Source organism: Harpia harpyja, chromosome 16, assembly GCF_026419915.1.
Source record: "Harpia harpyja isolate bHarHar1 chromosome 16, bHarHar1 primary haplotype, whole genome shotgun sequence".
In the NCBI taxonomy this organism is placed as follows: domain Eukaryota; kingdom Metazoa; phylum Chordata; class Aves; order Accipitriformes; family Accipitridae; genus Harpia; species Harpia harpyja.
In genome coordinates this window covers 17,640,196-18,216,911 of record NC_068955.1, presented here as the reverse complement: position 1 = coordinate 18,216,911, position 576,716 = coordinate 17,640,196, and the positions used below count along the sequence as shown (strand labels likewise).

General features: G+C 39.6%; 11 protein-coding genes and 5 long non-coding RNA genes across 36 annotated transcripts in view; 7 read left to right on the top strand and 9 right to left on the bottom strand.

The window, feature by feature from the left end:
- Positions 1 to 20,762: 20,762 nt before the first annotated feature.
- RPS13 (ribosomal protein S13) lies at positions 20,763 to 24,796 on the bottom strand. The gene is made up of 6 exons (XM_052811662.1): positions 24,655 to 24,796; positions 24,140 to 24,188; positions 22,731 to 22,809; positions 21,987 to 22,156; positions 21,509 to 21,609; positions 20,763 to 20,840 (listed from the first exon to the last, which is right to left on the bottom strand). The coding sequence occupies exons 1-6, from the start codon at positions 24,675 to 24,677 to the stop codon at positions 20,807 to 20,809; spliced, it is 456 nt and encodes a 151-aa protein (XP_052667622.1). The 5' UTR covers positions 24,678 to 24,796; the 3' UTR covers positions 20,763 to 20,806.
- Positions 24,797 to 26,135: 1,339 nt separating this feature from the next.
- On the bottom strand, positions 26,136 to 101,990 carry PIK3C2A (phosphatidylinositol-4-phosphate 3-kinase catalytic subunit type 2 alpha). 4 transcript variants are annotated; one of them, XM_052811231.1, is made up of 34 exons: positions 81,017 to 81,183; positions 78,116 to 78,288; positions 68,054 to 69,225; positions 62,153 to 62,259; positions 60,285 to 60,442; positions 57,128 to 57,248; positions 56,337 to 56,448; positions 55,664 to 55,743; positions 55,497 to 55,560; positions 52,789 to 52,932; positions 50,513 to 50,555; positions 50,212 to 50,425; positions 50,007 to 50,129; positions 48,224 to 48,391; positions 44,747 to 44,855; positions 43,818 to 43,960; positions 42,996 to 43,184; positions 42,427 to 42,520; positions 42,067 to 42,161; positions 41,565 to 41,745; positions 40,807 to 40,911; positions 39,673 to 39,765; positions 39,166 to 39,295; positions 37,494 to 37,630; positions 36,659 to 36,828; positions 35,412 to 35,568; positions 34,879 to 34,988; positions 33,387 to 33,594; positions 30,290 to 30,414; positions 29,767 to 29,884; positions 29,593 to 29,674; positions 29,034 to 29,143; positions 28,677 to 28,802; positions 26,136 to 28,047 (listed from the first exon to the last, which is right to left on the bottom strand). In XM_052811231.1, the coding sequence occupies exons 3-34, from the start codon at positions 69,158 to 69,160 to the stop codon at positions 27,865 to 27,867; spliced, it is 5,106 nt and encodes a 1,701-aa protein (XP_052667191.1). In that variant the 5' UTR covers positions 69,161 to 69,225; positions 78,116 to 78,288; positions 81,017 to 81,183; the 3' UTR covers positions 26,136 to 27,864. The 4 variants fall into 4 exon arrangements, with proteins under 4 accessions (XP_052667191.1, XP_052667192.1, XP_052667190.1 ...); XM_052811232.1 differs by lacking the exons at positions 78,116 to 78,288; positions 81,017 to 81,183 and adding an exon at positions 101,942 to 101,990; XM_052811230.1 differs by lacking the exon at positions 78,116 to 78,288.
- Positions 73,507 to 82,300, top strand: LOC128152413 (uncharacterized). The gene is made up of 3 exons (XM_052810633.1): positions 73,507 to 73,547; positions 80,464 to 80,752; positions 81,537 to 82,300. Exons 1-3 carry the CDS (start codon positions 73,507 to 73,509, stop codon positions 82,002 to 82,004), a joined length of 798 nt encoding a protein of 265 aa, XP_052666593.1. The 3' UTR covers positions 82,005 to 82,300.
- A 108-nt stretch (positions 101,991 to 102,098) lies between the features above and the next one.
- NUCB2 (nucleobindin 2) lies at positions 102,099 to 133,222 on the top strand. Its single transcript, XM_052811235.1, has 13 exons — positions 102,099 to 102,339; positions 113,615 to 113,758; positions 114,415 to 114,522; positions 115,817 to 115,943; positions 119,229 to 119,332; positions 121,042 to 121,227; positions 121,875 to 121,965; positions 123,523 to 123,581; positions 125,116 to 125,208; positions 126,286 to 126,375; positions 126,953 to 127,123; positions 127,453 to 127,534; positions 129,345 to 133,222. The coding sequence occupies exons 2-13, from the start codon at positions 113,615 to 113,617 to the stop codon at positions 129,455 to 129,457; spliced, it is 1,368 nt and encodes a 455-aa protein (XP_052667195.1). The 5' UTR covers positions 102,099 to 102,339; the 3' UTR covers positions 129,458 to 133,222.
- Positions 133,223 to 149,819: 16,597 nt separating this feature from the next.
- On the bottom strand, positions 149,820 to 153,219 carry KCNJ11 (potassium inwardly rectifying channel subfamily J member 11). Its single transcript, XM_052811704.1, has one exon. The coding sequence runs from the start codon at positions 153,070 to 153,072 to the stop codon at positions 151,870 to 151,872; it is 1,203 nt and encodes a 400-aa protein (XP_052667664.1). The 5' UTR covers positions 153,073 to 153,219; the 3' UTR covers positions 149,820 to 151,869.
- A 5,341-nt stretch (positions 153,220 to 158,560) lies between these two features.
- ABCC8 (ATP binding cassette subfamily C member 8) lies at positions 158,561 to 242,396 on the bottom strand. 2 transcript variants are annotated; one of them, XM_052811046.1, is made up of 39 exons: positions 242,146 to 242,393; positions 240,625 to 240,766; positions 237,856 to 237,977; positions 232,024 to 232,190; positions 229,546 to 229,788; positions 228,494 to 228,682; positions 222,212 to 222,376; positions 220,050 to 220,205; positions 213,421 to 213,555; positions 212,122 to 212,284; positions 207,248 to 207,288; positions 206,798 to 206,943; positions 201,651 to 201,756; positions 201,320 to 201,430; positions 199,260 to 199,335; positions 199,063 to 199,168; positions 194,313 to 194,348; positions 192,657 to 192,692; positions 190,056 to 190,154; positions 189,130 to 189,214; positions 187,781 to 187,861; positions 186,005 to 186,142; positions 183,480 to 183,605; positions 182,674 to 182,773; positions 181,811 to 182,058; positions 180,652 to 180,812; positions 179,432 to 179,501; positions 178,580 to 178,737; positions 177,288 to 177,380; positions 173,005 to 173,107; positions 171,459 to 171,572; positions 170,703 to 170,823; positions 170,410 to 170,540; positions 169,603 to 169,681; positions 166,319 to 166,427; positions 164,644 to 164,747; positions 163,715 to 163,848; positions 162,280 to 162,342; positions 158,561 to 159,192 (listed from the first exon to the last, which is right to left on the bottom strand). In XM_052811046.1, the coding sequence occupies exons 1-39, from the start codon at positions 242,333 to 242,335 to the stop codon at positions 159,055 to 159,057; spliced, it is 4,785 nt and encodes a 1,594-aa protein (XP_052667006.1). In that variant the 5' UTR covers positions 242,336 to 242,393; the 3' UTR covers positions 158,561 to 159,054. The 2 variants fall into 2 exon arrangements, 1 of the variants encoding a protein (XP_052667006.1); XR_008238710.1 differs by lacking the exons at positions 158,561 to 159,192; positions 162,280 to 162,342; positions 163,715 to 163,848; positions 164,644 to 164,747; positions 170,703 to 170,823 and having other exon boundaries at positions 166,317 to 166,427; positions 242,146 to 242,396.
- Positions 242,397 to 254,170: 11,774 nt separating this feature from the next.
- Positions 254,171 to 307,528, bottom strand: USH1C (USH1 protein network component harmonin). 7 transcript variants are annotated; one of them, XM_052811051.1, is made up of 28 exons: positions 307,182 to 307,528; positions 303,216 to 303,283; positions 301,106 to 301,249; positions 300,466 to 300,604; positions 291,762 to 291,870; positions 291,647 to 291,671; positions 290,856 to 290,913; positions 289,991 to 290,094; positions 288,648 to 288,732; positions 287,514 to 287,573; positions 287,176 to 287,232; positions 285,187 to 285,329; positions 284,514 to 284,579; positions 281,368 to 281,492; positions 277,839 to 277,888; positions 274,826 to 274,978; positions 274,331 to 274,447; positions 271,929 to 272,177; positions 269,890 to 269,946; positions 268,224 to 268,343; positions 263,938 to 264,000; positions 260,197 to 260,238; positions 259,834 to 259,887; positions 259,587 to 259,686; positions 258,088 to 258,197; positions 257,326 to 257,381; positions 256,313 to 256,433; positions 254,171 to 255,558 (listed from the first exon to the last, which is right to left on the bottom strand). In XM_052811051.1, the coding sequence occupies exons 1-27, from the start codon at positions 307,215 to 307,217 to the stop codon at positions 256,334 to 256,336; spliced, it is 2,490 nt and encodes an 829-aa protein (XP_052667011.1). In that variant the 5' UTR covers positions 307,218 to 307,528; the 3' UTR covers positions 254,171 to 255,558; positions 256,313 to 256,333. The 7 variants fall into 7 exon arrangements, with proteins under 7 accessions (XP_052667011.1, XP_052667010.1, XP_052667012.1 ...); XM_052811050.1 differs by lacking the exon at positions 307,182 to 307,528 and adding an exon at positions 303,581 to 303,754; XM_052811052.1 differs by lacking the exons at positions 263,938 to 264,000; positions 307,182 to 307,528 and adding an exon at positions 303,581 to 303,754.
- A 2,948-nt stretch (positions 307,529 to 310,476) lies between these two features.
- Positions 310,477 to 430,638, top strand: OTOG (otogelin). Of its 4 annotated transcripts, XM_052811047.1 has the most exons (57): positions 310,477 to 310,600; positions 310,705 to 310,765; positions 310,895 to 310,949; positions 314,458 to 314,548; positions 324,490 to 324,582; positions 324,801 to 324,955; positions 325,354 to 325,472; positions 325,869 to 326,074; positions 327,660 to 327,790; positions 328,631 to 328,737; positions 329,609 to 329,718; positions 330,565 to 330,690; positions 331,965 to 332,073; positions 332,906 to 332,952; positions 333,837 to 333,982; positions 340,774 to 340,906; positions 341,872 to 342,049; positions 343,856 to 343,980; positions 345,461 to 345,673; positions 346,813 to 346,978; positions 347,505 to 347,579; positions 358,467 to 358,510; positions 359,696 to 359,849; positions 371,836 to 371,943; positions 376,123 to 376,261; positions 376,514 to 376,648; positions 377,715 to 377,861; positions 378,513 to 378,632; positions 379,481 to 379,597; positions 382,044 to 382,200; positions 383,246 to 383,272; positions 386,067 to 386,234; positions 388,411 to 388,689; positions 397,274 to 397,391; positions 398,066 to 398,145; positions 398,563 to 402,419; positions 403,050 to 403,218; positions 404,191 to 404,327; positions 405,389 to 405,478; positions 405,861 to 406,044; positions 408,891 to 409,111; positions 410,027 to 410,165; positions 412,306 to 412,500; positions 413,386 to 413,598; positions 414,374 to 414,478; positions 414,853 to 414,963; positions 416,197 to 416,298; positions 416,764 to 416,862; positions 417,589 to 417,629; positions 418,780 to 418,855; positions 419,805 to 419,983; positions 420,767 to 420,871; positions 421,306 to 421,425; positions 422,729 to 422,774; positions 424,909 to 424,983; positions 427,407 to 427,486; positions 428,388 to 430,638. In XM_052811047.1, exons 1-57 carry the CDS (start codon positions 310,549 to 310,551, stop codon positions 428,586 to 428,588), a joined length of 10,836 nt encoding a protein of 3,611 aa, XP_052667007.1. In that variant the 5' UTR covers positions 310,477 to 310,548; the 3' UTR covers positions 428,589 to 430,638. The 4 variants fall into 4 exon arrangements, 3 of the variants coding, with proteins under 3 accessions (XP_052667007.1, XP_052667008.1, XP_052667009.1); XM_052811048.1 differs by lacking the exon at positions 424,909 to 424,983; XM_052811049.1 differs by lacking the exons at positions 424,909 to 424,983; positions 427,407 to 427,486; positions 428,388 to 430,638 and adding an exon at positions 425,965 to 427,396.
- Positions 430,639 to 434,130: 3,492 nt separating this feature from the next.
- Positions 434,131 to 489,131, top strand: LOC128152995 (uncharacterized). The gene is made up of 4 exons (XR_008238807.1): positions 434,131 to 434,308; positions 434,420 to 434,542; positions 487,431 to 487,580; positions 488,083 to 489,131. It is a non-coding gene; the product is annotated as an uncharacterized LOC128152995 (long non-coding RNA).
- On the bottom strand, positions 474,397 to 487,559 carry LOC128152996 (uncharacterized). 2 transcript variants are annotated; one of them, XR_008238809.1, is made up of 4 exons: positions 478,952 to 481,634; positions 478,454 to 478,639; positions 477,178 to 477,331; positions 474,397 to 475,211 (listed from the first exon to the last, which is right to left on the bottom strand). It is a non-coding gene; the product is annotated as an uncharacterized LOC128152996 (long non-coding RNA). The 2 variants fall into 2 exon arrangements; XR_008238808.1 differs by lacking the exons at positions 474,397 to 475,211; positions 478,952 to 481,634 and adding an exon at positions 487,335 to 487,559 and having other exon boundaries at positions 477,127 to 477,331.
- A 33,500-nt stretch (positions 489,132 to 522,631) lies between the features above and the next one.
- On the bottom strand, positions 522,632 to 531,833 carry LOC128153059 (uncharacterized). Of its 3 annotated transcripts, none has more exons than XR_008238836.1 (3): positions 531,724 to 531,833; positions 525,495 to 525,590; positions 522,632 to 523,676 (listed from the first exon to the last, which is right to left on the bottom strand). It is a non-coding gene; the product is annotated as an uncharacterized LOC128153059 (long non-coding RNA). The 3 variants fall into 3 exon arrangements; XR_008238837.1 differs by having other exon boundaries at positions 531,717 to 531,830; XR_008238835.1 differs by having other exon boundaries at positions 531,648 to 531,820.
- Positions 531,834 to 536,730: 4,897 nt separating this feature from the next.
- Positions 536,731 to 543,395, top strand: LOC128152922 (ferritin light chain-like). The gene is made up of 3 exons (XM_052811661.1): positions 536,731 to 537,027; positions 539,500 to 539,646; positions 541,564 to 543,395. The coding sequence occupies exons 1-3, from the start codon at positions 536,845 to 536,847 to the stop codon at positions 542,065 to 542,067; spliced, it is 834 nt and encodes a 277-aa protein (XP_052667621.1). The 5' UTR covers positions 536,731 to 536,844; the 3' UTR covers positions 542,068 to 543,395.
- LOC128152923 (uncharacterized) lies at positions 539,378 to 547,675 on the bottom strand. Its single transcript, XR_008238794.1, has 4 exons — positions 547,517 to 547,675; positions 546,475 to 546,616; positions 544,598 to 544,690; positions 539,378 to 539,565 (listed from the first exon to the last, which is right to left on the bottom strand). It is a non-coding gene; the product is annotated as an uncharacterized LOC128152923 (long non-coding RNA).
- A 474-nt stretch (positions 547,676 to 548,149) lies between these two features.
- MYOD1 (myogenic differentiation 1) lies at positions 548,150 to 551,974 on the top strand. Its single transcript, XM_052811886.1, has 3 exons — positions 548,150 to 548,895; positions 550,393 to 550,471; positions 551,096 to 551,974. The coding sequence occupies exons 1-3, from the start codon at positions 548,335 to 548,337 to the stop codon at positions 551,344 to 551,346; spliced, it is 891 nt and encodes a 296-aa protein (XP_052667846.1). The 5' UTR covers positions 548,150 to 548,334; the 3' UTR covers positions 551,347 to 551,974.
- A 4,629-nt stretch (positions 551,975 to 556,603) lies between these two features.
- LOC128152727 (uncharacterized) lies at positions 556,604 to 558,667 on the bottom strand. The gene is made up of 2 exons (XR_008238742.1): positions 557,578 to 558,667; positions 556,604 to 557,322 (listed from the first exon to the last, which is right to left on the bottom strand). It is a non-coding gene; the product is annotated as an uncharacterized LOC128152727 (long non-coding RNA).
- Positions 558,668 to 571,119: 12,452 nt separating this feature from the next.
- Positions 571,120 to 576,716, top strand: part of KCNC1 (potassium voltage-gated channel subfamily C member 1) — a 132,293-nt gene continuing 126,696 nt past the window's right edge. For all 5 annotated transcript variants that reach the window (XM_052811572.1, XM_052811574.1, XM_052811573.1 and 2 more), the window contains exon 1: positions 571,120 to 572,068. In XM_052811572.1, the coding sequence (XP_052667532.1) occupies positions 571,499 to 572,068 (570 nt within the window). In that variant the 5' untranslated portion in view covers positions 571,120 to 571,498. The remainder of the gene's footprint in view (positions 572,069 to 576,716) is intronic.

The window sequence follows — 576,716 nt, the reverse complement described above, 5'->3', positions numbered from 1 at the left end:
AAGGGCTGCCAAACACACGCAAAGTAGCTTCAGAGTTTACTTCACTCTGCTCTCATCCCAACCATGCAGTAAATACAAAAAACAGAGGAAGGATATCTTATGATTGAACACTGGCCTGGGGACATCTGAGTTCAGTTCCCAAATATTTCATAAACTTTCAGACTCAGTTGTCATCTTACAAATATACAAAGGAAAATAATGTTTCCTTTCTTGCACTCTTGTCCTTTTTCTTCATATTGTGAATCTGTCTCTTAATTTATATGAACTACTTAGCAAAAGAAAGCTCTGATCGCAGCAGGGGCCTGTAGCTGCTGTAAGAGCAAATAATAACTGGCAAGAAATCTGAACCAAAGCCCACCTCAAACCTTTGCAAAAGTTCAGATCTGGATCTGCCTTTAGGAGCAGGAACATTTCTGCTGTAAACGGACTTCTACCTCTGAGCCAGTTGTGAGCAGACATGCCACGGTTCTAATTCTAGCAACCTCTAGCTTTTTGACTAAAATGCTTAAAGAACTCTCAAAATACAGTAAGGAATAAATCACGCTGCCTGAAATTCTACCTTCCCTCCCCTCGAATCCTATGCCTTTTATTCTGAAATGGACAAATGGCAAAAGCAACAACGATGGGGTGATTATTAATCTTTGATCCTGAGTCACTTTCTCTTACAGAGCCCTATTATTCATCTCAGGAAGTGTGATACAAGAGCACTCCCACAGCCTGATTAAAGGTCCAGGTATGGGGTCACACAATGCACAAAGAGAGCTGCAGAGTTTCGGAGCGCGATGTGTATTTAATGTCTGGCTAAATGCACGTACGATAAAGAATGAAGTAATGAACATTCCTAATGATTGCCATAACTGCGAAACTGCCACAGAACCGCTTGAGGCAATTGTGGTAAGAAATGGAGTTGCTTTTTAAGAAAGAAAGGGCCAAATCTGTTTTCCAGAGTGTTAGCCTGTGTGATTACAAAACAGAACTCGCTGAGAATGCCAAATTGTTGGAAAATGGCAGCGTGCCCTTCTCAACAGAAAACAGCAAAATGGACCTAGGTTTTACTGGCTCACCCGAAAGCTAAGGAATTAGAACTGAAAACAACCTGAGTGAGGTAGCTAACAACTGGGATTTCAGGTTTGGCAGCAGAGAGATGCCTAGGAGAAGGGTCAGAGGTTACACCTGGAGATTTAGAAGATAATAACAAAGTTCAGGTAGGCGTCAAACCCATCTGGTCCCTCAGAAAGCAAATCATCATTAAGTCCAGTTTTGATGAGAACAACTTGTCTTAAGATGCAAAATTCATTACTTCCTAGGGAAGATGTTCAGTCCAGCCCTCCCTTTATTTCTTCTTATCCTAACTGAAAAAAATCAGAAGAAATATTTAGAAAATACGTATCAAAGTCTGAATTTTAAAAAGATTCCACAAACTAACCAGCTTTTGCAGGAGCCCCACACGATCCCAGCTGACTAAAATAGCAACCCGCCTGCGAGCTTTTATGACCAGTCCCTGTAAAATTGACTTTTATGACAACGACTTTTCTACAAGGGATTTGCAGCTCTCTGAAAAGCATTGAAATTGCAGATGACAACAAAATTGTCTCTCCCTGAGAGCAGGCAGCACGGAGAGCGTGGCAGTCTCACAGCCAGCCCACTTTGGGAATGGCATCCGAGTCCCGCCGCCCCGCATTGGGCAGGAACCTCTCTTTTCACCAACACAAAGGAGGATGTGTGAGCATGAAATCCACTTTGAGCACTGTTCACTCCACATAGCTGAGTCTAAAGACTTCTTTGGCTTGGCCACCATGAGGAGCTGCATTTTGATGTTCAAACTGTCAGAAAATACCTCCCCCTCGCCCCGTACCATTCATAGGATATTTATGTTCTAAGTCACCTTAGGAATCCAGCTTAAGAACGTGATTCTCACTATCAATAGAGTTTATAGAGTTTCCAAAAGGGAAACAGCTGTAAAAATTATGGGAAATCAGTAGCTTTAGTCTTAAGCTACAAGTCCCTCAAGATTTTTCATCCTTGGTCAGATACGAAAAAGCAACTTTCTTCTATAAACTCATACTTTACACTCATACATAACCCTACCAAATTTTTAAGGTGATAATCAGGAAAGAACTGGCAAAACATTAGGACAAACTCAGCATTTCGTAGTCGTTTTATTAGCTCTAACAGCAATTCAGGCTGTATCAAGAAGTCTGTTCAGTTTATCAGCCAATGAGCAACCTCCTAACTAATCTAAACATAAAGGCTTAATCTAAGGATAAAGGCTTACCCACCTATTCTGTCAACAGGTTTTTTTAACCTCTTAAAGAAATTTTGATTAGATGGAATATAAAGGAGGAGTTGATGACCATTTAATAACAGAAACTAATAAAGTAGCATTCACTTTTAATTTAAACCTGGACTTAGTCAAAGGTATTCTGAGAAGTCCTGAAGTACGAAAATATGTTGGCTATTAGATTTTATAGGGGCTGTTGTGCTGACAACTGTACATGAGCAGAAGAAAAAAGATTTTGTGACCTTGTTTCTGCATGTACTTGTGAAAAAAAAAAAACCAACCAAACCCCAAACAATCTCTACTTGTGAGGGCTCATGAAAAGCCGTAGATCTATAAAGCTCTGGAAATCCTTGGTCTCATCTTGCTGCACAAAATATTAGGCACAAATTTCACATTCAAATTTGACTTGCAGCAATAAGCAGCCAGTACAGTTCATGTCCTGTGTGACTCTCAGACTATAGTCAAATACACTATTTTACAAAAGGCGTGTCAAGGACACTTGTCAGTATGCTAGAAAAAAGCAGAACCTCACTGATAATTCAGACACTGTAAAATCCCTACACATTTTGTATAATCATTACTTGAAGTAAGAACTAAACTAAAGACAGTAACAGCTACCAAAGATTAAGCACAGGTATTTCAGTATGGCGGCTCTGCATTATGTTATTCTTAACCTTCTCTATTTTTTAGTTTCTAAAAAAGCTGCTGCATCCATCTACTGCACTGGAAAATTCAGTAGGATGAATGGTTCTAAATTTAGGATGCAGGACACTGCAGCTGCAATAGCATTTCGGAAGTGGAAGGCATAGTAGATACATGACATATTTAGATAAGACAACTATTTTTAGTCAAAACGAAGCTCGGTTTTGGCTACTTTAGCACATGCTCTGATTTGGCTAATCAGTTCAGATACACTTTATTCCAGCTCTCATTCTCACCTACAAGATATTGCATACTGTGACCCCTTCTCCCTATTTGTCTTCTGAAAACTAACAGGTAAAGCAGGAGAAAAGTAATCATAAACTTGTCACACAGCATTTCTGCTACCCCTTCCTAAGCATCCAGTAGCAGATATCTGGAGATAGGCCAGCAACCTGTCTAGTCCACTATACCCTGACATAGAACAGCCATGCTCTCCCATAATTTTCTCTTCCGTCACCCAACTGCTTTTGCTGGTCTCCTCCAAATGGATCAAATTATCTGCTGATCTATTTCTGCTAAGTTCAGCATTTTATTGTACCAAGAGATAATGCAGTCTACTATATCTCTTCCACTTACTTCAAGCTTAAAACGGTGCTCCATGTCTGGGTCACTTTTCATCTTTTTTCTTTTTCCTGGCAACTTCTCCCCATTTACATCCTTTCCTCCTTTAAACAAATCATGTCTTCAAAGCAATCCGTCCTGCTTTCTTAGACCTAAGCCTGGCTTCTGTTGGATCTCATTTTGACACATACTTGCCTTGTCATTTTTAGATAGCAAGTTTTCTATCACATGGAAGCAGATCATTGACAGCACCAAATGAAGTGGCAGTTTTAAAATCAAGAGTCCAGTCTTTCAAGTCAGGAACTATCAGGCATATGCTTTAAAAAATTTAGTATTGAGTTTTGTTGGTAGAAAGAGATTTTTAATGCATTTTAGTGAAAATGAGGAATTTTGATCAAGATCTGAATGCAGTTATTTTTTGTAATATTGAGACAGATTTTCATTAAGAAACTGCACACGAATTAAGGTTAATGACTTCCAAACTAATCCATATAAATTTCCTCAAATAAAAGGTTTGGGTTTGGGTTTTTTTTTTTTGGAGGAGAAATTGGCAGTAATATGTTTCAAGTACCACTGTAGCTCTGGTCTCCAGCCAGGAAAGGGTAGAGAGCAGTGAATCTACTGGCACAGTCCTAATTGTTTAGTATAATTGGGATTTGGGCATCTGCAGCGAACGGTAGTTTGAGCTTCTCCAAGAGCATGTATGTAGTTCAGCAGATTGAGTTACATGTTTAAAAATGAAGCAAACTCTGGTGTTAATGAGTCCGATCCAGCATACAACTTATCCACAGGGAACTCCCAGTCTGCGACTCCACAGAGCTTAGCCCCAGCTCTGAAAAGCCTGGAGCAACCTCACCTTTCAGTGCTCTCGGTGGAAGCTGTTTCCTGCAGTTCTGAAGAACTGGCTGTACCATACACAAATACACACGCATTGCCAGATTATACTCTCAGGGATACCAATGAAACAGCACCGATTTCAATGGAGTTACACCGGCAAATATGGGAACAAACATCTTTAGATTACCAGTAGCATGATGAAATTTATATAAACTTCTTGAAATTTTGCAAAGATTCCACAGTCATACCAATTATGTCTCTAAGAAACTTGAAACTCAATACCTGAAATTAGGCACCATTCATTATTTTTATCCCTTAATCCTGCTGAGCTCCCAGAAGATTTGTTGTACTGTATTTGAATTTCTCTGGCAGTACTTCAGTGTACGTTTTGATGGAAGAATTAAGCTACCAGAGGCACACTCTCCTAGCTTATTACACCAACACTGCTCTCTTGTGGCAGACACTTAAAGTGAAATATTGATCTGTGCTCTACATACTACAACTTAGCTATAATACAATCCAGTTGGCAAAGGGTATATACAAAGCAAATCACCAATAAAAATGGATGCTCAGATTTTTGATAGATAAAAGAGAGAAAAACCAACAACAGATCATTAGATTTGCCTTCTCAGATATAAAATATTCAGATGTTCATCCTCACGCCTATATCAATGCCAAGATTTTGCGCAGAAAGCACTGCTATTGCAGCTCTCTCTTCCAACCTGTTCTACTGAGATACATTTATCAGACCAAACCTAACAACCATTCTGTGCATTTTCAAATGCCTTTCAGAAATTCAGATCTTGCTCCTCAAAATGAAACATCATTTCTATCTTTTAACCCTCACAGTTATCTGATGATTTGAATTCACCGTTTATTTGTAAGTCAGCCGCTTCCTCATTTTTTTCCTCAAAATCAGTAAAAATCATTGTTTCCCAGGCATGATTCATATTAGCAAGCTAGTGAAGATAAGTAAACAGCTTCAAGCATTAATTTTCTTGATTTGAAGAGTGCAGATGAGGACACAAATTCAATGAGCAGGAGGGATCTGTGGCCGAGTGACTAGAAAGCACATGCCTACAAATGGGAAAGAGATTCCCAGGTTGCAGTCCGTCATTAGATATCTAAAGTGTCTGAATTGCCCCCAGTTTCTATGGATTTTTATCTTCGTGGGCTCCGAGAATACCACTGATGCCCTACTGGAGCAATTCTTCCCTGGATAAACATCAACCAGCAGGTTTGCTGCTTTTTTTCATTGCACATTAAAAATGCAAAAAAAAAAAAAGTTCTTTTTCTTCATCATGGTAGGAAAAGAATAAATTGTGCATAGCATGCACAACCATTAAAAGGACAAATATTCCTTGAACAGGCATGCACAAGCACACACAGCATAAAATTCTGACACATTCATATAGGTGTAATCACAAGACGTTCATTTAAACCAGACATATAATGTTAGTGACACTTCACCACAACAGCCTTGAGGCACTAAAATTAATTAATAATAAAGGGCCACACTGACAGCAGAATTAAGACAATCTGCAATGGGGAAAAAAAGTCAGCTAAACGCATGTACTCCAGTGTGATAACTCATTGGGTCATTATTGTTTGGGTTTTTTTTTAATCCAATTCAACACGTTCATGTACTGATCAGAACTGAGTAGGTGGGATCACTACTAGAAGCAGGTGTTGGATTTTTGCCAAGTAACAGCTTGCCCTTCCCATCCTCTGCCTTTTCCTTCCTTGATGCTCAATTTGACTTGCAGAACTCAAAGCTGCTTTACGTTCATTAGTGGAAAACAAAGCCCTCTACATGCAGATCTCCTGCTCTAGCCAACAGGTATTTTGTCACTCCAGTCTCAGACACACGGACTGCTCTTCCAACTTTCATGCATTTTACAATCATGCCCTATCCACAGAAAGGATTTGCATATACTGCGTCTTTCGCAAGCAAGTTGAGCAGTTTCCCCCAGGGCAGCCCCTAGGAATTAATTGAAGCTTTCTGTCCCCTCAGCTTTTTCAGAAAGGTCATGACAGCAATGTCAACACTTGTTTATCCTTTCTGTAACTTCTGCTCTGTATATGTATAAAATTGAACAAACAACACCCCACTGCCAAGGCCAAGAACTGCGACTAAAGCACCCAGCCCTCAACAGCTACGGCAGAGGACCGAAGAGTCGGGAACCCACTGGCCAAAGACACCCGGTAACCCCTGCCAAGGAAAGACCAGCAGCACTATCGTTGCTCTGAAGCTCCAGGAGGGTGACCCAGAGTTGAAGGACAACGTCTCTCATGGAAACTCTGCCCCGTTCAAGCACATACCGCTTTTCAAACTCACCGCATAAAGATGTACATCCTTAAAAAAGGGTCCCAGGCTAAGACTGATTTTGCTTTGCCAGTGACAACCCGCCATATGACAGAACACAGGCATCCGATATTTCACTCAATTGTCATGTTTTGATTGCATCTGTCACACACTGGTAGCTCTTTAGGTTGAGCGATATGATGAGCTTTTAGATTTCCTTTCTTACAGCTTCATACTGTATGCCTCTACAGGAATGAACTTGTCAACTCAGATGCAAAATGAATGAATGGCTTTTAATCACTTTGATAATGTTAACGTTATTGCTTTGACAGGATAGCAGCAGATACAGTTTGCTGATTCAGCCACTTGTATAACAATCTAATGGGCTTTTCTGACTAATGCCATGCTCTAAAAATATACACTGGACTAATAGATGAGCCTCTGCTATACTGAAAAACAGGCTCATTAAGACAATTCCTCTGAAAAGTGGCATTTTTATGACAAGATACTGAAGCATTTAATTACCCTGTATCCTGACGGAGCCGAAAGAAATTAATTAAAGAGAAAAAATTGTGCAGCAGTGTAGCAGCTTTTGAGGTAGGAAGACATGCCAATAGTCAGTAGCGTAAAGGGGAATTTGAGAACTGCAAGGCTGTTTCCCCAAAGGAAAGGCTCTGCTGATAGGTTACAGATTGCCGTCCATTTACACAGAACAGAAGGCCAGTTTCTGAGAGCAGGCTTATCATTACAGAGCAATTAATTTTCCCTGCTGTAGTCTGTGCCAGGAGAATATCAGCTGCTGTTAAAGGACAGTGAAGTCAGAGGTTTGGGAGGGCAGAAGAGTCTTTAGTGATATTTGAGGTAAGGGACTTGTTTTCACTGCAGTGTTAGCTTGGATTATCCACCTTTAAGCTCATTCCCTGCTCTTCAAGTGAGTGTGTAAGAAGGGTTAGAAACCCTGCTCAGGCTGCACCATGTAGTAGGGCGGTTGGCCTGGAGGTTTTAGCAGCACTGGCGTACGTGATTGTTGTGCCGGGAAGCTGCTCCAAGTGACTCTGAGCGCAACCCTCCAGCCAGCTGCACTGGCATAAAACTGGGGTGACGGCACTGTAACGTACATGCAGATGGTATTAGCTCACTGTTGTTGCTGGTCCTGCCATCAAACGTGAAAACAAATCTCATGCAATCCCTGTTGGGGTTTGGGCAGGGATTTGCTCCTACCTTTGGTCCACTCTCTGACATAGCTGTTTCTGCAGTGGCACGGTAAACCAGATCAGAGAAAAGACTTTAAATTTTTTTTACAAATCAACCAAATAAACCTCCAGCCTGTTTTATGATATTTTTTTTTTCTTCTCAAACTATATTGACTCTCACTCCAGCTTACCACCCTGCTGCACCGGTAACCTTGCCGACACAACAGAAAAGGGAGTGGAAGGGTAGGAAGGGCCCGAGGAGGAGACTGCTAAATCCTGCTTAAGCGGGGCTGGTATCAAATGAGAAATCCACAGCCTGTATTGTCCCCACTGCAGCATTAAGCAAGCCTCAAGGCACATTTCCTTACAAAGAGCTAACACTTAATCAGGCTAAAGACTTTTGCATGGGAATGCAGGCTACATTAGAGGCCAGGCTTTGAGCTGAACTTCAAAGTGCTGTAGGCGTGAAGACAGGCCCACAGTGATCACAACTGGAGCAGATGGAGTTTTTCCCCCACCGTGAAGAATAGCTTCACTGGACACTGACAATTCATCAGCTGTTCAGTACAGCGTGGTTTGGATCTTCCCTTTATAGCAAGTTTCAGCTTTAAAAGAACGATGGGTCGTGGCCTGCATGCCACACATGGTTTGCCAGGGCAAAGCCTCCAGCCCACAGTTGTTTCTAGCAGCTCTCTTTCCATTTGTATCACAGACACACGTGGATGATGCAGCAGGCAGAAGAGTCTCACAGAATAGATGGCAACCTCTGCTGCTCGGATAGCCCATGCCAGTTTGTCTAATAATGAAACAGTGTTGATTTTTCTCACCCTTTTCCTTTTGTCATCTCACCATTTGATCGCTGTTCAGAGCCAGCAATGTATGCCTGTTTTCGAACCACAGTGACAAAGTGTGACAGTTTCAGCACCAGGACTGTCATGCTTAGCAGCCAACTGACATGACTAGAAGAGCACACATCCTCCAGAGTTACAGGTTTCACTCTTACTGAAAGCAGCGAAGCATTTATTACTCTTTGCGTTTATGTCCATACCTGTGCATTAAAACTGGAGCTTTTTTCATTGTTGGCACAAAAGCACAGCCACACACACCTGTTTATTTCAATTCTTTGGAGAATTTTCACTGTTTTAAATAACACAGTCCCAGCAAACATACAGCTATCCAAGCACCCCTCTACTAGCTCTTAAGCAAAAGCAGAATCTGAGCCACAGTGACAGAGAACACACGTAGGTATTGGTATCGACGGGAAATGTGTGGGGTAACAGGACACTGCAAATACTTCAACCAAGGGCACACCTATGCTCCCTGCCATCCAGCCAGATGTACCTGATCCGCACTCCCTGCGTCAGAGGCTCATCTCACCAGCGAGGAACTTAAAAACAGCCAATGAGGCATGGGACACGCGTCTGTGACCGGCACGCTCTGGGGAGACCTGTGAAGAACACATAATTGGCTGCATGGGTAAATACGCTGGCTAAAAAGATGGGGAAGCAATGACCTAGATGGTCCCCCCAGTGCTTCCTTGCCTTTGACTGTCATTGGGAAGTTGGCACGAGAACGTCCCTGCTCGCTCTCATCCTACTGTCAGTGGAGCGAAGTAGCCCGGTATCTGCTGCGCATTACTGCCTGCGTGGGAAAGGTGACCCTTTTTGGCAGGAGAGAGACTGCAGCAGTTCCCTCTTTGTGAGAGCCACTCTTCACTAGCACAGTCAACAGCTCTGCCCAAGGTGTACAGCATTTTTACTACCGCAATTAACAAAAAGAAGCAGCTGTTTAAACAATATATAGTGACAATAGCTAATAGTTCGAAGAAATGTATCCAACTACAAAATACTCAGCACATCTCTTCCCTCCGTTGTAGAGGATAAGAGAAGGACTGAAAACAGCTGAGTGGACATAAAGAGCTCACAAATGCCTTATTAATAAGTGTGTTGGATCTAATGATCTGTGAAACTGAAATGAGATTATTTGGATTATCTCATTAAACAAGAATAATAGCAATAGTAACCGGGTAGTAATTAGAAGTGGGCCAATCCAAGGACAAACTAAATAATAGGGCCAAAAGACTTTTAATTAATACTCTGCATTTTTGTGCCTGTGCTTCTACACCCGGAATTTATGAAGAAATCAAGAATCGCAGCTAACCAAACAGCCTGATTTTAACAATCAGAAATTAAGCCACTGGCTCCCCACACCTGTATGGATCATTCAGTCCAAAAACTAAACAATGATTAAATGAGGCTATTTTGGCAGAGCTGGCCTTGAGGAAACAAAAACGTGTAGCCAAAATGTAAAGTTGTTTTCAAAGGCTCCGCAATTAACAACCAGCTCCAGGCAAACCTGCAAGGCAGGGGCAGAGGCGGAACAGAAACAAGACCTAATCTCAGCCCTTTGTTTTAATCGCTGGCCATCCCAGCCTCCCAACAACAGCATGACTTTTCCTCAAAGCGTGGAAGTAATCCCTGAACGGGTTCAATGCATAGTTTAAGATGAAGCACCACATGAATTTTACCTTTTAGACCTTGTTTACATGTAGGTATCCAGAAGGTCTTTGGCTCCGGCCAAAGAACAGGACATCTCTGCAGCCTCCCAGGGATGGATGGGCACGAGGGATTAAAGCTGACAGATTTGGCCTGAGTAGCAGTTAGGTCAAAAGGTCTGTGGCATGGAAACCCAAAGTAATTACTGTTGTGCAAAACCTGCTGCTCCCGTTGCCTTCCCCAAGTACTCTTAACTTAACAGGAAAAGCAGGCAATATAATATACAGTGTAGTAGTAAAAGGCTTTTCCAGGGGATTGGATAAATGAATCTAAAAAGTTAAAACAAACTGCTCAAAGGCCTGGCACTTGACACCCAGCACTGTCCTCTTGTGAGTTTCCTAAGGCAGCATGATCTAGCTGCACTTAATGCTCCAGAGTTATTGAGGCTACACCACAAACCACGGACCGCATTTATCAAGGGAATTTAAACTCAGAAAACGTCCATCTTATTGGCCAGGACACAAAGTGTTTATTTCCCTTTTAAGGCTTCACTTCCACATACTCAATTATTAACATTGGCAAAGAAGAAAAAAAAAGGGTAAATGGTAAATGAAGGAAGCTACTTTGAAGAAAGATGTCTTTATTACTAGTTATTTTATTAAGAACAGCAACTGCAGCCCTGTAAGCCACACTCATAATTCTCCATAGAATACAGTGCAGTTTGGATCTTGCTTTTGTAGCAAGTTTGAACTATAAAAGAACTATGGGTTTTAAAAATTAATTTTTAAGATGACAATGGCTTGGTAGACATTTGAAAGACAAAGAGGAGGGAACAAATAAAAGCAAAACCAACGACTGCTCAGTTACCCTGAAGGATAAAGAGGCAGAGCTACCTCCAACACAACAAAAGCACTGAGAGTAGTTCAAGACTGAGGGAGGAAACATTTGAACGGTCATAAAAGGGGAAAAACCACTCTACTACGAAAACCTCAAACTGCTTTGGGGTCCCTCTGAGAGGAACTATGATACTGCTACATATAAAACTAATTACCCTAATTTTCGGGGATTTGACTTGCCCCTCACAGGGCTGCTCGGGCTGTGGCCTGCATGCCACACAGGGCACGCTAGGGCCGTGTCTCTGGGCTACAGCTCCTTTCTCTCAGCTTTTCCCCTTTTTATCACAGACCTGTGTGGGTCACAGAGCAGGCAGAGGAAGAAAAGGCATTGGTGGCAGCAACCTCCTGCTACTGGGACCACAAGAACTCCTCTCAACACACAGTTTCCCAGGTTTGTTGGGTTGATCGCACCAACCGAGCACGGACTGAAAGCTCGCTGACGCGTCAAGCCTCCTCCAGCACGGAGCGAGCTGTGTGACCTGTGCACCCACTCACTTCTGTGCTGCCTTGAGCCAGCCGTCAGGCAAAGCTGAACTCTGCAGTCGGCATGACAGTAAAGAGCATCGAACAGAGCTGCACACTGAAAGGGATCCTCTTCTTGCCTCCCACTCCTTCGCTACCTCCTTCCTTACGTCAGACCTAGTGTCTGCATACTGAGCTGCAATAGTGACTATAGACTGGATTGCACTTCCAGCAGTAGCAGGCTGATACACCAACATTGCTCAAATAGTAAACCGCATCCTACATAGCTAATGAGAGAACTTTGCATCCTACTCACAGGGTGGTAGCAAATGAGGGTGTCAAAGATGTCAGTGGCAGGAGGGGGGAAGAGGATCAGTTAACAGAAAACAGCCCTGCACCTGATGGACAGGGAACATATCCAAAGTGCACAGATACGGAGACATTCTTCTTCATGTCATCTTCAGCTCTAGAGCAAGTTGAAGCCTACATCAACATGTGTGAGGTTTGGCTCTTGTCAAGCCATGGAACCGGGGAGGGTTCCCATCACCAGGAGCCAGCCTGGGTGCAGACAGCTGGAAGGCAGTCCATTCCCCTGCTTGGGAAACTGAGGAAAAAAACTAGGTGGCAAATCTGTTTCCCCTTCCTCCTCCATACAGATGCCTGCAATTCATTGTGTCCTCCATCAAAATGGATAGCAGTTTCTTCTTTGAAAGCAGAGCAAACTTCCTGGCAATGAGAAGTAAATGCCTGCACCTTGAATGGGTGGAAGGTTTCTGTTTAAGCTGGCTCTTAACTTATATCTTGCATGGACTCCAGCAAGTGAAACTGCATTTAAACAGGACACTGCATGTATGAATGATGCGGGGGCCAGTGTGTGCCCACCAGACGGGGGAAGTGCAGTAATCAGATGGGTCACCTTTTGTGCCCTCTGGGGAGAGGTAATATGGAGCCAGGCACCACTACTTCTGACAAAGAGTTTTAGCCTGGGAATGAGGTGTCTTTCGCAGATCACCAGGATAAGTTGGCTTGGAAGGGAAGTGATGGAAGAGACAGCACTCAGATCAGAGAAAGCTCCAAATAATGCACATCAGGACTCCAGGCACTTTAACATACTCCCTGATGAGTCTCTGCACTTTAATAAGTGCAGGAGTACTCAGGAACTAGGGAGCAAAAACCTCAGGTTCATCATCCCAAGTGCCATTTCACTTGACCTTCACTACAGAGTAAGTGACATGGGCAAAATACTCCAGTTTAACATGGTTGTTGATCACGTGGCACACGAGAGTGATCAAGAAAAACACGAGCGTGTATGCAACAATGAAAGGAATACTCTCAACCTAAACCGCAAGCTACATAAACAGTACTAAACTGCTGTATGCCATGGGATTATCCACCATTGTGATGAACTGAAGCCAAAGCCTGTGTTTTGTTAAACCATATCTATCATGGGTATCTGCAGTATGACATTTCCGATTACAGTTGCTTTCAGATGAGCTTTTCAGTTTTGTTGGGGAGACAAATCTAATTGCTGTTTAATACCAAACAACACTGTAGCAGAACACGATTGCTTTGCTTAAATAACGTTGTTTCATTAAACTGCTCAGATTCGACCCTATTAGTCTGGTCCGTAGATCAGACCGGAAGCAAGGCTGACAGGAACGCTTATCTGAAATAGCATTTTTTACTAGGCTAATTTGTGACCCTCAGAATTTTATTACACAGCTGCAGAAGGTACTGATGTTTGCCAAGAAGGGAAGACAATTTCCAGAGATCACTGAAACATAGACTTCACCTATGCTTTAAGGGGAATCCTGTATATTAGGCAGCTAAATCAAGGGCATTATTGTGCAGTATTTTACCACAGAACTTGTAAGTCGGGAAGTTTCAAAACTGAGAAGTAACAGTGTCTCAACTGTACAACGTGGCCAAGCTCCTAACTTTTACCTGCTTTGTATATCCCCCTTTGCCATATCCAAAGTTGCCATACACAGAAAGACAAGGTAACAGGAGGAGACCACACCACGATCTGCTCTGAGCTGGTAGGAGTATAGCGTCGTGTGCCCCTCAAGAGCACAGTCAGGTAGACAAAGCTCCGAGACAAAGTCTGGCTCCATTTCCCTGGTGCTCTGTCGAGGCCCAGCCCAATCCCCACTCTGGACAGAAAGAGATTGGGGAATTGTTCCCTCCACCCTCTACCTTGCACATACATCAGTGCAAGAAGGTATTACTGCAGCTCCCCACTGTTGTCCACCAAGAGTCACACTATGGTATCCTGTGCCAGCAGTAAGTGCCATGGTCTCTGTCCCCAAATGGCTCTGGGAATCGCCTCCATGCTCAGCTCTACACCACTCCCCACATGTGCCATTTACATATAAATATCCATCTCTCTTTAAAGTGTCACTGTATTACAGGCTCACAGATAGGACACAGGGCTGGGATTTAGGACATCAGAGCTCCATGCCTAGCTCTCCTACAGTCCCAGGCAAGCTATTTCACTGCTTTATGCCTCTGTCTGCCTGGAAAGGGTAGGGGATAGTCTATTCTCACACAAACCACTGAGATTTATGGGTCAGAAGTACTGAGAACTAGACATCAGTGAAATGGTCTTCTGCAGCATCAAAGTTGCAACACTCACACTTGGTGAATTCCAGAAAGCAAAACACTTTCTCCAGCAGCTGTCTATACCTGGGTCATTACACAACACTCACAAGTATAGTACTACTTGGAATTTGGGGCCACTGAAACACTGAGTCACCTCCCTGCACATCACAGGAATGTTATTTGTTATTAAGGGCTTTATTTGTTAATCATATATGTTTTTGAGATCCTAGCTTGATTGAAACTAGCTAAATACTATTTTTAAGTATTATTCTTGTATTGCTTTCCGGATACAGTGTGGCTTAATTGCAGAATACTAAAACAAAAGAGAAGCCAGACCTGATTCTGCTGAAGAAACTTGTCAGGAATAACTACTGAAGTGAAGTCTAAAGAGTTATCTGTAGCATGAGTTCAAGCTGTAAATGGAATACCCAATACAAGAGATAGGTATTACTGTATCAGCAGTTTCTGAAAATTTATCAATTTATAGTCCTAGTTTTGCCAAGACCTGCAGAGCTGATCAAGATGGAATGGACCTTATTTTAAGGAAAAGGAAGATGTGATGGTTTTTCCATAAAAACAAAAAACCAAACCAACCAACCAAAAACCACCAGAAAAAACCTCACAAAGAAACGAGTTCTTTTACAGCCTGTATTTCACAATAGCTTTTGGTGTGCCCCAGTGTCCACTAACATATATTATACTGAGAGATGTTTCCACCCCCCTTCTTGCAACTCTCAAATGCCTTTGCCATCAGAACTGATCCTCGGAGATTTGGATCCTTCCCAGGTTCATTTAACCTGATTAATTTTTAATGGCTGTCACTGGTTATTTCACCCAGTCAGTCAACAGATTCTACAGTTCAAAACACCAGCCACCCTCTTCCTGCTCTGGCATAACACAGGGCTCAGGATCTACGGAAATCATTCATCTGCATCATAAAGAACTTGAAGGAGCTGTAGAAGAGATTGATCCCTGACAGCTGCACTAAACTTGAAAGCCCCTTCCTGGCTCTGAAGAAGGAAAATTCTGACCTGAAAAGGGGTCTTGAGCGAGTAGCCTCAAAGGGAATAAAATATTAGCCTGTAAAACCAGCACTCGCTAGAAAACTCAGGTGATCTTTTAATGTGGTACACCTCTTGCCTCGGGCACAGCCAACATAATTACTTGCCACACAGTGTTTCAAGCTCAGGGGTTGATGTAACAGGCTGTACTTCGCTTCCTTTTGTCCTAAACGCCGAGCAAGCCTCCAGAAATTAACTGCCAGTAGGACTTCTTCTGTAGTGACCAAGCCCTGTAGGGCACTACCGTTTATCGTCATATCCAATACATACTGCTATGCCATTAACCTTTTATATTAATTCAGCTCCAGTTACTGTGTCTGTGCTGGTTAATATCTTTAATAAATCCTGTGGCGACAGGAAAGAACTCAGACTAGTCAGCAACACTGTTCATTACAAGGGTTATAGATTTCTAACCAGAGTAAAATTTATCCCAAAAGCAGGAGAGGGTGGAGAGGAAAGAAGGAAGCCTTCATTTATCCAACTGCAAGTATGTCCAGAAATCCATGGGAAGCAAGAAAAGGACATTCACAGACATCCCATTTGTGCAGGGAACATTGCTGAAGCATGTCCTGTTGCCAAGGTATGTGCTGGCAGAGGGAGGTTACCAGGACACCACGACATATTGTCATGCAAATGATGCAGTTATTGAAGGGACTTCCCAGCAACAGCGCACATTTTTTCACTAGTTTGATCCCAGCATTGAAAAGGAAACAAAACAACTGCGTGAACGTGAAGCTGCATTGGCCTAAGCCAGAAACACCAGCTATCTCAGAGCTATGGGAGGACCAAACCTGCCTTTGGTGAATTCGGCAGGCCCTACCGCTCTTTAGTTAAATGGGAACGGGGAAAGAAACCGGCCCTTGAGTCCTGAGAAACACGTGCAGTGCTTTTTAACGACACTGTTTTTCATGGTCTGTAAGTGACACTGGAAACAGTGGAAGAAAGTGACACACAAACCTTCGCTCAGAAAAATCGGAGCACATGTTTCATTCACATTTTGCTACTTGGGATTAACTCGCTTGCAATGATTTTGAGTTGAAAACCTTAAAAAGCTTACTGGCAGAAAAGGCAACTGAAAACACACTTTAGAAGCTGTTTTCCAGAAAAAGCAGGAAAGCATATACTTGCAGCTGCACATTTATAAATCCAAATAATTTCTTGCCTTTTCTGCTTGTTATTACTTTGGCTTGGTTGACTTTTCTTTGCCCTTTTCAGCTAGAGAAATTAATGGTTTCTAGCAGTGGTAATGACTTACCAGAAGAATAACTGGTTTTCCTTACTCAAAATAAATTACTAGAAGTTTCTTATTTTTCACAGAAGTACTTGTAAACAGGAACCATTGATTAGAAAAATTCACAGAGGTAAAAGATGGTTTATTTGCCTCCACAAGTGAACCAGCTGCACACCACAAAATCCCTCAGAATGAACAGATACCTAGTGCTCAAAGTGTCCTCTGGACATGACTGAATCAAAGCTTTCCCTTAAATACCTGTCAGGGTTAATCTTTCCCACTCTCAACAGTCACCTCTCAAACTCTTCCCAAAAATGAAGGTAGAAACCATGCATGGCACCAATCACCTACTGATTTAACCATAGGAATAAAGACTCCCCTTTCTGGACTTGCCATTCCAGGATGCACTGCAGAAGTAAAGAAAACATGTGTTCATACATTTGAATGGTGCCCTAGCTGACTCAAATCAGGGTAAGCTAAACTCATGTCACCTAAAGGAATGGAAGAAAACTGGCTTGACTGATTTGCAAACAAAGGGAGAAATTTCCTTAACAGAAACTCAGGCACACAGCCAGAAGTGTCAGGGCAAACACTTAGAGCGCAGAAACTTGGGGGGGACAGGGAGAGGGTGCAGGCCTAGGCTGAAGGAAGGTGAGAGGGATGACCTTCATGCTCCCAAAAAACCCCATGGATTATAAAGGACTGGGAATCTGCATGGAAAAAAACACCTATAACCCAAAGAATGCCCTTGTCCTATCTCCCTGTGCCACATCCAATGGAGAACTCAATGCTTCAGACCCGAATGAAACCAGTTCTCTCCTTACCACCCTCAGCGACCCAGCAGTGACTGCAAGAATCATCATCGTTCTTCCTAAAACCCTACAACAAACCTTCCCGGGGAATGGCAGACAACCACGGCTACCAGGGGCTCTGCAAGAGGAAAGGGTGCCTCAGCAGCCAGCCTTCAAAACCAGTTGTTTATGAGCCAAAGGGAAGCAGCCTCTGCCATACACCCCACAGCCCTGGAAGAGCTGCAGAGCTGGCAGGCACTGAAGTCTAGTGGGAGGCTTTCGTGAACCAAACTTGCCACGCGAACAAGCCTGGCATGGAGCAGCAAAGCACAGCGTGGCCACGTGGCTGCCAAGGGGACACCCACATACCACAGCTCGCTGTGGAGGCAGAGGCCCTGTGGCTGCACGTCTCTGAAGAAGGAAGGGCAGGCTTCGCTGCACCAGAGGGGCCGAGAGAGCTGGAAGTGGGGGACACTGAGCTCCTTTCTGATGTGTGCCCTGGCACAATGCAGGAAAAAGCTCACAATGGGATGGGGGGGGGGGAATTGCTCAGATTTGTACCTGCTGGGGAGAGCAAAAAATACTGCAGGAGGAAAAGGCAACACTGGAAATTCATAAAAGGCTGCTGGGAATGAGGCAGAAACAGGAACATAGCTTCTGACGGTTAAGTCAAAGCAAAAGAAACCATAGGGACAAGACATTGCGATGGGAGAAAGCAAGAGGGCAGTGGGGCCCAAAGCCTGCAGAACACCCCAGATTGCTGATGAGAGGGAAAGCAGGGTGGTGCCTGAAGATAACCATGGGGCAGAGACAGTTTGTGCTGGTTCTTAAAAAGAATTAATTTGGGGCAACTATTTGCAGATCTGAATTTATTCCCATTATCGCATCTCTCCAGCCAAGGGAAGTTATAGCACCTTTACCCAGAGTAGCAGGAAAGACTCCACCAACTCTCCCAGACAGCCACAACCTGTACTGTACCTGGGCAGCTGTATCACAAGTCCCGAGCTGCCTGGGGCACTCCTGGTGCTTGGCTAACACAGTACCAGACTTAGGAGACTACCTGAAAGAATTTCACTCTCTCCCAGACACAGACCTGCACCACAGCCCCAAATGGTAAACCTACCTGATGCTTCCACAGGACCACATTCCTCCTGGTCCCACATTCCTCTCTTCAGACACACACTGTAGCACCACATCCTCCATATGTGTTACTCAGTATCCTGCTTTGTAGGGGTCCACTTGCCAGGGAGGGTTTACCTCTGCCAGTGCCTTGGCTCCACTGTTCCCACACCTGGCCAGGCACCCGTTGCCCTGCAGCATACCAGATGCTGAGCAGACAACCTGTGTGCCCTGGGGCAAATGAGTTGGACTGATGGTGTATCTCTTTGGTAATCTAAGGGGTAAGGGACTGACAATCCTAATGAGAACAGACAGCTTAAGCTAGCCTGTATGATTTTGAGCAGCATTAGTAGAAAAATGTATGTTTGTAACAGTACAATCACAATACCATTACCATTCTTCAGCAATAGATTGCCAAATTCTACAGGCAGTAAATATGGTGTACCTCTCTTTATCCTCAGGAGTACCTTCAACACCTGGATCTAATCTTACTGCAAGCCCAGGATCTGTCCCTGGCTAATTTTCATTCCTGACAGTACACCACAAGGCAATTATTTACATGGGACTCCCCATCTCCTCCATTCCCATCACTGTAACAATCCCTGCCCTTCCCTCTTCTTCTGGCAAGGTCAGCATCTTTCAGCACCTCTGGATGGGCAAAATGCCCCGGGGGTACAGCACAGCCTGCTTTCAGCCCTTCTAGCCAACTAGTGCCAGAAAAGACACAGTACAGAATGTGTTCAGACCAAAACAACCCAGTAGCAGGAAATACAAGAATTGTGTAAACTTCAACACGGCTGTGCTGAAAACCATCTATCAGTTGGCACCACATCTCTCATCTATTCAATAGCTTGCACGGTCAGCCCTGACACTTGATCTCTAGGTGGCACTATTTGCAATATGTAACTTTTAAAAAACTAATGTTTCAAAGTGCCATCTGCTGGTACTTTCATTATTTACATATAGCTGTTTCAGAAGAATGAGTAGTGAAGTGTCCCATGTGCTTTTTCAGTTGGCAGTACCTCCAACCTCAAAGACTCACAGCAACTTTTTTTTTTTTTTGTATCATGAAAGTGGTTTATTGCATCTACATCCCAGAACACTTAATTATCAATGTGACAGCCTGGCAAGTAATGACCAGCAGCTTTCAGAAACAAAACCAAGTATTTTGACAGCATATGGAGGCTGGTAATTTAACTTTCAAGATGGACCAGACAATAGCACTTCAGAGTTCAACTGGAATGCAGTGCTTTTCTTTTAAAACTCTTAATCACAAGTCTATATTTAGCTTCATAATCAGGGCAGAGAAATCCTGTCCTTCTGCAAAACTAAACCCAGAAGTTACCAGGTTCCACTGACCATGATCTAGAAAGTAGCTACTACACTTTACAAAAACATTACGGCTTATTTAAATTTACTTAGCTTTTTAATACAGCAAAAGTTATGTAACATACCAAGGCTTAGAAGCAAGTCACAACAGCTCAGAATAACTCCATTTATAATTTTCTCCTAAAAAAGGAAAAAGCTATCAGTCTGTTCTCCACACTTCTCCAGCAGAAAGATGACCCTTAAGGTTAAAGCTATTTAGAACCTGGAAGTACAACCTCAGCAACAGTGACTATACAATAGCTACTGCCCTTTGGCTTTAGGGAAAACTACCTCAGGAAAGATGTAACACCTGAGGAGAGCTAAACTCTTATCTGTATTTACCAAAATCTCAAAGATTCTTAAAATTACTTACAAATGACAGCAACAGTTACTGTCAGGAACTAGTTGAGGTCTGCTTAAGCTTTCTAAACAAGGAAAAGATCCATGTTACCTGCAAGGAACTCATCAACCTCTCCAGTTTTGTCGTCCCACCCCCTCCGCCCCATTCCCTTCTGTATTTTCTAAATTTCCAGTTCTTCCTCCTGTCATCGTTTTCTTCCCCAGTTCTTCCTGCAGGACACACAGAGGCACAGCCCCTCATGAATAAAATACATTTGCTGTGAATGACTAGGTCGCTTAACTAGAGGCTACCAGATAAAAAAAACAGTTTAAGCACCGACACAAACTGTACAGCTGGTATAGAACAGCAACAACCACTACCCAGATTTGATACTGTAGGACAGCAATATGGAAACCATGGCCACATGTCTGCTCCATACTGAAAACTTCCCATTTACATGCAGCTTCCTGAAACAAGCAGAAGTTTCTAAGACACCAACCATTTAGAGACAACACAAACTTAGTTAATGAAAATTTATTCTTTTGGTAAGTCAAAGCCAGCTCTTATGCGACCAGGGCAGAAGCTGTCGATGATTCACTAAAAAGAGAGAAGAAAGAGAAAGAAAGAAATATTAATTGCAAAGGCAGTTTTTCAAACTAGTCAAAAATACTGCTTCAGTTCAAAGCTTTAACTACCAGTCCTGAGCTTAATCACTACCTGTTTAAAATTTTTATGGCATAAAGATTTCACCCTTCCTTTTAAAATACAAATACCAGGATAACAGCACAAAACTGTACACTGGAAAACCCGTCCAGCTGCACTTGAGTCTTTTCAGAAAAAGAGAAGCTAACCCTAACATCTATGGGAATTCTCCTATGTTGGCTAAATTTTCCTAGAGAAAACTACAAATTACTTTCATTTTTGCCACAGCTACTAAGCCATTTCTCAATAAATTTTGAAAATAACATGAACTATAAAAGTACCTGAGAACAGAGACTGCAGTTTGAATAGTGTTATAAAAGTTACCTAGAAGGTAGTGACTTCATTCGTTGAGAGTTTTTTCTAAGTGTTATGACAGTCATTTTACCCAGCAGTGTTTCATTAATTTATCAGTTAATATTTATGAAGACACCTGTTCTTTGCTGCATGGTTTATCTATATGTCTGATCATAACGCACTCTTCACCCTTTCAATAACAGCCCCAGCATATTGTTTACAAAACCTACAAGACTTCAGTGAAAATAGCAACATAGAAGAAGACTTACTACTTCCAATTGGGTGGCAGCACTCTCTTAGTTTTGTAGTAGCGAGCCAGCCTATGGATTCTGCTTTCAATCAGAATCAGGCGGAACTTGGCATCTTTATCCTTGAAAAGAAAGTGACATTACAACCAAGCACTACTTTGACTTCTCAATGATGTACAATCCAGACGAGCTTTAATGAAGTAAAAAAATCCACAGCTACTTCTACAAACTCTGCATTCCCATTACCAAAGCCTGATGAATCCGGTAAAATCAGAACAGGACCAGAAATACATGGTTTAAGCAATGCTTTTAAGATCTTTTTCATGGACAAAGACCATTCTCCTTTATCAAAATGTCTCCTCAAACCCCTAAGTTTACTCAAAGGGGGTGGCTAACAAGAAGTACACTAAGACTCTTTTGCTTTGTCAAGTTGTAAATAAACTGCTATATTATTTGAAAAAACAAACACAGAGAGTTATCTACTTAAATTAGCACTCACCTTTCTGTTTCTCTCAAGATGTTTGCGAACAGCAACAGCTTTCTTAATCAAGTGATAAAGATCCTCTGGAAGGTCTGGGGCCAGTCCCTTCGATTTAAGGATTCTCAAAATTTTGTTGCCAGTAACAAAGCGAACTTGGGCAACACCATGGGAATCCCTCAGGATCACACCTGAAACAAACATTTACATCTCATACTTGAAAGAAAAACCTTATACAAACAAATCTTGTGAAACCAACATTACAGTTACAAGATATCCAAAAAAGGTCTTCTCTAAATTAAAAACCTTTCTAGTGGAAACTGTGAACAAATAGTAGACAATCAGTGAGCAAAATACAACTTAGCAAAGCTGCAACACTTTATCAGATAGCACTTAACAGACAACTAACCCACCCATCACATTTAGGCAGGTAACTCATTCAGTGCTACAATATTAGACTAAACTTCCCTGTAACATCTGTTAGTGGCCATTCCTAAGGACAGGTTATAAGATTAAACAGATGCTTTACATTTTCTGCTTGGAAAAAGAAAAAAAAAAAAATACTCAACTACTTCACCAAATACGCTTCTTTCAAGAATCAGACATGTTACCTTTTTAGTGGTATCCATACAGTGAATACATAGGTACATCAGAAAACCTGTATTTTTTTCACATGCTATCTAATATAGGTTGAAGGAACAATTACATTATTACAGTCAAAAAAATGTGTTTTGTCTCCATTTAGGAGTGATTTGTAAACCTTACCAATTTGCGAGGGAGTCAGGCCTTTTTTTGCCAGCTTGTAGATCTGTTCCTTTACATCATCAGAAGTAAGTTTCAGCCACTACAGAAAATTAGGGAGAAAAAAAAAAAACCAAACCAAACCACACTGATGAACACTGCTTAATACAGAGTCATAGGCTAGCTATATAAAAGCTTTTTATAAACGGTTGAAATAGATGCTTTGTAATACTTGAAAAAACAATCGAGAACTGAAATTGTATTTCTAATGATATAGAAACCTTTTTAACAGCTGCTTTATCATCAGTTTACTTTTAACTACCACACCAGAAGCATGAATACAAATTTACAGAGGAAAAAAATCACTGCCATTGGAAAGGAACTCTTTAACTGGGCCTTTGACAGAAAAGCAAAATTGAGAACAATTTAGCCATCTCTTAGAAAAGCACCTACAGAGCTTAGTGAAAATCAGAGCCGTTGCTTCCGTGATTATTAAGGGGAAGACAACACCAACAAGCTAGGTAATCCTTGCTCTTTCAACAAGCTACAAAAGCTCCTCTTTTTTTTTTTTTCAATACTGTCACAGTATGAAACAGAAAAGCAGAGCTAAAAATATATTTGGAAGTGCTCTATAGACTACAATCCAAAACAGAATACAAATAAAACTAAGCAAAAAACCCACAGGGTTTTTTAAAACAAGTATAGCATTTGAGCATCCTAATCATTATTAAACTGTTTAACCCTCAGCAATACTTCAAGCAGCTTCATGTTATCTTACTTTAAATTGTATCACTTTAAAGCACAAAACAGGAAAATAATCTCATGTTTCAATTTAACTTTTTCAGTACATGCTTTTCCACATGCAGCACAAACTGGTCTTTCTGCCAACAAACAGATCCTCCAAAATACAGTCTTGCAAAGCAAGACCGATTAAGCAGCTGCTCGTTTAGCTGACAGGTAAGCCTTTCAAGTGGAAGTACCCTGAATGAACTAAGGTCACGCTGAATTTACTTACGTTAGTACTCTTGACCGGCAAATTACTGTTGTAAATAGTTTAGAAAACAGTCGGTTTACTCCACAATAGCAAAGGCCAAACTCGAGTGTGAAGAGAGTAATTTAACCTCTAGGAATTATCAGCATACAGAATAAAAGTAAATGAAATAGCACTTAAATAAAGGAAGGTACAAAGAGCAAAAGAGACTTTTTTGTTTAACAAATCACCTAGCCAGGAAACAATACTTGCTTTCTCGGTATCCTAAAGACCACAGGCTAAGGTAGCATTTTATCAGGCCGAAATTTACGAATGATGACACAAAACATCACAGCTCTCTTCGGTTTTGTTTCTTTTCCTGGTCACTGCTAAGCTGCACTGAAGGCCCCAAGGCAGCCGCCTGGGCCCGCCGAAGCACGCGCGGGACGAGGAAGTGACTTACCGTCGGCACGCTGCGTCGGTAGGGCAAGGCTGACTGGGACAAGCCCTTTCTGCGAAGAAGAAGCAGATCACATGCTAAGCGGAGCCGGACAAGTTACAAGCCCTGACCCCGCTACAAGGCGGCCTACTACCAGCGTTTCCTACAGGGCCGTATCCAGCCTGCACGGCCGAGGCCTGCGGCCTCCCTCCTCGCCTGGAGACGGGGCCGCCACCAGTACAGGCCGCGCCAGGACAGCACCGGGAACAGGAGCCCGGGCACCACAAGCGTGCCCCTTCCCGCGGCCGGACAAAGGAACCCGCACCTCGGCACCGGCCCGAGCCTTTTCCCACCCCCGCCGCCATATCTCCAGAGCCGCCGGCCTTCCCCCCCCCCCCCCCCGCCCCATGCCCCACACGCCGCATTGCTCCCGCAGTAGCCTTTCTACTCCCACACCCGTCCGCGGCGCCCTTTTAGCACCCACAACAGCCCCAAGCCGGCCCCATAACCCAGCCCCGGCCCCCGCAGCGGCCACTTACCCGGGAGCGTGCATGCGACCCATGATGGCGGCCACAAAAAAGAGTGAGCCAGCCGAGGCGGCGGCCCTTCCCGCCCCACTTCCGCAGGAAAGGGCGTCCCCACTCCCAGCCCCGCCCCGCACGACAGCCAATCAGCGAGCGCTGCGGGCCGTTGGCGAGCGGTTGGCGGGCTGAGGGGGCGGCGCGCGCCGCCGTCAGGACGGTTACCGGCGGCGGGCAGCGAGCCCAGCCCCGCCCCGCCCTCAGCCGCCCCCAGCGGACAGTGAAGACCAGCACACTTTTTTTTTTTTTTTTTTTTTTTTGTTCCCCCAGAATAGCGTTTAATTTACTCGCAGGACAGTTACAGAGTCACATTGAACCGGTTCAGTGCGGGCACGACGGAGGGCAATATTGTACATCTTTAGTTACGAGCTCGTTTAATTAAAGTATTTGGTTCTTACAGATATATAGACAAAGGGAGCAAACTATTTGCTCTCTCTGAATTTCATCATCTATAACGCTATCTTGGTCACAGTGTCCGAGCGGGGAGCAGAAGGGAGGGGGGGTAGCGGGGCCTCAGGGGAGCCCTGGCGTTAAGGCAGGTGATGGGGAGTTCTATACAACCCTAGCTGTAAAAATGGAGAAAATAACTGTTATCAAAGATCGCACATGCTTCCAGAGACAGGTAGCTGTAGATCATAAAAAGGCAGTAATAAAAATTTCAGTGCAAAGTTCTAGGTTAATAGAGAAAAGGAAGAGGTCTTAGCGCAAGCTGTTACTCTGAAATACCAAAACAAGGTTTGTATAGACAATTTATTTCTGGCTGCAGGTCATATGTTGCATAAAAGATATTTTTCTTTTCATTAAACATGATATAAAAAGCTGTTAAAACTACATTTTCAAGCTACTTAGTGTACTGGTAAATTCCACACTAACTGAGCATTGTCCTCTTTAACATCCATCTTTTTTTTTTTTTTTGTATGTAGTACATTAAAGTCTTATTGCAACAATTTTTTTTTTTTTTTTTAAATTGAGAATAGTGCAAAGAGGTGCAAGCTTGGTGCTGTTCCTCTATGTGTGAGGAGAGGCCAAGGCCAGATCCCATAGACAAAATCCATGACCACAAAAAGCTTCAGCCAGTGACTATTTCGAAAAGGAAGGGAAAGGCACATAATGAGTTAAGCTATGAAGAAGATTAAATCAGAAGTCAGGACAAGTGCTAACAATAATACAGTACTATGAATTTTTTTTTCCAGAGTCCAGACAACTGTTAAAACTGCAAATCATTTTTTAAATGATTTTAGTTTATTTGTATTTTGTGCTGTAAGACACTGTGCTTTAATAGCAAACTGCAAAAAAAGCAGTATATATTGCTTTCATTTTATTTCACAATGGAACGTTTCACAAAAACAGTAGTCTACTTTCCTGTGTTTAAGTGACTTGTGATTCTAATGATGGAATGGAGTAAGTCTCAAAAGCATCAAGTGAGCAGGAAATCTATCTAGTTAGTTATATAGTTTATTATTTACAGGCTATATTTATATGAAAAATATGCAGAAGATGCCTAATAAAACTGAGATTTGTTAGCGCCCATTAGCATCAACCCAGTTTCTAACATTCAGGATGTTCTTAGCTTTTTAATTGTAATAACTCCTACAAAATTGGACCATGAATATTTTAGGCACCAAGAGATTCAAGTTTACTTCTCTCTTCTGTACTGAAGGGAGATTGGTCAGTAGCAGGGGAAGGAAAATCAGATTATGAAATAAGTTTTTAGTGTTGGGCATATAGACGACTTTCCCCATATTGTGTCTCTGTTCATAGTTGCATGTTTCACTTTAAAATTTTGCTCTAGTCATAGTCAGTGGTGATAGTCTGTCTTGCTCCAAGACTTAGCACTAAAGTGTGCAACTTTATAGCTTTGTTTAGACAGAACATAATCATCCTCAACACTGAGTAAGGTGAATAAAAAGGCTACAGCTGTAGTGCAGAAGCACCTAATTAAGTAACCAGTGATATTAACAGGAGATAGTAAGTGACATTTGTACTCCACTGTCACAATAGAGTTCAAATCTAATGTTCCTTGGAATGAAGTATTTTTAGTGGAATTAACTCTTACTGGGAGTGAGAAACAGTGTTGCTGTGAACTGTTAAAAAAAAGTGACCAAGTTCCTCTCTCAAAGCTCTGTTAATGCAACTCATTTCTGGCCTGCAATTCATCCACCAGTTGTGCTTTTTAACTAGAGGCCATCCTTTACCTGGAGGTACAGGTGCAAATGCTACTTCAGATTTAGTGTTTGAATCTGTTCCACATTTAATCACTGCAGCATTTAAAAGTTCTAGAAATTAAGACATTTCAAAACACTGAGAAGCTGGGCACATTTCCTATGGCACCACATTCAGCCAGTCTTCATTCAATTTTTAGAGATCATGGGTAGAAAAAAAATTTATCTAAGTTGCACTAACTATGAAGATCAGCGTAAGTGATGTTATTTCTAAATATCACATCTCAGGAAAAGACTTCCAGTAGGACCTGCAAGGTATCAAATATGAGAACGTTTCCCCTTTTTAAAGAGCTGAAAGTTAATATGTATACATATTTAAATACCAGAAATGAGGTAAAAGAGAAGCATTTGAATTATAAGGCACCATTATGTACAACTTCCATTATTGGCACGCACTCCAGTAAGTCTTAGAGAAGCAAGAATCTGGGATTAAATGCAACGCTAAGAAATTTTTCCAGCCCTTCAACCTCCATTTCTACAGGTGTGTGTGAAGCCACCAAAATTTTAGCCATCACTGCTTCTGGGATGTCTCGTTAGCAGTGGGAATGTAATCCTAAGACACGTCATTTCTTTGATGTTCTCCAGCATCATGCCATGGCTGACAACACAGGTAACAAAAAAGCAAAAATGGACTATATCCACAGGCCTAATGATTAAGCTATGGTTTAACCAACCAGCATGGTCAAACTGTTCATCTCACTTTCATGGATTAAAAACCCCTTCCTTTACCCACAACTCAAACATTTACAATGATGCTTTGATAACTTCGCATAAGCATAAACCAGGTTTTCTAGAAGTCCTCCAAATTAGGCTACATGAACGTTGGTCCAACATATCTGTTGAAATGCAGAGTCTCTTAAGATGTACAAGTTATCTTCAAGTAGGAAGATGCACAAAGCACAAGAGAATACAATTATTCTGGTCTTACTCAGGTGTAGAAATGAGTTCACAGATAGGGTACAGCAGTTAGTCGATACCAGTTAACAGTCTCCTTGCTCAAGTTGAAGTCCTTTAGTGAGAGTGTAATTCCACCCAAGAAAAAGTTCTCACGTAATGATTCTGCACTGAGCACACTTAACTGAAGTTCTCTCTGTTTCAGAGTCTCCATGCTATATCCACTGTACACAAGCTAGAAGGTAAGAAGTCAAGAATTTCTTGGTTATCCAAATGAAGTTACAGACTGCCCTTTCTTCTGACTGCCTAGCCACTGACAGGTGTCTTAACTGCACATTATGACCACTCACTATGTCTGTTTCTCAGAGAATGGGCTGAAGTACATCCATATTTTAATTTGTGCTCCCAATGTTAAGTGATTAAAAGGACCAGTGTTTTTAGATGGAAGTACCATTTACATGCCAAGACTTCTGAATTCATTCTTCTCCACATTATCAATCAGTGAATACAGGGCAGGGGGATCTTAAAACTAAAGATTCCTTTCCTTCTCTCCATCATTCCTCAGAGTCAGACTGAGAAATTTCTGCTTATTTGTAATAGTACGTGTACCTACTCAGTTGCTTTGGGGTTTTTGGGTTGTGGTTGTTTTGGTGTTCTTTGTTTGTTTGTTTTGGGTTTGTTGGGGTTTTGGGGGGTTTGGTTTGGTTTTTTTGTTTGTTTTTTTAAACAGGGCACAAAGTTTTTCAAACAAGCTCCTTTTCCATTTATGTATCTTCACAGATTTTTTAGACGATATTTTGATTACTGCTTAGAATAGGAGACAATAGCAAACCATAGGGAGTTACCACATAAATTTTAACTTGCCATTTCATTGAAAGTTGGATTTCTTGTCTTCCGGGAGATTTTGGTTTTGCGTTTGGATGTTTTGTGCGTATCTGGAAGTAAGTATGTTTTTACATAGGGATTTGGATCTGCACCATCTTCTGTAACCTACAATCCAAAACCAAGACAAGTTAGAAAACTAGTCAGTACATACCTATTTGAATTTTATTTTCAAGTATCTAGACTTTGCAATCAAGCTAACTAAATGCAGCAGTTAAGTTGGCAGTTAGAAAATTTGGAGGAAGAGAGAGTTCCACCATTCCTGCATCAGTCTAAGTCAAGAAGGTAATTGACAAAACGGGAACAGTTTTTGGCAGGGAGCTCAGCATCTCTACTTACCAGGTCTTTAATGTGCATCACCATGATAAATAGAGTGCTATTTCTATAGGATATGGATAGCTTTACTTCTCCTCCCACTTTGCCCGAGGTAGGACTTGATGGACTTGCATCTGAAAAAAATATACAATTATTTCCTCTGTAATATTTGTACATTTACATCAGTACTATACTGACTTATATATGGGGGAAAAAAATACAAGCCTTAGACCAAGTTCAGCTTCTGACTTTATTTCTAGTTCCCTAATAAGAAGGCAAGGCCATAGGTTTTAAAGGTTTTTGCATTCTCTTGTAAGAACCAACTTGGAGGTTTAGAGCAAAAACTTGAATAATTTAGTTAAGCTATAAGCAAGTCCAAGTGATCACATATATTGTTGCAATTTTTGGTATGTTTTTATTTCCTTGAAACTGTATGCAGGCACATTTGGAAAGACAGTGATGCAATGTTTTCAGTGACAAAAAACTACAGTTAATTAAAAATTAAAAAAAAAAAAAATCACATTGTGAAGTTGTCATACTGTAGTCATCTGATTTATAAACACTGCCCCAAAACATTACCTACCTGTAGGTCTGGCTATTCCATCTATTCCTTCCACTTTTTCATCACGAAGTAATGGATGGAAAAAAGTATAAACAAGATCACACTAAATTTGGAAGAAATGTTGCATATTAGTTTAAGTGTTAACAAGCACCAAAGTATGAAAACTTGCGTTGGATTTAAGATATTTGAACTCACTTCTGCCACCTCTGAAGAACTGTTCATCAGACTCTGTATATAGCTGTTGAGCTCCACTTTTCTTTTAGCTGCTACATCTTTTATATGTGTTCTTCCCAGAACCATCTTATTAGGAAAGCTACAAGGGAAGAACAAGATAAGAGTTTTCAGTTAATTTCTCTGGGGTACGTACAGTTAGATTTCATTGTCATTTCCATCCTGCAGTGCTGACATCCATCTTTTCATGTCAATCATGAGTGGAAACACAGCATGCTAATAGGTAACAACATTAAAGAAAGGCAGGGAAACATTTATAGGTAATTGTTCTAAGTGACATGACACACAGACTAAAGACACTGAGTTTCTCCTCTGGCTCCACCCCTTAAAACTTACAGACAACAGTTTTCTCCCTTAATTGCCAACTTTGAGGTCTAGTTTGCCCCTCAGCAGTTTTGTCTCCATTTCAAGCTATTTCTTCCTCCACCCAGCTGGGAGCGGTTTTGTTGCTTCTGTTATAATAGTGATGAGTGAATTAAGAACATACCCTGGTAACTTCCAAAGAGGAAAGAGAATGCCAAGTTTGTTGTGGAGCTCCTGAAACTCATCAAATGTTCGGAAGACAAACGTTGGCTCAACTTGCCCTTCTCTCAAAACTCTCACTACATAGATCTGCCCAAAACAAAAAAAAACAAAGATAAAAGTAGTAACAATATTATAGATCTGACTTAACATTATAATTTTCTTAACAATTAACTCTTTCTACCATGGTAATCCTTCTCCTGCATACATATCCCAGTAACAGTGTTTGCACTTTATAGTAGAGTTAGAATTCTAAGTAGTCCTACTGTAACGCAAAGTAACATCACGTGCTCTTCCCATAACATAGATCCAATCTGACAGGGGGATAAAGGTAGCAAAGACTAAGCTGTCCACATTCTTCCTTTTAAGCCTCATTGTAAATTCCTACCATATAGCAGTGTCCAAAATTTTAACATATCAGTGCAGGATTACATCTAGACATGTATCTGTGCGGCCAGAACTACCACAAAACTTTCCAGGTGTGGACTACGGAGGAAACTAATGCCTAATTTTTTTTTCAATCTAATTCTCTCAAGATTCTAAAGGATTCCACTTTTAAAGTGATAATTTGGTAGGCAGATACAAGTGTACTGCATTATACAAAAGGAATGTTTAAAAATACTGGGCATACAGTCCCAGGATGCAATTTGTCACATTATTATGAAAGGGAGATGAAGGTTGAGAAACTGCGCAGAAAATTCAATTCAGTGGACTCATTTTATGGGCAGATGAGTTAAATGTGTATTTAAAAAATGTGCAACTGGGAAGAGGTTTAAAAATCTAGACAGAAGGAGACTACATCATCTTAACAGTTTCCTGGAAGATAAGAGGCTGTTTCAGCTTAGACCAGGAATACTCAAATACATTTATAATATAGCGATTCAGTACAAAGCTATTCCTTCAATTCTAGCATTATTCAGCTTTGTTCGACCTTCCCTAGCTGGTGTCTTACCAGATTAACATATTTACAGCAAATACAACTTGGAAAGAGATGTACATTTGCATATACCAATATAGCTAACTTTTTAAATAATTTGAGGAAAATGTAACTTGACCTGACTATTCTAGGCCAAACAGCAGTAGAGAAGTAAAAAAAAAACACAAACAACCTAAAATGCAGATGGTTGCACATCTGCATAGGAATACGAATATTAACACTAGTCTTAAAGTGTAACCCAGGTCTATCAAAATCTTGAGGGCAAATTTTAACGTTTGCTGCCTCTAGCAAGACTGGCTAGCAGTGTAGGTGCATGTCCTGATTTTGGCTGGGATAGATTTTCTTCATAGTAGCTGGTACAGTGTTATATTTTGGATTTAGTATGAGAATAATGTTGATAACACACTGATGTTTCCAGTTGTTGCTAAGTAGTGTTTATACTAAGTCAAGGATTTTTCAGCTTCTCATGCCCAGCCAGCAAGAAGGCTGGAGGGGCACAAGATGTTGGGAGGAGACACAGCCAGGACAGCTGACCCAAACCAGCCAAAGGGATATTCCATACAACATCATGTCCAGTATATAAACTGGCGGGAGTTGGCTGGGAGGGGCAGATTGCTGCTCGGGGACTGTCTGAGTGTCACTCAGCAGGTGGTGAGCAACTGGATTGTGCACTTGTCTTTCTTGAATTATATTTCACTTTCTTTTTATCTTCCTTTTAATTACAATTATTATTTTTTTTTATTTCAATTATTAAACAGTTCTTATCTTAACCCAAAAGTTTCACTTTTTTTTGATTCTCCTCCCCATCCCACCAGGGGTAGGGGGGAGCAGTGAGTGAGTGGCTGTGTGGTGATTAGCTGCCAGCTGGGGTTAAACCACAACATTAATACAGGAAATTATGCTTTTACTTAGGAGGAGCAAATACAACTTTAATGGAAGGTCAGAACAAAAACAGAGAGTGTTTGACTTAAGTCCTATTCAGGAAGGAGCCATTTTACAGAAGGCAGCTACATAAGCCCATAAACATGACTCAAACTCCCATTTTTTAAAATCACCTCCACCAACACTACTCCTTCTCAAGAAGTGTCTTCATTTTGAAGGCTATTATTGGATGTTAAAAATACCAATCTGTACTCTAGCACTCCTGTGGCTGGTTTACCCTGGTCAGCAGCTAAGCACCCACACAGCTGCTTTCTCACTCCCACCCCTCACCAATGGGACAGGGAAGAGAATAAGAGCAAAAGCAAGACAACCCATGGGTTGAGATAAAGGCAGTCCTTGGGAGGGGAGGTGACACAAAGACAATCTCTCACCACCTCCCACAAGCAGACCCATGCCCAGCCAGTCCCCAAGCAACAGCCACTTTGGAAGACAACACCCTCCCATCCCCTGCTTTCTTGGCTCTACCCCCAGTTTTTATTGCTGAGCATGACATTATATGCTATAGAGTATCTCTTTGGCCAGTTTGAGTCAGCTGTCCCTGCTGTGTCCCTTCCCAACCCCTTGCTCACCCACAGCCTACTCACTGCAGGGGGGGGAAGGGGCAAAGAGGAAGAAAAAGTGAAAGTCTTGACACTGCACAAGCACTGTTCAGCAGCTGCCAAACCAGTGGTATGTTATCAACACAGTTTTAGTTGAACATCCAAAACACAGCACTGTGTGGGCTGCTGTGAAGAAAGATAACTCCATCCCGGCCAGAGCCAATACAACTCTCTTCTCCAGGACGCAAGCAAGCCGGCCCATTCCCAGGAAGATCTAGATTTCAATTTTGGTTTTACTTTCAAGTCATTCACAGTGGGGCTCAGTCTTGAGTGTCAACATTGCCATAGGTTTCTAGGCTCCCATTATAGTCAGTGCAGTCAAACTTCAGAGAACTCTTCAGCTCATCCTAAATCTGACATTAGTACCTAACTGAACAAGTAAGTATCTATAGCTGTATTTACTAAATCTCTGTCAATAAAAGGAACCTAATTGTCTATCTCAAAGCTAGCTACTTAAAGGCTAAACAAGGCAAGTTTCCCTGGACTAATTTTCTCTGTGATTAAGTACTGAACTTATGGCAAGAAGGAGAATGTATCTTGTTGGAAGAAAAAGCACAGCGTGGAAACAGACTCCACATACTTACATAATGTTTATCCGGGTTATATCTCTTCTGATATGTAAACACAGACACTTGTTTGATTCGGCCATCTTGTTTAAGAGAATATGTTTTAGCAGAAAATGAGAGGATGGGTTCATCATTAGAAGGTAGACCTGAGAAACGCAGCTGAGCCAAATTGTGAATGAAGAAATTAAACTTTGTGGCAACACTTCCCAGACTAGATTCAATCAACCTAGAAAAGAAAAAATAATGTCAAACAGACAAAAGTGGTTCTGCCAATGAATCAGACTTAAGTCTAAGAAAAATAAAAACAATTTCTTACTGACAGAGAAGCAGTTTTTAAACCAAATGTGATCAATGGGCTATATAAATAGCATCATATCAGCACTCAATAGAAGATTCAGTATCCAAACTTTGGCATAGGTTGTTATCCAAGAAGTGAAGGCTTTCCAGAGTTGGTAAAAAAAAACCCCTGGAGTACTGCATCCAGCTCTGGAGCCCTCAGCACAGGAAGGACATGGACCTGTTGGAGCAGGTCCGGAGGAAGGCCACAAAAATGATCACAGGGATGGAACACCTCTCCTATGAGGAAAGGCTGAAAGAGTTGAAGTTGTTCAGCCTGGAGAAAAGGAGGGTCCAGGGAGACCTTACTGTGGCCTTCCAGTACTTAAAGGCAGCTTCTAAGAAAGATGAGGACAGACTTAGCAGGACCTGTAGCAACAGGACAGGGGTAATGGTTTTAAACTAAGAGAGAGTAAATTTAGACTAGATACAAGGAAGAAATTTTTTTACAATGAGGGTGGTAAAACAGTGGAACAGGTTGCCCAGAGAGGCTGTAGATGCCCCATCCCTGGAAACATTCAAGGTCAGGTTGGACGGGGCTCTGAGCAACCTGATTGAGTTGAAGATGTTCCTGCTCATTGCAGGGGGGTTGGACGAGATGACCTTTAAAGGTCCCTTCCAACCCAAACTATTCTATGATTCTAAATTGCATGCATACTACTGCAGTTTCTCCCATACATTTAAAATGAAGTGCAATAACACATTTTGTAACTCATAGCAACAACTCAGTTACACTACATACACACCCCCACTTGCTACACTGGAGCATCATCCCTCCCTCCCCACTGTGCAAAAACACTTCTTGAAAGAGAGAGCTTCTTTAGAATGTATTACAAGGTTCCCAACATATACACTGCTATTAAGCAATTTAGAATGTATTCAAAATGCAAGTCTCAAACAGCCAGATGGAATTATCTACTTTCAGTATTTCAAACAAATTTTCTGCACCAGGTTACTATTAAAGGCAAAGTATTTTAGCACAAGCATTAATCTTACACGAAACTGATATTATTTATGTAGTTCACTGGTTAACTGATATTTTGTGATTGTACAGTGTAACTATTCAACTTCTACAGACATGTTTGTGAACAGCCTTAGTACATTTTTTCATAGCAGAAAGCTCCCATTAAAAGGATGATGCTGGGAGGTATTTTAGTTTTCACTTATCTAGTACCTCGTAAAGAAAATGGTAGCTTCTGCATCTGTTGTTTGGGGCTGGAGAGCATCCTGGACATACTTCAAGTCCTGAACCCCACTTAGTTCTGGTAACCCAGAAGAAAGCATCTGCAAGAAATTAAAATTTACAGCTTTAATGCAATAAACCTAGTATGATTTTCCACTGAAATAATTAAAACTTAGACCCTCAAATTCACTTGAGGCTGCACTACATTGCTAAACACTAACAGTGATAGCCAACAATTACTTATAATGAGCAGTTATTCACCATTTCTGCTGAATTATAAGCAGTTAAAAACAGTTTGCAGTGTAATTTATAGTATCATCTTAGTTTTAAATTTTCAGGAAACAGGTAGGTAGTAAAACAGCTTAAAAAAATTCCAAAGACAACCTTCCTAAAAAGTACGTCTGATGTTTCTGGCTTTTAAAAGCACCCATTAAGAGTTTCTGCAGCATAAAAAGCATAGCCTTTGAATACAACTCAGCGTGACAGATCTATCAAGTTTCAACTGAATTTAATAAAATTATTACCAATGAAAGTAGGTTAAGGAAGAGGCTTGCATGTTTTCTTATCAAATTGTAAGCTTGACAACAGAGATCCACAAACAACTGAAAGCGAATAGTGGGTTTTTCACCACCATTAATGACATAAGCCATATCTGATGTTAGCACAAAAGGAGCTCGATCCCTGTTCAAAAAGCACAGAATTAATAAAGTTAATTATAAGGTCTATTCACTTTGTCACGTGCTTACTCCTCCCCTGCATCCCCACCCCAAGGTAATGATATTAAATAATCCCTTAATGCTGATTTAATTTTTTTGGGTTGGGTTCAGCTGCTTAGTGCTATCTCAGATTCCCAACACATTCACATGGTACAGGACCTACAGCCAGGTTACCCTACAATGCTTTCCATCCCTCGTTTCTGGAAGCCATAACACACTAAAATAAATGTAATGACTATCATTGCCTGACTAAAACGTTAACTCCTCTATCCTGGACATAGACTATCTTCCCCTACACAGAGGAGTAGTAAATACGAACTTGCTGTTCACGCTTTTCTGTAACATTGACATTCACAACTGTTTTTATGAGCCAGAGTCTGTTCTCATTTGTTTCACACTCAGGTATTCCGATGATGTAAAGGTTCTGGCACTCAATTTCTCATTCATTGGTAAAGTTAACTTAAGCATGCAATACATAATCACATGAACATAGCTAAAAAGGTGAAACTACACTACAGTTTTATCCAATATTCCTGGAAAAGTATGACACTAAGACTTGTGTTAGATGTAAGGCTCCCAAGTATCAATAAAAAGTTATATTAATCTTTTCCTGTACCAAAATACTTGGCTTTCATAACTATTGTAAAGAAATTCTCATTGAGATTTGCCAAGTGTGTATAGCACAAGTTCTTAAGGAATGAATGCAGTTTGGAAGCACTGAAGTTAAATTATGTTTAGGAGACCAAATTCCTTGCTTCAATCTACCAGTAGCTAGAACAGTAATTTTATTTGAAAGCTATGCCTATGTGCTTTGACTTAAAACAGTTCCAGAGATCAGAATACAGAAATAGGAAGCTGGAGCTTTCTCAAAATTAATTTTGTAAGGGTAAGTTTGAATGTATTCTAGAAACTCTGTGGTTAAATTGGAAGATATTGGCTTCATAATGAGAACAGCAGATAACAGGAATTTAGAAGTTAATGCTTAGAATTATAATGCTTATAAAAATATACTAAAAATCACTTCATTCTCTACATTGCTTAGCTACAGAAAATACCTTTTAAAGCTACCAAACATTTGCGCGTGACCCAAAAATTTTCCAAAGTCAATGTGAAACATATGCCCTGTATTTCGGAGCATTATGTTATCATTGTGGCGGTCACAAATTCCCAATACATAAGTAGCTACACAGCATCCTGCACAAGAGTAAATGAAGTTTTCTGAAGCCTGGGAGGGAGAGAAAAAAAGTGAATTGAGATCAGATATCAGTGGGAAAACAGCATTCATGCATTCAACAGTCAATCTTGACAAGTGTAAAATCCAAGCCAGACAAGACAGGCCCTAAAATTTGCTTTTTTTCCAAAACGGTGTTCTTCAGATAGCTTTGAAAAAATCTTTAGATACCACATTTTCCAGCAAAAATGGTTTTGTTTTTTAAATAAAAAGAGGAGTTGAAGACAAATCACAAAAAAAATAAGTGTGTTAACAGAGAAAAGGGTACAAGACTAATTTTTCCATTGTGTTGTAACAGTGTTGTAGCCAAAAGAAAACATTTTATTTTTTGAATCCCATGTGCTTGTATGAGAAGAGGCCACTGCTCCTAAACCACAACTAAGAGCAGCCACCATTCTTCCCCATCTTAAATTTGAAGTACATTTTTTCTATATCCAATAAAAACTCCTGATGTGAATCCTGAGAATCCATCTGGCTCCTTTTTAGTTATATAAAGGATTTTCATTTGCTCTTTTTCAAGTATAGGAAAAAATTAAGTTTCCTAAAGACACAAAACAAAAATTCCAATGGAAGATCTGGAATAAGAATTTTATTCTTTCATAAGATGGTACTTATACCTTTTAAAAATCTTCAGAAACACCACCACTAAAAAAAGTTACCTTTTCATATTCTTCCTCTGTAGGATTATACTTTCGCAACCATTCTGCCAGAGGCTTGTCTTTAAAAGAACCTGTCACTCCATATTCCACTTGAATTTTTCTAAGTGTATCTGAAGCAGGAACAAGCTCTACCATGCCTTTATATAAAATATAAAAAAGTGTATTTAACCATCTCCTTAAGTTATACTGCATTTTCATTATTTAGTAGAAACTTTCTTGACAACAATGGATTTTATAATCTTAGACTAGCTTCTTCCAAAACCCAGTTAGGTGTAAAAATAGTGCTATTAGTCTACTAAGCATTTGCACAGACTATATTACAAAGCATACCATGAAACGCACGTAGCAATCCAAGCTAGGCTTACTTTACTGCAATTACTTACAGTTGCTAGAATGCACATATAAATTATACTTTGAATAATTACTTTCTACTACATAAACTAGTATTGGTCTATAAGCAATAACTGCAAAACATTTTGATGCTGACATTTCCCATACACTGACACTTAAGTAATCTAGTAACTTTAACTGCTGTTGAGTGTTGAAATAGACCAGACTGTTCCTCCAGAAATAAGGCAATGGGCTTTACATGTGGCCTCATTTTGGAGATACCATTTCCTAAAAATACTTGTACAGTTAAATCATTAAAGGAAACATTTGATTAACAGAATTTTACTTTTATCTTGGCAAGAGCAAAGGGTAATTTACATCCATTTTTTCTTTTCCACTTTAATCCTTCAAGTACTTTAGGAATACTAATATTAGCAGAAACAACAAAATAAATGTAACATGCTATGCAATCAAGTCACGGTTCAAAGTAAAAAGAAAAGCCATCTGTTTCTCTAAAAAGCAAGTCTTACATATATAGAAGCATTTTGCTTAGTTTTGCCAACCTAAATTCCCAACATTTCCATGTATTTAAGAGTTTTCATCACACTGTTCTTGCATCTGACTGAAGAAATATTTAAGTTACTGTTTATCCTCTTAAAGATCTTGTGGTTCCTATTGGCTAGCTCTAGAGAATTAGTGAAAACTAGCAAAAACCATGTTCAAGGTGCAGGGCAGTATTTTACACTCAGACTTAGTGTTCTGTGACCTAGTTTCCAACCTAAAAGACAGCCTCATATCACCAAGAAACTTTTACCAGCATATGACACTAATCCTGGGGGACAGTGTGTATGTGTGTGTGAGAGAGTGTTTTTTCTTCTTTTTGCACGTTTCAGTACATGAATGATACTCCCTGACTCAACTACAGTAGATTCCAAATACTTTAGAATTTCAGTTTAGACTTAAATACTTTCTTCCACTGTAACTAAACTTTCAGAATCAGGATTGCTATGGCACCATTATTTTCTTGTGTTGCAGTAAGGGCATCAAGAGAAACCTTAGCTTTATCATTGTATTTACTTGTTTGCACCACTGTTCATTGACAACAGAACGCATGAGAATCTTGGGACTCAAGAGAAGAAACACATTTAAATGCAACTCAGCCATCAGGAAATTCAGAACAATTTAAATTGCTATACTCTTGAGTACTGAAGTTCCTTGCATGGATGGCTTTTGGCCTTCCACTGTTTCTTGGGCCTGCCTCTGCATAGAAATTTTTCACTGTCAGCGTGACAAGAAACTGAAGCGGGGGAGCAAAGATTATAGGCAGCATCTGGTTTTGCACCTCGATCTTTTCCAGTTGAGAGACACTTGAAGATAACCATTCGTAGATCCAGTCCCTCCTGCAGCCAGATCTTATCCATAATCTTAATCATTTGTAAAGCCAACATATCTTGTCTTAGATCTTCTCCAACCTTAAATGGAAAAATAAAAAAATGAACTAGACATAATATACTTTCAGCAAAACTAAACTTCACAGATTTTAGTTGCTTTACATTTCTAGGAAGCATTTCTGGAAATTGCTTTACATTTCTTCTATGATTTAGCTATACATTATGCTACTTACTTCCTCATAGCTACACAATTAGAAGAGAAATAGGCTACATTTAAGTTTTCACATGTGGTAGACTTACTTTCACATTTTACAACCTGTTCAGACCTTGGTTTCTAGATACACAGGAGCAAACTCACAAAATAACTAAACTTATTGGTCTATGCTAAAGTTAACTGATACCAATGAAACAGTGATTATCATTCAACTTTTTTTCTCCAATACACATGTAAGGCCTACCTTAAACATCACATTAATTTCTTCTCCCAAAGGGTCTGCATTTATCAGTGCAACTTTCAGTGGTACTGCATTGGAGCTGAAGAAAGAACATGCCTACAAGTAGATTTAGTGTTAATACTCAAAAAGGAGTATTCCTGCTAGCCCAGAAAACAAGACATTCTGACAACAAGCAGGTTTGACATACAATGTGTCTATTCACTTTTAACATTGCAATTGTGGCTAATACGTGCTTCCTTTGAATAAAGAGCCCTTTGGCTGTTATTTGTTGAATTCTTGTACAAAAGCCAACAGTGCTGCACAGTGATGATGTTTTATACGTTTTGAAAGGAAGAGTGAATAAAACATGGATAAATATTTTATCAGCAGCCTTTTTTTTTTTTAAAGCTAGAAGATATAAAAAAGCAGGTATTTGCATGTGTTACAGTATTTTCTCATTTATCTGCTTTCAAGTATATATCCATGGTTTAATAGTTACAGTAGAGAAGGAAAGCAAGATGAACTGTCTCGCCACACAGGATTAAATCCAGTGTTTACAGACCTTTAGGTTCTCAGTCATGCATGATGATATAATCAAGATTGTGCTTGAGCAGATATTGTCAAACCTTGCAGAGTTCTGGAAAAATAATTTACCTGCTTCTCCTATATTATTATTTGCTGGACCATCACAATAAAATAAAGGTACTGTCTGCTTCCCTGGATTCACGGCATCTCTTGGACACAACCAGTCACAGGTAGTTTCCACCTGTTTCACAGTATCTACCCATTGTTTGAACTTTATAGCCTTGTTCAATTTTCTCTTTTGATTACTACTGCAAACAGGACTTTTTCCTGCTTTACTATAACCAGGATTGTTGGTCTCAAGAGAGACAGGGTCTGAAGATACAATAAGTTATTACAGATTTTTTTTTTTTTTTAAATACAGGTACCTTCATTAGTTTTACACAAGTATTCGTATAAATTTTATCTTTGCTCAGCTAATTTCACTGCCTTGTTCAATCAGAATTTTTAATTAAAACCCTCCCCCCAGCATAAAGAGCTTCCAAGCACCTCAACTGATTTTTTTTTTCTATTTGTAAAAGCTTTGCCTATATGTAGTTTTTCCAAAAAGGTTTTGAAACTCCAAATGTGCAGTACCTTAATGTTCAACTCTTTTGCCACAAGACTGGGATTGAGAGGCAAACGACATTTGTTCTTCAAGAAAAATAACTGCACACGTTCCATACCATTTTGCAAGGCAGCCTGCAGACAAAGGAAAATGTCAGCTGAAATGTTTTTGTTGGGGTTTTTTTTTGTTTTGGTTTGGTTTTTTAACTGAAGCATCTACAGAAAACTTCCGGACAAAGTTATCCTGAAGCCAATGTTTTAACTCCTCAGTGTCAAAGGAACGCTAGAAATTGTAACTGCTGTTTTAGCTATTAAAAATACATAAGCCTAACAGTACAATACTAATATCACACAAGTTTGTGTTTTGGGGTTTTTTGTGTGGGTTTTGTTCTTACTGAACAGGATGATAACATCCCACTCCATCAAACTGGAAGTTCATATTATTATGAATATAAAGCCTATAAACATATCCCATTCTTTTGCATAATGGGATCATTCGTCAGCAGTAGTAGGTTTAAATCCAATTCCAGTTTATTGTACACAGAAACCATCCTACTTTCTTACCCTATCACCTCATACAATCTTACGTTTCAGACAACAAATTTGACAAAAACATCAACTTCATTAAGCCATTAACTTGTTAAAATGCAGAGCAATGGATTCGTAGATCTTCCTATATATTATACATAACATTTTGCTGAACTTAGACTAAAAAGGCAATTGAGTGGATTGTTTTGAGGGTTTACTCAGTCTCATCTTCCTTAAGAATATTAAAAATATATACACACCTGCCGAGCAGATCCACTTGTTTGCTTTACTCTTTCTGCTACCATTCCAAAAAGCTGCACTAGTCTGGTCTGCTTCTCCAGCTCTTCCCTCAGCCTTTTTCCACAGACTGAAAGAAAAGCTCCAAGAATTTGCTCATACCTTACACCAAACTTTGGATCATACAGTGTATCCTTAAGGAGCCTGAAATAAAAGATTTAAAGTAAAATTTTCCTAAGGAAAATACTGCAAACAACGCAATACCAAGACATTAAAATATTTTAGTGAATCGGTACTATATATATCTGAAGTTACTGATATACAGGATAAAAAGGTAAGAAGTTTGTGCCTCATAGAGCCACTGTCTGTTTTTCATGAAAAAAGCCAGGATCTACATTTTGTATACTCCCCATTCACAATGTTCATTGTTTCAAACTATGATATTAAGAACAAACATTTTTTTCTGGAATTATTAATCTTATAGTAAACACATTACGTGAACAATGGAACAAAGTAACATCTTACCAATATAGGTAGTGTGCTATTCGAATGCTTCCCAGTGCCCGAGCCAAAAGAAATCTGACAAGAGCACTGTCAAGGTAGGTTTCATACTTCAATGCCTAAATACAAAGAAAATGAAATAAACCAGATCTGGATTTAATTCTAGATGAAGACTGAGATTTTATGACTAATGTACAGACAGAATCACTGCAAATCCATAGGACAATCACAAACTGATTATTTACTCAAATTGTTTTCCCTACTATGCATTAAGGTTATTAAGTATAGAGGCATGCAATTGCATTGTTGCTACTAGTAATCAGCATTTCCTTTGGGTTTTCAAGAGCAAAAAATTTCAAACTTCAGTGTAGGAGAAAGTTTTACCTGTACAAATTGAGGGAGGAAATCTGTTAACTCATCATCACTTAATGTCTCTATCCAATTCACAGCTGTATTTCGTACTTCCTGATCAGCAAACCTAGAAAGTCACCACAAATCCACATTAAGTTTATTCTGCTCATGTAGGATTTTTTTTTCTTTTTTGAAATCAGCTAAATACAAAAGAACCAATATAAAGTTTTTAACAGCTCAATAAAGGACCTACAAGTTTGAGGACCTTCATTAGCTAAGATGCAAACACATGTGCATGTTTAGGACAAGCATACTAACCTCTCAAAACTTCAGTCTTAATAGCTTGGCTGTATAGCTTGCTGTCCTGTCACAAATCAGATTTCAGAATCCTAACCACTATTGCTATTATTTCACTACATGACTTGGTTAAGCCTACATTAATAAAGTAAGCATGTGTTCTTTAAAATTCTAAGAAAATTTAGCTATTGCTAAAAGAAATTCAGCAATATCTTCCACAAGAATGCCATTCAGAATCTTCTACTGAAGAAGAGTATTTTAATGCACAATACACACAGAAAACTTATTTACATTGTTTTTCTTACTTTGAATCAAGTAGTTCCAGTGCAGCTAAGGGTGATAAAGGAGGCCACTGTTGAAGTAACGAATATATTTCTGGAAGACTTGCCCAGTCCCAGTGAGGGGCACTAACCAATATTTTTGGTAGGCTACTAGTATGACTATGACAATAATGTCTCTTCTCCCACAAAAATTCTTTATCTTCTTTTGATAACCTGCAGACAAAAGCATTTCAGTTTATAACACGCATACAGACCATCACCTGAATAACCCCAATGCTACTGGTCATTGTGTATGTACAGATAATTTAACACACAAAATGCAATGAAATTAAAATGGCTATTTCCTCCACAAAAGTCAAAACAAAGCAAAATAAAGCCTCAAACATTACGGAAACAATTGTTCAAAGTTACAATTTGGGCAGGACAAAAATAAGTTTTTAGTATAATCTGAAATAAATCAAAATGTTAACGTTAGTTTGGTGCATACAAGTGGGAAAGCCTGCCAGAAAAGCTTTCATGGCATATGAACAGCCACTGTTGAAATTGCCACTGCTCCCTGCAACCAAAAAACTGCCAAGTAGGAATAGGCATATATAACAGGCAGCCAGAAGGGTAGCAGTCTTGTAACAGGAGAATATTAAGACACCAGCATTGGAAAGCACAAGGAAATTCATTAAGTCAGCACCATTATTTCACAAGTTTAATTCAATCTCTTGTTTAAGTCTCTACAGGTCTTCAAAATATACTAGAACTATATTAAAAAATTCAAGAATAAATAAGCATTCCGTACCCTAGCCACAAATTGTCACATACAAAGAAACCATAGCTAGAAAGAGATGAACATACCCAATAGTGTTATCCTTGGACAGAATGGCAAGGAGATGTTCTCTCAATGGTTTTTCTAATGTTTCTATGGAATGATGCATAGCAGTCTTTGCAGCTTGAGGAATTTTATATTCAATATCAAAAGCATGGGATGGAAAGTCAATCTGGAGAAAAAAAAAAAAAGGAGATTATGAAAGGCCTTAAGAACAGTGCAGAAAGCTCACCCTTCCAGCAACCTCAGATGTTTAAGCATCTGAACTCTTTAGTTCTACATGTGTAACATGTTTCCATGTGTAACTGTTTTCCTGAATATTTTTTTCCAATCTCAACTCTTCTACGTAACTATGGTCCTTAAACATATGACAACTGTGCTGTTGCACAGTGCAGTAGTTGGAGTACTCCTCAGAAGTGAAGTGAGGATGCTTAGAGTGGAGACTAATCACAGAACTATTAAAATCTGCACCAGTGGTTTCAACCCAACCACCAACTCCGACCATGTTTTGGGACTGCTAAGCCATGCCTAACAAGGTGCCTTCTCTTCAGAGAGAAATTTGGACTCAGAATTTAGAATGAGAGGTGCTTATATTCTGTAAAGAAACTGGAATTGCTATTATTTGGGTCTAGACAACTCCCATCTCAGCATATATTTCTATAGATCAGTTTTCAAAGATGTTCCCTCCCAGTATCAATAGCATGTACTACCAAGGCATCTCCAATTTCTCTTACTTCCAGATAGTAATTCCATAACTGACTTGTATACACTTACAGCAGCTTTCTGTTCTTTGCCCTCAATGTTTTGTAATCACTATTCTATACTGGCTTTCAAATATGACTTAGTAATATTTACATTCTTCCCAAAACATCAACTGCTCTGTTACCACTCACATAGGAGTTACAAGTCACAATGTTCACACAAAACATAGTCAGATCAAGTCAGAATTATATATAACCTGCAATACTATTCTTTCCATATTTCCTTTCTTACTGGCCATCCCTGACGTATGATGTGGATGTGATGAGGTCCAGAGTTGCAAGAGCTTTGTCCCACAACTCAACAATCTGAAAAAAAAGGATGTACAGGTATTAGTGTCACAGTCTGTTTACTTCAACAAGATATTAGTTATTAAAATACTATTTGGAGAAGATCAACGGTCACTACAAGGAAACAATTCCAAAGTATTAGTGTGGTATAGGAGGACAGTTCAAGCTGAGTATGTGTTTCTACTGCAGAGAAGAATTTATCTTATGATGAGTATTGCCACAGTGACGTTCAGAAAAGAACACAGGAAATCAAACCATATTAGCTAATACAGTTCGGAGCTTAAAAAAGGGAATTATGATCATCAAGTGGCAAATAAATTTATTTCTTTTCACTGGATGTCTTCTACACTTTAAGTCTTTTAAAATGCTGCAGACAACTTGTGGGTGGAAAAGGCAAAGGAAAAAGTTCAGTGCTGACACACCTAAATTAAGTGCTCCCTATTTCTTCAGGGAGAAAAGGAATACCTTTGCCTCTGAGGAATAAACTGAACATACACACCTTCTTAACTTCTCAGAAAAAGGTACAGGCATATGAATATTACAGACATCGCCATTTGCCTGGACTTTCCACATTCCTAGATTCTGCAAGCGCATATCAGATGACTTTTATATTTGCAAGTTTATTCCCAATATTAATACCATTTCCAATTGTAGTAAGGCACAACTGAGGATACTTCATAAATCAGTTAAGTGCTGAATGTTAGGTATATAAAACTTCTACCAGTCTTTAAAAATCAAAATAGAGTCTCAAAAGACTGCTTGAAGGCCAAGCCTTAAGTATATTTTGAAAGATGTTTTAGGGTTTATATGTGTTTCAAAGAAAGAACAGTTCTTTATATGTAAATATTGATTAACTGGGAGCTTATGATGCCAATAAAAATTACTAAAACGTGCCATTAAAGCGTAACAGCTTGTTATTTTTAATAATCCTCCGGTTTAATATACTTGCCACAGCCTTCTGTCTCATCCACAAATAAAGATATTTTAAGCCACTCCACACACATCATCTGAATGGATTTTAACTTGACTATGGACTCTTCCAAAGCACATACATGACCTTTTATTCTTCCTATGTTTTAGTTAGCTAAAAGTTTTAGCTCCTGCCTGCTACTGATGCTATTCTCAACTGTAACTACAATATTTGGCTAGTAACTTTAATTACCTAGGTCTGGATTTAATTTATGTAGACTGCAAGTGGATTAGACCACCTGCATCTCTACAGTTGCCATATATAGGCTGTTCAGTAAACTCTGGCATAACACATTCTACTGTAGTGCTCTGCATAAACAAATAATACAGTTTTCTCCCCAAACTAACTACTATAAGAACACCATACAGCATGAAGACAAGATAAATTTGCAATTCAAATCAAAACAAAAGCCATGTTTTCAATCAAAACAACTTTCAAGTGAAATGTGATATTTACATAGGAGACTGAAATGGAACATTTACACAGAAGGCTGAAATAAGCATCATTTATGAAAAGAAATCCAAGTTTCAGTGGAGACTGAAAACAGCTGCAGGCCATTGCTGCAATGCAGGAAAGCCTAAAGTCTTATGCACCCTCAAGCTGTTGTAACTGTCACCAATACAGAAGAGGAAGTAGAACAAGTAGAGCCATATCTAGAACCACAGGATGCAAACCACATGGAACAGACATAAGCAATACATAGAAGTAACTGTCCAGGAAAGACTTAGTTGTCTTTCTGCAGCCTTGGTTGACAATTAGATAATTTAAGCTTCCAGTAAGACCTAGAAGTCAGAAGCACACCTAAGCAGGAAATCTTAAGCATAAACCCTGAAGGTATTTTGCAATGGTGTGATCACTTCTGCAACATCATGCCTAATTCTAGCATCCGTGGTTCAAATCTATTGGTTAATGTTTCATTGAATAGCTACCAAAGTGATAAGCATTTTGGAATACACTTCATAATGAAAGTTTCAAGGACAAGGTAACTTGAACAAATCCAGGAACACTTAACTGAGGAGAGCTACAGTAAGCTTTTCACTCTTGGTGAAAAAGGTATAGCAGGATCCAGCAGCTGTACTTGAAGGAAGGCCAGTTCAAACTAGAAATATGCCATAAGTTTAACACAGTTGTTAACTATCCTTTTATTTTAATTTTTTCAATAAATCCAGCTCTGAATCAAAATGAGTAATTGCAGAATATCCTGGGATCTCTGTTACTCAGAAACAGGCTGATGGAAGAAATGGCTTATTTTTCCTATGAAAATAAACCTGTATTTTAAAATATAACTAAATTTTAAAACAGTATTTTGATTCTCTTGCTGGCTTGTATATTACCACCCTATTATCAGACTTAGGAAATTTTAAAAGGGAAAAAAAAAAAATCAATATAACCAAAATTCTCCAGCTTGGCTCCTGCATATGTAAACTTATAAACATGCAGCATTGAGTATTTTGCAGCCAACACAAAGATGCCTCTAAAGAATAATAGTACTTAGAAATACTGCAGACCTTAAAATTAAGGTCTTTTATTTTTAAAATTTCAGCCATCACCATATTTTGCTCTACAAACAGGACTGGGTGAAGATAAGAGCTATTCTTTCCTATCTTAAGACAGTTTTAAGGCAAAGTGCTTCTTTTCCAGTGACATGATCGAAGTATAACACATTGTTTACCTGCTGTCAGGATTCTATTCTGTTTTGTATTGCACTAGACACAATTCCTGCTAAATCCAAGGCTTGCTGCAAACACTTCTTTTGCAAGTTGCATTCTCTGTCACCATGGCTCATGAATTGGCTGAGAACTGGCTGTTTACACTTCATCTGCTAAAATATATGGGAATACTGACTGAACTGCCTCTAGCCAATATAAATGTACTTTTAGATCTTCTAATCAGGTATGAGAACTCATGAAATGCCACCTATCAAGACCATACTCCTTCAGTAGAAGGGAGGCTATCAATTCAGTAAACAGTCACACCTGTGGATACTTCAACTGCATATGACCTGTAGGGCAACACCTGAATGTCAGTGGGTTCCTCGAAGAACAACTTGAGTTATACTTACATACTCAACTGCTCCACACTTACAAACAGTTGGTACTAACATGACCTTTTTTGGCCCACATTACTATGAATAATTCCTGCAAATAAAACCACTTTCATCCAAACAATATTCAACTTCCTCCAGCAGCTAAGTTTTTTCAGCCAGTTAGATGGAAATACTACAACACAGGACCATGTTTTGTACCCTATTTAATTGAAGGTATTATTTCCGTAACAATACAGTTTATGATTCTTACCTTTATCACGGCCTACTACATTCAGTGGCAGAGAAGCAGCTTCTCTAGTTATGGGAGTGGAGTAAGCTTTATATGGAGTAAATCACACTAATAATATTACCCATATTTTGGATACTTACCGCCTAAAATCAAAAAGAGGTAGAGAAACCTGACCCAATATTTCTGGGCCCTTTCTCTGCTTATTTGAGTCAGGAGAACTCCCACTACTTTGATTTAGGATTCCAAATAAAGTCAGACATAAGACTGATTCCAAAGGCAGCTGTGAAATTTGGATGGGGAAAATTATTCTGTAAAATAAAAGTGTTAAAAATAAGTCAGAGGAAAGACAGTTGTTAGTAAGTTACAGGCTTATCCATATTATCTGTTGATGCTTCTTGCTTTCAAGAAGTTAATGAACACTGAAGAACAAGTGTTAAACTTCCATGCAATCATATTTCACTCCACTTTATCTCCTGTACCAATAGTTCGCAAAAACTGCTACATTATACTTCTGCACCGTAGCCAGATTTGGAACAACCCTTTTTAATCTTTGTCTATTAAATCACATTCCTTACACAGAACTGCACTGTCCAGCATAACCAGTCTTCCCACTCTACTCACTAGGAAGATACGCACAATTCCATTTTAGCTGCCTCCTAATCTCTCAGATTTAAAGTCACCTGACAATAGTTTCCCATCCAAATGAGAGAATCTATTAAGAACTACTGAAAGCTAAATTCAATTGGTATAAAACCAACACCCATAAAGAAAGCAGCTGAGGAGTATATACCTCACTGAGCAATTCAAACTCAGATTTTTGTTTACACTGTTTTTTATTGCTTAAAATGTTCTTTAAGTTTGATTTTTCTGTAACACATCAAAATATCATTCTAAGAGTTACCACAGCGTATTACTAAGCCAGTTACACTATAAAACACTACAACTATATTAAGTAGCTTATAAGCAATCTAACACATCTTTCACTGTAATACACTAGTACTTGCCAGCAGGAAATCTGACAATTAATCCCTTACATCAGGAAAAAAAGGTAGTTGGAGTACTCTCTGAAGGCAGGTATTCTAGAACCTGAAACTCTCATTCCTGGTCTGAAATAATTTGTCACTGTAGATTTTCAGGGTGTTCCTCGGGGTCTACCTCTGACCTTTAAAAACAGTCACAGAAATAGATACAGGGCAACATGGAGGTCACCAGGCTGCCTGATTACTATTAAGTGGGAAAAAGTAAGCTGTGCATAGATAATGAAAAATATCTTCCCCTCTCAGTTATCAGGTATCACCTGCCATCTTCTCCCTATTTCTTCTTTGCACGGCCTTCCTTCTTCCTTTCTACCCTCTTGCTCTGCCCCATAAAGAGAAACTTTAGTAGCTCAAACCAGACATTCTCACATGCTACAGATACTCTTAAGCACTTATGCACCTGCTCTCTTTATAGAAATAATCCTAAATTAGATTTTAAATTCAGATACAAAGTTGTTACAATGTACTTGGAGCAAAAAACAATTCAACATGAAAGTTAGTAAAAGTCAGTTGCTTTTCCTCCCTATTTACATAATTTGAGCACTACTTATAAGCAAGCTTTATTCATCCTTCTTTAAGCAGCACAAGCTGTTCCCATTACAAAGAATGCTATGACCTTCCCAACTCCTTATAACTGTATACTACAAACACATTAGCACAGAGCACTTGTCCAGCATTTCCATTTCCACTTTTAAAATCAGTAGTGAAATACCAATTGGAAAAATATTTCTGATTTTGGTCAGTAAGTCGCACACATTGTTCTTTCAACACTTCAAATGGAATCGGAAGCAAGTGTTGCTTGAATGACTGTATTCAGCAGCTAGCTAGGTAGGTACTGGCTAAATCAAAATATTTTAGTGAGTTTTAACATGCTAAAGTCACTTACAGTTCATCCCATTTAATCAAGTAGAAGAAGTTCTTGTATGTGCCAACCTTCTTGGACTGAACAGGTTTAAACAGATCTTTTCCATTATGGGTCAGAGAACAAATCAAGTAGTATTTTTCATAACTGGACAAGGAAAAGAAAGTAAATTAAACAAGAAAAACCCCATCTATAAAAGGATGAATTTTACAATTAATAAATTACTCACTTTGATACCCAACCAGAAGAAATTCCATGCGCAGCAAATATTGTGAACTGGAGATGTTCTGTGGCAGTGCATGCTTCCTTGGTACTCTTACTATCTTTCAGAGAAATTGCTGCAGAACTGCTACATGAATTCATATGGAGTCGCAGAAGGGCCTCAACTGCTTTTGTTAACTGGTCTATACTCACTTTCAGAGGGTTTTCAGGCTGCAGTGAACCTAAATTATAATTAATCTTTAATGCATATCTTCCTAAAACAGCCACCTGAAAGCAGTTTTTAAATAAAATTGAAAAACTTTACTCACCAGATGAGCTCTTGCTAGTGTCATCGCCACATTTTAAGGATACCTACACAGAAAAGTTAGAGTGAATTCAATACCGAGAAACCCATATTAATTTTCTGTTGCTCTTAAGTATGTTGTACAGAAATTACAAAACATCTGGATTAGGCCCATATTTGGGTTTATGTAACATCTCTCTACTCAAAGCTCCTCAAGAGTTAACTGACAGCATCACAATTTCCATATCATGCAGCAACTATTCACCAGGTTCAACAGCTCACGTTTTGTCAAGTCACAACTATTCTGACACCTTTTATGAACTCTTAAAAGACACAGTACATTGGAATATTGCTCAGGATACTCTAACTTCTCTGAGTAGAGATAAAACTTGGTCAGGGCTGTTATAGATGAAAACAGAAGCTGTTAGCTCTCTTACCCAGTAATTTAAGTCTGAACAGCTGTTTTGTCTCTGGCATTTGTTAAGACACCTTTTGTAGGCAGAGTTACTATAAATTTACTGAATAAAAAACGTTAAACAACTGAGAAAACTGAACAGCAAGTACTGTTACTTTGTACTGTCTGCTGTGTTTGCTTCTTGGTCTGCTAAAATGGAAGTCTAAACATGATGCAGTATTACAGCAATGTCTAGTCTCAACAAGAACACTGTTGAAGCCAACAGGTGACAAAGAAATCATGGGAATTTACTCCCTTCTAATAAGGGAGGGTTTCATGCCAAACTCAACTTCTGATAAAACTAAAACTTTTAATGAAAACCAAGTTTGTGATTTAAAAACAAAACCCAGTGAATTCCTAATGCTTCACAGAAAGTCTAAGAAGTTTGCCACAACCACTGCAGAAAAATGAAAGCTGTCCTTACACTTTTAGTGTATGAATTGAGCAGCTTGTCAACATTAAGTTTTAACTGCCAAAAAAATTCACATTCTTATAAAAAACATGCAGAAACTTAAGGGGAAAAAAATAAAAATCACATCATTTTCCCCTCTCAGAAAAACTACCATATGTTTCCACCATACTTGTCAAGTAGTCCAAGTACTTTTGGATAACAGGATGCCAAACTATTGAAACAGCACTATACATGTAATTTTCTACTTGACAATCTACTGTTTTCTTTTACTTTTTGGCCACTTCTTCCAACCACAAAGCAATTACTTAAAAAAAAAAAAATCAAACAATATCTTACATAAGGTTTAGATGCAGGTGGCTCCAATTTTTACAGCAATTTTGTTTCTGAAAGCAATCCTGTACGCCTTCATACACATTACTGTTTAAGCCAATGTTCATCACAAGAGAATTGTAGGGTTTTACTGATAAAGAAGTACCTTTTTCAAATTCTACTGGGATAGCGTTGTTTTTGGAAGTTATTTTTACAGGGTAATCTATTTCTACAGCTTTCTCCTATTAAAAAAGCAAATGTTGAAGAAATATTTGATACACTGTATTTCACTAAGTTTTCTTAATATGTCTTCTGCACTTCCCTACAAGAGTTTTTGTTCTTGTGACAACTATATTTGGTCTGTGCATTTTGCAACTTCTGGTCAGTATTAAAAATATATCACTTAACTGATGAAGCTGAAAATGAATAGAATAACACATGAATCACCACCAATAAGGCAGCAGGACAACAGAAATAGCATTACAAGACTACTTAGCTTTTTTATTTGCACACTCCTCCATTTAATGACTGTTTTTGACAATGTGACTTGAGACCAATTCTGCTCAAGTGAACTCTTCATCGTAAGGCAGTTTTGTCATGAAAATCTGTGTTATTTGAGAGATTTTATTTTTGTCCATATGACCAAGAATGCAGAAGCATGAACTGTTAAGAGTTTTCAGATGCTATTGCTATTCACATAAATACTGCACAGAAAATTCACGACATTAATTTCTCCTTTAAGCATAACTGTGTTGATTTTAGAGGGCATGAGCTAGCTGTCAGTTTCCCTTGGTCAGACTTAGTAGCGCCTGCTGTGACACAGCTCTGTAGTTACAGAGCCAGAAAACAGTATTTTAAAACTAGTTTTAAAAAAGTCACTGTTTGGAACAGGAAAGGATTCCAAAAGCAAGCGATTAATGCATTAACAGCAAAGAGATGTTAAAATAAATGGAAGATACCAGGTAAAAAAGGCAAAACAAAACAAAACAAAACACAACACCAAAACTACAAACATAACCCTGACAGAACTGTTGCTGGTACTTGCAACTACTGAAGATTATGAAATAGTATTTATCTAGTGTTAAAAAGCACACCTCAGAATGCAATTTATAGTGTGAAAGTTTACCTCAGCATTTTTAGTCCTTGGAAGATTAACAGCCCTCCTTAGCTTCTTTACCGATTCCGTTATTGCGGGAGTCTCTACACAATCGAATGTAGAACAGATTTTTCTGACAGTCTTAATTACGTGATCTACTGCTTTATGCTGGTTCTAATAAGGAATGTATGAGAGAACAGATTTATCTGATCACAATTGTGAAACTCAGTATTGCTTTAATTTTCTTTTTTTTTTGAATGAATTGCCAAGAAAATTTCATTATGAGATGCATATCTCAGTTACATTAAACTGTGGTGTAACAATTCGATTAAACAAAACCCTCAGTATTAAGAACTTCCTTATAGCTCAGTTATCAATGCCAAAAACATAGTAGTACAGATTCTAGAATGGGGTCCCAGAAAACATTAGCAGGTTTCCAACCACTTTTCTATTAAGCTGTTGGCAGACAAGTATTTTCTAATGAGATATTAAGCTCAAATTCCCTCATGGTATAAAAAGAAATTGTAGTTTAAAAAAAAGGATATTCAATTAGTCTGAGGAAGGAATGCTAAAGAAGCTGTGTTTCAATTTCAGCCCTCTTAAAACAAACATATAGGCTCAAATTACGCTTACATTATACTGTCGCTTCCATAATGGAATTTTTATCTTTTTTACTTCACCTTAATACACTTTTGAAAAAAGTTTGTTACAACTTTGGCCTTACATATCATTTAATTTAAATGGTTCTTCCAGATGAAACAATTGCAAACTGTCATCTTGAAGAAGGAAAGGAAGGGGGGGGTTGCACACTTAACAGGAATCTTTTTTGAAAGGAATAAATCAGCTTCTTATCAGAGAATGAAGATGCTGGTACACTGCTTAAGACAAACTCAAGATGCTCCTAATATTCCCTTCCTTCTTCTCTTCAAATAGAAGAAAGGCCACTTAGTTTAAATCTAAATTATCCTAGGCTTCTTGGGTTTTGTTTTTTAATATAAGCAAAGTCTTGATCCATTTTCAAAGAACACATGTAGAAAATGAAAATACTTGCTTCAAAATAACTGTTTAAAGGCTTAATGTATAGGTTTCTTTCACAATCATTTATGAGCACTTACAAATAAATAAGAGGGATTAGTGTAATAGCTTCTCAGTAAGATGTACACTAATTCCCAGCCCCCACCCTCCCCACCCCCCCAGACATATTCTCATGACCTTCCTAAAAATGGATAGCAAAGAAGCCATTTGAATTGAAAAGTTGTTGGATTGAGAGTTACCTGGCAACAATTAACTTCGTTCTGGTAAGAAAATAACCATAGAAGTCAGAAGACATTGTAAATATTTAAGCCATACTTTCAAAGCTACCACTTTGAAGATAACAGCTGTTTTGACACATGAAAAGCAAAATTTCCACTGCTATTTTCCTCACAGGCTCTCAAATTAATCTCAATAAAAAGACAACAGATAACTTTAAAAGTGTCCAACAATGTGAAATCAAAGGCTATGTACAAAGTTATTTATGGATTTCTTTACCCTGTTTCACTTTGATTAGCAAGCTTCAGCTTCTAAATATGTACAGGAATTCACTTCAGGAAGTAAAGCATTTCAAATACAACAGCTGCTGATATTTGGACCTAATAATCATCACCTACAAGGTACATCTCCCATCCTCAAAAAGACTGTAGAAAGAGTAGAACGTAAATCTGAATTGAGATGTTTTGCACTCCTCACCTCAGCCTGTGAAATCACAGTTAAACAAGCAAGCTGAAGCAGCCACAAGAGCAAAGCAATAAAACCACCATCATATTAAGAAGCAGCAACATCTCACTTCTACAAAAAGATTGGGTTCAAAACTACCCTTGAGAACATGGTGAATTGCCATTAAGGGAATTAAATAACATCAAGGGAATACGTAAGTAGCGGACATCAGCTTGTTCAGACCTGCATTCCTGGAGAGGCAAATGAACACAGTGGAAATGAAAAGTATTGTAATTAAGTCATTCATTTCAAGACTGTTCTTATAGAAACTGTTTAAGAAACATAGTTATCTAATGTTTAAGAATTTAAGTCTCCAAGTTACATTACTATAAGGAGTTAAACAAAGCTTCTCCTTTTAGAAATGAGTAAAGCAGGTTATCTTCAGCTAGCTTTTGCATTTGGGAAATCACTCCAAACTACTTCACATACAAGCTTTTTTAAGCTACTTATCATACACTGAAATAGACAATGGTTTTGACAGTGTATTTTTAATTAATCCAATAGTGCAGAATAAGACATTATTACACTTTTTATAGAACTTGTGTGCTCCAAACATGCTTCAGTTACAACTGCCACTGTACACAACTATTACTGCTCACTTTTGTGTAGATTCCTATCTGTTACCAATATATCATTCATGGCTGACAACAACTGACATAGTCAGGATTCAGACCTTTTCCTATTCCCCTAAATAAATTTCCTCCAGCATTTTTGAGGAAAAGGTTATTTTGCACCCCAGGACTTGGATGATACATTTTCAATTGTGGTGATTAGGTAGTAATTAGTTCGCAAGAAAAGTTAGGAAGAAAAGCTAGCAAGAAAAGAGGAAAAGCAACCTAAAAATCCATGAATCCAAATTTCCCTTTGACAGCTTGTTCAGATCTCAGTTTCCCTAAGAATACCTGCAAGTCTATCCCAACTATCTCATTAGTAAACCTTCTCATGCGAACTTTTGGTTCAGCAATAATTTACAATGACCTTACCTCATTTTTAAGAGCTATGTTAACTTGCTTGTGATACACATCAAGAAGCTCTTCAATAGAGGACCTGCAAGAAATAGTAGTTATGAACACAAGCGTAGGAGCATAATATAACCTTGGTCAGCAATTCAGCAGTGGGCTTGATTACTAAAATAACCACATAATATTACCTTATAATAGGTTCTCTGAAAGGCTTTTCTACTTTGTAGAGGTGTTTGGTTAGATGTATGGGTGTTCTGTCATCATCTTCCTGCAATAAAGTATTAGATATTAAGTACAGTTCTCACCTTTCTATAATTTGTAATACTGTTTTAGAATTTTCATTACTAATACCTGTGGAGTAGAAAGGTAAAGATATAAGGCAATCTCTTCAAAGGGGGAAAGAAATAACTAATTAATAGCCTATGAAACAGGTACACGGGGAAGAGGGAAGAAACAGCAATCAAGTGCCTAACTATGCAGATATCAAATATTCCTCCCTTCCTCTTTGATGGTCTGATACATATCTAATTAAACTCAAAAACTGTTCCCAAATTTTATTTAACTCTGAAATTTGTTGCTTCTCTTTCAGGCTTCAAGTTTAGTCCAAATGCTTGCATACTTTTCCCAGCTATAGTACTTAGTCTAATAAGAGACATTATCCATACTTATATTATTTGCCTTGCAAAAGTTGAGTATTTATTTCACTTCCTCTTAGTATAAAAGGATACAATTCCCAACACCAAGCAGACATACTAATTTGTTTGTAACACAAAAAGGTTACATCTCAGATCCATCCACTCTGATGCAAACTCCCAAACTCTTGAAGACTTACATTGATGCTGCAGTTTAGGAGGTACTTACTGTTCGTGCCAGATCTCTGCATATTACACTACGGGTCAAGAGCTGCAGTTTGATTTCTGTATCCCACTTCCGACAATTCTGAATATATTCATGACTTCCTACACAGTGCTTACTGTTAAACAAAAGAAAGCTACAGTTACACTCAAAATATGCAGCGTTTTTCAAAAAAACTCACAGGGAATATTTAAGGCAACCTGCTGGCTCAAAGTAAGGAAATGGTGAATCAACCTCCACACCACACTTCTTGATCTGATTTTTACTTCTGCAGTCTTAGTATACTATTACAGATACCCATACTTTTGCTAAAACTCTTAACTACCGAGACTAACATTGAAACCAAATATTGTAACCTAGAAAACTAATGGGGATTTGTAAACCACTAGTTCTGGAAAAAAAAAAACCCAAAACCAACCAAAAAAACTCCCCACAGATTATTTCAGAGTATTAGAAAATATTGGTAGATTTTTTTTCCTGGTTGCTGGTATTTGAAGAGCAGCTGAGAACTACAACATCCATCTACAGAAATACTCTAGAAATCTGCATCTGAAAAAAAAAAAACCTGTGTTCAACACAACAGATGGCAGATTAGAACAGATTTCTAGGAAGGTGTTGGGAACCTACTTCGCTGTATCCCAGAGCAACTCTAAAGACTTCTGATCTTTGTGCAAAGCGTGACTCTTCTATGTTTAAGATTTCTGCTTTCACACATTTAATCGTTAAAGATACACTTTCCAGTAACTGTGCCATGAAAAAGCACGAAGTTAAATATAAATGAAAAAGAGTTTGCTTACTTCTGTAAAACTTCTTCTTGGCCACAAACTTTCAGGATATAGCTGCCAATGTCCACTTCATTCAAGTCATCATGCACCCAGCAAAGTGCCTGCATTATTATAAGCTCAACAGGGGAACTCACTGTTTAAAGAAATTATATCTAAAAGTTAAATATAAATCTATAGCAAGTATTATTAACCATTGTTTACCCACAAATTGTAGTTATTTAATGAAATTTATTTTTATACTTTAGAGAAGACTCTTATGCTTCTATAATCTCCTAAATCTCATAGTTTGAGATCTTCACTTTTTTCTCACAAAGGCACCTTATAAAACCTGCCCGTAGTTTAAGAAAACAATAAATCCTTTTTAAATTAGGATACAGTGTAGTTACTTGACCATCAGTACAAAAACCAGTCTGCAGTCTGTTTTCAGGAGTTTATATATGAGGATAGCTTTTTTTTTCATTATAGATTTGTCTTATTTAGTAAGGAATTCAAACAGGTAAGTGATCCCAGAGCTGCTTAGACTTTAAAAATCATTATCTGAAGAGTTGGAGATGGAACTTCTCTATTTGTTCTGTTTTTGAGGAAGTATCAGCTGTAGCAGAGGCAAATCCTACTGAAAGTTCTTTTTGCTTTTTCCTTTCCATTTGTCTAGGGCAGTTTCCACATTGTACAGATCAGATCTTAGTAAGCATCACCAAGCCTTTGCAAAAAGCAACTCTTAACTACTAGTACTTTCACATCAGGCTCCAAATGCTTTTTCGAAAAGTCTTTCTCTGCCATCCAGCAACTACAGAACAAACGAAAGAATCCTAGTCAAACCCAAAATTCATTTGCCCACAGCTACCAGCTGTCACTGACAAAAAATCCATAGATATGTTTTAACACCACAAACGTTTTAAGTACAAAATGCTCTCTACCACTCCCTACCTAGTTTCTGATCTTCTTTAAATCATTTGCAACCAATGTCACTAAGTGCCTCAAAACTCTGTAAAAAACACTGTATAAACGCATTGTTTTTAATCAGTACCTTCAGAGTAGATTTTTTTTCCCCCCTCCAGGGGCCTTCCTAGTTTTCTGGACTTTTCTTTTTTGTAAAGAAAGAAATGTTACTACTATGGTGGATATAGAGAGGTAACGCCACAATAATCTTTTCCACAAGATACCACAAGTGCTTCATCTCCGATGACTTAATTATTACAAGCATAGAGGTATTTGATAGCATCTGAAGAATGAGTATGTGGAATTCAAGAACAAGGAATAATAAGTAGTATGAATTCAGAAACATGATTTAACTCATTATTAAGACTATTTAACTTATTATTGATCTAGAGTGAAACTGCTATACTACCTTCAGCAGAGAATATGGTGGTTGATAGAGAAAAAAGGTGCAGTAACAGTTTATGGGTTATAGTCACAGGCTGCATTGACAAAGGTCTGCCAGTCCTGCAAAGCCTAGTGGAGTAATGCAAAGATGTTACCACCTTTTTCCTGCCCTCCATCTTTTTGAAAGACATTCATTTCTTGCTGACACGCAATGATTGCTCAGGTAGACTTGTACTTCCATGTAAAGTCTAATAAACAAATGCAAAATGAATAGGTATACCCAAATAAGCTCTGAAGTTCATCTGTTTCACTCCTGGGTCCTTTCTACACATTGAGTTGTCAGAATACTGAAAGACTGCAGCTCCTTCTGAGCAGGACTGAAAGCCACACTAAAGTAGTTCTAGCATTAGGATGCTAAGGTATGCAAGAACTTGACCAAGAACAGAAGGAATTAAAGGAAGACAGTAACTTTAAATATGCCTACTACTAACCACATATGAGCTACAGATACCTATCTTTCACTACCTACAGAAGACAAGCAGTTTAACTGTGATTAATTTCAGCATCAGAAAAAGGAAGAGAGCAGAAAGCACAAAGAGTAAGATGTGGGGCTAGAATACAAAACACATTCCAAGGTATTCACAAAACTTCTAGAAATAAAGGGCCGATGCCATAACATTTTAGCTACACTACCAAAGCCTTTTGTAGGAAAGGATTAAGCCTGTAATATTAGGAAAGTGTAATCTTAAGAATGAAGAGCAGAAACCCTTCCTAGGCTACACTTACAGTCCACCTCATTTCTTAACAAAAGAGTATTAAATCACAGCAGAATAACTCGAAGGCCCAGCAAATTAATATAGAATGAAAACACTTATGCATTGAGAGCTTGTTTTCCATTAGAGCAGCTTGTTTAAGTGAGTAATAGAGCAACTTCATCTCTTCTGAGAACAACCAACTCCAAAGCATCTAGTGCTACAGATAGAGAACCAAATAATAAACAGAACACCACAGCACAGACCCACTACCAGGTGACACCATCTGGGAATGGGAATGCTCACAAGGGCTAAGAGACTACAGCAGTATAGAGGCTAGAAAGTAAGTTGCTCCTGAGGTAATTTATTATCAGCTACTTTATCACCAAGAACTGCGAGCAGTTGATAGCATCCAGAGTTACAGCCTTTAATACAAACAGGCTGTGCAGTCTTGACTGCACAGATAATATGAATTTATGTACAGTAACAAGGCAAACCTAGAAGTTCCAGTCCAACTAATACTCCTGGTTACCCACAAAACTGGACCAGCTAGTTGTGGCACATCACAACAGTATTATTTTAGTGTTTGTGTGCATAAGCATATGTTGAAGTCAAGTAATAGACAATTTCAGTGTTCATTCTTATTTCCCAACAGCAATTTGTCTGAATTTTCAGATAGCCTGCAAGAATTTATTTAGCCACGTGTTAGAGCATTGAAATAAAAAATTAAATTAAAAGTTAAGAATCTCAGTCCTGGTGTCGTTGTCCCCTCAATTACCATAAAGTAGGTCAAACTCTTGAAAAACTGTTTTAACATTCCCAGCTGTGGATAGAATAGTGGTTCTGGTTTGCTTGGCTTTCCTTTTTAAAAAAAGTTACACTTTGTCAGCTTCTAAATATTTTCTGATGGAGGCACTGACCTAGAATTAGGTTCTTCCTTCATTTACTTCTTCCACATTCCCCACAAGCAACCCATGCACCTGAGACCCAGGGACTGCAAAAACTGAAAGCCACTAGCCTAGACTGAGTGTACAGTCTTAAACCACCATTCTAAGTCTTACAAGCAAACTCCAATTTAAAAAGCAGAAACATACCATCACACGTAAAAGTTACTGGTTGCTGGAACTCTTCGATTTCTATAGAAACCTTGATACTGGCACTCTCCCCGCTTATATTTCTCTGCAGCATGATTGGACTCAGCACAAAGCCTGGATTTGTTTGCTGATTAGCATAAGGAAACTTGGTCCTCAATCTGAAAGTAGAGAAGGTTTATGAAACACTGCAATGGATAAGTCTAAGACTACAGCAAAATAACATGGTAATAACCACAAGCTAGAACAGTAAAGACTACCTAAATTGTACTCTTTACCTAAATTGTATGTACAAAACACCATTTAATTTTTCTACTCTCAACAGATCACTGCCCACAGTAATTATACAAGTAGTAGTTAGACAGGAAAAAAATTAGGCAGATTTTCCATACAGATTAAAATATTTAATAGGTCAATGCTTACAGGACATATCCAGCTTCTGCAGAAACTAAGCTCCAAGACAGTTTTTAAAAAGCTAATCCATAGCATTTGCGAAAAATTAGTTTAAAAAAAAAAAAAAAAAGAGTAATTTCTTTTATGTACAAAAGGCCACAAAACTCTTTACAAGTTTCAATTTTCAGCAGTCTAATCTGAACTTAGATACTATGCAGAAGGTAGTTATTCCAAGTTGTAGAAGTTAAGAGGCCTAAATTAAGGGAAAGGCTTTTATTTAGGACACAAACAGTATAAAAAATTCACCTAGTAATGAATAGACAGTACTTTGATAGCTGCTTTTTATTTTCTGCTATTTAACATGGATAAAATAATTTAACCTTAACTTTCTGCCAACATTAAAGCAGTATTATAGCAGATCAAGAACAGAACTCATCTATAACAGTCATCTATTTCATCACCTTGATTCCTGATGATAGCATGAATGGGAAAAAAAGAAAGGAATCCCTGTAGCAAAAGTTGCCCAGTCAAAAATCCATCAGCATTTTAAGGACTGGGTCTTGAAAGAAAGGGCAACAATTAGATTTAACTAGAAACTGTTGCAACAAGTCTTTTTTATGTGAGCTTTGTCTTAATGTTGTTCATCAGTAAGTTTCACAGGTATATGACTTCCCAATGGTTTTATGGAGTTGGCTTTTCATTTCATAAACAATCCTGTTTTAAAAAGTGGCTGTTATCCTTCAGATTCAAAGATCTCTATTTCCCCCATTATGTCTTGGATTTTGATCTTGAGAGGAAAAAAGGCAAGACTCCAAGATTGTCTTCTCTAGGAATAAAGCAAAAAAACCCCAAACTCATTAAATTGTGGCAGTAAGCAAAAAAACAGAAGGAGTATTCTAGGCTGTCAAGTCCCATCTTCTTTGGTATGACCTTTAAGAAACCTCACCACCTGATCAAAGCAGGAACAAGTTTGAAGGTTTTATTTGTTACAGAATTCCAGTTGTGGAAGCAATAAAAATGAGAGCATTTAATGAGAGCATTGAGTGACAGGATTTAGTGAGGTGCATCACCTAAGAAAAAAAGACTTCAAATTCTTTCAAAAGAAATTGTATTAAAAAACAGGTAGAATAAGGAGATATAGAGATATAGATATATGGAAATACAGAAAAATAGTTTGAGGATAAAAAAGTATTATAAAAAACAAGGAAAAAAGTGACAGGAAAGTCACAGGACCAAAAGAACAAAGAAGAGCTATGATAATCCAAACCCTGATTGAACACCGAAACAACTCTGTTGCATTTTTGAACAAACAACACAAAACCAGGAAAAACTGGGATAAGGAAAGGGAAAAGGACACATACTGAAATTCACCCCATGAAGCAAAAAACATACGACTGGCCCTGTCAACCTAACTGAAAATGAGTTATTTAGCTTTTTTTTTTTTCCCAAAAGCTAATTTGTGTTCAGTAATTTCTTACTTTGTAACTGCTTGAGAAAAAGCTGACAGTTCTTGATTCTGCCCTTCAATTTCCTGGAGAAGCACGTTTTCTGTCAGCATGCCAGTGGTCCCATTGTCTTTCTGCAACTCAAAGATAATACAGTATGTAAATAGCTGAAAACATATTCCTAAAGCCGGCAAAGTCATGTGTAGATGACAGATTTTCAGGAGTCTGAGGTTTACCATTAGCTTTATGTCTACTTCTATAAGGAGAAAAATGTGTATCATTACTAAGTTGAAAAGTAAAGATTCACTGGACCAGCGACTCCTTTACAGAAAATTTATTTGACAGCATCATTATCAGTTAAGATTAAGTTGAGAGCTCAGGAACTGTTATGCTTGCAGTGACCTGTTGCATTAGAATTTGCCTAGATTTTGCTGAACCAGAGGAGGAAGACAGACAAATGTTTTTTCCGCCACTTCTGCGATTCAGCCTTCAGTATAGTCCCAGAATCAACCATTGCACATCAGTTCTGCCCATGTTTACCTTTTCCTACAAAGCAGGAAAAGATAAATTGTACACCGGAAGGAAGTAGCATTCAGAACGCTAAACTCAGAACTAATCTCGTGGTACCAAATTACTGCTGTTTTAATCCCTTATGCCATATGCACCCACCACCACCTCTACAGTACCCAATCTAAAAAAGAATTGCTAAGATAACTGCAGTTTCAAAGAATAAAATCTAATAAACTTAAAAAACCCCAAACAAACAGAAAACTGCAGCAGTTATTAATTTGTATCTGTTTCTGATCCAATTCACAATACAGCCATAAAAATGCTAGTGTAAGCAAAAAGCAGAGAGCTGCTGGAACAGCCAGTGGGCTTGAGGTAGAACTCAATCGTCTGTAGTCTAACAGCCACCACTAGCCTGAAGCACTCGTGAAACTCCAACCAGATACTCCCTAGAATAAATTGACCTTGAAGAGTTTGCTCATGTCCAACGCAGGGTCATTGCACACAGAGATGAAGCCTTCTGACTAGTTACATTTTTACATCCAGAGCTTTTATAATGCTTATAGAAACCTTTAATCCACCCAGGAGTCCAGAAAATAAAGCAGACTGCACTATACTTTTTCTGAAAATCATCACAATTTATTCATCTTTGAAATAGTGACTAATCACTTAACTAGTATGTGGGTTATCTATTATTAGCTGACAAAGTTAGCTGAGCATCTGATTTCATTAGATCATACCAGACAATATAGTCAAATTAGACTGCCTCAGAAAAGGGGTCAAATCTGTAACACGTAGAGATAGGGACTGTCAGGTCTTTTCCTTTTAGCATTTTTTTTTTTTCTCAAATTAACTTGTTTAAACAGTATAGCATAAACTTAGAAGGGTAATATGTGCAACTCATAATTGCCACTTTAGTTGCATTTAAACCTAGTTATCTCAGCTAAAATATTGGTTTGATGAACACTGATCAGTTCAAAAGGATAAATTCTATATAACTGGGGATTAGCCATACCATGGGAAGCTGTTAGAGCAGGAAGCTGTAAAGCCACAAAGCCTGGAATGAAATTCAGGAGCATGTATAATACCTTAAACTTAAAAAGGTTCTTCTATTCCAACATCTCAGACAAGTTCTATCACATAAAAATACTTCTGCGCAACTGCACAAAACCTGCTGGCAAACCTGTGCAATTGTATCTAGTACATGTATTCTTTAAGCAATTACACAATAACAAAAAAAAAATCATACAATCATACAAGGAAACAGGAAGTTAACAGACCAAGTGAAAGGTAAACACCTGACAAAGATTCAGCTAACTGCTGAGCAGCACACAACACAAAACTCAATCATTTCAAATCAAGAAGCTGGCTATACAAATGTTAAATTTTCTTTATGTAGGAACTCTTTTTAAAGAAGTTAAGTAATACTACAAGTAAGTACTCAAAGCACTTTGCAACTCTAACCACAGTATAAAAGCACTACACAAGGGGATTACTTAAAATGAAGTCACACCAGTGATGCAACGTTGCCACTTTATGCCACTATGTGACACTTTTGAATTATTTACAGCAAAATTTGCAGGCTATTACGCCCTTAAATCCAAAGAAGTTTAGGGAACTACAAGGCATTTGTACACATACAAGCTTAGCCAGGGTAAACAATAAATTCTAATGTAATGAGCAAAGAAAAAAAAAAAAGCTTATTTGGTTACCCATAGTTGACCTCAGGGTCACATTTGGCTAAGGAGAGAAACCTAATGTTATTACAAATACACATTGCTGCAAATTACCTCCTGGTGGAAAATTAAGTACATTAAATACCTTCTTGCTTTTTTAGTTTAATTTCAATACTAATTTTTAATCACTTTTTGGAAGATAATTTCAGGAGGACAAACTTTGATAAACTAATAAATCTATCTAAAATCCACTGGATTCAGATGATTAGGGTTTTGAGCAACAAGTAGGATTTGAATTTCTTTAACTTCCAGATGAGCAAAGCTAAGAGGTGCAAAAGCTATCAGTCAAACAGGAAATAACTTGTAAGAAAGGACTTCAGGCCAAACTAGATAAACAGTTCAAATCAGCACAGCCTGCAAAAATAGAATTGGTCTGCAAACACAATTACTCTTAACAATAAAAAGCAAACCCAAAACCCAGTAAATTACCAAAAGTCAAGTTAAATTAAATCCCAGAAGTATATAAAGGCACAAGACTCTTCAGCTCTGTAGAGAGGAAAGGTAGAGAAGACAATACCTAAAATAGGACAAAATGATGATTTTGCCTCTGTTTTCAGAAAGGAGAGTAACAAACACTGAAGTATTTAAAGAGGAATACCGAATACATAGATACTTCATCAAATATGAAGCAAAACTCAAAGCAATCTATTGATTCAAGGGATTAAATATAATATGATAGAATCAAAATATATGACTAAAAATTTTTATTAATAGCTTTGTTTAAAGGGGCAGTGAGACTATGAGTTATTCAAGGGAAAAAAGTGATCCAGGCTAGTTAGAGTGCAAGACTTCAGAATATACTTTGAAAGAAATAAATACCTGGAGGTAAATGGGATAAAATACAAGAGAACTGCCAAAAATAGAGGCTACATAACTCAGCTTCCTACTATACCAGATGGAAAATTATTTGAACTGGAAAATAAAGTAGCACCACACGATGGGCAAAAGATAAACCAAAAGCCACAGGTTATGCTGAAAGGACATCCATTTGAGAGACTCACCTTTAAATCTATTTATTATCATCTTTAATAACTCAGCACAAGCAGCAGAAACAACCCTGCTGATAATTTAGTCTTGTATCATCAGCTAACTTTATAATACAGACTAGAACTGGAGTATTATGCCAAAACTAGTTAACCACAAACTGGAAGAACACAAGCGGAAAGTAAATGTCAAACCTTCAGGTGGGCATTCTCTCCAGGAGTCTGCTATAAACTAAGAACTTGTTTGAAAAAGATGGTGGCTTAAGAAAATCAGCTATATTAATTGATTAGAGGATTGATATGTGCTGTTGTGATGCCATCATGAATAAAGCAAATGCAATAAATGTATCAAGCAGGATGCCCCTACCTGTAATGAGGGTTTATTCAAGCCACTGTACATGTGCTCTCACACAGAGAACTAAAATTCTCATAAGTCATCTTCAAAAAGAAGTGACAGGAAAGAGAAGCTATCACACTGAGCTTGCAATGAAAGCTGACAAAAATCACTGTCTCTTATAACATGTTGAGATAAATATCAAAATGGTTCTTTATCTTAAATACCTGCTGTTCCATTCCGTTAAGAAAAAGATTTCCTAAGACTGATGAGGACAGTGAGGATCTGGAACAGCCTTTAAATCAAAAGTAGCAGGAGAAAAAGACCACATGTGAAGACAGAGCTTGAGCATTTTATGAATCAGTTAACACATGATCTGCAAATAGCATGGGATTGGACCCATTGAACGGGAACAGCCCTTTTAAATTCTACATTCTTGAAAAAAACCCTGGAATTTATAAAACCAGATTGCACTCAGCAACAGTCAAATATTACTTTTGACAGACAACACCTCAGAAGCACTGATCCAATATAGTCTAGCTATTCCAGTCAACAGTTACATGACAATCAACCAGAAATCACTGGAAAACTGACAAATACATCACTAGATAACAAGACAAACTGAAGAAGCAAACTGCTGTAGAGCTCAAATTTACACGCCTCTCCAAATACTAGGAAATAATTGAGCTCACATATCACAGCTCAACAGTGAGTGGGAAAAAAAAACCAAACAGCGAAGTTAGACCTAAGATCTTCACACATGTAATGTTAAAAATGTGATCCCTTAAACACAGAGGTAAAGGTGGTTTGGGGGGTTTAGGGTTTTGGGGGTTTTTTGTCCTTCTCCACTGGCGTTCTATTAAACTTTTGCCAGAATACTGACAACTAGCCCAGAAAAAAAACAGGAAATCCTTCCAATGAGGGGCCAAAAATTTCACTTCAATGGAAATTTAGACAGCCCTTTAAGCCAAAGTCCTGTAAATATTCCTTTTCCTGAGGAAAAAAAACCTCCCCCAGTTTGGGGAGGCGGGAAGAATTAAGGAGCAATGTGGAAAATACCCTTGACTGATAACAGTTGGGTTTTATGGCATGTACCTAGCCTGTCAAAAACACCTAGAAAGACAATACCTAAGATTCAAAGCAGCTGCAATCCAAAGTCTCCAAGGCAAACAAGTCTTTTACTCCTCCCACTCTAACCAGTTTCTATAAATAGGATTTTTCCTGCCATTATCACCCTTGCCAGGGTGTTGACTTTTCCACTGAAGACTTCTTCAGTCTTTGTACTCTCTCTACCAAAAAATAAAAATACAGAAGTATTCATATTCACTTTCTAGTGAGGTGACTAATGTTTTAAAATGTAATGTCTTGTTTTATGATGGAATTCTCACAGAAAGAATTTTAAAAGATAGGAACAGTTAAATAACCTACAGTCATTTACTGGATTTGGAAAAGGGTAGGATGCACTTGTGAGGGCATAATTAACCAGATGAGATTGCTACAGTATTGATCATCTGCTGTAGTTTAGTTTTGATATAAACTGCATGTGCTCAATGTCCAAAGAGATGAGTGTCATAACTAAAGCCTCTGATGACATGTTTGTCATGAAAGTGATCCTGATCCTAGAGCAGAAATCACTCTTTTGCCCTGCCTGATAAAAGTAACATCACACAAACACAGTTTTCCTTCTTCCAGAACAGAAGTACAGGGTTTCTGACCCAACAGGCATCCCACCTTCCAGGACAGTATAACCAAAAAGTTCGGTTATGATCTCTAGCATTCCTGCACAGAAGGAAAGCTTTCTACCTATGAAAGAGAATTATAGCAGTCCTGTGAAATACCACAAGTGATACTGGGAGAGCAGAAGAGAGTTTTGACTATGCCACCTTTCTATTCTACCTTTTTTTTTTTTTTTTAAAAAGCTGACATGTTCAAATATAAGGCAAAAAAATTATTTTTTTTCAAAATCTGAGATAAAGGCTGCTCAAGATAAAGCTTTCAGTGTCTAACTCATCATCTTTTTATTTTGCAGTATCATGTGGATCGCTTATTAATTTATATATTTATCAATATGATTTAAATACTTAATTGTTCTGAAGATTATTTCCATTTCTTTTTGTAGTGTGTTGAAAAACAGCAGTTTCCTCAGTAAATGTGGAAAGATTAGACAAGGCCAGTTATTCTGGGATTTAGTTCAGTAGTAATGCTCAATTTTGTGAATATCACTAATACATACACACACCAGTAACATCACACTACTTGGACACTGCTCAAGCCAAGTGATATTTAGCAAGCAAATCCAGACCATAAAGTGTCTTTAAATACTGTGATTAATCTTTGCTATCATACTGCAATTTAAAAATACTGATTTACATACCTGTGACGTTTGGCCCTGTAACTTTGCAAGTTGAGTTGTTCGCATGTTTAAGGACTGGCTCCTTGTAACTGTTGCTCCAGAAGATTTCCCATTAACTTTTCTTTCCAGATGACAAGTTACTAACAGCTTTTCTTCTAACAGCACAGCATCCCATGGATCTTCAGCAGTCATACTTGAAGCCCTCTCTCCATCGTCTGCCTTAGTTAAAGCCTCCACATTATCCACTTTTGGTTTACTTAGGGGATCCAAATCTAACCAATCAAATTTACTAACATCCCTGCAGCTTTCTGAGGCTGGTAGGTTAGAAACCGCAGACTTTATAGCACTCATTTCTAAGTCCGTGCTTGACTTCCCATTTTTCAGAAATTCTGAGGTGCTTGCAATTTTGTCAAATACTTTTGCCATTTCTGGTGTAATTACGGGAGGATATATAGGTAGGCTTCCTGCTGGATGGAAAGGTGCAGTAGCTGCCAATGGGTATGAAATGTATTGCGACTGTCTTGGAAGACCAAGATAAATAGGTTCTCTAGAGTGATAGGAGGACATACTTGGATGGAATCCATTCTGAAATACACCAGTCTGTTTTGTGTAAGAAGCTGAGGGGTAAATAGGAGGTAAAGTGCATGTCACAGGTGCTGGTATCCCAGGCATCCACTGTCTTCTCTGACCCATAGGCCCAAGATAAAATTGCGAAGACACAGATGGGCTCAAAATAGGACTTGCTGGTAACGTAGGTACTTTACTAGATTCAAAACTGTCATCCAGCAGCAGCTTCTCTAGTTCAGCATGAGTAAGCTTCTCTATGTCAATGGTACTTAGTTTATCTTCCATGCTCTTGGCATCAGACTCTGGAAACACCATGAGATCATGGTCTTGTTTGTTATGACTCTGTGCTTTTTGTCTGGTGCTGCTAAAAGAATGAAAAGTTTGTTTATTACCAGCTACACCTCTTTCTTTCTGCATCTTAGCTAATGCCTCAGCTTCCATCTGCAATGCCTCCTCTTTGTCCACATCTTTTGACCTTGCAGCTGCCAAAGAAGGTGACGAGCGCTGTTTAAATCCATTGCTACTGGATATCTGGGCCATACCGCGAGAGCAGATGTCCATTTAAAGAAGCAACACTTCCCTTGTACTGGTCGTCTATCCTTGGCTTCAGAATAGATTTAGCAGATCTGAAAAGGAAATGAAACATTAGAAATGCATAAAAGAAATCACATGTGGAGAACTACTAAGTCATACATCACCAACTGACAAGGTTGCACATGTCCTTCAGAAACGCAGCATATAAAATTTTAAAGAGACCAATTTTTTTGTGGGGTCAAACTTAAAAAAAGAAGCCACACAATTATTCACAGCCTTTGAATTATGTGAGACCCATTTATTTTTCTTACTAGTACTTATGAGTAGGTAGAGTAAGTATTTGGTTTCTCTTTGCACCACTAAACCTAAGACACAGGAAAGCTACATTCAGGTACCTAACTCTTTTCAGACTTGAGCAATTCTGCACACTTAGCCAGGTTCAGTCTTAGAAGTAGAAATCCTGCTAAAGACTATACAAATATCTAGCATTGATAAAGCACATTATCAAGAGGACTTCCAGTTTACTTCAATGTATTACAAAAACGATAGACCTATCAAACTGCTGTACCATGATTATGATGGTTTTCCTTTGGAAAATATCATTGTACTTCACCCTCCTAACAAGAGAAATAATGCTTATGAAATGCTCTTTCTTGGACAAGCAAAATAAGTGATTTAAGTACAGCTGCTCATTAAGTAATCCCTTTAACAGCCCCTTAAAGGAAGGGTCATTCACTGCTAGGTAAGGGAAGAAACTCCAAAAGGTCACTTTTGCTTAAGGCTACCACCAAGAAAATGACATCTTACATTTCTCCAATTCCAATCTTGTGCTCAGTACTATTATACAACTTCCTGTATTCACTACAATATCTATGACTCTTTAATAAAACAATCTTGATTACCACAAGAACTATGTTATTCTTCAATATTGTTTCTAATTTATTCTACAGCTTTTACACACAGCCAGGTTAAAGTGGAGTCCAGGAGATAAGATGTCTTCCAGTAACAGCTAGTATGCATATCAAGTAGCAAGATAAAAATCATGAATAATGAGTTTCTGCTAGGAGGGTTACATAAACACCATCCCCATTAAAACAGTTTCACTGAACTAGATGAGCCCTTCAGATGTAAATCATCATGGGTTTAAGTCATGCAACAAATTAGAAGAGTTCTCTGCAGCAAATAATGTAGATAATTCAAAAGTCTGTCTTTATGTTCCCATACTATTCACACCCATTAGAAGGGGGTGGGGGTTTTTTTGTTTAGTTTTGGGTTTTTTCCTCCTTGAATCAGACCAGAGATATGTGCTTTAAAAAAACCTGACTCTACTTCTGTGGACTCACCACATGGACAACAAGATTCTTAACAGATTTCTAACAGATTCTTTAAATTCTTTAAGGCTCTTGCCAAGCTTTTGTTTCATCTACTTCATTTCAGTGGCTTATATTGTGAAGGACAGACATCTCTATAAGAGGTTCTATACATTTCAGCTAAGTCTGAAAACAAATTCAGGTGAAACCCTTCACAAAGCAAGATTAAACTAGAACTGATGTTACAGGTACCAAGACAAAATTTAAGTGGGAATCTGCAGAAAGACTGAAACAGTGACAGACTAACACAAAGTTATAAAACCCTGAAAACCACACAACTGAAGTCCTGGGGAATAAAGTCTTAAGGAGGAGCTTTGCAGATTACTAGTATGTATCCATTCCATGAGATAACATGGATGAAGCCTACAGAAAAAAGCAGATACCAGATCCTTTTCCATAGAATACATTAAGCTGCAGAGTTTGACATTCATTAAACCCACAACTTTCGCTTTAACAAGTCCTGTCCTATCTACTGCCTATTTGCACAGCTGAGTGTTGACCCCAATCAGGGAATGGATTAAAAAAAACCACCAAGCTTTTTTGCTGGGTTCCATTGTAGACAGTGCAGGTCCCTGGTGCCATTTGCAGCACAGCTGTGGCCATCAGTGCCATTCAGTTATTTACTACCCTCCTGTTAGCAGGACAGTCATTCTAAACCTTCTCCTAAAGATGTACTGAATATTTTGTAGATAGTCTAAGCCTACTAGCCACAGATAACATCCTAAAAAGATGACTAATATACTTTACACTGACTGCTTAGACTGCAGAGATATCCAAGCAGGCTTTCATCTCTTAACTTATGACTGGTTAAAATTGCTATGTCAAATTTTCAGATGCAAGAACACCTTGACTCATGAAGTCCTCTCAATAATTCCTACGTGGCTTTTCCAAGAAGCATCAGCATGAGATAAGTGCAGTTTTCAGAGTCTTGCTGTTGCCTAAGGATTCTAAATAGCAGCAGGATTTTTTTCGTGAATTTTATTCAAAAAAACTAAAATAGGATCATACTTTCTGATACTATTCAGAACTGTTTGGGCTACAACTTTGAAGATTATCAACGCATTCTGGTGCTGCTTGATAATTACAGCAGCAAGTGATTTTTCTTAAGGCAAAAAATATCAAGACTATATGGTCTTCAAAGTAACTATATATAACAACTCTGGCTCCTTAAAAAAGTAGGAAGCCTTATTTTTCTGCTGAAGTTGACAGCTTTGATCTCCATACTCGCCAAGCAGTCTCCTACTCACAAGAAGTCACTGTTCCACAAAGTCATGACTGCAGATAAACACACGTTCCTTAGCACTCTGAAACATGGTGCAAAGCTACTGCAGCACATTCATTCGTACCATCTAGAGAATCCCAATCACTCAATAATTGCTTGTTTATTTTACAATTTCACATTACAGTGCTACATTTTTGTCAGTATATGAATGCACACTTGCACTGACAAATCCAGTGACTTCTAGTATTCAAGACAGAAGAGTATTATTACTAGCAGCTATCTGAAAAGTTGAATTTTATTTTTATTTTTGCAAGACAGTCTCATCAGCATACATACACACACTTAATTTGATCACTGTATTTAAGTCCTGTCCTTGGGAAACTTCTAAAACCAAATCGGTGTATAAATTTGTCAAATTTTATAAGCAGATTGCAGTTTTCAAACAGTTTGAAGTTAAAAACCGATTTAAAAAATCTGATAAAATTGCAATATTTTTAGCAAAACTTTATCCTGCCTGCCAGTTTTAAGCAGTAAATGCACTTGAGAAAACATCAGAAGAAAAGCTCCCTAGGCATAAGCATGACTAAGATAAAGACAGATCTTCTTTTAAATGCTAACTACACCCCATCAGTTAACATTTTAACATAAGATTAGGTTCACTTTGAACTTCTGACTTTGTAGCCATCTAAGTTCAAAGGCAGAGAACTAGCAGAATTTGAACTTCTCCAACATTTACAAAGAGAAGAGCAAATTCCATTTGGACTACCTATCAGCAGGGAACTCCTCTCAAACACTCAGAATAGTATGTTTCAATTCGAATCCCAGAAACAGGAAAACCAGATACCTGAACCATTACTGACCATACCATAGGAATTCACGAGAAGTTTGCAACAACTGGAAGTCATCGGAAGACCTAGAAGTAATCCTTAGAGAGTCGGGATTGTTTTCATCACAACTGCTGCATACTATTTTAAGTAACAGTAATAATCAGTTTTCAACTGTCTGTTTCCCTTCAAGAGTGCAACTCTCCAAACAAAGAATGGGTCAAATGCTGCTGCTTTTTTTTTTAATTAAAAAAAGGAAAACTAGAAGCTACTGAAGGGATTATAACAGAAATTTGAAAGTGATAAAACAATCTCCTACACCACTTATTTCTCCCCTAAATCTGAAATTAAATGGACACATTCATGCCTTATACAAAGTCACCATATTTACACTGCCTTATAGCAGTAACTCAGCAATACAGCCTGCTTTGTTTAAAAGCAGGTCTAAGAAATCTCAACCACCCGATTTATCTACAGCCTTGATGAAAGGTAATCTGTCTCTTGCAGTGAGACTTAGTTAACTTTAAGCAATATTTTCTTTAAGTATTCAACCAGATGTGATCAGACATGAGTCTGCAGACCTCCTTCTCTGGCTCCAGTCTAGCAGAGTTTCCCTAAGTGCAACACTTCCTTGGTGGCAATTTTGAATAAACGTGTTTAGAGTCCAAAGTTCATTTGCTCAGTCAAGTACCTGTGTATTGCTATGCAATTTTATTTGAGTATTGCTCATTATTTATTATTTCAAAGGTGTCAAATGCTCTTAAAAAAAAATGCAGCAACAAAACTTCATTAATATCAAGAACCAAGAAATAGCAAGATGTCTGACCATCTCCTTCAGATCAAAGCCTCTACATGGAATGGAAATTAATTTCAAACAAGATTTTCACTTAGAGGCTTACATTAAAAACAAAATATATTTACATCGGCACTAATCTAGCAAATACATAAAATTGAACCATGAAGAAATTTTCTTCTGATGAGGAATTCATAGGTTTTTGGTAAGAAACTTCAGGAGAATCAGTACAAGATATTCCTTCTCTACCAGGACAAAGACTCCCAAAATCTAAATTAGTTTCCCATCTTAATGAGCAAGGGAGGACTTCATTAGAGAGAAATCCTGTTACCTTAAGCAGAGGTAATCTCACCATCTGCTCATGTACACGTTAACATTCTTCTCTACTTAAGATGAGTTGCACAACAATTTTCTTCTCAAAAAACCCCAAGGCTTTTAATATTGTATTTATAATTTGTTCTAGTGGTAAAGAATCACAGAACATATTATTTGGTAACTCATTCTTAAGAAATACTTTATAGTTATCACAAATCAGTGCACATAAATTCCCTAGAGTCCAAACACTAAATACAAAAGCAATGATAACAAGTCAGACCATTTCCTGCATTCTTTATAAAGTAATGCCCTGACATACACTAGCCAGACCTTCCTCAAAACAAGTGTAACTTTCACAATAACTCTGTGGTTATTTTGCCATTAATTAAAAAAAAGATTTGAGGCATTTGCCTAACAATGATAGCTATACTTAAAAATTAACAAATCTTGCCTGCATACCAGGGACGGTAGCAGTTTTATGGGATACCAGGGAAAACTTAGCAAAATAAGACAGCAGTAATATACTATGGAAAGTACTAATCATCTGGAAAGGAATTCATAGCAAGACATTTGCCACAGCAGGAAAACTCCTTAGCAAGAAAAACCAGAAGAACTTTGACGTTCAAAAGCCCTCTCTGCCAGATGCATTCAGATTGCTACAAACCAAGAAACAACTGAACAGATACTTCTAGAAGTCATGTCACTAAGTCTGTTATTTTTTTTAAATACTGTTAAGTTTAAATTGGAAGTTTTTTTAATAATGTGTATATACGTAGTCCTGAAAAGTTAGTGTTTCAGGTATATAGCCCTATCATGCTATCTTTCCACTAAAAACTTAGTAGCTTCTGTAATCCAGTAATTTTAGCAAAAATAGAAAGTATCCCCTTACAGATGAGATTAACACAGTTAACCAAAAGATTAAATCCATTTCATTTCAGGTCATATCTACAGAATCTTCAAAGATAATTGCACTAGCTTAAATACAGGTACAATTCTGAATTGGGCACAAACTCTGAACCAGCAGTCATTTCTGTTTTGCTCAAAATAATTCGGCTCGCAAATACCTAAGCAGCTGTACAGAGACCAGCAACTGCATCTCTTAACTTTGATTTTGAATTTTCATTTACAACTAAAAAGTACAATCTCATCACAAAACCTCTGCTCTTGAGAGCTAGGTAAGAATAGGGCGTTTCCAGTACTAGAACAGGAAGCCTTCAGGAATGCTTCAAGGTCTTTCAACATTGGCAACAAATCCCTTGAAAAATCCAGCATTGGCTGTTCCAGTGCTTATAAAAACACTTATGATAGAACTCTTCTACTTAATTTTCATCCAGGACACTGTGCAGAAGACTGTTACTAGATATGGCATACTTTGTAACTGTAGAATCTTGACTTTTTGATCAATGTTCCAAGAGAGACAAAGGGTGGAAGCATCTGTCATGATGCTCCAGCCAAAGCTTAGCGTAGGCAGCTACAGCCTACAAATCATATGTTTTCCATTGTCACAAAGTACTCTTCCCCTTCTTGAACCAGTGGTTTGCACCATTAACCACTGCAAGCCACTCCACCAGTAAATGTGGATACATGCAGATTTGGTACAGTACGTTTGCAAGCTTCTTCAGCATATTTGTGCCGTTACACTCCTCCCCTCGGATTTTGAACTCAATCACCATTTCGTTTAAGTCTGTTGAAGAGATAGGGGTCTTAAAGACAATTAAATTTCATCTAAGTTTCATAAAAACAAGCAACCCAACACTGCCAAGAACACTGGGTGTCACAGCTAGAAGAAAACAGTAGCATGAGCTCATATTGTTGGACACCACAGATTTATTACCAGGATAATCTTTATAAATGCCTGAATCATGCCAAGAAGTCCTTAAAGCCAATCAGCTGAAGACACAAATCAACAGGAAACTTGACATCAGTTTCATCAGCTGTAGAACTACTCACCAACTCTTGCATCTCTGTATTTCTCCCTATTTTGTTGTCAGCTCTCTAACAGCATACCTACAATTCTGTTGCTGCCCAGTATTTTCTGGATGCAGATACCAGAAAAAAGCAATAATGAAACTGATGGCATCCTGGGCTGTTTCATTCTGATGCACTTGGCCAAGATTTTTTTTTCCATGCCTTACAGCCAAGCCTATTACCAGCATTGTTTGACAAAGGCTAAGAATTTTAGTTTTGTTGCAATGTTTCTCCTTACAGAATAATGCTTTCATACCCACTCCTTCTGTTTTAGAATTTTGCTTTTAAAAACTTTTTACTGGTTCTTTAGCTTTTTAGCCACCTCTGAAGCTGCGCTTTTCTCCATGTCACCCTTATGATTCACACTCTTTTCCACCAATCCCTCTTTTCAAAGGGTACTTGAAAACACTCATGCAATACAAAATATTCCACGCAGAATCAACGTTAGCTACTGTTTTAGAGTTTGGGGTTTTTTTTCTTTAAGTAATACCATTGCCCCAAATATTTTGATTCCCCAGCTGAATAATTTGTGCAGTAATCCATGATTTGCAAAATAGTTTTACTCTGGAGTGTCACTTTCATGGAACACTTAAGACTGGAAGGGGCCTCAGGGGGCCTCTAGTTCCATTACCTGCTCAAAGCAGGGTCAGCTATGAGAAGGTAATAAGGGTGCTCAGGGCTTTATCAAGGCAGCAAGATTGCAGACAAAGTTATAGTTATTCATACAGCGCAGGTCTGATCACAGTAGAGCATGACAAATTACCTGGACCATCTGTCTATACTAGTACTTCCACTAATCCTGATACCAGTAGTACTAAGCAGGAGGTAGACAACATTTTAAACTACATATCCAATTCAACCAAAAATATAAAAAGTGTCTAGACCATGGGGAGGTCAGAAAAGAAACATTTGTGCTATCTGCTTTGATTACGCAAATAGAGATGCCCAAACACCTTCCCTATATGTTTTACAACATTCTACAGCATAGACATAGGACCATGGTAAAAACCCAAATTTTCTTAAGGTATATTCCTGAAGTAAGCTCTGCAAATATCCTCCTAATGTCACAAAGCATTCAAAACACAGCAAAATGCAGGAAGTTTATTATGCAAATGTACAGTGGCTATTAACACGGGGAGATGAAAACAACCCTCCCCCACAAAGACCCTATTCTATTCCCTGGGCAGCAGTGCACAGTGTACACCTTCAACAAAACATAATCAAAAACATTAGTAGGGTAGGTAGAGAAAACCATGTCACCACAGCTCTGTCCCAGATTTAACTCTGTATCACTTCATTAGTATCAACCTACCAGTCTAACCAAATGCAATTCTGCTGCATTAGCCAAATTATTTCTACCACTTGCTTCAGCAGATGAGTTTCCCCTCAGGCAGGAAACTTGCACAGTTTCAGTTATAACCAGCAGATACTTCTTAGTCACAAACCTAGTGTTTATGAAAGTATTAAGCAGTATTGTTGATTAATTGACAGAACAAATGCACTGTTCACATGTACCTTTTTGCTTTATATATTAGAAAATATAAGTGCTTATTAGATGTATTGATTAAAAAAAACAAAAGTAGTCATTGAAAACACTACACTGGTAGAAAACTGAACAGGATGGCTATGCTCAGTCAGACCAAAGATTCATCTCATCCTTAACTTGTCTCTAAGGGTGGCTTCAGAAACGCAAATGGAAAAAAACTAAACCAAGGCAAGCATGTAATGACACTTCCGCAAAATACTCTTCTAGTCTCCACTAATTTGCCACTCAAGTACTTCCTGAATCCTGAGGTAACTTCTCTAATATTAAAGACCCCTGATGGATTTTTTTTTCCTCCAGGAATTTGTCCAATTTGAACTCATGTAAACTTTCAGCACTCACCTTATAACTCAGCACTGTCACTACCCTCTGCTTTTCTGCTGTGACAACAGTCTAAGCAGAAAACCATATCAGTTATTGATAACCTGTTCTTGATGTGTCTGCTATAACTACTAGTATCAACTACAATATTGAAACCTACAAGCTACAAACTCTATATGGACCAAATTATTTCATTTAGGTTGTCATGCAGTAACCAACCTCTAGATTCAAACTAGTGACATACACAAATACCATGAGGCCCTCATACCCTAAATACTGCAAGTTTCCAATTATCATTGGTTTTTTGTAAGTGATGTTTTGTTTATAACTTTAATGCCACACACCTGAAAATTACAAGTTACATGAAATATGCAGGCATACCTTCTCCCTCTACTTCAACTTCTTCAATGAAAGCACTCTGAAGCGACCACCACTTGGAACAAACTAAACTTACTCTAAGAAAATAATTTCAGGTTGCATTTCTACTAAGGTACAGATCGAAGTAATATTTCTCGTAACTTTTTTTAATGTGAGCTTTGAGGAAAACATTTTATTCTAAATCTTTTGTAGATTAAGTGAGCTTTATTGTTACTGGCATGCTTTGAAACATTTCCTCCTTCACTTACTTGTCCAGTCTGGAAACAACTTCTGCATTCTTCTGCAAAAAATTACATCACAGCAACCTTCTCGTGTACAAAGGGGCTGGATGAATGCTGTATTAGATGACTGATGTTATTGACCACTGCTGATAAAAACTGAACTCTGGTTCTGGTAAGTAATTACACATCCACATTTCCTACTTTAAAAATAGAGGAATATGTTTACAGTTACACTTCCACAAAGCAAACAATTTATATTTGTGCTATACTCTCTCATTTTTAAGTTTGTTGTACTATTCTAAAAATAAATAAATACCACAGAAATTTCTGCACTAACTGCAGACACTAAAAGGCTATACTTCTAAAATTAAAAAATGGAAGATCATTATCCAAATGTCATTAAGGCTGACCTTCAAAGACATACCATATTTTACGACTTCTAGTCATGTTAGCATTATGCTTATACTGTCCTACCTATCAATGTTAATTTATTGCAATTTTTAAAGCCTCCATAAGATAGCCTTAAGATTGTTCAAGAGTTTGAAGACAAACAACATGCAATTCTACTCTAATCAAATTCAAATCAAGTATTCATTTTCCTAGATAGCCCCATACCAGCCTGGTTTTGGTCCCATATCAAAGCCTAACACAACAAAAAATACCCCAAAACATCACCTCAGCATTTTTATTTTTTAAGCAACATTTTAATTCAAGTTTCTTCAGCTAGATAGCAGGTACAATAGCAGCACTGGATAAGAAATATCAGCAGTATCAAGTTAACTTAGTTTGAGAAGTAAGAAACAGAGGAACACAAATTCAGAGAAGATTTTTTTTACTTGACATTTTGAAATGCATCATTTTCTATTTAAGGCATTCAATTTTCCTTGTTGCTACACAGAGCGCTACTCAAAAGAGATAAAAATAACTAAATCATCAATTTATATACACTGATTATCTGTACTGATGAACCTTCATGTCTGAGTTCTTAATGATGACAATACTCCAAAAGGAAAGAGGAACCTGAAGTATCCAAGTTAGGATTACTATTACGTTGTAATTAAGTAAGACAAATGTATTTTATTAAATCAATCAAAGTTTTAAATCTTTCTTGAGATCTCTTCTGTATTTTTTTATAAACAAGCATCTTTATGTTAAGGACCGTTCAAATACAGCACAACATTTAAGAAGATGGGACTCTAAATAGTTTATTACTTGTTTGGTTTGTGGGGTTTTTTTCGCCCCAACGGAAGGCCATTTAATTTCAAGTATTTGTTACTTCTCCCTGTGCTTTCTCCCACTGCCTTTATCTTTTACGCAACTTTCTTTCAGTGTCCATTTATTCCTACTAGTTTTGCTTCAACTTGCTTTCAGTTTAAAAAAAAATAAAAAATAAATTAACTTGGTGGGCATTACAGTCCCTTTTTTGCCCTCCCACAAATGTGGTAAATGAGCCCCATTTAAGTAGCTTCTCTTCCTCCCAGACACATAAAGAAGGTTTTTTCCAGGCCTGCTCAGTGTTGGGGGAATGATGGACACAACTGCCTTCAAAGCTAACAAAAACCAACTAACAAAATACTTTCATCAATCGGATTTCATCCCCCCTGCCCCACTTCTGCTTCCCCTTTAGATTCTTCATAAATCATACATCACTACTACTCCTGAACACAGTTTACATTCTAAGTAGGTATTGCACAACATCTTTTACAAACATCACACATTTTTCTTGAGTTTTCAGTTCCCTTCAGAAAGAGATTTACATTAAACGTGCAAGGCTGTTATTTAAAACCTCTGCATCTCTCCCCTACCCCGTCAGCTTAACTGCACTCTGCTCTAGGACTACATTTGCAGTAAGTAATACAATGACAAGGAAGAACATCAGATCCTTTCTTTTCTTCCAAGCTCTTTTTTTTTTTTTTTTTTTTTTTTTTTTTGAGTGCACCTTACTGCCATACTCTCTTTCCCCAACAACGGCATAGCTGTTAGTGGGAGGCTACTTGTGCTAACAAAGATGCAGGTATACCTTTTTTTATTGCATTGATAGGGAATAATAAATTCGATCAAGTTGTGAACAGTAAGCCGGTTACACGCTTCCCTGTACTACTAATATCTGCAAAACTCCCGGAGGAAACAGCAGAGCTGTTTAAGGATCAGCTTTGTAAACAGCCAACTTCTCTGGAACCCGAGGTTGGCTAACCCACTCAGAAAGCCATCAGGAAGATGAATAAAAGGGAAATGTAAACCTGGTGGGTCTCTGCAGCGACACCCAAGGTCCCCCACACACAGGGTGAGCACTCCGGCTCCCGAGAGCCTTCCCAAGCGCCTCCCGCTCTGCGCCCGGTGACAGCTACCTGCCACCCCTAACGCTTCACCCTCAGCTACAGAAACCATTCCCGGCACGCGGAGCGCTGGGAAGGGCAGGCAGCTCCTCAAGACGCCTCCGAACTGCCGCTCCGTGTCAGAAGCGGCACCGCTCCAGCGCTTCAGACAACGCAGTTAGCCACCAAGTACTTTGAGCAGGCAGCGCCTTCGCCGCCGCCGCCTCCCGGCTCGCGGGGGCCCGCACCGACACGGAGAGGGGGGGGACGAGCCGTGCAGGCAGCGCTGACCCCGGCCCCGCCGCCCACCCGCCACCGCGGCCCGAGCCCCGGGCCCCAACGCTCGCAGGTGCCGCCCCGGCAGCGCGGGGTAGACCGGCCGCCCCCCGGGCCCGGAGCCGCGCCGAGGCCGAGGCGGGGAGCGCCCAGAGGCCGAGGGTCGCGTCACGGCGACCCCTGAGGAAGAGCGGACGAAGCGGGGCGGGGGGGGGGGGGGACGGGGGGACGGGACGGCGGCGGCAAGCGGACACCGGCGGGGAGGGACAGGACCGGGGGGAGGGAGCAGAGCCCCAGCCTCGTCCCGACATCCAGCGGCGGGGCTCCCCACGCCTACCTCGCAGCGCCGCCGCCTCGCGGCAACGGCCATTTCCCTTCTTCCCTCCTGCCTGCCGCTGCCGCCGGGAACGCGCGCGCCAGGCTGGAGGCAGCCCCCTGCCGCCGCTTAACCACCGCCGCCGTGCGCTCACTTCCGGCCCCGGCCCGCAGCGCTGGCGCGGAGGAGGGGGGCGGGCCGCAGCCCTGAGGAGATGGGCGGGGGCGGGGCGGGGCGCGGCGCCGGCCGCTTCCACCGGTCCCTGTCCCGGGCGCCCGCCCGCCCGGCCGGCACCTCACCTGTGTGTCGTCCCCCCCCGCCTCCTCCCCGCGGCCAGCGCCGCCTCCGCTCGGGCCCGGCCCGGCCGGCTGCGGGTCTCCGCGCCCGCAGGGGAAAGGGGCCGGTAAGGGCCGCGCGGCCGGCCGGCGGTGAACCGTCGCGCTGTGGCGGCCGGGCCCCTTCGGCCACGACAGCGGGGGGGCTGGGTGGCTCTGAGGTGACCCTCCGTCATTTCCTCCCCTTATCGCCCGATCTTCCCGAGAATGCTCGGCATGCCTGGAAACTTGCACAACGCACCAAAAATGTCCGTCTGGGAGGCTGGAATGAACTTCCTCTGCCGCTGGCCGCGGAGGGAGGGTACTGCCCGTGCCCGCCGGGAACAGAAACAGGCCGGAGGAAGAGGGTGAGGGGTGAGGCCAGCGAAACGAGGGTGCCCCGCAGCACGCGGGCTTTAGTTGTAGGAAGAAATACTTCCGTCACTTGCCAGTGGCTTGGAACAACGTGTTCCACTGAACAGCATTTTGCCGAGTTTAACTTCAGAAACTACTTCGCCAGCCCCGGCAGTTCCCTGCTGTCAACTCCAACCTTCCTGACATACCAACACGTTTCAAAAAGACGATGTTTTGGTTTGACCTTCACGATAGCTTCAAAAGAATATAATGCTTTGAGTAAGCTCAAAAGTACCGCATCTGGGATTTTATACAAAGTTGAGACAATGGGCCTTTCGTAAGATCTAATTAAAAGTTGTAATGGGCATTTAAAAGTAACAACGCAATTTTTAATGTAGATGAAAAAGAATTCCAGAGAGAGTAACTTTGTGTTCTGTCCATTCAGGGGCTACTACTTAAAATAATCAAATAATTCAGTTTATGCCTATCAGTATTTTATTCAGCACTTTTAGCACACCAAAGTTCAAAAAAATACAAAACGATTAATGAAGCACAGAAGACACATGAAAAAGTGTCAGTTTAGAAGCTACAATATAAATGAATTAATAAAAGGCAAGTCATAAATACATGGCTGGAAGTGACATTTTCTGTGTGATTATATATAAACCCCCACCATTTTAGCATCTGAGCATTTTCTATCAGATAAATCTTGACCTAGCACCGTTAAGGTCAATGAAAGCCCTTGCAGGTGACTTCAACAAGAGCAAAATGGAGACTTGGAAGGCTGACACAAAGTGTGTCCCTGTAGAAGCATCATAGGTGTGACTCTAATTACACAGATTAAAAAAATTACCACAGTTCTTGCTACCCTTGTGATCTAAGCCATTAAGAATTTTTCAGATTGTCAGTTATTAAGAGGAGAAATCGATCCTTTCTAACACCATTCCAGTATTGACAATCAATGAGCCAATTCTGCTCCAATTTTGAACACAGAACAGAGCATCAGTGGAAGACCTCTACTTTGCTCTCAAGGTCCAGGTTTCTTTCCAGACTGTCCAAATATACCTTCTTTTCGGATTGCATTTTAGATTTTTTTTGTCCTGGCAGTCGCAGTCATGTCTCCTGGCCACCTCTTCCACTGGGCTCCTGTAGAGATCCTGGCCAGGAGACCACTGTACATGGAGGAGTTAGTGACCCACATAACAATTAGACAGAGGCCTGTACTGTGCTGCCCGTACAGCCTGGCCTTCAGACCTGTGTTGTGCTGTGGGTATCCCCTGGCCGCAGGATAAACTTCCCAGCTCCCCGTAACAGGAGTCTGCAGGCAGCTCCCGCTTGGTACCGGCAATTGCACCACCTGCACATCCTTGCCTTTATCTAAAAGTGCAGCAAGAGGTTCCCATGTGAACGCCCTTCCTGTCTGGCAGCAGAAATCACGGACAGAATTGTCTTCTTCTAAGAAAGTCCTAAAATGACTGACATGGGAAACCCTTTTCTACGGATGGGGTCTGCAGAGTGTGCTGCACCTGTTTGATGCTGTACAACTGAGGGTTCCCAGCATCTTCATAGTGCTGCCTCTAATAAACAGCAGTTTAAATGATACTTTACAGAGGTGGAGTGCCTTACTGGGATCCTAACAGACCAGCACCTCCTGGTGCAAACCAGTTCCCATGGTGTTTGTGCTGCCTTCCCCCTCACACACAGGTCACATTAAACTGCTCTGGATTACACCTCCGACTCAATGGCCCAGAGTTTAGTCCTGGGACAACCATTTGTCTGTTTCATCCCTCACTAACCAAAGGAACACTGATCTGCTTAGCCTAAATAAAAGGCGGCTACCACATCCAACAATTTCAACAAGATCATGAGTATCTGACTGACCAAGCTCCATCATGTTACATAATACATGACAGTATGACAACATCGAATATGAATCATAAAAGTTGAGATAGAAAAGATGATTTGGTTCATTCTACAGATTAGTACAAAATTTTAGACTATTATCAAGCCTGCCTACCAGTACCACGATAACTGTAAGAAGCTTCTGTGCCTTTCCTTAGAAATTATTTCCTTGTCAGAAAATCTTTCTGCTATTCTGCATTCAAATAACTTAAGCCCATCCTTTTTAGCTGTATCTCATTTCTGCAAAATATTCTAGAGGTACTTCATGTTAAATAGGTACTGATTTCCTTTTACCACACTGAATACAGACTGAATATGCTATTCCCTCCTTTGCTTTCACCCCTTACACTGAAAAGCAACATCAGTACTTTTGCCTCTGCTTTCATTGTTTCTCAGCTACATTCACATTACATATATACCAATTACTGGGTGCACTCTAGAAGCAGTACTAGCCAGTTTTAGAAATAGCATTTGTATATCAGATGCCACGTAGCATTCTCCATAGCTGGGCAGCCAAAATAGTTCTGCTTCAAGAGAGATAACCACTTGGCATTGGAAGCTCAGCTTCTAGGTAAAATGACGCTACCCCCTAGGTAGCTGAGTCAATGAAGGGAACAATGACATAGCCTGCAGACTTGTTTATGAATGGATAATTACAAGTTACATATTCCCACATGAAAACATTACGTCAGTTTTAAAGTATTTCTTATACAGGAAGTTACTAATAAGTCCATGTAAATACAATGCACAAGGTGTGTGTCTCAGCAGTCTCACTACCTTGCTACTACATATGTTGTCTGTGATACACTGACCAAATACCACAGTTGCCCTGAGAGTTTTCAGGATACACTTGGTAAAGCAATGTCTTGTTAAAAAAAAAAAAAAAAAAAGTACATTGCAGATAGACAAGCAGTAAAAACCCATACAATTTTATTAAGTAACATTTTTATTAAAATTTAAATTGCACACTACAGACAGAATAAACATGAGAGAATTTGGTCAAATACTTGGAGAAAGTTAAGTGCTGTGCTCACTACCCCGATACTCAAACTTCAAAAAAGAATTCCAACACAATATATGCAAAAATCAAATCAACTTGTGTAACTAACTATCCTGACACTGGTATTAACTGGAAATATGAGAAACTGCAGTTGGCCGATGCCTTTTAAAACAATACTTAGGATACAAGGAAGCTTGGTGTATACCCAGATCAAAAGGACAGCTACATGTAACAAAGCATAACAAATGTGTTTTGATGAAGATAAGATGTGGGAAGTAAAAAAAAAAAAAAAACCAAAACCAACAACAAAAAAAACCACTTTAAAAACAAAATTGCCTGAATTTTCTTCTCACCCTAAAATGCATTTATGTAAGCCCTCCAAATTTGACAGATTAATGCCTTAATTTAACTACTGGAATTGCTACTTGCCTTTAACTAATTGGAAGGAATAAACTTGATGTCTATTGTTAGAGTGTCCTTTTTGTGAATGAGAAATTGTTAGTAGAAGCACAGGGATTATTAAAGGACAAATGTGTTTCCTCTGACAATAGGAAGATGGAACATATCGTAAAGGACAAAAACCTCTTTGCAGATACCATGACGTGTACCAGAACATGGTACTGACTTCGTGCAGCACGTCTGTTCCACAGAAATTCCCAAACATTTGTTCATTGGGGTGGGGACAGCAACATGAAGTTCACCCCCGTCCTGCTGATACGCTCTCGCTGGCACAGACCACGGGCGGGTGTCTCGCTGCCTCGTGAAGTGGTCTGGGGGAACGGCACTGCGGGGGCTCCCAGCTCGGCAGGGTGGGCAATGCTGCATTTTGGCCAGGTGCAAGCACCCACCCCGGACCAGCCAGCCTCAACATCGTAGTCCCAGCAACAATTCAAAGAAACCTCATGCAGTTGTCATAACCGGCGAGCTATGCTCAGTGCTGTAGCTCTTCTTGTGCGTGTGGCCTTCAAAAGTCTTATGGCCTGTGACTTGTATTTATGGAGCAGTTTAGAAACTCATATTTGAAAGAAAAAGGCTTAATTTGAATTATAAAGTACACTAACTCAGACTATGCAAGAAAGGAAAATTATGCATCTACATTTACAACTCCAATATTACACTGCTCTTCAGGATAGCTACAAGATTCAGTGATGTTTGAATTAAAGGCTAAACAGTTTAAATTTATCTTGTTATACTTTCTTAAAGATGTACATATAAAGAAATCATGTAGAATATACTGAGAACATATTAGCTTAAACAGAGTAAATACTACAAAAATCTACCAATCCTCAGCTAATCAAGACAGGTAGTTCTAATGTCCTCAAGGTGACTCTTATGTATTTAAAGGCAACAAGTTTTAAGCCCTAATTCCAGAACATCTGGTAATTTGTATCAAAAATTCAGCTACGATTTTTTAGTCTCTACAAACTTTTTTTTTTCTCTGAAAACCAGCAGAGGGAGACAGGTTCTTTTTTGCTCCTAAAGAAAGCAAAAGATTTTACTACTTCCTCAAAAATATACCTTCTGAAAATTAAGTATAATTTCCCAGATTAGTCTCACAATGCCTTTTCTCAGTAATTTTGAACTTAATTATTAATACTCACTTTTCTTGTTCTGAGTGTTTATTCAAGCTTAAATGGCTATTGCTTACATCTGCAGATGTTTATTCAACAGTATGTTGCTATTAATATTTCATTGTGGATTTCTTTCAGGGAGAAAGGGGATATAGTAATGAATGAAAGAGAAAAATAGGCCCTGCTTATGTTTTTATTGTTCACTGTTATGCAACAGCTTGCATGTTTTTCACGTGTGTAAGGTCTGCATACGGCTCTCAAAAATCTATAAAGTAATTTCAGCTGACTATATACACGAGTTACATATTTAAGGCTCAAACATAAGAAGAAAATTCTGCTCTGCAATCTAAAAATACTGCCAATAGTTTCAAGTGCAACTAAAACGTTCTCTTGAGTTAATTTCTTAGGACCCAGGTCCTGTTTCAGTAAATGGGAATTTAGGCACACTACTACTACAAATCTTGGCACAGAAACTTAGGTATGTTCCACACACTTTAGGCAACATTCTCTACAAAATGGCATGACAGGGCATATATTTGAAATTCTTCAGTGATTTTTCATATTTACGCCCCCCCCCCCCCTTTTTTTTTTCAAATAAATTATGCCCAGAAGAGCTACTAGAACAGGGAACCGAAGAACAGAAACAATTTAACACATTTTACTACTTGTTTTACTGTAAATACTTTGTAATAACTTTTAATCTATTTTTTCATATAACTTCCTTTTACAGATGGTTTATATAACCTGAGAAGAAATTTTAAGAAATGTTTTTTGGATAGAATGTGCTCTAAGTGATATGCACAATTTCTATCATGTGAAGGCTTTAAATGAAATGAAGCTTCTGAACATTCTTAAAATGGAGTAGAAGAGTTAGAAAACACATGCAGAAACTGTGTCAGTGCTGCAACATACTCAGGAGGTACTATGGGACAGTTGTTAGTCTACAGTATGCTTTGGTAAGGGCTATTCATGTAAGAATGATGCCAGAAAAACCTGAGGGAGAAACTGTGGGCAACAGGATGCATACCTGGAAATAGCAATCATTCCTTGGGTAAAGGTAATTGAGGTAATTGGGAAGACTTCTGGTATTTAAAATCCCAATCACAGCAAGTCATGCTTAATCAGACATCCAAAGGTAGAAGATAATAAAACTTCATATTGACTACTCACTTGAATTATCCCGTATTGAAGAATTAAAATAAAACAAACCAACCAAACCAAACCAGCACTACCAGTAGGAATTCTAGAGCAAGAGACTTCCACAGTGATCTCTTTGGCAGGCTGCTAAGAAAGAGGCTACAGGGTCTTCTCCCAGCTGCCCAAATTCCTGCAGCTCCAAGAAAGATTCAAGCCCTCACTAACAAAATCTGGCATTTCCTTTCTGGTACGAGCTAATTGCATGAAGCTTCATGTAGTAACCCTATGTTAATCAGTAACACAACCTCCCGGTTCTTTAAGCATTGCAAGTCAATGGAAATATTCTACTATTAAAAAAAATTTGAACAATTCCTTATGTCATGCATTTATTTGCAGTCACACAGTGTATATTGCTGAAAAAAATTATCCTATCAACTACCTTCAGTGAGATGGTTCTCATATCCCTGTCCAAGTCTAACTCTGTCATGGCTCTAGCCCTTAATCCTTGTATTTTGGTATACAATTTTTTGTAGTTTTCATAGGGGAAGTTAAGCGCACAATGTGTTTCCTGGAGGACATTTGTAAAACTGGTTTTCAGGTTAAGGGTCAATGATTCAAATTCATCAGATTTTATCTAATGGATGTTCTGGAAGCAGCAGAATTAATTTAAAATGCCTGAAATCCTTGCCAAGATGCTTTAATTGGTAAATAAGCATCTTCTGCTTAGGAATGACAGTTATGTAAGAGTAGATACTGGCACATTATTCAAAGGGATTTATTGCTTGCCTTTGCCGTTTACATTCACAAGCAGAAAGACATTCATGCTTGAGGGACAAAACTGGATATTGTTTTAATGAAAATGATGTACGAGTTTGGTGGAAAACTTTTCAAATAGGATTGCAGTGGTCAACCCCCAGCAGAAAGAAGCCAACAGCATTAATACGTGTCACAAGTCACTTAACTTGACGCAGCGCTTGTGTGCATGGGAGAAAAAGAGTAGTGTATGCTCATGTATGCACTGCTCACTGAGAAACTTCAAGGAGGACAGCTAAGCAGCATACCGCACAGTTCTGGCCTCATTATGAACCCTGTCTTTGTAGATACTCCTCATCCATCAAAATAATTCTACCGCATACATCAGGAACCCTGTCAGGATTGAGCTTATGCATCCAAGTGTGGGTGTGCAGAACACATTGGGAACATCACTTCTCATCTTCCAAGGTGTCAGAGAAATCACCTGTCAGCAAACCTTCTCGGGATCCACAGTCATCCTTCTGCAATGAAGCAGTGACATCAGGCCATGGAGAAATACAGCGCTCATCCTAATTAAGAGCAGAGCTCAGGCAGTATTGAAGCATTTGCAAACACAGTATCAATGTTAAGAAGATTACTTGTTTTCCAAATATAAATGTAATACTAAGTTTTAAATAGTAATGGTCCTTTGCTTGAGAAATATACTACTGCATAGTCTTTTGGAAGAGCAGAAATTCGTCATCCAAATCAGGAATCACATCACAGTAGCATTAAGCATGATCTTGTATTGAAAAGCATGACTTTGTATTTAAATCCATGGAAGTTTTGCTCTGGTTTCACTGAAAACATAGCCTAAAAAGAACAAAATTATCTTTGCTTCATCCCACAAAAACCAATGGATGAATCCACCTGCAATGTTTTGGCATCCCCCAGAGGTACCTGGCTGAATCTTTGACCTGTGAGAGACTATGTATTAAAATACCAAACTAATGAAAAGCTAGGTCCTCCAGCTATTTGTTCATACTCTGTTAGCAAGGTCATCCTGTCCTTCTTAGTCTCACATTATTAAAAACAAGTCCAACTCTAACCTGGTCATTAGATTATGAAGTAAAATGCCCATCTCCTATCTAATATTAAAAACCTTTGAAAATCCATAAGGTTTAAGTTGAAAAGCTAGAATTTTTCTAAAACCAGGTAGTCTTTATGAGATTTAAAACCTGAATAAAGATTAAAATGCTAGTCTTATAAAATGGCCCTACCATGCAGTGAAGTATTATAAATGTAGTTCCTGGCTACTACCTTTTCCTAAAGCAGCAGAGAACATGCAGTACTGATCATCTCTGATCTCTCTCTTTGGTAGAGAGAGACTTTAATAGCTTGTTCTAAAGACAGACAGAAGTGGACTTTTTTCAGCCCTGAAAAGAAACATTCCCAGCCTTTTAGAGAATTCCCTGAATACCTTCAAGTATGCATACAGCTTTCACTAAAGGTGTAAGCCACGGATTTGAAACGGATTTTTTTTTTTTTTCCTAAAATTATTGCTATCACAAATCCTACAGTTTGGAATAGCCAGGCTAAAAGTCCTGTTCTCAATTATACCACTTCTATGTGCTTAGTTTTTCTCACATCACAGTTTCATGAGCTTTGCAGTCACCACACAGTTTTCTAAGGAAAAGGACAGATAGCCTGACAGCTGTAGAGGGCTTACACTGAAAGCATTTAAAGAATCCTTCTTTAATCTGATTTTAGTGGAAATTAAGCTTTACTAATTTTCTATTTGCACCAAAATTAACAGGGTTGATCTCACAGATAACTAAAACATTCCCCAGAAGTTTGCAATCTGTTATGTGCAGTCTCAAAAGCTGTTATTATGTTGCATTCAGACAAAGTAAGAACTAATGAAGGAACCAGAGCAAAAAGCTGAAACTATCTGTTTCCATGACTGTGTATCATAAAGTAATTTGGTAAGATTCCATGTGACCCCTCAATAAAGGGGATTTGCAGCAAACCCTAGGGTATATTCAGTCTCTGAAAACCAGGCCACATGGTGGGACATGGTTAAGACCAGAACTCAGGTATTCAGCTTCCCACAGGCTCTTCCATAACTATTAGATTGTTTTCAGAAAGTCCCTTTTAACCCTAAATTACTTCAAAAATACTCAACAATTTTTAATCTCCTTTCAGATATCGCAATTCAGAAAATTCACTAACCTTTTGGAGTGTAATCACCAATAACATTTTTCCACTGCTGTATTTTTTTTTCCTTTTTTCCCCTTCTTAAGTAAGCATATAGGTTAAGGAAGCTCACACAAGCATGCTAGGTTATTTCACCACCTAGCATTTTAGTGACCTAGCCCAAGTCATTTAGGGTCAAAACAGACTTCTACAACACTGAAGACCCTGCAACTCATTAGAAACCATTAGTTCATCAGTAAAACACAAATGTATTATGCTCTCAACTAAGTGCACACATGGAGATTAGAAAGTACTAATAGAGCATGACTAGCACCTTTGCAAATAAAGGACTTCAAAGATATATACACTGCTTGCCTAATGGCAAAAGGCAGACAGATGTGATGACAGAGGTAGACCTTGTATTGAAAGCTTTTTTTTTATTTTAAACCCATGCTTAAACTCCCATGTCCCTCTGTGATCATTAAGCACTGGGAATGAATGTTTTGGGCTGTTGTTGTAAATGAGGATTTAAAAAAATCTGATGCTGATATTTTTACTGGCTTTGAAAACCCTTAAACGATTAAATAACTTGATTGCAGTTTACTACTAATCCTCAGTGGTACAGAAGTCAGAGTATTTTGATGCAAGACATCAATTCTTGCCCAAAATTTGAGTCCTATGAGGGACTCTGCGTCTGCAGTCATTAATGTGAAGGGAGTTTTACCTTGACCAGATGATAAAGCCTTAAGATTGCATTTGAGTATCTAAAAAGAGTTTTGTGCAGTCACTTCAGTTGGTAAAGTTCCTTGAAACCTCAGAAAATAGTATTAATTTAAAAATGGCATGGAAAGCAATATTTGTTTCCATCTCTGTGAGTATAGCAATTCTACTCAACACAAAGACTGTGCGATTTGTTTGGTAGGTTGGGGAAGAATGACTCTTCAGGAGGATTTGCAGGGGCTCCACATGTCCCTTTGCACAAGAAGTTTTGGGGAGAGGCTCAGACATGCCAGACAAGGACAGATGAAAAGAATTTGCTGCAAGACAGGCTTTCCAGTCCCCTTGTAATTAGGTAACTGAACCTGCACCATTTCTTCGATGAAATTATACATCTGCAGCCTGAGGCTCACAGAAAGAGTTTGGTAACGCTTTTACAACAGATAGTTTGTTGAGGCAGACCAGTCTGTCTTGGCTTCAGTTCACCAGCCTGCAAAATGGACGTTAGGTAACTGTGGTTTTGTGAAACAAGGAACAATTGCAGAGTGCTTTCAGATAGACTGATGAAAGCTTTTACTTTGTACATTACATTTTTATTGGTGGAGGGTATATAAGGATGTGGGAGTGACACCAGAAGATGTGACAACATAAGCAAAGAAAATACAGTTCAGAAGAAGAATTGTTGTTGTGCTGATCTATTTTATAGGTCAGTCTTTCTCTCAGACATTTCCACCTCCACTACCTTTCACAACTGTAAACACTTTCAGCAACTGCAGCAAGTACCATAAAGAAAGGCACTATTGGCTACCTTTAATCCAGTGCTACCACCAGAAAAGCAGGCAGCATGTAGCTAACCAATTGTAGGAAGCTCTTAGGTGTTGGTTCACAAGGCAGTTTTTCCACTTCTAAGTTGTATCAACAGATTTGGAATCAAAGCTTCTGGGTTTTTTTTTTTTTTCCCAGTGTGGCAGTTGCTCCACAACATGGAATAACTTCTTTGCTTCACAATCTATGAAACCCTTAGCTTAATATTTACCTGTTTCACAGAATAAGTATGGACACTAACAACCATAAAATATTTCATATCAAAATTGCCTGCAAGAAGAAACAGTGTCTAAGTAATTATAGTGTGATGGCCATTTAGTTGCACAATTGATTTCATGTTCATCTTCCAAAATTATCTTAAAGGTATTACTTTTATATTCATACCACTATTTAATTCCTGCTTCTGAAAAAAATATTCTTAAAAGTGAGTGGTAGTTGCAGGAGTATGTAGCAATCTTGATTTTCTTTTTCCACAAGGTTTTTTGTACACTTTGCTTCAAACTGTCCTTCCCCCACTTATCCCTGTGACATGAGTCATTCAGGTCAACCACGTAACTTTTCATCCAAATTAGATACATTCAGTAAAATTACCAGTTAGATACCAAAGCAAATGTCTATATAGAGTCCATCTTTTGAAAAAGCTCAAGCTACGCAACAAAATGTTATACTGATCTATGAGTTTTCCTACTCCAGGATATGTAATTTCTTTTGAAAGAGCTTGCATTATGATTTATTTCCATTCCTCTGCATGAGGTAGAAGCCCATATTTCCATTTTCTAGACACTCAGCTCAGCAGAGGCAAGAAAATTATAAACAATGCTCTTTCAAATATTCTTACCCAGCCTTATTTTTATGAATACTTTTGGAGGTGAGGAAAACTATTTGCAATGCAGTATTAAACATGTATGAATTGACAAAGAATAAAGATCAATGGTTGATAAAGTACAAAGGGTGGCAGAAGCAGAGTGAAACAACTTTTAAGCTACTTTTATGTTTATAACTAGAGTTTATATAGATCAATACAAAACATGCAAATTCCCCCCAGCACATCTTTTGGAGAAACCTCTTTTTAGAAGTTCATCAAAGAAAGGAAAAGTTGAGATGATTTCCCTTTCTGTAATAAAGTCGCCCCTCGCCACATATTATTTACACATCTTGCGCATAATACTACTACTGACAAGAAAGTGTTTCATCTCTGAAGTAGACAAAATGTTTCCTGATGGCCAGGGTCCAAAACAATGCAGGATGGAGCAGAACTTGCAACCATATCCTCTCATTCTTGTAATATTCAAATTTCCTCAGCAATGTTTTCAGGAACAAGATAATGTTGGGGTCCAACAAGGACACCAACAATACTTCTTGCTAAATACTGTTCCTATTTCCAGTGTGAGGAAAAAAATACATGTTCAGTCTATAACTCATCGTTCCAAGGAGCACATAGATTTTTTTTTTGTGTGTGTGTTTTATTTTCAACTCCCAAAACTGTAAATATTGCCAGCACTATTCTACAGTTGTCCACAAACATGCATATTTCATTTCAGCATAACCAGATGAAACAGTGGACAAAAGGGTGCTTTATGCTGTAGAGAGTCTAGAAAGGTTGGGGAAATGGCTTCCAGTCCAGAAACGCTCTTGCTACCCTTTCACTGCAAGATTCAGTCTTCAACACATTCCCCATGGAAGAGCAGCAGGGAAAAACAAATAGACTCCAGACAGGCAGGGGACTGGGGAGTGAGAGCCACCTCTCCTCAAACATCTCTGTGGAGCACAAAAATGAAAGGCCATGAATTCTGGTTTAAATCCTCCACTTGCATATTTCCTGAAAAACACTCAATACACACATTCACCTGCATGCTTGCTCAGGCTTGTGCATGCTCACGCTCACCAGTATGAATACATACTGATGCATCTTTACATTCACTCACACGCCTCCCACATGCCCGTTTGCTCATACACACCAACTCCTGCTCTGTCTCACGCCCATGCTCATGTGTACTCACACACACTCACTTGGTCGTACAGCTGCATCCCCTTGCACTCACATGTGCTTCCCCCCATCCTTTGAGATTTTTCTTGCTAGAACAACTAATCTCATTCTTTGGCTATGCATTTTGTATTTTCAACACCAAGTTCTGCTAATGGCACCAATTATTATTTTGTCTGCAATTAAAGATAAATCCTTACCAGGAACTAAGTACCATAATTTAAAAACCTAAAGGAAAACAAAGACTTTCGGTTCGTACAATTCATCACAACACAAGGTAACAGCACTTTTCATCCACAGTGCCTAAACTTTTCACGTGTAGGTAAGTGAAAAGCATGCTCTGAACTTTAACCTCTCAAAGATACATCAGATCCTACCTCATCTTTCTCCAAAGCAGTTAAAAAGCTTATACTTTAACTCTGATTTGCAATCCAGCCCAAAAGGTGGGACAACTTCACAGAGCAGAAGACAGCTAAGAAATTGCAACGTGCAATACCAAGGAAAGACAGGTAGCAATATTCAGCATGTACCTTTGAATCTGCCACCTGATCTGATTGCTTTTTTCTTGTGTTATGAGAAATAGCGACCATTTCTACTCACCTCCAGCATGCCACTCATTACATTACAGGAACAGACCCGCATGTCATATTTACGATACAGGTGCACAATGGATTTATGCAGTAACGTAACAATCCTTTGCATTTTATGCTATCATTTTCCTAGCAATTCCATTATTCCTAATACTTGCTATTTTGACCACCACTGAGCATTGCACTGATGTTTTCACAGAACTTTCTTATTACACATCCACAATCTTAGCAACAAGAGAGCTAGTCCAGAGTTTGCCATTTTGGATGAAAAAAAAAAAAAGAAAAAAAAAAAACCTAAATCAAGACTGTCGTCTTCAAGGCAAGTAAGTTTACATTACTAAGACATTTGCTGCCTTATCACCCAGCTACTGAGTACTCTGCAGATCCAAAGTAAAAGGTCAATTTTCAATTTTATTACTCTAAGTAATTCCCTGTCATCAACAAACTTTCTCACATCATTTCGTACCCCCTTTGGGATCATTTATGATAACACTGAAGCACAGAGGCCTGGTACAAATTTCTGGGAAACATCATTGCTGACTTCCCCCCATTAGTCCAAGGTTTATAGAAGAAAAATAACAAATAAACCAAAAAACCTAAACACCACAAGAATAAAACCCCCATATTGACTCCCCCTTTTTTCCCTGCAATAACTGAGTGATAAACACATGCATATAATTGTGACAGGACAGAAGTAGATGTAATTTTAAAAGACAGGCATTTTTTAAAATTACTACGACAATCTTGTAAATATCTGGTAGATACTTAGCCTTTGCCTAACATTCAGATGCTGCTCATCTGCTTTACAATGACAGTGGCATTATATAAACTGCAGATGACTTGAAAAAATATGTAATAAAATATTGATTTAGACAAGAAATCAAATAAAAACTGCATCAGGAATAAAATGCTACATTTTCCTTTAATGAGACATTTATGGTACTTCTTATTCTGCATGAGATGTATGATATACATACACTTGTATATCCTTTACCACAAGTCTTTTTTTCTACTTCTTTTAATATTTCCATTAGTGGAAACAAGAAGCCAAGAAAATGCTGTAAGTGATACACTTCTTGCTGCAACCACAGTACCCTACGTTTTACTTCTTGTTTTTCTTGCTGTTCGTTATCTCATTTCCAAGCCATCCTCTCTTCCGTTGAGAGTACCAAAATAGCTTGTACCAACTTAGATGTCTTATCTCCTTCTTAAGCAAGATATCATTCCTCTTCTGTCTTCCCTTTGCAACTTTTCCATGTTGCTTCAAGTCTGAAATTATCCTCATGTCCTGTACTAGTATTCATATTTTTCTACACCTTCAAAACAGTGAAACCTGTTTTGGTTTTTTGGTTTGTTTTTTTTTAAACTATGCTTTCTTCCTCAATTTAGTCTGTTCTTTCCTTCTGAACATACTATGGGTCTTGCCTCAGTTCTAACTATAAGCATTTTGGAGGCAAGATCACACCTGTTTCTCCGACCACATCTCCTTCTTTGTTTCTAAAGCACCCTGCATCTTTACCAGGTTTTGGTAAATGTGCACATAACTGATCTTCCTCTACAGAATAAAAACTGTCTATTTTCTTTTTCAGTCAGTGTAGACCTGAAATTTTCAGGGAAGCTTCCCTTCTCCGATCTCTAAAGTCCTAAGTCACTAGCTTGCTTGTTTAGAAAAATGTACTTTATAAAATTTTACAGAAATGTAAACAAATACTCAAAAGGAAGTAGGCATAGACCTAAACATATGATTAAATACTTTGCTGCACCAAGGCCTAAATATTCCTGTTTCCAAATGAAGTAATTTGGCTGATAAATTTCTGTTTAAGAGTTGCTGAATTTAAAAACTGAATCTGATTAAGCATGTTTACCTTTATAAAACATTTTTATAAACCCTTTATCAAACCCTCTTTGATCAGACTAAGATTTATTACTTTTGTTCTAGGGTAGCAATCTTATTAAAGTTCAGTAAATAAAATTTTCTATTATGAAAATATTTATTTCTCCTCATCCTTTCCAACCCTTTCTAAGTTCACAGTATATTTTACTTTTCCTTTCACTTACAATATACAGAAAAAAATATTTTTTATAATTTTAAAATTAGAAAATCAGTCTGAAAATTAATACATCACTCTGAAATCTGTAGCAGAAAGCCAGACAGGTACATACCCAAGAAAGTACAGGCAGAAGATGAGAGATAATATAGGATCACTTCAGACTTACAAACTTTCATAGACAAAGAGCTCTCTCGTTCTGTGTCTGAGCTGTTCAGTACCTAACAGAAAAGGGACCTGGAGTTTCTACTACTGCAATATAAATAGTTGCAGTTACACTGATAACTCATCTTTATTCTAGAATTTGGGTTTTGGTCAACATTAGAAGACAACAGATTTTTTTCTCTACCTCTCCAAATTAACTAGTGTAATGGAATTCTCCTCAAGAGTTGCAATAAATAGGTTCTCGTTATATGTCATTGAGTAGATAACTAACACCGAAACAGGAATGAGAAATCTCTAATAACCAACCAGAACAATCCATCTAGTTTTTCGTTCCAATTAATCACATGACATGACCAGAAGCAGATCCACCAAGGGACCAAACCACAGGCACTCCCAGTCACCAACAGGCACACATCCCACCCCATGGCTGTGGTCAAGCTGCCAGATGTGCCCCAGATCATGGAAGGGGGCACTGGCACAGCCCCAGAAAGCCAGGGATCCACCCTACCCAGAGGTTCTCCACCCTTCAGTAAAAGCAGGTTCCAGTCTGACATGAAATAGCCACATAGTCTTTGGAGAGAGAAAAATAAGTAGCATAACTAACTAGGCTACAGTACTTATCAGCTTGTGACTGAGGGTGAAAACAATCTTGAAATAGTCAAAGCAATGATAGAAATCTCCACTCCAAGCAGCAGGCCTTACAACAGCTTGGGACCTGAGAGAAGGAAAAAAAAAAGATATTATCATCTTTCAGCTGTTGATTATTTGTTTTTAAAACTATAAAATCTTGCTGCTTGTGTTTTCTACTAAGGGGTGAGGTATTGCAAGTTTAGCATAGAATAGCTGCAACACTGTAAGAGCATGTTGTGGTTTAATTCACAGCAACTTATTAATGAATTCATACATTTGGCTTACAAAACCACAGGTTAGAGATATTCCCTCCTCCCAGCCTGGAAGGGGTTCTTAAAAGTGACTGCAATTTTCAGCTCTGAATTGCAACATCTGGATTAGTTCTATACAAAGCCTTTTGTTCTACATTTCATTTCCTAGAAAGGCTTGTACTAGCCAAAAGTAATATACAATGCTACTGCAATTTTGTGACAGAAAGATGTATCTTGCCTCAGTAAATTCATCTCAGTTGTACAAGTTGTACAAGTTGTTCCATATATCTGCTAAAGTAAGACTGTATATGTATGAATTAACAAGAGAAGATCTGGCAAACTCTTCCCTGCGTAAAAGACAGACTACACAATAAAAAAAAATTGCTAAAATTACAGCATAATTCCTCTACTCCCTTTTTAGCCAGGATACTCATACCAGGGCTTAAATGTAAGGAAGTAATTTTGTTGAGAGAAAAGCTAACCCTGTTACAACCGGAGACAATGCCCACAAAATGGGTAATTCTGGTACAGAACAGTCTCCTGAAAGCCAGGATATGGCCATAACTGATAAGCTCATGGAACTAATAACTACAGTTGGATAAAGAGTTTCCAAAAAAAAAAAAAAAAAAAAAAGCAGTAGTATTATTCAGGGAGGACATGAGCTGTGCTTGTTCAAACTGGGGAAAGATACCAGGCAGAGGTCTGCCAGAAAAAGAAAACTTATGGGCCATACACTAAGCTAAGTAGAAACTCGTATAACTCCTCTGAAACCAATGCCTCCTCAAGGAGACATAAGCCACAGCAGAGTCCCATCACTGAATTAACTGCCTTCTTGCCTGCCACTTTCATATGAAGTCAACAGCCCTCCCACGCCAGATAAATTAGGCACTTAACCATGACACTCTTTACAATCACTATTTTATTTCAATTTCATGTCTGTGGTTATGTCTATGAACTCACTGCTGTTGGGAAACACAGTGAATGACTTCAGCAGCCTCAGCTCTGTGGCCAGCAGGTACTTGTACATGTCACAGGAAACCACACGTTGTGCTAGTTAAGCATGAATTTTTCAATTCCAGCATTGCCACAGCCATAGAGAGAATAAACTCTGTTCTCATTTCTGTGTTTTTTTCCTAATTCAAATGAAACAAGTTACAATATGGCTTCTGCCACTACTGCTTCTTCCAATAGACAGAACTGGGGGTGGGGGGGTGGGGGGAAGTACTTTACCACGAGCCTTGAAGTTATCAGCTTACTCTGTGGTTAAAATACTAATGCTAGTAAGTTAGCCTTTCTACCCACTTTTACTCTGAGAAAATAACGTTTGCTGCTGCCAATGGCAAAAGTAGCATCTGTCACTGTGTTTCCCAGAGCAGAGAGACAGAAGAGGGAGATTAAGGAGCCAAAGTTTAGGACTACTGCTTCAGAGACATTTGACTACCTAACTCTGTTCTGCTGATGAGAGTTTTTATATCAATAACCTTCCACAAAATAAAAAAAAAAAAACAAAACCAGCAAAAAGTATCAAGGACACTCTGATACATAGGAGGTCTCTTGAAATCCTACCCATTTTTTCCAACATACTGGAACAGGGTAACAAAACAGTAGCCAAAGATAGTCCTTTCTTTCACTCTGCCATGCTATGTCCAGCATTAAGAACAGTGTTTCTCAGTTTCAGATTAAGGTAACTGCTTCCGTTGCAATGTTAAAATCCTTAGCAGCTTTCAAACCCTGCAGCTTCCTGCATGTTGAAACTGGTGTGACATTTAAGAATCCAAAAAGCATCTTCTAAACCATCTAAAGTAGCAATCAAACAGCTTTAGAAGCTGTGTAGCTAAAGCCAGGGGAGATCTGAGCTAAACAGACTCCAAAAAACAACATACAAACCCAAAAGAATTAAGTGAAAGAAAAAAGAAATGGCAAGGGCCAGAAAAAGGGAGAATGAATCTGTCAATCTCGATAAGCCTAACACCATCGTGTAGCTTATAACAGAAGAAAAAACTGCTTTAGAAATTTAGAAACCAACTTAGAAGTAAAGCAGGAAATCATAACAGAACAAACCTTGCCACTGCATTAAAGTGAGTGTATTTTAATCTAATGGTATACACCAAGATGAATTTCCTTGCATTCAGATACGCCAGGCTTCTCATGTATTGACCAGTGTCAGTACAGCTATTGCACTACTGCCTGGGCACCCTGCCCTGTTGGTTCACAGGATGTTTGCATAAACTGGCCATGGACGTTTTTACCATCGTGTATTCCAAATCAGCCATTGAAGAGCTTGACATCGTGCCTTACTGGGGAAAACAACACTGGATGTCCCATATTACCAATAGCATCAAGGGCACAGCTCCACACAGCTTTTTCCCTTTTGGCACCAATAGTTGTTTAAAGAATTTCCAACTCTCCCCCATGCTCCCCTTCACTGATGCTAGTAAAGGCAGAAAAAAAAAAAGTGCATATATTTTAATATTTCCAGCAGGAAACTGATCTACCCTGCAGCCTTGCGAACACCTGTTCAAATACAGAAGACAAAACAGTATGGCAGAGCAGCATGTTGTAGGCTATAACCTTAAACTAAGCTGCAAAAAGTGAGGATGATTCTGTTCCCAGAAAGCCAACTAAGTCAGTTATGGCCAAACACTACCCAGCGCACTAGAGGTTTTCCTTCCTGCCTTATCATGTAACTGGCTCCTGATGACACGTAGGTGAGGATGCTGGGTCACTGCCACACAGGCAGAGCACAAGCTCCCTGCCCACAGCAAGTCATGCTTGTGGAGCCGGTTACATGTCAAAAGGTCCGGTCCCAACTGGCTCTCCTTGTGCAACGTTGTGGTTTACCCGGATAAAATGTGGAGCCGCAAGTTTACAGGTTCTTTTTGCACATATTCGTGGCACGCTTTCAACTGAATTTTAAGTATCGTTGTACATTTGTTTCAACTGTTCCCGTCAGAACAGCTATTCAGTTTTTTGCTGCAAGCTGTTTGTGGTAAGTGACATGTGTGTACAAATTTATGCTTAATAAATTCCAGTGCTTCCAGGTCCCCCAGATGAGTCTACAAACTAGTAAGGAACACTAACTGACCACAAAACTCTGTTTCTAAAGTGAAAAATAGTGTAGGAAAATGATTTTGTAGTATTGAACAGTATCTCCTTGAAAGACAGGGAAAGCTCCAACTAGTGTCAGCCCTATTACTTTAATAGCTTTCTATTACCACAGATGTCATTATAGACAGTTTACATTCCCATTTTTCTTTCACATGCATAACCCAGAAGCTACAATTTCAACCACTGCTTTGGACTCCAATTCTCATTATAATTAAGCATTCAAAACCCCATAACAGTTTTGAGTATCTTGCCTAGACTGTGCAAATCCCTCAATAATTTATTTTTTCCTCTCGTTTGTATAAACTATTGCAACAGTTCCTTAAAAAAAAAATCTTAACTTGTAGATACTTGTCTTGTAAATCAGAATAACAGAAATACAATGCACAGTGATAAAAGTTTTTCACTTTTGCACATGTCAATACATCTTTGTTTAAACACGAGTACAGGCTCACAGTATTAAGAGGTTACAACTAGAATCTATGCTTATTCCAGAAACAGTTATTTTTATAGGACTATAGCATACTTGCTGTTACAGCTGGTATTTACCTAGCTGCTAAAAATAACTTTTCTGAATAATTTCTGAGCACTTTTAGTGCTGACTAAATGCCTAGAACACACAGAAGGTATTAGACCAAAAAAACAGGTACGACACTTTGAAACAGGGTGGGAATGGAAATCCACACATCAAACCCCAAGCATAAACAAATGTGCAGGCTGAAAATAGTTTCCTAAATTGTTTAATCTGCATAGAGGTCAAGATTTCCCCCCACCTCACTTTTTCCTCCTCTAAGAGGAAGGGAAAACCAAGTCCGAACACAGTAAGGCTCAAATGGGTAAAAAACAGCAAAAAGAAGAAGGAGCAGTCCTGGAAAAGGATGCCTGAAAATACATTTTCAAATTCCCATCTGTCAGTTCGGGACCGGACACGTAACGGTCAGGATTTACTACAACCAAGAGGTTTGCACAAAAGGCCATCTGCCCGCAGGAGCCAGTTTTCACGAGCAGTACCAAGGGAAGCGACGGCGTTCGCGCAGCGGACGCGGGACAGGAAGGAGCTCTCGTCCCTGGGGGGGACCCGCGGCTGCCGGCAGCGGACGGACGCGCTCCCGCCGCGGCCCGAGCCAAAGGGAACACCTTTTCCTCCCGCCACGCAGCAAGGGGCGGCCCACCCGGGGCGGCCAAGCCGTTCGCACGGGCAGCCGGGGGGAGTGGAGAAGACGGCACCGCGCCCCGGCCCAGGCCTGGCGCGTCTCCCCGCAGGAACGGCAGGCCGGGGCTTCCCCATCCCCCCCGGACTAACGGGCCCCTCGGGGCTGCCCAGCGCCACAGCCCGGCCCCCCCGGTACGTGCCCGCGTCCCCACCTCCCCCGTGACGCCAGAGGCGCGCGGCCAGGGCCCGCCCCCACGGCGACCGCCACGTACCTTGTCGGCGCAGGCGGCCGTGGTGGCGGCCCGGCCTCTCGCGTAATCTCGCCTCGGCGTCCGGCCGCTGCCCAATCAGAGACCTCCGCGACGCCCGAGCGGGGGTCAGGCCCGGCCAATCCCCACGCTCCGGGGGGCGGGACCTGTCCCCATGGCAACGGGAGCCGGGGCCGCCGGAGTGCTGTGGGGCTGTCGCGCCGCACCGCACCGCGCCGCACCGCACCGCACCCTACCGCACCCTACCCTACCCTACCCTACCCTACCGCGCCTCGCCGCGGTGCCGAGCCCCGCAGATCCTCAGGAGGACGCCCGGGGGACGCCCCCTTCATCCCCGCGCCCAGGAGACACCTCGCCCTTAAGAAGCAGCGGCTCCTCTCCCACCGCAGGGGGACCGAAAGGTAGCATGGCCCGCCTCAGGCCGCCCCCGGGGCGGCGGTGCCCCCCTCGGTGGCGGAGGGGGCCGGCAGGAGGCGCCCCGCGGGCGCGGAGCGGAGCGGAGGCCTCGCGGCGGGGCAGCTCCTGTCAGGGAGAACCGTCGGCCGGCGGGGGGGGGCGGCCGGGGAGGGGGTGCGCGCTCTCCCTGGTGGGGGTTTAACCGCCCTCCCTGCCGTCAGATTTGAAAACACGGAATAACGGTAATGGGGGGGAAACGGTGCCGAGAGGCGGGCGGGCGGGCAAGAGAGAGCAGCCCGCCGAGGCGAGGGGCTTTCTCGCGGGGGGGGGGGGGGGGCGGTGGCGGGAGAGGGGAGAAGTGAAGTTTGACAGAGAGCGTCCTGCCACCCGTCAGGAGGGAGGCTGCCCGGGTTTCCCTCCCTCCCTCCGGCCTTCACGCACGGGTGCCGTCCGCCTGAGCCGGTGGCTTTTCAGGAAGTAACGCTTCAGCAGCCCCGCTGATGGACGCGTAAGCAGTTAGCTCTAAAGCACCAGGAGAAATTAATGCATACCTGGCAGCAGCAGCAGCAGCAAAACCTCGACTGGCTGGTAATTGCACAACCCGCAGGAAAAACTTAGGCTGCTTTGCCCAGGAGATTAGACTGATTTCACTAGAAAGGGTACAGCTTTTCAGCGTTATGTTTACTGTAGTACCACTGGAGGAGGTAGGTAAAGTACTCTAGTGTCAGGCTAGCCGCTGTACTCAGAAAATATTCCAAAAGAGGAAAAGGTTGAAACATGGTTGTAGAGAGGTAACTTTTTTTCCTGAAAAGAACATGGCTATGGTTTCCAAAAGAGTTCACGTTTGGCAACACTTTTTAGTAAGCCTGTAGGAGAAAAAGCCTCTGTTGAGTTGCAAGTATTTGCTGTGGAGAAATAACGTCCAGCGTTTCCAAAATTAGACCATCACAGTAACAACAATGAAGCACCAGTACACCATGGTATCAAGTTCAACGTGGAGGTTTGCTCTAGGTTTGTTTTTTTTTTGTCATCTTGTTTTCTCCCACTCTAAAGAGAAGTCCTGTAGTTGCCGCAGTATTGGTGCAGTTCTACCCCGAATTCTGAAGTGACTGTCCCTCTCAACTAAAAAGAGCAGCACAGGAAAGATTCCTGCTCTGAAGACTGCATAGGAGATGAAGAGCCACTAAAAAATTGTTTGAAAAATTGTTTGAAACCAGGTGGTGGTGTAACCATTATGGGCCTCTGCTTAAGACTCACAAAAGGTTTATGGGAGAAGCCCGCATTTCTGTGAGCACTTTAGATCCACTTACATCTTTTACTGTTATTTGCTACACAATGATCTCATACAGTCACAGTGCAACATCCACCATGGGCCGCAAATTATTAACCTGATTACATACAGTACCTCCTAACTGTGATTAAGTATTTTCCTTTTTACTCACTACTGTAATCTTATGAATGGTGGCAATATTTTATTTTAGAATAAGAAAGATAGTCATATTAAAAAAAGTAATAACATGTCTATCATTAAACAAATTGTGTTGTAGTAGAATGATGTGAATCTCATTCACTTCTAACCAAGATAATTAACTAAACAAAAAAGGGGAAAGCAAAATTATAAATTAATATTGCCCATTGGGTCTGCTTAAAACTTCCATTAGCTATTGTATGCGAAGGCATCTAATGTAGGCATCTGATTAAATTTGCTTGTGACTTGATGCTGTAATACAGCTTGAGATACCATTATTTGGCATCTGAAATTATGTTCAGAAAATCCCATCAGGCAAATAAAAACTAAGCAACAACAACAAAAAGAATTATTTTTTATTAAGACTAAGGAGAAGTTTCCATAACTTGGCTGTGTAGTAATGGTAGTACTGCTGAACATAAACTTTCGGTTCATATAAGCCAAGTTAAAGGTTTTCTGTCAAAAGCTGCCCCCAACTGATACGTATATAACTGAAATTGTAGTCATGAAAGGGGAGAGCAGTAGTTCTCTGAGACAATAAAAAATGTAAAATATTACAAATGTCAGAGGTGTGGAAATATTGACCTATACTTCTAGTGATATACTGACTAAACAAATGCGCTTTACAAAAGAAAGATAAAATCCTTTACTGTTAAGTTAAAAGCCGATAGCAGTGTTGCCTTGATTTGAACTCCTGTGCAACAAAGGTGTTTATCTAGTGAGGTATTGTGCTCTTGTCTATTTGATTGCTCAGTAAGCAGAAGAGATCTCTCTGAAGTTCCTGATAGATACATAGTAGACACAAGCCTTCTGGTAAGGGATATGCTTGTAGGTAGCTAAAAACATGGCCAGGTACTTAAGCCAAATCGAATGAAATCAGAGACAAAATTCATGTTAATTTCAACAGTTTTTGCTCTTGCTTACTATGCATGATTTGACAGTTGGAAGAATGAAAGAAACTGCATTTTATTAGAACTGTTTTAATCATACTCAGTTGTAAATATTATTCTTCATCATAGGTAATTCAGGAAATATATAGACCCTTTTTGTGATAACATTTCTCATGCTTTATATTATTTGTAAAACAAGAGTGGCATATTTATGCATATTTGGATTCCTAAGCAAGTAGAAATCAATGGTAATTAGCAAATTATGGGAATAAATCTCATTAGGCAGCTATCATTAAGTGCCTAAATATTTTAAAATCTGGCTCCGTATCATTAGATCTAGATTTATTCTTGTTAGCTATTTTGTGTTTTCTTTCAAAGGGGAAAAAAGTACCTTGAAGTCCTGGGGCATTCAAGGTTTACTTTAGCATCATCATTTGTTATTGACTAGAGCAAAATCCATATTAGTAGAATAATTGAAATACTGTTTGATTTGAGATTAGGGTTTGAGCAAATACTTTGGTTGCATGTAGTAGCATATTTGAAATGAGGTTGCTTTTTATGCTAGCACTGACAAAATTGCTGTTCACAGTTATACAAAATGAATTTGTGAGATTCCAGGTGTGCTGTTATATTTGTTCTGTATGGGAACTGAAATTATAGTACAGGAAGCTATATTTGTAGTGGCAATTATTTTTTTTTAATTTGCTTTTGAGGTTGATAGGAGTTATATCAAGTATGCATTGAATTCAATACAAGCGTTTGCTTGAGTATTGGCTTCATAAATCTTTTTATTTTTAGCCAACTTTATTGAAAAGAATTGATAAAATCATGCAAGTTCCTTTTAAAAACGAGACTAATATTTCAGCATTCTTCAGTTAGTAAGATAGCTTTGTAGACACTGATACTTATTTTTCTGAAATGATAGGGAAGTTCCTTGGAGGCAGGTAGTATTATAAGTATGTATGTGTATTTGTGTGTGTGCACAGAGGTTTTTAAATAATGAACCATTAACATTGCAACAAGAAAAAACAGTTTTCTTTTCAAACTTTACTTATGACAGAGCTAAGCACATGTAGCAGCAGGCCATATGTTTTGCTTGTATGCCATCTTTATTTCTGGACATACAGTTGCATTGTAAATAGTACTTGCTTCTTTCCCACTTGAGCATTCATAGTTTGTGTTACTATATAGTATCCCCCAGCATTTGGGTGACTCAATAAAACAGATGAAGTATATTTATTTTTAAAAAAGGTTCTGTCAGCAAATGTTGTACTACACAGTTGAGGCATGCTGTCTTTTCCGAGGAGCTGAAAAAAGAAGCTGTTCTATCAGCCAACTTTTGTAAAGAGAACGAAGCAGATAAAATTGTAGTGAGAAAAATGTAACTGATACAAGTCAAAAGAAAAGAATTAAACAGGATGAGAAGAAAGGATTCTACTGCCTTTATGTACTTAAAGAATACTGTTTTATATAAAACTGTATTTACGTACAGTATTAAAATGCTTCTTGAAAAAATAAGGAATGTCTCCTGGTGCGGAGAATTGCATGAGATGTATTCTAACAAAAGATTAGGACAGCATGTCCAGGTTGAAACCTGTTGGATTTTGGCTAGAAAAAAAGAAGCAACATCTGAATTATGGGGTTAATGGACAACTTTGACAGAAGAGAAAAAATACTTGAAGGATAATGAAAGGAAAACTGTTGCTGCTTGTGTGGATGGGACATTTACTGAAAGAGGAGAGGGAAAAACAATGCTTACATATTAACTTTTAAAAGGATGAATTCTCATTTGGGAAGAAAAGTATGCAGGTGTTTCTGTATTTTGAAAGATAACTTGTAAAGGGAAAACTATTGCAGACTGTAGCCGTTTCCCTTTTTACATTGTTTTCTGCTCATGTCTTCAATGAGAAATCTATATCTAGAGGATTGGTGACCTAGTGAAAAGACGTCTTCACCACAACCAAAGGTTTAGCTTAGCATCTTGAGCTGAAACATGGTTTTGCACTTCCTTCTCAAAATTGTTGCCACATTTTAGCCATGCTAGTACCAGATTAACTCACTGGACTAATGTTGTGAAGAAGATGCATTAACTATAGATTAATTGACTTTCATTGTTGGTTAAGGTATGATAGCTTACAGTGTCTGTGCTGCAAGTCCTCCTGAAAGAACAGGGAGGAACTAACACTGATACTTCAGGTGTTTCCAAACAGAAAATATGGCAGAAGAATAATCTGTTTCTGCCTAATTTCAAACATTTAATGTATTTTTTTAAAGATTTTATGAGCTAATCAATTTATATCTTTGCAAATAATTCTTAAAGAAATGGAAAAACCCATGGCATTAAATATTCTCTGTTTAAACTGTGATATATGGACAGGTATATCACTGTTTCAGAGAGATGAACACAGACCGCAGATGCTAGATGGATATCTCAAACTGCTGAAGGAGTACTTTACATAATATTTCTAATATTCTCATTTTAGTACTGAGGTTAGAATATTCTTAGGAAGATGAAAATCTCTTTATCTCTTTCCTGTTTTTTTTTAATTCACTGCATATGAAGATTGTTCACTTCTCCAGTATACAGCATTAAAATAGGAAGTCACAGTATAGTCATGACTAGAGAATATTGCTATCATCCTGCATGTCTGCACTGTATCTCACATAGGTTTAATTACTTCCGTATTAGATACAGCAGGCATATGTGAAATTTTATGAATAGGTAGGCTTATTTGTGTATTCTGTAAGTCTGGACTTATGTTTACGTTGCCCGTCAAGGTATGCATGGATTTGGCAAGTGCAAACATGCAATATGACATTTACAATGTCGTGCTATCTTACTTCATAATCATCTGCTGAGCTTCTACACGTGCAGACGCTACACACTGATATCGCTATATGTTATTGCCTATCTCAGTTTTAGAAAATTTGACATTGGGTGTTACTCCCTTAAAAATATTTGTGCTTTGCTAGGAAGGTGATGGAGACATTAGTACCAGAATAATGCTGTTTTCTGGGCAATAGGTGTTAAGTTAATGAAAAGTAAATTTTCAGGTTTATATTATAAACACCTGGCAGTTCTGTAAAACAGGTGTGCTAATGGTATGTTTAGTTGCTTGTGTTAATGTTGCTAGAACAAACTCTAGAAGCTGCATTTTGTACTTATCTTTCAAAGCCCATAGCTCTTTATAATTCAAATGTCCGATCCTGTTCCACTGAAGTTGATAGGAATTTGTGATTAACTTTAGTGGGATCAAGATCAAGGTTGCTGGCGGACAGCTTGCTTCTTTTCTTTTCCAATTGTATTTTTCTGTTCATGCAAGTACATTGGTGGCTCTATTTTCTGCTGACTATCTCATTCCCTTGGCTCTTGCTCTGTTTTTTTAAAAATACTTTATACTCAGAGAGGTTTTTATTTTTCGTTTTCCCTGAAAGCTTAGGATATTAGCTTTGTTTATAAACTACAGTATTTGTCACTTCGAGAGCACTACTTTTATGATTAGTTCTCTTGATATATTACAAGTAGAAATGTTTGTTTATCCCTTTAGGAAAGATGAGATTGATTTCCTATACAAGGAGATTAGAGTTGTGCTACCTTTTCATCTAGGTGGGCTACATGTCTTTGACTAAAATCACACATCCATGGCCAGGCACGAGGATGTATGCTGTGCATTATGTACCCCTGATGACAATTATCAACTTGACATTGCTCCTCTTCTGCGGCACTGTGATTGTCTGTTGAACTTGGTGGCTCTGAGTCCTTACAGAAGAAACCACATTCCTGGGTCAGACACATAGATTCACCCTAAAATGCCTGGGAAGGGATGGTCATCCAGGAATGGGTTTCTCAAAAGTCAGGAACTCTTGAAGGTAGCTGGCAACAGGCTGAGAGTGGAATGAACTCTTAATAGTAAAGTGTTTAGTGGAACAAAAGCTGGAACCCCAGTTTTCCTCTCATCCTGCCTCTTGTCTCTTTTCCCTCTAGTTTCTGAATTTGAGAATCACGCTGAGTTTTTTTCTTGCACATGATTAATATTAGAATTTGCAATGGGCCTGGTTTGTCTCTTCTGATACACATCAGAGTAGAATGTGCTCAGTGACTCAGCTGTGACTGTCACACTCTAAAGGTTGACGCATGTCTTAGTCACCTGCTTTTATTAAGGGAATTTTGATGAATATAGTCCTGGACTAATAGATACCTAAATACAATAACTCTGTCTTTACTAGGTAATTATTTTTTATTCTAATAAATGTATTTCCAATTTGCTTGTTAAAGCACAGATTGTGTAAACAGTTGAGTTCTTCAAAATACTATGGGAAATCCTGTGTTAAGCATAGTAGTCAGCAAAGTCAGCTGTAATTATAGAGCTATCTTTTGCTTATCCATTTTGGTCTTCTCTGCTTTTAATTCTTCCTGGTACTTCTGGATTTTTTGGCCTGTTTTATCAAAAGGGCTACAATAAAAACACCCTATGCACAACCTGAAACAAAACTGCCTGATGGGCAGTAGATGGCCTTATTTTCAGAGCAGCTTATTATGTCAAATAGATGTGAAGAACATGTTGTGGTATCATCCAGTCTTTCCCATTATGTATGACAGCGTGCAATTACAAAGAATGGTATTTCCAAGGGAACCCAAATTGCCCATGAGCACAAATCCCACTGAAAGTCAGCAGATCCAATGGCACTTAGTTTGATGAGGGCTTTTGATAGATAAGCTCTGCTGACTACTGCAGGGGTAGTTTAAGATGATATAGCTGCAGTTGCCCATCCCAAATCCACTGGAGATTAGTGCTCCCTGATATGAGGTTTGGCAGACCAACATGGTTGCTTATATCTCAGTTGTTTCAGTTCAGCATGGACATTTTATGTATGAGTTTTCCTGAGTAGCAAGGGGAAAAGTCTTAAAAGTTTAACGGTGTACGCCACTTTGGCCTAAACTGACAATCCCCATCTCCACAATTATTCACGTTACTAGAAGATGTAGGTCATCAGCTTTAAAAAGATTATTTATGACTTTAAAATGGATCAAAGACCAGGTCTCATTGTTGAAAGTGTTGGCTTTAGTACGTGCCATGGGCAAAGAATGAATCAATGCTGTAACTATGGCTAGCACATGGCTTCTCTGCCATGGTTCATCTCACTACCTGACCTGTTGGTCTTACATGAAATGACCATGCTCAAATAATAGCCACCTGTGATTTTCAAAAACACTGTTTACACACCTTACATGAGTAGAGTGGCTTATGGTAATATTAAATTACTTTTATTACTATAATTGTGTATATATGAAAATATTTTGCTTGGAAAAAATATTTATCCATCTATCAGGGTCCCAATTTTTAGCATTATCAGAAGCTACAGTTTCTTTAAATAAATACTTCAAACATACCTAACCTTTTGAAAAAATATTTCTAAAAATACTGAGAGTATAGTTATTATACTCATATACTTTGGGGGTTTTAGTTTTGTTTCATATCCATTGCCTAGACTTCCTGCACACTTATGGCCTTTCACTTACCAGTATACTAGACTGTCCCATTCATACTCTGTGAGAATTTCAGCAAGGTGGATTTTTGTTTTACCTGTAAATTTTTTTTGTAGTAATGCTCTGTGTTTAGAGAAGTTATTGCCCAGGCTGTTCATCCAGAATCTTTCAAAGTAGATTTTGAGGTTCAGTTCTCTCCTATTCATTTTTTAAATACACTTAGTTGACAGATACTGTATTAAGTGTTTGCCTTACTTTTACTGTCTTTCCTATTTCTTTCATCTGAAAAGGCAAGCGCAATGGCCTCCTCACAACTGTATCTCAGTCTGCTTTGGAGTGAACCATCACCTTGCAAATATTCTTAGTCCTACCTGTAGAATTTATAAACCTTTCTTGTTAAGAAACAATGCTCTGATAAAATCTGTAGCATAGCCTAGGCCACCCAGGGTTCTTCTGTTTCAAATTGGTTATTAAAGGACTGGAAAAGATTCAGAGAAGACTAACAAGCATGATCAAAGGTCTGGAAAAGCTTCTGTAAAAGGAATCATTAGGTAAGCTAGCACTCTTTAGGCTAGAAGAGTGAGGACTGGTGTATGATCACTGTTGGAGAGCTATAATATGGAAATGGTAGCTAAGAATAAATTGTTTACATCTCTTCCAATACAAGAACTTAGGGGGTTCATTGAATTAGGTAAATGGATGACAGGTTCAGAGCAGAGATGGTTCACGCAACGTGTTATCTGTGGACCTACTTGCCATACTTGTCATGTTATAGGTAGTCTGTTACAGAAACACTATTTTCTGTTTCTGTCCAACCTGGTGCATAGGTTAAGCTATTTCCACTTGCCATTTGTTGTATTCAAGCCTATGTGGTGATCTGCATGTGTTCGTATGTTGACAGGTATATCAAAATGCCTTAGTAAGGATAAAATAACAAGCAACAGTGTTCAGAGACTGACTCTAACAGCAGATATGGCAATCTACTTTTAGAAAAAGGAGGACAAAATTAGGTGATCTTGTCCATGCAAGACAAAAAATTCAGTGACAGTAAGATGATGGTTGTCTGCCACCTAAAAGAACTGATGGCCTGCATAACATATATAAACTTAATGTTATCCATGCCACTGATAAATAAAACGAACTGTGCCACTAACAGACTCAGCTGATAGCTCAAATTCAGGACTTCCTGGCAGCATTGTTAATCTGCCCTAGTAACCTAGCCTGGCCTGAAGATCCAGTATGAGGATAGGAAGGGAGACTTCTGGGCAAGTCCATTAACTTGGTGATTTGGTTTATAGAAGTCATCCAGTTAGTACTCAAAAATATTCAGTCTTGGCATCTACGTCAAGATTAGGAGACTTGAAAACCTACTATTTGTTAGTTATTATCATTTCCTGTGATTAAATCCTGTTGAAATTGCAAAGCTAGGCACAGCATTTTTACAACAATATTCTGTAATTAAAAACATCTGAAGTATTAGACCTTTGGCGTTTGTAAAAGTGATAGTGAATAACTAACTCCTTCATTTATCAGCTCTATAAAGTCACTGCAAGCTAACAGCTTGTGTGGAAGTGTAGAAATTAACTTACTAGTTCCAGAAAATCAGTCTGGATCTGACTTTTTTTTTGGTTTGCATATTTGCTTGCTTTAAAGGAATGACTGAGGCAAAGCTAATCAGACTTGCTGTTGTGGATCTGACAGTAGTGCTGACATTGAATCTAATATGCTCAATATGACAACAAAAATAACTCTTGCTATCCCGTCTGGTAATGATCAGATGTTAGTCATTTTTTACATGAAAGTAACAGGTATGTGCTATAACTGAGCAGAATCCATTTAGACTCTTTTTTGCTGAAGATGTGATTAAATAAAAACAGTTTCACAGAATTCTTGTCATTCTTGAGCCTTTGACACACAAAACAGAAGATGTATAGGTAGATACGTTTTTATCTCCAGCTATTGCCTCATCCCCAGCAAAAGAAAGGATATCTCTGCACATCTTGTACGCATTTCTCATTTTTTTTCTTAATAAGAGTGCTTTCTTTTATGTAATAGTTATATGAATATAGGGTGTCAACAATGCTTAATATTAAATGCTTAATGTTATCTACATTTATGGCCTTAGTAAAAAAGCAGCTTAATCCAAGCAAAAGTAATGCTTCACTGTTGAGTATCAGAGCCATGTAGTCAGGAAAACTGGCACTGACCGTAATTAAAGTTTGTCCCTCCCACCCCGCCCCAAAAAAAGAGATTTCCTGCTGGTGGACATGAGTACTTTTGATAGAATTACTTGCATGGCTAGTTAAAGCACTTGTACAGAAATTCTCCTTGTAGCAGGTATACTTTTGATTTGTTTGACTGCACATTTTTTAAATATTACATCTTTTTCTTTGACATATTTAAGCTAATTTTAGACATTATTTGACTGGCAACTTTCACTTTCCAGGAAATGATTTATATTACTTACGTAACATTGGAGTTTGCTCAAGCTTTTTATAGAATATCCAGAGACTGTGGACTGTCATAGGCTGAATTGGCTGAATTGTCTCAAGAGCCTGACTTCGCTGTCAGATGCTGGATTACCGTCATTACTTTTTTAGCTGGATTTCCTGTACTCGCACTGTTTAAGTATTCCATCTTACCGGTTTCTGAATGAATTGAGGTATTTTCAACCAAATTTGATAGAGGGAGAGAAGAGAGAGGTCAAGAACTCTCAAAGTGCTCAGTGCTCACAAACTATGTGTGAGTTAGCCCCATGTAAGATACCAAAGAAAGTCTAGGGGAGACTGGCTCCCTAGACCTAAAGCCCCAGCCTGAGCAACAATTTCAGGTAGTGTGAACACTTTTTTCAGGAATCTCTGTCAACTTGACATACAGATATAACATGGATTGTAAAATATTTTTCCTGCAAATAAATTCTGGAGGGGATCTTGACTCCAAGTTAGGCAAACTACTCCATTGCTGAAACATAAAGACAACTGGCATTACTACACTAAGATCTGATTCAGTGTCCATGATTATCTTTAGGAGTTTGCCAATAACTTCAGGAAAAACATGATCAGAGTGGGAATGTCAGTATTAGTTATGCAACACTTGGTCATCCTAAACAAGTGTATGAACATTGGATGTTCCCACCTGTTCTGCGGAGCCACTGATAATACCTCTCAACATGTTAAAAACCTCTTACCGTTTACAGTACAACTTAGGTTTGCCACACAGTTGTAAGGTAATCTGAGGAAATCTGCTTGTGTAATAATGACCTTTAAAAATTAAAGCTGTATTTAATTCTTTGAGTTTTAGTGTTCCTTGAGAGCAGTAGAACATGTGGGAAGTGGGTTATTACAGGTATCTATGTAGGAACGTAAAAAAAATTCTAATCAGTACAGTATGATAACATCATTTATGTTATTTTTTGTGACTTGGTCTCATTTCAGATGAAGCGGCTATCTGTCCTGCCCCAACAGTGTATTTTGCTGATGACATGTCTCCTAATGGCCTTGGAAGCTGTACCTATAGACATAGATAAGACAAAAGTTAAAGGAGAAGGCCACGTAGAAGGAGAGAAGGTAGAAAGTCCAGTAAGTGTAATGAAATTTATCTAATTAAATATTTTTGCATAATTGTTAGTAATCTGGCTATAGCAAACTACCTTCCTGAAATTTAGATGTTCTTTACTGGAGTTACTTGCAGGAAGGAAAGTAATATTAGCCAGTATTGTCATATATCTACTATGGTGAGGTTCTTCTTAAATTTGTTCTCTTTTATTTTTTTTCCATGAGGGGCTAAAGGTGAGGTGGCACATGGAAGGAATTCCCCAGCTTACAGTAGGAAGAAGTGCCTAGTGTTCCACAGAGGCTTCTTTCAAGTGATTGAGTGGTGGCTTAGGAAATTCCACTCAGTGATTCCAGTTCAGTGTTTCAAATAGAACAGTAATGAATGAACTGCACTTTTGAAAAAAAAAAAAAAACAAAAAACAACTATATTAACATGACAGATGCTTGTGTATTACATGGATTCCTGAACACTTTTCTCCTCTTCCTTGTCTGTTGTTGAAACAAATGAATCATAAGATTAAGTTGTTTTAGGGCAATGATGCAAATCAGAAAAAAACAAAGATATGTAAGAGAATATAATGTCTGTGTTGCTGAGATTTGAGTTTCAGTTTAATCGTATTTAAACAAAATGAAATGTTTGGTAGTATATTTTTTCTCAATTTCACATTTTTTTTTTGAAGGATACAGGACTTTATTATGATGAATATCTCAGGCAAGTAATAGATGTCTTGGAAACAGATAAGCATTTCAGGGAGAAACTCCAGACTGCTGACATAGAGGAAATAAAGGTATGTACAAAAAAAGACTTAAATGAAGGTTAATTAAATCCATAATCACGAGCCATGTATGTTGTATTCTTTCTTCCTTTTCTTTTTTCCTACTCCTCTCAATTTTTGTGAGCTTAAATTTCCTCCCATTTTTATTTACTTAGGAATTTAACTCTTACTAGATCTTTGTCTGTAGTCAAGGGACAGTAGAACTTCTAATTAAAGAGTATCCCATAGCATACAAAAAACTTGAATGCATAGTTTCTGCCTTCTGCCTATCTACTAAAAAGCCACTTTTAGACTTCATACAGGGAGGTGAACCTTCATGTACATCAAAACAGCTGCAAGCGTAGCTCTCACTTGCTGTTGCCTGCTGAGTAACTTGGAACACTGTTTTGAACACAAAGGTATATCTGCCTTCTGGGATTAAGATAGTGCATCACAAATTAATATGATGACATGGAAGAGGATTACAAGACAAATTTTAGAGTCTGGGGAAATCGAGGAGTTGTACTAGAGGTAAAGTCAGTGTATATAGGAATAAAATAGACCTCTGGCTTTCTCTGCTGCTGTCCTTTCTTTTGTGCCAATCCATATAGCACTCTCTCCAAAACCTTACCACATTCTTGTCTTTTCTACTTTAGTTCCTGGCTCTAGGTGGTGGCTGTTCTGCATTCCCCTTTATGAGCTAGAAATTCAGCAAGGGACAGGTAGGAAACAGTCTAAAGTGACAGACTTAAAGAGGAGATCCTGCCTTTTGCATTTCCTTTAATTGCTTGTGTTGCCATTGGCAGCTTTTGGCTCCTTTTTCTCCTGTGCTACATCTAGTGTAACCCTTGAAGGTTACTATCCATTTCCAGATTCTGATAAATATTCATGCAATACATATTGTTCGCTGTTGCTGTGCTTGTACCTCTCTCTCTCAAGTCTTACAGCTATCATCAAGTGGATGAAGAACACAGCACTTTGTGTACATCTCACAGTTGTTTTGAACTAATTTGAGAACATTTGATCAAGAAATTTGTCACTTAAACATTATTAGGTATTGCTGCTTAAAGGTCATGCTTTTGCTGTTTGGAGGAGCAAGATACTTAGAAATTCTCTTCTCAGAAAGCTTTTAGGATTCCTCCTGTTTCTATAACCATAGGCTTAAAAAAATTTGAATCTGCTCTTTGAAAAAATTTTGAGATTCTTACAGTGTGGGCTACAGCATATCCAAAGACTGCCACTAGTCTGCTGTTTTGCAGCTCATGTCTAATGGGAATCGTAAAGGCTACTTTCTTCTATTTTTTATACATAACTTGTTTTTTGACAGAGTGGAAAACTAAGCAGAGAGCTTGATTTAGTAAGCCACCATGTGAGAACACGGCTGGATGAACTAAAAAGACAAGAGGTGGCAAGATTAAGAATGTTAATTAAAGCTAAAATGGATTCTGTTCAAGGTAAGAATACAAAATTTAACCAGGTGAGTTAACAGATGGGGTTGTGTTGGAGAGGTGTCCAAAGTTGATCAGTTATGCTTTGTTGTCAACAATAATGACTGTAAGCTGAAAGTGAGTGTCCCTTCTGAGCTGGCCTAGGGCCAGTAAAGATCCATCTTTATAGGAAAGTGGGGAGAAGAGCCATCTGTGTTTTATAAATAACTAAACTTGATTCTGGCAGTGGATTTTTCAGATACTCCTAATCCTTTTTCAACCTCTTTTAATTTTTGTAGTGCATCAATTTATAGATTACTCAGTGAGAACTAGTAACATAGTAGAACTATGTTTAAGAATACAACATGACATAGCATTTCATGTCTTTACAGGGTAGAAAACGATTTTTTTTTTTACAGTCAACACAAAAGTTTTCCTTTTTTTCTTTTTAAGCCCCCTTTCCACGAGTTACAGTTATTGTAAAGATTTATAACAAATATTGAACATTTCAATTTAGAAGATTATTTTTCTTATTTTTGGGGCAGTTTTAAGCTCCTGAGTAAAGAACATTTGGAGTGAAAAAAATTCTCCGTAGCGTTTTCTTAATTGCTAATGAAATCGTACAAACTCAGGCAATTTCTTCTAATGAATAAAGTATACAGGTTTCTAATGATTCTGATTGCTGTATGTTTGTGTGGGAAATGGTGCTATCCCTTTTTATTTCTTATTACTGAAGATTTTTTACATTTAGAACTAATTCTGTAAATTTCTTATTAGTGGTTTCTTTTTGAAGAGAATTAGTTGCTCATAAACAAAGATCCTAATAATGGACTGCATTATCTTGTTTCTGAAATGCTGTTTTTCACACAGAAGCTCTAATAAAAAGGGCTTAATGTGCCCATGCAGATTATTCTATTATTAAAAATCTTTGCAAGTTATGGGGACAGATCCTACTGAATTGAATAGGTAATGCATCAATTTAAAATACTCCAAGAATAAGGAACTGTCTTCTAGGCTAAGGAGATTTTAGAGGTGGCAAGTAGACTGAAGAAGTATGCATGTGTAATTATGTGTTTGGGGATGTTACTACGGTCAGGAAAACATCAGATTAATTTGGGAAAAAAGATATTTACAGTGTAGTACCTTTCCAATGAAGTCTTTAGGTACTATCATAGTATAATTAATGAATAATTATATAGAGTCAGCTGAAGGTGTCAGATCACCTTTATGACCTTTGCTTTCTTTTAATGAAAGTTCTCGTCCAGAGAGCACAGTCCACTGGTAGCTTAACAGTGCAGAGCAGCGGTAGCCCCTCCATAGGAGTCAGTGCGTTGCCTCACATAGCTGCCAGACCCCATGTTCATCTTCCTCAGGTGGCTCTTTAGCTGCCAAGAGCCCTGTCTCGTGCTCCTATTGCAGGCAAGCAGTCCAGTGACATCATGGTGACACTCACAGTGAGCTAGTTGACAGCAGCTAATGATACCTGATTGTGTACATAGTAATTTTGTGTATTTTGTAATTTTTTTAGTAATTTAATGGACTGATTACTTCTAGCCCTCTCTACTTCCATAAATCAAGAGTAACTAACAGAGCGTGCTTTAGAAAAATAATTCCCCCCAACAGATCTGATCTTTTACAGTATAAATGTGAGATCTTCCATTTGGGAAAGAACAAGAACAGATTATTCCAGTTCAAAATATTCAGATGATTACTAAGACATGAAAACATCAGGAGTGGGAAAACATTTTGTAAAGTTTATAATCAGCCCTGCCAGTGAGTACTTCACATCACATACAACAAGTATGGCCAGATTATCTATAAAATACAGCTGCATCTGTACACCTAGGCAACGTCTTGGAATATGTACAAAAGAGCATTCTATAGTAACAGCAGGCAGAGCTGTTTGATTTCCTTTTATTTGTTCTGTTAATCTTTTCCCTATAACACCACTTAATGTCTTCTATCTGATCTAAAAAAAGAAAAAAACCAGACACAAAACCCCCTGTTTTCTTCCCTCTCAGATGGATCAGGTTTTAAAAAAAAAAAAAAAAAAAGAAAAAGATTTGAGATTATATTCTACATATATTCAGCCCTGATCCAGATGTGTTTATAAACATTTTCACCAAGATCTTACTAGACTGATCAGTACAGAACAGAAGAATGTTAGGGGTTGGATCTCAGATAATACAATAATGTGGCAAGTAAATACTGTCAAATAGAATGAGTCTTTTCCCATAAATATAAGAAATGGAGGAAAATGAGTTTGGGGGCTGTTTTGGTTGGTTGGTTGGTGTTGGTTTTTTTTTTTAAAGACTATTATTACACTTCTAAAAATGTTTCAAAAATAGTCTAAGGCATGTATATTTCAACAGAAATTATGATCTCACCAGGGAGGAATTATGGTTGAAATCTGCCCCAGCCAGTGTTTGCTGTTTTGTGATAATACAGACACAGCATTGAGTGTAACAAAGACAGATAGTTTGCCAAAGAATAACATGTTCAAAATTGTGTTTTCCAATTTTTTTAAACAACTAAAATATTCTTTGCTAAGCCATCTAGTAAAAGGTTGTTGAAACTGTTATACATATCAAAGTGTATGCTGCTTAAGATAGCATTATTATTAGCAGTCAGAAACCATGGTAACAGCTAGAAAAGCTTTTCGTAGAAATATGTTTTGTTGTTAGTGCATTGCGTATTGATATTGTTGGGTATCATTCCTGTCATAAGGAAGAGAGAAATGTTTGCAGCTTTTAGACACAGGACCTGACTCTCCACTGTCTTGCACTTCTTGTTTTGCACAAATGAAATATTAATATCTGCTTATCTGATTTGATATGATTTTACACCATATTGCACATACATCTTTGGCCAGATATAAGTCATTTGCAAAATGTTGAGGGCAGTAGAAGAGTCAGACTTCTCCCAGTTCAGGAAAAATATGCAAATTGTTAGCTTTGATACTGCACATAACTTCAACTATCTCATTTATATAAAAGAGAATAAAATGTTTTTCTTAGTTTGTGAAGCTCAAATTGATTGTACTTTTCCTTGCTGAAACACAAGCCTTAATTTGTGCATCTTAAATTATTGTGTGCAATGCAACACTGACACATCAGAAGGAATCTAGTGCAAATTGCTATCAAGTTTGGCGAATTTCAGGAGAAGCAACTTTAGAAGTGTTGCTATAGTTTCCTCCAACAGTGAAAAAATTATCCAGTCCTCAGGGAGCTCCCATATGAAAGTTTTAACTTCCTGATCTTGCTTGACTTCAAACTTATTTTAATGTTTTACCTTTGTACCTTGTTCTTTCAGACACTGGCATAGACCATCAGGCTCTCCTTAAACAGTTTGAGCACCTGAACCATCAGAATCCTGACACGTTCGAACCTAAAGACTTAGATATGTTGATCAAAGCAGTGAGTGCTAGATATAAACTACTGTGGGGTTTTTTGATATTAATTTTTATGCATTTTTCACTGGTAAAGGCAAATCCTTTTATATATACAACTTTTTTATAGACAACATGCAGTTTTCATTTTCAGAGAAAAGTCAGTTGTCTCCATCGCACACTTGAAAACTGTTGTCAGTGTGCATTATGCTAAAGAGCCCATAAATTTTGGGGTGGCATCTTAACAGGACTTGCATTCATGTGCCAGTACAAACAACTTCAGGAATAAAATATGCCTTTCCGGGAGCCTTTACATTAAATACGGTTTTGATAGGGGTACATTTTTCCCAAGTGTATTTTCTGATTTCTATTTCTAAATGATTTAGGTGTCTCACAGAATGACATAAATAATTATCGCTAAACTAGCCATTTGAATTTTGGGATCTATTATATATACATCAAGCTGCAAAACTACAGCAGAGTAGAATTTAAGATATCGATGTTAGAAATTGCATATGCTGGGCAGGGCATTCAGTGTCTATTTAGCAGATTCAGTATCAATCACAGGTGTGGGGGGGTGTTTAGTGCTTGTTTATTAAGGGGATGCAGTTAAGCTAAGCATGGCATGGCTTTTTTCAACTGCTGGAAAAAATACGCTTCCCAAGGAGAAAAAGACTTTAATCTCAGATATGCTTCAGAGAGCACTGCATGTCTGACATGAGAATTTGACAGTTTTTATATTTTCAAAATAAATTGAAAGATAAGGTATATTTCAAGCTTTCTGTAATTTTTGTGGATTTTTTTTTTACCCTTGGAAAATTTTATCTCAATTTTCTGTAAAATTGTTTTTTATAGAGATATTATAAAGTTTCTTGCCATTTCTGAGCATCACTTCTGGGAAAATTCTGGTTGGCTAGGAGAAGCATATCCTCAATGGGGCAGTTCTTTCTCTTAGTATGTGTTTGGGGTTTTTTTGTCTTCTCATTTCTCAGTTCTCAGCTGAGATATTGACAGAGTGTAATGGGCATTTTAGGGGATCGTTGCTTTGGAATTGTTTTTGAAAAGGTACAGTGAATCTGAAAATTGAAAGGTAAATAATGGAGAGGCTATATCAGGTATAAACATGTTACTTTGAAAAGCACTACCAAAACATCCTTTAATACCTTGAGCTGTCTGAAAATGATACATCTTTAAACTCTATACAGGTGCTTGTCAGAAATTCTCCCCTCACACCCTTTCTCTCAATATAATTGTGTTTTTTGATTTAATCTGTATTAAGCTACTGCAGACTAACTCCCATTATTAATGAAGGCGCTTTTTTCATTAAAAGGTAGGCTAATCTACAAAAGTTCTTATTCTGAAATAATCAAGCAGGTTAATGGTACTATTTGAAGCTGCACTTAATTCGTATGGGACTTACTTAACAAGTTAATTTCTTATTAATTGATGAGAAAGGACACCTTGATGACTTCTTACAGTACTGTGTAGTTGCAAAAATTGTCTAGCAGTTGAACCCTTGCAAATTAATTTCTGTGAAAATAACAAAGTGAGGAGAGATGTTTTTGCATCACTGTCACGTGAAAGGAAACCCCCAACTAGTCTACCTCGTGTTTAAAAGGAGAATGGCAATATGGCCAGCCTTGGCCACAGATCTGAACAATACAGTGTTTTTAATGTCATATGTGTTAACATAATTGTGTGGCATAAGCATATATCTACATATATCTATATTTTTAGGCTACAAGTGACCTGGAAAACTATGATAAGACCCGCCACGAGGAGTTTAAGAAATATGAGATGATGAAAGAACATGAGAGGAGAGAGTATTTAAAAACACTGGATGAAGAAAAGAGGCAGCGAGAAGAATCCAAATTTGAGGAGATGAAGAAAAAACATGGTGATCACCCTAAAGTTCACCATCCTGTAAGGCCACAGTCTCTTCTTACATGATTGGGTGGAAGCTTTCCTTTCCAGAGAGAAAAAGCTAATAAAGAGAAGGGTGTATCTTCTTATTCTCAGCATTTGCCTCTTCTCATTGACATGGGAGCAGAGTGTGGGAACAATGCAGAGAGCATTACAAAACCCACTTTATATACCCCCATTTTTTCTGTACAAGTATGATATTTGCTGGCAGAATTACTATTTACAAAGAAGATAAAACTCATGAGGAAGAAGCCAGAATGGTATTCAGAACTGTAGGGATGCCTTCATGGTATGCCTGGCCTGCAAGGAACTGCATCACAGTACCATTTGCTCTAGAAAAGGCAAACTTATTTAACTTCCTTTAGCTGTTATTTCTAGATGAGTCTGTGTGGCAATGACTGATGATTACAGGTGTTCCTTTCCACAGAATACGCATTTCCTTGACACCCCCTCTTTGCCTGGGCCTTTCTGTCTAATGAAAGTATTAGACCTGAACAAAAGGGAATTAAAGAAAATTCCATTGATTCCATTTGCAACATGACTAATGAGAAAATAAAGCCTTTCAGAGAAACCGTAATGCAAAGGTAATGCAGAAAATTTACACTTAATCATATTTTGAATAGTTTTTCTTTGTAACCAATCTATAGGGAAGCAAAGATCAACTGAAAGAGGTGTGGGAAGAAGCAGATGGACTAGATCCGAATGAATTTGACCCCAAAACATTTTTCAAATTACACGGTAAGAGGTTTAGTTTAATTTAATGAACAAGTGAAGTGACTTTCTGTTACCTTCTGCTGAGGGCAAGTTTGTCTTATGCTAGGATGAAGACTTATACCTCAAGTAATTTGGATGAATCTGAAGAGTTAGAGGACAAAATATTTATGTTATTGTTTGTAAGTTTACTGCAAAGTTTTAAATGGGGTTTAAAAGTTGAAAACAGAGTTTTGTTTAACTACTTGTAAAATTATACAGCAAATAACTAGTAGTGATTCCTCAGGGAAGTATGGATACTTAGAGGGCTGTCCACATCTATAACTTTGCTTACACACTACGTACTAGGAATAAATCCTCAGAGGTGTCTGTAGGAAAACCTGCTTTCTCATCATCTCTGCAGGTAAGTGGCAGACACCCCTTATCTTTGGAATGGTCATAGAAGTGCCAGCCTCTTCAGAAGTTGCAAGATTTCCTTAATAAAACAAAAACCAAATTGCCCCCCAATCCTGCCTCTATATTTCTGAGCAGTGTGCAGCTAGAAACAATAAAATAGGAGCAGAGATGAGGATGCATCTCAATGGGCATTTTGCTTTAAAAGGGATTATATAAATGTATAACCTTATATTTTGACGTTGTTAAATGCTTCATAATAAAGTACCCTTAAGCAGATCCTGCCTTGCACTGGGCTGTGAAGGGTTGAACAGTACATAGAATTTGACTAATCCCGAAGATGATAATTTAACTGAAGTGTTCTAGCTTGAGTCTGAACTTTTATCTTGGTTTACAAAATATATAAAAACGGATTATAGTTATTAACCTTATTTATTCTCTCTAGAAAGAGATCTTGAAAGATAATTTTCTGAAAATTTTTGGTAGCTTTTTTATGCAAATCTTACCAAAACAGAAATAGCCAAAATAACCCTTTGCCTTAGAGCTTAGTATATAAAAAACTTTGAGGCAACTAAACAAAAAGATTGCATAATAACGCTCATTTGAAGTAGACGTTCTCTTTCAATTTCAGAGGTAGTCTAACAATATTCAGAGTAGAATGTAGGATAAAAGATGGATTGTTAGTTATCAAGTATTCTCTTTTCATTTGTCATGAAAAGTCATTTTACAGTGATCTCTTCTCAAGCGCTGCATATTTATATAGATTTTCATATAATTCTTTAGGTTTTTTGGAGAGTCATACTGTTGGTTAACAAAGTTTTTCTACAGATTTTTATTGCTCCTGAATCTATTTGCAAATCTAGTTGTTAAATTGGGACAACTTGTTCTCAGCAATATTTTTTGGCAATTGCACTCTGTGCAATCCTTTTGTGACCTTTTTCAGTTTGCTAAGAAGTAGGGAGATTGTTCCAGACTTGTCTAACCAACCAGCCAAAAATGGCAATACAGTTCAGCCAATGCCTGATAAAAACCTAAACAGAAAAAACAACTCATGTAACCAGCTTCTTGTTAAATGATGTTTTTAATCCACATAAGATGTGGATGCTGATACTTACTTAACTCACAGAGAACTATTACACGTATTACTTTCTGTACATACTCAGCTTGTATTTTCAACACTTCTTTTTGTAGATGTCAATAATGATGGTTTCCTGGATGAGCAAGAATTGGAAGCCCTATTTACTAAAGAGGTAAAAAAAAAAAGTTCAGAAACTTAACTGGTTTCACTAAATGGTTACAGGGATGTCTGTATTTTTTCAAAGATATATGGGGGCTTTGGACTAAAAATTAGAGTATTTATGCCAAGTTTTGTGTATCCTTAATGTTTCTACAAAAGTATAAAAACGTATCAGCAGGGAAGATAAAGTAGTTGAAGCATAGGACTCAGACACCAGAGATCTAGTGCTCATGCATTTCTCTGCCACAGGCTTGCTTGAGATTTTATAATTAATCTGCAGGATAGCTATACCTGTGTAAGTCGCACTGCAGAGAGCTGCACTCCTGCTCTAGATAGATGCAGCCTGGTAGAGGTTCTAAAGCTGGGTAGCTGTGCTCATTCAGTGCTAATCAACAAGTCATAAGACTTGTTGAGAGAAAAAGGGTCACGCTCGTGTGAATTGGCTCAAAGACAGCACATTGTGGAAGCGGCTACAGAAATTTCATGTATTTTCTATCTAGCTAGTTTGGAGGACATGTACATCTGATAAAGTAGACAGGCTCTTAGTTTCTTTAAGCTTTGGTTTGTTGGCTGTGAAAATGCAAATATTAGTACTTCTTTGCCTCCCAGAGGGGTGATGACAGCAATGTTTGGAAATTCTACAGGAATGGGGATTGCAGAATCAATGAATAAACAAAAGGCCTTGGTCTTCATTTTTGCAGTAGGTTCTGTTTTGGTATAGCAGAAAAAAACCCTAAACTTTCCATTCAAAGATCCAGTACTATGGCTGTCAATATCTAGTCTTACAATTTTTTCTAGGTTTCATGAGTCGGGGAGCATCATGCACTATACAGTATATACAGAAGCTTATAAATTCAAACTACTGTAAATTTTTGAAGAAATTAAATTTGCAAATACAGACTTCTAACAATACTTTGCCATAATCCCCTCTAATACAATGAAGATATATGGCAGTCTTTTTTGACAAATATGTCCCACCATTTTGCAGTTTTGTAGTTTAAAAACAAATAATCTGGGGCCTTAAGATTACCTATGGCTAAGCAAGCAAAGCTAAATGACTAAGAAAACTAAGTAAAAGCAAATAAGCATGAACTCACCAGAAAGACATTGTGCAAGAAGAGCAGTGGACCATTAAATTAAGCACTCGGTTTGTCTTGTGATATCCTGAATGCTTACAGGGTTAGCTGCATGCTCTGGTAAAAAAGCTACTCTCTCCTGTTCCAGAAACCGCGTGGAAAACTCTGCCTGCTTTGAATCAAGTGTAGGATCAGACCGTGTCTGCCGAGGTCAATTTTACTGTAATATCCACAGCACTGAATTATAACAGACCACATGAATTAACTGAAAACTTCATTCTTAGCAATGAAAGGCTCACTTGTTGCTTAAATACTATGCTAAAAGAGGAGAATTACACACACACACGCTCACTCTATTGAAAAAATGGTGAACTCATGTTTTTAGCAACATCTTGCGCTACTCTTCCAAATATGCTGTCATTTGAAAGCAGCCCTTTCTCCAAACTAACATTTGCTAATTTTGAATTTCAGCTAGAAAAAGTTTATGATCCCAAAAATGAAGAGGATGACATGGTTGAAATGGAAGAAGAAAGGCTAAGAATGAGAGAACACGTAATGAATGAGGTAGGGACTGATGTTCAGTAGAGCTGCTGATTTCCTTCTGTGTTCAAGAAATACAGTCCTCCTGACATGAAGTGTTGTCCAAGTACAGCAGAAAGGATTGTCCAACTACACCTGTCACACTGAATGCTCTTTGTGCTGGGATTCACATAAAGTTACAATTCTCAAGCCCTGTCCCCATGTTCTGATGTAAATGCCTGCTGACTAGTTTTTATTTAAGAAGTTCAGAGAAGGAATTGTGCTGTCGCCTCCATCTTTTGCAGATACTGAGATTCAATAGAAATTCCCTGTGAGTTTTGTGTTAAACAGGGAAGACACTAAATGTGGTTTTGCCCTTGGCAAATGGGTAAGATTTAGGTGTGAGAAGAGGGAGTAGAGCAATGTTTTCCTTCACATACCTCACCTTTGTCTCTTCAGAGGAGGGCTCAGAGCTCAAGGTATCCCCTATGACAGTGAATAGCTCTACTGGTTCTGATAGGTTTTCAGTTCAGGAGACAGAGGAAAGGGAAGAGGATGTTTTGAACTACCGTGTTTTTCACTCGTATCTTTTCTGTATTCAACTATATTCCTTAAGCTTGAGGAACGGAGCAAGACTGGTCTTCTATTAGTCATAAAGGGAAGCATTTCCTCCCTTCCCCTTAAAGGATTCTGACACAATTTAGTTGGGGTTTTTTTTGATGTTTCAAAACCTCCCCATCCAACAGCAGAGATTACTCTGACTCACAGTTACAAAATTATTACCAGAAAGCTACAAAACATTTTTCTCAAAATGCCGCTTTCAAAATGAACATTTTCTCATGCATGCCACTACTAGCGTTGGGGCTGTGACCACAAATAATGTTTCCAATAAAGCCAATGAATTTTGAAGTAAAATGTGAGGATTTACTTTTTATTTCCATTTTTGTTAAGCTTTGTAAGCTTGTGAGAGAAGTTTTCAGAAGTTGTTGCAGGCACTCCCTTGAGAATGGGACAGTTTAAAAATAAAATGGTTATATTTGAAGATATTTGCATGATGAAATTAAACAGTAGCTCCACCAAAACCTGTCCTTTAGGTTGAGTTTAATTTTTTGCTTCAAATAGGTTGATATCAACAAGGACCGGCTAGTGACTTTGGAAGAGTTCCTGCGAGCTACAGAGAAAAAAGAATTTTTGGAGCCAGATAGCTGGGAGGTAATGAAAATGTGTTCCAAGTGCAACATATGGTACTATTACCATCACTCCAACCAGGAAACCAAATGGCATGTCTCTGACCTTTGCTTTTTTTCAGTGCCGTTTTGGTATGTGTGTGGTTAAGCGCCTTAACTAAATGTAAAGTACAAAATGTAGCAGACTAATGTAATGCAGATGTAATCTTTATGGGGCACACGCAAACAGAAAAGGTCTTGCGCCACCCGGTGGATTCTAGAAGAGCTTTTCCCACATGCTTTTCAAACAAAAAATGGACATTTTGTTTATGAATCACTTTAAAGGGAAGATAAGAGCTCAGCTGGAAGCAAGAGGAATTTTTTCTCCTCCCTCTACATCTGTAGTAGAATTTTGCTGAGAAAAGAGCTGAGAAACGGCTGTTTTGCTGTTTCTTACAGTGAGTGTACTAACCTTTTACAGTGTCATGTCTGGTATTTTAATGAAAATTGAGTGTTGTTTAGTGAACTGTACAATTCAGCTAATAATAATTTCAGTGGGAAGATAATAAAAATATATATGCATTCCTGGCTAAGTAGTCACGTTTGTGTGTATTTTCTTGCAGACACTAGATCAACAGCAGCTCTTCACTGAGGAAGAGCTGAAGGAATTTGAAAGTCATATTTCTCAGCAGGAAGACGAACTTAGAAAGAAGGCAGAAGATCTTCAGAAGCAGAAGGAAGAGCTACAGAGGCAGCATGACCAGCTTCAGGCTCAGAAACAAGAGCTTCAGCAGGTACACTTTTGAGAACAGAAATTTTTTTTGCCTTTTCTGTATCCTTATAGGTGTAACAGCTCATGACAATCCTCAACTCTGGAGCATTCTTTACCTTGATTTCTCATATGACTCCCAGCTGAATTCTAAACTAATGGTACCACAGCAAAACATAATCTAGTATTCAGGATTATAGCAAACAATGCAAGCATCTCAACTCAGTAGTATACCCATTAATAAAGATTTTACATAATGACTGCAAAATTTGTTTTAAGTGTATTCATTTATGTCACATCAGAGAAAGCTGACAGATTTAAGTGTTTCAACTGTCGTGTTTTATTTTTCACCAGGTTGTAAAACAGATGGAACAAAAGAAACTACAGCAAGGAAATCCTCCTGCCGGACCAGCTGGAGAACTGAAATTTCAACCCCGTATGTGTCTTTCTGTGTAGATACACAAACTTTAAAATAAGATCTCCAATGTAAAAGTCATTAAAACTGCATTTTCTGTTGAAATTGTTAATATAATGTGGTTTTAATGATCTCTGTAGAGACGTTCACTAAACTATCTTTAAGAGGGAAGTATGGAACTCTTCTAAAGTATTCCTGAAATCTCAGTGCTTTTAAGTCCATAGTAAAAAAACAGAGCTCTAACTCAAGGCATCAAATGGACAGAGAAGGATTGTGTTGTACCTATCAATCCAAAAATATTGAGATCTAGTATATCTAGGATTCCTGAGCATCCAGAGAAGAATAGGGACATACAAATTACCAGGTCTGTCTGATGTTCTATGGCTGCATTACCAGTCTCAGACTGCAGAACAGATGAAAGCATTTAAAAGCTTTCAACAAGTCTATCTTCAGCGGCCAATTTACCGCAGTTGGGCACAAAATGACATGACAAGTTAGTTATAGACAGTATGAATGACCAACTGCTTCAACACCCTCAGAAGAAGATATTGCCATAATAAATCATTGCATTTGCTCATTGGTGGCAACAAAATGGTCGGGTATACATTAGCACTTCTTATCCATTACACATTGTCCATGGTTTTTTTGTGCTTTAATACATCCTAACTTAGCTTTTTGTCCCCATCTAGAAAGGTTGAAACTAATATGGCTTTATTGGCTTCCATGTTCTTATGCTAACATTATCAGTAGAGCTCAAGAACTTCTTGACATTCATCTCAAACATAAGGCTTCAGACTATATCCGGGCAGCCTTTTGAATACTGGAAGCTCTAAACTGTTCCTGCAAGGCCAACAGTGGGACTTCAAACCTTAAATGCTATATTCAGTGATTACAGCTTACTTTGTTGAGTACCCTGAAATTCTATTCCTAAGCCACTCAGTTCTGTGAAGAGAAATAATGAAATTTCAGTACCAATTTAATTTTGTCTTTCATTTGCTTCAAAACTGCCTTTGGGTAATTTCATTTTATGATCCTTAGTTCTGAGTGCCTCACCTGCCCTCACCTTCAGTAAAAACATCCTGTGTAATAGCAGATGCCTTGGGAGTTGGGCTAATGATACATCTTTTGATACTGTCAATATTGTAGCAGATACTGTTCTTAACACATATTTTATGTAAAAACTTTCTGCAAAGTCATTTAATCAGGTGTCATAAGAATTCATTATATTAGCCGAAACTAGTCGCTCCTCATTCAGTGAGTTAAGGAGGTTCAAGTAGACAATATTTCTAATCTGTAGGCTACTGGAGCTACTGAGGGCAATTTAAGGAAAAAAAAAAAATCACAAAAATGCAGCTGCAAGTTCTGAAATATTCAGCAAACTATGAAACAGTATTATTCAAAGGTAGGCAAAGAGAGAATGTTGTAATTATGTTGACACAGTGAGGAGTAAAATACAGGAGCAAGATGTTAATTTTTTTTTTTTTCCAAGCTTCCCATATTGGGATTAAAGGTTTCATAAACACGTAATATATTTCAAAAAGAACAATCTCCAAAGAACCAATGTGTTATGGAAGTGAAAATATTTCACAGAAAACAGAAACAACTAGTAATCTAAGAGGAAACACTGAATATTATAATAATGCAGTCTGTTGGGTAATCCCAAACCGATTTCATTGTTAGTCACATACAAAATTCTTGATTCCACTTACAAACCAAAAAACAGAAGGTTTTGTTTGATTGTCCCTAAACTAGAAACTTTCCTTTAGATACTTTTCATGTTTGGGGCCAATTTAATTGAGAAGTTACAAATGGTTTTATTCTTCTTTTACAGCCGGGGAACACAAAGTTGGAGATGCACCAAAACATCCTGCGGGAGGTGATCAGCCTTTACCACCAGGACATGTCCAAGAACCAGCTGCTAGAACTGATCAAGTTCACCCTTAACCACTTGTGCCTCAACTTTATAGCATCTTTATTATTGGGGGGGGGGGGGGGGGGGCAGGAAATCAGAGTGAAACATGAGCTCTATACTTTCTTCCCCAGATTGTAAAATCATTGGGAATGTTAGAGATGAAGTATCAATCAGATCTGAATCATAAATTAAACTAATTTTGTCTCCAGTGCATCAGCGAGAAACAGAACAAGGGGATCATTTAGAGGCTATAATGGAGGAGGGGATTGAGGAAACTATTAATACTAAAGATTTTTATGGCCAGGGGACTGAGCTGTTGAACTCTTCTCTTACAAAAAGGGAGGAGATGTCTGCCATTCTGTGTTTAGGCATGAATTGGAATCTTCTCGGAGAGGAAGCAGGGAACTGGCCTGAATGTCGTTAGGTCTAGTTTTATGTAGAAACTCTTTCCAGAAATGCTGAGAAGCAAAAATTGGGAAATGAAGACCATAGATAAAGGCCTACCATTTCCAGCACTACCAAACCCTTTCTTCTTTGAGACCAAATAAAAATCAAACTTCTAATCCTTAATCACAGAAAATTTGCACTTTCTAAAATCTAAACACAGCAAAGAATTACGTGGAGCAGTGAATATTTTTAATGTTTACAGAAGCCTAAGAATTTCACTGTAAGCCTTGAAAAGGAATACTGTACTTCTGGTGTATTGATCTGAACCGTCCTCCTTGATGAGATTAATTCTGTATAGCAGTTGAACATTCAACTGGGTCTTGGGACAGTATTTTTGTCCCTGTTTCCTTCATCAGGTGCCAGCTGATCTCAAAATTTTGCATGTTATTAAGTAAGCTTTTTATGTTGATGGAAATATTGTGCAAAACAGAACAAGACTCATTGTCTTTTTCTGTGCAGATTATCCTACCTCCTATGATAATACCAGATTTTTCAAAATGCACCATGTGCTTCAGAAAGCTCTTCTCAGACATGAATCTTTGACTTAAAGAGTCTCACTATTAACTCTTATTAGTCTTTCGGCAGATGGTGTAAGTTTATGAAGTGTCCTGAAACAGGGGTGCTATTGATTGTATTATTTTGGTATTGAACCAGGATAGGTCCCTAATATTGTAAGCCAAGATTTTACAAGAATAAGTTGATTTTCCTGTGGGTTTTACTATAATGTTGAAAAGTTGTGTAATTGTCCTTGCTTGTTATTCATTTCAGACTGAAAGTATCCTAAAGTGTAAACCCTGTTTGGGTTTTTTTGTTTGCTTGGGGTTTTGTGGTGGTTTTTTTTTTTAAACATGGATTGTTCTGATTGTATAACGCTGGCTTTGAACTGATACACACACACACACCTTGGCAAGTATCCTTTGCATTTCTTTCCTGTTCTGTGGCTAACTGCTGACAGTGTCATTAAGGGAGATCATTTGGGTTTTGAGCAAAGAAACAGAGGCAAGCCTCTGTTATAGAAAGATGTTCCTTTCAGAATAAGACTTGAATATTTTAGGCAAACTCAAAATAGACAGGAGGCAATTACTAACATTTTGTATTGACATTTGGGAAGTTTCTCAGTCTGAAGAACTTTGATTGATAGAAGCTAGGCACATTCCTTCCATGTTTAAGGCTGCTTTCATCAGGCCTGAGCATATTCTTGTTCTCCACACAATATAATAGAACTCACTGCCTGAACAGATTAGGTTTCCTTATCTGTTTCATCTTGTTAGCTGTCATGTCACATTTCCTTCATTTATACCACTCAAACAATTGGACTTCTTTTACCTTTCTTTTTGTTGTTGTTCTCTATGCAAGTCATTAACATTTTAATTTAGTTTCCCAAACCAGTGTCTCCACTGTTTGTCATTTCCATGCAATTCTAACGTCAGTTTGATTATGTCTTTGTCAGGAGACTAAAATACCTTTCAACAATTTCATCTGTTTGCTGAGAGGCCCAGACCTAGTTAGAGCTACATCCAGACTAATAGCATTTCTCAGTGCACAGCCCTGGCTTTTGGGGTTGTAGCCTGATAATGGATAACAGAGCAAGGAGGGAAACAAAGAGGGAATTATTTAAATGTCGTGGAAAAGGTGAGGGGAATTTTTTTGTGTGTTCTCCCCATCCCGCATGAAGGTTTACAGAGGACAAAGGATACAGCCCCAGATGTTTGTAGAGAATCAAGGACTGAAACCTTTGGTGTGAAGGCATTTCTACCATACAAATCATTCCTTCAGGCTACATCTGCCTCCTAACAAATGTCATTATATGTAATGACATGCTTTGTAATGTAATGCTCAAGCTTCGGTTTCAGTGCAACTGCTTCCAATTTGATGATAAGATCCTGACTCTCCCTGCTGTTGGAGATGGGCATTATATCCCTTTATTCCATTTACTTTGAAACATCCAGAGTTTTGTAAAGAACTGTTGTAACTTGGGTGCTGAGCTCAGCTTCTGCTCGCCACAGTGTAGTGAGTGTCGGTGACTGAGGAAGCTGCTTGTGAGAAGCCAGAGATTTCACTTGTCATTTCATCGTGAGTTAGCATTAGCAAAAGTTCCTCATTTTGCATTTCAGCTAGGCACTGAGGTGCGTTCAGCATAAAATGGTGCACATCCTTCCTTCAATTGCTATCTGATACCTAAATGTTGTTCTTATCAGTGTTAATTTAATTAGTAGGCTTGTGGTTTAGCAATATACAACAGATTTTCTGTTCTTTTTTTAGAAGTGGAAACAGGCAATTTTTTAAACCTTAGAATTGGTGATTGGGTTTATCTCTAACAATAATCAAGGTTTAGTCAAACTGACAATTATTTGCCCTAAATTATGTGGAAGTCAGAGCCTCAGTCCTCATAATGCTTAAGTTATCAAATTCCTACTGAACACATCTTAAGTTTGTTGCCTAAATGTTTTTGAGATGAGAGCCCAAATTAGAACTTCATGCTTGTCCACCCAATTAAAAAATCTCATATGCATGGGTACTTGTGTCACATGTCCACAAAGATAACGAGGACTGAGTGGATGTTCTTTCAAAAGATGACCTGTCAGGTCTGGTTTATCAACAGGCTGTGTTCACCCAATACTGTCCATCTCATCCTCCTCTGTAGAGGACTGCTATCGTTCTTTGGGCCCAGGCTAAAAGAGGTCTCCATCTGAGTGTAATAAAGTCGCCAGACTTATTTTTGTGGATCAGTTCTGAAGTGTGGTTTAAGTAAGAGTTATCTCACTGTGAGGAACATCTGCCTTAGAGGTTATGCAATGTGCTGAAGTCATGCTTACACATGAAATGTTTAGCAGATTTGTTGCTTTTTAATGTGTGTGTTGTTTTCGATGCTGATGTCTTCTTTTAATTGGGTTCTCTCTTCCATAAAAGAGACTAAAAGTATTAGCCACTAAAAGCATGTTTCTGCCATGGTACTGATTTCTCAGGAGCTTTTTAAAGTTGAAAAAAAATTATTAAACTAAGCTTATAGCTAAGTGAGGAAATAGAAAGCTATAATCACAGATAAATAAGGGACTGGAATATCATGGGCACCAGTGCTTTCACCTGTACTCTGCTTTTCGTTTAGGAGGTGATGACAAGAAAACCGAATGTAACTTCATACAGACACCAGTTCCAAGACAAAGATGCAGAGATTTGGTTTTGTACTTGGCTGGAGTTTTGGTAGGAGGATGAAGGGGTAAGATTTGGTCAATGTTGTACAAATTCATATCCTCCAGTGCAATATATGTAGGGAAAAAAAAAAAAAGCCCCACTCTGGACTTTGTATAGATTAGTTTTTAACTGGATTAAACTGAAACTCAGTGCAGTGACAGATGTCTAGTGTTTTATTTTAAGCGGGTGGGAAAGAGGTGGGTTTAGATCTTGTCTATATGCACAACTTTGTATTTCTGCTTAGTGGCCCTTCCTGTTTGCCCTCCACTTTTTGCTTCCTGGAAAGATGTGAAAAGGAATTTATAGCAAGACAGAAGTATCTTTTGTTCTTTCCTGGCACCAGCTGCCTCACTGCAATAGCTATTCACTAATTACTTGAATGCTTAATTTTCTATATTCATAAAAATACAAAACCAACTAATTAAAATGCTGCTGCAACAGCATTACAAACTCTTGACAACACCACACGCTTTTCTGACTGTTCAAATTCAAAGCAGACATCCCAGAGAAAGTGAAGCACCCACAGGTTTAGTAACAGATTTTTCTGTAGGTTGCTTTCTCTTCACTTACAGATTTTACCTTCAAAGCCATATGTCAGCCATTTCAGGATGTCATAATGGCTGTGGCAATGTGTCTCTTGGGGAGATCCACAGCCACGTTACATTTACAAAATGGAAAAGTCTATCTTGATTAAGAAAAAATTGATGTATGGTGGCATTTTGCAAAGTGAAGCTCTGAGCTATGGATTGTCCTTCTGTAATTTATGCATAAGTAAGTGGTGGATGCCAGGAGCTGTCCCTAAGGTTGGCCCCAGAAGTACTTTCTTGTTTACATCCTCAAGTAGTATCTGTTACTTACTGAAATTAAGAGGTAGTTGTACCAAGGTAGTGAAATGAGAGTCCCATATGAAAACAGCAACGCTCACTGTAGTTTAGTTACATTTCTAAAAGCGAACTTTTTTTTTTTTTTTTGCATAACGGGAAATGAGGAACTAGCTTAAGTCCTATTACTTACTCATCCACAGATAGCAGGTATCAAACCCACCTACAGTTACCCTAATGTTTTCTAATGCTTTAAAAGCTATACCTGCCAGAATCATGTTGTATCCAATCGTACACTTTTTATAATTATACTCTCCAATACTATCCTAAATAACAGCCTGCATACTTGCTTGAGTAGTAAAGTACAATATCAAGGAAGGAAAGTAATTTTTTTTCAGAGATACCAGTTTCTAAACCTGCTATATTTTTCAGTGACAAATGCAGGGATAGAGCAGCACTACAAAGTTGACCTCTCCATTCTCTACACCTTTTCCATCAATTCAAGCAGCTGTTAGTCTGAATGACTGCACAGCGACTGCTGCTCAGTCTCTGTTGCAATTTGTATTTACTCTAATGTGCGTTTCCTTAACTCGTAATAGCTCACAGCTAGTATCTTCTAAGAAACTGCCTATAGAGGCGCTTCTGTGTTATAGAAGGTGATGGTGCATACAATACATAGTTTCCGCTCTAATGCTTCATTTCACACCCTCTCCCACTGCCTTATCATTGCTGTTAATACTACATTGAGAAGAGGACTTCCATTTTTGTGCTCCCTATCACCAGTGACAGTGGAGAAAGCAGGATGGAGGTTCAGGCAGCCATCCACCTCCACTGTGCTTCATGCCAAGCTACGCCGCTGTGTGAATTCCAAGCCCAGCCAGGAGGAGAGGATGAATTATTCAGCCATTGAGTAGAGTCCTATGCAAACTTGTATGTATGGAAATTTCCACAGTCACAGGAAGATGCTGGATACTTCAGTAGCAACGAGTGAAGCTCCTGAGCCCACGCCTATTCGACAGGCTGTGCAGACCTTGCCAGTGCATTTAGTACCATGGAGAAGTGATGCAATGTCGATTGTAACACAGGATTTTTCACGATAAGCACATACAGTTGCATACCATTTCTGCACTAGAGGGAGTCTAAGACAAGGATTACTGAGCTAATTAAGAAGCAGAGTGGTGGCATAATAAAATAGGATGCTGAAAACTGAATGGTCCCTCAAGAGCCAAAAAAACAGCTGCCATGTTTCAAAAGGGCTTTTTTTTTTTTTTTTTTCAAGAATGCATTTCTTACATTATGCTGTTTCCTTTTGGAAGAGACCCTGAAAGTGCAAATGAGCACTAAGCTAATGATGCTCTTTCTGAATACAGACACCTCTGTACCATGCTTGATCTCTGAATACAGTACACCACAACTAGATTAACAACAATACGAGAATCACTTGGTATTTAAAAAACCCAAGATACTGACCAGGAAAAGGTACTGTTCACATTTACAGCTGGAAACCATAGTCTGCCTAGAGTAGGGTCATACACTTTAGTGAAATAAAGGCAACGCTGCACTATTTCTGCGAAAAATACAGCTGGAGGAAACAGGATTATACAGATGCCAACTCATTGTCACGCCTGATGCTGCTCAAGGAACAGCTTCTTTGGAGGTAGTTGCTAAGTTGTTTTATATTAGCTTTTTTCCCAGGAATTCTAAAGGTAAAAATTGCATATATCATCAGAGCCATCTTAGCAATGCTCGTTCATTCAGCCTCTGAAGCTCCCAGAGAAGGATGATCACCAATGAATAGCCAAGCAAACATAAAAATCATGATGTTAAATATGAGAACTGGGATAAAGGAATAGGGTGTTGTTGTCATCAAGGCATGCCTTAAATTTTTGACTGGAGTTTCCCTGTATCTCTAGTTTAATTATCTGTGTTCAGTGTTATGCTGCTTACTACACATAAAGCCACAGCTTATTTTGAACTACAATAGTTTTGTAATTCTTAGTATAAATACCCTCTTTCTATGCATTTTATTTTTTAGCAAGGAAAGAGGAAAATTAAATGCTGTAAATGTTCACTTATTTGTGTTCACCGAGTATTAAAAAATTATCAAGAACGAACTTAATAAATCACATAAGCTATTCATAGTCTAAATAAGTATCTGTATTTTAACTTTCTACTGTGTTTGCAATATTCAGACAAGAAAAATAACCAGCCTGTCATCTGTCCTGATGCATAGATTTAGTTCAATCTACAGGTAATTACAGTATCATCAGAATAGTCTTTATTAATTTATCTATTATTTACAGGTCCCAAGTTGCATTTTAGTTGGCTCAGTCTCTGGATTAACAGTTGCCTGTCTTTTGTTTGGACTGATTGCTTTCCTGTACATTAAGCACCATAAACCACATAAGTGGTTTCAAGTGTCTAAATTTCTATTTTGATTGTATTACAATTTCTACACTGAAAACTGTTTTTGCAAATGATTTTATTCTAAGGCTAATAGGAGGGATGAGCAGCCGGCACTGGAATACTCCTCACCGCTATTGTGATCTTTAGCCACTGCTCCCAAAAGCAACATTCACATGCTTTTGTTTCTATTTGCTTAAAAGCAATGTTTTCTTTTGGCACTTTGGTGGCTGCAGGCAGGCTGGAGATTGCTAACCCATCTGTGCTGTTGGGTGGCACCACAGACCTGCGCTGCCTGGGTTCGGGTTGGATCCCATGACTGTCTGACTGCCCACACGGCACCAGCCTTACTGAGGGCCGGGGATCACCGGTCCGCATCGTATCCGTTTGGTCTCTGCCAGTTTATATGTGCTTTGTCAGAGCTCCTCTTTCAGTCTAGACATGTCCTAAATGTTTCAGATGTCTCTCGGGCTCCTCAGGACAAAGCCAGCGTTGCACCAGTGTTGCACCAAGTATGCACACAGCATTTTTAAAAATTTATTTAAAAAAAAAATTAAAAAATTGTAACATTAGGTATGAAATAGGCAAAATACGGTGCTGGAATTAGATGCGGTGCATTCACATACTGCCACAAAGGACTAACTGAAAAGACGCGGTTTGACTCAGAAAGTGGCTAATATCGTCCTGCTCACGCCTGATGCACGTGTCATCAGTAGAACTTCAAAGAGGTAACTCCCAACTGCTTGGCAATATGGTTTCTTCATTATTAAAAAAAAACAGTGACAAACTTCTGCATCTAAATCACCCTTTTGCAAACAAATTTACACAGAAGAAACTTTGGAGGCTGGCTATCTGTAGCTGACTGCAGTCACAAATCTGGCAACAGTGGTGGACTAAACATTATTTAAATAATTGCAGCTCTTCAGTCAAGAGAATTTAATCATGTTTTAAGCAATAAAGCAACAAAATATTTTTATGCACCACCACAGTATAGTATCTAAGCCTTTGTAAAGTGAGGAACTAACTCGTGTTTATGAGCTGAAAGAAATAAAAGCTAAGTCAAGCTTATTTTAGGCAGCCATTTGCACCATGTAAATGCAGCTTGCTTCTCACATAGCTGTTCTCGTTGGGGCACGGCTCTTCAACGCTGCCCAGAAGCTGGCTGCAGTCTGTCCAATGCTTGGGGCAAGCTCCTGGGGCAGCTCCCACCACTGGCTTCCCAGCACTCCCACAGCTGGAGAGGGTGGACCTCATCTGCCCACAGCTGGCAAGGAAGGGGCAAAGCCGCCCTGCGATGCAGAGGGCAGCCTCCTGCCACATCTGCAGGGTAGCAGAGAAGATCTTTCTGGCACAGCATCGCCTGCCTGGACGGAGGCAAGGAAGAAGCAAGCCACGTACCATCCCAAGCCCCTCCTGATAGCATGCATACTGCTGACTGTATGTAGTTCATGCAGGAGAGAGAGAACAATTAGTGTTCATTTTTTTTTAATTTAACGTGCATCTAGAAGCAAACGTATCCCTTTTTTCCTTACAGTTCCTCAAAAAATACTAGCGTTCAAAGAAAGCACAGAAATGAAGCATTTGGAAGAAGCTGTTCTGAATCACCAGACTGTGGGCTTTCATCCCAAACCATTAATACTAACCTTTTTATCTGAAGTATCTACAAGAGACAAAGGTACAAATTTTCTTCTGGAGTGATATGCAATGTAACATTGCAAGACAGGAGAAAGCAATTCTGCTAAAGGACCAGGTGGATCTGAAAGCTTTTCAGTTTCAGGTGCACATAGAAGAGAACAGCGCTTTCACGGCTCCACACACTGTTCATGTTTCTCCAAGTTTATGAGAGCACGACAGGGCAGAGCTTCCCATTGAAACCATTTATGATGCTCTTCAGTGGCATCTTCTTGAGTGGACAATGCCACTGACTGTCATAGGTAAGCAAACTGCTTTGCCATGCAGTGAGGGTATGGTTTAATTTCTGGAAGACAGTAGCTGTCTGGATTTACAGTTGGTAGGGCTATGGTTGGTGTTAAAACAGATAATTTTTCAAAGCAAGTGTCCACATTAGGACTCCCAGATTTTCATCTCACTGTTACGAGGATGGGTGTTCTTTGTCTCCAGTGCTGTGGCAGCCATTTCTTCTAACCCAGACACCCTCACATGAATATACAGTTATTCCTATGGGCTCACACAGAATTGCTCTTAGTAATACTATATATTTTCTCCAGATAGCTGTCTTAACCACTACTCTCAGTTCTCCAACAGCCGGTCATTTCCTTCACAGGCCCTCAGGAACTATGACGATGCAAAGCATTTCCCTAGATCTTAAGATGTCTGGAAATCATTTCCCCAGAGAAGGCACATTCTCTTCACAGAAGGCAGCTTAATCTCTCAAACTCTGTTGGTCATAGTCACCGAACCTCTCTAACCGGGGAAACAAATACCCTTCAAACACATCTTTGGTTTTTCTTCAGAGGAATTTCACAGCTGCATAGGGTGCAACTGTGAAGCCCATCCTTCCCCAACCCTTGTCTTTTTGCCTATGTTATGGGCTTCCAGCACGGGTTTCTCTGGGGGCCATGATGCTCAGTATCTTGGGGAGGGGGAAACCCCCAATCAGTACCTTGCAGTGCTGTATCATATCTTGATAAAATTTAAAGAAATCCGATGATTTGCTTTTTATCCCTACCAGCATTGGATGCAGTGCAATGTTTAATGGACATGCCAACTGCTGTGGAGTCATTCACTTTAACTTGCAGAGCCCATTCCTTCTTTCCTGAAGGAATTAAACTCTTTAGGTATAAAGATGATGAGTTGCTCTCAGAAGCATCCTTCACAGATGCTGAAGTTAAAAACAAAGGGTCTCTTGCTGATAGAGACAAAAATGTAATGCAAAGAAAACCAAATTCCATTTACACAACCATGCAGTGCAGTTCACTGCTGACATCATTACACATTCAAAGAGTGCTACAAGGAAGTTCTATTCTCTCAGTTTACAAGGTGACTCTTTTATCCTGTGTTCTTTGGGCAGCATGTTTATGCTTTCCTCTTTGTTCCACTTGAAAACATCTGGAGAGGACATACTGCCTTTAAACCTGTGTTAGCTCTGCCATAAGTCAGACTTGCTCAGAGTCTGCTCTGGAGTGAGATGAGAGCAGCTGGGTCCTGGACATCCAGCTTTATATCCATAGACATGCCAGAAATAGTTTTGAGAGGGCTGAATCTAAGGAGCAACAAAGGACTGCTCCTGATAAGATTTCACAGGCTTTGTCATGAACTGTCTTAATAAAGTAATAAAAAATGAAAAAAAAAAAAAAATCCCACTCAGATCTGATTGTTTGCCCCAATGTGAGACACCTACATAGCACTGCACTTGCAAACCAATGCATGCAAAAGAAAGAAAAATATTCCAGATATAGATCTAAATCTAGCTTGAGGTCTAGATTCAGCTTGAGAAACAGAGCTAGCCTGAGAATTTCAAAGTGTCCACAGCACCTGTATTCCTGCCTACCCTACCGGAAACCAGGGAGCCTAATCCATTGAGCAGACTTGACGGTCTCTATCTCTTAAAAGGTTTCAAGAAACTCTTACATAAAAAAAAGAAAAAAGGGAAAGAATAACTCTTGGAGTTTGTGAAGTATTTTCCTGAGGAAGTATTTTTTAATGGGATGACACTGACACTTTACAAGAAAGTAAACAGATTGCTCCTCCTGCAGCAGGGAAACCACTCGTACTCCATAATTCGTCACCTTTTAAATTGTGCTGGTGTAGCTGTTTTGGTGACCATGAGAAGGACTAGGAAGAAGAAGCTGAGAACTTCATAAGCCAGGGAAAATATTATAAAATATGTACTTACATGTTACATTTGTTATAGAAGCCCTGTAGCTGGACAAGTGCTAAATTATAAGTACATTTTCATATCCAGAGGACTAGGGGTTCGTTGTGTTCAAGCTGTCAAAAGAATATTATTTCTCATACTTACTGTATTCCTTACTGAGACCAGATCCCTCTTGCTTCCTATATAAATAACCAAATATAGGCTATAAAGAGCTAAATAATCAAGTTTCTTTCATCTTTTTCACATCTTTATCTGCTTATCTAGCATTAGCAAATACTCTATCATCTCTCTGTGTCTGTGTGTGTGTAGAGTCAGTGATTTCTGCCCTGAAGAGATTCAAATCCAGCAGTTACTGGAGGATAATCAAGGATAACATCAGACAAGAGCTACTGGGCCACTCGGGCAACTGCATCTACTTACAATCTGTGCTTCAGCTAACATCTACAGCTTTCATGTTTGCCAAAAAAAAATAGCTTTCAAAGTAACATACAAAGCCTGGAGAAACCCATCACAAAAGAGATATTTCTAAGGCTTCCAGGTATGTATAATACATCTATGGGTCCTTTCACTTTAAGGGCAGTACAGAGCACTACTTGATGTAACTTGAGGGGGGAAATAATTTTATTTCAGGTGTACAGAGGAGTCATTTGGGACAGGAAGGTGTAACTTACAAGTCACTGTGTGTGAGAGACTGAAAGAGTTAACGTCTCAAACATTGTGGTGGGGCAAGTTCTGCTTAAAGACAAATCCTGCACAGCAAGGAACCAGGGTGAAAAGCCCATCAGCTCAGACATCAGCAACAGGAGGGGGAGGGCATGCTGGAGGGTGCGCAGCTCCCCGTTCTGGTAAGCTGTTCTGATACAAAGATCAAACAATGGCCGTGTCTGCAGGGAAGGAGAAGTTACTCCACAAACGACCCCCAAACCCAAAGGCTCACAAACTGTTCATTACCCTGACGAGTTCGGGTGCCCACCCGAAGGAAGGGCAAGGATGATAAAAGGACACAAACTGAAGCCCCAGGTGCGCAAGCCCACCGGGACTGGACCTCTCAGCTGCCTGGACACCTTGGCTGACTGAACCAACGCTGGACCCAGGACCGGTGAAATCTTTCTCTCTTCCTTTTTCTCTCTCTGTCTTCTTCTCTCTTTCCTTTTCCTTTTCCACAATCCCTACATCTCATCCATTTCAAGATATAAACTGTTGACCACACCTGAGACTAAGAGTAGATCCAGCTGCCCCTAGACCCTTCTCTGAGGAGGAGTCTGGAAAGCAAGGGGGTCTGCTCTGAACCTCGTGACTCAACAGGAGGGATCTCCTTATTCCCTGAACCGATGTATATGGTTACCACAGGTTACCTGGTTTACTGAGACAGTTTCAAGACATAAATCGTTGACCAAGTCTGAGACTAAGAGTGGATCCAGCCGCCCCTAGACCCTTCTCTGAGGAGGAGTCTGGAAAGCAAGGGGGTCTGCTCTGAACCTCATGACTCAACGGGAGGGATCTCCTTATTCCCTGAATTGATGTATATGGTTACACGGTTTACAGAAGTAGTCTTATGACGATTCCTGTTGTGAGAAACCCTGCCACCTACTACCATGCCTCCCTAGTTCAGTTTGCTTCTGTCATGAATAAAATCTTTAACTGATTGTTTGGTGTCGTTTCACCTTAATTTAGCCTGAGGGAATTTCAAATTAAACACGGCTCCCTGGTCTGTCCAGTCTGGGTCGTGACACTGTGCAAGCATGATTCAGCCCCAGGAGACCCTGGCTGTAGCTTTCTATTGAATTAGTCCATGCAGCGTGCCAGTACATATATTCACTTGGCATGTTATTTTTGCTAGTGAGACTCTCTACAAAAGTTCCAACAAACTGATATAAACGAAGGTTGACTTTAACTTGGATTTTTGCTTTCCTTGAATTGTTTTATTTCGAAATGAGTGAAGAATGTCTCTCTTTTAACATATGCAGTATGACACACTGTGTATGTACGCATGGAAGTGCAGTGTCTAACTGAGTTCAGGTACAGAGCACTCAAAGAACAGCAGGCATATAATTTTTTTCTGTTGCAATTCTTTATTCTGTAATAAATCACTCTTGGCTTAGTGTTCCAAGAGAATTTTACTGCGGCAGCTTTTTAATGGAAGACTTTCTTGCTTTAGCAAAGTCTCCTTTTGTCTCCAAGATGAGAGAAATTCTTACACAAACCACAGTCAATAAAACTGTCTGTCTTGAACTTTCCATATCAAATTTTGTACCCAACAACATCAAGCGTTGTATGTATGTATGTATCAGAGCCAGGAACACTAGACAGAGTTACCTGAAGCCAACCAAGTCATAAAAACTAATATTGGAGAAAATGGATTATGTTTCTATATGAGCAAACAACTGTTGTCTCCAAAGACATCTGACAATATTAAAATATTAAGATGTGAGGTTTTTCATCCAGCACCTCAACATTGTGTAGAACAAGCCTTTCAACTCAAGCTTGCAGGTAAACTGTATTGTTTTATTATTGTTTGTTATGTTTTGGAAGTTAGTTTAAATTTGAATACTAGTTTGCAAATACTCAAGCTTCTTCTAGTATGGCTAGATAATGGAATAAGACACCCCACAAAGTTATTAGAGGTATTGGAATCTTACCTAAAGGAGACTATAACTTTAAGGAAGTATTTCTATATGTCAGAATAATGTGGAAATTATCAAATTTTCCATCCCACAGTTAAGCACTGAAGGAGCTATAGCTACACCGTAAACTTTAAAAATGAACTAACAGCACTCGCCCTCTATAACTCACTAAGGATCAAATCAAACCTCTCAACTAACGCTGATCAGTTTTTTTTATTTAAGCTGTTTCAGAAAAATGAATGAAATATGAGTGCCGGCACACCATTTCAGTCAGGCATTCTCTGAACTGCATCCAGAATTTTTTAAATCAGTAAGAAGACATCTGTTGAATTTCGCACACTTTGGAGTAGTTTCCCTGAGAGTCAATGTGAAAACCAGTGATGACTGAATATCGAGTAATGAGAACATACTACTAAAAATGTTGTGGACTGGTATAAATCCGGCAATACTTTTTAATACAAGATTGTGGATATTTCTATGGATACATTAACTGCCTTTACAATAGGTCAGTATAAGATTATTACTATTGTAAATAATTGTATTTCTTCCTACTTTGTAGAAGAACCTAACAGGGCTGCTAATAAACTGTCTCTAACTGCAAATCAGAGCCACACAAAACCTTTAAAGTATTAGTTTTAAAACAGAACAAAACTATAAAGGCCATTCTGACAATGTCATTCCTGAGCGTGATTCTCGCGTCACCAGGCAAACATTACTGGAAGGTATGAGAAGCAACAGGATGGCTTATGCAGCAGGTGCGCACCCCTCTATCTCCTACAGGACCCTAGGTTTGGGATCAGCAATGTGTGTGTAGAAGGGGAAGAAATGGGCGGGATGTATACTGTCCACCACCACCAAAGAAGTTGTCCCCAAATTAATGCTAGTAGTTGTTAAACGAAGACCTTTTTTTGATATGGAAGTCACCTGAAGAAGGCAGTAAGGGATCTCTGGCGATCCAGCCAGAGGTTAACAGAGATACAGAGAAGGTTTTTGAACACACAATAGTTTCACATTGAGCCTGCTCAAGGCCAAGCCCAAACAAGGGGAATAAGAAGGCAGGGAGTCTTATATTCATACTAGTCTCTTCAGGTAGTTATTTAATGTTACGGGACGTTACTGAAAAGTGAAAACTACAGTTTTAATAGTAGAACACAAACCACTCAGCCAACATGACACATTTATGGAGTGGCTTTGGTGCCAAGACCTTTATTCTCTTCTCTCCAAAAAAATAAAATCAAACATTCTCATCCATCTAGCCAAGAAGCAGTTACCACTTGGAAGTTAAAGTGCATTACTGCGCATCCAAAGGGTAACGCGGATGTGACACGTCAGTGCTGTGTATCTGGAAGGAACAGAAATAGGGTGAGTTTAGTTACCTGGTTTAAGGGACTATTCCCAACTGAGGAAGAAGTAGAAAATAAAGACTATGAGGATGGATCTGGTTTCACCTCCTGTGTAACTAGCAAAACGGAAAAGCAGAGTGAAGAATGTAGGATCAGATGTGAGGTTTCTACTGAAGATGTAACTTTTGAGGAAACCTACATTTTAAAGCTTGATTGAGCTCCACTTAACAAAGGAAACGGACTCTCTCCAGTGAAGACAGATCTGCACATAACAGTAGAAACACTTGTGATACCATTGAAATATCTTGAATGGTAGTACTGTAACTGAAGAGTTCTGACTGCAGGTCACAGGGCTATGGCATGCTGTGGAACTTTTTGGGTTTTTTTTTCCTTAAACAGATGCTGTTCAAGAACACAACAGAAGTGACATACTTTTCAGGCTATGTACAGTAATGAACATAATAAGTAGAAAAAAAAATCAAATAAAGGAATAACAACTATGCCACAATTAAGAAAAGGAAACATGAAGGAACAACCTTTCAAACTGAATGATCAAATATGACTATCAAATGCATCCATTTAGTAAAGCAGTTTGATTCTAAGTGTAAAGATTTCAGCTATGGATGTCCAGACAACACCTGGTAGAAGAAAAACTGTGAGAAAATAATGGCTACTTCCTACAGAGACATTTCTAAACATAGATACTGCCTTTGGAAAAATATCTCTTTACTGCCTATAATTCTACATGAATTCTCAGCAAGCATGAGTTTTCTCCATGGCTGGTGAAGCCAGGCATTAGTTCTTTAAAATCAAGCCACCATCATGTATTCAGTGATCAGCACACCCACAGAGTGCTAGTCATCTTCTAAAACCTCACTGGGGACAGCTGCATAGGGTAGCTTCTTTACCCTCAGGGTCAAAATTTGCCGTCATTTTAAGTAAGAAAGCTGCTCTCTGGGCACTCTGCTCCAACAAAATCCATACATTTTGCAAGAAGAACACTCCAATCTTCCTGGTCATCTCACTGCTCTTCTCCACCCGTCCCATGAAAGAAGCATTATCTTGCTAACTTTTTTTCTCAAGTTTTAAAGCTAAAGTAGAGATAACAACACCGGAAAAATGCATCTGGGGCAAAGGCAGGGTGTGGAAGATATTGTTCCCATTACTTGTATGCACTCAGCAGGAGACTGCAAGAACTTAGAATCATAGTCATTTAGGTTGGAAAAGATCTTTAAGATCATCGAGTCGAACTGTAAACCCAACACTGCCAAGTCCACCACTAAACATATCCCTAAGCACCACATCTACATGTCTTTTAAATACCTCCAAGGATGGTGACTCAACCACTTCCCTGGGCAGCCTGTTCCAATGCTTGATAACCCTTTTGGTGAAGAAATTTTTCCTAATATCCAATCTAAACCTCCCCTGGCACAACTTGAGGCCATTTCCTCTTGTCCTAACGCTTGTTACTTGGGAAAAGAGACCAGCACCCACCTTGCTACAACCTCTTTTCAGGTACTTGACAAACAGGGCAAGCTGATCTCAGAACACAACATAAACATTCAAATCACTCAAATACTTCAGTATATAGGATTATACAATATGCACAGGGCCATATTCTCTCATGTTAGAAAAAAGGAAATAAAACAAGATTTTTATTCACAAGGCACAGGAAGAAGTTCCCAGGAGATACTGAACCAGAAGGAGACTTTTAACATAGAACACTGGGAGCAGCATCACTGTTGTAGCAAAGGCACTGTCAGGGACTATTTGAGTCAGCTTCCCACCCCATTAACCTAATAGTGCCCAACCCTAAGTGGGAAATCCTGGTGCTAATGAACTCCCTAGCAAGCTCTCTTGGATTTAAAGGCCCAGGATTGAACATGGGGGCCTTATTTGAAGCTCACTGAAGTCAAGGGCTTGTGCTGCTGGCATGGATGCTTGCTGTCAATCTCTGTGCCTCAGCTCTGCTCAGGAATAACATTATTAAGAGTATAACAACAACAATGCTATTTATACACTGTGCCTATCCTCTCTTGGGCAGAGAAAACATACATGCAAAACAGTAAGAGGTATTTGCCACTTAAAATAGCAAATAAACAAGGAACAGTCAGGGAAGGAAAACGGTGCCTCCCACCACCTGCTGTAGCATGTGGCAGCCCTACTCCCAGCTCAGAGCCTCACCACCCTCATGGCAGCAGGGGCAGAGGAACTGGATGGGATGCTTGATGCCTCCTGCCAGGGCACGCCCCAGCTCCTGTGAGGGGAGGAAAGAGGAGACATGTTCCTCTGTGGGGCCACCATCACAAGACATCTGCCCCCCTTCCAGTTCAGATGGGATTGATTATTTAAGGCTGCTCAGCTTTGCAGTAAGGGAGCTGGTTAGGAAACCTCTCATAGACTTGCCATCTGCATTTAAACTCAGTCAGTCAGGCACAAAGGTTGACAGGGGCAAGTGGTGAAGAGGGGCTGCAGGTTTTGATTTTTTTTAAATTACTTTTAAACTGAGTCATTCCCCTGTGATGATTCTTTAAAGTCACACTATGTATTAAAATAGGGGCGTAAGCCAGAAAAACATGCAGCATACCATCCTCTGTAGGCACCTAGTAGTGCCAAGAGCAGGATAGAGGCAGCGGTATCTGCAGCCTCTCAAGAATGTCTTCTGCTCTTTTAATAGTTCTCCTTGGGGGGGTGTGGAGGTTTGTATCACGTATCTTTCTCCTGTTGCTGAATCAAAAATAGTACACTGAGTCATTTGTTACAGGCAGTTAGACAGTCACCAGCCACGTTGAGCACACATCCCACCTCACGCTCTGGTCCAGCTTACCCAAGGCCTCCTTCACAGACAGGTCTTCTCACCTCAAACAGCAGCTTTGCTTGAGTAGGGTCTGCAGTGCCGATTAAATCCCTCTTTCTGCTGCAGCACATGCTTTCAGCAGGTTGGCAGATTACCTTCTTTGATCCAAAAATCCACTGAAATGGGTGGGAATTTTTCTGCTGCCTTCCAGGAACCTTGGGTCAGGGCTGTTGGGTTTGAGATGTCCACCTTGGAATGGGGCAGCTGGCCCTGGATGAATGCAGGGCCACACGGGAACATGCACTGCAAGGAGCATTGACCCTGCCCATTTTTAGTGGCAACACCAGTATGACTTTGAGCATGGGGAGAGAGAAAAGTGTAACCAGGGAGCCTAAAATGCAGTGATTTCGAACCTTCTTCTCTTCTCCCTCAACCCTAACCTGAAGGCCTAAATTACTTTCCCTTCCAGGGACCTGCAAAATGAACAACAGGGAATAATCTATGGTAGCTTATTAATATCCAGGTCCTAGGAATAGATATTTCTATGCTTTGTACAAAGACTCACTGTGAAAGTTGCAAGCTTGGCAATTTCACAGACGGTTTTGGGTTTTTAATATCTATTTTATTTTTGTATTTTATTTCCCAAACCACTCTTGTGCTTTATCCCAAATCAAAACAATCTGTGCTACGAGACCTACAATAACTACCTTTAGGGGTGACCAATGTATAAAGAAAGAGTGGAAGAATAAGGAAAACATGAAGGAAAAAATTCAGCTTTCAAAAAACTATTACTTATTCATCAGATTGATATTATTAACTATTAGTAAATAACTAACCACAAGAATCAGTTGCCACAAAGCCCTCTTAACACTGCTTCCAACAGGACTCTGTTGTGACTTGTACCTTGCTCAACACGCAGCAATATTTACCCACTAGATTGAGCAATGCTGATCATGCCCAGTCTGCAGTCTCACTTTACAGGGCAGACTGAATTTTGACATTGACCCCACTGCTAATCTATGCTAGCATGTAAACCTTGGCCTTGTTAAAGACTTTTATACCAGCCTCTCATATCTGCTTTTTAGGTCTCTGATCTTCCATCTCTGCATCGTCACATGTTTGCTGGTGTGAAGGGCTTAAAAGAAAATAGTTTATTACTTCTTGACATTGTCTTTCCACTGTGTCACTTGCGGATTTTAAATGTATTTATTTTGTTTCCCTGACCCTCTTCTGCCTTAATATGCAGCCTCTTGAGTTCACTTCTGGTTTTTATGTATTTTATAGGGACATTGTCCTACTGAAGTACACTGCTATAATACTATACTTACCATGTGCCTTGGGGGATAAAGAGACGAAGTCAGACCTTGTTATACTCTAATTTTGTATACGTATGTCACTTGATTTCATTCGGAAACACAACATGAAACTGATACGCCCGGTAGCTATGGTCTCACCAGCAGTCACTACAAGTATTTTAAAACTATGGCATATATAACATAAGTGTTCTCCAACCTCTGTTTCTGATTAATAAGCTCTGTGGTCCTCCTGTCCATCCAAACAGCTTAACAAACTCCAGTTCGACTGCACCAAACAGCGTGAACTATGAATATAAACTGATAACAGTCTCCAGACTCTGAAGCGCATGAAAGGCAATTCCCATGGACACAGTTGGTTCTGCCACACCCTAAACTCAGCAGTGGGTCACTACAAAACCTACAGCTTCCCACTTCTTGTGTCCATGTCCTCCCCTCTCAGGGCAAGCTCTGAGCATGTAGCCTCCAGCTTCCCTCACACTGGTTTCTGTGCAGAGGACATGTGGAGAGGTAGTGGCAGTGGGAGCCACTGTGCACTCCCCCCAGCTGCTCGGCAGGATCCCAGCTGCAATACCACCTACCAAAAAGGAGATGTAGGCTGAGAGAGAAAGTTCAAAAGCCCACTCACTTTGGACTTCAACTATGGGTGTTCAACTATGAGTGTCTGCTCATTGCTAAGAATGAGGACTTTTCTACGTCAAATGATAGCACTGACGCCTTCTTCAGAACCTTCCTACAGAGAATGGGGGCAGTCCACAGAAGTACAACTTCAAGAACAATTTCAGATATTTGTGTTCCCACATACTTTGTAAATGTCAAAATGAAAGGATCCTCACAAAGAAGTAATATCCCTAGTACAAAATAAATACACTTATTCTTCTTTGCTCTGCCCCTGAAATGCTTCTGAACATTTTAAATAGTGAAAGAACAGAAGGATTTAAATTTACAATCCTGAGATTCAAAATCACCAACACTTTGACCGAAATAATTCACTATGGTGATTTTAATACTACAAATCCTGCCTTCCTCATAATATTATGATGCCTATTTATTGCAAGACTTCAGAAAATTAGGCAGACTCTTGTCAAAGAAGTGACATAAAAGGTAGTCCTGAAAGCAGCCCAGCGAACACAAGCTGTTTCCTCCCATCTTTCCCCTCCCATCTCACAGTGAACAAAGAGAATTTTTTACCTCTCTGTAGCACAGATTTCCCTGAGGGAAAAAGAGGCTTGCATGAGTTCCTGAAAACAGTTGCATGGTAGTGCTGCTGAAACTGCTTCACATTTAGGTCAAATCTTAAAAAAAGCTTTAAAATGCTACCAGAGCTGAAGAGGTTTTATGCGAGAACCATTGAAATAAGGCACTAAGGAGACTACGGGGAAGCCAACGATTTCAAGTCACCGGACAGCTAACTCTGGTATTTTGTCTATGACTCTTGTAAGAATAGAGCAGTGGTATTGTGACAAGTGATAAAGAACAATGAACTTCCAAAAGAACAAAGGTGTCTAGGAAATGCAAATAGCTGTCCTGTAAGTGCCCCTCTGATGGGTGATGGGAGACGGAACAGAGGCAGTAAAAGGGAAAGCTGAAAAATAATGTGACAATTAGACTCCATCTTACAGAAGAAATTTAATCACCAAAGGCATTTAATCATTCCCTATTTAAAAAAAATAGGATTTTTTATGATTACAAATGCAAAACATGCCTTTCCAAATTTTCTTTGGTGAGTACTTGTTAATGCTAGTTTGACTGTCTTTTCATTGTGAAACATATATCACATTTTCAGAGCTGTTCACAGAATAGTATTGGTGTATTGGGAATTTGGAAACTGAACAGGCATTTATTCTCTTAACTGGCAGTCTGATAATGCTGATACAGGTCTTCATAAAACTGAAATACACAAATATTGAAAATATAACTCCTATTTTATCATTTTAAAACAACCTTTGATTTTACCCAAGCATTATTTCATTTTAATATAGATGCCTGAAAATATTCCGTAGTCAATATGGAAGTTTCGTCACACTTTTGAATGAGTTTGTCATATTGTTACACTGACAAGGCATCAAAAATGTGCCATATTATTGCCAACACAAACCATTTTAGGTGTCTGTCGTGAAATACATAACACACAAGATTTGATACTAAAAGTTCCTTGAATAATGAAGTTGAAAGTAACTTGGTGCCTCTCTGCACAGCTTGTGTAACCAGGTGTTGGATCAGTTCTGTAATGCTTATTTAGGTTTTTCTTTCGACAACATTATCTTTTTTTTACTTGAGTGGCAGTTTGCCCTGTTCACAGCACACTGTAGTTAATACGGCTGCTATCTCCTAATAACTCTGCATAGAAATAAAATTCCTGCTGTTACTAATATCCCCAGATAAAGGATTTGCAGCAGTGTGCTAAGAGGAATTGCTCCTATTGTCTCTGTGGAACTGAGGGGGTGAACATGGCTCCTTCATGTTTGCTGGTAAATGCCAGCTCTTGAATTCAGCTAAAAACCAAGGCAGGCCTCAGCAGTGTAGGGAGGTCAGGATGTAAATAGAAAAGAGAATCGTTTCCTCAGCAGGAGTATGTTTTGTGACACAGCATCCCAGAAGTGATCACACTGCCTTCCACATCCCTCCTTTCCCTAAGAACAAAACCAGCTTCTTTTACAGAAGGGAAAGGAGTGAAAGGTTTTGCCTACTGCATGCAGATACAATTTCAGCATTCAGCATTGCCCTCTCATTTAAAATATCTAATTCTCTTTATATTCCTAGATTATCTAACACAATTCACTCTGACCTAAGAGAGAGATTAATTTTTTTACTGGGTATCCTATTGCCATATGGCTCTGTGTGTGTGGGGGGAATGTTGCTTCTCTTCATTTAGAAATTAGAATACAGCATTTTTCCTATTTATAATTAATTTCAGTTGTATACTATCTGCTACTCTTTTTAAAGGTAAAGCATTGCTTACTATCAGAAACGTACACTCCAAAAAGGTATTCCTAAATGTTTTATTTTGGAAGTGTAAAGGGTTTTAAAATAAACAAAAGTAAATGTTCAAATACATTTCATATTGCATGTGGTAGGAGTGGCTCCATACAATACAATATGGATGAAGCAAATCTGGCAGTTAATTTTTTTGAGACATAGAGTACAATACATAGACACTTCCAGATCTGGTCTTGTGTCATACATAACATTGCCTGACCCTTTTGTTACCATTTAAATCCAGCCTACTTTATTAATTATTAATATTTTATTTTGCTGTATTGATTGTTCAAGTTAGGAAAAAGCAGTTAAGAACTACTGACCTGAGGACACTGCAAGACCCTAAGTACTGCAATCTCTGAGGCTAAATATACATTTATTTTTTGAGAAAATATGTCATTACCTGCAGATGAATCAATGCAAAATGATCGTGCAATTAAATAGGACAGCCTGAATTGAAATTTAAAGCTGCAGACCACGATTTTCCTACTCCCAGTGCTGCTTGAAATCTCTCACACCTTTAAAAAAATATAATTAGCTTTAGATTTATCCCACAATAAATAACACCAGAACATACCTTGTGCTACCAACCTGAATTTAAAAAAAAGTAAGAGGCCACCTCAGTGTTTTGAGTTTATGAGATCTTTCAGACATAAAGCCCTAACAGAGTTTTCCAGTCAAAAGGCATCAGGAAGGCTCATCGCTTATGGTAAACTTGGGCTTTAGCTTGACAGACCTCTTCCTTATTGTGCCTTTAGGGGACAATGGCATGGTGTCCATAATGCTCTTGTCCTCCTCCAGCTGCCTAGCAGTGCACGAAGGGGTGGGCACTTTCACCGTGTTGCCAAATTTAGAGTAGTCCACAGAGTACTGCCCATCTTCCTCTGCCACAATGGGCACAAACCTTTGGCCCCAGAGGATTTCATCTGCCAGGTAGGAGGTTCTGGCTTGAGTGGTGATGCCAGTGGTCTCCACCACCCCTTCCAAGATGACGATGATCTCCAGGTCCTCGTGGTGGTGAAGGTTCAAGGGGGAGATGTCGTAAAGGGGACTGTTCTTGTCTATCACATGGTAGATGATGAGTGGGGAGACAAGGAAGATGCTGTTGCCCCCCACAGGGTTCTCCATCTGGATGTCAATCTGGTTGAGGGGCACCACCTCCCCTTCCAGGCTGGCGGTCTTCTTCACCACCTGCATGCGGATGGTGGCACTGATGATCATGCTTTTCCGGAGGTCACCCACCCGTAGCATGAAGCAGAGCTTGCCCTCCCGCAGGGCGATGACTGCGTGCTTGCTGAAAATGAGGGTCTCAGCCCGGCGGTGGGCCTGCGAGGTCTTCATGAAGATGCAGCCCAGCATGATGGCGTTGATCACCAGCCCCACGATGTTCTGCACAATCAGCACCAGGATGGCGGCTGGGCACTCCTCTGTCACCATGCGTCCCCCAAAGCCGATCGTCACCTGCACCTCGATGGAGAAAAGGAAGGCGGAGGTGAAGGAGTGGATGCTGGTCACGCAGGGCACAAAGCCAGCCGGGGCCTCCGCCACCCCCTCTCCAGGGTCGCGCTGCAGCCGCGTGCTGTGGTCCAGGTCTCCGTGGGCGAAGGCGATGAGCCACCAGACCATGCCAAAGAGCAGCCAGCTGCAGAGGAAGGACATGGTGAAGATCAGCAGCGTGTGAGGCCACTTGAGGTCCACCAGGGTGGTGAAGACGTCCTGGAGGAAGCGTCCCTGCTCCCGTATGTTTTTATGGGCCACGTTGCAGGCACCATTCTTGCCCACGAAACGCGCCCGCCGCTCCCGTGCGCGATACCGGGCATGATCCGGCACATCCTCCGCCAGCCGGGTCAGCACATACTCCTCGGGGATGATCCCCTTCCTCGACAGCATGGCTCCCCGCCGCCACCGCCGTTCCGACGCTCAGCGCTGCCCCATGCAGCCGCCTCTCCGCCGGGGGCGGGAGGCGGGGGGGAAGGACGACCGCGCCGCGGGGGCCGAGCGGGTGCACGGCGCCGCCGCAGCCCCCACCGTAGCCGGTCCCGGCAGCGCGGCGGCGGAGAGCTGGCGGGGTCGGCGACGGCCACCAGGCGGCGGCAGCGGAGGCCGGGAGCGGCCGAGCCCGGCCCCACACGCCGGTTCCGGTGTGGGGCCGGGCTCGGCCGCTCCCGGCCTCGGTGTTGCGGTCCCCGAGCCGTTACCAGCCCCTCGGCGAGCCCGAAGCGGAGGGACGAGGGCTCTGAGGCGATCCCGCGCGCTCCTGTGTGGAGGAGTCGCGCGCGCCTCCGCCTAACGGTCGTTGGGCGACGGGCGCAACGGAAGGCGGTTAAAAGCCGTTGGGCGCCGCTCCTCAACGTCGCCCTGTGGGAAGGGAAGGGGGGAGCCGAGTCCCGGATTGCTCCCCGGTGAGCGCTGGGGCCGTTTCTTTACCTTTTTTCCTCAGTTTTGGGGTTTTGTTTGTTTGTTTGGGTTTTTTTGGGGGGGGGGGGTTGTTTTTTTTTTTTTTCCCCGTGGAAGGGGGAGGTCGGTTTTCGGGCCGCGGTGGTGCCAGCAATCCCCTTTCCCCGGAGCCCATTTCTGTAAATAGTTGTTCGAGGATGGAGTTGCTGCCAGTGCCTGGCCTCCATTAACAGCCGCTACTTCATGGGATGGTGTGGTTTCAGGTTGGGCGATTATTCCATGAAATAGAAAACAAAATGGTACCGGGGATTTTTTTTAAAGGAAATCTTTAATGTAAAAAAAAAAAAAATTAAAAAAAATCTGAAATTCACTTGCATGTCTTTCTGTAAGTAGGAGGAAAGCATTCATCTAATGAATGGGGCACGCAGTGGTAGGAAATTTGCCTGAAGAGGCCCAGTCTAAGGATGTAGTGGTTAAACAGAGACCTGGAACTAAAGGGGCTCGATCCCACTTACAAAATGTGCTTATTTAGCCTTGACTAAGGAAGGATTTTTCTGAAAGAAGGAGCTCATGATGTGAGCTGTGACTGCTCGGGAAAATGTCTGCTGTCCAAATAGCGGTAAAAGTTGCAAAAGAATGATCTGGCTGCACATGGTTAACCCACAGTGACATGAACTTCCAGAGAGACATCAAAAGTACCAGAAGAGGCAACAAAAGGAGACAGGAAGCTAGAACTTGTGTGTGGCAGTATAATGTCTCCGTGTGTATAAATACATACATGTGCATGCATATGAGGATGTATCTTTGTGACAAGATGCATTATTTAAAAACACTCTGGTGTGACTGCTCCACTGTTGAAACAGCAAATATTCTCATTCATGTGTTTACTTACTCCGATCTAAATATTTTGTTTCTATTTCAGTTTAGACACCAACATTGTAGAGTTGCTAAAGCATCCTAGGATATTCTGGATAAGAGTTTTTCTTTAGTGCCAGTGGATTTATGATTATATTTTTCTAATTGTATGTGTCCACGGACTTTTCCTTCAGTTTTGGCTCTAAGTGCTTTGGTACACACTGCAAGCAGTTATTGGCATTGATTCCCTGGGCAAGGCAATTGCCCAGTTGCTAGCTGGGAGCCAGCTGGGTGGGGTTGAAATTAACTTTCACGACCTACAGCTACTTACAGTGGCCCACCTAGGGATTTCAGAATACTGTTTTTAAGTAATCACTCTGAGCTCTCTGAGCAGTCATTATAGGTCTTGTAATTAAATGATTATTATTGCTTTAGACTATTTCTACTTTTTATGTATGAATAGTTGCATGTGCTTGGACACATCCATTCCTTTTGGAGGGGTCAGTTTCCCAATACTCCATGCTTTCTCTTGTTCTGGGTAGTCTTTCTTGCTGCTTTGATAAATAAAACTAAAATAACAACAAGGTGCCCTGGCACCTAGCTGCCAGGCCACTGAGCTTAGCTAAAGGTATTTCCCCTTTCTCTGTATCACTTTGTCTGCTGGACATTTTTTGTGTGCTGCTTGTGAATATGTCACCTGCACCTACACTTCTACTTTGTTAAATACATGATTTATATATACAATTTAACTTGAAAAATATTTTATTTTTTTATACTTTTCTCTCTAAACATTTTTTAAAAACCCACATGGAGGAAGTAATTTGAAGACTTTTACTTGTCAAAGGTGTGGTTCTCCAGCTGGTGGCAGCTCATAGTTACTTCCAGCGTTTTGAAGTGAGCATAAAGAGGCCCTATAACACCATGCAGTACTCAACTGGTAACATTTCACACACTAGTACAGAGATGGAAGTAGGTATTCAAGAGGCAGTCATGTCTTTTGTGCCATTTTTCCTTACTCTTTTCTAATGGTTGTCTTATTCTGTACCTTTTTCTCCAGAGGGTGGTAACTACATGAACGTAGAATGAAAAAAATCCCTGTGTCAGGGAGGAGTGTTTTAAAAGGAAAGGTAAATTGCTTCATAGTCTGGTGCTAGGAATGACCCATGGAGCCTACTTCAGCAAGGGGTGTTGCATGAACATGCTCACCATATTGGTTTTAGGAATCCTGAACTCTGTAGAGCTAGAAGAGTATTTCCTTGTTTCCACTTCTGTTCTTTACTGGGGCTGTCATTTGCCACTTCTTTTCCTTCACCTCTGAGCACATATTGGCTGAGATGGGACAGCAAAGCAAGTGGCTTCTGCTGAAGAATTTCTAGAGCAGAATAAAAAGAAGTCCTGTCTTTGTGGATCAAGTGACAGATACTTAAAAGAAACAAGTGACAGATCTCCTGAGTGAGCCAACATAGTTGTGTTAAAAGCTGCTGAACAAATTGGGCTCACAGGAACAAACAATCCCAGTCTGCAGTATTGAATCATGAGGAGTAAGTTTTTTCCACCCACAAGAGGTTTTACATTTCAAAACTTCCCCCCCACCCCAATTTATCCTAATATTAATGGCTATCAAAGAAGATATTACTGTAACTGTTAAATTAAAATGTAGTTGGCACCATGGTATTACTCTGTCTTTAGAAGCAGACCTTTCTTTCAAAGGCTGCACAATGTTAGCCTAACATGAATTAAGCCTCACAAATCACCTTGCTGTACAACTGGGTAGACAGAACAAAAGAGATGGGAGTTGGCTATGCAAAGCCACAGGGCATTGCATAAGCAATATGCATGAGCAGAGCTGGGAAGAGGGCTAATGTTGCAGGCATGCTGTGCTTCCTGGCCTCCCAAGGAAAGAGCACTCCCTTAGAAATAAGTAGGACAGGATGAAATGGCCACACTAAGACAAGGGGATAAATGCTATAAAGCTTTTTGTATAATGGGGGCATTTATAGAAAGCAAACAAAATAAAACAAACCCTGGTTGCATCTCCATGGGTAGCCTATCCCACTAACACCTTTGGGACTGAGCCGAGTCCCATCCCAGAGGAGAAATGAAAGTCTGGACATGGCAGTTCCCCTCAGCAGCTCCACATGGTGCTCTGGGGCTGTCTTGCACCCATTTGAGTACAGCACTTTGCTTAGCAATGCTTCATTGCCATGCAAAATAATTTGTTAGCCTGATTCAGTAGTGACTTCTGGACTGCCTATCTTGAGGCAACAGGTTTAATGACTCGGATAATGGTGGTGAGCCTCCCACCATAGAATAATTTTCTTGCATACTGCTTCTGGTCACTGTTGAGACTCTGCCCCCTTTGGAGTTAGGGGGCAGAAAATCCCTGGGACTTGGCCCCATATAAACAAGACTAGATAAATGGGCTGAGGAAAGGTGAAGTGTATTCTGTCCACGTGGCAGCTAAGAGGCCTCCCTGTTCACACATATTTATCCAGCAGTGTGGTACCATTAAAAAGATCTATAATTGCTGGATATGAACCAACTCACCCTACTCTCCTGCAATGCTGCTTTGTGAAATATAAGCCCCATTTACAATGTAAATGTGTGACACTTGTACTTGGAGTTCTTAATACTGCAAGATGTAATACAGTCATCTTAGTGGTATGCTGTGTCCTTTACTCCTTTGCATTCCTTTCCAGGTAAGGTTGTCAGAACCTTGTGGAAAAGGAGCTAGTCCATATTGCAGTGTCAAAGCCCAGGCACTTTATTAAAAGCATATGAAAATGTCACTGCTCTTTGTCTTTTGCCTTTACAGGATGAGATGCTGCCTTAGACCAGGGCTGGGCAGCTAGGAGACGGCGCACAGTAGCTAGAGTAGAAAAGTGCTCTGCGCTCTCTGTGCCCTTCTGCTGCCCTGGAAGGATACTCATCTGTCTTCCATTTCATCTCTCTTAGCCCTAGTAGATGCCTGGTATCCCACGGTAAAAACACATCAATAGTTCTGCAGCCATTTTTTCATTGAAGCTCTCCAGCAAAATGATTCCGTGGAGGAGGAGGTATCTCCCAAGTGCCTGTTTTCTCCCTTCATCTGTAGTAGGCAATGAGAGAGCTCATGCATTTCATCTGCGCAACTGTATTCTACCTCCCCACTTTGACCATTGTTCATACTACATTCTCCTGTTGGGTTTATGTTCTCTGGCTCCAGTTTAACACCCTTAGGTATTGCACAAGTAATAGCAGGCAGATGCTGCAAATACTCCACTGTGGAACTGGTAACACTACTTAAACAGGAACAACAGTTCTTCAGTTTTCCTTACTCTCTGCTGCAGTGCTAGAAAAGAAGTAATACATTAAAAACATCGCAAGTCCTATGAGAACACAGAGATGTCTTTTTCTAGAAAATAGTCTTTAAAAAACAGTTTCCAAATTAATTGAGCAGGCCAAAAGAGATTAAAAAAAGAGAAAGGAGTTTTCCCAAGTGCTAGGAATTCTTCAGAAAGGGGAAGAGTACAAAAATGAATGTAAAGCCAAAGTTGCTATAAAAAGAATAACTGAAAAATTCATTGCAGCCTTCCATTGGGTCATTGACATTTTAACCCCTTAACAATTAACAAGTCCTGGTACAATTGTCACAATGAACTGATATGGCAGGGATAAGCAGTTGTCCAGCCAAATTAGGATAATTTCAGTGGTTACAAGTTATCTCAATAAGTATACATAATGTATTGGTAAAGATCACAGTGAATCTAGAAACAGCATGACAGTGGGCAAAATATGTGAAACTAGGAGACAATGAGTCAAGCTCTCATGGCTCTGAGCTACGGTGAAAGGTTTAATACTGTTTATTTACCAGATTTGGAGCGATAATTTCCAGATGAATTGGTACATCTGTATTGGTCTGGAAACAGTGTGCATTAAACACTGATGCTTTATCACAACCTGCCTTCTCTTAGCTTCCTCACAGTTTGGGAGGGAGTCTGGCTCAATCCCATTTAGGATCAGTATAATATGATTCAATGGGGGTAGAGGTGAGGCAGCCTAAGAAAGGCTAAAGGGATCAGCTTGTGATTAATTTCAAGAGTACGTCAAGAGACACAAGCACTATCAATAAACCACAATATAAAAAAAAGTTGCATAGATTTTATATTTAGATATTAAAGCTTTACAGAGTCATATGCTTAAAAGAGATACAAGCTTTTGAGAAATACCTTTGGTATATAATTTTTCCTTCCGCATTTATTTAGTCATGAGCATTATCTACAGTAGGGCTATGACACATAAAAAGTAACACGTTAATAAAATGACAGGAGAGGTTTAAGAGTTACATAAAAACTCCATGCTGGCTGCGTTTGTTGTTGTTGATGTATCCTGTCATATTTCACCCATGTAGTTTTTTCCAACTATATTTCATGATTCTTTGGTAGCAAATAAAAAGAGTAGTAGTAGTATACAAAAAAGTAAAATAGATGGATAATTCATTAATGCTTCAGATGGAGAAAAATGGCTCATTTTATTAAAAAAGGAAAACCTCAATTTATTATGAAATAATATTTATTTACAGGTATTTTACATTTTTAGAAAATAATACAATGGTACTTTTAAATGCTTCATTTATTTTTATTACTTATCTGCTTGTACAAAAGAAGCAAAGACACTATCTTCTTGTTCTAGCAGAACTTCAGGCTTGTCATATTCCAAAATAACTCCTCTCTTCATTACAATAACCAAATCTGCATTGAGGATTGTGTGCACACGGTGCTGAAAAGCAAATAACCAAAATGCCAGTTCAGTGTACCTATCAAATATATTCCAAGATAAGACAGACTTCCAGAAATTAATTTTCCTGACAAGTTCAAGGTTGATTAAGGCTACTTATTCTACTTTTCATCCTAATTTACTGTGCAAATACTGCAGATAAATATACAGACCAAGAACCACATGGATATTCAAGTACCTAAATTGCACATAGGTACTTGAGTATGAAGAGTCATGTGAGTTCAGACTACGATGTCCCTAGCCCGCAGTCCTGCCACCATGCGTTGCCACAAGAAGGTAGCCAGGAACAGTGGGAACAGGGCAGGCGAGCATGGTACTGCATGCGACTGCTCTCCCAGTCCTAGACCACGTCTACATCAGGGGGGTTCCTGAGCTTGGTGTGGTTTGCCTATTTGTAAAACTGAATAGATCTCTCTTCTGAGACCTTGACCATGTCTTCTCTTGAGCTTTCATAAACATTTTGCATCCACATCCTTTGGAAAAGATTTTTCCAGGCCTGCCCCCCACTGCATGAACAAGTACCCCTTTTTGTATGCTCTGGGCCTCGCTGCTCAGACCTTCATCTGATGCCTCTTCCCCCTTGCCTCATGATTTTGCAGACCTCTCTTACATGTCCTTATGACATGTTTTTTCCAGGCAGAAGAGGCCTAGTCTACACAGCTGCTCCCCATAAAGAGCAGTTCCATGCCTCCGATCTTCCTTGTGCTTCTCAACATTTTTCAGTTGCAGTGTGTCATTATGGGGACGAGGAGACTAGAACTACACACAATATTCAAGGTATGGGTGAACTATGGACTTATATAGCGGTATGATGTTTTCTTTGTTCTCTACCCTTTTCCTAGTAAGCCCTAACATATGATTATTTTATTGGGAAGAAACCTCCCCAGTTCCTTCCACAGTGAATACTGAAAAGAATTAATTTAGCTTTTCTGCAATGCTGTTATCTTTTCTGAGCATTCCTTCCATGTATCGATCATCAAACGGCCCTATAGACTGACAGACTTTTGCTCCCAGTGTGTTTCAGGGGTTCATGGATTCATGAATTCAGTTTTGATGGCTTCCAGAAGCTGCTCTTTTTTTTTTGTTTGTTTTTGTGGCCTGCCTTACTGCATTTTCACATGTAACATGCCAGAACTTATGATCATTTCTGTTTTCTTTATTTGGCTTTGAGTTCAGCTTTTACAAGAATGCCTTCTTGTTTCTAATAGCCTTTTCTATTTGTTTAGTCATACCAGCTTCGTTCTATCCTTACTCAAGCCTTTCCAAATAAATAGCATGCATTGGCTCTGGGATTTCTGAATAAAATCCTTCAGTAATTTCCATGATCCCTGTCAGATTCAATTTTCTTTGTTTCCTCTTTCAGCTTTGTTTGTCCTCTCATTTATTTTTGGGTTTTGTTTTTAGCAAGCCTCCTCATTTTTGCAGAATTCCACTTTTTAAAGTTGAGTGTAACTGCGTTGGATTTTTTGGGTCTGCATTACTCCTGCAGGGATATTTAATCTCAGCATACTGTGGTCCCTGTTACACAATCGCTCTTCACCCATAAGGTTCCTAATCAGATCTGGGGCACTCTCAGTACCAAAACAACTCTTGTATTTCCTTCTGTGGCTTCCTAGCCAGATGTTCCATAAAATAATCACTGATGGTATCTACAAATCTCGTCTCTGCTACAGTCCTTCTGTGACATTTATCCAGTCCCCAGGCAGGGGAAGGGGACTGAAATATCACATTCCAGTTGTACTTGCTGCCCTTGTTGTCTAATCTCTTTCAGTATAACACAATCAGTGCTGCCATGGTGGTAAAGTAACACAGATAATATAGACCCAGTACTGTACTATTCCTATCTTCCTAAGCACAAATTAGGAATATATGGCTTTCTCTGAAAAAAAAACAAACCCAACCAACCACCCCAACCCAAAACCAAATCAAAAACAAACAACAAAACACCAAACAAAAAAGCAAACCACTACCCAAAAGCCCCCCAAACCCTCACAATGTTTCTACTACAGAGCATTTTGAATGCAAACCCACCTGCTGTAAACCACATGTACATTTGGAAGTAAAAACAGTCAAAGTAAGTTTATTCTAAAATGCTGTTTGTTTGAACTGTGCAGTTTAAAACTCACTAAAAGAATGAAAGACTAAAACTTTCTCAGCCTATCCCCAAACAAACTGAAAAAGATACATAAATGCAAAATGCAGTGCAACTCAATTTTCATGCAGAGAAATCAGGAAATTTCATGCTTACGATTCCTTTGCTTTTTTTATAATGACACACTGAATGGATACCATAAGATAAATCAGGTTTTTCTATTACACATTTGCTAGGTGAAAATAAAAAGATGCTATAAGATTCCTGAGCATAGATTTCTTGAGTTGTATTTAATTTTTAAATTTTAAGAAGCATAATGACTTTATTTCACCTCCCTGAAATATGCGTATTTTTAGAAAATAGAGGACTGAAAGGTATGTACTGCTTCTGACATGTCTGTTGAGCCAACTGCTTTGATTCAGGTCAAATCTCTTTCATAAACAATTTTCTTACAGATACTCGAGATCTTTGTATAATCACTTCAAAAATACACAAACTTAAATTCCATCACTGTCAACAGGGAAGGAATGTTTGTTTTTATAAGTTAATAAGATTCTCATTTATATGTTCAAATTCTGAAACATAATTGCTTTATCCAGTGGCAGAACTATTACACAATTTTACTTGTCCTTAGTTAAATTATTGTAGCTTGATGAAACATATTCTTAGATTTCACAGTAGTCAAAGTCATATTATATTTTAAATTAGCCTGAAATGGATAACAGAAAATAGACTGCATACTTAGATTACATGTCTTTACAGGCAGACTTAGCATCACGCAACACATTTAAGAAACTGTTGTTATGTATTTAAATAAGAAAGTAGTTTAAAATGGAAAAGAAAGTTTGCACTTAAACACCACTTAAAAAAAAAGATTAATGGCCAAATTAACACATTTATTAACATTGACAAGAATTGACTAATGTGGCATTTCTGATTCTTGTTTGCATTAGAACAGCAGCAGGGACTGTACTTACTGCTATTGTAACTACAGTACGGTCAGCAAATGCAGTCATGACTACCTTCTGGAGTATGTTCTCCTGTGAAAAGAAAAACATTTGTTGCTTTTCAAACAACAGGAGTTACATGATAGACAGACAGACACTAAGAAGGCTTAAGTAACCACTGATTATTACATGCTTTTATTGATCCTTCATTACAGAAATAAAAAATTAACTACATGTCAGAACTAAGTCAGAGCCTGGTCTCCAGTTAGATAGCCCTGCTCGATCCTGCCACCCCCACTGCCTCTGGGCTTCAGTACACACGAGAGCTGTGCTCTGGCCCCCAAACCCCTGCTATCCTGACCTCAGTTTTACAGTGAGGAAATCAAAGATCAATTCAGGGTCCTGCCAGGCTGCCTGCATGCTGGCACCCCTGCGGTGCATTCTTCACCCTGCTGCAAGCCCAGGAATGTCCCAGCACAATGGGGACATCTAACACCAAGGGGTGGCAGGGATAAGCAAGAGAGCGTGCTGTACCTGGCATAGTTAACAGCGGAGGTGATATTTAAGATAGTCTTAACGTACATAGTTCTCACTCAACAAGTACTCATCCTTTGCTATTTAGGAAACATGTTGTTGTGTACCAAACTCTGCCCAGAAATATCACTAGCACAGATACCTTTATTTGTTATTATCTGTTCTTTAGATATATATCTTAAGGGAAGAACTATAACCTCAGTGTGTCAAAATTCAAAATGTCTTTTAACTGGGCTGCGTACAGTCTAATTCCCAACCTTACTGACACCTAACACATTAACGTTTTACCTAACTAAAAATTATAGCTGTTATAACAAACCCCTTCAATTATATTCTTTACTCATAGAACAACCACGAAGACTGAAACATTTCTCATAACAACATAACAGAGGAAAAAAAATCCTAAGAATATACTGTTCTATTTGGCTAAAATCCAGTCAGTACCCTATTATCGTGTGGTTTAACCTCCGTCTAGCAATTTCAGGCAATTCATGCAATAACCTGGTATGTCTTTTCTATGTCTCTGTTTATTTCCTTGACTCTACTTTCAAGCCTTCTAAACCTCCTGACTTGTGCTGTCCATCGTGCTGTGGAAATTTGCTTGCCAATTTACCCTTCACTGATCATCCCAGCTGACCTTCCAAAGCTTTATTTACTTTAGGAAATCAAACCACCCATTAAAATAACATGCTTCATTTTCCTACTGCAAGCAATGCTGGAATAACTATTAAACCCCTAGTAAAACAATTTAAAAGCTCTTTAGATTAGTCAGCAATGACTCACAACTACCTGGACTTGTGAACACATCTGCATTAAATATGGTGTAAGCATATTAAAGAGCAGATAGAATTGCTTTCCACATTTTTCTTTGCATATTAGCGGTTGTGTCCCCCTCAAGGAAAACCAGAAATCAGAAACACTCCAAACTCACTGTTGCCATGTCAATAGATGCTGTGGCTTCATCCATGATGAAGATGCTCGTCTTCCGCACAAAAGCCCTTGCTAGGCAGAACAGCTGTCTTTGGCCCTGGCTAAAGTTTTCACCCCCTTCTGTGACTATAGCATCTGGAAATGATATAGCAAAACCAGTATTTATAGTGTTTGCCTGTGTGTGTGTATGAGAGGGTCAGATCAGAGTAAAGCATATGTTTGGAAAATTATGTCTGTCTTAGAGCATAAAGACTTTCAAAGTAACGTTTCCTAGGTCTACAGCTGCTGGTGACCCTATTTTTCCTGTTTATTTCAACTGTTCAAAACAACAAGTACTTCTGTCTCATGATATTCTTCATATCTAGTAGACATCAAAGTAGCTAAGGAAGTTTAAGAGCAAGTTGCTCTAGAACACGTGCAGTCTAGGACACTGCATCCCCCCGTCAAAGTGGCATCCGCCATTTCTTTACCCTAAGGCTGTATAACTTACCATTTTTAAGGTTTGGGTTTGTTTTTGGTTTTGGGTTTTTTTCATGGCCAAATGCTTCACACCTGTAAGCTTCTCAAATCTTCCTCCCTGGACACAAGTATTGGAAAATACAAAAGAACATATTCTAGGTAACACCTGACTTGATACCTTATTTGAATTCACAAGACCTGTAAACCTCAATGCTTCATAATGAAGACATACTGAGATAAAATAATAATTTTACCATTGATTTGAATAGAAAAGGATTCTGCCCCACAGGTGCAGTTGGTAAGGGAGTTATATGGATATAGGACCTTTACCTGCAGGCAAGCACTTTTTGTCACCTTCCATAAACCTAAAAAGCTTTTTCTTCAGCAACTACCTTTTTAATAAATAGTAAGTGTGAAACAGGAATGTTGTGAACACTGGAAGCAATCTTCTCAAGAAGGAAGTCTTATTACCTAGGCCCCCAGGGAGAGCTTTCACCACATGCTTGAGCTGTGCTATTTCCAATGCTTCCCACAGCATGCTGTCAGTGCACTTCTTCTCAGGGTCCAAGTTAAACCTACAGTTATGTGTAATTCAAGAATATCAGTCAATATAAACTTCTGCAATGTATTTCTTCTTTTAGTGTGCTTAGAAACAAACATGCAAATAATCAGAATCGTATGCTAAAGATCTGGGCCTGATTGTGATCTATCATTGGTATAAATGCACTGAATTTTGCAAACGTAGTCAACATTTATACCAATGTGATTAAGAACAAAATTTGACACTCTCAGTTGCACAGAACAGGAAAAGCTTTCTGTTTTGCAGATACCTTTGTGGTTTTAGAATTTATTTTGTTCTGAATAAAGAAATTCTCATGTTTTACTAGAAAAAGCTCTGAAGAAAAAAAGCTGTGAATATAATCAGTTTAAATTAACATTCATTTTTAACAAAGGCCAAAATTCTACCACCTCTCCTTTTAAATCCAATGTCTCTGCTATGGAAATGCTAAACAGAACAATCAAGCTTCATACTGAATTATGAAATGCAAGTCTTCACTACAACCGAACAAATCTTGGATTTATGAACAGATGAATGTTATTTTAGCTTGCTGTAGCCCACAAATGATAGCAACAAATGTGAATCTCATTATCATATTAATATACAGAATGATAATGAGAAATAAAAGATTCAATGGTGCATAACACTTTATTTTTACTTTTTACTCCTACTGTATGTGCTGTCAATGACCGATGCTGGCCTAAATAAATTTTTTAATAGGTTAATTAATAAAACAAAGGTATACAGTCACCTCATCTTCTGACACGATTCAATCATGCTCTATTCAGGCAAGTTCAGGAGATAATCTTGGGATCTGTATTAGTGTGGAGTCAGCAAACCACAGAAGCCTGTATTATTTTCAGTGAACTTTGACTTTTATGTAGAAACTGTAACTGCAGGTGATGTAACTCTGCACTGAGGATTGTACTGTTCCTTTCTAAGGTAAATGCCACAGACATAAGGAAGGACATTTGTTTGAAACTGTGGTACTTTCTGCCACTGTTTCTATTGCATCATCCTCTCAGAGAAAGAGTGGGGGCAGGGGAAGAAACAAGGTGTTTATTCTCAGATGAAAAAACATCGCAAAGACTAGAAGAGCAACACGGATAGAGGCTCCAGGATAAAATACCCCAGACTTCCCCCAGTACTTCTCATATTGTTCTATTGCTTCCTCTTTTTCTACATAAATGTTTTAGTCTGCATTTTTTCCATCTCATTTTTTAAAGCAGACAGATGAAAACAGATGTAGGAGAAAGGTTTCAAGAAGCGCTGGTGGTTATAGGTATTTGATCAGTGAGCTAAACTGATTACTCGATCCTGGAGAAATAGTGACTTTCCCTACTTCCCAGGCATGGGATGCCTTCTGCCCCACAGTGTGTTGACCAGGCTCAGGCACTGGGAAGGTGCAGTCTGGCAAGGGTGGGTAAAAAGGACAGAAGGCAGTGATCCTCCCTACTCCAACTGAGGATACTGCAATTGAACAGTTTGCTATCAGCAATTCTGTAAAAGTCATTATATGGTATAATTATAATACATAATGGCTTTTAAGTCATTATATGGTTTTTATTGTTGGTACCTAATGCTTACCGGATTGTTCCGCTGAATAAAATAGGATCTTGGAGAATGATTGACAGCCTGGATCTCAACGTCTGTAAGGGGAGCTTAGCGATATCTATACCATCAATGATAATCCTTCCTATTCAAAAGAAAATGGATAGTCTGCTAGACTGTTTATCATGCCACACAGCTGCTGGCAAAGACATGGCTTACTTTCAGCTTACAATACAGTACAGCAGGAACAGGCCTTGAATGGCATATCCCCGTATTCATTAATGAAACAAGTTTTGGTTAAGCAACAAGCACAATTGTCTTGAGACTAAGTCTCAGCTGGGGAGAATATGAAGTGTACCTGTAGTATTTTATGAATGATTAGACACACTACTTATCTGCTTGACCATTATAAACATCTATCAAACAGCAAGGCAAGAGGTTACTTCAAACCAGGGACTAGTTACCAGGGGGAACAAGCATTTCAGAAAGCCAAATTATTATTGAGCACTTTGAAATTTTATCTCCAAGTACAACTGTCTGGCTCTGCATAAAGGTCCTGTGGGCAATGTGGCTGGGAAACCGAGGCTAAAATTTTTTGAGATGCACAGGAAGACACTCATGAGGTACGTGGACGTGGCACACACAGCAGGAAACATGGCAAGAAATCCCAGGGCAGCAGGCCAAAAGGCAATCCCCAGTTGCTGAGTTTTCTGGGCCCGTGGGTCCTATCTGTGCCTTGTGCGTGGATCCATCATTGTACCTGAACACCTTCCTTCCTCTTTTATAGTTTGCTCCTACTGTTGTGATTTAGAATCATAGAATCATAGAATCATTTTGGTTGGAAAAGACCTTCAAGATCATCAAGTCCAACCATTAACCATGCCCCCTAAACCATGCCCTGGAGGACCCTGTCCACTCGCTTTTTGAATACCTCCAGGGATGGTGAATCAACCACTTCCCTGGGCAGCCCATTCCAATGTTTGACAACCCTCTCAGTAAAAAAATTTTTCCTAATATCTAACCTAAATCTCCCTTGCCTCAACTTGAGGCCATTTCCTCTTGTCCTATCTCCAGACACCTGACAGAAGAGACCAACACCCACCTCACTACAACCCCCTTTCAGGTAGTTGTAGAGAGCGATAAGGTCTCCCCTCAGCCTCCTCTTTTCTAGTCTGAACAACCCCAGATCCCTCAGCCGCTCCTCATAAGACTTGTGCTCAAGGCCCCTCACCAACTTGGTTGCCCTTCTCTGGACACGCTCAAGCAGCTCAATGTCTTTCCTGTAGTGAGGGGCCCAAAACTGAACACAGGACTCGAGGTGCGGCCTCACCAGTGCCCAGTACAGGGGAACAACCACCTCCCTGTTCCTGCTGGCCACACTGTTCCTGATACAGGCCAGGATGCGATTGGCCTTCTTGGCCACCTGGGCACACTGCTGGCTCACATTCAGCCGGCTGTCAACCAGCACCCCCAGGTCTTTCTCTGCCGGGCAGCTTTCCAGCCACTCTTCCCCAAGCCTGTAGCGCTGCATGGGGTTGCCGTGACCGAAGTGCAGGACCCGGCACTTGGCCTTGTTAAGCTTCATACGATTGGCCTCAGCCCATCGATCCAGCCTGTCCAGATCTCTTTGTAGAGCCTCCCTACCCTCAAGCAGATCGACCCTGCCTCCCAACTTGGTGTCGTCTGCAAACTTGCTGAGGGTGCACTCGATTCCCTCATCCAAATCATCAATAAAGATATTAAACAGAACAGGGCCCAACACCGAGCCCTGGGGAACACCACTTGTGACCCGCCGCCAACTGGATTTCACCCCATTCACCACAACCCTCTGGGCTCGGCCATCCAGCCAGTTTTTCACCCAGTGAATAGTGCACTTATCCAGGCCACGAGATGCCAGCTTCTCAAGGAGTATGCCATGAGAGACAGTGTCAAAGGCCTTGCTGAAGTCTAGGAAAATAACATCGACAGCCTTTCCCTCATCCACTAGGCGGGTCACCTGGTCATAGAAGGAGATCAGGTTGGTCAAGCAGGACCTGCCTTTCGTAAACCCGTCCTGACTGGGCCTGATCCCCCTCTTATCCTGGACTTGCCATGTGAGTGCTTTCAAAACAAACCGTTCCATAATCTTCCCCGGTACCGAGGTCAGGCTGACAGGCCTGTAGTTCCCTGGATCCTCCCTCTGACCCTTCTTATAAATGGGAGTCACACTGGCAAGCCTCCAGTCCTCTGGGACCTCCCCTGTTGACCAGGAACGCTGATAGATGATAGAGAGTGGCTTGGCAAGGACCTCCGCCAGTTCCCTCAGTACTCTTGGATGGATCCCATCAGGTCCCATAGATTTGTGGGTGTCCAGATGGCGTAGTAGGTCCCTAACTAATTCCTTGTGGATTAAGGGGGGTATGTTATGCTCTTCATCCTTACCTTCCAGCTCATGGGGTGGAGTACCCTGAGGATGACTGGACTCACTATTAAAGACTGAGGCAAAGAAGGCATTAAGTACCTTGGCCTTTTCCTCATCACTGGTTGCTACGTTCCCTTCTGTATCCATTAAAAGATAGATATTCTCCTTGGGATTCTTTTTACTGTTAACATATTTGTAAAAACATTTTTTGTTGTCCCTTACGATAGTGGCCAGATTTAGTTCTAGCTGAGCTTTCGCCTTTCTAATTTTCTCTCTGTATGATCTAACAAGATCCCTGTACTCCTCCCAAGTTGCCCGCCCTTTCCTCCAGAGATGATAAACTCTCCTTTTTTTCTTAAGTCCTAGCAAAAGCTCCCCATTCAGCCAGGCCGGTCGTTTTCCTCGGCGGTTTGACTTGCGGCACATGGGAATAGCCTGGTCCTGAGCCATTAAGATTTCCTTTTTAAAGAATGTCCATCCCTCCTGGACCCCTTTGCCTTTCAGGACCGTCTCCCAAGGGACTCTCTCAACCAGTGCCTCGAAGAGGCCAAAGTTAGCCCTCCGGAAGTCCATAGTGGTGGTTTTGCTGACCACCTTCTTTGCCTCACCAAGAATTGAAAATTCTACCATTTCATGGTCGCTAAGCCCAAGACGGCCTCCGACCATCACACCTCCCACCAGTCCTTCCCTGTTCGTAAACAGCACAAAAGGACTTTTCCTTCTGTCAGGTAGGATTTTTATTGATCCAACTTATCAATGGCACAGCTGTTAGGTAACAGATGATATCGTATTTAAACGAGGCCAGAGAGTATGTCCTGCAGATTCAAAAATCGCACTTCAAAGCTGCTGCTGTTCAGGAAGGACTACCAAAGCACCTTCAGGAGCTAAGCTTAACCGATATGAAAAAGTGTAATCTTACCTTCAAAAGTGTCAACCATTCTGAAAAATGCAAGAGAGAAGGAGGATTTTCCACTGCCTGTTCGGCCGCAGATTCCAATCTGTGTCACAGAAAGCAGATGAACATCAGGTGAGCAGAAGTGGATAATGTCCGTATTTGAACTTAAGATGAGTGGACAGAGCTTTTCCAATTCATGTGATCCTCATGTCCTCCTGACAGTTCAGTCAAACTTGAACTGGCTATAACAGAGTCCCTAAGTTAGCTCTTTGTCTTTAGGGGTCTGAGCATTTAGGGATAAACCAAGGCCAGTCCTATATACAGAAACAATAGGAGAGTGACACAGAGGAAGAGAAGGAGGGCTAGCCAGTGCTGCAGGCAAAACTTCAGATCCTGAGGTGGCCTTGTTTAGCAGGAAGGACACAGGCAAACAGGACTAAGGAGGAGAAAACCAACAGAGGAAAAAAAGAGACACGATAAAGCAGAAGAGAAATGGGAATAAAGGCAATGGGAATAAAGGCAAGGGAGCCACATGGGAATGATGGAAAGTAGGTCTAACAGTAAAGGGTCACTGTCACTTCTTTTGGCACTGTATGCTGACAGCAGGGCACTGGGATACTGAGACGTGGTGTGTAGTTCTAACTTCTCACTATAACATATACCTAAACACACCCAACTAAGAAACCCATAGACTCCTTTACAGTGTACTACTTTCTTTTAGAGCAAAAATTCTGTAATTCAGTCATCAAAACATACTGTATATTTTTTTCAACTCTGATTTCTATGATGTGCTAGTCTAAAAAGCTTCTCAGAATCACTGCAGTTCTTTACCTTTTGTCCTGGAGAGATGTGGGCATTGACGTGCTTTAGCACTGGCTTTAAGTTGCTGTCATATCGGACACTGAGGTTCTGGATTTGGATCTCCCCTCTGTCTGGCCAGTTCTGGGGAATCTGTGAGGAAGCTGTACCAAGAGCACAGGGGAAAAAAAACAAGCAACCAATCCTCTCATAATAAATTCATCAGCTCATTAAGTGATTTACTACATTTTTTCATGGTAATACACTGCAAAGATCATTAAAATTTCAGCAAGCTCTTTCTGCATGCTGCACAAAACTGCACTTACAAAGGAGCCCTTCGTAATTTTCAGCTTCTGTTTTGAGAAGGCCATTGATTCTTTTCACCGCACCCAGCTGGATCTCCATGTCAGCCAGGTTACGAACCATCCAATTCAGATAGTTAGACACCTGATGTAAAGCAAATACACTGCTAAATTCCAGATTTTTAGTAGTTTGCATCATTTGACCAGCATGCAGTTTATATTCCTCCACAGTAACGCTTGTTCAGCCTTCATAAGCTAAAGTTGTGAATGAACTGTACAGTACACATCAACAGGGTGATAACAATAACTAAAGGTTAAATTTCCTAGCTGCAGTGCACAGATACTTTGGTACTATGGAGATCTGATCTACACCAACAGGAAAGAGGGAGGGGAACAGTAAAGACAGATGAAAAGACATCATATTGGTAACTTAAGGTTTGACAGTCTAGAATGATGTACCAGGGCATAATTACAATTGATGCACTGAAAAAATATTCTTCACAATGGAAAACAATATAAAAAGATATGATGCAACTTGGCCATGTTTTGTTGACATATTTGAACTAATACTACAATAAATATTTTATCTAACAACTGAAGAAAGCATACACTCAAATATGTCAACCACGGAATGTGAACTGAAGTTAACACATGGTTTCAGTGACGTTACAGTACCCACTATAGATGTACAGACACCTTCGATCTTCCTGTTCACCTTTGTGCCCTGAAGAATTACAAAAATATGTTTGGGAGAGACAGAAAGGGTCCTGAGATTCTTACCATAAGAGCATAGGTTAGTCCCAAGCCTACAAGTCCTGAAGAGAGTTTACTATACAGGCAACTGGTAATAGAAGTGACAGCTGCTATGAGTACCACACATGCTCCAATGTACTCCTGAAGGAATATGAATAAGCTCCATCACTGTAAGTCTACAAATGATTAAAACGTTCTCATAACTTTGCATACCAAATAACAAACCCATTGCACAGTTTGAAATACAGGCAGAAAACATCATGTAACTCCATACACACCCTGCCTAGGAACCCATTCTCATTGCCTTTAGTGTGGCTGTGCTGTTTGGAAAGGCTGTTGTACACAGAAGGAGTTGTACCAACACTCCTAATCTTCTTCTGGAGAAGTCAATACAGATATTTTAAGCATGTAATGGAGGTGGCTGAAACTGTGCAGCTGATGTTACCTGGGGTAGGAGGGAAATGCTCATGTAATCCCATCTGTGAGCAGATCCTCTCCGTGGCTGATGATGAACTGCTGGGAGGCGCTGCTATTGCTGCTGAGTGGCTACCATCCACATTTGTTCAAACAAGCTGTTCTTGCACAGTGTGTATCTGTTAGTTGGACTGCGTCCACCCATGATGGGCTTTTGCTGCTTTAATTTAAATCATTAGTGATTTGACTTCCCACAGACAAGTCTTTGTTAAAATTATGTAACAGACTAGAAAATGAACCACAGAGAAGGAAAATTGTCACTTGTCTGTGTTTGTACTGTTTAGTGATACAGGCATTGATCAGAATTAGGGACTTCAGGTGGTCTAGGACTGAACATATAAAAGGGTAATAACATTTTATTTAAGTCTTACTCAATATCTAAATTTAAGTAGCAAAAGGTACCAGCTAAAATAGAGTCCAAAATGGAGGTATAGAGTGTGACATGAAATATGAGGTACACTTAGCACATATAAAAGGACCCCATGTTACCATAACAGCGGTACTACACCTGTATCTAACAAAGTCTGATACAAATATCACCATCCACAATATAAAATTCCTTGATTTGCTTCTCAAGGAATTATTTTTAATAAATAATTTTTCATGCCAGGCCACTTTACTGAGCACTCTAAGGAAACAGGCACCTGAGTATCTTTGGCATTCTTCAGATGACCCAAAATAGGCATAAACCTGTCTGTGTCCTTCTACTTATACAGAGAGCTTTCAAGATGTTGAAACGTTCCTGGGGAGCCACAAGGCAAAGGCCTGCTAACGCTGACTAACACAGTCCCATAAAGGCATTCTGGCTGGCGGCACAGCTTGAACAGCTCTGATCACTCTTCGCGCACAGAAGAGTCAACGTGACCTATAAAAACTATTCTTGTCTTGGAGAAACAGCTGCAGGCTATGGGGAAAATTCATACTCCATTCAGTTTCCAGGATGGGTTGGGCACATGTTCATTAGAGAGATAGAGATATAAAGGGTAAAGGTATAGCTTCGAAACCCAGATAAGGCTGGATAACTGTTGGATGCCTCATCAGATTGCTTGGAGTGAAGTAAAATAAATTCATTGTGCATACACAAAAATAATGTACTTGCCATGCGGACTTCCAGCCAGCGATTGGCAGCTGTAAGGAAAAGGGAAGCGATGTTGTTGGAGTCCGTGTATTCAAGAAGTTTTTGTCGAAATTTGGCTTCATACCTTAAAAAAAAAAAAAAAAAAAAAAAAAGTCAGTCCTTGGGGTCTTGGAAAAATGAAAAATAAAATTTAATTTCTGGGCGTATATGGTCATGGAGAGCTTGACACAGCATCTAAATCAGCCTATCAATAATTCAGAGTGACATCTTCTGTAGACTTGTATTAGACACATGCAAACTGTATTTGTAAAATATCTTCAGGAGTAAATGGATGTTATTGCATTGATGAAACACTATATGGGACTTCTGGATCACACTGAGCATTTTCTAAATGTGTTTTATTACACGGTAGCTAAGAAAGACAAATCTGAAACTAAAACCATTAAAAATATATGAGAGAACACATGCATGTACTTGTGAAAAGAAGTATTAATGCATCAGAACACAGTTCCTCTTCTCAATCATGTAAGCTGAAGTTTTAAAATTTATGTTACTGCAGCGCCTAGAAATTGTAACCATTTATGAAGTATAAATTCAAAGTACGGCCAGTCATGGTAGCTCCAGTGTTAGACAAACATGTTTGTCCTTATCACTAAACAAATGGAGCACTTTGGAAAACAAAAGTTGAAGCACATGGTGCAACAAAAAGTTACAGACTAGAAAGAAATGTGTCATGTCCCCTCACTCCCCTGTGAATTAGCCACAGAACACAAAATAAGATTAATGGCAAATAGGTCTGTTTACAGTTTATGATAGTGAATCTGCACCCACTCATCAGAATAGCTGCATCAATGAATTCTGCCTTGAAATCAGCAGATATGGAAGAAGATTCCCTATTACACCTCTTTAGACTGGGGTCTTGGCAAGCATGCGAGTCAGTCACGCCTTTTAGGTGGGCATATTTATTTGCATAGGTGTAAATTAATGTGATGTATTAATAATAAAGTGTATCAATAATTATGTCTAATAATAAAGGAGAAGTCTGGCACAAAAGCTTTTACCAGGGTAGTAATAAAAGCTTGAAGGCCTGAAGATCTAGTTTAAGCACCCAAAGCTTGCCTTTTTCCCCACCTTTATTACATTAGCAAGTTCAACAAACTTGCTAATCTCCCCCTATAAAACTTTGCCCTATTTATATCCTTAGCTATTATGGTGCAACAAGCACTACTTATTAGTATAAGGAGAGCTGAGTTTACAAACATGAGAGAAAGATATGACAATGTTTTGTTTAAGTGTGAAGTACATAGCTTAGAGAAGCTTTCAAATTTGTTCACTGCAGGGTATCTTAATCCTTCTTCCAATTACAGTATAATAAAGTTACGACTTTACATAAATCATTTATGCTTCTGAGGATAAGAAATAAGTGCCACTTTGTGGAAATAATTTAGCTGTTCACAACTTAGCCAATGCGCCAAGACATAAGAGACATGTCTGCTGTGTGCAATGGAGAATGGCCTGGGCTGGCTCCAAGCGTGTTTGCATAGCCTAGAGTGGCTGTTCCCAAAAGCGAGCATTAGTGTCACACAGTGTCAGAGCCAGTTAGCCCTGCCTTTCTCAGGATGAATTGCCCTCAGTGCCCTACCATACAGAGATGGCTGTACTGCTTCTGGAACCAATTCAGTCACATTTAACTTTCATATCTCTATGCCATGAGGTATTACGTGACGCAGATATGCCTCAGAAGATGAGGTATGCATCATGAGTCAGTCATGCATATGCACGTGGAACAGGGATTCAGACAAAGTTACCACTGTTGGTGGAGTACTGCAGAAATATCAGAAAGTGGCCCCAGATTACCAGGCCTCTCAGAATACAGATCAGTCATTGCAGAAGCTTTCACATTTACATTTTAATCGATTGTTTAGCACCAACGCTATCTGAGGTGCCAGATAGCAAACTATAAATCAGGCCAGGGCATCTGCTGAAGGTGTATTTATAGCTGCAGCAGTAGCTGTCTTTCTGATCTCCCCCTGGATTTTTTTTTTTTTTTTTACATTTCTTTCCTTATGCATTCTGAGTAAGTGCAGGACGGAGAGTTACCAAGGGTAAGGACACTCCACGAATAACTGGCACCTCCTAACTTAATGACTGGATTCCTGAATTAGTGTTATTTTTAGGGATGCTCAAGCTAGCAAGTCTAAACTCCACTGCTGCTAACATGTTAGGCAGCCGAAAAGCTACACAGTCCTAAAAATAGCTAGGTTACCAGCTGATGCGGGACACTGGCAGGCAGATGGAATATAGAACTTACTGAACGCACATGGCTGTTTGGGTCAGAAACACATCAGTTACTGCAGGATTTAAGAAAAAGGAGGCACCAAACAATTCTTTTAACAGAGGAATTCATTCCAAGGTGACAGGAAGAATCAAGAGGGAATGCTCCAAAAGACTGAAAATATTAGCTAGATAGCATTGAATATTATTTATTGCATCAACACCTGAAAACATACAGCCATAATACTCTAAAGATCCTGTTGATGAAGCAGAAGAATATATGGATAAATGAGAAAAGCAACAATTAGAAATTGAATTTCTTTAAAACTGAACATAGACATAGCTACAAACTAAAGAACACTCTTGGCACTTAATGAATTAAATAGCCAATAATAGTAATTATTAATGGAAAATACTATGCTGTTCTACCACTCTTCAGGAAGATATCTTCAGTCAAAAAGAAACAAACTCTTAAATTGGTTGTTCTTTCATTAAGCTATCTATATCCTATTTAGAATAGTTTAAGAAAATTTAAGTTTGTGCATTACTTCTATTATAAAATTAAAATTATAGGTTAGGAGGAATAAGCACTACTGTTTCAAAGATAGAATGGTAACAGTAATAATTAAGCAACAAAATGTGTAGACATCTAGATGAGATGGGTGTGGAAGACAGTTGACCGCATTTGAGTCAACTGGGAAAAGACAAGAATAGCACACTAGTGTAGGGAAAGCAGCTGGTAAGCTCAGCAGTAGCTTTATTGGCACCTCTACTAGTATCAGTGTGACTACTGTTTTTGTAACACAGATTGTCCTGGTTTCAGCTGGGATAGAGTTAACTGTCTTCCTAGTAGCTGGTACAGTGCTATGTTTTGAGTTCAGTATGAGAAGAATGTTGATAACACTGATGTTTGCAGTTGTTGCTCAGTAGTGTTTAGTCTAAAGTCAAGGATTTTTCAGCTTCTCAAGCCCAGCCAGCGAGAAAGCTGGAGGGGCACAAGAAGTTGGCACAGGACACAGCCAGGGCAGCTGACCCAAACTGGCCAAAGGGGTATTCCATACCATGTGATGTCCCATCTAGTATAGGAACTGGGGGGAGTGGGGGCAGGGGATCGCCGCTCGGGGACTAGCTGGGTGTCGATCGGCAGGTGGTGAGCAATTGCACTGCGCATCATTTGTACATTCCAATCCTTTCATTCTTACTGTTGTCATTTTATTAGTGTTATCATTATCATTATTAGTTTCTTCTTTTCTGTTCTATTAAACCATTCTTATCCCAACCCACGAGTTCTACTTCTTTTCCCGATTTTCTCCCCCATCCCACTGGGGGGGGGGGGGGGGGAGTGAGTGAGCAGCTGCGTGGTGCTTAGTTGCTGGCTGGGGTTAAACCACGACACAGATGCACAACCCAGGCATGTTATCAGGTATTCCTGGACTGCTCCTGTGAGCTAATGTGGACAGAAAAATGAATCAAAACAGGCGATCAAAGACTTCACCTCCAGCTTCTGTATTTTCAAGGTCAGTATGAACAACCACATTTTCAGCTAGCAATCTGAAAATAATTTAGGGTGCTATTGTATCCTCTGAAGTCACTAGCATGCACAGTTTATCTTACCAGGACATCAACTCATACACAAATTACTCTGGCATAACAAGTTAGTGCATATTAGTTGTTCCACAGAAACTGTCCAAGCACATAGTCTGCCACACCGCATGCTGAGGTAATTGCAAGCTAATTTAGCTTCTTAAATCACATTTGCCCCCAAGTTTTTTTTCAGGCTGTGTGCAAGTGTATGAGAAGTTACCGTGGGGCAGCTGACACACATTAGCTTGTTTTTCTACAGTAACTCCTTCACATGCAAAATGCTTCAAGTCCTTCAATGTTTTGGACTTCCCCCTTACCAGTGTTTTGGGGACTCTGGATTTTCCAGGTGATCCAAATAACCATTACTTACAACTGCACAATTGCAGAACAGAATCAGAGATAGATATTCAGAAGCGAGGTAATGTATGTTTCTTAAAAAACTATACCTGAAGGCTCGGATGGTGGTAAGACCTTCGACAGTCTCTGAAAAATGGGAGAGTAATGGTAGCTGAGTGCTGTCATCCAGCTGCTGCAGGTCCCTGGAAAGGGTTAGGAAAAGAATTCTGTAAAATGCCAGTTTTGTTGTGCAGTTATTCTCTTGAAACAGGCCCAGGGAGTGAAAGGGAATATAATCACAATAATTATTTATGTAAGGTTCAGATAGATTGCAAGGCAGTGCTGCATGTCTCTGAGCAGGGAACGAAGAACCCAGGAGAGTTTTTCTTTTAAGATTTGAATACTAACAGTGCTGGAGTTAAATGGGTCTTTTCCCTTCGCTGCCTTCCTTTGTTTCTCCTATACTCCTACTTCTTATAATAAATTGTTTATTCATTTAAACACCATTCTGGCTTCAGATACTGCACGTAAGAGTTCAAGTTAAGCAGAAGGCAAAATGCAACCTCCTCTCTCCCCCCTCTCCATCCCCAGATGGCAGCACAACTTCTCACTCAGCTAACAGTATAGCTTATACACTGAGTAAATGTGAGCCTGTACTCATCGTTACGCTGTGCTTCTCAATATCATGTTTAGTCATCAAACCAGTGGAAGCACATGTGGGGTGAAATTCTATTTAGCCTCAGTTCCTTCCAGCAGGAAGTAAATTGGTTGCAGACTCCCTTTTGATTCACGCATACATGAAGGGATAAATGCAGCATTGCTGCAAACGCTTCTTGAGTGCCACTGGGATGGAAGCTGGATGACCTTAGAAAGAGAAAAATCACAGATATGGCTAAAATTTTGCAACTTGTTAAAAACCAAAAGGCACCCAGAACAAGAGAGGATGCTTGTGCACGTTGGATCCTTAATGGGCAGCAGTACTATGGTTACACTGCATTCTCCAGCCTCTCCCTGGCTTTACAGATTTCCACTTCTACCTGGACAGGCAGACATCAGTTTCCCTGTTACGTCACCACAATTTCTTGGACATGCCCAGCATGCAGCCTTTGGGGAGGACAGAATCCAGTTGGTTTTGTGTGTCCTGTGAACTCTAAGAAACTTTGATCAGGGACAAAGACCCTGCTCATGCCTCCCAGAAGTTCTGCTTGAAGAGCTGCAGACAAAAGCACTTGTAAAATGGCACATTTTCACTGTAGCAGATTTGGCTCCCTTTCAGACAGGGCCATGGCTTTGACAGGACCGAATTTAAACATGAAGTTCCCCAGAACTGCAATTCTGCAATACAATTGTGCATTGCAGAAGATGTTTCTGTTGCCAGAATGATACAGGTTTATGCTCTTACCGTGATGCAACTCGGAAGTACTTCTGGATGAAGTAACACATGATTGCGAGGGGAACCAGGGCAATGAGAAACATTGGTGTGACGTATGAGATGACAGCAAGAGCAGATACACACAGCAAAGTGGAGCGACTCAAGCACTCCAGGGTAGCTGGAATGTGCTGTATAGATAAAGAAGAATAAGCACACAGAATCTTCCATAACTTACCAAGTTTAAAACAGCATTGTTTCATTTTTCTTTCTCCCACTTACAAAAGGGAAAAAAAAATTGAGGATTTGAAGCACTAAACATACAGGCCTTCTTTTGAATTGACTCCTGGGTTTTGGGAAAGTCTGAAGGGACTTCTGTGGGGCTGCTTCACGTCTGCCATTGTGGACCACAATCCTCATGTCAGAGGATTACAGATGGGATGCAACAGATGATTTCAGTGTCTGCATCGGTCCTATGAACTGGCAGTGCAGTCTGGGGTAAATGGTGATAATTTGAATTTCAGTAATTTCTATTTTGGGCAACAGCATTTGCCTTTTTCTCATTTCATTTGCTCATATGTGTCAAGTTAATGTGTTTACCCACTTCTAAAAAAAGTAGATCCTCTTAATTTGGGGATATCACTGTTGATCTAATTTTGCTTCCCTTTTCTATACAGGGCATCTTAAATAAATGGTTTTTCTATGTCCTTTTAAGATGAGGAATTAATTCTGAACCTCGAAAATCATGATGCAAATTGATATAGCAGTCAAAATTATAGATCATCAGTAAACTTCATCTAAATGAGTGTACAAGAAATGAAAATCCAGTCTTTCAGACTGGGAAAGATAGGATAATTTGGCAGCTTGAATATATTTATTCAGTACCTGGTCAATGGTATTGCAGTCAGCTGAAAATCTGTTCAATATACTTCCCAGAGGTGTTGTTTCAAAAAACCTAAAATGAGACAAGGAATGGGAAAGATTACAATACTGATACTAGAATAGTTTTAAATTTTTTTTTCTGTCTTCCTTAAGCTAGGTACTGTATCACAGACACAAGCAAATAAATTGACAACCACAGTAAGGTTTCTTATTTTTCCCCATAACCATGGCTTTCCATTAAAATGGCCATCTTGAATGTAACGCAACAGCAAGCATGTCCTCAGCTCCCTCTACTGCCTAAGCTACACAAATCACATGATTACATTTTAAAAAAAACCTTTCAGATTTGCAATTTGAGGCCTCTTCAATTCATGAAAAATGCAAACAAAGTTAAATCACAAGTCTTGCATTTTTCTGGGAATAGAAATGCATAACTAGGAACAGATGTTGGAATAACTTATTAAAAGACCGTTCCTTTGTATTTGCATATGCAAAATGCAAACTTCATTATTGCTCTGTAATTGTTAATTGTTCCATAACTCATGTTGAATCTGAAGTCTAATTCTATCCTGAAAAAAAAGAGTTTTAAAAAAAAATCTGAGGTTTTCCATGTATATTATTTCTCCATAATTTCTGGGTCAAATACAGTTAGCTTAAAGATAAGAAGGTATTTTTCCTAATGTGTAGTAACAGCTGCAGGTTTGAATCAAACTACAACTTTCCTTTCATGCATCAGAAAGAAAACTTAAGCAGGACAAAGGCCTTTACCAGTATCTGTGCATCCCAGTGTAGTCTAATGATGCCTGTGATGACACTTGTCTAAGCTCATTATCTTTCATAGGCTCTCACAATTGCTGCCTGACAGTATTTCCAGTGATTAAGATTATGATGCACACTATGAATTAACTGTACAACATATTGATCAATAATTGTGTTTTCTCTCTAATTAAAAACAGCAAAGAGAAATTAAACATGCAAGGAAGTAAATCTCTAAAGTTGCAGTCAGGCAGGAGAAACACTTAACTAGTTTCTAGGAACTCGAGCAGCCTGGGTACCATTTTCAAAAATTGCTCAGTAGTTTGATAACTGGTGATTTTCAATGACATTAAAAAAAAATGTGATTCACAGTAACTTCTTAATAAAAAACTGTGTTTAGAAGACTGCCTTGAAGTAAGGAACACAAAATGACTACAATACAATTTGTATTACAATCAGAGGAATACCTCATTGGAGCCAAAATAATTTTATTTAGTAAAGAAGAATGTAGCTTTTTGGTGACTTTCAAGCCAGTCCACTCCACCGCTATTGATGTGACCAGACATAATGCAATCCCAAGACAGCAGAGAATGCTGAACACTTTTGAATATGGAGAATGGTTGAAATCCTAAGAAACAAAGAAAGAGTAACAAAATTATTCACTGTAAAGTATGTTTAAAATTTATTGTAAAAACACAAATGCAGGACTGAAAAAATCTAAGGAGTAAATCCTTTTTCCTCCCTAAATTAAACTGCCAATTATTTTCAACCATCTTAAACCATAGTTTATTATCCTTTGGACAGAGGACCGTTTGCATGAAAATAAGAGATTAATCAGAAATTTAAAGTCATAGAATACTACAAAAAACCCTTAAAAGATATATTTGATAATTTAATCTGAAGGAAAAAAAACATCTTCAAAGCATTTATTATAGCTTTGTTGTTTTGGTCTATTTTTTGAATAGGAACAGAATATAATAGTTTTTATTTTGAAATACTAATTTAATATTAAAACCCAGCATCAATAAAGCATATTTTAGAGATGAAAGTATGACTCCAGTGAAATCATACATGCACCTCCTGAACATTAACGTGGATTATTTTCAGGTACTAAATCCCGATAAAGAAAACAATCCCACTTCTAACAAAATCCCTCCACTACTGCTTTATACATACAGAGTAACCTGCTAGGTAACACTGTGGTCAGTTCCATGTGGAAATCACACCAAAACCAACCAAAAAAGTGTGCTCATCATAAAAAAAAAATAAATCTGTGTTTCCTGTATGTTACAAAACCTGAAAGCCCTACTTGCAGTGGGAATGCAACAGTACAGGAAAAAGAAAAAAGAACTACAATGTCAAAATTACTTTAGAGACCAAGGTTCAGGCATATCAGCTAGATGATGAAAATACAACAAATCTAGGAAAAGGAGAACAACTGCACAAAACTTAACTGTCAGTTTCATTGCACTGTGTACCTGAAAATGTATTAACCTTCAAAATACTCTGGAAAGGCTCTACTACTAGAAATATAGCACATCATATGCAAATCTTGGAGCAGAGGTTGACAGTGGCAGATCACCACTGGTTAAATCATAAAAGGAAGGTGAACGAGGTGTTGCATACCTCACAGTCGGAGCAGTTTTTCAGCTCTAGCTCTGTCTTCACAGAAATGGCCTCTGAGGTCCACCACGCCAGGCAGTAGTCGATGGCCACCATTACCGTGTGCTTCAGCAGTTGGGACAGAACCAGCAGCGGCAGAAGGAGGATTCCTGCTGCACTGAGGTACTTGCCACAGGCTCTCCAGGGCATCTTTGCTCTCTGATGCAGCACCGAAGACAGGTTGTCTTCATCATCACTTTCTGTTACTTCTTCTGCAATGTGCAAGAAAAAAGTACAGCCACACTGACTTACTCATACACAACTTTCGTAGGGACTGGCAAGTGGCAGCTACAAAACAGGTCTTATCATACAAGATAAAAAGTGGCTTTAAGGTGAAATTAACTGTTCACACATGCACATATTAACCTGCTAAAGTTAGTAGTAATGCATGCTAAAAAGATGCAAAAAACCTTAGCACTAGGCAATCAATGCCTTCAGCAATGTTTTTGCAAAAAAAAAAAAAAAGTACTAGCTTGATAAAAACGAATTGCAATTTTTTCCTATGTAAAACTTTAAACAAGTGTGCTTAACTATTGGCAGGTTTGAAGCTCACCCAGTATAAATTATTCAATATTATTCCTCCTTCATTATGAAAACATGTTCAAGTATAAGAAAAAAACCTCAAAAGTTTGGAGGAAGCTATGATTTCTGAATGCTTGAAATCACTGTAGTCTAGAGGTAAAATCAATGGAAACAGCACTTTTATGAACCACGAGCCACCTGAAAAATGATTATTCTCTTGCCAGTTTGAATTACATTAATTCTTTCTAATACAATGCAACTGTGAAACAGTAATGTAGTGGTACTGGGCTCAAAGGGTGCCCTACCTTCATCCTCTTCGTCATCTTTCAGCAGAGCTTCACGGGAATACATAGTCCTCCGGAGGTTCGTTCTTTCCAAAACAGTTTTTCTTTCAATAATAGTCTCCTAAAAAAGGGACAGTTCATGTGTTTTCAGCCAGAGAATGGCTAAAATAAAATTACTAGCTATAACAAAATTTGTTTCCAATCAGAACATCAGTGAAAAATAAAAGTGAGAATCTTACAGCAGGCAGTTCATAAGTGATTGATTTGCTACCTCTGTCTAAAACCTAAGGAAATAAATTAAATATCTGACATGAATTTCAGGTTGTCAGTCCCAACCCTCTTGGAATCTTAACTTGGACAGATATCACTGAATTAATAAGAACTAAGATTAATATCTCATTCTTCCTGTGTTATAGTATTAAAGACAAAATGTGTTAATGATTTAGAGAGCTTGATATCGGCACATCTGAATAACTTCTACCCAATGCCATGAGTAAATTCAGGCATATTTAGAGAAGCAGTGGTCAGTATTGCAACATTACCAATGCTTTTCCTAAAATGGCCCTATTTATTATTCTTTAGACAAGAATATTTTGATAGGGCTTCTTATCAAGAACAGATCAGAGGCAACAGTATCAAGAAAGTATGAGATGTCCAGATGAAGGAATTTCCCTTAATAGATAAATAATAATGGTAATAGTAATACTACATTCCTACTAAGTTAGAAATCACACACAGCATGTCAATCCTTGCTAATGCTTTCAACCTAAGAAAAAAAAAAAAAGTCACATATTTTGCAAATGTCGATTGCCCTGCCCATCAAAAACCTTCTCCAGCTCTTGGTCTTGTCGATTCATTAATGTCTTCCAGTGTTCGAAGAGCTCAGTCTCTGATTTCTGAATGTCCTTGAGTGTTCCTTCTCTCTGGATATTACCATCTTTCATTGCAATTATCTAAAAAGTTAGAAAGACAAGTGGTGAGATAAATAGCCACGTGTCTATTCATTTTAAAGCTACATTGCTGTGTCTGGACAGAATTTTCTCTTTTCTTAAATAAAGACTATTTCTGCGAACAAATATGTCTTCTAAAAAGACAGTGAAGTTATCTCTTGACTCTACCCCCTTCACTCAAGATGCTGCAAAACCAGAAACTTCCTGCACTTCACGCTTTCAGAAAGGAAGGCTGCTTTTAAATAAGAAAGAACAGGGATCCCATCAGCAGGCAGGAGAGTGCATTACTCTTCCTAAATACAAGTCATTAGCAAGATCAGATATTAGAGTTCTCTTACCTCCTAAAAGGAAAAGGCTTTTAGCAACATACTGTGCACAGCGTGTTTTGCCCTCATTCATGCAATTAGATATGAGCACGCTGGCTCCACCATCTGTTTGATGTCATGGACCTGATAAGGAAAATTTGAATCCCTAAAGCTTTTAAAAGCATAAATAGTGGACAGTTTGAAAAAAATTACATATGCAAGACAAAGTCTGAAGGGTGTGGTTTCCAGGTTTATATCAGTGTAACTACATTATACACACAGTGTAACTACCTTCACTTTAGATCTGACAAGCAGAATTGGAAAATGAGGCATGTGGATTGTAAACCTATGTGACATCATTAGAAAATAGTTAATGCAGTATTTTTCTCTCTCCCTGGAAACTCGGAAATTTCCATGGGCGGGGGGTGGGGAAATAATCTAGTCCACTTATTGCGAAGAATTTACACCAGAGGAAAGGAAAAAATAAAGCAAACAAGAATCTTTTTGTGGTCAATTTATTCAGGAAACCTGTAATTAGGCTGGACCTTGAATTCTTCTGAGGGTTTTGCTACGGAGATTTAGGAGGACCATCGCATATACTTCAAATTATATTTTTATTTACAATTCCTTAATAAGAGAAGATAAATATTCCTGCTGCACTCCATTGGGTAAGACCTGCTAAGGCTTAATGAGACCTCTGCTTAGGGAAAAAACCAGAACTATTTCTTAATAAATATTTTTTAATTATAAACTTAATACAAGTCCCTCCTGTCCTACAGGCTGTTTGGAACAGTATATTTCATAAAACAATACTGAAGCCAAATTAGAAGATAAAAAAAATAAAATAATTCTCAGAGTATCTCATAAAACACAAACACCTACAAACGGGTCTGACATTCATAAAGAAAATTAAAAAGATTATACTGATAAAAAGGCCATAGCTGTGCATATTAAAAAAAAATGCAAATATATAACAATTGAAAAAGTGGAAGTTAAGATGGACCTCGTAGGGAGGGGAAGAAGGCAAAAAATTCCTGTGTCCTGAGAGACACTAACGGGAAAACCAGAACTGTGTTGAGAAAGGTAGTAATTCTTAAAGGTGTACAACTGAGGGACAAGGTCATGGAAGACACCATACAGGACAAATGTTGCCCACCACCAACATGATCAGAACAAGATTAATGTCTATCTGCAACTTTATAGCAAGCCAATATGAAGAACAGAAAGCAGCTGAAATACAATTATTTCTTGAGACAGAGTAACTGCTGCTATAGTGTTTGCAAGCTGCAAATGACAGAGAAGTCCTGATAGGAGGCTTAACTGCAGTCATCAATCCCTCTGGGCAAGACAACCTGTGATGTTGTAGCTGCATAACTGTAGGAGAACTAAGTGCAAGGCCAGCGTGAACCAATGAACTAAAACCAAAGATCCAAAAAACCAAACCTCCTTATCCTGCTTGATTTGCTTAATCTTTGACATTTGCATTTGCAAACTGTTATAGAAAGCATACCTTCATTTTTTTCTGTAAACTACAAGATATAACAAAGAAACCTAACAAAACAATTGAATACTACACATTTCTTAAAATTTTGCCAACATACAAAGGGTAAAGATGTTCTTGATATATTATGTACTAGCACTAACCACAAGGAAATACTGTTTTTTTCCCTGGTATTTCCATGCACCTCAATATCCATAAACACACCTTTTCCTGTGACAGCACAGACAAATTCCTAGTAACATCCCAGCAAATACATTACTCAAACATTTCACTGTTTTGAGATAAAAAAAATGAGCAAAATTTTCCAATATAACTAATGGTTTTGGATGATAAATATATTTTAAATGTAGCCTGCTTTAATGAGAATATTAAGTATCACCTCAATGAAAAATCCACCCTATTTAGATGTTCTAAGATAGGAATCCCAAAATTATGGCACCCCAAACTCACTGGCTAATTTTCAAAAGATCTTTGTTATGTCTCTTCTCTACTAAACCACCACTTGATGGAAAGATGCAGCGAAAGCCTTGTTTGTAGCAAGACATATCCATACCACATTCTTGCCTCCTCAGAAAAAACGGGAAGAGCTTTCTTACCCAGTCAGCATGGGGTAAGTATTGCAGCTTGTGAGTTACTAGCACAATGGTCCGCTTGTCTTCCCGTAGCATTTTCAGGATCCCTTCTTGCATGAGATGGTCACTTAGGTGAATATCCAGTGCAGAAAATGGATCATCCTGTCATGAGGAAAAGAAGTCAGCTTTTGAAGCCAACAGTTACAGGATTTAAGGAAACTGACAGATTTTAATACCGGTAAAACTAATTAAATCAATATAGACAATCAAAAGAGGCCATCAGAAGATCCAAAATTGTTCTCAGGAATGGCTTTCTTAAATTACATAACAACAAACCTTGAACTGTCTTTTTGCAGTGAGTACTCAGACATAGGGTAACATCAGCTTTGTAAATTCTATGATTTCGTGAGGCTTTCTGGGAACTGCTCCTCTCAACAGATGTGTTTCATAGCCTTCGTAACTGCAGTACATTGTTTCTGTCAGACTCAAGACAATGCAGCAATGTATGTCTATGGCATATATTGCATAACTGCTTCAGGGACAGTGACAAAGAGCACATTTTATTTCCCTTGTACATAATTGCCTTCTGATTTTTTTTTTTGATCCATAAATCAAAACTCCATTAACAAAGAATCACAAAAGGAGAAATGTTGATCATTTTGATGACTCTGCTCAGATGCTTGATTTAGGACCCAGATAATCTTACTGAATCAATGAATTATATGCAATTAATTTTGGCATAAACTAATCTGTACCATCTTTTGGGGGACTTGTTTACCTAATCCTATTTATATGGTATTACAAATCTATTATTTCTGCTTGCACTAGTGATACTGGCTGTAGGATTTACTTAGTATTATTATTTCATACTATTACATTACAGTAAAATGAGGATTGCTTAAAAATCAAATTTTCTTTTTTTTTTTCTCCAGATGTCTGCTGATAAAATAGGGTTGAATTTGAATTAATTCTGCTTTCTGAGTGACATCAGCCCAATACTGGATCTGCTGATTTGCAGCATCTGGCCCAACTGCTCTCTGCTGTCTTGCTTTCTGGTCATTGCCTGGAAATGCCCTACACATGAAGCAAGCACATATTGATCAGCCTAATTACAGGGAAAGGTCTAAGTTACCTCCCAGACTTTTAGGGATGACCTCTAATGTGCACACCTTTTCTAATCCCATGTGACTCACATCTCACTGTCATAACAGCTGGGTTCAAAGCTCCTTAAAAACTGATCTTAAGAAGGAAGTCCTAAATTGGAAAGCCAGCAAGCTCACTACTAGTGAGTGTGTAGGATGCATTCGTTTTCCCACATACCAAGTTTTTAGAGCCTGCTCTCACTCCTTTTTCCATAGCACTTCTGTTGAAGCTGGGACAGGATATAAAACAAACAGTTCAGGGTGGGAAGACAGCCGTGTTTATTGCAGAAAGGAAACACCCCAGACACAGGACAACATTAATTTTAGGCCTGAGGCAGCTTAGGAATTTCATGAATACAGCTGAGAATATTAAATTTCTAAGTACCAAAGATAAACACAAGGGTCAAAAACAAATTTCAACAGACTGAGAGGCAAAGCATCAGCATTTCAATTTGTGTCCTATTACCTATCTGTCTGTCTGCAGCATTTACAAATGCTTCTTACCTGCAGGCTGGCTAACAATGACTATAAAATAAACAGTGCACATTTAGCTTAGCTCAGTGAAGCACAATGTTCCGTGTGTGTTACCCATGAAATGCTCTAAATACTTGCATCTCGTGCTTCTGTTTGGAGCATAAACATAACGGCACCTACTCACCAGGAACACAACATTTGTCTGCTGGTAAAGTGCTCTTGCCACACTGATACGTTGGCGCTGCCCTCCAGACAGATTAATACCCTGGAGATAAACAGGAGAAAAACAATCAGACAGTTATAAAAACATCAACTGAATATTCATGTTCTGATTGGATTATCCACAGAAGCCTTTCTGGACAAAGAAACCCAGAGAAATTTTTCAGAAGTGTGGGCCTGCAATTCAGCTGGGAACACAGTACACAAATTGTTAGAAAAGCCAGAGCACTCTGTCTGGAGCTGCACTCCATACACACTGGAGGGATGGGAAATGTTTAATGGTTTGTGGTGACATAATGATGTAGGTGGCATAGATATTCTGCAGGCAGTCTAAACTAGACTCCTACTCAAAAGTTAGCCTTATGAGTCTGTCTGTGTCCTGTTTTTTATTTATTTTTATAATCGTATGCTGTCATACTAGATCAGCTCCATCATATACTGTAATCAGTAATTGCTAGCTGGGAGGTCAGACCATGCTGAGATGAACATTACCTGGTTGCTGTTGTGCTTGTTTTCAGCCCTTAGTCCTCTGCTACCTCCCTGCTCTAAGTTACTTATCCTTCCTGTGATCCACCTGCAGTTTCACAAACACCTTAAGCTCTCATAAGCCAGTACTGCTGCCAAAAGACACTACCTCACCTTCTCCCTCCCCTTCACTTCACTCCTTCTGTCAAAAAACCATTTGTTTGGCTACACAATGAACTGGGTTAGGAACTAATCCATTTAAAATGAACATGGTAGCCAGCGTGGAGATTAGACATGGAAATGTATCCTTAAATGTATCCTTGCATGGGGTGGTTTGTTGGGTTTTTTGGGGGTTGGGTTTTTTTGTTTGGTTGGTTTTTTGTGACAGTGCCAGTATATGCCAGAGTAAATTGTTTACGAATTTGTGACTTCTATTTCCTTTCTTGTCACTCCCTAATCTTCCCTGATGTGATAAAGCTTAGTTTGCCGTTGATTAAACACCTGCCCTTCTTTAAATGAAGGGGCTCTAAAAGTCTACGAATTATTTATTTTTATGTTACTCCTAAAGAAACCAAAAAATGCAGCGAGGTCAGGATATTTGAGACAGCGGCTGCAGAATTAGTCAAACGTTCTGATAGCAGCACATTTAAATCATTGCATCTCACATAAACGACCATGTTTCCATGTTTACTGAGCAACGCGCTTTCAGACTAATGACCCAAATGTACACTTAACTAAAAGATGACCTTTGATGCCAAATAACCACTAAGATTTTAAGAACACAACAAAATAATAAAACCCCCTCTCTATATTTAAAACAAAAATAGAAGTCTGTAGCTGTTTACTGACCCTCTCTCCAATCTGGGTTTGGTCTCCGTGAGGGAGAATGTCAATATCAGGCTGGAGGGAACAAGCATCAATTACTGCTTTGTACCTGCGGAAATAAAAAAGGTAATGCAAAATCCACACAGATGCTGCTAAAGCAGCACATTTCCTACTTGCAAAGGAAGAAAAATTAACCAGCTGGAAAAATCACACAGTGGAAAACATATTTGTTAGCCGCTAATTGTTCTAATGGGATCTCTTTCAATCACAGGCAAGTAAATATTTCAACTAAAAAAAAAGCATCTTAGGTCACCTTCCCAATTAAAAATATTTAATAGTTAAAACCAGGCAAAACAAGCACAACTTCTTCCATGGTATATTGTTATCGTTCAGCATTGAACTTTTTTCATGCCCAGGGCCTTTGTTTCTTGTTTCAATATCCAAGGATGACAGAAGAAAACATAGCCAACCACTTCTTTTAAGGGCAGGGGGGATAGAATAGCAGCAATTAACTTTTAAATATTTTAGAATGTTTGGGTGGGCCTTTATACTGAATAAAAAGGCAGCCCATTAATCCTTCACAATGTACCAAACACTGAAATTGTAATAAACATTCTCACTCTCAAACAGCTAATGTCCTTCTAAGACAGTTAAACTAGTCAATTAGGTGTAAGAAGAGAATACTGCATGCTAAACAAACATGGTCCTTGGAAATGAAAACACTTCTACACTTAAGTTCAAGTGAGACTAAACACTGTCCCTTGTGTCCCTCAGGAAAAACATGGTCAAAGGGGGACTGCGCAGAACTCAAGGTCTTTTGTCATGTTCAGGCAGAGCAGTACGTTTGTTACTAGAGGAAGATGGGGACCCATACGTGAACTGAGGCCTATGCAACTCCATTATTTAGCAAAAAGGGGAGTAAAGCATGTAACAGTGCAGAAACCTGTTACCTCTGTTTGTTAAAAGGGCTTTCAAATGTGATATTCTCTTCCACTGTGGCATTCAGCAACCAAGGCTTCTGTGATGCATATGCTACTGAGCCTCTTTTCCTGGGAAAACAAAAAAAGCAATGGAGCTCCCAGTTTACCAGTGCAGTAGGTGTTTTTGGAAACCATTTTCTTGTAAAGAAGGGACAACTTACCAGGTATGGTCAACAGGCTCTCACCATGCATATTTTATTTCGTAGGGATTATTATTATTACTATTTAAAAATAAAATTATCTGCCTATTAGTGAAGTAGTAATGCTTTTTCGGCTGTTGTGCACTAAGGGCCTCAGGAAGGCACAGCTGGGAGAAAGGCAACATTTTTTTTTTTTTTTTATTAGAGCAACTGATACTGTTGGAAAACTCATTGGCATATCACCGTTCCTCCAGAAAAGGGGCCAAAAGAGGTATCATATGCCTAAAAGTGTATCTGTTTTCTTTCCAGCTATATCAGCTGATCCAATGAAAAGATAGGACCTCTCACCCAAATGTAGCCTTTGTCTGCTAGACAGCCATTACAGCAGCCTCTTTCTAGTTGAACCTGAATGCAATTCAAACCATGAGCTGCCAAATTACACCAGGCACTTTATCTTTTTTTATCAGGAGTTAAGGTCGCTTGCCCTGCTCATTTTTTGAGGCTTTCACCAAGGTTGCTTAGAAGTCATTAAAGGATCCAATTTTCTTTGATGACCTGAAAGAACACACAGTTACATTACCCTGCTAACATGCTTCCAAGTTCAAATGTCTGATGGCTCATTAGAATTTAATTATGTTTTATGAATTCTCTTTATTGGAAAATGACACAGAAAAAAAAAACCCAGAAAAAATTCCCCAGGCAGTCCAGCCCACAGTCCCAAAATCTAATTCAAAGAGCATTCAGTTCAATTAATATGAAATTTTCATCCAAATGATTGAGAAAAAATTGCTCTGAGCATTCCAAGATGAACATGTATTCCCTTCCTTTTCATTGCTTGAAACTATGCTTTTGCTACTCTTAATTCTCCACGTGATTGAAAAGTTACTTCTAATTTGTTTTTGAAAAATAGTAGCAAAGTTTTGAGGAAAATGTTTTTACAACTTTTATAAAAAGTGTTCTTTTGTTCAGTGAAGATATGGGCACTGCCAGTAAGATGCACTCCATGCTGAGTACCAGCACAATGCCTGGGAACACCATTCACATTTGGCTTGCTTACATTCTGCTTTGAGCCCACTGGTGAGAATTAATTACTGCAAGGAATTTGGGAACAAGCAATAAGCTTGCCAAAATTCATTACAGACTTAGAATTTAGTAAACCCCTCCAAATTAACCTTAATTACCAATTGACACTAGGATGACATATCAGGGCAGATTGTATTTTGACATAAGCAAAAAGCTTGCAAATGCTTGATCATATGAGAAATCTATTGTGTGTCTACAGTGCTTCTTACAGTAAAGAGGCAATCAAACAAAACTTTTTATGAAACTTTGAGAAACGTGGCCAAAAATTCAAAGAACAAAATATGCCGAGGCGGAGTGTGCAACACTTTCTCTGAAAGCCTGCCTTGAACCTACCTAAGGTTTCACACTTAAAAGACTGAAAGCAAACAAATGGCTTAGCAGACAAAGACTTATGAAGAATTTATTCTGCAGGTGGAAGTAATTGCCTCCTACCCCCAGACTGCATAAACAAACATGCATTTTCATCAATGGAGTGTAATTTTTTTCCTCTGATAACACAACATAGACTAATCATAGCCCCTTAATTATCACAAAGAGGCAAACAGCAAAATTCAACCTTTCAATAAATAGGTAAAGCCTTCCCTGAGCTCCCTGGAGACTATGCACTTTGGCTAATATAGGATCAAGCTTATTCATTAATTTAGAATGAGAATCAACATTGTCAAGATTGTTTGTTTAAAGTTATTAATCTCACTCTATGTTCACATTTCAAGTCCAGTAAGCTCAGTACATGTTCAAGATCACTGAAAATAAGACTAGTTAAGGGACATTCATATATGAATCTCAGTGTCTTCTACCTACCAAGTCTGAAATGTTGCCAATTTTTAAAAGAAAATGGATGCATTTAAAATGCAATGGAGTTATGATTACAATGGTAGGGAAATAATACATTGCAAAGCCTTTCCTGTATATTTTGGATTGCTGACTACAGTTGTATCTTGATTATTTTGCACAATTCATGAATTTCTAATATCAGTCAACAACTCAAAATCAAACATTCTCCAGATACGAGAGTAATGTATACTGTCCTGTCCTATACTATTACTGCATGAACAAAAAAAATATGCTTCCATTATTTTCAGCCTGATGGTAGATAATAGAACATTCTGATATTGCCAGTCCTGAGTATTCAGGAGCGTACTTTTTTGCTGTTATTAAGGGCAAGGGTCACTTGCTTGTTTTTACTTCTAAATCTTGCAGTAGCTGCATATAGAGACAACCTATTTGCCTTCTAAGGAGGAACAACTCATTAAGTGCAGACACTTCTGAAGAATGTTCACACAGTCATAGAATGGCTGAGGTTGGAAGGGACCTCTGGAGGTTCCCATTAGCTTTTAAAGTGTCATACCTGAATTCCATGTCAACAGGAGATTCTTTCTCTGGGCTGCAGAAAACAAACATAAGGTGCTTTTTGTTTTTTGTTTTTTGTTTTTTTTTTTTTACAATTTAATGGTTGTAGACAACGCAAATAATACCTTAAAGTACTATCACTATGCTATCATTAAAAATACAACAAAATGACTACATAACAGAAATAAAACTCTCTTAAGTATGTTAAAATTCTGTACTACATGATATTGACCTAAAAAAGGTATGGTTAAAGCTTCAGTTTTGAGAAGCACTAAACAATCTTGTAGAAAGTATTCAACACCTATGAGCAAATGCTCAAGATCTCACAAGACTTTGGCTCAAAACACTCTCTGTTCTGAGAACACCAAAAATGTTCTATAGGATGCGAGTGCAACAAAACCACCAGACATATTCCTACAGCACTTAACCGACCTAACTAGGACTCCCAGAACCTACGATAATGTAGGTAATTGTTTCATACAGTCTTATATTCTTTCCTACTTTTTAATATGCTCGCCATACTGCTGTGCATGTTATCTTACTATTTGCTGTCCATCCCCATAACAGTTTCAAACATGTGAATGTCTAATTCTGATCACATTTCTCTTGTATCTTAATGGGTTCAAATGGTTTCACTTTAACTTGGCCCACAAATTGCAGTCTCTCTTATACAGAAAGAACTGTGAGGTTTCTGAGTATCTTTTACCATGAGGCTTAGTCTTTAGATACATGAAACTCCCTCTTATACTACACAGATGGGAGCAGAAGTTTTGCAGGACTCAGCCTGACAACCAGGTAACAAGTCTGAGAAATAAGGTAAATGGGAGAGAAGAGACTGATAAATCTAAAGAAAAGGCAGTAGAATAGTTGGTGTGTCACAGAACCAAGAAAATATTCTGGTCAGTAGAAGACATACAGTTTAGCCTAAGTCAAGAAAAGGGACATCATATGACATTTTTCCTCTGCCAGTTTCAGTGACAAAGTTCTCACTGACTTCAGCAGGGATAAGATTGTCACAATTGTCACTTTTACAAGGTTTACCATTCTGGAGGTTTGTGTGCTACGCCAGAAAGACAGGCATGCCAGAAAGCTTTGCTCTCAGTTGATTTGGTAGATATTCCCAAAATCCAAGCTGAGCTATGTTAATCAGGTAAAAATAATTTCCACGCATGGATCCCTTGCCAAGAGATGGACTAATCTGCTACTCCCCACACTTCTCAGTTTGTGTGTGCCTGAAGAATGCTAGGTGAAAAAATAAACCTATGACAGGATGTAAAAAATGAAGAGAAGGGTAATGGGAAGAATTTGCTTTAATAAATGAAACCTTTAAAGCAATACTTGATACTATTTTTTAAAGTGTAGCACTAGGGAAAATTCTGGTTCAGACTTTGAGAGAAGAATTTTTGCAGACATACAGGAAAGTTAGGATACGATTTTCAAAATCACCAAACAGCAATGTTTTCATAAAGGAAATCCAACTCTTATTTTCATAAGTCACATAGGATACAATTTTTGAAACCACCTAAGTGAAAGACGGTGAAAGTTTCACCAATTTTTTGAATTCTGACTCTGAAAATGTTAAGCACAGATTTTAGAAACCTTTGGTTCCTTCTATTGCAATTGATTTAGTAGGAAGACCAATACAGTACCATACCTGACATCTTCCCCCGTCTCACTGTCAGACATACAGCTGCATCACAAACAGAAAACAAAGACTGTTTACTTAAGTAAGCACAGGCAATCTGCCCCAGAAAGAAAAACTATTAAATTCCACTTAGTGCACAGACTGCAAACAGTATTTATCACAGAGCTGCAGCGCAGCATCTGTTCCTTCTACATAAACTGACTTGATTTTAGCAGTCAAAAAAAAAATTTGGTGACTTTTTTTTTTCCTTACAAACATTTAATTTGACTCAACAAATAAAATCACCTCCACTCTGTCCTGGAGGTGCTAACAGAACTGAGAAGGCCTAGTGTGACAAGAATGCAGTTCCATTAAAAAACGGACATTTTCAGGGAAAACAAACTGATAATTTGTGATACTGTATTTTTCCATGGCAGTAACTGCACCTTTGCAGCATATAAAGGGTTAGTCTGAACCCCAAATCCCACCTTCAGTTGACTTGCAACATGCTGCATTCTGTATTAGCCCTATCCTTGGGGGGATGTGCCTGTATAAGTAAGCGTGGGCAGGTCTGAGGGACAGACAGGTTTTGTTTCCGCTGTTTTTGAACGCATATCAAGATGTTCAGAGAGTTGTTTTGACAGGATGACTGGCCATACTTATTACCGATGCTAAAGTCAGTTCCATTGAAAAGAATGAAAAATCTGTGTGTCAAGTGGTATAAACAAAATCAAGGAGGAACAAAGTTTTTCACGCTTTAAAGAGAACAGTCTCATTAACTTTATGCTAACACCATTTGCTTATAAATATCCAGGAAAGAAAACTATACCTGCAGTTTAAAAGGTTGGTTTGAGACACCTCCAAAAAGTTAATGCATCGTGAGCAGAGACCATATCTAAATTCAATTCACTGTAGAATTTGAGAGCGCCAGCCAGCCACTAGTATCTTTATGCCAAAGCTCAGTGCACTGAACAAAGCTTTTCCACAGTTACCTCACACTCCACTGGTCTTAGTGACACCTTCTCTAAACACTCATGAACCTGTTGCATATCATTAAGTAGCAACACATTCTTTACAGAAAATATCAAGGGGCTGAAATAGGGAATATTTTTTTCAGCCCTTCCATGCACAGCACCAGGACCCTGAACAACAAATACCAGTTCCTGCTTCACGGACCACAACGAAGGCAGCCAGGCATCCATTCTACCAGGGAACACCCTGGTAACTTGTGACATGTAGTATTTGTGCGTGACAGTGACTCCCTCTCCACGGTGCTCTTCTGCTATACCAGCCTGCAAGACGGGCAGAAAGCTGTGCAGCTCATATAATCCATCAATGGAGCTGAAGAAGCAAAGATCAGCCAGGGTCCCTCATGGCTAGCACAATTTACCTGTGCTTACTGCAGGCATGCAACTTTGCTCCCATTTCTGCTCAGAAACCAGGGCAAAGCACCATGTTCCCAGGGAACAAACGATTCTCAGAGAGTAACACGAGATGCAGCAGTGCACAGCAATGTCCCGACTTCCTCTGCTAACCGTGTTCTTTTGTTATACAGCCACAGGTGCCACAATTTTCATACGCAAGTATTGTCAGATCAATTCCCTGACCTGTGTTTCTATTCTGTAGCTGTAAAAAATTAATTCTCCATTTGCAGTTTTAGCTCAGCTGTTTCAAGCCACTTTTTCCCAATTTGACTTTGTTTTATCCCTCCTTTCCCTGGATATTCCTGGTAATTAAGGATGCATTCATCTTCTACCAGCATTGAAATGTCAAAGTAATGTATGTTTGATAATGAGGTCTAGAACTAATTTTTCAAGGCATATGGAAGCCTAAAGATGCAAATATGTGCCTACTGAGATTTTCAAGCCTTCAGATCTCTATTTCCAATTTAAATAAAATAAAGTACCTGGATGTTTCCAAAAACTCCAGTAAACATGTTTATAAAAATCAATGTACTTTTTAGGCATCAAAATAACTTTAAAAATATTGTCGTTTGATGAAAATGGCCAACTCCACATTGAGTAAAAGAAAATCTACTGTTAACAGTCTTAACAAATCTAGCACTTCCTTCACATTATAAGGACTCTAGATTCACATGGGAGTATAAATGTCTTGTTTAGAAACAAATGACAATCTTGTTTGAGCAAACTATTTCTCATTTAGGTCAATTTTCTGATATTATTTACTCCAAAAAGACTTACACTATAAGCTGCTCCCTGGACTTGAACTGGGACTACTTAAAGTGAGATACTGCCCAGAAGAAATTAGCATGGCATATACTATAATTATTTACTCAAAAACCAGTCATATCAATACTATTTACCATCTGTTCAGAATGTAAATAATTATTTCTCTATTTTTGTTAATCTCTAACCATATTATAAAATATTTATGCTAAGATGCTCTCAGCCTGCTTTGGACAAGGGGCAGTAATCTGAGCTGGATCTTCCAGGCACACACTGTATTACAAACAACAGAAAATCACAAATGAGCCAGTGCTCACTTCTGATTAGCCGATTCCTAGCCCAGGAATAAATTACATTTCTTTTTAAGGCTTTGAAACAAATAATTTTTATAGGAAGCAAATAAAGATGATATGCAGCTAATCCTGTTTTATCAATAGCTGATGGAGGCACAGAGGGAAATGACTTGTGCAAGGTTATCCATTAGTCCAAGGGAAGGGCCAGGAATAGAATCCAGATTTCTTGAGCACCGAGTGACATATCAGCAGGATGTATCCTTCATCTTCATAGCTATGACCTTGGAGGAAGGGAAGGGGAAGGAAATTTGGAATGAAATAATTGATTACTCTGTAACATGAATGACTGAAGCCAAGCATTCATCTCATCCCAAAGAAAGAGCTGTAACAAGGATCTTAATGATTTTGGTGACATTTTATTGCCTGAGCTAAGGCTACAAGCTCTCATGATTACTTAGTAAGACTACTCTCCTTGAACCTGGGATAATGTTGCATGTACCTGGTCAAGCATTACTATTTTCTTATCAAATTAAGGAAGATTTCATCTGATAGCTTTACAACCCAGGTGTGCAGCCTACACTGACTGCATCCATCACTCTGAATAGACAAGTGCACGATAGCAGCTCTGAAAGATGAGACAGAACATAATCTGTCCCAGTGCAGCCAGCACTCACAGTGCTAAGATTGTTTCAGCCACAAGCCCCTTTATACATATCTGACAGCAAAACAAATGTGATAACAAGTGAATTTTACCTTGTGATACTCTGGCACATATAGAAGACATGAAAACCAGTTCTGACCTTTACACTGTTGTGAAGAACATACTTCTAAACAAGTGCTATTTAAAAACACAGTCTCATCAGAACCATCGTGTCATCTGTTTTAGTTTAGCATCAGACATTCAAATTACACTTCTTAATCATGTTATGTCATCTGTAAAAAATTACAGCCTTGCTGAAATGAAATTAGTTCACCTAATAAGGCTGCAGGGATTCTGTATTGTTCCTCACCATATTTTCCTAAGCAGAAAATCAGAGTATGTTTTAATGGATAGATCACCACATTCTAGAACTTTGGCATCTGTTCTTGTCTCCCTCACTAGCTGAGAGGGTCACCTTCTTATGTTTCATTTTCCCCACCTGTAAAATAGGGAATCGTCCTTCCTTGTACTATTACTATTAAAGCATGTGCAAGTCTGAGTAGTGCGACTGCCTTACGCATGAAGACTGGATATAAATAATCTCTCTACAAACACTCAAGGAATTTATGAGATTTGTTTCACAAAATCAGTGCGGAACCCACTGAGTAACAATGACCCTCTGTCCATTGGAGTGTGTGGATTTTACTTACAGTTGCACTGTTGTTCCTTCATTCCCAATCAGTTGGAAATAAAACTAATTGTTTCTCTAGGTTCTTCTGCAATTTGACAAGCTTTACCTACAAATAATTGTATCCCAATAGGCAATGTGTACTCTGTATGGCTAGGAAGTCTAGTACTGTAAAATAAACAGGCCAAAAATGTTCACACACATTGATCAGCCAGTGTACTAGAAATGGCAGTAATTTACTGGAAATCACATACAGGAGTTGCAATATATTATACCATCTGTCATTTAGTTTGAGGGTCAAGAGACCAAGTCTGAACAGTACAGCTGTTGGAGTTCGATAGCATTCTTTTCCTCCCTTCATGGACAGTACAAAAGTTAGACACAAGTATAGCCTGTATCTGGCTGTCAGAGCGCAGCTGCTGTGTCCTCTTGGGAAAGGGGGGAAGGACATGACTATCTCTGTCTTGTCAAACCAGGCAGGATGCACTGGGGGAGTACCCTGAGGTCACTGCCACTTATAAAAATCTCTTCAATTTCTTAGGCACTAGAGCAGTGCTGGGATGGAGCACACATCTAAAAGCACAGCCAAGGACCACTGCTGGTGAGCTGGTACCTCTTTATAGTTCCACTCAAAGACCCAAGCTCACGCCTGAAAGTGCAAATGCCATTCTGTAGCAGCACAACACTTCAGCTAATTAATTCTGATCCCAAATTAGTTACGATTTCACTCAGGTTATGTTGCTGGAGTGCAGAATGCCCAAGTATGGTTATCTATTCCTATTAACAGAATAGATAGATTGTTTGACCCTGGCTGGGGGTTCTTTCTGATGTGCTCCCCTACCATTAGGGTAAGGTTTTTATCTTGAATGTACACCTACAAAACCCCTGACTCCACAAAAAGGTTCCCAGGATAGATTTTGGCTTTTTTCTGCATTACTACTCAACTCAAGCTTGAATTTTTAAATAGCACTACCTGCTCCAAAATATGTTCCCAGAGATCTTCTGCATCTCACCAAGTATGGCTAGCAAGAGGGATGACTTACCGCAGCCAACCTGTCCTACAATCATTGTTAGCTGACCTGTGAGAAAAGAAGGCATATATAAACTTCTGATCTACCAAACACGCATGGAAAAACATTTTATTCTGATATGTCTAATGTCATTTTGTACCTTGAGGGATTCGGATATCAATGTTGGACAATGCTGGAGGACCTTCAGGTGTCCAAGTGAAAAATCCATTTGTGACCTATGCCAAGATGGAGAGAAACAAGAAACAGAAAACCAGCTTTAGAGCTGACTTCTTTTTTCAACATCAGGGACACTTCTATTTTCATTACACTGAGCATAGGAACTGAGTTAGCCTTTGCTCAATGCAGGAAACTGATCTTCAAGTGAGTGATTTTTGTAAAGGCCTGTATTCTGATGTGCAAGAATCTCTGAACACAAGCACAGCAGTTAGAAAATTATGGAAAATTCCTGAGGAAAAAAACATTTGCTGTTTAGGGTTTCTTTTGTTTTGTTATCTGTAAGGTGTGCACATGAAATAAGTGAAGTGATTATGACACCATTAAATTATATACAGGGTCACGGTTTGCTCTCTGCAGAGCACTGAATGTCACTCTAGACATACTGCAGCATATAGAGCAATTACACAGTCCAAATTCCAAGCAGATTTGCAGAACTTTCCACAGAAATGAGATGTTGCTGCCTATTACAGTATTTTCCTTTGTATTTCTGATATGATTCTCAGATAACCTAGGCTTTGCTAGATACAGAAATCTTTTCACTGAAAAAGACTAAAAACAAGACACAAAGCCTGTTCAGGACTTTAAATGGAGGAGATTTCCGTGGATACTGTGAAAAATAGGAAACAGGAGACAATTTTAAAAGGCCTGTGTTTATACAGGACCCTCTTCTCTCCCTTTTTCAGAGCCACTGAAGCCTTCAAAGCCTTTCAGCAATGCAAGGTACAACATTTTTTGATCTGAGTGGAATGGGACACTTTTATCCTACCCTGGAGAAAAAAAAGTGATACTCTTATCTTGGGAAAAAAACTGAAAAAATGAGCAAAAGAAAGTGCAGTGTTCCTCCCTCTAGATTACCGAAGGCAGCCAAAGGATCCTCTCTCAAAAAAAAAAGTCCCTTCATGGGCAATGAGCTGCAGATAGACAGAAACTGCAGAAGCTCCCTGACCCACGTGCCGCCGGTGACAACGATGTCAGCAGATGGAGCCAAAGATTATAGCTGGTACTGGCTTTCTATTCCGAGACCTTATAAATACTGTCCTTACAGAGGTTACCGCTCTGGCCTCTTTGTGATAAATGCCTTTGTTGTCACTCCAGCTGTCTCTTGATTCAACACCACCTCTCCAAAACCCTTTCTCAAATATTCCTCTTATTTTCTTGGAAGTCTATTCAAGAAGGATCCTGCACCAAAGCAGCATGTCAGACGACGGCCTCTAAAAAAAAAACAACTCCAAACTGAAAGCACTACCAGTTGTCTTATTTAATCCCATGAAACCAAATTATTCATTCTCTTGTGCAGGAAATGCACGTGTAATAGCAGACTTCCTAAATAAACTGCATCACCACTATAACAACCGTCAGGATTTTTATTACTTCTGGCCATTTCTACAGCAAATCAAGAGCATCAGTCTTCAAAGTGGCATGGGTAATTTTCATTTTTTCTTCAAAGAAGTTAGGTCTTTGGGGGTTAGTTTTTAACTTCATCTTGAAAGGCTACTAGGAATTCCAAAAGAGGAAGGGAAGACCCATAACAAGATTATTTTAAGAATGTCTAAAACAAATTCTTATCAATTTTTCTTCATACCATTTTTCTGTAGAGGCATTGGAAATGGAAGAAAGAGTCTGGCATACATAAAAGGTCAGACCAGATGATCTTTTGAGGTTCCTTCCAATCTGGGCTGTTCTATGTTCTAAGTAGGAAATTTTTGTTATGAGAACAGGGCTAATGACTTAAACAGTTCAAATAGAAAATTGCAGAGTGAAATCTAGAGGAATATAGACAGCTAATCATAACATAAATGTCAGTAGTCAATTCTTAAAATGGAAGACATAGAAAAGAAAGGCGGAGGTTAATCTCTGACATGAGCACAAATGTCTGACAGTTCATATCAAATGCTGGTTCTTGAATTTGAAACTGCCATCAGAATACAAAAAGTGACTATTAGTGAACTATATTAAGTGTTATCAGAGTGACCTTCATATCACCTTTACACAAAAATCATCTGCTTCTGTGATGTTAATGGGTCTTCTCATGTGAGAGCTGTAATTGTTCCAGTCTTCCCTGGCAGGCCTCTTGCGGTTAACAACTTTGAGTGGCTGTGCAAAATCAGAAAGGCAGAAATAAGCAGTAATTGGTGGCAGTACCATCAAAATGTCCTAAACACAAGCAACCACGTTATGACCTATACAGGAGAGGGTATTAAAAAGAGCTTTTCCAATTGCAAGAAATAATCAGTAAAAAATGGAAAAGTAAAAAATTTATTCTGGGTACAAACTACTCCAGCCACTTCACCTGCAATTAAACAGCATTACTCACCACCGCTTGGTATTTGCTGTGATTATCTGCACTTCTTAGCTCTGAAGATTTATCATGCTCTTCTCCAATTTCTTCACTTGACAGGAATTCACTAAGTTTCTGCACACTGAAAGGGAAAAAACAGAATCACACGTCAACCTGGAATGCAAAACTTTTGTTCACTGCAATGTTTATTAGATAGCATCCCTTTTAGTACTTCAACTGCTGTCTGCTGCATGGTTTGTTTGTCTTCATTTTGTTACAGGCATATGAATATGTGCAATGAGAAGTTACTACAAGGAAGCTGACAAAACCCGCCCTGTTGTCTATTAACAGCGATGATATTTTAATGGCTTGTGCAGATGCTTCTCAAGTCTTGTCTTTTCTGATACCACCAGAGAGATTATATAAAAGATTTTCTTAGGCATTTTGTGGGATGCAAACCAGCTAAAACAGCAGCTCATTTTAAAGCCACATGCTGACGTAGACTTAATGTAATTTATGTTACTGAAGTGTTGCAGTCAGTTCTACTGAACAGTCTTATGAACACTAGCAGTCTGATGAAATCCATACACCGTGAGCTAAATTCAACCAGCTATGATGAAATATGAAGCATATGAGGTGTGATAAAGGAATATACCTTAATAGAACAGTGTTCAACAGATGATATAAAAGGAATCCTGACAACCAGCAACAAAGGAGAAGGCATAAAATCTTCACAAGCTGCTTAAGATTTAATTAGCTAAGAGATAATGTGCCTTTATTACGACACTTAACAGATCATGACATCAATTTTATCTCTCTACCTGTCCTGGTTTCAGCTGGGATAGAGTTAACTGTCTTCCTAGTAGCTGGTACAGTGCTATGTTTTGAGTTCAGAGCGAAGAATGTTGATAACACTGATGTTTTCAGTTGTTGCTCAGTAGTGTTTAGACTAATGTCAAGGATTTTTCAGCTTCTCATGCCCAGCCAGTGAGAAAGCTGGAGGGGCACAAGAAGTTGGCACAGGACACAGCCAGGGCACCTGACCCAAACTGGCCAACGGGGTATTCCATACCATGTGACGTCCCATCCAGTACAGAAACGGGGAAGTGGGGGGCAGGGATTCGCCGCTCGGGGGACTGGCTGGGTGTCGGTCGGCGGGTGGTGAGCAATTGCACTGCGTATCATTTGTACATTCCAATCCTTTCATTATTGCTGTTGTCATTTTATTAGTGTTATCATTATCATTATTAGTTTCTTCTTTTCTGTTCTATTAAACCGTTCTTATCTCAACCCACGGGTTTTGCTTCTTTTCCCGATTTTCTCCCCCATCCCACTGGGTGGGGGGGAGTGAGTGAGCGGCTGCGTGGTGTTTAGTTGCTGGCTGGGGTTAAACCACGACACTACCTGACTTTATAAAATGTATGGCTAATCTACTTACAGGGACAGCAAATGAAATTTGTAAAGGAAGTGGATTGAATCATGAACTCAACATCAACGGGGCTCAATTAGCTGGAAGTAAGTTAACTATCAGACTCCAAAATGCTAAAGTGCCAGAAGGCCTTAAGTTCCTAAAAATAGATTTATGTACAAGGACAAAAAACAATTATTTCAGTATTTAGCCTTAGGCTGACTGGGGAGAAATAGGCAAATGATGCCACTGTAGCATAGTGATACACGGCTATCTGTTACTATGCAAATCTCAAAAAATAAAACCCCTACCATTTATTTTGCATTCCACTGTCAGGGATTTCATCTTCAGAAGGAGACAGTTTCCTCTAAGAACCTCATGAGATACCCCACTGGTGCCAGAACAGTGCTTGGGCCAAGGCACTACAGCACTGTCTAAGGCAGATGCCCTGTACAGTTAGCACTTGTCCTGCAAGTAGAGATCGAAGCTGGGGACTCCCTAGGATAGAACTGGTTCTACAGTTTTTCTGTCAACCTGCCCACTTGCTAATGGCAGGTGAGGACTAAAAGATATACAGTGGGGTGAATTTAGCTAGAGCAGGTACTACAATCTAAGCAACTGAAAAGGGGGAGAATAACCATTTGGGATGGGACAAGAGGAGTAATAACTAACTCAGGATCAATGTTGAACCAAAATTCCTTAAGGGGAAGGTTGATTATCTCAAAGGAAGAAATCAGAAGTCCCATTGCTAGAAATATTTATATCTATTTGCACAAAGCTCTGGAAAACAGGGCTAGGAATGATCTTACCTTTTTTGTTCAGTGAACCAGATGTTTAAAAGAACATTTTAAATGTCTTTAAATGGACCAAATGATGGTTTAGATGTTGCTTATATGGTGTTGGTATGCAGCTGCACCTATATTCTCTATAGGAAAATTACACTAACATTTTAATAATTGCTCTGAAGGTATAAAAAGCAGATAGAGAAGTCCCCTGTGTATCTGCTCCAGGGTCTAGAGGGGGAGGAAAAGACAACAGCAAACTTATTCTTGGACCATGCATACCCAAACAAGACCATTCAATAGTTTGACTTTGCTCTCTGGTTGCGTATCAGTGGCTGTACTTTAAGTGTCCTCTGCAAGACCTCTGCCCAATGCTCTGCTTAATTCTGGAATTGCCACTCCCATGGCAATTAGTGAGGAAACAGTACAGCTGTGAAAAAATCTTTTGTTAGAGGCAGCAACTCATATTTCAGGATGCCACACCATTCTACAGTCTTAAAGAATAAAAAAAACTATGTTCTCTGCAGAGCTCTTGCTGACATTGTATTCCAATATCTCCACAGGGGAGCTTATTTTTAAGCGCACAGAATAGATGTATTGATCAAAACATGGTTATTTGCACAGCTAACTGAAAAACCTGTTTCATATTAAACCCAGTAAGATACATAATGCCACTCTAGCTACATGACCTTTGCTGATGGAAAATTGTACACTACCTTTTGTCCTTGAAGACTTCGCATTTAAGAAATACCTCAACTGGCTGCTCAGTTTTAATTTTCAATGGCACAAACACTCTACATATTAAAAAAAAAAAAAAAACAACTTTTCAAAGACATAACATAACAGAATTTCTCACCTTCCTAAAGACTTTCAACAGTTCTCCCTCTCAGAAGCAAACACCCTAGCCTCTTACCTTGGAAAGTTTGCAGGGGCACTATGTGGAACAGAAGCTTTAAATCTGTTTTACTACTGAAATCAATCACACAGTTGTTCTGATAATGTCAATGGCAAGCCATGATGATGCTTTGCAGTTGGGCACGTGTAATGATTAAAGATACTGACAAGTTTATTTGTGGAGATTATTGTCCTTAATAGCATCTGGTATCAGAGACTGTAGCCAATATTAACAGAGCAGGGGTTGTGAAGTGCCTGAGATGAAAAGCCAGTAACACCCTCTTAGTATCCTTTATGTGCTGGTTTCACTGCTGGATCATCTTCTGCTTCACTTAGCTTCTTTCTGTCACTACAGGAGAAGCTGTCTTGTACACTTGCTAAAACCAATTAGAGTATCTCAGCCTAAAGAAAGCTGAAGTACAACTTGATAAATTAGGTTACCTCTACCTGATCTTACTGATCAGCTACTTATTAGAAGGAAGGTGTAACAGCAGGACACAGTTACAGCAAGTAAACATTAGTTGTGCTCAACTGGCAGAAACACAGCTTTCTAATAACTGCCTGCTTTTTCACATTTACCAAACTATTTAAGAAAGTATGTGTTTGCATGTGTTGAAAATACCTGGTACATGCTCCCAAAATATTGCACTGAAGGATGAGGTACTCAGAAGACACACCTAGAGTAGCACGAGCAGCACTGCGGAGCAACGCACTCTGGAACACTACCTGGGTTACTGTGATACAGCCAGCCAGGGAGGCAAGGATCATGTCAACTTTGTTAGAGTTTGAACCGGGGGACTCCTGTCTGCAGCACAAATAGCAGGGCATTAGCCTGCTAACAAGAAGATAACTACAGAATAACTCCTGAAGAACTCCCACCTAGTAACAATTAATACTTTGTTGATAATAATTGCTTTAGAATTGTTTCTGCAGCATTAACAGGCACATAATTCATTTACAAAGAAATCCTTAGACAAGCCAAAATAAATGCCCATTACCAGTGCTAGTGTGGGCCCCCAGACACTTCGCTGGCTGCAATCTTAGCATGACAATTTGTCATGACTCTAGGGACTGCCACAGTGGCTGCAAAACATTTCATGCCAGCTGCTGACACTCTCAAATTTCACACTTGTTAGGAGGGAGGGCACAGCTGTGACTTTGCACTGTCAGGGAATTTCAAAACAGCAAGGGCAATCTCAGCCTCCTGCTGTAGTCTCCTTTCCACCTCCAAAGTGACCCAAAGGCAGTTAAGCAAGGGCTGGTGTCCAGTGTCTGTTCCATAGTTTAAACAAGCTCTTAAGGCAGCTATATTGGAGGTCACAAAGAGCTCCTAATAAAGTAAGCCACCCAAAGTCCCTCTTCCCCCCCTATCAGTCAGGTAGAGTTACACTGCATATGAAAAGCATTAAGAAGTTTTTACACAAATCTGTTGATACTCCAGGTAAAACTCCCAGTGAAACAGCAGTTCTACTGGTTGTTATTTCAGTTTTTGAACACTCAGACTAACATGTTCATAAGAAAGTAAAAACTCATCAAGTCTGGAGTAGATATTTAGTCATTAACTTACACTCAATACTTAACAGTGATTTTTAAGGGTTTTTTTTTTTTAGTTTCTTTATTTGACTAAGTCTATCTCTCCACCAACAGGCAACCTCTCAGGCAGAGGGGTGGAGGCTGAGTACAGCCCAAGAGATACACGCTGAAACACATGTGCTTCTGTGATTACCTTTTTTCCTTCTACATGCTTGATGGAGGGAAACACTTGGATGATTTACAAAACTAAATCTTCAGTAAGTTTTCATTTCCTTTCCAGTTACCACATATTCGTTGCAAGCAGTACCAATATAGCTCAATCCATTCTACACAATGAAGTACCAGCTGTGGACAACTAAATATTGGTTGTGATAATTGTATCAGGAAAGAACTTGGCCAACATGCTGCAACCAAGGGAACCATGCAAAGTAAAAAGCTGGGAAGCAATTTACAACAGATAAATAATCACCACACTATCTCTAAACTTAAAATTGTAAAATGAGCAATAGATACATTCTCAAAAGTCAGAGAGATGGTAGCAAAGATATTAATTTTACAGTTCTTACCTTACTAATGCTTTGACAGTGGATCTAACCACACTGGAGAGCAGGAACAACGGAGACACAAGAATATGAAACAGGGAGATGGAGGCAAATGCCACGGATGGGGAGAAGTCAGCCTTTGTTGTCAGATGAGCATGGACCACAAATGTCTACAAAGAGACAGACATCATCATCAGCGTTTTGTCATAAAGAAGGAAATGCACAAAGACTTCGTATTTCATAAGCATTTCATTTACAGAATCTTAATTTATACTCTTTCAACAATTTGCGGGGGTGCTGCATACTCCGGGCTGCTTCTGGTCACAGACAACAAGTGGGCATTTTCATTCTCTCCCAGAGGAACTGCAAATGTGTAGCAGGTTTGCATTCTGTCCTCCTCCTTCCTCATTTCCACATCACTTATACTTGAGGATGCAGTTGTAATTAACACCACTTAGAGAAGTCCATACTTACTATAAGTACAGCTGCAATTGGTATTGCTGCATTCATAAAGACTGTGGAGGAAAACACGTAGGAACATTTAGAAACACTTTCCATTCAGACATGCTAAATGTTAAAATACTACTAGCACTGGTTTACAATGGTATTTTCTACATTTAAGATCGGAAAAATGCTCAAGTATCTACACACATCAGCACATTGTTTTAAAATGCCTACACTTTACTTCACGTCATCAGAACAGACAGAACCCAGCAGTGCACCCTAGAAGAAGATGACTAGATCTACTGGTTTTGAGCTGCCATCAGCTCACACGATGTTCAGGCGAGGGGCACCGCAGGTCTCCGTCTCATGACGGGCAGAAAGGCCGAGCTGGTACAAGGTCTGGCGGGCGGCTCGAGTACCTGACAGGGAGAGGAAAGGAGACCCGGCAGAGGCTGCACAGGTGGCGGGGCTGGGCCTGCCCCGCAGGCGGGCTGCAGGCCAGGCCGAGCTCTGCCCCATCCCGCAGCCCAGCGGCAGGACCCCCCGGCTGAGCCACTGGCACATACCTCGTGTTGTGACCACCTCTGAAGCACAGGGCTTTGCGGTCCCCCTCAGGTTTCAGGGTAAGGTTGAAAGGGTAAGGAAAGATTGGCAACCCTGCACTGTATCGTTGACTTAGTTTATTCTTATGGAGGATTTACTCCTAATTACTCTTGCTTTGTCAGGCTTGGCTACTTTGTGAATGTCCTCAGGAGCTCAATAGAGGTTCTAACGGTACCTAAATGTGGTAGAGCTTTGATTTCAGCTGGGCCTGGCGTTATTAAAATGCAAACGATGAACCCGTTTCCTCCCTGACCTCAAACAGTGTCTGTCTTGGTGCCTCGGATCCCCTCACTATAGCAACTCATATACTATAGCATTCAGAGATTATTAAACAGATGGATGGGGAAAAGCAAGCAAATACCATTTCTGCATAGGGATGTCTTTTAGATCAGGCAGAAATACAGGTTAAGAACGCAATAAAACCCAGTGATCCATCTGGAAGCTTGAGTCAGAATCAGAGCTACAACCTTACCCCACACATCTGTCTTCTCTATCGCAACCTGAGGATATTATCTAATCATCGCCTTTTCATTTTGAGCTTCGCTCACTTTTATTCCATGAAGTAAACAATACAGAGAAAGAATATAGAATCTATGGCTAAAATAGAATTAAAAGGTCAGTACATGTGTAACAGAAAAGAAAGAGGCTAGCCACTTCTTTTTTGTTTAAACTATGCCTGATCTTTCTTCCCACCAGGTACAGCCAATGTTCAGACAGTAAAAGCACTCCCCAGTTGCTTCATCTGAAGTGGAGTGTCATCATTTGACCCACAAATACTTCTGGTTGACTGTTTGGCCATCCTTTTCTGGGCATAAAGCCCCTGAAGAACTTAACATACTGTCAGTCATTCTTTTTTTCTACATTTAGAAGATCTTTAACGAATCCTGTAACATACTTGTAAACTCTGTACTCAAGCATAAATAAAATAGCTATGTAATTTCATGTAGCTCTAATTCCTTGACAGAAGAGAGTTTGAAAATGTAGGTATATTTGTATATATATTTCCAAAATAAAAGCTTAGCCTTTGAAAGATGAGTATGTATTAAAGCCTAGAAATTCATAGTTTACTCTTCACCTTAGAAAAAAAAAATTCTGAGGAAAATGTTCTTTTCTTTGTTGGAATACAGAGCAGCTTCAGTTCAGACTCTCATTTCTCCTAATGGTTCTACTTCCTGCCCAGGTTTCACACTTTGTATAAACTTGAGGTAGCTGCGGCATAGAAATTTTGAAAAAGAAGTGAAGCTTGCTGCCTGCAACTATGGACTACTTAATTCTATTAAATCCTTGCATTTGCAATTTGCCTTTGAGACTGCTGCAGTACATGAGTTTGCTTTTATGAATGAATCTGATGAGGGAATCTAGCAAAGCTGATAAACTTCTGAGAGATGGATTCTGCTCTTCTGCTGCCTACAGTACAAGATCATAGATCATACCTGTCAAACACAAAGCTGGACAGATTAAATATACTGTAAGGTTGACAAAGCCCACTGCCATTAAGACAGCTGGGGTCACTTGGTGGCTCCCAAGAAGTCGCTCTGAATTTTGCTATTCTGAGAGATCACAAGTACACCTAAGGACTTCACTTCAAACATCTTCTTGCAAGCCAACAAATAAGGGCTTACTGAGCCACTGGAGTTTGGGAGTTTTTTTTTTTTTAATTTATTTTTATTTTTTTCAATTATGCAAGTGTTCAGAATAATAAAATGTTTTCTAACATAAATTTAGTTTGCAGCTAAGACTTCTGGTTTAATTAGATTCAGTCAAAAGTACTTTGTTACTGGAAAAAGGCAGACTGAAAACTGGGAAAAATGTTTTCAGTAATTTCTGAATATTTTAGGATAGTAACTACTGTTATTTTCCTGTGAGAAAGCCTGGTCACTTTGCTTCTGACAGATTAGGCAAAAATTCATAGAAACAGGAAAACCATTCCTTTCTTTCTCCATCTTTCCTAAAATATAGTGTATACTAAATCCTGTAAAACTGAACATAGGATAATCTTACTAATCAGTATGAAAAAAGTTACGTAGGAATATGCTTTGCTACAGTTAAAGAATTCACTACTGAAACTCAAAAGGTGTCACTACCAACTTTGCAACCCAACTTTGCTTCTGGTGGGTACATTCATTAAAATCATAGGAAGAGCTAATGTCTATAATAGCTCTTTTAGTATACATGAACAATTCCATATATGTACAAAGTGGATCCAGGCACAGGAGGCGAAGCAGATGAGATCCAATTTCCATGTGGTCTTGAAATGGAATTTTCTTGTGGTCTAGCCAACACTGCCCTGAAAGTCATAGGTATATTTTCTGTAATTCAATGCAAATCTATTCTTCATGAATAGAAGTAGCTCCACCCACATTCTTTCATTCATGTTAATAGCTAAGTATACTTAGAAAAGTATTCCAGAGTCCTTTCAGCACCGTATGTAAAAAAAAAAAAAAAAAAAAAAAAATCTCATTTCTGCTTCCTTATTGTTCTAGGAAGTGTCTGTCTTCCTTCTATCAATAATACATAAAATCTTGGTCATCTCCTACTTTTTTCATGCCTTTTTTTTTTCTCCTTTCTTAAAAAAACAAAATCATACATTCACTGTAATAGTAGCAAACACGCTTTGTGCTGATCATGCCTGTCATTCTATTTATACTTGTGGTAAGGAAACCAGCAAATTCTCCTATATTTATGTTCCCTATGTAGTCTGCTAAAGTACAAGTTTGTAAAGATCAGTGTAATTTCTGCTAAAGACAGAGGGCATAAGGAACTCTTAGGCTGAAACTATAGGAACTCTTTATAAGCCAAAATGATATGCAACAACAACATAAAAAAGCTGCACTGGTTTACCCCAGCTGAGAAACTGATCTACTGTGTCTTACATACACATAAATAAATATCACACATAATACAAACAAGAATGCAAATGTACACGTGTTTCAAGAACCATCAGTACCTATTTAGAATTGTTTTTAATAATACAGTTTCATATTTATGTCACTATTTCTTTACAGAATAGTCAGTACTCTTGAGATGAAAACACCTTTTTGTATCTGTTACAAATGATACTGTGAGGACTTAAAATCAAATAAGCCTCCACAGCTCCTTCAGTCCTACAGCTGAACCTATGGCTCTGACTACAGATTTTAATGCCACCTGAAGCAGTGCAAACAAAGGGAGCCTGTGTTGATCTGGGTGTAGGATGGAGTTTCCGGTCACACAATCTACTCCAGCTAAATTCTGTTTTATGTCAAAATGGAAACTACCCTCCAAGCACAGAGAGGTCAGGATCTCCAGAGAGAAATTCTGGTCTCAGAAGTCAATGAAAACCTCGACTTAATGCCAGGTAAATTCAGTGGGATCAGGATTTTTCCCTCAGAGCGTACTACCTTTGTGATCATTTGGCAGGGAAGAATGTCAGCGGCACATCTCTTGAGTGAATGAAACTAAATAGTACTAACCAGACTGGAAGTTATTTTCCTAAGGAGTAGCCTTCCTTGTTAGTCTAGAAAGCATTTGTACAGGTAGCTCATGGTATTTGAACACTTCTCACTAAAAGTTTCCATTTCATTAATATCTTACAGATTATATGAAGAGCATTTTACAGTATAACTTTACTAATTATTTCTAAAGTATTACAGTAGCAATTATACGGGTGTTGCATATAATCTCCTCAAATACAGAGTTCAATTGGCCCTAGGTCTTTTTAAAAGGATGATAAATGCCTTAAAGCAGCTTGAAAGTTAACATGAGACAAACAAATCTGGATATGGACTGATGAAATTGCCAGGATTCTCATATTTTACCTTTTTAGGATATAGAAATGCTCCTAAGAATCACTTGTTTTTATAAGAAATCCAAATTTTAAGGAAGAACGTATAAGTACCATCTGTTGGAGCTTCAATGCAAAGACAATTCCTGTGATATATTATGATACACTGTATTGTGCAAAATGCAGGAGGAAAAGAAAAATAAATATCAACAAAGGCTTCTTCCTGAATGCTATGTTATAGAGGGGAATAGTGCTGGCTGAAGGTAGCCTGGGAAACACTTGTCCCTTAAAAGTTCTTCTCCAGAAAAGCTAATGCTATGAAGCATTAATCTTGACTTTCTCTTTTAGGCGTACTTCCCATACAGGCAAAATTCTACTGAATTAAATGGGAAGTCTGACTAAATGGAAAGTGAGGAGTACGGACCACAGCCTAAAGCAACTGAAACAATCTCAACAGAGAAATGGTAAACTCATTAGTAGCTAATAATGCAGTAGCACTTCATCTGAACAATGGATTAGAACGAAGGAAGAGACTTACTGGATATGGAAGTATAAAGGGCAAAAGACTTGAGGCTAGTCATTTCTTTTTGTCTGGTTTCCTCTACACTGCTGTGAAAGATGTGTTCCCAAGCATAGAGTTTAAGGAGCTTAATGCCTCGAAGCATCTCATTTGTCTTCTTCAGTCTCTCATTGGAGTACTCCTGCAACATTTACATACATATTTACTTAAAAAGTATAATTAAAGTACCTGTCTCCTAAACATAAGGATCACACAAAAATTGTACGCAGCCCCTTGTAATCAGTCGGGTATACTTCACTAGTTCTGTCCATTCAGATGTTTTGTTACTGTTTTTCATGAAGGCGAGCTTCCCTAGAGCTCAAGTGAACAGGCAGTTGGTTGGCACTCCTAAATCATATAGCTTGTACTGAAAATTTTACTCCTCTGTCAGCTTTCTGATCACTTGCAAGGCAGCCTCTCATGACTTCTACTGCCCAGCACAGTGGCTGGATTTTCAACAGGCACACTGACAATGTACAGAGAAGATAAGAACACAAAGACAAGCTACAACTTGGCACACCGCTCTGCCCCATCAACTTGATGTGGAACCATCGATGCCAGGCTTCAAAGCAGCAAGGCCACATTAGTGAGAAGCTGTGATACTGTAAGGAACATTCACTCTGAGCAGGGCCAGCTGGCTCAGGCACAGTAATACACTGCTAAAGTTATACTCCCAGTAAAGCATAACTAGAAGTTATGCTGCTTCCAGTTTTCAGGCTAGCTCAAGGATCTTTGTACTGCACTACGTTGTGCAGTGAAGCTATTTCTAGCACAAAATGTGCTGCTCCCATCTGCAGGAATTTCTAGGTGATGCTGACTGTCTGCTTGGATGCTACAGGGATGAATACTGTCGACATTTCTAGAAGGGTATATACTGTTGATGTGAAGGCATTACTTATCACACAGGAATGTGCACAAATAACTCTCATTACTACCCATGATTTGTGGTGGAAGAGATTTCAGCAAGCTGTCTGGCTCCATTACAGGTTCATACGGCTTTCTTGGCAGCGCAACAGTGGCTGAATGTGGGGATAAGGTTCAGAGCAGCTGGGCATGGTAATTCCTATGAACCAAGGTAACTTTCTTGGCAGTGATGCAGGCGATTCAAATTATAGATAAGCCAAGTGAGGGATCAAGGAACAGCTCATGACTTAGCAGACCTCTAAGCTCCACAGTTCCTGGTCAATGTCCATGGCTAGCTTTGTAATTCCAAACACAGAACAATGCATAATTACCAGAGATGATATTTATACCGTGTACAAGTTTGAAGACACTTACCAATGTGCTTCTCTGCGCCTGTGAGAGTTTTGTTGCCACAAAGTACTGAACAGGTGCAAGGATGATGATTACTGCTGCTCCAATTAAGGCACTGATTCCAAGAAGGTAGTAGAGCAGAAGAACTCCTACAATTATCTGTTGGAAGAAAAGAAAGTGAGGGGAACGCTTGGGATGGCTGCACTTTGTATATGCACCACAAAGACCAGTCACAGGGTAATTGGACAGCACGTCCAAAACCAACAGCCACTGCAGCTAACCCTAGCCCCAGACATCATATATTCTGCCTCGCTGGCACAGCGGGGTTTGATCAGTCAGGAGATTCTGTCAGAGGACCAAATACACCCAGCTAGTGTTCCTCCTCAGCTTGTGGATTCTGGGTATTTCCATTTCATGGACTCCCCATTATGAACAGTAGAAGACAGTTGTACAGATTTGCATATCTTTTATAATGTAACTCTCACAGCTATTTAAAATAACTTTACTTAAAAATACATACATTTATAAAAAAACCTTTAAATAAAATTTAAAAGTTATTTTAAAATACTTCCAAAGTAACACACTGAGATATTCCCTTTGCAGTCCCTATTAAATATTTTTCCCCATTGGCCAGAAGATGTAGCATGCATTTTCTTTGACTTAAAATTCTTTTTTTTCCTTCTTTGACATTTAATCATTTTTACACCGGGGAAGAAATTACATCTCCGAGTTTGAACAGAACTTACTAGTCTACAACACAAGGGACTTGCACAAAGAAGGAATGCTTCTGTGCTTACTACAGAAGCTAGTATGAAATAGTATTAAAGATATAACTGATCTTGTAAATGTTAACATGACATTATTGCTGACCAGTACATAAAAAAGGGGCATAATAAATCATATCACTAAGAATGTCCACTTCAAATAAACTGTAACATAACCTTGCAAGGAATTGTTTTAAGGATGCATAGTACCAGACTGGTGACGACTATTAAAAAAAGGTTACAAAAACAGCTTAAGAAAAAAAGTTTGTCTTTGGATAAATAAGAATCTAGAGAGCCATAGTCTGGATGGAAAGGGATACTGTAAGCAGCTCAATAAATGCAAACAAGATATACAAGCTATCAATGTTAGTTACCACTATTCTAATGACTGACTCCTAACCAATCTGGAGCGCAGACACTCTCTATATTTATCAGTATAAGCTGAGAAATTAATCAGAAGACATAGTGATAGAAAGTTAATTTCATACATCATTTCCCTTAATAAAAAAAAAATAAAATCAGAAGTTTCCTTAAAGCATTAGCTACTACTCTTGCTATATTTGCATACTCTCATAACCCTTACAGAAACACTATATTACATCATTTTAAAGCTCAGTAGTCATAAGCCCATCCATTCCCACACATATTTATGGGAATTGGGTGTTTCCATGAATAAAAATGGAGTCCTTCCTTTGCACATTTCCATCTTGACATTTCCATGAATTTAAGGCACACAGAGAGAGAAAATACATTTTTTTTCTTAACAATCCTTTGATGCCTCTCTGCAGATGAACTAAACTAAAATGTGACTCTTAAAATGAGTCACAGTATTTACTTAAGAAACATGCAGTAACATGAAAGTAAAGTCCTATTGTATATACACTACACATCTAATAAGAGCAAAGTTTAAATTGTAAATTAAAAATCTTTTAGTGATGAGTAAGTGAGCAATCTGCTTCCATCTGAAGCCAGGAAATCCATGAGTGTACGAAGCCAAAGAAAACATGCAAAGCCTCTCCTCTGTCAGATAGCCCTGGCAGAGCTCCCCTCCAAAACTTGAAATGGTCTTGGTCTTTACAGATTAAGACATTCATTCCCAACTGCTTCTTCATGGGCAAACAATCTAGGCACTCAAAATACAAGAAAGCATTAAACAGTGCACAGTTAAGAGATGTTCAAAACTACTAAGTCAATGCAGAACACTCGCCCCCTGCTTTCCCCCACTACTGGTTGTTTTTCAAGGATGTTATGGGACTGGTTGGTTCAAGAAACAGAGCATCAGCTTCTCACACAGATGAGGGGAAAGTTATTCTAGCTATTGGATCCTGAAGGAATTGCTAGCTCACAGCTTCTTCCCCCCCCATCCTATATATTGAAAGGGCCTGTCTTTGCAATAAAAATTTTATGTTTTCAATAGATTAGAAATGAATCCCATTTTCATGTTCTTTATATTGTGATAATAAGGGCAAACTTTTAAAATACATTCATCATGTATGGGACAAAAAAAAAAATATATTCTCAATTTAAGTACGTGAATACTTGTAGCTGAAAAGTGCTGAAATCTGTAAGCATTATTGCAAGTAATTCTATATTTATTATACCGCACACTACACAGTCAAGAATAAACAGTACATAGATAATATCTGAACTGCTGGAGGACAGTATCTGGCAGATGGGAAGACTCTCATTAATATTTCTGATAAGGTAACGAGCATATTTTTAAAAAACTGTGCAACGAAACACTTTGCTTCCCTTTCATCAAAATCCCAAAGCTTTTACCTGTCAGAGATACATATCACAAGCAAGACACTCACCAATAGCTCTTTTTAGTTTGTCTTGATTATTTACTGAAGATAGCAAACACTTTCTGCCAGAAACTGCTTTGTGGCCAGTTTTGAAAGAGACAAATGTCCTTTCATTACAACTCTAAACTATCCCTGCCAATGAACCAGAGATATGAGAATACAGGATTTTTTAATAATAACAATGAAAACAAACAAGGGTGTTTATAAAATGGAGGCAGTGGGGAAAGCCTTTATAGGGCCTCATTTTGCTCCCAGGGTTTGAGCCAAGCCTACTGAGGGCATCTTTCAATTGATGGACATGCCCAAGCCTCTTTTCACGGGTTTCAATGGCCTTCAAACAGTAACTTAAGGCAATGATAAAGCTCCTATTGACTCCAGTCAGAGCAAAGATGGGGCTCAAATTAGCTGGACTGTATAGAAAACCTAACTTGTTATGAATGGCTAGGTCTTCTAAGTCAAGGATAATTACAAAATCCGCAGCAGATGCTGAAATGCCAATTGTTAGGTTAAGAGCTACAAAACAATTAAAAACCTGTTTTAAATAATAATCAAGTTTGTTCAATGTTTTTACTAGCCATCTCTCCAGCATCCAGTAATTGCTTTCACTGCCTCATAAAACAAGGTATTGAATGAATGTTGCAGAAACATGTTTTGGAGAAACCTCTGTGACCACCGTGACTCGTTGATTTGTGCCTTACAATGCGTGCACCATCCACAAAACAGGAGCATGCTTTGACACTGATCATCCTGATCTAAGGAACATCACAGGGTCTGAGTTTTAATGCAAATATAATCATATTTTCAGCTGACTGTCAGAAAATCTTTATGAGTCCATGACTTCTGGCACATTACAGCAAAATGTTGTTACAGAATATGCAATTAAATTGGCTTAATTCTCAGTTGCACTAAAGCTGTCCCTACCCTGAGCTGCCAGAGTGGTCCTACAAAAAGCATACATGAAATTGGTACCTCTCACATAGCCTGTTTTACTAACAGACTTACAATGGAGACTAAGCCTAGGGGAAAATTGGACACTAAAAGTTATCATTAAAGAGGTAGACTCTTCTTAATGCCTCATAGCTCTTTCAGCAATATCATTTTACCAGTGTACAATCACTGACTTCTTACTGCAGGGTACTTCTAGTAAATAGACAAAAAATACTCTGATATCCAAATTGCTACTAACAAAGAACCAACCTGTAACCATATTTAATATTGTATTTCCTATCAGTTTCTCTTCATTACAGTTGTCTTCTCTTTTGCAATTAGAAATCAATATTAGCACATGTTCCTTGATAATTGTTTTTTTTCCCCACTTTATAATAATCTAGTTCCCTTTTTTCTGCCCCATAATTTCAGGGAAACCATCCTGATGCTAAAAAATAAGTCAAGTTTCTTCCTGAAAAATTCCTGCTGATAATTGCTATATCCACCACCCTTTTTTAATTCTAGAAAGTAAAATGTTTTTAACTGGCATATAAGTCTCTCCAGTATCAGGAAAACTAGTCTATACCCCAATGCAGTTACTCCTGCACAAGAAAGAGACAAATACATTTATACTGTATGAATGCAGCCACACTATAACCTGTATAAATATGACTACAAGCACTTTAAACCTTAATATTTTAACAGGCATAGTTATACACAGCTCACACATGTAGAGTAAATCCAAACCCTAGGCATGAAAGCAGAAAGTAGTCAACAGTTAGTAAGCTGCTGACTGTTTACACCTTAATGTGCTCACTATCCTGATTTGAGGCTTTACACAACTCTCACTGGTGTCAGCAGGAATTTTACCAGAGATTCAGACAGATTTCTTCTTCCTCCAGGTTCAACTGCAGTCTCGGAAGCAATCTACCCCTCATGACCACAGAGATACTAGAAGACATATGGTAACATACCAGATTTCAAACACATAGCAGAAGTGTGAAGACTCCCAGAGTATTTCGAGGACACTAACTGGTTTTCCAGAGAACAAATCCTCCCCAAGGATTGAGACTACACAAGATGCATTCAAGAACTCACTATCACTGACAATGAAGACGACCTGCATTGCCCCTCCCCAGTATTTTCCTCAGTGAGGAAAAAACCAAATACAGGGAAAATAGTTAAACCAGGTTGTTGGGGGGGGGGTTTCCAGGTTAGGAAATTAATCTGGCTTACCATGCAATTAGATGATTTTAAGACCATCACAAAGGAGGACTTGCTTATTTGATCTGTAGCAGCTTGACCTCTTGTTTTTGACAGGAACAACTATAAAACCCACTCAGTTCTAACATGTATCTTTATTGTCAGAAAAGAATCCAGATCTCCTGACGGCCAGCAGTTTAGCACCTTTGAAGGACACTCATATAATTTATATAATCACCTGAGTGGCTGGCTTTTCTTCCCTATCCCCAACTTTTCAATATAGTATTCTGATATGCTCAACATCTTACAGAAGAAAATCATTAGTATCAGATGTTGATGGACACAGGAACTCCTAAGCAACACTCCTAAAGCCATGTTAGAAACTGACCAGAAATATCATCTGCCAGCTGTAGTCCATATACTGTCTCATGAAAATTATTTCTTTTTGGGCAAGAGCAGGCAACACAAAATGCAAAGCTGCTGGGTAGATTACTTGCAGCTTTCTGATTTCCACATCAGCCCAACCAGCCTCTGCATAGTGCTGGAACCAGACCACCTTTGTGACATGAACACAAAGGAGTTTTCATCATGTTTTTGAAACTAAATGATACTTTTAGAAAATACTGAGTGAATTTAAACTCTGCTGCCTCTTTTGTTTGTGTTTACTTTTAGCACTGAAGCACTCTTGACAAAAATACACTGTGTAGCTGGAAGAAAGCAGAAAGACTTGCAGGGCAATGTATTAATATCAGATGAAACTATGTGCTTCACTGTCAGTTTTCTCAGAAAATTTCTAAATGGAAGTGCAGGAGGTTTCTATGGTTTTATTTAAGTACTGGCTCTTCCAAACTAATTTGCACTTTTCCACTGTTTCAGTAAGGGTAAACTTTGAAAAATGAGCTAAGGTTGTACTGAGATCGCTCTGACCTCCTACTACTCTGTGTCTGCTCTACCCTTTTACTAGCTTAAACTTAATCGCATGGCCATCCAGTGAGATAGACCACTTCACAGACTCAGAGGAATGCTACCTCACTGAAAAAAGACTAATTTTCATCAGATTAGTTTTTCTGTAGCTCCGCAAGCTCATGTGACACAATGCATAACCTATAGAGCTGGAACAATGAAGGAGATAAAAATGCCATGTTTCCATGTTGAACGTAGCCTATGAACTCCTGTTTCAGTAAGGGAACAGGCTTAGATTAATTTAAATCAATTGTGAAAGTACCCTCTGAGATGGGACTCTGCTTTCCTCATCTTAAGGACTTGATAAGACACAGTTGTATTTCGTTGGGCATTACACATGCTATGAGGCTACAGGACATGGAACCCGGAGTCACCAGGCAATTGAGAGCATGACTCAGAACAGTGATCTGCCCCATGTCATGCATGTGGGAAAGGAGATCGAAGGGATGAGGGTGGTATTTAGAGACAGGAGACCAAAGGCACCAGAGAGAATAAAGTAGCAAAACCATTTCATATAACAAATGAATCTGTGGAATTTCGTACACAAGAATATGTCAACCATGAGGCAGCAGCAGTCTTACGGGATGTCCAAAGGACGATCTCTAAGCGATCATGTTTTTTAACAAACTGCTACTTCTCTTGCTTCTGCAGGGATTCAGAAGACAAATGATTGCAATACCCGCCAGTTAACTCCCCTGATGTAACAAATGAATGCGCTGGAATAACACGACCTGCTGCGCCCTATAAATTCTTGTTACAAACGCAAAGCATGTTTGGCAGCAGTCAAGATCCTAATACAATCCTAAATATCTAGAGTCCCGTCACAGATGTGAAATATATTCCATACAATGTTTCTAGATGTTAACAGCTTGAATCTTACTTCAAGTTATTCTTTAACTTCTTTAATATCTCTACTTTCATAAAATTCATACGCAATCACTCACTACAGACTGATGCGCACTAATAAGAAAAGCACATTCGAGCTCCTTACCTGTACTGGCATAGCCCAAAGGTTAGGACAAAGGAAAAAGAACCACATCAACTGATTTGTGTCTATGGCAACCAGGTTACAGATCTGGCCTGCAGTCATCTCCCCCATAGACATGTTAGAGGTTGAAAGCTGCATAATTTTATTGTATATTTTTGTCTGGAAGAGAGATCAAAAGGTGTTAGCATACAGAAATAAAATAAGATTTCTAGCTCCATCTAAAACACATGCATTCTGAGGGAAACCAACATTCTCAATAACTTGAATGAAGAGCTTAAAGTTTGGCCTTTTGTGTTATGATGAAAAATTTTAAGCTACAGTCTTATTGTTCACCCACAAAAAGCACAGTGCAATTAGGTACATAATGGTTGTCTAAGTACTCCCTTTTTGCATCCCTGTGGATCAGTACGAGAATGAAACCTTTACTGCCCCAAAGGTCCAAGAACCATACTAACAACATGATTTATACCTCCAGCTTCTCCATGTACTGCCCTTGCTGTAACTAGTGCTAATAAAATATTAGTACACTCAATATATAATAATCAATATATTATAATCCTTGTTGTTTTTCTCTGATAATTGATTCGGGTCTCATCCAACTTCAGGACCATATTCCTGGCTGAGAATGTTGCTATATTTTGTCTAGAGAGCTCAATCCCATTACAAAGTTTAATTCACAGACAACTAATGTAACAGGTCCAATCCCGTACTGAATTAAGTAGTTTCCGCAGTGCAGAATCAGGCACTGTGTATAATAGTATCTTAATACACAATAATGAAAGTGTACTTTTACCAGTTGGTTTGGTAAAAGGCTACACAGTGATGCTTTGCTGTCATGAGACTTGGCTGACAGGAGGCACCTTGATTCAATAAGTGCCTTCGGATCAAGTGCCAGCTGTCCATCATGAAGCATAAAGTCATACAGGGCACATTGAACAGGTGCAGGTTTACACAGGGGAGGAAAAGAGATAGAAGGTTTAAAGAAAATTGAAAAAATATATGAAAAAAATGTGTAAAAAAAACTGGCACAGAGACTGCCATTAATACTTATTCTGCTGCTTAGAGTGATGGCTAGAAATTGTCCTATTTGAATGGTCCGGCTGCCAGCGTTATCCGGGCTTCTGTGTAATATCCAGTGCAGAGAACACAAAGCTTTTCTTAAACAAAATTAATGTAACACTATTTTCCAACAATTCCCCTTTTACACTTGCTGTGGTCCATGTATTTTTCAGTTAGTTGCAGCTCTTCTGCTTGACACAATGCATGCAATTTTTTTATATATATTTTGGGTCAAATTTTTATTTCTTTAGGAATTTTCTACTTCACTCTAATAAGGGAAAACCAATGGGTGGAATCCAGAAGTCTGGCAGCTGACAAGTGCCTCCAAGTGTAAGATCAAAAGAGGATTAAACAATTATGCTGCTATTAAAAGCATCCATCTATCTCTCAGACTCTCACAGGATCAATGTAATTCTGTGGATAAATAGTGTAACTTATAAGGCTGGCTTTCAAGCTGGCAGAGGGTAGGTTTCAGCCAGTGCACTTGGCAATATCGCCTTGTAATCTTACACCTAATTCTCTCATTTCCAGGCACAGACCTTTGTATACTACATAAAACTTTGATCTGCTGTTCACAGTTATACAATGACTATGGACTCCATTTTACCAGTCTTACTTATGTTCAGTAATTACAGACTCCACAATGCCTAGCAGATTTTTGTGGCTTGACCAATGGAATAAGACACTACTCCATGCACTGGGAATACAACTTATCCTTTTGTCCAAAGTATACTTACAAGACATTTTAAAGCTGTATTATTTGCATGGGAAGTTACAAAAATGCGCCTTTGAGATAGGAAAGGTGTAGTTCACAACCTAAATTCTTTCAAAAGTTACATTCAGTTTTACTGAGAGCAAATTTATGCTCAAAGGTTAGAAGAAATACAGCATTAGATATTACAAATAAATGTTTATATAAAATCATTAAATAAGATGCAGAGGAAGGAGAATGCAGGTCTAAGTTAACACAATCTTTAACGACAATGGTTACATTCAATACATTTCAGGAGAGACCCGTTTCAGAATTTAACGACTATAATTAAAATTTGTATTTAGGAATACACATGACTGTATGAAAATAGGTTAATTAATAATATATTGGCTACCTGTATTGCACCTCTCAAGTTGATCCCTGTTTCAATAGCAACATAATATGATGCTTGGAGAAACGTCCTTTGCAATAGAAGAGCAAAAAATAAGAGTACAGCCAAAACATAAGCATTGGACAGGAACTCTTGAGACGAAATAAAGAAAACACCCAGAATTTTAGTCTATAAAAAAAAAGAAAGTTAGAAATCAGGTGCAATGGTAATTTAATTACTGGTTTTGCATAATTAATAAGCAGAGATAACCACAGTTATGACTTTGAAAATGCACCCAACCTTATCTGAAACCTCACAGTTTATTAATTCAAAGAAAGAGTCATATAATGTGCCAACTCAGTAAGCTTTATTTAAATGCAGAATGACATTTATAGGATTTCTGATATCCTTCCAAAACTCTAGGACACTAAGTAACTGCGTATGGTCATTTGCTAAAAGATGTGCACTGCCCATCGTTGGAAAGGACTAGTTAACATCCTTTCAGAGAATTTAGTCTCCTTATTTTAGCACCTCATGTTACTGAACACTAAAATGACCTTCACAAATTTGCCAAAACCACATCCTTCCAACTCCTGGAACTACCCACATTATTTTGGTTTGCAGCATCTTGTTCAGCATTTTTATTTATGGTCATTACCTCCTAGCAAGTTCATGAGATCACCAAAGTGCATTCTGAAGCATGTCGATAGCTTACTAGGAAAGCAGTGCATTTATTCTGGATCATATTTAACAAGCAGACACCTTTGCTGCCACAACTAGCCAAGAGGCTGGCTCACCTTGGGAAGCCTTCTGAAACTAAAATGTCTCTGCCTTCCTCTTTCTCCCCTCGGCTCCTTCAAAACTTTGACTGCTGGCTAATGCTGCCATTGAAGGCAAAATTAGGAAGAGATCTCTTTCATTTCCCTCTCAGAGGGCTTCTTGTCATCTACACTCTGGCTGTATTCCTTGCTCAGCACATTTCTTCTTGCCTACATAGTTTCTTTGCTGTTGATGTTTTCAAGACCACTATAATACTTGAACTATATTTCACAAACTCTCACTGTCTGTACATTTTCTTAGATCTGATCTGCACCTTGCAGTTAACTGTTTATAGAAACCCCACATGACAAGTTAATACAGAGGCTAAACTCAGTTTTTAAAGCAGTGCTTTTTTAAGATGAGGCTGAGCCGGCTGAAAGCGGAACAAACTTCTCCCTACCTCTAATTGCACCTGGGTTGCTCCAACCTGCATGTTTCTGTCGCTTCCTATGCATTCGTTTGGGAGCTAATTGGATCTCTTCCTGAGCCAATTCAAATCACTGACAAAAGAAAATTAGCCCAGGAAAAAAAATCTGCTACTTTTCATTTAATGGGCCAAATCAGACCACAAAAGTGTCCAGTCGGTGCCAGAGCTAGAGCAAAGGAGAGAACAGGAGCAGGGATGACAAGGAATGTGAAAGGAGGAAGAGCAAGTCCTTTCAGCAGTGGTGACCCAATAGGTCACTTCACCTTCTTGAGGAACCAAAGTCTTGGGGTATTTTTTCCATCTCTTTTTACTCCATCTTTTGACATTCACAACTGCTCCTGCCATTCCTCTAGTAGGCACACTATCTATCCCTTTGACATCAGTAGGGTAATTTATAAGCTTAAAAGCAGAGAAATGTATGCTTACCTTTGCAAACAAGTAAACAAGATGATGAGCAAAACAGTTTTTGAAAGGATCCTTTGTATTACTCCATGAGAAGAGCACATACAAGAACACATCCAATACAAGTTTCCTGACACAGTGCCTCCCACCTCACAAAGCAATATTCCTTCTCGTGAGAGGAAACTAGTCTGATCTGTCCACACAACTGTTTAACCGTCTGTTGAGGTGCCTGGAAGGTCATTCATCAACACCAAAGAGTCATTATCCATATCTGATCACTTCCAAATGAATTGTGGAACTCTTACATTGGCCAAACTAAGCAGCTGTCAAAGGACTTTTGTCTACTATGTAACACAGATGGACATGTGTGGATTTCTTAGGTTTACCCCCTTTTCCCACTTATGTGGCATCTGTTACAAGCTACTCAGATTCAGACCAAGGCTGGACACAAAGAAAAGCAAGTAATTGTGATTCCAATCCTGTAAATCTTTGTTCATGCAAATGTTCCTTATTTCCATAAGGAGGCATCTTGATAGTCATATACTACTTTTATGTATGTATACAGTGCAAGAACTTACAAGAACATGGAAAATTTCCCTCACTGACACTGAACAGTGCTGAGCTTTATGCTTTGAAAACAGGGAATAAAACCTATTTTATTCAATAATTTATTTCTTGCTCTCAAAGATAAATTGTTAGATGATAATATTTTCCAATTCAGCTAGGTACTTTGACTTCAGCCAGATTTGATGCACATAAACATGTCTGCAGTCTGTAGGGCCACTGAACTAAATAAGGAATTAGCCTTCACTGGGCATACTTGTTTCTTTAAACCTGTATCAAGTGCAAAACTCTGAACAATTATGGTACACATCAGCAATTATGTTCAGATAGACAGTTAACTACTGTTTTAGTTATTTGTAACTCAAAGGGATTTTAAGCCCTAAATTATTACTTATTCCACAGTAATTCAAATAGGCTACAGCAGCATTATATACGACAAAAAGTCTACGGTACAGTAAAAGTGAGCCTCTCTTCCAGATTATTTACAGTCTTGCAAGTTCAGCTTTTCAAATCAAGTTAACTTGTCTTCGACCCTTGCAAGATGTAACTGTGGTTGTAAATTTATTCTTGCTGTAACTCTGTAGAATAAGAAGGAAGATTCAAGGCTCTACATTTAGCCTGGAAACTTTAAAAAATGTACCACAGGTCTGGAAAATTACAAGTACAACCAAGTCTCCTCCCATGCTACCTCTAAGGCCTTGAGAGTGGAAAAGAAAAGAGAAATTCACAAATTGGCCAAGTCCATGGCCAATTAGATGCATCCAATTTATCTGACTCTTAAATATAAGCATTAGGCACATGGAAGGTGGAAGAACTGCCCCTGCTGCTCAACTGTACAAGTTTAAGAGCCACCTATTGTTTCTTGTGCACTGTTTATATACTCAAATACAAAAGAGAATGCAAAACAGTATATAACTGCAAAACATGGTGGTTTAAAAAAAAAAAAGAAAGAAAAAGCACATTTGGGGAAAAACTGGATCATGTACATTTGTGATGTTTTCATTTCAGACATATCTTGTTAACTTGCAACAGTGAAAATCTTTCCTTTGAGTTACCCTTCCTCAGGTCAGCTATTATTTTAGCAGTTCGTCACTGGGATTTCTTTTTATTTCAATACAGGGTGACATCCAGGAAAAAGTGGCATCTCTGTAATACATTAAAAACTAAAAAAAGCTTCTTACAAAGGCAAAGCTAGAACATACAAGTCTGTGACACTGGGAGATCGTGATTGTCAAAGCTACTAACGTGACAGCAAAGAGAAAGGCTAGAGCATTATCACTATCGTGAGCCATGAAGGTTACAGGTCGTGCTATATTATATCAAAGGCAGTAACAGAAGCAGCACAATTTCAATGCTGTCCTACAGATACACCTGGCTAGTACTGCTAATTACTGCAGCTAATACCACTTTTTACTGTATTTAAAAGAATATCATTTTTTACACAATCATGTTTTGACAAATCTCACTTTTCTAGCAATGAGATTTTGGTGCAGTGTTGATTCACATCAAAACACTGTATAATAGATAAACAAGGAGGAAAAGCGAGATGAATATTCTTGTTGTGTCTTCTAGTAGTCACTTGAGAGAAAATGAGGACTTAAACATATATACATAAACATCACACACAGACAGCGAAAGCACCAAGATATTTGCCAAGTCTCAGATGCATTATCAGGCCATTATGGTTTACAAAGTCACTGTGCATCTGTGTGTTTAAACTGCAATAGTTGTTTAAGTACACTTGTCAGCCTGCAGGAAACACAAAGAAGTAACTGAACATCTACTGAACTTTTTGCATATAAGGCAAATAACCTTGTTTGAGAAGCTGATGAACTAATTAGATGTTTTATTTTCAGAAATCGCTTTGGGGACGTTCAGCGTCCCCCCCTTCCTGATGATTTCAGGATAATACCACTTTTTAGAAGTGCCAGTAGGCTCTAACCCTCAGAGAAATTCATGTTCAGGGATGGCCATAAATATTGATACTGGAGTTATAAATAAACATACATATATATTTATATACAAGAGTGTGACAGAATTTAAGATGCTGTTGCGCTCTAACCGCAGCACTAACTAAAGCAGTTAATACTGCCCATGACGCCCACGTGATCTCAGAGTTCTAGCTCCATGGTAGTTTATCTTTGTGACAAAGGGCCTGAAGAATAGAGCAAATATTGTATTTTAGGATCTATCTCTTTGCTTTCAGTTTCACAAACAGAATTTCTGTTTGAAACATACAGTTGAGCCATTACAACATCTCCTCAATCTAATCTATTTAAAATGAAGAAATGTCACTTTAAGGAATGGGTAAAAGACACTCTCCACTGTACTCAGTTTACTTTGCTTATCCAATTCTGTCCCACCATATGGCAATTCTTTCCAATGCCCTCAAACTCAGCAGCACAACAGACACAAACAACGTCTCCCCCCAACTTATCTTTACCTTCATAAGACAGTGTTTTAGGAGGCTTGTTTCTCACACCTATGCAGCTCTCCGGAGCAAACAATTAATAAGGCAAGGTTCTCCTTTCTTGACTCATTACAAGTAAGGATGTAACATTCCTAGTAGTAGAGCTGGTGGTTTTTTTCCCAAAGTAGACCTAGTTGGCTAGGTATGTGTATACATGTGGGAGTTTTCCTGAACACCTCCATCTTTTTACAGATGGTTTGAATAGAAAGCCTTCATACATTTTAGAAAGATATTTCACCTAATCCAGCAAAAGCAATTTTCAAATGTAAAGGTAATTAGCCTCTTAACAGAAAAAGAATGTGTGCAAATCAGGTCAAAACAGAAGGAAAAGCCTCTTGGAGACCTTTTAGCAAAGGTAAATATACACCCGTAAGTGTCACCCATGGACTGTCACCATCAGTGAATCTTGCTGTTAGGTAATCCCCAAACAGTATAAATGACAACAATGATGAGGCTACCACTTTGCTACATATGGTGAGGATGTCAATGCTGGATGAGGCCATGTAGGGTTTATCTGGACCAGACCTGAGCTTTTTCCACAGAGAAGCACTAGCTGACACTTTAATAGGAAAATTAAATAGGATAATCTGTAAATTGTGTTTTGTTATAATTTCAGCTGAAACAGTATTCCAAACAAATTATCAAGAAGCAGAGCTCAAAAGCTCCCACAGTACTTTGCTGCAACACAGCCCTATAGTCTTAATTTTTTCATTTCCTGCTTTAACTGGTTTCCATTGAATCTACTTGCTACATTAGAGTTTCCAAATATTGGGATAAGGATTGCAAAATGGATAAACAATTAATTTTAGCCTGAGGCCTTTGTTAAATTCTCTGCAATGCATCTGATGTATTTAAATATTTACAGTGGACCTAATCCAAAGTGTACTTGAATGAATGGGTATATTTCCGTTAGTGTCAACGGACTTTGGAAATAAAGTCTATATCAAACAATAAGTGAGCTGCAGAAATAAACTGATCTTTCTCATAGAAATCCAGCCTGAGTGACCTCACCTTAAAAGTGATGCTTCCTGAGTCTGTCTTTTTTTTTTTGTTTCTTTAGTTAATCAAGAAGTACATCTGTTTCTTCTTGGGGAACATTCGTTTAAGTAGCATCCCTTAAAAATATGTTTCAGTTGATCTTTCAAAACCAATCTCCCCAAAGAGCCTAGTGGAAATTCTTTGTCACAGTTAAATTACTTGGCATTTTATTGTGATGACAAAAGCCTGCTTTAATCCTCTTAGACATCACTCATTTTTGGAAATGAAAAGCCAAGCCTATTAAAACCACACTTTTTCCTTTCCAAAAAGCACTTGGCCACATACTTGGATCAATCTTTAATCAAGACTGTACCTAAAATCCTTATGATACTAGTAGGATTCTGGATATGCTTCACCATTGTCTTGAATGAGGTTATTTTCCAGAATGCAAGCCTGACTAGATGTGTGGGTAATGTGTTTTGCTCCCCATCAAGGTATAAAAGTGGGTAATAGGCAGTACATACATACTGTCATTTCTAACATTCACAAATACATTGCAGAGTCACTTTCTTTACTGAGGCCAAATAATACATAGTCATAGCATTACTTTTTTGACTCCTCTATTTTTATGAAATTTTGACAGTACCTGTGGGCGGATGGTGTTATTTCCTTTTCCAACATTGTGAACAATCCCAGAGATGCAGAGCGGACCAGCAAATCCAAGCAAGTCAGCCAGAATACGGAATGTGCTACTGAGAAGTAAGGGTCTTCCAAAAGCACAGCAGAGAGCACGCCAAATTGATCTGGATCCTTGTGGAGATGATGACCTTCTGTTCTGTTCAGAAAAAAAAAAAAAATTAGTAAGGATTATGTTATACATTAACCTCAGGTCTGATAAATTATTGGTATTTTTATCCCTGCTTTAATTCATTGACAACCAGTTGCAATCTTTCAGCTAGAAAAGCACAGGAACTACAATTATTGTTTCATTTGTTCTTATAGAGTCAGAACAAAGCATTAATTTGTACTCTCCTCCACTTCACAAAAAGAACCATGATTTCTTCCCTACCCTTAATAGGGATCAAATAAGTGTGGTGTTTGTGGTTTGCTGGGGGAGAAAGAAAAAAGAGGGAGGGAACTGACAGGTTTTTTTTTTTTCCCTGTGAACATAGAGACTGGAAACCTCCACTCTTTTTAGACAGGATGCAAAAGACTTCTCTTAAAATCCTGATTACACTCAGCTCCCACCAGGGAGTCAATTTGAGTTGAGGTAGTTTCAGCCCTGAATTCTCCTACAGACAAACTGTAACTGAAATAACATGGAAAAAATAGTCCTGTGAGGCCTCATTAATATTGACTCTGCAGTTGAATGATTCCAGGGTCTTATTAGGAAGAATGATAATGGTGTTCAGTGAATACAGTCTGTAATTACTTCCCACATCAAAACAGAGGCCATTTGGCTTTACACGCATTTAACCAGTAATGTGTTTGATATGCATGTTTTGGTAGAGAAATTTCATTATTTGTATGAGGTAAAACTGAGTATGTGATCTCTCTGTATATGGAAAGCTATGCTAATGGATACTTCATTTGCATCATGTCTGTTTATGTAATTTTATATCATGCTTACAGCACAAAAAGTAATGAAAAACACAAGCACTGAGCAAGCAGAGGGACATAATTCCATGCTTTGCATACCTTCTGTGCTTCAAAGGCCTCATTGAGGCGAATGTAATTGGTCAGAGCTCTCATCGCAATGGGAAGCTTGCCTATGGTTTTCAAGTCTATTGGTTTTTTGTGGGCAGTCTTGATGAATGTATTCATCCACCAGTATGTTCCTTTGGATAACAGATTCACAAATGGCTGTAAGAATCGAACGCCAAGGTCCTGGAGATCCTCAGGAGGTTTAACTTCTTTAGGAGTTTTGAAGAAAACATACCTCTGAAATTCAGACAAATACCAAAAGAATCACACTAAATGCATACAAAATAAAAGTCCACAAAGAATAGATAAGAGGTAAAGGATGTTGCAGATAATCAATGAATCAGTCTTGGTTTCTCAAAAGTACTCAAGGAACTTGGGTATTCAAATTCAACCAATACAGCAATCCAGTTTCCTCAGGTACTGAGTAAAATCAGAGGCATCCAGTCTAGAAATAAATCATCCTAAACATTCACTGTTACTTTATTTACGGGGTACAAATTTGCATACTTGTAGAAAAAAATACTTACCTTATATTTCAAATAGTACAGTCCCAGCCTCTCTCTCTGAGTTCCAGACAGTGCAACATGGGATGCACTAGCTTAGGCACAGCCCTGAGGCTATCACAGCGATTCATCTTCCATACCATACTGCCTCGCATTTAGTTAGCTCAGAACACAGAGTTACCTGTGCTGTCCTCAATGGGTCTGGGAAACCACCGAACTAGAGAGTGCATATGGCACCAACAAATGTTTTCATTGGCTTAAGTATCAAAAGAGAGAGGGCAGACTGCTGATGATTTCCTCTTGTCAAGACAAAACTTTTTCAGACATCGCTTATTTTTGGGAATGAAAAGCCAAGCCTCTTAAAAATACACCTTTCCTTTCTGAGAAGTACTCAATCACATATTTCATTCAATCTCTACTCATGACTACCTAAATCCTATTAAACTTAGTAGGATTTCTGGATATGCTTCACTACTATCTTTTCTCCAACCATAGTTGGAGAAATAATTCACAGATCCTAGAAAAAATGGTGATGGGGTTGGGAAAGGCCATCTAGAGGAACAATGGGAACGGCGGAAGGAAGGGAGAAGGTACAGCTGGGACTGAAAATCAAACAAGTCAATCTTCTGTCTTCTGGAAGAAGAAGGGGGAATGCAGGAGAAAAAAGGTGAGGGCAAGGTCTGCTGTTTCTGCTAGCATAGAGGCCTCACCCCTTAGTTTTATTTTCTTTTTCTACCCCCCCAACCCCCACCCCTCCTCCTCCTCAGCGGTGGCCAACTGTCCATGCACCCCAATCCCCTCCCCTTCAGCAGCTGCAGCAACAAGCCTGGCTGTCCAAACTCTCCCACTGACACAATAGGCAGTAAAGAAATCCATACTGCTGGCTAGTTCATTCTATGTAGCAATGACATCTTTTAATAATTAAACCCAAATAAATACAACATAAAAAAGATTACAATAGGCAGTGACCATTTTTTATTCTTCTTTGTGACCTATAATTCCACAGTGATTAAATCTCATTTAATTATGCAGTTCTATTATGAGGAGGTTCATTAGCAAGTGTCTCTGATGTCACATTTGAATTTTACTTTTCCCACAAGCCAAGCCACTGTTTTTCATTTATATAAATACTGAATGTCCCGCATTGAGGTTTTTATTCCTCTTTCTTTCAAAGATGTTACTGAAAAGGCTGCTTTTAGACATACTTTTGTCCTAAGTTATCAAATAAACATACAGACACACAAAATCCCCCAAGAAAACCACAAAAGAACAAATACATGGTAGACGCAACTCTCATTGCTGAAAGCATTACTGGAAAGAGTTCACATACTAATGTGAGGGAAACAGCAAGAAAATTTATGTGGAAAAGTTTCTTTCCTTCCTGAGACTAAGTTTAATTTGTGCACACAGTTAAGTGTGGGACAGGTGAAGGGAAGAACTTTGGCATTTATCTATCCAGCAGTCTTCAAAACCATCTCTCAGTTTGGATTACGACTGCAGACACCGCGGAGGGGAAAAAAAAAAAAAAATATATATATATAGCTGGGAGGCTAGATAGCAACCTCAGCTGCCCCAGTAAATCACTTATTGTGATTGCCTCCTGGAAAATGAGAGATATTATTTGTGTGTTTAAGATATTCTCTGATAGAGCAGACAACTCCTTTCACCCAGTCTTTCCTTGCATCAGAAACTGTGAATCATAATAGACATTTTTAAAACAACCTTGAAGAGATGAAATTCATCTTAATTTAACTACAGTGGAGTCTGGCATTTTTTGAAATTATGGATTCATCTCACCTAACAAAATTTGATTAACTTCGATTCTCAAATATATTTCAATTTCTAACTGGATTTTTCTCTCTCCTTTCAAAATGCATTTCATACTAAGTACCCAGAAAGGGCAATAAAAAAACCCCAAAACCCAAAACAACAAAAAACACAGAAGACGACTCTTATGATACTAACTTACCCTCACCCTGATGACATTGATTTCTACAGCTAGTAGCATTCCATAGAGAACAACCAGGAGTCCTGTGAGGCAAAATCGAAGCTGAGAAAATCCAACCCCATTATCACAGAACTTTACAAATTTGATGGTTTTAGTTATGAAAGCTAAAGTCCAGTAGAACAGCAATGCTGTAGGGAAAAAAAAAAGTTAATCAGCTCCACAGTTGCAAAAATATGCAATAGCAGTATTAAATATTCATTCAGAAAGAATGCAACAAGAATATGTAAAACCAGAGAGTGGCCTTTCTCATGTCAAAACAGAAGCCTAATTCAACTCCATAAACATGAAAATATTAAGATAATGTTAGCTCCAAATTCCTTTCCTATTAGATTTAGTGGTATTTGTCAAGTTTCACAAACTGAAGGCTGCTGAAGGAAATTTCCATCTGTTGTAAACATGCATCCGCACAATGAGTTCAAGGGAGGGAGCTGCCGCACAAGTGAAGTTGGCTGTGAATGACGCTCTTCAAATTTGGTTAATGCTACAAGACTGCTACAAATTTGGCTTGAAGGAAAATTGATCTCATTCCCCCTGCAGATTTCTGGGACATATGCAGGAACAGATATTAAAATATTTTCTCCAAACTGCTGCTGCTCTGTTGTTCAATGCAAATTCCGTATATGTAATTTATAATGCAGAGACACGGGCACATCAAGAAAGGGTGTTCTGGCATTCACAGAGCACAACTTTAACTTTTGAGAGTTCTATACCGAACTTCTTGTCTAAAAGTGCTCATGCTACTGTCAGTTATAGATAAATAATCCCTGCAGTAAGCTCTGGTGATTTGGAAACACACTCCATGCCATTCACCACACCATAAGCCAGCTCCTGTTCCCCATTCTTAAGGAAATACCTTCTAGGGTATGTTCTTTTACATTAATTTTTCATTGCTGCTGTATCTGCCACGGTACAACAGCTGGAATGTGCTCTAACTGCCAAGAAAAACATGGATATGCTTTCTGAGTGTCTTGCTGCAACACCAGAGAAAGTCTTCAACCAAGACATTAGCAACTCTAAGTCTAACTTACAAATATGGATAATCATCAGGAACTTGCACAAATTCCAAACAATCTGTGGTGTTCCAGCTACCCTGAGGCACCGTGTGGGGATGTACTGTGGGGCTACCCTTTCCAAGCAAAAATAAATTCAACACAGAGAGTCTGTATGGGATTTGGGGCTGCCAATCCTGCTTCTATGGAAGTCAATTTCAAAACTCTCATTTAAATGAGAGCAGTAAGTGGAACAGTACAGGAGTACTGGGCATTAGGACATTAGCCAAGAGAGTCTATCTTCCTCTAAAATTAATAGGCCAGTTTGTAAGAAGAAAGCACTAAGAGGTCAGATATTTCAGCATTGTATTTTAGTGGCTGATGCAGTTGCAGAGAGGATTTAAGCCACATACTTACAGAATCCCTCTTATAAAACTATAGCCTTCCTACGTGAGGCTTCTTACCTTCTTCCCAATTTATACTGCATCAAATCTAATCTCCTCATCGTGCTTCAGACTGTTTCCTACCTTTAAGGCACTATTCCTTCCTATTTGCAATATGTCTGGCTCTAAAAATCTCACTTCATCCAAAAATACATTCCACATTGTTCTACTCCTAACCACCTTTATCTGTCAATCCTTGTGTTTTGTCTCATTCTTCTTACAACAGGCTGCAAATGCATCTTTCTCAGAGTAAAGAGGACTTACACAAACATTGCACGCTGAAAATCTGCACCAGCAGAGGACACCTAAAAAAACAACCAACCCAACTGGTATCTATGTAGAGCTCTTAGAATTAGAAATAAGAACTCGCAGAGCCATTCTCCTATTTAGAATTTAAATAAGGGTCTATATGGCCTTTTTAATTATTATTATTTTATTAGAACATTCATTTATCTTTTATCTAAGAAGTATTAGAAAGTGCCAAAGGCAACATTCTCAGGTGATAACTGACCTCTCACTCCCACTGTCATACCTTCTAGAAGCATTTGAACTTATTTAGCTTCTTACAAGTGTAAGAACAAGTGTACTTGTTGAATACAACTGTATATAATCTAATCTGGCAGATGTTCACAGGCCCCTCAAGATAAGGTTCCTTGGAAAATATAGTTATGGCTCTTCCTTTCAAGCTGTGTTTTTATCATCTGGCTGGTGAGTGCATATTGGCTGAGACTATCTAGAATTATCCCCAAGAACATCCACTGGCCTGAACTGCCTAGTAATCAGACCACAGAGGCATGCTTTCATTTACTTGATTGCTTTAAATCTATTCTAGATGCCTGCAGCCTAAAGGACCTTGCTTTTTCTTGGGCCACGTAAGCTACCACAACCCACAACATCAGAGTGTAGATTCTCGCCTGGCGCTGGACCACTGAAAACCAAGCAATGTGGAACTCAAACTAGTCTACACCTTTATTGGATTAAGCCCAACATATGAAAAACCATGCACTTAACTGGATGGGATTTATTAATTAACCTGTGTCTGTTTGGAGAGAAATTTTATGTACTAAGCAATAAGCATTATATTTATACGATAATAGGAAGTGCCATTTTAAACAATAAACTAATTCCAAGGGAATTAACTACAATGTCAAGGCACAAGAAATTTAAATTAGAAAACTAGATTACTGTCAAAAGTGGTAAGGCAGTCCTGTAATTATGATTGGTTAAAAAAAAAAAAAGAAAAAGACAATTTTCTTAAATCAAAAAATCCATGTGTTCCCATACTACTATCCCTTTCAGATTAAAAACTCAAAGTCCTATTGTTATTTCATAATTTTCTCCTACTGTTTAATTTCTGAGATTTATTTATCTATAAAACAAACTAACTTAAAAAATAGTGCAATCAGCTGCTACCATTCAGTTACATATTTTGAACGTCGAGAAAGCTAGCAGATTTTCCAATTCAGTAAGAAAACTATTCTAAAATGTGTCCTGCTAAACTGTACAGCTGTTATGCACCCATTCTGCAACACTATGCAAAAAGCACCAAAATTAGCATTATTACCAGAGTCCCCTGGTAAACAGCACTATACTGGCAAAGCTATGTTTGTTGAAATATAATTACAGGGCAAAACCATACAGAGAAAAAGATCCAGACCAGTTGAAAGTGTTCCAATAGTTTGGACACTCAACTGGGAGCCTGGACTCAATCATTAGCTTCAGAGAATAAATATTCGAAACCTTATCAACTTTTTTTGATAAGAGATAGTAAGAACAACTACTTCAAAACAGCCAACAGCCTGAGCATAAAGCTGAAACGCAGGATCAGTACAGGAACTTTGCATCCTTGTCTTGCATACCCCAAGGGAATGTGCTAATCCCCGGGTCTGTTATGGTATCTGCCTCTTGCTTGTTTATGAAGAACTGCAAATGAACTTGGTTTCCTTAAGGTACAGAGTGAAAAAGATTTTAAAAAAAGAAAACATCTCAAAGGTTCACAGAATTGGAAAATTCAGAATTAATGAACAGACCTTTAAGGGTCTTCTGCCCTGCATCAATGAGAGTTCCCCCACTGGATTTAGTAAATTTTGGATAAGGTTATGTTAGCCTTTGCTTTATATGGCTACCAACTCTTTGCAAGTGTAGGCATCGATCCAGCAGCTGAGGCAGATGATGCCCTGCAGTTAGGTGGAACTTCACTGATGCTCAGAAGCAGTAGAAGATGCCACATCAGGTCATTTACTTTACTCTGGTTGTGTGCACATGTGTAATATTACATCTCCTCTACAATGTTTTACTAAAAAAGAACCCTCTTTCAGTTTCCTTTCTCACATACTCAGCAAAAGTTTATCACCAACTTAAGTTTTCCTCACGGTTTCCATTTACCTCATTTGTATTAGGCTCTAAAAGAAAGCTGCTTCATGGCCACACTGCACTCTAGTGGATAGATAGCTGAGTATAGGTAAAACTTAACTATCTCATACTGGGCTAATGTGCACTAAGTTATCACCACCTAGTCCCAGATGTCAATACAGAGTAGTTGCAATTAACACTGAAAGATGACAATCCTCACCGTTAGATAACAATAAATTTGTGCAGTCAAGAATAAAGGACGGAGACTTCCAGAAATGTCTTTCTTAGGTTCTCTTGCAAACACAGGACAATGAAAAGAAAAACAGAGCTAAAAATAAAATAAAAATCAAAGGCCATCACCTTGTGAAGACTTTGGATTAAAATTCAAATCAGACCAACTAAGTGGAAAAGACTGTGGTAGTCTGATTTTCTTTTTTGCCTGAGAGTTAGCTATTAAGATTAGATTTCCTAAAAGGAGCCTATTCCTTGGAAATTCTTGCAAAATGAAAATTCATAATTACTACCTTCAGTGTCACTAACACTTACTTAAGTGTTGGTATTCATTGGTATAACTGTTTACTATTCAAGTATTGTCCAGAGCTTATCCAGCATCAACACTTTAAATACTGAACAAAATTATCATAAGAGAAATCTCTACAGAGAAGGGATTATACAAAAATGGGTAATCAACTACCAGCTGTAAATTTGTGCTACCCTTCTCAATGACTTAACAGCAGGAACATGGTAGCAACACTGAATAATTAAACACTGCATTATACACCTAAAATCACAACAAAAAAAAAACCCCAAGAAAATCACTGCTTGCTTTCCACAGGTGATTGTAACCAGCTAGCAATGCTTTCCTGAGACACAACATCTAGTACTGTGAGATGGTGTTAAATAGACTGTGTGGACTTATTAAAAAAGTAACTAAATGACTGCACCTGGTTATAAAAGACAAAAAAGATCCTACTTAAAAGAAGAGTACAAGAAGAAAAGCAGTCCCAGATGAGAAGACATAAAGGTTACCAAGCCTGAATAGGAATCTGAAGTTTTTAAAGAGGAATGAGGTCAGGTTTTTTTCTTTTGTTGTTGTTGTTGTTTTACAGGAGTTACAGGCTCCTGCTGCAGAAGAGGATGTTCGCTTAACACAACATGCAGTTCAAAATAATCTTCAATATTTAAAAGCTTTCTCAAATCCAGTTGTTACTGACTTTTTACCACCTGACAAAAACTAGAACAGAACTTTGATACACAGAGCTACAATGACACAAGACATGCCTTAGCAGGATCTACTAATACAGAAAACCAGCTCAAACAAAATTTGATGAGCCAGGACCACCAAAGAAATAACAGCTAACAGGATGACTAAACACATAGACATCCACAGTCTGCAATCTACTTAAACAGTGGAGAACACATCACCAACTGCATGATTGTCACTAGTAATAGATTTCCCATAGCTAGCTACATTTACAATCTTGCAGAAAATAGAGTATACTAGGTAGCTCTTATACATAGCATTTTCCATTCAAAAGCAGTTTACAAAGGGAGATTGAGGAACAGGAAGCAAGAACAACCAGGCAAAGTAATATATCCAGGGTCATAATGAAAGTCAGTGATGTCATTAATTTCCCTTGACTCCCTGCATATTTCAGTAGACCACACACACGAAGATGGCTTCAAGCAGGGGGATTTGGATAGCTTTTAGAGTTACGAATTTGATGTGCTACTTTTCCCACAAATCCAGTTTTTCCTAGAGAAGCCTTTGGCCCATTGGATCCCCAAGAACACCATACAGAATACTATTAGAAGTTAAAAGCATTGAAAACAATGAACTGTTTCAGGACAACTCAGAACTGAGTCTGGTAATGGCAGCCAGCAGACCAGAACATAGGTGTAGCTTTATCCATACAGGCTAGCACTGAGACTGCAATCACCTGTCATAGAACGAACAGACACACAGCACCACAGTCGCACTTCTGAGTCTTCTAAGTTGTGAGACGTACCGATTAACAACTTTGGGAAATTGGATGTTTCGATATTATGGTAATAGACAACTGATGTGATGGCCGCCAAGAATGCCATCCCAGCCGGCATGTACAGGTGTAAATGGCGTGATTCTGAAACCCTTAAAAAGAAAAAAGTGAACATCTATTAAAATCAAACCCTCTTAGCTATTTAAATGTTTCCCTTTTAATTTATGGATTGTATCCTGTACCCAGCCCTGACGTAGGATTTTCTAGAATGAGTTATGGATCTAAAGCTCTCCAATTTTCAATTGGATTTATGCTCCTAAATCACATAGTTTAATTTCAGATTCCTCCTCTGTGCTGAAAATGAAACGTGTGTACTCCTATTTCCTACTGAAATCAGTTGGAATGTTGTTTAAATTAGGATAAGCAGCTCAGCTCCAAAATGAGAAAAGTTAATTTAAGCTAAACTAGTTTGGGAGCTGTCCATCAAACTATGTAGGTAAGACCAACTGACAGCACAGTTTAAGATTTCCTACAGAAACATTTGGTAGAAATATTTAATTTTCTTTTTCCAGTTTGGGAGAAGGAACAGCACCACAGCATGGGAATTACTTACAGCGAGTTCTGCTGTCAGTGACTGCAAGCCAACAAACAAAACCTGTAACAGAATCATATACCCTTAAGCTTTGTCCTATAAAGAAAAAATCCTGATGCTTCACTTGACATAGCAGCGGAGGGGGTCCTGCCAACTACAGCCCTTTGGGAATATGCGAATTGTTGGGCAACGTTGTTGGTTTGTGCAGAGGTGGATAGAATCATCCCCACCTCTTTCCTCCTACTTGCCATCTTCTCCTCCTCCCCTTTTCTTTCTTTCACAAAAGTAATGGAGTTAAGAGGTACAATTTCCTCTGTCTCCCAACCAACTCCAGGAGAAAAGGCATCAAGAGGAAATCTTCAGGACACAAACACTTGGGGAAATTCACACCTTGTCCTCTGAACCTCATGGAAAATAAATTAGCATCCCTTTGTGTACGTTGGAGAGACAAAAGGGGCTGTGCTGTCAGGGAGCTGGAGACCATCACAGGACATCACACGTCTCAGAGCAGAACGTCCCAGATGACTAACAGATCCATAGGAGCTCAGGAGGACCACATCCTGCACCTGTACTGGGAAAGGAAAGCCCTCCCTCACATGGACGTAGTGCTGAACTCTGCAGAGCTGGCTGGAGCCATGCTGACAGCCTGTGTCATAAACACTTAACTCATCTTGTTGACAATGAGTTGTACATGTATACAGCAAAACCAAAAAAGATTCTTCAGCCTCTGAACTCCTAGTAATGCCAGGGGTTTTTGTACATCAGAGCTGAATTCTCAGCAAGGAAGAACAAGCAATAGGAACAGATTTCTTCAGACAGCCTAAGCTTCAGTAGGTAACACTGCAGGAGTGGGAGGTTTTTTTAAAATTTATTTCACAGACAGAAGTTGCTGGAATTCCCCTATATAACTGTATCTCCAATGCGCCGCATCTACTGCTGAGGTGCTAAAGCCTTTGGCACCCAATTGCTGTCAAAAGGACTTACCAACATGATCCCTTTTGTGTCTTAGAAAGCTGCCAAGTCTCAAAATCTGCTTTTATTCACTGGAGCGCTCACTAGCCTGCCGAGTGCTTGGGAGGCACAACTGTGGGTTGGCACTCCCCCAGTATAGCTAGGAGCTTTGATTATCATCAGGTGACACTTATTACTTAACAGCAGCATTCTGAGTCAAGTTAAATAGCAAATAAATACAATGAGAGGAATTGCTAAAGAGCAAAATAAAACAGAAAACTCAAAGCAGAAGATTTTGCTCTGAGCATCCCACACCCTGGTAACTCTGAATAAGCACGAGAAAAAATCCTTTTTAGAAAAACCTGGCACTGAGAAACATCCTATTTATATACGTTTAAGAGAAGTTATAATAATTATGATATCAGCTTCTACAGCAGAATACTGCAGTGCCTTTCACACTAGTTGGTGAACAGTTATATAGATGGCTAAACAGAGAGATTTTGTTCTATTTAACAAGGATCTTCAAATTTATAATCCTTGGGTTGCAAATTCATAATACATAATATGAAAATCAGACCTTTCTTTAGGGGAAGATGACCATAGTCATTGTTACACAACATTAGCTTTTTTTCATAATAAATCACTCTCCTGTATCACTTGTTTCACTTGGAATAATTTTTCCCCACAGATTACTATTTAAAGACGTCCTAAGTTGAATAACAGATGATAGATCATGCTCATATAACGTGAGCTGCTCTGCTCAAGGTAACAGATCAGACGTACTGCACAAATATCAGAAGAAACTCTATGGGGTGTGAGATAAAGCCCAGTAGATCCACTCCTTTTATTAAGATGAGCAGAACTCAGTTTGTGGGGAAATTGTATGACCTACTGTGCACATGGGAGTTCTGCCTGAGTAAGGACTATGGGACTGGGTCCTTGGACATAAAACATATCACGAAAATGTCACCATCTGCTTGAATTGTTAGGATTTATCTGTGATTACTCTTTGGAAAGATAGTGTCATTAAGCTGAACTAAAAATGATTAAGGTCAGTTGTGCGCGTGTACGTAACTTGGCAAGGCCTGTGGAATTTCTGATACAAGGTCGGTAGGTTAATCACCAAGAATACAAATTACATGTTTAGAACCACAAGGAATATGGTCTAGATGAGAATTTACACGGGGAGAAAATACCTACCCTGAAACCTTTAAAATGCTCAGTGCTATTGGGAGAAGGTAGACATACGCACTTACCCATCAGACACTATGCCCTCTGCAATTTCACACACAAGCACAAACAAGAGGATAAAAGTCAGTATCCAGCGTAAATTGTGGCCAGGAAAATGAAGCCATGTGCTATGGTGTATATGTACTTTGGAACTCTGACTTCCCCATCCTAAACAGGAAAAGAAAATTATAAAGAGCTTTCTTAACAACAAGAGTGACATACAAAGCTCCTGCATACAGAAAAGCATATATGTAACAAACTAGTGTACTAAAGTTGACACAACTGTGTTGTTAAACATGCACATATTTGAATATTTTCAGAGCTGTGTTCTCATTGCTTTACTTCATACAGAACAAAATCAGTAACACAGACAGGACACAGCCTTAAATTCCTATACTTTTAGCATCTTACTATCAAGTAATTACATGCATTAAACATTTTTCAAATATATTAGCAGTTTAAATGAACAACAAACGAACATTTTGACAAATAGGCACAAATACTATAACACATACACTATTTTTCTTCACTTCATTTAAGAATTTACACCTTATCTTACTTTTTTTTTTTAAAGTAACTCATGCTCTTGATCTAGATAAAAATTAGCAATACTGAGAAAAGCCAGATAAACACAGACGACCCACAGATGAAGCAGTTCTTCAGCCGACCCCCATTTTAACAGTTGTACAGTTATTTCAGCACCGGACCTTTTATGCTCAACAGACATGAGTGTTAAATCACGCAGCTCGTGCCATGGCTATCTAGAGGACAGACCAGGCTGAGGAGAATGGTACTCAAAAAGTAACAACCGCATGTATTAAACCACCGGGCCACCTACTGGTAACCCCAGTTTTATGTTATCAAATAATACCCGCTGCAGACATGGCAAGAGTTACAGCACCCAGGCAGCCCTCCCAGTCGTTACCAGCAATGAGGAGGGCTGTCCGGCTGCTGTAACTCTTCGGTAATTGCAGGCAGCATTATTTGATAACGTAAGACTGACTTACCAGGTTTTCTGGTTTTTAACAGCACGTTTATTTTTTGCTTCCCGCGCTGCCAGTCCAAACCTGCAGGCAAATCCTGCCGTCTCCTCCAGCATCCCTCCCTCCCCTGCGCAAGGGGGTTGGTTTCACCTGCAGGGAGGGAGCCTCGCAGGCCGCCCCCCCCCGGGGAAGCCCCCGACAGAGGGAGATGGGCACCGCTGCCACGAGCCGAGAGACGCCCGGAGAGCGGCCGGGCAGCCTCGGGAGGGGCGGCCGCCGGGGCGTCCCGGAGCTCCCTAACACCGCGTCCCGGCAGCCCCGGCAGCCGCCAGCCTCCCTACAGGGACGGGAGCGCAGCACAGAGGGCAAGGCCAGGCCGAGGAGGGTACGCGGCACGGCAAGGCCAGGCAAGCGGCGGGGGAACGCGACACGGCAAAGCGGGGGAGGGAAACCCACGACAAGACAAAGCAAGGCGGGCGGGGGACGCGACAAGGCAAGACGGGGGGGGGGGGGTGCAGGAGAAAAGGGGGGGGCAGAAGGCAAGGGAGCCCCGCAGGCACTCACCGATGAAGAGGATGGGGAAGGTGATGAAGAGCAGGAAGACGTGCGGCACCACGTTGAGCGCGTCCACGAAGCAGCCGTTGTTGAGCACGCCGTGGTCCACGTTGTAGGCGGTGGAGTTGCCCTCGTCGCCGCAGAAAGCCAGGGCCATGGCGGGACCCTGCGCGCAGCCGGGCGCCGCCTCCGCGCACATCCAGGCGGGGCCGGCGCGGGCTGCGCGGCGGCGGCTCTGCCCGCACCTGCCGGCCGGCGACGGCGGCGGCCGCCGAGCGGCCCCGCCCCCGCGGCCCCGCCCCCGCGGCCCCGCCCGCCCCCGCAGCCCGCGCCGGGCTGGGGGGCTAAAACGGCCTCGGGGGGGGGTCCGGGGAGCGGCCGGTGGAGGTTGGAGCCCGGGACGGCAGGAAGGTGTCCTCCCGTTCCTGCGCCGACCCGAGATCCACGCGAAAACACCGTGACAGCCCTCGGCTACCTTACAGCAACATAAACCAGCGTTCCAGGTTTCCTGGGGCACGGTAATTAAGCATTTCACCCATCGTTAATGAGGCAGAACATTACAAAAAAAAAAAAGGAAAAAAAACCCCAAAACACTGCATCAGTCAGAAAACCATAGACTACAAGAACTATATATTTTTAACCTCGTCAGCTTTGTGCTTTTTTCTCCACCATGATGAAGATACTACTAGATTAAATCATGCAAACAGCTGTACCCTGTCCTCAAAAGAGACTTCAACATCATATCCTAAACACCTATTACATTCATGCTTTACCTTTTTTTATCCCTAAAATGAGTTCAAGCCTAACTTCCCCCCCCCCCGCCCCAAGACCGTTGCAGTCTGTGGGAATCAGACCATTAATTTGAGTGGGTTCTGCATCACTCCCTAAGCAATTTTATGTATATCAAAATAATCTATAAATCAAACTTTTCAAACCTTTTTGTCTTGAGTAGAAGTTAGGCTCAGCTGAGCCAAAGCAAAACAAATACTCTAATCAAATACCTCCATGCTGGGGGATAACACTGGAAAGTAAAATGTGATGTGCATCAGAAATCTGCACCTGGCTTACACTTCCAAGCACAGGTTGAGTCAAAACCTGAGATTCGAGTATCTCTGGTATGTAGCCACGAAATACTCAACATTAAGTTATGTAACCAAATCCTTTACTTCAGAGCTCCTTTCATCCCCAGTCACGCTTATCCACTGCTTAGCTGAGTATTTAATACAGCTTGCCACATCCTACAAACAGAAGTGCAAACAAATAATGCCTACATATCCAGGCTTAACTCTTCAAAATGCAAAAGCTACAAGTTGGCTAAATGCCTCTAAGGGAAATGACCCTATAAATGAAAAATCTCCTTGTTTTTCCTTTAATGATCAAGCTATGGATGCTCAACATAACAGAGAGCATTCGATTTCTAGGACAGACAGCTCCACTAATAGACCTGAAAATTACTTTTGTCGTGCTGCTTTTATTGATCTTGTTGTTGGACAGGAGGAGAGAAAAAGTAATTCTCTGCATGCAACATATTATTTCCTATATAGGGTCTTCTTGGGCTACAGCGGTATGGTTAAGAATAAAAATTAAAAGACAAACCCCAAGCCAAATCCTGAGTATATGTATTTTCAGATATTAAAGTTACACCCACACTGGAAAGACTATAATTATTTTAAGTTTTGGACAGAACCCAGCATTCATCTGAGCTTCTGGTTAAGCTCATCTCTGTTATCCTAATAGTTATTTAATAAACAGTATGTGCAGTTTACATGCAGATAATTTTAAAATAATTTATATTTTAGTATTTCCTGAGGCCCCAAGGAACACAAGGGTTCTGTGTTACAGACAAATAGCAGCGAGGAACTCTTGACAGTTTACACTCTAGAGACTGAAATCATGGGGTAAGATTTGGGGGAGGAATCATCATCACCTTCACTGTAGCCGGAGAACTAAACACAGAAATTGAAGTTTGCCAAAGCCTCCAAAGGAATCCGGGAACTGAGCTCACATCCCCAGCCTCTGCACAGTATCTGAACCTTGAGACCATCTTCCTTTACTACAAGGTGTCAATCACAATATTTTAAAAAACTTATTTCTCAAACAACAAAACATCGGGAGAGTCCATAGTTTGGAATTTGAAGTTTATCTTTTCAATAGTTTGCAAATGCAGCCAAGATGACATAGTTATCATGGTGGTTTAAACTTAACGGTCCTAGTCCAGGTCCTGCAACAGATATGCACCCATCACAGAGCTAAAGTTGAGTCAGAAATGTGTTGGCAACCTGAACAGAAAGGTGATGGATTAAAATGGGGAAGAGTCTTGGATTACAATTAACTGCTTAATGAAATACTGAAAAAACCCACACTGACAGAAATCAAAACATTTGGTAAACTAAAATTGGTAAGCTGAGCATTCTTAGCAAGAAACACATACATGCACACACACAAACTCTTTAAAGAGCTCACACTTCCGATAACAATGCCACACTTTTGTCCCTGCTATAACAATGAAATTAAGAGTGCTGAATTTGGACTAATACTGGTTTTGCTCACTAAAGCATCAAATGACAATCTCTTTTTCACTCACAAATGGTGAAAGAGCTGTTCTGTGACTTTACAAAATAATTCTAAGACAGAGTTTGATCATTTTCTGAAAAGCTTAGACGTGATTGCCTGTGGTGCTGAAGGACTGAATCTACTTACCCAGAATATCTTTGCCAGTCCTGTGTCCAGTGGGCTTTGGAGCAGGTCACAGACGAATAGGTTTTTTCCTCAAAGTTGCATTTTTGTGAAGCTTTGTGAGAACAGAATTACTTCTCAAAGTACAGAAAAGGCAAAAACCAATATGAAACCAACAGGTAGACAGCTATGTTTATCTGCATGTTGCAAATGCAACCTAATTTTTCACAAAAGTCCCATTAGATCTTGTTTCCCTCACTCTTTTCTATCTCCATATCGCAAGAATTCAGTTTTCTACTTTATCATTTCAACATATCTATTAGCAATGAGAAATCAGGTTAGATCCTGGCAGCCACCAGCACATTCATTAGGTGACTGGAAATATTTGGGAAGCATCTTGATTATTTAAAATCGAATTCCAGACAGCCAAGGGCAATATTTTTAATCCAAGGAAAAAAATCACTTTTTGTGCTTGCCTTGGAATTTGAGTTTGTCGACAGGATGCAGACAGGTTTTGGTATTTACAGTTAAGTATTGACACTTCAGAATTTAAAACGTGATACTTGTTTTTAAAAGGTAAGAGTATTCATTTATGTGGAAGTTTTCATTTTTCTTTTCCACCTTCGTCATTTGTTTCTTGCTCCTCTTATTCAGCTGCTTTGCACTGACCTCTCATTCTCAATAGTGCTATACAGGGGAAGTGATCTATTTCTAAAAATCATGTTTTGCTACTATGGATCACTCTGCAGGTTTTTGCTTGTGTTTACATCTAGAAATGCAGATACAAAAGAAAAATACACTTTTGAAAGTTCTGAACAGCCACAGCCCATATTCAAAATTAGTTAGCATATAAGTTTAGGCATCAAGCAGGAAAATTTCACTTTCCTGTGTATTTTAAAGTCATTAATGGGACCATGTATTAAGAGGAAATCTTAATCAGAAAAAAACCTAATAAAGCAAATCCTTACTGTGATTTAGAATTTGCTAAACAAGATATACTGATTTATGACTTGTGCTTCCTATTAAATTTTGCTCTTGGAGGTAGAGAGGAAAAGCAATTTACATGAATAGGAGGAAACTACTAATCCCTTTCAAAATCACATTGGGAAAGGCTGAGAGGAAAAAATTGGAGAAAATCACCTCCAGAGAAAACTGTTATTTGATTCTTGTGGAACAAAGAACTCCATTCTATAATTTCATAGAAGATACCATTTGTCAAAGTAAATGAAATATCTTTGTAAAAATTGTCTAAGGTACTACTACTAAAAACAGTGCAATAAGCATAATAGTGCAGAAGTTCACAGAAATGGCTGGTTTTCTCTAAATAAAGCTTATTAATTTTTAATTGCTGTCCCTCATTAAAAATGAAGAAAGAGCTTATGAGTAAGCAGATCTATCTTAGAGTGGAAACAAAATACAATCATCTTTAGGCAAATAGTCAGATAGGTGTTTTAGATTAGAACAGCTTATTTTTAAGTGTGTGCCACAGAGTTCCATTGGAACTAATGAATGGGAACTCTTCTGTATTCACTTGTTACATCACCAAAAATAGCAGCATATATATTACTGATGCAAATGTTCAGTTTGTTTCCCATATTTTACATGGCAAGAATGGTTATCGGCACTTGTTTTCTCCACTTCATCTTCAAGGAATGCCATTCTCCTTTACCTATAATTGAGGAAGCCACACTATGTCATTGTAGTCCTTGAATACTCTTTAGGTATCTTGCGGCTTCAGCTACATACATGACCTCTATCATGAAGTCATTTTATGAAGCACATTTTCCAACATACAGCATAACATTCAGGCAGTTACACTTGCTTTCAACTAGCTCCTCTGCTGAATACTAGCTTCCTAGTTCAATACAGCCAGAGCAGCGCTGGCTTGGCAATACCACATGCCATTTGAAACCTGAGGAAAAAGCTCGCTCTTCTCTTCACTCACTCTCCTTTGAAGCTTTAAACAAACACTCAGGCATTTGGTGATACCCAGAAAAACGCATGGTGAATCAGCTGAAGAGCTGCAGGCTATTTCCCTTACTAGCCTGACCTAAGGATACACCTGATGTTCCACTGCCCTCCTGCATCACCAGGATCTGTCACAACAATGAGGACAATATTCTCCCGGTACAGTGCTTTCCTTGAGTGACAGTACTCCGCATCTTGCTCTCACTAGGCAGAGAGGTTACTGTTGCACTCATCAGCCCTCTCTCCTCTGGGCATCCACTTCTCATTCCAAAAGAAGAGCCAGCTTTTCAGTAAAAGGTTTGCTTTTCCTCTTACCTGCCCACTTATTTACTCCACCTACAGTTCTGACTCATCCTGTAAGTATTTTGGAAGGTAATTTATTATCCCAGCTTCAGTTAGCTTGGTTGGTACTCAACACTTGAAAATATTTTAGGTTGAGCTGAGAAATGCTGAGGCAACCAAAGCAGCAGGAATTTTTGAAAAATCAGGCCTCAACCAACTTTCTATTCACTCCTGACTATCCTTGTACGTAGATGTACTCTTACAATCTCTGCATGATCTCACTGGTGACATTGTACCTTAGTTTATTTTTCCAGCATTTAAGTGGTTAATATTTTGAATACTCCCTGTGTAGTACTTGTAGTACAAGTGTCATGATTTCCTCAGGAGAATAAGTTGAGTGCTGTACTCATGCCAATAAACAACTCGCTCCAGTGTGGTATTCTTCAGCAAATGTTATTTTAATTAATGATTCAGTTAAGCGCCTTCATGATGCTTGCCTTGTATATGGACTCTTGTATACGAAAGATTATTTTGCCTGTTTATACTACAAGAATCACACGCACTAACAAATAAACACATAACCAGCATTAATTTCTAAAAGATAACAGGGCTAAAAGTCACTGGCCTTTCTAGGAACTCTTCCAAGAAACAGAAATTAGACTGAAAACTAAGATTTAAATTGTTTGTTAAAGATTATTAGAAACAAAATGAAGCTACCACCTTTCCTCTTCAGAATAGAATATGGTTTTCTGTTCAGGCACACTAGAAAATTGTAGTTAGTTGATTTGTTTATTCACCACCTGGGAATTGTTCCAGGCTATCCTCAATTTATCCCGTGGGTAAAACCGACACAACTGTTAGAGAGAAACTTAAAGCTGTCAATTCAGACTTGGATTTGGAATGTATTTTTCTTGTGCTGCTGTTTGACTAAATTATACAAAAAATTAACAAAAAGGGTGTTGCAGTTTAATGAGGTTTTGCACTACAAATTTTTCTTCGATCTATTTTTAATAGATTCCATTTATTCTAGCTCTTAAAATAAAACAACAACAAAAAAAATCACATTGTGGATTCAGTAAAAAAAAAAAAAAAGAAAACAAAAAGATCATGAGTATGCACAAAAACCTTGATCCTGTATAGCCAAGACCGTGTATTCCCTGTTGTGATTTATCATATAACTAACTAATTGTCAATGGCCTATTTCAGGAGACTTTCCTCTTGAGTTCAACCCACATGCAGACTACATTTGGGATTTTCAGAGGCTCAAGGGAATGAAAACAATCAATACCCATACAAAATAGACAGAAAATTAATTTACTAACTTTCTACCTACTAATTGCACTCCTAGGCAGTGGGAACTTTTTTTTTTTTAATTGTTTTTCATTTTTTCCATCATGATTTTTACCTGAAACTCAATCTCTTGGAGTAGTACAGTATTGTTTGTGTACAACAAAGCGCTGTACCTGCATTCATAGGTGTGGAAGCTTTGCATGGAAGTAACTGTAGTCTGTGACACTGTTACCTGGCAGCAGTAAATCCTGAACGTCCTCACTTATGGCAGATGGTCTCTTGCACTATTGGGAACACGGCTGACTATACTGGTCATTGCCCCATGATTAAGAGACTATATTGATAATAAAGAAAGAATGGTTGAAATTTAATCCTCAGGTGTAATCTGTTTTCTAGGAAAATAGTGACATGCCTCATATAAAAGTCACTTGCATTGTGGTAAGCAAGAAGGGTAAGCATTTTGTCCCTTTGTGTCATTTATAAATCTAGCCACTTTTCTCCATCTATTTACTATGGTATTTTAAACACATCTGTTCATGTACACATGGGTTTAAATATACCATTAGAAAAGGCAATACCAGGTAATTTTATCATCAAGAAGATAGGTAATTCATGAACTACTTCAATAACACAACAGAAAAAAATGTCTCTGCATCTGTTTGTCTGGCTAGAGGTATAGAAATGTGAATATTGACATAGTTTTAAAAAAAGCAAACAAGCAGCTTTCCTGCAGCAGTACAATCTAGGACAAATCATTACAAGTAAGCCAGGCAACTTAATACACTCAAATAACTTTTCCCTGTGAACAATCCAGCCACAAAATATGCCCACCCGCGCCATTTTAATCTGTCCTACGAGTGTTAACACAAATTTGTTGCAATCAAATTCTCTACTCCAAGAAGAAAAGCAACGCTATAAACTACGCTGTATCCACCTGTTAAGGCTGAAATCACCAGTGAGAAATTTATATGTTAGCTGGAGAATAGACTTATTTCTGTTGTCCTTCTCTCAATCTGGACTTTATGTCTTGATCATTTGCATGATTTGTAGACCACAGCATTCCACACACACTGACTTCTTTATAACAATGCTGATTTATTTGAAAATAGAAAATTTGCCCATACCCAGATGTATGAGTTATGTGATGGGGAAGTTGCCTTCCCCTTTGTGAAGAAAAAGCACCCTGGAGTCAGGGGCACAATGGACACACCTCAATCATCTCAGTTCCTTCTATTCTCTTAAACAGCTACAATCTCTGTATGAATGGCTTGATGCCTGTTCTAAGCGATTGCTCTGAACTGGAATTCTCTTGCCCGGCTTGAAGAACTCTTCAGTTTTTGATTCCTGCTATGCATGTCAATCCTTTGCACTAAGGTGGTGCTGCCTGATTTTCACTAAGAAACAGTATGCTATTTCTTCTGTCCTACCAAGTCGATACTTCACATTCAAAGATCTGCTTCATGACAATTCTTTGTGAATAATCAAAATGTAAACGTGCATCTCCCCTTCTCTTTCTTCCCCTCTTTGGAATTGTTGCTGATCAAAAAGTGTTCCTGGGTCTCCCTCCTCTGAAAATTCCAGCTTTTATGCTGGGAAGGGGAGGAAAGGTAACAAAAACCACATTGTTACTTGAAAAATTATAATCTACTCAGTTTCAAAGGATAACCCTGAAAAGCTATTTCACCCTGTCAAGGAAATACTTATCACAAGATTTTAATCAAAGCTTAATTTTGTGCCCAGTGTTTCTAACCAAATGTTTTCTATCTAGTGTTATTTACACTCTCTCTGTTAAGCGGCATTAACACTCAAATGTCTGAAGCTGTTGCCAGCATGAACATGGAGTCTCAGTCCCCCTTCTTGCTAAAGCATCCAGAACTGCTTAGTGGAAAGGCAGAGGGAAGAGAACAACTCAGAGAAAAGTAATTTGAAAATTTTTTGGGGGGTGGGTGTAGCTTTACATAAAGAATAACTGTTAGCAACTTTCCCTCTAACTTCCCTGTTGTTTAGAAAAGTCCTTGTCCTCAAAAAAGCTGTCTGATTTCTATCTAACTCAGTTTATGTTGGGAGGGTCTCAGTCTTTCTCTGCCAAACTTTCTTTTAAGCACCAAATAAAAAACCTCTGTTATAGCTATCGAAGACTAATGGGTTCTACTGATGTCTGGAACAGAAATGGTGAGAAAAGATAAGAGGAGGACAAGCCAAGAAAATGGGCGGGAGGGATGGCAGGAGGAATAACCTTTAAAGATTATTTAAGAAAATGAAGAGGAACCGAAATTCAGTATGAATACTAGAACCTCAGTATTAACAATAATAACTTTCTATAATAAGCATCTCCAGGGCTTAGGCATCCTTTGCCTTCAGATTTTGACTTCAGGCCCCAATCCAGCAAAGCCCTTAAACCTGAGTAGTATTAATGAACTCAACCTATGTCAATGGGATTGGCTCATAAGCTTAAATTTAAGCATGTACTTAAGTGCTTTGCTGGATCAGAGCCTTGCTTGTTCTAGTCGATGGTTACCTTATAAGTGGGAAGTGTCTATCAAGCAAAATTACCTTACAGATGTGTAAGGGAAAACCATTGCTAATCACGCAGCAGGTTTTGTGATACTGGATGAAGCAGCTATCTGCCATGCATCAGACTCCACATTTTTTCCATGTAGACAAACAGTCCCAGTTGAATACCAGCCATTCAGACTTAAGTATCCAAAAGCTGCCAGTCTGCAGTGTACTTCCTTCCAGTGGTTGTTACACTAATAGTTTAGCACCTTCATTGGACATTATCATACACATCCAGCATCACAGTGCTTTTGTTTCTTACCCGTAATCCGTGATCCTCCCAAAGCTGAACATGCTTCACATTTCAAAAAGTTCCTTTCTAGAGAACAGAAATCTTACTGCTTTTCTTATGCCTGTCTCCACTTCCTCTTTCATCTTGGATGCTTTCAGTGGAGATCAAATATAGCCCAAGTTTCCTTGTTGTAAATATAGATAGACCCTGAGCCCCACCAAAGTGCTGTACTATTATCTGTTTCCTCCAATAAAGCAGCAGATGCAGACCTACTAATAGAGGAAGAAGTATTCCCACAGAGGCCCCAGTATTCCAGCAGAGGCAAACTTTTTGCTACCTTCCTTAGGAAGAAGGAAAGAAAGCATCCTAGTCAATCTCCATGAAAATAGTTTGCATGACTTGTGAGCAGCCCACCTGGAGCCTCCTAAGATTTTGAGTCTGCAAGAAGGGAAGTCTGGATTCTGCTCCAGAAATTTCTGAAGGTCAGAAAAAACAGAAAACCCCTGAGAACAAGAACAACAGCAAAAGATAGAATGAAGGGGCAGATGGTCAGAAAAATACTGGAGGACAAACTTAGTATCAGGATCGAACACCTATTAGCTTATTGTAAATTGATAAGGGATTTTAGACTCATCTGATTTATAATCCTATGGGTCAGCTCCTTACAGGTAAAACGCTGGCTTTTCTACACTGGTCCTTGTCCTTAGATGGTGTAAAGTTTGTTCACATCAGCACAGATCCCAGGGGGACATTTCTTTGGTGAGAGGTGGCTAAGAATTCCACAGCAGCTACCCTGAGTCTGACCCTGCTTCATCAAATTCAACATATAGCTAAAACATACAGAAAACATGTATCAGCTATTGTGTATCAAGCTCCTTACAACCACATATATGTCCTTTGATGTGAAACCATGGTTTTCAGTCCTGTTTTTAAGGTAAGAACATTTTGTAGCAACTTATTTATAGTCAGAGGTTATATCTCGTATTTGTGAAGTACTGAGGTTATCTGTACATGTGTGCTACTCAAATCGATTTAAAAAACCTCATTGGTTTGTGTACACATATACACCTGTCCTTTGTGTATATAAATTTTTTTACGAATAGAGCATTTTAAAAAAAATCATAACTTCTTTGAAACACATTTACAAGTTTTAAAAGATGCCATGGTCATATGATAAACAATGGCTAAATTAGGAATTCTTAAAGTAGTGGAATGGCGGTAATAAATAGATCAAAGACTTCCCTATGCTAATATCCATATGATTAATAAACAACAATATTTCCTATCCTGTAATGCATGTCATGGTTCTGATATATAAGGTTTCACATTTTTTGCCTGCACACAGGCACGCACAGGCTCACAGAGCAGATGTGAAAGTCACAAGCCTCTAATGTAATTCATGCTCCAGTTCAGCAACTGTGAGGGTATGCTGAAGACAACGCTGTGACTAACGCAGCCAAGAAATTCCTGAGAGAATAAGAATGACTGTTAACAGTTCTGAGAAACTCTTCCTCTGGGTTATTATCCCATAGAGAGAGATAGTGGGTTTTAGCCGTCTTAACCAAACAAACAGCTCTGAGAAACTAGACATATTCCCTCTGAGATTACAGTGAATGAAAAACAAAAAACCATCTTATGTTAAAAGCAGTTTGAAGCATTCATGATACTCTCAGTGAAATACTTGGACTTCTTCCTGCTTTGTGCATCAGGTCAGAGTTTCCATACTCCCAAAGGAAACTAAGCATTGGCTGAAAAAAAGAGAAAGTCCCATTTACCCTTACTGTTATCTTTTCACAGCTGGCTTGATTGAACAGGGGTGAGGCATGGGCACATGTAGTGACTATTACAGCAACCAGAAAACAATGCAGTAGCAACTCAAACAGGTGCACCTGTTTAAATGATTTACATCTGGGACACTCTGCTCACACACATCAAAGTAACTGAAAGGGAAGTTGCTTGAAAACTCTATGTTCTTGTAGCATTCTCCAACTCCTTCAGCTAGCTGGCAAGTAAAAGATGTGATCCAGTCCCAGGGCACTGAAAGCCAGAAATAAAGTAAAACACTACCTAACGGCTTAAGATCATTTTAAGATTTCAGAAATGTCAGCCTCCTTTTTTCTCACACCACCTACTTACATTGCCTAAAGCAAATCTGCTGTCCTAACACAGGTTAAACACACAAAGAAACACTATCTTATATACATGAAGTAACGAGCAGTAACTATTTTCTTCAACTGCCTCTCATGCATTTCAAGCTGTATCAAAGCAAATCAAGTTAACAGGGTAGACGGGAAGAGGAAAGATAGTTTTGTGACTAAGAAGCATGGCTACAACTCAACTGTTGGTACTCCCACAGATTTCCCAGCTCAGTCTTCTGTGCTCCTTTTGTCTTTGAAAAAATAACAGCAGTAAAAATATTTCTAGTATTTAAGTTTTCTGTGTTACGTTTCCTAGTGTGCTGAGACAGTGATTGGCACAATCAAGCACTGGTTGCAGACTGAAGTTCATTACTGGTGCATTACTGTGGCACTCTATTTGCTGGTACATAGGATCAGAGCATCCCTTAAGACAACATTTGATAGCATCACTCATCTATCTGCGTTGTCATACAGTCCAGATGGTTGCGATATGTAGGTAACTGGGAACCAGAGCAGCAGGAGGAGTACATCCTGCTGCAATTTTCCCTCTGGTGCTAATCTTGATGCATTTAGATTAGTCTGTTGGTTAGGAAGTCTACAGCTCTGGGTTGATGCACCCAAAGACCTAGCAAACTAAATAAACTGGAGCAGCTGCACTCAGTAGCTTGCCAACTATCAAATGACCAGATTTGCCCATAAAAACTCAGTAAAAGATTACTGCAGCTCAGCTGAGTGACAATCCCCTACTATGCAGAGTGAATTTTCTTTTGAATTCCACAAGGATGGCATTGTTGCAAACGGATCTGTTAAAGATCAACTCAGAAATCTGTGTACTTGAGCAGATTAACTATTACTAGGATGTACAAACCCAGAGGCAAAGAGGAAACAAGACTTATTCCATTTGGCAAATGCAATTTTATTTCTGGATTAGTTTTAAGAATTAAAATTTTAAACATTCTAACATGTGTACCCTGCCAGACACATTAATTGGCATACTGCAACAATATTGCAAATGAAGAAAGTCAACGTAATCAATCATCTCCCTGTAAGTACAGAGTTCTCAGGAATGTAATAGTTATTTTTCTGTGTTACAGAAAGGAGGGTTTCCAAACTTTGAAGAGGCGAGACTTCAGTGGGAATTTGATAAGCCAAAAAACTATAAACTGGCTTTCATTAGTCCAGGTAAGAAAAACCTAAACACAATATGAAAAACAGAACACAAACTGACAAATACAAGGAAGGAAGGAAGGAAGACAAAGACATTTCTAAGGAGGTATCTTGATAATATAAAGAAATTACTAAGTCTGTGACTGTAATCATACTTATTTAAAGCCAGGTTAGTATAGATTTTATAGTCTTGAGGAATTTACTCAAACAGAAGATATAGTCACCAAGAGCAAAATGTTACACTTAGTGACTTCCTGTACAGTTTAGTCACATGTATAGCCTCACTGACAACAAAGTACATAACTGCAAACTGTGAATCACACCCAAATTTTCCACCCATGACTATATGAGGGAGTAATTTTTGCCACCAATACAAATACTCAATGGTATAACTGTGACTACACATAATGATTTTATCTGAACTAATTGCTAGCTATTTACTTTGCTGGTAGAGAAGATTCTTTATACTGTATAAGCATCACCAAAATTATTCCTTACGCTAGCACTCCTGGTGTTACTGGTTCTTCCACCAGCAGGGTTTTTATACTCAAAACAATTCACAACTGAGCAACAGAAATGGACACTAAGAGAGCTACAAGAATATGAGTGAGAACAGAAGTTACCCATATACATTCCCATTTCCCCAGGAAAAATCACTATGTATGGAGTAAAAATATAATCCTTTTCACACCCAAACTGGCCTGTGAACGTGTAATCACAAGTGTTGCATGTGGGAACAGACATCTGTGTTCTATCTTTGTTTGTCACTTTGGTGTCTATTTCCAGGAAAATTGGAAGATAATTTTCAAAATTTGGCCCCCCAAAATAGCAAAAAATAGATTGAGTTCTCAGACCAAACCATGCTCACTGGCAGTCCTTCTCAATGATTTTGCAAAAATTTCTTGCTGTATATGTATAGAATGATTTGAAATTACTCTAATTACCTGAAGAATCTGAAGTCTCTAGTTCAATTTACAGGTCTGATTGCTCATATTTCTTTCAGATAAAGACGCATTTCATGTGGTTATTGATTCCCTATTAATTTATAGAGCAGCAGGTTCCTGCAGGGGAAAGACTTCATTTCTCCAGTATAGCCTTCTTTAGAAGAATGTCCTGCAGAAAAAAAGAAAAAGAGATAGTGAAACAGATGCTGTTAGCTGTAGTGCAATTTTTAGTCTTTCTGGTAAGCACAACTTTATATAACTGGATCTCAGTGGTGTCATTTTGATTTGTACTGTAAGTAGCAATTGAGAAGACCACAAATACCCACATGCAACAAGAAATTTTACCTTGGTTCTTCTAGAGATCTATGACTGTTCTTACAGTAATTACAGAATAGAGAAACCATACACAGTGAACTGAGTTTGTGACACAAGGATAATTTTGGGACAAACCCATTGTATAGTGACAAATTAACCCAGGCAAACTTCAGTAAAAACCAAACAGTCATGAATACTTGTTTACAGGCACACTATCATATAATACAAATGGAAACTTGTTCTTTGGACAAGCCTTAACAAGAAAGTAATTTGTAGTTACTTATATACTTATGAATTCACAAAGCCACAGCAGCGGTCCACAGATAAGGAAAAAAAATTAGATTAATCCTACTTCTTTAGGCAGGGCCTATTTATTTTATAGTCTGGCAGATGATAAACCAATTCTGCAGGGGACATCTAAGGGACATTACGAAGTAGAAACTAAATACTTGTATTTTAATAGGACAGGCATGGCAAAAGCCCAAAGAACACTCCAGCATGCCAGGAACAAAAGCAAGCGTGGCATGCAATGCACAGCCAGGCACATGCTGAAAAAATAACACAGCCTCACAATGGACAGTCATGTTAACTCAGGTCTAGCTATTCACCATGAGGGAACACTGCAGTGGCTACAGCTGCAGGAGATACCCTTGTCTGTACACGGGTGCACTGCCTTCAAAAACCTTTCTGTGTGTGTTGGGACTGACTGCTGATGAGGGAATAGTAGGGCTAAATATACAGCATATGAAAACAAAAGCAACAGTGACAGTTATTTCCTTGCTTGTTAGTTTATGCACAGGTATTAAACAAAATTTTACAGCAATCTTCAGTTGGTGTTAGCCAGTAAAACTATACTGATTTACAGCAACTAATACTCTAGTATTCTACATAGAAGAAGAGTCTGGGTTAACAGTGACTACAAAACTTTCCTCTGCCATTTTACATGGTAGTAAGAATATCTTCATCTCTTTTCATTCAGTCAAGCTAGAAAACATTGGTCTTGCTTTTGAAACTGTTTGTCCAAAGTAAAGCAAGTTGTATCGACTTGATACCTCTATCACACTAAGCCATGGATTCTTCTGTTTCACACCTATGCTGATTATCTTTAAAAAAAGGACTCTGTGAACATCACAAATTGCCAAGACACCCAAATCACTTAGCTCTTTTGAAAATTTTATATTTACGTAGGCTTAGACAAGGATAGTAACTGTGATCTAATTAAAAAAACCCAAACAAAACAGAATTAAATGTCTAGTTGTGATGAAGGATGCTTACAGGCATTTGTTTCCTCAAATTATGATCCATGGGACCATAGTAAATGATCCAGACTGAAGTAAGTAATTTCTAAAAAAAACCACCCCCAAAATCCTCAAACTTTAAACCAAAAGTATGAGTGTATAGTCATGTACAACCAATTCTGAGAATCACCATTTTGAAGTCTGGGAACCACTGCTGTAATGCATGATAGCTACTTATAACTATCAAATTAGCAACCATGTGATGCAGGTTATGTAGTTCACAAGAAGTAAATACTTGAAATATGTCTGATGAAAAAAGCACACTGTATAGACTATTGTTACTAGCCTTTTAATTCCCAGAGAAAGAAAGCTTATGCACTTACATTTCATCATTGTATTCCTTTGGAGGTGATGCCGCAATGACTAAGTCAATCCAATCCTGAAAAAGAAATGCACAGGCAAACATGTGCTGCTAAATACTGCTTTTAGAGATGGTTAGTGGACCACCATGGAATATCAGATACAGGATCAGGAAGGCAATCTATTCCTGGAAAACCACAGAGAGCAGCAGAAAGATCTCTATTAAAGACTTCTGTAGGAAGATCATTTCAAGATTGAGCTTTTTGATTTGTATCCTGAAATTAAAGAAAAATCTACTGGTCTTGCAACGAGCTTTTAAAAATCATTATTCTAAGAATCATCCTGTATTTGGTCATGTTAGCAATTAATACAGTTCTTGCTGAGAAAACTGTAGCTGTAGTGCAGTGTTACTTGTACATTAAGAAATCAAAGATAAGATAATCTATTATCATAAAATTCCAATTAGTTTGCAAGTAATTTTCAATATCAAAGAGAGATTCTACAGATAAATGTACTATAAACACTCAGAATGTAATGTGTTTAAATACCAATCTTGACATGTGACTAAACGCCATGAACTTTCACAGTAAATTACACGCATGATTTTCAGAGATGCTATATGCCAGTATCTTCTGCAGATTTCAGCTCACTTTGGTAGTATGTGGCATACCTGTCACTTTCGATGTTTGCAACCTTAATTGTGTTGATGTGACAATGTCATGAAAGAAAAGTATACCTCATATGAGCGTTATAGGTAGAATGAAGAAGTATTCCAGGTTACTTACCCCACCCATGTTCCAAGCTTTTGCTAGTGTTGCCTGTGCTTCTGCCAGCCTGCTGTCAATTAATATCTTGCCATTTACAGCTAGTATTTCATCCCCTTTCACTATGCCTCCTGGTGAAAACACCAATATGGTATACATACACGTAAGCAAAAAAAATTCTGTGGGTCTTTTCTGTCCCATATTTATGCAGTAACGAGTATAATGAAAAGTGCCTTCACTAGATGTGAAGGCTTACACTAAAAATTGACATAAACAAGGAAGTTTGCTACAGGCAAAAGCAAAAGGAATTTTTAGACATGGAAGCCATACTGATCTCTTATTGCTCGTGACCAGTAAGGAACTAGTTCAGTAAGATTTTCCGTAGTAGCAGTTTGCCTGTCTGGGTAATCCATCTATACAGTCTACAAACTGGGGTTGATTGTAGGCTGTTACTACTATGAAAATGGCAGCATTACTTAAAGACCTGAAGGTATAAGTGGCATTTGTCAAGGGTTTGCAAAACTGTCATTCCTTTGCAAAGGCCTGTGTAATGTTTAGTCCTTAGAACTGATTTTGACTTGCTAATCTGGAATGAAGCACAATCAACTAACTGGGATTGTATTTGAAGAGGGGAAAGCACAGATGGTAAGGGGACAGCCTGAGCTATAAAAGACCCTCACTACAGTGAAGAGTCAAAGAGAAGCAGAGTACTTGAGAGATCAAGTGGCTGAGATGTTTTCACAGCAAGAGTGACTTGAACTTAAGTGCAGGCTGGGACAAGGTCAGCAAAGACAACATAAGGAGATACTGTCCTGTCTGTCTACCTGGACATTGCCAGAGTTCTCAAGGAAAGGTTGGAGATACTGGCCACCAGGAGCAAAGCCTGGATGTGTTGGTATGCATGTTCTTGTGCCGTCCAGAGTGCTAAGCTGTTAGCCAGAAGGCTCTGGTGTTTAGTGGGATTTTGGGAGTAAAGCCAGGTGTTATACAAAACAAATTACTATTGAAAGTAGCATTAAGAAGAAAACTAAGCAGTGTAGTGTAGCCATGGTCAGGTGATTGCTTTGCACATGGAAGTACTACAAATGTCATTGCTCGGAAATTGTGAAATAATGGAGACCATATGCTGCTTTCCTTAATTAACATAATACACCAGAGAATCAGCTGTTGTTGGTTTTTTTTTTATATCAGACCGGAAAAAGGGGAGTCCTTATTAATAGAACAGCTCTACATTTTCAGGCCACATAATTGAAAATGCTGTAATGATAGAAATACAGCAGCAAAGACCATTTCTTCTTAAACACTATTTATAAATTTTACATAATTATTAATTTAAGCAGCACCCTTCAAACCATGAGCCTCTCTCTGAGCTGCCCTTAGAACTGAGACAGAACTTGGCTGCCTTGGACAATCCAAGTGTGCCTCTCAATACTAGGCATAGCTATGAAGTCAGCCAATAACTCTCAGCCAGCATAAGGAGCCACTCTGCAGCAGCATTCAAATTCCTCATTGTTACTCACCATGTTTGTCTGCAGCACCACCCTCATAGATGGCAGACACAACTATCTTTCCAACTGGAGAATCAATTCCTCCCTCAACTGCGAGGTCTAATGATCCTTCCTATTAAAAAAGAGGTTTAGTTCAGAAAAGACTGTTAATTTTTGCCATCAACAGGAACTTAATCTTTCCTTCTTCCCAGTAAACGGGACTGTACATGAAATGCTTACATGAACCCTTTAAATATCAATCAAATAATATAGTATTTACCTTTTTAATTCGTAATAGCCGTACATCTTTTCCCATAATCTGCTCTGGGGTAAACTATGAAAAGATTTAGTGATTAGTCATTTCCACCTTGGAAACACAAAACAATTAGGCTGATCTATGTAGTTTATGGGAGAAAAGGGACCTTTCCCTCCACCAAAATAGTGTTAGCAGAAGATCAGAACACCAGATAATCTTTTCCTCTAAGAAAGCTCCTTTTTAACATGACTAGAAAAGACAAATACACAAGCCCCAGCAAACCAACAAGCAAGAATCTTACACCCTTCCAGCCTTCAAAGTCAAGGATGTGTTTTTTCTAGTGTATTTCATATTAAACAGTGAGACATATTTGAATTCTCTCCTTACCATTGAATATGGATCAAAATCTTCCAAATATTTCTGGAAGCCCTGAGAATAAAACAATACTTAATTGTAAAAACATTAGACTCATGCACACACTTAATACACAAATTCCATTTTATTTATTAGTGAGAGAACATGTAACTCTGTAAGCTATGAAAGAAGACAGTAAATGGAGAAAAGCACAGAAAGGCAGCAACAGTCCATCCTGACAGTCAAAAGACATTTCAAAATCTTATGACAGATCAGCAGTTTGAGCTGGTCATACTATGGAGCAGTTTTGAGGAACAGTTTACCACTCTGTCAGCTCCACAGTTCCTCTCTACACCTGACAGAACAGAAACAAATCTTGAAAGCATCACAGGCAGGTATGTTCTGCCACACTCTTCTGAACAACTTTTCTTGGGACTATCACCATGTTGGGCACTACCTAACACAGGCAGAAGTGACAGGCTCCAATTCACCTGTCAGCAACACTACTCCATAGTGTCTGGGTTGTAGGACCCTCTTCCAGCCCCATTCTCTCCTCCTTTCCACAGTTTCAGAGAGTTGGCTCCATACCACAAGCAAAGACAGGACGACAACCAATTTTGTTTTCATATGGTTCTGTGGAGGACTTAAAAGTTTTGGCAGGGAGTGTCTGAAATGGGGAAGATAATATTGCAATTAGGTAAAGCAAGATTTAAGCTTTGAGAGGACTCACACCTTCTTAAACTTTCAAAACCTAGTGCCTTACCCTTGTCAGACCAACACTGCAGGGAAAAAGCAGGAGTTATGTTTTCTGCAAAGAGGAGAGTTCCTGAGTCAGCAATCAGGAATCAACGGTGTTTGGGTGGTGGTTTCTTGTGGAGGATTAGTAGTTACCAGGTGAGACTGTGTGGGCAATCCTGAAGATTTATAAAAACTCTGCACTTATTCTGCATGTTAACGTAAAGACTACGGGGACTTAACAGAAATGTTTACTGAGGTATCTACATGCTGCATCGCTCTTGTGACTTCAAGCTGCAATAACGTGGGGATATGAGAACAACACAGAACCACACAACCCTTTGCTGACACAGCAGGCAAGCCAAAATCTGACGCAGACCAGTAGTTCAGTGTGGATCAAGTTTTATATATGCATTATTGCCCTCTTTTCTACTGGATCCGTCTGATGACAAAGGCTATTCTACTCTCAGACTCAGCTAAGCCTTTTTCCACTTGTAAATCAAATGCACAGCTTAAGGTTCCTCTGGTATCTTTAAGGGCTGGCTGTTAAATGACAAAGTTGCAGCAGAAAACACTAATGCCTCCTGGTGTTATCATCTTTATTGTCTCTCAGTTGCCTAATTTTGACATGACTATGAATGATCCTCTGGGGTCAGATCTCATCCTTACCACCACTACTTCTGACAAAGTCAGTGAGCAGTACTACACAGCTCTGCATTAGCAGACCCTCAAATGTACAACAGTGCTGCCCATTTGTCTAACCACACTTATACAGACCGTGCAATAGTGGTGCTGATGACTCTTGCATTGACTGGCAGTTATTACACACAGGCATACTGAATTGTACAGCGTGAACCCTGGCTTTCCTGCAGGCTGCCTCTCCCTTTACCCTTCCCCTGAGGTCAAAAGACCAACTTAAGCAAATCATGTCCTCGTTCTGTGTTTCTTCTGAGACAGAAGAAACACTTGCAAGGGTTGAAGCATGACTTTGTCTCCCCAGGCTCCAGAAAGCTAAATCATCAGGGCACAACTGCAGAACTTTTGCTTACTGCCACAAGCGGGTGTTTTTTGTAGGGAAATATGTATTAAAAGCATCTTTTGGGAATAGGAACATGATAGACCTTATTTAGCATTTAAATTAGTATGGGTTGCATTACATTTGTTAACCGCTACCTTTGAGGAACTAAATAAATGGGAATTTGATCACAGACTTCAGCGAAGGTAGAATTTCATCCCGGGGAAAAACCCAATCATTCATTCATTTACAAAGTGTATTAATACTATAAATAGTTTTACTAAAACTGTAAGAGAAACATTTTACAATGACAGCTACCTAAACAACTAATAGTTTGAATAGCTGAATTTGTATTGACCTTTGGAATCATGGCTGAAGCAGACATCTATGGTCTTGGAGCAAGCAACTCAGAGGAAAGGACTCCAATCTCAGCCAAGCCACTAATTCATTATGTAATCTAAAGGAAGTCATTGAACTCTCTTTGTCCCAGGTCGCCCTCATGAAAAACAGATGTTGCCCTTGAAGAAAGTTTTCCTGGGAAAATAATTTTTAAACAGGAAAAAAACCCCCACTAAACCCCACAACAAAAAACCTGGAAGCAAAGAAGTGACATGATCTGGATCCAATAATGTACAAATAGAGCTATGATACAATGAAGACATCCACTAAACTGTAAATAAATCTTCCCAGAAATGGGCATCACAAATTCAGAGAGCGCATTCCATATCCAAGCAGGGACTAATAGACCAAGCAACACCGAGTGGAAACCACAGTGCTAAGCCCACCCTTTCACTACTCAGGACATCTCAGGTGAAAGAGTGAAGACCATTCTAATCCTTTCTTGACTTACAGTGATAGTCATAGGACTGAACATAAGTAGAATGTGGAACATTAAAATGTTTAATTGCACTGAAACAACTGTCTGGACTTCTAGATGAAAGGTAAAGCTACTACTTAAAGAAAAAAACCACAAACCCAAACACAAGCACCTAAGCCAATGGTACTGCTCACTTAAGTTTCTAGCATCAATAGTCAATAGCAATTGAGACTTGACTGAAATAAACAAAAAAGAACTGAAAGAGAAACCTATGACTAGATTTAACAATTTTTTCCAAAAAACACATTTGCTTAGAAAACAACTATTACATATACAGAACACACTAACATACAGTGGCAACTGACCAATCTCAAAGTTTGATTTATCTTAGTCAAATCCAGTTTTCCATTCTAGATCCAGATTGAAACTGATCAAAAGAAGAAAAAATTAATTATTGATCTTAATGGTTTACCACTCAAAAGCTCACACTGTGAGCTCACAACTGTGCGCCAACATTTTCATACAACATGGCAATGCATCTGACTTAGCTTGCATTAATGGTGTTTTGCACAGAAACTGACACATTTAACAGCGGCAGAGAAGTTAAGCAAGAAGTTCACTTCTTCAAGGGACCATCTATTGAACCACCACTCAACCAAAGAGGAAGAGATGAAAACTTCATCACTGACAGAGGGAAGCAATAAAAGTAGTAACACAACAGAAATATCCTACAGAATACAGAAAGGTTATATGAATAAGTGCTTTCCACCACCAGTTCCTCTGATTTCCTACCAATAACTACGTTATGATAATAGCTCTATTTGTTAAACTAAGAAAATATTTTATTACTGAAAGCAGTGCAACTGGAGACTAAAAGAAACAAGGAAATCTTAGGAACAGAAAAAAAAAATTCCCAGTATCAGATCAGTTATCAGTGTTCAACTATCTTAAAGATTGCACTAAGCATATAAGTAGTTACAGATGGTTCAACCTGAAGGATTTACTGTCGTCTCATTCTTCATCTGTCTAGACTAGCAGGAGCCACAGGCACACACTGAAAGTTTACAAAGACTAGCAGTTTTCATGCACTAGGGCTGTCTTGCACCTCTGTTTTAGAAACTGAGCAACAGGATTAGAAAGGAAAGTTTTAAATCTATGACCAGCCAAAACAAGAAGTACCACACAAAACAAGAAAATGTTATTTTACTTGGTTTTTGTTAGATCTAAATGATGAATTGTAAACCACCATCCTTTTAAACATCTCTTGTGGCTGCAAAAGAAAGAAAATTGCCAAACCAGATATTAACTTTTTGCTGTTAATAACTATCACCTACTCACAAATAAACTCACTGCTTTTCTTGCACGTCTAGGGACCGAATCACACTTGCACACTTGTTAGTGCTTGTTCTCTATACCATTTCAAAATGAGAGAACACACACAGTGAAATAGTACTGAACACAAAGAGGAAAGAATTCCAGAGAAACTACATAAATAATGCACATTTCCATACCACAAGATTTCTTAAAAATATTTTCCATGACTCCTTTTATCTCTAATTTCTACAGAACAGTGCTGGGGTGTCCATGATTTTGAAAAAAATAACTGAAAAAAACCACATGGACAAAGTACTAGACAAGTAATTTCCAAAATATTGAAAAGTCGTGATAAATATATATTACACATTTAAGATTTGCTCTCCTAACATGGATTTCCTATACTGAAAGGTGAATTTCATTATTAAGTCCCTCATGAAGTTGATAAGCTGAAAGAAAAGATATGTGTATTTGGGCTCATCCTGAAAGAAGCAATTACTTAAATATCAATTACTAGTACAGGTTCATTCTACTTAAAGAAAAATTCCTTCTGAATTTAAATTGACTTATTTCTGAGTGGTCTTGCTTCAAATTTCGATATCTACAAGTAATTTCACAATATTGATTAATAACTGCTGGATTTTATTTTACTGTGTTGGGCTTCAGTGATTTTAATCCCATATTGATTCTGTTTTTCTTTTGCTTCCAGTGCATTAACAAAATGGTACACTGTAGTTTGGAATCACTTAAAACACAGAACCTCTTATTATGTTACGAAAATTTCCAAAAATCAAATGGGCTAAAAAAAACCCCAAAACCCCAACCTTATACAAAACACCCCTTACAACTCTCCAGCCTCCATTCAAAACCCTGCATCAAATCAGGTAATGTATTTGAGTCTTCTGAAACAAGAACAACCTTCTACAGACTGAACTATGGTATTTACATTTCCAAACTCAATTTGCTTTTAAACAGATTACTATATATCAGTTTCACTACTGATTCTATCAGCGTCCTATAATCATATCATTACTTGGAAAAACATATCTTTTCCTGAGTTGATGAGAGATTTGTTGTCTGCGTTTAACTAATACAATGACAGAGTTTTTTGTCTTGAAGGACTTTTGGGCAAGTCTGGCAAGATTTTCCAGAAAACTCTTCAGGCCCTCTCTAGCCACTTAGAAAAAAATTTCCTTTTCAACACAGATGGTTTTGGTATAGCTGTGACCAATAATAACTGAAATTTCCAATCACAGCACATCTTGCCACACAGTATCTAAGCTCCTGTCTCAGGTCCCTTGACTGCAGTCCTGCAGAATCAGGCTTCAAATCTTGCAAATTAGAGGAAAGCTTAAACATTCATTCTTCCTTTCAGAAATGCTGCATCCAACCACAAAGCAGTGAGGGAGGAAAAATCTTTAGTAGCAGCAAGTGCATCAAAGTTTTCTAACTCACACAGCAGGATGTTTGTGATAGTTGGGATAGCAGAGGCTAATGTCCATGTTGGTTTTACTTCTCTGAAAACCCCACCACTAAATGATAACAATCCTCTCCTGTTCTCTGAGCCAAAATTTAATTAGCTTTGCCATGAGTGTATTCCAATTCACTCTAGTACAGCAGATACAAAAAATTCACACTGATTTTGACCTAGAGCAACCGTCAGCATTCAAGGCCACACTCAAAGTTTAATCCTCACCCATCATTTTCCTATTTATAAGTGAGAACAATTTCATTTTCATGAACTGTTCAAAGACCTGGGAATTGTGACCTGAATTCAGTTAATATGAAGACTTAAGTCACAACAGACACTTCACTGTTCCTATCTGGCCCAACTACCTTCCAGGTAACAGGAATATTTTACCCATTCTTGCATGTTTAATTTATTCTTATTTTCATGCTTTTCAGCTGCTTTACTAGTGAATTGCTCAAGTATAGGCTCACTTGATTAACTGTTTGAATCAAGTAAATCCATCAAGATCAGTTTCTAGAGTTTGGTACTCTGGACAGCTAAATTCAGATAAAAACAAGATAGAACAAATTATGTGTGTTATGTCATATTAAGACATAAAGACTAGAGTTCTGTAAGGTGTGTGAAATCTACCAAGACAAGAAATAGGGTAGCAAAAGATACTTTTCCTTTGGTGACACCCCCCTTCGCTAAGAGAAGCTGAACCGGTCCTGTACCTGAACCATTGACTTAAATAAGGACCCCTCTGCAAACAAACAAAAAGCATTCCTTCCGCATGAAATCAACTTATAATTCTTATACATTTCTGGAGACAGGCAAGTACCTTCTTGTCTGTTTCATCATACACTAGCCTTTTCATTTTTTAACTAACAGAAGTAGACTCCCACTTCACTTTGGTACCCATAGAAGTGTTACTCCACATACTACTGTGACTTCATTGCAGCTCTTTAATGCAGTAAAGTCATAAATGGAAGTAAGAGGTAACAGGTCTAACAAAACCAATTTAAAGACTGATGTTTCTCTCAAAGTCCTATCAGAATATTGCTCCCACTGAAATTGTGATCTTCCAACTAACATAAGGCAGTTTGGGAATGAAGATGATTGACATGTGAAATATTTTAGCAGACTTGTGATTTGGAAAATGTGCATGCATGCATAACAAATCATAGAGATTTCCCTATGGAGGTGGATCTTATTGCCAATTTCTCAAACTAATTGTAAGCAGTTACAAAAGAAAAAAAAAAACAAAACCAAACAACCAACATTTTCAATTTGTACCAAGACAGTCTGATCACACGTAAGGGTATTATCAGTTTTGCAGACTAGTTTATATTTGCACACCAGGCATTTATTTTCAAGAGCTAGATTATATTAACTGCAGATTATGATTTTACTCTGTTCACTCCTCCACTAAAGAATTTCATATTGCTTAGAGATGCTGAATTACTGAACACAATCAAAATGAAAGCTCCAATGCATACAACTGAAGGAAATATCTACACTGGAGGTATTTGAATTTATTTTTAGGTCATGTAGCCTTCTCTTGAGCAACTTATAAAAACTGCTTTCATTTATCATTTCAATCCATTTACAATATAGAAGTTTCAAGATGACTATGTCTGTGGGAAAAATGGTTACTAAGTACCACTTAAATTTGTTCAAATTGTAACGGGGAAAAAAAGGAACAAGAGTATCTAAATTATTAAAGCAGAAAATGACAAAAAAAATCCATCGCACTTTAATGAAAGACAGCTAGGAATATTGCATGCATCATTTACTGTCAGATACAGTATAAGCTTGTACTTAAGTAAATGAAATGCAAATGTGGTGGTTTTTTCCATCACTTACAAAGCTCACGTGTTGCAATACACTGTCTTGCTTATATAAATGTATATATACACACATGTCCACACACGTGTATAACAGACACACAACTCTAATTCTAACACCATAAATCATGATGACGCTCAAGAATAAATACTACTAATTGGCCCGCCACCTATGTTGGATGAATTTTCAGGGCTGTCACTTGGGAGTTATCACCTGTCAGAGCAGTATTTCTCTTTTTTTCAGTACGCTTTGGCTCACTTTACCTTATATACCACAATTCCTGAAGATGCTACATGGTTGGTCCTAAAATACTTAACCTAAGAGTTTTTTCTTCATTTACATTTGAAACAGAAATGGAAAAGAAATAAGAAAAAGAATCTGATTGTGAGTCAACTTTGCAGGAACACTGCATGACCAGTGTATCGGAGTCTAAGATATGATAACACATGTTTTTTTTCTCTGGAAATGAAATGATGAGATATATATCTACATTTCAAGTATGGTCATGACTATTTACAAAGGAAAAATACAGTGTAATTAATTTTTACTATTTAATTTCTGACAAATGAATTCAGAATTCATAAAAATAAAAACCAGCATGTGAATAAATGAAAAATAGCATCTACAGAGTCTAAGGCTCTACGCTGCTCTGGAATTATGCACCCCTGTATAAAAATTGTCACTAAAAGGGACTTCTAGATAATGGGGGGGGGGGGGGGAGAAGGAAAAAAACCCTTTTGTACTTACCATTAGTGATCGCTTGACAATCTACATGAATTTTAGTTAGCAGAAAATGAGACAAGAACTGATTCTTTGAGTACAAGTCAAGAACAAATTCCACAGTACTATAGCACTCGGAAAAAGAACATTAAAAGGCTTACCAGGGCCTCTGATTTGATTGTTGGCCTGACCATAAAGTTTGGGTCAGGATGCAGCATGACAGGTTTAGAGACTATTGGTACCCCTGGAGGTCGTTGGGTAGGTGGACTTGGAGCAAGCTGCTATGGGGTCAATTTAAGAAAATTACAATTCACAATGTAATTTGTGCAAATCCATCATTTCATCAAGATGCCTCCATTCTAATAGTTTATGGTAATCAATTTAATGACACTAATACAACAAAAGGCTTACAGAATTATTTTAACTAAGACTTAAAAAGTCAACAAGCCAAAACATAATTTTTCTTGCATCCAGATAGTAGCTTTTTCCCCTAAACTTCACCACCAAGATTATGGAAAAATCTCATCCCTGTTTTTGGCATTTATCCCGTAAAGGCAATGAACTGAATGAGAAACTACGGGGGAAAAAAAAAAAAAAAAATGCTGAAGTTGAGTATAAGAACATAGTGAACCTGAAATGAGATTTTAACTAATCTATGGCTAAATAGATCTTTTAAGATTAAATTCACCAGGACTGCAGCAATCAGCTTTCTATAAAGAATTTCAAGCTAACTTATCTTGACTTAAGAGCAAGGGTTAGTTATGCTAATTACCTATCCTTGACTGTACAAACTACAGATACCCAGAGGCATCTAAGACCTAATCATCCAGCACGTACTAACTTGGTTGTACACTTCTTACTCAGTCAAAACTCCCACTGACATCAAGCATAGTTTTATTCAAGTTCAAAACTGAGCCCTGTGGGTTTAGTTTCTGACTTAACCCCAGCAACTCTCAGCACACTCTTGTCAATGTTTCTCATAAGAAATGTGATGTATTCCAGATAACACTCATATAGTACAAGCTGTATCCTCTGAAATTATTTGAATTGCTTCCAGCAAATTAGTTAAGCCACGTTGTTTTTTTTTTTAAAGGGGAGTTTTTGGAGTGGTTTTTTTTGTTGTTGTTGGTGGGTTTTGTTTGTCTTTTTTTTTTTCCTCCTTCTTTAAATAATTTAAGAAAAAGGTTTTGGAACCAGATCTTTTAAAGTCCCTGTGGATATCCCTCAACTAATGTTGTTCCACACTGCAAAATGTATTGTATCATTAAGCTTTCTGATCTTAGAAGAATCGGCAGGTTCACAGATATCAACTTGTTAAAGTTGCACGAGAACCGTATGATTTCTTCTGCAGTTGCACAGTTTAGAGACAGACTTTTCTAGAGTGCCTCAGAATGGGCAAACCTGACATCCAGCCATCTTGAATCAAAATCAGTGCAAAGAGTTATCAAACAAATGTTGGTTCTTCTGAGAAGCTTCCTTCTTAGCACCCATTATGTTTAAAATATAGTTTGGTCCTAGTTCCTTTTGTCTGTCTTGGCAGAAGAACAAAGTATATGCTCCATGACATACAGATATCCAGAACAGGCAAACATGGACTGTATGTTGCTGAAGTGTTGAAATATGAAGTCCTCAGACCATATAGGAGTCACTTCCACTACCTGGTATTAGGTTATCTTGTTACAGAGCAATGGATCCACACGCATGAATGCAAGTGCTGAATTTTAAATAAATTAGCCATGCAGAGTCAAACCCTTGGCATTTCCTTGACATTAGCATTACATGGGAAGTTCATAAAACTACAGTCATTATTAACAGTATATGACATACCAGCGGATTGCTTGACACAGAAGATACTTTGCCGCCGTGGGAGGTGTTTCTTACAACCTAAACAGTAACAGACTTAGTACTGGGTTCATATGAAGTATATAGCTAATAATAGTTTTGAGAAACAGATCAATTTATACCAGATATTTTAATAGTTAGTTGTCAAGAATGTATTTGACAGTATTTCATTCCTTTTTGGCTGGTATTTGTTCAAGCTGAATTTAAAATTAAATGATCTGGGGGGGGGGGAAAAAAAAAACAACTTAGCAGTATAGAGTAGATTTACCGGTTTGATTAATTTTAGAAAAGTACACTTACGGGACAACAACAGTTGTCTTATTTTTTGCTTTAGCAGGCATAAACACAAGATATTTAATCACTGACATCAAATAAATGCATTGCTTCTGCTTATCTGTGGTGTTAAAAACCCACTTTTTAAAAAGCAGCAAGGATAAATTGTCCAGCTTCTGATTTTTCTTCCATTTCTGAAACCACACCAGAAATACTGAGTTATCTACTTACAAACAAAGCAGCTTTGGCTCAGTATTAATACTTTACTAAGAGCTTAGTTCTTTCCTCATATACACTAATTATATTCAGTGAAAAATGACTTACCATTTTTGAAGGCTAGGTCTTCTTTTGTTGTTGTTACCTGATGTATTTTTCTTTAATTATTAACGTCTTTTCTCTAACATATCTAGCAGTGAAAAACTGCCAGAAACATATTTTGTAATATATGGGTTTGGGGTCAGATCCAGTATGGCAGTTTCTATATTACTACTTTTATCTGAATATTTTCTATTAGCATTAGGAGAATGTATTTCTCCTCTGAACGCTAGCACTTTGTACACTTGTGTCATTTCACATCATTTTTATTTCACAAATAACTTGGGAAACCTGTTATCCATAAGAACATCTGACATCTCCATTTCAGTGGATCTAGCATATCCTTGGCACTTCAAACATAATAAAGGACATAGATCGAGCACTATCAGAGGTCTACTTAAGTTTATAAGAAGAGATTCGTAGTTCACATTAGGGCAATTATTCACATAGAAATAATCTGCAAGTTTCCCCCGAGAAGTGATTAATTTGCATATCCTTCCCCACCCAACCAGAATCATGCAAACGCAAAGCCTAGTATTTCCAAGCAAACATGCAAAAAAAAAAATTAAAAAATTAAATCCAACAATGCAGTCAGTCAATCCATGCAGAAAAGTGTGCAGGAAAGAAGTGACCGTATGGGATCCTCTTCTGCTGTTCGAAACAAATAAGAATCTTTTGCCACAAAAATGAGTACATGAATCCCACTACAGTGCTTAGCAAAGGGAATTATGATGCAACAGCCGCCATTTCTCTCCTAAAGTGAGATCTGGCACAAGGTTTCTTATATTTGATCCTCTTTTGGACTGAGATTGTAATAAGGAGAAAGTCAGAACATTTTCTCAAAGAAATCCCTAACTCCTGTGTGTGCAGAAAAAGTCAAACCTGATTATCAGCTGTTGTTCATTTAAAAGTATTTTACTGGTAATTTATACAGTGTTGATATTTTAAAAGTTTGAGCTTCTGATTTTAAGCTAATTTTCTTTGTCCACACTTCTCACCTAACAAATCAATTTGATGACATTTAAAACACTTTCACAAGTCATTTTCACTACAGAGATATTTTTGTCAACTGTGAGTTAAATCTGCTGCCTGCCATTGCTTTTTTTTTAATCTTTAAACACTCAAGTCCAAATTGTCTTTTTAGCTGATACGTTCTGCCCAAGATACCTGCATGTGGTAGGGTTACAATGTACATAGGGACGAGAGAGCAAAACCCTCTGGACTTAAATTAAAAAAACCAACAAAACAAAAAAACCCAACAACAATCTATCTCTGGACTGCATTCACTACTATGAAGCATTGAAACCATTCCTTCTTTTAACATTGCATATGGCAGATAGGTAGATCCAGTGGATAAAGTGGGTGATGGAGTAGGGGAGGAAAGCCAGGCAGGGGAATGGTAAAGGCACATGCATCTGAACAGATCATGAGGTCACCTGGGAAGCTGGTGTTACTGCCAGGGCTGGACCTCTTGAAAGTGGAACATTTGATGTAGGAAGCGGATGAGCTGATGATGCTGGAGTAACAGTGGGGGGTGGTAGTGGAGGTGGTGCGACACGTTGTTTAGGCTTGTCAACTTCATCTAAGTTTATATCATCAAGATCTGTGGTATGCAGCTGCAGGCCACCAGCAAAACGCCGCATTGATGTGGCCGAAGGAGAAGCAGAAGGACGTCCACTTGCCAGCTATGTGCAACAGAAAAGAAATCTGCCTTAACAGTTCATCTGCCTGCAACAGCTCTGAAGAAATTAGTGGCAAATCCTAGGAACATCACTCAGCCTAACTGCTCCTGCACAGGAAGCTCCTGGCTTCTCCCACACAGAATATACATAAACTTTTTCTCTGAAAGCCTTTTTAAAAGCACTTTACTTCTAAACTGGAAAGAAAATTGGAGTGCTGTGACACTAGCCTTGGCTGTTGGGGCAGGGGGGATGACACACAAGAAAACCCCTCAAAAGACAACCAGAAAACCCCAACTGCATGGAGTCTTCAGAAGGTAAAATCATAGGACAAATCACAGATAACACAACTCTTGCTTCTCTAGCTCTTATGAAGAGAAAGCAAGAATTGCTCCTTGCAAAGGTGATTATATAAAAGGAAAGTAATTGAAGAAGGGCCCTGAAATTCCATGCCATTTAAAAAGGGAAAGGGGCTAAAGTCTGGGGTAAACATAATGAGACATTAATACACATGAGAAAAGTAAGCTTAAGCAGCTATCAAAAAAGTTTAGGGTGCTATGAAATTCAGATCCTCAGGAGGTTCTGGACCTTCTAATTTCTGTTAATCAACACCAGATGCATGGTGGGGCTAACAAACTCCAGAGTTTGAACATAACGAGCAGCTCACCCAAAAAATAAGGTTGTGTGTGCAAAGAAGGATTCTACATATGCTGTTGGAGTGGCTAACTTTTCTTTTATCAGTGAACAAACTAAGTATTTAAGAAAATCCAGTTGATACTCTTTCATTTTGCTATTTTGTAGACTCAGCTGAGGAAATATTTGAGATAAGCTGTCCTACAGACACATGCATCTCAGTCTAATATGACAATACTTCCCTCAAGTAGGTGTATCTGTTGACATTCTTTGGGTTCTCCTTATCTGCCATACTCACCCCTTGGTAATAAAAAACAGGTATTTCACTGGCAGAGGTCAAGAGATCTTGACTGCTCTTATACCCAAGCAGCAGTTCAAGCCTGTAGTACCTGAATATTGTTCAGCTGCATTTATCTCTCAGAAGCATTTTGGTTTTGTTTTATGTGAGTTTAACTGCTTAGGTAGTTTTGTAGAACTGTAATAGAATATTTATATGTAATGTAATGTAATAGAAGAATTGATGGAGCAAATACAACAGAGTGCTTGTCTTAAATCAGGGTAGAGCTCTGGAAATACAACAGTGATTTTAATCTGTAGTGTTCCCTTTTACTTTACAAAGTAAGTGGGACAAAGACCTACCAGAACAGAGGCAGCCAAAATCGGGTAGCAAGAGAAAACTCAGCATAATCATTCCACTGTCCTAGAGACCTGAACTGAAAGAGCCACATGGATCTGAAGAGCCACACGGATCTGAGCCTGAGATCAGGAAGAACAGAAGACCAGCTGCTTTTTTCAGAGCAGCTCCACGTTGACCTGAAGGAAATTCATGCAAGAGTGTTCCCCAAGGGTCCCCTTTGTGGTTGCAATTTCTCGGGGACCCCAGGGGAGTTCAACAGATTGCAGTGTTCCTCTTGAAAGCAGCTGTGTTTGGAAGAGAGCCAGAGCAGCAGGATGGTGGGAAAGCCTCACTCCACATCTAGAACCATCAGGCTCTAAGGCACAATCACTATCTGCAACTCCCTTCGTTTGAGGGGACTATTTAAAAACCAAAACCAAACCCTGTTATTTGGGAGTTTCTTATCTTTGTCATTTTCTTAACCTGTAGCTTTATTCCATGCAATACAAGGAAGCATCCAAGAGCTCATCGTCAATGATGTTCTTATTTTCATCAGATACTAAAAAAATATGGCTGGGTATTCGAGTTTCAGTTTTATTATTGGTAGCACATCCCACCTAGGCCAAACAGCTCACAAGCCAATAGAACTGTTAATTTTGTGGTGATAATATACTTAAAAAGGACAAAATAAAACCAGACCATTAAAATAAAAAAAAAAATCTCAATAAAATATAGGAACAGCAAATTATATAGATTGTAATTTATCAATTACTGACTTTTTTTCCCCTCTTCGAATGAAGGCTGAGAAAGGTCAAAACAGACTTTTCTCTGGTAAAAACCTGTTGCTTTTAGGACACAACTACTGAGTTATTTACAGCTCATGCAATATATGGAGAAGCCACAATTTTACCTCGGGAGACTCATTCTCCACAGAGGAAATCTGTTCTAATCGTGTCTGACAAAGTCTTTCCACCCAGTGCTGCACCTTTTCTGATTCTTCCAGGTCTTCTCGTTCTGTCTCAGATACCTTAACCATAACATCAGTGCATGAAAAAAGGTTATAGGTACAGTTACAATACAAAATGTTTCAAAAGTATGAAATGCCATTTAAATTAGTTTTAAAAATAATAATGCTTTTGAGAATGATTTCCTATTCTGCTGTCTTTCATTAAATTCATCACTACACATGGACACTCATTAACTGCAGAGGTATCTTCATTTGGGCAAAAACTGACTGTAGAAACAAGCAAACAGGGGAACAGAGTTCTGCAGTGAAACAGCAATTTTTTAAAACTTCATTATCTTTGAAATAATTAAACAAGTGTCCTGCTAAGATAATTGCACTAAAGATTCAGCTCATCTTCTTTCAATATAATTTTGCACTTCATAGGAGAACACAACATACCTCTTGTACGAGACGATTTATTTTCAGTTGTTTTTCTTTCTCCAACATTCCTTCTTTCTCTTTGGCAAGTTTTTGCTCAAACTCCATTTCCTTTTTATTCTTCCTCTGTTCACACAGACTGTCACTTTTTGACTTCTTTCGCTCTTTCCCTTTCTGGGAAGTTTTGGTGGTTTCATTTTTCTTTTTTTTTTTTTTTTTTTTCTTCAGTTAAGCAGATTTTTACATCAGCTAAAGACATGGCAAACTTCAAGCTCGGTACATGAGTGCCTGCCTTGGAAATATAATTAGTCTGTGCAAGTATGGGGATGGTCTTTTAAAAGAAAATCTGAAGTCCATTTCCCCAGCAATTTGCAGGAAATTCAACCTTATTTGGAGTGCTTGTGGACATTAACATAAGTTGGACAAGATCAGACAGCTCAACTTTTTTGCTTCTCTGCAAAGTTACAACATTAGGGCACACAGGCCCAGTACAAAACTTTGAATATTCAAACAATTTTGGTTAGGTCTTGATTTGCCATCACTCTGTTCTGGCATTTTTATCTAAATACAAGACTGACTGCTTTCAGGTGACAGATGCTCATGTACAGGTAGATGTGGATATTCTATGCATAAAACATCTTCATGCATATGCCCTAAAACCAGCATTGCCTGCCTTAATACCACTGAAATAAGCAATTACAAAGGCAAGGCTTAGATCAGTGCAGAAGCTGAATTGCTCCCAGGAAAGAACAGTCCATCACGAAGGCGAAGTAGCTTTTATGAGCACTGGATAAAATCTGCTCACGTGAGTGAACTAATACAGCACAAAGCAACTCTAAAATTTTAGATGTAGAGTGCAACCAAAGGTGAAAACTACATAGTCTTTTTGAAGCCTCTGTTCCTGTTGTTTTCAAAGTACATCTTGCTCCTTATTTCTACTTTAATGATGTCACATTTCTGCCACCCTCTCCTGTTTGTACTGGTATTGGAAAGCCCATGTTCTCTTTTTATTTATGAAAAAGTAAAAAGGAGGAGCAGCTGGCCACTTATTGTCAATTACTGCCAGGGCCCAGAAAGGCTATGCTTTGGGTTTGATTTTGCTCTGCTCATTATCATCAGCTACTGACTCTTCATGGTGGTTTGGGGAATTCAAAGCATGAACATGCTTCACCTTAAATAGCATTATTTGTCTTCCTTCCACCTTTTACGTGTAATATTGATAATAAACCATTGGAAAACAGACATTTTCCCTGGCAGCTACAAAAGATAATTCTCCCAGGCAAGTAGTTGATTGGAACTTTGTACTACTGAATTCAGTGGGATGTTTTCTATTGCTTCATGGTTAAGTGGAGTTGTTGTTGGGGAAAAAAATAAAAAATAATAATAAAAAAATCAATAATAGTTGGAGAAAAAAATTTTAAAAAGTAAAAAAAAAATCTAGCTTTTCACACTAATGTTTTAACATAAACATAATTCTGTTGGCATGTTTTATTCAGGGCTAATTAGTTTGTACCTTAATAACAATTGCTGATATTATCTTATCCTCTAACAAATTAGAAGATACATTTAGTACTGTGTACTAAATGTAACATCTAGCAGGTCAGCCTCCTAGGTATCAACATTTGAAAAATTACTGAATTTAAAGGCACACTAAGCAGTACACACACAAGCCAAAATGTTCCAGAACATGAACATATATCAGACAATCTTAGCTGCATTCACTGCATTCAGATACAGCAGGATGAGTCACCCTTTCCATCCATTTTCCCCACGGATTCAGTTTACTTCCTATTATAGACATTTTTAGTACAGAATGAAATTTTGTTTTTAAAACAAAACAAAATATCAATTAGCAATTTGGAGTAGGATGAAAATTCATCACTTCCAGATTTAAAAACATTTCTGAAAGCCAAAGATTCTAGTCCACACTGTGCAGTAGAGTTCAACAGGAACTGGGTAAGATCTTCATTACTATATGAAAAGGTATTTGGACACTCTATAAACTACCTTTGTCAGCAGCAATACAGAAGATCACCTATTTGTGTGAAGAGATTGAGTTTTCATAACATGTATTTATAGTTTTCAGATAGATATCCTAACTGTACTGGCTTTCACACAAGTTACAGATCCATGTGGATTTAGAGTTGCTAGCAGTACAAAATGGTAACGGAGTGTACCATCATTTCCTATTCTCTATTAAGGTGAACAGGCATTTCCTGTCCACACAGAAGGTTAAAGTAATAGTCCTAAACGGTGACACAAATACTTAATCTGTCAGACACAATCCTGACCTCCTCAGAAACCTTGAGCTCTCAGAAGACAGACATATGAACTCTTCTTGACATTTCTACCCCAGTTCATGGCCATCAGCCATCACAAAAAAAAAAACCATCACCAACACACAACACAACCACAAAACCCCTATAATGTGGCTAATATACATTGAAAGAAATAAAGAGAATAAAGCAACAGCAGGAATAAATTATTAAACTCTAATAATTTGAAATTGCAATACTTTAGCAGCAACTCTACAGATATAAAAGTATTCTGTCAAGCTTAAAGATTTTCTTTTTTGTTTGTTTGTTTTTCTTTTCTTTTTTTCTTTCTCATTGTGTGATGTACATACCTAAAAGCCTTTTGCCTTCAGCACTCCTCTTACTGGGATATTTGCAAAGGTATAACTGGGAACTGCATACTTGATTCCCATTGAATTTTTGTCTCTACCTTTTTCTATACATTATTCTGAGGACTTTTGGAGAACATAAAGACACGTACTGCCCACCTGTACTGAACACTTTCTGCAAAGTACTGACATATAATTCCCACTGCAGCTGGCAGAACTTGAAAAGTCCAAAGTATTCAATAGGACAAATTCCTAGGCAGATGCATCCCAAACACATCTGAATTTGTGCACACGTTAAAAGAAAAAGCATTTGACTATAAAGAATGTCTAGTAATAACAGAGAAGAAAAAGAAAAAAGAGGAATTAAAATTCAAATGCACAGCAAACAAATTTACATATCAAACTTTGTACCTTGCGGATTGTGGGAAATTTTCCTTCATACCGATAAAACCATCCAAAAGCTACAAAAGGTAAAGGAAACGTTGGGGTTTTTTTGGAAGAAAAGTCAAGGACTGGTTCAGATTCAGATCAGTCCATGGTGAAACATATAACTGATTAAAATTTATTTGAAAGCACAAGACCAAAGGTCTGATATTATATGACAAGTTCTTAGATGACTTCTTGATCAATAGTGCTAGTACATTTAGTCACGTTACCCTTATTTTAGTGATACACATTTTATGTTAAACAAAGCAAATGCAACAAGTAATCTTCATACAGAACCATACAGCCATATGCATTGCTAAGATATCTATGGTCACAGTCCTACTTTACACTAGTTTTAACAAGCCTTCTTAAAATGAAACAGGTATTCAAACTCATTCGAGCTTGTGGCAGAACACAGTGGCGTTTGAGACAAGAAAAGCTCCATTTCCTAGGATAGAATATTTCAAGCCAAGTACATAGAGTATTACAAAACGCATTGCTAAGTAAAAACATACAAAAGAATCTGTTACCATAATTTTATATAAGAAACACCAATAACACACACAGCTCCCAATTTAAGCCACCTTTCTGTAGGATTGATAGATTTTGTATTTGTATCAAGGTATATTTAGAAAGCAATGACAGCAACAGTGTCATACCTTTCATCATTTACCAAGGGACCACACATATTGCCCTAGCAAAATCAAATGATCAGTTCAGTGTCAGGACTGACTGTCAGGAGGAAGTGAAACACAGGAAGAATCTGAATCAGGAAAGGAAGCTAAGGCTGAGCTGCAAACCTGTTTGTCCTGCTTCATGATCACTTCATCCATGTCATCTGTTTCAAGTTGGTCATGTGCAACTCCCTTTAAATCTACTAGAGAAACAAAGGAGGAAAGGAGTGAGGAGACAGAAACGACAGTCTCACTGGAGGTTCCCATGAAATGAAAAAGAGATCAGCAATGTGTGACTAGAAGTTTCCATGAAATAAGAAGTTAGCAATAGGATATTCTTCCACATAATTAAAAAAAAAAAAAAAAAAAAAAGAGGTCCTGCTTAAATCAAATCTACTTCCAACCTCCTCCAACCCTGAAAAGCAGTTAGCATCTGCACATGGCCAATTAGTCTGCTCTGCTATGAAGGGAAGCCTGCAGAGGTAGGTGGCTTTTCCTGGGCAGTTCTGGGATATCTGGCTTCAAAAAGAAATATCAGCCTTCTACTGTGCTGTCACTGGGGCAAATGCTATACAGAGAAAACACTGTCCTGAAGAATCAGAAAACTAAATGGATAAAAGAGAGTTGCAGAAGAAACATTTCCCCATCTCAGTTTCTCATCCATGAAAAGTTACGTGACTTCCCCAAAGTCACACAAAAAAATAACGTAATCAGGTTAGGAACTGACCCAGGTCTCCCTAAAGTTATGCAACAAGCACTTTCTGCTTTTTCCTTTGTCTAATACCACTTTAGTACACTCTTCACATACTATCTGTAGCTTCCAATTTAGCTTCTTAACTGCCAATTAAGCTCCAAGGGTCTTAAATTCCTTTGGACAACAAAGTCAAACTTACACTTCAGGGCAATTCTTCATGGAAAAGTTGCAGTGTAAAACAGTACCTCCTCAGTCTCTTGACTAATTCTGAAGCAGCCTGCCCAGTGATATCAAATCAATTTTCAGTGCGTGCAGACTACAGACTGTTTGTGAAAGATTTGCTGCAATGGATGAAAAGAGGAAAAAGACAAGAAAAAGGAGGACAGGAGAGGAAAAACAGATAGATTCAGTAAGAAAAATGATAGTAGGAGAGGAATAGAAAAAACAAAAAGTAAGGAAAAGGTGTTTCAAAATCTACAAGTAAACCACACTTGAAAAAGCAGGATTTTTCTTCTACTCTGACAGATGATCTATTCAAGATATTAACAGATCTGCTACTACACACAGCAACTCATGGACAGATGCCTGAATTTTGCAAATTCTTAGAAATGTGCCTAGCTTTCTCACGATTAAGTCACTAGGAATTGATTCAGAAGTTCTGATTGCATGCTTTTAATTAGTACATGCTTACATGTTTGCTACCCAAGCTCTTAGCATGCAAGATTATTTTTACACTGGTTGTAAATATCATTATACCATCATCATTTCATTTTCAAGATAGCTGTCAAAAGAGCATGAACTGAAGAAAGTGATATGCAGAAAAATGATGTGGTAAATACTTTAGCCTGAGAAGAAATAAATTAGATGTGAAAGGCATGCTGGCAAGAAACAGATTTGTCAAAAGATCTAGGAAAAACACTTAAGTCACTGATTCTTAAGAATCTTTGATTTTTCTTTTTTGTTTAGTCTCTCACTGTTCTTTTGCAACAATGATTTCTGTTGCAATTTTTAATGACATTTAATATATTAAGTTGTTTACTCAATTAAGTTGTTAACTCCTCCTCATGTAAGAGAAGTAAGGGAGCTTCAAGACATTCCTACAGCCCTCAAAGACTGCCAAAGTAAGAGAGGACCGAGATCCTGCTGAAGAGATGAGGGAGAAGATCTTTAGATTTTTCTGAAAACTAACCATTGAATTCATTTCCTCCAAGCCAAAAGCAGGGATTCCATATCTATCTTTTTTAGTTAAGAGCAAGCAGACAAAAATACTCAAAACCATAACCTCCACCCTCTGTAATACACTGATTTAGAGTAAGGGAGAAGAAAAAAAGGTAACAATAGGAATAGTACAAAGTGCATTCATTCACTCTAAATGAGACTGCAAATCTAGTACTCGTTTTCTACCTTCAAACACTCCACCTCCCAAGATCTCTTCTCAAATATAAAAATGATGTTAAATTATTTGCTTATATGATTAATGCAGAAAGCTCAAAGCTAATTCCAAATGAAGGAACAAAACCAAATGCTTGTCTCCCCTTCGTCATATCTTCATTTTGAAAAGTAACAAAACCCAGTAGCAAAAAGCCCATAAAACCTAAAATATTACTTATACGCAATATTTTCTTCACCGAGATGAAAGCACTCATATGTATATAACTTAGCATTTGAATATCAGCTAATCCGCATGGACATAAAAACATAATTGCATAGCATATAAAAAAATGCAGCACTACTTCCATTTGGGCATATACTGGAAACTAGCACAAGTCTAGTGACACAAGAACTGCTCTGTGAAAAGGCTGACAGGCAAAACACTGAACAAAAACAACATGGAAAGCAAGGCACCAAACCCCCAAACTAAAGAGGCTGATACTTCAAACGATTTCTTAGTGAGCTTTATTTTTTTTTTCCTGCTGCTGCTGCTTCTTGTTAAAAAACATGACTGTTTGAGTGGATGTAGATTTTGCTAAGTACCTGTTAAATAAGAGCTATTAAATTAATGAATCATATGCTTTCAACCTTCTGAAAATAACCAAGTCATAGCTAGCTTGGCTTGGACACACACTGGTGATATATTCCATACAGCTCAGTGATGTGACTGAAACAAATACTTCCCCTAGGAAGCAGATTGAAATCAATTACTTACTTCTGTGTTTGGAATGAGGGGCAGGGTGCACTTCTGCAGTCACAGTTTTTAGAGATTTGGGAGGTTCTTTAGGACCCCAGTCTTCTTCCCACTCCTTTTTAAATTTCTCTTCCTCTGCTGTTATCCTATAGGAAAAAAATGCAGCTAGGAATTCTGACTATAAAAACAGCATCATCAATATAAACTCATTACAATTATTTAGTGTTCTGTATGTTTGGTTTTTTCTCTTTAATATAAAGCACAATAAACCGCCCCTTTCCCCAAAACAAATTCCTTTCATCAATCTGTTTCATTTACTAAGCTACTAAGATAATTTGTAAAATGCAATGTAACTGAGTAAAATATTCTTATTTAATATTGAGACTTCTAAGGCCAGTTATATAAACACCTGCACAAATATTAACCCCAGAGTGATACACTGCAATACTGACTGTTACCTTAACTGAAGCCATCTCTCACCTAATTCTTCTTCATTTTTAGAACTGGGAAATATCTATTAGAAAAACAGTCAGTTTTAACTAAAATACTAAGTGACAGAATATTTACCACATGCCTAAATCGGATGTTACAATGGTAAATTATACCTCAAGAGTGCGTGTCTTATTTCTGTATCTTATCTCCATTTGGATGATAGCTTCCTAAACACATAATTCTAGGCTACACTAAAAAGTGACTCTTGCCCAAAAGAACTAGATACTCTTGAGACACAAACCACAAAATTCAGCATCCTAGGGAAAAAAAAAAAGAAAAAATTGTCACGCTTCAGGACAAAGAAGCTCATAAAACAAGTAAATTACCTAGAAGGCACCTAGAAAGACACCATGATCAAAAAAACACATTTTGAAGGAAAATTCAGCAAATCCCAAGTATGTCACAAGAGAACTACCATATAACCTAATGGCTTGTAGCTTCATATATGGTGCCTTTAAGTGATCCAAGATCTATTCTTGGCTGTAGCCTGTCTTGAACTGGTTAACTGATATATGGTTCAAAAACTTACCAGATCTTAGATATATATGATGCTATTCATACTTGGATTATCTTTTGCATCTCTAAATTAGCTAAGGTATATTTAAAAAATATCCACATGTGGTCAAAGCACTATTAAATCAGCAGCTGAGGTCAGTATTTAGATTTGGAGGCATAGTCAATAGCAGGCAACATTGGACTGAATGTTTAGATTTGTTTTTACATTTCCTTTTAATTAAAAAAAAAAAAGAGGGGTTACAATGTAACTTGAAGTACACAGAGTTAAGGACCTCTGCCATTTAGGCATATTTGAAATTTCTTCCTAAAATGTATGCAAGAAACTAATAAAGGGCACAGTGAATCTATACAAGGAATTCCTGCAGAAAGGATTTTAAAAATGGAGCAAAGGGTCATCCTGACAAACTGTTAATACAGGAAAGCATTACATTCTAGTGAAACTGCCTGCCTGCAATTGCTTATTAAACCTAAGCTTCAGATTAAATCGAAGTTGCTATACTACCATCCTCCCTCCTCTACACCAACGAGATTGAGACAGACTTAACAGTTTGGATTGTAATATGGAAAAGCTTAATAAGTGCCTGAGCAGCACTTGGAAATTACACAACGAAGTATAAAGACTTGCTAGACCTTACAATGAGCAGCCCTCAAGGCAGCCTGATCATGAAAGTCCTCCCTGAGTGAGTAAAGATGCATTTAGTTCAGAAGGATATTGCAGATACCAAACATTCATTATAACAGACAAGCAATCTGCATTTGGAGAACGGAATCATTCTTCACCTGTGATGGTCTGCTTTTACAGTAGCTTTCCATGGCTATTGCAGCAATTTCTACAGTAGACCACAATAAAGAACAGGATGTTACCTATTCCCCAGGAATTAGAAAAAGAGAACCTGTAAGAATTCATCCACGTGCTGCAGTAGAGCCCACGGCAGGACTGTCAGAAGATTCTTCTCTTGTGACAGCTAGGGAATATATTCCTTTTTGCAAGTCACAGATTTAGAAATCCCTACACTTTTTCTATCAGAGAATTTTAGCTAATACAGGTACATGTAAAGGGACTTAAGTGAATGAATATGAATTAAAAACTGTTTAAGATGTCAAAGGTACAAAGCTGAATACTTCAGGGTCAATCTTAGCTCTAAAAGGATGCATAAAAACAGATATTGTGCAATTTCACACTATCTTTCATGCAATTTCCCAACATCATTTAGAAGGGAAATTAATTACTGTGATAACAACAACATGTTATACTGGTTAATTTTAAAGTTCCAAATGTAAAACAATGCTTAAGTTACATTTATAGTACTGACTTTATTATAATACAATCTTTGAATGTGTCTAGTTCCTATAATCACAGATTTTTAAAACCAGAATAGACTGTGATAATAAAAATCAGATTTCCTGAATAAAATAGGTTATAAGAACTTCCTGCTTTAGGTGCCACAGTTTTAATTTAATTAATTCTCTCCTTAGAAAAGCAAAATCCTACTTAAAATTTATGATGACTGAAATTTCTACTCAAGATGATTAGCATCACATAGTCCATATTTTAGTCTAAATATACACAGCTTTTGTTTTCAGAACTGTCTGATAGACTGAAAAGGCTATTAAATTCCACGCTGTGTACACTCTTACAGATAATGAACAAACTACCTGTGTTTTGTTTTATTTTTTTTTAAATATAAGCTAAGTGGATAAGTCATCAAGCCCCTGAGTATATGCATGTTTTCCAGCTCTTCAGTCATTCTGTTTCTTCCCTGATCCATTTCCTTGCAGTATTAATTTCTTTTTTTCTGTTAGAATTAGATGTAGTGGTTCAGTGACAACAGAGTAAACGAGTTCTGAGACACAGAACTTCCTTAATCTTAAGTTTCTCTATACATTTATAATGTATTTTTAAAATAAGCACTCAAATTCAATTTCACATTGAATTTATTATCACCATAATCCTCATGTTTTTGAGGTGCTGATTATCAGATTGTTTCCTATTCCGTAACTGCGGTGTACTTACTCATATGCACTGGACCCTACATTTCGCTAAATTGAAATATTACACAATTTTATTAGAAAAGAACATGCAGAATGTTTTCAGCCAGATCTAATATATAAGGACCCTTTTTCAGGCAGCATATTGCCTATGTAAGCTTTTTACTTACTGCTCTATTTCTCTGCGGTATCTCTCTTCTTCCTCTGCAGCCTTCTGGGAAATCTCCAGTTTTCTTCTATAATAAGAGGAATTAGGACACCATGATAAAAATAGTACTTTCTGAGTAAGAACTTGCACAAAGTGTGTCAGCATATAGTTAGTAAAAGATATGGACAGTAAATACATATGCATTGGGGAAAAATGCTCCTTTTAAAAAGTTGTCTTTAAGATATCAAGGGTTCAATATACTTTCGTAGGAACCCTGAGGACTTTCGTGACCATCTGGATAAGGGCATATCATCTATTTAACTCTGTAAGTCACCATCTCCTTCTGACACAGTTCCATAGTGTGTTATTGTAAGAGTATAAAATTTGTAACTGTCCTGCTAAAAATAAAGGATGAGGGAATGGCATTGGGAAAATAACTAATATCACACTGAATCATAGGGGTATGACAGTCAGGGAACAAGGTGACCCTTCTACTCAAGACGTGTTTGAATGATATCAGCTTTGAAAACCCAGAACATCAAGAGCACCACAGGATAAGGATTTATGAACAGAGACTCTGCAACAGCAAAATTAAGTTAATCTAAATTGGGAGTCTTCTCACAGTTGCTCCTGTCTTCCACACCCTTTCCAAATCCAAGCTAAATTTTTCAGACTGTCCTATACAGAGTCCTTACAATCTCTCTTTCTCTTGCTGCTCTTTGATGATTTTGTTAGTCTCCAGCGCAAGTCGCTTTTGATGCATTAACTCCTGGCGTTCTTGCTCACGGAGACGTGCTTCTCTCTGCCTTTCTTCTTCAGTCATGAACAGCTCCTTTCCCTGCAATTGGAACCGCCACCCAAATCAGTTGTGAAAAAGTCTCATGAATGTAGTTCTTCTAGGAAATAATTCAAAACCAATTATGTACAAGAACATCTGCCATTTCCTCACATCACTTTTTCTGAGGAATGCTTTCTGAAAGACCCTGAAAGATCTGACCACTTCATTCCAAAGAGCTACCCAAGTTTCAGTATCAAAGTTATGATACTAAACAACTCAGAAGAGGCATGCAACTACTGAAGTCAGCAACAGCAGCGCAGGGGTCATGCCAGAGACATGCTCAGGGTGTCACCCAGAAAAAACTCCACATTATACTTCCTTGAAATCTGAGCAATGCAATGCTAGAGAACAGCACATTGAATGAATGCCAACGTGGAAGGCAACTACACAGTTACTGTGTTTTAATGCTCTTGTGCCTGGCTGCTGTGGAAATGTACCATCACTCATGGAACTCAAATATAGGGAACCTACACTGCCAAAAGGTTATATAGTTGATGTGTTTCATTTGCTTTACAGTTAAGACACCAGCACTATTTTCTATTCAAGAAAGGTATTTCCACGGTGCTATGTGTGGAACAGTTTGATAACATTTATCTAATTTTCATCACTGAAATTACAATCCCTTGTTAATTAGGAAGGCCAGATTTTTCATGTCTCTAAGGCTCAAAAGCAGACAGCTCGAACAAAAACAGGCAGTGAAGAATGCCTTTGCACCACGGTCTTAGCTGACCGAAAAACAGGAGTAGAGAAGCTGTTTCCCTTTGCAATGTCTTCTTCAGTACAAAGATGTGTACTGAGGAAAGGAGAGACATGCAAGGTGAAGCAGGGTGGAACAGAAGAGTTCCATAGCAACAATTCACCATTTTAAGGATGCAACCCCAGTGGTACATGCTGGAGTAGATTCCATCTTTTCTAACAGTTGGTAACATATCTGGGAGTTGAAACTAAGCCCTTAGGATGTTGAGTTCCTGGACCTTAATCATCTAGTCTGGAACATTTGTTTAAACAATTTCTACAAAGCCTTTGGACAACTGCATCTTTTGTTACTGTAACAGTAGTTTAATTAAACCATGAATTCCTTACTATAGCTACACAGTATACATGAGCCCTTAGGAAGCAGCTTAAATCATTTAATAAATCTTGTTTTCCCTATTTAATTCAATTGCAAGGCAATCAGAAAATACCATCTTTGATTAGTCAATGGAACTTGAGTATCCTCTTGTATAGAACTATACATTCTACTGTAAGAAGGACTGAAGCAGTAAAAACATTAAAACATTTATTGAAAGTCACACTGAAGTCAGTGGGAAGACTTAATTAATTTCAGCTGGTTTTAGATTAGGCCCCAAAGGCATATAGTTCTGTTATACAAAACAGTGGAAATGGAAAATTGAACAATTTGCAATGTGTTGATACACTGAAGAGATCAGATAAACAGTTACACAAGGAATTAATTTGGAATAAGACTAAGACATCAGCTATTCAGGATAGAAAAATTAATTTACTCCAATTCACCTTTCATGTTTCAGGAGAAGCAGCTATCTATTAGAACAGCAGCTCTCAAACGTGAGAAACAATTACAATAAAAGTTAATTTCCATTCCTTGTCAAGGGAATGGGTTTGCACTGGCCCACAGTCATGAAACTGTTTTATTTGAGAATACTGCGGGTAGTTATCAATTAAATAATCAAAAGCTACTCAACGCTGCCCTGGTTTGACAGAATTTAGTGGTATAGACATTATAAAGAAACACAGCTCTACTTCTTATCTATTTATTTTTACCATTTATTTGCCCACATAGTAATTTTCACAAATGTTCTGCTTTTATAAATATACTACTACTTACAGCGCCTGCTACCACAGAGATAGTCAAAGTACGACTACTTTTGAGCACTCTGACAGCCTGCAAATTAAAACAAAACAAAGATCAGTCTGAATTAAGTGGTAAAAGTCCTGTATATATAGGATGAAAGATGCTGGTTGTCAAAGCTGGATTTCCAGAAGACCTGCCTGAACTAAACAGGGTGGTAGGTATTCAAATCTCCACATTCCCATGTTCAATACACAACCTCTTTGGTTAAGTAGCTCAGTATCAAAACATATTTTTTGCAGCCAGGAAAATCAGACAGATGCTTAATAAGCTGACAACTACAAATTCAGCGAATTAGGAAGACTTGATCTTACCTCTTTATGATCCACATTAGAAAAGTCCACTCCATTTACCTCAACAATCTGATCACCGACCTAAAGGAATTAATTCAAATTTTAGTACAGATGCTAAATGAGTACATATATTAAATTAAAACATAAACAGATATACTCTCTAACATTCTTAATACAATAATCATAGCTACTGACAGAGTACAAGGGGAACAGACCGGAAACTCGCCAGGCTTGCACATCCTCCTGTATTACCGTTTCCTATTGCCACTGTTTGAGACTAAATACTGAGCTCGATGGACTATTGGTCTGACCCAGGAGGGCACTCTCATGTTCTTAAAATTTAGGAAACTTGTTTCATTTTGAAACGTAACTACAAGGTATTTCGTTCCCATGGAAGAAAAAAACCCAACAAAAACCCCACACCTAGTGACTTCACAGTGATCCAGAATCCTCAAAGTAGTAAATACTTTCTGAATATGAGCCAGCAATGTGCCCAGGTGGCCAAGAAGGCCAATCGCATCCTAGCCTGTATCAGGAACAGTGTGGCCAGCAGGAACAGGGAGGTGACTGTTCCCCTGTACTCGGCACTGGTGAGGCCGCACCTCGAGTACTGTGTTCAGTTTTGGGCCCCTCACTACAGGAAAGACATTGAGCTGCTAGAGCGTGTCCAGAGAAGGGCAACCAAGTTGGTGAGGGGCCTTGAGCACAAGTCTTATGAGGAGCGGCTGAGGGATCTGGGGTTGTTCAGACTAGAAAAGAGGAGGCTGAGGGGAGACCTTATCGCTCTCTACAACTACCTGAAAGGGGGTTGTAGTGAGGAGGGTGTTGGTCTCTTCTGTCAGGTGTCTGGAGATAGGACTAGAGGAAATGGCCTCAAGCTGAGGCAAGGGAGATTTAGGTTAGATATTAGGAAAAATTTTTTTACTGAGAGGGTTGTCAAACATTGGAATGGGCTGCCCAGGGAAGTGGTTGAGTCACTATCCCTGGAGATATTAAAAAAGTGAGTGGACAGGGTACTCCAGGACATGGTTTAGGGGGCATGGTTAATGGTTGGACTCGATGATCTTGAAGGTCTTTTCCAACCAAAATGATTCTATGATTCTATACCAAACAACACTTCCTTGTGGTACCTACCTTGGATGGTGGCATACTTACCTCTAAGCCCACCTCTGCTGAAAGAGAACCCAGCTTAACATTGCTGATAAAAATGCCTGGTTTTTGTGTTGGACCACTGGAAATACTGGTGTAATATAAAAAACAAACACTTAAAGGATAATATTTATAGAATATTACAGTGTAATACAGTGAGAAGTCTTAGTTGTTTTCTCATAATTTCTTTCCTATTAAAGAATATTTTTGTGGTATTAGCCTACTCTGAAACAAACACCAAAATTTGCCAGTACATGCACAACGGTTTATCATCCTACTTTTCTATCCCTTGCAGCACAAAACTATGACTTAAGAAAAAGCTAAAATAAAAATATTCAAGCTCCTGGATTTTTCCTTAGATGTTGAAAATAACAGTATACTGACCTACACTGTCTAAGGGACTGGGACACTAATGACAATCAAAAGCAAGCATCGAACACAATGAAGAATTACTAATTGCTTGCACATTTACTCACTGAACTGCAGCATACTGTATATATAATACAATGTTATTTTTCAGGATTACTTATCAAAAGCAAGTAGGATGTTTCAACCAGGGGCCAACATCTAGCCTGGAAACTTTAAGCTGCAGTCTAAGCTGGGCCCAAACACAGAAATTATTTTTGTAGATAATATATCCAGCAGGTGATGTTGAACCACGCCTCCAGGTCTGTAAATAATTTTTAAAAAAAAAACTTTAGCTCTTCCAAATAATATGAAAGAAAAGTTATGCTTTCGAAAATATTCTGTGCAGTTCAATCTTGATAACTTCAACTATATATTCCTAAATATATAAGAAATCCTACAATATCCCTTCTACCCCAAAACCTCCATAACTAGCTTTTCAGCTAGGACAGGAGTCTGCAAAGCATCTGTTCATATTTCTAAAAATCTTGCAAGTTCAACATTACTTTTAGGAACTGGATATATCTGTGTGATGGCTTCTCAGTTTTGAAAAGGGCCACAGAAAGCAGTCTAAGTTCAGGGAGTGAACCTGACACTGGACAGTGCTGAAACTTGCTACATCACAGAGCAGCATTTAAAAGTATTTCAAAATGTAAAAGCATTTAAAAGATCCAATTCCACAACAGCTTGTATTATGTCGCTTTCAGCCTGCTCTTATTTTAAAACCAAAAAAATCTTTTAAAGTCAGAACTTGTGACACAGGTATTTATGATTTATCTAATAATACACAATGTGTGCCATAGATATCCTCCTATTCCAGTTTGCTTTCCTGAACCAGCGTGGATCTCCATTTTCCTGATATCATATCAGTGAATGATGGAAATAACTGCCTTGGATGTCTCACTTAACAAACCAGTGACATTAAGTAAGAAACATGTACCCACCTGCAACCCATGCCTTTTGTACCAATCAAGCTAATGAAGACTTTTTTCTCTTTATTGTCTCTCCCTCCAGAAGAAGCAAGCCCAGCAACACTGCCCTTTCCTTCCTGTAGGGGGATTAAAAAATGCTGCAGATGTTACTCTGTGTTGAACTCTATCAAGACTACTACAAAACTTCATAAAGCCAGGATCAAACCCTGCCAACATCAAGATAAGATTCCTCTGAGGTCCTGCTGGAGATGAATGTGAAGTACAGTCATTTCAGCAGAGCTGCATGGCTGAGGTGAAAGACTGAACTTACCTTTCTATTTGGAGAAGATTGTTTAAATAGTCAAAGTGTCTTCAGAAAAGGGTGAAGGAAAATTAGAGGAAAGTGATATGGCAAAATAATCAGTTAGATGTTCCGTGACAAAAGAGCTGGAAAAATACGTGAAAGTACTCGATATTTAAAGAAGTCTTTCTTCCTGAAAGCAAAAGAACTGTAATTGTGGTCTCTCTTTCCACTGCTGCAACCCATAGAAGCCACTTGCATTCATACCTGTCATTCCTTCACTAATATAGCTAAGATAGGCCAAATAATCTGTTAAAGATTTATACAATAGAACTATAGGCTGGTAAGGTAATAAACTCAAGCAAAATAAAGTACCAATTAATGAGTAAAAGATATTTCATTTGTATCCTGCCCTTTCCTTACCTAATGATTTTAGAATCATTTCATATCACAGAAGATGTTTCTCCCAGAACACTTGTAACAAGATATTGCATCACAGAAATACATACAATAACTTCTGTGATAAGGTCAGAGGAGAAAGTGTTTCAGAACCATTACAGATTTCCCAGAAGATATCTTAAAATATTGATCTCTTACCCCAGAGTCTGACACAAACTGGTCCACATATTGCCATTTAAGGGGTTCATCTGCTGAACTGGAAAGAAAAAGTAATTTAAAATAATGGGGACAAAAATAATTGTGAATGTATTCAAGAAGCTGCTTTGGAATGTGGCCTCCTATTTTGCATCCACAAGTTCCTTTGGATACCATTCACAACAACTGGTTTATTTTCCAGCAATTTAAATGGAACATCAAACAAGTATACAATTATTTAGGCTAGTAAAGCTCGTCAAACATAAAATTGAGAAAACCTCTTCAAGCGAAACAATTTCGGGAAACTCTAAGAAAGACTGTGAAAATAATCATAACAATTTGAACAGCCTATGTAAATGTCTATGCAGAGAGACACCTCCCATCATTAACATTTCTCAAACATTGCACTTAAAGTTTCAACTTTTCAACAAAAATTGGAAGAGGACAATAATTTGAAATTTTTCTAAGCTCTGAAGCAATCCTCAAATGTTATGTACATAGAGAAGCAGTGGAGCTCTCTGTTAAGGTAGGTGCATTGATAATGAAACTTCCAGGTAATATCCACAAATAATGAGGAAATAGAAATTGGTTCATTTAAGTAGGCAACTGGCATAAGAAGTCAGATTCATCAAACAAGACATCTCCCTGTTTATCACAAAGGACATGACATTTTTATCAGCTGCGGAGATGCCCATTCACACATTTTCAAATAAACAGATAAACACAGAGGTTCTTTGGATATTGGCTATGTGAAAATTAATAATCTAATTTGTTTTCAAATTAAATACCATTACCTTTTGACAGGTATCATGCCAATATCTGAAAAAGAAAAATACTCTGTTAAGTAGCACTTTCTACAGATCACCAGCAATCTTTAGTGATGCAGGTGATTTTTTTTATGTTACTTACATCTTACTTTTATGGACACTATTTTCTTTGTGCGAATGAGGTTTATGACTTCTTCATGTGTGCATGATGAAATGGAATATCCATTGATACGAACTATCTCATCTCCAACCTCAAAAATGAAAGGGAGAATTAAAAAATAAATCATGAATTAACATTAAAAGGTTTTTAATTGATGATGCAATCTGGCAATCATTTTGATGCAAGGGTTTCATAATGTCCTAAATACTTTTTGAATTTCAGGTAATGTCCAGATCAGATTTACCTGTAATTGTTTGAACTTAACATTTAACACCAAAAGGGCAGATTAATGGCCAAATAAAATTTTATAAATAATATCTAGTCTCTACACATCAGACTTGTACTCCACATATTACCTTAAACACAAGTGTCTGTATTTCAATTCAAATAATTTTGGAGTGATTTTCTTCCTCTACACTTCAGCAGTTTAAGTTTGCTTCTACCATATGTTCTCCAAGATCCCTTAACTATTTTGATGAATAGAAAACTAAACTTTCTCTTATTACCTTGTCTGATTATGAATTATTTTAATGGCATTTACCTCCATTAAAGGTGCAATTAATTAATTACAATAGTCATATACTAGCATAATGAATGTTTGTTCTGGGGTGCAGTAGCTTAAGCCTTCTTGGATCATCTACATTAGTTACAAAATTGCATGCTAATCATGTGTGAGACATTTTCAAGTGTTTCACAGCAGCAACCCATCATATACTATGGTTGAGAAGATGGTATCACCACCCTGCTGTGGCCCCTAGGCTGTGGCATTCCCTCTTTTGTATGACATGAAAAAAGTGAGAAAACTTGAGACAGGACAGAAACACAGAAGGAAGCTCCCACCAGATAGAAGGCAAGTCAATCACTTATTCCCAAGCTTACTCAGGCCTCCATGTGTATGCAATATATATATATTTGGGCTCCAGGGGTGACAGGAAGCATAGTCAGCTACAGAACAGACCAAGAATATGCACTCTGAATAGCAGAGACAAAACTAGTGTTATCCCTGAGGCAAATTTAGATGAAGATAACTTGACTGAAGGGAGCAGTAATTTGTGCTCTGTCCTCCACCCTAAAGGATTGGCTCCGGGTTTCTGTACAGATACAGGCCCTCTTTGATTATCTTCCAAATCTATGTGCTTTTTGTCTCACAGATTGGGTATACAATGGACTGAAAAGCAACTGGAATTTTCCACAGAGGTTTCACCTGTTGCACAGGAAAAGATGTAGGGGTTTTACTAATGGAAAAAAACCAACAGATATTCCAGAGAAAAAAAAAAACTAGATAACTAAGTGTATACTAGTGTAAAAGATAACCTTCATTGCCAGTGTGTACCACCTACCTCAAAACAGTTCAATATTGTTCTGAACATATCACAGAAAAACATATCACAAAACTCTTGTGAAGGAATGAGAGCAGAAATACAAAACCAACTGAACTATCCTCCAGCATCTTTATATTCATATACTGCACCAAAAAGAAGTAACATATCTCGAAGCAAAAGACTGTAAAAACAAATCTACATGGTGAATTCAATTGATCTCCAAGACCCATTGTCTGATCAAAAACCAGGCCAGCCTTACACAGAAACTACACATGCCCTCATATATAAATTAAGTATAAAGACCATTCTCTAGCACTGAAGACACTTCCTCCAAAGTAGGGTGGCTCTATGTAACCTGCTCTCTAGGAATCACCCCGGCACGTGCTATCACCTGAGCTGTGTAGGAATTGATCAACAATGCTCGCTGGCATAGACCAAAGGCCATACTGAGGACCACACTAACATTCAGCAGCAATCAAATGGCAGCACCCCAAGAATATTACCCAGCAGTGTTCAATTTACTAGTGTAGAACAGACAGGGTGCCATAAGCTTTCAGCTGCTTCTATAAAATTTCAAATCTTATTTATCAGAATACACAAAAGAACTAATAGAACTAATGTTTATTTGGTGATAAAATGACAGTATATCACTGGAAAGCTTTTATTTCAAAAGGCTTCCCTTCCTCTAATATAAATCCAAATTTGTTTTGATATGACAAATAGACTAGAAATTTCCAAGTTTCTATGAACTCTGCCTAATGATCCCCCTAGCTATGTAGGCTGAGAAGGAATCAGTGATGGAAACATTGCCCACTTCAAGGTTGTACCTTATTAGCTGTTCAAGATAACACTGAAAAATGCAAGGCCCTGGCTAGATCATCGTAAGTAAAGCCTTTTACCTAACGTGAACACCATGACATGGCTGTGTGAAAACTAGTGCATAACTCTCTTCCATTAGGCAATTCAAATCAATCCTCTGCACAGTAGGATACACAAATGATTACCAGGAAATGGCTCTAACAACAAACCATCAACAATACCCTCTTACAGCTCTGTACTTTGATCTCCACAAGAACACTGTGACTTTACTGCTCTCCAGTAGCATTTCTTATGAACTACCGTGAATATTTATTATGTAAAATGTATCAAAATGCCACCCTGATAGTTGACAGGTCTTTTCTGATTAACATCACCAGCCTAGGATTTTGTTCTTAATCACTGACACTTTGCATGCCTCCTCGCAAATATGTCCACTTTCACAGCAGCATTGTCCCTAGTTAATGATTGCCTAACATGTTCCACTTAAAGACTCAAGTTTCAAGCTGTCAAATTTCAGTTTAGGCTTAAATTTTCCATGCTGGTATCTGCACCAAGCTGATTTCAAGTTTCAGCAGAGCTAAAGCAACTAGTTCTACACAACAAAATTTGGGGGGAATGCATTGTCACACTCATTAAAAAAGAAATATCTACAATTAACTTTGTTGAGAGGCTCTGTGCTTTCACTTTAGGTTTGGAAAAGGTCCTTATACTACAAATTAAGAGCACAATTTTTACAATCTTAGTGAACATCTTGATTGACTAAAAAGTTTAGGGGAAGAGGCAGGTTCATCATAACACATTTGGTGAAAGTTAGTTAATAGAAAGACTCTGGCTATACTAGTTCTGATCTGGGGGGAACTTCCCTTTCATCCACTTGCTTTGGGACGGCCCATGCACCAGCTCCTGGTGCCAAGATCAATTGTGAACAAGACTTTCAACTGCTGCTGCAAAAGATCAGAAGAATTATTTCTTCCAGAATGCAGGAGGCACAGGAGACTCACCAGGAACAGGAAGGGATAAAAAGCGTCATTCAGCCCTAACCACTAAGGTGGTGCAAAAAAAAAAAAAAAAAAAAAAAAAGCCATTGTGCAAAAACCACTATCTGCTTACAGAATTCAAGACTTTGTTGTAATATTCACAACAGTATTACAATAAACTTTGTAATCTTTAATGCATTTGTTAAGACTGTGCAAGCAATTGACACCTTAGATAACTCTGTGACTCAATTTTTTTTTTTTTTGCTTTTGAGCCAGATACTTCCACTCTCTCCCATAGAAACTTTCCAACTTTACTGTCACTGGAAGCACAGAAGATAACACTTCCAGTCTTTGTCAGACTGAGCGAGTGATCCACTATGGCCATACAGACTAAATCGTACAGTATATCCACTGTTTTCTCCATCACACAAGTTTGATGTGCCTGAAAAAAAGTGAAGAATTCAGTCTAGCTCACTGAGGACTAGCTTTCTTGTACCTTGCTGACAGTTTTAGGGAAAAAATGGGCACAGCTGGAGACTCCTCCTCTGGCACTGCACAGCTCAGCACCAAAAGCCTAAATTTGCATCACCACATTTATGTGAGAGGAGGGAGGGGAACTGCAAGTAGGAATTCCTCAGTATGGCCTATGTCTTAAAGACTGTCACATTAACACACACTGTGACCCTTGGGTGACAGGTCAGTAGGCATGCCATCACCTTCTGCCTTTTTTCATATGTAATAAGTATTATTGAATCTTCCTACTGTGACCTGTTCAGCTAAAAAAACCCACAAAACCAAAAAACAACAAAACAAGAAACCACCCACTTATTGTCTTCACTTCTTTCACAAACCTTTCTACTTCTTCTGGGAAGTGCCATATACTCTGCAATAGCACACAAAACATTAACAACACGTCCACTGTACCAGCATAGCTCATGTAGTGCAGTTTCCTCTCCACTTAACTTAGAGATTTTTATCTGACGACACAGCATCAGAAGACTACAAAAGCAAAGAAAATGCAGTATGTGACTGTCCTGCAGGAGAGAATACACTTGCAGAGGCAGAACATGATTGTGGTCCCCAGTTCCTAACCAGTGGGACTGCTGCTCCACCTGCTGGACATCCAAAAATCTCACCCAGGGCAATGGCCTGTCTGCAATTTGCAGCAGTCCTGGCTGTTTTCATTTAAGCCAGTCAGATTTTTAACATGATCTTTAATAAGAGTGGAAATAGGTCAGTACTGAAGGCTTTTGAACATACAACCTGTCCTAAAAATGCAGAAAAAAACAAGGAAAAGAACATCGTGTCTACAGTTTAGTGTTGCACCCCTGATAGCTCTCGCTATGAAAGAACACTCACTTAACCAACTTGTTCCAAACGTTCAAAACCACATCCATCCACCCACCCACCCATCCCACAGGCCTGGTAGCCACGCCATTGCACTCCTCTTTCCCCTGCTAAATTCTAAGCTAGCTCCCCACCCCGAACCCAAGAATTTGGTCTAGAGCTGTTCCATTGCCCTCAACGCTTCAGGAAATCCATTGTAAATAATGCACTACTTAGGACTGGGATTAGCACTGGCAATGTGACTGTACTGCCAAGAAGCAAAATGGCTCAGAGAAGTCAGACTTATGTCACTATGCATAAAGACTCAATATCCTCTACAAGGATAAAGACTCTCAGCCTATTTAGGATTCTGCTGGTTATTCGAAGGAATGGTAAGAAAAGTGAGTCACCTCTGCTTTTCAAAGGAAGGTTGAGTTCCTCTACAGTAAAATGCTCAAAAAGCTTCCTCCATTCCCATCTCTGGCCTCTCTCTGGATTACTCACTTGCAAAAATACCAGAAGTTTGTGTATAACTATTCAGCCTCAAGTACGCAATGTTGACCTCATTTGATCTACCTAGACTCTGCTGTTGATCTTATATATTTTTTGGTGGCTGGGGGTTTTTATTTGTTTTTAGTTTAGTTCAAGATCCCTCCTTTACTCACATCTTCCGCATCATGCAGGCTATAACAGACCCTGGAGCCTGGGTTTGCACAAACTCTGCTTTTTAAAGGGGTAACCTAACCTACTGTTATTAACTGCAATGCCATAACACACAGAAACATCCCAGTTTTAGGACTGCAAATGGCAGTGCCCTTTGTGAGTGTCCATATAGCTTCTGTATCAGCAGAACTAGTGTTGTTCTGAGGATGTCATCATTCATTAAGCAAGTCACATCTGTTAGTATTATATCATCTCCCTAAGAGGCACACAATTACAAAATTACAAATGCAGCCAAGATCATATTATATTTTTCCTCCCATATGGGAATGAGCTTTTCCCTTACAGATATTCTTAATATTCCTCTTTGCTGAGCTTCAGAAATGAAACGAAAATACAGTCTAATACTCTTCACTCATCTGAATGACTTTTCTGTTACTAACTGACAATGTATGACTGAAGGTGCTTTAGAAATACCTGTCTAGGCTAAGCTACAGGAGACAGAGGCATGTAACAAACTACTTTCTCTTTAGGACACTTGAACAGCTTTTCTTGCAAAAGAGTGTCCATACATTGAAGTAATTAATAGTTATTTTCATATATTTTGTTACTTTTGTACTGCTATCACTGTATACCAACCTTCTGAATCAGAAGCAGTAGAAATAAAAGTCTGCAGGATTGAGCAGAGTAGAACAGTAACAATTATTTTGTTGTTATATATCACTGTTTCCCCTTTCCCTATCAAACAGGGAGATGATGGACTGTCAAAAGAAAAGCTGCAAACCTAACTTTTCCCCAAGTAAAATGCCTATTATTTGTAACTTTTAACATAAGAAATATAATATTTAGTGCTTCCAGGAAATTGAAGCATTTTTACATAACAACATCACTGTTTCAAATTTCTCATTTTGTATACTTCTTCCACATTCATCACTCATACCAATCTCCAACTCTTTGTATTCAGCAGAATCCCCACAGACATAAGTATCAGAAAGTGGGGGATGGGAGGGGTGGGGAGGTGGGGAGGGTGGGAAGGTGAAGTACATTTCTTCATGAAAGGACAAAACACTTGCCTTCTAGAGAAACTGTAGTTAAAAAAAGGTCAAACTACAAATGCCTCAGCCTTCAGAATTATTCAATTATTGTAGCGTAACTTGGAAACTACTTCAAGGAGAAATCATGCAAAATTAATTTGAATTTTTTAAAAAAGCAGTAGGATGTAAAACTGATGGTATAATAGAAGATCATTATACCTTTCTCAGACAGCATTTTTGGGATAGAAAACGTGTAGAGATTTAGTCAAAGCAGGTGGGTGAAATTTCAGAAGCAGTTGGCTTTACTGTGAGACAGCAATTTAGAACAATGGACTGCCTGTCAGCTCTCGTTATTCAGTGGGGTTCAGAAAGTGCCTGGTGCCACCTATTATGAGGGCACTTTAGGCTGAGCTTTAACAGAACATATGAAAAAACTCAAGTCAGACAGTTACGTGAGCTGTGAAGCACCATCTATTCATATTAATACATACAATCTAACTCTAATAAAGTCATAGTCAGTCTCAAGCATGTTTCCCCCTTATTGTCCCCACTTTGTCTGCCCAACTCCAACCACATTCTGAGTTGCAGTACAATTTGCACAAGCCAGCCCAAAGATTCTTTACAATCCCATTCTCTGTCACCAACATGTAATACAATGGCCTCAGTTACAGAAAGCCAGTACAGCCTTTTTGCATACTGAAAATTGACATCCTTACAGTAGCCCAACAACTGAGCATAACTCCTTATCTATCATGTCAATACATTAGTCTGAAACAAGCAGAGAAGCAGAGCTGCAACACAGCATTAAGATGAACATACTAGCATGACAGTTTAAGACAGTGGCTATTAAGTCCTTTACTGCTCAGCATCATTAATGCCTTCCAGTATTTTCCAGGAGATGTTTTCAGAAGCCATGTAGGTGACCGATCTTTGTCTTTTTCTCAGTTTTCTAGCAGTGGAGGAAGGATGCAGCTGGAATGTCTCTACTGAGCTGATCACAATCCAGGAACAACTCTCTTGACTACACTTCCCATTCTCACTGTGCAACGTAGCACACAAGGTACACAAGCTTTTGTAGTGCGAACTCTAGGAAGGTGCATCGATGTCCTTCTCTGGAGTTACCCACTAGCAAATCCCATACTTAGAAGTAGGCTACCAACACATCCAGCACAGTGTGATGTCCTATGCCACCCTCTCAACTCTAACTAAATACAGAATTTGTGGGGGCATATTCCCTGAATTTGTGGTTTTGTTGTAAGAAGGAGCTTCTAACAGCATCCAGGGAGCCAGTCACGTGTCTGTCCAGAGCAGGCTGCCAGAAGTTGGGACTAATTCATTGGCAAATCTGAATTAGTGAATGGGATATATAGGTATGAATGCACAAACAAAAGGGCACATGCATGTACGCAAACAGACAGGAATATTTAAATAAATTTTAGAAAGCTCTCAGCATGAATTACACAAACATGGAAACCTAACTTTGACTGCCTTGTTGACAGAGCTTTTTTCTTTTTTTAATCTAACAGAGTCGTGGGGTTACACTGAAGCATATCTACAAAACACATGAGTTTAATTAAACACTGTAATGAATCATGCCAGTCTAATACATTTTGGACTAGAATTAAATATAATCCTTAAACATCAATACTTCCAGCAACTATTCAGTTGACAAATTGAAATTAGCCAGCCATATCAGCCTTTCTACTCAAACACAGACCTTTAATACACCTTATCAGCTTTGAAAACATAGAAAGATGCAGACATTTGCCACAGCAATGGCTCACTTCTCTCTTCACCAAAGTATATACAAGCAAAAAATGACACATTCAAAAAAACCAAACACCCAAAACTTCATTAATACGAATTGCATAAGTACCAATTTAGAAAAAATGTGTTTCTATACATAATTATTTTTGCCAGCCTTGTTACAGTTCATGTACCTAAAATTCAATCACTGAAAGTGCAATTCCATGTAGTACAAAGGATACTGGAAATGGTTAAAAATAGATTCTTTCTTTTATGCACTTCCATTGCATAAACCAAAACCCCCAGCATTTATACATGAAGTTCAAATAAACGTTTCATTAGACAAATTACATCTGTGCAAGGTGGAATTATCATTTATGGTATTTATATGCTCTGTTCTACATTTAATCAGAATTTGGCAACTTAGAACACTTTTCCACAGTCTAGTTAGAGATCTTTCTTTCCACCCGCTTACATTTAACTGTTGCTACTCATGAATTATCAACACTCCAGAAAGCCCTTCTATCTTCAAAAGTTATCATATCCCAAATACAAAAAAAAAAGTTTACATATCATGAAAATTGGTGAATAGGAAAGAATAATTTTAATAACTTGATTCACCATTGGTATAATGGTATTTAATATGGCACTGACTTACATATTTTATGAATTTTATTACAAGTGACAAAGAGCTTAGCAATAGCTATTTCTAAATATTTAAGAACAATTCTTACTGGCTGCTTCCCTAACATTGTAGCAAAAGGCTTTCTGCAGACAGCAGCCATGAATATAATTTTATTACCTGAAGTCCAACATTGTCTGCCTGTCCTCCTTTAACTAACTGGGAGATGAAGAGGCCACAGCTAAATTCCACTCCACCTCTCACACTTATTCCAAGTCCTTCAGGATGCGAACGATCCAATCTCACCTCTTTCAGCTTTCTGCAAAAATAGAACATACTTGACTATTCAGCTGCATAACACTTTGTGGCAATAATGTTTCATATGAAGGTTACACATTATTTTTCTCTTATAACATTTAGGCGTGAAAAAAAGCAAGCTGACTGAAGTTTGGACAGATGTGTGTTAGCTAAAGCCATCAAGTATTTTTCACAAGAAAAGACATCTGCAACCATTGAAGTTGTCTGCTTCTAAAGGGTTAGAGCTACAAGAATTTTTTATTATTAAATGCAGAAAAAATGAGAAAAAGATTGTTTCACCTGGAAAGCATCACTTTTGACTCCCTTACACTGCTTTTATTAGATTAAGCTACTTGGCAACCAATTTCAGGTAGCTCAAAACTGTTCTTCTAGCAAACACAGCAGAAGTAAAGAATTATGCCCAGCTCTACACAGGTGACTGATATTTTACTTGAAGTTTGTCTGAAAACTCAGTATTTCCTGCTTGCATTTAACTTAGCTGCATTGTTCTGCATTCTCTTACCGTGATCTTTTGGGTGTCAGCTGATCATATTCCACCTGATGTTTTAATGGGATAAGTGGGCGGATAGCATCAAATAGAGGCAATCTGCTGGGTTCATTAATCACAAGTTTTAGGTCCCCCACAAGCACTGGGAGATTCATAGATCTATAAAAACACAGCGAGAAAACAAGCACAGGTAATCAACACACCAATGCAAAGCATCATTTAATAACTTGCTGTACATGTGGCTTCAATGTTTCCATGCCCCTTCAACCTACTAAAAAAGTTACTTACGCAGATACTGGTTTAACCAAAGCCGAATAGCCTCTGAGAAAGCAAGCCTTCCATAAGCAAAGAAGAATAACAACTACCTCCTTCAAAATAACTGAAATCTCCTAAATATTGCCTTTAAGGTCACACACATTACTTCTATAGACGATATCTTTAATTTCAGAGTCCCAAAAAGATTTATGGAACTGTTTGGAAATAACTTTCTAGATCAGATATACCTGCCTACCAGATTTTTGTTTCCTTACTAGTTAGCAATCCTTCTAAGTGAATCTAGGTTACAAGCTCCTTCCTCTTCTGAACTTCGGGGACTGACAAATTGTTTTGATCCAGGAAAAAAAAAAAATCATGAAGCTCAGTAACTAGAGCAAAGATTTGTTTTAAATTTTAAAATTTTTTTCCAATCAAAATTGAAGGGCCATCAACCAATAAACAAAATCTACAGAAGTTAAACCACTGTGAACATCTGTCTTATGAGAGCTAGGCAAAGTAGCCTCCTTGATATTGTCAGCACTGAGATAGTTAGAGGTCTAGAAAGTGTACTTTATTGCCCAGCTGCAAGAGTGGAAGAACAGCTCCCTAAGGTTCAGTTGAGCTATTCCTACACAACCTCCAGTTAAACTTAAGCTGTATTATTTGCTGTTCCCTCTCTTAAAATTTACATTTCCTGGCATACAATGTTTCTGAGGCATATGCATTGACGATATGGATCAGGAATGCATATTACATGGGATTAGAGGTCAAATACTTTTAGAAATGCTATTCACAGTGAAGCAGACATTCAACTTTAATTCCAACAGCAATTGCACACATTTTTGCCCTGGAATACTTCATATTGTATTCCAAAAGAGTGATACATCATCAACATACATTCACAGAGATATTGGAAGTTTTGCTCAAGTCATTGCAATTTTGGAAATTGAAGAAAAGTTACTATATGCATTGTTAATTTTGTAACTGCAAGAAGATTTTAAACAATTAAGAGCTACTGAATCAACCAGCTTTCCAAACAACAGGCTTTATGAATGGATTAGCAGTTAGACAGACATGAGTGAAACTGAATCAGATATGCAGCTGAATACACCCATAACTATAGCTCAGTGCAAACATCAGATGGAAATGTCTACGTTTCACTCAGCTGAGATGCTATTAATTAAAATATGAATGGAAACAATGTCTGTCAGAGCCACTTGTCTATGATGAGTGGAAAATACATTCTCAACTTCTGTGAAAAACAACGGATCAGACACTGATCTCATTTGCAATGATACAGGTCCTAAGCAATGGTGGTTTAAATCAGTTCAGTAAAAGGATTGGTAATAGGCCTAGCACCTTACCATTTTTTTCCCATTATGTCATAATAAGACAGAGTTGTTAAACATGCCAACAGATTCCCAGACTAAATTTTTTCAGCTTTCAGATAAAAAAGTTGCAAAGAATTTTTTATCTGAATAGTTAGCAAAAATCTTTGAAAAGCAAACTCAATGAAAGCCTCTATTGCAAGTAAGCATTATTTGGAAATATTAATGAATTTTATTAATGCTCTCTTCCTGTTTCCTAAGAACAGTTTTATAATCCAAGTGCTTTTTTTCCCCCCCAATATGAATCCACCAAATTCTTTTACAAAACTGCCAAGTCATAATTTCTGGGTGATTACAGATATGCTCCTTCTGTGTCTGCAAGCTACACTGTAAAACTATAAGACTTCATTAAACAAAAACTATCACTTCAGCTGCTTTTCTAGTAGCATGTAGAAAGACCACTTAAAATCTGAATTATTCACTCTTCACATTTAAAAGCATTAGTAAAATTCTACACAACCATATATAAAGCTAGATCTTACTGGTGGTACATCCGCAGCACATCATAAAGGTAATCCTTTTCCGCTTCATTGTCAATTAGTAGATTAACCTGAAAACCCAAGAATATTGTTCTAAATCTCTGACTAAATAGCCACAAATGTTGAACATACAAGACATTCACAAACTCTTAAGCCATAGAGAAAAGATTTCAATAAGACTTTTTTTTTTTTTTTTAAAGATAAACACATTTTTGCGGTAGAGTATTACCTCACAATGTGAAACTTATAACAAGACTTTCTAAAATTAGTATCACAACAATTGGGCAAGGTGGTAAATACTGATGTATTCTCTATGCTACATTTCCCTCAGCAGTAATATTATTACAATAATATCATATTTGCCTTACCTGATAATCACTGTATTGTTGAATAAATGTTTTCAGAAACCTTTTTGGCCATTCATTAATATAGCACATGCTGTCACAGACAAAACCACCACACCGAGATAATTATAATCTATGTTCTGTCATCCAAACCACTGATTTCAGGATCTCACTTATAACATTATGCAAACTGCTACACTACTGTTTCTCTTTGCTCCAGCTCTTAACTGACAGAACTTGCTAGTTATTCTTTCCTCCCCCACTAATAGTACATTTACTTAAACCAGTGTCATATTACTATGCCTGCTCTTGGATAATTACAGTAAAATAAAGCAACCTCCCCCCCCCCCCGCCCAAGAATTCTTATATGAGTTCAATTTATATTCAGTGACACTGAGACCCCTGCCGATCTTACTTGGAGTGAGAGGTCACATCACATTACTTTTACATTTGGACAAGCTTAATGTTTAGGAAAACAATTTACATCTGACCTAGAGGCTAATATTACTGTGACATGAAGTCTGAGGACCAATTTGCATACTTAAAGAAAGGCCCTTTCTTTCTAGACTTGCAATGGTTTGTGTTATATTCTAAACTAAATACATGCTTCATATTCCCTTTGTCCCTTTTGGCTCTCTAAGCCAGCAAGACTCCACATACAGGTGGTTTGCTATTACATCTCCTCTGGAAAAAGACACTTTCAAAACACCTAAAGGCCAAAAAGCTACATGCAGGACAAGATTGCTTGACAGCAACACTACTGAGTAAACCAATTTATTCATAGTGAATTTCAAAACACAGAAGAAAAAGTCTGCCTTAAGATGAAATAAAATGGTTGCAATCAAAACTGACTGGTTCACCAATGCTGTACACAGACTCAAGACAAGGTGATACATGTAAAACTAAGTCCAACATCCATTTTTCCCTTCCCCATCAGGAAAAAAACAACATATAAGTCAGCTTTGGTTCTGGTATACAGAACTCAATCCCTAGTGCTAGCTAAGATACAGCAGGAGCAGCATCTCATGAAGAACATTAAATAAGCCCATCAACCCTACACAGCAAAGAGCAAAACCATCATCATTTTTTCTCCTGATTGGGAGAGCAGCCAGTAACAACGTTACATTTTTCTCCTGATATGCTAGCTGATAGACACATCTCCCACTCCCTCTCAGGAACTGGAGGGCCATATCTAAATTCTGCCATTTCTTCTCACAAAACACTCAGTCCTCCTGTTTGATTCCTGCACCAGCAACTTGCTGGTACTCTAACAAAAACACCCAAGTAACTTCTTATATTCAGAATGTTACAGCTGGGTTAATCTTCCTGGGCCATCTCTCTAATTGGGTCATTCTTCTTCTGCTGCCTTCTATTCCATCAATTATCAATCCATTGTAGCCACCTGCATCTCTTACCATTTTCATAATTCATTAACTCCTTAGGACAGAGTCTTATTTTAGACATACACTTTACCTCAGCTTATCAACAGCTTCTAAGAGCTCACTCTAATTTCACAAATCCTAAAAGAACATGCCCCCATATGTTAAGAAAAAAAAAATTAAAAAATCAGTGGTAACACGATGTAATTTAAATCAGAAAAGTATTTTAGTATCTCTCTATTTCTCAAGACAATAACTGTGGAGGTATGGGATAGATGATTTCACAGCTTTTAAACCAAGAATATTAAAAAACCATCTGGACACGGTCCTGAGCAACCTGCTTGAGGTGGCCCTGCTTGAGCAGGGGAGTTGGAGCAGATGACCTCCAGAGGTCACTTCCAACCTCAAACTTTCTGTGATTATTTAAGGGTATCTTCATAGTAGCTGTGTAGTTTACAATCCTAGAACACAAACAGAGAGTTGCTTATGCTCTATTTCTCACTATATAAATTGCACTGTTTTTCATAAAAATTAATAAGGAGTCATCACAAAAACTGCACCTATATACAAAAGAAAAATAAAATCTGGCAACATGCCTATATAAGCTTATTCAGCAGAATAGAAGTTGAGGGGGAGTGCTTTTTGGTGTGGAAAATATTCAGATTACAGTAATGCACTACTGTAGCACTAGCCCAATCTGTCAGCTTTCAAAGAATAATATAAAGTTCTATTTAAACGACACAGCCTCTGAAAAACTGAGGGAAATGGAAGAACTGGCCAATATATTTGCATATATTATATATTTTGCATTGCTGCTTGGTTGATAGGGAGAACTGATTAAAATTACTAAGAAAAAAATAATATGGAAGCAGCAAATAACTGAGGAAACTCAGATTCTGTGGCTGAGCATTTTCACCGTTTTGATACAGAAAAAGTATCATTACATTAAACTTGCCACAGAATCCACTAGAAGCAGGATGATACAAAATAATTTAAAGAAAAGACCTGTTCCAGTATCCTCTTACTCAGATGAACTTTTCACTCAGATATGCATCTTACTTATCGCACCAACAAACACTGACAGTAAGTCTTACGTTATTGGGGTGGGACTAGAATGATTTATGAATTATAGCAGCAGTGAAAGGGAAAAGGGTTAAAGTTCAAGATGGTAACTATTTGCCCAGGAACCAGAGTCTTTATAGATATGTTGTACAACCCAGTGCCGAGTTACACAGTAATAGGTAGCAAGGCAGAAATAACTTGCTAGATGGCTGTAGTCATCACTACAGAGTACCCAGGTCCTTAATGTTTTTGAACTTCAGTTTGCCATATAGGTGTGTTTTTGCAGCCCTTCTACTTCATTACAACAATTCTTTGACGGTTTTATTACCAGGTGATACTTCTATAAAACAGAACATTGCACTACTTAGAAGAAACTCCATTCCCTAGCTGACCAAAAAAACCCCAACACACCTCCCCCACAAAGAAAAAAAAGCACCACAAAACAGTACTGAAAACTTTAGTGTGAGAGAGTCTTAAATGGATATGGAAAAACATCTCTTAGATGTGTAAATCATTCCTTCCCCTCCTGTCCTTAAATAGAGCTTTTTGAGCTTACTTTGCTCATAGGATTTTGAGCTCTATTGAGCACTTATTTGACTGGGTAAATGTCAAAACAACGTGCCACGCAGACTGAGCCTCTCCATGTATCAAGTGCATTTCCACATGACTGCACATGCACAATTGCACTCGTGAATGTTAAGGCGGAACCGAAGTCTTCTGAGCAGCGGCTGGCAGCACGCAGGACTGCGAATGTGACCTGCCTGGGCCTGGACTTCAGCACCTGCACTTTTGCCATCCTTGAACTGGACTGGGTGCAACATTTTTTACACGACATTAAAATAAAGTTAATTGTATCAAGCCCCGAAAAAGCTCACGCACGGGGGAACGTTCTTCCTCTTCTGTCCCTGCCTTTTCAAGGGTTTTAAGTTTTACAATCACCCTCTCACAGTTGGCTGCCACCCTCTTTTCCGCGCCATTGGGGCGGCAGCGCGAAGCGCCCCGAGCTTCTCCCTTCCCCGCCGCTCGCTCTGGCACACAGGCAGCGTTCAGGCGCGGACGGCGCCGGCAGCTGCGCCCCAGCCCGCCGCCTCGCCTCCCTCCAGGCCGCGGGGCAGCAGCTCTGCCCACAGCCCGTGGCAAAGCGACCCCGGGCGCCCGCGGGTCCCGCGGCCCCGCTCTCTTACCTTGTGCCGGAACTCACGGGCGACCCGGCGCTCCATGGTGCGCGGGGCGCGGGTGCTGCGCGGGTGCGGGCGGTGCGGGAAGCGGCTGCGCCGGCGAGGCCGCGCCCCGGGGCGGTGGGAGGCGCGCCCGCCGCCTACAGCGCCCGCGGCCCCCGGCCTCCGCCGCCGCCGCCGCTGCCCTGCCTCGCTGCGTAAGCGGTGCGAGCCGCCGGGCAGCGATAACCTCCCCGCGACCCCCGGCTTTGGTTGTTTCGGGCCAAAGCAAAAGAGTAAGAAAAAGTAAAAGAAAAGCCCCCCCACCCCGCGCCGCGTGTCACCTGGACTTTTCCCTGGGCTGATTCTTACAACTGGTGCTTCTCGTACAGCACGGAGCTCACACCCAAACTGCTCTTTTGTATTTGTAGGTATGTATGTCACTAGCCCTACTAGTTAAGAAAAGCACGAAGATGTGAAATTTAAAGCATGCTAACACCTGGGGGGGGGGGGAGAACCATTTGCTTCAACACGTTGCTCTACTGCAAACAATCTCAATTTCTTATTTTTAGGTAAGCAGGGTGAATCTGATGTATCGCTGTCTAAGTCTGATTTCCACCAGCCTTTCCCACTACAGAATATCTGTGAGTAACTGCCTAAGAATCAAGGTCAGAGTACCTGAAAAGGAGTCTATTTCAGACTAATCTCTTTTAGGTAATTTTGTCTTGGGCTGGTTCTTCTCCCACATTCCCTAATGTAATACACAACAACAAAGACTTCTGCAATCAAGGCTAGAAGCGAGTGGAGGAGACCTGCTAACTTATGTCCCTTAGTCTCCCTGAAGAATCAGCTTTACCCATATAATTCCAGAGAGAACGGGGTTTATGTAAGCACAGGTAGCTTACCTACTCCTTCCAACAGAGTAGAAACTTGTATGGATCCATATAAAGGGATGATAAAAAAAAAAATTCCATAGTGCCAAATACAAACTGGAATCTGTTTTATTATTTCTGTGTGATAACCTTCGTAAGATACACCGGCTCCTTTAGAAATTGCTCTTAACCCTTTCAGAAGATGGCTTTGCTGTATCGGAACATTTCAATGGTATGTACACTACCCCTTTCTCCTATGAGGTGTCAGGAATAAGAGAGGAATGCATTTTAAGCCTGTGTACAAACAAATACAAAAACTGTTTTCAGAAAACAATTTTCTCTTAGAAGTGCAACTACTAGTATGCAAATTGTTTGTCTTCTAAGTTCCAGTACCACACGATATTGAAACACTATTCTATCCAAGCATCAGACACACAGCTATAGAATTTCTTCCCTGCATATGCAAAACAAAATTGTCTTATATTTGAAAAGAGAAGGGAGGAGGTACATGAAATTTAAAGGACACATAAAATACTATGTATGTTTCCTTTAAATTTACATATAGACTGTAACAGTCATTGATATCTATCAATCGCTTCTAGAAGACTACAGGAATAGATCTTTTACAAGCTGAAAGTTATATACATTTGAAAGAAAGTAACTTTTTTTTTATCATGTATATAAATTTTCCAGGAGTCAGAAACTCCTCCATGTAGTAAAACATTGTGGAATTAACTTCATTTGGTGATGTGAAAACTGCTCTGAATCATCAGGTACAGGACACACCACAGAAAGGATAATGAACTTGGTGGGCTGTTAGTCTGCTCTGTTATGTGAATTCCTGTGCTCTGCTGTGCACAAATACAAAGCAAACAAACTCACAAAGCTATCCCATGCTCCAAAACTGGAAGTTTGATAATCAGTAAATTTATGAGATGGTTCTGAAGTTTCTATTACTTCACATATGTCATATTAAAAGACAGTACAATTATGACTGTTTGTTAGTTTTAGATAATGAAATCTTTCATACCAAGAAATCAAACTGCATCTAAATTAGCTTTAAACTAGTTTCAGTTATTGTTTGCTACTGGTGGCATTAAGGGAAAATGAATAAAGTGGGCAGCCCATTTAGTAGGCAAAGAAATAACATTAAAATGTGTGTTGTGTAAACTGATTCCTGTTGCTTTTGATCTACTTTCTCTACTTCCATTAACGTAACCTGGATCAGAGCAAGTGCACCAAAGCCAAGTGCATAGTGCATTCAGAGCAGCGTACAGGCTGAGGCTAGCACATAATTCTAAAAATCTGTTTGGGGTTATTGGGAAAAGGCTGTGCTGAAGTTAAAGAATATCTTTTCTGTCTCACTTTCTTTTCTCTCATACACATTCTCCATCCAACACTTACAGGAGAGAACAGAATTCTCAGTGAAAACATCATTAGTTTTCCATCATTTCATTAGAAATGAAACACTTGTTGCAGCAAGAAACACAATCCACAGGGACAAATTACAAAGGCAGAAAAGAGATCCTTTTAATGACTTACTGTTAACAGACTTCCCAAAGCAGTCAGAAAAGGCCCCTTTTCATCTGAGACAGTTTCTCACCTGGTATGAGCAGCTTCTAAAGCTTCTAAGATATGCAAACCTGAAGAATGATGGGGAGAGAGGCAGCAGCAGATGGGAAAGGGAAAAGAACAGAAAAAAGGCAAAAGCGATAGGAAGAGGGAAGAGAAAAAGGGGAGAAAAATAATGGAAAGAAGGTAAAACAGACAGCAAAATTTAATCACAAGGAAAAAAAAAGAACCTGCAAAAGGGTCCACAGAGAGCTCCAAGTTCAAGAGTGTCAATTTATAGTAACAAAAAGTTATCAGAAGCTATGGAGATAATCCATACACATTAGCTGCATGCTGCATTCAGTTCATGTCCTACTCATGCCTTTCGTTACTCAAGTTCTGACACTTTTTTTCAGTGGGTCGGGGCCAATGCTCTGTGTTAAGCATCGACCACGTTCGCTGCCTCTCAGCAACAAGCAGGCAGCTCTCCGCAAACAAGCAGCTTTCAGCTATGCGACGTTCCCAGGAGCAAAGGCAAACCCCCGGGTTCATTCGCGTCAGAGGCGGGGCGCAGCCTTAACACCGCACCCCACCGCGGAGGTTTGAGTTCCTCCTGAGAAGCCGTGACACTAATCGTTTCCTAAACCCCAGAAGGGCGGAAAAGTGGAAATAAACGTGGGGAGCCGGCGAGGTCGGCGCCCGGCATCGGCACTTAGGGAGAAGCGTTAGTGGGGCCGGAGTTGTTCCGCTGTGGGGACAGCAGCCGCCCTCGGGCCGGCAGCCCCGCTGCAGAGCGAGGGGTGGTGTCCGGGGTGGGTGCTCGGGGAAGGGCCGGGGGCGGAAGGCGGGTGGGCGGCTGATAAACGCCTTGGCCGCCCCGCCCGGGAGGGCGGGATGAGCCTAGGGCGCAGGTAGCGGCCGGCGCTAAGGCCTGCAGCTCCGCGGGAAGCCGCTGCCGCCCGTCAGCCCGCATGGAGGTCCGGCTCCTCCTCGGGGCGCTTCTGTGCGCCTGGCTGCTGCCGGGTGAGCCTCCCGCCGGGCAGGGCGCGGGGACGGGACGGGCGGGAGGGAGGAAGGACGGACAGGGCAGTCCTGACCATCACTAACCTGCCGCCTTTGCCTTCCAGTCCCGTCTCCGTGGGGCGCCCGGGCGCAGCTGCCTGCCGGCGGGGACCTATCGCTCCCCAGGTAAGAGCCAGCCGGGGTACAGCGAGGCTCCTTTGTCGCCGCTGAGGTGCGCGGCCGGGCGGGCGGCAGTCCTGAGGCGGGGTGGGCTGTGCGGGCCGAGCAAACCCTGACTTGTTCTCTTGCCTTCAGCCGAGGCAGCGCCGCGGGACCTCGGAGAGGGGGTGGCCTCGCCGCGGCGGCGCAGGTAGGGGGCGCGGGCCAGGCGCTGTGAGGGGCGGTGGGCGGGCACGACGGGGCTGGGCGCTGCGGCGCCTTCTTGGTGGGAGACGAGGCTGCCGACACGTGGGGCTTTTCTCTGAGGAGCCCCCCGCGAGGAGAGCAGCCCCTTCCCGCGGTCGGTTGCCTCGAACCTCAGTGCGACCAGGGCTGATGAGGCGATACGGTGCCGTCGCTCGTGGCCCAAGATGGCGCCTGGCTTTCCCGCGCTGCGCCGCCGCCTGGCGAGACCCTTCTGAGGGGTGGTTGGCGGCGCCGGTCTGAGGGACAGGTGTTCTGGTTTTCATCAGAATAACGTGTTTGTCATAGCTTACCTGCATATATCTGTACATTACCACGATACTGTCAGTATTTCTGATGAGCTTTAGCTCGTTCAGAAATAGTTCTATGTCACATGAAGCATCCTTGCTCCAAGGAAAGCTGAGGTCTGGTCTGGCTCATCCAGCAGTAGTTGCTTTGTAGGAGCCTTTTCTCGGTAAAAGTAAATGAGCTGGCAGTATCAGATCACTACAACTCAGTACTGGTTTTTGGATGTGGTTTATCTTGGCAACCCGACGATATCATTCGTGGCATGTTGCTGAAATGTAATTAGGGTGTGTGGTTCCCACTCCCTTGTTCGAGGGTGGGAAAAGGGAAGTTTGCTTTGTAGCCCTTGTTCACAGCTCTGCAGAGGAGTCGCCTTTTTTTCTGCTTTCTCCCTGCTCTTTCTGGGAAAAGCTCAGCAGAGAGAAAAATGTGCCACATAACTGCAAACAGGTAACAAAATCGACCACCAATAAGAGCAAATGCTTGTGGATTGACATTCCCCCCCCCCCAAGAATTCAAGATACAGTAATAGACTTTGTTTCCTTCTGTACTAGTCAACTGACCAGAAATCTTCAGTAAGAAATATGCTTAGGAGAAAGTAAGAAAAAAAATTCAGTGTTAGTTTTAAAAAGATAATAACCTGAAGAGTAGTTGTTCTAGCCATTTGAACTGAGCATAATGCATTTTTACACGTTCTTGCTTTTAATAAGCTTCTTCAAGAGGAAGAGATAAAGCAACACTAAGCAATGGTGGTTAAGCCCTCTGCAGAATTTTACGTCCATGAAGACTTAGTTAATGACATAGCTTCTGAGATCAGTTGTCAGTCAGATGTCTAAATGGGTATTTAGAACACAGAAAAGACCTGCTATTTTAAAAATACTTTGCAGAATTGTGCACAGGACTGAGAAATTTGAATGATAAAACTAGACCATGAAAATTAAATGCAGTAAATCTAACCAAGGCCATAGGTAAAATTATGTAGACATAGCTGGTGTTGTTTATAATGTTATTTTGGAAATATTGTGCTCGGCGATTTGTATTGCTGTCAACATCATACATTGTAGCTAATGCTGTTTTTTAACAGATACTGTATTTGTCACTGAATTTTCCTTAATGAAAACTGTATTTTATAATTAATGTGCCACTAAAATATGAACATTTTAGAGGATAGAGCTGCTGCTCTTCATGAGGTGAAGAAATAATATGAAATGGCTGTAACATTTCTGTTACTGTATTAGGTAAACTAGGTAAATTTAATTAGATGCTTCATATATAACCATATGACAAAATATCAACTGTTTTCTGTAACTTAGCTAAGCAGGTCTGCTCTTCTGTTTTCTCAGATACATGATATAGGCTGAATTGGCTTTTGTGATTTGATGTATTGCTGGGTTTTGGTTTTGGTTTTTTTTTAAAGGAAATGTAAGTATTTAAGCTCTGAAGAACTCTTTAAGGCACCTTTATAGATCAATGCTGACACTGCTTTCCCTTCTATATGACAGTACCTTTTACAGGACTGGTTGTTCTGTGCACACTAAAACCACAAGTTAGTATTATTTCCTTAAAGCATATTTTCTATAAGAGCTGGTGTGAAAATTATTTTGAGTAATACATAAATCATTTTGGATATTGTTTCCTCTCAGAAAAATTGTGGGGAACGTTAAACAAGCTATACATGCTCAGGTGCTGTCCTATTTCTTTCAGTCATTAAAATGCTCCCTTTAAGATGGATTGTCTTTGCAAGTTTCCTTGAACTTGAGCATTCAAAGCTGCGTCTTAAAGAGCAATTTCCAAAATCCTATTTACAGTACCTCTTTGTATAAATAACTGGGTTTGCACCTAGTCCCAATTCTCTGTAAGGGGTAGGCAAGGTCATAAATTTTAAGTAAAGAGCTAAAACTTTGCACTTGCAAGAAAATGGGAAGGAACTCATGTTCACACATCATACCTAAACTATACACCATCCTTGGGTAAAATGGTGTGAAAGAATGTTGTCCTTCCAATTTATCTAGAAGCTGTCAGATGACTAGTGACCATGACTGACTTTTAAGCTGTTAACGAGTAACCTGTAGGTTTGTTGGGTTTTGGTTTTTTTTTTGGTTCCCTCAAAGTATTGATTTGAGTTCTTGTCATGGTACTCTGGTAAGACTCAGTATATTTCTGGTTCAGAAGTGATACAGGTGCCACTGTGTAAACAATTTGAATTTGGAAAAGGAACGGAGGGATTGTGAGTGGCACCACTGGTAGATGGAAGTTGGATTAGTAGACGAATATGGCAAGAATGAGGGAGGGAGTCAACATTATCATGACATAACAATTTATAAAAATGATTACAAAGTCTAATAGACTAGAAACACTGGGATTCCAAAGGGCAATTTATTGGAGAAAAAGAAAGCTTCATTCACCACAATATTGAGAATTAATACAAGAAAACTCAAGATACCTTGCTGCTGCCTGTTGAAGGCAGAAGTGCTTATGAGAAAGGAAACACAAGAGAATAAAAGCTTTAGTCATCATATATTTTTAAATGTTAGAACAACAGGCAAAGATTAAGGAGAAGATGGTAGGAAATGTTTTGAAAACTAACCTGGGTGTTTATGATTTTTTTTTTTTTAAAACAAACAAAAAACCACCACAAAACAAACCTGTTGATTTTTGCTGGGTTTTGGTTCTTGGAAAAGAGTGTGAATTTAGGACCTTATAAGACATTTCGTTAATTATTATGATGTTGTTTAGTGATTTATGCAAGCATATACTCTAAAATGATTTTAAATAACTGCAACTGAGTGGTAAGAATTTCCAAAACAGCAGAGTATTTATACTGAGAATTATGTTAAACACACATGATGGTATAGAGGCTGTAACTGAGAGTAAAAGGAGTATGGAGAATGGCACAGAGGACAGTGTTTGTCTATGCAGTTTTAGGCATTTTGGCTTAACCGGCTTAAAATCTGCCTGCTGTCTTCAGGCATAATGTACTTTACTCCTTTACTGGAGTCTTCAGTAGAAGGACTATACTTTGTACTTTACAGTGGTGGTGTTTCATAACTTTTTAGTAAACCAATATGAAGCAGTGAGCTTAGTAAAAATGGTAAATTTACTGATAGACCATGAAGAGATTTTTCAAGTGTCTTGGTTATAGCTGCTGATTTCTTTGTTCTTTCTGAAAGGAGCCTGGAATGATGGTTTATAATGCTTCATCTACTGCAATATCCGTATCTTGGAACAGGAGACTTCACAGTATGAAATGTGGACCATCTAGTAAGTTATTTATGTTTTTACATGAAATAAGTTCAATTGTCCATTATGTTCTGCATCATTTAATTATTTTTATGAAGAAAAAAACCCCTAAAATAGCTAATACAGGTCTTCAGGATAAGGGGGCTCTACCTTGATTGGTCTCAAAGGACTACAGGAGTATGACAATTTATTATGGGGTTTGACCTAGCTTTAAGTTTACACCAGGTTCTGGTTTGAGCATTTTAAAGACTGTCTCTAACTGCGGTTTTTCTAGCAAAGAGCTTTCAGCAAGGCAATCTGCTCTTGTAGTGATGTACCTGAAGATGTGGATTGCTGCCTAGATGCCATTAAATTACCTATCCTGTATCTCTTCTGTGCTTGGAGGTTTTTTGTTTGTTGCTCTTTTGCTGAGGTAATCTATGGATGCTTTTTGTGTGTGTAATCTCTGGGTTAGCAGGATGAGGTACTCTTTAGCCACCAGCTTGCACTGGTGGGCATTTGCTTGAGGAATTTGCATCTTGGCTTTTTTTGGTTCATTTTATTTTCAGCAGTGGACAGGCTTAAATCTCTTTGCTCAAGGGTAGAGATCCTCTGTGTTAGCTTTTCTGTAGAGGCTGTGTCGTGCTTGTCAAGGAGAAACATGAGGCAAAGTAATTCAGAGTAATTTTAGTTAGTGATGCAAAATCTCTAGTTTTTCTTCAGTCAGCCTGACTGCTGGCATTGGACATGGGATCTACCTAATAGTGAATAGTCTGGGTTTGCATTGTCTGCTTTATAGCACAAAATGCAAGACTGATGTGTGGACTGGACTCTTATAAATTGTGATTAGGGTTGTGTCATCTCCAAAAGCTTTTAATTTCTTTAATACATATTGTTTTCAGGAGCTTTTGAGAAGTGTGTTATCTGAATGTAGAGGAATAATAGAAGGGTTTAGAGAAGCATAATACTACTCAAATAAAAACTATTACCTATGAACCTCTTCAGTATATGAAAAAATCATATATATATAGTGTATGACAAAATTGCTCTACAAATATAGCAGTCTATACCAGTAAAACTCCCTCTGCTTTTGAGGGTTGCACCAGCTTATTGACCAAGAAGTAGTTCTTTCCTTAGCTCTATTTTTTTTTTAACTGAATAAAGCAGCTTCCAAAAAGTTGTGCAAATTGTGCTGAGAAATTTGTTGTCATAAGAATTGTTTAGTTCCCTGGGTTATTTTTTGCAAAGTGAAAATCCCTTTAGTGGGACTAGTGGGTTTCATGTTCTGCTTAAGAGCAACCAGCTAGAAAAAAGACTTTTAAGATGCATTGTGCTACTAGAACAACTCTTGAAAGGGGTTTATGTGCAAGTTTATTGCTTTTTAAATAGGCATAATATTTAAGGAAGGGAAGAACGAATCTAGAAGGAGGGAGAATGAAATGGGTAGCAAGTATCTCATGCTAACTCATCACATGTCTAAGATTTTAAAGGAGGATGTAGTTATGATGGCAAGAATTAGGTTTCATTGCCCTCTGCAGATGTGATAGGGTAAACTTCCTGGCTTGTTTCTAACTCAGATTATTAAACTGTTTAAACAGTTGAATACCTAGACTTGGAAGTTTTCTCTTTAGATCCTAGTAAACTCTGTGTGGGAAGTGGAATCCATCATTGCCTGTGTGCAAAATATATATTAAAAACAAAACAAAAGAACAACCTGATCTGCTTTGTGCAAGAGTTTCAGTAACACACTCTAAATGCTTAGAACAATAATTTTGTTTTGGCCCTTCTTATTTGAAGAGAGATGCAAGCTGCTATAGCTCTGTCCATGGACTGGAGTTTGCACCAATCTGGGGATACATGAAATAGTACAGCTTTTTTTTTTTTTTTTTTTTTTTTAAATTTATTTTAAACCAGCAAGGTAGGTTATCATCATCTTTTTCCAGGTTAGTGATGTCTCTATGAAAATTTTTCGATAACATGCTTAGAAAACTGTGATTATAACGGACTTATATTTCATCCTATTAGTCAGTTCTTGTTGCAATAACATTTTTTCTTGCTTCCTATAACTCTGTATATATAGATAAACCAATGTGTTTTGTGTGGAACTTTGTATGACGGGTGCATGATTTATTGTGCAATAGATCTTTTTACCTTTGTGTTATGTTAGTCATCTGAAAGTAGTTTAGAAAGCAAGGTAATGTCTCTTATGTCAACAGAACAAAAAAGTTGGTATAGTACAAGTAAATGCCAGGAAATAAACTTTTGTGTTAGTTTCTTGTACCCAGGGGATATGGGATTTGAGTTTTGAAATGTTTGTCAGAATAATTGACAGCAGTTAAGGTGTAGTTTACATAGTTGTTAAACTTGTAACTTCCTTCCATACCAATCTGTTTTTCATGCAAACTTAAAAAAACCAAACCAAACAACCAAAAAACCCAAACAAAAAACTCCAGAGCTAAAGCATATTAAGAACCTGCGACAGGAAAAAGAAATGCTTTCTGGAAGTAAGTTTCAAACTACTGCTGAAAATTCCTAACAGGCTAAACACTTCAAATTTTGTTGTGTTGAAATGCTGTGGCAGGCGTGAGTCTTCAATGTTTAAAGTCACCATTACTATAGAAGATACTTGTCCCTTACAATATGTGTGCTGATTTGAAGACATGCACCAGAGCAGAAAATCTGCAGCTAACTGGAAGGCTCTTAGTATTGAAGGATTAAAATTACATCCTACTCATTCACCTCAATCTCAAAAAGGAAAATTTTACATCCTAGTGTAATGAGATCTTTGTCCTCGTTTTAAGGCTGTACTGCATACTGTTGAAGCCTGCCTGTATGCCACAGAAAACTTGTGCTGTTACAGGCAGATGCTTTCAAAGACTATGAAGTTGAAGGATAAAAGGCAATGCAAGAAATAGTTGTTGTATTAGTTCTCTCATAGTCAAAAGAACACCTGAAAACTTTCTAGAGAAAGTGTGCAATGGAAATTACGCATAGTTACAAAATATAAAATTTCAAGAATGTCGACAGCAAAAGCTTAAATATTCAATTTTAAGCATACTTTCTATTCTTTTATGCATGGCTATAGGTCCTAGTTGATGTTTCTTGCAAATTCTTATCCCAAACTGCTTTGTTTTTTCACTTTTCCATTTTGGAATAAAATTTGCTGATTTTTTTTTTTTTTTTTAATTATTGATTTTTTTAGTAGTTTGATAACATTCGGGCAGACCTCTCTTCTACACTTGCATAAAGCTTTTAAAATGTGTCATCTTTAAAATGTGTCATCTTTAAAATGTGTCATCTTTAAAATGTGTCATCTTTAAAATGTGTCATCTTTTAAAGAATCCTGAAAACTGTAAAGTCGTTGTCTGTTTCTGCAAATGACTCTGGAGCTCTGAAACTGTTTGGGCCAAAGTTGGTGAATAGGCAGAATCATAAGAACTGAGGGAACGGGCTGGACCTTGTACCTGCCTAGCTTAAGTAAAACTTGATCGCTTTCAGATCTCTAAATTAATCTTGCACACTTCAACTTTTCTCTCCAAGTGGATCTAATAATAAATATCCTGAAAGGAAACCTGACTTGAGTGATTTGCATTAAACAAATTTTTCATGCCATGTCTTAAAAAACAGTAGCAAAAACCAGAATTCCAACACTAGGAAGTGCTTAATGTTGTACAGAAAAATACCTGTAGGAAGGTCCATGTCAGTCACAAATCTTCAAGAATTAATAGTGTGTTGATGATAATGGTGTATTACAATGAGGTCAAAATTCAGTTGGAGCAACTGGATTGACGTGATGGTTAAAACAGAAATCAAATATTTCAAAGTTGATGTGCATGGTAATTTGAGTAGTCAGACATGTTCTTGAATGTATTGGCTTGCTTTTACTTTGTGAAAAAAATTTAATTTAGATGTCTCTGATTTAGTATCTTAACTTTTGTGTGGGATGCAGATACATGCTTTCTTTGCAGTTACCTCTTTGTGCTCCAAGAGTAGAGCTGTTCTTTAGTGACTGTATCTCGTGTCATGATGAGGGGCTTCATATTATACAAATTACTTTCAGCTATACTAATTTTACTCCTAATAAATGTTAGAAGATCAGAAGAACAAATCATGGATGAGCAAACCTGGACAGATAGTTGATTTGTAACTGAAATAAGTTCAAGAGATCTTAAGTACTCATTAGAGAAGTAGTAATGTAAGAAAGCATAATAAACTAAGTGGGCACAATATCATAGATACAAACACACAAAATATATTGCATCTATAATAATGTTTCAAAATAAATGCTTATTTTGATGAAGATGCAAGATGCCTTTCAACAGTTATCATATGAAATTGGCAGAACTTGTGCTTGGAGCCCAGGTGAAGAACATTTGAAAGGTCAACCAGAGTTGGGTGGGACTGTACTGTATTTCACAATGGGTTTTGGAACTTCCTCTTATCAGGTCTACATGATGCTATTAAAGCATTTCTTTTCAGAGAGCAACAGCAGTAATCACCTCTGTGAAGCTTGGACACATCTCCAGAAACACTTGCAATGAAATGCACCCAGGCTAGATTAGAGTCTCATTTTTTCAAAGGCTGTGATAAATAATGGGCATGAGGTTCTGCTACTGCTTATAGGGTGCCAGCTCTGGCCTGAAGGCTCTTGCTGCCTGGCACTGAAGAATTAAGAAGGGGGATGAACTAATTGGAGGTCCGGGTGCCCAAGGGACTAAAATAACCCTATCTACATACTGAGTGGGGTTGCAGTCTATTCAGTAGTTACCAGGTGGTTAGAGTATTTAAGCAATGAGAGGAGCAGAGAAGAATTCAGACCTGGGTTATAAGATGATCCCAAGTCTTCACCCTGTCCAATAAAGAAGGAATTCGAGACAAGTTGCTTCTTTGCAACAATGGTCATACTATCGGAGTGGCTTGCCGGTTGTAATGGCATCATTGGTTAGAAATCACATTATTACTTATGTGAGTTGAAACATGTTACTTAGGCCTACTACTTTCTGCTAGAAAAGTATCACCAGTTTTCAATTTCAGATTCCAACCCAATGTACTTAACTGGCATAATGTCAAAGGAAAAAGAGGAGCTAAGGACTTTTTAATAGAGGTCTCTTTCAGGTAAATGAAGGACACAATGTTCTTCCATAACCTTTCCTAATTTTAACCTTTGCTTAATCTTGATGTTTATTCCCTTTCTGCAGGTTTTACAATATTTCTCATGTCCCTAGGAGAGACCTAAACTTGTGAAAGGATCGTATGGGTTAGCTTATTTAGGGAGCTTGTATTCCTTTAATGACAAAGATCAGAGTGAACCCTTTGTTATAGGATGTTTACTCTGGATACCTGAGGAAGTATTTCTGTGTTAATTGAGCAGAACTGGATGATTTAAGGAGGCCACGTTGTTTGCAGCAGTAAGATCACTAAATGTAATCTGAATCAACACTATTCCTCTCATTACCTGGTTAAACCACGACATTTGTACACAGAGCTCTTCTGTGCAGTGTAAGGAAAGATAACTACAGTGATGTAAAAAGAGATATAAGCAAATAGAAGAGCTAGGTTTATTCTGTTGTATTGGGTTTGCGTGGCAAGGTTTTGGTAGCGGGGGGCTACAGGGGTGGCTTCTGTGAGAAGCTGCTAGAAGCTTCCCCTTATGTCTGATAGAGCAAATGCCAGCCGGCTCTGAGACAGACCCGCCGCTGGCCAAGGCCAAGCCCGTGAGCGATGGTGGTAGCACCTCTGTGATAACATATTTAAGAAGGGGAAAAAGTTGCTGTGCAACAGCAACTTCAGCTGGAGGGAGGAATGAGAATATGTGAGAGAAACAACCCTGCAGATACCAAGCTCGGTGAAGAAGGAGGGGGAGGAGGTGCTCCATGTGCTGGAGCAGAGATTCCCCTGCAGCCCGTGGTGGGTAAGGCCATGGTGAGGCAGGCTGTCCCCCTGCAGCCCATGGAGGTCCATGGTGGAGCAGATATCCACCGGCAGCCTATGGAGGACCCCATGCCGGAGCAGGTGGATGCCCCTGAAGGAGGCTGTGACCCCGTGGGAAGCCTGTGCTGGAGCAGGCTCCTGGCAGGACCTCTGGACCCATGAAGAGAGGAGCCCAGGCTGGAGCAGGTTTGCTGGCAGGACTTGTGACCCTGCAGGGGACCCACACTGGAGCAGTCTGTTCCTGAAGGACTGCACCCTGTGGAAGGGACCCATACTGGAGCAGTTTGTGAAGAACTGCAGCCTGTGGGAAGGACTTGCTTTGGAGAAGTTTGAGGAGAGCTGTCTCCTGTGGGAGGGACCCCACGTTGCAGCAGGGGAAGAGAGTGAGGAGTCCTGCCCCTGAGGAGGAAGGAGTGGCAGAGGCAACCTGTGATGAACTGACCACAACCCCCATTCCCTGTTCCCCTGTGCTGCTGCAGAGGAGGAGGTGGAGAAAATTGGGAGTGGAGTTGAGCCTGGGAAGAAGGGAGGGGTGGGGGGAAGATGTTTTAAGATTTGGTTTTATCTCTCATTGCCCTACTCTGATTTGACTGGCAGATTAATTAAGTTAATTTCCCCAAGTTGAGTCTGTTTTGCCTGTGACAGGAATTGGTGAGTGATCTCTCCCTGTCCTCATCTTGACCCATGAGCCTTTATTACATTTTCTCTCCCTTGTCCAGCTGAAGAGGGGAGTGATAGAGCAGCTTTGGTGGGCACCTGGTGTCCAGCCAGGGTCAACCCACCACAGATGTTTTGTTAGAATCATACATGCACAGACAGAAGAGAACTTCATAAAGAGGAAAATGCTCATCATTGAGTCATTTGACTTCCAAGTCAGATTTGACTAATGCCCTTTCTCTGTAAAAGGGAGCAAGGGAGATCCTTCCCAGTGACAGCAGGGGTCCCCAGATCAGCTGACTGTGTGCACAATCTGAATTAATGTGGCTTGAAGCAGGTTACTTGAGCCATGCTTAAAGGGGAATCGTTCAACCGGAAAATCAAAAGGGGACTAACTTCCTCTACAGCAAAGAGGAACATGACTTGCAGTCTAATTGCAGGTCATTGTAACTGGACAGGCAATAGGGCATAATCTTAGAGAAGCAAAGAACAGAGACTTAAGCTCTGATTAAACAGGTCTCGCACCACTCAAGATGAAAGAGATCAATGTCTGCCTTGCATGACAACAGGAATAAGGCTTTTGCATTAGTGACAAGATTGGTTACTGTGAGTATGTAAATGAGATGGCTTAGTCAGAATAAGTAGGGACCTTTCTACATGGTGCTAGTATTAGTTTTTAAATTGAACTAATGCTGGCCAGGCAGCGAAAGGAGCTGTGTATGTGGGCTAGCTAGGCAAAGGGGTGTTCTCTTTTACTTGGTCTACCTGCCCTGTTCTTTTCAGCATGGCCTCTTTTTTGGGGGGGGGGGGAGGGGGGCTTGTATGTGTTGAAAACAAAGGTATCAAAATTAATCATTCAGATATTTTTAAAAGTCATCATATAAGTAATTAGTATTTATAATGTTTTTGCAAATGGAAACGGCCATATAAACACCAATAAACTGTACTGACAAATTTTGGCAGAACTCAGTAAGCAAGGGTTCTGTAAACTTGTAACTGAAGATAATATTTTGTAAAATCACATGGCCTAAAGTAAATGAATGTTTAAGCTTTTTTTTTTTTTTTTTAAGTTATGGTACACCATAGGTTTCTTGAAGTCTTCCTCATTCTAGCATTATAGCCCGTTGTTAGCACAGAGCCTCTTTTTTCTAAGTTCCTAGGATCTCACAAAGCAGAATGAACTTTAAATATGACCCTTTTCCTCATTAAACTTCTACATTGACCCTACTTTGGTAAAACAGCTGGTGATGATGTTTGCGGTAGCCTCAGAAGAGGCAAAGTCTTAACAGCATTCAATCCATGAATTCTGACAAGAGTTTGCATGTGAATTAAATGTTGGATGCACAGTTGCTTGGTGTGTACATCTGAAAGCAATTCTGTAGTAGTTACAGTTGTAAACCAGGTGAGGTTTTTAAGAGGCATTCTGAAGTCTTACTCAGGTTAAAGTAGGGGCTTAAAAGGAAGCTGGAGAGTGTTTGTAGTGTCTTGTTAAAAACGCTGTTTCTGACTGTTAACAGGTTTAGTAATTTTTGGCTGGGATACACTCACAGGATACACTCCACATGTAGCTTGCTTTTGTATTATTTTAGTGTACTTAAAGCTCTTCAGTAAGAGGGTATGGCTCACTGGCTTCTGTAATGGTGCTTCTATTGATGGCAAAACAAACTAAATATGTGCTATAAAAGGTGTTGGTAGGAAACTGGTATTGGTAAGACATCAATAAAATGAGCTTCTGGAAGAGGGGAGAAAAAGTAGGGAGAAAACACCCTTTGAAATGGATTGATTTTTTTGTTGCTATTGCTGGAATCAAGAGTTCAGCATCCATGTAATGGCAGAAAGATGTCAATGATCAACTTGTGACTTGTTAGAAAATATTTGTTTCCTTGCAGTCAGTTTATAAAAAAACATTTCAACCATTCTGTAAAGTAGTTCAGAATCTACTATTGATGTTGGTGTTTTTCATGTATGTTTAGCGAATACCAATAGTGAGAACAAAACCTAAAGATGGTGTGACCCATGAAATCATAAAACAGTGGTCTGTAACCTAGAAGGCTTTCCTCTGAAGTTTAATTCTGTCAAGACTATATCAATTGTAGAGTTTATTCAGATTGTCAGAAGTGGACCTGGCTTTATTTTGCCTGCATCAGCAGGGCTTCAAACCCTCTTTAGCAAAGCTTTCTCAAAAGCCTGAAGGTAATCTCAGTGTGTTAGGACTTTTGTGTATGCTACTGATGACTAGATATTTCATAAGCAAGGGTTTTACTGAAATAGGAGAAAAGATCTTTTTTTGTGAATTCTGGTTTTCAGGACAGCACTTAAAATAATCTTATATATGATTTTTTTTTTTCAAGAATGATGTGTTTATAGAGGTAAAGAAAACAAGAAGGCTGAGTCTTCAGTTTGTCTCTTCCTGAAATAGTTTCTTGTGAGCAACTTGTCTGCTTGTCTGCAACAAATACAATCTCTAGTTTCTGTTCTCCAAACACAAAATTTACTATGATTGCATAATACTCAATTATTAAAATTCAAATGCTTTCCTAAAGAGACTTAAACTTTAAAAGATCAAGTATTAGCAAAATAAGTGAATATATCACAATTGTTAGAAAAGCATTTAATCAAAGAGTCTAAACTTTGTAGCAAGAAGCTTCGTTTCTGCTTGTGCACATCTTTCTTTAGACTGTGAAAACTTTTGTCAGATTTTAATGGGGATCTTCCCAGGGGAAAAAAAAAAAGTAAAAAAAAAAAAAAAACCCAACACCTCCCTCCCCCAAACCTATCACTGCAAGTTAGGGAGCTTGCTTTCTCTACAGTAGGCTTACTATACTTAAGCATTAGATTTTTCCTTTCTTAAAAGTTTGTCTCTAATAAAATTAGAAAAAAGAGCAGTGGTCTGTGTCTTTATGGAAAGTGTTTGTGGTTGGTAGACTTGGAAGTTGTAAGATGGAAAGAGGGCGGGCAGCTGAAAGATTTACAGCTGGGATATCAACATTTGTGTTTCTAGGGTAGTATACTCTCATCCTGGTAGAGTTTACCCATACAGTGTTACTTGTAGCAGTTGTTTATATAAGGGTTTAGGCACCATGCTTTTTTGTTGTGTAATACTTGTTCATTTCCTCTATTCATTGCTCAGGGGACTAAAAACATGTCAGACTAACAGATATCACAGCCGTTTTGATTGCCTTCTCTAAATGAGCAATAGATTTACTTCATCTGGTTGTAATTCTTGAGATGAAGTTTTTCCAGTATGTTTCCTGTTTGTGAGGATTCTCCTGAACGTTTAAATGCTAAGCCAGCATCTCCTGTCATTAATGAAGTTACATTTGGTGACAAAACTGGGTCTTAAGAATGAAAACTATCATAATTTATTTTTAACATGCTTTGTTTTTTCCACTCAGATTTGTTGACATGTTTTAATGGAGGTGAGTGTGTCTACAGAGAGCTCTGCAACTGCAGTCGATTCAATGCAACTGGACCAAGATGCCAGACAGGTGTGTAAAGAGAGAGAACTAACCGGGTTTCTGGGATTGTACTTGGGTTCCCACAGCTACAAGAATGACTACCCTCTGCCTAAAACTTCCTTCATGCCCTAGTATTTTTCCCTCTCTTTTCTGTGGTGATATTTCATAGCATATCGCATACATACATCTCAACTACAGATTGAATCCAAAAACCAGTGGTACTTCTCAAGTGACTCTTCTTTTGTTAGTGTATAATACAGGTGCTGAAAGAGATCATATATGCAGAACATGGGGTCAATATAATTTTGAAACTTTCGATGGACTCTATTATTATTTTTCTGGGAAATCCACATATGCCCTTGTGAGACATACTGAATTAGATGAACAGAGGTTTTCCATACAGGTAGGGGACTGTACTTCTATGTTCATCTTAGCTGTTGTTGATATTGCTAGTAATGCATTAACATTTAGAAATTAAAAGTAACTTGTGATGATAGTATGGGGTTCTAGAATGTAGTCTAAATTTAATTGTAGTGTAATGTGGGCTACCAGTTACTATAGCACAAAATGTAAATAGCTGGAAGGAAACTGATGTGTGTACTTTGAAAACCTGGCTGCTGTGAAAAGACTGCTCTAAAAAGACTGCTAATTGTACTCAGGTTTTTGGGCAAGAGTGGGACCAAACTACTTGTTCACATGCCAAGGGTAGGATTGTGGGATTGGGAGTATTAGTTGTGTAACGTGGATTACGAAGAGTTTGATTTAAATCTTGACTTTGATGCTAGTAATTTTATTTGGCAGGTGAATAATGATCCTGAGTGCCATTCTTCTCCTTACTCCTGCAAAAGGTCCATTAGTTTATTCTTTTCTGGAGATGAAGAGATTAAGATGAGCAGTGAAGTCACCTATAAAGGATTTGGGTAATTGCACTCATGTTTCTGATGCTGTAGTTGCACTGGAACTGATCTCATGATACCAATTTGATAACAGAGATGTAAACTAGATCACTCACTTGTTGGTAGCTTAAAAAAAGCTATCCAGACCACAGCTGTAATAGTTACTCCCCATCTACAGAGTAGTGTCTGAGGAAGGTGATACCTAAATGAGTGGTACATAGTATTAAGCATAACCATTGACATTGATCCTTTGATTTTTTGCTTTTATTTGTAATTTCATCTTTTTTTTAGTGGAATTACTCAATATTTATATCCGGGATTTTCAGATGTATGAGGAAGTCATTAAATCAGCAAGTAATTTATTTATAATAGTGATATTTTCTCATGTAAATTTGTTTTTCATTATGTCTCATTTCTCAGAGTACAGTTACCTTATGTTATTGGAAACTTACACATCCAGAAGCTAGCTGGATACTTTCTAGTCAGGCACCAGTACGCCTTTACTCTGGCTTGGGATGGTACGTCTGCAGTGTATATCAAAATGGCACCAGAGTACCTGGGTAAAACACATGGACTGTGTGGAAACAATAATGCTGTCCTGCAGGATGATCTTGAAACTAGTTATGGTGAGTATTTAAAATACTTCCTCTTCTGTTAATACAGGTTTTTTTTTTCAGGTAAACCGAATGTAACTTTGCTTAGTTTTTAATGGTAATACTAATTGAATATAAGATGGACACCTTTTGAAAGGGAAAATATGATACAGAAATACTTCTGGTAGATGATATTGTTAGTGAAGAGGGCCAATTTCAATATAGATGGGGTTCTGGGGAGGAAGATCTTTAAAAAGCATGACAAAAAGCTGTCTTACTCCATCACCTACAACGGTATTTGCACTTCAGTTTCCTAGGACTTGAAAGGTAAAATCTACTTTTAAATGTTTACTGTCCTCTTAGCAATTTTATATAGGAGCCTGTGGAAGCCTGAGATACTGCTATTGGAAATAAATTGATAATTTTAATTAGTAAATCAAATCAATTAGGATTGCCATATCTCATTTGATCTGGCACTTCATTTATGCTAACGCTTTCAGAAGTGACCAGTGATCCTTGAATACTAACTTCAGATACTTCCAAGAATCTTTGCTTTGAATAAATACTGAGTGAAGACTTCTAAAATAAAAAGAACCAGGGGAAAAAATAAGGCCTCTTGAAAGTTATCTCAAGTTAGGTGATAAAAACTTCTGGAAATCATTGCTTTGGGCTGTTTAACTCTTTGCTCCCTTTCTTTAAAATTAGGGTATTTCTGTAGAGTACTACTTCTGAGCTCAGAGTACAGTATGTAGTAGGTTTCCTCTGTTGTTTAAGTGTGCTACTCAATTTTAGAAAGCATCAGTCCTGCACTAATATCGGCTCTTAGGCCCCATTGAATAGTTTGCTCAATAAATCTAAATGCCAAGTTCAGTAGCTCATTGTCCTCGTTGCCCTCAGAGATTTTCCTATATCTTCTCACCTTTCTCAGGGTATTTCAGTCACATAAAGCTGTGATTGTAGCACAAGTCAATACGCTGCATACTAGCTTTATCCAATTAGCTTAGGGAGCAGTAGTAAGAAAGACATGGCAAGATATGCATTCATGGGTAATCCAAGTAGTAATCCATGTCACCACTTGTCTATGATAGATAATATCTTTCTTAACTAGTTTAAAGCTAGTGTGGACATTTCTACTTATGTGAAAAAGTCACACCTTTACTTGGTTAATGTATACAATTATTTTGTACCCTTGCAGTGACCCAGGAATGCCTTATCTTTCTTGGGTTTTAGACTCTCTGGAAGTTTCACATAAAGTAGCAGCATAGACCTATGTATATACAGGTTACTTTAGCTTTTCTTTCCTTTCTTCCATTCAAAGACTGTGGCAGGCACAGTCCTGCTCCCTAAAGCCCATCCTTCCTAAATCACGAGTAAGCTTCTTTCTGCCATTCTAAAGCCTTCCTACTATAGTCACTTTTAAAAGTTTATTTGTTTGTTTGTTTTGTAAAAGGATCAGATTGTCTTCAGACTAACAGCTGATTGATTTAGTTGTAGTAAGGGTTTGGTGCTCTCTTCTTAATGTGATGTTTTGATTATTGAGATGTTTCTGTGGGAAATCCTATAGAAATGTTGTTCTTCAAAATCACTGAGTGACTCTGTGTGTGTGTGTCTTGTTTAGGAAAACTGACAGATGATGTAACAGAATTCGTAGAGAGTTGGCAGGAAAACCCTCCACAAGGAACACCCAATTGGGATAAATCTCTTCTCAATGAACCACCCTGCTTGACACAAACCCATGAATCTCTACAGGTTTGGATCAACACAAAAGGATTATTACAGTAGTTGGTGATTCTAATTAGAGTGAGAATTTGACTTAACACTTTGAAGGAGGCTGGAAATATTCTCAGTTCTTCTTTGAAGAAGTGGATTAAAATGGTAGCTGTGGCAGAGCTTCCCTTGTCCCCTCCTTTTCCCCCTACTTTTCTTCTGTATGAGTTTATAATTTAATTTTTGATCTTTTCAAATGTTATCTTGTCTGCATAGCAGCCAATAGAAGTGTTTGAATCTGGGGCTGAATGAGTGAAAAGTTGTAAAATAGGAGTGCATTCTAGAGCTGGTTCCCATTCTTTCCCTTAGGAAGGATAGAAAGAAGCAGGCAGGCAAAAATGGAATGAGAGCACAGTTAATTTGCCAGCGTTTAAAAAAAAAAGTTATTGTTTCTTTTGTCCATCACATTGAAGTAGTTTTTCCTTTTAAGTAATATTTTCAAGATATAGCCCTGAAATGAAGTGCTTTGAAACTAAAGCTGATGCCAGGTATGTTTTATTTCTGTTGCCTTTTACTGTGTAATTTAACTAAAACGAAGACTATTTTAGGTTGTCTGGGCTTAGCTGCAACATGGTCTATGCCTTTCTTGGGGAAAGGGTATGTTTTACTACTATTGGGTATGACCTTGGATAAAAGATTCAATGTTATGAATACTCTGGTATGGAGAGCAATATGTTGCTAGCCACTGCTTCTAGCTGATCAGTGGAAAGTGATTCCTAGTCACAGACTGAGATGTCTGTTCTGATTTTCCATAGTATTGTATTCTGGTTAGGTCTATTTTTGAAAACCGTCTCTTCACAACAGCTATCTTATTCATTACAGAGGGCATATACTCTGTGTAATATCCTGTTATATCCCCCGTTTGAACAATGTCATGAATACGTGAGTCCTCTTCCTTTTATGGCAAGCTGCACCAATGATCTTTGCATGTAAGTGAATGTTTTTGTGTAATTCCAAAGCTGTTATAAAAAACATTGTCCTTCTATCATGAGAATGAATTGTAAATGTTAACAGAACTAATGTGTGTCCTTTTCTGCATATCAGGTTTTTTCTAACGTTCTGTTATTATCTTGCTTTTCTCACTTGTTCTAGTTTTACTACCAGAAATTTCTGTGGAGTTGTTCTTGGTTTTTTGGTATAAGGATGACCAAAATCAGGCCCAGATATTTTCATAATTTGTTAGTGTACCTTCCCTTGAATATGGCATCTGTTTGATTTTTGAATGTGCAAAGTCATTAGTATTTCTAACCTTAATGAAAAGTAATAGTGAATAGATTAGTTTGGCATCTGCAAGCCATGTGTTAGTTCAATGAAAAGAAGAATTTGATAACTATTTGAATTTATGCTATCATTTCACGACCTGCTATGGTCCTTATCCAAGCAGTTTTGACTAGTTAAATTAACAGGAGAGGAGAAGATTATTTCCATTTCTTGTACCATGATGACTCACTGGTAGAAATCTTACACTTTCTTCTTGTGAGTTTTCTGAAGGATGTTATTCCTTTTGTGAAAATCAAGACCTTTATTCAAGTCTGTTTATACTGCTGTATCTCTGGCTTTCATGGATTTATTCAGGAAATTGGCGTCAGGTCTCAAATACATTGATGACCTATCTTCATGTGTGGCAGAATGTCTTATCCATTGAAGACTTTTAACCTAGCCAAACAGTGCAGTACTTCAGAACATTATTAAAGTAGATTCAATGAACATGGTTGTATGCAATGCAGGAGCATTCATGAGGTTATGATTGCATGTTTGAATATAGGTAGAAAATAATATGTCAATTTTTATTTGTGTAAGGTCAGCAGTTGATAATGCAACTTGGTGTCGAGCATTAACTGAATATGCCAGAGCATGTGCCCAAGCAGGAAAGCCACTTCATGGATGGCGAATGCACTTTCAGCAGTGTGGTATGCAGATGCTTTCATACTTGGAAATACTGCTTAGTAGTTGTGTTTTGAAAAGAGTGCTCTTCATACTTTTACTTCTTTGTGCTTCCTCTGATTTTGAACTTGTATATTTCTTGGTGAATGCATAACTATGGGCTCAGTCAAAGGCTACATAAATGCAATGGAATTTCTTTTTTATATGTGTGATTTGTACTGAATGTATTTAAAGCACTAAGCTTACTAGGATATGTTTTAAGAACCTTCTCACTAAAACATCAGAGATTCTTTAAGGTGATTAACCATTTGTATTTTCATAGAGCTACTCTTTCAAATATTGTCAAAGTCTTCATGGCTTTCTGATACGTAAAATGTGTGTCATGAGTGTTAAAAATAAATTCGAATTACACTTGCATAAGTCTTCATCTTGGAAGTCACAGAAGGTAAGCTTGAAAGAGATCATCTATTTTTTCCGCCTGTCTGGAACACAGGGCCAAAACTGCTTTGTCATTCCTGACAGAAGATTTCCCCCATGTTTCCAAAAATGTTTAATGGATGTTCTGTCAGTTCTTTTGCTGGTGTGAGTATCCAAGTAGCTCTGCTGTGAGAAAGTTTCCCTGAGTGTTCTTTGGTGTAACTTAAGATTATTCCTTCTCAATGCACCTTTAATGGACAGAATACAAATGTATGTATATTCTGTGTGTGTGTGTGTGTGTGTGTTAGGAAAGTTATTGTTTCATTGATCTAGACAACAGATAATCAACTGACATACCAAAAAGTAAATACCTGAAAGAAACATGTGCGATCCATTTAAGCCCTGAGGCAGTAGCACAATACCTTTTCATTTCTCTACCTGTTTCTGGTTTTTAGTGATTACCTGTGCTGAACCCTTGACCTACAATGAATGCATCAACTGTTGCCCTGTTTCATGTCGTCAACAATCACAGTGCGTTGTCAGTGAGCTTCCCTGCATTGATGGGTGCTACTGTCCAGATGGCAAGTTTTGCTTCTCAAATACGTATTATTTGATTCCATATAACATTCAGATTGTTCTCCCCCAAGTTTACATAACTATATAGCCTGGCTAGATTAAGGCAGTCACAGGAGCTCTTTGTAAACGCAGTGCTAACAGAGTGTGGATGAATGACCCTGTTTTCCTCATAACTGACAAGATCCTTTTCCTTCCTCTAACAAGTGGGAATAGGTTTCAACACAGATCCATGTTCTAGCCATAGGGCTCCACAATTTGAGTTAAAAATGGAGTTTGCTCTATTGTTGACAGGGCAGCCATCCTCCTGATTCTGGTGGTTACTGCATGGGGTTCTTTGGGGGTAATTTTGGTGTGTTGTTCTGTTGGGGTGTTTTGTGGTGTGGTGTCATGGGTTTGGGTTTTTTGTTGTTTGGTTTGGTTTTTTTTTTTTTTTCTTTTTTTCTGAAGAAGAATGTCTGCAAGGTCAAGTGCTTAGGAGAGCTCAGAAATGTGACATGGCTAAAACTCATTCATGTGGCCAGAAACTGGTTTTGATACTGAGATTCTTACACTGCTGTATGGCTCTGGCAAGTAAGGTATTTACCAATGTGGCCTATAGCAAAACTTTACCCTTATTACCAAAATATACTTTGGTGTCCAGTTTTCCCCTTGTTACTGGCTTCTCTCTGGGTACATAATTCTATGTAAAAGAGGACAGAGAAAGTTATGCCGTGGATCTTCATGTCCTGCCTTTTATACATACCCTGATGATTTATAAGGATAATCATCTTTGTCATGTATTTTATCTTTTATAGGCTAGTAAAGTCTTTTAGCTTCTGGCTCTCTAATAATGGAATAATTAAAAACAAAAAAAAAAAGGCAAAAAACCCATTATAAGTAAAATAAGGACCAAACAGTGCCTTAAAACATAGAGGCAAAGATTTGTAAAGGTGTCAAAAAAGAAGCCAAAGGTACTCAAAGCAGCATGGTTTGGTGTTTTTGTGTTTGCTTTTGGTTTTTTTGTGGGGGTGGTTTCCTCTCCCTCTCACCCATTATTAAATATTTGTTATTCATACTATTGTTAGTGTATCTCAAGCAATTTAGGGACTTGGTCCATGTAATATAAATTATTTAATGTAATTCAAATGCACGTGTATTCTGCAAAAATGACTACTAAATAGTCTAAAGGTTTATTATCATACATGACCATTTATGTTGTTCTTGGGTATACTTGTTAGTGTGCCATCAGCCATCTGTACAGATATTTCATTTTTTTTTGGTGCTGTTTTATTTCTTCTAGGCTTAATTTATGAAAATGAATTGTGTGTCAAGCCTATGGACTGTCCTTGTGACTACCACGGAAGTTTATTTGAAATGGGTTCAGTAGTTTATGAGGAATGTAATAACTGGTTAGTAATTTTTCTTTTTATGCTGTGGACTTAATCCTTCCATGGTCATGACACAACTTTAAGGCCTATTTCAGTTAAAAATTGAATGAAGTTGATAAGTCCTCACTGTTTCTATATACAAAAACTGTTGTTCTGTATATGTTTTGCAACGAAGGGAAAGATAAAAGAAGCTATAGAGCTATTAATGTGGAATAAGAGCAAATGACAGATATTGCAGAGAATACTGTAATGTTTAGTATTCTTTTCACCTTGAACTCTGCCTCAAACTAAAAGGAATCTAAAATTCAAAATCTTAACAGGAGAATTACTTTGACTTTACTTTGTCTCCTGTTTGTGTTGTCTCACTTGGACACAGAGCCTAATGTCATTATGACACTAAGCTGCTGTTTTGGGAATTTCTAAGTTAATTTTATAAAAGAAAAGTTTGTAGGAAGAGATAATGCCTTTTATTGGATCAACTTAATTGAAGAAAACCAATGAGCTTGCAGATGTGCAACTTCTTCACAACAGTTCTGTTTTTTTAAAGTAATAAGATTCAAATTGTTTGTGTTTATTCTTCTCAATTTTAGTCATCCTTAACTTTTTATAATTGTTATCAAGGAGCTAAAAAGAAAGAAGAATGTTACTGGATGCATGGATGAAATTTCACCTGATCATATCCTTGTGACAAGTTCTTGCTACAGCTTCCAGGCATTCTAGTGACTCTCATAGCTCTGTTGCACCCTTTTGTGAGACTCGAGACACTTGGCGTTCATTTCATAGAGAAGGGACAGCCATATATACTTCACAAAAAAAAAAGTGTGAAATCTTTTTGTTTTTGTTTTTATTTCAGCACTTGCACTGGAGGAAAGTGGATTTGTACAAATCTTACATGTCCAGGTATGTGAAAGTCTTGAATACTTAATAACTGAATTTTTTCTTGGAGTAAAATATTACTGTTAGATCTTAATGTGATATTTCACTATATACTTTGTATTTTTATTTCTATCTAAATATAAATGCATCTACACACACAGTAGATTAAATATTAAAATGGTCTGAACAGCAGGCGTCTGCCTTTCAGCTTAGCGCAGTAACGTGTCTCCCTATACATCACCATAATGTCTTTGGTACATGACACTACCTGGTCATTCTTGTCATTCAACTAAATGTTTCTCTGCAGTCTTCACTTGACAGACTTATGGCAAGATTACTCCCCCCCCGCCTTCCCCCCCCTCAGTATTGCCGGCTAGTGATGTAGTATCTAGGTATTGTACAAATATCAGTTAATTATTTTCACAATATGTCTTTGGAATGAGGGGTGTTATTCTCACTTCACAGATAGGCAGCTCAACTATAGAGATTAAGGCCAAAAGGATTTTGCATGTTAAAGGTACCCATGGCCTCAAGGTTCTTAAAGCTGCCAATAGATTCAAGCGCTGGTCTCAGAGTTACCAGTTAACTGTGGAGGTGCTTAATGTTTCTGCAAATCAGTTTTCGGAGCCACAAATCAAATACCCAGAATGTAAGGATCACACATATTATTGCCTCCTTTTGGGGGAAGAATTGTTTGGGTATCCTGACCTGTCATCAGGTAGGAACTCCATAACAAAAGCAAGGGTAAGGTTCAGTTCCTAACAGCGTTCCTAGTACCTGGTTATAATATGAATACAATTTTATAAATTACAGCATGTATCAGAGTGTATGAACTCTACAGCAGTAGTAACTGTTCAGAGTACACTGACTTTTCTACATACTTAAATACGTCATTTGTTGTTTGTCAGCTGAATGCTCGGTTTCAGGAGACATTCATTTCATGACCTTTGATGGGCGCAAATACACTTTCCAAGCTACCTGCCAATATATTCTAGCAAAAAGCCGTACATCTGGAGTGTTTACCATATCCTTGCAAAATGCTCCTTGTGGACAGGTAAGGCTTAGAACTTTCTTGTAATGTTTATATCCTGAAGGGTTTATTAATTGGGGAGGGGAAGTATTAAAAAAAAAAATGAAAGGTACCTGCAATTGAATATTTTTAAATTAATCAGTAGCAACAACTTTCCTTAATGATGAAATAGTTGTTCAGCAACAGTGCAGAGGAAGTCTGTACAGAAATTGTCATGTTTGCTTGCGGTAAATAGGAAAGATTATGCTAGCTAGTTCACTGAGTTCATTCAATAGCATGTGGTGGTTCATGCAACAAACTCTGGATGATGACTTGTTTTCTTGAGCTTTCTAAGTCCATCTTTGTGGATTTGCAGCCAGCAGAAAAGAAGCCTACTGTTCATTACTGCTTGAAGGAAGAATGACTTTTTTGTGCCTTGAATATAGACTTCTCTTTCAGCTTTGTTCTTGCAGCTTGAAATTCACTTTTACTTACATCAGTATGAAAAATTTTGGATAGCTTTTGGGACAGCTCTTTCGGATATGGGTATATGTATGCATCTGTGTTGTTAAGTTGTATAATTTATTTCAACCAAACATGCATGTGCATATATGTAGCTGATACTAAGGGTGCTCCTACTTTATATTTGAAAGTTTATGATACTGGACACAGAAGTCACTAAATATTTAATCTGCTTTATGTCCAAGACCCATTCTCTTTCCTTTGTTGTTGTGTTCATGGATTTCTGAGCATGTATTATAATGTTGTATGTGTGAGGTATAGAACACCGGTAAGATTTTCACTACAGCGTTTCATTCTTACTACAGTCTTGATAGGTCTTGTAATTTTGAGGAAGTTAAGGCAAGTTAGAATAGACCTTAGACATATATAGGTGGTGTGAGAAGTGTAGTTGACTGAGTTGAGCTGTCTTCTGCAGTTGGGCTTTTCTCACTGACTTTGCCCTTATGTGCATATGTAGAACTCAGAATTTGGCCCACATTTGTATTAGGGTCACAATGCTCCTGTGGATGCGTACTTATTAAGCTGCTGGACTTGCTGTAGGAGCAAGATGTTAAACTTTATATCTTGGTCAGATTTATGTTCTGTCTCCAATGGTCTTGTGTAACAATTTTTACCTAGGAGCAACTGTACAGATATTTGAAGTGTGTATAGACTTAAATATGACTCTTTGCTGTATTTCTAGACCATATACAGTAAGTTAGGCCTGAATTTTAGTTCTTAGCATGATGAGCTTCAATATTGTTGCAGTTAGATACTTCACATAAAATCAGGTTTAGCACTATTACTTCTTACTTCTGTGGAGGTAACTACTTACACTTAATTCTACTAGTTTTCCTTTGTGTTCTAAATAAATGTGTGATTCTCTAAGTCCTTTTAAACTAATGATTGCATTCATTGTTCTCTGCAGCTTATATTGTTTGTGCACTTGAGATTTCCCTGAGAATAAAAATGGTCATATTAGTTGTCATGCCACACTTTCTAAAGACATATTTCAGTAAAGTCGTTCTGTCCTTGTGCATTAAAACCTACTTCTCTATGTGACAGAAAAGACCTTTAAGCAGAAGGAAGTCATATTAAAGCGGCATTGACAAGTTTATTACAATAGAAATGATTTATTTGCAATCAGGTAAGAGATGGGAGACTGAGCACATGGAGTCCCCTTCTCATCTCAGTGATAAAAGTTGAGAGGCAAGAAAAATAGCTTCACTAGATAGAGACCAAATATATTTTCCAAGTGGATGATCTGCAAGGAAATGTCCTACTATCTCTTCTATGGTTCCTAGGAGAAGTGCACCAGGACATCAGGTGAAGTTATGTGACAGGGCGTAGAAGTTACCAGTGTTGAACAAGTAGATTCTTGTGTTGTGAATATGACTGCTTTGCTATGCTCTTAATAGTCTCTAGCTCCTTGAGGTAGAAGAGTTACAGTGGGGGCTGTGAAATGAGATCTTGGAAAGAACATGCATGTTAAAAAAACTTCTAGGCTTTTACCTCTGTGTGCATTGTTGTTTGGCTTGGGAAGAATCTGGTGATCCAGCCAGTTATTTCCTGTTGATAGGAAGATTGAGACTGTTTCAAGATGCAATATATCTGATCGTTGCTACAATTCCCCACTTCAAGTGCACATTTCACTTAGCTTATTCTGATTTCATTGAGTTTAGCTGGCTTCATTCTGTGCTAACCTTGGGATCCCGAGTCATCGACTAGGTTTGTATCATTATCTAGAAGAAAAAAAAAAAATAGAATAGCTGAGAAACAAAAGATAAATGCAGGCATTCAACATAGGCATAAGTCTGTTCAGTCAGCGTAATATTCTCAGAATTTCGCACAGTCAAAGAAGCTTGAGGAAGGTGGTTGTATGTTGAAGCTGTGTCCTGTACTATATGGTTGAAGATAAGCAAAGGGGATCCCCCAAAAAACACTGTAGGCAGCTTTTTTATCAAATAAAAGTTGAGGCATGATTGACTTTTTGTGGAAGCCCACAGTGAGATACCTTTCAGCCTGACCTGTTGAAAAGCCCGTCAACGGACAACAGAGGTCTGGAGCAAATATCTGCTATGGCAATGTGCAGGATATGTATTGTGGGTCTCATTCCCTTTTGTGTTAGAGAACACTTATCTCTGCAAAAGACAGAAATGTGCCTTTCGGTTTAGTTGCTGTGGCGATACTTTTGTTGGGGGAAGTCACAGTTGAATTAGTTGGCTTTCTGCAGCACTTTTGAGACTGCAAAGAGCCTTGCAGTAATTCTTGTATCTTCTTCACCCTGACTTAGGGACTTTGCTTAATGTGTCTCTGTGTCCAAGTGGTTTGTAGGTGAAAAAATAGATTCTCTTGGCTTTTACTACATGTTGGGCTTCATATTTCACCTAGCCTTTAGCAAAGCTAACCTGATCAGTCCCTAATAGATATAGCCTTTTACAGAGGTTTGAGTGAAGCATTCTGGACATTAACTGGGTGATCAGAGGTTTATGTGGTGTGTTGCAGGGCTACATGCTGCTAATTTAATTATCAGTGTACAAGTGGTGAGAGGACAGTGAGAACAGTTTGTGTACTATTAATGCAAGAATGTGGGGCTTCAGTGCAGCTATTCAACTGTCTTAACTATCAGCTAGCTGGTACCACTTGGTAGAAGTGCTGCTTTACAGTTCCCTAGGCACCATCCATTATCTTGTTCCCATTTATAAAAATTAATGAATTGAAATGGGAGGCTAAAAGATTTGTAGTGCAGTATCTCATATTTCTTGATGGTTTGAGATTTTATGTGCTTTTTTTAAAAAAAACAACTTATCAGTCCCATCTTATTCAAGTAGATTAAAAAATGTAGAAAGAAAATACCTGGGGAGATTTTTAGCTCTCTGAATCACAAAGAATCCAGTCATCTAGAGCCTTAGAGTTGGTGACATAAACAGTCATCAGACAACAAGTTATTTCAAAATTATGTGAAACTTTGTTTAAGCACTTTTTGGAAGGAGAATCAGTCAAGTGATCAGCACAGCTTAACCTTATCTGAGTTTCAGTGACAACTTCACTGGCTTTGTAGTTTGTATGATGAGGTCTTCTGAACATAGAAATCTTTTTTAAGTGTTTAGTGAGAGAAATGGCCATTCCTGTGAAAACACCTGCTGAAAGTTGGCAGGGATAGTGCTGTGAAAGAAACAGTTCATTGGAACAGAGAATAATTGTCAGGCAAAATTTCTCCTTTAGTTTCAGCATGAAGGAATAATAAAACTTTTGTCAATATTGTGTAGTAATGTATATACTATGGTGGGTTGTTCTCTTGTCTCTGGTCCACTATGCGTATTCTTTTATTTTCTTTTATTTTCAGCTTCTTAAAAGGTCGACAAAATTGTCTATTTGTAGCCACTGTTGCTGAATGATATGCACAGAAACCTAATTTCTTAGTAAAGAGGCAAGACAGCAAGATAAGCTACAAGAGCATGGCTTCACAATGTATATGTCTGTCTTCACTATCAGTCCAAAAGAGCTGGTTGACCTGATGAAATATCTGCAGTTATTTTTATAATTTGCTATTTTCAAGTTTCATTTTATCATTTCAACTGTTGGTGAAGGATCACTCTTGCACTATTATTTAGACATGGAGAAACTCTCAATGTAGTTTGTACACACCACTGTGTGTACTTGTGTGTCCATGGTACTTGAAGGACTGACAGATGATCTGCTCTGTGCTAGTTCAGCATCTGTCAAAGCCATGTGCTAGTGTTCAGAGATCCTTACAGCTCTAGTAATTGTTTTCAATGAGTAGGGCAACATTTGCCCTGTGTTAGGCAAATCCCAGTGAAAGTCAGTGAGAGTTGGATAAAAGTGTAAATCTTTGAACTGAACATCCTAATCTGTTTGCACTGTGAATGGTGCTATTCACAGTGTAATTTTGCTGTTAGTGCGACTATCCAAAGGTAGGGATCTTTTTACTAAATCTTGTTCAGTGCCTCTTTCAGCACTGAAGATGCTTAACATTTCAATATTTCATCATCAGTTATGCCTTCACTCTAGGCAGTGGGACTGAAAGTGCAGCCTCATGCACCTCTGCTGGATGTTTCTGGACTGCAGCTCAGGGCCAGATCCAATCAATGAGAAATTTCCTCCAGTGAGACCTAGATTGCTCTTTGACTAAGTGATTTCAGACATGTTTTTGTATGTTTTGGTATATAAGACATTATGAGACATTGAAGATGCATAATTAAGATGAGAGTAAAATGAACAAATAGTGTGCCAAAAGTGGCTGGACCCAATTTTTGTCACTGTTCTTGAATACCTTTTAAACTGTTATGAGGTCATGCAGTGAAAGGCTGAGCAGAAGAAACAGCAGTTGGGTGCTTCCCTCTTTCCTTTGTAGGTGGCAGGGAATAGGCAGTCTCTTAACTTTATCCAGCCACATTAAGCCAACGTAAATAAGCTGGTGCCTTAGAAGCTATAGTAAAGAGATTTGAGTATAGCAGGAGTGGCAGAAACTTAATTCCTTCCCATAGCAAAGAGGAAGTAGAAGGTGGACTGTGATTCTGATGTCTTTCAGCATGTATCAAAGTGAATTACACGATGCTGACATGGTAAAGTTCAAGTCAGCTCTCGATTCACCTCTGTACCTAATTCTCTGAGATAGAACATTCTTTTTAAAAAATTCAGCAGTGATCAAATTCATTCTATTAAGAAAAATCTGGTAATCTTCTGTGACTAATAAGCATGCATTAATGAACATTCTTTCCTTATTGGCTTTGAAAGCCAAAGTACCTGTAGTTTTTCTGAAAGGTGGAAGTCCTGGCCTGGAAACTTTGATAGGAACTGACTAGTGTTAATCATCTATCTGGCTAGTTGCCATGTTATTTAGTACAGGTGTACTTGTTACTGTGATATGTTGAAAATGTTTGATATGCAGTAGGCCTCAGACTTCTGCTGCTTTCTACCTGCGTGGTATGGTGACTAGTTGAAGATCACTACAGTAACATAAAACGTGCAGGAATATTAAGTAGTTTGGGACTTCATTTAGGTACCAACCAGTTTCAGGACTTGCTTTAAGACTTTTCTTAGGCTGTCTTAAAGGCTTTTCTGTCTGGGTGTTTCTTCATGCTGAAGTTTAAAAAATACGGGCCATGTGGGCTTTCATGTCTTGCATTGGAATCATCCACCTTTAAAAGTAATTAAAGTTTAAAAAAATGGCTGAAGGTTTAAAAACAACTTTTGTCTATATATCAGCATAGGCCCTAATGAGTTCCTTAGAAACTTGAAAATGATATACCAGAATCGTGAATGGAAAAAAAATCCAGCCTAACTAACACAGAGCAAGTGTTGTACTATAGTTGACTTCCATTTTGATGAAAGCAGTTAACTTGCATTCAGTTCTTGATATTTAAGCTGTTGTGAAATTTTCTTGTGTAGGGCATGTAGCTTCTTTATATGGTGAAACTCTAGCACATGAGTCTCAATACTTTTTTTAGGATTTCAGTCAATTAGCTGCTTTTGGTAATGTTGACAATTAAGTTCCACTGAAGAGTGAGGTAAATGAGGTTGATCTAGGATTTCTTTGGATTATGTTTCATCCAGACTGAAATGCAATATTCCTTTTCATGTTTTTTCTATATATTGTTTTGACTTAGAGAACCAAAACAGAAATAAGAATAAGGACTGGTAGTAACAAAATAAGCAAGTCGGGCCAGTTGGATGTTGTGATACTGTATGCTGACACAATGCTGCCTTTCTTTCATCAATATTCATCCAGGGAGCGTATGAACATACACCACAACTCCTCTCAGAAACAATGAACTTAAATGCTGTTTTAAATAATGATTCACAAGATGCTTCTATCTTTCATTATTGTTTGCCTTTAAAAGAATTTTATATCTTAAATACTCTTTAAAAGAACCTGGGTATATCAGAACACTTTGAAGTACAAATACTGATTTCTGTGCACTGCTATGTGGATAATGCAGCCTTGTTTGTGAGCATTCAACTCAGCCTCAGTGGGTCTTTAATCACGGGGTCTCATGAATTGCAGGTGTCCTTGTACTAGGCTATTTTAAGAATTGTTTGAGTTTCTCTTTCCAAATCCCACTTTTGAGCTGTATTTGCATAACAGATTAGGGTTATATTTAAACACATGTGTGAAATCATTCAAAATAACTAAGTTTTCTTACTTAGCTGTAAAGATGTATGTTTTCCAAGGGCACTCTGCTAGCTAAGAAGCAAGACAACTGAAAATTTTTAATTCCCCACTAATTATAGCTTTACTTGAACTCTTATTTAACATTCATCCTACTTAAATATTTTATTTTTTAAAAAAATTGTTTTGCTCTTACTTGTAGAACCAGGATGGATCATGTATCCAATCAATCAGCCTTATTCTTAAGCAGGACCCCAAGAGGCAAGTGACTCTGACTCAATCAGGAGATGTTTTGGTCTATGACCAATACAAAATTAACCTGCCTTATGCAGATGGTAAGGAATAATATGTAAGCATTTAACTCCTATCAAGCACTAAAGCAGTATTTTAATGGCATGTGTGTATGTTGTGATACTGTCCATATTGCTAACATACTGAAGTGGTATATTGTTAATATCAACATTTTTAATTTCTTATGAAATGTTTCACAAATTAGCTGCTGATGGTAGGAGTTATACAGTAACTGTATTGGGCTAATGTCTATGTTAAGATTGATTATGTTCTGTCTCTAAAGTCCAAATGCCATCCCTCACATTTACAAGGTTGGTTAGTTCTTTTCTAAGGGGAAATCTTTTTCTCTGATTCTTGACTGGATAATTTCTTTTTACTTTTTTGTAAGCAACTCAAGTAAATATAAACAGAAGGAGCCCTCTTTCCCCTTGCAGATAAGCTACAGATTTTCTGGCAAAAATTTTTTTTTGCTTCTTTTTGCTTTGATGAGTTTTTAAATCTCTCCCTCCCTGGAAGATATTAGCAAGTATTCCACATATGAATACGTGACTGTGTTCTGTGAGATTCAGCGTTAGCTTCAGTGAGAGTTTTATATGCAAATCATTAGTACGTTTGATGTCTGTGGGGCCTTGGCTCTTTGGGAATTTCCCAAAAAAGGCTTTAATACAGAAAGCACATTGCTGGTGTTAGGATTAGGTTGTCTAAAATAAATGGTCTGCAATGTTTGTATCTTTAAATTGATTTGCTTTTAGTTAACCTTTATGAATATTCCAGTGAACTCTGCATTTTTTAAAAGTGTGGTGATTGTCATAAGTTTCTTGTTTTCTTTAAAGTCTGAATTGGTGTGCATGAGAAATCAATGATTAGGGGAAAATAGGGCCTTAATAGGAAAAAAATGTAACTTACATAAAAATAATGTACAACACAAACAGTGAAATGACAAGAAACAAAACGCAAATTACAAGCAGGTTTCCTTTGCTTTTCAACAATCTCTGTTTTTACTCACCAGAGTTATTTGAAATACGGAAGCTCTCCTCTCTATTTCTTCAAGTAAAGACACACATTGGATTACAGATACTGTATGACAGAGAAGGACTGAGGCTTTATCTTCAAGCTGACGGACGGTGGAAAGATGATACTGTGGGCCTTTGTGGAACCTTCAATGGAAATATGGAGGATGACTTTTTGTATGAATAGCTGCAAGATTTTTATTTGCCAGTATATGAATATCTACAGTTAGAGTGGTAGATGAAGTGTGTACTGAAGCTGAATGGATAGATACCAAGAATAATTTATTTTGAAGTTTTGTGTTAGTGCAATAGGTAGGAGGTTTTAGTTTGCTAACAGAAAATCTGTAACTTCAACTATAGGATATGAAGCCAGGTTTTGCTTAAAATATTTTGATATAAAAATACAGTAAAATATATATGACTCATAAGTGCTAGTTTATCTGAAAAGTTTTGTCCAAAATATGGAGTGGCCTATATAAGGGACTTTCTGCCTTCCTGCAAGCCTCTTTATCTCTCTCCAGCTCTTATTTTCTGCTGCAAGTTCTGATCTGCTCTCTCTGACAGAGCCTCCGTTGTTCAGTGTCTGCAGGCCAGCAACAGGAATTGGCTGTTGCCTGAGCTTCACTTTGTTGTAATGCAGCAAAATGTGGTTAGAGCTGCCTGAGCACTACAGTCAAGATTGCCGTTTGTCCAGCTGCTTTGCAGCATGTTTCCTACAGATACTGAAGAAAATTGGCTTCCAGGGCATCAAATAGCCTAATGGAAGTAGGAGAAGGAGAACATGAATTTAGAGCATGACAGAATATTTCTTTGACCAAGAGGGAAAAAAAAAGTAGGAGAACATCTTCTCTCAAAAGAGTTGGAATTTTTAAAATTGAAACTAATAGAAAAATGAGAAAGCTTTCCATAATAGTTCCCATTTAAAAACACACACACACATTCTAGTGGATTTTTGAACAATTTTTATCTTAAAAAGTATTATCAGAATATTGTTTATAATGAGACTAGGAAAACATGATACAGGATCTCAAGAGATATTATTTATGTAAAACTACTTGAAGTATTTCTCTGTTTGAAGCAAGTAAGTTTTGTAGTGTATTTTTAATGACGATGTTTGGACTTTTTCAGTAGTTGATGTTTGTGAATAAAGCCCTTAAACTACAGGAACTTAGGAATTGTGCCGAGACACGACACTAACCGTAACGTGCAAGCGTCTTGACATGTACACAAAATACCTGATCCACACCAGGTTTGGGAGACTTGCCATAGACGGTGGTGTCCTTTGCAGTACCTCCACCCCAGCTACTTTACCGGAAGTAATACTGCTGGTTGTATGCCTAACACAATCTTTTCCCTGGAGTGTCACATCCCATATTTAAATGCACTGTTGCAGTCATTCTTCCTATACAATATTAATGTGCCTTGGTTAATTTGATCAAAGTCTTTCTATCTTTCAGCTTCTGCTGCACCTCTGCTTACCTGGGCCTCATGGATATCTATCCAATTGCTTTTGGAGTTATATCTCTGAACTCTTGGATTTCTCTTCCTTCTTCTTTCTTGCAGGGACTAGAGAGCCTGGGAAGTCAGCTACCCAGGAACAGACAGGAAATTGTAGGTAGAGGAGAGATAAAAATGGATCAGAAATACTTCTGCTGCCTCAGTGATGAGTGAGAGTGCAGGCTTTCATGACAGTGGTGCTCCCTCCTTCTGTTTTGTGAAAATGGAACTTTGTCTGTTTTCATCTGTCCTTCCTTATAGAGTATCTAATGGCTCTAGAGCAGATATTCTCTTTCTTTTCTGGGCCTTTGCCTGGAAAGAAGAGGAGTCCTGAAACTTAAGCTGGCAGTGCTTTATGGGAGAGTGCCTGAGAATATAGAACAGTGGAAGGGGAGCTTAAATCAGCTCTTGTGAAGGGGGTGGTAAAACTGAGACCATTCTGTAAATTCAGTGTATCTTTTGTGACTGACTTCTGTTTTGTAAAAGATCTCCAGTTGGAGTAACTGAAAGCACCCCAGAGCTGTTTGGAAATACATGGAAAACTTCATCGGCATGCATTCTTGTGCATGATAGTTCGCAAATGGATCCCTGTGATATTCATCTGCAGGCAGGTGTGCAGTGAAGGTCAATTGTTATTGACAAATGCATTTCTACTTATTACATCTGTGCTGATTATCCTAGTTGGATCAGGTAAAGTAATAACATCCTACCCACTGAAAAAATGAATACTTACAGGTAGCATTTGTTGAGCTCGATCCCCTGACAAATCATGTAGAGTATTGTTTAAGTATTTTCTCATACTTGCAGAGGCACTTGCAATACTCCCTTTTTATTTCTGGTATGCAATTACAATGTGTAAAGCTACACATGCGTTAAAGGTTTGTGGTATGTCTAATATTGGTGATGCTGTTAGTTAAGATGGAGACTCAAAAATCTTGCAGTATTCATTTTTGAAAATACTGAACAAATTAAACATTTGATTTAGTTGTCTGCTATGGAGGAGAATGAGTAGGAGAAAGATACTTATGCACTGCCAGCCTTTACATTCAGTTGAAAGTCTACAGTTGGGGAATGAGGCTAGTGGCTGATGCCACAAGGACCACAGATGGTCACTAAGACATCCTTTAATAATGATGACCTTTGTAGATAATCAGTTATATTCATTTCACAGTTTCTACCACTTGTCTTGGACTCTACACGCTTTTAGGCAAGATACAGAGGTAGAATATTGATTAAGGTTTTGTCTCTAATTTCAGCAGTGCTAGGAAGTCATTATGTCTCCTGCTACGATGTCATCCTGTCTTCTAAGTATTTACACAATATGCAGCACTAAGAAGCTGCATTCTTGATAGTGGGTTTGGACATGAATGTAGACAAAAGTGGCCTGTACAGGAAGTCAGAAACTCTGGAAAAGGAATTTTGAAGTCCTAGTTTATGCATGTCTCTTATTTTGTGGGAGGTAAAAATTTATCTCTTTTTGGGTATGCTAATATAACATATTTTTGACCACTATTGCACAATTATTTAACGCATTCAGAATTCAGATATTCAGATGAGTGCTTTGTTTGGTGCTTCTTATGTACCTATTTGATACTGCTCTTGTTCTCCTGTGCGATAGTGCTACCCCAACCTAGCAGCTCTGGGTGTGGTTGCAGCCTTATGCAACTGAAACAATGGGTAACAACAGATTATTCTTTAAAATACTGACCTATTGAAGTAAGTTACTGGGAATGACTTAAACACACAGGATTACATCTCTCTTCAGTTTATGAAAGGCATTGAGTGGTGTGTAGCATCTGCTGCCTAACCCACATCCATGAATCAGTTTATAGATAGGGGACTATATGTAGGCACTGTGTGCCTATTGTAAAGTTTTCCAAATACCTGAAAATCATTCCCAGAACAAGTTCAAAACTATGAGCAGCTAACTTTTCTGTCCTTCCGTACAGCTATGTAGGTGTTAAAGACAGAAGGATATATATGGCAATAGTATATAATCATCATCAGTTGCATTGTATAGAAGACACTTTTTATTCTAAGTCTTTTTAAAGCTCTGTCACTGAAACAGTGTTTAATCTGTTTTTTGTATAGCGTCTTATGCAGCGGAAGCTTGTAGCATCCTTACGAAAGAACTTTTTGCTCCATGCTACCCCTATTTGAGTCCCGTTCCCTATTTTGAGCAGTGCAGAAGAGACACTTGCAAATGTGGACAGAGTTGTTTCTGCTCTGCTCTGGCCCATTATGCTCATCACTGCCGAAGATTTGGAGTTGTGATAGATTTCAGAGGAGGTGTCCCAGACTGTGGTGAGTTGTCTTTCACTTCTAGTCTTAAATAATTACTGTTTGAGGACTTTAGAATGACAATCAGAAAATAAAAATAAATTGATATAATCTTCTAAATGAGAAGAGGATTAATTCTAGCACGATCATTTGTGTACAGGGCAAGGTTCTTTTTTTGTCAAGACAGAATTAGTACCAGTGTCTTCAGAGGATTATTCCTTATAGAGTGCGATAATATTAAATTCTTTAGTTTATATGAACTTCCAGTGATACAAAAGATATTGATAAAACACGTAGTGTCCTCATGTTTGGGTTTGTGGGGTTTTTTTGAAATTATAGAATTGTAAACCCTATAAAACAACCCTAAACTGACAACCCTGATGTTTCAATAGGTTTGGCTCCATAAACAAGGCTGAAAATCTTTTCTAAGGAACATTCAGGAATGTAACATCTGGTAGTTTTCATCACATCATGTAATTATCCATGTTGTAATGCATGATAAAGAGGATTTTGGAAAGTTGGTCCAGCTTAAGTACCTCAAGCTGGAGTACCTGTGTGTACATCTAAAAAGACTAGCTTGCTTGCAGCCATTATGGCATGAATGGCTGTGTCCACTATGACAGAATGAATCGTTCAAACCATTTAATTTTATTTTACTTTTTTAGAAGTATAGTTTTATTAGAATAGATTTTAAAAGTCACACTTGTCAGGTTTAAAATATGTAAATCTTTATTATTTCAAGAACTTCAGATCTTTTTTTATTTAGAGCTTTATAGGATACATATATAAAAGAAAAGATGGTATTGTGCAACATCTGCGAAGTACACACATTTTATTTATTGCTTTTAACATTTTCTTCAAGATGCTGTCCATTTCCCAAAGCCCCATGCACAAGAGCCAAGTGTTTTCAGAGTCAGAAGAAAAAAAGCTTCAACTGTTCAGTTTCCCCAGTGTAAATCTGGATTAGCTGCGCAGACTTCACTGTACTTGTTATTACTGCGGATTTACATCTGTGTAATTTACACAGCATAGTGCCAAGATAGCAATTTTAGTGGAATTTAATGTAATTGGGAATGAAAGAATAGAGATGTTTATCAGAAAACTGTTGGGAGGTACTTGAGTCTCTTGCACTGTAATTTGAGAGATTTGTTTCATTTGGACAGCTCTTTCATGTGAAGATAAAAAGGAGTACAGTATTTGTGTATCTACCTGTGGCAGAACCTGCCAAGCACTGTCTGTGCCAGAGACGTGCAGCAGTGATTGTGTTGAAGGCTGTGCTTGTCCCTCTGGAATGTATTTGAATTCCAAGACTGAACGATGTGTACAGAGGTAGGTAAAGTTGCAGTTCTAATAGTCACACTCAGTATTTCAGACCACTGTATTTCAAGTCAGTGAAAAGCTATAAACATGTAACCTTGTAGATATTATTCATCTGTAAACTTGGCGGGATCTTAGAATTATACAGAACCCGTATGTTGATCAAAACCAGCTCTTCTGTAGTACTGACACTCATCCAACATCACACCAAAGCTAGTTGTTACATATTGTCTGGTTTTTGGCATCTAAGAGATACACAAGGTGTCAATTGTAATGTAGAGGTTCTCCTTTGTTACTGATTTGGTTTGGAATGCGCTCAAGTTACATGACAGTATGTATCAGTAGTTACTGAGATCAATTTCTTGTATCTAAAAAAAAAAAACAACCCCCAAAACCCCACCCACCTAACCAAAAAACATCATCAAAACCAACAAAGCAACCAATTGAACTTCGAACAGCAATTAAGTCAATGGGAATTTTTTTCTTCCTTCAATTTGAGTTAATCACAGTTACGTGGGTTTTTTTTCCTCTACTCCAGAAGTGAATGCCCTTGTTATTTTCAAGGAATTGACTATCCCCCTGGAGAAAATGTTATGACATCTTTGGGCAAATGGTAAGATACAAAACTATTTCTTCCTCTGACTGAATGGTGTCTGTTTTTTAGGAGCTCTGTCAAATCATTTTGGCTAGCCTGTTGGTATTTTTTGTTGTTGTTTTCTAATGACACATACAGAACAAACCTACATCTGTTTTCTATGCATGTCTGGAGTTTCTTTAGAACTTAGGTTTTCAGGCTGCTGTGCTTATAATCCAATATATTGAAGTGCAAAGTAGAGAGAAAAGCCACTATCATTTTGTAGATCCATACTAATGTGGAGAGCTCCAGAAACCCCCAGACATTTCCTGACTGTCCATTCAAGTCTGTTCAGCTAGACCTTCATTGCTATTCTCCTTCCCTATACCAGATTGTAAATCCATTTATGAACAATTATTAAGAATCTGTCTTTGCTAGTATAGAATCAGTGTAGAAGAGCAATGTGGCTTTATCACTAATAAACAACACAAATAACTGTCAACTGCAGCCAAAGGTAAATAAGCATCTCTGTTATTGTTCCTTACATTTAGCTTTTGTTCTTGTCGTCTTGTTCTTCCATTTGCCTAGTCATGCCATTAAAGAAGAAAACTTGTTAAACTATTCTGGCTGCTGCCAGATGCATTCTTTTCAACAGTTAGTTTTATCTGGAAAAGGTTAAATAATGTGGACAACAAGTTCTGTAAAAAACAAGCTTTCAGAATTCTTTTTCTTGAAGTAATGTTTGACCTCCCACTGCCTCTATCAGTTAATTAAAAGCACAACACTTAATTAAAAGCAGAACAGACCAAATCATGTCTGTGATAGATCAGAGTAATACTTTAGTTTGTTGTAAAGGCCATATAAGAGATTAATTTTCTCAGACACCTGTTGCAGTGGGGACACTTAGTAAAAACAGACACTCATTCTCACTCTTACTCTTGTTAGCAGCCTAGTGTCCATAAATACTGATTGTTATAAATCTGTATCTTAATCATCGAGTTAGCTTACCTTTACCTTAGGGTAGATTCCCTGAAGAGTACCAGGCGACCCATTCTGCATATGGGGCTGTGCAAAGTTTGGGTGCACTGTTGCCTGCCTTCCTAGATATTTTTGTTCACAGAACATGTGTCAGACAGCACTGGCAGTCATGGGAAGGGGCTTCTTCTGGTAGAGTCTTTGATTTGTGTGCTTTTATCCTCCTCCTCCAGGGTCTAGTTTAGCTAATCGTGCTAAGTGCTATGGTAGATATTTGGCTGAACACACGCTGATCATGTGATCATCCACAAATGCATTTTTTTAGAAATGACTACAGGTGAAAATCATCTTTCTGTTGATTTCAGTGGAGTTATTCAGGATCTGGCAGCTTATGTTCCACGTGAACGTGTTAATTAAAATATATCCACTGGTTTACAACTACTAGTCCTTAAGATAAAATAAGAGATCTGTATCTCCTATTTAGTCATGACTTTTGCTTGCTGTGTCAGTCTTCCTATTAGAAACAATTATGATCTTTATTATGCTCTCTCTGTCCTTTTTCTTCTCAAGTACTTCCTCTTTGGAACTTCTACTTTCAAACTGGAATTTTTTCTCATGTTTGTCTATGGAATAGCCTTTCTGTTCTGTTGTTTTCAACCAGTTCTTTAAAATATTTTCATTGTGATATTGCTGTTATGTCAGCTCTTGAGTTGCCTCCCTGTCAGTTCCCTTTGGTACTGCTTTGCCTGTTGGCTGAGTTATACTGTGAAGTCCTTGAACTAGGACACTTTTCCTGCAGTGTTTTGGGGTGCATCCACAACTCCAAACATCATAGCAGAGTGGCTGTAGCATATACAGAATTTGATTCTGAATCTGGAGACTAGCAGTGGCTGTACAGGGGACATCTTAGCCATTGCAAAAAGAATGGGAGAATAGTGCTGGAGTTCATGGGCTCAGGTTCTCTAGTGAAGCACAGAACCTGAAATGAAGCCAGTGCTGCTACATTTTTCCCTGACAATGAGTTGCTATCAGATCTGCTACCATTTTATAAAAGTACTAGACTATTTTGGCTGGAATTAGAGGCAGACAGTATCATGTTGCTCAGTGCTTTCCTGCATACAGTATCTTGTTAGGGTTGAGATATATGCAGTTTGCTTGTTTCTTTGCTGAACTATGATATGCAGGGGAAACATGTTTTATCAGTTCTTGTTTGTTTAATATTTTGCTTATGTGAGTGGGTATACATACTACAAGCTTTATGATACACTAACTTAAAATTTTTATTTTGAATTTTGGTTAGCATAGTTAGAATTTTTTTATTTTAGGTTCTGATTATGAACTGTAGTTCCAGTTGGTTCTGATAATAGTCACAATAGGTTGCTATTCCAGATTCCCATCATATTGCTGAAGCAAAATTAGTTTGAGACAGCGTGAGGATGAAAATTAGCAACTGCATCACTGTTTCCTCCTGTGACCCAAGAACAGTAAAATAGTAGAAACACTCATTTTGTTATAAATGAGTGTCACGGTTTAACCCCAGTTGGCAACTAAGCACCATGCAGCTGCTCACTCACTGCCCCCCCACCCAGTGGGATGGGGGAGAAAATCGGGAAAAGAAGTAAAACCCGTGGGTTGAGATAAGAACGGTTTAATAGAACAGAAAAGAAGAAACTAATAATGATAATGATAACACTAATAAAATGACAACAGTAATAATGAAAGGATTGGTGTCGTGGTTTAACCCCAGCCAGCAACTAAACACCACGCAGCCGCTCACTCACTCCCCCCCACCCAGTGGGATGGGGGAGAAAATCGGGAGAAGAAGCAAAACCCGTGGGTTGAGATAAGAACGGTTTAATAGAACAGAAAAGAAGAAACTAATAATGATAATGATAACACTAATAAAATGACAACAGCAATAATGAAAGGATTGGAATGTACAAATGATACGCAGTGCAATTGCTCACCACCCGCCGACCGACACCCAGCCAGTCCCCCGAGCGGCGAAACCCTGCCCCCCACTTCCCCGTTTCTGTACTGGATGGGACGTCACATGGTATGGAATACACCGTTGGCCAGTTTGGGTCAGGTGCCCTGGCTGTGTCCTGTGCCAACTTCTTGTGCCCCTCCAGCTTTCTCACTGGCTGGGCATGAGAAGCTGAAAAATCCTTGACATTAGTCTAAACACTACTGAGCAACAACTGAAAACATCAGTGTTATCAACATTCTTCGCTCTGAACTCAAAACATAGCACTGTACCAGCTACTAGGAAGACAGTTAACTCTATCCCAGCTGAAACCAGGACAGTATCCACCCCTTATTCTATACCATTGACGTCATGCACAGTTCCCATACCTTTAGTTACATCCTGATCAATCATCACTTTTCCATCCCTTTAAGACATATGAGCAATGATATATATATATATGTATACACACACAGAGATATCATTCCTTTAGTTCATGGGTCATGTTCATAAAATGTTCATTGAGTTCATTTAGTTTCCGACTCTGGGCTCCATCTGTCATACCAGTCTTTCTGGGCAGGAGGGATGGTGCAAAGTCCTCTCAGTCGGTAGAGCAGAATTGGGCTTCAGTGCAGTGTGACAAGCAGGTGACATTTGGCGCAGCAGGAGGATGGTGTGCACCGTTGGATTGTTGCATGCTGGAGTCAGTTCTGGTTCCATCACTACTGCGCTTTGCTCAGTTTTATCACAGTTCTTTTCTTGCTTGATCTAAGTGATTCTTACTATAGTACTATGGATATAGCACATAATTATAGTAAGGATAATATACAGTAGCAGGGTTATATAGCAACTAATATACAGTTTAATTCTGGCTGTTCTCACCTAAAATTAAATCCCCTTGAGGCACACATCGGACTTCCCCATCTTTTCGCATCACCCACCAAGTGCACCCAGGCCCTTGAGCAAAAGCAATCCCACGAATGGGTTTACCTTTGCCTGAGGCAGGAGTAACCCAGACTGTCTTCCCTAACATATTTTTTATGTGCACTACAGGGACTTTATCCCCTTCTACAGTATGTAAAAATTCCGACTGGGCAGGGCCACCCCGATTGGCAGATCCTCTGGTGTTGACTAACCAGGTGGCTTTTGCTAAATGTGTATCCCAATGTTTGAAAGTTCCACCCCCCATTGCTCTCAATGTAGTCTTTAACAGTCCATTGTATCGCTCAATTTTCCCAGAGGCTGGTGCATGATAGGGGATATGATACACCCACTCAATGCCATGCTCTTTGGCCCAGGTGTCTATGAGGTTGTTTCGGAAATGAGTCCCGTTGTCTGACTCAATTCGTTCTGGGGTGCCATGTCGCCACAAGACTTGCTTTTCTAGGCCCAGGATAGTGTTCCGGGCGGTGGCATGGGGCACAGAATATGTTTCCAGCCATCCAGTGGTTGCTTCCACCATCGTGAGCACATAGCGCTTGCCTTGGCGAGTTTGTGGGAGTGTGATATAGTCAATCTGCCAGGCTTCTCCATATTTATATTTCAGCCATCGCCCTCCATACCACAGGGGCTTTAACCGCTTGGCTTGCTTAATTGCAGCACATGTTTCACATTCATGGATAACCTGTGCAATAGTGTCCATGGTCAAGTCCACCCCTCGGTCACGAGCCCATCTATATGTTGCATCTCTTCCCTGATGGCCTGAAGCATCATGGGCCCACCGAGCCATAAATAGCTCACCCTTATGTTGCCAGTCCAGGTCCACCTGAGCCACTTCAATCTTGGCAGCCTGATCCACCTGTTGGTTGTTTTGATGTTCTTCAGTGGCCCGACTCTTGGGTATGTGAGCATCTACGTGACGTACTTTTACAACCAGATTCTCTAGCCGGGATGCAATATCTTGCCACAGTGCGGCAGCCCAGATGGGTTTACCTCTGCGCTGCCAGTTGCTCTGCTTCCATTGCTGTAGCCAGCCCCACAGGGCATTTGCCACCATCCATGAGTCAGTATAGAGATAGAGCACTGGCCACTTTTCTCTTTCAGCAATATCTAATGCTAGCTGGATGGCTTTCACCTCTGCAAACTGACTCGATTCACCTTCTCCTTCAGCAGTTTCTGCAACTTGTCGTGTAGGACTCCATACGGCAGCTTTCCACCTCCGATGCTTTCCCACGATGCGACAGGATCCGTCAGTGAACAGGGCATATTGCCTCTCATTTTCTGGCAGTTTATTATACAGCGGGGCCTCTTCAGCACGTGCCACCTCCTCCTCTGGCGACATTCCAAAATCTTTGCCTTCTGGCCAGTCCGTGATCACTTCCAAAATTCCTGGGCGACTGGGGTTTCCTATGCGAGCCCGTTGTGTGATCAGTGCAATCCACTTACTCCACGTGGCATCAGTCGCGTGATGTGTAGGGGAGACCCTCCCTTTGAACATCCAGCCCAGCACTGGCAGTCGGGGTGCTAAGAGGAGCTGTGTTTCAGTACCAACAACTTCTGAGGCAGCTTGAACTCCTTCATATGCTGCCAATATCTCCTTTTCAGTTGGAGTATAGCGAGCCTCGGATCCTCTGTATCCCCGACTCCAAAACCCCAGGGGTCGGCCTCGGGTCTCCCCAGGTGCTTTCTGCCAGAGGCTCCAGGTAGGGCCATTCTCCCCAGCTGCAGTATAGAGCACATTTTTAACATCTTGTCCTGTCCGGACTGGTCCAAGGGCTACTGCGTGAACAATCTCCCGTTTAATTTGTTCAAAGGCTTGTTGTTGCTCAGGGCCCCATTGAAAATCATTCTTCTTTCGGGTCACTTGATAGAGAGGGCTTACAATCAGACTGTAATTTGGAATATGCATTCTCCAAAACCCCACGACACCTAAGAAGGCCTGTGTTTCCTTTTTATTAGTTGGTGGAGACATAGCTGCTATTTTGTTAATCACATCCATTGGGATCTGACGACGCCCATCTTGCCATTTTATTCCTAAAAACTGGATCTCCCGTGCAGGTCCCTTGACCTTACCTTCTTTTATGGCAAAACCGGCTTTCAGAAGGATTTGGATTATTTTCTTCCCTTTCTCAAAGACTTCTTCTGCCGTGTTGCCCCATACGATGATGTCATCAATGTATTGCAGGTGTTCCGGAGCTTCACCTTTTTCCAGTGCAGTCTGGATTAGTCCATGGCAAATGGTGGGGCTGTGTTTCCACCCCTGGGGCAGTCGATTCCAAGTGTACTGGACACCCCTCCAAGTAAAGGCAAATTGTGGACGACACTCTGCTGCCAGAGGGATTGAGAAAAACGCATTAGCAATGTCAATTGTAGCATACCACTTGGCTGCCTTTGACTCTAGTTCGTATTGAAGTTCTAGCATATCTGGAACGGCAGCACTCAGCGGTGGCGTAACTTCATTCAGGCCGCGATAGTCAACTGTTAGTCTCCACTCCCCATTAGACTTTCGCACGGGCCATATGGGACTATTAAAAGGTGAGCGAGTTTTGCTGATCACTCCTTGGCTCTCCAGTTGGCGAATCAACTTGTGGATGGGAATCAGAGAGTCTCGGTTGGTGCGATATTGCCGCCGGTGCACCGTCGTGGTAGCAATTGGTACTTGTTGTTCTTCAACCCTCAGCAACCCCACAATCGAAGGGTCTTGAGAGAGACCAGGCAGGGTAGACAGCTGTTCCGTGCCCTCCGTCTCCAAGGCAGCTATACCAAAAGCCCATCGATACCCCTTTGGGTCCTTAAAATACCCTCTCCTGAGATAGTCTATGCCAAGGATGCACGGAGCCTCTGGACCAGTCACAATGGGGTGTTTCTGCCATTCATTCCCAGTTAGGCTTACTTCAGCTTCCAATACAGTTAACTCTTGGGATCCCCCTGTCACACCAGAAATAGAAATGGGTTCTGCCCCTTCATAACTTGATGGCATTAAAGTACACTGTGCGCCGGTGTCTACTAGAGCCTTATACTCCTGTGGGTCTAACGTGCCAGGCCATCGAATCCACACAGTCCAATAGACCCGGTTATCCCTTTCCTCCACCTGGCTGGAGGCAGGGCCCCTCTAATTCTGGTCAGAGTATCCAGTATTCACTTCTCGTAAAATTGGCTCAGAAGTCCCTTCAAGAGGATCAGAAATAAGATCAGCCCTTCTACTCTGTTTGGAAACCGGAGCGGCATTTTTCCTGGTAGAATCCCCTTTTGTGGTGTTTTTTCCTCGCAGCTCACGTACCCGTGCATTTAGGACCGAGGTAGGTTTTCCATCCCATTTCCTCATGTCCTCTCCATGATCACATAAGTAAAACCACAGGGCACCTCGCGGTGTGTACCTTCTATATTCTTTCTCTTGGGCAGAGGAGCGCTCACTCCTAATAGCTGAGACATTGGTCCTTACAGGTGGGCAACAGGACATCTCCTCTTTGAATTGCTGGAAATCCTCGGACAGCTTCTCCACAGCCGAAATGCAGGCTTGTAGGGAGGAGGAGAGATTCTCTTCGTATTGACGGAGTTGGCGAGCCACTTCATCCACTGTCGGTGCCTCTTCGTCTTTCCAGGTCATTATTGCCAGTGAGTTGGCATAGGACGATGGTGCGCTCCGTACAAACTTCCGCCACATGGGTCGTGTGCATTGGACTTCGTCTGGATCTTTGGGTAATTGTGGGTTGTCCGGATCATGATGAATTGTCTCTAGCACAGCTAATTCCCTCAGATATTGGATACCTTTTTCCATGGTTGTCCACTTGCTTGATTGACATATAACATCTTCCTTAAAGGGGTACCTTTCCTTCACACTTGACAGGAGTCGCCTCCAGAGGCTGATGGCTTGTGTCCCTTTTCCAATTGCCTTGTCAATGCCACCTTCCCTGGCAAGCGATCCCAGCTGCTTGGCTTCCCTACCTTCTAATTCCAAGCTATTAGCCCCATTGTCCCAGCATCGGAGGAGCCAGGTGATAATATGCTCACCTATACGGCGGCCAAAATCTTTTCGCATATCCCGCAGCTCACTCAAGGATAGGGACCGGGTTATTACCTCTGGTTCTGCCTCTTCCTCCTGTTCCCGTGATGACCCTGGTTCGCCTTCATCCTTCGCTAAGCGAACTGATTTTTTGTATATTTCTTTTTCTGTACGGGGGCAACTGATACTGGTGCAGGTTGGTCCACTGGTTCAGTTGCAGTACCGCTCGCCGGGTCTTGGATAACCGCAGTGTCTGTTGCCAAGGTTTGGGTAGCTGCTGTGCTCGTTGCTGGGGCTGGAGGGACCTCAGTGCCCGTTGCCGAGGTTTGGGTAGCTGCCGTGCTCATTGCCGAGGCTGGAGGGGCTGCAGTGCCTGTCACTGAGGTTTGGATAGCCACAGTGCTCATCGTTTTGTTGTTAGGTCCAGAGACCTTCTCTTCCCCTTGAGGGTACTGAGTGGTGTCGAACAGGGCTCGATAGGCATGGGCCAGGCCCCAGCACGTTGCAGTAATTTGTATCTCTCTGGAGCTGCCGGGGTGACAGCATACCTTTTCCAAATATTTTACTAGTTCTTCTGGATTCTGCACTTGTTCAGGGGTGAATTTCCAAAACACTGGAGGTGCCCACTTTTCTAGGTACTTGCCCATACTACCCCACACACCCTGCCACTCATAATTATCCAGCCTTGGGGCAGATCTCTGGGTGATTTTCTTAAATAGTTGTTTAACCTTAAATGAGAGCTGAACCACATTCAGAAGCATGCTAATTCCTAGCAGTAGGGCTAGGACCGTGCTGGTCCCAACATCCCAAGAGTATTCAAATTTTTCAAAATTCTCAAACACCATTGTAACTGGACTGAGGGAGAAAGGAGAGGGGAAGAAAGGTATCCCACCCATAGACTGGTTTTCCAAGGAGGAAAGGTAAATGGTATAATTATTAATAGTTTCCCACAGATGGCTTCCACAGTATAAAGGTGACAATGCTGGGTGCAAGTACCGGATTAATCCCACAGCCGACGACTTTATCATACCATAAACCAGTGTTATACAATACATCAAAGCGAAAACCTTAATCCACCTCCCACGGATGATAAGCAGCAGAAGAGGGACTACATACAGCAAGCGAGGTGATACATAACAGAACTTTAAAAACCAGAGCAACAACTCTAAGAACACATAAATCAACATAATGACCAGCAACTATTAGACCGATATAATGAATGCTTATAACAAACTTGTTTTAACAAGCTCTGGTCAGGTTTGTCGTTATCTCAACCCTTCGTGCCCCACGTTGGGCGCCAAAAAGGACTGTCGTGGTTTAACCCCAGCCAGCAACTAAACACCACGCAGCCGCTCACTCACTCCCCCCCACCCAGTGGGATGGGGGAGAAAATCGGGAGAAGAAGCAAAACCCGTGGGTTGAGATAAGAACGGTTTAATAGAACAGAAAAGAAGAAACTAATAATGATAATGATAACACTAATAAAATGACAACAGCAATAATGAAAGGATTGGAATGTACAAATGATACGCAGTGCAATTGCTCACCACCCGCCGACCGACACCCAGCCAGTCCCCCGAGCGGCGAAACCCTGCCCCCCACTTCCCCGTTTCTGTACTGGATGGGACGTCACATGGTATGGAATACCCCGTTGGCCAGTTTGGGTCAGGTGCCCTGGCTGTGTCCTGTGCCAACTTCTTGTGCCCCTCCAGCTTTCTCACTGGCTGGGCATGAGAAGCTGAAAAATCCTTGACATTAGTCTAAACACTACTGAGCAACAACTGAAAACATCAGTGTTATCAACATTCTTCGCTCTGAACTCAAAACATAGCACTGTACCAGCTACTAGGAAGACAGTTAACTCTATCCCAGCTGAAACCAGGACAATTGGACTGTACAAATGATGCACAGTGCAATTGCTCACCACCCGCCAATTGATGCCCAGTTAGTCCCTGAGCGGCAATCCCCCCTGCCCCCACTCCCCCCAGTTTATATACTGGATGTGATGTCACATCGTATGGAATACCCCTTTGGCCAGTTTGGGTCAGCTGCCCTGGCTGTGTCCTGTGCCAACTTCTTGTGCCCCTCCAGCTTTCTCGCTGGCTGGGCATGAGAAGCTGAAAAATCCTTGACTTTAGACTAAACACTACTGAGCAACAACTGCAAACATCAGTGTTATCAACATTCTTCTCATACTGAACTCAAAACATAGCACTGTACCAGCTACTGGGAAGACAATTAACTCTATCCCAGCTGAAACCAGGACAATGAGATAGAAATTCATTATATTAGGAGATGTTTTCAGATGTGTAGATTGTTCATGATCCATGTTAGGAGTGGTTGAGAAAAGAGGAAGTTATCAGTCTACTGTTACTGTGTTTTGTATGGGGAAAAGTCATTCCAGTTCAGTACAAAAAACTGTTGCAGTCACAATAGCTTGTGATTGTATTATATTCAACACTGGAGTTTTACCTTCAACTATGGGATAAATTAAGAACTGTTGATATTGTCAAGATTTTCACATAAACTAATAGCTTTCTTTTCAGCAGAGTTCTAAGCTGGTGGTGTGGAAAATGGAGCATTTATAGTAGTGTTAAGAATGTTCATATAAGAGTACATACCCAGAGCTTGCTGTAACATGTACGTGTGTGTGTTTAGGGTTTTGTTTCATTTTGTTGCTATTACCCATTGCATTTTTGTTTTACATAATGATGATTCTGTTATGTGCAGGGCTTGGTTTGTTCTTACTGCACCGACGTCTTTGGGAGCAGTATAGTGGTGTATTTCTGTATGTAATTTTATGTTAGCCCAGGCATTTTCACTTATAGTAACATTATGCAGAAAGCAAAAATTTGAAACATAATTAATATTCTTCAGGTGTTAATGCAATGCAGACTTTATCCACAGTTCTAATGTTCAATGCAAACATATTTATACAGTTATTTTGTATTGATTCATACTGAATGCTTCATTATTAAACAGAAAACATTAATATTTCAGATCTTCCTGGCTCTCTTTACATCTTGATGTATTTTTATTGCAGCCACTGCAGGGATGGAGTAATGAATTGTGATAACAACATAATAGGTGAGTGAAGAGAGAGAAAAGATAGTTCAATTCCAATGAATATGTATCCTCCAATCTCTGTGGAAACCCTTATCTGTAGTAGAAGATTGTGCAATATGTACAAATGAATAATTTGCAGGAGGTGATCTGTAATTCAGGAATTACACATTTGTGTGACTGAAAGCAAGGCTGGTGCAAAGCAGCAGCATAACTGTCCAGAATGCTATTAAAGCTGAGTAACATATTTTTCCCCAGAGCTTTAAAATACTAATTTTTTTTAGATTGCTAATGTAAACATGCTTAGCTGCATGACAAACAGCAGAACTTCAGTAGAACAAAGGTTAGCTTTGCCCCCTAAAACACGGTTGTAGGAACTGAACACTGGCATTAATTTTTCCCAGATATTTTTTCTTTTCTCCACAAACCCTGAGTAACTGAAATATGAAAAAATAATATTTCTTCTGTCATACTTAACAAAAAAAAAATGTAACAAGTGCTTTTTCTATTACAGTATATTTTACATGTCGTTAAGTATTATGGTCCATACTGTTATGGTGCTCCTTTTACTTCAGTGAGAAGGACTTTTATTTGAGGTTTCAGTTCTAGAATTGCCAACTCTTTGGCCTTCAGCAGAAATCTGTTCCCTGTGCGCCTGAAGGCGGTGGTTGTACTGATTTGACAATTATCCAGAACCTCTCTCCCTAATAAATAAATAAACAAAACCCAGCAACCAACCAAAACCACTTTAAAACACCGCCACCACTTTGAGCATTTCTGTTGCACATACACAGTATGCTCAGCGCAGCCTAAAAGCCATTGTGTGGTAGAGTTGTTTTGTTCATAGTCAGTGGCTCCAGCATGGAAAGTCGCATCCAGCTCTCAGACCTTTTATTGAAATTTTTTGGGTTTTGTTGATTTGTTTCTCTGTTGGTAGTACTTTGCATTTTTGTTTTGGAGGGCTGATTCCTAAGTGACCATTTAGAAAGTCATGTCCTTTACTAAACAAGTGTATTCATTTCAGTATTTTGTATGAGATTTATAGGGGTTCTGTGAAGCTAACTATGCTCAGGAGAGACAGGCAATTGGGTGTTACTGGATGTTACACTTCTGTGTTAACATATTGTCAATCTAAATCTATTGCATACTTTTATGGAATACAAAATTTCAGGTGTGAAGACTAATGTGTTTGTCACTTTTTTCCCCCAGCACACAGCTGCCCAGTTGGACAGATTTATATTAACTGCAGTAATCCACAAGTTGATCCTGAACTCAGCAGAGAGAGAACTTGTGAGAATCAGCTGCTAAACCTCACTTTCTCAGCACACCTTCCTTGTGTTTCAGGTTGTGTCTGTCCACTGGGGTGAGTACAGACAGATTTGCATCTTTTGGTGCATAAACATAGATGGCTACCTTCAGTAGCCATTGGGTAATTAATTCTGCTGAGGACATACCACATTTCTGCTTGGAGAATATGAGGTGTCAAGGGTGAGCATCCAACTTGTGAAGGCTTACCACACAATGATATGGGCAATTGAAGACATAAGAAATGGTAAACCAAGAGACCGGTGGAGCCAAAGGTCTAATACCTCACAACAATAAAAACAAAATAACAAGAATATAGAAAGGGCATTGAAATGATTTGATTCAATCCCTGTACTACAGCAGAATCATGTTTACCCAGGTAATTTTTTTTTCAGATAGCTAACCTCTTATTTGAACATTTCACTGAGGGAGGCTTTTTTCTTCATTCCTAGGCATTATTTTCAGTATTCTTTCCCTCAAAAGGATATTTTAATTTTCAGCTGTTTATGCTGAAAATGTGTAGATGAGCTGTTGTTGTGTTTTGGAACCAAGCACTGTATTGCTGAGAGATTTGAGAATATAAAAATAGCGATTATGGTTTAAATTATGTTGCTTTTGACGGGATTTAGTCTCTTAAGCACATAGCTTGGAAGTTTTTGAGTATTGTCATTCTAAAATTAGCATTAATGCCTTGAGAGTATCCTCAAAACAAAGAGTAAAAGCCAGATCCTCAGTTGAACTGGATTGAAAGAGCTCAGCTGAAGTCAGTGGACTTGCTCATTTATATGTAGATTTTTGTGTCATGGTAAAAGATTGCTACTCAGACTTCTGTTTTTTACCTTAACATTCAGAAGCATGACACGTCTAACTGTTCACATGAAATGGAACCCATAATTAGTCCAACTAGCAGTGTGGTACATTGGTGAAAAAATGTACAGTGCTAAGATAGATTTTGAAATTAACTGGAGGCAGACATTTTCAGAATTGCAAAAAACTCATCCTGTTGGACCTGGCTGATACCCTTCAAAGCCAATGGCTACCTTCAGGAGCACTGTATGGCAGGCAATTCAGAAGAGAATAAAAAGTTGATATGATCTATTTTCCTGTGCATGACCACTGGGATTGTGAACTTTTCTACTGTGTCCTGGTGTAAGTGAGTTCTGGAATTTAAGCAATGAAAATGTTTTTTAGCATTGGAAGGCTCAGTGTTAAGTATTGGTGATCCCAAAGCTCTGATAATACATTTGTATAGTTACAAGGGGCAGAGTTTTATAATTTCCTAGAGACACAAATACAAAATTAAGAGGTTCTGTATTTATCGTAACTTTGGCAAACTTAATTCTGTTCTCCTATGGCTGTACACTGATACAGCTTGAAGAGATACTGACACAAACTTTTTTGTTGGGGTTTTTGGGGGGGGGGGGCTTGTTTGTTTTGTAGGACTTTATCCTCAGTGCTTAAGTTAGAACTAGGAAACGGTGTCACAAGCCTAGGATTTGAACCAGGAATATCAATCTCTACTGATGAAGTAGAAATGACAAAGTACTTATTTGTTTCTATGTGTTTAATATATATAGTCCCAGGTTCTGACTGACAGGGAAGTGCTTATGCAGTGTTTGAAGGACACTTCCTCAAAAGGCAATTATGCAGTGTTTGAAGGACACTTCCTCAAAAGGCAAGGGAACAAGTTTGCAGGTTCTGCCAGTCCTTTTATGTGAAATTTAACATGGCAGCATCTTGTTTCCATGATCACAAACTGCATGGTTTGGAATACAAGGTGTAATCCAAGAATCGTGTATGTTTAGTTTAAAATAAATTGAGAATTATAGAGTTACTTGCAAGCTAGTCAAATCTGATATCTTTTAAGTATTTGTCCTCCGTGGTCCTATACTGCATATACATTTGTTTTTATTTGAGATTGCTTTAAGAAAAAATAAGGTGGTCCTGAAGGTGTGTGGTTTTTAGGTATGCTTTTGGAAACACAAGAGACTTTTATGTATTAATTATGCAGGTTCTTTTATTTAGACAACGAATCTTAGTGTATTGATCATTTTAATAATAGTTGCTTTTGAATTGAAGCTGTTGGATCTGAATAGTCCTAATGTTTTAAGGCAGTCACTGAATTCACACTCCAATGATTTGTACTGCAGATTGACCACGAGTCAGAGCAACACAGTAAGACAAAACCAAATTGTTGGAAGAGAAGGATGGAACAAATACCATTACCTTCAAACAGCACCTTATCCTATGTTCATGACAGTTCAAGTAGTGCAGGATTCAAATTCACTGTGAATGTGTGCAACTTCAAAATCACCTTTCAAGGCAATCAGTTCTTACTGGTGAAATATAAAACTGAGGTGACATTGTCCACTTTAAAAGGGTAAACCATCCATGGAATTTCTTTGATCTTAACATTAGTTCTTTACCTGAAATCATTAGTTTCATTCCTTTATTCATGCTTTTGTTCCTGTTCGAGATCTTGCATCAGTTTAGCTTCATTCATTATCTGTAAGCTTAAGCAGATTTAAGCAGTAATGAAATCAGTTTAACATGCTTGATTAGTTTTGGTTGATTTAGGTAAACAATAAAAAACAAACTTGGTGCAGAAAAGTGAGTACGTCACAGCTGAGAAACCTGTATAGGAAGCTGCATTGTTTCAGGAGGAAGGATTTTACCAATCTGTTCAGTGGGATGATTATTCTTCAGTGATACCATGAAAGGTAGTTAACACAGAAAGAGAGTGAAAGAACCTGTATTTGCAGAAAGTGGTGTTAAGATTTCAAGAGGGCAATATTTTTATTTTGCAGTCTATTTTTCTAGTGTCTGGAGAGTGAAATATTCTTTCAAATACTTCACTATTTGTAGCATTCCTTCTTTGTTGTGCTTAGAGTACATTCTAGTGGAACTTGCATGAAATGGAAATTCAATACAAAATAAGTAAATCATAGTGAAAAGTAGCAGTTGTCTCTGAGTGTGAATCATTTGACCTCCCTTTTAGTCTGCAGTGAATAAATCAGATGCAAGTAACTATGCTGTAAATATTTAAATTTACAGGAGATCATTCCCATTGTATGGGTTACAGTTCTTAAAGTATAAAAATTATGATCATATACTTTCCCTCTGTTTTAGAAGTGATTGAGGTAGAACACTTAATTCTCGTGGAACACACATTCTAATATTGTTCCACCCTGCTTTGCTGACATATTCAGCGATTTTTCAGATTTTGTGGTTTTTCTGTTTTTCATCTGGCACTGTTTAAATGGCAATTTCCTATATTTCCATGCTGCATTCCAGAAAAAGAGGTAATATTCTGTTTACAACACAGTTCATAATTTTTCAAGTTCAATCTTTGAATTACACTTTCTGCTTCTGGGTTGCTATGATTCAAATAATTTTTTTTCCTCTTTAACTATACCAAATGTGTGATTTGACACGAAGACAGACTCTAATCAGACTGCAGAAGAAACAAAGAGAAAAGACAGAGAGAAAGAAAAAGCGAGGAAAAAAAAAAAAGTAGTATTTCCTATGTTTCTGCATACTATGTGACATGTTTACCACAAATGGACTTATGCTGGTTTGTGCCTGTCCTATTCTGTGTTTTCCATGGTCTCTAGTCACACCAATAATGATCTCTGAAACAGCCAGCTTCTGTTCATTGTTCTTTATAACCTGCTCTTATTGTTCCTGTCAAGAACAACAGTCACTTTCCTGAAGAAACTTATTTGTATTTTCTCACTTCCCCCATTGATTTTACCCTTCACCGCACCATGAGTTGGATTTGGCTGTTCTATGCTTCATATAGTGTACAGTATAAAAAAAACTCTACTGTATACACAATGTATATAGATTTTCAAACTGACAGTTGAGGGTTGGCTGGAATTTTGGTGGCTACTTGGTACTGTTTTGTGTGGGTGTATGTTCTTGGAATTTTTTAACCATATCACTGCAGCATAGAGGCCACAATCATATTGCATATGTAATTATTTTGCCTGATTCACCAACATTTTAGAGCAGCCTCCCTGCTATTCTCATGTTAACCAGTAGTAGTGGTGAAGGCTTCATGTAATCCTTGGGGCTGCAGGAATGAACCGAACTCCATACTGCAATGCCAAGGATCCCTGGAAGAGATTTGCAAATATTCCCTGTGCATTGTCCTAGGAGGCACACAGAAATGAAAAAGGACTGATAATTTAACACAGGATTTGTTAAAGGATTACCTTACAATGCTTTTGAAATATTGATTAATTGATCTCAGAGATGGAATGTGTCGATATTACAGGTTTATCTATGTCATAGGTCACGATATAGAACATAGAGGTTCTACTCGATATAATCGATCCCATGCCTTTTTTTAAAAGCCATTCCCCCCCCCCCTTAAAATTTCCCTTCTCTTAATAGAGGGCCCCTCAGAATAACCAGAGGTCAATTTTTTTGATATATAAAAATATTAGAAATTACAGAACTTGTAACACTGAGTAACATGAAGGGCCCTGCCTCAGGGAGCAGAGTTGTTGTCAAGGTGTGTGAACTAAACAATACTAGTTCAGTCCAGCTAAGCTGCACAGCCTGAATTCAACCAGTGATGTCTGATACCTGTGCTAATCCTGTTTTTATCAATTTTGGGTTTTTTTGATGGATTCATTTTAAGTATAGCAGGTTCTAATAGCACTTTGGGGTTTAAAGAAAAGATAAACGTATCTTTATGGTTATAAGCTGCAGACCGAAGTTGGGCGGGTAGTTTCTGCTCCTTGCTTCCTGATCTCAGCTAATGCTCTGAAATAACCAACAAAAAATGCTACTACAGTGAAGAATGGATTGAGACTTGTAAAACTGAGTATGCATCATTAAAAAAGAAAAAATGAGTAGGTATTAACAGATGGGGTTTTTGTAAAGGGAATTTTCTTCCTTATATGTGACCTTTTAAAAAGTATTTATATATAACTAAGTGCATCTTTTTAAATGTCCCTACTAGAAGAGAAAACTGAACATTGGGGTCCACCTGCTGTATGTTCTTTTTATCCATTCATTGTCAAGCACCTCATTTGAGAAAAGCTACCACAAGAAAAGCACTGTCATCTTTTTGAAGACATATGCTTTTATTTGGACTGACTTGATTGAATTGTTTAATAATATACATTAGTGTTATCTATCCATCCATATTTCTATTAACTGAAATATTTAATAATTTCCGTGTATATTATACATTAATTCCATCTTGCTGTAAAAACCGAGGCCCTCCAGCCCCTAAATATGAATAATAAATACAAATTCTGAGGGTTATGTCAATAATTTGCAATACATATTGCCCCAAATGCAAATAGTAATTATTTCTACGACTTCTGTTAGGACCTCAGTGTTACCTACTTACTAGGTCTTCCACATTTTTTTCCCTTTTGTGGTTTTGTCCCCTCTATAAGCTATGTTAATTAAACCAACTGCTATACAATTAACTAAGTGAAGGAGTCTGTGCTAACTCCTGGGTATTTTGAAACTTTAGTGAATCTTTGGCATGATTAACTTTGAACTTTAAATCATAACCAAACTTCTCTTCCTAATCAAGGTTATAAAACTAGCTGTAATTTTCTCCTTGTTTCAGTGATATCATTCCCCCCCCCCCCCCCCAATGTTAGTAGTGCAAGGGAATAAAAAATGCATTCTCAGCTGGCTGCTAGTAGCGGTTATCTGTAGGTCCAGGTCACTTAACTTCTCACAGCTCAGCAGCATCCACTACCCAACTTGGTATTTATCAAGAGTGTCAACATCATTGTAGAATGACCAAGAACACAGATTTTGGGATCATAGTTCGAAGCATGAAAGGAACGCTTACATGCTATTTTGAAATACTGGGCTCCATTTCTCCAAGTATGTGTATTTATTTTCATGGTCTATGAGTCTGAACCTCAAGAATACAAGATGACATTGCTGTATCAAAGTTTTCTTTTTTCCCCTCCACTATATGCTTTAATTGTCTATAACTGTGAGCCACATTTTTAAGCAGGATCTCTGAGAATTTTTTTTTCTTACATACATTTAGGGAAAACAAAACCAATCCCTCTTTCCCTGCCCCCCACCCAAAAAACCTCCCAAAACCAAAATTAAGGGGGGGGGGGGGGGGGGGAGAGAAAAACCCGAAAAGCTGAGGTCCCATTTCGCCAACTTTACAGCCATGAACTTCTGTAGATGTGGCTTGTGGTTGACACTTCACAGAATGGAGAAAGTTAACTGGGATTTTAATTTTCTTGGTACCAAAGTACATGCAATTTTTTTTTTTCCCAGATTCCAAATGCTTCAATGTTGGCACACTGAGTTATATCATTAAGACATCACAGACATTTGTGGGACCAGGTTTTGATGCTAGTGTTTCAATATCCATCCCAGTTTCTCTCTTGAATGAGTGGTGTGGAGTTACATGGCCTTTCCAGGCTGGACACAGTGTTCTCTAGCGTGGTAGGACAAGACTCCACCCCTGCAGACAACTGTTAGAGTATTCTATGTCACAGGTTATCTTTTGTGCTGGACCAGGACTGTACTATATTTGGGCCAATTTACTGCAATAAGAATTTTTAGGTCTGTTTCTTTTTTCATCACTTACTGCTCTCATAAAATAGAGCTATGAAAAGATAGTAAACTGGAAGCTGTAGTATTCTGTAATTGTCATGAAGTTTTGTAACTAAGAAAGGAATATCATGCCAGGTTTATCCTCCAAAAATTTCTAAATTATCACTGTATTTCTGAAGTGGTGTACTGTACCAAATAACATGTAAGGAGCTTAAAAAAGAAAATTGGAGGAAGAATGCTATTCAGTATCAAATATTTTTAGAAAACTAACTTTTAATAGAAGTAATTACATCGACTGTTTCATGTCTTAAAATATGTCTCCTTAGATGAATTCAAAGTCCTGTCCTTTTGGTATGTTTTTAGTATCCTTTTTCAAAAGACCTACTGCTACTCAGTTTGAGAAGTAAAGCTCAGAATGTATTAATATGAGCATGAAAATAAAAGTAGTGTTTTGTTCACACCTATTCTGGATGGCTCTGCCGCTGCTATCATGCTAAGTATTTCTAATTTTTTTCTGGTTTAGGCAGAGTTTTGAAGAGGTCTCTCAGGAAGACTTAATGTTTTCCAGCTAAACAAGGATTACCCCCCATGGGGATACCATCATGGATATGCACTCTACTGTGCAATTCTGTTACAAAGATTGCATCAACATTCCTGTATTTGGGTGCTTCAGGAATGCATATTTATCCACACTAGGGTTTATTTGCTGATTTCTATTTCTGATGGCTATAGAATTACAGCATGCTAAAGCTATTGGATTAAAGTTTATTTCCAAAGACTAAATGTACCTCCATTGCAGTGCCATAACAAGACAATCCAGTTCTTCTCTTCCATCCTCTTCTGCTCCGCAGACTTACTACTCTTGATATATTTCAGTGCTTGTTATTTCCTCTTGCAATACTTCCAAAATGCTCTTGGTCTCCTACTTTGTAGTTTACACTAGCTGCAAGCAAATTTCTTTTCTTTTTTTTTTTCTGTACTTTTATTTAATTCACAGTAAAACTTCACCAGTATCAGTCGTATTCTTGACCACCTTTTTATATTACCTTCTGTTTTTCCATGTGTTTTTAAGAAGAGAATCATTGAACTGTGTGTCATTTGGTTTGAAAGAAAAACTTGTGTTATGTTTGGAGTTACTTTCTGAAATTCTTTTTATTACAAAAAGAGACCGGGATGACGCTTTGACATGTGTCTGCAAATATACATTCATTCCCCAAAAGCACAATTAATAATATTTCATCCCCCCCCAAAGTGTACAATTCTTTTGAGAAGAACCAGTGATGATAGATCAGGGACAGCTACTATTGTCCCCTTGGCCATTCACAAATGGCAATTTTTTTGGTACCTCACTTTCCCATGGAGTCCTGTCTTAGATGATTTTTAGGACTGGATTATACTCACACTATTCTTGAAGAAAATGGTACTATTGGAGGGCATGTAGAGAGAGGTTTTAATCCAGTGTGCTTAATTAAAAATACTTGAATGCTGAAAAAATTGAGTTGTAGTCCTCAGGTAACATTGGTAGATACGAGGTACAGCTGAGATGACATAGAAAGGTATCAAACATCACACCAATACAGTGACAGTCCAGGTACTTCTTATTTGTGAAATAGGCTGGGACAAACTACAAACCTCAGCCTTCCTTCCCCTCAGTCTTGCCTTGGGTTATGTGCTACTTGATGACGACACAGTGTGTACCACTTCCTTATGCAGCTGTGAGAGCTATGGGTACTTTGAGATGACCCCCACCTTCTAGTCCTGATGGACTGTGAGCAGGGTGGGAGAGGCCCCTCTTTTTTTTTTTTTCTGATGGTCCTCAGTCCCTGCCCTCTTTTTGTGTTCCTTCCCTACAGCACAAACTAAAAAATAAAACATATGGGGAAAAAAGAAGTGCTAATGAAAGTGTTCTTACCCTCCTTCTTTCAGTCGCTTTGATTAATTCGCATAGTATTTTTCTACTTAGAATGAGACACGTCAAGAGAGTCCCTCTCTTGCTTTACTTTCCTGTTGCAGCAAAACCTGTACCCAGGTTTTATGCAGTGATGAGCATTACACTTGTGATTTGTGAGATGATTTTGCTCTCTTCTGTCCACATCAATCAGTAGAAGGTGTGTGGAGGCAGGAGCTGCTTTTTGCTCAAGGGGACTTCAGAGGAGGCACAGGCAATGGATGAGCCAAATTTTCAGAGGCCTCTGTGGAAAAGGTTGCAGAATATGGGAATCTGCATGAATCCCTGTCATTCTACTTCTTGCTCTTGTTTTTCTTACTCTCACTTACCTTTGGTCTTTAAGCTGCTACTACCGTTTCTGTGAATTTTCTTTTTTAGGGCCTTATCTGCTTAGCATCAGTAAGATGCTGATGGTAGAGCTGAACAAAGGGGGGTTTCCCAATACAGGGTGAAACTGCGGAAGTGCACGCATCTGACTATCTCATTTGAAGCATTGACATCAGTGGTTACACAGAAGGATACAGCAAGGATACTAAAACCCCTTTAAGCATTCTGCAAAATTACTTAATATTTCTTTATAATAAACTGCAGGGGGAGAAGAGGTGGACTGTAAAAAGCTCCCCAAACAAGTAAGGAAACACTCAGCAGGAATATAGTAACTCTCCTTGTCTAGACAGTGAGTGAGCTATAATGAAGCTATTAGGTGCTACAGTAACATTATCAACATCTACTGTTTTTTAAAAATTTGTTTATCCTCTTTTCTGCTTAGGGAAGTCATGGGTGGTAATGGAATTCTGGTGTTAGAAACGTTATCTGCTGCTTATTTCATTCTTTTTACCTCCCTTAAACTGTATTACAGACCTTTGTAGGAAGATTTGTGAAACCCTCGGAGAGCAGATGTGGTGCTGGGGCAAAAGGGTTTGTGGCTGCATAAATCAGTTGGCAGTAGTCTGTTGTCCAGGGGAAGGGAATACACAACCTGTTGAAAACTGCTCTGGTGGAGGCTGAGAGTTTTTTTAGTGTTCTGGTCCAGATTTGTGGGCTTTGCAGAAGCAAAGCAGTGTTTGTTGACTCACGGGACATGCATTGTTTCTAATGATGCCTTTACCATGATTATTTGCATATTTGTGTGTATGTGAACGAACAAAGCTATAGATAATAATGAGATAGTAATGAAACTGAATGTTCAGTATGGTGAAGCGTGATAGCTATCATTGTATCTTTGCAGTTCATTGTAGGTTGGACAGTAAGTATAGGCATCAAGAAAAACATCTGATACTTCAAAGGGGAGCTGTGCAAGGCCTCTCTGTAGGGTATTTGTGGTGAATTCTTAGATCATTGAAATCTATCCATTTGCTTGGCTTTACAAGAGAGAAAGCTTTTATCACTTGTTTCAGCCAGGGTAATAATGTGAGGAAAAAACTGCATTTAGTGTTACTTTGTCAGTCTGACACTCTTTGTTTCTGAACATGCCCTGTTTAGTTCTGAGCAGCTTTGAACCAGTGGGAATTTCAGTCTCACAGGTGATTTTCTTCAAGTGACATAATACTTGAAATAACTATGGATTACAAGGAATGCTTTGCATACCCTGGGGGAAAATTACAGTTTTTCAGTTTAATGGAGGAGGGAGTTTTATGATGTCTGCACGTTCCCATTAAGAAGAGCTACAGAGTTGTAAATTTCCATCTGATAAATAACACACTGAAGAAGAGGCTGAGTCATAGTACACAAATTATGAGTTCATTAATATGAGCAAATAAAATGTTCCATGATAAATGCAATGTTGAAATCTTTCCTTTTGGGTAACAGGAAAAAAAAAATGTCATCACCCTGTTTGTCACGGATGCGCTTCACACCTATGATCTCTTGTCCGTGGTGCAGTATCTTGCCCATATTACAGTGCTAAACATCAGAAACACCAAATCTGTTTTCTTCAGAGAACTGTTAGGAGCACAGGAAAACCTGTATAAAATTTGTATTACTACAGAGAGGTACTGGAATTCTAAACAATCTTACCTTGAAAAAGAAAAAAGGTTATCAGCCCAACACCACCATTTTAAGATACTTGTTTATTTCCCACTACAAATACATTTCAAAACTTATCATTTGGAAACAGGGATAATTGTAGGTTGTGTGGTACCTGTAAGAAATCCTTTTACTGTGTAACTAGCGTGTTAGTTGCTCTAGCTTCTTACGTTGTATTGAACAGGATCCTCTATAGGAACAGATACGGAACACAAAACAAATTGGAGCTACAGCAGTTAGTGTGAAAGACACTGCTGTAGCTTATCAAGAGTTTACATTTCACAATTTTGATTTGGCAGATTGATTTGTTATCAAAGGTGGTGTTCTGTCTGTTAGTGGACCTTTAGGTCCTATACTGTTACCTGTTTGCCTGTCTCATAGCATTACAATATTTTTAAAAAATGAATCAGTCTTTGTGAGAAAGACAACTTTCTTGGGCTCAGTGAAAAGATAGCTTTTAAAATAAAATCATTCAATATTTCTGGTATATTTCTTTAGATTTAGTTGTAGAATCTGTTTGAGATGTCTCTTTATCTAACTCTTATATTTCAATTTTTCTGGATATTATTAAAAGCCACAAATATTTACTTTAGAATTTAGACTAGTTGCTTTATTTAGTCTTGCTGGGCAGGAATTCTTCTATTCTTTCAATGTTAATGGAATCTTTTTCACAATTTTTTTGAATTTTCAGTTTTTAGTCTAAGAGTTGTGATTATGTGCACGAATTTATACATTAGTCTTGAACTGTAAATAGCTATGTGTATGGTTACCTGTGTTATCATGAAAATCACCTCTGAAGGCTGTGAGGATATTTCTGCTAATAAAGTTAAGTGTATTTGTGATTGCTTGCATGAAGGTGCTAGCTGTACAGAAATACATACTCAATTAATTTCATGCAACCAGGATAGCTCTTTTGATACTGATTAAATTATTCATAGAGCAAGAGCAGTAACTATAGCTGTAGGAAGACTATGCAGCAAATGAAAGCTCTTTAAATCAGGTGAAGAAAAGAAGAGAACAAGAAGAAATTCTTATTTAAAAATTCTTGGAATAAATAAGCTACTGACTTTTGATAGAGCACATATTACTAGAGCAAAGGGGCGTGATGGCTCCTACATCTCTTGGAAGATCTCTTCGCTTTACTTAAATATATGTTAATTGGCTAACTTACAATAAATTTGGTGAAATTTAGAGGAGGTTTGGAAAATCTTAGTTTCCCTGACCTTAAAATTTTTATGTTAATGAATAAGTCTTCACAGGGTTAGTGGTTGAAGGCCTAGTGCCCAAAGTGCTAGCGCTTACTAAAGATAAAATATTTAGGTACCTGTGAAAGGAAATTACCAAATTACTCATATATAATTATTAATAAAATTGTGCCTTTTCAACTTCAGAATATTTAAAATATTATTCGTTTTTCAGTAATAATAATTTAAAAGTTTAGGAAAATATTTTTGTATCTAGATACCAGGTGTACTTCTGCTGAATGTATATTTTTTTGTTCTCATTTTGATAGTCTTGTTAAACATGGGGATGTGTGCTTGGTCGCAGATGAATGTCCATGTTCGTGGAAAGGAAAGGAATACTTTCCAGGTGACAAAGTCATTTCTTCCTGTCATACATGGTAAGCAGAGATCTATTTAGGTGATTATTTCAGTTTAGTTGTTTATTTATAGATTGATTATTACTTCATGTTTCTTAATCATAAATTTCACACCAGCTTTTGGTAAATCATTTACCCTAATTTTGTATTTACATTTGTTTGAAGAGCTATTAAAATGGCATTTTTTTTAGGGTTTGTTGTTTCAAAGAGCTTTTACTTAATAACAGCTATTTGGGATTTTTTTTAAAAAAAAGCTTGATTTAAAAAAATCACTTTTTTATTATCAAGGCAATCTAAATTAATATTCCTTGGCCAGTGTTCCTAAAGTGCAGGTAAAATCCTTCAAATATTATACCTGAGTGACATTTGTTAAAGCTTTTTACTTATTCGTTTTCACATTTAGCCTTGAATCTGAGCAGTCTAGGGACCCAAAACATAGCCCTGTGGCCATAAGCATACACCCACTACAATGATAAATTAAGACGGGTATGGAGCAACATCACATATTGAGCACAGTAACAGATAAATTGGTTGCTAATTGCGTGTGTGGATAAGATAACCAATGAATCAATCACCTTTTAAAGGAAGTGTTCCGATAGACAAGGGTTGATAGGATCACTCAAATACATGCAGAAACTTATTCCTGTTACTATCCAGTGTTGTAAATGCAGCATATACCCTATAGCTATGTTACTCCGCGAAGTTTCCTTGAGCCCTCTCAGTAGAACATGGTACGCTACCATTTCAGTAAGCTTTACAAGAGCTAAGATGTGAAAATATGCCATATCTGCATGATCCTGAAACAAACTTGTTTCATGATGGTCCTTGCCTGTTTTCTTCTCTGAGCACTGTTGAATGTTGCAAGCTGGCGCTAAGCAGCACTGTTTGTCTTACCAGAGCCTCAGAAAAATCAGCTGTACTGTCAAGCATCAAGATAATATGGTAGTGGTGTAGCCTCCAGCTTCTCAGCAGAGCAGTTCCTTCCTTTTGTCCCCTTCTTTTAGCTTACCAGGACCATTTAACTGGTGTCACCTGGTAAGCTACTGCTCCTGGCCTGCACAGCTCAGTATAGCCTAGTACAGTGAAGGCTTGTCCAGTCAGCACTAATCACTGCCTTGTCTGGATGTCGTTGCCCCCTCCAGCCTTGGGCTGACTGCCTACCTCTGCCTCTCGTCAGGTCCTCAGTATCTGCTCTAGAAGATATTTGTAGCCCTTTGGTCGACTGGTGAAACGACTTACAAGCCATCTCCACTGGGCAGGCAGGTAAAGCGACCCGGGTTACTCACACCCTTATTTCCAAAGGCCTCTCCAATTGGACCTGGTGTGGGACTGCTTGCATCAGAAAGAACTATTATATCCCATTTAATCTTTATGAGACTTCACTAAAGGCAGTAGCAGTGCAGGCAGAAAGACACTGGATATTTAACCTTCTCTCTTTTTTTCTGAGGCCAGGCCCATTAGTTCATGTACAAATTCTTAAAGTTGTCATGACTTTTCTAGTCTTCCACATCTAGAAGCAAAGACAGATCAAGTAATAATGGCTTTTTGGCAATCAGTTGTCCACTGAAAGATTGGATGTCTGTAACAAGCTCTGCTTGATACAAAGTGTATAAAGTCTTAGAGAATGCTGTGTGCGTATGCAGGGGTGTATTTAGTAAGTCAAGGGAAATGTGCATTTTTGCTCATGCAAAGCATAAGAATACGCCTGTGCAAACAAACTCACTTAGGCACTCATAGCAGTTATGATGGCTTTAGTGTTATTTAGTGCACAGAAATAGTGTTTATTGATACTAAATATCATCTTAATCATATCTGATGTAGTATGAGCAACATAACTATTAATCTGATTTGTCTATTGAACAGTAAAATGGCAAATAATTTCTTAAATTTGCAAACCTACCAGTGGAGTGCCAGGAGCTTTCAGCCCAAGCTCTGGGGTCTGACTGAACTGTGGTTCTAGGCTTCCCAAGTTTGGTTTTCAGTGCAACTGCCTGAAATTGTTATCATGTGCTGGCGAAATTAAACACAAAAGATTATTACACTAACGGAAGGTATCAGTGCAGCATTTTGGTGCTGTGTTGTGCAGGGTAAGGTGGGTGGTGCAGTTAGCTATGCTGGTTTACTGTCATACGTTGAGACCATTGATCAAATGCTGGTTAGTCTCTGTGGGCTGCTGAATTGGGCTTTCTGTGTTCTTAAACAAATACTTATTGGAAACACTTTTTTTAAAAAGGTAGCTGAAGTTCGGAAGACACTAGTAGTTTGCTTTTCCAAGTAGAACTCTCTGGATTCTGATAACTAAATGTTAGTTTACTTAGTATGAAACAAGACTGGTACAGAGGATTTTGAAGATATTCTGTACCTCTTAAGCCCTTCCTTCTCACTGTAAATGTGTTAAAACTCCTGAAAAAGAAAGTATGCAAAGGAGCTCGGTACTTTTCACATGTTAAGAAATGTTTCTGCACAAGCCCTTAACAGGTCAGCATGTGGAGGAGGATTTGATTAGGCCAAGAGTAAATCTAAAACCTAATGACTCACAGAGAGCATGAGAAGCAGCACTTATTCTTTCAATCCAAATATAATTTCTTCTATTTGCCTCTCTCTCCATAAACTTGATTATGTTCCTGTCTTAGGTACCACTTTGAGGTGACTAGTATTAGCTGGGCGAGTCCTACTACCATCTACTTGTGCTTTGGTACAGCAAACCCTTTTCACATGTCCTACTTTTAACTTAATTTAGCCGTGTGCTTAGTATATTTATATATGTAGTTATACAAAACACAAGCAACGAGTCAAATCAATGATGGGATAAGCGGAGTCTTGGAAAGTCTGGAAAATGAGGCGAGGTTGGTGCAAGTTACATGCTAAGGGAACAGAAGAAAACATAATGCTACTAATAATTGGAGCTGCCTAGATTTTCTAGATTATTGCTGCTCTTTTGAAAACAGTGGTGTTCTGACCCTGTCATATATGATAGCAGTATGAACAGAAAAGGAAGTTATGCTGACAAAAAATTTCATCCTGCTTGGTGCTTCAGTACATGAGATGCTAACATGAGTGATTTGTCAAATATTTCCATAAGTCAGATTAATACTTTAATTGCAAAATATGAAGCATTTAATTTAATTAAGAAATTCAAAATTCAGCATTTTTGAAAATAGACTTAGATATGTGCTGAAATTACATCACATACTTCATTTAACCTATATTTATAAAATATACCTGTAGTAAAGCTATACCAGGGCACCAGCTTTGCTGTCTTTATTGGGGCAAGTTTTTTAAGTGTCCAGGTGATTTAGAAACATAAAAAATAAAATTGTAAAAATGACTTGTGGATACAGGAAATGAAATTCTATCCATTATTTATAAATCTTATGTCCTTTCTGAAAATGTTATTTAGATTGCAACAGGGTGGTGCAAAAAGAGACATAGTATCCAGTGCTACAAAGCCTCACTGTTAGGCAGTTACAAAGCAAAGGTAATTTGGAAAGGTCTGAACAGTCACTTAGTGTATGTGTGACAAAAGCATTTTGATGCTTAAGGTGGCCATAGACAGAACTCAAACTATTCCAGAAGTCCCTAAACTGTTAGGCTAGGCTTTGGGGATGATAATACCTAGGCATCTGAAAAAAAAAAAAAAAAAAAAAAGCCCAACAACCCAAACCACAGTTCTTTCAAGGAACCTAAGCACCAAAGTAGCACTACCGAAATTTTTCCTTTGCACTTCTGTGAAATTATCGTTCAAGCAGAGACTGAATAAAGATGGTAGTAGTAGGACACATTGCTTGTTGATTCTGAGATTCAGCTCGTATAGAAACAAATGTTCTGTGAGAAGCTGAAAAAGAAAGCTTTATCCTTGTTGCACATTATTGATGGGAGTTACTAGAGAATAAATTGTATTACTTTGGGTGGCAGTTTTTATTTTCTTGTTTCAACAAAAGAAATGCCCTTTTGGTGTCTATATGTTCTGGAACCTATACATTCTAACAGGAAGAAACACAGACTGTGAGAGTTCAATATATACTCTTTTTTTTTTTTTTTTCCCAGAGAATCAATTTACATATGCTGCTTCTATTTAACATTTCAAAATGCTTCTGTCCATAGTTGTCATACTTGCATGGCTTTTGGTTTATTGCTTCTCAGTGCAATATTGTCTGTGGTTACAGTTGATATTACCATTATTGGTCATACATTTTTCAGCATTTGCCAGCATGGATCATTTCAATGCACCTTCCATCCTTGCCCATCAATGTGTACTGCATATGGGGATCGGCATTACAGAACGTTTGATGGACTAACATTTGACTTTGTTGGAACTTGTAAGGCTTACCTAGTTAAGGTGAGACTTTTCTGTAAAGCCTCTGTAAAACTGGATTTAAAAACTACCTGTTAAAAACTACTCTTCTACTTATTTCCAACCTGTACATTTTATTGAATCCTACATACTATTTTTTATGCTTTGATGTTGCTTAGACTTTGAATCATACATAACATAATAATTATGCACTGAATTTTCTGCTAATTGAACTATGTAACAATACACATATTAGTATATTTTAAAGTGTCCATTTCTTTTCTTTTTTTTCTTCAGGGTACTTCTTCAACCAGTTTTTCTGTTATTATAGAGAATATTAACTGCTTTAATACTGGAATAATTTGCAGAAAAAACATTTTCATTAATGTTGGAAAATCTTTTTTAATATTTGATGATGAAACTGGAAATCCAGTAAGTTTCAGTTTTTAATGCTGATCAAAAGGTAGTATATGTACTTCTCTGGGTGTACCTAAGTAGTAGAGGCATAAATATCTTTACCATGAATGCTGATCACATCTGTATTGTTCAGTGGAAACCTTAAACAAAATTTTGTCTATATTGCACAAAAATGTTAGATGAAATGATCATAATTCTTTTGTTTACACTTAATTCCTGTTTAGTGTCTTAGGAAAAAATCCAGATATTTTGAAGTCAGTGGGAGTTTTGCTATTAATTCCACTAGAACTGAGTTTAGTCTGGTCTGGAATGTATAGCAGGAATATTCCTAAACAGTTGTAAAAAATAAATTGCAGTCCCTGGTATATCCTCCACAGCCTGAATGTCATTTTTGTTTTGGCCAACCTGCAAACTGTATTGCTGTAAATATTTAGTATTTTTAGTAATTTTAGTATAAATAGTACTATTTACAGTTTATAGACTGACTATACAAAGGAAGTTGTGTCTCTTTGTATGAGGTAGCGTATAATCAAACCAGACATCTTAGTCCATGTTACAAATAATTTGGAATCTGATTGTTATTGGATGGAGAGAAGAACGCTTTATGTAAATAAGACCACAATCTCTGGACATATTTAGACAATTCCTTATTTCAGGAAGATGCTCTATACATCTCTATACCTATCCATATTAAAAAAAAACCACGTGGCTAAGACCTTCTGAATGCAATGGTGTATAACTAAGTGAAAACCATCACCAGGAACCTTAAGACTAATTTTTTTACCTCCTAGATGAACCACTAACATTTTAATCTTCACTCCAGTTACTGTTACCCACCCTGTGAATTTGATATAAAATCAACTTTTAAAACAGGAAAATCATAGAAATACAACACAGTTCACAATCAAAATCGAGACTGCTTTTGTTTAAGCATTTACCCCTGTGTGGCCTTCTGTCAGTTTTTGGACTTCTGTCTGAGAACCGTTTTGTTCATTTTATTTAGATTTTTCATTTCCTGTCAAGTGAACATTTTGTGAAGACATTACTTACATTATAAGCTGCCTTATTTTATTTTGAACAGAGCTTATCTAGTTACATAGATGAACTACAAAAAATACAGTTATGGAAAGCTGGATTTTTCACTGTTGTTCATTTTCCTGATGAGCACATCACCATTCTTTGGGATCAGAGAACAACAGTTCATGTACAGATGGGTCATCAGTGGCAGGTAAGATGGGTCATCAGTGGCAGGTAAGTGGAAGTCAACACTCTTATTGCCATTTCTTTGAGGTATTTATAAAAGTCTTATGAAGTAAGACGTTACCATTATTCAGAGAATAGACAATGTGTCAGAAATCATGTAGAAACTCATTGGCAGTCAAGGAGAGAAGCATTCAACTACCTTGTCAATTAAAATATTCATTCTCATTTACTTTTTTTTTTCTAGTCACTATTTACTGTCTAACTTCTGTAACAACAGAAACAAATATCTTTGAGGCAACATTCTCCTTCAGTACTTGTTCCTTATATGACTGGAGCAGATGTTATTTTGCTGAAGCATTAAAAAGCACATAGCTAGCAAACAGGTCACTTCTCTGAACAAAAGATCAGCTCCTTTCTCAAAGGCTTGGGATACTTAGTTGAAAGGGAATAATATTGATGTTGTCAAAATATTTTCCATAGCTTTATTATCACGAAGAGCTGAACCGTTTTGGCTGAAATTTCACTGAAAAGGATCAAATCCTGACAAATTTATAATTAAGCAACTGCAGACAGGAACTTAAGAAGCAAGCTTTGAAAACGGTCATGGCTGGTAGTGTTTTGTAACATGTGGAAATATGTTTTTATATATATATATATATATATCTTTTTTCCCCAGGGTAAATTGACTGGATTATGTGGAAATTTTGATTTGAAGACAGTAAATGAATTGAGGACTCCAGATAATTTTGAATTAACAAACTCACAAGAGTTTGGAAACAGCTGGACAGCTGTAGAGGTACATTGTAAAAAGAATGTGTTTGCTAGTAGATTTTTTGCTGTTACATCGTATAATTTATCTAGAATTAAATCAGAAATTCATTCCTGGAAGTATCAATCAGGCAGCAATGCAAATGGCAATATCAGTGGTTCTTACAGATACCATAATCCATTAAGAAGAATCACCTTTTTTCTACACAGCTCTATAATGTAGAGAAAAATGCTTTACAGTGGTCTGAATCTAGAAGTGTTTTTGTAGATGTTGTTTGAATAGTAGTCTTTTTTTACATAATGGAAGAATTGTGGGTTCACTTTAGACTGTCATCAGTTTAGCTGATCTTTCACAGCTGGGCGATATTTAACTGAAACCATAGCAATGAAAAGAAAAAATATTCTTTCCATATGCTCTAAAGTTAAAAATTGAACTTTTTTAATGTCATGTGTCTAGTGGTGTTCATAGAAATGTTCCTTCCTAGTAGTTAGAGTAAAAAGGTCTGATTTCTGACACTTCTAATGTACGTTGTCCAAGTGAACTTTGTTATTATGTAAGCTACGCTATTCAGGTGTAGGGACTGCAGATTGGGACTGCATGGCAGCTCTGTTTAGACCTATATGTACGTATGTGTTTTTCTGCTGCTCTCAAGACAAATGAAACATTTCTTCAGATTGTGTGCTTTTCCTTTTCTGCAGATTATCATCCCCTTTTAATTCCATATCTTAGTCTGGCTTTAGTTTCATAAATGATGCATTTGTTTCATGTTTTACATCTCTTTTTTAAAAAAAACAAAGCAAAATTATAGTTTGCAAGTTCAAACACAGAGTGGTTATGAAACAAGTTTCTCACCTTGATTTTGCTTTCTGATTAAGTGTGTTGACAGCTCTGACATTCGAAATCCGTGCAGTTTGAATCCCCTTAGAGAGCCATTTGCCAAGAAGGAATGTGGAATACTGTTAAGTGAAGCATTTGAAGCTTGCCATCCAGTGGTGAGTTGTAGTCACATATAGAAAGACGTGAAAGTGAACATATCACTGGAGAGAAACTTTACTCTTCATAGAATCATAGAATCATTTAGGTTAGAAAAGACCTTTAATATCGTCGAGTCCAACCATCAACCATGCTGACTAAACCGTGTCCTGAAGTGCCTTGTCTACGCGCTTTTTTAATACCTCCAAGGATGGTGACTCAACCACTTCCCCAGGCAGCCTGTTCCAATGCCTGACAACCCTCTCAGTAAAGAAATTTTTCCTAATATCCAATCTAAACCTCCCCTGGCACAACTTGAGGCCATTTCCTCTCGTCCTATCTCCAGCCACCTGACAGAAGAGACCAGCACCCACCTCACTACAACCTCCTTTCAGGCAGTTGTAGAGAGCGATAAGGTCTCCCCTCAGCCTCCTTTTCTCCAGGCTAAACAGCCCCAGTTCCCTCAGCCGCTCCTTATAAAACTTGTGCTCCAGGCCCCTCACCAACTTGGTTGCCCTTCTCTGGACACGCTCCAGCATCTCAATGTCTTTCCTGTAGTGAGGGGCCCAAAACTGAAAACGGTACTTGAGGTGCGGCCTCACCAGTGCCGAGTACAGGGGAACAGTCACTTCCTTGCTCCTGCTGGCCACACTATTTCTGATACAAGCCAGGATGCCGTTGGTCTTCTTGGCCTCCTGGGCACACTGCTGGCTCATATTCAGCCAGCTATCAGCCAGCACTCAAGGTCTTTTTCTGCCAGGCAGCTTTCCAGCCACTCCTCCCCAAGCCTGTAGCACTGCATGGGGTTGTTGTGACCCAAGTGCAGGACCCGGCACTTGCCTTTGTTGAACCTCATACAATTGGCCTCGGCCCATCAATCCAGCCTGTCCAGATCCCGCTGTAGAGTCTTCCTACCCTTGAGCAGATCAACACTCCCTCCCAACTCAGTGTCATCCTCAAACTTACTGAGGGCGCACTTGATCCCCTTGTGCAGATCATTAATAAAGATATTAAACAGAACTGGCCCCAATACTGAGCCCTGGGGAGCACCACTTGTGACCCGCCGCCAACTGGCTTCAACTCGCATCACTTTAAATCTTCATCTTGTCATCCATAACATAATAATTTGACTACTATAGCAAAAGCGAACACAAAGAAAGTCTAACCCATACCTATTCTGATTCTAAAACGTGAATGTTTAGCTGGACCTGTTACAAGGACTATCTGCACTTAGCTGACCTAGATAGTAAGCTACTTTGGCACCAATTTAGCATTCTGTAACATGGGTAGTCCTATTAGTCCCCTTTGTAATTAATGCAGACAAAATTATACCTAATTTGTGTTATTTTTTTTTTTATCCCAAGCACTATTGGCATAAGCATAACCACTTGCTTTATTTTGCTCAAATGTATTACATAGCATGCACATTTTTCAGGCATATTTAAATAAATTGACAGTTTCTTCCAGGCAGTATCGGATGTGAAGAACTCATTCCTAGAAAAAAATGCATATATCTCCTCACTCAGGCAACCACCTAAGGAAATAAATGAGCCATACAACATGTTCTGACAGTCAACAGGCTCAGGTTCAATTGGAAAATGAGGAGGGACTGATTGCCAGAGCTAGGTCTTATATGGAAAATGACATATCCCAAGATGTTCAGGTATTGAGACTGTGTTCATGGCTTAAAGAGTGTAAGTGTCAGAGTGATACCTAGGGAGAGAGGAGATTTCATATGAAAGACAACCAGGAATCTTGCAGGGTTGCTTTTTATATTATTTTGGAAGAAAGGGGAAGCTGCTGTTAAAGTCGTATTAATGTAACATCCACTGTATAACATAGGTAGCAACTACATTCCTCAAAAGTGTGTAAGTATTACTCAAGTGCAAATTCATGTAGAATGTGTAACAATTCAATAAGCAAATCAGCATTGACAGTTTTCTTTGAAATGTTGTCACTTAAGACTTCAAAATAATTTAAGGGAAAAATCACAAATTCGCCTGTGAAAATGTCTTAGAATATGAAGAGAATGAACCACTCTCACATGAAGAGTTATCCATCTACTTTATTATTTCCTGCATTTTATGTATATCTCACTTTCATAACACTTCTGATGTTTATTGATTTGTGATCAGTTTAGAGACAGTTTCTCTTATTTTGTAAGTTTCTTTGTAGTTTATTATGGTTTAAATATTACAAGACCATACAAAACACAAGCTCACATCAACATCTTAGTGTGCATGTTCTTAATGGGTCATTGACTTAATTGTGCCACTGAGTACTGTGTAAGATTTTATGTGTTCTAATAAACTGTTTTTCTTGTGTCTCGGGAAACATTTAAATTAAAATCTTTATTACTTCAAAGTCTTATATATTAGATTTTGAAAGAGTCACAGCTTTTTGTATAGAGGTGATTGTTGCCAATGTCTATATGAATATTTTGATAAGTGGTATTTGTATTTCCAGATTGACGTCACCTGGTTTTACTCCAACTGCTTGACAGATACATGTGGTTGTAACCAAGGAGGTGACTGTGAGTGTTTCTGTACAAGTGTATCAGCATATGCCCATCAGTGCTGCCAGCATGGAGTTGCTGTAGACTGGAGGTCCCCTAGAGTGTGTCGTAAGTTTACTTAACTAGTGTTGCCAGTGGCTGCTGCTGTCTGCATTCATAAGACCCAGACCTGAAAAATCAATCACATTAAATTGCCTGGGGCCATGAATTGAATCACTAAGCCACACTGGTGGGAAGATGAGTGGATGCGTCTCACTGCCCTCCGTGTTCATTTTGGTCTAGCTGGATTACATGCTTCTTTCCATATTTGTGGGTGGTACACTTCTATTTTTAATTCCTTGTCCTATGATGTGAAATGAAAAGTCATGGGAAGTCTATATTAGCATATGGCATGCATCCCTCAAACCAAAGTTACAAAGTTAACAGCTCAAGTAATTTCCATCTTCAGGAAGTCTTCAGTTCTTAACAGGGTCTAGGAAATATAGGTGCCTTACTGCTGCCCCCAGAGCAAGTGTGAAATATAAAGGTCTTCTGAAGAAAAACAAGTAGGTTTTTAAGCAGGACTTTGTCATTACCTTAGTATCCCTATTCAACAGTGCTTAGAAGTTGTAAAAAAATCTGAGGGCTTTTTCTATGGCACCTAGTGCAAATGCCTAACAGGAGACAGTTATTTCCCCAAAGATGTGATAAAAAAGTGCAAGATAGAAAGAACGGAAGGAAACAAGCATTTTTCTAACTTCACAGTTGCACAGAGAAAGTATGCAGCTTGTTCAAAGTCATGCAGGAAATTTGCCATAGAGCGAGAGGGTTACTCCAAATTTTTGATAGAAATGGTACACGTGCTTTGAAGTGACCATGGAAAGACAGCAAAGCTTAGTCTTAACCACTAGAGGTCACAAAGAGACAGCTGTAGGTATGTAAGCTTAGTATTTCCTGCTAGAAAACAGTATTTTATTTAAGTCAGTGTAGTTTAAATTAGTATTTTATTTAAAGCAGTAATGTAAATATTTGGCAATAATTTTTTTAATAAATGTTTTGTGTATGATCTAACTTGGCCAAGCATTTGGCTTACCCCTTAATCGTAAAGGCTAGTAGAAAACCTGTTTATCTGCAGAATACTTGCAACTGCATTTCTTTTCTTTTTATTTTTTAGCTTATGATTGTGAATATTTCAACAAAGGTAAGTCCTAAAGGAGCTGATAAAATGTCAATAGAATCTTTGATTTCTTTATATAAGTCTTAGTACTTTGTATAAAAATAATTGTGTTAATGAAAACAGTCGTAAATGATATGTTACTTAAATAGTCAAGATTCTGTTTTACTAGTTTATTTTGCTTTTTCAAAGGCTTTTCATTTCATAATCTTTTTAATTCCTGGCTTTTTCCCAAGAATACGTGTTTCACTCATTTTCTTTGCATTTATGGATCGTGATTAAACAGTTAAATCATTAAGTAGTTAATAAGACTATTCTATCCAATAGTACTAGTGGCACTACTTGTTTAAGGTATACTGCAGTTCAAAACTAGATACCCAGTGTGTCTGTTAAACCAATCATGATCTCCTGTGCAGCCTCCAGAGGGAGCTAGCTATACAGATATTTCAACTTTTTGTGCCCAGATGGGGAATAACTCTCCATTTAGGTATGTTTGACCTAGCTTTAAGTTCCTGAGTGACAAGCATTGCTGCTGCATTAGAATGGCTCTCAGAGAGAGGTGCAAAACTTGTACAAGGTGCTAGAGTAAACCTTGAATCTGCACTGGGTGCTGTACTGCTGTGTTAACACTGGCATCCATATTCAGACTATTTCAAAGTTATCTTGTGAGTGTCTGCATGGTTAGACATGGCATGCATACAAGCCCTGCAAGCCAGCCTGATGAGAGGAATGGTCAGGACTCCTGCTATTTATTCTATAACTCTTTATCAAGCTCAGATAGAAGCCTGCCTATCCAGATGATTCGTGATATTTTGGTCTTCTGTTAGACTCCATATTGCAGCAGCTCACCCCCAGAAAGACCTCTGAGAAGGGACCAAGTTTAAATTAGAAGAGACTTGTGCAACGTGGCAGGCCCAAACAATACAGCCAAGAAATGTACATGTTCTGATACGCTGGCTGCTGAAAAGATTTTGAGTGGGGTCAGATTGCTAATGAAGTGGATTTTTATCTAAATCACTGCTTAAGCCTTTAAATTAATTTAAATAAAGTCCAGTTGAATACAAGAGGTGATTGCAGTTTTACATTTCCTTTTTGGTTTGTGTTGTTTTATAAATGAAACACAGTCTGATACTGGATAATCTTACTGCGGTTGTAACAAATTGAAAGTGCAGTGCCTCTAACATCTGTGGTAGTAGTGGAGTGAATTTGGATGATAACATATACTTTTAAAGTTTGTTATTAGTTTTACTTGTTACTGAGTTCTCACTGACAGAAATTAGTTGAAATAGTGGAGAGTTGTGCATGTGACCAGCTTGTAATAAACATGGTTATCATATACTTCTCACTTCGTATCTTTCTACTGTTTGCTAATCCAGCTCATCGGTATTCAACATAGGATGTTTCAGAGCTGCCAATGGGGAAGAAAATAATCTCTAAGCTGAAGATTTTCTTCTCTACCTCAAGTATAGTAGTGCTCCCCAGAATACTTAGTTTTGGAGACAAGAAGGTTAAGAAACTGTCATAGACCAGAGAGAGGTTTTGTCTATGCAACTTTGTCATGAATCCAGAGTGAAATAGTTGCAGTCCTACTAGAGGCAGGAGCAGAAGCTTTTTGTCTCTGGTAAGGGGAAATTCTCAGCTGGTAGCTGCGGTTTCTCAAGTTTTGGGTGGGGCTGAGATATGAGACCTAAACATATAATAACATTTCCAGAACACTAGATGTTTTAAGTAATTTTTAAAATGTTTTTCAACTCCCTGCACTGAAGGTAACCAGGTATCACTGTACATGACTAGATAGGCATGGGCTTGTGTCCTAACTGGCCACCTATTTATACCATTAGAATCTAAAACTCTGGTTGCAGTGCAGCCTCCTTAGGATTTCAAATCTTAATAAATTTTAAGATTAGGGAGAACCAGAATATGAGGGCAGGCTGCAAATTGCAGTCCAAACTTTTAACCTGTTGGAACAGATTTTAAGGGTCAATGGTATTAGCTGCAAGTATCAGCTGAGAAGTTCTGGGACACTTTTACCTTAGATGCTTGCCATGTCCTGGCTTGTAGATAAAATGATAGTGAGGTGAATTGCTCATGTGTGGTCTAAAATGCTTAGTTTTAACAGAGAAATTTACAAAAATAATTTCAAATAACATTTTAAAATAAACTTTAAAATACTTTCCTACAGTGAAATCGAAACTAAGTGAAGAGGTATGACATTTAAGATTTGCGAATGGTAACTTCACATGCTTTTGGCTTTTTTTACTTAAAGATAAAATATGACCATTGCTTTGCTTATGATGCTGATTTCTTCCTGTCTCACTTCCCAGTGGTTACATTTGTATCTACACTGTTCAAGGAGTTCTTCCATACTTGATGACAACAAACTTTTGTTCCCTGCAAAATGCCTCATACTTTGGACACTAATAAAAGAGGTTTTGACGAATAGTAGGAAGTGTATAATCAGTTCAGCCATACAAATAAACAATTAGAGGCTCCCAGGGTGGTCCATAGAACACTGTTTACTTCTAAATCAAATAACTGAGCAGTCAGCTGACTTTAATAAAGTGACTACAAAACTGAAGTGAATGAGAGGGAGGAAAAGGAGAAGCTAATCTTGAATCTTGAAATTTGAAACTAGATATTTTGGACAGTTTTCAGAACATGTATTTTCTAAAAGAGTTTGGCTTTGTTTTGGTTGTCATTACAGTTTAGTGCATGACACATAGCACTATTTTCAGAGTGGAGGGATGTGTTTTTCTTTGTGCTGTATCGTAATATTCAGAGCTCTTGATATGAAAGGTAATTCTGACTTTTTTCTCAACAGTTCTGGGAAAGGGCCCATACAAACTGGTTAGCTATTTGGATGGAGAATTTGTAATGGCAGTGAAACTGGTGGACGGTGGTGTTTTCCCAGTGAGAGAAGAAGATATTGTTCCTGGACATGCAGTGAGCTTTATGCTGACTTCAGGACTTTATAAACCCAAAGCACATGGTAAAGTCACTGTATCATAGAGGCTTAAATAAGGCAGAGCAAATTCTGCCCTTGAATACGAGCCTACCTTTAAGAATAGACCTGGGTCAAAATTTTTTTTTTATCTGTCAGCTGATTGTGCACCTTAATGTTGTCTGCCAAAACTTTCATTTGGTTGGTTTTAATTACATGATTGTAGCTTTATAAACAAATACTTTTAGTTGAAAAACAAAAGCGCCCCCCATCCTAACCTTCAGAAGCACCAAACCAGTGTTGTAGCCCAGTGCTCCAGATATGTGTAGCTCCCTCCACCAGTTCTCTGGCAGAACTGGGACACAGGAAAGAATGGGAGAGAAATGATACAATAAAAGTACTCCCTAATTCACTTGCTTTGCCACCATCACTCATTGTCTGCCCATTGGCACTAACCTGAGCTGTGTAAGGGTGTATACTGCAAATTTGTCTCCTTCAGGTCCCAACTTAAGTTTCTACTGAAGGAATGTGTTGCTTATTCAGCAGACAAAAAAGGTTTTGCACACCTTCAGACAGGTGGAGAAAGCTTACAAGAATATATTCAGCACTTTGTGACATTGATTAAATGCTAGAGTTGTCTGCATACATGATTTGAATGCCCACGGAACATTTAATGCCCACTTGAGTCTCAGTACAGTTTCACTGCCCAGAGTCCCCTGAGTAGCTCTTTGGACAGCCTGAAGGTGGCTGTCTTTGTGTAATCAAAGAAGAGATATGGGTCAGTTGAAAAAATGACAAGCATTTGATTGGTAATACTGCCGTCTGTAGAACTGACACAAGAACTCATGTAACAGAATATCCAGGGCCAGATTTCTTTTATTAGTCATACTTTTGAGACACTTGTACAGTGCGTTCAATTTAGGTTTGGAAAGGGAAGGTCAGTCCTACTGTTCTATTCCCATATAAAAATCTCTTGCTCAGAATTTAACCTGCCAAATGGAATTTGTGCCTTATAGTCCAATTTGAATGAATGGCATTTCATCATTTGGCCATGGAGGAGTTTATACAGGAGGAGTTTATACAATTGTTATGATATTTTTAATATCCATGTTTTCATTATATATCTGTGTTCTTGGTTCTTTGGTACCTCAGAGAAATGGATGTGTTTCATCAGTTTCAGACAAATCATGGACAATGGAAAGTTCTGGGCATTGATGTACTGATTGGCCATATGGCAGGTATTACAAATCACGCTCATTTGTGTGCAGTAACAACATGTCTGTTGTTACTTATCAAGTAGGTACTTGCCACAGACAATTAATAAAAGGATATTCGCAAGTGCCACTATGTTTTTCAGATTAATTGAAGTTTTTATGCTCAGGAAACAAGTTGGTTTTCCAGAAGTGTTATACCAGAATGTGATAGCATATCTGTTTAATAGACATCATTTGTTTCCTATGCATTCTTTTTTTCAAGAAATACTACCCAGGCCTGGAGGGTTAATTGATTTTACAGTAGTTTAATGGCTATTTTCAAGAGAATAGCAGAGTTTACAGCAAAATAGAATGAAGTAATTCTGTGAGCAACAGATGCCTGTAAGAGGCTCAAGATCTGCCACACTGCGAGTGGTTGTACAGAGGCTTGCTTGAAATAAGCAGTACTGTTTTCAGGGTAAGGTATCATGTGGGTACATTTGCCAGAAAACAAACTTTGCTGTTAACATTCTTAGGGGAAGGGCTAGAGAGCTGCTTGCTTAGAAGTTAAGACATAAAGCTGTAAACTGAATGCAAAATACATTTTTGTAATTTATTTTTAATGAAAGGCTGAGCTCTTAAGCTATGAATTCCTGATGGCAAATGTTACTTGTAAAGCTAGTTGAAGAAGTTTAAATTTTTATTAAATAAATGGCTTAGTGAAGGCTGTAAACTCAAGTTCTGCTTGACTGCGGTGCTATATTCCTTTATCCTGGTGTGGGCAAGTGTCTTAATCTGCTCGTATCTGTAGGTTATTTGGAAAACTAAATATCTATCAGAATCTAGCACTCTGAAATCCATATATAGTATATTTTGTTACCAGATTCAGGCTATTTTCACTGATAAGGCCAAAGTCAGCCTTCATTGCTCATGCTACTAATATCAGTACATCAGAATGAGTTTAGTTTATTATGCATATAAATGCATATGCATACATCAGCAAGTAAATGAGTTCTGTGTGTTTTTTTCAGATTCCAACTTGGTTTCATTTGAAACAGCTGAGAGACCAAACTATTTTCTTCAGTTGGCCTCCAATAATACTCTTGTTCTTTCTAAATGGGAAAAAAGAGAAGCATTTCACAACAGATCTACATTTGTCATTCACAAGAATACATGGGTTTCAGGATACAGTTCCTTTGAGTCATTTGCAAAACCAGGATACTTCATTCACATTTCAGCCTCTTCAGTTGAGCTTTTGAAGTACCATCATTCAGAGGAGTTCAGACTGTCGACACTTTTTAAACTTGTAGGTAGGTAATTAAAGTTGCATTTTATGAACAGCAGTTTGCTCCCTGTGAAAATATAGGCTAAATGGTATTGATATTTTCAGAGGTGATGATATTGCTTACTTCTCCCCTGCATCACTGGGAGCTGTGGGTAGTCTGTGGTATGCAGGCTCAAAATCTTCCCTGAGCTTTGTATTGAGCATGAGATTCTGTTTTCTTGTCAAAAGCCACTAAATAGCCTAACACACAACTTTGCTATATTTGCCAACTGGTTTTGGAAATACATAGCCCAATGTGTAGTTTCTGGGCAATACTTGCTTTCTAGGTGGTGAAGAAATTCTTCAGGAGTAGAAAAATCATACTGATGAATAATGGATTCATGAAGGGAATAGAAAAAGACTGAGTGCATCTCTAAAAGCTAAGGTCTGTGGATGACATTTTCCCCTCCTTTCCATCCGATTGCTGCCAAGAGAGAGTTTTCTGTACAGTGCATTCTCATTGTGAGCTTTTTTGCCTCCTCAGAGGTTATGCCATTCAGTGCAAAGGACCTTGCCTCTAGATTACACCTCTCAAACCTTGAGTTTCCCCTGAAAAACACCTTGACATTTATCCATGTGCCCACTCACAGAGGCTCTGCTCTGCCTTTTGGGATGTTATCCCCTAGTGTTTCAGGCATCATCTAACTGGAGATATATGCCTCTTCTTGGGGATCTAGATGTCTGTTTCTGTAATGTTTCTTGGACAGCTACAGCTCTTGCATACACAACGTAGACTGCTGTGAGAGTGTTTCTAACTACTTGAGAGATTCCCATTCCTCTAATAGTAGTCGCATTCCACTGAGACATAAGGATCAGAAATGTAGGAGATATTCTTAGGACCCTTCATAGGAGCTGGATCCAGAAGTTGCTCCGACAAGAACTGATGACAAAACACACATTGAAAAAATCACTGATCAGTTAAGCTCACTCTTTTTTAGATTAGTAAGGAAAAGAAATAATAAGAATAGCTGTTCTCACATATTCTTAAACACTCAGGAACCGTGCCCTGAAATGAAGGTGGCCTTACGGGTCAAGAAGAAGGTGCAGGAGTTATATTAGCCTATGAAGTAAAGCAAAGCAGATTATTCATGAAACCATCATTTGCTTTAGTGTCTGCTTGTCTGGACACATCAGATACATCAAAAGCATTCATATGACTTTATTTATGAACTTCAGTGACAACTACTACTTGCTGAAACCACTGGCCGTTGTGTGGTATATAAAATTCCAAAATCACTACAAGTGTTTATTTTTATGTTCTAAAGCTTTTTATTGTGCTGTAATTTTAACTGCATTAGTAATTTGTTTATTGGGGTAGCAGAAGTATTTTAATAGGTATTCCTGGCAATACCATTTTTTAAAATCAGTTCTTTATTCTCTGAAACCGAGATTTGTTATACAAGCAAAGAAAGAAAATGAAATATTGTAACAAATGAAGCATGGCCTGGGCATGTTTTATGGTGACCATATTGAATCTCAGCACAGACAAATCTGAAGCAGGCACTGACTTCTGTGACAGAAGAGGCCAACTGTATGCCTCGTGGAGCTTCTTGTTATCAAAACATTGAATTAAAGTGTTAATGGTGGCATTGTGAATCTGCTGATGTTTTGCGGTGCATTATGCTGACAGCCTAATGCAGCTGTTGACTGGCACACTCCAACTTCAGAAAAAATGACAGATTTTGTCATTGCCAAATGCCTGTTGCCTCTTGACAAGTGCTTGTAATCACAGAGCTGTTGAGGTTTTTGAACAGCAGAATTACAGAGCTAATGCTATTACCAGGATGTTCATACAGCGTTTCAAGCAAGGAACTTTTTTTGGACATAACAAAAAAATCTCCTTAGTCTTTTATCTCTGAGGGAGGAATGAAGAAGGTTAAAACATGTTCCAACTCTTAGTGGTCATCCGTTAACACAGAGGGGTCTGTCTTTTCAAGTGTGAAGTCTTTACCCTCCAGCCATTATACCAAAAAATCCTATCTATGCCAATGGAAAACTAAAACAATTCACCTCAGCAAGTGGGATCAGATCAAATGATCAAGAGGCATTTCATTAATCACCACATCCGAGGGCTTGGGTTTCAGAGTTTTATAAGCAGAGAAACATGGGGCTCGAATCTTTCTCCAGTGTACTTTCACAAGGGCCAGCCTGCTGATGTAGGGTAATTACATGGTCTAAAAATACAGCAGCATTTGTTTAAGTTAATGGAAAAGTTACACCAGCTCCAGAGTGCACAGGCAAAAGTGTATTGAGTTTCCTGCTGACTATTGTAAATGCTTTGCATATTAGATCAGAAACTCTTGAACCGGGAACAGATATTCCTGCGAAATCGGAGGATAAATATCGGGAGCAGAATAATAGACCCAGTAAATCCTCTTGGCCAGAAAGTTCCTCATGAGACTTCTTCATGCTTTGTGACGCACATTCAAAAGGAGGAATTTTAAATGACCCGATCACCACAGCAATAGATACATGTTTGTTTAAAGTCATCTGACGAGTCACTTTTTCCAGTTTCATAGCAATAAATATTGTCACATTGAAATACTTTGACTATAAATTGCACAGATATGATGGGCTAACACAGTGAATTATTTTCCATGAGAAGTCACTTCAGCTTTTAAATTGGGTTATCTTCATTATACTTAGATTTGTCTGCTGTCCTGTTCCCACAAACGTTTGAGGTTTTGAGTTGATATCTGAATTTGAATATCTAGACTATACTTACAAGAAAATACATTTTGCATTTTATGCAGGAATTTTTACCGTCATTGGATTGGTATGTATTCAGTCAAAAGAAAGAATACACTTAGTCTTACCAGATGGAGAAGCACAGAAGTGTCATGTAAGAGCGATCAATTCATATTTGAAATTGTTGGGAAATTAGTGGATGTAGGGAATTGATGACCTTTTTACGGATATAGCTGTAGTTTTCTTACCCTTTTTTAAAATAATGTGCTCAAGCTAGTTACCTTTTACCTTTCATAGAATTATCATAATCTGCTTTACTTTTTTAAGATTACTGTGAGTTAATTTTGTACATATTATAAAAATGTGACTTGCCCTGTATATATTCTGCAGCAAAGTTCTTAATAAGGTTAGTTGTGTGCTTTAACAGCTAACTTGCTGTAAATATAAGGACTGTCTTAGAGAGAATTTTCAGCTAAAATTTGTCTCAAGATGTACTAGGTATATGCTCACTGCACAGAGGTGTCTATCAATGTTTAAGTTTGATACAGGGCATTTTTGTTTGCTTTTAATGTTTGTATGTTAATTAACTGAAACACATTCAGAAACAGTACAAACTGAAAATGAAATTAATTTTAATGAAAAACATGTTTTTACAAAAGCATCTTGCATCTTAAGTGATATCATTGACTATTTTAACGTCAACTTACTCTTATCCATTTCCATCAGTAGAACTAATTTTCTAGAATGTCCTATTTTACTTCTAATGAGTTGCTCTTCAGTTTAATTTGAGCTCACATGCTTTGTCAGTCCAAAAGATCATGCCATAGGGCCTGGGACTGGATAATGCTGAGCAACTGCTGTTGTACCTGCAAATCCTGGGTATGCCACTGAACACATCTGCTCAGTATCTCTTGGAATCAGACTGAGGTTACTCTAGAATTATAATGTATTTCCTATTTATATCACAAACTCAAACATTTGACTTCCCATTTTTGACTGAAAAAATAGGAGATTAAATAGTTACATTAAAAAGATTATATTCCTCTAACATGGTAATCGTAAACTAAAACAGGTAGATAGTTATACTTTGCTTTCAGTGATTTTTTGGCTGGGCACAAAGTTCAATTTTTCCAGTGACATTTGCTTACATTTCTCATTGCAGAAACTTAGAAATCATGGGCTGAGTTTGTGAGTAGTTAATGTGTGTTAAGTGGGTAGATAGGATTTCATGTTTCTAAACTTGTAACTGAGGAGATAGGCAATCTACATTACTAAGCAGCGTTTTGCTGCCATTATAAATAGAAGTAATTTTAAAGCAAATTTTGTTCCTACTAGATTTTTTGAAATCTTTGGGAAAAGTGGCAAAACAGAAAAAAGTGTCAGGTGAGAATTAAAATCCAAATACTTAATTTTTTTTTCATTATTTTTAAAAACCTTTATTTTAAACACAACCTTTTATTAACATTAGAACATTTCAAATTTTAGGGTTTTTTTTTAAAGTAAATAGCCATTTTTTGAGCATAGCATGAAATTATTCATAATATGCAGATTCTGACAATGGCAAATTTTGTCCCTATGAGGTAAAAGTCAGCATAGGAAAAAAAGGCAGGATGGACTTGTGAACAGTAGGAATTGCCAACACACAAAAAGGCAACCAAGGTACTAAGAAAGGTTGTTGTGACTCAACAGAACACCACAGTCTGTCAGTGATACAAATTAAAATTCTTCATTAAATGGTAGCAACTGTTCTCATTATCACAGAATTATTTTTGAAAACCGTGAAGAACAAAAATCATAAGGTACAGGGAACAAAATACTTCTCTGATGTCCAAGCAAGTGAGAAAACAATGGAGTTGGGGAATATCTTTTAATATATTGTCTTTGGCAACATGTATACCTGCATTTATACAAAAGCTTTCTGCAGTACTGTAACGTGTCAATATGCTCAGCCCCTGTTAGGTAAAAGAACTGTGGGCTCAGTTGGCATGTCAACTGGAGCGACTGTCATCCAGGGCATAATTTACCATTTTGTGAAGGATTTGCTGTGTCACCGAACAGAAGACAAATGCTGGTAGACTTCACCAGGAGACACAGGGTTATTTTCAAATGCCATGACAAATCCTTTTGAGGAACACATGCCTGATATAAGAAGCTTGACTCATTGTCTGTAAACTGTGTATCATTCTTTTGTTGTGAGTGAACTGTACTGTTGCACAGAGTACAGTAAGCTCATATTACTAGTTGCTGGAGGGGGAATTTAAGTATTAAAGAAATGGGAAGCATGTGGTGGAGGTGGCTGATTAGCATCCTGGCTAGCATGAAGCATTCGTGCCATGACACTGGTGAAATCCACAGTTTCTGAGCTGTGGTAGATTCTGTCATGGGAGTAGCAGTATTGTAGTAACAATAAAGCTGAGGTTGGTCTGGCATGGAAGTTAATGTCTAAAATCAATACAGAGAGTGAAAGGAGTATTTGCTTCAGTTTAGGGAGAGTGATGCTTGAATGGCTTTAAAACACTTTGTTACTGCTTTTCCTTATACCCTAATGATTGTGGGTATTGGGGTCATAGTTAATATGATGTATGTAGTAAAAAGAGGCAAAATAATCTTATTTTAGCAAGGTATAGAGAAAATTTGTTGTTTTCTTGGCTTACTCTTGAATTCATGTTAGTTCAGAACACGGCTCTGTGCCTGTCTTTCTCCTCCCCTTCATTTTCTGTCTAATCTCTATTTAGTCTGAACTTTTTAAGCAGGAACTGCATCTTGTTGTGTTGTTTTTTTTTTTTTAACAGTGGCTTGCACTGTCAATCAGCTAGGTCCTTGGGCTGCTTAGACTTTCTGGAAGTGATACTGCCAATAGTGAAAACTTTAAATATGATGAATGACTGAACTGATGTTCTCCTAATACTGGCAAGGCATTTTCCCATAATTCATAATAAAGCACAGATTTCACTATATCCAATGGGTTTACTGAGACATACTGAAAACTTTTGAAATACTGGAAACCAATTCATGCAATATATTCAACTCTTGCTGGGGTGATTTGGTCTGTTCTTTTATGTAATTTACTCACTAAAAAACCTGATACAGCTTGGCCTGGCATACTCAATTCTCTAAAATCCCTTGACTGGAAAACTAAATGTCCGTTGGTTCTACAGCTCTTCTTTGAAAACATTCTTTACAACCAGGTTTATGAATTAATCTGTTGTCCATACTTCTTTCTGCAGAAGTAGAGACAAAATTTGCAGAGGCATGACTTTGTTCTTGACTGTAAGTGATGTTTATGAACCACTCAACAAATGCTATCTATGCCTCTATGTAGAAATTCACCCTATTTCCTACCAATGCGTGCAACACGAGCACCCTCTGTGAACTTAATCTGTAGGAGAGCTCAAGGGAAACATCGCAATTGTTTCATAAAAGTCTAAATTTGTTTGGAGAATGGGAGATGGTATGTTAATCCCAGCGCTTGGAAGTGTTAATTCACGATCACTGTTCTGCTAAACTGAGAAACTAATATTCTTCGTCAGGTTACAGTATGTGTTCTACAAAGCCTGTGCCTTTATTGTGTTTGGAACTACTTCTGTGATTAATGCTGAGGTTTGTGGCAAGAGTTAAAAGTTACAGATCTGTCTCCATACTTAATCTAGGGTAGTTTGATGAATGCGGTTTCCTAGATTCCACTTGGATATAGTGTTATTACTACTGTTGGTGACTGCCTGTGCCAACAGGTCTCCAGTATGTCCTGTCTTTTTGTCCTATATCATCTTCTTTTGCCCTTAAACCTTACCACTCTGACCTGTCAGTCCATACAAAACCCCATATATCAGTTAGCAAAATGTATGGAAATAATTCCTTTCCTCCGTTAGATTTAAGCAACTTAAGTTGTTTTCACTAGAAGGGGTCACAGAAGAATTCAGTGACGTGTACTTAGCTTTTTATGGGAATGTGACTTCATAAATGCATTTGTTACTGTGTTAAGAATCATGTTTTCAAAAGCAGTGACAAGTTGTGTCCTTGCATATAGTGGCATGTAAAAAGGATAACACTAGATGGCAACATACACACTCTTTTGTCTGAGTTTGATTTATAGCTTTGATTCAAGAGAATTATTTCTATTAAAAAGAAGGCATTAATGGTTAATAATGGCAGAGGGATAATCACCTGTAAGTGCCGATGTCCCTAAATTGCAGGAAGAACAACTTCTTAGAATCTTCAGAGAAAAACTCAATGTCTCCAAGAAGATGTAAAACAGCTACTCTCTTAGTATCTCAGTCAAGTGAAGGTCAGCAAAACTTAAAAGCAAAAAGAGTTCAAAAGACCAAAAATGGAAACTTTTTCTAAGTAGTAAGCATTTTCTTTCTGGTCATTAATGTAAACATTGTTTAAGAGCAGCTACTCTTCGTAGGCTCTGAACAACATAGCTCTAAGATCAGGTTTACCAATCTAGAGGGGACCTGTATGTCATGATGGTGGTCTTCTGTAGGCATAAATGTAAGGGAAGTGTCACTGCTCTGCCCTGACTGCTACAGGAAGGAGCTGGGATGGGCTGTTGTAGTTCAGGTACTGAAATCCAGATATATTGTGTAAGTCATGCAAGCGTTGGAAGAGCCACTGGGCTAATCTAGCATTGTGCGGGAAACCATCCTGCATGCAGGTGAGGCAAGGTTGTAGTGAAAAAGAAAGCATGATGCTGCATTTGAACATGCAAGTGCATGTCACCCACATGATGATTGCCACAAATTTGTTTCTGTCAGATTTTACACTCAGTCTGTTTCTTCTTTAATTTTGTAAAATTCCTGCATAATTTAATAAGCGCTGGAAGTATAGCTGATCTTTATTTCTGTTTATTCCCACTTTGAAGTTTTAACTCTGTCTGAATTTGTACTGTGGGTTTCAATTATGTGAATTTGAAGTCTTTCAATAATCACTATCTGTGTAGATACTCTGAAGGCAGTTTGGGTTTGGGGGGGTGGTTCTTGTTGTTTGGTTTGGGTTTTGTTTGATTTATTATTTTTTTCTAATTTGCCATAATGTTTCATTATTGGTACTAGTTTGTCTGGTGAGGTATATGTTTTGAGTTAAATGTTGCAAGACTACATGTCTCATCTCATCTGAGTTGCTTTGTTCATTGTAGGAGCAGTAAGAATTTCAGATTCAAAATGTTTTGAGGTTTGAATTAATTTCTCTTGGAGTGGCTATCTTACACTGCTTTTGAGAAGATCAACTGTTAAGATCTGTTGCTTTAAAGAGCCTAAATTGGCATAATTTCTGCTTGCTTTATTTGGAATGGTGTTCGTTTTGGTTTTTAAAATACAATTGTATTGTACAAGTTATGTGCACATTTGTGCTCTATCAGCAAATTTTACACATGAAGTAAACAACTGATATGATACATTGTTATGAAGAGTACCAGTGTATCGAACTGGTGCTTTTTACTTTTATTCTAATAGCAATAATTGTACTGAATCAACATAATCTTAATTTTGCATTTTTTTTGAATAACCAAACATATGGTTTCCTTGTTGATACAGTTGTAAAAACTTAAAAACAGCAGCTCTAACTTGCTTGGCTTTATTTTCAAGTGATTGTAATATGCAGTAAATGTGGCTAATTTGATGTCATGTTTTATACTTCAAAGAGTAAAACAGGCTGTGGATCCAGCACTCTCTAATATACTTGGCATAAAAATAAACTGTTTGTCTATGTTTTAAAGACCTTAGCAGTTAAAAAAATACTACCAATTTTGTTTGTAGAGAATACAGGTAGAAACAGTAAGTGATTTAGAGCTGCAGTGAACTCAAAGCATGCCTCTTAGTGATATGTATCTCTGTGTGTTTCTAGAAATATTATGAGAATAACATATCTTGATTGTTTTTCAGATGTCAAATTTAAATTTCTATCCCATTCTGCATGTGAATGGCATTATGATGCCTGTACAAGCCCTTGTTTCAAGACATGCAAGGACCCTTTGGGAAAAACCTGTCAGGCAGTACCAAAGTAAGTATCTGTATTTTTATGGAAAAGTGTGTAATTTGGATAAAATACTTATGCAGCATAGTAAGAATATGAGAGATCAGAGGTAGGCTCAGTATAGCGGGACTGTGTTCTTGTATAAGGAGGTAAGTGAAGGAGAAAAGAAATGGAATAAAACCTGCTGCAGCAGCTACATGAAAGTAACATTTCAGTTGTTAGGTAAGTATTAACTTTTAAGCTGGGGGGGTATTATAGAGTATTAATAAAGAGAGGTGATTACAAGTTTGTTTCAAATAGTTGTGCCTCTACTTTTTCATTATGGCATTGCAACAGCCACATCTGTCCTTCCTTGACTTTTCCTTCCAATTGGAATTTGCGCTAAGTCTGGTAAAAGTGGCATTTCGATTTTGGTGTGCAAAAATGTTTGGCATTGCTTAAGTGATAGCATTCACTATTGAACTTGCGACCATTCATTTCAAAGGCTGAGTATCACGGAGTTCATGTTTTAGCTTAGATCTGAGTGAGAATGGAAGCCGTGGCAATGACATTTTGAAGGAGTACACTCAGGTGATGAGATTTAGATAGAACAAGACTGTCTACTTAAAAATACTTTATAAATAAATTGTGTTTTCCTAAAATTAAATGCTCAATCCAGAAGATACTGTTCAACTAGTTAATACTTACTGTTTTTCTTTTAGAGTGGAAGGATGCATCCCTGCCTGTCCTCTCAATATGTTGCTGGATGAAGTCACTCAAAGATGCGTGTATTTTGAAGACTGTATGTTTGAAAAATTATATATATTATGTATGATACTTACCTTATTAATTTCTTAGGTCTCTAGTCAAATTTTCAAATATCGGTGCTTAAATTTGTGTAACTATGACCTTAGTTAAATGAATCTTGAGCTCACCAAACATACATTTTGGTTAAAATAATTTCACTCCTCAAAAATTTGAGACAAATTTTAGACTAAGAAAGATGCTCTTTCTTCATAAAACATTTTAGTAGCATAAGGTGTGCAGCAAATTATTTAATGAATTTATTTTGTAATTTGTCTATGAATTTTTGAAGTTTAAAGGGAATTGAAAAGATCAGAGTTATGTGAGTTAACATAACTTCCTTCTAGCTCTGCTGCCTTCATGACTGTGATTATTCATAAATTTCAGACTACTATTTACTTGTGTCTGATTTCAGGCATTGAACCTGCAGATGATAGTCCACCTTTGCCACCCAGTATTCAAACACCAGCAGTTTCACACATAACATCAAGTACAAGTTGGGCAGTGATCAGTGAAGCGGTAACTTCGTTTCCTGTACCTGAAGCAAAGGACACGGAAACAACACTTGCTTCAAAATTGCAACTCACTGCAACTACAGGGAGAACTGCATTTTCAGCTGTTACATTTAATACAACACTTCCAGCCATAACTTTATCATCAAATATTTCTTTACAGTCAACAGAAATGACATCTGGGAGAAGCACTACAGGAATGTCTGGGACAACAAAATCTAATGTAAGCTTGTCTTCTCCTGTTGACATTTCTCCATTGTTTCCATCTACTGTCAGTTCAGAAACTTCCACAAAGATACAGCCGATCATTAGCGGTTTCACTAAATTATTGAGGACTACAGAACCTCAGGCAGTAACTGCTACACACGCAGTGACTACAAGCACAGAATCAGAAGGCAAACCAATTTCTACACTTATTTTTAATGGGACATCTCTTATACTTAGAACAACAGCATTTCCAGTCAAAACTAAAATAATGGAAATACCAGAAATAGCCACAAGAACACTCCCCACAAAAGAAGCACAAGTAAAACCAGAAGAACTTACAACATATACACCCAGTTCATTTGAATCAATAAGAGAAAAAACTACTGTGTATCTGCCCCAGTTTTCCACATCATCACCTCTGGGCATGCCTTCATATACACCACCAGTAAACCTAAGGGGAACTTCAGAAGGGACGAAAATAAGTATAGGACAGTCTTTTAGCACAGTGCCTAATGTTACATTAGCATCATTTTCTCCTGTGATCACTACTTTGTCTGTGTTAAAACCAGTGTCTTCAGCAACAACAAAAGCAGCAATTGTTTTAACCAAACAAAGCATGAAGACTACATTTTCACCAACATCCACACCACCTATTTCATTAGGAAAGGCAATCACAGAACCTCCTATTGAAATGGTTCAACACCTGACTGGTACTGCAGAGGTACCTTTCACTACAACTCTAGGTCTGAAGACAACAACTCTGCAAACTCAAGAAGGATCATCAGAAACAAGTTTGTTATCATTTACAACTCTTAAAAAGGAAACTCCCCAAACAACACCTCGTGTGGAGCATACGTCAAGTTCTTATTTCCCTCCATATTCACTACATCCTAGTTCTACAACTGAAAAATCCATCACCCTTTCTACAAAAAGACCTTCAGTGTCTGTTCCTACTTCTGCTTCTCCAGCTTCAGGTGAATTAAAAAAAACATTTAAAACTGTTTCAGCTACAGGATATCCCTCATACATAGTTCTAAACACAACAGAGTTCCTGACTACATTATATACTAAATATCCTGTTGTGGCTGAGACTATGAGAGTGACACCTTTGTCTGTTGAGGTAACAACCAAAATAACATCCCCTTTTGAATTAGCAGCAAAGTCAACTTTGTTTTCTGGAAAAACATCTACCAAGTACAAGTCAACTCGAGTTGCAAGTACGGTGAAGACAAGCATTTCAGGATATTCGGGTAGTGTTACCACACCAGCAATGAAAACCTCTATCTCATCAAAAGAAACCACCACAGTTCCTTTCATAGCTACAGAAAGAGAGTTGGCTCAAAGAGTATCTGTCACTGGATCTCCACTTACTCTCCTTAGTGCGACTGAAACCACACTGTTGACAACAAAGCCTGATAAATCACAAGTGGAAAGAATTACTAGCATCTCTACTAGAAAGCCATCTGCTTTCCCTTCTTCACCATCAAGTTCTCTAATCCCTTTAAACGTTTCTCTTCCTTCACTACCCTCATATGGAAAAGAAGCATCATGGACAGCTCTCGCTCCTGTGCATGCATCCCACGAAACTATCTCTTTATATCCAAGAACAACTATAGCAAAGTCTATGTTACCAACAGAAAAGACCTCTCCAGTCCTGACTTTCTCTGCTTTATCCGCTATAACAGAACAATCAAGTACAATAACAACAGTATCACATGACAAATCGCCAGGCAAAGCCATTTTAAATATCACTTTCGCCACATTCTCCCCATCCTCTGAATTCAGCAATCAGCTCATAACAACCAAAAAAGTAATGACAGCCAAAGAAAAATCGACGCTGTCCCCTTCTGTTGTACTTCCAGTAACAAAGTCTTCTTACACTTTCTCCACCTCTCAGTTTCTAGCAGGTAAATTGGTTTCTTCACCTTCTTTAACACAAATGATACCAGAAGTAGCAACCACACTAAAATATCCAGTAGGAACTAAAATAGTTTCTACAGCATTGAAATCTACAGTCCAAAGTATAACAGATACAGTAAAACTTAAAGCAGTTACAGCTCAGCCATCCTTTCCTCCATCTTCAGTAGGCCCCTTCTCTTGGCAGACATCTTCAGCAGATAAACTTTCAGTACAGACCACAAAGACCAGGGCTATACCACATTTTTCTACTCAGAAGGCTATGGAACTTGGTCATCAGACTTCTGAGCCTTTGTTGACAAGCCAAAGCAGTGCCCCAATTTACCAGTATCCTGCAGAAACTCTAACAAAGTCCACTGGTCAGCCACAACATGTCTTTAGGACAACTGAAGCTACAGTAGAATTGACTTCTTCATATCCCTTAATCACCTCACTACCTGAAGGCATTCGTTCAAGTATATTACCTACCTCAGCAGGTCCTACAAAAGTTATTTTACCAACTAAAAAAGAGTTGCATTTAACTGATTCAGTCATGCAGCCATTTGTATCAAGAACTTCTGTTTTGCAGTCTACAATCTCAACTAGAACGACAGCTGACTTGATTTTTGGCACCAGAATTCTCCCTTCCTCACCAGAAGTGCTTACAGCTTCCCCTTCTTTAGCAACAGTTAAAAAAGAAGCATTTCCTTCATTTTCCACACAAAAGGCAGGTACTGATCTAAAATTCACATGGCATGCCTCATTTACTGAATCACTTGAATCAAGTCAAACACTTGAAACGACTACAGCTTCACCAGAATCTAAGTCAACCTCTTCATCAGTTTTGTTACCAGGAACAACAGAAATTCCCATCATGATGGGGAGTGGGCCATCCACATCAATGGGCAAAAGTGGTACAGAGGAAACAGCAGTGTTGCCTAAGCAAGTCACACTTTCAACCACCACCTACAGTTCCACGTTTCTAGCAAGTACAATGTTGTCAGCTCTGGCCCGTTCGTCAGCTGCAGCTTCAGCCTCTTCAACAATAAGCAGTACTGGGCAAAACATTAGTATTGTATCAGCAACTTCAGACAAAGCAGAAGCAGTAACAGAATCCATCACAAGCTCTGTGAAGCCCACCTATTTTTCTCTTACTTCAGAAGCAAAAGGAGTCATGTCCTTTGATACAGTAAAATCTGAAGAGCCAGAATTACCAACAGAAGTCCAAGCTGTCCATACTCAAGGTGCTACTGTTACCCCAGAAACACCTCAGACATTTTACTCTCCCTATTTCACAAACACAACTGCAGTTCCTTCTAATGTAAGCGTATCAGTACTGCCCATTCTACGCTCATCCTCTGAACCAAAACCTTTTTCTTCTATAGCTGCGTCATCAGTCAGTACTACTCAAACTTCAAAACTTGAGATATCGTCTGAGGTGCAAATGCCTTCTCTGAGTTCACTGCTAATGATATCTGACCATCCAAATGACACAACACCTCCATCAGTTTCTTCATTTGCCTATTTGTCTACCAAACCACTTTATGGCTTGACTACAACATTTTCTGATGGACTGGCAACAGCTGAAGCCATTTCAGGAGTCACAGCATCAGCTTTTATGCTGCCTAGAGAAACACCAGCTCTTCAAACTTGTACAGTGAGTAACTATAAATATTAATCTGTTTGGTTTTTAATAAGTCTTGGTTACTTTTACACACTGATAAAAAAAATTGTGAGCCATACTTTGATCTTTAGGATTTAAAATATCTGTATCAAACAGGGAGCCCTATTACTTTCTCAATTGTATCTAACTTTCGATGATTTCATTGTGCATAATGGTTTTCATAAGTGCTATAATACACTGTTTTGGGCCTCAGTTTCCTGAGTGTGACTGTTAGAAGAACGGGGTTTTGGCAAAATATGGTGCTTCATATTGTTCAATGGCAGTTCTTTGTTATGTTGCCCTCTTTAAAGTACATCTTTCCAGAGATCCCTGTTATTATTCTTCTTGTGCTTTTCTATACTTTTCCTTCTCAACTTCTTTTAAAGTTAAAAATTCAATAATGCTGTTCTCCACTTTACAACAGGACAGCACTTTTAAACTGTCCTCAGAATGGTTGGCTTTTCAAAGGTGCTCTTCACTTGCAGCTTCCATCAGTGTCATAGGCACTCATAAGTATTCTGTACCTGAAGAATGAGAGCCCTGTTTTTGAGCAAATACTCTGCAATATTGTGATACTACCTTTGTAAGAATGGTAACCTATGTCTTTTATTAAATATGCCTTAGCCAATCACAGAAAATGAGTGCATAAAACATGTTTGCTTGGATGGACAACTGATCCAAGTTAATAAGTCGCAAAACTGCCCATACAATGCAACTCAACCCAGCTGTGGAGTTTTAGGATTTGCTACTCAAATGAATGGTGACAAATGCTGCCCAAAGTGGGAATGTGCATGTAAGTTTTAATTATGCAGTACTTTTGAAGTTAATTTAGGTGACAATTTAATACATATGTAAGAAGGCTAAGAACTGACACTTCTATACCATGGCGTAGAAATAGAAGATGCATATTGTACGGCTTACTCATTGTCTAATGCAATTTATAATTCTAGTTCTACATCCAGGGAAATGAAATCAAAATGCTCCTTTAATGTAGGATATTCATTTTACCCAACTTTAGGTATCTGCAGTGGACATGTCTAGGTCTGACTTAGACCAATCTTGTCTTCTGTCTAATCAGAGGACACCTAGTCAATATAGTCAGTGGATTTTTTGGTTCAGCTTATATCTGCTTCAGGATGAGAAGATTCCCTAGACTGTTAACTAGCTCTGTTAACAGTTTGGGGACTACAGCTGTACTGTAGTCACTCCCATCAATTACCTAGAATTGCGCAGGAAGAATCCAAACCTTAAAGTAAATTCAATGTAGTCCATAATAGCAAAGAAAGGATGCAGAGTCAAGCAATGCAAATTTCTGCTTATGCTTTAGAGTTTGAAATAATAGAACTCCAAGCCCTTTGAAACACAAAAGCTTTAACGATAAGACTGGAAAGAAGGAAACCTTCCATGTGAGCTCCCGCTTTAGGAGCAAGACTAGAAGGGAGCTAAGGATATGGCATGATCCACTGTCATTCATGTTTTTGCTAGTTTGGGGGTTGTAAAAATTACAAACCTTTGCTGGCAAGAACTGTAAGAAAATAACTAATTGCAGAGGCCTGCAAATTGTCCTACTGAAATATGCAGGATTTGACTCTGCTGTCCATTTACAGAGGTGCAACAATATCAATGTAGCTGAAAATATATGCGCATGTATGAAACTCTAGTAAGCTAGTTAATCTTACAAAATTTATTGTTTTATCTTCATATTTTGTAATATTTATAGATATTCTAAAATAAGTTAGAAAAAAATTTTTTTTTTTTTTCTTAGGTCGTTGCACAATTTTCTCTGATCTGAGCATTGTAACCTATGATGGAAATCATTTGGCTTTATTCAAAGAAGCATCCTACGTTGTTAGTCAAACTCGAGATGAAACTATAACCATCCATGTCCTTGACTGTAGAATGGTAACTAACATTTGTCAGCTAACAAATTGTGTTCAGTACTGCTAATAAGATGTATCTTAAAAGGAAGGGCATAGTAGTATGACATAGTTGTGGTTAATTATTCATTTCTGTGCAATATCTATGAATTGTACTTAGACTTTACAACACTTATGAATTGTATAGCGCTTTATCACCTGACTGTGTATGCATAGTTCCTTCCAAGAAATTTGCACTGGAAATGCCAATCTTCAGAGCCATAAAAGACTGTAGGATTGTCAGACTAAATTAGACCACGCTGTGCATTCTAAGTCTTTGACAGGAGCAAATACTTGTTGTTTCAGAGAGGGAAGAGAGAAACCCTAGTGGGCATCCTGCCTAATGGGTAGTGTAGATTGGCTTTATGTCATGAAGAGTTAATTTCTCATGAGCCTTTACAAAACTCTTTAAACTCCAGTCTTTTCTATGAAAGCTAAGTAATTTTGATGTCCATATAAACGTCCGTCACAAAGTTTGGTCCCAAGTAGTACCTTATGGAAGTTAATTCCAGAAGCTTGATATGATTGATATGAAAAAAGAGATCTGTATATGACTTTCAGATTTGTTTTTCTGTTGTATTCAGTGCTTTCTGTTTTGTTCAGCGCTGTACAGCTCGGGCAGTATGGGTGTTTTTCTGATCCATTACTTCTGTGCTGTTCATATATCATATAGATTCATCATTCCCAGTCTTGTTCTTGCTCACCTTCAGATCTGTAGTTAATATTTTTCGGTGTCCAAACAGCTAGTCCACTGTATTTTTTTTTTCCGGAAAACCTTTATTTCTGTTGTAATTTTAAGATCAGGTGATAGAACATAGTTGCTGAACACGAGATCATAATATTTTGTTTGTTTATTTTGCAATAATGCTATCCAGATGAACTTTGTAGTCCAGACTTGAAACTACAATCAGCAGCAGTTTTCCTCTCTTAAAAACATACCCCCCGCAAAAATCCTTAATGTCCCAGTACCTAAAAACAATAAGTAGATAATGTATGAATATTTTGGACATCATGACCATGGTTGATGTATTTTTGCTTTCTCCACAGAGTAATTCAGATTCACCTTCTTTGTGCCTGGCAATGTTGAATTTAACCTATGTATCAAACCAAATTATTATCAATCGTTTAAGTAGAAAAGTAAGTATTTTGAGGGTTAGTTTTTCTTTGCCTTTTAGATAGCATCTTAGTTCTGTAATCAACTGCCTCCTCATGTGGATACTGAAGATTAGAGTAGGACACAATAGGTAATATAATTTATTGTTCCAACTTTGTAATTTAGTAAACTGCTTGTAAATTCAGAGTCAAACTGTGATACAAGGACAGTTAATGAGGTAAGTCACAGAGCAAGGCACATAAACTGTTAGTCTCTTTAGTATCTATATTATCACTGTAGAGGTGATCCTGACTTCTTTTGAAATTAGTTATGAGTTAGATTCCTAAGCTGTCGAGAATCTGGCCTTAGTTCTTCTACCTACAGCACTTGGTACCTGACATTTAACCTCTTCTGTGTGTATTTTAGATAACAGTAAATTCAAGATTTGCTTGGCCTACTGTTAGAAAATACGGATACAAAGTCGAGGATTCAGGCTTCAAGTATGCAGTTGAGACCCCAACAAAAATCAGAATTCAGTGGTTTCACAGCACAGGTGTGATGATTATTGAGTTTAATAGTACCAGAGAACCAAGAGCTTTGGGACTATGTGGTAAGTATAGAGTAGTGCAAGAAATAAAGGCATTCAGATGCTTTGCTAGGGAGGCACGTTTTCCTAATGACATAAATTATCTTTTGCAAGATCTGGTCCCGAAAGAGTTATTGCAGATCTTTGCAAAGTTTAAGATACTATTAAAATTTAATTATTATTAATTTTGTTAATTGTTGAAGTTATGTTTGATACCTATCCATGTAATTGCTTTTTACCTGTAGTGTTGCTTCTGACTGTAACTTGTTTGAATCACAGCCATGATTGCTGTAACCAAACCCAAATAAGTAAGTCAGGCATAAATCCATAATGTCAAATAAGGTCATTTACAGATTTAGTGTTTGATATCCATCTGATAGGAAGTAATATGTGCTATTTTCAGTTTCTAAAGGTCAGAATTCACAGGAAATGTTAATTTGAGAGAACTAATCTTAATTTATCTGTTGGAGGAAATAGTTCAGAGGGATTTTTTTAATAGTAATGGGTTAAATAACCATAATGTTGCACTCTGTTAGGTCTTCTCAATAGTTTCACGTAGTTTCTTTCTTTCTAAAAACATAGCCTTGAATAAGCTGTTGGTGCTGTAGCTTTTGCAAGTGTGTATTTGTTGATGTAAATCCCTACTGTGACACCTGATTCTGTAAATTTATCTGCTGTAAATTGGAGCTGGAAACCAGGGTTACAGAGTTCATATAATTACAGTGGATATCTTTCCAGTTTCAGAAAGGGCAAATGCTTGTAGCTCAGTATCAAATACCAGTGATAGCTCAGTCCAGTTCCAAGTCCTGCAGACAGTAATGTGCTTCTCACAAAGGAAGAGAGTTAGAATTTACTGCCATTTTGAAATTGGATTATTATCTGTAATTTGCCCTAACTTTTGTTTTCAACATCATTCTGGCTCTGTTTGGCTAATTGTTGCTGTAATTAGATTAAACAGAAACAAGAAAGTAAAGACTATTTCTTAGTAAGCCTGATTCAAGTTATCCTGAAAGTCTGTTTTGCCTTTAACTGTTTGACTACTGTGATAGGGAGAATTGGGAACTTTATGTTCCTGGTTTACAAGGCGCTTTAACTAGAGGACAACACATTTCTGTGGATGGTGTTCCAAGTGCAACTTCTTCAGAGAATGTGCTGTATTTTTCTGGTATTCATCTCTGATTGGGATTCTCTGCATAAGTCTGCCTGCACAGTGCTGTCTGGTGCAACTTAACAGAGCCTGCTTTAAATGAGCTGACTGTACTGCATCTTTTCAGGGTAAATTAGTCTACCCTGATCTCCTGTGCTTCCTGTGTTAGCCTGCTGCTTCTTGTATTTGAGCTTTCTCAGATGTCTTTTAGCTGAACTGCAGTATTGGTAGACCCTAATTTCTCAGCTTCATGAAGATGATAAAACTGAAGGCACCACTACAGTTTTGCAGCACGAGCATTCCTTGGAAGGATCTGTGTCAGAGACAACAGTGTCTTTTACAGTAGAAGGATCACACGAACGTGGCAACTGGTGAAGAGCTGGTGTGGGAGATGAAGAATGTGGGAAGGGAACATGGACATCTCTATAGCAAAACTGCTGAAGGAGAGTGCAAGCATGTCAGTTTCAGCTGCAAACAGATCCCACAAAGCCAAATGTGAAGCCTTAGTTTTGCTGTGTTAAATCTCCTTGTCATTGTGTAAGAGAAGAAGTGGAAAAAGATATCCCAAACATCATAGCAATCCTTTGAAGTCTCTTGGAACCATCAAGTACTTCCTATTTGTGTTGCATAGACTCACAACCTCAAAAAAGTCAACCAGAAGCATTTTGGTCCAATAATTGTTACAGTTTCAAAAGCTGTTTTATTCTCTGAATGCCTATTGCTGTATCACTGATTGTCAATGGCTTGCTCTTGTCGTCAAGAATTGGTGAAAAATGGTAAAACAGACCAGTTCTCTAGAAAAGGGTTAAATCTACAAATAGTTTTTGAACAGATAAAGATTTGGAATTCCCATGCAAGTTTGTGGAGACATCAGAAGAAAACATTCTAGAAGTCTAATACAAAAGTCTCAGAAATTGTGATTAGGACAAAAGAATGGGGGACTGATACATCATTCTGCTTTTTTGTACCAGCTGGCTCTTAAAGGACCTTCCAGAGGAGACTACTGTAATACTTGGATGTTCTGTGTTGACCAAAGTCACTCTCCATATGTTACATTGCTTCTTTTGCTCCAAAGTGTTTCAGAATTGCCAGCTACCTTAAACAGAAACAAAATGTGATACTGCCTTCAGAGAAGTGAATACAGAAAAGTTTGATTTTTTTTTTTTTTCCTGCTGAGGGTTAGTATAAGCATACCTGGAAGTGCCAAAAGCTGCACTTTTATGGTGCAGCTTAAGTCAATAGATGCTTAAGACAGGTCAGAAGCATAAGTAGAATAGTACAGTATTTCTGAAGTACAGTATCGGGTAAGCATCTTGGCATTTTATGGGAGTTCCCTCTTCTTATAACATTCACAGTTTTCATTTGTTGCTATACATGGAGGTGCTTTGTAACCTTTTTTAAAATACATTTTTAGTGCTTGTGCAACTGAGAGATGAAGCTTGTGTGCCATAGCTGGGCTCTGTGAACAGCTCTTTGATATGCAGTAGATTTCCTTTCACCTATCTGAATTCATAGATGCATCTTTACTTTTGCTTTGCTTAATTTGTCTGAATTTTGTGTATTTTGATATGCCAGAGGCTTTCCACATCTGTTGTGGGTTGTGATACTGTCATGTCGTATAAGTTTTTTAAAAGCTATTCACTTGTTTGAATATGCCACTTCAGACATACTTCAGAATGAACCGTGCGGTGTTTACCTGCTTTTTTCTTCTGGTAATACACAGGGTTTTGTGATAGAAGCTTGGAAAATGGCCTGATGCTACCCAACAGGACATTTTTAAGCAAAAGTGATGCTCCGTCGACTTTTATAGACAGCTGGCAAGTGCCAGACACGTTAAAGTATGTTGGAGAAGACAGGCATCGGGAAGCTAATTGCTCAGTCATGGACTGCTCAGAGTGCTTAAGACTGGTGTTGAACCAGACCTTCAGCAGCTGTCATCCTTATGTATGTTAACTATTTCAGAAGCTTACATTTTGAGAGAGATGCAGTTCTGATATAATTTTGTATACTTGATAACTTCATTAATGTGAAACTATATGTAGCCACATCTGTGGAATGAGATATATACCTTTTTGTATCTACAGTTGCAAGGTAAAAATAATTGAAGAGTGTGGCAGCTTGATAGGAGAGTTGCAGTAAGCAACTAACGCTTTCAGAATTCATAATATATCTGTTAGTTTTGACAATACCATCTAATTTATAAATTGGTCCCAGCTAATTCAACTGTATCAATATGATGTAGAGCGAAGTAAAATAAAACAGTTTTAGGATTTAATTAATCCATAAGTGCTCAGTAATTTAACAAGTTCCAAATGGCAGTAGGTGATCTGAGAGCCTGCGTTCTCAAAGGCTCTAGGGACAAGGAGTTCCAGCTTAGAGAGATGAGAGGGTAGAACAGATCATTTAAAGCAAACCTACAGCAAGTAACAAACTCATAGTGTGCAAATAAAGTATGTATTTGTGCTTATATGAGTACATTTACCATTTTACCTTCTGTATATTGTTGAGTTTGATGAAGAGGAGGCCAAAAATAGACAAAAATATAGAGATAAGGAAAAACAAGGAACAATCAGTAATTATGCCTTCTATTGGAAAAACTGTATTAGCTCTTGCCTTGGCACTTAGAAGAGATGAAACCGAGGAATATAAGGATGTCTGATATTTTTTCAACATTCAGGAAGCCTTACTTTTAAATACTAGTAGAGTCTCTTTGTACACCAGTGAAGGCTGGTGGCCTCTTGCTTACTGTGAACCAAGAACTTTTGGCTTCATTGTAGCTGATATTTAAAAACGTCAGTCTGTTTCCTACCTAGCAGGGTCTCTATGAAGGTGCAATATTTTTTATTTTTTCTTTATTAGGTTTCACCTGAGCTATTCTGTAATATATGGGTTCAAGACACGGAGTACATTCGAAATCCATGCATTTCGCTAGCTGCCTATGTGGCAATGTGCAACAAATTTAATATTTGTATAGAATGGAGGAGCTCTGATTACTGCCGTAAGTATTCTGCATGTATGTGTACCTCTAGTGTTCACAGATACAAAATTTGCTTAATGTAAGTGTTACTGTAAGTTGAAAATACCAGTGCTCCTTGAGTCCTCACATACTTTGGAAGTCATTATTAAGATAATAAATTCAGCATTTTTTTATGATACAATTCAAAGCAGTGTGCAAAAGGGATCAGGATCATTATAGCCATTTCACAGATGGGAGAGGCAAGCTAAAGAACCTTGCTCAGAAGTCTGCCTCTGGCTTATAACATACTTGACTGTAGAAGTCAAATCTTCTCACTTGCAATGTAGCATTCATTTCTCTTAGCCAATTTCCACTGATAAAACCAAAACACAACAGAATTGGCTCTGGAAAGGAGGAAGCCGCAGAAAGTTCTGTGGTATTGTGAATTGGCGATATCTGCGTGATGCTGCTCCAGAAAGCTGTGTCTTTGGAGAATGGGTTAGAGAAGTGAAAACTCCTTTGAGGTTAGATGGAAAGTAAGGAGTAAAGCCTGAGAGCTAGAGTATCCTGGCAGAAGAAATCTCCCATAGAAACATACTAAAATGTAAGGCCAAATGGGATCTGTAGTCATCAGTAGCGTAAATAGAAAATTTGGATTACAGCATCTGTTTATGCTGTCAACGATTGCCTAGGAAAAGCCCTATGCAGCAATAACATAGGGAGATCTGTGGTTTCACTGCTTGAAAAGGGAAAGACTTATTGATGAAGTGTGATCTACAAAAATAAGAGAACTCACTGTACATAGAAATCATAAGTGATGTCTTTTTTAAAGTGATTTAAGGTGTGTACGTGTGTACAGGCTTCAATGCAGACATGTCATAATGCCCTGCAAATAATAGCCATGGAGTCTAAAGCTTAAAAACAGTAATTTTTTTAAACTCTTCGGTTTGTATGGATTTTACTAGCAAATAACTGTTTAAAAAGAGATCTTACAAAGTGTATCTGTAAATATAGTTAGGTACTCCATCTGTCTTGAAGGGACACATCACTCTTATTTTTATACCACAGTGACCTCTGATGGTGCGTGCCCAGCGCGGAAGAACCATGAAGTCGCATCTGGATTTTGTGGTCACTAAGTGTTGATATGCTGTAGACTGATTTTTAAAAGCCTGAGTTCCTCTATTTACAGAGCTCTAATAGATATTTCCTGTAGGGCATTATCGCCATTTTTAGTAGTGAGGAGCTGAATAAAATCAACCTCCTCTCCCAGTTAATCTTTAAAGTCTAAACTGGAACCTTCGTAATTTTTGAGCAGACAGTCCCTTTGTGCACTGGATTTTGCCTCATTACCATGATTCCATATGGTGTTGCTGTATGATTTAGGTATCATTACATGATGAGGATCATATATTTTGGTAGTTCACAGAACCACACTGTTGGCATTTGTAGTCATTCTCTGTTTGCCATATTTATGCAGCTTTAATCACTATTTTGAACCAATGAAAGATCATGTTAAGTTTTCAACAGCAAAAGTTAAATCAAAATGAGATGCTTTTTTGGTCTATTCCTATGATTCTATGTCAATGAATTTACATTAGTAGTATAAAGAATGTTAAATTTAACTGTGTTCATTGACTTAAAAATCACACACACATACAAGAGAGTAATTAGTGTGGATATCTATTAAATATAGTAATGAGTTCATCCCATTCTTTATTACTCCACGTAAAACGGTGCTGAATTTGCCTTTACATATATATTTTTGTAATTAACAAAGCTTTGCCCTTTTAGTAATCACTGTATTTTCTTTAGCCTTCTTAGCAAAGTATTCAGAATGATCCAGAACAGTGTATTGTTAATCTGTGTAGTATTGGCAAATGCTTTTGAAGTTTAAATTACTTTGTGTCAGCACTGTTGCATGGTTTGATATCTCTACTGCCAAAATGCAAACCAAAGCCTGATGAAGATTGTTACAAGAAGAAAAGTAGAAGTGCTTGGAACTTCCTTTTGTTTGATTTTGTCATGTAGAAGGTAACTAGTCTGGGTTGGTGTTATAGGTTGGTAGATCCTACTAAATTGGCAATCACAGGAAGTTGACAAGAAGACAGTAATGTCTTCTCTTAGGTACTGCCTCATGTGATTACAACTTCAGAATGAGTGATTTTTTTTATTTCTGTCCTAGCCTTCCCCTGCTCTGAAAACTTCTCCTATCAGGCTTGTATAGCTGCCTGTGAGGTTGCAGATAGTTGTCAGAATAATGAGGTTGCCTCTCTGGACTCAGACTTCTGCTCAGTGTTGACAGAAGGCTGTGTCTGTGCTGGAGAGACCATCCTTCACCGAGCTCACACTGCTGTCTGTATTCCTGAAGAAAAATGTGGTATGTTTGGATGTGATTTTCTTCTTTATAATCTGCAGGTTGGTGGTCAGATACTTCATTAGTAGTAAGTTGAGTTCTGGCCTGATGTTGTGTGGGTTCTGCTTGTGTCATTCACTTGAGGACTCTAGGTGCTCAGTAAACATTAACTGTACAGGTGAGCAAGCAGGGAATGTCCTTGTGACATACAATTTTGCTCACCTTCTCTCAGCTGGAGGATGCTCTTCAAAATGGAGGGGTTTGCTCATGTTCACGCATCCTAGTATTCTAAGTATGTTAGTCTTGGCCTCCTTTTCACCTAGCCCTTGCCAAGGGCTTGAACCTATTGATACTAAATGGCATTCAAAAGACATGCAACAATAGTTAATTACACATTTTGAATAATACATGTATATGTCTTATGTTCTTCCTGCCAGCATTGATATTTTTTTACATTACAATTCTGCCTGAGCACACCAAATTTTGGACCAATACTTAACACTAACAACACAAACCTGAAAGATGCAGTTTATTATAAATCAGATTATATAAAGCACTGTAAATTAATAATAGTTTTGCTGTGTGTGAAATACAAAAGTAACTTTTCAGATCACTGCTTTAAAAACAAAGGATTGGATTGGGATTTTAAGTAACTAGCCTTGCAGTGGAGACACAAAACAAAGTGGAGGCCCTGATCCTCTGGAGAGTATTGAGTGTCTTGCTTTCCCATACAAACTCAGTCTCAGACTGTCTCCTTTTTCCCTTTTTTGTGGGGTGATGGGGATAGGTGATACCTTTAAAACTCTGGGATTTTTACACTTCATAGTTCCATACCCACTGTGGAAGAAAATGGTGGTCAAAATTTTAAGTAAAAAGGACTTACTTCCATTTTCTGTTGTCCTGATCTAGCTTGTACAGACAGCTCAGGAGCACCTCGTGCAGTAGGTGAGATCTGGAAAACTTCTTTGAGCGGATGCTGTATGCAAAAATGTGTTGACAGTGAGACCATTATTCCAGTGGAGTATGACTGTTCAGATATCCATGATTTAGACTGTCAGCGATTTGCAGAAGTGGCCTTGCTTGTTCCTGGTGATCAGACATGTTGTCCTCAGAAGATCTGTAGTAAGTATTCCTTAATGATTATGAATACTGCCCACTGGAATATGCAGATATCCTTTCTCTGTGGATTGTTTTCCTGTTACACATCCTATTTTTTAAGTGAATGGAAATTACTTTGGTTTGAATTTACAGATTATGTAGAAAACTGTAGAAACTTTGTACTATTTGGCTCAATATCCAGTAGGTTTGGGGGGAGAGATAGAGGGGAGGGGACAAGGGTTATAAGGACTGAAATAGCTGTGTGTTTATTTGGATATGAATTGTGTTCCTCTCAGCTGTACAGGCTACTGATTTATTTTTAATATCCAAATACAAATAAATGATATAACTAGTTACTAGGAAAAAAGATCAGATTATTGTTTATCTAATTTACAAAGTGAGCAGTAAAAAAAGGATCTAAAAGGTTTTTTCTTTAATCCTTATTTACCTTAGAAAGTCCATCTTCAAAAAGAAGTTGTAAGCAGTTTTCATGTTTTGACCACCTGGGATGATGTTGCAGTGAGTTTTCCACAGGAATTTGGTTGTTTTTTTTTTTTTTAATTCTCACAAGCACTCAGCTCTAGCTTAACTTTGCCTCCATGGAGAGTGTTGCAAATGCTGGACACTTCTGAATATTGCCTCAGGTTTTTTTGCTAGCTTGTTGTGGTTTTCATATGCATGTTGTTATTTGGAGATTCAGGGTATCAAACTGCAAATACTGCTTGCCACTGCTCTACTCAACTTATAAATGTGTAAGATAGTTTAGAACGGTTTTTTTTTCTTTCCCTTTATGTAACAGTTTGTAATCAGAGCCTCTGTGAACCCCTAATCCCTGAGTGTAATGGTTTGGAAAAGCTGGTCACTTACTACAGTGAAGAATCCTGTTGTCCCAACTACGTTTGCGGTAGGTTTCTTTTGAAAAGGTAAAAAAGTTCACCCTGTAAAAGACATTCAGTAAACTAAATAGATCAAATTAGAAGCAAAAGGGTAGTTAGTATAAACATCATGGTTAGCATGGCCATTTACAGAATTCTCTTTCATCTAAAAGCTCAGGGTTGGTCTGTGCCTCAATTTGAGCAGATATAATCATGAAGGAGGTTTGTGTTTAACGATCAGGCGAGAACGTGTCTTTGCTTTCTTGCGATACAAGGTAAAAGTTTTTCTAAAGTGTCTTGTAGTATTTCTCTGCTCTGCACTGCCATTTCTTAGGTTTATAGCGTAACAAAGGAGGAATGCTATACTTTGTATAAAGAAATACATCTGTTGTACTTTTTTCAGAATGTGACCCAGCAAAGTGTGAACCAGTGGAGCAGATGCCAAGCTGTCAAGATGATCAAACACTAATTGCTGCTCGGGTGGAGAGTACCTGCTGCATTTCCTATATATGTGGTAGAGTATCTGGCTGGTTGAGACTATAAGTGTTTTTGCATTTGCAATGATACCTACTATTATCTTGCCAATTAAGGCTCCTTGTACTTCCTTTAGCTCTCCCAACATAGTAAGGCTTGAAAGTGGTTAAACAAATGGGCATTCATTTTACAAAACATGAGAAATGGCAACAACTCATCCAGAGTCTCAAAACAGCTTTGTGCAACTGAGTAATATTCTTGGGTCATGTAGAGGAGTGGTGGTGGAGTCCATGGATGAGGGAGTTGACGGCTTTTGAGAGACTGTCCATGTACAGTCTGTGGACTAGCTGCATGAATATTTTATCTGAAAGAAGACTGAAGTTATATATGCTCTTATTCCTTATGTTCTGTTGTATCAGCTATGGCCCATCTTAGTCAATGGTAAATATCCCATATGAGACTATTATGTAAATTTGTTCAGTTATTTTGGGGCTTGGTCTTTAATGACTTAATTCAATAATAAAATTGCACTTTTGGCATCAGTGTAGGAGCTCTGATGTTACCATATGGTTGTTTTCTTTGTGATAATAATGTGATAATGAGGTCCCATTGAATTTACTCTACTTTTGCACATAGATATCTGTGAATCAAAGGTCGATTCATCTTGATTAGCTCTTCCATGTGCAAAAATTTAAGCGTTAATAGAAAACTTGAATTACACTTCTGTTATTTACAGTAATCAGGGCGTCACTTTGATCATGTGATGGCGATGTGCTGTGTTTGGCTCTTCTCGCTGTCCCCATAGCATCCTTCTGTCTCTTTTTTGATGTAATGAGTCTTTGCTCTGTACATATAAAAAAGTACCTATTGAGGTTTTCATATGTGTTCAAGTGGGAGAATAGCACTGGGATCACAGGAGATGCCCTCTATTGGGGATCAAAGATCCTATAATTAGAGCAGAGGAGCATTCCTGAAAACAACAGGGTGACTTGGTAGGAGAGAAAATCTAGCAAAATTTTTCGTAACAGAAAGAGAGAGAAAATCCTGTTCGTTGTGATCTGACTCATCAACAATGTAGTCATTCTTTATATCAGGGGACAAAGAATAGGCAATCTGCGCTGAAAATTAGCCTCTTGTATAGGGACTATATAGAATGAATGCAGAGTATCTCTGTTCTCTTTCATATGTGTCTGTGACAAACTTATGGGCATGTTTCCTAGGCAGTAGTAAAATTTCTTCCTATGTTTTAGATTTAAATAATTGTTTTCTCCAGCATGCAGGGCTTGCTCTGATCAAATACCCAAATGTCAAGAAGGAGAAGTTCTTATTGTGGATACCAACACTACAGAGAGGTGTTGCCCTACCTACCAGTGTAGTAAGTTTGACTTGGTTTTGATATTTTAAGTAATAGAAGTTTTCTAACATGTCAAATTTTGTAGTGTGGATGTTCAGTGCCAAAAATGATGGATTAGAGGTACAGCTCCACTTGTACATATAAGCAAGCTATCATCTGTAGTCCTGAACAAATAATCTTTGTTTTTAAAACTTCAGATGTGCCTAAAGCATTATCTGAATATCTGTATCATGGAGACAAATGAGTAATTTCAGATGCCAAATTCTGGAGATTTAAAACTGTTTTAAATATTTGCCTAGAGTAGTTGTACTTCACGCTACTATTACCTGACGGCAACAATTAAATTTCGATTATTAATCTTTTCAAGTAAGATGTTTTCTAAAGGTATTTATTATGAATAAGTAATTTACTATCTCTTGATTCATATTTCTGTTCATCAAAATATGACAACCTTTGTTTATTGGACTTTCTTTTCCTTAATTTTAGTTTGTGAAATACATCGTTGTCCTGAATTCAAATGTATGCTAGGCATGTCTTTGGTGGAGGTATGGAGCCCAGAGAAGTGCTGCCCCTTTCAGACCTGTGGTAAAATGACTGATTTTCATTTTAGTTGCCTTAGACAATAAGACACTGACAAGAGCTTTGGCCTCTTGGGTTTAAGTCCAGTTTAAGCCAGCTATACCATTGTGCTCTGCTCATGAACAAATGATATAGAAAAGTCATCTCATGGTACCGAACTTCTTAATCTGCCTGTTTTGGTTTTTCTTGCTTCACAAGGGTGATAGCATACTGTAGAATTTGCCTGTCCAAACTGGGTGACTTACCATCTTGAAAATTTTGTAAGAGTTAGTAAATTATTTATGGCAAAAGAAAAAGGTTCACAGGTCAGCAATTTGCCAGTTTACAAAGACGGTAGTATATCATACATCTCTTTGTGATGCCTTAAACACAATTCTCCATTGTTTTATATAGATTGTAATGATTGTCATCGCTGCAAGGAGGCTAGCGGCTGGAATGATAATCTGTTCTTTTAACGTGTTCAGGTGGACTGCAGTTGATACAATGCAGTAAACATTACAATGTAAATTGTTGTAATAAGTGAAGGTGGTCATAGCAGCTGGTATTAGTTTTCAGGATGGAATAGAAATCAAACATAATTCTGGACTCCCCAGATGGGTATATTGCAAAAACCAGCACAACTTCTTCAGTGATGACTTGTAAAACTGCAATTTCTATTCTCCGATGTTCTGTTTTAAGCAAATGGCGTATAACTTTCTAAACTATTCTTTCTGTTATCATATTTTGTTTTAGAATGTGCATGCGAAACGATCCCCAAACCTCCGTGCAAGCTGGTATGAAATTAATCTTCTTTGTCAGTATTCTTTTATTAATTTATTAATAAATCTATTTATCTGTATCTTACTAATAGTTTTGTCAGTGAAATATGAAATGCCATGTCATTCTCTTTTTTTTAAATTGCTTTACAAGAAGATATATCCATTTTTAAGAAGCCAGCTAAGTTTAAATATCTTGCAGAATAATACGTCTGTATAGCATTGATATTTCTATATTTTTTATGACCATATCCTGCCCTGCAGTATTTGTAGAATGGAACTGCTTTCATGTACCCAGGGGTAAAATTTTGTTTTTAAATTGGTAGAACTAAATGCTTTAAAGCATCAGCGTTTTGTCAATATTATTTGTTATAGTGAATATGTTAACATATATCATGCACTCAGACCGCTGACTCTGCAGAACTTATAAACTGTATTTCATTGTGACTTGTCCTGCATTACAAAAATGCTTATTAGCATTGCTCGGTTAGGTTCTCAGTCAGTACTGGGTATGCTTTGATTTTGCTAGTCATTATTTTATCCAGAAAATAATATTGTGATGGGAATAATTTATAAAAATTATAGTTTGGAGTCCTAGGAAGGAATTGGAAATAGTGCTCATTTTTTATAGAGGAAATTAAAATGCTTTGTAAGTGAGGTTGTTGTTAGTACTTTCATTTCATAGATGAAGAAACTTGGTTATAAGCAATCAGGACTGGCAGAAAACTGTGAGAAGAATCTTAATATGCATACGTATAAACAATAAAAGGCAAAATTAAAAAGTACATCTGTACTATTGTAATACTATTTATATCCATTAAGTTATTCCATGAAAGAACACACTCCACATTGCACGGAGATTTCTGTGCAAAGGCAAGCCATTGCATTTCCTCATTGGCCTGCCTTAGTCTTTTCTGTCCTAAATGGCTGCTGTACTGACACCAACAATCATTCCTGTTTTTCAGGTGTAAAAAAAAATTCCCATTTGGTATCATTACTAAATTAAATGTCCCTGTGGGTGATGAAAGTGGATTCAAAATAGGTTTCTAGGGGCAAGAGATACCGCTACTCAAATCCTGAAGGAAAGGTGTTTAGAAGAAAAAGATCATACAAATAAGAAAACACTGTCGTTTCACTTCTCTTTTTTTTTCTCCTTTTATACACTTAGGGGCAGAAACTTCAGATAGATGAACAGTTTCAGAACAGTACAGAAAATACCTGTAACTGTGTTAAGTACAAATGTGGTAAGTCAGAAAATTTAATTCATGGAAATACCCTTTCAAGTGCTAAGGTAAATTAGGAATTATAAATCAGATGTTCAATTCTAATGTGGTACTGAGGAGGAAAGAATTGACTGACATAATTCACAAACAGTGTAAGAAAAGGCAAGGAAATAGGACCCCTCCCTAAGTACTTGGTTTGTTTATGGCCTGTCCTTGTATTCTGTTAGTTCCTGCAGCAGGAGGTCTGTGCAGGGAAATAGCAGACAGAGTTTTGGGAAAGTTGGATGGTGTTGACTAAGCAGCCTGCATATTGCTGAGCTGGAGTAAGGACTCCAGCAAGAAGCTGAAACACACGCTCAATGTCCACATATAGAAAAGTCCCGCCAACCCATTATGGGAACTACTCAGGAGCTGGTAGATATGCTTATGTGCTTTGCAAGATCAAGGATAGCATTCAGCACCATGCAAACTCATCTTAGAGCATGCCCAATAGCATCTGGGAAAACTCAGGAAAAAATAATTCCTGTGGGGCACCCAGTTGGCCAATAGAGTTGGGATTGTTCTTGCCTAGATTTCTACATCAAAGATGTATACTTCTGAGCTAATTATCCTCTGCACCCTCAGTAATCAGTGGGGAGAAACCAAAATTTCTCAGGTACATTCTTATACTGAAGTAGACTTGTAAAACAGATCAGTTGAAGAAGCCTGCACTGTCATTTTGGTGGTGCAGCTAATAGAATATGATATATTTATTTAGATTCCATGCATGGTTATATCTAAAATAATTTGGCAATTGTAGTGAAGCATTAGACTAGTATTAACAGTTATATTTGAAAATCTGACCCATAATTCTTAAAGAGGTAGAGTAGCTTTTTCCATTCCTTTTTACTGTTTGAAACATTTTTTAACAGAGTTTTGATACCAAGCTGATTGTCCTGAGCATGCTGTTTATTTTTTTGTTTTCTTGTAGTGAGAGACAAAGTTTGCCTGAGTAATGAGAGAGGTGTGCTGCTTCCTGGACAAACGGTCGTGGAACACAGTGCAGATGGCATTTGCCATATTTCTTATTGTACAAACGTGATTGATCCCTCCACTAAATACTACCGAATAAACACATCTTCAATAGACTGTACTGTCAAGTGCAAAGCTGTAAGAAATTCAGAATTTGAGACAGTATATTGTGACTGGTGGTCTTAATTACATTTCACTGGGTTTTGTTGAGTAGATTAGTCATAGGAACAAGATCAAAAGAGTAACTATGACATCTCCCTCTAATGATGTGCTACAGCACTTCTGATAGAAGTTTATAGAAGTCTCACTCCCTTCACTGTTTTCTCCCCCATGTAAATCTTACACAAACTAATGTATATAGCATACTGCCACCTTGCATCCCTGTATAACTTTAGCTGCATTATGCGCAAACTGGTACAAATTCCTGGCAGACATTAGCTCAATAAGAACTGGGAAGACAATAATTATAAATAGAAGAATAATTCTAAATGTGGTGAATACAGCTTTGTAAAATAAGGAAATGATACCTCGTCTTTTTACAAAGTATGATACGTTACCGTGGGAATATTATGTAGATTACTTTTTCTAATTATGTACTTACGTGATGTCTAATGTGTAAAAAGTCAAAATTTCAGTGGTTCTTGAAGTAAGCTGTCAGACATACATTTAAAAATGGTAGAAAGACCAGTTCATTCTCTCAAGAGTTGGAACTTCTCCCCATTTACTTCAATTAAGGTCTAAGGTATTTTATAAAAGCTTCATGAATGTACAGTGTGTACAAATGTAAGCTATGTGGTTTTGAAAGTTATTTAAAAACCTTCCCTAAGATCAGATACCTGAAAAAAATCTGCCCATTACTGTAGTAAAATGTTGAGCTGCAAGATGGTCTCATAGAAGGACTAATCTATTTTATTTTGGCAGAACCAAGTCTATCAGCCTCCAAAAGATTTAACAACTTGCTGTGGTAGCTGTAAGAACTTGTCTTGTCTCCATACCTTCAGCAATGGCACAGTTTCCAATTTTAAGGTGAGTTTACACGTGTCTTACTCCCTCAAAATACTGAGCAGTAAACAAAAAAAATAAGCTACTGTACATACATTGCCATATAAAATGTGCAAAGAACAACTTTATTTGGCCAAATACTAGGAATAGTTTTGCATGCACACAACATTAATTTCTTGGAGTGTCAATCATGTAGCTGTCTACAAAGATTAAGGGATTTGATATATCAGAATTATCGTCAACTTGACTATTTTAGAACGTGCTTAACATTATATATTTAGTGGACTTTCAAGTTCTGTACTTAAACAGAACTTTAATATGCATCTAAATTATATTTTGCTATAAGTATTACTTTTGATTCAGACAAGACCACATTCAATGGAATTGTATTATAAATACTTATAATACTGTTTTTGCTGAGTTGCTGAGTAAGGATTCTGGTTTACAATTTTTAACAGCCTGGTACTGTTTGGATTTCAAACTGCATCAGATATGAATGCACTAACACAGCAATAGGACCAGTTCTGGTTTCCTCTTCAGTTGGCTGCCCACCCTTTAATGAAACTGAATGTGTGAAGGTCAGTGTTCAATACATTGTTTGCATTCCAGCTATGATTTATGTTTGCATGAAAAGATTAACACTGACAAAAGATGTTTTTACCTCTAGAAGGGAGAAATTATAAATTCTTGCAATGCCTGCATTTTTGCCCAGACATTTGAAGGTGAAAATCTCTAACTATACACATATAGTGTGCCACCAGACTGCCCAGTTACACAGCTGGAGAGACCTCTGCTCAAAAAAAAATTTTTTTTTCATAGAGGCTTGTAATATCAAACTAGTCCTCATACAGCTGTCTGAACTTGGATGCTTTTCTGGGTTGGACTTGCCCTTTCTAACTGATTTTCTGCATATAACAATTTGATTCATCACAGCGGTCAAAAATATTGAAGAAATGGAAAGATTGTCTGAATATCAGGAAAATCTTTTCCACAGTGAGACATAAGGTTTTGCAGACTAGTTTTGCAGGAGAAGCAAAAACTCTATTTGAATTTGCAAAATGAGGTTAGTCTAAGTGCCAGGAAATGCATGCTGGGAGCAATCACACATTGCTCTCCGTAGTTCTACATTTACATGTGGATGGGAGGATACTTTCCTCAATGAATGATGGTACACAAGCAGGGAACAGTCCTAAAGGAATTAGGTGGCTGTAGTTCTTCCTTGCAGATAACAATGAATTGGTTCTTCAGAGTGAGTCACAGCTTCACAGCTGGTGAAAGGCCTTTTGCTGTTCTAGGCAAACTAAAAAAGTTAAGGCAGAGAGATAGATCAGCGTGGCTTGAGATACTGACGTGGACATCAAAAATTGAACTTCAAGGTAATCCTGAGAGAGGTTTTTAAGAAGCTGCAGCTATTCTTCCCACAGTACTCTGGGGAGTGCTTCATGCTACAGCACTGAAGACAGCCATGACTCTCCACTATGGGGAATGAGTGGCTTCTCATATAAATGAGATTTCTTCCTGCTTTGATTTCAGAATCAGTTTTTTGTGATTGTCAGTATGGCCTCTACAAGAAGTCAGAGGTTTACTCTAAGTAACAGAGGATGGAAGCAGACTTAATGCCACATTTCCTCTCCAAATGTGGCATTTTGATAGCTGGTGATGTATAGTGGCATTCAGTGACAACCACTTAATATTCACTTGTGTTATAACAGTCAAGTTAGATCATTTACAGCCAAACCTTCATCCACTCACCAGAGTGCTGCATTTGCCTGAATAATGTTGTAGAGCTTTATCTGGAAGATATTTCTAATAGTATAGATATATGGGAATGAATGTTTGAAGAATTAAAGGGTTTTTTGTCTTCATTTCTGTCTTGGTCAGGTTGGAGGCTATGTTGTACCATTCTTAGAAGGATGCTGCAAAACATGTAAGTGATTAATGACACTTCCTGCCTCACAAGCCTGACTGATTTGTTGTTACCTTAGAAATAAGGTTGATTCTTTCCTGCATGAAAGCTTGATTCACTGATCTCAAAGGCTGTGCTTTTCCCAGTTTTACTCATGTGAATACCAGTGAAACTAGTGGAGTTAAATCAGAAGAAAGTAGTTTAACATTGAAGGGCTTCCTCTACTGATAGTGACTGTGGCTGGCCAAGTCACTAAAATTGCTACCTTGAGTATTTTGTAGTTCTCATGTAAAACTCCTCAAAATATTAGTTACTGCAATTAGTATAATAAAAGGTACTGTGTTTTGGAAGGCACCTTAAAACATGCTTCATCTGCATTCATATCTTCATATTTGGTAAAAATGAAGATTGATCTATGCAGTTTGTAAGTTAATGCTGTAAGTAATTAACTGATTGTAATATAGTCTTAGGTTCCATTAATAGACATAGTTCAGAAGCTTTCAGGCAATACCTTTTAAAAGAACTTACAATTAAAAAATCCCCCTTACTTGATTACTAAGATATGTTTTGACATCTATGAGAGCTAATAAAGGTTCTCTGGAAAAAATAAAATAATTCTCTGCAGAATACGTTCCAAATATGCTAATTCTTAATATAAATCAAGACCAAAGTACATTTTTTCTTAACACACTGGTACATAGCTGGAACATTTTGGCTGATTTCATGAAGAAATTAGCCTGAGGCAGACACCTAACCTGAAGAATCTAAGCTCAGATACTTGAAGTTGACAATGTTAAAAGCAGTTGAAAAAGAGATTTTATACTGGACAGTATCAGATTATCTTCTAAAAGGTGCAAAAATCTCACTTCATTTGTATAAGTGGCTGGAATAGTGACCTAAAAGCTAAAGATAGTAGGAGATAAAGTGTGGGAGACAGCTGGAGAAAAATGCAGGTATTTCCTGCTGTGTGGGATGGGACTTGAACAATCATGACTACCAGATACGGTACCACATGCACAGTTACTGCAGTGGGATATGTGTCGCCAACTGGGAGGTACCTTTTGGTGTCATTCCTGATGTATTGCATTTTGTTGTACAAAGGTTATTGAAACTGTAAGATTTACCCACTTTTTTTCTGCTCTTGATCACTGTAAGGGAATGTTAATCTCTCTTCATGTTTTTTCACTCTGATGGACCTGCTTTTGTCCTAGTTCTGCAGACAATTCTCCATAGGCTCTTTGAGATTAGTTTTTGATTATCTGACATTACCCTTCAATGCCTTAGCAGCCATATAAGCCAGCTTTTGAACAAACAATTTAAGACTGTTAAAAATCCATTAAGCTACTTTTCAGCAAGACAGAAGATCCTGCTACTATACTTAGAGAAATATCATAACCACAGTCTTAAATAATTAAGGCAAAAGTAAAGTTATTAAACTGGGGGGTGCATCACAAAGTAAAATTAAACCCTTGAAAAATCCAGTGACTTCTGACATGCATTTACAAGTAGATTAATAGTTTTGATTTCACACCTTTTTATAGACAGCATAGTACCTCTATGAATCATGTAGTTCCTTCTGACTCCGAACAAATCTGCCATGAGAGCTGTTAGTCAATTGTAATTGTGTGAATCATTTTATGAGAAGGGTTATCAGGTTGTTTTCTTTTGATGTACTTTACCATTAGAAACCATTGTGATTTTTGCTTTCAGTTTTAAGTGGTATTTGAAAATTAAGTCCCAGGAGTTCCATCAAAACCTAGAGAGTTTTTACAAACACTGCTCTGAGGAAATTATACTATTGTTTGCTTGTAGCCCCAAAGGACAACTTAAATTTGGGGTACCAGATTGTTTTAGTTATACCAGCATAGATCAGATGCTTCCTGGTTTTGACATTAGGCTTAGCAGTGCAAGCAATACCTGGACATGGTCCTGAGCTGCTGGCACAGTGGTCCCTGCTTGAGCAGGGAGGTAGGACTAGATGATCTCCAGAGGTCCCCTTCCAACCTCAGCCATTCTGTGATCATGTAATATACAGACATTTTAAGGTTGAATTCTTTTCTCAAATATGCCAAAATCTAATAACTCCAGAATGTTTCATACTGGTAGGGGATCCTTTGTAACATGTACTCTGTTCAATATGCAATATTCTTACCAGGTTCTTCAGTGTCAGTGTTCCTCCCATTCCCTGTTAGCCCAGTCACTCCTACAGCGTATGCTAGCTGTAACACAGGTACATTTTCCTGGAAATGAGTAGGACCAACCCAAACAGCATCATTGTTGGATTTCCAACAATGTACTCCCTGATAGGAGCATCAGGCCTCACATTACCCAATTATGCCAAAAGCTGCAGTGTAGTATAACTGCTCATGGTTCAGAGTGGCTCACCTTTTGGTTTTGTTTTTCATTTTGCAATGTGTGGGCAGTGCATTGTTGTTAGCCAACAATGTACTGTTGGTAGTATGCACTTGCATAGTCTTTAGCTTTCTGCATGTGTAAAATTGCTGTGTTTAAAAATGTAAGCTAATTCCATTATATTTACAGTGCTGTAGAACATAGAGACTAATGGCTTTGCTTGTTAAACATTGTAAAAAATTTAAAACAACATTTTCGCAGATGATGTATCATACAGTTTTGCTTCCAGTGGCATACACAGTAGAAGTAGGTAATTTCTTTCCCATCCATAGTTAGGACAGTATACTGAAAATAGCAAGTCTATGTTTATTCCATGAAAATTGAGATGATCTTTGTTCTTTTTAGTAGAGCATGATAATTATTTGAATTGTCACATGGTATGAATGCAATTGTTTTGGCATTTATTTTGTAAAAACATCTCTCTCTATTTCTGTAGGAGAAATTATCTTGACTGTAATTTTGTACGTCACTGAGTGATACATCCTTCCTTAAATTACACTCATGACTCTAGGAGTACTACACTGAAATCTATATTACTCTTTCATATTGACACCACTTTAAATGACAAAGGTGTTACGAGTCAACTCAAAACATAAGCAAGGATTTTCAATCATACAGACTGTGAAAAAGAATCTCATCATAACATGACATGTATAAGATGCTCACATGTTTTGTAAGGTTGTTGTGGAAAAGTATATTATGTTGTAGAGCTCATTAAAAGCCACTGGACATTAAAGTACATGCATGGAAATACATTATATATTTATTTCTTTTGAGATATGATGTACTTTCACTATAGCTTGGATGAATTCATAGCCACAGCTGCACTGAATTTTCCATCCTACACACCATGTATAATATAAAAGAAGAAAAGACATGAATAGGACTATGAGAAACATGAAATAATGGTGAGTTTTTTATTTTCAAAAACAATTTTTTTCTTCATTTCTTAGTTTACTTTTTCCCTAAGCAAATATAATTCAATGATAGTCGAGCAGTAGCCAGCCATTTCTGATTGTAGATTTTTATTTGCTTCCAAGAAGATTCATTGCTGTCCTTTGTTTCACATTTCAGAAACCTCTGCTATGTCTAGAAACAGTAGCAGACTTTTATGTTTAAAAAAAAAAAACCAAACCAAAAAACAAAACCACCACAAAAAGTACTTCTCTTTGAGAAGCAGTATTAACCTGGTTTGACAGTGATTAGAGCAGGGAACTGGACATCGCACGTCAAGATATAATAAACCTCTGTCACAGTTCAGTATTGGGTATTGTTCAAACCAGTGAGTCTTTCATTGCCCTTGCTTTTCTGGAGCTAACAGTATTCACCTTTTGTCAACATCTTTGGATTTCTTGGCTGAAAGAAAATGCAGCTCTGTAAGTGGAGGGTCACGTGGGACTGCTTCATGGTGTGTAAAATCTGCTGTGAAACTGTGGAAGCTATTATAATGGAATGGACTATTCATTTCTCTTACAGATCTGCAATGTGATGTGGTTTCTTCAGCACGGAGAGGATCATCGTAAGAAGATACTGTGCTTTCTGATCTCTAACAACTGAACTTTTTACTGAACTACTTTGCTTTTCTTCAAACGTTCAGGATTCCCTTCTTAAATTAACTCCTCATTTCATTTCATGATTTCATTTTATCTTCTTTATTCATCCATATACTTCGTACCTACTTCTTTGAGAAAAATTGTGGAAATAATGCCAATGAAAATGTAAATTAAAAAATTCATTTGTTGACTGGTGTTCTTTTTCTTATTTAATAAAAATATACAGGAATGTTCTTCATCAGGTTCTGCTGTTAAGTGTTCATTTTAAACTTTGTTTATGCCACTGGAATGCAATTGCTGCTATGAAAGTTTGTTACAGTTATTTCATAGAAAATGCATTTTATGCATTATTGACAAGCCTTCTCGCAGGAGTGGATGATCAGTTTTACAAAATTTTTTGAAAGACAGTGGACTTACTCTTAAAAGACTTCTGAGTGAAGAATGAACCTTTTATAATTATTATTGAAGTTACAAGGACACAGATTACTTTAATGCATGAAATAGAATAGTTTTAAAAATGATACAATGTATAGCTAATGTCACTTTGCCAAAGTTTTGTATGCGCAGTGATGTATTGGGTATTTTCTTCCTTGTGTCTCTTGACCCCATAAAATGTTCAGGAATGTTCTTGTCTCTGAAATGTTTAGAATTTTGAGCTGATATTTTTCAATCAATGCCCATTTTGCAGGTAAGGAAGATGGAAAATTCTGTAAAAAGGTGACTGTTAGGATGACTATCCGCAAGAATGACTGCAGGAGTAACACACCAGTAAGTAACTAACTATCACAATTTCTTTTTAATAGAAGAGGAAAAAAAAAGAGAAAGAAAAAGAAGGAAGAAAGGGAACACAAATTCCGCAAGGCTATTGCCTGCATCTCTTTCACAGAGTCAGGTTTCTATGTTTTATAGAGCTGTTTTAATGTTTCCCTGCATTCTCAGCAATCATCTCCTCAAATAATAAGAAAAAGGGGGATGGGACTTCTGGTTTTGTATGCATTTAGGTGCATGTTGATTTAGTGCAAATCTAAGGTCTCAGTTCAACCTATAATGCAATTATTATATGCAAATTGATATAACAGAATCTTGCCTGTGATATACTACAGTTAAAACGGCTGCAGATGCGTTTAATTTTCTGTCTGTCTAGGGAAAGTAAATGCCAACTTTATGAAGGAAGGAATCTTGGATCCTGAAGGGTTTTTTTTAGATGGCAGTGTGAGCATACTGTGAAATGTGTAGGAATAATGAGGCACTATCTGTGTGTCTGCCGAAGGATTTACTGTAGGAGGACACCAACCATGTTCTGTTAGACAGTAAGGCAGTGTGAGCAGCAGCAAGGGTGTAGACAGACGTCTCGTGTGAGATGTGTAAGAGTGCCTGGAAAAGCTGTAATAAAAGAGTATAGGGAAACAGCTGTAACCTCTAAAATGACTCTCAGAGTACGTTTTGTAGAGTAAACTGTTGAGCAGCCAGAAAATTTAGTTTCAGTGTCTCATTGAACAGAAATGCAAATCCTGACTATAAAACTTGAAAAAATTACCAGTTTATTTGGCTGTTTCTGTTACAGTCTTTATTACAGTTTTGGTATCATTAGTAATGATTCCCTTTGGAACTCCTAACTTTATTTCCTAGCTGCTTCAATTTGCTGATTATTCTTCATGTTTGTTACCAGGTGAACATTGTTTCATGTGATGGAAAGTGCCCATCTGCAAGCATTTACAACTACAACATCAACACATACGCAAGATTCTGCAAATGCTGCAGGGAGCTCAGACTACAGAGACGAACTGTGCGATTGTATTGCACCAGTAATTCAACCTGGGTCAGCTATTCAATCCAAGAGCCTACAGATTGTTCTTGCCAATGGTCTTAAAAAGAGCATAAAAGGAAAGAAAACAGCAAGCCCAGTGTTCCCAGCATAAGATAATTTGAATAGTTTATCTATTAAAAATACAGTACCCAATCCACTGCATTTTACCAGTTTAATGCTAAAAGATAAAAGAACAAAAATGTTTTTGGACTCTTCTAAATATCTGAAGAATGGCTTTGCATCGTTTGTATTGTGATTTGTCTTCATGTTCATTCACAGGGATTGTTTTAAGAGTTCTTGTGATATGTGCCAACTTAAAAGGTGAAGTGATTTACATTAGAGACCCCTCAAGAGAAAGAACACCATCTGTTTTGTTCTGGAAGGCTGGCCCACTCTTTGCCAGGCACCCATTCCTGTTTTAAATCATTGACTGGCTTATCTGGCAGCAGTTTGCTATTTTGAATGCATTGCAGTTGTGCAAATATATTCAGTGTCTATTAAGAAAAATTTTTTGGACAACATGAGAAGAATTTTCAGTTTAAATCATATTCCTATTGCAAAGTAGAGCATGTATGAAAAATTCAATTAAAGGTGGTTTGTGGTTTTTGTTTTTTTTTTTTTTAATCAGGTAAACATTGTCAATACTGATAACTGTATGTAATACTCCCTGGTAATAATTTCAGTTTTTCTGGTGTATTTCATATTGTAGTGATAAGCATTATGGCAAACATGTAATGTATGGAACAGACTGTTTTTAGGCTATCTAGATTAGTCGTTAGTAGTTCGCTCATCTTTATGCTAAACAATATGACATAAACTGAAAATACACAGATTTAACAAATGAAAACCATTTTACATTCCTTTATATAGATACACCTTAAATTAAAACATTCAGCTTATGAAATGCACCATACTTCAGCTGTTTCTTTAGGAGAATGAACTTTAACACTAATTTTAAAGATGTGAAAATTCATTAGGCAAAAGAAAACCAGGATTATGTATCTGTCTAAAGGAAAAACAAAGTTGAAAATCTTTGTCATCAGTGTAGTAGAATGTAACTTCTTATGGCAAGTGTTTGATATTGAAAATGTACCATTTTAAGGTTTGAAATTTCAGAAGCAGTTTTGCTTATGAACTTGAACAGTTAACATTTTGTTGTAATGAATTAAGTTTTTTTTCTCCTCTAAGATAATGTGGCTGTTCTATTATTTTCCAACAAATGCCACCAAGATTCAGCAAACATTCGGTAGCTTTCATTTTGTAGATTAAAATTGTAGATAGCAGATAGTATACGCTTGAGATCCCGTAATAGAAAATAGATTTCAGCATAACTTCTTAAAAAGCTGCTTGTCTGCAGTTAATCCAAAGAAAAATGTGTTGTTAAAATCAGTCGTGAACATTTTTTATATTAATTTTGTATACTGTACATTTCATTCTTGCAATATCTAATAAACAACAGGAATTTTGTTACAAATAATTTTGCTGTCATTGTTAAAGCAGCTTACTGTTGTGATTCAACACATGGTGTTTACTAATTTGGTTTTCAGCAGTGCACATGGTTAATTTTAGTGTTTGCTGCTATCACTAGTACTAATGATCTAATACTAAATCAAGGAAGACCTGCATATGGGTTTTTGAAAATCTGCATCTTTTTGATTCTATCAGAGTTTACTTTCATCCTTAGAAATGCAAAATTCAATGATGTCATTTTATTCAAAACAAAAATTGGAAAACTGTTGCTCATCAAAGTATAACAACAAATTTCTGACACTGTCCGATAGGCTGTTTGTTCTGGAAAAACAGGAAAAAAGAAGGGTAAATTTCTGCACATTTCCTTTTCACAGCTTTTTCCTAAACTGGCCCTCAGGATTGACTGCAATGAGTAGACTGTGTTTTGATTAAGTGTAGACATTTTGTTATAATACAGTTGTTGTGTAGTGATGATTACCCTTCAGTACTTAGGGCCAGAAAAGTCGTTAAGATCTAACTGTGGTATGTGCAGTCCCTACCCATTTAGTAAGACATGTTCCTTGTTCAAAGACATCTTCTAAATCATGACAAAGCACAGAGTCTGGGAGGAGTGCATCCTTTGGAAAACCATGGATTGAGGAGCAGAAAAAAAAGCTAAGCAGACGTAAGTCCTTGAACCCAAGTGCCTAAAATTCAAGCTTTGGCATTTGCAAAGGTGAAGTTAAGCCTTCCTGAGTACCAGCTGGCAGATGCTATCCTAGAGGGTAGGAATTAATAAGAGCTGTTTCTTTTGCTCTCAAGCAAGATGCATTTGCTGTGAAGCGCCAGCTACCAACATGAGGGACAGGATTAGAGCAGGAATTAGGCCAGCCGCCATGTTTCCATCGGCTGCGGTGTGATCCCTCCTCTTGCCACTTGAGCTAATGGCAAAGCACTCATTGCTTCCAGCAGCACAAGGCAGTTACTCTGAAAACCATTCGAGATCCAAACTTTCAGCTCTTGGTTGAAGAGCAAAGTTAGTACGGGCAGTAAGAGTAGAAAGCAGACTGTAGTGTATCCAGTAACCATAATTAAACACTGCTGCTGCTTCTACTTCAGGAGTAAAATAATAAACATTGTGTTAAGTCCCTACTTCTGATTTTGTAAACATTAGGCTTATGCTGAGAGAAACAAGGGGAAAGATCCAAACTGCCTATGGCTTGACAGGGGAAGCTACTTTTATCTCTGCCTCTGTGTTAAATTCCTTCACGGATACTTAGCCTGTCTGCCTGTGGTTAGGTCAAAGCAATCTGGGCCCTTACAATGTATTTACCTTGCACTGTGTTCGCACAAAGCAGCTCAGCTGGAAAAAGATTTTGCCATAGTTGTACTTCCACATCTTTGGAAACCAAAGGGACCTCAGTGAGTTTCATCTGACCCTCCCATGCAGGAGACACTTGGACTGTAAAAATATCTGAGTCAATACAGCTTTACTTCCTTACTAGGAAGCTGTCTTTTGCTTGATTATATAGGTCTAATACAAAGGGTATACAGCACTGAAGCTATGCTCTTTATAATACATGCGTTTTACTATCACAACCTTGTTTGTGTCTTTATTACCCATAAAGGCATATGTGCACTTGGAGCTAATGAAATACCAGAGCCTTTATGTAAGTTCTCATAGTGGCAAAAGTTAAATCCTGCATTCAGCACATAAAACAAGTCACTGGAGGGAAACTAGCTTTCTAAAAGCATTGCTGCCATGACACGCTCTGTTATGGTTGCTCCTGTTGCAGCAGCGCACTGTGCATGGTTCAGAGACAAAACCATGACTGGATCCTTCACTGAAGATTTCTTGCAGTATTTTGTGGAAGAACAGTGCTTCCTAGGAAAAAAAAAAAAGAAAGAAAACCCTGGTTTTAGAAGCCCAAGAGAACAAAAAAAGCTGCCTATCTGGCAGCTTCTGGGTAGTCTTTTGGAGAGCCACCTCAGCTGGGTGACTCCTGGAGCAGCAACCAGCACGAAGGCCGGAGCAGGGAGACTTTGCTCCCACACAAGCACAGGGATAGGGCAGGAGAAAACACCTGTACTCCTGCAGCCTCTCAGAGGGGGGAAGCCTGAAGGGGTTAAGGAGAGGCCTCCTCCCCTCCCTCCAGCTAAAAAGCCAATTTGCACCAGCTGAAGCCTGTTCCTGTGGGGCAATGAAGGTAGAAGTGCTGGTGCTGGGTTGGGTTGGGTGTCTGGGCCTAGAAGCAGTGGGGGGGGGGGGAGATGGACAGTGTGTGTGGTGAGTGCTGTTTTCCTGAACTAGCTCCTTATTTTAGAAGAGAGGAATGGCCAGCTGATATGGGGTCTGTGGGCTGTAAAATGAGGGGCAGGAGGTGTGTAGCCTTAGAGGCTCTGGTAGAGGTCTTTAATCTTTCCCTTGTGTCTATCTCAGTGTGGCTGTGAGAGATTTGTAAAGGTAATCTTTTACTCTGTAAAAGCTGGTTTCTGGGTGGTGAAAGCAGCAAAGAAATAAATATACTGGTGGTGGTGGAACATTTGGTGCTTGTACAACCATGTTGAATGAGCTCTTCAGGCTCTGCTGGGAGAGGTGGCTCTTGGGTGGAGAGCAGACCTGCTTCGCTTCTGTAAATCTGAAACTGTGGTGATCACTAGGGGAAAACACACCTACTAATGTCCTCTAGTTTTCTCGGGTTTTGTTGCCTTCAAGGCTATCTGTAGAAATGGACTTGTAGAGGCTGATTAATTGAGATCAAACTCAAAAATTGTGCTTAGGTGATTCCTCTAAACAAACAAATGCTGTTGGTGCTCTTCTGGCAGACATCTTGTGACTGCTGCTCTGCAGGGCTGAGTGTGTTGTAAAGTTGTTTATCCTGGATAAAAGAAACCAAATTTGAAAAATTCTCTTCAGAAGGTAGAGAGACTGAGTAATTTGGGGAGTCAGGGGGAATAGGTATATGATAAAAGTGGGCAGGAATAGTTTTCTCCTTGATGTCTAACATCACAGTAAATAACTTTTTTTGTTTAATGTGTATGAAAATGCTGTGGGAGTAAAACCCTGACCTTCTTGAAACTGAGGCCTGTTTCAAGGCCTCTTCACAAGTCCTGAAACTTTACTCCACTCCCGAAGGTCACGTTCTCCTTACACTTGTTTGCACATGTGGAGTTTCTCCACAAAAGTGATTCTTAATGTAGGTACAGAAACATCATAGGCTTGTATCTTGTTAAAACTAGGATTTAAAAATCTTTCCAATGCTGGATTGTTTTCTGTCTTTGAATATTTAGCGATTTGAGTATGGAAACATTGCTTGTTTGTTATGGTGCTGATTGCTCATTGTTATCTCCTTTAAAAAAACACTTTACTTGCATTACCTCAAGCAAGCTTAGCCAGCCACGATTCACAGGAAAATAGAAATGATTTGGCAGCTGGAGCCCTCAGTGTGATGGGTATTGGCTGTTAAGAAAGGCCTTTAAAAAGAAATATAGTAATATCAATTGCGCTATCAAAACTCTCACTGTCTGGTTATTAGTACATGATCTGGTCTCAGGATAACAGCCTCTCAAATAATTCTTCCTCTAATTAGTGATAGTGCTGCCTGGTGGTTTGGTAAATTAATCTGAAATATTGGCATCTGTTGGTCTGCAGCTTAATGCAAGCTATTAGTCACAAGTTAAATAACTTGCATCTCCTCAGATGACCTCTCAAGTATGCAGTCCATGAAGTCAGACCAAAATAATTAAAAAAATGTTGTCCTCATTCTTATCCCTGCCCACACCATCATCTTTCTCCCCAGTGCAACTGGCTAGCCATGAATAATTAAAATGAAGTAACAGCTGCTATGCAGATGGTGATTTTTTGGAAAAATCCCCTCTCAGTTTGATGAAGACATATAACCTCTTTAGACATAGCACCTGACAGACTGCCATCCCCTCAGGTCTGCTTTCTGTATGGACTTTTGACCAAGGCTTTGATGATGTCAACTCACTTTAGACGTTTAAAACATAGATATCCGAATTAACTCGGGTGCCCAGGCTCCATCCATCACCAAAGAAAGAGAGGTGCATCCAGAGAGTGACTCATCCCATCCTAAAATAAGTGTCTCAGATAGATGTGATGAATCATTCTCCAGATGTATCATCTTTCCTTTTCACTGTAAAGAGAACCTGGATAGCAAGATGTGGTTAGGCACCTCGTTTTTAGGTTGTTAAAATTAGCTGGAATGAAATTCACCCTTAATGGTTAAAGATATGTCAACAGGCTCAAAAGTCAGCTACTCTGATAGTGTATATGGCATCTTATCCGACCTCCTCATATGAGGTGATTAATGGTAATATTTGATTTGCATGAAGCTGAATGTAATGCATCTTGTACAGTTTTTCCTGTATGTCTTAAAGTATACTCATTTCATATGACAGCTAAACTATCCCTGTATCTCTAGAGCTGAAGAAAGACGTTGTCATCAGGCAAACCTTCAAGATAGAAAAGCGCAACTGAATTTGGGAAGATACAATGCGTTTATTGCCATGACAAGGTGTTATATTAGTGGGAAAAGATCTATAAGGTGAGTGAATTTTGAAGTACTTCTATTTTATAGACCTTTTATTGTGTAAGTGTTGGCTCGAGTCTTGCAGGTGATTTGTGATCTTGCTTTCTAAGCTTTTGGCTTCCAAGATCTTTAAGGTAATGCAATTCTTCAGGATGTTATGAAACCCACCTATGAAATATCTTTGTGCTTTAGCTCTTTAGAGTGTCTGGAGTTGAGTTCAAGGCAGCAGAGAGGCTTTTCAACACACAGGCCTTTCCCAACTGTTTGATTTTTTTATACGATTGCCCAGGAGCAGATTCTGACCTCAGTTAATATGCTTGAAAGGAACATCAGATTTGGTGTTTGGTTTTTCTCAAGACTGATATTAGTTCATGAATTGAGTATGTGAGATTTGTCCAATATGTGCCTTGTGTAGTAGAAGGTTGGAAAGAAAAAAAAATATAGCAGAGCACTTTAATAAAATTTCTTTTTGATTAATAATGCAGAAGTCTGATCTTAAGCATGAAATATCAAAGGCGGAATAGCTGGAGTATTGCCTAATGTTGAGAGCATGCCTGTTCTTGATCTCTGTTCTTAATCCCCCAACTGTCTTTTCTGGACCATATTCCATGTTGAGCTCCACATTGATGTTTTATTTTACTAAATAGGGGGAAAAGCAGAGAAGGACCTTCTGAGACGAGGGCATCAAGGTGCCTAATAGGCCTGATCTCTAACCTGGCTGTATGCAGGGTGGTGTCCTTTGATTGTAAAACAGGAGCGTCACTAATAATGTGGTCCTCCATTTCCTATCTATAGAATATAGCTGCTATATTTCCTTTTTTTTTTTTTTCTCCTCAAAGAACCCCACCCTGCCCAAGCAAAGCTATTTCCACAAGTGGCAAAAGTTAGCTGTGTGACAACTAATCACTAAAGCCAAGTGTTCTTGTTAAATATTGCTGGAGTGATTAGATACTAGATAACACAGTCAGTAGCACATGAAGATCATTTTGTATTGGAATTGTAGCTTGTATAGCCCAGCATTCCCTTTCCAACCTGTTGCTCCTGAGGAAACTGCAAGAAGGGGGAAGTTTTAGATTGGTGTTTTCGGAATAAAAAAGGTGATTTAGAATTTTGCGTGCAAAACTGGCATTTTTAGGCAACTATACCGACAGGCTGTCCAACACTAATAGCAAAGTCCCCCATCTCTTATGAATCATAAAAAAAACTTTCAATGATTATTTGCTCGCAATTAATTGCACAGGCCAGTTGGATGCTGTGAGGAAACACATGGCTTCACAGTTAGGTGGTTTTCAGTTTATGGGAGAGGAATAGGCCCTGGCTATTGGTACTATTTATTGTTACATGCGGGTTCACCATAACCCTCTTTAAGGCCATGTTGTATGCAGGCAGCTAGAGCGCACTGGAAGCAGATTTTGCTGATGCAGTGTTTATGCTCAGTTTGGTAAATAGCTTCCCCTCACCTCTACTTTTTTCAGGCTCCACACCTGGAAATCCCCTTGGCCTCTCCCAGTGTTATTGTTTAAAAGCATTTTTCCACTGGTGGTCTGACAGGATTGCAGTAGTACCACCTGGGGCAGGACCAACCTTGTGGAGAATGGAGGATGAGTTCATATTGCACTCCTGCTTATGTATTTTCCTGGAACTCCAAATTCTCCAGATGAAAACTTTTTAGAAGAAAACTGGGGCCTGACAAAAGGGCTGGCTTAAAAAATAAATAAATGCTTATTGTATCTGCTTGGTATAACTTTAAGTGGAAAACCCCCCTCACTTTTAGTTAAAATCCCTAAAATGTTAAAAGCGGTTTTCTGGCAACCTTCTTATTTTCAAGTATTTTATTGGAATATCAGCATTTTCGATCCTGTCCCTCATCCTTTTCTCTTCCCCTCTGGAAGAGGGGGAGAAAGGACATGAGGGATGAGATTTTTGAGGAAAACTTTTAGAATTTTATCTCTTCAAATTGGACTGGCAAGCCCAATTCTCATGAAGTTGTTATTCAGGGGAAAGTGGGAATCAGTACCTAAAGGGCCTATTGTGAGTTTCAGTATTAGAGGGGAGGGGAAAAAAAACCCCCTCTCTTGATAATGGAGTAAAATGATGTATTCTGTGGTTATGCTGATATCAATGGGCTTGAGTGCAACCCTTGGTGTAGTATCAATATAGGTTTGCCATGTGTCTCCAGACCCCGCTGCCTGTGCGTTTTGCTGGTGATGCCAGAATAGGGTCAGAGCAAGCCAAAAAGGCAGGGGCTGAAGACTGCTGCTGTTTTCCCTAGCAAATGCCTGTGGGATTTTTGATGAAGGTTTCTGGCTCTGTGAATTATTTCAGATGTGGATGTGTCCATGCTCTCTCAGGGCTGCAGTTTTGCCTTGTCTGAAGGCAGTGATGGAGACATAGCGGCTGCACAGGGCCACAAAGTTTGTTACCTGTTACAGCTTGGCTGTGAAGCTTTGGGCTGCCCACCAAAATAAAGAGTTGTAGATCACAGTTAATGCAAGGATGCAATTTCTGTGATGTTACAGTATCAGGAACTGGTATTTCGTTACCAGGTCTCTCTCCTGTATTTTTTCTTTTTAAGAAGAAATACTCTGCAAACCTGTACTTAAAGGAAAATTTTGCAAATACTGTTCTGCTTAAAAAATACAGTTTTAGCAGTTTACCATATTTTTTTAGTAGTAGTTGCTCTTTTATCTTATCCATGTGTTGTGGGGCTAAAGAAGGAGTATGGGGCCTTCAGGTAGCTCTAGTAATGGGAGTCTTGTAATTATGTACAATAGGCGTGAAATGAAAGAAAATATAACCTACTGCCCTATAAATACAGTACTTAAGCTGATCTCTGGAATGAAATTCACAGCACTATTGCACATTTGTTTCTTGGCTCCATGACTGGAGGAGAAGGGGGGAAGGAAAGTTAACATTTTTGGGGTTTAGATTTGGCCATATTGTAGCACTCCTAAATCTTCTGTCAACACTGGCGTGACGTTGCATTCATTAAAAATGCACGACCTTTTTAAACATCCATCTGTTATATAAATAAAAATAATGCAGCCCTATATTTTTATGGTATTTTAATCCTGCGTGGCCATGGTCTAATTATCAAATGATTTCATGCTACCCTGGTGGCAGGCAACATCCAGACCACTGAACACTTGCTATGGATCTCTTATTAAATCCCTCTTGCACAGTTTCATTCATAAATTTACCATGGCTTTTAAAACAAAATAGTTTGGTGCTTATACAGCAATATCAAATAAGAGCAGTGTGTTTCCAGAATGCAGCAACATTTTTCAGATGCTCCACTTCATGCATGACTGAATAATTGGTGGCAAACTCCATTATTGCCTTCTTTTACCTTGAGTGGAAGCCATGCCACCAGTAGGTAGTGCGTGCTAGTTGTGCTCAAAGACAAGATGCCCTGGGTGTAACCTGTCCATGCCTTTGTGGAGCTTGAATATTCTGCTCTCTACACCAAGCTTCATTTTGACAACGGGTGTCCTAAGTTGGGTATCAACACTCCTGATCCACATCCATTTCCCTGCTCCATTCTGGCCATGTTGGAGCTAGCACAGAGGTGCTGGGGTGCTCATAGCTCTTGCCTCCTCTGATGTTCCTCCAGCAGTACCCTGTGTCAGCTCCCAAGAGAGACATGGTGCCTTAGAGCTTTGGAAACATGTCACGTTACACTTGGAGAGCCAAAAAAAAAAAAAAATTTGCATTTTTGTTGGTTACATTGTTAATTTAACTTTGGGAAGACTTAGAAAGTTACTTGGTGGAAGTGGCTAGTGGAAGTGCTTGCTTATTTCCCTAGGGCCATTTTTTACCTTTGAATTCAGTGCAAAGGGCTTATTCCCAAGTGACCATGCAATTAACTCCATTAACAATGGAATGATTAAAAACAGAATTGAAGTATTTGTCCAGATTTAACTTAGACTGCAATTTACCCTAAACAACTTCATGCCATCTGTGCCAACTTAGTGCCGTCTGGTCTTTTTATGAGAGACAATTTGCAGCTTAACAAGAAGCCTTCCTTTTGTCTTGTGACTTAGAGTGCTCTGGTAGTATCGCTTTCTCTGGGCTTGCACCATCCCCCACTGTTTTTTAAGGCAGTAGGTATCCCATAGATCTATTTCTCTTGATCTGTAGCTTCAGTGAAGCACTACTGGAGTGGAATTGAATAAATTGTTTCTACCGTTGTGTGAGGACTGGTAGAGAGCCAGTTAGCTGGTTACAAGTCATGGTCGTGACAAAGATGAGCCTGTGACCCATGGAGGGCAGATCGAAGCACTGGTAGTAGCAAACAGCACCAGTGTGCAGGTAGCTGGGGCTGCTGCAGAGGGGGCAGGGGATGGCGTGGAAAGAGAGAGATGCCTTGTGACTGTGAATTTGGATTAATTTCTCATCCTTGCTGCATTTGTTTCTTTTGCTTGATGAAAGATTTGTCACTTCCAGTACTTCCATATTCTAGTTCAAGGCACCTTGCACAGACCAAAATATTTTTATCAGCCTTTTATGTTTGCCCAAAACTGCTTCAAGTAATAATGAGACAGTACCACAGGAGTGATTTGCACCCATGTGTTATCAGCATCCCTGGCCTCCTGCTAAAGTTTAATGAAGTAATTTTGCTCTCCTCTGACACAGCTAATTCTGATTTAAGTATTTGTAATAAGTTGGAAATTTCAATGAGTTGTGCTCTTACTCGCTGAAATATGCAATGTGCTCGTTGCTTACAGAATCTGTTTTTGTTAACAGGTCATCTGAAGTTCAAAGTAGTTGAAGATGTTTGCAGCATACTCTTTAAAATAAGATATGGCTATTTGCTGTGTAAGAAAATCCTTATACAGAGCATTTTAAGAAATGTTTATTGGATGTGGAATTTGGGCAAAATTTCTTCTAAATCATTTGAATAAAAGGTGCCTGGGGACTTCCAGGGTGCCAGCCTGTGCCAGTATTCAAGCCACTTCCCAGTTCTCTTGCTGCAAGCAGTGGGTTTGCATAAACCATGTGCCATGTCCCCAGGTGGCTGGACTGCCATTGTCAGCAGAGGTTAGAAAAGCACAGACAAGGCAGAGTGCCACGTTGGGGCATCACATACACATATAAAAAAGGGGTATATTTTCTATTTTAATTTTTATTTAATCTCTTTTGTGGGTTGTCTGAAAGCTGTGGCAATACAGATGGTAATGAAAAAGCCCCCAGTAATCAGAGCAGCGTGCCTTGTCACTGCCAGCTTTCTCTGCTTCTGTCTGCCCCAAACCTGCCTCTTTCCTTCTTCTTCCTCTCAGGTGGTTTGTTTTCTTCATGGTCCAGCTGGCATGTCTGAGGTACAGGATGGTGGAGTGTGGCAGAGCTGGGATTGCCTGAACTGGGGTGTGGGGAAACAACTATATCTGGGCAAACTAGGTGCATTTTTACAGGCTAAAGGGACTATCTTTGTGCTCAGGCTGGTCCTTGCCATGTTTCTGTTCTAAAGCCTGTAAGCACTAGAAACTCCCAGGCAAATGACTCCACAGACATATATATCTTTTAGTTATAGGGACAAGCAAATAACTGTTTCAGCTGAGATCTTCAATAGCACACATAGCAAACTTGGAGAGGAATATGTCCATTACAGAAAACTTCTGTCCAAATTTCAAATTGTCAAAACCATAAACTTCCAAAATTAGGATTTTTACAAGTAAGAGTTCTGGGTAAATTATTGGGGGTGGGGGTGGGTTGCTGCTACCAGCTCTAGGAAATAATAATAATGCATGGAAGGTTAATGGCTGTGCAGCTGAAATGTGTTACTTGCTCTCCAGCAAGTTAAGTAGTGGTGGAAGGGAGCAGCAGGAGCAAGTGCCAGCACCTGTGGCTAAGTTAGCCTGGTACTTCCAATAAAGAGGTAACTGAAAATGGTTTCACTTATTTGATGTTCTGGTCGTACTTGAAGTGTATATATACTCTGTATACTCTGTGTGTGTATATTATATATGCATACAATGGAAATGTGGTAATGTGGTATTGGTGGCCAACAAACTCAGTGGTCACAGATGTTTTGTCTTTATACCTGTTGAATATTCCATTAAACCACCTTTCATTTTATATATGTCTGTTTGTGAAAGTGGGTAAAATCAGATATTACTGTATAATATGTGTAGTAGTAGGGTTTTTTATTCAAAGCACTGGTTACTAATCAGATTTTCAGTTCACTGACCTTGTCACTTCTCTGCTGATTTTCAAGATGTTAGGAATATTTTCCAAATGGCCAAATCTCATATTTAAAATTCTAATGTATTTTACATAACATAAGAGGGTTTTAGTACCAGAAAAATTCCATTTTCCTCAGTCCAGTTTCAGGTTCCTAACCTGATTTTCTGGGCTTAATCCTCTTCCTGTTGAAATCAATAAGTACATTGTAATATAATGATTCACGTTCAAGGTTCAACCATAGAAAATTAAGGCTACATGCTGATTTTACTGCCATTGTTGAAAGATGATCTCTTAAAATGTGTAAAAGCACAATAAACTCTTTAACTCCTTCAGCCCTATTCTTTTTTTCTCTTCAGAGGGTCTAAACACTTAAAAATGGATCTTTGAGACCTAATGATGGCAAGGAGATATAAGCTGAGAGATGCTATTTAGATAGGAATATTTTTTGTGGTTTTAAATGTTTTGTGGTGGGTCATCAGTCACTGGACAATGTGGAGCTTGACACAAGATGCCAGGAAAACCATGGTCTACTCTGCGCACCTTTCCTGATGCTTGACTGTCATTTTATATTTGCCACACAAAAAATAAGGATGTTTTAGAAAACTCCAACACTTTCTTTGATATCCATAGGTGAAAAAGCATCCAAGTTGGCATGGTTTTGTTCCTTATATTTGTAAAAACTGCAGTTGCTCAGTTCAGTAATGCTGTCTTCTTTCCTTAACTAATGCACGTTAAGTAAGACTGAAGGACGTAAAAAGCAAGTGGGGCATATTTTATTGTTTTAACATAAAAAAATATAATTAACACTATGGAAGTGTGGGCTTTGATATTTTTTAACTCTTTGAGAGCTGTGTAAAAGAAGCCCCAGTTGATCTGTCTTGTTGAAATGTACTGGATGTGCTGTGAAAGTTTGGGATGCCCTGTTGTCATTGAACAGCCTGGCAGCATCTCGCATGCTTTGCACAAAGGTCCCATGGTTAAGAGGGTCCTGACTGATGTTTGTAGCAGTGGTGTGACTGCATCTTGAAAGGTGAATGTTTCGAAATGGGCTTCAGGGTATGCTTCAGGCTGTCTTCAAATGGCTTTTCTGGAAGTGATAAGTGCCACCTTCTCTGCTGCATCATGCCATTGCTATAACCATGGGGAAATCAGAAGGGTGAATTCTGCCTTTGGCTTCCCCAGTTGGAGTGTGGGGGACGCTGTGGGGGCTCTGCTCCCTGTGGGTGCACATGTGAAGAGCCTCTACCACTGCTTTCCACCAGAGCTGCCTGTGCAGGTCATAAACATCCTGATGCTGTGTGGCTCCTTCCTGGGAATAAAAGTCATATGTCCTATAGCTGCTTCTCCCTAAATATGAAACTGCCTATTAATGAATTAAATGCACCTGAAGCATGAACTTCAGGCTCTTTGGCATCCCAGTTGAACAACTCTGTTTTCTTCTTACCTCCAAAGTCTCTAGGAAAGGAAAAAAAAAAAAAAAATTAATCTCCATCTCCTCCCTCTTCCTCACCCCACAAGACCTTCTGAGGAAGCCAAACCCTTCCCATTATAGGTTTCCAGTCTCATTCAGGTGCAGTGATTTCCCCACAGCCACTGAGCTCTTGTGTCCCCTTCTGGCTCGGGTGGAGGAAATGCTGTGTTCCCTGCCAAAATACAGACTTTTTCCCATCCTGCAGGAGGGCATTCTGGCCCTCTCCCTTCTTTTGGAACCCCATAAGGAAACACAGATATCTGGACAGGGGAGTCTGTGCCAGCTGTTTGGGGGGCCCTTTCTTGTGCAGAAGGACAGGGAAAACTGAGAGTATGCTTTCACGTGTTCCAGCTGACAGGATTATATGCTCTTGTTTCCTCAGATGCACATTTTTTCTAGCACACAGGCTTGTGGAAAACTGTGGACTGATCAATGAATATTTCTAGCACTAGTGGAACCATGTCTTTTTAGAAGTGTAGTATTCGGAAAAACTTAGTCTGAAAACGTATGGTACAAAGCAGACTTTGTTTAGGTGTCCCTATTGATTCCAGTTCAAATGTATCCATTCTAGCATAAGATACTACTTTTCTTTTTTCCTAATCTCCTGACCCACCAGGAAAGGATTGCCAGGTTGCAGGCACTCTCCTCCCCATCCCCAGATGCTGATTTGTACTAAATCAGTAAGGATTAGACTTTTTTTGGTGGACAAACAATGGCTGATCCATGTTAGATCACTGAAACTTCACTGAGGAGAAAAAGGCTTAAAAAGGTAAAAGCCAGAATAGGATACAGCTTCATTTCCTTGTAGATGTGTCCTCCTCTGCTGGTAGAAGAAAGGAGTTGGCAGTTTTGGCAAGGGTGGTGGGTATGTGTGCACCAGGTCAGAAGATACTGGTGTTCCATACTTTCCAGTAAAAGAAACTGTTACAAAGAAATGCTAGCAGGGCTGGCAGCTCCCAGTGTCTTGGACTTCTCTAAATGCTGTAGCAGAAAGCAGTGATGAGAAAAGTTGGAGATTTTTCTCTAGCTCATATGAATATGTGAAGAATACTAGTACAAATGTGTTCATTTCTTGGTCTCTTTAAAAAAAAAAAAAACAACAACAAAAAATATCTGGTCTATTTTCTCTTTGGTTGCCAGATTGTTTTTTGTGATCTCTTAAGACTGAGACATATATAGCCTACAGACAGCCCTCAGATGCTGAGAGGGAGGACTGTGATGAAATGAAAACAGGTTGAGAATCTAATTTCAGAGGCATCACTGACATTTTATTTTCAAATATGCCTTGAAGCTCATTACTTACTACTATAACAAAGAGCGGTGGTTTGTTCATCTTTCCAGGATTTCTTTCTTTGACAGATAATGATTCTGGCTTGTTTGGTAACAGTGGAAGGAAGATTGTTTCAAGGAGCTGGTGTTGGTACTTTGCTTTCTGGACCAGAGCAAATTGACTTATTTTTAGACTGGTCTTGATGTGGCTGTGGGCTGCCAGTACACTTCAGGAATTTGTGTTGCATAGTTTTCCCAGCAATATCTAACCCTTGACTTACTTCTAGAAGCGTAATACAATATACATCCCAGATAAAAGCATCACAGTGATAATGCTACTTGGAATCAGAGTGAAAGTTTTGGAACAAATGGAAACACTTCTTAGAAAGATGCTACAGCTTGTAGGTGCAAAAGCTTTGATGAATTAATATATGTAGTGATATCCTTACTTCTATTAGATAAGATCTTGAAACTGAGATATATGTAAATAGCTCAAAGTTGTTGGTACCAAGTATTGTGAACCGAAGGGTGGCCTAAAAATTAAATACAGGATTATCTGGATCTAGGAAGTGTTTGGCTCTAGACATAACAGCCAACGTATTGCCAAACCACATCATGCCATTGAACGTGGAGGGTCATAGTACTTTTATCAGGGCAGCTTATGATTAAGAATGCTGAAAATCACTTGAGGGCTTTTTCCATTGGTAAGAAGCTGAGTCTCTTTTTTTTTTTTTTTTAAAAAAAAAAGCAAGCTGTTATTAATTTTTGCCTTGACAGCTGGAATCTGATTGCTGAGTTTGCTGAGGATATTGCTGGTGGTTTTTCTGCATGTAAAAAATGTCTCTCTAAATATATCCTGTATTTGTTGGATCTACACATGAGATCCTAGCTGTCTTAAAAAAATCTGACTTATTAATATGCACACTAAGAGGGATGCCTCATATGAACTTACGTTCAATTTTACAGCTTGTAGAAATTTTGCAAGACTTCATTTTGGATCAACTCAGGGGTAAACTCTAAAAAATTTTGAGAATTGCCATCAATCCAGCACTGCCACATGAGTCAGGGCCTCTGGATTCATGGTGCCTTCTGCCATTTTGGCAGGTTCCCTGCCTGATACAGATTGGTTTAGTACCTGGGAACTGCAGTGAAAGGTAATGCTGCACCTTGCCTAGTCCAAAGCTGTGCACTGAAGCCACAAGGTAGCCATTTAACTGCTAGTGGCAAGAGTATACTGCCATCAGGCCTATTAAACATGCTGGACGGCATGTCTACTGGAGCACTGCGGCAGCAGGACAGCTGGGCTTAACAAAGAAGTAACTCTTAAAAATGATTTTGAGGAAACAGTTATTGGTCACAGTGGTTTTTAGTATTTTTTTATTTGCATGTTATCTCTTATGGTCCAGGTTTTTGATTGACATGTGTTTCCAAACCTCTTAACTGGCATCCAGTTACAAATGAAGAGTTGAAGAATGCATGAAATTTTCACTTGAGTCCTACCTGAAGTTAGACTGAACACACATTTTTAGTTGCACAAATATTTGCATCGTTGATGTTAAAACAGAGAACTCTCTCTGAGGGGTCCCATTAAGCTCCCTTTCTATTTTTTTCATTCTTGTTTTAGCTTCATTACTTGCATAGATGTTTCATAAAACAAGTGTGTTTGTGTGTGTTAAGTATGTCAACCTCTCATCTATTGTGATGCTTTAAATAGAGAGGAGAAGAACTTCGAGGGGAGTGAGCCAAGACCTCTGCTGCTGGAAATGGATAGGGCTTCTCTGAGGCTATTTGCAGTAGCAGAGAATGTGCTGTAGTGTCGAAGTGCAGGTATTGGCTTTAGAGCAGGAGTCAAGAGGTGGTACACTGATCTCAGCCAGAGGGAGGCTAAACATTTTTATGTGAAGCACATGTAAAAAGCCTCTTCATATTGAAAATGTTTGCATTAATGGAAAACATAAAAGGAGAAAAATAGAAGACTAAAAGAATGAATTTTAAATAGCCAGAATGCTGTTATGTCTTGAAGGTCCATATAGTTATGTCTTCATTATTACTTAGATTTGTGAAAAGCTAGTATTCTCATTGGACCTGTATCAATGGCTTTGTCTTTGCCTGTCCCTTGACTTGTTCCTCACCTGATGTTGAACAGCAGTCAGCTGATGACAGTGTTCGCTGCCTGCATTTAGATTTATTTCTGTAGTTGTGTTGCTGAAGTGATGCTTACAAGTTTAGAGTTGGAAATGTTTATTAGGATTGCCTTTGGCTTTAATGATGCTCCTTCTGCTCCTGTAGTTCCTCTTGTAAATGCCAGGATTAAGTACACTGAGAGCCAAGACTGATGCTTGGCATAATTACTACAGAGATTGTTCAATAAGGGTGGTGGAAGACCTCTGAGAAGTTACTGTAGCAGAATCCAAAAAGGGGAATGTGACAAAGAGGGGCTAGAGTCCCCAGTTTCGTGTGCCCACAGCCCCAATAGGTGTACGTTGTCCCCTAAGTACAGGTAGCTAGTAGCAGACATAATTCATGAGGGAAAACTATAAAAACAATAGTCAAGGAAACCAGCCTGTGAGTGTAGACTGATGGACCATCCAAAAAAATTATTACCAGAAAGAAGTGACTAGTGATATCAAAACAGTCTCCATTACTGAGTTTATAAACACTTCTAGTAAATAAGAGGTTAATAACTCTGCAGTAAGAAAAGACCCCTGCCCTAGGATACACACACTTCACTGTACCCAGATAATCCCTGGAGCAAGGAGGTTTAAGGTAATTTGTGGTGCAGCTGTCCTTTTCTGGAACATGAGCAAATTCTCCTGCACATGGTCAGCTGCAAGAACAAATGTCTATAGCAAATGAAAAAACAAGATGTTCAACCACAGCCTTCTGCACTTGCAAGAGGGGCACGTGAGCTGGGCTGTTCCTCCTGCCTGAATCAAACTCCATGGCACGAAAGGGTTTAGTGTGCGGCTTATGGCCAAGTGGAAGCAACGTGTCAGTGGTGAGGGAGGAATGCTGGTGATGGAAACCCGACTGATTGACATACGGTGGCTATAAAGTCATAGTAAATCTATTGTTTCGCCAGAAGGAAGCAGGATTAGAAAATGTATAATCATTACAATCCCTGCACTATACAGCATCAAGTGACAATTGCACTCCCATTGCTGGTGTGGCTCATACTTGGCTTAATCCCACCCAAGTCTGTACTTGGGCGAAATCTTCATATGCTCCATGTGGTTCAAGCCATAGTCACCGGGATGTTTTACCCAAGAAATACTTCTATGGCACTGCAGAATTTAGCTCAGTAGTTTTAAGGAGATACTTTTTCTGTTGTGTGGCTGCAGAGACCCACCACAATGCAAGTGGCAAGTTTAAAAATTACTATCTGGGAACTGATTCTCAATAAAATTATTAACAAAAATCTAACTAATCAACAGAAGAAAAATCCAATTCCCTGAAACAGATATCTTTTATCCAAAAAGAAGTAAAATTAAAAATAGAAAAGAATGTCATTAACAGCTAGAGGCCAAACTCACTTCTGGTCTGAGCTGTAGGAAAAACCTGTGTTTTACAGAAGTCTGAGTGGCTTGAAGAGGGTTGAGGGGGAAATAGTATATGCAACCACACCTTCAATTCCTTACTAATTGACAAACTAAACAATTGAGTTACCCAAGCCTGCTGCGTTTTTTGAACACCTCTTAAGAAATGCAAAACTGCTTCTGTATTTGTGTTATGTGTTACCCTAAATGTAGTGGTTTAGATTTTTGCAGTTCCACTTGTCTTGCAGGATAGACTTTGAATCTGTTTGACTCTCTTTGCACAGAATGCCCAAATGTCATACAGAAGTCTACATTAGCACAAATCACATTTCTGCCTCCCAAGCAGACACAATGGAGAGAAACCCTCAAGGAATTGTCTATTAGGCAGGAGAGGCCAAAGTCTCTAAAATAGATTCAGAGGTTTTTCCATAAGGTGGATGAAAATGTTTGGTAGAATATTAGAGTAGTTACATGGTGGATAAAATTGTAGTTGATGCTTTTTACAGTAGTGCGCGCTCTCTACATTGTTATGCATTTGACCCACACAGCGCAATCCCACTGTGACTTCTTGCTGCTACCTATGAGTTCGAATGAGAGATAAACAAGATGAAGGGTTTTGGAATAAATTTTAGCAATAGTTGGGGTATTTTTCCTGAAGTGGGAAGCTGACAACACGAGCAGTGCATGATGAGTGCCTCATGAAGTGATGTATGGTTTTTGTGTTTTTTATTTTTTTGTTTTTTTTTTTTTTTAATTGAGTGGGAATACATGACTAGAAAATAAAGCTGCAATATCTCAATCACTTAATTTGAGATAGAGCTTGCTTTTGCATTAAATGGTTGTGCTTCATGTATCTTAGCTTTGTTTTGAAGTTTATTTTTCAGTTTGGTTTGTTTTTTTTCCAGTCTGGCATTCATAGCTTGGGATAAGGAATTTCTGTTTGTGTTTACTTAGAGGGCTGAATTTGATTGAGACACAGAACAACTCCTTTGTTTAAACTGGGTTATGCTGGGTATATAGCAGCATAAATCTGGTCCTGAGCTTTTAGAGAAGTCACTTAGCTTCTCTCTTTCTCTTTGACCCCTCTTTAAAATGGAGTGAGGGTTACCTGCTACACTGAGAAATTCAGTAATGGCAAGGGCTGTTGTGGTCCTTGACTGGAAGGTGGAAGGGAAGAATCAGGCTTTAAATTCATTATCCTGATAGGCACAAAAGCCCTGAAATGAATGAAACGGCAAAAAGCAGAGAGGGGGAACTGGAAATAACCATAATTCATCCTTGGGATTTTGCAAGCAGCTGAGCCCCACTGAGGTGATGCTGGGAAGGGTTAACTCGGCAGCAGCTGGCCACCAGAGCTTGGTCCTTATCTCACTCTTATCCTCTGCTATTAACTGGCCACAATTATGGACCGTATCGGTTACTGCCATCTGTTTTTTCATGAGGCGTTGGTCGGATTGCGGCCAGCAAAGGGGATTAGGGGGAGAAAGGCAGAAATGACAAAATGCTTCTGCGGCGCTGGGGCACTGCAGTGGGGTCCCGCGTGCGGCCAGTGCCTGCCGCCATCCCCGACAGCTGTGGGGAATTAAGCATAAAGATAAACTGTGAAGGCTGTTTCAAAGCTGCTGTAAAGGAAATGCATTTCTGCCTGAAGTTGTAATGCAGGGGTTGTGCAGAGAGAATTAAAGTGTAAAGCGAAGGTGGGTGGTGGTGGGATGTGTGTTGGGTGATTTTTAGCTTCCAGTGTGGATTGTTGTTGGTGGGGTCAAACTTCATCAGCCACAAGCAAACAGCAACAAAAAGATGGATATTGGGTATGTTGAATAGGAGGGAAAACCAACCTCAGACTGTTGACTGAAATGCCCCTTCAACGCTTATTTTTGCACTAGTAATTGCCATCTGGGCTTTCACTAAAAGAAAAGGCATGCAAATCAGGGACTGCTTCAATCACTGAAGGGTGTGACCAGGGAAGGCAGCATATTTCAGTCCCGATTATCAATACTTTAAAGAGCAATGAGACTTTTGACAAATACTAATTTACTGCAATGCTATTTTTCTAAACTTTTCCAAATATCAGACCATCTTGCAGTAACGCGAGAAAGGAAAAATTTTCAGCATGATACCAGGAATTCAAGAATCATTATGGCTCAACAGCTGTACTTTAATTCCAAGTTTTACTAAGACCAGATTAATTAAATTATTCCAAAGTACGATGTACTGCCGAAGTAAGTCTCTCTGCATTTTATTATTTTGGGTAAATTAAATTAAGGATAATAAAGATTTTAATGTTGGAAAATTAACACTTAACTAATATTTAATATCCTTTCTTAATTTTTAATTAATACATGATAGTCAATATTATAAGGATTAACATCAATAGAGGAACAAATCTAATTCTTTATAACACACAAGTTAGAGGAATAACTAGAGGTGCACTGTACTTGGTAAAGCTACTCCTTTCCCTCTCTCCATCCCTGATAGGCTTGAGTAACAAATGGGGGGGCGGGGGAGGAAATCATGTAATGCCTTTTGGCTTTTTCATTATTTCAGGTCAGTTGATGCTTTTTGGATCAGGCAACATTGTACTGATGTTCTTGACTTTATCTGTGCTCTAGCTTTGGGGTATGGGGTTTAAGTTTTGGGCGGGTTTTTTTCCTCTGTATATGCCTAGCTTCGCTTACTATTGGGAATAAGATGCACATGTATAAGTAAAATTAAGCTGATGTTGCAAGTCAGTGATGTTAATTTGAGATGTAACTACCCTCTTATTCCATGTTTAAATAAGGATGGATGACTATTGCAATACTGTGTGTTAGCAAATACTGAGAAGTAATAGTTTTTTCTTCGTTATTGAGTTCTTTATCTCTGTTTTTGTTAAAAATGTCAGAAATTGTAGAATTGATATACTCACTGGCTTCTTGGAAATTATTCTTGATTATTCTTCTGGATGCTGCTTATGCTGTCATGTTTAGCTATTACCTGCGCTTGGGCCTGGCAGCGTGACCACAGAAGTTACGTGGCAGCTCTTGGTTTGTTCATAGCTTGAAATCAGGCAACATCTAATAATGCTTTATGTGAATACAATCACTGCTGGCCCTTCTGGATACTCCTAAAACTTCTCACATATGTCATAGTACTTTCCCTGAGCAGTGATGCTTAATCCCTTGTTAACAAGTCCTCTCTTACTTCAGCCACCAGAAGAAATCTCAGGAGCTTGGGTCCTCTTACCTGCTGTGGTGCCTGCAGAGCCCCAGTGTTTTTCTCCCCTACAAATGCTAGTTTAAGCTCTGTGGCAGATGATCATTGTCCAGGGTCTGTGGCTGCCCAAAGGGCGCTGGGGGTGGTCTATGGACAGGGTAACTTTAGCAGAGTCCTTGGCAGCTTGTGCCAGGACCCGGCACGAGACCTCTTTGCTGTCCCACCTTTACCACACAGTGGTGACTTGGGATTGGTGCTGGGCTTGCCTGCCTGCAATATTTTTAACCAAAGTCTGTAATAATCTCCTACACCTTCACACCAGCTGCAATTCTTTCTTCTATACTATTCCAGGTAATTGCTGAAATAGTTAAGTGTTTATTTTTATGTTGTAGAATTAAGTTATTACTGTTCCTATGGCCAAATGGGGTGTGAAGTAGCTCAACACTCATTTAGAAATGTTCAGGTAGGTTGAAAGTAACTGTTTACACCTTCCTGCATAAGTGAAAGCCTATGTTGTTGAACTCTGTTCCCTTTGGACTTATGGTTAATCTGTCAACAGATGTCATAACGTAATGTTAACATTTTCCACCAGTTAAAATCAGTTTATTAATTTTAAAAATCTGTACCTTCTTTCCTTGCCTATTTATGCAGAAATACTAGTGCACTCTTCACTTGCCAAAAAGCACACAGAGGCATATTGGCACCATATCCCTTTACCTGCTGGAATACGTATATATGTGTCCCTGTCAGAATTTTGTTCAGCATGATTAAAAGATGTGAAAAGTAGTGCACAGACAGTTATACACACATGCATGTGTCAGGCTCCTATTGTGTTCAAGACTAAAATTCAAACTCTTCAAACATTTTTTTATATTCACATATTTGATCATTGCTCCCTTTATATGCCTCCAGCTATGTGAGAGCTGGCATTTCAGATATTTGCTGTACAGTGGAAATATCAAACTCATGAATGCAAGGAAGAACTTGAATATGTGATAGTTCATGGTCTGCCTGATGGGTATATAAAAAAAGCAAGCCATCTACACCTTGAGTTCTTTACTGGAACTTTCACTGGTAAATGGCAGAAATTTAAAAAATACTTTGTGGAAAGAGACAACCTTTACTTAGTTGACTCAAGTATAAAAAGTAAAATGGAAAAAATGATGTTGAATAGTTTTAAGTCTGTTGTTATTTGTGTCTGCATGTCCAGTTAAGTAACTTAGACTTGGGTAAAGGATTTACTACTCTTGCAGCTAGTCTGTGGAGATAACACTTTTTTAATTAAAAAACTTTTACCTCTTAGAGCTATGTTAGATGCCCTTGGGTCTGAGTTGGCTATCCTTCCATATGTCACCTAACACATGGTCTCCAGGGCTATGTTACGAACTTTGTGCCAAACTAAATTTTTCAGAAACTCAAGGATGAAAAAAATAATTTTACCTGAAGCTTACAATACTGTTTGTTTATTTTGTAAATGTTTGCTAAATGCCAAGGATTTTGCTCCTGTTTAATTTACTTTTTCCTATGAACAAGAGCACTGGTTTTACATCTGTGTTATCTTCTACGTTGTGCATAGAGCTTACACCCCAAATGTTTATATACCCACATCACGGCAAATTTGGATATTGTATGGCTATTTCTTGGCTTTTGTTTTGCTCCAGTACAAGTGACAGCTCTGAGAGAAAAGAATCGGTTTCAGTGTAGGTCCTCAGATTGACCTGCTTGGTTTGGGTTTGGGGAAGATGTTTGCTGCTGGAAGAACTCGGTTGCATTTGTCGCATGTTCCCAGGGACGGAGGTGACTGCCTCGGCTGTGGCACAAACAGCTGTGCAGGGCACAGGAGTGGCCTTCTTCAGCAGACGGTGCCCTGATATCTTTGAGGATTACATGGGGCCACCTGCCAAGTGGGAGAGTGGAGGTCAGGTCATGGCAGAGTTGTTTTGGCTGTGTGGGGGGCATGTTGCACCCTCCCCTGGAGGATAGAGCATGGTGGATATGAAGATACAGCGTAGCCCAGTGGACCCCTGATGAGCACTGAATAAAAAGCAGTTGGTGGTGCTGGTCGCAGGAAGCCAGGCTGTGCTATCAGTGCTCACCAGGCATGGGGCAGAACTAATTAATGCCCACACTGTTTCATGGGTGGCAGCATCTCACAGCCAGGGGCTTACGGGTGGTGTGGCAGGGTGGAAATGATTTGTGAGTGACTAGAGAGTTCACAGCTATCACTGGTCTCCCTAACGAGATGTCTTACAACTTTGTGTTGCATAAATGGGGCTGTGACTCTTCCAGTGACTCTGCCCAAAGCATATGATGGCAATGTGCAGAGGAAATTGATAGTGGGGAATGTGTTATATGGTCTCATTCGTTATTATTTATCTGTAGTGTTACATCTCCCTGGTCCTGTAGCAACAGAGAAGAGTAAATTTTCTTGCAGTGACACCAAGCCACGGAAGATGCTATGGTCCTGACTGCAGTCTGAACTGCCATAGCTCATCTGAGTAGTGGGGAGAGGTATATTTGGGGGGAAAAAAGAGGAGCTGAAATAATGTTCTTGGATTGCTTTTACTGGGAAGCAGCACTGGTCATGGGGAAAACCTTGTCCTTACCCCATCTCAACATCAGCCTTGTGAGGGAGCTGCAGCTTTGGAGCAGATGTAGAGCTGGGTGACTGCTGTGGGTCCACATGGGTCAGGAAGGAAACATCTGTGTTTAACAAGGCATTCAATATTAGCCAGCCTCCTTCAGCTGTAAGGAAAGATCAGTACTTTCACAAGTCATGGACCATGAAATATGATCTCTCGTTGCCCTAGGAAAAATATCTGGTTACTTTTCCAGAAGACGACATGGACTGGTGTTGCACTTTGCTAGATAGATGGGGCTGAGCCTGACTTTTATTTATTATTTTTTTCACAAAAATGTTTAATGCCTCTTAACTAGGGGGAATCACTTCTGAAATGCACAACATGTATGGCTGTAGGCTGAAACCAATGGATTTATTTTCAATTTATCCTGCAGGCAGGGAGACAGGGAGACACTTCAGACTACCATGTTAACTAGTAGTAGGCAAAAGGAACCTCATTTATTTTCTTATCCTATCTTTCAAAACTTTTTTTCATGATCCTTTAGCTATTTAAAGCAATCTCTGATTAAAAAAATCCATTAGACTTGTTTATAAATATTGATACATTGTTAAGGACATCAGATGGCGACATATCTAAAATATCTTCGGTAGTGGAAAAATGAGTGTACACTTGTGAAACTTACTGGAAATGTGTGCAATAGTGGTAACTTCACCTTAAGTCTGTCTGTCTTTGAGAGGACTTCTCAAATTTTCATAAATGATGCTTAGACAACAAAAACAGCAGTTTGAGTTCAATATGAAAACTGAAACTGGGCAGTCTTAATCAGATCACTTTTTAATCTGTTCCCATAATTCACTTTCTTCAACTTGAGAGAGAAAATGAATGTTTCTTTCAGTTTTTTTGTTTGTTTTTTGTTTTTTCTTTCTGAAAGACTAAAACACTCTTCCCCAACAGAGGGAAGACTATAAATTAGACTAGTCAAATCTGGCACCTCCTGTTCTGTGCAAAGTTTAGCAACTTTTAATCCAAAATGGTTTAGGTAAATCAAAGCTTACTCTAAATAAATAATATAAAATAAAAAAAGTTGTATTAGAAACACTGCCTTTCAATAGGACAAAGGGCTTCATTTGGAATTACAATTTTAATTACAGCATAAAATACCTATAGATCCCTACTAAGTATTGCTAATTAAATACAAGTAGCCTGTGGTTTTTATTCTAATTGCCAGCAGGGGCTTGCATTATTTCTTGTGGTAAAAGTACCTAATACTTGGTGACTTCCCCCATTTCCTCATGCTGCTTTTCTGCCTTCTGTCCTATGGCAGAAGCAAGGGCAACCTCTGTGTTTCTAGCAGCGATCCTGATCATAGCCTATAGGCTGTATTTAACACTGGTTCTAAGACTACCTTCCCCTAATAATAGAGTATCTGGCATTTCTGTGTGGTTTATGTGAATTAATAATATTTGTTGCTGTGGTGATGCTTTCTGCAAGAACTAACACTTGAAGTAACACATCGTGCACTCTTGGCTTGGTCGAATCAGAAAACAGCCCATGGTATGAACCCGGAAATGATTCCTAGCAAATGCCATATTTGTTAGATCCTTAAATCCCTCCTGTACTTCCATGTTACATGCTCCATAAAGTGCTACTTCCAGCCAGTGGTATAGACCAAAGCATTTCTGAAGGTCTGAGCAAGTGGAAAGCAGCAGTGGTGCTGCACAAGGAGCTGTGGATTGTGAGAGGTCGAGTCCTTGTCCTCGAGCAAGGCTTTACAGTGAAACCTGGAATATAAGGACAGGGCTGAAGACACTTCATGGCAACTTCCCCCCTTAAAGGAAGATACAAAACAAGAGCAAGAAGTTATTAGGTTTTCTTGACAACTGGGATAGAAGAGAATTACTTAAACTTCAGATGGAGAAACTTTAATTACATGTATTAGCCCTTCTAAACAAATCTCAAAGAAAGGCTATTGTGCCAGATTTAGCAACTTGAGGAGCAGTTAACACACAACACAGTGAAAATGTGTGTTGGTGTTTGTGGTGTGTGGGTTTTAGGGTTGTTGTTTTTTTAACTTCTGAAATTGGCAATGTTTGCAAGCACTAGTAGGGAAGATGAACAGTGCTGGCTGGTGGTGAAGTGCCTGGTCAGGGGTGTATAATGACATTTAAACTATGTCCGTCTGTTAGAGCTGGCAAATCATCCATTTGTAAAGAACTACATCCCTGTTATGAAGTTCTGGTTTGTGAATGCTGTGGGAGAAAATGGTACTGAGTTGCATCTCCCCAGGACAAGTGGGTGGAGTTAACAGATGCCAGCCATAACTAAAGCGGTGGCTCTGTGTAGCTTATCTCGTACAGCTGCTTGGCACAGACGCAGGTAAGATAAAATACAAACTCAAAAAGTAGCAAAGGTCCTGGTTTTATGGGGCCTGTACTACATTCTTGGTTAGAAAAAAACCCTTGCAGGACCAGTGGAGAAACTCTGTTAAATGCATTTGGCTGCAGAGTGTTCTTCTGGCTCATGACAATCCAGCTTTACCCAAGGGTTGCTGTAGTGTGCCATTAAAATGGGTCACATACAACTGCGTGTGCTGTTAATGCTACCAAGTGTTCTGCAGTTTCTAGATGTCTTCTGTGCTTCAGAGCAGAAGTACAGCAATGCCCTAAGGGGCCTAAAAGCCCTCACTGATCTTCCCAGGTAGAGAGGAGGATTGTATTGTGGTTTTTGGCAAAACCACTGTAAAGTTAACTTTGCAAATGAGTAAAACATTATTTGTTTTAATTCAGGTAGTTTCTTAGTTAAGTGTGCAGCCAAGCTGAATGCTAGGCTGTGCGGGACACCTTTAAAATCTTTTTCTTCTTCCCATTATCAGAGAACTGGTGAGCAATAGAGGCAGTTTCTAAAACAGATTTTTGAACATTTCCTGGTTTTGTAGGACTTGACCTGTTTGTGCTTACAGTGGTAAGCCTCTAGGGGGCTTCTTATTAGAGAGTTGGCATAATGAATTATTTCTACCTGTGATCCAGTTGCAAGTGTGTTATGAAACAAAACACAAGTAGAAAGCTGGGAGTAGCTTTCAGAAGGAAAAGGAGATGGTTAAAAACCCCCTACCTCTTATGGGAGATTGTACTTCCCTCTGCATTCTTGAAAAGCAGAAACTTAAAAAACAAACAAACAAAATCCCCCAAACCAAACACAACCCAAAAGTATAAGATTTACTGGCTGACAGTTGCTCATGTGGAGTTGAAGCATTTGCTTGCCCAGACAAGTAAAGTGCTGGGGATCTGCTAGTATTTGAGCAGTTGACTCCCTGCCACTAATATCATTATTTATAGTGTAGCGCAGGCAAAGTGACTTACTCCAACAGACACCAAATAGGTGGGTAATATTTTTACACTCTGATGTTTCAGTGGAAGTAACCAAAGAGGACTTGGGTTAGTCATGGTGTAAGCAGTTTGGGGGAAAAAAAAAAAAAAAAATTCCTTCAACTCTTTTCTCTATTTCATCATTTATATAAGCAACACATTTATGTGGATAGTTACAGTTTTTTCCTTCTAAAGATGTCACATAACTTTCAAAGAGCCCAGTGTTCAGCTTAACAGCTGCTCTTGCTTTTTTTAAACAGGGCTTCTTCATTCATGAGAAATATAAGGAAAGCGTGTCTGTATAGCATCTGGCAAAGTAGTCCCCTGATCCCTTACTGGATAGGTAGGTGCCACCAGTATTTAGGTATACTTTGAAGCTTGTTTTATGCTTTGAAGAAGGGCTTTCTTCTTCATGATCTTTTGAAGTGTACTTATTCATTGTTCCTCCATTAAACATGGAAGTTTTAAAGTCCCAAAATAATACACACAGCACATGGACAGCAAAATGACCGTTTACTATTGTGCTAAATATTTGCCTTTGGAGCTGTGCACTCAGCTTTTCTGCTGGCAACATATTTGCGTTTGCCTTTGACACCTGAATGGGGTGGGGAGGGTAAATGCCAGGCATTAGAGGAACAAGCTGTTCACAGGTTCAGGCTTTGAGCACTTACAAGAGAGAAATGGGATGAAATGGCAAATAAGCCAAAAATTTTTTTAAATCTCATCATGGTGTGTCACTACCTTAACCTGGCTTTGATTTGTGCCTCAGCTGTAGTCAGTAATAGTGACACATGCTGCTATTTTCATGAGTGGAATAGCAAAATACCTCAACTCATGACAATAAGTAATACTTAGAAAACCCCTCTCCCATTGGTTATTGCTTGCATTTCTGCCTTTCTGTATCATCCCCAAGAGGAATACAAGTTTTAAACTGAGGTATTTTAGATTTGAATAAGACAGGCAGCATTACGTATGTGTAACAACATTTTCACATCTTCATAGTGGTATATGAGTGTTTCAGCAACCTGGAGTTGTAACAGTGCTTTTGTTTTCTGCCACTGCCTTTATGAACAGGTCTCCTGACTCTGTTCAGAGTGATAGACGCCATCCAAGCTTTTCAGAAGAGGAATAAGCATCCCAGGAAGTGGCGTTCCTCACTTCTGAAGTGGTTGTATAATTTTCGGGTCTGTTCTTCCATGAACTGATAACTCTGGGGGTAAATAGGAGTAAAAGGCTACTCTGGACTGATAGATAGGATTAGCTTTCCCTTCTATTCTGAATTGCACTTTTAACTTGTTTGCTGAATATCTGCTGAGCCATGGCAGTGTCGCTGCTTCTTCGTGATGTGCCAAAATTTGCCTGGTCCTCTTCTTTTTTTGTATTATTATTATTTTTAAGACTAGGAATGGTATCATGCAAAAATGCAATTCAGTGAAATGATTTTTTCATCTTATTACTGGGGCTGTGTTTAAGGGCAAATGCTCAGCTGGTGTCTCGCTACGGTTCTGTGTTTTTCAGTGGATTTCTGACAACTTACCCCAGTGAAGGTCCTGCCCTTTCCTCCACAACTATCAAATTACACTGACCAAGCATTCTGCTTGCAACAGAAAAGTGCAGCAAATTATGATTAGTAACATCAGCTGAATACCAGCTCTGGAAAGAGCGTTGGTTATATTGTTACATGACTTATTTACAGTGAATAAGAAATGCATTTAATCAGATATTTTAGTATATCTGTTAAGGAAATTAGTAGGCTATGAAAGAGTGTGAAGATTGCTTACACTATTAAGCAAGGGCTGAGTGTGCCAATAATCCATGACACAGGGAGCTAGAATTGTGTATTGAATCAGGAAGAATGATGCAAGAAGCTGGAGAAAAGGACCAGGTGTAAAAAAAAAATTTTTAAAAACAACCTGATTTTGTGCCTGCCTTGGCCTTGAGGTGGTCTATTCCAAAAGCTCATAGCCCAGGGCTTCTGACATGGGCAAAGCACACAGGAGCTTAGGGCAGAGTTGCCCAAGTGCTGGGGGGGCAGGACCTGCCCTTCTGGCCTCACCCCAGGGAAAAGGGGTCCTTTGGGGTGCTGGGGCCCTGGTCACCTCCTTTTTGGCTGTCTGTCTCTGCCTTCAGGCAGACAGGAGACACCCTGCTTTCCTGGCTTTGTGGAAATGCTATTGATGAGGGAGTTAAAAGCCTATTGTTTTGGGGCACTTGGGTGCTGCGTTTGTCATGATTAAGCAAATCACTTTTTTCTTCTTGGTAATCTTTTCAACTAACATTTTAGTTTGGTTTTCCAGTTCTGCAATGATTTAAAAAAAAAAAAGAGTAATGCATCAGAGTGTGGCTAACTGGGGCTGCCCATGATTGCACTGTCTGTGGCTTTTCTGGAGAGGGGAAAATTATTAGTGGGAAACTCAGTAGACATCAGCTTTAAGCATTTCTTGGTAGAGGTTTTTTCACTGCTTACGTGGGATGATGAAGATAATATCAAGAATAGTTATGGATCTTATTCTTCCTTTCTCTATTGTTTTAGTTGAGTTTAATTTCTCTAGATGGAATCCTGTATGTTTTAGGGCTTGACTAAAACCAAATCAATGGGATTCTTTGGTCCTAGTTTTTGTATTAGAAAGTGAGGGGCTATATGTCTACAGGTATTTATTGTGACAGTGCACTTTCTCCCCTGTGTATTCTGCTGCCTTGTATAAATCAGCCAGCAGTACTGCTGATTACATGTTGTTACATCGGCTGCTTTTGTATGCACAATAACCAAGGCAATAAAACTCATAAAACTCATCTCTACAACTCAATCCTCGAGCAACAGATAAAACTCTGTGGCTGTTGCTGTGGATGGATGTATTTTGCTTAATTTTTTTAATAGTAAGTTGTAAGATACAAAACTTAGCTTTTACTGGCTTACAGCTTGAGAGCAATTTCCAGAGTTCAGTTTATAAGCCTCTGGGAGGGTTTTTGCAACAGTGGTTTTTAGGGGGTTTAGGTATTTCAGCTATGACAGGACTGAATTTCATGCTCCTCTAGTATCAGACACTATTACTCAAAATAGTTCCACCCCGCTGTGGGCTGAGCTGGTTTCCCTTACACCGCAGCGGACGGCAGCTCGCCGGGAGAAGGGCAGTGCAGGGGCATGCCTGAGCTACTCAGGAAAAATCCACTGAAACAGCCATGTGCAGATGAAAGTTAGGGATTACTCATGGGAAGGATCAGTTGCTTAACCTTTAATAGCACCTCTGGTAGGGTCTTTGTCAGAGACAGCCCCATGCTTTCTGCTAACCTTTCCTGACTAGGTATTTCTAGCCAAAGCAGCCCCTGAGAAGAATTTGAGTTGCTCCTTTTAGCTTTTTCCTTAAATACTCCACAATGGTTCAAATGTAACTTAGTACAGCAGGATGTCCTCCGGAGCAGGTTGATAATTGTACCAGTTCATGCACCTCAGCAGAACTCAAGTAATTTCTATGGTTGGAGACTCTGCTTTAATGTCGCTGGGTGTTGTTTTAGGAAGTATGCTGTACGTGGTATCTACTAGGTGTGGGTGGCTGTGCCTGTTCTTGCAAGCGAGAGCCGTTCCTTTCCCCTAGAGAGATTGTCCTCTAACAAGTATGGATTGTTTTAGGCATTGGGTCTGAAATGACTGCAGTGAAGAGAGCAAGTTGGAGATGCTTGGCATCACTTTCCATGTGCTGGGGTGGAAGCACAGCATTCTCCAGCTTGTGCTAACCTGGGTGGAAGGGCTGAGTTAGAAATGAGACATGAATGTGGATGTGGGCACAGGCTGTTAATTTTGACATGTGTATGCTATTCACAAGAAATACTGACTTTGGAGACAAGACTTTTGTACATCAAGAGAATGCTGCTCTGACTTTCAGTGCATCTTAAAATTTTACTGCTTGGTTTTTTTTTTTACCTACCAAAATATTCTGAGTATTGTCAGACAGATGTGAGAAAGCAGGAGGCGGATCATGGGGAAGAAGGTGGGGAGTAGAAAAGAGAAAATGAAAGAGAATTTAGAGAAATTCAAAGCTGAGCAGTGCCCACAATATTGTATTTAAACCCTCTGCATGTTACTGATGAGGAAAAGGTGGTGGTTTTATCCAACTTAAAGGGGACTAAAATATCTAAATATTTCTTATGCAGATTTTTAAAAAAAAAATTTACTGAGACTGTGGAACTGCCACAAAATGAACTGCTTTAAACCCACTGATAATGGTAAAGTATTTCCACTATGTAAATGACTGCCTACACACTAAACAGAGGATAGCAACAAAGCATTTTACATGTAAAGAAGCAGTTACTATTGTCTGCAGTACTGACAGTAGTTGATTCGAGCCTAAATATGTGTAAGAAGTTGCAGTGGTGACAAAGACAGCTTGTAAAAAAGCCAGGGAGCTATAAAAGAGCAGCAACTTGGTTTATACATAAGATCATGTCATTGGAAACATTCAGAATTTAGTGAGTTTAATTATCAGAAGGATTTTTGCGATCTAGAGACTGTAAAGAAGAGTAGGCTTAAGGAAAAAGTTGCAATAAACTGCAGCCACTTGTAGGAATGACAAGCAGTTGCTTGGTTGAGCTGGAGTCCCAAAGGTGAAAACATATTTCTGTGTGACACCCTGGTGCTTGCTGAACAGAAACTGTTAAAATTCAATAGCTTTTTCCTTGCTGGAACCATTTAGAAATGGCAGACCTAAGGCTTCACAAGTAGATACAAAACTTCCTCTCTCTGTATCTCTAGAATTATCAGGGAAGGCTTAAGGAGCATGTCTGTATTTATAAAGTAAGGAAAACTCCACCAGTCTGCCTCTTGCAATAAACACAGTGTACAAACACATGTCAAAAGTCTGCAAGGCAGTCATGCATTGTGGGGGAAGATAAGTCAAGCAGTTTGGTACTGAAAAGAAAATAGAGTCCCAGTCCAAGATCACTTTTGGGCATGGGAACTGAAGGCTTCCAGACAGTTTTGGAAACTTAAAGCATGTGAATGTAAAAATCCTTCTTAAGAAGGATTATCAGTCCTAAATATAAAAAGCTCACTTTTTGTGAAAGTTGGATAAAGGCAAAGGCTTTGCATTTGGCAAATGTTATCCAGGCCCAGAGCAATGCATGGCAAGCAGTTGGAAAGGATCAACCTGCCTCTCATGATTTCAAGATGACCACTAGCCCAGTGTTGCACATGAAGCACTATCCCTTTCTTGGTGGATATATCCTCCTCTTCAGTGCGTATTGAACTTTTTTCTCATCAGACAGACACAGCCTCATCCTGTTGTCAAATGAAGACTCAAGAGGATGATAAGCACTGCCTAAAAGTAAGTGCATGCAAGGCTTATTTCAGGAGAACAGGTTGGGGCTCAAATAGCAACGGGGCTTGTGGCTGGGCGTGGCCAGGATTGTGTGGGGAGCTCCTGGCTCTCGCTCCTGGCAGGGGCAGGCAGTGACAGGGAGCACCTTGCGATGCCAATGCATACCCAAGGAGTGGATGCAGAAAGATAAGACCATTAAAAGAAAAAGGAATGTGGCAATAAACCTACAGTGTGAAGAAATCATTATAGGAAGATTGTGTCTGATTTAATTATATATACTTAGTTGGATGAAATTTTATTAAAAAAATGTGTAAATATCAATAGAGTTGAGAGTCAAGCTGCAAATATGAATACCCTCATTACTGTAGACAGCTACATCTGATTTTTTTGCATTTTAATGACTTGACTAAAGTTCCAGGTCTGAATATGACACAAATTCTAGCTGTAGAAATGCATAAAAGGGTTTAATCTGTTCTTAAATAGAACTTAACCTAGTTTTCAATCTAATATATATGACTTTTTGCTACTGTAGTATCTATCAAAGGTCAGGGCATCATTCCTGTAGGTGCTAAAGAAGTTGCTAAGGAAAATATTACTGCAGAGGCCTTACCATGTCAAAGTGGTGGTTGCAAATGAAAGACAACCCAACCTCCCCTCTATCCCACCAAAACCCCAACCAAGACAACTTACTATGGATGAGGTAACTTAGGAGGAGTAAACAAATTGCCTGCTTAACCTGTGCCAGTGCTGATGCCTTAACTGCTGTGAAATGGAGGGGAAGAATAATTTATTTAATTTTAAATATGCCTTTGGAGTTGGCTTCAAGTCCCTGCTCTGTGGTATGTTTGCTGTGTAGTATTAGATATTTCACATAGACTTTCCATATCACACTTTCTGTATTGTGCTTTCCTATTTTTGTTAAATGAATCTTCTTTTTGTCTTTGAGAGTCTTGCATGAGTTTTTAGTTTGGTACAACGGCTGTGAGTACTATGGTAATGGGTGTTAAAGGAATCGTTTTTGGAGTATTTAGTCAAACTCAAGTAGAATTAAAATAAGCCTTCCAGTGAGAGAGTTGGTCTCTTAAGCGCAGTGTGCCTGGCACTGAGAAGACCAGCTGCAGCAGTGCTTCTGTCTAATTCTTTACACAGCCTTTTTGATGTGTAACTTTTTCTGTATTGATCTTTGTCTGAAGATGGAAAAACAAAGCTTTGTGCAGTCACCTTCACAACAACCACATAGAGCAGTGGTTTCAGTATGCTGCTGGCTGGCTCAACGAAGAGAGAAAATCTTCAAGTAATGTTTGCTGCTGTGGTTGGTGACATTATCAAATTTCCCAGTGCAAATACCTTTGAGAGGAGCAAGCCTTTGGTTTTTCTTCTTAGGATCATTTAATGAGTCATTATTTACTTTTATCACATAGCAATGCGGGACTTGATTTCTGGGAAAAAAAATTTACTCTGCCAAGGTTGTCGCTGAACAGAAGTAGCATATTTCCCATAACAAAGTTTCAGTTCATCACCTGTGAAGTTTCCAGATATAACTTTCATTGTGATTTCATATTTTCCACTACGTTCCTGAGGGACAGCAGCAACTTTCAGATAAGGTCTGCTCAATAGTGAGCTGTTTCTGCTTGGAAAAGGGAAATCCATTAACAACACAGGAAAACTACCATAAAAAGTTAGGATGTAAAGCTGGAAACAATTCAGTTTGGGTTGTGACAGCAGGAATTTTAGGATGGTTGGATGTATAGTCTGTGGGGAGCCTGTGCATTGCTGCGCTCCTGCCGCAGGGTGGGAGAGGGTGCGTTCCCAGATTGCGTTCTTAGGTTTTAGTTTCACTACAACCCTTTAAGCCAAGGATTTTAAAGGATCTGAGTTTGCTGCTGTCCTGATGTGGTATGGAGAGTTGTGGAGGAAGAAACTAGCTTTTGTTTGCTTTAATCTTCACTGGTCTGTTGTTCTCACACAGGGTGGTTTTTGTTTGGGTGTTTTGTTCTTTTTTTTTTTTAAGCTGAATAACAAAGCAAATGAGCTAAGCAAGTTTATAGGGTGCTTTCCAGTTTAATAAAAGTGGGGTAGATCATATTGTGCCCAGCCAAGCCCTGGAGTGATGAGGGACAAATGCTCCAGTTGTCTTAGTCACACCATGCGTCAGATGAAAAGGAGACCTATCTATCTTCCTTGGCAAGAGTAATTTCTAACCTTCATTCAGATAGAGAAGTTGTTTAGAAGGTGTCCTTGCAAACCTGCAGTGCCAGGGCTGTGGGAGAAATAGGCAAAGGAAGAAGTGATATGTTTTCTTCAGACTAGCCTGGACAGTTTACTACAGTGGTTTAGGAAGAAGTAGGGAGTGATTTTTGTCATTGTGATAGTGCATGAGGTTTGCACCTGTACCCTTCTCGGCTGCAAAGTTGGTAGGAACTGCACACGTACAAACCAGCTCTTCACTTCTGCATGACTGCAGTGCCAGGTCCCCATCTGTTATAAATAGAGGCAACTTCAGCAAAGCTACTGTGATTTATGCTGGTCGGGGACTTGGCCCGATGTCAGGCTAAAACATTGATAGGAGGAAGTCTCTCTGACTTTTATTTTCAAAGACTCTTAAGTTCAGCAGCTCTGCATCCATGTTAGGGCTGCCTCTTTCTCTTTTCCCCTCCCTCCTGTCCTGCTGCTTTTGTATCTTTTTGTTTGTCCTTTGGAATTGCATCAAATTAAATCAAAGCAGAGGTTTTGGGTTTCGGTGGTGTGTTTTTTGTGGTTTTGGTTTTTTGGTTTGTTTTTGGTTTGTCCCTGACTTCGTTTTCCTTTTGAATGTCAGCTCCAGTGGAAATACAAGAAGTTTTGGCTCAACTCCTGAGGTGTGAACTGACAGTAGCCTGTTCCTAGGATGTCTTTCTCTCAACCAAAATATGTAATAGATACCTTGCAGCACAAGACTACAAGAAACTTACAGCAGCTTACTTTAAAATAGATCCAGGCAAGCAGTCAGAAGTCTTGTATGTGGGTCTCCCCAGGTCTTGGACTGCTTGGTTGCAAGCCGTGGGTCACCCATGGCATCAGCTCTATTAGTGGTTACTGTTGGGGCTGTACAAAGCCTTACATTAAAATTATGAAATAAGAACCACTTTTCACAAAGTAAGACTGCTAAAATTTGTAAACGGAAAAGGGAAGAAGGAACTTTGATTCTTGATATCCTTAAAGGGACGCTTCTTAGCCAAAGACTACAGTTCACAAGTGTCACTATGAAATCTTGACTGTTTGCCCAAATCCCATTATCATTCAGGAAGTTCGTGATGAGTAGATTTAAGCTCTAATCATGCAAAGCATAGGAAAGTATGTGAGAATACCCACCTTTTATGGCATGGCATGTGTTGGCAGTATCGGCTTGGTTGTAGCAGACAAGATTAAAGGATTAGGAAGTAAGCCAGATACCAAACTGCTGCTGCTGAAGTTGTAATTTGCCACTATATTGATTACAGAGGATTTTTTTTTTAAGCCTTCAGAACAACATTCTGTATCCGTATTTCTATGTTAGCTTGTAACTGTATATATTTAATAAAATTGAGACCTTATTTCATAAGAAATGTGAGGCCTCCTATTGCTGAGATGTGATCAGTTAGTTTGGTCCACTTCTGTAGCTGTATGTGAATCTGGTTCTTTTTGTGTTTTCCTCTGAAGTCTGCTGTGAGAGAGAACCAGATTTTTGACAGTGTTAATATGTGTAGGAAAACCTGTACTGAAGTCTGTTCTTATACTGGGGCAAGAGCAAACTTCAGTCTCCTCCAGAGGATACTGGCTGTACCTGACACTGCCTGCCTGTCATCCAATTTCTTTTCTGGAAGATGTTCCACAACAGAGCCCTAAGGCTTGTTCTCCAAATCCCTGCTTAATGTATTTTATTCCCCCAAGTCAGAATATATTGTAATGCCTCTACTTAAACAACAGAGGAATTCAGCATTTTTAAAAATTAGCAATATGAATGCAAGGAATTGAACGTTAAGCTCCTGACCTTCCTTTTTGTGTAAGGTTACACTCGGTAGGATGCTTTTCCACAAGGCTCTCAATCTGGGCTTGTTTTGTTAATAGCACCCAGGGAGCAAGCTGGTAGGAAACGCTCCTGGTGGAGTGAGGTAGCATGAAGGTAGGCTGGAGTGGGACCCATGCAAAACGGAAATCCAGGGAAACTGCTCCATCAAGTGTTGAAAGGTAAAACTGGCCCTGCAGGGCGCTAAAAATACAGGTCTTCATTGGGCCAGAAGCAAGGCACTCTGCAAGTGTCTCATATAGGTGAAACATTCAAAATCCCTACTCATCGTTGTAGGGACAGGTTTCACTCTGAGCTGCATAACATTTTAAGGGATGGCTTTCATTTTCATTTGATGTTTACACCCTCAAAAAAAAAAATCCACTGCAGTGGCTAGTTACAGGCTGATCTTTTTTTTCTTCCCCAGCAGTTCTAATAAAAGCAAATGTTTTGCATGTATGGAAATCACATTCAACTGCAGACTTTAAAAGTGAAGTTACTTGCTTTCCTTTGAAATTGCACAATAAGAGTTGTAAGATTTGTAGGGAGAGAAAAGTAAGCAGTCATTTAATCTTGAATTTTAAGAGTGTATTATTCTGTTAAATGTTCACAGATATAAAGGCTGGTCTACATGTACAAATGTCACTGAAATAATTTGTTGGCTTAGGTATGGCAGGCTTTCTTGCTTTCACCATGGAAATCGGAACACTTCTGACCTGAACCTATATTTTACTTATTTACTTGTTCATTTAGGATATCTGTGTTGCTCACTGCTTAGAAGAAGTTTAGCATCTATGTATAGGCCTTGATTTTTTTTTTTTTTTTAAACCACCCCCCCCCCAAATGAGTCCACTCTCACATAGCTACTTGACTTAAGTGAAGTAGATTTTTCCTAAAGTTCTTCACTTCTAGGGCTTTCTGTTGAGAACCTATGCTGAAAAGTTTCTGAAAACTCTTCAGTGATTAAAAAATGTATAAAAATCTTGATTGGAAAAGCCAACTAGGAAATGCACAGGAATAACTTTAATATGACCTGATTTTCATGCAAATGCAGTGCTATGAAGAATTGCGTTTTTGACAAAGGAGATAAGAGCTCTTAAATGTCAGGTCTTCAAAATGTCATTGCTGTTTAGATTTAAAAGCCATTGCTGACAGGTTTTTTTGGTTTTTTTTTTGTTTTGTTTTTTTTAGCTGGCTGGCAGAAAAGGTGTAAATGGTTTCTTCTAGTATTTTTACTTAAAGCCATTGAGCTTTTTCCTGCTTCTGCCCCCTTCCCAGGGGCTGCCCAAGGACTTGTTTTATCCTGTCCTGACTGGTACCTTCAGGAACCCCAAAACTTTGTAGAAGCATAGAATCGTTTAGGTTGGAAAAGACCTTTAAGATCACTGAGTCCAACTGTAACTATACTCATGTATTGCCTCTGTCCCCAAATGCTGAATGAGGTTGGGGGAGTGTACAAAAGCTAAAAATTTTCTTGTAAGCCTCAGAAATAGGTGCCTAATATTCATGTTGCTGATCTGCCAGGCAGAGGCTGGAGCTGAGCAGCCCTCTGGCCATGTCCAGTAGCTGCTTCTTATCATTGCTTCATCTTGTGGGGTAGTGACAGAGCTTGGGGAAATGTGCAGCTGGGAAAAAAGTCCTTAATTCTGAACTTAATTTGAATTATTTAATTTAAAAATTGTGAATTCCTAAGCTTTTTAATTGACTTTGAGGATATAGCATGGCATTCATTTTGCCTAATACTAGATACCTACCAACTGTATCTAAGATAGCTTGTAGTGAGTGGAGGGAAAAAGGCACTTTTTGGGTGCAATTCAGATGGCATGTGTTAGTTGCCTGCCTTAGATGTTCCTGGGGGCCTGATCTGCGCTGAATAAAAAGCAGGCACAGATGTCTCCCTCTGGTGCATATGTTTATATTGTAAATGTACAGCTCTGACATAGGCACTTCTGGCCACCCCATGCAAGTTGCAAAGGGGAGAAGGTACAGCTCAGGGTATACTCCCCTCCTCACTTCTGCAGCCTGTTTGTAAATAATTACAAACAATATGTTCTATAAATAATAGAATTTTCATGAAAATATTTTCAAATCCCACCTTTTTCATAAATGTGAGTAAAAGAACACTTATAAGGGAGCAGTCCAATCTGAGTAGCACTGTGCATTTCTGTTCATTTTTACCAGCACCTAAAGTCTTCCCCGAATTTTGAGTTGGTGAGAGAATGATTAGCATATAGAGAAATAAATAACAACCAACCCTACCTCGTTTCAGCAAAAGGTGTGGAGGGTAAGTTACCAGCTTAGGACCTTTTGCCTTCAGCGGGGTGCAAAAAAATGTACGTTGGATGGTTTCAGACGCCTCCCTGAATTGCAGGGAGAATGTGGGTTTTGGTCTGGTTTTGGGTTGTTTTTTTCAGTGAACTTGTCAACAGGGCTGACAACCAGCCTGAAAGGGAGAGCAGTAATTGCTGGGGAACCTGTCAGCAGAGAGTAAAGAAAAGGAAGGTGAGTCAGTGCAGAGTGATACTGTTTTTGGTCTAAAATCCCGAACCCCCTCCCCACTACTGTGTGGAGTAACAGGTGTAACCACAGGCTTTCCCTGCTCCCTCCCCCAGCCCAAGCTAATTTAGGTTTCTAAGCCTATGGAATGAGTACAACATGATGGAGCCAACATTTATGAAAAAATATCCATGCTAATATAGGCTGTAAAATAAATGCAAACGAAAGCTAAAGTAAAAGAGCCTTTATTCACATGAAAAAATAAACCTGTTAGCTCTGATAATCAATTAAAATATTATAGAATCAAGCAATCACAGATGTAGAAGCTTATCCTCCTTAAAGTCATTATAAATCACATCCTTTCCTAAATCTCTCTATTCCTTCTTATTGCTTACATTATAATCCCTGCCTGGGTATCATTTTCATTGCTAAACATACTGTTTGCCAGTCAGTTTATTAAGGTTTGTCTTGATAGTGCCAAAACAAATGCTCTTTTTCAAAGATAAAAGGAAGGCTAATATTAAAATAATAATTTCACCTCTTTGCTAGCAGAGCCTAATTATTGAAGAAATTGGCACGTGAAATCTCTGAGGTGATAGGGAATTAGTATGTCAATAAGAGCCTGCTTTGAAGTTGACCCATACTGTTCTTGGAGGTGTTGGGCATACCCAGTCTCTTGAGATATAGTGTGGGGAAAGAGAACTTTTGGTGGGGGGGGAACAACTAATAATAAAACTGTTGTTCTTTACTGTTTTTAATTAATTTAAAGCCTTCATAAAAATAGATGGGACATATAGGAGACACAAAAAGTAAAAGCAGACAGAAGAATTATAGACTTGAGACTGATAAGAATAGCAAAGAGGCTTTAAGGGGCCTGGGAGAACTAAAGAAAATGTGAAACTATTGTTTTTGTATGGGAGTGGTGGTTTGGTGACATCAGGCTTGCAGCAATGATGTCAGTAAAACACTCCTGAGTACTGAGAGTGCATTAGGGTTGAAGAGCATTATTGGATATAGTGAGGAGGGCTGTAAGTTACCGCTACAAAAGCAGACACTTGTATTAAGCCCAAAACTGTTATCGGTTGACTCAAAGCCTGGAGGAAGCATGAGCCTAACAGCTTAACAACGCTACTGATTTATATGGAAAAGCTATTATGAACAAGAAGCAGAGCTACTAAAACATGTCCTAAAACCAAGCTTGAGAACAGACGAGATGTAAACTAAACATGTTTATTTTTTCTATGGTTTAGTTGGTGGCAGGCAAACCCAGCACCAGGGAAAGCTGACAAGGTCATAGCTGTGCCAGTGCTCAGTGGCCTGAGCACTGAGAGACAGAAGCTGCTAGTAAGTGGGAAGGTTTTTAAACCCTAACAGTAAATACCATTTCAGTTTGAAATCCTCAAGTTACATGAGGACTTGATGAAATAAGATCTAAATAACATGTCATCCAAATATGTACTTTATATATATAGGATATATAATCTTATATATATATATACACACACACACATACATACGCAAAATCTTACTGTAACAAGGGCAAGCCAAGCAACATCCCCTTTTTGCATTGATAAGACTATTTTAAACGAGAAATAGAAATGGCTCCAGTTCATGGCAAACAGCTGATGGATTGCTATGGTTGGACATGTATGGACATTGGAAAAAATGGCAGTCTAGTCTCTAGTAGACCAAAAGACTAGGAATGACAGTGCTTAAGATAAAGAAATAGGTCAAGATGAGGTAGCATGGGTGAAATGTATAAGAGAAAAGAAAAATATCTGTGTGTTAAGAGCAGTCAAGTCTTCCTATGGAGTTGCATTTCACTTTGCATTAAATGTGAAACTATATGTTCTTTGATGTTCACAACTTCCTTTAAAGATAAAGGCAGCAAGAAGCAATTGATGGTTCATGGTTTTGGTCCTGGAATTGTAAAGGTGACCTCAGTGGTATGTCACTTTATACCAGCTGGTAGTCTGGATATCAAGATCTGGGTCTCCATATCTCCATAAGGATTCACAGTAGCTCAGAGAAAGGCAAATGTTAAGAGTAGAGTGAAGAATTAATTATAGTTGAGCTTAGTGTTTGCATTAATGTAACTGTACTGATTTTGGTGTCATTGTTTCAAATTTATCTCTTAAGAATAGACTGTCTGGTGGGGTTTATCAGTGGGGGAACTACCTATTTAGCAGAGGGAAGGAAGTCTTTAATTTAGAAATACTTTTTTTTCTTTTTTCCTATGACTGAAAATGAAATGGAAGAGTTATCATCAGATTTGAACACTTGGGTTTGCATTATGGAATTTGGAGAAGTGCGTGATCCCTGGGACACTCATCCCAGTGTCCCAAGGCTTTGTTCTGCTTTGGAAATGTTACCCAGAGGAGATGGGACACTGTGTAAACTCAGTGTAGAGGGCTGAAGTTCCTTGTCTTTCTGTGTCCTCATCACATTAGTTACATCAAAATCTAATTTTTAAAGAAATGTGACCGGTGGGAAGATTTGTTTTGTTTCTGATTAATTGTTAGATAATTGGTGCAGTTATATTTTTCTGACTGCTGCTGAGTTAAGCCTAGACCAGAGTTCCCCTGAGATATCAGTTGGTTGTTTCTGGCAGTCCTCTTAATAAAACCCCATTTTTATTAAATTCCTGGTCTCTGAATGTAACAAATTCCTATGTCAAAGCTGATGGGACTCCAGCCTCTCCTCACTACAACCCTGCCTCGAGGCAGTAAGTGATCTATAAATGTTCAGCTACTTCAGGACTAGGATGAATCAGCTGAAAAGTTTCATATAAAAAGACATCTTAAGTTAGTCCATTTTTAGTCACAATTATTCCCGCCTGTGTGAAGACCCAAGCATCTTGGTGTCTGGTTCATTTAATGGAGCCATTGGACATTTGGTGATACTGCAAGCTGTTTCCAAGCTGCTTCAATGTGAGTAACTTTAAATCCACAATGCAATAAATCTTTCCTTGAACGTACGTGGACCACTATAAAGAGATAAGTGAGCTACCAGTTCTTTACTCGAACATACTAACGATGTACTTGCTTAGTTGAATTTCTGGAGCAATTAGAAATTAATTTTTTAACATTCTCTTCACCAGAGAAGATGATGTGTGTTAAGATTGATCTGAAGTTTGGGTTACATTTTTAAATGTATTTTGATTCAGTTTAAGTGGTACTCTCCTGTGTGTGTGTGTGTGTATATATACACACACACTCTCTTTGTTAAGCTTTCTGCTTTTAAATTCATCACTTTGCTGTAGAGGGAAGGATATCTGAGTTGATAACTCAGTTTGAGATGCTCATGGTAGAGACGAGTTGGCCTGGTGATGGGCACCACAGGCTCAGCATTGAAAATAGTGTTCTGACCCTTTCCTGGCATGCATGCTCTAGACAGAAAGATATTTTGACATTTTTAATGTGGTATGAAAGCATATGTATATCCTCTTGTGAAATACAACCAACTTACGTGTTTTATGTCACTCTGCTTTGAGACAGCTGGAGCTGAAGACAAGCTGTAACTATAAACACAGTCTTTTTTTTTTTTTTTTTTTGTCTCTGTGGAGCACAGCCATCCCTCCTCCTGTGCTTTTAGACCCATAAGGACTGCAGTCTACCTGCCCCACCTGCACACCCATAGGGGTGTTGAAACGTGCCAGGTAAACTGGCAGCTAGACTTGTGTGTATATGGTTGTGTTAATATTTCTTGGCTGTGCAAATATTAATTAAAAATGAATGTTAATTACTGCTTATGCTGTAAGATTTTTATTAAGAGGTCCTAAGAGATCCTTCAGGTTATTATTTAAAAAATGGCAAGAAAAAAGTAAGACCTAGTTGCTGTCCTTTGGATCTAACAAAAATTGTTTCATGAAGCTATGAGAAAAGTCTGTGGGCTTTACTAGGCAGGTAGTCAGGTTGGTGCTGTCTGGTCCTAACAAGACTTCTAGTAATTAATCTCTGTTGACTGAAGATGAATTCCAGTGTCTAGCAAGAGCGGTGTGATGGGGTTTTTTGCCTTCTAAAATGTGATGTTACATGAGCTGACGTGTAACGATAACACGAGCCTCTCCAGGGCAGCAAGGAGGAAATGTGCCTTCAGGAGCCTGTTTGCAGAGCCTGGGATGTGCCCGAGCATCAGGGCACAGCCAGGGGAATGGGGACCATGTCGTGGGCAGAGCTGTGGGAAGGGGGATGACCAGTGGGGTAGGGGCTCCCAGGTGGACACGTGCAGCATGGTAGAGCAGTTTCCTGGGCTTTCATCACAGGAGCAGTGAGGGCTGTTGCCTTACTTTGGCTACCATCCCCAATGCCAGCATTGGAGAATGTGTGCACTGACATAGCTGGTGACCAGTGGGAGGGTGCTGCAACCCTCCCAGCTGGTTTTTGATGGCTGCTGGGAGAATTGATGGCTGGAGGAGGGCATTCAACATGAGTGCACTGCATCTGGATGAGCCCCCCAACACAATAGCTACTTAAAGCACTCCCCAAACTCCCTAAAGGAAGGGGAGGGCTCACCCAAGGGCAGCATCTGAAAGCCTTTTGCAGTCATTAGTGCTGTCCTCTGTGCTGCAAGCTGCCTGCAATGAGCATGTGCTCAGATTTCAAAGGGAGTCCTCCCAACCAGCTGCATCTGAAGAAATCGAGCAATTTTTTTAATTTTTTTTTTTTTTTTTTGGAAGATACCATGCCAAGTCTTTTGAAATGAAAGCTGGGGCAGCCTAGCGGAGATTAATGTAGGAAAAATGCTGCTGGCTTGATAAGCCACAGATGTCTGTGAGATTTGCTGAGGCTGTTGACAGCTTGTGATGGTTTGCAGCTTGCGAGGTCTCCCTGCCCCATGACCAATGCACTGGATACATGACTGGTGGCACAGGGCAGGGTTTGGCCCAGCATGGTTGTTGGGTGAAGGGTTTGAGGAGACCTGGAAGAAAAACTGATGAGCGCTTTAGACCTCGTCTGAACCCAGACTGTCATTGCAGGGTTTTCTTATGTTACTGCACCTATTTATGCAAAAGGAGTGACTTTTTTAAAAAATAATGTCACTACCGGCACCTGCTTTTATAACACTGTAATGGGAAGACATAAGGTGATGAAAATCAGTGAAAGCATAAGATGGTGGTGGAAACTCAGCCTATTGCACTGATCTTGGGGGATTGAAAAGGTGACTTATGTTGGTGGAATCATTCCTAGTGGGCAGATAGGAGCTGCACTTCTGTTAACTTTACATACATAATTAAAACTATGCAACTTTTTTTAGAGAAGACCTTCATTGAGTCCTGTTAGGTAGTACTAGTAACACTAACAAATTGACAGCAACTTGTTGTTTGCTCTTTTTAAGTTTAAGAGCATCCTCTCATCAAACACTGTCACAGGAGCTGTGCAAGAGTGTGACAGGAGGTCCCTCGCAGCTTCATGGGAAACAGGGTGGTCTGGGTGCTTTATTGTTGGAAAGTTACAGATTGCTTATATAAAAATATGACAAAATTCATAATTTCTTGACATTGTCTACACACATATAGACTACATTCTTTGTGAGATGCTGCCAGTTAGACTAGTTTTGAATCAAGCTCTGTTGTCTTCATGATATCAAGGCCAAGTACTTCACTGACTTGTGGAGATAATGTATACATGAAGTTATCCCTTGCACGCTGCCAATGACTTTCATGCAGAAATCCCCTGGGATTCTCATCGTCTGCTTGGATTAAGGTTCTTCCAAAGCTGCATTCTTGCATGCCCCAATATTGTATGTTCAGATTTATTTTAGATGGAAAATTAATTTAATTAAATTTGCAGTTAGTTTCAATTTTGAAGCGATGCTTTTTTCATCACCTTAAAATACCTTTGCACATAGTGGTGTTTATATGCAACTTCTTGGTACCAATACTTTCCACATCTGGATAACAGATTGGAATTGGTACAACCCCAACATCCAACAAGTCTCAGGCAAATGCAGAAAATTGCTTTGCCAAAATATTTTGAAAATAATTTGAACCCAAATAGCCTTTGATTTTTTTTTTTTCTCTGAGGTGAAAAGCAAAGTTTTCTGTAAAAATGTGATAAACACTAGGTAAGAAAGTATATTCACATTATCTTGAAATGGATGTAGTGATTTAAATGCAAATTTATCTGTAATATGAATCTATGGATGTGTTTGTAAATGAATTAGCAAAGAGTCAGGCCTTTCTTGCCATCTTTGCAATGCTGTCATTTTTTCCTAGTGGCAGCCTCTATTGCATACCCAGGCTGGTACATTTTGCCTTGTGTCTAATCAGCATCTCATGGTACAATTCAGAGGCAGCTGATATTTAGCATATACATTTTTATTGGGAAAATTTGTACATTGGTAGCACACACAAGTTTGACAGAGATAGCTGAGAAATAATTTCCATAAATGATAGGAAAACTTTATTTCCTGTACCCTCAAAAGTAGCAATAGTTTTAGGGGAATTTTAAAGGAAAATTGTATAAAAAGATCAATAATGTGACTTTAGCTACCCAAAATGTTTGTGTATTTGAGGAATAAAATTGCAAATTGTTTCATTTCAATTCTTCTATAAAATAAAGAGGTTCCAACATTTTTTGGAGTAGGTGAGAAGGATGGAAACTGGCTATGTTATATATCATATTATATATAAAATCAGCTTGATCTAGTAGATCTTTCCAATATTCTGTGTTCACAGTTTGAGGGGGGAAATAAAAAGTGCTGCAGACCATGTTCATCTGATTCTTTTTGCTCATGAGCACCCAAGAGACTGGTATAGCAATAGTAAATACCCGATGCCATCTAGTACCATCACGGTATAAGCAAAGGAAATCCTGATATCTGCATTTGCAAAGGGGGAATGGAGACACTGCTCAAGTGAGCCCCAGAGGAAGTTTTTTTTGTCAGCTTTCCTCTTTGTGGCTTGTCAGTGCAAAGAAATATTTTGTTCTTGTTGGGTTTGTGGCTCCTGTGGGGTTCTCGGTAAAGCTCCCACATGTTACTGTCTAAAATCCAGTATCCTTGGGTGGTTTAGACCTTCAGTATTCAGGACATTGTTTTTCCTTACCCAGAGGAATAAATGAGTAGTTCATCAGCTGTAGATTGGTGTGCGCCTCTGTGGGGAAATCCAACACTGTAATGTAAATTCAACTCCAGGAGTTTTGTGATAGGCAGCAGGGTAAAAATGTCCCCCCATTTGGTATGGGAATGTGCCTCCCTATCTCCAGACAAGGTTTCTTTTAGGTAGCTCATCTGTTGTGCCAAGCCAACCTGCAACAGGGATGATTTCAGCATTGTTTATAGCTTTATTATGCAAGTCTGTAGGGTAAGACATAAGTGCAGTTTAATGAGGCTCCAAGAAAGAGAGTTTTGAGTAACATATGCATTTGCTGAGTTTTTGACACTGCTGTGCTGTAGCTGAACTATGATTCTAAGTAGTTCTTAGTGCCTTGAATCTTATTTTCAAGCTTTTAATGGCTGTTACTTAAATCCATTATTTGTTGGGTGGAATGGGTCTATAATCTGAACATGTGTTAAAGCAGCAGGTATCTGAATAAAATCGCCTGTGAAGTTTTCTTTGTGGAACTAAAAATATGAAACTTGCTGTATAAAATGTCAGAAATGGCACTGCTACATAAAACCCCTGCAGGACTGTTATTTTTTTTGTTTGGTTGGGGTCTTTTTGTTGTTGGTTTTTTTGTTTTTTTTTTAAAGAGTAAGGGAAAAGTGTAATTTATGCCTAGATAATTAGTGGTGTTTTACCACTGAAATGTACACCACTTGGAGGAATAGTCACCAGAGCCTGTCACACCTGCAAAGGGTATGAAATTCCAAACAATTAAAACAATATTTCCTCCTGAAAAGAAGTCCATTGTGCCTTAGCAAAAAGCATATTGCAGGAGTGAAAACAAATGTGGTAAAGCAGAATGTGTCATAAATGGAAAATGTACTGTCAAAGATTTTGACACATCTTTTCATTCCTGAAATTAAGTATGGAATAACTTTGTAAGCAAGTGTCACTTGCAAAGCTGATTTTATTGTAGAGTTCCTTGTGAAAGGCTTTTGCTTTTCAAGAATGGTAACAAGGAGTTGTGTGGTTGAGTTGTGTGGTTTTGCTTGTTTTTTTAAAGACAAAACAAAACAAAAAAAGGTACAGTGCCATTTGGTCTTTTGATTGAGAACCAAAAACAAGTAGTATGGGGTTAAAAGTAATCTTAAAAATGAACAACTTGTCTGTATTCCTACTTACCTTCTAGCCGAAAGGAACTGTAGAAGAGGGGATACCACACAAGTTTTTATATTAAATATTAGTTCATTTTGTCCTGTCCTTGCTGTGTAGGTGTTCACTCTTTATTTCTTCAAAGGTGGGAAAAAAAGACTGCAGTGTATCAGTCACATCACTTTTACACTTGCATATTCCCTGAATATAATTAGATTTTAGTTGTTACATTTAAAAAATTTTATATGTACCCTGAGAAAGTGAATACTAAAAAAGAAGGATCTTTTAGTTGACAGCTCCAAATGTCACTCCAGAGTGTTTGTGGAAGTATATTAAAAAAAAAAAAAAAGGCATTTTACTTTCATTATTTTGTGTTTTCATGGTCATCTTTGTTAGAGAAAGGGCGAAAAAGCATTTAAGAAAACGAAAGCTGAAATCCTTTGTATCCCTGGTGCAAAGCAGGAAGAGCCGCCTGCGCTCCACGGGTGCTTGGTGCCATCATTCTCCTGGTTCCCTATTTTTGGAAGCCTCTGTAGAAGGTCAGTGGGAAACATAACCCCCAGCTTCTAAGGCAAAAGCAGCCTGGATTATCATTCATGTGAAACTAGAGACGGAGTGCTAGTAGAGAGCAAATAGTTACTCCTGTTAGTATTTCCTAGATGAACGCAAGCAGCTTAAATTTCAGTTGTTCAAAATTAGTTGCTGAATTAAAAAAGTAGTTTAGATCTATTGCCCACCCCCGGTCCCGGTCAATCATTCATTATTTCAATCTAATGTTTGAAATGTAATCACTGTTGCTGAGAAAATACTTCAGGAAACTATCTAGCCAAAGCATTTTAGTATAAAAATTAAGAGAACAGTTGTGTGTCAATTTGGTAAGTTGTATATCATACACTTATAATCATACACTTTGTTCAGGTTTAATGTGCAATTACTGCACTTGTATTAGGAAGCAATAAATACCTATATTGATACTTTATGTGTTTTATTAGAAATATTCTTGAAAGAAAAACATACAGCAGATCACAATAGAGTTGTTTGGAAGTTCCTCGTTTCCCTGATGGCTGTTGTCTCTTCTTGAGGCTTCTTGGCTCCAGTCTCCATGGTCAGACAGGGATGCACTGGACACAGGAGGTTGCTTCCCATATCTGAGAGCTGTGCTGGTTTTTGTCTCTAAAAAAAAAAAAAAAAAAAATAAGTGGGGATGTCAGGGTGAGATACATGGAGGATTTGTCTCGGGGTTTTAGTCCCAGTGTGCCTGTGCCCATCCTATTCTTTAGCTCCAGCTCCCCAAAGAGCATGTCTTCATGAGTGCAACAGTGCTGGGGAAGGGTTTTGCCTGTTGTGGTCGGGGCTGTGGTCCCCAGTGGATCCCCGGTTGGGATCTGTGGCTTTGTCCTGCTCATGCCGATTGGTGGCTGTGACTCTCTTGAGGAAATCTTAGTACATGCTTTTTCCAAGGAAAGCTGGATTTGTGTTGTCTCTAAAAAAATCTTTTTAATGTTAACTAAAGTTATCAAATCTTGAAGTATATTTAGAAGCTGCATTTAAAATTCTAGTCCTTCAGAAGGGGAGAAAGTGCCAATTTCACCATTCAATGAATACCATAAGCTGATTTATGTCTTCTTTTGACACTTGGTCATGTGGCAGAGGCAAAGGAGCAGCTGGTAATGCAACCAGTAAAAGTTAAAATAAAGAGGAGGAAATGCTATATAACAGAAGCAGAGGGATATTATTAGCTCCTGCACTCTGCTAGAGAAGATCCATGGGATGAGAGAAGCTCTTTAGGAGGCCAGGGAATTTTTCCCAAGACTCCCATACCAATCTCCCACACACCAGCTTTCAGGACTGGTGTTTCCCAGTGGGAACTGGTCTGGACAAGGCTGTGCCACAACAGAGATGAAGGGCGATAGATGCAGAGAGGTGCTGGGAGATCACACAGCTGAGTCCAACGCTTGCCGTGTATTTTTGCTAAAAGGGATTTCTTCAGTGTAATTAAGTGTGCTGGGCAAGAGATAAAAATGTCATGAGTTGAGGCAGCTTGGGGAATTAAAACTGAGCTTTATGGGTGTTGCATTATCAAACTGAGCAGGACCAGGGTGACCCTTCACTTGAAGGCAGGTGGCAAAGTACAGACCTTCTGGGCAGACATTGACAATTGCACCTCGACTGAAATGCTCAGAGGATGCCATGTCAGTAACACATTGAAAATTGGGATTCCTGTTCCTGTCCTGTACAGCCCTGTGTCATGGGAAACATGGGGCAGTCCCTTTCCTAACCTTACCAAACTCACCCTTAGAGCCTTGAATCTTGCTCACACATCTCTCAGTGAGAAACCGCTGCAGACATTGATTGCTCTGACAGTGCAACCTCCTCCTCCTCCTATTTGATGGTCCACCTCCTAAGATGAGCCATCAACCCCCTGAGATCAGTAGGCTGGCAAAGTGTGAGATGCTGTAATGTGTACAGACTCAAATTTCTGCAAGGAGTGAAAAGGCAAGAATAATGAACATTAGTAATATTTAACTTAAAAAAAAAAAAAAAACCAAACAAACAGAACAAACCCCCCACAACCTCTCATCCCAACTTTCTTAAAACAGAAAGAAGCTCTTCCTGTAGGAAACTGCAGAAGGAGCTTTTAGAAGGGCAAAGAGAGAAGAATTCAAACCCTGGAAAAGGTACATGTGATAACAAATGAGGCTAGGTCTGGCTCAAGATGATTTTTTGTGACCCTTCTCTACACATATTCCAGATGAAATTCCTCTTTCTTAAATACTCAGTTGAACCATACCCAATATACTGAAGGAGATACTGTTGACACTTGCGTAGCGGCATGAATACTTCCTTGTGTCTGCCGAGGACTCCTCTTGTGATATAGTGTAAGATCGTATTCACTGTTTTGGTAAGTGCATCACGTTGATGCTCATAGTTATTGCAGGATCAGCTCAGGCACACAACTGCTTCTCAATCCTTTGCAGCTTTTAATGAGCTATCAGATTGTAAAAATAAACCCTTACAATTAGTCTCGTGCATTTAACATTGCGTTTTACGCTATGGAAAGGTCACCCTCCCTTGCATTTTTTTCTTAAGTTTAGGCAGTTCCTTATAAACAGCAGCCCCCAAATTCCTTTCTGCTGGCAATGCTTTTCAACTTAATTCATTGAAAGAAAGATTTTGTATTTTTGTCTCAAGATAGTGAATGAAAATACTTAAAGATCTGTCCCATAGCTGTTCTTGACAATTTCTGCTAGTAATTTTTCTCCAACCTGGTAACTTCACTTCTCAAAAACACTAATTTCCATTTTGTCTTGGCTCAACTTCTCCTGCAATTTATAGTTTCTCTGCTAATCTTTAATCTTCTTTTGAGTAATGTTTCTCCTGTGTCACCATGTCAAATGGTTTATTAATGTCCAAACATGAGTGATCTCTTACATCAGCTTTCTTTGATAAGTATTCTAGAAGAAAAAAGTAATTTAATAGGGTACACACAATACTTGGCAAGTTGGTCTATGTTATACACTCACTTTCCCCTTTGTCTCATCAACCTTCTCTCTCCTTTCTTTCAAGATTTCTTCAAAAGCATTAAATATGTAAATCTAATTCTTTGGAGTAATTTCTCTGAGCTCAGTCTTTAAATATCAGCACTATATTCTTGTACTGTGTTCTTTCTGATCAGCTGGAAGCATCTGTGACCTGGAAAACTTACCATAACTACTTAATGTAGCTTCTTCTGCCTGCCTTTCACTTCTGTGTCCGCCAACGTGGATATATTAAATTTCTTGAGTTTTGCTTCTGTCTTAGTTGTCATCATCTCATATCCTCATTGCCATTATTTATACCGCCCTGATCCATCTTGAAAACTGAGGTCAAGTTCTCATTTAAAGCTATATCTAGATCATCCTCGATCTTCCTATCTGTATTCTATAACACACACCCCCTTGTCTTTCTCCCTTGCTCTTCTCCTCTTATTTGTACACAACAATCTTGTTGCTGTTTGTTCTGAAATACAACTCTTCAAATTTGCAAAGTGGCATTTGTTCAAATTGTATTAAAAAATAGAATAATCTTTTTTATAGACAGTGTGATATTTTTCATAACCTTAAACTTTTTTCTAAATCTGTTTTCCACTTTTTAAAATCAAGTGTGCATTTGTGTCATCTTAGAAAGTTAGGTGTGTTTTATTTATTAAAAAAAAGAGCTAAAAAGGAAAAGAGACAGCCCTCAAACTGCAGATTGAAAATTAGTTTGTCCTTAGCAAGTGTTGGCAGCAATTGCACTTAAACAGGGATTTTCCAATCTTGGCTGCTAACATGAGATTCCTTGTTTAGGATTACATTGCTTGTAGATTACAGAATTGGCCACAGAATAGACACACTACTCAAATGACAGATTTGTCCAACCTGTGCTGTGTTACAGGAAACGGGGCCATGTTTTGTAAACCAGAGCTAATATTTTCCATCTGTAACGAAGTACAAGACTGATGAAGGACATAAAGAATATTCTGCAATGGAGAACGACTGGAAGAAGAAATCCCCAGTCAAAAAAAAAAAAAAAATTGCATTTCATTTTTGTTTATTTCTCTCATTATAATTTGTATTTTCCTGAAAAAGAATGTTACTCTTTTCTAGAAGAGTGTACCTTAGACAGCCTGAAGCAGCTATGAGCAGACAGATTCCCCAGAGAGAATTTCATAGTTCTTCTGCACTTTAAGACAAAACATTTCCATTTAGTAGTTGACTTTGTAACGTTCCCATGAAAATGCATTGTGTATGTTGTTGGGTGAAATGTCAAAGATGGGTCAGTTATGATGTGCTTCCTGTACCCCTCCTTCCTACAGGAGTGAACAGGCTCTGCCAAATTTGATTGCTTTTCTGGTATACCCAAACTTATATGTGTTATGAGAAAACCAAGACTCCTACTTCTGCTTTACCCTAGCAATCCCCACTGAACATGACAAATGTAGAAATGGAGTGCTAGATACTGGGCATAAAGAGCTTCCTCTTTTTCACACAAAGAATGAGCAATGGTAAATATTTCATGTGTCCAGTTCCACAAATGCCTTAGTACTTGGGTATAGTCAACTTTTGGTAATTGTTAATAGATATTTAGCTAAAAAAAAAAAAGCTAAAGGTCCCACTGAAGCATCGCTTCCCATTTGGGGAGGGGGGAGATGGACTCTCCTAAACCACTGAGATACTCACATTGGAGCTGCTCCTCTTTGATGCTCAGTGGATGGAAATAACAATGCAGCTCTTCCTGAACTAGGTATCTCCACTAGGCTGGATGAATCCTGCTCTCAGCTGGCCACTTCTTTTCCCTGATTGTAAAGGGAGAGCTGCAGATGTTTACATTTGTATGTCCCTGATCCTCAAAGTTGCTGAGTGTCTTGCAGCCTGTAAGCGTAACACATGAATACCCATCCCAAGGGAAGAGCCCTATGTTACGGATCAGGAGCTGAGCTGTGGGGGAGTAGATGGACCTGCTCCTCAGTGTTCCGAGCCTTTACCTCATGGTCCCCTAATGCCCTTGGTCCCTGTTGTACAATGTGTTGCAGAGTCTGTAAATGGATCAGTGGCAGATGAACTTGTGTCTTTGGATAGCTGTTTGGTTGTGGGCCACCTAGAGTTCCTTGTTCCCTTTGAACAAAAAGGTAATGGTGCCAATTTGAGACATTTTTCTGATTTGTCCTCACCAGAGGAGACCTTACTTGGGAGATGCTGTTGCATTTTCAAAATTGGTTTAGGGAGAAGGGGAGGCTCTGGCTGGCGCGGCAGCAGGGTAGTCCTCTGTCAAGAGCTCTTGCTGAGTTCATCACATGCGGACCAAGTGTGTGTGGACAGGAGTTCACATTTGCAAGACTGGAACCATGTTTAGAAGATAGAGCCAGAAGTGCCAGTGTGAAAGTGAGAGCTGCGTAGCATCAAAGCCGAAAAGATCATAATGGCCCTCAATGGGTGATAGCAGGGTGCAAGAAGGGAGATGCTTGCCAGGCTGGGACTTCCAGGGCATTGAGGTGGTGTACCCAGCAAATCACGCTGGTTTTGTGCAGAACAGATGGCCACAAAAGTTCCACTCTTGTCGAAGGGGATTTCTAAACAGGCAGAATTTGGCTCAAACTATTTCTTTGAGGTTGTGGTGCCCGCAGCAGTCATGGGGCTGTGTGTTAACCACAGTGTGAAAAATGCTGTATGTATGAAGTAGTTCTCTGCCCACTTGTATTTGATAGCAATGACTGTGCAAAGCCTGAGTGGCTGATTTTTTTTGTTTTCATAAAGATCATCACTCCTGTAAATGATTGCACACACTTCCACCCTAATTTCCATCTGCACAGAGTAGCACATGGCTAATTTAGGACTGTGATGGAGGTGTACAAATATTTTAAAGTAAGTGCTCCTAGAAAGTAGGTTTTATATATAAAGATTAGAAAATCACCAGTGGGAAATGCAACTCAGTTATGTGTTTCAAGAGAAAGTAGCAGAGGTGACTTTCTTTTACCAGACAATGGACCTGGCTGTAAAATTTCAGTTAGTAATCATACATTTCTGATATATAGAGAGACAACTTATTTAACTTCTCAGTGCTTGTAAAACACAAAGATACTTTCAAGTAAAGTTTAGTATCAAATGAAATGGTTTTCTCATACTGAGTAACAAACTGTTCTAGGAGCAAACAGCTCTTAGTGATGTTACAGCCCCAGTCTTCAGTAGTCTATATAAGGGAAATATCAGTACCCTCTCAAATGGTAACAGTATTAGGGACTGTTATTTCAAAGAAGCTGTCATCCTACCTTAGGTAGTCAGTGTCTACTAAAATAGTGATGCAAAATATTAGAGACTGCAATTAGGCAGTGGTTCATCTGGGGGAATGGGTACCTGCTTAAGATGATGGCCGTTCCAAACTGGGAGTCTGTGCTAGTCTTATTGTAAACCAAGACTTTGAGCAATGGTCTGGGACACACTGTGATATTTGTAACTACAGTTCAAGTGAGTGAATACTAACAATTTAGTCTTAAAGAGAGGGTTGGAAGTGTCTAGCTATAAGGGTGGTGGTGGTTACTTTTTTCTGCATTTTCATCTGGTAAGAGTGAGAAAAGTTTTTTCCAAGGTAATTCTTGAATTTGCTTTAGATTGGGGTTTAGGACAAGAGCTCTCTGTGGGCCAAAAAGTAGGTGTACTTGTATATTTGGTAATATTAATTCTTCTAGAGTGAACACTGGTATTGTTTTAATGTAATACCTTCTTCATCTTATGAAGCAATAATCGTTGATGCTTAGTGTTGCTTTTGCTAAAGTTAAGTCTAGACTTCAAGCTTTGCTTAGGTCTGATTTGAGAAACAGAGAAGCTTTATTATTAACAGTTCATGTTAATCACAGCAAGATGGGACAGCAGAGCTGAGTAGGATTTCCCACATTTTCAGCCAGGAGGAATGACTAGTGGATCTCTTCCTGTTTGCAGCTACAGGATAAATGCCAGCTTTAGCAGACACACATTTCTGTTCAGCATTTGCCAGAAATACCCACGATGATTGTGAGTAGGTCTCCCGATTGTGGCTTTATTTATGAGTAGAATTGGAGCTAGCTTTATGGCTGTCAAGACAGGGCCTTCAAACACACATTGATTGTGGGTACATAGTCCTACATAGGCTGAGAGCTGGCACTTGCAGGAACCTGCTACTCTTTGGAGCAGGGTTAAGAAGTTTTAGATTTCATAAACTAAACTAAACTAAACACTTACTTCTGTAGTATTAAGGGAGACTCCAGCTCAGGAAAGCCAAGTCTGTTGTTTCTTGGATCCTTGTACTTTAGTCAAAGAAGCTGGACAAGGAAAAGGAGAATGCTGCTTTATCATGTCCAATGTTACACCATCTTGCTACATAGAGCCAGCCTTGCAGCTTCCACTACCAGGACCCCAGCTGGTCTCCATAGCTGCTTTGCTAGTTTTGATTCAAGAATGAGTTGCCAAAGGCTGGATCTAGTGAAAGCTAAGGATGGAGGTTAGCAGTGGGACTGCAGACTTGCTTCTGCTCTTTGCCCTGCCTTTCAGGTTTAGGCTGGAGGCTGGGTCTGTGTGTGTGGTTGTCTAGTGACTCAGCCTGGGGCAGTGCTTGCAGATGGGATTAACACCTGATTAAGTAAGGAAAGGGACCAGAAGGAATTAAACACCTTTTTTGTTCAGTTCTTCCCATTGTTTCCCATTTTGGGAAATTTACTTTTCAGTCTGTGTCCAACTCCCTCGGAAGCTCCTTTTGTGGGTGATATGTGAATCTCTGAGCACAGCTCTGACCCTTTACATTTCTTTTCAATGGTAAATTGTTATTTATAGCAAGGAGTTTGACAGAGGCTGTGGAATTATTGGCTGTATGTTTTATAAAGCAAGCCAAACAAGGAACAAAAATAATTTGGATTCAAATTCATCTAAGCCCAAGCTCTGCATTAGGTCTGCTGCTATTCATGGGATCCATAAAAATCTGCATTAAAGCCTTTCAGATTTGTTCAGTTCTTCTATTATCTTGCAGAATATGGACCTTTAGCCTAATTAAACCCTGGAAAAATAAGAATTTGGTGTAGCTGGAAATTTGATAGCAGACATGGAAGAAGATGGTGCTTAAACTGTTAAATTGCTGCCATGTGAGGACATGGACAGGAGGAACATATGGAGCAAAGGGGGAGTGTGGCGTTACCATTTGGAAAAAGCTGTTGTGTTTTGCAGAGCGGCGTTTCTCCAGGATGGGGAATGACCTGGGATGCCCTGGAGACATACCTAAGCATCAAGCCAGAGTCATGCACAAACACGTGGCAAGGGACTGACTTGCACTTGGCCCTGATCGTTTGCTTTTCCATTTCCATAGCAAGTAGGTCAGTCACCATGCAGGCAATTAAGAGGCTGCCATCTTTGTGTGGCATGAGCATGAGCTCTTGGGGCTAGGAAAGTCATTGAGAGGGCAGTAAGAAAAGCTGTAGCCAGATGGGATTGTAAGCTGCTGGGAAAACACTTGTAATATTTGTAAATATTACCTGCATTAAACTATGTGTATCTTGGTGTAGTGAAAAGCTTTGGCAGTGCTTTGTGAAGAATTAGGTCTGCAGTGAAATGGGAGCAGATGAAAACTGGAAGTGATAGTGCTAAACACTTGTGAGGCTTTACCTTTCCAAACATTTATGTAGGCCAGCTTGTGTCATCCCTGTTTTGATTGCCTGCTTTTGCTGCTATTTTCCCTTTCCTCCTTGGACTTTAATGGAGCAGCAGCCTAATAAAAGACTGGATTTCTTTTTCTCCTCTGTTCTTCTAATACCCCATTAGGAAGATGAGTTAAATGTCCTGGCAAGCAGATCTGAAGCATGGCCCTGAGCTTTTGGGAGACCTAGTGAGGGTCGCTGTGTTGTCTGTCCAGGGGTCATGGCAGCAGAGAAATGGGAGTTTTGGTGTTGCTAAAAGGTGAGAAAAATCAGTATTTAGTTCCTTTCCTCATAAACACCAAACTTGCTCAGCCCTGCATGTTATGGTAGACTATGCTCAGGACCTTGGTGAGCCTCGACTTTCCCAGTCCATCCCCTGTCCTCCAACATATTTGCTGTGCAGTTAGTCAGGCTGGGGCTGCATGTGTTGAACCAGAAGGTCCTGGGGGCCAGTCTCCCCCTGGTGTGCGTCATCTACACTTTCCTCACCACAGGGGACACTCCCAGAGGCTGATAATTCATATTGCCACGTTGCCACAACTCGCCATGACATGGAGAAAATTTCAGTCACTTGCCTCATTGGGTTGCAAACCTTTATGAATACTGCAGCTAATAGTCTGGGTAAGTAGAAGATTAATTTCTATACCACCTGGCAGCAAGCTGTGGATTAGGCTGCTGGCCCTTGTGTGGGTTTAATGTTGGAGGAATGGGGCACTTGATTACCCAGACAATTGGCCTCTTGTTTAAACAATGAGCTTCTCGGTCTTGTTAGCCAGCACTCTTAAATTTTCATTTTATTCTGGTATGCAGGCTTGTGTGATGTGGAGAATTGCTTTAGCACAGAAAGACTGCAAACCTGTTCAATTAAAGGAAATGCTCTGATCCAGCTGTTGGCATCCCATGAATGCCAGTGCTCCTCGCAGAGTAAATAAAACCAACATTCTGCCCTTGGAACAGATACGATGATTTTGTGCCTTAATTCTCCTGAAAAAAAGAGCCTTTGTTGGGGAAGGATGGTTGGGGAAAAAGGGAGGAATGCAAAGTTTGGTGCAGAAAATGCCCAGTGAGACAGTGTCTTCTGCAGATAACAGTGAGGTCTCTATAGCATTGAGCCTAGTAACATGGCACTGTAAGAAGCACATACAGTACAAGCTCCTGTTACAGTTACAGAATTGTCTTGTAAATTTTGAATGCTTTCCTCATGAAAAAAACAAAATGCATGTTGCAGAGTAACTTACCCCTATGCTTTCACTTCTAAGAATCAGGCTAACAAGCATAGCTGTGGTATGCATGTATTTGCTGTGTATGCAGGACCACACTCTGTACCACTTGCATCTGGTTTGTCAGTTGCCTTGGTTTTTTTGGTGACACATTGCTGCACTCATTGGTGAGTGACAGGATTGTTTGGGCAGTCTTGGCTGGTCAGTTGGTTATGCTAGATGTCTTTGTACAGGCCAGGAAAAAATACATGTGTGTATATAAAAGATCTTTTATATATTTTTTGGTATGTCTACCTGTATCAGTATATTATATTTTATTATTTCAATATATAAAAATATTATGTATATATTTTTATGTATATAAAGGACTGTTTCAGTAGGTGCTGAATACACTTCCAACTACACATGCACAGCAGGTGACCTAATGCTTGTGTCTCAACCAGAAGCTGAGTACCCGAGGCTGGGTCAGGGGAAGGAAGAAGTTGGGATGGGACAAACCACAGGAAGAAATGATGGGCCATTGACCCAGGCTTCAGCTGAGACACATGAGCCATCTCTCATGTCCCTGGAGGCAATGGAGCCTGGCACCTGGAAACCTCATGTCTGGTTGTTAATTGGCCACTCCAACTGTCTTTTTTAGTCAAGCATATCTCCACCTTTACCTGTCTATCTACCCCTATATATACATATAAACATATATGTACTTATGTGTGGCTCTGTGTATAATATGTATAGCATTTATGTACATGCACCTATTAAAAAAGAAAAGAATCAAATACCTGACATTCTTGCCAGTGCTTTAACATGGTGCAGAAGATGCAGCAGCCATTGGGTCAAAGCTTTGCAGCTTTTCTAATGTGTGATGCTTGTTTCAGGCAGCAGCTGAGCCCACAGCCTCTGTGCAAGGAGTTTTTCACTGAAGAAATCCCCTCTGCACATGCCCAGCAGCCCAGATCAGCCCTTTCTGGTGGATGGTGAAACACTGGAAGACCTTTGAAAGAAATTGTTACCATAGGGTAAGTGAGGTATGAATACTCCTTTATTTATTTATTATTATTGTGTATTTTAAATATGCATTACTCGTAACAAATTGAAAGAGCTGCTTTGCAAATCAAAAATAAATACTTCTAACATTCAGCATCACAGGACATATATATGGTTTTCTTTCAGCTAAGTTAAAATAGTGAAAACAGAGAAGAGTTGTGGTCCAGTTGATGAGGTGGTATAAATCACTAAGGTGAATGGGCTGAAAACAAGCACTTAATGTTTCCCCAGCAATGTTCCTCTGTGTTTGGGTCAACTCTTATTGTATAAGAACACAGGGTAAATAAACAAACAGTCAAAAGCATCCCTGCAGCTCTAGAGCCAAAACCCCCAGTGAGGTTTTGGTTCCTGATTAGTGTAGATGGTTTCACAACTTCTCCCCCAGCAGGCTAGCAGACTGACACTACCCTTAGACAAATAGTTACAAAACCACACTGCTGCTCTGAGGAATGTCTCCAACCATTAACCTTGCTTTGGGTTTAGGTTTTTGCAGGTGTGCTGCCATGAGGACAAAAAGCAGAAGGCTTGTTCCCAGGAGCTACACTTCTGCCCCACCACACCTGGACATGTTCCTGCACCCTCAGCATCTCCCCTGCTGCATGGGAGCAGTCCACCTTGCCTGCACCTGCACCTTCAGGACTGTGGTCTTTCTGTAGCAGAAACCTGCTGAGGTGTGCAGAGGCAGTGTTACCCCACCACCTCCCTTGACAAAGCAGGGCTGTGCAGTGAGGGGAGGACACACAAAACCCTTCCAGCCTTGAAAAACATCAGTGGGGCTGCAGGCAGGCTCCTGTTGCATAGCAGCCAGACTGGCTGGCACCCCAACAGGGCACTTCATCCCCAGGCAGCTGCAGCCAGGTCTGACAACACCCATGCTGAGCAGGCTTGAGGGCAGCTGTGAGGGGGAAGCCTCAGTGGCACTTAGGGGCACATCTTCATGCACCACACAAACCACTCACACTGCAGATAGGAGACACCAACCACTCATGCACACCACACTTGACACAAAACAAACACACACACCACTCCCCCCCACCCAGAGACAAAACACTAGTGCATTGCACATGTGAAAAACAGAATAGCTGTATGCTGCACAATCCTGGGATACAAACCACACCAGTGACACAGTGGAGACAGGACCTGTGTGCTAGTTGTGCAATACACAGGTGAGTACAAAACAGTGGGGTAGCACAAGTGTGTGCCACACACCACCTCTACACACGACATGTGCCATACGTGACAAAACACTTGCACCACAAGACACTCAAGCATTGCACACTTATGCTCCACATTTGCTGTACACATGAAACAGCACATGCTACACAACACCCACGATGCTGCACGTGTGATGTACAACATGAGCTGCACATCAGGACACACTGCACATGTAACACCACACATTTGCCACACACATAGTGCTCTGACATACCATACATATTATACCCCACATGTATGATGCTGCACACAGACCCCACATGCATGACACCATGTGTGCCCACACCCATGAAACACCCCATCTGTTATGCCACACATGATGCTGCACATGCATGACATACCATACACATGTGCTTGCAGACATGACAGCACACATGTCATACCACACATGACACTGCACATGCCAACATACACACTACTGATGACAAACCACACTATGCCAGTCCCCTGAGCATGTGCCAAATGGCCACACCACATGCCCATTGCACACTTACCCAACATACACACAGCACACCTGTGCCCCACACATGCCATAACTCACACACCCCCCCTTCTACCACATGGTCCCCCCTTGTCATTGTCATGTCCCCTTACATTGGTACTTACTGTGCGAGAAAGATGCTGTTCCATAACTCAAGTTCAATAAAGTCTTGCAACACAACCACAGTAACTTTTTTTAGATGTTTTTTATATTATTGGACCTTTACTTGCATCACATACTTCACTTTAACAACATGCCCACACATTGTACAGACACTCTGTCTGTCCCAACAGCAGCCCACCCCACCACTTGCCCATCAAACCCCACTTTACATTAGGGGATACTTTTACAGTTCAGGTTTCCCAGCTACTTGCTTTCTTACACTAGTGTGATTGACAGGAAGCAAAACCAAAGCACATCACCCCCTGGTAGTAGAGCCAAGGAGAAGGCAGCATCCATCCAGCTGTATAGTCCTTTCCTCTGCCCCTCAACTTTAACTACACAACCAAGTAATAGCCATAACATTTGTCTTTGACCATCTTGGTCTTTTACCTTTCTCAAGGCCTTTATCCCTGTGACCCTCAGCCATACCAGCATGCTTTCAAATGATGAGGCAATGCTGTAGCTGGTATACCAGTATGTAAGCCATGCACAGTGCTAAAGATGTAGCTGGATAGCACTGCAGTGTAATGCTGTAGAAGCTGGAGAGTGACATTCATCATTTCCCCCTGCAACTATTTAATAACAATGGTTAATTTCAATGACCATAAAGTAACTGCTCTGCTTCACTTGTTTGAAGAAAACAACCAAAACCAACAAAACCCAGAAGCTTTTATACCTTAGCATTATGGTACAGCAGTCATCCCTCTGCAGTTCAGGCTTCAGTTGGGCTGACTGAAGTCACAACTCTCTGGTCAAAGCTTCATTTTATTGGCAAAGTATGAGTACTCTTTCCCAAGTAAAGCATTTAATCTAAGCAAGCTAGTTATCACACACCCCCTCTCCCTGCTTTCAGGAGAACAAGATACACACCAATGCCCTCAGCTAACATTACCTCCACAGAAGGAAGTTGGAGGTAGCCCCCAAGCAACTCAGTCTGTGTTTGCACTATGGCACAGCAGATGCTCAGTCATGAAAGAGTCAGCTTGCTTCTCTATGCAACCCAGTGCCACAGCTCAAGTGTTTCAGCTGTGAGTGTGCCTTAGCAGGAATGCTGCAGGACAGTGCTGCTGGCTGCTAAGCATAGCTTTGAGTCAGAGTCTAGTCACACAACATCTTCCTGCTCCCTGTGGGCACATGCATGCCTAGCAGGCAGATGCTCTGTACACCGGGTTTTCTCACATCTTAACCCCTCCTGGTAGTGTTAACAAACAAAGCCTGGAGCAAGAGCCATATTTCTATTGAGCCTGGATAAAGCACCAGGATTGCTGTGGTGGAAGCTTGCACTTTAAAAAAAACAAAGCTGTTGAGCACTAAGTTGCTGCATGTTCTGCATTAGGGTGCAGGCCTGAGCACTGCCATGCTGGGGCTGAGGAGACCAGGACCCAGTCTGTCTTTTTGCAATCACGCACTGTGCATAGCCAAGCACAACCATGAGCTGCCTCCCAGTCAGCACTGCAGGACTCCATCACTGGAGACCTCTGAGGTTAAGAGCAGTACATCTGGATGCTTCCCTCTCTCTGTGCTCAGCCAGTTTCTTCCTCCAGCATCCCTGTTTGAGACCCACATTATAAAAAGATTCACAAAACCATTACATTTTGCTTATCTAGAATGAATTTGTTACAATACTTGAAGTTTGAAGAGAAGATACCCATGTGCCAGCCATAGCACTTGACAGTTAACACTTACGCAATGTAAGGGAGTGCTACTGTAAGATACCAGTCAAGTCCATCACACCCATTCTGGTCCATAAAGCTTATGTTAAGACAAGCAGTTTCCAAATGAGCAACCACATTAGTTATTAGAATCATTCATCAGGTTACTCATTGTCCTATGCAGGTGAATACCCCCTTGGTTTGGGTTTTTTTTAAATTATTTGTTTATTCATTGAGTCAGAGACAGGCAAATGCAGTTTCCTCCCCTCTGGAGTCCTTCAGGATCCGAGAGCTACTCTGTTCACTAACAGCTATCTACCAGAAGTTGCTCAGTTGCTTGAGGCCACCGGCAATACATGTCCATGAGAGCTCAGTGGAGGGAAAGACAACAGCTTTACCTGCAGAGTTTATGAAACCTGGACACATTGAACTACTCAGAATTGCCACATAAGGAGTACAGGTCTTCAGTGCATGAGACTACCTCCAACTACACATCTCTGAGGCACTGTTACCATTTTAATGAGTATTAATTAGCAACAGAGTGGAACAAGGTAGTTTCTCTGAGGCCATGCTGAAGGGAAAAGACACCTTGGATCCTCTTATGCCTGAAAAAAGGTTTTAAATTACACATCCAACTCCTGTTTTAGAAGGGATTTTGTACCACTGAGAAAGAATGCTGTTGCTGGTAGGGGTGAGGGGGACCTGCACACCTTGCTGGTGAAGGGTCACACAATGTGTGACAGGTAACACCACACACTGGTGACTTTTCCCATCCTAAGACTCAGGCAAACCCACTGCAACCTGCTGACCATCCCATGAAGCCTCACAGATGTGGACAGGTACACTCAGCAGGCAGCCAGAGAAACCTAAACCAGTTACAATCACAAACAGTAAGTTCTGTACAGGTAAAACATTAATACAACCATTGCATCTGTCAAAGACACAAGCCCTTGGCACCCATATTCAACATATCTTCTTACAAGGCAGAGGCATAGACAGATTATACCATAGGCACCAAGACTAAGAATTTTTCTTCCAAGCTCATTACATGCCTCCGTTGCACAAAGCTCATGCAAGTGGCACTCTTATTCAAAGATTTAGAGTGATCAAAGTAAAACTGAATTAATCCAAAACAGTTTGCAAACCCAGTGGTTTTCTACAGCTCTCACCAAAAAACTTCAAATTTTATTCAGACTTTACATGCTAGCACAGATTAGGCATTGTTACAGCTCCAATCTAGCACAGCACATTATAGCATAACACAATGTCATGGTGCCATGAAGTCAAAACATCTGCTGAGCTACCACCACCATAACTTGAGTTTCTATGAAGTACAAACGTTTAACTTGAGTTAAACTCTAACCTTGAGTTTAGTGCACCTTAAAAACAAGTTTCCATGTTACACTAATATATTCTGACAAGTATAAATGTTAAGTCTTGTACACCTTAGCATAAACACTTATGCACAAGACCAGAGTCACAGAAACTGAACAAAAGCATCTTCAGAGGTCATCTAGTTCTTCCCACCATTATTCTGTAGTGCAGATGCATCTACAAGAGGCCCCATAGATTTATGGGCATCCATACTTGACCCATGCTTGCCAGCTATAAAATGCACTCTATAAAGCTCCCTGTGAAGTCTGTAGATAAAGTAGTGTTGGGCAATCTTACTTCTAGGGAGATCTGTTGTATTGTCTAAACTCAACTCCTTCTCTTTAGCAACTGTATTTCATCTTTTCTTCCCCTCTGATTGAGGCCAAACAGGTAATTTCCTTTATTGTCCCCCTTGGGTATCATATCTTCTAGACCCAGTTGTGGATTTAACTCCAGTGATCCAAAGGAAGGAGCAGCCTCCTCCATCTTAGCTTAATGGCCAGAAGAGTGAAGCAGCAGATCCCCCTGGAGTCAGTAATTTTTATCCTGTGACCTAGGAGACATCATTCATGTTGCAAAACTTGGATGATATTTCTGGAGCAAGAGGTGAAATATTAATTACTGGAGGCTGGGCCCAGGGAAAGCATTCCTGTTTATCACCGACTCCCACCAAGGGCAATGAGGGCTTTATGCAAGCATCTTGGACACAGCCACATTAGACTTATCAAGTCCAAACTGACAATTGTCTAGAGCATTAGACTTACCTATAAGCATCCTTCAGGAGGATGACGGGTATCATCCAATAAAGCCTAAGGTGCATGCAGCAGACAAGTATAGTTTGGGGCACTTAGTTAATATTTAGTTGTGCTTTTTGTAGCAACTAGAAGGTTTTCCTGCTGCTTAACATGTTTCCATGATATTTTAATCAGTTGTTTATCTGTCACAATCCAGTCTGTCTATATTGCTGTAATCATCTAGATTAGAAATGAGAATAAACCTGTGCTATCTGGCACACAATCGTTTGTCCCCAACCTCAAAAACAGAGAGGGCAAAAAGAAAATAACCCATTGGCCCCATTACCATGTCAGTCATCCTCAAACAATGAAGCTTGTATGCCAATTGCACCACAGACATACAGCCTGCCATCAGAGTTTAAATGCACACCTTCATTTTCCAGGGTTTTACACAAGTTTTGTCAGTCACTTTACAGAAGTACCATTTACTTGGGCCCACTGTCTGAGACCACTTTTAGTCCAGCACTCTGCACAGGATGGTTACAGCTAATAAAGGTACTTTTTCTAACCTAGCAATAGCTTTGGACCAGCTGCCTTCACTAAAAGAAGGGCCAGAAAGACATTTTGCCCTCTTCCTCCCCAGCATGTAGATATGTAATATGTTCTGGAGACTCGGAATATTTGAAACAAGAGATAGTCATTTGTCTTTATGGGCTGCATCAAATGGTGGATTTAAGACAGTTGGAAGTATACAGAGGAAGGGTAGGAATGAGGAAACTTAGTTTGCTTCCTTGGTAACAAAATCTACAGCACAGCAGGAGAACAGAGCATGATAATTAGGGAATTACAGCTGTTAGTCACAGAAAATATGCTGCAGTTGCAGGTCAGGGACCTGAGGTTGTGGCACAGGAAGGAAAACTGTAATTTAGAGTCTGCAAGAACTCACTGCATGCATGAGACTTCTTGCTACTTATAGCATCTCTACACCTGTTTTCCAGGGCGGAAATCAAACAGACAAGAACATAGATCAGCAACAAGCACCAAGGAAAGAGTTTCTCCACAAGAGTTGGGACAAGAACTACTTTCATAAAAACTATTTTTAATAAGAAGAAACGGATATTCTATCAGCTCTTGTTCATTGCCCCTCCTTCTCTGTTGGCAACCCTATTTCTAAGCAGGACAATCAAAAGCATGAACTTTAAGATGAGGGAGAGGCCAAAACTTGATCTACAGAGTTATTCTGAGATATAGCAGCTCCCTTAAGAAGTACCAGTTGTTACAAGGGACATATAACACAAATCCCACTGAAACAGGGCTTTGCTTGGAGACCTCTGTGTATTAAGCCAGAGCCCTGCATTAGTTTCCTACAAGTGGTAGCTGTTCCTGAAGGAACTGAAGGATACAAAGGGCAATAAAAGCCTCATATTGAAGACAATGCACTTTATTTTCCTAGCCTTCACCTTACAAAAAACCAGTTGGCAAACTCCAGTCAAAGGCACAAGAACAAATGCAACAGATACCTGCAATAACATCTTTAATGTTAATGTTGCTTTAAGCAACTCTGATCACAGTTTGCCCAAATGCCATTTAAAGGAGAGGACCTGTTGGTATAGTTTATGACCAAGACACTCACCAAGCACCTTCTGTGAAATGCTATGCCACCTCCTCTTCTTCCAATGGGAGCTGGTCCCATCCCAGAGGACCAGGGTGTGCTATAGCTACTGCACACCAGAAACCTTCACCTGACTTCAGCTGTCCCCAAAGCTGGCCAAGAGGCTGTCATGACCACACACTTTGAGAGGTGGCTTTTTATCTGGACAGAGACCTTATGGCACTTTCCTCATCATACTCCAGTGAAGTCATACACAAACCATGTCCAAAGCAACTTGAAAACTGGACTCCCATTTTGGTTGAGAAAGAGGGGCTTTTCCAGACCTTGAATGGTGTTAAGTTTTAATATTCTTTTAGTGAGTTAAGCAAATTCATAGAAGATAAACACATTCACACTGCACTGATATGCATGACTCTTGGAAAAGCTAATCTATTAAACTTGTGTGCTTTACTGTAACCTTTGATCCAGCTAAATCCTCCATAAGGAGTTCCTCATTGCCATTCCACTTGAGGGGAATTCTTATTTGTTTACTTCTCCAAATCTCCTCCACCCTTTGTTCTGCATGGGTCATGTTTGGGTTTAGCTTTTTAGATAATCTTCCTTTACTAAAATTTTAGTGCATGGAAAAGCATCTTTCTTCCTTCTCTGTCCTTAAATAAAGTTGCTTCAGAGACAGAGGGCTGACTCTTACAGGTGAGAACCAGAGCATAAGGGAACCCAAACTTGCTGAGGAACAGAAGAAACACCCACCACACCCTGAGGCTGACCACAAGCCTCTCTTCTTCAGACCTGCACCTGTACAGCCTGACCACACCACTCAGACTCAAAGGGCAATACCAGGAGACCTCAGGCCATGAGGCTCAAAGCTTTCCACAGGGCCGAACTTGCTCATTCAAGTGTTAATAAACAAGACTTCCAGCATTTGCTTGCTGTACCAGCTAGCAGCTTTGCATCACATCTAAGCCAAACTCATTCTTTCCATGGAAGAGCAGCTATTAATAACTTCCTATCCCCCAGCCCAGCCTGCTGACCAGTAGCCAGGCCTCCCCAGTTCTCCTTGAAGGCTGGCAGCATGCCATGCAGATCAACTAATTCAAACTATTTTGGGCAGTAAGGTGTTTCAGTGTCCTAGACCCTCAGACTGTCCTAAGCCAGCCTCTGTTTCAAGGTGAAATCACATGAATTCACTCACTGCTCACAGCTGTGAGAAGTGTCACAGCAAGAGCTCAGAGGTGAGCAACCCCTGGGCTCTGGGGTAGAACCCCATCCCTCAGTACTCTACCAGCTGTCTGGATGTCATGTTTTCCTGACCTTGTGAGCTCTGGGGATAAGTGGCAAGCACTTACCCCCAAACAAAGGGGTAAAATACTTTCATTCTCCTTGGTGAGTTGCCCAACCTAGGACCTGTGCTTCACTGAGCATTAGCTGTCAGCCAGATGGTTTACTCACTTGGGGGCTGGGGAAGTCATGCCAAATGCTTGATTGAGACTTCCTTCCTCTCCTGCCTTGTTTCTAGTTATTAGCACACTGGCAAAGGCAAGCCGGCTCCCAATCTCTACTCAGAAGACAACCTGTATTCTCCACCTTATTGAGATACAGCCTCTCAGAAGAGGCATTGCTGCCATTTGGGATAGAATTTCTTTACATTAAGAACAAATACTAGCCGAGATGCACCTCAGTCTTGTAGCCTTTTCACCAGAGCCACTTAACCATAATAATGTGATATTTGGTTTTAAAACCTTCCAGAGGAAGATTGTAATTTGCATTTTAGAGTCCCATGCATTGACTTGCCCAAGATGTACCTATACCCACTAGTTTTCTTGCTGGTACTTATGCAGTCGTTTCACTGGGGGAGACAAGGATTCACCAGGTCTTGGTGCAATGCAGCCAATACATCTCAGTAAAGTTTCAAGTCAATCCTGATAGTGCCAAGTGCTTGATGCCATTTTTAGCAAGCAGAATAACTAAGTATTTAAGGACAGATCCTTCCCCAAATAGATGAGAAGAGCCAATCAGCAGCTGTTTCTCTGGAAAGATTTTGCCAGCACTACAAATGCTCCATATGGAAGCAGAAAGATGCTAGTTCTGAGCAATAAACACATGTCAGATGACACTGCCACTAAATATACCTGGTGACTGTTAGCACAATTGTTTTGCTTCCAGTCTGGTTCCCCTCTTTGGTGTGGGCAGCAAGGGTATCTTAAATGAAACAGCCCCAAGATGAATTTAGTTTAATCACCGAGTATGAAGGGGGGGGCCAGGGAAGAAGGAAGGAGAACCATTATTAAGTGTGGAAACTAATACAAAAAGCTGCTGGGATATTAATAGTGTGCTGAACTAATAAGATGCAGTCAAAGCTATGAAGTTTCTGTAACACCACAGCAGCTGCTACTGTGAAGTAAGAGACTAGAGTGGATCTGTGTATTTACAGCAGTTATCTGAAAGCCTGGGCATGTAATTCCACTCAGAATCCCCACCAACACAAATACATTAAAAGCAGACTCAAAAAGCTCCTGTAAACTGACTAAGGACAATAGCTAAAGTTTCCACAAGAAATCATTCATAGCATTACAGCTATTCTCACATAGATGGGCTAAGAGCCTTGCTGGACCAAACACGGAGCAGAAGCTCTTGCGGACAGCAGGCTATACTGTAGCAGCCCAAATACCTTCCAGCCCTCTTGATGGTTTAAAAAGCCTTCTGGGACAGGAACCTTTAACATAAAGAAGTCTGCCCCATAGAAGTTATGCTAGACAGTGACTGTTAAAAAGCCTTAGAACTGCATCAGCTTTTTTTTTTTTGCATGCACCTACAGGCAAAGCTGGTTTGTCTATTAAGAGATGAGACGAGGCATCTGTTTCCTTCAAAAGTTTGATTCTGGAGACAAGAAGCCCCTTTGGCCAAGCTCTGAGCCCTGCTTCAGCTGCCTCGAGAACTGGAAGGCCAGCAATGCGTGCACCATTCAGGGATACACCAACCACATGGAGAAGGAATATCAAGGCCCAACTTCACACCTGTGAAAAGAGAAATCAAGTTTTTCTTTGGAAGTGTTATCTCCACACTGTTTCTGGCAGAGCCAGAGGAGGTCAAGGATGTAGGCTCTGCACAGACTGCTGAGCTAACAAGCAACAAGGCCACTTACTAAGTCTTTGAAGGGTTGGTGCTATAAGCAATCCCTCAGAAGTAGGTCTGCCTTAGAGCTTTTGTTTTGGAAAGAGCAGGGGTTTGCAGCCTAACACAGGCAGCTGAGCATTTGTATGACTGCTGCTCAGCTCTTGCTTTTCCCCAGACTCACTGCAGTTACACTTGCAGATGGTGGAGTGACTTGGCCTCACTGCCTGGCAAGTGCATTAGACCCAGCTGCAATTCCTTGGTGCTTCATATTCTTCCATTTGCTTGAAAGACCTGATGGACATTTGAGAGACACCAAGGCCTTAGAGAAGGAAGTAGTGCAAAGGCTGTTTTGGTCACAGCCCTAGCAGACAGCTCCGGGCTGACTACTCAAATGCTTTAGGCTCATGAGCCTTCACGAAGTAATCAGGACACACACCTTCTTCTGTCAGTAGATCACAAGAAGGACCCAAGTGCAGAGAACAGGCCCAGGCAGAAACACATCCCCAGAGAGCTAGGGCAATGCTCACAGCACCCACCACACAGGGTGGGAACTCCCTACATTAGCTGGTAGAGGGCAGCAAAGTGCTCACCAATAGCTCTGTCATGCCCTCTATGCTCAAAAGCCACCCATGGGCTTTTACACATCACCACAACCTTGCAAGAGGCTGCAGAAGCCTACATGATTGATACCCCTTCACAAAGCACAAGAAAGGCAGTATTCAGTGAACCCTATGGAAGAGGCAAGGAAGCCTCAACACACCATACACATGGCACCTGCCATGCTAGGGGCACACTAGGAAGAGCTGCAACCAGAATAAGCACTGGTATTGCTCAGAAACACTACAGTTCTGGGTATGGACCAGGATGCCATTATGGAATGAGCAGATAAGCACATAATATGAATATATTATGGATTTGAAAGTAGATGAACATGGTCTCTATACAAGAATACTACAGTCAAACAGGATCACCATGATCCCCTTGGACTCCTCAAGATAACCAGTAGCCCCAAAGTGCCGAAAGCCCTTGTCATGGTTAACTATTCCAGCAAGAGCTCTCTGAAGGCTAAGCAGTAGCCTTGTGTTAGATAGCAAGTCATTAAGAGAGCAGCAAATGCCATTTTGTTAAGGAAGCTTTAGAGAAGAGTTACAGTTTTGAAGACTCATTTTAAGGTTTTGTCACTGGCAGGGAAGGGGAGAAGTCAGGTTACTTAACTGCCATTATGACAATTATCAAATGGAAGAGACCGGTGACTTGAAGAGAACATTGCAGTTCATAGCAAAATTCCACTATGCTTATTAGGTGTGTCCAATTACTTCCAGTTGAATTAGCCACACAGTTGAAAGCAGGTTTGCAGAAAATTAGTTTAATACTATTATCAAGGGGAAAAAAGAAAACAAGGAAATATTAGTTTCCCATGAAATAGTCACAAAAGTCTAAAGCTACTTTGGAGAGATCTCAGACCCTGCAGAATCTTTCAGGCTTCTTATGTGCTTCATTGACAAGATTCAGGACTCCAACATAGCGCTTAATGTTAAATTTGTGCAACAGTTCTAGGAATAAAAAACAAGAACTTAATACGGTTGGCTCTACTAGACCCAACTTCAAGTGCACTTTCAGGCTACTGAGCAACTGCAGATGCAGGCAGATGGCTTATAACAACATTATTCTACCAACTTACTCATACCAAGTGTTGCTAATGGAGCCATGCAAGTAACATTACAAACCCTTTCCCCAGTCCTACTGGGTTCAGTGACCATTCATATTGCAGACTAACAAGTCAGCTTCAGCACCTTCACCAGTTAGGCCAGAAGGCAAGCAGGGAAAAGAAAATAGGAGTGATACCATGCAACTCTACCATTGGTAGCATGGGCTGTAGTTTTCTCTGAAAGTTTAGGCAATCCTGCTGACTCAGACAAGTTTCTTCCAGAAAAGCTTATTTTTTTTTTATCATACTGACATGCAGAAAGAGGGGCTTCATCCTATTTACAATATCCAGCTCCAATAAAAGCAGAAAGTACATCATCCTATTTGCAATAGGACACTTCAAAAGCAGAACACATCAAAACCTTGTTGAAGAGATGCTTTAACCACTTTATGTACGGCAAAACTGTGAAGGCCTATTCACTTAATCTCCACTTCAAAACAGAGGTTGGGAGGGGTGCAAGCACTAACCTGAGGACAGAAAGCTTGAAAGAGCCTGACCCTTGCAGTAACCCCAGGAGAGCTCCTCCACAGACACCCCGAGGCTGAAGAGCACTCCCACCTGAGCCCAGTGCCTGCTTACCCCAGCCCTTCCTCCCCCATTGAACCAGAAAGGGCCAGCCCTTGCTGAGGCAGCTCTTGGGAGTGCTGAACAGCATTACATACACAACATAAGAAGAGCAGCTCTGCACTGTAAGGAGACAGGCATGCCGCTGGTTTCAAGGCATACTGCTGTCAAGTAAGCAGCAAGTTTCTCAGTGGCAGTTTATCCAGCCTACCAAACACCAAGGGTAGTTTGTGCTCCAAATTTGATCATTAGCTGCCTAAACACCATGCAACTTAAGACTATTCTCTAGAAGCAGACCAACTGGGGCCTATTCTTTCATTGTCAGAAAAAGAGGGGGAGAGATCTACATGGAGGGCAAATGAGAGCCCAAAGTGCACCTACGCCTAGTTCCCCTATTGCCTGCACCTTCTCATTACTGAGGGGGATTAAGTCTGGAAAAAGCTTGAGTATCTGGAACAGTGCTATGATCCTACACTTTGCCTTTTTGCAGTTGGGTAGAACCAGACTGGGTGCACAGCAGTGCAGGATGAGCCATGCACACATGACTGAGATCAGAAGAGACACTAATAAAGCCTCCAGGGCTTTCTCAGACCATCCTGTCATTCAGTATAAGAATCACAGAGGAAACAACTCCACCTTTACCTGAGCTGGGCACTGAAAATAGTCAAGCTCCAACATTAAACAAGCACACACTCGCTCAAGCACAAGTTAGTAGTGCAGAAATAGGCTAGGTGGTTTTTATATTAGCATCCAGTTTCAACCAGAAAACATCAGCAAGATCAAGAAGAGTCAGTCATGTTTTACAGTGACCAAGATAAGAGTTTAAGGAGAATTTCACCATGGTACTCCTTTGTTTAAGGCAGAGTTTCAACCAGGTGGCACCAAAGACTGTTCTTCTCATGGCAGAAAGCTTATTCTTCAAAGCAACATCTGCTGTCATTTACAATAGCCATATGAATACTCCAAACCCTTACTACAACATACTCATAATACAGAGTTAAAGGTTATAATACCTAGACAATTGGAATATGGTAGTCCATGATATTATCAGAAACATAAGTGAATAGGATGCCTGCATTAAACTTCATGCAAAACAGGTTTCAGTGATGCTATCCTGACTATGCAGGAGCCAGGAGAGAACGTTAAGATTTCATAGACTTTTAAAGAAAGTACTTTCCACACACATACATACATTCAAGGAAAAAACCACTACTGCACACAGTGCCAGGAACCAGGTGCTGCTGCAGCAGATCAAGGGTGTCTCAGCCATTCCAAGGAAGAGCATTTCTATTGCTACTTTTTGCAACTGCCACAGCAATCACCGCAGTGGAAAGCATTGCACTCATACCTACTCAGCAAGGGCACTGGAAGATAAAATCCTTTTACATGAGAGCTGCTACAATGCATCCTCTCCACCCATGCAGCTTTGTAGCTTAACTGAAGTTCATGCATATAGTTCTGGGCTATAAACATTTGCTTTACTAATCAAATCATTATTCCTCTGATACATTTGCCTTCATCCACAGGCAGATTTCAGCATCAGCCACACCTGTAAGCTTTTCCCATCCTGTGTCCGGACCAGCCACTGCTTAATAATCAGAATCCAATTAGAGAAGGTCTTAAAACTAGCTAGGAAAAACAGGTAATGAATTTAAACCCTATATAAAATAAACTTCAGATGTGAGGCCATGGACTAAAAAAAAAAAGTGTTGAATGCACAAGTAAAAGGAAACAATGTTCACAAGGAAATGAGCAAAATAACCAGACAGGAGAAACAGTGACAAGCAGGTCACAGAAGTGATATTAGCAGAATTATTTGCTATATTGGGACTTTACCTGCAAACACCAAAATCAGAAATTTACCGACTCTACAGAGAGGTCAGAGACCAGAAGTATTTCCATTTACTTCCATCTAGTCACAAAAGTATCAGAGTGGGACTAGATTACAGTTGTAGGGCCCTTCCAACTGAAATATTCTATTCTAATTCTCTTCCACCATTATGATCTCCAGAAAAGGAAACCCAGTCAGTGCCACAAGACTGCCCAACAGTACAGGCAATTTTTCCAGCTTCCTGGTTTTTTGAGAATTTTGGTTTCCTACCAACCAGCAGGAAAATTCCAAGCTGTGACAACAGTCCTGATCTAGTAGAAAGTTATTTTATTGCTTTGTCCTGCACAGCGTGAAAGCTGCATGACAATTGTGCATGGAAAAAAGTCTTAGGAATAACAGGTTTGAGCATTAAAATTAAAGTTCACACAGGAAACATTGGCTAAGAGACAAAAGTGACCTTAAGGTGAAATTTACTATTAGAGTCTCCTAGATCTGTGTCTCTTGACCATACTCAGTGACAAGCAAGAGCAGTCATCAGGGTCTAGGAAGAACCACAACAGATAACATGTTTGGTGTTCTCCACACAACTGGAGGTCTACCCCAAGTGTTTTAAGAGTCTCAAACTGAAAATACTTGGAAACTTGTGGGATTTATTATTCCTGATATGTGCACCAGAAGTAGAGCTCCAGTAAAGATGAGAATATACAGACACAGTAAAGACTCCTAGGTTGCTGTACAGCAAGCTGACCATGATGGGACCCTAAAGGCTCTCACAACAGAGATCTGCAGTTCAATGTCTGAATCTAACTCTTGGTCTCACAATCCCTAGATGGCTAGGACCTATGTGAATGACTTCATGTTCCTCTAATTCTGGAAGTCTCTTCCAGACTTCCTTTCTGTACTTACCTTGATTCCTGTAGCATCTTTTACTTGATAGTCTAGAGATGAGCCAGAGTAAACAATGAACTCACATTCCCTAAAAAAAATTCCTACTGAAGAGAAAGCAGCAAGTTACTGGAACCAAGTTGAGCACAGGTGGGAAAACAAAAAGACTCTGCCTTTCACTACAAAGGTAGCCACACAGTCAGGTCTTACATACAGACCTCCTTTCCACGTTGTTAGGAGATGATGGCCAAGAGACACAGCTGCAAGGCAGATGTGATGAGCACAACAGCTCCATTCCCTTTTCCTGTGTACCAGGTGGCTGCACACCTGGGGATCCTGCCTGGATTACTGGGGCTACTCCCAGGTCTCACCCACAGCCTGTTACTGCCCCTGATCATTTTGCTCAAAACACCTTGATGTTTTCACCATTTCCTTGGGGCTGACTATGACTAGTTATCCACCTTAGAGCCTCAAGCCTGCAGTGGAAGGAGGCTGGTAGGGGGAAGAAAATGATTTGCACATGAGCTCAGTACCCCCATTTCTGAGCAAACACCCAGAATTGGGCAATTGGTTGGCCACTAGCAGTGAAGGCAGCAAAACTTGCTTGTTGCACCATAGATGACCACAGAGTGATAGAGTCTGCCCCTTTCCTTGAGTCCCCAGCTCCTTCCAGCTATGCAGGGCTCATCCATCAAGAATTTACCACTCACTCCATCTCCACATTTTTGCCAGTGAGGGAGAAGCAAGGAGGCAGAGGGGCTACTTGTCTGGTATTTTTTGCTCACTGCTTCCATAGTGCAGTGATATCCTGAACAATACCAACCAAGCTCTACCCGATTTTTGTGAGTCTTAACTCAAGAGACCTCACAACACCCCCGTGCGGTTAAGAAAAGGATATTGGCTCATGCCACCCACCACTGAAACAGACACCCCTAGGCTGGAACAAAGCAGCTGTATGACACCACACAGCAACACTTCACAGCATTTTAGGCTAGAAAGCAATTAACCTCTGGCTGAATCCCCTTAGCTCCAAGCTACAAAAAGAGTGTTTGTTCTGTTTTCTTCTCTACCCCCCACCTCCCTCAAGCCTGCACAGCTCTGGTGTTCTCATTAGCTCACTGCCCAGGCTGCTTTCTGGACTCTGAAATGGAGAACAACAGTTGTCATCAAATTAATGGGCTGTTTATTCAGATATTAATTTTGTTTTTTCTTGCTTCTGCTCCAGAGTAGTAGCAGCCGATTCAGGCAAAATTAGGGTGAGGCTGTAGTACGTTGTATTTCTGTTTAGACAGTAAATCTGTCAAGATCTACTTGAGATCTCAGCTGTACTTTAAAGCAAGTTCAGGAAGTTCAGGCAAGGTCCTCTTTATAGGTCTGAAAAGACCAACTACTTCAGCTGAGGTAAGACATCTTTCTGCTCATCACTGTTTCTTTCCAGGTCTGACTGACATTTAGTACTATTTTCTGTACTTCCACAGAACCTTCATCTTCAGGTCCTGCCCTAAGACAGAGCTTCCCAGGATCCAAGTCTGCCAGCTACATTGTGAAAGCCTGGAAATCCTAGTGGAGTCAGATGTCATTTAGATTTTTAAGCCCTGAATGAACATCCTGTATAGAACAGGCAAAGAGTGAATGATTTAAAAAAAAAAATCAGAAGGCAGGTTAGTGAAGATTTAGAAATATAATCTGGGTGTGACTCATCAAGCAGGATTCCCCCACTTTCACCCTGAGCACACATTTCCAACTTCATCTACCTCAGAGGCAGAGAATGGGTTCCTGTCAAAGACTACCATCAATTTAAGACATGTCTGGTGCCTGAGCCCTGTCCCTGAAGGACCGTTATCTCCATACTCTAGGCTTACTCTAGTCAACTCGTGCCACACCAGTGTGGCCACCTCTGTGTGCACTCAGCACAGCTCTCTGCTTCTGCAGAGGCAAAAATTGGTTTTGTGTTGTCCTAAAACATGCATCAAACTCTCCATAGTTGCATGCAAGCCCTGAATTCAAGTCAGACTAGTTCTCAGTCAACATCAAGGAGATGCATTAAATGACCTTAGGGGTAACATTAAACAGTACATTAGCAGCTTTATATTTCTAGGTGCTGCTTATCAGCTTAATCCTATTAGTCTTCCACACTCTTCCTTAAAGCATGTTCATAAACACACACGGTTTGTAACTGCATCACTTCAAGCAGTTAAAAGAAACCACTGACACCTTCATTTTGCTGCATGCTTCTAACATGAATTTTTCTCAGAGCACGCTCTGTTCTGAGCCATCAGAAATTAGAAGCTGTGGGTGAGGCTGTGGTCACCTGCAGGAGCACTGGGCAAGCAACGCCAGACCAGCAACAGTTTATGAACTGCAGGGGGGGAGTGCAAAGTCACTGTATGTAACATATATAACAGGGGCAACATATTTGGTGCTTTGGAAGGCACCCTCAGGAGTGGTCTTTCCAGTAACCTTCAGGCACCACTAAGGCCTGCCTGGTCATAGGACCAGTAAGTACCCCCCCCCCCCCCCCCAAGTTGGTGAGAAGAGCAAGCCCACTACAGATCCTCAACTCTAGGCCAAAACCTATTTTGCTACCTTTTGTTTCTATCACCTGAATGACATGAGACCTTTCACCAGCCCTTCCCAAATTAGGGTTCTCAGTTTAGGAGTGAGCCAGATTAGAGACACAAAGCTATCTTGGTTTAACTCTGCCTCTTGGCTTGGCTTCAGGTAGTTACTCATGTGAGCCTGTCAGTCCCAAAATCTGGTCACAGGCAGCAAGGGTCCCTGGCCACCGCACCGTCCCTTGGGCTGCAAAACACCACAGTCTGTACCTGTACAAGAGCACATGCGGTGCCCAGCCAGGTCAGCAGCAGGAGTGCCACTGAACTGCTGGCAGCAGATGATAGCCCCTTTCCTAAGTGCTACGAGAATAGATTTGAGTATAACCTGACACCTTCCAACCCCAGTTGTGGGTCTGGTGTCATTCAAACATGAGTGTTACATTCATCTTTTCCAGTACCTGAAGTCCCTTTTGCCTTAGTTGTCTACGGAAAAGGCTGCAGTAAATGCTCCTTCTGGAGGCAAACAAGAAGTCAGAAAACAAAATTAAGAGTCAAAACAAAGCAGTGCTTTCCTTTAAGTCAGCCTCACTAAAGCAATGCAGGCCGGAAAAGAGAGCCTGCATTAGCAGATACCCTGCTAGTGGGCTTAAAGGAGAAAGAGTCCATAAAACCTCCAGGCATTCCAGCAAGCTGGGTACCCAGGATCACTTTCACAGTTTAGGAAACAGTTTCACCTCAACCCCCACAAGTTGACTTCAGCAGAACAGAGAAAATTTGCACATAACAGCCATGTTTGTGCTATGAGTAATCCAGTACTCTAAGTTAATGTTCCACCAACAAAATGGAGCAAAACAGAGGACAAAAAAAAGAACTAAACCACATTAAAATGATATTGATGAGAATTTCCTAAGTCAATTTATCAAGATCCTTCTACCTGTGGAATTTCATAATTCTGTGCATCTTCACATCTTTCCCACATAATTTTCAGTTTTACACATCATCACAACTTTCCAACACACCAGAAGCAAAGTACATACGCTCAGGCTGAAACAACAACATATCCTGGGCAATTAAATGGGGGAGTATCTTCTTCAGAAATAACCAAACATGGATCTTTTGATTACTCACAGCTCCGTGAAAGAAGAGAAGGTGAGTGACTCTACATTTACAGACAACATACATAGCCTTATAGTAATATCTTCCTTTTGCTTTCCATTTTGTCAAGCTTATTGCATACACTCAGAGCTAATCTCATTGAACTCTGCAGTTCAGGTTTGAGACCCACTGTGCACCTGAACATGACAGGAGACTATTACCTGCTGCTGGCCAGCAAGGGAAGGAACACACACACTGGGACAGCCAGAAGTGGAAAGTATTGCTTATATACCTGCTATCTTACCCAGTCAGCTAGGTTAAAAAAAATTCAGAGTACTGCATTTAGGGGTTTGTAGCTAAGTTGCATTTCTGGTTTTTATTCATTTTGTCTTCCAACTTAACTAGTTACAGCAACTCTCCAAAAGAAAGAATCTAAGCACAGACTTAAGCATCTGAGCAGAAAAATTCAGGAGTCTCATCTGTGTCCTATAAATGCTCCAAGACTGCACATCAATACTCTGCAAGGCTTGCTTTCATCTCTTAGAAGAGAAAGCAACTTCAGCAAGTAATTTGTGCCAATAACATGAAAATTAGGTCAGGTACCTTACCTATACTGCAGTCACACTCGTGATCAGTTCAGAAGCCCTTGGAGATATAGCAGCTTCTGGAAATAAAAACTAATGGATTTAGTCAAATAAGCTGTAAATTGGGGTGTGGGAGCAGTGAGAAATATTTCAAGGCTAATGAGGAGTTTGAGTCCAGTGGAAGAGAGATGCCTGCTTTTCTAATGAGACAAGGTGCCTATTTCTAGCCCAGCTGGGCCAGGTAACATGAACTGTTATAATTTGCTTATATTTAAAAGCCTGAATCTAGAGCCAGTGACAAGCTGGCTTTGCAACAGCAAGATGTTGAAGGAAATGAAAGCATGAAGTACAGATTTAAGTTGTGGTATGTCTTTAAAGCTCTTGGGCCATTTGGTGTTAGAAGGATCTACAGACAAAAGGAGAAGTAACACATTAAGAAGTGTGTGGCATCCAAGTTCATATAGCTCATGGCTTTGCAAGTTCTCACAGAATTAGCACATTCACATGCATTAAAGGGTGGGTATATAAATAGACCATACGTTTGGCTACATTAATGCCATGCTTATTAGTACTGATAATATTCATGGGCAACCCTTTTCTCCTGTCTCTTCCATACAGACACTGTGATATACTGAACTATATTAAGTAGTTCATGGGTAGATGCTTCCAACAGTAGCTGAAGCTTTGCCTTCCAAAATTCACTCACTGTGCCATGAGTTCAGAAGTGCAGGACCACCTTGCAAAGGATGAGTGCTCAGCCTCCCAAGGAATTTGGGAGCAAAGACAGGAGCTAATGTAGTGATGAGGAAGTTCAAGGCGACTGATGGCTTCCCAACATCTGAAGCATACCAGGTAAGGACAAGGTCACCAATCCTTAGGCAGTGGACACAGCATAAAACCCTAGCACAGTTTATGCCTGACAGATGCACATAGATGGGCAGGCTGTGCTCAGAGGGGCAAGCAGTTGCACACACCACACTTGCCAGCATCAGAAGTTCTGCAGCTTTTAGGCTGACATGCAACTGCAGTTTTTCAGTATAGAAACAGGATGACTCCCTATGGTTACTCATACCTCCAGGGTCCAAGCCAACACAAGGAAAAGAAAAAACATCCTCTCTCCTTGCTGGTCCTGTCCAAAAGGTGAGCCTAGGCATGGATTCATTGCTGAAAACCTGGAGCTGAAGAGCAGCCTATCAGGACTCCCTGCACACCAATTAGAATAACTAGCACAGAGTGAAGATGAGCCACTCCACAGGAAGGGCTGTAGAGGCAATTAACTTCTCTGGAGCAGAAAGAAAAGGTGCAGCTCAGAGCTTAATACAGGTTCTCCACAGACTGTTCCCAAAATGGTGCAGCAGACACTACCCCATCTATGCTCCCTGCACGCACACACACAGAAGAGCTTTGAAGCAGCATTCCCCAATATGGGGGTAAAAGTGTTAACCCCAGCTCCCATGCTTATGCTCCTACCAGCCAGTAACTCTTACTGTGTCAGTCACACATGCAGCACACAGGCTTCCCCAGCTCTCCCCATGCATGTACATACAGGTTTTTGCTGTTGCAAAGAGAAAAAGGGAAGAAAATCAAGGAGAAATATATTCAGTCCAGTGTTATCTGGCAATGCTTATAGAGTGAGAGAACAAGTATTAAGCAGCTAGTGCAAACCCACTATGCAATAACCAACTGACAAGCTCCTGGAAGATCTATAAAGTGTCCTTTCATTCTTGCCTGCCTCAGTTGGGCAGGTGCAAGCAGTAAGGCAGGAGTGTAGAAAGAAAGTCTTAGCCCTCCAGACAGTATAGTCTCCAAAGCTGGTATTATGGTCAAATAGCACAACCCATAAACCAGCCCTTTTCTGTCTGTCATCATTCTTGCCTTATTGTCCTGGGCTTTGCTTTGTTTGCTGTGAGCAGGCATGATCCAGTTCTCAGCCACATGCCAGCAAACATGCTGGCATGCTGCCCAGCCTAAGTACCATGTAGGCAGGATGGCGCCTCCAATACTTAAAACAGTATTTAATGTTTTACATCATTGTGGGCCTGTAGATTATTTTTTAAATCCATGAAGCAACAGTGGATGAGCATGTGGTTTGCTAATGCTGCACAAGGAAATAATGCATGAGGAGAAGAGATTAGTGTGGAGCACTTGAAATTACAGTTGGCATTAGCTATAGAATAACATATAGCATGCAATGACCTACTCCTCCCAGGCTCCACAGTGCATCTAACAGTGGACTTTTAAGAAAAGCACATATGGAAGGAAGCCTGCCCTAGCAGCAGACAGCTCACTATTCTAGTTGTATCCTCCCAAATCTTTGAAGAAAAGTTTCTTTCACAACTGCTTAGATGAGTAGAATTACTAAATATTAGTAGGGACATTGTTTTCAGAAGAGAGGACACAGGTGTAGGGTAAAAACCTCAAATACAAGCCTGCTTTTCACGCACAAGGAAAAAATCAACATGATAGGGAACGACATACTCTGGTTGATGCTGACACACACCACAGACCTCAAGTTTATACTTACAGAGCATCAATGGATTGTTCCTTCTACCACTAGTGTTAAAAATCACCTTAAAGACCTGACCAAACACTATGGCACTGAAGCGATTAAGATAGTGGTATAAAATGCAAAAGTTCAAGAACAGTATCATAAGTGATAATATCTGGTGTTTGTTAACAGGAGAAAGTTGTCTCAAACCACATGAGGATATCTTAACACTGTCTTCCCAGCTCTATTTGCTTGTTCAGCGATCAGCTGTGTTATGAAATTAATTTTGCAGGATTAGTGCTAAGTCCCTTTTAGTTGCCTTATATTTGCCACTGCTGAGGGTCACAGCAAGGAGCATATCCGCATTTCCAGAACAGAAGTCTGACAATAAAAAAAAAGTCTGTCCAAGATGAACAGTGAGGTCCACCAACCTCAAGGTCAAGTGACACTTAAGTCTCAAATACTGCAGCTCAAGAAGCCACCCATACATTTGCATAGTAACTCCTTAGTAGATACTTAGAGCTGAGACTAACACACTAGACACTGCAGGTACCTAGATCGCCCCCCACAGCCATCACAAGGAAACAAAGGCAGAAAAGAGAGAAGTTTCCCTTAAAGATGAGCAGCTGACAAAAAGAGGGATTAGCCATTTCACCACACAAGCAGCCACCTCCGAAATCCAAGTGCCTTGGTCCCACTCAGATCCTAATACAAGTACAGTTCTTGTCGTGGTGACTAGCCCTGTGCTTTTCAGTAGAGTCACTTCAACAAGACACTGAAGATTTAGCCCTGGCTATCAGGTTACAGTCATTGACCAGAAGTGACTGAGAGCACCATGGACACCAAGATCAAGCAGAGCATAGCATACAGTCCTTCCCTGGAAGGAGACACTGACAGCAGAGCAGCTTGTCTTTGTTTCTGTACCAAAAATCTTTAGGACCAGGCTTCAAAGAAAATGTAAGCATACTTAAGTGCATTTCAGTTCAGCAGTTAGTATTTAATTACTTACCTGAACAGACCCTAAACTCAGGTAGCACTGGGCTTTCCCAGCTTATTTGGGGGTGTCCATCCTGCCCCGTCCCCATTCCCCCTCCCCACTGTTACAGAAAACTGGATTTTGAAGTTACATCTGCGTGGAAACTCAGGTACTGTTCACTATGGTCATTCTTGTTAGCTTTTCCACTTCATATCCAAAAATAGTTCTGTCCACTGAATGAAGGATACAGAAGCTTGAATTTAGACCCTTCTTCTGCTCTGCCAGGCTCACAGAACAGCATCAGCAGCTTTGTAACATACATGCTCACCCTACCAGCCACATGTAAAGAGGCAGAGACCCCCAACACTCCCTTGCACAGGTATCTTGGAACTGTACGTGACTTCTGAATTCTATGCTGTAAAAAACAGATTTCTTGCTTTTATTTAGAAAAAAAATTTAAAATCCCTCAAATTGAAGCCATCTCTTGTTCTTGGAACACATTAATGCTTTCTTCAGTCTCTAATAAGTTTGCCTGGACCCACATAATTTTTCCTTGCCTATCCAGCCACCAAACTGAAAAAAAATAACCAATGATTCACACACCTCTGGTTTTCAGCCAAGTCTGTTCAAAGGAAGCTTCACAATGTATCCTTTGGCGCTAGTATTTTCTCAATATTACAAGAGCTTCCCCAGATACACTTCAACACTTTTCCTTTTCAAAGAGGACTGACTATGGAAGTCACCTAGCAGTGCCTTCTCTGCTTATTTACAGTACTGCAGCAAAATGCATTTTTGAAATTACCTGTATCCTAGCAAGTGTCATTTGCTCACATGCAGTGCAACTGCTATTCTTTTTGCACTGAACTACTCTATTTTACTTAATAGCATTTTTCCACTATTTCTCTGTAGAAGCTTCCAACCATTGCTGGATACAAAAATGCATCTAAACCAGTTGTGCTCCAGAGACATATGCCTACCCTATGACTCCAACATTATTTCCTCTAAAATTTGATAGGGAGATGTGTACTACTTTGTAGTATGATCCATTTCAACTGTGTTCCAGGAAGACAGGCAATCCTACACTGTCCCAGTTTTATAAGAATCCAGGCAGTTTGAATTAATAGCATAAAAGTATAGCACTTGCCATAAACATGGAACAGTCACTTTATTGCATTTGTCAAATGCATTCCTCTCTTTGGTCACAGTTATGGTCCAAGAATTTAACAAAAAATTAACAAGCAATTCACAATAAAAAGTAACACAAAAAGAGTCAAAGATGGAGAAAGCATCACATACCCTACATGTTTGAATTCTTGCAGTTTTTTCCCACCTGGTTCTCACTCTTACTTCAGCAAGTTTCTTATAAGCCCCATCCCTTGTTCAATACAAATTCCAGACTGGAAAGGACACCAGAGAGGCTATTCCCTTCAGCCTCCCAATAGATACAGAGTGACTAAACAAGTAGTTCTAGAGGTGTTTACCACGCTCATTTCAAACTGTTTTTCTGATTGTATCTATACTGCCCCATAAATCAGCCAGCAAGAAATAGTTATCCTCATCATCTCACCTACTGAAACATAGTCATGACCAGCTTTATGGTGGCCACCACTACCTTTGGGAAGTCTCAGTGCTCCCAGGGCTTAAAGCATCCTGGGCACTTCACACAGCCTCCAGCTATAACCATCTGCCCTATTGTGATAGGGGATGACAGCTTGAGAATTATCACCCCCACAAACTCCTCTGAGGGCCAAGTAGCATCTGCAGACAGTCTGAGCTCACACTGAGTGCTGGCTCCTTACATGAATACCAACACAAGGTCCAGGCACCAGCTTGGCAGAGGACTGTCCCAAAATTCACATGCTTCAATGTGTCCATCTTGGACAAATCCTTAAGATCAAGAGGTTCAGAAGCATTCTAAGCCCTGACAGAGCACCACCTCTAATCAATGAGGAGCATCACCCAATTTCCTTGGGACCATCCAATCTGGAGGAAAGCATCTGAGAGTTGCAGTCCAGAGTTCAGAAGAGAGGACAGCAACACTTCCACAGCTCCTTTGAAAACCATTGCTGATGGCAAAAGATTAACAGAAGGTGTGACTGGAAACAGAAACATTCAACTCTGAGAAAAATGAACAGATGCTGCACCCAGGATAAAGATCTGCCCTATTTGCTAAACAGAAACAGAAGCAGTAGCTATGCACAGAATGGCTGACAACATCATTGCCCAGGTTATTAACCTAGATGACTCATCACACATACAGCCATGTGCTCACAGCTTGGCTTTGAGTCCCAGATATCTGAGGGAGACCCCATAGGCTGCTGTGCCCACACAAAGCATGGCTAGAACACACAAATCCTGCAGCACTGCCGGCCCCACACCCTCATCCTGCTGCCAAGCCTCAAAGCTTGGCCACCAAGCAAACAGTTTAAAGTCTAAAAACTTCTATTTTCCAGCAGCAAAGAACAACAGTGGATAGAAAGAAGTCTCTAACATGATATTTAGAAAACAAACCCCTTTATTTTTAAAGCACTACAACTGATCTGAAAAATTCATGTGTTTGCTATAGTAGAAGCAAATAGCTGCACAGACCCACTACAAAACAAACAATTTACTATTTTGATGTGGCATGGTGGTGGTAGAAAGCATAATTTTATCTGCTTTTACTGCACTGACCTCTGAACCTTTGCATTATAATTTGAGAAGCAGCTGCGTATTTAGACTCACAACACCCTGCTACGTTCCTCAGTCTGCTGGGCATGGCAAATGTCACTCTTGGTGATTAGCACAGCCACCGAGAAGGCTGCTGCAAGGGAAGACCTAGTGGCCCCTGCCTGAGACAGGTGCACACCACTGTCACATCCCAAACATGTGTCCTTTGGGCTCGTTACCAGTATTGTCAGCAAAGCAGACTACTATCAGTAAGTGCAACATCACACAAGAGACCCCCAGTAGTTTGTATTTAGTATCTTAGTGGTGCCGGTCAAAGGCTTATTTTCTTCCAGAAGTATAGCAGGGAGAGTATAAAGATACAGTAGTAGGGTGAGAGCAGAAGACACTGCAGGAAGCTTTTTTTTTTGTTCTCAAACAGAAAAACAAAGTATCCTATTAAATAGAACAAATTTGAAGCCAGCAAACAGGTTTTTCTTCAAGTCTGCCACAGGCCTAGTCAAGAACTATTCTTGTATGCAAAGTGTAATAGTCATAATATAGCAAAAACTCATGAAGTTTTTGCTGAAAATGAGAAGTTTAAGGACGTGTCTAATACTTGTCAGTCATGGATGTATTTCAGTAATCCTACAGGCCCAGGAGTCCACATGAAGGTCCCGAACACTGCCTGTTACTTGAGAAAGCAAGGGAACCTCCAGCACATTAGCATTTTGGCCCTGATCCAAGAAAGCACTTAAGCACATGCTTAACTTTAAGCATGAGTGCTCCCACCCACATAAAAGGACCACTTATTCACTGAAAATTAAGCATCTGCAGAAATACTTTACTGTATCAGCTTCTTTGCTGAGCATCTTACAGGATTACACCCTATCAAGTGACTCAAAAAAAAAACCAAAACCCCCACCTAAACAGAAGTTGACTTCAGGCAGGACTGCTGATTGCCAAGAGCTGCCTAAGCACATGTGGCACTCCCCTATGGAGGCCCATGTCCTCCCCGGCTCTCACAACAGCTGCACAGCAGTGAGGAGCCTCTCCCGAGGGCAGTGCATGTTTAGAGCTGCTGTTTCAGCCTTTGCCTTGTGGTTCTAAAAAAGTTATGTAGATATTCACTCTGACCAAAAGCTTGCCTGCTTCACTGAAGGCTGGGATGTAAAAGCACAGACCTGCCACAAGGCACTACACTGCCTAAATGAGGTGAGAGTTGCTTCCAGTTAACAGGAACAAGGTGTTAGGATGAAAGCAGCAATCTACTCCAGGTTGGTTGCTTTGGATCAGGCCCTAAAGACCTTAAATTATATACAGAAGGAAGTGGTGAGGGGATAAGAGCAACACAGAAATTAATGTATACAGGCAGACTGTAAGGCAGTGAAAACCAATTCTAAGCAGGCAGTGGAAAGAGATTGTGTCATGTCTGTCGTGCATTTTAGAAGGCCATCACAATCACAAATACTAACTATGGTTCAGGCTCCCACAGCAGAGTAATACTCAATTCCTCCAGCTACATTTAGAAAAGAGAAATTACTCACAGTGATAGATTAGATATCCTTAAAAGAAGTCCATGCCCAAACACCCTGAAGCCCTTCTGGGATGAAGCCTGCTTACACCTTCGTCTTGCATGCTGGATCTCCCTCCTTGGGAAAGAAACCTGTGTGCTGAAGGCAGGATCCCAGCATAAGCAACTGGGGAACTGCAGGCTCAGTTTTGTGTTCCACAAAAAGCACTTGCCTTAACACTACAACTTAACATGAAGGTTATCATGACTGTTACAGAGTGTAGAACTGGTTTTAAAGTAAAAGTTACTAATCACAAGCTACTAATGACAGTTTGTTAGCAGCAGAAGTTTAAAGACACATTTGAGGGAAGTGCTGGTAGAAACAGCAAGATGGCAGTTTATGGTTTATACAGAAATACTAGTCTGACCAAGGCTGCTGGACCTGCCTGAGCAGTTGTGCTTTGAGATGCAGAATAAATCTCTTCTTTGCAGTGCAGCTACATGATGCTGCCAACCCACCCTGAATTCAGAGCAAGCAGTAGTCAGCCCACTTTAAAGAAAAACAAATGTTTCTATTTCTGCACCAAGTTGGGCAACAGGCTGCTACTGTGCAGAGAATTCGAGTTATTTGTACTGAAGTCATAAGCTGGCCACCCACCACGCAGGTTTCCTACCTGCTGCACCACACCAGGGCATACACTGCATGCAGGACACCAGCACAGGCACCTGTCAGCCCCCATGATTTGTGACCCATCTGACAAGGATGCCTGAAGCCACTGTTTACAGCCTGGTGTCACTTCTGGCTGTGTGTGTTCCAGCTGCTGTTATTGGGAGCACTTTCCTTACCGATTCAGATCAAAGGCTGCACCAACACAAACACATGAGTTTTACAAGTCAGTCAGCTGTACACTATAATGAAGGTGTGCCTGAGATACTCCTTAGCATTTCTCTCACTATACCTAAAATTGGCATCAGCTTGTGCAAGGATTAAGATCAGGTAGAGGTAGAGAGGCACTACCAGCCACAATGTTGGCACCAGAGGACAAGGTGAATGTAAACAAGACTTAGTAAGTAGTTTTGAATGCACATACAGGACCAAGCCATAGTTCTTAAAGCTTTCTATAGCTGGACCAAATGCAAACCAGCTTTTTTTACTACCTCAGATACACGGACTACTTCAAGATCTAGATACACAACCTCATGGCACATGACAGAGGGTTTCAAGAGGTCCTGTAAAGAAGTCCTTCATGCTTCTTAACTATACTGTTTTAAGATTAGAAGAACAACTAATCTTGCACAAAGATCCAGCACACAAGTCTTGTTAACCAAGAAACAGTGATGCACAAGGCATGGGGTAGAGTCACTGACTAGGCTGAAGCAAATGCAACAGAAGTCAAAGCTTCCTGCACCATTATTTTGCTGGTGACTCCTAACTTGAAAGTTTTACAAGGAATAAGACCACCATTTCCACATTTGACTATTTCACTTTGAAAGGAATGTAACCTAGGCTTAGCTATTTTCTTTCTAAATATATCTGGTAGAGATATATTTATTATCAAGAGATTTTCCTCCTCCTCTTCCCCCCACTTAACAGCTCTTGACTTTGTGTGGCCCCTCTATGCCAGTATATTGTTTGTGCTTTTTGTAAGACCCTACTTTAAAGTACGACATGTTTATGTAAGAGGCATTGATGGCTAACACAGGCTTCAGCTCAGTAGGACATGTGGGATCATGTCACAGAGGAATGCTCTCCCCTGATTTATGAGCATGTTATAGTTATTCAGGTGGAGTGGCAGGACCTAGCAGTAAGCACTATCATACAGATCAAATGTGTTTTAAGTTCATAGATCAGGCTGAAGTACCACCAATTGCCACAGGGTTGTGGTAGTAGAAACTAAGCCCTCTATTTTTAAAAAGAAAGCAGGCTCTGAAAGCAAGGAGCTGCCCTCCTCCTCAAGCCTTACTAACCAAAATCTTGAACTCTTATGAGCCTCATTCTGCAATTTGATGATGGCGTATGTGCAGTTTCAGAGACAGATACTCATGCTAACCTACAGGTTTGCCTTGTTACAGCATTCTTTTCATAAGACAAGTCTGATTCACTTAACTGTTTCCAGTTATTTCCTCAACTACCTGAAGAAAGTCCTTCAACTCTTCCCCTTTTAATCCGCTTTATTTATAACGGGTACAAGTTGAAGAGATGTTCTTTAGAGGTGCGTGACTTAAGTTTTCATGTTTATAAGCCCATTCACTCTATATTGTGCCTCCCCTATAGGAAACAAGCTTTGGGGCACCACCTGCTTCCCCAGCAGCCAAGACCCATGCCCAGTGTTTGGCTGGATCCTTTCTACACAATGTGTTTATTTAACATCTTCAGCTCTCAATGAAATAAATTCCCCTCATCTCCCTCGTAGTGTGAACAGCTCTGGAGCTTGTTCACATCTGCAGTTTGCACCTTTAATTAAGGGGTGTTCAGCTTTATTTTTTCCCCTATGCTGTTATACCTTCCTCCGACATCATCAATTTGGCAACACAACTCTGTAAACCTGTTCTCATATAAAAGCCTATGCTGAATTAAAACACCTACATGAAGTAACAGGAGTGCAAGTCCTTCACAGTTTTGTAAGAAGGGGGAAGAGCAGCAGGAAAACAGGTTCTCCTCAGCATTTCTCATACTAAAACTCCTGGAGTTGCTTAAGTGAAGTAATTTAGGATACTACCTGTTTCTAGGAGAAAGGTATAGTGACTTTACTCCTAGAAGTCTATTTAATAAATAAGTAAGCTTTATGCTGCTGCTTTCACAGAGCTAGTGAGGAAGTTACCTTGTCATACATGATTTCAAGTTAGGGAGTTACTCATCTCTACAGTGAGCATACAAGTGATATAACACATCACAAGGAAGCCTTCACTAGTTTTTACTGTCTTGGCCAACTCAAAAGTTCTATTCTCTTTCAGTGAAGACAGACACCCCCCCCCCCCCCCCCCATACATTAGGATCAATAACCAGACTCAGTTCAGCTTGAAAAAACCGAAAGAGCCAGCCATAAATAAGTTCAAGGTACAGTTCTGTACATAGCAGTTACATATACTGATAACCAGCTTGTGGCACATGACTTCAACAATTCCACCCAGGTTTCCAGACAAGCAGTTCATGTTTACACAAATAAAAGATGATTAACTTCCAGACAGATACCACTCTAGCAACAAACGCCAACATCGCCAAAACCTGAAAGAAGCAAACTACTTTAAACAGACTCATAATGCAAGACCCAGGAGAAGAACCAAAGTCTCAGTGCATTAGAGCACACCCAACTGCTCTTCTGTAAGACCTTCATCTGTTATAGAGCAGATTTTGGAAATTACTTTTAACTTCCCTTTCACCAGCTACAAGTCCAGAACAATAAATCAAGCTTCAAGGGTCAGTTACATGCATTATAAGCATAGTAAAAAGGCATCAGAATCTGTTACCATATTTCCTTACACTCAAAAAAACCCCAAACCCACAACCCCCCCAAAATAACCCCCACCCCAGCCATACCACCATTTTATCCTTCAGAAATGACCTTGTACTCATTGATTATCACTTTACAATGAAAGCACCTTTTAGAGACTCATTACTGCTCTGTGAAAAACTTCACATCAGTGGAGTTCACTTCAGCTAGCGCACCTTCCACAAGCCTCAGACTCCTCTACTGCTCTTCCCAGAAGGCTACTGTACCTCTCCCCACCCTCCCCCCAGCCTTTTACCTTGGCCACAGCAATCCTGCCCAAGTGCCCACACCTGCAGCGAGCTTGGCCAGGGATGCTGGGGCTGTGCTCAAGTGCAGTGCTCTCAGACTGCACAACAGAAAACACATGGAGCAGCTCTGTCTCACCTCTTTGCAAACAGCACTCAACCAAATTTCTGTTCCCTGATCTGTCCATTCTCCTTTACAGTTATAGTGCCAGACACAGAACTGATTGAGATATGAAACACCAAGTCAGGGGACTGCTTCAGACTGGTTTCCAGGTGGAGAAGGTTCAGGTGAACCTTATCTGTGAGACATTTGGGAGAGGAGAATAAAAGGAGTGACCTGTAGCTGTGTTAATTTTAAGTAACATCGCCTACTATAGGATAGGACTAATTGATTATTTTTGCTGTCTTTGCTCAACACACAATGACCACAGACAATGGAAAAGCCAACAACAAAGTCTGTTGGGTTTGAAGTTTTTTTAGTCTGCTTAGGACTTTGCACATTAGGACAGAAAATATGCATCTACATAAAGTTGCTCCTTTTTCTTGGAGCAGTAAGCTCAGGGGTAATGATCCTCCAGTTTTGCTACTAGTGTCTTTTGACCTTGCTACTTTTTTGTGCCAGTACTATCTGTGATACAACAGTTATGTGAATGACTAAGAAAAGGTAAATGTGCAAAATACAAGTTTGATGATTACCCCCAAATATTCTATTGGGAACAAGAGATTAACTGTTAAAGCCAAATTCTCCCCCCCCGGAAAATGTCAAGAGAGGCGAAGCCTAGAAATATATTGGGTTGTGGGGGCTACCCTGCATTGAACTGCACTCTGCTGATTATGCTGGGATGAGTGGAGGCTTCCCTAGATTCATTCTGCTTTTGTTTGATTTGCGGAGACTTGAAATGCAAATGAAAAGTCAGGTTTGAGTCCCTGCTACTGAAATCTTCTAAATATTATTTACCAACAGAGTAAAAGAGTAATCAAAGATTAGAGGATAACGAGTAAGAGTCTATTTTCTTGAAGAAATACAGAATTCCAATGTTACTTTTATTCTGAAGTTCTTCAAAAGAGTCATGTTTGGAGTTACACAACTTTTTCCTTGCAAATTTTTGTAATAATTATAGGAGAAGTCTGAGCTACTGGAATGAACATCGTGAACTACTTTAATTAGCTACCATTGAAGAAAATCCTTAAAACTGGACAAACCATTCAACTGCAGTTATGATGGCACTGAAAAATTAGCACGGAAGACGGCTGTAGCTGAAATAGGCTTTAAAAAAAATGAAAGCACTGTTAACTACATGTAGTTGCAGTTGTTGGGTTTGCAATTGTTTCATGCCAGTGCATGCCCAAATCTCCTGTATCCCAGATCAACTGCTTACAAAGCAAGCTCCATTAGAAAATTCTCCATTTACATGGAATTCAGGGCACTATGAATTACACAGGAAAAAATACCCTCTGCGAATAGTTCCATTTATCTTTTTAATTTCAAAGTATTACCACAGGACCACAGACACATACTGGTTGGCGTGGACCTCTAGTAGTCTCTAGTCTAGTGATCAGAGTAGAGCCATGCTGGACCAAGTTGCTCAGGGCTTGTATAGTCAAATTCTGAGCATCTCCAAGGACAGAGATGCCACCTCCTCTCTCGGCCACTGCTGCAAAGCCTAGCATGCTCTTTGGGAATACTTTTTCTAGCATTTACTTGGAATTTCCCTTACTCCAACCTGGGCCTTTTCCCTCTCATCCTGTCCAAGACAAGCCTGACTCTATCTTCCATGCACCCTCTCAGCAGGTACTTGTGGACAGTGAGAGATCACACCTGTCCAAGCTGAACAAGCCCAGTTCTCTCCTGGTGTATCACAGGCTGCAGCCCTTCACCTTGGTGGCTCATTCCAGTATGACAATGTCTCTCTTGTATAGGGGAGACCAAAACTAGACACAATGCTTCAGATGCTGTCTCTCATGACACTGTGTGGAGGGGAATAACTGCTCCCCTTGATCTGCTGGTCCTGCTACTTGAGCTCAGGATGTTGCACTAAAGATAAGGCAACTGACTGAAAACTATTTCTATGGGCAAGTCTATCTGTAAAAGTCGCCAGAGAAAATAAAATGTCTGTACAAATCACTGTGTTCAAGTATTAGGCTACATAATTGGAGAGTACATGTACAATATTACATGGATGTTTCCATGTATTTCTAGTAATTAATGGTGTATAAAATTAATGGGTTTTAAAATGAAATTGTGTCCCCAAACCTGAGGTTCATGGAATCACACACTCATCTTCCCTTTTAGAAAACATTCATAAGTAGTGATATACTATTTTTTTCTTAACATGAAAGAGAATACAATAGTCTGTGTGGCACATCAGACAGCAGTTATCATCAAAATGTCCTTAGGCCATCAGGCATTTCTTTGCTAAACAATCTCAGTGTATTATTCAGGTTACATTATACCAGCATTTAGAGAGATCTAGAAGCTGAATGATTTGGAGAGGCCTGGTGAGCTGGTTCCTCCCACAGGACTCACAATTGATCTCTATGCGTTCCACTCATTCACCAGAGGGTGAATGTGTGGTACAAGACCAGGCTGTGTAAACCTGGCCTGCAATCCCATTTTGGGTCCAGGCTGTGGGAAAGGAAATAAGAGTTTCCTTTTTTCATCTACTGAAATGCTTTTAGCTCCTTTCAGATTTGTCATAACAACAATACACTTAAGGAATAATCTAATACTGGCTTAAACCTGTGTTCAGTGCAGACTGCTAAAAATGCCCTTCTCAATTTGATATGCTACACTGACATATTACACCTTTCTGTATCTGTTTCATTCCCTTATGGTGGATGAAATTCAAAGGTATTACACAAAGTAATAGCTAGCCCCAAGTGAGGCAGCTAAACCTACAAATCTGGATGTACAATGAATATGATGTAGTCAAAGCTAATTAATTGCTCTATATCCATCATCATTCTGCCATTACAAAGTTTCTTCCCCTTCCTCTCAAGGGCTTTTTTCCTTCAATCGATACCATTTCTGACTTCTTTCCGCTGATGTCCAAAGCTCTAAGGCTCTCTTACATGAACCTAGGTTTCTTCCCCAGGCCTACTGGCATCATTTCCCTATATGTTTGCCTGAATTTCTTGCTGTTTTCTTCCAAAGGATGTGTATCTTGAGTTTAGTCCTGAAGATCTGAACTGAACACAAGTCCTCAGAGCCTTCTGGACGTGGCTCTGTAGATGTTTGCTGCTCCTGCTTCACTCTCTTGAGACCTGTTCTGAAGTCAGCAGACAGGAGCAAGGCACTGTAACTACCTTCTCTCAGAATCTCCTCTCCTCCTGTTTCAGTGGAGGGATGACTAGGCAGGGAGCAGACGTGAACCTTCCTCATGCCCCTCTCCTTCCTGAGCAGAGGCCTAGGCACACCCGCAGAGAGGCACCACACTAACTGGCAGCTGGCACTGTCTGTCTCCCAGCAGCAGGGCATTAATAGCCATTAACAAAATGCTATAGAGTTCCAACATGATGTCAGTGGTATTAACCTCTGTCACTCCCATATCAGCACTAGTGAATGACTGTTTTTCATTTTTTTTCTTTAAAACTTACCTTTGAAATATTCCACAGTGTTAAAACCAACAGTGGCTACTTAGAATAGCTCTTATTTTCCAATTTTGAAAATGAACTACCAGTTATCAGTACTGATTATGTTGAGCAACAGCTGAATTGCTCTCACTCATAATTTTTTACCGAGCTTTAAAAAAAATGAACAAAAGCAAAGCCTTCATACCCTACAGACTTGTGAGCAGCTTTTGGGAGGTACTAAGGATTTGCCACCTATTAGAGAAAATAGGTACAAGGGATTTGGGAGTTTTCTGGAACTGATAGTTTATGAGCAAATTACTCTGAACTGGTGTATTATAGCAAATCTGCTACTGCTTTCAGGAGTATGAAATATAAGTATCTTTTCTCAGTTCAAACTAGTAACCAGAGCGCAAGCAATTCTTTTTAAATGGTATACTCATAAAGCCCCTTAAAATCTTACAGTATCTAGGTATGCATTGCTTACCAGCTCAAAACAAAGTAAATGCCAACACTATGAACAGATGAGATAAGGTCTGTAGGGAGAGAGAGTTAGTATCATTTATTACAGTAATAAAGATAACTGGAACAAGATACAGTTTTCCATGCATTCAACCACATCTATATTCTTAGATCACTAATAGGAACACCCCTATTGAATTTCACTGTGATGATTCAGGGTCAATATGCTTTAAGATGATTTGAAAGATTGCTGGATTTTCAAGACTGTCCTTTTCTTTTTTGTAGTTGCAGATTGGGAAGGTCATATTTCCATTGATCATATACTTTGTTATTTACTGGCAAACTCTAAGACGTGAGATATGCCTAATCCAAACTCAGGTAAGTGCAGTTACATCCCCCTATCTCCTACAATGCTTTAAGATGTCCACTTTACCACAGTGAAATCTTTTTTTTCTAGAAAATAGGATGGGGCCATCAGATAACTGTTTGCATAGCAGACTAGTCCTGCCCATCTCCGGGTCTACACTCATGCCTAACAGCTATCACATTTAATAGCTAGGGGGAGTGGATGTGCAAGACCAGATGGAATGGGAATGCTTTGTACTCCCATGCACTGTATCAGCCACATGATGCAGTTGTTTCTCCAACTTGGGTTCAACGTGGTGGTTTTTTTTTTTAAAAATCTTTACCTCTCCAAAAACCCCAAGAAGTTCCTGTGGTGTAGACCTTCAATTGAAAATTGAAAGAGGATGTAGATTTGCCACTTTTGGTTCCTGTGTGTAGAGCAGCTGGTACCAGTGGAATAAACCCATCTTCTCCGTGAATGACACGGCAACAAGGGATACTGCCACCAAAAGCAAAGTCCACTTTGTACCAACTCAGTACAAATCTCCAACACAAGGAGAATTTCAGGGTGAGTGAGCTGAGAGCACAGTACAGGCACTGCAGTCGTGTGGAAGCAAATGACAGGAGGGAAAGGATGCAACATTTGCAATTCTTCAGCCCTGTTGCAGACCTCCTGAGAAAGTGTATGCTTCAGGTTAAATCAGGTCTTAAGAGACACCGTCTACCAGGCAGTGAACCAGTCAGCAGCACCTCAGTCAGAGACAAATCCGCATCCCTGTGGAAATGGCAGAAAACTGATTAATTTAATCCCATGCCCTTTCTAAGAAAAGACAGTAAGAGATAGTGAGGGGCAAAATTTGTACATATGTATCAGTGCCTTCTTCCTCCTTTGGCAGAGAAAAGGAGGAGCAGATTCCACATGTCCACCCCTCTCCTGATCACAGCAGTCAGTAGAAGTAGGGGGGAGAAGGGGTTTTCTGCAAAGCCTGTGCCTTTGAGGCAGCAGAAGGGCAAGAGCTCAGTTTTACAACTGTTGGCCCAAACACAATTTATCATTTACAAACTAATCCTCCTCCGTTCGAGAGCACAAGGCCTGCTAAAGCTCTCATGTCCACTTCTCTGATTCTTCATTGTCCACACTGACAGAGAGAAGCCAAAGACCTAATCAGTGTGTAATTCAATCACTGTCCAGGCTGTCACAGCACAATACTTTGCTTGTAGTGCCATGGGTTAAGTCAGCCAGCTACTGTTATGCACCACAGCAGGTGTGAAGAATGTCACTTGGTCTAACTGTATGTTACCACTCTGTCAAGGTCCGTTTCTGACGCTACTTTCACTCACCACTTACTGATTGTTTTTCCTACTGACAGCAAGCTAATTGTCGGCTGTATATGGTAAAAGGGCACTTTCAGTATTTTTGACCCTGAATTGGGAATTCCTGCACAGCATAACATGGGCCTCATACAAAGTAAAACCCTCTGTTCTCCAGATCCCCAAAACATGGAGGACTGCTAAAAAGCTCTTTATTTCCTTAGTCTTAATCCAGCAATTAGTAAGTTATGACTTACTACACCCAAAGTGCTTCACTCTGTTGTTCCTCACCAGACAGGACATCAGACATTGCCACACACCTTTTGGGAATGGCTTAAATCCACAAAGCTCCTTGGTACCTAATTACATTTAAATCAGCAAAAGACAGGTGCTTCAAAAAATTCTTATCCATATGTAGGTGGTTAAAAGTCTCTGGAAAACAAAATTAAATGTGCTGCCACACTTAAATACAAATCTCAGGCCACTCTGAGAATGGCATTTTGTTTGCTTTTTAAAAAAAGTTTACTACTCCAAAAGGAGTAGAAAGTTGCACTTCCATTTTTCTTGAATCATACCACAGTGCAAGGAACCTGAGGAAGAGAAGTACAGAGGAAGAAGGCAGGGCAACACCTGCCACTTCATCGCTAGCAAAGCAGCAATGGGTGTGTGTATCATCCAGCCATGCTACTGGTCAGATAAGGAGACAGGCAAGAACTGTTGCTGATAAACCCACAGCAGCATGAGTGAACTGTAATTTACTGAAAGTGGCAAAAACATAGGGACAGTAACCAGGAGCACATCAGAGGATGTCTTCCCCTCACACAGATGTACATCTCACACTTGTAATAGTCACGTGTGATGTTTCTTTCCATGTATAACAGTGACATGTCCAAGGGATGCGACACAGAATGAGCACAGAACCCCCTGATTTCTAATGCATCTATTTTCTTAACAGCCTTGAGAATTTCATTTATGTACAGTTTCTGGTGCTATTTCTCCAATTCTTTAATTTTCACATAGAAGCAATACAAATAGGAGGAATATCTGACAGAAGAGCTGCACTGGGACAGATATTGTACAGGCCTGTACCAGCAGGAGTAGTTTTTCGCCCAAAAGAATGAACAACTGAAGTCAGCTGGACAACCTGACCAATCCAAGAAGTGGATAAACTGAAATGGAAACAATTTCCCTGCCACCACATAGATAATCTTAAATCAATATATTTCACTGTCTAGAGTATTTCTATGTAATTCTATACAAGAATTACAGTTACCAATCTTACCTAATCCTGTAAAGGGATGAAATACTTTGTCACACTTTCAAATTCTGGGAAGACAGTGAGGAGATGAAGAAAGATGATCCAGCTTCTTACCACTGGCTACAGAAAAGGTCATAATATTCATTATTCAAAATATGAATTGGACATCTGTATTTCCAATGTTTAACAAGTCTTGCTTAGTGCTGAAGCCAAGCTGCTCATTTCACCCATACTCGTCTACTGTCATCATTGACGGCTGATTTCCAAACATGGCCAGACACCAGTTTACATGACAGGGGTCATGAGACATTCTTGCATCCTGAATCAGGATTTAGCAATGCCATGTGCCAAGCCTTAGAAGCATGCAGAGCATTTGCAACTGAGCACCTGCGGAAATCCCATTTCCTGACAAAGAGAGGCCTCCAATATTCATGTTTTTCTCCTGCTCTTAGGCCATGCTGTAATGAAATATGGCCTGAATAATCCTTTTATAGCTACACAGGGAAATGTCCTTGCTTAGCATTTACCCCTCCTTATGGAGGTTCAGTGGGAACTTAGTTGAGCAATCAGCAAAGATACACAGAATGAAAAGCCTGGCTGATGGGATACGACCGAAACCATGCACAGGGTAGGGATACAAAGTGGACATGCAGGTTATCAGAGAAACTGGAAGGACTGTGGTAACTTTAGTGGATATAGGTGAGAGGACAGGACCCTAAGGAGTCACATTAAATTTGGTGTTAATGCTGACAGTGACATATACAAGCACAGCCTAAAGAGCGCATGCTCATGGAAAGGTAGGCCAGGTGGGCTGTCGCTGGCAGCATGTGAATAATCAGAGTGAAGGCCTGCACAGAGACCTCTCCCAGTCAGTGAGAACAGTCCAAGGGGAATAAGTTGAAGGCAACCTAGAAGGGACTTGGAAGGGGCTGGCTGTGAGGCCAGCAATGGGAACAACTTTGAACAGCTTATACTGTAAGACTCCCTGCTCTGCAAGACACTCCCCCAGTACCTCCTGCTGCAGATCTGGGTTGTCCTTACTCTAAGCTGCCTTCTTCCCTTTGAAGGCCATAATTCTCTTACCCCAAGAAACCTGCATCCTTGTCCTGTCCCCTTCATTCTAACCCTGGGTTGCTGCTGCTTTACTTCTGACATGGGCTATCTGTGCCCCCTCCTCAAACTCTGGCTGCTACCTCTCAACCATTCACATGTCTATATGCACCGACATTGTCTCCTCACCCTCCATTTCCCTGACACTGTCCTCTGTGGCTGCTTCATAACCCCAGATTATCTCTGCTTTTGTTTTCTTCCCTTGCTGCTGGCTTTGGCAGTGTGACAGCGAAGCCCAAGCTATCACTTGTAGCAGACTATTAGCCTGTACACTGTTCTGCACCTAATCTCACTTTTGCTGGGCCGCTCACTGGAGCTTTAAACCAACGACTCCAAAAACTGAACAACTGTGAAACACTACCAGCCCTCAAAATTTCTCACACACCATCATGTACCTGTATCGTATCTTCAACTGACAATACACATCTGGCAGTTTAGAGATCAATCATTTGTCACGGCCCTGCTGGTCTTTAGTGGTCCCTCAGCTGCGTTTTGGGAACCATCATCCATGACGGTGCTGTGCAGGCTCAGTGCATGCAGACAGACAGCCACTATTTCCCATTTCCACAAGGAAATCCTAGAACAACTTTTGTCTGCTAAATGCTGGGTATAAAAATCAGGTCTCTGTGGCACACTCCCTTTTCCTTCCTTTCTGCTGATCAGCTCTTCCTCTGGGTACTTCAGGGGACCTACCTCCTCCTCTTGGCCATAACAGTGTACATTCAAACAGCTGCTAGGGCTGGATGAAGCACCTGCTCTGGGCAACAGCAGCTGGAGTTCATTTTGGCTCCAAAGGGCCGAGAACAAGCAGGCTGACCGCATGTGCACTAATCCAGTATCATCACCAACTCCACCAACAACAGGTGCCTCTTTGAAGAGGGAGGGAAAAACTATTTGGGGAGGAATCAGAGCTTTATAAAGGACATTATAGGCCAAGTCCTCAGCTGGTACATGCTCAGTTAAAGCATGTACTCTCCTGAAGTTATATGAGTAACGCTTATATACACCAGTAAAAGATTTGGCCCACTCTCAGTGCTGCTTCTCTTCTCTTTCTGATTTTCCTAAGGATTTTTCACCTCTTCTCTCTGATCTTCCTTTAAAAAAAGAAAAGAAACCTTCCTGTCCCTTGCTTCAGACCAAACAGCTGAAAGTCACAAGCTACATATACCAGACTTCAGCATCATCCTGTACATAGGTAACACAATCTTACCATTCCCTGACAAGATCTGTCCCTCGGTCCTGCTTAAGTGCTGGAGTCCAGATCATGAGCATGCATCAATGGGAACAAGGGCGATCCCATTCTGGAACAAAACAAATCAAATCCCATCAAGGTCCCTTAAGAGAAGTCCTTCAGCACAGGCATCATAAGAATTGCCATGCACTCGCTCGGGCCAGTGGTCCACATAGCCCAGTGAATTATTTCAATGTATGGCCATTACAAAATGACACAGGAAGAGTGCCAAAAACCCCTGCCAGAAACAGCTATTGGCCAAATCGGCTCCAAGGAAAATTTTCTTCTTATCTCATTTTGCTAGGAGTTGGTTTATGACCCAACGCACACAAATCTCTTTAAGTCCCTCTTAGTGTCTTACTGATAAATGCTTGTATTAATGAAAGCCTCTATGTTTTTTCTGAGTCCTGCCATTCTGACCTTCAAAGATTAGATCCACAAATCTCGTCTCACTCCTTGCAGTTACTCTTGTGCCTGTTTCTAGAGAATGTGGAAGCTCTCTGAACCCTGAGAATGGAGCTGGATTCACAAAGGTGGCACCGCAGAGCACTGCCAAAAGCACTCTGCTCACACACCACGAGTGAAAGCAGGCTTTTCAAATTCCTGTCAATGCACTATTAGTGGAAAACATGACCTTGCTACAAGCTGCTCACGTGAATCGGTCACAGCCTTCATAACTTGGTATTCCAAAATTTATTTTCCTGAACTGTACATCTTTTAATCCGTGACTTTCCGAGATTTAAATTTAAGTCACTTTCCCCTTGGGACCATGTCTCAGCTGGCTTATATTAAAAAAGAAGCAAGTGGAGACAGTTGAAGGAGCAGAGCTGGTGGTGAGAATAGCACAGGCAGGAAAAATAGTCTCCAATCCATAACAGTTACTGGCATCTCACCCAGAAGTACACACAAGTGTAAACTGTACTGTGTTAGACAAGTGTAAATTGTACTGTGTTGGCTTGCCCATTTAAATAAGTGTCCAAGAATTTCCCTTGACAAACACTGCAGTACAGGCTAGATAACGCCATTTCCTCACCAGTGAAGAGAGATTCACACAACCACACAGGAACGTCCAGTGCTAGAAACATATTCTCAGCTGCTGCAGACTCACGGATTCCCTTTGAGGTTTTAACCACAGTTTCAAATTTGCAAAACATCAAAGCATGTGTAAACATACAAAGGCGGCAATATTGCACACTTATGCATCAGTTTTGTCCACATATATGCCTGAGGGAATGACACGGCAATCACCACTTTGCACGCTTAATACTGAGCAGTATGGATACCTACATGTTGCTGCCCTTCACAGCAAAAGCAGTAAAACACTCCTAGCATCTGACAGGCACAGAGCTCTTCCTAACCCTCTGAACCCTCTCTGCGGCTTGCTGTCACAAGGCACATTTCACGCAGGCCAGCTGCACAGGATTTATTCAACCAGTTTTGGAGTATCAAAGCTAAATTTTTTGTCTTTGCCCCAGGCAGGCACTTGGTATGCAGGATTTAAATCAGAGAACAAAATGTTCTGTGAAATTTGTAGATACTCAGCACAGTAATTTCTAAATTCTAAAAAAGATAGCAACTGGAGCTCGTGGTTTAAAAATCAAAAAGTAAAAGCATTTCACTGCATCACTGTGAGTAATGCCACTGTATCCTAAAGAACAGAGTAACTAACTTCCCAAGATTATCAATTAATGGTGCTGACCGCCTTAAGTGGTAGGAGGCAAACACACTCTGAGTTACACCTAATAATTCCAATGAAATCAGAAGAATGCTCAATTCAACAAGTGCTCTGCATAAAGACACCGAAATTGAAAACAGTTTGTTTGATCCTTGCAAATTGGCACGAAAGACACTGCCTGGGACATACTGCCACAAACAGACTACAATCTAACACCTACCATTATAAGATTTTTGTAATGTATTTAAAGCCATTGAAATGAATTAGGCAGAAAATTATACAGAAAGAGAGACCCTAGGGAATCATGACACTTACACTATGAAGGATAATATGTAGATAGCCTAAAAGAGGAGTTTTGAGCAGAAAGCAGCAATAAAGGGTCATTTGTGACTGGAACTAGAAGAGGAATTACTTCACTGGAATTTAGCATAGCCTTCAAGGTCTATGATGTTTGAGTAAAATTATCCACTTCTGTTTTGTCTGGTTCACCACCACTAAATCTGTACTAATACAAAATTTAAAACAAACGTTTAGCTGATGAATGTTCACATTAAAGTTTCAAATAAAGAGCCTTCTCATATTTTTTTTTCTCAAGCAGTTTTATTTAAACTTTGAAAGGATTCTTTTTCAAACAAAAACTGTGAAAAGGGTTCATTAGTTATTTTTTGGTGACTACAAAAGCTAAAACATTTAGAATCATTTCCTCTTCACCTGCAAACATTTTGCACACCTCTTACCACATCTGTGGCTTTAATTTCTTCTCTCTCACGCCAAGAAGCAAATGGCATCAGTCAAACCATTTAACTCCCAGGAGTACCTGTACTTTAGAAGCTGGTGCTCTTGGTACTAGCAGGGACTCTATGAAGATTGATTATCAGGAGCATACAGCAGCTAGACAATAAATGCTTTCTGGATCTTCATCCCTTGCCCGTAGTTTACTTCTGCTAGCCCAAATATTCTGAGCATGTACAGAGTGCATCTGCTCATGCTCACCTCAGAGGTAGGTCTGATGCTCCTTCAAGGGCCATCTGGAGCACAGAGTACACCTACTAAAGTTTACACTGCCTGGAAGGCATTACCTGCAGTCACTGATTTCAGATGGCACAGACTGTACAAAAAAAGGCACTGCCTTTTTCAACATGTCAAGTCTTATTTTCTCATTTGTCCAAAAGTAAGTACAGATTCTTACCCACAGCTGTGGAAAGGAAGATAGAACAGAAAGGCAAGGTATACAAATCATGACAGACTTTAGGCAGTTTGGGATTGCACAAGCCCCTTATGCAACACGTTGCCTGGGGTGCAGGACGTGTTTTCAGAAATTCCACAGAATCCCCTTAAATTTGCTCCAGTGCTGAGTCGCAGTGGCTTCAACCTGCAGTAAGTGACTGGACTTACAGTATGCCATGGACAGATTGCAAGGATGAGCCTTAAGTTTGCTGGCCTATGCTTTTTTAAATGTGACTTGAAGTAACAACTGCAAAATCTCAGGGGCAGATGAACCCTACCAATTTATTCTAACTTACTCCTAAGCACAGCCTCTTTAGAAAAATCAAACAAGTAGTATCAGCCAGTACCACTTGAAATTAATAGTCCACTTACAGGTTAAGTGTATTTATAAGAGAAGAAATGGAGATTGAAGGGCCAATACTGCTGACTAGGTTGAAGCTTGCTCAGCCTGGCTGCCAGCCCTCTGCAGCCACCAGGCAGAGAGGCAGGGAGCACACCCAAGGGCTCCAGCTCTCCTTGCTGCCTCTCTGCCCAAGCCAAACCGCGGGCTTCCTGAGCGCTGGCAGAGGCAGGGCTCTTAAAGTCACAGATGAGCTGAGAAGCCTAGTCGGCACACCTAACCATTTTGTAAATACAAGGAGAAAAGACTAAGGGAGAACAACTTAATGTAGGTGAGTTGTCAACATTTAAAACTGCATTGGAAAGGGTGATACATGCTCAAGAGAAAAATAGCGATATATGGCTCCTAGACACAAGTTAGCAGTGGCCGCAGTGCAGTTTTACCTGCAGCCCCAGCATTAAGAAGTCTACGCACATGCACACAGTCACACACACTCAAACACGGCCATATGCAGCTTGAGATACAACAAGACAGCTGAAGATGTCAAACACAAACCAGGTTAAGGCAGGACATCAGTCACAGCCAAAAGTCTACCTATGCAGTTAGTTGAGATGCAGTTACATTTTCTAGGCTTGACTGCAGAGCTCACACACACAGACAGACCCCAAACCTGCTGCTGACATGGAGCTTTCTCAGGAGCCCACAAAAGGGCAGGTGAGAGACAAGGGAGAGGATGAGGCTGCCTGAGCACTGTGGTTGTGGCAGCAGCTGGAAAGAGCCTACAGGGAGAGAGAGGAGAAGGGAGGTGTGCCTGGGGACTGGCAGGAGGTTGAGGGCAGGTGCTATGCCAGCAGGATGTGCCCTGAACACCACAGTTGCAGGGCAGCTCTGAACATCAGCCACAGTGGCCACAGAGGCTCCCTGCTGTGCTGCAGGGCACTGGGCCTCTCCGGGCCCCTGGAGCACCCTGCCAAAAAGGAGCTGAGGCTGCCTGTTTCCTCACAGCATTACCTGAAGCAAACTCACTGCTACTGGAAGGGTCCCATGGTAAAAGCAAGCATTAATTACATATAATCTAATTTAAACACTGCAGAGAAGAAAATAGCATGAATTAGGAAGCCCTTCTATACCTGTTCTGTGACACAAGGTTAAAGATAAGCTTTGCTTGTATTTCAGAAACTCTTATGAGCTTGTCTTCTATGTTTGTTTTGGACACGGCATAGACATGCCCATGGGCTGTGGGCATATTCTGTTTGAAGAACAGATTTCAATCAGTAAAGTTTCAAAGAACTCTCTTTATATCACATGGTTTGTATTATCCAGAGTTTGGAAAGTTCCTTAAGGAAGAACTTCATTCCAAAGGAAGAAAGACAAATGAGCCAACTTCTCAGTATCTGTGCCATGCAGACTTGTGTCAAGGAAGCCTATGGAATTGAACTGCCCAAGATAAAAGTTACATCAGAGGCGAAAGTGTCACAACTTCATGAGGCTACTGATGCAAAGTGGGAAAACTGAATGAAGGCAAAAAAGACATGGCTGTTTCCAGTACAATTGAAGAACACCCTCAAACATCTCAATTGGCTTTAAACGCTGCTGTAATGGATGTTTTGCAAACACAAAAATATCAATGAGATGAAGAAAATCTTTGACTTTCTAAAGAAAAGCAATGGAAAACTAAGCTTTGGAGTATTTGAGGTGAGTGCCAGAAAAAGGCACTTCAAAAATGACTTTCAAAATCAAAATTAATCCAAGTATTTTACAAACAGGATTTAATTGTGGTACCTCATTTTAGTAAATTGAATATACATAAAATAGGTATTAGGTACATAGAGACAGCACTGCATAGTAATTTTCAGCACCTGTAAGCCCCCAAAATAGGCTCCCGTCTCCTCTGTTTGCTACCAACAAGATCAAGACTCTGACTTCAGAGAGACTAGGCTTTAACTTTTACTTTTGGGAAATCCTTCTCTTTTATCGCTAAAACATGCTGATTTCATAGCACTACAACAAACTGGACCTTTCCGTTTGCTCAGTGACATACAGACAAAAAGCATTTTCCAGAATGTCCACCTCACAGCCTGGTCACAGTGCTATTGTCACCCCAGGGCCATCCCATGTTTTGCTGATGACTAATTTTACTGTGAGACACTTAAAAAAAGTTATTTTTCTATGCTTACTTAAGTGGTAACCTCCCAAATTTCAGGCTGCTTTTTTAATTTTATGAGTCATACAGTGCAAAAAGGCAAAAAAACAACTCAGAAGTCTTGCTGGCTTTTCCTCCATGGAAAAAGGAAATAAAAAAGAGTAAGATCAGATAAAATACTGAAATGAAGCACCTGTTGAGAATGGAAAAGCATACAGAAAAATGGGTTAACTGACTTCAAGTCCAATACAAGCAATTCTGAATTCACAGGCATTCATATGAATCATTCTCCATTTCCTGCCAGAGAGCTTAGGTTTCACTTAATTACAAAACAAAATCATGAATGAAGAAGGGTAATTAACAAGCACACATATCACACATTTATTTATTTATTACTTTTTCCTCACATAGCCCTCCGTTTTCATCATAGCTATTGATGGGCACTGAATGACCACATAAGAGAAAAGTGTAGCAGCATTAGACATGCTATTTGCAAAGGACACAAAATATCTGTCACAGCTAGAAAGAAGCTAGCAGATGGTAGCTGGATAGAAGCAACAGCCACAACTCTTGCTACCTGTGGTTAAAGAACAGTATCAACTCCAGATTACAAAGTGCAGTTTAAACAGCCTAGCTTTAAATGAGAGAGAATCAAGGCAGAAAATGGCCAGATACAACTAAATGTCTGCAAAGTAGTCTCAGCAGAAAGCATATTTTCAGATGATTGCTAAAGCCCTTTGACAGCAACAGTCCTCTCTGCTGCACTCTGCCAAAGAATAAAAAGAAAGGGGGGCTGGGGGGGGGGGGTAAGAGAGCTTACTTAGCTGGAATTTTAATTGCAGTTCTGTATACCACGCTGTTGTTGTTTGGCTTCCCACTCTGCCATACACTTTCAACACTCTTTAAAATGTGTTGTACCAAAATCATGCCAAATCGTAAAAATGAATAAAGACATCTTTCATCAAGGCAGGTGCCTAACATTACACATTTAAATAATCCTAGATTATGGGAATAAACAGGGTCAATCCTGTCACCAACCCTATTTACAGATGTCACCAACCTTTTTTGCAATGACTTGCACATTAACTATCTGCTCTTGCTTTCCCTCGGTCAAGATCACTGCGTCCAACCCTCTTCACCCCAACATCAGTTCACTGAGGAAATTTGCAAAGTACCTTCATACTTCAGGATATAGTGGGAATAAGGATCTAACCCAGATTCACTTGTTGTATCAAAGTCATATGCAGATATTGTTATCCCGAGCAGGCAATAACTTTTCTGAAGCATAGAGTTTGGGAGAGAGACGCAAGCCTTTCCTTTCAGTTTAGGCCAGGTGGGGAAAAAGCAACCTATCTTAAAAGCAACACTACCTGATAGCAGGCAGCTGCACTTACTCCATGCCATGCTGAAATGTTGTAACTAAGAAACCGAACAAAGCGCTTGTTCCCTAGGATACAGCATTTCTTGAAAACCAAGAATTGAGGTCACAAGTTTTTGGAACAGATGATACTTTCCTCAGTCCAGATACCACCAGCATGTGACACCACCTCATCCTATGTAGCAAGAATCCCTACATTACTTTGTAATGGAATTTTTTTCCACAATGCATTTGGTTACAGTACAAATGACATATTTCCTTTAGTTCTATGAAGCGCAAAGCAAAATAAATTGAACAGTGTTCTCATAAAAAAAGAGGTTAAAGAACATATGGAGATTAAGGAAATTTAGAGTCAGTTTTCAGATCAGCCCCACTGGTGGCCCTAAGAAATGTCTTTACGTCTTCAGTTCTCCATCACTGAAATGGGATAACTTAATATCGACTTCCAAGGGACCAAAAGTCCACTAATACAGATACAAGCATCTATGAGCTACTATGCGCAGAAGTTAGTCATGAATGCCCACCTAACAAAATACAACTATAAACTTTTCCACAGAGACACTAGCTAACTTCCTTTCTATTGTGATTTCACACTTCAAATTATTTGGACTTTCCACAGAAAGGAGGTCGTCAAGTATTTTATTTAGATTAGGATGTCAATACATACACACACACAGACACCACATTTGCTCTTCCTCTTCTGAGGCAGTCACAGGATTATTCTGGAATAATAAAACACTAGCAACTATTTTACTGGCTAAAACAGAGACAGTTGGAATGGAGGGAGCTAAAAAGTAACTGTTAGTAGTACATCTTCCCAGCAAAAGTCCCTAGTGTGCCAGCGAAAGAGAGGACCCTTTTTGAGAACTTCAGAACAAGGTCATATATTGTTGAACTGTCTTGTCAATGAATATGTCATAACTTAGGAATTTAGGTACTTACTTTACCCTTGCAAATATTACAGGTATGCTTTACTCACATGCAGTTTTACTCAAATGCTTAAAATAAGCATATGCTTAAATGTTGGGGTTTTTTAAAGTAAACTTAGCACACTATTTGCTGAAACTTCTAATCTAACTATAGCATGAAGAATCAGAAGAATGGAAAAATGGACAATTAGAGTGAACAAAGAGGGCTGAACAGCATACAAGATGGAGGCACTGAACGAGAAGTACATAAAGTTTCTCATGACCAATTCTCTCACATCTTCACGTGACTACTCTCAGATGATACGTGCTCTGCTCTAGGTAGTCAGATCCAATAACAATTAAAACGTGCAATGGAGTAACGATTCTGTCCTTAGCATCCTGGGTTTGTGGGCGAGTGGGGTGATCTGCTAGAAAAATATTCCACAGAAAGGCACATAACATTAAGCTTACTAAACAGAAAGTCAGTGAACAGAAAATTATGAAATTTGAAGGGTGTTAAGATTACTCATATTTCCACTCCACTGGCTTGAATGTATTAAAGGTAAATAAATGCTCAAGCAGTAAGAAGCAGAGCTCCATCCATACAGTAAAGCAGTTGAGAAAGTCAGAAACCTGTATTTTGAAGTTAACTGTACAAACCGAGGATTATTAGTTACTAAAATACTGAAAATGGTTTAATCTGCCTAGATAGGACTGGTTCAACACAAACATCTTTAGCGCTAAATCAAAAAAGATAGAGAATTTACCCTGTAGCCAAGACATATTTAGATACACTGCTAAGTCCCCTGGATTTTTTCACAGATCGCTCCCTCCCCACGACTGCATCTGACTGCAAGCGACCATCAGCTACTCCGGCCTCGACTGCCACGCTGCGCTTTTGCCCGCTATTAAAAGGAGGCATTTAAGCGTGGACGTCCCTGGCGACCGTCCCTCAAGCGAGCTGTAGAAATGCCGAGTCACCGGTCGCCCCTTCCCGCCCTGGCAACCGACGCCTGGCAGACGGGACCTGCGCTGGGACTGAGGGGCGAGGTGCCGCACCGCTTCGTGGGCTGCCGTGGGCCGCCCCGGCACCTGCGCACCGCCGGCTACTCGCCGCCCGGGACGAGGCTCCCACCGCGCCTACCCACGGGCACGCACGAAATGGCGGTGCTCGCCCGCCCGCCCGCCGTGGCCCCCACCCTCCCCCGGCGAGGGCGGGCGGCCCCACGCACCTCCCGTCCGCGCGGTCCGGGAGGGAGGCGGGGAGGGGGGCGGCCCGCCGCCGCCGTGCGCGGCAAGGTGTGTCCCAGGTGCCCGGGCTATATCAGGCGGCGCGGCGCGGCGGGGCGGCGCGGCTGTCCCATGGCGGCGCCCGCCATGGCCGAGCCGCGCTCCAAGCGGCCCCGCGTCACGCTGCCCGCCTGCCCGGCGCACCGCCCGCTGCCCGGCAGCCGCGTGAGGCAGAGCTTCCCGCCCGCCGTGGAGGAAGGCCTCTGCGGTGTCACCAGCGCCCTGCTGGAGCTCGCCTACTGCCTGCAGGCGCTGGTAAGGCGGCGGGCCGGGGCCGGGCGGGGAGGTCCCGGGAGGCGGCCAAGGGCGCAGCGTGGGTCTTCCCTCGCCCTGCCCGGGCGGACGCCGGGCGGCGTGGGTAAGGAGGTGCCCGGGGGCCGGCGTAGGTCCCGCCGGCGCTGTCGGGGGTTCAGGAGGGTTTCAAAGTCGGGCAGGGATGAAGAGCGGTGCCTGGCCCGTTACTTGACCCAGCGGAATTTGGGGGCTGTCTTGGCACCCAGGCCCTGCAGCGCAGCGGAGCTCCAGTCGGAGCCGCCAGCCGGCTCCGGGTCCGCGCTGCTGCCTGTGCACTTACCCCGGGGTGGCCGCTGACACGGCTAGAAAAACGCCGAAGGTCTGGAACAAGCGGGTGATGAATCAGGCGCTCATGTGTTTTGGGTAATTCGCGTAGAGAGTTGTGCCTGCGGAAAGAGGGACAGAAAAAGGGAACGCTAACAGCTTTGGAGTATGACTCTTGGGTGCTTTTTTACCGAACTTTGTATGTAAAATAGTTGTGTGTGGTTAACTGGTGAAGTCACAGTTTGTGATCGCTGCTGTCAGCCCCCTTGCTGCACAGGCAGGAGGAATGTTGGACATGAATTTAAGAAGTTATCTCTGATACCGTGTAACATGCATGCCAAAATTGTGACTGGCTACATGTCAAATATTAAGGCAACATCTATTTTAACAAAGCCATTAAAATCAAAACCCAAAATGATCAATGCCATCCCTTCTGATGCCAAGCATGCACTGAGAAGCAACACAAACTATATTCAATATATCCCCAAGATCCTTTGAGCAAACTTCGTGTCAAGTATTAGTCCAAAAAAAATTTAAGTATGCAGTAAAACCTCTACTAGTTAAGCATGTGGATTAAAATAATACTAGTGATTGACAGCTGGGTGGGATGAAGAAAGTTCAGTTAGAAATTGACTGTGGATAAATCAAACCTAGAAATGCAAACATCTTAAATAGTTAATGATTGACACAATAGATTTACCATAACAGTTAAGCAGGTGTGGTAACTTGTGCTCTACCTGAAGTCATGCAGCACACTTGCACCGAGGAACTGGTTATAAAACATTGAATCTTGACTCTTTTGTCAACAGAAACGTGAATGAATGACTTCAGGAAAAAGATTATGCAGATATTGCAATGAATGTTCTTAATAAAACATTCCCGTATGTACTTTCTTTTGAATAGTTTATGGTCACACATGTGTATGTGTGTCACAGGTTTGGGGTATCACAGATGACCATAAAAATGTAAGAGAAAAACAAACTTGTGTTTGTCACTTTTCTGCATTTTTTCTAAACGGAGCAACATAGATGAAACACAAGTATTTCATATTTAAGCAGGGTAATAGATGAAAGTGGGGAAGACAATAAGAAGCAGAAAAACTTATGAAATGCACATACTTGTTCCTTGCCCCTCCTAGGCAGGCTACAAGCCAACAGCTTGACATGCAGCACTCCAATCCAGAGTACGTCCAAGAGACAAAAGCTGTGCTGTATTGCATATGCATGTTTAAGGAACCAGCAGATCAAGATGCTGTAGGTCCCTCAATTTGGTTCTTGGCATATTTCAAGATGCTGTAGATCCCTCAATTTGGTTCTTGGCGTATTCCTGGTGCTGCCTCTCATCCTCCACATCGGAGCTGTGCAGAGCCAATGCTGAAACTAGTATAACCTGGTGGCTCTCCTTTGCTACCTGTCTCCAATACATTCTTTTTATGGGACAGCAATACCATGGATAAAATTATTCTAATGTAAGAGCTGATAGATCTATTAGCATAGCTAAATATTGCAGTGGTTAAAGTTGTTACTTTCCCATACAGAATAGAACAAGGCCTGCAGTGGGTTTAGGGTTGTAATACCTCTTAAGTATTCCTAGGCATGAGCTACATACAATATTAAAGGTGTATACAGCATAGTTCATTAGCAGTATTTATTTTGGAATAACATTATCCATAATGAAGCTGATAAAAAGATGCAAAGTTGTGCTTGTTCTCTTTTCAGTATTTGCCTCATCTTTCTCATACCTTTGAAAGCTAACTTTTCACTGGAATGCTGACCTGAAGGGATAAATCTTGTGTTCCCTGTGCTGAGACTATGTTTAAAAAAACAAAACAAAAAAACTCACCCAAAACACAACAACAGAAAAACACACACACAAAAATAAAATATTCTGAGGATCTCTGACTGCTACTGAGAGAGAACATCAGTACTACAGTTACCTGTCCAGTATTAAAGGACAGAAGGAGTTCTAGCAGAAGTATAGAGATTTTTAATTTAAGACCATAACTACTTACTTCATTTATTGCAGAAATGTGGATTAAGGTCTTCGAAGTGTTTGTGCTGCTAGAACAACTTCTGTTGGAAGGGTCTCCTGAGTTCTGATAAAGCCATGTTCTGCTGCAAGTGAGTCCCGTCTCCAACAAATCTTAACATTCATGTTTTGTGTGCTTAGGGTGAATATTTTGATCAGTCGCATGTGGCTCTACCAAATGTTTCAAAGTTCTTCTTGCATCAAGCTCTGGAAGAGAGAAAAGCTGCAGAGGCTTTGATGAAGTATCAGCAAGAAAGAGGCGGCCATTACTGTTCTAAAACCATCCAGGTGCGTAGTAGGCAACAAGCTTTCAAGCAGTTGCAATCCCCAGTAATTACTCTTGACTTCTTGCATTATATTGTTGGTACTTCAGATCTCTGCATTCATCTGCTGTTAGATTTCCAGATATAATTTCTCTGTCTTAATAGCGTACATGGTTTTGTTCTTGACTGTGATGCCTAGAAACTGTCAGACATACAGTCCTAACTCTACGTGGTTGCTTTCGAGCCCAAAAGAATATGAACAATGGCCCCCTTTTTCTTTCACTCAGCTGCAGACTGCTGTTTCTAGTGTGCTGTAATGGATTATGAGACTCTTTAAACTGTGCTGAAACAGCCCACTTGTCTACTTCACATTGAAACTAAATAGAAGTCTGGAAGCCATTAGCACCTAAGAAAGGTGGTAAGGAAGGAAGCAGAAGAAACATCCAGCTTGGGGTAGTAGTTGACTTGTTGGGGTAGTTGGAGCACAGCTCAAGATAGAATTTGAATTAGAGATCTGACTCAGGCTTGCACAGGTACGAAGGAGTAACTCAAAGTTATCAGCAACCCCCCCCCCCCCCACCTCATTTGTTAAAGACCAAGGGGCTGATTCTTCTCTGCCAAACTAGTATACTGTAAATAGTTAATACAGAATGCTCTTCTTTGGCCTACCATAGCAGTTGTTAAGCTGTGGAAAGTAAAAATAAAAAGGCCATCTTGAAAAACTTTCTAAATATTCAGTTTGAATCAGGGAAGACCTTATGGCAGACTTCCAGTACTTAAAGGGGGCCTACAGGAAACATGGGGAGGAACTCTTTAAGAGGGAGTCTAGTGATAGGATGAAGGGTAATGTTTTTAAACTGAAAGAGAGTAGATTTAGATTAGATATTAGGAAGAAATTCTTTACTGTGAGGGTGGTGAGACACTGGAACAGGTTGCCTAGAGAGGCTGTGGTTGCCTGTCCTGGTTTCAGCTGGGATAGAGTTAATTGTCTTCCTAGTAGCTGGTACAGTGCTATGTTTTGAGTTCAGTATGAGAAGAATGTTGATAACACTGATGTTTGCAGTTGTTGCTCAGTAGTGTTTATTCTAAAGTCAAGGATTTTTCAGCTTCTCATGCCCAGCCAGTGAGAAAGCTGGAGGGGCACAAGAAGTTGGCACAGGACACAGCCAGGGCAGCTGACCCAAACTGGCCAACGGGGTATTCCATACCATGTGGCATCACATCCAGTATATAAACTGGGGGGAGTGGGGGCGGGGGATTGCCGCTCGGGGACTAACTGGGTGTTGATTGGTGGGTGGTGAGCAATTGCACTGCGCATCACTTGTACATTCCAATCCTTTTATTATTCCTGTTGTTATTTATTAGTGTTATCATTATTAGTTTCTTCTTTTCTATTAAACCGTTCTTATCTCAACCCACGGGTTTTACTTCTTTTCCTGATTTTCTCCCCCATCCCACTGGGGGGGGTGGGGGAGTGAGTGAGTGGCTGCGTGGTGCTTAGTTGCTGGCTGGGGTTAAACCATGACATTGCCCCATCCCTGGCAGTGTTCAAGGCCAGGTTGGATGGGGCTTTGAGCAACCTGGTCTAGTGGAAGGTGTCCCTGCCCATAGCAGGGGGATTGGAACGAGATGATCTTTAAGGTCTCTTCCAACCCAAACCATTCTATGATTCTATGATAGGGTTTCCTGGTGTGAGAATGCTCCTCAGGCATAGCTGCTGCTATCTAAATCTCTGTTCCTTGAAAAAGTGCTTGGGTTCTGCCACTTCTGTATGTTTACAGCCATCCAACTTGGCAAAAAACAAATGCTCCAAACTGGGAGTTGTTGCAAAATCCTAGCATACCTTGTTTAGAGCACCAGGTAAGTTGCAGGAAATCATCAATGAATACAGTAAGAAAGATGAGCTGTTCTTCTGAATAAATGTAATTGTCTTTGTTTTTAGAAACCAAACTGTGAGTATGCAGTCGGTCTGATGAAAGCCCTGGAAGTAGCAATGGTACAGTGGAAAACTATGATACGATATTTTGAAGAGCTTTATGCCCTGAGTATTGAAAATGCAGACCCTCATAGTGCAAGCACTATCAAGAAACAATTTATCGGGCCCAAAATCCGGAAGATCAAGCTGATGGGAGATCTGCTGACCAATGCTCGCAGGCTTGACTGTTCCCAAGATGGCAGAAATAGTCTTGGGGATTACTTTATGGACCGGTTGCAGAAAGAGTTCAGAACAGGCATAGAGCCAGAGTCTAGTCAGCACTGTAGCCCCTGCCCACCTCTCCAGCAGTGTACGGGAGCTGCAGAGGGTCTGAAGCGACCCCAGAGAGAATCTTCCCAGCACAGAAATGGCATAGGGCCAATATATGCAACCATACACTGCACTACCACGCTGCCACAGTGTAATGATGGGACAGGAGCAAAAGTGAAGCAGGGCAGGGAGGGCCTTTAATGCTGTGGCTGTTGCAGCTACAGAGCAGCTCCTAAGGCAGACCTGTACGGAGGCTGGACTTGAGACCAGAACTCAGGAGACATGATGCTGTATCGCTCCTCCTGCTTTACACCCTGTCCCCTTGTCCTCTGTTGAGTCACAGCTCAAAATCTAGCCTATACCATTATTTTATTTTAGCAACCAAGGTTGCTAGTTGCCTAGATTGTCGGCATTAGTCACACTTTTATCTATGCAATTCTTCATAGAAGCCAAAAGCTTTTAAGCCTCTTTTCTGTCTTAAATGATTAATAGGATTAGTTAGTGCAAATTATTTTTAACAGTATATATAAATTTTATTAAAAAAAAAAAAAAAGAAACTTTAGTACAAGGAAACTTCTATGTGGCAGAAAATCCACTGATTTAGTTTTATATTAGTAAATATTTCATATTACTAACACATATTTTACATTACTAACAAGTATACTAAAATAATGAACTTTTTTTAAAAAGACTTGTTTTAAAACAAAGTTTTCTTGTCTTATTTCTATCATAGTAGCAATTTAAATAAATAAGTCTAATTCATTTACTTATCACCCAGCTATTTCTAGTGGTATACTTCTCCAAGATGAAGGATGCAAACATTTCCTCAGCTGTGGGAATAAGACAATGTGCTGGTTTTCTCCACAGTTATTTGCTCATCCTCCAAAAGCAGATGAGAGATAAATTAGGGGTTCTCATTAGATGTGATCTTTACAGGTTCTAGTGTGTACTTTGCAAGTGTCACTGAAGACACTAGCTCTAGGGCTCTGTCCAGACTTAATGTAGATGGTTCCTTTAATTACCATACAGACCCCTATTTCAGCTAGCTAAATTATGGTATTACTATGGTACTACTGCTATTTCTTTTATTCTCTATCTTGGTCCTCAGTAGAGGAATAAGATCCTAGTGAAAATGCAGCACGCTTAACTAAATTTCATCATAGAGAGAGGCCACTCATTAGTTTTGCATTTCAGTTAGGGCAGTGTTTAATTGGGGGGGGCTATTAGCACCACCACACCTAAGGCGTTTACTTTAGCTAGCTTGGTTAAAGTTCAGAGGTGTCCAAATTCCTTCCATTCATCTCCTATAGGCATGCTGCTTTTTCTGTACACTAGCTACCAAGGTCACTTAAGAAGAGCAACTGGCTAGATCAGCTGCCTGCAGCTAGGTTTTTCTGTCATTATATACAACGTCTTTTACGCAATTGGGGTTTGCTTCATTGAAAGATTGTCTCATACTTTTATGTAATACTGTAAGTGATACTCCTATTATGCTTGAAAATAAATTCAGTTCAATGTTCAAAATGGCACTTTGCAGCTACATTGTATTCCTCAATTTACCACATTGGCCTCCTAGTATTCTTCTCCAAGAGATTTTGCATATGTATACAGAACTGCACCAGTACTTCTCTGCTACTAAGGAAGTTGCACAAGATGGAAGAGTAGACCACAGAATGAAAATAAATGTCAGAAAACTGCATTAAGAACACTGCACAATGAAACATTTTCAGTAAACTCTGACTTTTATACACAGCTGCAGTTAAGTAGCCACTTCTGCAGAACTGCATTAGCCCACCTACTTTCTGTTGGTGTTGTAACACAGGGCAGACAATTACAATGCAGATGCTTTCCCAGTCTTTCTGTTAATATGATTCAACCTCGGGGGAGGGCAGGGGGAGATCACTTTAAAACAGCCCCTGTATTCATCTGTAAAAATACTGCAGTGTGCCACAAAAATGGCTTGAAGCACTTTTAGCAACATGCTAGATTTGCCCGTGTTGAGATGGCTGCTCTCTAATACAGCAGTACTTTTAAGATATTTCCATCTGGGCTAGATTCCATCACCCATCCTCATGCTGAGCATACCTTATTCAACAATTAGTTCCACTGACTGCAACTCAACATGAGTAAGAGCAATGGAACCCATCCCTCTCAGTATTAAAATACAGAGTATGAACAGAGCAAAGCTACTAACTGAATTATAAACTAGTGCCATATAAACCCACTTCAAATACTACTGGTAATGTTTGACCTACTTCTACAACAGTCTTCTCCTTTAAGAGTTGGTGACCTGAAATGTAGGTACAGCCTCCTCCATGGTTTCCAAGACTTAAGACTGTCCTTTACCTTAATGAATTCCAACATAACAGAGCCCAACATTTAAATTTTTCAAAGCAAGACTTACTTGCCTCTTCTTTTTCCCTGAAATACTGCCATGTCTGTTTCTCAGAGACTCTTCTCATATTCATCTTTCTAGCCAAATGTATCCACACATTCTCAGATTTTAGGTCTTTTTCTCTTTTCCAAAACACTTTCTGGGCCCTCTGCCTGAAGAGACAATTCTGTTAATTTTAGATAGATAAACTCACAATCAGCTACTTTCACAGTCTCTATCCTCTGAAAAACAGAAATCAAATCAGTTACTGTAGATAACAAGCTCTTCTTGTCCACATGCTGCTGCTTCTGAGAGAACACATATGCTTGTGAATATCTCAAACTTTGTTAACAATACCTGTCTATTGTGTATAGGATGAGTCCGTCCATGCTTCTCAGCATAGGAAGTACAATCTGCCTCAGCCTTCCCAGCTTCCTTTTCAATCACACTCTAAAAAAAAGGAGATGAAGGATGAATATGGAACAGGTATAAGGGCAACAACACTTACAGAAACTTTACAAATTTTCTTTCTCTGCTGAACAGTTGTTCATACACACTCTATCTGTACTTCTAAAGCAATGCCCAACCATCCAAACACACAATCTGGGGCAGCTCAGAATAACTATAGCAGCACCAGTACCCTAAATATAGCATCCAAACTGAAAGCTCTGGAGAGACCTAATCTTTACTGAAATTATGAGTTACAGCCACAGAGGCTTCCAAACAGGTATTAACAATGGCATACTTCTAAATGCTTGCCATAAGCACTACCTATGGTTGCACAGAAAGGGCCCTTGCTGCTGCCTACTCTCAGAGTTAGGAATTCACTTAAAGTCTCTAGGTGAAGATCATGCTTGTCCTTCACCTTCTCCACTATGGCCACACAAAATTGAGAAGAGCACCTCAGGATTTGTTCTTTGCCAAGGACTTCTTTTCAGGTCCCACCATACAAGGCAACATCTTTCTGGACAAACCCACCTTTGGGAATAATACTGTAAAGTGAATGTTAGTTCTGGTGGCAGCAGCAGGGAAGAAGTCCTCAAGGGCACCTTCACTGGAAGATCACTCCAAGCAGAATTCACTGTCTGGTCACAGCCTTCTCCTGACTTTTTCACTTAGGTGAATTCTTGCACTTAAGCACATTCATGGGCAATTACTGGCAGTCTCCTTGTATTGCTTGTCCAAGGCCCACCATTTGTTACCACTTTGCCCAAGGTAACCACTATATGCGCAAGTCCCAGAGTGCCTTTTCCTGGGGTCAAATATAACCTAGAAACACACAGTGGCAGAATACACTACAACACTGGCTAAATATTAGGTAAAATTACCTTTTCCACAAATGATCTGGAGAGAGTTTAAGTGTCTTAAGTGGGTCACACAGCCAGCACCAAGCCTTGATATCCCAATTTACATGTTCAGTTGTTAAAGCATACAACTATTTTTCATTTATACTTATTATGCATTATTGTATACCTAGCACTATGTTGAATACAAATCATTTTTACTTTTTTAACTGTTCAATAAAGATTTAAAAAAAAAAAAATTCTGTTCATTCCTTCTGGATCAAAGAACCTCTGTGGTAACAGTGAAGTGTTTCCACAAGCTTGCTACTCTGCCTCTCAGAAACAGCTGGGAGATAGATACTCTTCTAAATGTATCAGGGTGGTCAATAGCTGATCTCCTTGGGACATATCACTTTCCAGTATTGGATACAGTGAAAGAATGAACTTGTACAGAGTCTAAAACATATACTTCTTTAAATAAAAATTTTCTCTTTCATGGATAATGACAATGTGACTAACAGTGCTTATCTTTGTCTGTACTCGAAGACATTTAAGTAAGTAGAAAATGGCAACTGCAGATTAGGAATTTTTGCAAAAACCAAATCATATAACGACAAAATTACCTTTTCATATTCTCTCAGTCTTTGCCCCAGTGAAGACAGAGCTTTGCCTCTGGTTTTGAATGAGTTGAAATTTCACCAACATTTGTAACTGCAGAATGGAGATTAATTTCAGCTCATGGTACATTAAAAATACCCATAACTATTTTAACCATGAAGTCAATGAAATCACACAGTTGAATTGCTGAAGTGCTTCCGTATTGGAAAAAGAACCGAATTTCTCATCTCAAATGATATTCCAAAACCAGAGTAAAAACTCTAGCACCCTTGAGAGATGTTACCAAAAATCATCCCACGTCTCCAAGGTCCAAACTCTGCCACTGCTAGTTACCTGAAATAACAAAGTCTTAGTGCACAAGCAATCCAGTTGCAGTGCAACTAATGTGCAGCAAAATGCTACTTCACCAGGTGAAATCAATCACTTCAAAGACTTCAGAATAAAGGTAAACAGAGGCTTAAGTTGAAAGAGGAACCTGAAATGCAAATTTATACATTGTAGCTCATGTGAAAAGAGTAATTTGCTGAAGTGATAGCTGAATCGGGCCTCAGCTCTCCTCCAGTACATCATTATTAAACCATTACTGCGTTGCTTTATTGGAGCAATCAAATACTTCCTGTCATAAATACAGTTGCAACTTGCTCAGGCACTAGGCTGGGTGTCTCAGCCACTCCAGACCTCACCCTCCCACACAACTTCTTTTTGCTCTGAGGTCAAATAGTTTCAATAACTGTGCTTGAGTCTTGCAGAACATTTTCCATCCTCGGTATGTATCTCTGAACTGTACCTGGGTCAGACGTGGGCAGGGACACCCTGATTCCCGAGAAAAAGGCTAACGCACTTCAACGGGCCCCAGACACATCCGCTTTTTCTGCTGGGAAATTTTTTTCCCCAGGTGAGAGCAGAGCGCCTGGGCTCCAGAGTAACGTCTCTCCTAGACAGGCCCGCTCCCTCCTTCCCTCCCCTCCCTGTCCCGGAGACCCGGCGGCCCCTCACCCTCCTGGGGGAGTCGTGCCCCTAATTCCTGCCCCAGCCCGCAGCCCCCGCTCACGGCGCGGAGGTGACGGAGGGAACCCCCAGCCCAGGGCGGCCCAGGGCGACGGGCCGCTACCCCCCCCCTAGAGGCGGCCATGTCACGCTGCCGCCTCCCGCCGAGCGCAGCGCCACCAGGCGGCCGCCATTTTGAGCGCGGCCGCCCCGCTGGCTCCCCCCGGCCACGACCTTTTCCGTCCTGCCTCTCCCCTCGCACCCGCTGCCCTCGCGGGGCGGGCACGGGCACGGCCCTCTGCGGTGCCCCCCCGGCCCCGGCGCCTCGCCGCCGCCCTGAGATGCCGCCCGCACCGTCCGCCCTCGCGAACGCCCCCGCAGTAGTTACCCTGTGGCCGCAGAGCCGCACAGCCGCGGCCGGCGCGGAGAAACCCGTCCCGCGGCTGGGGGTTTCTTCCCTGGGAGAAACCAGAGGAGCCGCTGCCGCAGCCCTGCCCCACGGTGCGCGCCGCCGCCGACCACCGGCCGGGACGCGCGGGGGAAGGCGCTGCAAAACGCCTCGCGCCGCCGGCCGCGAGAGCGCGGCCCCGCCGGGGCGTGCGGGAGAAGCGGGGAGCACCGCTGTCCCCCGGGGCAAGCGCTCGGCAGCTGCCGGCACCTTCGGGCATCGGGGAGCCTTGCTTTGCCTGACTGGCTGGGCAGGGCGGGCTGCTTAAAGCGGGGGGGGAAAAAAAAAAAGCGGAGAGGGGGGGAAAAAAGGACAACCGTGCAGCCGAGCGCCGGCAGCGGCTGGCGTTAGCTCTGCAACAGCCCGAGCGCCGGCAACACCGCCCCGACGGCGTCCCGCGCCCGCGGGACACCGCACCCCGCTGCCCCCCCCCCCCCTCCGCGCTGCTCCGGGGGCTCCGGCGGCCGCGGCCCCCGCCCCGCCGCGCCCCGCCCCGTCCCGTCCCGACCCGCCGCGCCGGGGGGGCTCCGGCATAAATACGGCCTCGAGTGGCGCTCCCGGACCGGCGCGGCTGGGGAGGGGGTCGGCGGCAGCAGCAGCCAGCGCTGGTGGCCTCGCCTGGGAGAGGGTGTGAGGGCTGCCGCTCCGCGCACCCGCCCGGCCGGTGGCTGCCGCTGAACAGCCCGATCGAAGCCCCCTCTATTCTGATCCCCTCCCTCACCCCCTCTGGCCCAGCCGCTGTCTCCTCCGCCACCCCCATGGACTTACTGGGCCCCATGGAGATGACGGAGGGCTCCCTCTGCTCCTTCGCGGCCGCCGATGACTTCTACGACGACCCGTGCTTCAACACATCGGACATGCACTTCTTCGAGGACCTGGACCCCCGTCTGGTGCACGTGGGGGGCCTGCTGAAGCCCGAGGAGCACCCGCACCACCACGGGCACCACCACGGGCACCCGCACGAGGAGGAGCACGTCCGAGCGCCGAGCGGGCACCACCAGGCTGGCCGCTGCCTGCTGTGGGCCTGCAAGGCTTGCAAGAGGAAGACCACCAACGCTGACCGCCGTAAGGCTGCCACCATGAGGGAGCGGCGGCGGCTCAGCAAGGTCAACGAAGCCTTTGAGACCCTCAAGCGCTGCACCTCCACCAACCCCAACCAGCGCCTGCCCAAGGTGGAGATCCTGCGCAATGCCATCCGCTACATCGAGAGCCTGCAGGCGCTGCTGCGGGAGCAGGAGGACGCTTACTACCCGGTGCTGGAGCACTACAGCGGGGAATCAGATGCCTCTAGCCCTCGCTCCAACTGCTCCGATGGCATGGTGAGTGCCCCAGGGAGGACACCCTGCCACCGAGGTGCCCCAGACGCTGTTGGTCCAAACCTGCGCAGGGCGAGTCACCTCCTGCCTTTCCTATAGCAGCTGCCTTCCGTACCTCCCCAGGCAGAAGACAAAGTCCCTTCTCGTGCCTTGAGCTCCAGCATCAAAGGGAGGTGGGGTCCCCGCATGCCAGGATCTCTGGGAAAGAAGAAAAATCTTTTCCACACTTTTTTCCCTGGGATGTGAAGTCAGGCAGGTCCCCCTGTGTCCTGGGGGAGCCAGGGGAGAGCTGCTGGGGGAGCACTTTGGGAAGCTGCCTGTGATGGGTACCTGGGGGCATGGTGAGGTCTGAGCCCTGCCTGTGTTCCCGTAGTTCCTGGGGCATCTCTGTTTCCATCTTCTGTTGTATCATTTCCTTCGAATCCTCTAGGGACAGCAGAGAGGAAGGTCCCCCTTGGTCATGGTAGTTACAGGGGAACTGGTAAGAGTCTGGGTTTTGTTTTCTGCCGTTCGTCATGATAACAGGAGAAGGGTCTAAGCAACAGGAGTTGTTTTTCTTGAGCCTTAAGAAAAAGGTTCTCTATTTCTCCTCACACTTCATTCCCTCCATAGGCAATTACCAGCAATAGAAAGGAGACCCCAGGCTTTCAGTCTTGTTTTTATGTTATGGGGAGTGGAGAAGAAGGGTGGGTGCCAGAGAGGACGTCTCACTGCTGCATCTTTTCACTGGGGCTATAGGCTTGGACTCTGGTCTGGCTCTGGGGTGGTGGGATGTGGTGACTGGAGCACAGGACAGCTGTCTGGGATGGGATATCGGCAGCACTTTAAGACCTGAGATTTTTTTCTGTGCTGTGGTGGGGATAATCATTACTGAGTTGAACATCTGCGATTATGAGATAGTTGGCAGATTGGAGAGCAGATTTACACAAACAATCCCTCCTCAAAATACAGCCTTTTTCTTCTGTCAGAGTAATTTCATTGTGGATTAAAGTATTGGAAACATATATTGGTCAATGTTTGGGGGATTTTTCTCTACATAATGGAAATGGGAAGAGAAACTAGAGGAAATAACAAGGGACAAAGGTAGACTAGAGGCTTTTTAAGAGGAACTCATGTTTGGAAAAACCTTCAAAAATTAAACCAAAAAAAGACTCATTACCCTTTTGGTCTCCTTGTTGTAAATTGAAGATATGTGTAGGACAGTATCTGATCAGAATGCTGGAAAACCTCATCTCAGTTGTAAGCTACAGCATTCGATGCAACAACAAATGGTAATTTTCCCTTGGAACAGCTGTGCCACATAAAATATTCTGAGGTGAATCCCCTTCTAGCCAAGTTAAGTTCTGCCTCATTCAAAGAAACTACAACTTGATGGCATTTCAGCCAGGACTGGAATGATGGCACAGTCTAGGGACTGAAATAAGAAATTGGATGGTTACTGGGATTTCAGTAAATGCTGTCCCCAACCAGTGACCTCACTCAGATTGCTCTCCTTTCCAGATGGAGTACAGCGGGCCTCCTTGCAGCTCTCGCAGAAGAAACAGCTATGACAGCAGCTACTACACAGAATCACCAAATGGTGAGTATGTGCCGTAACAGCCATGTGAAACATGGAGACTGAGGCAGTCAACGCAGCAAACTTCCCCGTGCCGTCTCTGTCCCCAGTTGTTCAGCTGACCCCAGCTGGGCTGAAAGAGGAACCTGCCTTTTCAGCCAGCGAGCTGTTGATGCTAGTAGAAGCATTGGATTTCCTCTAGATGTATTTGCAAATAGGGGGATATGCTAGAGCTGCATTTCCTATTTTGCAAATATAACATCTGGATAAAAAATATATTCCTCTCTTCAACTAATTTTCAGTGTTTAACCGTGTTTTGCATGAAGACTTCTATCTATCATTGATCCAAACTGGAGAAATTGTCAATTGATTTCAAATCTTCCCTTCCCTTTCTATGGACTGAAGTGAAGCCCTGGATCCACCCTGCCCCAAAAGTAGCATACTTTGGTCGTGTCTCTCTTCCGTTTTGCAAATTACAATCTGTTTCCTGATAATTGGCATCCTTCACCAATATTAATTTCCTCTGAATCTTTACATGCTCACAGATGCATACTGTCAGGCACTCACTGGTGTTTTATGAAAGAACTACATCCTACTGACGTTAAGTACCCATTAGATAAACTGAGCACCTTTTTGTCTGTTTTTTAGATCCAAAGCATGGGAAGAGTTCTGTTGTTTCCAGCCTTGATTGCCTCTCAAGCATTGTAGAGAGGATTTCCACAGATAACTCCACATGTTCTATACTGCCTCCAGTGGAAACTGTTGCTGAAGGGAGTCCCTGTTCCCCACCAGAAGGAGCGAGTCTGAATGACAGCGGAGCCCAAATTCCTTCCCCCACCAACTGCACCCCACTTCCCCAGGATAACAGCAGCAGCAACCCTATCTACCAAGTGCTATAAAGGCAGGTCCAGCTGGACTGCACTGAAAACAAATTGCTCTGTTCAGCCACGCTCCAAGACCTGCCTTCTAAGACTAAAAAGACTTCTCAAGACTTGTTCCAGTTTTAAAATATCACTGAAAATTCCTTCAAATATATAACTTTTCAAACCTGTATTACTTCAAAATACACCTAGTTATTTATTGGTTGTTACGCTAAAGTTATTTAATATGTCTAGAGATAAAATTGTATACCATGAAATGGCCAATGTTTAATCTCGGCTTTGGGGAATAGGAACCTGGCTCCTGAATGCAGAGGAGAATAGAAATCTACAACAGTGGTGTGGCATGACAGATCCTTCCTATTACTCCCGTTCTGGCCAAAATAAGGTTGTGGACCATTTTTTATAAAACTTTTTGTATACCTGTAAATAAGAGTTGCTTTGCAAAAAAAAGGAAAAAAAGACGAAAAGAAAGAAAAAAAAGAAACATAAGCAAAAATTAAACACAAAACAAAAAGGGGAAAAAAATTTAAAAATATTTAATATTGCTTGGTTTGTTGTGTCAAACTTTTAACTTTATATATTTATACGATGTGGTTGCCAAGAATGTTTTCAACAGTATTCTAAATAAAGACCCTTATTTATAAAATCTGTGGTGTTATCTTGACTTTCATTAGGGCTTCTAGAATTACTAGTGCATTTAGGAGTGGTATGGAGATTGCTGCCTTGGCAGGAAGAAGATGCAGGCTCTGATTCAGCAAAGAAATCAAGAACATGCTTCAGTTGCACTACTTTCAACTACTTTGCATAAATATATTGCTGAAAAGGGTTCTACTTACTTCATATTGTATCTTGGTGATTTCTAAACCAAGTCTTGTATATCAGAGCTCATTACTAAAGAGATCTGTAAGGTAAATAAGCATGTTTCTCTTCCTCCCCCCAAAGTTTACAATTACATTATAGGACTTGATCTTACAAAGATGTGTTAGAACTAGCAATCACAATAAATTAGACTCTCCAAATTCCAGTGCAGCTATCATAACTTAAAGTTATACAACAGTATCTCACAAGACCAGGTACTCCATTCTTGGACAAATGTTCAGATTTTTCATTCAAGGTCTAATTTTCAAGTGTTTGTACCAGGTTCATATATTCTTAGGTGCTAGAAAATAATTGCAAAGGATTTTTTGTCATAAAGTTCAGGTATAGATCACAGTTTTCCTCAAATTTAGGTTGGAATTTAGGCCAAAGATAGGCAGTTTTAATTTGGATTTGAACTTTACGCCATCTCTGGCAGCACTACTCCAGGGATTTACTTCTTGTTTAGAGCCTCTCTAAAAATAACCAGTGGGCTATGTTTCATTCAGTATATATGTGTAACCTTGCAAGCTTGCCATGAAACTGAAAAATGTTAAGCCCTGAGCAGGTTGTCATTGGTAAGGAACCATGAGGGCATTTCTGTACATTTGGACAAGAATAACCAGCAGCTACAGCCAATGTGAAACAACCCATTTCTTGTCGTATGCCTGTGATTTATGGATTTTGTTTAAACATCACAGTAAAAAAAAAAAGAAACAAACTCCACCCCAAAAACCAACCCAGATATCGTCATCAGCTCTAAATACTTTGATGACAGATTATTTGTTGTATTCTCTCTTAGGTGACTATTAAAGATGGAATTTGTGCAGCTCTTACCTCTTAAACAGGAAAAAGAAAGGGGGAACAGCTAATTCCATGGGAATGTCTCCCAGTCCTTTAGTTGTAAGGGCCTTGAATATCAATGCTCCATGGAGAGAAGAGGAGTGAGCGGCCTTGTGTCCAGCAGAGCAACGCACTTGCTCCTCTTTCCTCCTGGGGCAGAGGCGTGCTCCGAACTTGCTGTCTTATCCGAAGCCAGCGGGGCAGGGAAGGTAGCAGCCCCAGGGATTCCTTCCTCATCCATGCGCATGTGACCATGGTTGATAAATCGTCGTTGAGTTACAGGACCACTCTGCGGAGCTGGCCAGGCTCCCACGGATTGGAGGGGACTCTGAGGCAGGACTGGCCCCTCAATATCTTCATCAAAGTCCAACTTTGTAAAGGTCTCTGTGGGCAGAAAACAGTCCAGCCCATAAAGGTTGAGCTCAGCCCTTTCATTTTTCCATTAAAAATAAAAATTAAACGCACTTGCAAATGTGCTAATTCATACTAGCATGAATAGGGAGGGTCTCTACTGAGGTCAGAAAAATGCCACAGGTTAGTTTGAAGTCAATATCACTAACTTAAAAAAACTAAAGAGACACAGTTAGAGCCTCACAAATCAATACCTCGCACATCAACAATAAAATTTTCCTTGCCTCCAGCGAACATTCCATCAGGCCCACAATGCAAACGATCAAACGATGCTTTTGTGAAATACTATAGACCTTACCATCCCTATACTCTGAGACTGGTGAAAGTATCAGTTTTACTGTGGTGTAATGGCAACCAAGAAATATTTGGCTAGCTGAGGAACTACAGAGACTCTATACATGTCAGCAGCACAAACTTCATGCCTGCCTCACTACAGCACCCCACCTCTGTGGGACACAATAGTGTATACCTGGCTGTAAAGCTGGCATGGCAGGGTGGACATGGGGCGCCTGCCTGTGCTCAACAATGTACATGCAGTTCCATGTGAAGTCATGTATATTGCATTTCACTGATTTATTTTAGCAACCCAAGTTTCCACATACTGGTGTTAATGTTACAACAGAGAACAAGCATTTAGCACATCCCAGAATAGATGGATGGGTGAAGAAGAAAAAAATATTCACAGATTTCCTATGCAGAGCCCATCTTTTTCCCACTGAAGTCAGTGAGAAAAGTCCACTGGAGTAAGGCCAAAGGGCATCAATGCTGATAAATACATGTTTAGGTTACAGCTATATTTATTTTTGAACTTAAATAAGGAAAATGTGTTCCCTGTGCAATTTCTTCCTGTCTATTTCTAAGGTAATACACTTAAAACAAATGCCTGAAGTTACTCTGCTCCCCTGTGCATCAAGAGGACAGCATGTTACTGATGGAAGTACATCCCAGTCTATAGGCAAATATTTCCAAGCTGGAAATGCTTGGATTCAGAGCTTTAGTTTAGTTCCGACAGTGGCAGGGAACATAAGCAGAGCTGAGGAACAGATACAAGACGGATCCAACACTGACAAACTTCGGTTCTTAAACTGGGCTCCTGAAGGTGTATTTAGGCATTTAGGGCTGATTCTACAAGACAAAGCGCAGTCTAGCTTGGTCTACGGAAACACTCCAGCATGGGCTACAAACACATACCAACAGCCTGAAATCATGGTTTATACCACACAGGTTCCTGTTCAATATTCTGCAGGACAGGGCACCGTCTGATTTTAAAAAATCTGAATCCCGCAGATTGCACTGACATGCAGAGCCTGGGAGAAAACAGGGGTGACTGCAAACCAGACCGTTCCTTTCCCCAAGCTGCCTTGGCAGGACAGTACAGAGCCGGCCTAATGTGGGTTTGGAGCTTTTCCCTAAAGGTATTAGAATTGTCTGATGTTTCCTACAGCACGCTACCTCCAAAGGGAAAGTCATACAGCTACAAACAATTAAAGGAAAGTAGCTGTCTTTGAACATAAAGGTAAGTGTGTATTTTAGGCACGTTTGATTCAATTTTGTAACTTAAGAAAGCCCTACTGGGGCTGCATGACAAAACCCGTATTATCGGTTTACCTTATTCAAGCTATTGCTATGGGAAAAGTGAAGTTCACTTACATATGCTAAGTGCTTTGATTTTAAATTTCATCAGGTCATTTGCAAATATAAGAATGAAGAGGATGTTTCTTCTACTTTCAATATTTCACAACAACAAAGTGCAATAAAATTGCTGTTTTTTAAAAATAACAATGTTATACACCATTTCCCGCATTATCATTGAAGCTGCTACAGAAATTTTTCACATACTGAAAATTGAATTTTAGGTAAAAGAAATATATGAACTATTCCTGGTATATTTTTTCCTTTAAAATATTTTATCATCTGTATCCAAAAATATTAAAGAAATATTGAGTTGGCAGTTGCTTTGCACCAGATGCTGCTCTTTTAAAATGACTTGTCGTTTTAAAAACAAGACAAAGATCTTACAAAACCCCACTGAATGTGGAAGGAAAAACAGTTTTCATTTTACAGCTTGTATTTTGCAGAGATATTTGAAAGGGTCAAATTGTGCAAAGGGCAAAACCTGCTCATTTTACTCACAAAAATGGTATTATATTCAGAAGAACTACACCCAAAAGTGGACACACAAGCAAACATTTGTACCTCATACCACCCAAATGTTAATGAGAAGAAATTAGTATTTCCCTTTTGTTTAAAAATTATTAATTTGTTCTCGAAATCAGTGGCAAAACTTTCAACTTCAGTGGCAATAGTTTCAAGCTGCTGCATGTAATACCGTCTGGGATAGCATTCACATAGCAGTGCAAAGCCGTGACAAACTCCCTGCTGTGCTCCTTTGCTTCTGCTCTGCTCACTGACCATTTCTATCACAACGCCTTCAGATACACCGATTCACTGAGCACAACCGCACTGAAGAAGCTGGCAGGCTTTACTGCTCACCTGATCTTGAAAATACAAACCAGAAACCATCCCCATAATAATGCTGAAAGCCTACAACATTTCCAAAATGTGTGGCTGACACAGAGCCTGTGATAGCAGGAGATGGATGAAGGACATTTTGAATAACTTGCATATGGCAATCTTGGCTTCACTAACAGTAGGTAAAATGGTCTTCATACAGTCAGAGTGCAAATCTTTGACAACAAGAGCTGCATTCAGTGTGTGTGACAGAACGTGGGATGGAGATAATAGGCCCACATGCCAACACCACAGAGATCATCTCTTGAGGCATACCTGAGTACCTCATTAAGCACTATTTACTAATGCTTCGCAGCTCACCCTCCCTCAGCCTTTCAAATCACTTGTTTTCCCGTAAAACTGTTGAACAGTCATGACTTTCTCTCCTTGATCTATGCGGCACGCTCCCTTCTCAAAAGGTTTGTTGCACAACTGGGAATGTCATTAAGTGAAGACCAATGGCTCTCCTTTCAATATTTGAGATTTTGGGGCTAATGAGGGAGAGAATGGTCCCTAGTGTAATACAAAAAAGCCTCCAGATAGTCCTTTCCCACCCAGGTCCCACCAGAAATTAGGAACATGTCTGGCATAAAGCCACATGGGCCAGTAGAAAGAACGCAGAAATCTACCTTTCACATACACAGACACTTCTGAATAAAGACCTTAACGTTGCAAGTTTAATTGTGAAAACTGACCTATTCCGTAACCACAGGGCGACAGAAAACCTCAGGGTTTTCCCAATAGTACAGTCAGCACAGCATTAAACACACATTTTCTTTCTAAAATGTCAATAACTTTTATCTTCGACACGCATCTTAGCAACATTGACAAGCGTGCTATTTTATGTAAGACTTGATGAATAACCCCACATTCATCAATAGCGAGACAAATACTGTATATGAAGTGAAGCTTTCCAGTATTTATAAAAAATTTATTAAAAACTCTGACAGCCAATAACCCACTTAATCACAAGACTGAGGGAGGTTGTGATTGTGGTGGCGGTGGTGTTGGTTTTTTGCTTGGAGTCAGATTCACTCAGAGGTCTGTGTCTCAGCACAGTCACCTAGTGTTGCATGTCCATGGCTGTAAAAGGGGGTCTCCCAATCTCAAGGGACCAGATCTGGAGATGCTGGATAAAATACCGGAACTGTTGAAACTCTCTGAAATACAGTCCTAACCCACCTGAACTGACCTTGAGTCGTTTTTTGGTCTAACAGCAACATCTGCTGGTTAAGACGTAAATTGCAGTTCTTTCTGAAATTGTCTCGGTGAATTCAATGTTCTGTTTTGCCATCTTTCTAGAACAGAAAATTTGTTGGTGAGGAAACAGCAAAAATATTCACGGTCTTCAGTCAGCACCTGGAGCCCCATACACTAGGAAAAGCAGGAAAAATATGTTGGAAAAGCCAAGCTCTTCCCTACCAAGAGCCTTCTACAGAAACAGAGAGAAAAATTGTAGGAATAGTATGGGGGTTTTTTATTACTGCACAAATTTTAGGGTACTGCTCTATTTTTCTTTGTTTTAAGTGAAAAAGAAAGACAAAAGGAGAGAGAGAAAATGGAAGGTCTTTGAAGGCATAGTATGGCCTGTGCTGCAAGCAATGGTCCTGGGGGAGACAGGTTGCTTACCAGAAGGCAGGTGGGGCAGATGCAGAGGAACAGGAGATGACAGCAGGACCATGATGCAATTCTCTGGCCAAGTCCCTCAGTAGGGCGCAAATCATCTCAGCATGCTTGGTAACCCCTATCTAACATGCAGGTGTAGAACAGGACAAGCTGAGAAACAGTCTTGCAAATTCAGAAAGACCATTTGAAGCCATGCAAGAGAAAGGTAAGCAAGCCTAGAGGCGACATACCTAACAATCATCTACCTTATACTTTGGCCATACAACATTCCTTTCTTTCACCTTGATGCTTTACTTCTGAATCCTAAAACAAATGCACTTGGCTACCATGACTGAAAGACAAAACCCAGAGAACTTGTATTTTATCTGGGGATTCATGCTCTGTGAGGACAGAAAGGTCCTCATGGTTCACTGACAACTACTGTGTGCAGAACTCTGTGTCTGACTGACTGTCAGGCCAGGCTGGGATTTTTCAGTGACAATCCATCACATTTGGGAACAAACATCCTGTGAGACCCGTTCGTCCAACTCATGACCATTTTCTTACATGTGGTTCTGTTTGAAGTCAGGGGTTTTGACTGTCACTGTGGGGCAGACTATTACGATCCCGCCACTTGTGAGTGTCCTGGTTTCAGCTGGGATAGAGTTAATTTTCTTCCTAGTAGCTGGTACAGTGTTATGTTTTGGATTTAGTATGAGAATAATGTTGATAACACACTGATATTTTCAGTTCTTGCTAAGTAGTTTTTAGACTAAGTCAAGGATTTTTCAGCTTCTCATGCCCAGCCAGCAAGAAGGCTGGAGGGGCACAAGAAGTTGGGAGGGGACACAGCCAGGACAGCTGACCCAAACTGGCCAAAGGAATATTCCATACCATGTGACGTCATGCCCAGTATATAAACTAGGGGAAGTTGGCCTGGGGAGTGCAGAATGCTGCTCAGGAACTAACTGGGCATCGGTTGGTGAGCAATTGCATTGTGCATTGCTTGTTTTGTATATCCCAATCCTTTTATTATCACTATTGTAATTTTATTATAATAATTATTACTATCATTATTATTTTCTTCCTTTCTGTCCTATTAAACTGTCTTTATCTCAAACCATGAGTTTTACTTTTTTTTTTTTTCCCCCGATTCTCTGCCCCATCCTACTGGGTGGGGGAGGAATGAGCGAGCAGCTGCGTGGTGCTTAGTTGGTGACTGGGGTTAAACCACAACAGCAAGAAAGAGTTTTTATTTCTAGTCAGTTGTGTACAGAAGAGAGTCAGTGGGCCTGTACTGGTAAAGCAATACGTTTTTGTTACGAATGTCTTTACTTGATCTTAGGCCACCTGTGGGTTTCCTGAGGCTGGAGCCTAGACAATTCATGTGCCTGTGATACCAAGAGGTACGTTTAATTGCTACAGTGTAAGAGAAACTACATTAGGGCAACCAGTAAGCAATATGTGTGCTTTTTTTCCAAACCACTGGAGGGCAGCATTTCCATGAAAAAGAGGACGTGGACATAATTTCTTTAGGGCATACTTTTTTTTTTTCCCCCCTAAACTTTTATATCTAACTCTTCCTCAGTTCAGGTACAGAGTATCATTTCATACCAAGACAAATGAAATTAATGAGCTGAACTCCTGCCTAGTGTAAATTCATCAATCTTACTGGCAGTTGACACAGTATTGGCACCCTTATCTATTGGAATTATCACAACAAATCCAAATTCATGGCTTGCAAAGATGCAATTCTGTGTGAAAAACCACAGGCTTTTGTGCCTATATGGCAAGGTATCCCTATGAGTTGCCTAATGGTGGTTAGGATGAAGACCATCTTAGAGCAAAGCATTTATACAACAGCTTGTAGAGGGAGTCCCGTTCTTCAAACAGGGCACGTGGTGCTCCCATTACAGATATCATACTATAGAAATACAAATGTATGCAGGGAGGAACATGTGTCATACTGATCACTTCGTTCCTTTTGGAAAGGAAGCACGGTATGTGCTGAGCACACATGCTCTACGCTCTCGAAGGCTGTCCTCTACAGAACTAGACACTTGAAGCAGCTTGCAGTTTGAAGCCAGCTGCACAAAATGTAGTCCCAAACATGCCTTTCAAAAGCTTGACAAATGCCAATTACATTAAATGATATGAAAAAAGCAACAAAGTAATGTGCCTAAATAAGAAAGCTAGAGATGGAGCCAGCCATTCGGTTTGAAGTACTTCCAAGAGAGATGTTAAATCCAATGGCCAGGGCAATTCTGGAAGAAATAAATTAACATGCTGGGTTAATATTTCAAGCTCTGTGGGAGTAAACAGCGTGTGTGGTGAGGGGAAGCAAAGGTAAAAATATCACAGGGTGCTATTTTGTTTGTTTGTTTGCCAAGGACACTGTAGCTTTTGCCATTTATTACTCTTCATGGTATGCTAGAAAATACACAAGACAACATAAAAGTATCAGCATTGCGTCACTGGATTTCCTAAATTTATCTTTTCCCCATCTGTTAAATCTTAGCTCAAGGTCAAGAGAAACCACCATTTTGAGTGAATGAATTATGGGATTGACACGTTCACGAAAAATACATTAGCAGTGTTCTTTTATCTTTAGTACTATGAGCAACCACAGCTTAAAGATTCCTCTCACCATAGGACTTCTCTGAGAAATAAGCTCTGGTAGCTCGTTCAGAGAATGCCCTGTACATGTCTTTTGTTCCACAATAGTTTTTTCTGGTCCTCATAGCTAAGGACTGACTGATAGCTGTCTGGTTCTAAATCTTAGATATCTGTCATCAGGTAAGCTCAGGCCATCACAAACTCCAAGTTCCAGCAAGTACCGGGGCTTGAATCCTTTCCAGTACTCATCTGTTGGCAGCTGTTTCCATCTGCTCCTTCTTCAGCGGTTCTGCTCAGTCCCTAGGGAAGAGCAGGAAGATTGTCACGCACTGAACTTGCTTGTTGTGAACTGGCTGCTCATGTTTTACCTGAATCTGTCATTTTGCCTCGTCTGCTCTCTGGCCTTTTTTTGCAATAAGAATTCCGAGTTCTGCTGTGCATCAAAGGCAAAAAAAGCAAGCTATTCCTCAGATGTGGAAGACAGAACATTATTCCTTAAGTACAAACAATTATTATTAAAAAGAGATACAGAAAAGATTGATCAGATCACTTAATCCTGACAGCTGCTAGGTATGTAGTGATTCTTGCATGTATGTTTTGTAGCTGAAGCAACATATCTTTGATGTGTCTCTGCTTTGCAGTGAGTGAAGGCATATACCCTTCAAGCACTCCATGATCACAACCATTACCTGTGGCCTTTTTTTGTTTGTTTATGTGGTAAACCACACAATGTAGAAAGAGAAGAAAAAAACCAAACCAAACATCTATTTCCATGTCTTCTACTTCAGACACCAGTGGTTACGTTTCCAGACTTGCAGCTGAACCTTTAGGAACTTTGGTTGGCTGAGCAAATGTCTATGTACATAAGGTTCCTCTATTAATTTGTCCCATTGCTATTTACGTACTTGTTAACTTGCTATCTAAGACTAACATTAATTGACCAGAGTGAATTAAAAGTTTTTACTTTTTCTTAACCAAGATAATTAGTTTTATATTTTCAGCTCTGAAAGTTTTAATTCATATTTCGACATACTGTCTCTAGCCTGATTTCCAACTGGACCAAATCCTCTTCAAATCTCTTGGGCCTTCTCACAGGTGCAGCTGAAAATGCAAACCTTTGTGCATAAACATAATTTTTTTCTTCCAAAGTACCTCAAAGTACATCCCTAACTATAAGCAACATTCTGCAGATTCTACTCAGTCTTAGCTTGGCAGGGAAGAATAGTCAATAAGACAAGCAATAGAACATAACATGGAAACAAAGGTGAAGAAGAATCCATTAGCTATCCAAATACAATCACCTGGATTTTGTCCCAACCAGAATGATATATATTTGTGGATATATAGGCAAAAACGCAGGCAAAAAAACCTCCTAAGGGCTGTATAAGCATACACTCAGGAAAACTGACAGTAATTTCATTGACTTCCCACATCACCTTTTGTGTGGTGCACTGTCCTTTTGAGCCTACATCTCTCTGCTTGGATTATGCAGTGGTCAAACTGGGCTACAGAAGTACAGCACCACTGTAGTACTTCTGCATGAAGACCTTTTCATATACTGAAGGGTTTTTAAGGGGTTTGGCGTGATAAAGCAAATAAGAAGCTAAAATACTTCTAAATACATGACACAGAATGCAATCCTTTTCTGCACTTTGTAACAGGCAGGATGCCTTTAAGCTAGAGAACAATTTTAAAAGAACCTGCAGAAATGTATTTTATTTTTGATTACAGTCTGAAAAATTCCATAGAAAGAAGGCCTTTACTATGGATTTGAGAACTGGTCACCCCTTTTCTCTCATTCTTTCATAGGAAAGCCAATAAACATGCTATTGTAGGCCCTCTTCTAGGATAGAAATCCATCCCAGAAGCACAGAAAGGTCCAATTTTGCATGAGAATGGAGCATATCTGAAGGAAGATCCACTTCTGATTTCTTGTTGGCCAGCTCTGAATACCTTGTGCCACTGTGATCTTTCTCTGCTTTCTCATTATTCCCCAACACCTTCTACTTCTGGAATACCTAGAGGCAAGGAGTACAACTACAAAACCTGGCAGAATCCGCAGAGGAATCAGACTGAATCAGTAAACACTGACTAAAAGTGTGGTGTCTTAGGAACAAGCATATCAGTGTGCTTCTTAAGCTAAACTGTTGAAACACAAACCTGCTACAAATCTTGTATGTTAGCAGGAATCCCAGCCATGATCTGGAGGGCTGGTACAAGCCTTTTGCACTGAGATTCTGTCGTGGTTTAACCCCAGCCAGCAACTAAACACCACGCAGCCGCTCACTCACTCCCCCCCCCACCCAATGGGATGGGGGAGAAAATCGGGAAAAGAAGCAAAACCCGTGGGTTGAGACAAGAACGGTTTAATAGAACAGAAAAGAAGAAACTAATAATGATAATGATAACACTGATAAAATGACAACAGGAATAATAAAAGGATTGGAACGTACAAATGATGCGCAGTGCAATTGCTCACCACCCGCCAACCAACACCCAGCCAGTCCCCTGAGCGGCGATCCCCTGCCCCCACTTCCCCGTTCCTATACTAGATGGGACGTCACATGGTATGGAATACCCCGTTGGCCAGTTTGGGTCAGGTACCCTGGCTGTGTCCTGTGCCAACTTCTTGTGCCCCTCCAGCTTTCTCGCTGGCTGGGCATGAGAAGCTGAAAAATCCTTGACTTTAGAATAAACACTACTGAGCAACAACTGAAGACATCAGTGTTATCAACATTCTTCTCATACTGAACTCAAAACATAGCACTGTACCAGCTATTAGGAAGACAGTTAACTCTATCCCAGCTGAAACCAGGACAGATTCCTACAGAAGCTTTCCCAGGTCCTAGAAACTCTGGGTAGAGCATCTTCCTGTTCCCTGGAGCACACAGACCATTCATTATGGTATATTGCAGAAAGGGAAGGCTGAGGACAAGCTAATAGAGGTACCATCCTTCCACTATTTGCCTTGATCTAGCTCTCAACACCTCATTTAACCGGGAAAAAAGTTATTAACGGAACTGCTGTTAATGCTGAGGCACAAGCCAGGATCAGGAAATCTGCATTCCCAGCAGCTGGCCCAAGATTTGTGACAGAAGGTGGATTTTGCTTTCCATTGACTCACACTTACATTGTATAAATCCTGGTTATTGACAAAAGAAATGCAGCAGATTTCATCCTTAGTGCCAATTATTTAACTAGCATCACTGGAACTATTATACTTTATATCTCTTCATATGCAGCATACAAAGAATTACTTCAACAGGATTAAATGTCATATTTCATGGGACTAGCTGTGTAAATATTTACAAAGCTAGAGAACAGCAAAGACATCTCAGAGTTATTGATTCATGTCAAATATTGAGAAGCTGGGTTAATCAAGGGATTTAAGCAATGCTTTAAACCTTTGAGTCAGCATTGTTGAGATTTATTTAAACTACTCTTACCTTTCAACATCCAAAGTTTTACAAACCGTTTATAACAATAAAGATTTACAGGCCATTTTCCCATCTGCTTGTCTGGGAACATTTCAGTCACTATTGCAAACTCAGAGTAGGCTAGAGAAGTAATAACAGTTGTGGAAAGTGAATCATTCAACAAAAATAAAGTACTCATTTCAGCCTAAAAAAAAAAAAAAGAGAGAGAAGAAAGACATGTTCTGGTTATGTTGATATATTAGAGAAATAGTCAGCTGATAGGCAAGCATATATATGGTATAAAATGGAGCATGTTCTATACTCCTCAGTCAGAAACAGACCCTAATTTTTTTTTTTTTGTGGTTAAATGAAAAAGAGGCAGAGAACTGCATGCCTTGTTGAAGAAAAGACTAGCACCTCCTGTTCTGTATTCTGTATATAGTATACGTGAAATACATATGTCTGTATCTATGTGTTTGTGTCTGTTGCTATGTTCATGCACCTGCAAATTGGCTGAGATTTTAAAAATGTAGTGACAGCATTAGTAGAGTTTTGTTTTCAGAAAAAGCTGACTATGCCAGTCTCAGAAAGTCAAGGATCTTTTAGGACTCCTCAAAACAAATCATCTAATAAAATAAAGCCAAATCACTAGCTATTTCCATAACTCTAGTTATAGTACATGGTAGGAGTTAAACAGTTCAGATCTACGTGTGCTCATTTACTCTTCCAGAAACATAGATTTAGAGCCTTCAGGATGACTGCACTCAGCTCATAGTAACACATATTTAGCAGCTTCCATAAGCATGTTTTTGTTATGCGTTGACGTGAACCTTCCAATTGTATAAGTTGAATTTTTATTGTCACCAGCTGCTTGTTTTGCTGGATCACACCTAGATCAGCAGGAAGAAACAAGAGACAAATCTATACCCTTCCTGTAACTACACATTGTAACAAAGTGGCGCATTAGCCAAGCTGCATGCCTCATTTCAGTTACTTAAAGTAGATTTTGCTGTGATTTAGCCCCATGATTTCTTGAGGAACAATTATTTCTGTTTTAGGGAATGCCTCATCACAGACAAATCCTGACACTTTCACTACAGCCTTGACTAAAGTAGGTCTAGAAACTTACGCTCTTTCAGATCAATATATGTGCTCCAAGAAAAGCACGGTGCCTGACCCAGTCCAGCTGCACGCTGGATTCAAGCAGGTGCTGGGTGTAAGCAGACAACTCAACAGTTATCTGCAGTGCTTACTGCCCTTCTTACCAGGAAGGAGCAATCTTCTCTTTCCCTACAGGAAAGGCAGTTTGGAAACCTCCCTAGTCTTTCAGCAAGCAGCATAACACTCCTTCCACCACCTCGCCTTGCTTGTGTGCACCATCCCAGTCATCCTATTTACCCAGTTCCATCTCCCATAAATTTTCAGCAAAACCAAATGGATTCAGGTAGGAGTTTCTCTTAGTTAATGGAGTGAGTGAAGACCAATGATGATCTCTAACGTATCACAATACTACTCCCATTTTTTTCCAGAGCAACTTCCATTTATCTCATAGTCTGATACGCATCTGTGCAACACTGCTGTTTCTACACCAGCACTCTTTCTGAAGGATCCTAAAGAGATCTGCAAAACAGAAAGAATCTTCACTCACAATCAAATGTTAGCCCAGTGTGAATGCATGGAGAAAAAAATGCAACCCAGCAGGCAGAGCGTAGCAAATGTTTCTCAGCTCACAGCAAAGCCATGCAACAGTTGAAGAACATGGATCAAAATGAAGCACATATTCAAGCAAAACTTAGGTTATTAAGAAAAAAATCCAGCTAGATAAAAGTGGAAGAACTAGCATTCAGTCATAACTTCTGCTGCTCTGGCTACTTTCATTAAAAGCAGCATGACTTCTTTGAATCAGGCTTTGGGCTACACAGCTCTTCAGACATGCAGCACCTCTCTGACTCCCTCAGTCAACATCAAGCACCAACCAACTATTTTCTCCACCATTCTCATTCTTTCCATGGAAGGCTTTCATCCAACTATTGACAGTTCAAAGGGGTAAATCTAACCTTTCAGAAAAGTAATATCATCTATGCAATTGCAGCTTACTTTCTTTTTAAATTATTTTCAAGGACAAAGTGAGTACATCGCATGCTGAAGTGCATCACAGCTTTCCATTTGAAGACCTCAAACCAAATGATTTACAAGGATCAATATTAACAGATAAAGCAATTCACAGCAAGATGTAATCTAAAACTGATAAAGAACTGCATTGAAATACTGTTGACTTGTCATGAATTTAATACAAGAGGGCACAGACTGAATTATAGCATTCAAGCATTGCAAAACTGGTCTTCCAGCCCTGGCTGCCTTTTATTTTGAGATTATAACTCTCTCAAATAAATCTCTCCCTCTCAGCTTCCTCCAGCTTTAAAATATTTTGAATGTACTCTCCAGTTGTATTCATAGTTGCACACAAAGTCATAGGTTCTCTGAACATCTCTTTTCCCACTTTTTCATAATAACCCTTTTCTTTGAATATAGACTGGCTGATGAACTCAGACTTAGGCTTGAATTTCAGGAGTGAGTGCTTCGTTAGCTGTCACCATTGTTGGTATCCTCACTGGGAACCTCAGTGAATGAAGAGGCTAAAGAGGTGTGCAGAATGAGATACTCTTGTTACACTAGTAAAGCACCAAAGCATAAAGCAAAGCATCCCTATGTGCTTTCCATGCCTATACAACACTCTGTGATTTTGATCCATCAATCCAGCATCTTCCATAAGTGGTAAAAATGTCTCCATACAAAAACTAAAACTAAAAAAAAAAAAAAAAAAAAAAAAAAAAGTTAAAATTTCACTCAAAAATTGTGAGTTACTAAGTTTAGGAATGTTAAGGAATATATGCTCAGTCATCTCCCACACTGAGGAGAAAGGTCCTTTGGAGTTAGATTAGAAATCACTGCAGTTCTCAGCTAAAGCAGTTAAGTGGAGGGCAGGGGGATTAACAAATGAACAGCATGTGAACCCACAAGCTGTTTTTTCCTTTGTAGACAGAATTTAGACTTCTGTCTGAAAGACAACCTACCCTTCATCGTATACTATTACCCTGGGGATGCTGAAGCATAGGGCAACAGAGGTGATCCCAGGACAGCAGATGCAGAGCTGAAAGAAGGACTTACTCTTCCTGTGTCATCAGAACACAGGAGACAGTGGGGTGACCTAACACACGTGATAAAATTAGTAAGGGGACTCACTCTCTTTTTCTGTCACACAGTAGTTTAAAAACTAAAATAGATCCATGGCTTAAAGCTTCCACTGTCATCGTTAAAAATGTAGATTTAGAAGAACAGCTAAGGTTATAAGTAGACCCAATGACTTTAACAGGAGTGTTCAAAGTGCATAGGTACTCTCCTGGGTAGTAGCTGTGCAACGCTGGCCTCTCAGAAGGCTCCCACAAGGGATGCCTTTAGAAAGGCCTTTCTAAACTCTACATGTTATTTTCCCCACCTGTGCCAGGTTTTGGGCAGCCCCAGCTCAAAGTAAATGATCATGAAAATCTCTCACCAGTTGCGAGAATCAGATCAGGAAACAAAATGTAATTCCAAGGCCAATGTCTTTTAATACATTTTAAGAATTTCTGCTAACGTTACCTGCTGCTGTACTAGAATCCTTTTTCAAAGAGACTGTGAACTACTGGAACAAACTACCAACTCCATGTGTCCCACAGAGGTCTCCCAGCACTATTCAAGTTGGTTTAGTTCTTTTTAGCGAGTAAAACTTAGTAAGGTTAATTACTAATTTAACTTAAAATGACAAGAGATATCATAGAAAAAACAGATAATTCCTGGACTTACGCACCCACCTTCACATTAAGTCCTCCCTGCCTAACTTCTCTTTCCAGCGTAGAGAAGACACCCATCAGGGAAGTATAGAGAGGACTGCTCTCACTTCATTGACGAGGGACCTAAACTTTCACACATGCATTCATTTATTCATTCTTTAACTCCACTGAAGTCAATGGCGTTATATGAGTGACCAAATGCATGCTCCTGCTTCTGCAAATTACTGTATTGGCTCTAAGGCAAGTCTAAAGGCACAGAGGAGACACACAGCTATTCTGAAACCAGAAAGACTGAATGTGGGTATGTCCGACTGTGCAAATTCATTCATACGTTCATCTCACGTACACAGGGGATTAGAGAATCTCATTATAGCCTTGGAAGTCTTTACAGAGTGAGGGGAGATCCTTCAGCATCCCAGCACCTGAAGATGGAGGCTTCTAGTTTGAGATATCAAGGCTGCATAAGCAGCTATTCTGCAGCCAAGAGTCAAATATTTAAAGAGCTTTAAATATGTCAAATATAAACCAGAATAAAAAATAGTTTTAATATTGCCATTTTTCAGTGGGACTAAGGGGGCAGAAGTGCCACTATACAGTTTGGGATTAATCAAACTTCTGTGGAAATTTTTTGTCCGCAAATTAGGTCTTTCAAAATGATTTGGTTTGTTTTGTCTATCACAGTCCAAACAGTTCCAATTATGGAAAATTATTTTTTAAAATTAAATCAGAATTTTATATCATTATGTGGCAGGCTTAAAGCAAAACTTTGCTGATACACAGCACCTGCTGGACTGACTTAAAACACTCATTTTTAGTAAATCAGCAACCACCTATCTGGTGGTATCAACTATCACTAATTAAATGCAAATCGTGCTATAATCTACAGTGCAAAGCAAAGTCTTTGTATCTTAATATGCAGTTATTTTGTGCCCCAATACTTGTTTAATAAAGATATTATTTTCTAATACCTTCCCTCTCAAACTTCAATATAAGCTTCAAACGTGATGTTATCTTTCATTTTCCACATCAAAATAACGTCTAAACTTCACATTCCAATTTTATTTCTAAGAAAGCTTCCCATTTCAGGAGCTATCTTGATCCAGATCTCACAGCTCCTGCTTGCCCATCAATCTCTGATTTGAGGCCCTCTCATGCATCTTTTGAAATATCCAACTCTTCCGTGTCTACCAACGCTCCTTTATCAATTACAGCTTTAGTATCTTCAAAGAAACCTCGCAGGTCACTTAAGCGTGGCCTCCCCACCGGAGTCCACGAAAACTGTCTTTAAACAAGCTTTCTAGTTTTTAACATACACTTTCAGATGACTTCTAAGGTCCTGTACCACCCTCCTGCAGATGCCCAGACAAGAAGGGAAACTGAAGTGACTGAAGCTGCAAGATATCCCTTTTGTCCCCACAGTCACCTTAGATCTCAACACTAAAATTCCTAAAGAGGAATCACTGATGTGGGGTAAGGTAACATGGAAGGCAGGAGCTAGTGAGCTAGGAAAGTGCCTCTGCAGTTGTGGATGTGACCAGAAGGACCCACTGGCCTAGGATTCACAGGTCCTTAAACCTCTTCCGTGGGTTCCCTGCCTTCCTCAGCCTTGTAACTCTCAGAACCTATTCTACCTTCTCATTGATCCCCAGATCTATTATTATCAAAAGTAGTGACTTACTATGATTACAAAATAATTGTCGCTTGTATTACTTCTGCCAATGAGTCATCATCCTCTTTTCCTTTCTTAATGCTAGGCTTGGGTTCACAGACCTGCCCTCTTCTCCCTTTGTGCCCTCTGTCTGGCAATTCTCAAGGATTTTAGATAGCATTTCTGTGTTTGTGACTCTCAGATTTCTCCCTCTGTCATCAACCTTTCTGCCTCTATTCAATCCCAATGCTCAAGTGGCTGTCTGGCATCTCCTCCTGGAGATTTTGTCATTAGTTTATGCTAGCTGAAGAGCAGTGTTGTCTTGGTTTAGCCTCACTTTCCCTTTTCTCTTGTTACTGCTGACAGCAGTAACGTACTCCCCATTTCCACTATCTTCCCTCCCTTTTCCCACAAGTCACACACAAATAGCACCCAGCTCCTGGGCCTTCCTTCTACCCCACCAGCTTCAAGACTAATCTGTTATCATTTACACAGACAAATCTGCTATTTAGGCCTCTCTGGTATATCCTACCACAACCACTGCAAAGTTCTCTCCTCTGCATCCCAAACACGCAGTGCTCCTCTGCAAGCCAAGGAAGCTGTGGATGGCCAAACACCTCCTCTCACAAACCTGACCACACCACTTGCTCCTTGGCAGCCCTCCACTTGTTATTCACCTGCTGTTCCAGCAGATCCAAATCTCTGTCCTCCTTCAAGGCTCAACTTAACTGCGTTCCCCCAGTCTACCTTCTTCCGTTGAACACTAGGTTGTCCCTACAACTTCTGCACTCCAGCAGCATTCTTCAACCATACACCCTTGAATCTTGTGTTTCTCCATCTCATCCACTCATCGTGACACGACCTCCCGTGATTCATCCACAAGGGCTCAGCTTTCCAGGCTCTCTCGTAAGCCCACTCCTCCTGAGACGCTGGCAGCAAATAAAACCAAATACAGAACGTGTCCACATACCTCTGTTACCTCCCTTCCACACAACCATCTCCCCGCTGTTCTTCAAGCTCCTTGCAGGGCAGGAACTGGTCTTTTTGTAGATGTGAAGCTTCTCTTGGCATTCTTTGTGAATTAATGAGAATAAAAAAGAATAAACAACATGAACTCAAATCGCAGCCTACTACCAACCCAGGTGTTAGGGAAGAGACAAGTGAGCAGTAGGAAAACCAGAAGACAAGATAGAGAAATGGAGCAGGTGTGTGGGACCATGTAAAGGTGTGATGCGGTTAGAAATGCAAACCCCGGGCATCCCTGCTCATGACGTAAGAAACGTACGCCCGGGGAGATCTTGAATCTTGCCCTTCAGCGAGCCCGGTCCACGAAGGACGAGACCAGCCGTGACTGAATTCGGCAGCGCTAGAGAGGGTCACTCAGAGCCGAGCGCGGGGCAGCACCGGAAAACCCAGCGCTTCCCGAAGGGGATCCTCAGCGCGACTACCGCACCGCTGAAAGAGCCCGGTTTCTCGGGACGCGAGCGGAGGGGGAGGGCGCTCTTGCCCCAGCCGGGGGCACCGGAGCAGGGAGCCCTGCCTCGGCACCGGCAAGGAAACACGCGACGGGGCGGCCGAGGGACCGCGGGGGTGGGGGCTGCGGCGGGAGCCGGGGAGGGCGCCCCCGGGGCACGGCCGGCGCTAGGACCCGGAGAGCGGCGGCGGGGCGGGAGCAGCGCGCCTGCGCGGCGCTGTCCGGCGAGCGGGCGGGCTGCACCGAGCCGCCCGGCAGCGGCGGCAGGAGCAGCGGCGGCGCCGCGGGTCCTCGCCGCCCGCACCGGCAGCGCGCTCGACCCGACCCGACCCGGCCCGGCCGCAGGCGGCGCGGCGGGAGGGCGACGCGCGGCGCTGTCCGTTCAGCACCTGCGGACGCCCCCCGCCCCGCACCGCCGGGAGGGGCGCGGGCACAGCCCCGCTGCACGCCCGCGGGGGCTGCAGCCGGCACCGGCGCCCACCCCCGCCTCCTGCCCGGCGCCCCGCAGCCCCGCGCCCGGAGCACCTGTGGGCAGCGCCGGTGCCGCGATTTTTCTTTTTTTTTCTTTTTTTTTTTTTTTTTTGGTGTGTGCTTTTGGCCACGTCCAACCAGGGAAGGGCCCTCCCCCTCCGGCACGTCCCTGCGCCCCGGCACCGCAGCGCCCGCGCTCCCGGAGCATGGTCCCCCCTGCCCCTCCGCCGCGGCTGCAGCTCCCAGGGCCCCCGAGCGTCTGACTTCAGACGAAGGCGGTGCAGCGCCAGGAGCCAGCGGCCCCGGCTTCCCCTCGGAGCGGTCCCCGCGGAGCAGAGCCGAGCCGAGCCGGCCGGGGCCCTTCGCCCCCGCGGGCCTGGATCGGGGCTCGGGTTAGGCACCGACTGCCGCCGAGCAGCCGTCCCCTTACGGGCTTGCTGCCTGCCGTGCTTGCTCGGATGAGTCTGCGACATGCCTAATAAGAGACGAGATGGGCCAGGGCGACGAGAGCGACCGCATTGTGATCAACGTGGGAGGGACTAGGCACCAGACTTACCGCAGCACCCTGCGCACCCTGCCCGGCACTCGGCTGGCCTGGATTGCCGAACCCGATGCCCACAGCCACTTCGACTATGACCCCCGGACGGATGAGTTTTTCTTTGACCGGCACCCGGGGGTCTTTGCCCACATCCTGAATTACTACCGCACTGGCAAGCTGCACTGCCCCGCGGATGTGTGCGGGCCCCTGTATGAGGAGGAGCTGGCCTTCTGGGGCATCGATGAGACCGATGTGGAGCCCTGCTGTTGGATGACCTACCGGCAGCACCGTGACGCCGAAGAGGCTCTGGACAGCTTTGGTGGGGCACCCCTGGATAGCAGTGCCGAGGACGGAGACATAGATGGCACCGGCGACTCTGGTGATGGCGAAGAGGAGCTGGAGATGACAAAACGCCTAGCACTTAGTGACTCCCCAGATGGCAGGTCTGGGGGCTTCTGGAGACGGTGGCAGCCCCGCATCTGGGCACTCTTTGAGGATCCCTACTCCTCCAGATATGCAAGGGTAAGCTATGCAATCAGCACCCTCATCAAAACACTCCAACCTCCCTTCAGCCCCACTTCCTCCCAGCATCATCAGGGTTATTTCCACCGTCAGCACAGAGCAGCCATCCATGTGTGTAGCCATACAAAAACCATGCATGGGCTATGGGGACATAACTCACGCTCTCAAGCAGGCCTCACGCATGGGGCACGAGTGGACACCAAGGCATGAGCTCACGTACTCGTATGTGGGCTTCCAGAGACCCTTATTTTCTAACAGCCTCCTAAAAACCCACACAGCCTGGGGCAGGGTCCCCTTCACGGGCCAGGCAGATCTCCATTATACCAGGTAATTTTCCTCCATGCACAGATTTTTAGTCAGTCATCCCTCAGTAAAGAGAGATGCCTTGTCCAGCCGTCTTACGAGCTAACGGCTCTCTCCCCTTTATGAGATGGAGAAGGGGTCATGGGAGCAGGCAGTCCCTGGGAGACTAGGGCATTTGGAGAGTTTCTCAGCTTGGACTGGGAAAGGAGTCTGTTCCTTTCTCTTTTCTCATACGTACCATGTTCAAATATTTATGATCATGCTTCTCTGAGAATGGGTAATTCAGTTCCTCACTTACCTCCTCACTCTGTCTTTTCACTTGTGGGAAATGCAAAGTATTAATCAGAGGAGAGGGTTCATTCATGTAGAAGGGACACTGTGTTTGACAGGTTTCTTCCCTGGCTACTGAAGGACAACTCCTCCCCTCCTGGTGCCTGCAGTTGTTTTGGAAAGGGAATGCACACTGGTGCAGTTCACAGCATAGCTGTGGATAAAGATGATCTTAAACAGTCACCCGACTCCTCTAAGTAGGTACCTTTCATGCTATCACAGAGGAGGATAATTACATTAATTAGGGCCTGATTCTGCTCCTGAAGTCAAAAGCAAAGAAAACATTTACTTCAGGAGCAGCAGCAGGATTAACCCCCAAGATACCCATATTGATAAGCAGCAAAATAGATGAAGGGTAACGCCTTCTCAAAGAAATTGGTTTGGATAGGTTTTACTCCTCTCTTAAACATACCTTTGTTACAGCATAATTGCTGCCAGCCCTCGGTAGGGATGAGTGGTGCTTTGGTGTGGCAGGATGATCAGTGTTCCTGAGGTGGATCAAAGAAGTGAGATCAGATTAGGGAGCAAATTGGACAGATGGAGGAAAGAGAAGTAGAAATGCAGGGAGCAGGGACACGGGAGCTGGTCCTATATGAATGGGTGGTGGAACAGCAGCTGCTGGGGACTCAGTCTGAGCAGAGATCTCCAGCAGTGAGCCACCAGCTCTGCAGACTGAATAAATGGGGAAAGCTGGAGCACAGCCTGGAGTTATATCTTGGTGCATTTCTAAAGATTCTTGTTTGCACACCCTTTGGAGATTTCCTCCCTGAACAAAGAAGTTAATATTTTAAATGAATTCCTTTAAACAGCATGGAGGATAAAGGAATAATAAAATATTTACCACGAGATGAAAGGATAATGCTGTTGAATTGCAGCTTTCAAATCCCTGATTTCTGCCAAGGGAACATGGAAACAGAGAGGGAAGGCTGGAGGGTATCCTTCAAAAGGCTTAGTTAGCTTCCTTTAATCAAGCCCAATGTTAGCAGGTGTTGATTTGAATGGCAGATCTCTGGTACCCAGGAATCTGTTGGTAAAACACATTTCAAGTCAAAGCAGTGTGCTTGTCCAAGATTTTGTGGAATGGTCCAAAAGCCAAATGGATAATGCTGTCCCAATGAAAAGGATACAAACAGAGGCTAAAGCACCTTTTTGCTTGGAAGCATTATGATATTTCAGGTCAGAGGACAAAATCTATAACCAATATTAAGAGTCTTTGTGATGTACTAGCTGGACTTCTAGGAGGATATAAATTCCATTTTCTAATTCGCCATGGGTATTTTCATTTAGGAAAAGGCATTTTATAAAGTGATTTGGGTTTGTTGTTGGGTTTTGCAATAGATGTTATACTGTTGTTCACAATTACATGTGCATACCTGGTAGAATTCAACCCCTGATTTACCTCTAACTTGTTCTTTCCTTAAAGGATTGTTAAACTAGAGAAATATGAATTCTGGGCAAAGTTGAAGTGTATACTGAATATTTCATGGGTTAAATATGATTCTTTAACTTGTATCTATGGAAATGTAGGCCATAAGCATTAATATTTTGCATGAAGGAAGATGGCTTTCATCATCAACACATGCACACACTGTCCATTAAGAAGACATTATAAGACACTTAACATTTTCTAATAAAAGCCATATGTTATGGTTATGGATGTAAAAAGAGATGGGAGTTTGATTTATGCCCCTGTAACCTAACACAGACATTGCAAAAAGACCTTAAACTCACAATAGCTAATTTACAGTAAAATAATTGATAGCATCATTAACAAGTGAACGGTATATTACAGCAAGCATTAGTAAAGTCAGGCAACAAATCCACTGTTACCTCACTTTTAATTGTGTACGCTACTTTCAATTACAAACTGTATTTCAGTCATGCAAAAATTTAAATTCGCATTGCCATCTTGTCAAAAAAATACATCACAAAAATGTGTCATCCTATTGGATCTGAGACTTGTACTAATGGTGGTTATTATACACATTTGGTGTTTATGTATGGCACCAAAATGTATGTCAAAATAACATCTTAATATAAGCATTGGTTTACATAACCATTATACTTTTACACTTGGGCAAGTAAAAGGAATACAGTATATGAATGTTAAGATTAAATGAAAACCTGCATATCTGAATAAAGCAAGATTTCTCTGGACTAAATCTGGTACACTAAATGAATGTTGAGGAACTGTCTATGGAAAGCTCAGCATTTACTCAGATCTAGCCATTCTTGGAGCATTTTGGTAGGCACTGCTTACAAATACAAGTATATTTGACTGTTTTGCTTCACCAGGACTTAACTCATACTAAATTACATCTATTCTCATTGTAGATGGCCAGGGGAGACTCAAGAGCATTTGTATGTGTCAGGCAAAATCAGCTAACTCTGCAAATTTTGCCTATTTCTAAACTTACTTTGATAAAGCATAAGCTCCCAGTCACCAGCCATTTGTCTTTAGGTGAAACATAGTCAACAGTTTCTTGTTAAAATGATAGTGGCTGAGTTTAAATTCTAGTTTTCTAAACACTAATTTCTTAAATAAGGTAATTCTTTCCAAAAAGATTAAATACTTTAAAAAATTGCATCATCTTCTAAATCCGTAATAAGAAAAGGTAGCTTGTTTCAAATCACAGATTGCCTTAGACACCTACCTTAATAAGATAAACAGGTGTTGTACTTCTCCATAATTTAAAGAATCCACATTTGGATAACAGAAGCAAAGTCTGGTACCTGGAGTCTGAACAGAGTAACAAATAAGGTGATGGAAAAGATCAGACTTAGAGAGATACTGCACGCATATGCAGACAGGCAGGCATCCAGGTGGATTTTCAAAAGTATTTGATCAGGCAGCTAAATATCACTGCATGTCAATGGATATTGTGCACCTAAATCAGTGAGGCGTTTCTTTGAACCTTATTAGAACTGTCTTTTTCGCGTGGTCAGGCAACTTTGTAAATTTATTTTTCATAAGTAGATGCAAAGGGGGAAATAGACTCAAAGTCACACAGAAAGCTACACAGATACACTAAAGCAGCATATCCGAGAGTTACATTGTAATAGAGTTCCTGTCTTCTGCACTCATTAGACTCCACAGGCCCCTCAGTACACAAATGTGTGAAAAATATTTTCTTAGCATCCTCTCTCCTTTATATTTACGTCTGGTCATGCTGTTCTTACACTAGCGAAGCTCCCACTGACTTTCTGGGGAGTTTGGCCTGCAGGTATCGAACATCTTTGCCCCATTCCTTCTCCTCCCCCCGCAGCAGGATAAGCTTGTATTTGTGTTAATTCACAGGCGCTAGGTTAGTCAGTGCTTGGGAACCAGGAGCTTTCAGCTGAGATTCTGCACTAGTGCTCCCATTCAAATTGAATGGTTAAGCTTCATTAATGAACCCTCAGGGAAGCTTTTGTAGTCCTCTCAAATAAACATTTTTACTGTTTTTAAATAAAAGCTAGTTGGGGTCCTATGGAAAGTCCTCAACAGCTTGACTTGCCATCCTGGCATATGCTATACAGCTCTGATCTGGAAGAGGAAAGGCTTATGGCAAACTCTCACTCACCCATTCCTCATGTTGTCCCTTCACATCCTGCAGAAGGATCTGCTTTCCTCAGTGGGTGATTTTTGAAGGACAAGTTTCTGACACTGGACACTGAGGAGACAGGAAAAAGGATAGTGGGGAAGAGATGAGGAAAAAGGTATTCCCTGGGGATTTTTTCCAGCTTTCTTTTGCACATTCCAGAGCATTTCAGCCTTGCTGTGTTCATTTAAACTGATTTTTCTCTATGTAAACTACATCCCTTAGGTACAAGAAGGCTTACGGCATCCTAGTTCCTGAATAACCATACTGTCTTGAGGCTTAGAGGCTGGGGTAATTTCTGCTCATCCTTTACCCTGGCCCAGTACAGCTAAGCTCAGGAATTGGGGAAAGTATCAGGGAGTGGGAAAAGATACTCATCACCCTTCACAAGGGGAGCTTATTCTGCAGCCATCTGATGTGGGACACACTTTGCA

Coding starts and splice junctions, on each gene's coding strand:
- USH1C (XM_052811050.1), bottom strand. CDS start 303,649: ATGTGCTATATTAATGAATGGCCAAAAAGGTTTCTGAAAACATTTATT. Junction 269,947..271,928: donor CAGTAACACCAGCTTCCCAG/GTGACCTCATGA, acceptor GTTACTGTTTAG/GTTGTAAGAAACACCTCCCA. Junction 260,239..263,937: donor TTAGATCTAACAAAAACCAA/GTAAAATAACAT, acceptor TTTTATTCTCAG/GGCTTCCAGAAATATTTGGA.
- LOC128152922 (XM_052811661.1), top strand. CDS start 536,845: ATGGCGGCGCCCGCCATGGCCGAGCCGCGCTCCAAGCGGCCCCGCGTC. Junction 537,028..539,499: donor CCTACTGCCTGCAGGCGCTG/GTAAGGCGGCGG, acceptor TTGTGTGCTTAG/GGTGAATATTTTGATCAGTC. Junction 539,647..541,563: donor ACTGTTCTAAAACCATCCAG/GTGCGTAGTAGG, acceptor CTTTGTTTTTAG/AAACCAAACTGTGAGTATGC.
- ABCC8 (XM_052811046.1), bottom strand. CDS start 242,335: ATGTGCGCGGAGGCGGCGCCCGGCTGCGCGCAGGGTCCCGCCATGGCC. Junction 180,813..181,810: donor AAAACTGCTCCGACTGTGAG/GTATGCAACACC, acceptor TTTGTTTCTTAG/GATTTCAACCATTCTCCATA. Junction 169,682..170,409: donor ACATCTCTCCAGGACAAAAG/GTAAAGAACTGC, acceptor TCTGTGACACAG/ATTGGAATCTGCGGCCGAAC.
- RPS13 (XM_052811662.1), bottom strand. CDS start 24,677: ATGGGTCGCATGCACGCTCCCGG. Junction 24,189..24,654: donor GGTCGCATGCACGCTCCCGG/GTAAGTGGCCGC, acceptor TCTTCTTCGCAG/AAAGGGCTTGTCCCAGTCAG. Junction 21,610..21,986: donor ATCTTGAGAGAAACAGAAAG/GTGAGTGCTAAT, acceptor TTTCTTTTCAAG/GATAAAGATGCCAAGTTCCG.
- OTOG (XM_052811047.1), top strand. CDS start 310,549: ATGGAGGTCCGGCTCCTCCTCGGGGCGCTTCTGTGCGCCTGGCTGCTG. Junction 333,983..340,773: donor AAAATGCTCCTTGTGGACAG/GTAAGGCTTAGA, acceptor TCTTACTTGTAG/AACCAGGATGGATCATGTAT. Junction 420,872..421,305: donor GCACAGTTTCCAATTTTAAG/GTGAGTTTACAC, acceptor AATTTTTAACAG/CCTGGTACTGTTTGGATTTC.
- LOC128152413 (XM_052810633.1), top strand. CDS start 73,507: ATGAAGAAATTTTCTTCTGATGAGGAATTCATAGGTTTTTG. Junction 73,548..80,463: donor GAGGAATTCATAGGTTTTTG/GTAAGAAACTTC, acceptor CTTCACCCTCAG/CTACAGAAACCATTCCCGGC. Junction 80,753..81,536: donor CCGGGCCCCAACGCTCGCAG/GTGCCGCCCCGG, acceptor GATCTTCCCGAG/AATGCTCGGCATGCCTGGAA.
- KCNJ11 (XM_052811704.1), bottom strand. CDS start 153,072: ATGCTGTCGAGGAAGGGGATCATCCCCGAGGAGTATGTGCTGACCCGG.
- PIK3C2A (XM_052811232.1), bottom strand. CDS start 69,160: ATGGACATCTGCTCTCGCGGTATGGCCCAGATATCCAGTAGCAATGGA. Junction 41,746..42,066: donor ATAGCACACTACCTATATTG/GTAAGATGTTAC, acceptor CTTTTATTTCAG/GCTCCTTAAGGATACACTGT. Junction 29,144..29,592: donor TGGAATAGCCAGACCTACAG/GTAGGTAATGTT, acceptor TATTTTTTTCAG/ATGCAAGTCCATCAAGTCCT.
- MYOD1 (XM_052811886.1), top strand. CDS start 548,335: ATGGACTTACTGGGCCCCATGGAGATGACGGAGGGCTCCCTCTGCTCC. Junction 548,896..550,392: donor CCAACTGCTCCGATGGCATG/GTGAGTGCCCCA, acceptor TCTCCTTTCCAG/ATGGAGTACAGCGGGCCTCC. Junction 550,472..551,095: donor CTACACAGAATCACCAAATG/GTGAGTATGTGC, acceptor TCTGTTTTTTAG/ATCCAAAGCATGGGAAGAGT.
- NUCB2 (XM_052811235.1), top strand. CDS start 113,615: ATGAAGCGGCTATCTGTCCTGCCCCAACAGTGTATTTTGCTGATGACA. Junction 114,523..115,816: donor CTGACATAGAGGAAATAAAG/GTATGTACAAAA, acceptor GTTTTTTGACAG/AGTGGAAAACTAAGCAGAGA. Junction 121,966..123,522: donor AACATTTTTCAAATTACACG/GTAAGAGGTTTA, acceptor TTCTTTTTGTAG/ATGTCAATAATGATGGTTTC.